Here is a 572,019-nt window from a genome sequence, read left to right as displayed (position 1 = left end):
ACCGCTACTCTAGCGAAATTTTAGATGCCGTGTTCAGCTTTGTTGATGACCTTCCTCTTGCTGAACGGACCCGCGTATGGTTCCAGCACGATGGGGATCCACCTCACAGCGCGCGGCGTGCAGTACAGCTGCTCCGTCAGACGTTCCGGGAGAAGTGGGTTGGCCGATTTGGTCCAGTGTCATGGCCCGCCAGGTGTCCTGACTTAAAGCCGATGGACCTCTGGGGTCGCATCAAAGACGAAGTATACAAAAGCAAGCCACGATCGACAGCATCGACATGCAGGGGGAAATCACTGCTTTCTGCTCGTGGCTCTCCAGATCCGAAATAAAAAGGGCCGCGAGAGATACAATTCGGAGAGCTCACCTGTGCATTGCAGCCGATGGCGAACACTTCGAACATTTTTAGCCATACCGGGTGCATTGTGATATTTTGCTTTACGCCTTTAAGCTCTACGCCATCTTGGAGAGCGTCCTCAAAGAAAAGGAGACCGATATGAGCTGAGCATCACAATTTCTCAATTTGAAACCTTGCCTGTTTAGTTTGTGCGTCATGCAGTCACGTTTTCCTTTTATGCAAAGCCCTCTACCAAGGGGATGAAACTCGCGAGTTCCTTTGCGGACTAAAGTGAGGCGCTGCGAGCCTTTCGCGTCATCAAACGTCATGAAACGTCAAAATTTTTACGTGGAAGCGCGAGTTCTCTACCGAGAGCATCCCATTGGCTCCTGCGGCCGCTCCCCTGGTATGCGTGCGCTCATTGGTCGGTTTAAAATTATAACCTTTCCGTGGCGCGGGAAAGCGGGCTCCGCCGTGTCTGGGGTGCCGGAGCAGTTCGCCGTAAAGTTTCGAAATATGGTGCAGCAGGGACGCACGCAAAGCATCTTTGCCGGTACCGCTTTGGATGGCTTTTAGTGCCCGTCGATACCGACTCTGCAAAACTCGAATCCTCCTGGATACTTCCGCAAGTAAATTCAGTGATAGATAAGTGGAAGGCGCAGGTCTGCTTCGCTTGCTTGGCGCGACAACGATTCAAGGAGGATCAATACTGTGTTTTTCCACTCGATGGCAGGTAAGTCAGTTCCTATTCCATTCTGCCGCTTAGCGTAGCATAGCATAGCACCGCACCTGTGGCATATACTCAGCATTTCGGCCGGTAGAATTTTTAGTTTTCACGTTTTGTGATCCCAGTTCTGGTCTTTCTTGCTCAGGTATCAACTAGGTACTGCTCAACTCATATCTGCTTCAGAAAAGCATCGGCATGGACGCAATAGAATGGATATGCCACTCTGAGTGGTTGGAACACCATCTTTTGGCTTAGCAGCTGCACAGGTTCCTTTGTGACGGGTCAGCCTTGACATGTGACACTATACAAGCAGCAAAGGGATATGGACATGTTACCTGTCATGCTGGATTTGTGAATGTGTGTGCCTGTGCAGTGAATTTACTGATCTACTGTGAAGTCTTCCACTTGAGACATCAGCTAACAGTGAATGTGAAGTTGCTTCGGCATATTACTCGAACTTCAGAAACAATGTTCATGTCAAGTTCGTGTTTGGCGCAGATACAGAAGACTGCATATGTGTGATTTGGAAATACCAATCCCGAAAAATAAAGCACCTTGTGCAACAGAAAGAGCCAACGCTTCCGCGTTTTATTTATTTCACTGGATGCGAACGAAAATCCAGAACCGCCAAAGCGGGGAGAGAACAGAGGGGAAAGGGAAAGAGAACCCCTCGGCAGCGTCGCTTTACGTCACGCGTCACCCATGGAGACAAAATAAAACAAAGCAAAAAACTACTCTACCGAGGCCCAACGATTGGCCCGACGTCTGAGGTCACGTGAGTTTTTCCCGACAATAGAAATATACTACACGTTCATTCCCCTGCCTCTACCGCCTGGGAAGTGACGAGCGGGAATCGTCTTTGGCACTACTGGAGTAAGCGTGTTAAAAATTTAAAGGAGTACAGAGGGCCTTCCAAAAAAATTCAGATTAAGATGTCTGATGAAAGTGTGCGTGTCATTTTACCGAATGGCGTTAAAGGCTTTAATGTGTGCAATTTGTTTCCCATAAAAGAACTCACACAAACATGGGTCCGCGCCTTCACCCTTAACTCGCAACTCCGGGTATTACGAGGAGGAGAAGGTATGATGCCACGTCGCCGATGACGTTATAAGCAGAACTCGTTCTGGTTCGCCTGTCAGTGGGGGTCAGCGCCTTGTCCCATTGCCGCCGTAAACCAGTTTTGCCAGTTCTCCCGAAGAATTGGGGATAGAAGGAGCGGCCGAATCATTACCGAGCCAGGAGAAAGGCTTTTTCAGAACCACGAACAGCCGAGTAGCAGACAACATTTCTCTAGACCAATCAGCGAGCGTTCTCCTTATAGTGTCAACGTGACGTTCCAGGCAGATCGCAGGGTGGTACTGCTCTTCATTGCGGCGTACTTTAAATTCAATTTCTGCGATAATTATGACTCTGTGGTGTGGATTACTTCGCATGGTGCATCTTACTGGTCTACTTAACAGCTTTATAGGAAGAAAACAGGGTGTTAAAATTGGCTTCTGAGCTACTTTAAGAGCTTGTCCCACCAAAAGCAAGATTTTGGCGTCACCCCAGCTGCAGCTTCCACGCATCGCCACATTGGAAAGAACTGTGTGACGATGTAGGAGGGACGCAGAGAGTTGTTGACGGCCAAATCCTGGTGCCAAAAGATCTACAAATGAGCCAGAGACAATCTCAAAGTTCAAGCGCTATGGATGTCAAAGGAGGATGTGGCGCAAGAAAAGAACCTTTTCGCTGATAGACACCAGCACTCTATCGTCGCGCCAGGCACAAGAAGGCTACACCATTTTCAACCCATATCTACCACAGCAATAGAGATGAAGCGAACATCATTCTCTTCGGAGGCTCAAGTATTTAGCGTACATAATATCATTTAAACCGGATCTGCTCTAAAGCTAGACTTTGTGCTTTGTGTGAGTGTTGTTGTCGTTTCTGTCAGTAAAAGGATGAATGTACGATAAGTTATGTTACTTGGAACGCAAAAAAAAAACAAAAAAAAAACGCCATAAACACTGGTAATATGGACAAACGACAAGGAAGCGAAAGAAACACTAAACAGGGAGATATAGGAAGACGTAAACAGCTATTGCTTCTTTGTCACTGCAGAACGTAGTTGGAAAGCAGACTTCAGCATATCCACAGTATGCTAAGAAGAGTGGTACAGAAAAAAAAAAAAAAATTCCCGCGCGTTTCAAAAAGTACTTTTCCAATTTTTACTATTATATAGTGGAACTTCTTGATGGAAAAACACATTGCAGTTGTTTAGCAATGAACCGCCACATCGCGAAAATGGCGGTCGAAAATTGAGAAAATTGCAATGATGCAATTGATGATCAGCTCTTGGACTCATCCGACGAACCCGATGACGACGATAAAGGCGAGTGTGGTGATGGTGCTTGTGCTTTAGGGTCCACGGACAGGGGACATTGGAGGATGCAACTGCTGCGGACTGCAATTTGCCATCACACACAGAGACATTTTCAAATCCCTTATCAGTTGCGTCCCCACTTGCCTATTTCAAGTTGGCTGTCACCGCTAAGATGATAGCCATGACCGTAAAAGAAACGAACGGGTACACTAGTCGTACAACGGGCAAGTCATTGAGCATAAAAGCAGCAGAAGTTGAGCAGTTTATCGGGATGTATGTGATGATGGGACTCATGCAGATGCCGAGCGTCAGATGCTACTGGGAGACCGGTCCTCGGTGTGATATTATCGCCGACGTCGTGTCCAGGAGCCACCCTGAAAGCATCATGCGGTTCCTCCACTTCGCTGATAACCTCAATGCAACTGACGATACGAAAAATGGACAGCATGCTGGGAGACAGGGACTGCAACTTGTAAGTGTACCACACAGTACATCCTAACGTGACGCGTTGGTGGTCGATGTACTAATACAGAACAATTTTGCACAGGAGTGGGACCGTGTTCAACGTCTCGGTGGCTGTGTCAAAAGAGGGAAGCACATCTGATGTTGAACGCTTGATGTTAGTATGCTCTTTATGCAGATGTTTGTGAAGTATCAGTTGTGGGGGCATTATTTACTGTTAATTTCCAAACCTCACGAAGCATCTCTAACATGTGGCGCTGGGGCCGTAGAATCGTTTTGATTATATATACATGTACATATCTATCACACAGAGAAACCATGGTGTATCCTTCATTTGAGGATGGCGATGACGTGTCTACAAGGTAACTGTCAAGTGTACCTTTCTAGTTGCTCCGAAACAGAGTGTTGTGCTGTGGTACTGGCACTTCTTATGCAGACCCTCCCAATTTTGTATGCAACTCTTCCTATTTTTCAGTCATAGACCATTAACTACAGACGAATCGTCTTCGTCCAGGTAAATTTTGCCATTCGTCCATAAGACAAACATTTTGTAATATATGAAACCAAGGACATTCGTTTGACTGTTACTTGCTCCCTGGCAAAAGGGCCGTATCCATACATGAGGGTCCACGACAGGGGTCTATGTAATGAGAGGTGTAGACGATCACCACCTCCACTAAATTTCACTGAGTAAACATTTCATTTTCACTTCATGAGCAACGTGAATGACACCTTTCTGTACTCTGCATCTTATTACAGAGTACTTGAGAAGCCGTCACTACAAAGGTAAGACAGTCCAGTATGATGACTACATGATCGCGATTCACAACACCACAATGCAGTGTTCGTCTCTCTGTGTACATGCATGTAAGGTTTGCAATCAGGCCATCTCTTGTTTCAGCCCTGCTGTGCTTGCTCCATCACCAGCGACTAGAAAGTGAGTGACAGAACATTGCTAAGCAGAAACAAAAAATAGTTCTGATCTCATGTTATGGATTACATTTTGAATCTGACATCTTAATAAATGCTGGAGTTTCTCTTTGTGCTTTTTTTTCTTTTTATGTGCTAAATCAGGGTAACAATGAGTAAGTACTGATTTTCTTGTGTTTTTCAGCCATGGCTGTGACAGGTCTGATAATCAAAATTTGCCTCCTGAACCTACAACACGCTCGGAGACGATAATCAACATGCTGATTCTTGTGTATCTTTCTAGGAGGAAGCGCAATGAGGATGAAATCGTGGATTGCATCCGAGAGAATATGAATGAATGGCGATCTGCGCATCAAAAGAAGGAACAGAGCAATGAGGAACACAAGGACCACATTTTTTTATTTTTCTATGATGGTTGCAGCACGCTTAAGACTGTTATCGCCGATGAGGGCGCTGCGAGCTATGAGTGTGGTGCAGAACAATCTTCTCGAAGCAGAGCTTGAGGACTGCGAGTTAAATTAATGCCACAACTAGAACATAATAAATGTTCACTGTCTGTCTGCATTTCCAAATGACGCATTGCTCCACAACCCAAATTTGGGACCTCTACACATTCTTGAACAATGCAAATATTTGGCACACTCAGGAACCCACACATTTACAGTCAGATAACACGTGCAACATGAAAGCTCTCATCCCTTTGCGCTGTCCAAAACTGTGCGACTGTCATAGCCACAGTTGCTTTGCTGCTGTTGTATATATAAAAGATGACACTTGTATTACATTTCCAGTGGTAACCAAAAAAAGAAAAACGCCCCAAACAAAGTCAACTAGAGGAGACGTTCACATCACTGACATTACGCATGGTTGATGGCTTGCTTCTATTTACAATTCTCTCCTGCCATGGTACCGCACCTCCAGCTATAAAGTGTTTGGTAAATAACCTTCGCACCTCAGCACTCTGCTTCCTATAGTTATTTGACCCAACCCTGTGGCCGATGCTACACAGACCTGTCACATCGTCGGCTCGCCAGTCCCCATCCAAGACATCACGGAGTTCATCTTCATGGTCATCCAGCCCCGGTGGTGAATAGATTACTCTACTGTGTGTTTCAGACAGAAGAAAATTATGTAGCGCAATACATGCACTTACATACGCAACAGCATTTTCCACAGACGCCTTGAATGGTCTCCGCAGTTTGAGAGAATACCGAACGCATTTTCTACAACCCTGCGTGCTCTGCTAAGCCTCTAGTTGAATACTTTTTCGGGGTAACCGAGTCCTGATACACTTGGATATGGTCGCATGAGATAGTTCTTTAGTGGGAAGGCATCGTCACCCACAATGACATGAGGCATTTCCTGTCCTTGGTACTCGAATGAATATGGTTTTGGCAGGTTCAGAATGTACTGCTCAAAGCAGCGGCCCATCTCACTCCTTGAGAACACACCACCGTCACTCTCACTTCCCAATGTGTACACACAGGAAACGGTACTGGGCATCACAGATTGCCATGAGCACCTGAAACAGGCTTTAGGTCACTGAACCAATTCTCAAACAAGCTTCCACTTGCTAAGATTGCTTCAATCGATGTCCAAAAAAAAAAGCAACGGTTTCTCTGTGGTATCACACGCAGCTTGTATGATGAATGTTATGATTGTGTATTTCCAATGGCCTCACATCCGCTCTACTTTAAACTCGTTTTTTTTAATCGAGCAACATCCCATCTCTGCTCTCAAGCTCCTATTAATGTCAATGAAAGGTAGAGAAATGGGACTTACTGTGCTGTATGTGCCCTTATAATTGTAGTTCATGGACCCTGTGTTGGCTGGACATTCTGTCACTACATGTTTGCCGTCAATTGCCCCCACGCAGTTTGGGAAGTTCCAGAGGGTGTAGAACTCATGAGCAACTCTCTTCCATTCTTCTGGTGTGGAAGGGCACTTCACATGATTTGGGGACAACTTTTTCCATAGCGCGCGACATGTAGCTGCAACGATTGTGCATACGGTAGACCTGCCCACGCGAAAGCCGAAAGAGATACTTCTCTGGTGATCTCCACTGGCCAGAAACTTAAAAAAAAATACTGCACATTACATATTCTCAGTGTGTAAATCGGGAGTTTTAGGCCATCCCGTGTAATGCAGAAAAATCGAGCTGCCGAATCACAAAGTAGCATCATGGTGTCAGACAACGTGCTCGAGCATTCGTCCAGTAACACTCCATAATTCGATCTCCCCTAATCATCTTCAACATGCCGATAACCCGTAATGTGTGTTAAATGGTTCGTTTTGGTTACCTTATTGTCAGTGCGAGGCGCGTTTCAGCCGGTATCGGTTTCCTCCATCTCGTGTCCATCAGCCGCTATTTCAGGTCCCGAAAGTTTTAACAAACTTTCGAAGGAAGCCGGGCTCATGCGAAGGAACCTTCAACCAGCAACAATTTCACTTTTTATATAAACCTGCAAACTGCATGAACCGGCTTGATACTCACTCTGTGAAGTACTGCGTATCCCTGTCCCGCAGTCTTGGAATCAGGTTGGACGCGTAGCCTTCTTGGTCAAGAAACAAGAATATTTCGCGGACCCAAAAAAGCGGATGTCGGGTTCGCCGTTGCCACAGCAGCAACAACAAAAGAACATTAATTTGAACTTGCGCTGCGACGACACTGTCAAGGCGCCATGATAGGAGAAACCGGAAATGAACGCCGAACCTACTTCCGCTAAATTGGACCCGCCTTGCAAGTGAGAACCGTCAGATGACAGTTAGCGCCTCTTTTCTTTTCTTTTTTGCGCTCTTTTGTATTGCTATATTAGCGCGCTTCTATATGTCGGAACAGCCCTTAACAGATGCATGGGTGGTATTCACCTCAATAACTACCTTCTGGAAATGTACAAGTTTCACATAAGATCACAGAGATGGTACACGTACATATTTTATGACTGTATACCATGATGATTTGCGTAAACTCTTAGTTTCTTCATTGTCGGCACTGTTCGCTACTAAGTTAACAAATAAAGTTGAAGAAGTTCATCTCCGATCGATTATATGTCAAAGTGTCCAATGTGCTGAAGTATACACCAAGCAGAATGATCCAACCGTGGATCTTTCTGCTCGTTGGATGCTTCAGCACGCTGAAACCTTCTGCACCTTTGGATCCTTCAGCTCGTTGGAACCTTTCTCACGGTCGATTATGTGTTGAAGTATCTAAAGTGTTGTAGCATCCAACCAGTAGAAGGATCCACGGCTGCGCATTATTAACTGGACGGTCATGCATTAAAGATTACCACCGCGTCCGAAATGAGTAAGTGGATTAAATGTCCCATGCGCATACTGTCCAGACGTTTTTCTTGACATTTTGGTGGCTGTTTGCCATCATAAAAGCCACTACGTGTTATTAGAAGGAGAATTACCAAACGAAGTCTTATTGTGGCGAACTTCCTGAAATGAGGATGTGCGTGTCGCGCCATTCGTTATCTCCTCTCACCATGTCAGTATTCACTCGGTCACAAAACTAAGTTTTTCAAAACTTTCCCTCTTTCTTTATGCGCATTTGTAGCATCAGCGTAGTGGGAGACGAAAGTGAGTAGGGAGCATACGTGCATTTATTTACAAAAATTAAAAATAGAAAGAAGAATAACGTGAGTAGAGATTGCAATGAATATGGGACGGCAAAATTCCTGTGTTGGCCACACGACCCAGATATTTTCAATGCCGCTGGGTAGCTCTCCAGCCAGGATCCAAACATCACCATTTCCGAGGCCAGCTGTGTGTTCCTCCACAGTACTTCATGAGACGCAGCAGAGTTGTAGCACGCAGTACACCGATAATTATTCACTGAAGGGTCCCTTGGGTACTTGGACTCGAGTGAAAATTCGAGCACTGCATTTGCCCACCTCGTGCTGCGGTATTGGATAATGTCGAGAGCCCTGTTGTGGGAGGGCAGGTAGATTGGATTTGGAGCACCGTAGTTAGACTCCATCATCAGCCGGACACGTCCGCTGTGCTTGGTCACCACAGCCCAACTGTACGAAAGGACAGTGAAAGCGACGAGCGTAGTTAATGAACCGTCTTTTGGAAGAAAAGTGGTATTCTTCCTTTGTATCCCCTTCCGTTCTTTGCCCTGGACACGGGAATAAAAAAGAGGACATCACCCCCCGCTGGAGAAGGAGGGCATCGCCCTCTACGACCCTCCCTAACGTTCATACACACCACGTTGGATCCTCCGTCTCCCATTGGGTCCCTCTTCCCCTTGTAGTCTTCTTCACGTTGGGTCATCCGTCTCGCATTGGAGCCTTCTTCGCGTTGGATACTTTTTCACGTTGTCACGTGAGCCTGTTGGACCCTCCTTCTCGTTGGACCCTTATGCCACAAGCGGTCTCTGATAAATGTGGGGAAGAAGACACCTGGTCGACCTTCAGGTGCATCACTTGCCCTGCCACTAAAACGAAGGCCAACAGACGTCTGCACCGGATCACATCAGGTTTCATGAAATTGACCATCCTCCCTTCTGGGACGAAAAGAGACTGATATGCAAGTCATGCTCACCACAGATGAACGATATGTAGTACACGTACACGGTCAAGTGTAAGGTGAACTTCGTTGCACGAAGGACCGCAACTGCTTTGTCCGCTATCACAATCCTCAATGTGGCCACGAGCACCCATTGTATTACTTGTGATACGACGTCACATATCAAAACGTACGTTTACCCAAAAAAATTGAGAATCGTGTTGTTTTGTTTGAAACGGCATTCTGTGGAGAATACAACTTGAAAGCAAATTTTCTCGGTGTTTTTTGGCACGTGGGCATAATAGGGTTTGTTGAAAGTTGCGCCTGTGATGTCGTGTCCCTCGTCTTCGTTCCCCTGGCGCTTTAAAGAATGGATTTGTGCCAACAGGCTCGACTTAACGTATTAACGTATACTTGAAATGAATGTGCGTCCGTCGGAGTTTGCATTATGGCCAGCGCAGCGTTGGCGAAGAAGTGCCGGCTGTTCTGTCTCGGGTTTTGCCAGGGTTTTCATCAGACACTGTCAGGGATATGCCGGCAGAATTCCTTAGAAGTCGGCCTAGGATGCACATTCCCCCAGAGCGTTAGTAGTGACGTTGTCCACTTATGTGAGGCTGACAAAGGCTGGGAACTACGGGGTTGTTTACGTTTCGAACATTCCGAAGGCGTACGCAGTAGCTCAGCCTTTTAGTACACACACGTAGGAATGCAATTCTAGGTGAAAGGCTGAAGTGTGTGAAATATATTATGAATCTGTAGCTCACAAGTGGACTGTGACATCATTGTGGTGGTGGTCTGAGCCTCATATTACCTAATTGACTCTTCGTTGATATGTAGGAAGTCTCGTGACAGTCAACGTAGGTTCGACCTTTCGCACTGCTGTGCAGAACAGCCCCTGCTGCGGTTGTACGGATACTCTTCTGCAGGATTTTGTCGTATAAATATCGCCTCGTTACTAGTGTTCGATATTTTGATTTATTTTGACTGTCAAATGTGTACGTCGCAGCTAGTGAAATAAAGCTGTCTAACGAAAACAAAGGCCTCCTCTGCTAGTCATCACTAGTTTCTGGCTGTTTTCATAAGGTAGCGAGTTCATTGTCTATCTCTACCGAACCTTTTTGTAGCCTGAACATTGTCTATCTCTATCGAACCCTTTTCAAGGGTCAGTTTCATTTACAACAACGTAGCTCGCAAGTCGCCGATCCCCACAGGAAATGTGGTTGGTATGCTTTTCACGCAGGATGGACGTGGAAGTAATTCGCCTGTACGTTATCAGGTCACGGGTTATAAAGTACTTACCAGAGAACAGGCGAACAGGTTATCTGCCACTCTGGCTGCAAATAGTAAAATAAACGAACTGAATTATGTCCCGAAAGCGCACTTCATGCGGTACCGATGGTTGAACACCGGCGAATGAAAACAACACCAACGAACCTCCTGATTGGCTTTCGAGGCCGGCTGCTCAGGCTGCAGAGGAACAGAGCATCACGGTGACGGCCGTGCTACTGATTCAATGATAACAACGAACTCTGGATTTCTGGAACATGTATATCAAGGTGACATTGTGCTGTGTAATAAAGGCTTCCCTGGTATCAGGACTGCCATGAAGAAACAGAATGCAGTGCTAGTGATGCCACCATTTTCAAGTGGACCCAACCAGATCACCGAAGAAGAAATGGACACTACATATCATATTGCCCAATCCATAACTTAAAAACCCGAGACTAGGGGACTAGGGATATTGCCCAAGTTTGCATTCATGTGGAAAGGGTGATCGAACGCATCAAAATTCACAACCTCTTGAACACTCGCATCCCCGTGACTCTAATACCATATGCATATGACATTTTTCATGTGTGTTGTGTTCTTACAAACCTTCAAAGTCCAATCCTCCGTAATCACGAAGGCTAACAATGTGAAAGACAATGCATCTCTAAAGCTTGTATGTAAAGAATTTTTTTTTAAATAACAGATAGTGACCATAGTGTCTCATAGTGTCCCATCAATGATACTGCCTGCTATCCTGTTTCAGTAGCTAAAATATACTGATGACGACACGCTTGTTTGAAATCGCTTGTCAGCAGTTCTGTAGCCCATATTTCCTAGGGTAGCCTAGAAAATGTTGTGCCAATAATGTATTTAAAAGGTGGTCTATGTGATGCATGTGTTTATTACTCAAAATAAATTATCTTGCAACTCCTGAATATTTGAGGTGGGATAAACCATGCGGTGCTGATTCCAGACAAACTTGTCGCAAACAGTACATTGAAGCATTCAGCATGCAGAAGAAAAAGATATGATGATGGTGTGAAAGATGAAACTCCCTATTTTCATTCGTAAGAAAACACTGAAGCACAGATGTATCCTGGAGATCACCTTGACTAGTCCAACCATACTTCGTGCATAACGAAGCTATTTTGTTTAAATAATGTTCAAAATAAAACTTTTCTAACTTTGGTACCAATTCAGAGAGTAATTTTTCATCCCACAATTTCAGCTGCACTTGTGTGTAGTATGAGCGAAAGTTGAAGTGCGCCGTGCCTATAAGGTGTGGATTCGGACCGACTTGGCCAATGCCACCTAGATAACAGAAGGCCTGAGCCAGAACTTCGTACATAGCGGTTGAGTTCCAAAATGAACCCCAGAGTGGAGTAGAGTCACATGGCAGAGTTGTATCACGTGACCATGGTCAGGGGAACTCCCGGGTAGGTTGTGGAATCGTCGCGAGTAGCCCGATGCGAACCTGGCGAGAGCAATGGAAGTAGACGACAACGACGCTTTTGAAGATGTATTCTGGTACATGCAGCACAAGTTTTCTTCGACGATGATGACGGTGAATCGAGCAGCAGTGGAGGGAGTGTGAAGTAAGCTGGTTTGAATTCCTGGTTGGAACAAAGTGAGCTCAACTGCGAGGCCCACGTAACGTAAGCGTATACTGCAAAAATGCCTGAGTTTGGGGTATGGAAGTGTGGAGTTCCTCCACCAGCCCACCTGCATAACCTAACGTAAGCCTAACACGTAAGCCTCCAACGCCCAAGAATTAGATCCCTCGCGTCGGCACTTTTTTCCTGTGTTATTTGATTTCATTCAACTGTTCATCCGGAAATGGTACGATAAATGTTGGTCGTGTTTAGTTCCTCACTAATGTATTTGATTTTCTACAAGTTCCATCCCAAGACATGTGGATATGCAGAGTACACTGAGCCAACGCTGAGCCTGGATGACTTCAAGAGCCACTTCAGGCTTCAGAGGTGATGATGATGATTATTCAGGTTTTTATGGCGCACGGACAACTAGGGTCATAGTGCGCCAAAGCTATGGTGAAAAGACAATGGGGATGGTTGGTGACAATGTAAAAGCAGCAAGATTAAACTAAAACCATAGTTTTAGAAATGTTTAGACAGTAAAACAAGATACATGAGCAGCTGGGTAAAACTATATTGCATTTAAATAGCTAATATCTTTAAAATAGTTAAAAACTCTCACGAAGGGTAAAAGAGGCTCATCACCCAACAACAAGGCTGGATGAAGTGGCAACTGATATCTGTAAAGCTCTTTAAAGTGATACTGACGATGAGGTTCATGTGCAGGACACGTGATTAGGATGTGCAGCACAGACAGCTGCTCCCCACACTGCGTACATTCCGGTGGTTCCTCCCGGCGCAGTAAAAAAACATGTGTGAGGTGTGTGTGACCAATGCGTAAGCGACTAAAAACTACTGAATGGAGACGATTTTTAAAACTCGGTATGCTTCCTAAAATTGTGTTTTTTGACATCCAAAGCTTGTTGTTTTCTCGTGTAGCCCACTCTCGTTGCCATTTCACATTAATTTTCCTCCTCAGGACTGACCTAAGGTCTTGAGAGGGACTCTCCAATAGGCTCACTTCAGAAGAGAGCGCAGCTGCAGCTGCTGCATCTGTGAGTTCATTGCCGGGTATCCCAACGTGGCTGGGAACCCAGCAAAAACCTAAACAGAGACCTTTTTTGATTACCTTGGTTGCAAGATATCGGGCCCTTAATACAAGGTGATTTTTCTGTTTCTGTATTGTACAGATGGCTTTAAGAGAACTTAGTGAATCACTGTAGATGATCGACGACTTGATCTGACGGTCTAGGATGAAGCTAAGCGCCATGATTATTGCATATAGCTCTGCAGTAAAAACTGATGCAGAGTTTGGAAGCCGCTGAGACTTCGTGCAAGATTCAGTAACCATTGCACAAGAAACGGATGTGTGTGTTTTTGACCCATCGGTATAAAAAGCAGTGTGATCTCCAAAGCTTTCGGCTACATAACTGAATTCTTGTTGGAGCACACATGGCGGAGTGCCATGTTTGTTATATTTAGCTAAAGAGTAATTGCATTCTGGATGTACGTCCCACGGCGGAGCTCCCACACACGCTTGCAGAATTGGTGTGTGATACTCAATGAACTCATACGTTTCGATTCCCCGTAGCACACGCATACTAAAAGGAGGTATAACTGTGGGTTTGCTGAGAAAGAACTGCTTAAACGGTGTCTCCCTCACAGACTGGAGTGCAGGATGTTCTGGATAGCCTTTCACTCTAAGCGCATATGATGCTGAGAGGTAGAACCTACGTCTCTCCAATGACCACTCCTGGGATTCGACATATAGAATCTCAACTGGTGATGTACGAAAGGCACCAGTTATTAAACGCAACCCCTGGTGGTGAACTGGGTTCAAAATTTTGAGAGCAGATTCGCGGGCAGATCCATAGACAATGCACCCATAGTCCAATCTTGACCTCACTGTCGAAATGTTAATTCTATGCAACGTGTCACGATCTGCGCCCCAGGATCTGTGTGACAGCACCTTTAAGAGGCTTAGGCACTTGATGCATTTAGTTTTAAGGCTCTTAATGTGCGGTAGGAAAGTAAGTTTGCTATCAAACGTGACCCCAAGAAATTTGTGCTCACTCTTAACAGTGAGGTCCTGCCCATTCAGCTTAAGAGTAGGTGAAGGAAGCATTCCTCTGACCCTAGAGAAGTGAACACAGACAGTTTTCTCGTGCGAGAACTTAAACCCATTTTCGAGGGACCATGTGGTAAGCTTGTTTAGAGCTAGCTGCATCTGACGCTCGCATATTGCTAGATTTGTAGAAGAATATGATATCTGAATGTCATCTACGTATAAGGAGCATGACATGGAACGAGGAATTACATTGGCTACTGAATTGATTTTCACAAGGAAGAGAGTAACACTCAGGACAGATCCCTGTGGCACTCCATTCTCTTGAACCAGAACACGAGATAGCGTCGTTCCAAGTCGTACTTGGAATGTCCTGTTTTGTAGGAAGTTCATGACGCACCTGAGTATGCGCCCCCTGATCCCAAAAGAGCACAGATATTGTAGGATACCATACCGCCAAGCGGTATCGTATGCCTTCTCAAGATCAAAGAAAACAGAGAGGCAGTGTTGTCTTCGGACGAAAGCTTCACGTATCATTGTTTCTACTCGAACCAGGTGGTCCGTTGTGGACCGCCCGGCACGAAAACCACACCGAAGTTCAGAGAGACATTTGTTTTCCTCTAGAAAATGGACGAGCCGACCATTGACCATACGCTCAAATGTTTTGCCGATGCAGCTTGTGAGAGCGATAGGTCGATAGCTAGTTGGATTTGAAGGGTCTTTTCCAGGTTTTAACAGTGGAACAACGGTGGCAGTTTTCCATGCGGATGGTAATGTGCTGTCTGCCCAGATTCGGTTGAAGAAACGAAGCAAGCATTCTTTCGATGTTTCGGACAAGTGCTGAAGCATGGAATATGTCACTCGGTCTGGACCAGGTGAGGTAGCCTTTGCTGAAGATAATGACCTCTGCAGCTCTATCATAGTAAACGGCTGATTATATCCATGGTCGTCCCCGCCACTCATTCGAATTGTCTTCTTTTCTGCAGTGTCTTTGATCTTAAGAAAGTTTTTACTATAATGAGATGAGTCAGAAATTCTTTGGAAATGCTCCCCAAGCGCATTCGCCTGCTCTTCTAGGCTTTCACATACCTGACCGTTAACTTCTAAAAGAGGGACGGAATGACTGATGTGTTCTCCTCTGATTTTGCGAAGTCTGTCCCATACCACTTTGGATGGGGTGTTACAAGACAGAGACGATACAAAGGCGTGCCAAGAGGACCGCATAGCTTGTTTGCGTGTCCACCTGGCCTTTGCTCTTGCCTTTTTAAAAAGTAGGAGATTTTGTGATGCGGGGTACCTCCGAAATGTGCCCCATGCCCGATTTTGAAGTTTGCGAGTTTCCTCGCATTCACTGTTCCACCAGGGTTTAGGTCGCTTTGGGAGACGACCAGAAGCCTGGCGAATGAATTGCGTTGCTGCATTGAGGATGATGTTACTAATAAGATTGCTAGCTTCCTCGATCGTCACCGTATCAATAGGAATCAGAGAGATGTCACATTTTTCAGAAAACTGATTCCAGTCGGCTATTTCAAATTTCCACCTGGGAGGGCGTGTCGTCAGAGTGTCGACTAGAGTAAGGTATTTTAACACCACTGGGAAGTGGTCACTTCCCAGTAGGTTTTGTTTTACAGTCCATTCTATCTCCTGAAACAAGGATGGACTGCAAAAAGACAGGTCTAAGGCTGAGAGAGTCTGACTTGAAGAGTGTATGTATGTAGGTGCCCCTGTGTTTAAAAGACAGATGGATGTTGATAATAAAAATTTCTCTAACATTTTCCCTCGAGTGTCAGTTCTTGTACTGCCCCAAAGTGGATTATAAGCATTAAAGTCACCTAGAACTATAAAAGGACTTGGAAGTTGGCTGCATACATCTTCTAATTCTTTTTGTGTAATAGTGTCTGATGGCGGCAAGTATACCGAGCAGATGGTGACGATCCTGTCTAAACACACCTGCACAGCTACAGCTTCCAAGTTTGTAACTAGGTGAATTGCTTTTGTTGGGAGAGATCGCCGTGTGATGATCGCTACACCACCAGATGCTCGGGTGGCGTCACTTCGATCTCTTCGAAATATGTTGTGTCTACGCAGTGGATTTTGTGTTTGGTTGTTCAAATATGTTTCCTGAAGACAAAAACATGTAGCATTATACGTCTCGAAGAGATCGTTCACATCATCTAAGTCAGAAAGGAACCCACGACAATTCCATTGGAGGATCGTGTGCTGCATAATAGTTGCAGTACTAAGAAGTAGTAGTAAGTGTGTCAGAAACTTTTGCCGACTTTGAAAAGCTTTCATTACCTATTTTTTTGTTGGAGGTGTGACCCGCGGCCTTGTGGGTTTCTTCCGCGCAGCCGCAAGCTCCTTGTCAGATATGTCAGGGAGTGACCCACTCCCCGACAGACTAGCTCTATTCTTTTGGAGGACTTGGGAGCTCGTGCTCGCGAAGGAGCGCTCAGAGCTCGTCTCGTCCTCGCAATCCATGGATGTGGTCTCCGTGGACTGTGAGGACAGAAGTGGCGTCGGTGTTAGGGACGCCACTGGAGTTTCGGGGACTGGAGGTGGACGTGCACCTCCCTGGACTTCTTTTGTGGTTGTCTCTATCAGCAGTGATTGCTCGGTCTGTGTGAACTGTGTTACTAGTTTTACTTTCTGTTTTACGGCTGTGGCAAAGGATTTTTCGAAAAAGATGGGAGCTACTTTTTTTCTGTCTGCTGGGTAACTGATGTTCTGTGTAACCTTAACGTGCAGGACTTCTTTTTCATATTTCCACTTTGTACAGGACCTCGAGTAGGATGGGTGGTTGGAAGAACAATTGACACAGCAGTCTGGCCCTTTGCATTCTTTGGTCTCATGGTCACTCTTTCCACACCGTGCACAACAAGCAGAGCCGCGGCACCCGTCTGCAGCATGTCCAAACCTGTTGCACCGAAAACAGCGCAACAGGTTCGGAATGTAAGGTCGGACATCTACTGATAGGTAGCCTACTTTTAGTTTTGTTGGAAGTGTGGGCCTGTCAAAAGTCAGTACTATGTTTCGTGTGGTGATGTACTCCCCATTTTTACGGATTTTGATTTTGCGTACATCAACGACATCCTGATCCCTGAGCTCCATCAAGATTTCTTCAGGTGGCACGTCAACCAGCTCAAAGACTGAGATGACACCTCTGCAAGTGTTTAGTGTTTTATGCATCGAAGCTGCAATCTTTACTCCCATCATTTCATGAGCATTTAATATGCGGTTGCAGTCTTTCTCATTCGTGCATTTTATGAGCAAGTCACCAGATCTGATACGTTTTATTTCAGTGATATTTTTAGACAGGGACGCCACCTCTTTTTCAATAAAAAATGGTGACATCTTTCCTAGTGGTACGTTTTTCTCTTTTTCAGGGTCTGCACTAGACAGTACTATATACTTGGCAATGAACTGTTTATATGAACTTTGTGAAACTTCGGTCCGTGGTCGCTTTGCGGCCACGATCTCATGAGGAGAAGAAAATTTACCCATACAGGTTTGTTGAAACGAGTATTCCAAAGAGTCGCCCGTACTTCATACTCATACATACGGGAAGGTCCCGGAGTGTCGACAACCCATCGGCCGGAGCTTGACCAAGACCCCGACCGCCACCGTTCAAGGCTTCTACCCTTCGCCTTTCATCCCCTCGGCACGGTACGGATAACACCTTGGGACTGGGGGCTAGGATCCGTGGTGGCGCCACTCACCAAACACCAGCCGAAGCCGGTGCCCCCTGCGGGGGCTTCAGAGGTTATCAGCTGAAAAATCGGTGGTCATGTTGTCAAGGGTACGGCCACTTTTCCATGGGACGGCCCGAGATAGAGCTGGGGAAGAAGGTCCTCGTCCTCCTCTGGGCCTCACAAACCTGGAGTGCTTCCAGTGAGCGCCAGGTACTCAAACTCGTTAAAGATTTCGCTGTAACATATTGCCATTTTCAGCTCCATTGCGGACAGGATTAACGTGTCGAAATCTTCAGCATGTCGTGTGGTGCGTCGCACTGTGGTCGCTGCGACAGGCCATACTGCTCCCTTTGTTACCCATAGCCACAAGGAGACGATGCACATCGCACGATTGAAGGCTTCTGGACGACGGCGGGATTCCCAGGCATCATCATCGCTTTAGGAGGCTCCTGTACCTCGAGATAAAGAAACCAGGCATTATTGTTTCACTCACCATATGCGCCTGTGTGTGTGTGCGTTGCACAACGCGTGTCTGATGTCGGGTGATGAGCGGTCGCCACTGTCAGTGCCTCCTCTATAGTCTTCGTGCCTGGCAGAAGAGGCGGAGGACAACAGGCCTCCGCCGTCGCGTCCAGTACGCTACTTTGCCACTATGAGGCGCCACTCAAACAGGGTACTTAGGAGCATACGCCACAAACGTTGATGAGCAACAGCGCTGCCTGTGAACTGTATATCGTCGTTTCACGATCAATTTGTGCGCTGTTCGTTAGCTTACTGCCGGTTTCTCGATTCCACAGGTAATGAAATCTTTTCCCGTGAAAAGATACTGTCGGTTGCACAATGATATGTCGCAAATTTCAAGTCTTGTGAGCCCAAAACAGTACTTTTTTTTTCTGTACAACCTATAGACGTGAACGCTCACAGCTTCGTGCATTTTCGCGACAATGGTTTCCTTCGAAGTACTTGAAGGCATCATTGTTATCTGTTACACCGAATGCGTAATTAGTAAGCAGCGGCCGTAAAAAGCGAACTGCTATGAGTTCCATGAACCTTCTTCTGTGATCAGTGCTGGGGTTAGCTGTGCACCTGAGCACATTTGAGCTACAGAGGGCCGGGACTGCATGGTGCACCAATGTAGCTAGAGGCTTTTGCAGAACTGAGATCGGTTGTAGGACAGTCTCAGCAAATGTCCTAACTGTCTCCAAAACAAATATCACTGGGTAGGGGAGACCACCTCTGTCCTGGTGGTGTGTGAGCTGGAAAATGGGCTGGTTCGTGGCAGGCTTTGTGGACACTGCAACGCAAGAGTCACATTCCATTTCCTCGCTCACGACGCGAGCAATATATCCCCCGATGTATACTGTAGCAGAATCTGGAGGGAGGGCAGATGAGCAGGGCAGACGGTTGCATTTAACCTTTGCAATATGTTCACGGCAGCTTTTGGGAGTGTCATCACTGCTGACGTTGCTGAAGCTGCTGCTTCTGCAGGTAGGGCTGTTGACATGGAAGCTTGCTCGCTGCGGATGATGTAGGGTTCGCAACATTGACACTCAGCACTCGAAAGCACGATGTGCGTGAGTTCCAGGAAAACCTCGTTACCCCCCGGCACTTAATCAGGGAAATGACGCCTGGACGTTGCACTGCTCGAAGTTACGGGGTGCACGGTTTGACAGCTGCGATCGTTTGCCGTAAATCTCGACCAGAGGGCGGGGGTTAAGAAGGGACGCTCCTGTCAAAGATTTTAAAACAATCCAATTGGGAATCCCAACACTTTGAACCCGGGCCGTCCGATTGGTGGTCCTGGGTTGAGGTTGTGGTTCAGATTGTCACCCTTTTAAGGAGGTGTCGGAGCCCGAAGAGGGGCAGAGAAAGACTTGTCAAGGGTCTGGTACCCGTGTGAATTTTATCTTCAGCCCGGAGAGTTTTGTAGCAGTATGTGTAAATTGGTGTTGTACATAAGTGTAAATAAACCTCGTCGTTGTTGAGCCCCTTTTATTGTCGTCGTTGTTGAGCCCCGTTGAGCGTCTTTATGGAAATCAGTTACCGATCAACGGACGTCACAGCGAACCGACCTTCCAGCTAGAGAAGCAAGTGGTGGAAGAAATTTTACTTGGCGCGTTGGACGGGGGACACTTGACACCTCAGGGGGTCTTCGTGACCAGATGCTCGCTGGCAATAAATCAGTAGAGTGGGCCAAGGAAGATGCACTGTCCAAAGTTGCATGGTGCACGGATTGACAGCTTGGTCCGTTACCCATAAATACCGAGTAGTGGGCGCACAATTAGGAGGTGCCTGGTTCGGTCTAAATTCAAACCAGGCCAACCATGAGTTGGAGACGTTTGAACCGGGCTTCTGGGATTGGTGTTTGCTGGCGGGGGGGGGGGTTGTGTCTCAAATGTCACCCTTTTAAGCGGAGGACACACGAAAATCCGTGTGTGGAAGCCGCAACGAGTTGATGAAGACGAGGCGAAAGCCCCGTGACTTCAGTCGCTATAGTATTGTCTTGTATATAGTTATGTAAATAACTACGTGAATAAAGCCGAGTTATTGTTCGAAAATACCGCCTGTCGGACGTCTCTTGGGAATATTTTCGATCTGTTAGCTACATCAACGGACCACCTTCCAGCAACAACGGAAGGAACTTTACTGGCGCAGCCGACAGGATGCTCACCTACGGAGAGTTGAACCATCCGGACGGACGGGCGATATTTCGAGTCGGAACAACGAGGGCATACCAGTGCAAGACAGCGGCAGACCATCGGAGTGTCCAGGAAACTGAAGGGACAGCTCCAGTCATTGTCATCGACAAGAAGGTGCAACCGGTCAACGAGGACAGGCTGTGCGTCGATCAGCGCATGAGGGGACAGCCAGCAGGCCAGCGCAACTTGGACTTGCGACGGACAAGGGCAGTGCAGTGACGGGACTGACCAGCTAGGGAGTCACCGGTCAATGGAGAACACACTCGACGGAGGAGCAACGAACGATTCCACGAGGTAGGTGGGTGGTCAGTCGCTCCTGAGGTCCGCGTGTTAATAGCTGAGATTTTGCAGAATTGTAGCTTTTGCGTACCTCTGTGTTCTTGTGGCAGGCTTTTAGCTTTCACAGTGCATCTGTCACTTGGTCGCGGGTTGCGGTAGGAAGCGTTGAGGTGTGAAACGCTTGGTGCGGAGTCCCAGGGTCGTTGCGTATAGTTGATGCTAACGCGAAGTAAAGCTAGGCAAGAAAAGGCAAAATTCGAAGCAGAAATGGTGGAATGAGGAAACGAAAGTGTTTCCGGATCAGCTAACAGTGAGAGCATAAAAATTTTCCAGCTCCAAATCGAGTTGGAGCGAGAGCGGTCTCGTAGGATAGAACTGGAAAGAACCAGAGATGACCGCTCGTCTTGTAGCGAAACGCTGTCCACGAGGACGCGCGAACAGAATCTGAACTACTACGCCAAAAGGTTAAAGAGCGTTTTGCTCCCCTTACCAGCCCATAGAGAAGTACCAATGTGGTTTGAAGGGGTAGAGGGTGTCTTCAAGTCGTACCAAGTGCAAGACGACGTGCAAAGTCACCTTGTTTTGCCGCTCATAGCCAACAGAGTAGGGCATCTCTATTCCAAATTGAGCACAGACGAGCTCAACGACTACGAGACTGTAAAAGAAGCCGTGTTGGCAGCTCTGCGATTATCGCCAGGGGAGTATAGAAAGCGCTTCACGGAAGCAGTCAAAACCAAAGAAGAAACATGGTCTAACTATTGGGCTAGGCTTCGGAGCTACGTAGGTGCGTACGCGAAAGCAAGAGAAGCAACAAGCTATAACGATCTAATCACGCTCCTTATCGCCGACCGCTTTGTTGAACAAGAGATAAACTGATGTTCTGAGGCTGGAACGACATAGAACGACATAGTCACTGGAGAGGCGTGTTAGCTTAGCTCAATTGGTAGAGCCCTGGACCGGCAATCCAGAAGATGTGGGTTCGATCCCTACAGCTGGCTAACCTTTTCAGTGACTTTCGTCTTTCATCGTCGCTTTGTTGATTCGCTCACCGAAGAAGCGCGTCGGTTCGTAACACTGCAACTGTGTGAGGTTAAAGCCTCGGAAAGTGACCTAGTAAAGGCCGTAGAGAAATATGAAGACGCGAAAGGCAGGGGAAGCGCCGTTCAAGGCCAGAGGGACAATAGGGACTCGATGCAGAGGCGTGTAAACCGCGTAGCCGTAGCTAAAGACGAGGACGTTGTAAATACCGCAACTGACGTAGAATTAGCTGGTACAGCCGTGATAGTAGCCAGAGTCCGTCCGTCAGCGACAGGAGAGAGCGACCGGTTTGCTATCCCCAATCGGGAAGTCGTGTTGCAATGCGGAGAGCGGAAATTTCGCGCTATGATCGACAGCGGAGCAGATGTGACCGTTGTTAGGGCCGACCTATTTCCACACCGCGAGAAAGACACACTAAGCCCCCTGTGGCTCGAGTCTGCGTTTGGACACAGAGTACCCGCCGAACTAGGCATACTGCCAATTAGAGTAGTCGGCGCGAACGACGATCATGTCGAGGTCAACAGGACTATCCCATTGGAATGCGCTTTCACAGAAAAGCTAGTGGGAGATGCGGATTGCCTCTTATCACTCGAGGCCTGGAACGCACTGCAGCATTCAGAAAGACAGAATGAAGGAGTCACAGCTGAAGCAGTAACTGCAGCTGAAACAGCCTACGACAAGGATGTAGGAGACGAGGGATTGGTAAGCTTGTTTCATGCAGAACTGAGTGAAAGTGGCGAAACTCATAACGGGGCCGCAGTCAGCGCAGCGAAAGACGCGGGAGAGGCAGTCGAGTTTCATAAAAGCGAAAGAGGAGAATTTAGAGTACAACAGCGTGAGGACAGGAGCCTCGCAGATGCGTGGGGCCAAGGGAAAGATGAAACCCACGGTATGTTCATCGATGCGGACCTCCTGTATCATAGTGAGTTAGTAGCAGGTCAGAAGGTCAGACAGCTCGTCTTACCCGAGAAGAAAAGGCAACAGGTCATGCGGCTTGCGCACGATACGCCGTGGGGAGGACATCTCGGGATGCGCAAGACCCTAAGCCGCATTAAAGCCAGCTTCTACTGGCCGGGAATAGAAAGAGAGGTTCGGGAGTATTGGAAAACGTGTCACAATTGCCAAATTAACGCCGACAAAGGGGCGACGGACAGGGTTCCCATCGCACCGCTCACGCGGCCGGGCTACCCTTTCCAAGCGGTTAACATCGACGTTGTAGGGCCATTCGAGATCGCATCGGCACGTGGCCACAAGTACGCACTGTGCGTAACTGACCTTCATACAAGGTGGTCAGAAGTGATTTGTTTGACGTCGCCCACCGCGAAGAAAACGGTCGACGCGCTCCTCGAAATCTTCGCGCGAACCGGTGTCCCGGAAACCGTGTGCTGTGACCAGGGTATTAATTTCACTTCGCAGCTCACGCAGGAGTTTTTACGACGCCTCGGGTGCTCCCCCCGCTTCTCAACCGCAGAGCACCACGAAAGTAATGGCGCTGTTGAGAGATGGAATCGCGTGTTCCGCCGAATGTTATTTCACGTCGTGAAGGACGACCCAAAGAACTGGGACAAGTTCGTTCCTTTTCTGTTGTGGGCATACCGAGAGGTGCCACACGACACGACCGGTGTTGCCCCCTTTCGGCTCCTGCACGGCAGGTCTCCGACGGGCCCGCTAACGATACTGAAGAACACCTGGGAAGGGCAGGTTGGAGTCCCGGCCCAACTTCGGGAGGCTCCCCCGAAGTATCTCGAGCAACTCAGGGATAAATTCGAGGCAGCCGCCGAAGCGGCAGGTTTAGTTGCGGAAAAGCGGCAGGCGGAGTACGCCGAGAGACATAACCGTCGGACGAAGGTGAAACCATTTAAACCTGGAGATCAGGTGATCGTTTTCGATAACGGCATAGTTGCGAAACATCAACCAAAATGGAGAGGTCCGTACCAAGTGATAGGGAGACGTCGCGAACACTCCTACGATGTTTTAACCGACGATGGGAAAACGCGGACTATCCACGCGAACAACTTGCGGGCGTATCAAGCCAGGGTTAATCACGTGGGAGTGATTTTTCAAGGGGACGAAGAATTCGGTGACGTGGAGCCAGCACCCACCAGAAGCGATAGAGGGCACCAAATTTTGCCATTGGAAGCTACCTCCCACCTAAGACAGGTTGAGGCCAATCAAGTTAGGCAGCTATTTGAAAGATTCGCAACGGTGTTCAAAGACGGCCCCTCGGTTGCAAAGGTTGACGCGCACGTAATAAAGTTACGAGAGGGACACGTCCCCAAACGGTCTTCTCCCTACCGCACTCCCCAACTCCTTAGAAAGCAAGTCGAGCAGCAGGTTAATGAACTGCTTGAAGAAGGGTTGGTGTACCCGATTACGAGCGAGTATGCGCATCCTGTGGTTTGCGTCACAAAGAGGGATGGCGGTGTACGACTTTGTGTAGACTATCGAGTTTTGAACGCGGGCACCGTAGATGATGCCTATCCAATGGCGCTGCAACAGGAACTGGTGCTTCGTGTAGGCAGGGCGCGATTTATCACGCTGCTAGACTTACGCCGGGGGTACTGGCAAATTCCCCTCGAGGCAGGCAGCCAGGAGAAGTCGGCGTTCGTTACGCACTTCGGGCAGTTTGCGTGGCGGGTGATGCCCTTCGGACTCAAAAATGCAGCCGCCACCTTCCAACGGATCGTTAACGCACTCCTACACTCTTAGAAAAAAGCTTGGAGAAATCACAACCCTCAGGGTACGAACAGCTTGTCGCAGTTTTTAATAACTTGCTAGTAACTGTGGGTAGTAACGAGCATGGAAGTAACGGTTACTACCACTGTCGTTACTACGCTTTGGATACAGGAGGTTGTAACTGTTAATAGTGTTGCTGTTACTATGTTTCCGGTCCCCCGGGTAGTAAGGTTTACGTTGTGTGCTGTGTACTCCGTGAGGCTCACTGTCACTATATACCATGATGGGTATATAGTGTGTGTAAGTAAGCCTTTTGTAAGTGATGTGTGTCTGTGGAACTTGCAACGCTAAAAGAAAACCATGTGAAAACAACATACCTGGGCGAGCGGTTTTTATTGACACTCAAAACTAGTCAAAAGTCTTTGGACCAGGGGTGTGAGACGACTCTGCCGTAGGCCACAGAGGAACTCCAGTACGGCCCAGGTGTTTTTGTTTTTTGGGCTGTACCTAACATCCAAAACCCAGTACAACTCCAGTGTTATTGGCACACCATTTATCACATCACATGCTTCCAAGCTGATGTCTTCAAATTTCACCCGAATTTCTGTGGCGTCATGAAGCTTTCTTCCGTGAGTAAATATGGAGGGGTAAACATCCTGCAGTTCAAGAGTGCAAAGAATATGAGATTAGGTCAAAGACAACAAAAGACAACAAATCAAGAAATGAGTCCAAGGCTTGTAAAACTACAGGACGTGCCTTTATGCTTTACAGATTTGTTATGAAAAATCTCTGAGCAGCAAAGATACGATTTGTGTAGGTGAGTTATGTGGCCAGGAGGACGCCCTTTGTGATATAAATTGCCATATTTTACAATGCGAATGAGCTGAAACCAGATACGTGCACTACTCTAGCATGTGAGAGGGTCACATGATTGGAAGCTATGGAGCTGATCAGAGTGGGCGCTGATCGGTTGGCAAGATAGACTGCTCGCTCCAATGCCATTCCATGGCAGAGTGTGAAGTGAACCCGGTTGAAATCCAGGTGCTGTCTGTGCTCTCTGTGTGTTCTCCTGAGTTTAGCACATATACTTTAAGACAAATGCCGGCACAGTTCACTGTGAAGCCGGCCAAGTCCACCCAATTCCCTTCGGCGGGCAGATCACTCGGAGGTAATATGTTCCGCACTCTGCTACACATATAGGCTTCATCATTTTGGTTATGCACTCGAAAAGTTAGTTCTGACTTCAGTTCATTTCCAGTGGCATAACTTGGTGAATTTTACCTCAACATGTGTTTGCTTCTCATGGTATTTAGCATAGATGGTACATTTAAATAATAATTGGTTCCAATTTTACGTCCTGGAAAAGATTAAGTTAATAGGCTAGTTAACTTTAGCTAATTATAGTCATCTGGTAGTTACCAGTGCTTTCTAATAGGACGTCATCCCGGCCGTATAACCCACGTGCAGAAATGCCATCTTTGCTACTTTTGAAGCCTATTTCCAAGTAAGGCATAATGAGCAAGGAGCATATAGTGCATAAAACAACAGGTCTGCATAATGAGTTTATGGAGGAAGGAGGACCTTAGGGTAACCTACACACAAGATGCCAAAATATTTCCAATAAAACAGTATGAAGCTGACGCACATTGGAAGCTTCCTGCACTATGAAACGAAGTATGTGGTTGTAGTATAGCATCACTTTGATGAATGCTCATCCAACATATTTTAAAAAAAGTCATTGAAATCATTTATGATTCAGTAACGTATCCAAACGATACGTACAAAACGGATATGCACACGCACGACATGTGTATGCCTTTTTTGTAATTGCACAAGCTCAGGATTTTAATCTTAGAGTTTGTCCACCAGCTAAGTGCAGCAGCTCTATCTGTCAGTTATTGGTGAGGCTGCCCTACTCCTCTGCCTCCGAGCTTGTCGTATTGGTGAATTGTTACCTAAGCGAACATTAATTGCTGCATCATGGCACACAGCACTCATGATCCGCTGTGTATCATCATGGCAATTGTCTGCAATTTTCCCTGATGTCAGACGTTTTTGGCAGCTTCCTTATAATGCTGACTTTTCCAACTGCATAAAAATTCTCTGACAATTCCCGCTTTCTAGGTTGGTAGACATGCTGATGATGTATAATAGCTTGAAGTGAAGTCAAAAGGTAATATCAAGAAGTAGGATCACTTTAAAACTTATGGAAATTTGACGAGTTTAAAGACCCTCTTTTACCAAATTGATAACTACCATATGTGCGAGGACTGCCTGCTGGAAATTGTAGCAGGTCATGTGATGCTTACCATATAGCTGCCAAATAAAAATGTGCTTGGTGTCACTCCAGAAAGCAAGGAATAATAAAGTGAAGTACTCACAGATCCTTTCAAATATTCAGGTTGTTCGTTCAGCAGCAAGGGTAGCAGGCGGAGCACACCGACCGCAAAGCAGTCTAAGTAAGGAAAACAAAGAAACAGGGCATTCGGCATCATGTTGAAGCTTGACCATTTCGCTAATTAAGATTACACAGAGTCAACCACCGAGAAACTAAATTTTGTGCTTTCTGCAGTAATTACATTTTTTCATGTCGCCACTGAGGATTGCCAGGTCTTCATCGATATCTCGTACTGTTTCTCTCGCACACCTGCGGGATCTTGCAAGTTCCACACATTTGTCTCCAATAGAGTTCAAAATTCCTAGCATCTTTTCATCTGCCTTCACTCCAGTTATGGTGGTAAACTCCTGATGCACCTGTCAATATGCAAAAATACATTTATCAATAGAAAAAGTCCATAGCCAAGAAGGTACTGGTCGTGTTAAACTTCAGTATGCAAGCACATTCTAACAACCAAATTCACCATGTCCTGTGTCGCCAGTGCAGGATAGTGCTCTAGGATCTCTGCTGTTGCGGGATGGGCATCTAAAATCCATCGTCGTCTATGGGCATATGTCTTCTTCATAAGATTGCTTATTTCCTGGGTATCTGGCACTGCCCTTGCGATTTCATTTTTCATTTGTTGTTGAAACTCTTTAATGTCACTCTCACTGTATGTAGTCTCCTCCACTACTGACAGCTGTACATGAAGAAAAAATAATTTAAATAGCATACTGATGTGTCATTCCATGCAAAATGAATCCATGGACTTGCTCGAAATCTCTTAGATGTTTTGTAAAAAAATACCCTAGATATTCCGTCCTTCCAATAAGCATTTGCCAAAGTTTTACTGAAAATACTTAATCGCTCCCCAGTTAGGACGCCTCAAACCTTGCACAGAAAGCTAAAACGATACTACGCAGGAAGAAGTCAAGAGACTGGGGACTTCTCCTGATTGACAGGTTTTCTTGGCAGAGGATGACACAACCGGGCCCCAGCAATGTGCCATAGGTGATTTCTTTGCCCACTTTTTATTTAGTTCGAGACGTGGGCACATGTTTCGGAGCCATTTTTGCTTGTTTGCGATTCTTTTAACGTACCTTGTGTTCAAGGAGCAAGAATGTGAAATTCTGTGCTTATTTACCACACCCGATACAAGATATTGGTGCGTTTTGGCATTTGTCCAGGCAGTACATTTTGCTATATAAATTCTAAGCATGACAGTTTTGTTAAAGTTGGTTGTTTTCAGGGCCGTTTTTCACAAGTGAACCGGCCAACGCTAGAAATGTCAGAATCATTGCAAATGATAGAGCGGAATCTAGTGTCAGACATATAAAAAAAGCTAAAAGGTACTTTCCCATAAGCAGGAGAAATATTTTTTATGTTCGACACTACACCAGGGGCACACGACACGCACCCCATGGGAGCATTTTGGCGGCTTTTGCCTACACTGTTAAAACAGAACTTCACCACATAGCACACTCATAGCCAATCATCATTCGAATGATATCATTCCGAGTACTGCTTTGTTGAAAATGGGAGGACACACCTATCTGGGACAGATTATCTTGCCCCAAATAGGCGCCTCCCCCTGTTGAACAAATAATCAGGACACAGAATGATATTATTCAGAATGATGGTTGGCTAGGAGCATGCTATATGGTGAAGTTCTGTTTTAACAGTGTACGGTTTGGCGGGGAAATACTGTGGTTCAGGATCAGGCATATCTTTGCGCAAGACTCCTGAGACATTTCAGCGAAAAATCTTGGGACCTCAGTATAATAAAATATGCCCCTCGTGACTACACAATGACTCATAACAGAGACTGCAGTATCTTACTAAACTTTTGTTTTTCACACATGCTTTCCTTGTGAAGAATTTATAGCTCTCCTCGTAATTTGAACAGAAACTAAGTTCACTGTCCAGGCTGTATACAGCTTAGGGGTGTACCCTCCCATGTGTGGTGAAAGATAGAATTCTTCACCCTCATTCCTGCACATATACCGTAAAGCATCGTTTTACATGATGGCCCATACCAGAGTAATATAAACAGGTATATTATCTGGAAAGCCGCAAAGCGGTATGAAAGCGGATATGCTTCGTACCGTTTCACTGCCACTTCACGCAAGTGAAGCACTGACCAGTGATGACACCTATACGTAGACAGTTTTACATGATTTTACAGTTGTTTGCGTCAATGCAGTTCATTTAAAACTATAAATGGAGAGTACGCGTCAGAACAGATTTCAGTAAGATATGCTGGATGCTCGTTACACACGTCTCGCTGCGTAGACACGAGAGGCGTATTTTATTATCCTGAGGTCCGCAGATTTCGCCTTTAAATGTCTCAGGAGTCAGACCTAACGAAATAGGCGCGATCATGAGCTGAAGTATTGCCTCACCAAACAGTAGGCCGAAGCCCCCAGAGAGCTACCATGACGAGGGCACAGCGTGCATCGGTGTAATGTGTCGAACATCAATAAATATTTTCTCTGGCTTATCTAGAACTACCTCTTTACTTCTTTTAATGCGTGACTTGAAATTCTGGTTTATCATTTGCACTATTTCTCACATTTTTCCGTCGACCGCTTCACTTCTGAAAATGACTCTGAAGACGACTGACTTGACAAAACTGTCATGTTTAGAATTTAATGTAGCAAAATCTACTTCCGGGACACGTTTCAAAATGTATAGATAGCTTTCATGGGTTGTGATAAGTAAACACAAATTCTCCCGCCCTTCTTCCTTGAACACCCTGTACCTTAAAAGAATCACAAACATACATGAAATAGCGTCGAAACATGTGCACACCTCTCGAACTCTAAATAATGATGATGATGATGATAATTGGAGGTTTTTGGCGCAAAAGCGACTGAGACCATAGAGCGCCAAAAACTATGGTTGTAAATGACTCAACTTAGAAGTAAAAGTAAAAATGATGGAATTAAGAGAGAGAAGCAAATCTAGACATAGAAGTGGATATAAAAAACTTAGCTAAAAGTTACAAGTTCCTAAGCATTCCTATATCTCTAAAGTAACTCAAAATGTTCTCGAAAGGAACAAAAGGCTCATCACCCAGCAGAAGAGTTGGGTGAAGAGGTAAAAACTACTTGTAGCACTCAGTAAAGTGACGATTTCGATGAGGTTCGTGTTTTGGACACGATATCAAAATATGTACAATAGAAATGGGCTCATCACAGAGAGTGCACTGTGGCGGCTCCTCCCCACGAAGTAGAAAGCCGTGTGATAGGTAAGTGTGTCCAATTCTGAGCCTGTGCCTCAGGACATCACAGATGCGGTGTTCCAATGTGTGCGTGTGATGACTGATGTGTGGCTTTATCAGGTGAAGTTTGTTCTGTGTTTGTGAATCCCAGAATTCTTGCCATTTTGCGTTAATGGCGCATTTTAGCACCCGTCTGAAGTCGTGAAAGGGCATGTCAAATGGACTAATGTCTAAGGTAAGGGCTGCTGAAGCAGCTCGATCTGCCTGCTCGTTTCCTGGGATACCCATAGAACTCTAAATAAACAGCGGGCAAAGAAATCACATTTAGCACATTGCTTGGGCCTCATTCTGTCATTCTGAATACAAACCCTGTCCATGTGGAGAAGTCTGCCCACTTGGCTTCTCCCTTAAAAGTATGTATCACTTTTTGTAAATAAGTATCACTTTTTGCGTAAATATTGAGACGTTTTAAGAGCGGTTCATTATTTTTAACAAAACGTCAGCAAATGCCTAATGGTAGGACACAGCATCCCTGGTGCTTTTCCGAAAAAGAATTGAAGGGGTCGAACAGGACCATTGGATCATTCAGCGTGGAATGACGTCAACACATTTTGCACTTTTCGTAGACTACACTCTGACATTTCCTTTGTATGCACTAATTCGCAAAGTGATTTATCCAGGCCTCTCCTTACAACACATCCCTTCCTATGCACCGCAACTGGTGTTCTTTGCAATTCCAGCCTTAGTCATATGTCGGCGATGATACATAACGGCAAAAAGCTGCTACAACTCCAATGAGCAATTTCACGCAAAATGATCCGGAGACCCTGCTTGACAATCACCAATTTGTACGAAAATAATTCAGGGCCCTTCTTTTGAGCATCACTTACTGTACGACATGGACGTTTCGGAGGATTCTGTGCATTTTCAGACACTTTTCTCCGACCAAATTTATTTTTAGCTTCAGTCACTGGTTTTAGGTGCGTCATCTCCCGCCTCAGGTATGCAAAGCGGTACTTAAACCGTACCTTCCAGGAGTCCTGTCGACGTAATGCAGAATCAGTTTTGCAACAGAAATGCCTGTATACGTAATGTAGTACTCTGAAGCAACACAATATTAATCCACAGCAAAGAAATCAATAAGGTTCTTCAGCCATTTGAAACCCCCGCGGTAATTTCTAGCAGCATGACCGCAATATCAAACTAATCTGACAGAAACATATCCCACAAGGAAAAAATATTTCGGCTGGCATACTCCATGAAGTATCAATTGTGTGCCAAGACATCTACACTCATTTTGTGTCTGTATCCCTGCGAAAGTATAGGAGATTTATTTATCTGCCATAGCGGAACTTAGCCGAATTACAGAAACGGTACGTGCAAACTGGAGTAACGAACCCAGGTCAGCCAAAGCTGCATTTTTGTTGATACAATTACGACCCAGAGATCAATGCTTTGCATCGCTCATACAACATGGTGATGTGAAGCCCAGCTTTCAACACTATGTGAAACGTTGATGCTTACATAGCCTGTTCCTATTGTGTCGCGAAGTTGAGGGTACTGAAGCACGAGTGCCTTAGCTGCCTCGGTGTACAGGCTTCCTGGGTATCTTAGAACAAATTAAATATTAGTTCAAATGAGTGCACACACTAATATGTCACAAAATTATGGTGGAAAGTAACACACACACAAACAACACCATGGGCCTCAAAGCTCTTCCACGACTGCCATCTGTATATTGTCACAAAATTGCTTACGGGCTGTATGTCCTGAGGTCAGTTGTCAACCACTGGATTATTCTGCTCTTAAGGCTAGATTCCACCTTGCCAAGCTCCGCCTTGCATATTGCTGCATGTAAATCCACGGGTACCTTCGGCAACCTGTATGCTCCTCTGCTGCAAGTTGTCTCATCCGTAGACGTGGTAAGGTTGTCTGATGAAATAACTATCTCATCTCCTGATTGCGCACTAAACATGCCGGCAAAGTACACATGTAAGACAAAGCACGCAACATGCTTAAAGCACGCGTTACCCCGTTGTTCCTACTGGCGTCTCCGACTCCTTGATTAGCTTGATGACATCGCTATTACGAAAAGTTTGGTTTGCATCGGGGTCGACAAACTCTTTGAATGTGGTGTTGTACACCTACGTCAGATTGGAAAGTGTAGTTTCATTAGAAGAAAACTTTTAGTGTGAGATGGAGTTCTTTGTAACAATACGACATAACGTAAGTACTTACTTCAATTCGGAACTGCTGTAGAGCGTCTCTGAAATCCGTGGACTTCAGTGCTGCGACTAAGTCACTTACTTTGCGATCACCCCCGAAAGTGACAACTTTCTTTCTTTCCTCATATTCCACGAGGCATTGGATAGCAGCACCCGCTTCTAGATGTTCCCTGTCACCCATTTCGACAGTTGAACGTACTGAAACTACTTAAAAGCGTGTTTCTACAGCGTTTGCACAATGAACGCATAACACACAAGCACAAACGCGCGCGCGCACCGATGAAACGAAAACCGGCGAAAACCAGTATACCGGAAACGGATGTTGGTGCATGATGATGTACGTCATGGCAACACCATTGACAACCTTTGTTTTCTTGTTGTGTTCGGCACGTCAGCGACCAATTTCTTAAAATGTTTCATTAACATTTTAACCCAAGAATCACATTAATCACAATAGTCGCGGAATATAGCCAAGCGAAGACAGTATGCCTTCTAGTAGCCAAAGACAAAAGCCGGCTGTTCGGACGGTGAAGTGAAAACATGTGGACGAACATATGAAAGCGTGTAAAAGCACAAAGCACAATAATGAATCCCGCAAATCATAAGTGTCCCCGTTGTTCATTTACCTGTTCGAAGTTCTCAAGAATTGTGTCCCATATCGGCAGCGTACACAGACATTCTACGAGAACATCGTATGTATGCGGCGTGGGAGGCTGCTCTAAGACGTACAATTTGTTTCATAGCTACCGAAGACATCTATATCGTTGTCATCGAAACGAGCTGCAACTTGACGAAGAGGATGGACCAAGCAGCACCACAGTCCCCGTAACTGACTCTCCAAATCTGGAAAACCAGGCATCTGTACTGGAAGCAAGTGATTCACAAGGCGACGTTGAAGAGGGTGCCACGTACAGTGAACTACCGGGTGACGCTGAACAATCAATGCACGATTTCCTATCACATTGTCGGAAACAGCTCAGTTTGTTGTTCTTCCGCATAGCAGAGGTCCACAAGATTCCCCACTCGACGACGGAACTTATTTTTGAGGAATTCCAAATGACTTTACGGGACGTACTTCAGAACTTCGCTGCTCAAGTAATGCGCCATTGTGAACCAAGCGGTGAGGCTAGTGGCAGTGTGAACTCACTGATACAGTGCAATTTTGTGGATGAAATCTTCGAATACACGAAAACACAGTACCAAAGAGAGAAATTTGCAAAGGAAAACCTCCCATACGTGAAACCCCAGGAGCGTAATCTAGATGAATCTGATACATTTCAGTACGTGCCAGTCAAAAGTGTGCTGCAGAATTTATTCCTATCAGAGAATTTTGTGGGCCATTTGGAAGACTACGCAAGTCACGAAAACAAATCTCACCTATCCACTTTCCGTGACGGCTTGCTGTTTGAGCGAAAGACAGCAGATCTAATCCAAGAAGGATCACAGTTCACACTCTTCATTGTACTCTACAGTGACGAACTGGAAATAGTTAACCCGCTTGGGTCGAAACGTGGTCAGTACAAGCTTTTTGTTGTGTACTACAGCATAGTGAACATCCATGCTAGGTATAGGTCACAGCTGAGCTCTATCCATGTTGCAATAATTGCAAAATACACCAGTGTGCAAAAGCATGGCTTATCAGCTGTTATGAAACCACTTTTGGAAGACATAAATATTTTAAGTGATGTTGGATTCACTGTCAAGCACTGCAATACTGATGTCAAGGTGGGAGCACTTCTTGTTGCTTTTTGTGGCGACAATCTCTCGATGAACAAAATGGGAGGCTTCAGCTGCAGTTTCAGCAAAGGAAGACCATGTCGCTTTTGCACAGCACCAGTTACAGATCTGGAAACCATTTGCCACGAAATGGATGTTGACATACGAACACAGGATACACATAGGCATCACCTCGCAGATCTCTTGGAAAACCCATCCGAACGAGGCAGGTCCCATGGGGTTAAAGAACGGTCACCACTGCTGGACGTGACGCACTTTGATGTTACGCTGCAGCTACCTCCTGACCTCATGCACGATGTTCTTGAGGGAGCCGTTCCTCATGTACTTCAACAGGTGTTGAATGGACTGATCGGTGACAAGGTCATGAATTACTCAGACTTGGACAGAGTGGCAGCTTTTGACTATGGAATACATGACCGGGGCAACAAGCCAGAGCTGCTAACAAGAGGATATGTGCAAGGTCAAGCAGCATATAAAGGCACTGCATCTCAAAAGTGGTGTTTCTTTTATTTATTTTCTATCATATTTGGAGACATTATTCCAGAAGATAATGAGCACTGGGAAATTTACCTCAAACTGCGAAGTGTGGTGGATTTGGTGTTTGCTGATGAACTGCCACGTGATCATGTTGCATACCTCCATGATGAGATACAGCATTTTTTTACAGCGTTTACTGCAAGGTACCCAGGAAAAATGATTCCAAAACTTCACTTCCTAATTCACTACCCCAGGATCATAACCGAACTTGGACCACATAAGCAGTACTGGTGCATGCGCTACGAAGCGAAGCACCAGTACTTGAAGTCATGGCTGTAAGAAATAAAAATTTCAGGAATATATGCAAGTCTGTTGCTGCAAGACATCAGTTGCTGCAAAGCTATGAGGTAGCCAACCTTGACCTCGACACAGCCCTCGAGACCACGAAGGCCAAACCTCTGGATGATGGACACCTGCCCGAGTGTGCAACAAACAGATTTTTGAGTGGTGTCCCAGTATGGGAGGTAGCATCAGCAACACTAGAACATTGCAAATATCGAGTACAAGATGTTGTTCTGCTCGGCAAGGGTGACATTCCAGTTTTTGGACAAATCTCGATGCTCCTAGTGTACTGTGGTTCACTGTTCATTGTAGTGAATGAATTTGAAACAGTTCATTTTAACAGACACCGTTGGGCCTATGAAGTCACCAAAACAGCCAACCAGAAGCTTGTTTTGCCTGCTGAGATAGCCTCTAGGGACATACACGACTTGTACTTTGAATCCGTTGTGGTGCCAAAACCTGGCATCATGATTGATTCTGATTCATAGTTTCAGTTGGCCTTTCAATTTTTTACATTGCTTCCCATCCATCATTTTTGCATCACCCGATAATCTGAAATACTCGCTTCATGACACTTTTTCTTGGGAACTGTTTTACTGCCATGTAAATGCACACTCGTTAATATGACAGCCCGTTTATCGGACAATGTCCGATATTTGTGTGAGGAGTTACGGTGAAACACATGTATTATCTTGTCGTTATGATGTCTGCGTCACAGGAAAAGGCTACCAAGTATGGGACATGGTCTAAAATCAGCACTCCGTGGTTTATCTCATCTCAAACCTCCAGGTGTTGCAAGTCTATTTCTTTCGAGTAATAAAAATGTGCAGCATGTGGTCCACCTTCAAATACAGTATTCACTGAACGCTTTCAAGGTCAACCGAGGTAATATGGGACGGTCTTAGCTGACAGGCTGTTTTTGCTAACCGTGTCATCAACAGTATCTGAAGCAGGAGGTGACACATGTTAAAGTAGGGTGCCAGTGTTTGGGATTCCTCCTGATGTTGTTGAGCTGGGGGTTACTCACAGCGCTTATCGGACAAAGAGCTGGAGTGCTCAACAAGACAGTGACCACAGGAGCATGCAAGAGGGAATGTGAGAATGGCTGAAGTCAAACAGAAAATGGTCTGGGTTGAAAGCCCGAATGAAAAAAAAAAACATCCGTATTTTTTATTATCCTTTGCTCTCATAACATTATGTCCAGTTGGCACGGGTGCACTTCCAGTTATTACATCAATTTACTTAATGACCCAAATCAATGGGAACTGTGGTGGTCATATTAACGAGTGTTTACTGTATTAAGGCTTTGTTTAGTCATGCGGCTATGCTTCAAGTTACCTTTTATGGACAACCAGCGATCCATTAGGCCACAGCGTCAGACGTGAAAAAGCTGTTGTAATAAATCACAGGTCAAGGTGCGTTACCCACCAGCCTAATGCTTTCTTCAGTGATGTTATACATTTTCTTCAAAGAATGCTTTGTTTTATTATTATCCGTGGCTTTATGCCCAACACCAGGAGTTAACAATGTGTACCGCGCCATATCCACAGATTAGACGTCCTGTTGTAATGCCCTTAGTGCATACGTTTCGAAGAAGAGCAGTGATAATAATTTTACAGGAATGTTAAGGCTACCATTGTACGCTGTGCCTACAACACATGTTGTGCCTTATACATCATCATGCAATGTGAGAACTTTTCCTTACAACATTTGTATTGCCCTGTTTTTGTGTGTGTGTTCTTAGTGGGTCTGGAGCACCATGGCTTAACTGCATATCGAAAATGTGTATTCAGATAACAGACAATGGAAAGTTGATTAAACCCTGCACAGATATACAATAAAGCAGTATCTTCACGTAGCTCTAGAGTGTGTCAGGTTGAATAAGTGCAGCCCTACAGTAGCTTATAAGGGGAAGTAAGCAGCAATATGCATGCATATATCCCTGAACTGCTGTTACTACCTGCTGTGGTTGTAAAGTAACTAAGTCGTGGTAACGACATCTGTTACTACCTGTCAACAATTGGTAGGTTGCGAAGCAGTAGTAAACGCGAGAAAAAGGTAGTAACTGAAGGAGAAGAGTAGTAACGACGGCCGTTACTACTTTTTTACTACCTTTTTTCTAAGAGTGTAGTAGAACACCAAGAGTACGCTTGCGCGTATTTAGATGACATAACGGTGTATTCAGAATGTTGGAACGATCACATGCGGCATTTAGCAGCGATTCGGACAACCCTGCAAAGGGTACGACTAACCGTAAACATGGCAAAATGCCAAGTCGCTCAGGGTTCGATACGCTACCTAGGGCATATCGTGGGATCCGGACACCATGCTCCCGACCCGGAGAAAATCGAGGTAATTTCCGAGCTAAAGAGACCGAGCACCAAGAAGGAGCTCAGAAGTGTCCTGGGACTGTGCGGATATTACCGCCAGTACGTGCCAGGCTATGCGGGAATAGCAGGTCCCTTAACTCGCCTAACGGGAAAAAGAATCCCAAACGAGATCCCTTGGGATGAGGAGGTTGAAGCCTCACTTCAAACTTTGAAGTCCAGCTTAGCTGAGGCGGTGGCACTGACAACCCCGGACCCTGAGAAGCCATACTGGTTATTCACGGACGCGTCGGCGTACGCAGTTGGAGCGTGTTTGGCCCAAAAGGACTCTAGCGGCAAGGAGATACCCATATCCTTTGCCAGTCATAAATTCACTGAAACACAAGTTCCGTGGGCGGCTATAGAGCGTGAGGCATTCGCCGTCATCTCGGGCCTCAAAAAATTCGACCATTGGGTGTATGGGGCTCAGATCACAGTGGTGTCAGATCATAATCCACTGGCTTACCTCACTTGTACGACGCCCCAGGGCTCAAAGCTTGCGCGCTGGGCTCTCGCCCTCCAGCGGTATCATGTGAGCATAATTCACCGAAAAGGGAGCGCGCACGGTAACGCGGATGCTTTATCACGTCTGCGATTTGGACAGAGTTAGGGCCAATTGTTATCAAGAAAACGTGGACCTTGGGAGCTATACTGACTCTCACTGCTTCAGGAGTCCGCGAATGATGGCTACCTGGTTTCAACAGTTGTGTTTAGTGTGTGTATTGTGGACAAGTCATAATGTACCGCATTCGTTTTGTTTTATCAAAGACACTGAGCGATAGCAGTTTGTATACGTTCATGTGTACAAGTATTTAAATTTGGGCTCTGTGCACAGGATGTTACAGAGGGATTATTGTACTATGCCTCCGTGTTATGGATGCTCCTTGTGGGTCAACTGTGCCCCACAACGAACTTAGGGAGGGAGGTGTAGGGCTCGCAACATTGACACTCAGCACTCCAAAGCACGATGTGCGTGAGTTCCAGGAAAACCTCGTTACCTCCCGGCACTTAATCAGGGAAATGACGCCTGGACGTTGCACTGCTCGAAGTTACGGGGTGCACGGTTTGACAGCTGCGACCGTTGGCCGTAAATCTGGACCAGAGGGCGGGGGTTAAGTAGGGACGCTCCTGTCAAAGATTTTAAAACAATCCAATTGGGAGTCCCAACACTTTGAACCCGGGCCATCCGATTGGTGGTCCTGGGTTGAGGTTGTGGTCCAGATTGCCACCCTTTTAAGGAGGTGTCGGAGCCCGAAGAGGGGAGAGAAAGACTTGTCAAGGGTCTGGTACCCGTGTGAATTTCATCTCCAGCCCGGAGAGTTTTGTAGCAGTATGTGTAAATTGGTGTTGTACATAAGTGTAAATAAACCTCGTCGTTGTTGAGCCCCTTGTCCATCGGACGTCTTTATGGAAATCAGTTACCGATCAACGGACGTCACAGCGAACCGACGTTCCAGCTAGAGAAGCAAGTGGTGGAAGAAACTTTACTGATGACGTTCGAGTCCTTGTTAGACGATGCAATTCCAGTCTTGACGGCTTTTTCCAGTCTGACCAGGGTTGCACGAACATCAAGCATTTCGTTGCATCCAGAGGACATTGTCAGTGTCCCAAACAGTGACTCGATTGGGTCGCTGTTGAATTTACGAGTCAGCACAAAGAGAAATCCTTCCTTTGTCAACAGACGCTGGATGCACGCCACGGTGGAATACGTAGTGAGTAAGAGCGCCTCATACGTCTCCCTTGAAAGAAATTCACGAGGGCCTTTGCAGCGTTTCCTCAGCTCTTCTATATACATCGGAAAGGAGGCTTCGAGTCACTCAAGCCTGCTATCATCAATGTCATCAAAGTGACGAACATCAGGGAACATCTGATGAATGTGTTGGGTTGTATTACTTGTGTCGTGCAGGACGAACCAGCGATAAAAGGTCTTCAATAAGGTAATGCTTGGGCCGGCAGCAGCAAAAGGGGTGTCGCAGCAGTGCCCAGCCTGGTCCTGCAGGTGTTCCAAGGCAGCGGTGACGTCTGGAGACAGCACTTGCACGGCCCTTGCAACATTCATCTTTTCTATGTTGTTGGGGAATACGTGCTTCCCACTTAGGTAGCGCACTGGCTTCATTATCATTTTCTTCTGCAGCTCGTACACCTTTTTGATGTGACAAGACGATATTTCTCCATCCGATCCAATATCATGTGCCCGGAACTGTGAGCGCATATTTTTTAAGATATGACACGGATCGAAGCTCAAGAAGAGCAGCCGATTTTTGTCGCATGGATGCTCTACTCTGTACGTACGAGCACCACTGCCGAGAAGTTTCATGGCGTTCACATTTACTTTGTGGTTGTCGGTTACCAGTCTCTGGATCTTGAAACCGCAGGACTTCACTTTCTTTATTACAAAGACTATAAGCTTGTGAAGTTGAGCACCGGTGAGTCCCTTGGTAAAGAAGTAGGAGGCTGGGATGCGAAATGACGTTGACAACCCATTCAGTACAAAACACAGGAGTGAGTTCACTAAGACCAGGCCGTTTTCCTTGTCTTCTGCGACAATACCTGCTTGGTCAACAAAGCAGTCTCGTTGTTTGTGGTACCGTAGGTTCTGTGCTATCCTCATCTTAACTGCGATCAGGGAGCACACCATTGACTGTGGTGTTGGTAAAAATGATGCCTCCATTTTCAGACGACTCTCTACCAGCTTGCTGAACTCGATTTCACCGTTTGGCATCCCAATGTAATTTGCCATGGTGTTTCGGCTGGGGAGCTTCAGCAACTGCTCACCTCGCATGTGCTCATACGCTCTGGTTGACAAGTGGCGAAGAACTACGCACCGGCGAATGATTTCCTCAGATCAAGTCGGTCTCTTCTTTCTGAAGTTTGTGATCTGGTCAAGCAGGAACAGTGCAGCAGGCTCTAAATTTTTCTGCACCTCTTGTCTTGATGTTGCTCAGGTCCTCAGAAAGTGAATCTTCCTTAAGCTTTGCAAGTTCACTCTTGTACCTGTCAACAGTCTATCCTAGTCTCGTAATCTGGCTTCTCAGGTCTCCCTCTTTTCTTTTCCACTTACACGTCTCTGCTGCAAGTAGCGTGGACGCTGAGTTCATGTCAGCTTGCACGCTTTGATCACATGTGGAAGGGGTTGTACGTTGTCGATCCTCCAAAGTCTGCAGCGTCCAAAGATCGTCCCTCGACGACACATTCACCTTGTGTAGCGGAGCATGTCAGCACTGACACGTCGGGTTGTGAAGCGTCATGACGCATTGACGAAACACCCTCGTAACAACGAAGTCGCTTCGCTATTCTAGCTGTACTCCTCTCAGGTGGTCTTTTGTGCTGCAGGTCTGCGGGGAAAATACCGACGGTACGACACCTTTCCTCAGTCGTCGCCTCTTCCTCTCCCTGAAGTCATCTTTCTTGAAATGACGACTGCATACCTTTGTGTAGCACGAGGTCGTGTTTGCTGTGCAATCGTCCCGCCGGATGGCAGAAATCCATGTTTCCCGTAGCTGGGGATCCGCAGGGATTTCACGAAAAGGGACTCCAGGAATTTTCTTTTTTTCATCGGACTTGCACAAGGGCACGCAACAATACGACATTTAGAGGACTGCACAAACGCATAAACAATGGGTACGCCAAGAGGCCTTAAGATAGTGCTTAAATTTCTTAAAACACGTTGCTCCTCATTGCAAGACAGAACAAATACATGACAGTGCTCATCATACTCAACTGCAGTTAATATTTGTATGAGAAAAATGTTATCAGAGTTAATAACATATATGCCTGCAATCTCAACGAACACGGGTAAGTCCTCCTCGGAAGGTTCTTTTGCAACAACACAGCCAACAGCAAATGCGTTATCATTACCAACTGCACTTTTCACATAGACTATAGATTCTGCGTGAATATCACGGTCATTAATGTAACTCTGAATTGCTTCTGGGGCATGTTCAAGTAGTATCTCCTTGGAACCATCAGTAGATGTGGCATTTCTGATGAAGGGATGCGATCACACATACATTTGATAAAATGCATGTCTTCTTGCTAATGAAAGGGTTACGTTCTTAAAATTTCGAGTTTTTCTAGCAACGTCTTTAAAATGCTAGTGTTTCCCTTCGAAACGTATACACCATAGAGCTAGGAGAGGACCAAACATCCTGATGAGTCGCGGTTAATGAACAATGTAATGCATTTTACAGGGGTTAGATATTTGTGGGTACCACACTGCAAATCATTGAAGAAACGAATAAATGCAACGTTCTAAGTAATTAACATGCACATGGGGGAGGTGCCTGCTCATGAGAATGTCTACAATTTCACGAAAGACTATAGACAGCTGCCATGCTTCATTGCCATGAACAGCTGCCGTGCCATACATGATTGTCTGTTTGTCGGCTGTGCATGTTTACACGCATTTAATCACCTTGATGTACATACATATATGGACCTCACTGTGATTATATGCAATATGCTGGTAATTGTGAATACACAGTTACCAGCATATTGCCACGAACCCATCAGTTTTATTCAGCGTTATACCCTTTACACCCAATCGCCATGAGGGTGTTAAAATACACCTTAAAAGGTGTGCGCCATGAACATTTTGATTTACACCCTTTAAGGTGTAAAACGATTTAGAGTGTTCCCCATTGCTGGAGGTGAAGCGGAGAATGAAGGAATGGGTCCCGTTACAATGAGGATCGAAGTCCTGTGGCGTCCAAAAAGGCGAAGAGAGCCTTGAGGATGGAGCGTTGGTGGGCTGGATGTGCCAGGGACCAAGCAATTTTGTGAGAAGGAGGGTGCGAGAGCCTAACTCATTAAGGGATCTGGAGAGGCAGGTTCGGGAAGGTTGGTAGTGTGGGCAATGGAGAAGAGTGGGCTCTAGATCTTCTACAGCACCGCAGTGCATGAGTGCAGTGGGGAGAGTAAACTTGCCCCAAGCGGTAATGCCACAGCGCTGTAAAAGCCACACCGAGGCGCACTCGATGAACGAATGCGGCATCTTGAAGAGAGGTATGTCGAGGCATGCGGAAATCGAGCGCTAGATCAACTCTGCTTAGCATGGCTGGAGGGATAATGTCAGCGGTCTATTGGCGGATAGTCAGAGGAGTCAGGAGGCAGCGAAGTACGGACCGACGATCTCCTCTCAGCAGCGCCAGGTGAAGGTGAACGCGCAGTTCACTCGACCAACTCTTTTCAAAGTGCAAACATGGAAGTGGTGGGCCCGTTCGACACGCCGTCAGCGTGCGGACACAAATATGCGCTATGCATCACAGACCTGCACACCAGGTGACCGGAGACGGTCCCACTAACATCACTAACGGCAAGAAAAACGCGCGACACCCTACTTAAGATATTTTCGCGGATTGGGTATTAACCCAATTCTCCATGGCGGAGCACCACGAAAGCAATGGGGCAATCGAACGGTGGAACCGCGTATTTCACAGAATATTGTTTCACGTAAACAACGACGACCCCAGAAATTGGGACAAGTTTGCTCCTTTTCTGCTCTGGGCGTACCGTGATATGTCCCATGATACCACGGGTGTACGGCCGTTTCGGCTGTTCTATGCGCGAAAATCGACAGGGCCGTTGGCTATCCTTGAAATACCTGGGAAGGAAAGATCAACATCCCTTGTGAACTAAGAGAGGCCCCTGCGAGGTATTTGGAGCACTTGAGGGGAAAATTCTGCGTAGCCGCAGAAACCGCAGACGTCATCGCAGGAGAGCGTCAGGCAACGTACGCGGAAAGCTACAACTGGCCGAGCAAAGCAAAAAGATGTTTAAGCCAGGGATCAGGCCAAAGATTTTGACATACGCAGGTCGGCTAAACATCGACCGAAATGCCTGGGTCCCTACTAATTCATAGAGCAACGGCGTCAGCACTTTTACAAAATGATTATGGATGAAGACGAAACGCGCACGATCCACGCAAGCGTTCGGGCGTAAGCGTGGGTGAACCCATGGATTGAGAAGTTACTCGTCAAAAAGAACTCGTTGCAAGTTAAGCTACCGCGTGCAAAATGTAACTAAGTTAATAACGAAGTTCTTCAGCATGAAATGTAACTCGCAGTTACTGAGTTACTTTAAAAAAAAGAACGAGTTACTTCCAAGTTACTCCGGACACAAAATAGCATTACGCAGGTGCAGCGCGCATGAGCGGTTGAGTTAGACCTTGAGTTGCCCGCGGAGGAGTGCAACACGCTTGGATCGTTTTCGTTTATGTGCAACAATAGACCTCTCCCTGTTTGTAAACAAATGACGTCATAGTGTTCGACAGCGCCAAAATTTGGTAGAATTGAACTACGCTCGAAGCTAGAGGTGAACAAGGTCGAGTCCGAAAGCCACGGTCTTGAGGGGGTTACGACATGGTCTCTTAAAGGGACGTGACCCTCTGTCCCACTTTTCTTTCAATTGCTTTCAATGGGAGACAGCGAACAAGTGCCGGTTCGTGGAAAATCATCTTTGAGAAATCTTTAAATACAGGAGCCGTTCCCACAGCATGGAAAGTAGCAAAAGTAATTCCTATACACAAGGCTGGTAGCAAACAACTTATGGCTAACTACAGACCTATCTCATTAACTTCAACATCGTGCAAAGCCTTCGAACATATTCTATGTAAGCACATTACTGATTATTTAGAAACACATTCAATTCTATCTTCTCGTCAGCACGGTTTTCGCAGGGGATTTTCAACCGTGACGCAACTCTTAGAATTTACTCACTTTCTTGCATATGCGATTAATGACAAAACCCAGGTTGACGCTATCTTCATTGATCTGAGTAAAGCCTTTGATAAGGTATGCCATACTAAGCTGATTCTAAAACTAAAAGCATTAATTAGGAATGATAGGATTGTGTACTGGATCGATAACTATATTTCATTGCGAACCCAGTTTGTTTCGTTTGATGGACATGATTCGACCAAATCTAGCGTCTTGTCGGGTGTCCCTAAGGGATCTGTGCTAGGGCCACTGCTCTTTCTCTTATTCATAAATGATGTTGTTAGTGAGGTCTCCTCAGAGGTAAGATTGTATTGCAGACGATTGTGTCTTGTATTCTAGAGTGAAATCAGTGGATGATCAAGTCAATCTTAACCAGTCACTTTTGATGTTTCATAACTGATTTAAAAAGTGGCAACTAGATATTAACTTTTCTAAGTGCACTGTGCTGTTTTTTACCAACAGGAAGAGCCCTCTTTCATATTCTTATGTACTTGACGGTCATGCAATACGTAAGGCTGATACGTATAAATATCTGGGTCTGCATTTTTCTTCTAACCTAAACTGGAAAACCCATGTCAAAATTGTTTCGTCAAATGCTCTGCAGAAGCTTGGCTACCTGAAACGAACGTTAGAATTGGCCTCCACAGATACCAAGCTCCTTGCATATACCCTTATGAAAAAAGTTTTCTAGATTGCATAGAGTTTGTAAACAAGAACATGAAATGAGAGCATTAATCTGTATAGAGAGTGTATACAGCATTGATCTGGCTTCAATGTGGTTCCTTTCAATAATTGGTGATAGAAACAGATACAAACTGGATAGCAAATTTGAATAGAAGCTGGAAATGATATTTTATAGAAACTAGAAACAATATTAGGTAGGAATTGGAGGGCATATTACAAGTCGTATACAATATGAATAGAATCTCGTCTCATTTTTGATACAGCTTGACAACTGGTTGACTACGCATTGTTTGTGCCGCCTAGCCGATGGCAGTAGCTCGATAATCTTCTTTTGTATTTCAAAAACCAGGAACATTCCACGTATTTTACCGTCACATCCCACCCACCGCGTGCCATGCCACTCCAAACCGAAAAAAAAAGAAAAGAAAAGGAGAGAAAAACAAACCGAACACTTGCACACGCACAAGCCTGTGACGTGCTTGCAGAAGAACAGATACTGGTAGAACACACAACGAAATGGCTAGGCCACATGTGGAGCCGTCCTAGCTCGAGATGCAACCACACGGGTGAGGAGAGCACGCATAGATTGTTATTTCGGTAGCGAATAACAGCCACTAAAAACATTTCCTCCAACTTCTTAATATATTACTGCATTAAGGACTGTGTTTGTTACTCAAATTACTCGAACTAACCCCAGCACAATCTCCACACCAAATTAATGTGGTGCTGCACGTTGCGCATGCATGGAGCCAGCCCCGTACTATACGATTAGCTACTGCTCTCAGCGAGTTACACTTGGTTTAAACGATGGTATAGACAGTTGAAATAGGTACAAAAATGGTACTTCCGCCCTGGTTTACCTTTTTTATACATACGCTTTTTATACCTTTTCCTCTGACAGTGTAGAAGCATCAGTATGGACATGGACTTCTTGCTGGCTGAACTTATGAACGCCCTTCATCTCCCTCGAGCCCGGTCTTCTTCTGGTCCGGACGACATATCATATCTGGCGCTCCGTAACTTGGATGAGCAGTCACGGGGGTGTCTTCTGTCAGCTTTGAATGCATCCTGGAGGGAAGGTACATTGCCCGAAGCCTGGAAACGCGCACGCGTCGTCCCCTTGCTGAAACCAGGCAAGATCCCTTCACAATTGTCCTCATTTAGGCCGGTAAGCCTAACCAGTTGTGTCGGGAAGCTGTTGGAGCGCATGATACTTCACAGACTTCAATGGTGGCTCGAAAAGAGATCCTTTTTTCCCAAAGAAATGTCGGGTTTCCGTCAGTACCGCTCAGCGCTGGATTCCATCATCGACTTAGTGTCCGCAGCACAGGAAGCAATGGTCCGCAAAAGGATAATGGTGGCTGTATTCCTCGATGTGAAACGGGCGTATGATACCGTCAGTCGCATTTTCATCCTATACATGCTTACTTGTGCTTCTTTGCCATTAAGGGCCATGCGTTGGATCACGGATTTCCTTCGCGATAGGTCATTGTTTATCCGCACAGCTGAGGGAGATACTGCGCCTGTTCCATCAGACTACGGGGTGCCACAAGGAAGTGTGCTTAGCCCGCTTCTCTTCAACGTAGTTATGGCCGGTCTTAAGGTCTGCATAGGGAGGAAAGTATATTTCTCTCTTTATGCTGACGACATCTGCATCTGGACTACCGGAAAATCTCGCCCCGCCATTCAGCACTCCATACACCAATACCTGTTGACGGCAGGCTTAGATATCTCGTGGGAGAAGACAGACGTCATCGCCTTCACGCGAAGGAACATGCTTCCATATCGTCTTTCTGTGGCTGGACAGCAGCTCCAGTACTCCACCTCATGTAAGTTCTTGGGTGTAACGCTGGACTCCCGACTCTCGTGGAGAAGACATATAGCGGGCCTAGAGGCGAAACTCTCCAAAGGGATCGCCCTAATGCGACACATTGCTGCCCTTAGGTGGGGCTGCGATGCGCAATCTCTTTTGGCCATTCATCGAGCCTTGGTGCGTGGTCCGCTCCTATACAGCCTTCCAGTATTACACGGGATTTTGCCATCCTCCGAGTCCAAGCTTCAGTGTCTTTTGGCACGTAGCCTTCGTGTGTGCCTGGGCGTGCCAAGAACAACGGATACTTGTTTAGTCATGGCAGAAGCGAGAGAGACTCCGCTTGCTATCCAGCGCTTTAATGAGACGAGCCGTCACTATCTCCGTTTGTTGGCTCATCACCGGCACCACCCTTTACTGCTGAAGCTTTCCCGTCGCAGGAATAACAAGTTCAGGTCCTGCATTCAACAGCTAAAGCCTCACCTGCCACGTTTTCAAGTTGAACCCCAGGCGCGTTCAACTCCACCTTGGAGCCTCCCTCTGCCATCTGCTTCACTATCCATTCCCGGGCTGCAGAGAAAGGATGATGTCGCTGCAGGTGTGTCCAATGCGCTGACACTGGATATGATGAGCGAGCTGCATGCAGGCTTTACTCCTGTTTTTACGGATGGCTCATCCACAAAATCCAGCTCTGCATGCGCCTATATTATTCCGTCCGAAGACATAAATGGTATCTTCGGTCTCTCGCATCTGACGTCGTCAACATGTGCTGAGCTACACGCTTTGCTCTTTGCCATGCGCAAGATCCTGCAGTGTTCATCTCGGCCATGGGTCTTCTACACAGACTCGAAAGCTGCTATCCAATGCCTCGCAACAATGGGCATTCGAGGTCCTCTCGCGTCCATTGTTGCTGACGTGCTTGAAACTTACAAGGAGCTGCTAGACCTGGGCCACTGCGTAGTATTACAGTGGGTACCTGGTCATGTCGGCGTACCCGGCAATGAAGAGGCCGACCGGGCGGCCCTGCGGGGTCATCATATAGCTTCAGCCCACTCTATCATCTTGCCCAAAGGTGATCGTCAGGCCCTCGTCCGTGCTCTGTCTGCAGACAAGACAAGATCACAGTGGCTGCATGACATTACACCCTACTCTCTGCTCCACGCAGTGGATCCTTCTCTTTCACTGTCGCTTCCTCATCGCCTTCCGCGACACTACACATCCCTGCTTCACCGCATGCGGCTGAATGTTGCATTTACACCAGTTATGAGGCAGCGTCTTGGCCGTGCGCATGTACCTTGTGCAGCATGCAGTGTGCGTGCAGACCTGCACCACCTACTTATGGACTGCCCGGACTACCAGCGGGAGCGTGCGATATTGCAGCACGAACTGCATGCGATCGATCATCGCCCCTTTACCATAGGCAAGGTGCTGGGCCCATGGTCCAGTCCAGCTCATACACGCCAAGGTCTGCGTCACCTCTGGGACTTCTTGTCATCAACAGGCCTCTCCACCCTGCTTTGATTACCGGACCCCTTATCATATCCATCATCATCTCTCATCACGTACAAGTGGCAATGGGGCAGCGCCCAGCCTGCTGGCCGGCATCAGCCCCATCTCATCATCGTATCTCTATTTGTGTGTGTGTGTAGAAGCAGCAGTTCGTCAAGTGCAACATTAAAAAGTACTAAACGGTAAATGTTCACGTTGCCTGAAGTGATAAGTCACAATATTGCTCTAAGTATTTGTATCTATGTCCATACATGCACAAATCACGTGTATTATTTGTTCTTCAAATGTACAGCAAAAAACAAGTAAAACATGCGCGTAAATAAGACCTTTCGGCGCCTAATATTAGCTCTATACAGACTGTATAGAAAATGTATACATTCTAGTTCCTGAATCCTGTATAGAATGTGTATAGTGTTTACCAGTTAAAAACCCTATACAGCTTTTATCTATTTCCTATGCACAAGATTGACACTAGATACGATAGATAGATTATCTATAGGTCCTGTATAGAAACTAGAAAATCATTCTTATTGCCGACTTGCCGGCTGCGTTTCCCGTCGGCGCAGGGTGCGGGCCACCACCGCTCCTGTGGCTATGGGCGACCGGCACTCGGTGTCGGGATAGCTGGCGATGGTTTTCTCGCCGGTAGCGGGATTTTGAAAACCGTGGGGGTATTACTAGGATTTATATTAACACGGTTTATTTCGGCACGATTTATTTTGGACGGTTTATTTCGGTCACCACCCGAGGAGAGCACGCATAGATTGTTATTTCGGTTGCGAATAACAGTCACTAAAAACATTTCCTCTAACTTCTTAATATATTACTGCATTAAGGACTGTGTTTCTTATTCAAATTACTCGAACTAGACTATCACAATCTCCACACCAAATTGATGTGGTGCTGCACGTTGCGCATGCATGGAGCTAGCCCCGTACTATACGATTAGCTACAGCGATCAGTGTGTTACACTTGGTTTAAACGATGGTATAGACCGTTGAAATAGGTACAAAAATGGTACTTCCGCCCTGGTTTACCTGTTTTATACATACGCATTTTATACCTTTTCCCCTGACAGTGTAGAAGCAGCAGTTCGTGCAACATTAAAAAGTACTAAACGGTAAATGTTCACGTTGCCTGAAGTGTTAGTTAAGTGAAGTTAAAATGTTTGCATTTAATAGCTCATAAACAGATTAACATACCCCATGAACTTTACTTTACGTTTGCACGGCAGTCTAGTCTTCGGAACTCACACCCATTGAACATTGTTCCTATGCGTTCACGCATAGATGTTTTTAAATATAGTTTTTTTCCTCATACAGTTGATGAATGGAATAGGTTACATGGTGCTATAAGGGAATTACCTGCGAATGACTTTTGTAACCAAGCATGCCTGCTCCTGCTATAGTCTCACAGAGGCTGCAGTATTTGAAATAAATAAATAAAACCCAGCCCTCCTTCTGATTTGTTTCGGTTTCAGTCTACCAATGTCATGATGACGTTTCTCTGGTAGAGGTCTATTCGAACGTTTTACATCTTACCCCCTGTGGGCGCACAATGGTTCAGCTTCGTTTCAATGGCAGTGGTTCTTACTTCCTGAATAAAATGCTGTCATTGATTAAACATCACGTTTTATGGGAAAAAATGCCACGAAGGTACAGGAGAGAAAGCAAGAAAATATGTGGACGTGAGTGAAAAGCGAGTTAAAAGTAACTTGGAACTTAACTTAAGTTACTTTGGCAAAGTTACCTGAAAAAGGAACAAGTTCCTCTGAAAGTTACCACGGCGCAAAAGTACCGAGTTAAGTTAAAAGTTACCAAAAAAAAGGAACTTAGTTACAGTAACGAGTTACTTGTAGCGAGTTACCTCGAACTCTGGGTGAACCACATCGGTATAATCTTCCATTGGGAAGACGACTTTGGGAATGTAGAGCCAGCGCCGACGTGAAAGGATGGGCAGTCTGTTTCACCAGAGGAGGCAATCTCCTATTTCAGCATAGACCAGCAGGGCCATGAGCGACAATTGTCTGACGACTTCGCAACAGTTTGTCAAGAAGTTCCTATAATAGCTGACGTGGGGGCGTACACTATAATACTCTGGGCACGTCGCGAAACGGGCGCATTCTTATCGGACGCCGTTACTTCTATTAAAAGAGGAAGAAAAGCAGATCAAAGAACTTCCACAGCGAGGGCTCGTATACGCGGTAGTCTGCGAGTATGCCCAACCTATCGTTCGATAACAACGTCGGATTGAGAATTTCCATTGATTATAGGTCACTTACTGCGGACACAGTAGACGACGCGTAGACCGTTTACACTAGAGTTATCTGAGCGCCGCCATCTTAGGGCACGTGACCTTGCCCGCCATTGGTTGCCTTCTCTTTCGGCTGCCTGTTGGCACGGCAAACGTAGTATGGTGGTGCAACCCAGAGACGCTGTCCCCGATTTTTAAGTTTTTGTAATGAATTCCGGATGGAAGTATGATACGAGGCTTTGGCCGAAGCTTCACCTGTCAGGTGAGTGCGCTTTTTTTATATAATTTAAGTTGCATTTGCTTGATCTAGAATGATTTTTTTTTTTTTTTTTTTGCAGCAGCAGCAACGCTTTGACGCTTGTCTGACGTATGTTTTGCACTACTTAACAGATGAATCTGCTACAACATCCCACCGGGAAGGCAGCCCGCAGCGACACGTTTTTTACCTGCACCAGTCCCGATATCTGCGCTGCCGTGGATTGGCTCCTGTTTGCGGACGTCATCGAACTTGAACCTTAAAAGCACCGAGCGCTGACAGCAAGGGATTTTTTGGCAGCAGCAGCAACGCTTTGACGTTTGTCTGACGTATGTTTTGCACGACTTAACAGGTGTGTAACCTCTGAGCAATTTCATTCAACCATTATATGGTACATTGTGCAGCTGTTGCCATAAGAGTTGCTTGGTTTTTCTTGTTTGATTGCCTACATTATATGTCGTAGTGCCGCCTCGTTGAAAGCCGAAGTATGTCAGCCAAAGAAATATAAAAAAAATGTTTGAGGAATTCAAAAAGGAAATGAAACAGGAGCTGAAGGAAATTAAAGAATCTGTTGTTCGTGACGTTCGAAAGAATATTAAACAAATGAAACAGTCAGTTGATTTCTTTAGCGCAAAATATGATGAGCTCACTGTAAAGTTTGACAAACTGGAGAAAGAAAACTCCAAGTTAAAATCAGATTATGCCCAACTTCAGCAAGATCATGGTGCCCTTCAACCCATGTTAACAGCAAAAAACGATCGCATCTTGCACCTGGAACAATATTCTCGAAACTGAAATGTAGAAATTAAGGGTATCCCCAAAAGGGAAAACGTGATAGACTTAATTATGAAGATTGCAGAGGCTGCGAACGCCGATGTTGGGCAATGTGATATTGATATTTGTCACCGCAATCCGACGTTCAGAGGCGACGCAAATATTGTTGTGCAGTTCCTTAGCAGAGCGAAGAGAGACTCGTTTTTGATAAAAGCAAAAGCACTACGAATTACGTGTGCTGATCTTGTTTTTCTGAGGGCGGCAATGTGTACGTCAACGAGCATCTGTGCACGATTCTCAAAAAACTGCTTGGCCAGACCATCAAACTAAAAAAATAGAACGAAAGTGGCTATCTGTGTGGACCCATAACAGAACAATTTTTGTTCGCGTAAATGAAAGTATGCGGCCGGTTCAGATCAGGAGCGAGAAGGATCTTGACGCTCTGCGGAACTCTCGTTATCAGAACTAAATGCCCTTTTGACATTGATAGCGTTGAGTGGTAAAACAACCTCCCAAGCAGCACAATGTACTGAAAGTCGAGTGCAATAGGGGTGGACGGTATGTGTCTTATCACTGTTCCTTAGTTTCAAGAGTGTGTTCAAGGTCTTCCACCTACCCGTCCACCCCTATTGCACTCGACTTTCAGTACATTGTGCTGCTTGGGCTGGAATGGTTGAAAATGTTTCACTTTCAGTTGACAGTGTTGGCACATACTTTTCGCCTAGATATATTAATTTTCTTCATATCAATCTACAATCACTCAAAAATAAAATCTGAGTTAGAAGTGTTTTTGGATAGGTTAAATGGGATATTTGACATTATTATGTTCACTGAAACGTGGTGCCGGTCCCCTGAAGAGTTGTTTAGGCTAGAAGGGTACAGTACATTTTTATGAACCGCAAGCATAAAAGAGGTGGAGGAGTCTGCATTTTGGCTAACAAAATACTTCAGTGTGAAATGATCGAACAATATTGTACTATTCCCCCAGAATTCGAATTTTTGAGGTTACGTTCAAAGAACTGCATTTTTGCAGCCTCCTACCGCACTCTAAGAGATCTAAGCACTCTAAGGGATCATAGGGGTGTACTGGAACACCTTCGCGAGAAATCGACACCTCCGTTTGCAGGATGCTATCGACGACGCGGCGCCGGCGCGTCGTAACCGTCGTAACTTCCGCTCCCACTTTCTCTTCTCAGTGCAGCGGTGGCGTTGACGTGAATTGAGTTTCTGGCTTGTATGACTTGATGCAACACGATATTTCGAACGAACTTATGCGTACGTGAATGGGTCTGGTTCGCTTTCTGGCCCCGACCTAATCATTCGTTGGTGCAGACAGTGTGCGGGATGCTTGTCATTCTGACGACGCATTTTGAAACGATGGACGCTAGCACGAAACAGCAAGACAAAGGCGCAGCACGTAGTTTAATCTGCACCGTGAAGAAGCTGTGCGTCGGCGTACCTCGTATGCCGTGCTCTATGGCTTGAGATACATATCCAGCCCTTATTCGTTTGAGATAGGTACTGGTCTACGGAATGCCGAAAGACAGCTCGAAGCAGGCGACATAAATATGGATGTACATGGAATGGACCGCAATGTGAGTTCAGATAGTAAATGTTGTAGCATGGTCTAGATGGTTTTTCTGAATGTTCTAACAAGCCACTTTTCGCAGGGCGACACTGCCAATGAAGAATGCGTACTAGAACATAACCTGCTCATAGCCAGACGTCGAACTCCGCGAACAAAATCAGACTTCATCTGCCTCAGCCAATGTCCAGTGTCGTATGTTGAACGCTACATTTTCCCGTAAAATTTTGGTGCAACAGATGTGAACTCGAGTTGGGTCTCAGGTTCAGATGGCCCAGTTATATTACTGGTTTGTGTAGCTGACCTAAGATAAGGATTGTAGGGTTCCTGACACCGCAAACACTGTCTTTATCTCAGGACCATGCACCACATTACAGTTAACAGCTGCTTTTGCAGTTTTCAGGAATGGCGTGCAACAACATCGAAAGACAAAGTGCAGCAAAACACAGGGAATGTTTCAACAAACAGCACTTGACATTTGAGGAAAATAGTGAGTATAGAGTTCTTCTCGTTTGTACATGATTTTGTTTTTCAACACAGGCTCCGAATAGACACAAAGTAGCACGCTTCCTTTGTTGTCTGATGTTGCTTGCACTCCCGCGCATAATAGTTGCGAACAGATTAATATCATCCTTGCCGAAACAAGATTTGAAAAGCAATTGTGGTTACTTCCCGGTTAGGAATGAATTCCAGAGCCTCACTGGCGGAGCAGCAGACACTTCGCTGCTCTCCTTCATAAACAACTGTGGCGAAAAGGTACTGGAGATAGCTTCACAGAAGAGAGCTCTCCAGGCTGAGCTGAAAGCATTTTGGAAGGAACTAGAACAGTTGCCAACATCAGAACAAAAGTGTGAGTTCATAAACTCATGAGCTTGCAGTTGTAGGATAAAGGGTTAGGGAGCTTGCCCGATGAAAGGTAGTAATTCCCACCTCCTTTGCAGACTACTTTGCCATCGGAGTAATAAAGTCCCTGCCAGGTCTGCTCAGAGAGTATTGGCAGAGACTCGTAGTCAAGCTGGTATGTAAATTTCAGATTTCTTAACGTTGTTTCTTTCAGGCAATGGCCTCAGCAGCCTTCCTATGAAAACTGTTTGTAGACCACCCCAATGCAAAGATTGTACTCAGATTGCACAGAAATGAATCTTTTAGGAAGCTGTTTGCTGTGGGTCATTGGCTGTAGTTTACGCGGTGCGTTGCGCGTCTGCATGCTCCTTTTAAATGTATACCGATCTTAAATCTTGAAATAAGCACACGGAAGCTTGAGAATTGCTGCAGCTGTCTCAGAGCACCCTCGCTGAATGCAGCAGATGAACGCAATATGCCAACAATGATTTTCTGTAATGTTTTTAATTTAGTTTCCACACTTATCAGATAGAACAGTGTCGAAGTGCAGTGTCTTTACATAGATTATACCTGTGCAAGTTGAGTGCAACCTGGTTCTGTTCATCCCACAGGAACCCGGCATCCAGCACACTTATACGACCATCACCTACACAGGCCATGACCTGCTTACAACTGGGAGGATCAGTGTTGTTGCAGAAGGACGTGTCAACGTCTTGGATGCTACCTCAGCTGTATCACAACTGCTGTGTTTGTATTCGACTTTTAATATTGAGTATTCGCCAGTCGTTAAGAACAGTCTCTCTGTACTAGAACGAATGCTGGGGGTGAAGTACACCCCCTAACAGCCCTCCCACTGTGGGTTGTAGCAGCGCTAACAGCTTTTTGTGGACTCTATTCCTCTCTTCAGCTTTAACCACATAGACAGTGTGTTCGAAGTTACAGTCTCAGGTTACATGGATGATTTTGTACTCCAGTCACGCGCTTAACTTTTTTAGCTAACTTAACTTATTAGTTATTACCACTAACAAGTGTGTTCATTTTGTAAACTTTGAGGTGGCCATTGGTGGTCTTTGTGGTTTTAACAGTTTGCAAATTCTGTGCAGGATACATTCATGGAATATTTTGGTAACTTATTTCACTTTTTAAGATCACGTAAGATCACGTCCATCTGAAGGGACAAATCAACCACTCTCCCTCACTCTTACATTTTTGCTCACTCATACACACAACCATACAATATGCATAGACACAGTCATATGACTGAGTGAGAAAAACGTAAGAGCAAAAAGGAGATGAGTGAGAGAGAGTGGTTGATTTGTCCCTTCAGATGGGGGGGGGGGGGGGATGCCCCCATTGGAAGTCGCTGGAGAGGTGTGTTAGCTTAGCTCAATTGGTAGAGCCCTGGACGGGTAATCCAAAATATGTGGGTTCCAGTCCTACAGCTGGCTAACCTTTTCAGTGACTTCAATCTTTCATTGTTAATTTCTTAGGCAGTTCGAGGCTTTGTATGTATTTGCCCTTCGATGTTGTTCCAGCATCAGAACATCAGTTCTCTCATACCCTGAATCCATCTTTAGTCTTGGTAACATTTACGACTTTTACAGTAATTACGAGGGTTATGTATTGCATAAAATTTGAAGGAAAGATGTCTGATTGCGGGTGCACTACGAGAATGCATCAAAAGGAACTATTCTGGAAATACAGCCACCTTCATATGCAGTGTGCATGTGCATGAGCATGCTAGTAATAATAACTAAAAAGTTAATGAATTGATTTTAGTTACACATCACGCTTACGAGCAACCATCACCTCACTTTCTTTCTACCTTGTCGCACAACTTCAGTGCACAAGGGCTTCCGTTTGCTCACTCAATCTCTCTTTTAGAATATATTGGACGCTTAAAGAGGTTGGGACATTTCGCCAATTGACAAATATTTTCAAGTTCACCATGCATGCCTCGTGCTCCTTTCCCAAATTTGCACAAAACAAAAATGTTTGCTCAAGCCAGTGTAGTTTGGAAGATGTGGGCGTGTAAACAAGTGCTGATGTCTGTTTATGCCGGCTTTTCACATTTGTGTTAAGAGGTCAGGTAACTGTCACAACCCCTTTAACTGTGCACAAACTGTGTTTATTGGCTTTCAACTGGTTTGAAGGAAACTAAAGGAGGTCGTTGACAAGCGAGGAGACATAGTGGATTCGCAGTAGCAGTGCAAACTTTACTTGCTATACTCCCGTCAGCACAGTATCCATTGTTAACACTTTGGAAAAGACTGGCTCACTGCCAAAACAAAATGTGCCATGTTTGTCGAGCCAGTGGTACTGTAGCAACAGTGTGGAGAAAGTTTCTGTGAGATGCCTGCTGCGAATCTGAGTAGTGCCACTTTGTCTAGGATGTAATGAAAACATTACCAACCAGCAGTATGCTGAAATCACTGCTTGTACTTTTCTTTAATGCTGTTTATTCTTTACCAGTGCCATGAAGCATGTGGAGGCCTTAGATGGTGGTCTCTTTTTAACCTAAGAATATGCTAATGATTTATTGAACTTCCTACTGCAATTTTTTGACTGACATTCATAACAAAGTATAAGTGTTTGCATCACGTTTAATTACAGCGAACAGCTTTTAATGCCCCAGGCTAAGTCTTCTAGGCCCCTTGCTTCACATTATTACATTTACACACATTTCAAGTTCAGTTGCCTAGTTCTCAGTACACTTATGTGTAGGAGCCCTTGCTTTCATTATTATCAATTTGAATTTTGAATATGTATGTTTTAGATACAACTTTCAAGTTGACAATGCACTTGCGTGCAGGAGCTCTTGTTTTTTATTATTATCATCAGTGCCATACTTGTAAGTGCACGTATAATAAACTGTGCATGAAATTACCTTTTGACTGTTTTCCAGACCATGTTACACGCTGTTTCGGAGGGTCCCAGAGGGAAGGGCATTCCATGGCACATTTCAAATCTTTTCGCACCTAACTGTTGCACATGAGTGCCCTACTTTATCCAATCAGGCGGCGCGTAGGTACACTTCACAAAGAGCATACTCGTACACCATCAGACAGGGAGCACTGGTAAGCTCTTATTGGTGTACGAGTACGCCCATTCGTATTCCCATGCAACGTCGTACCAGTACACCACCGTGAGTGTACAGACACTCCCTGTCCTGGAATCTACTGGTACGCCCTCCTGGGTGTACTGGCACACCTTTGTAGGGCGTATGAACACCACCTGCAACAGGGTGCACTGGTACTCCCTTCTGGGCGTACAGACACTCCCTGCAATGGGGTGTATCAGTACGCCCTTCTTGGTGTACTGGCACACCCTTCTGGGGGTACGAATACTACCTGCAACGGGGCGTAGTGGTACTCTCTTCTGGGTGTACAGACACTCCCTGTGATGGGGTGCACCAGTGCAACCCTCTTTAGGGGCGTTCCACTACACCTTCAGGGAGTCATATATGCGACGGGCAGGTACACCCCAAAAGGAGTCGTGGCGACACCCTTTTTTCTTAGAGTGCGTCCACCAGCAGGTGACCCCGCTAAGTTTCTCTCCTTTCTGGATGCCGCACTAGCATACGTTATAGACCGTTTACAGCAGAGTTATCTGGGCGCCGCCATCTTAGCGCACGTGACCTTGCGCGCCACTGCTTGCCTTCTCTTTCGGCTGCCTGTTGGCACGGCGCACATAGTACGGCGGTGCAATCCAGAGACGCTTTCCCTTAAACTTTTTGCAACGAATTCCGGATGAAAGGATGACACGAAGCTTTGGCCAAAGCTTCAACGGTCAGGTGAGTGCATTTGCTTGATTTAGAGTGATATTTCTGTCCTCATGCGTCCCACATGATCGGCCCGACTATGCTCGAGTTACTACATATGTCGGCGTTTCTTTTTCTTTCTTTCTTTTCTCTTCTTTTGTTGCGCATACGTTACGTTGTGGGTACGCTCATAATGTAAAATCGTAAGATCGTGATTTCTTGCTTTTTAATTCAAGAGTTGCCGTGCAACTACCTGAGAAAGATATGCATGTAAGTTATGTTGTCGTTATGAAGTAGTATACTTTTATTGTTGATTTCAGATGTATACAACCACATGATCAAGGGGCTAGAGGGAGACGGAAAGCCTGCGCTGAACTACAGATAATTTGCAAAGGAAACGAAGCTGTTTGACAGTGGCCATGTCGGTGAAGTACTGTGCCAGTGCAACGATGGTGTATGAATTTTAAAGGCCGACATCAGGTCTACAAAAACAGTGAGCCGAATGTGTAGTACAGAGACTCGCTTCAAGCCCACCTTGGCGGCAATATGCACATGTAAAGCTCTGCTCACCAAGGTTGTAGAGGCCACAAACAAGGGGCTCACGAGTGCTTCGTGCACTGACAAGGCATGTACATGGAACCGTTCAACTGCAAGGGACGTGATCCCTGCTACTATGGGGGAAGTTTATTCTCACAAGCAGCATGTGTGTGAGCCCCAGCAGAGCATGGGGCTCACACAGAAATGCTGCGCCACTTTGAGGGCTGCATTACTTTCCCTCACTGACTTTCTCGGTTTGAAATCATTCCATTCCTCTGAAGATTCGATACCTACCATTAATTCGAAATATAATAACATAATTCAAAAACAGCTTGTGTGGCCTCCTTCAACTATAATGTCATTGCATATTGTCGCGTTTGTCTCACTAATATGTTCTTGGCGAAGTTGCTCGTTTATTGTCATTATGTTGCATCCGCATGTTTATCAATTGTTACAATGCTTTGACCTTGCATCGTGTCCTGTTCACTTCCCTCTTTAATGCCCCCTGGGCCTTGAGGGTATATGAATAAATAAATAAAATAAATACCGTTGTCGAATCAGCTTGTTTTCCTCTCTTTGTGGAAACCCGTGCATTGCAAAAAGCCTCGAACGCGGGCAGGCTTTGTATAGCGACGGGTCGTGAATTTAGCAAACAGCTTCGTCCCACACGATCAGATCTCTGTCACAGTTTCTACACTCAATCACGGAACAAGTCTTCCCTCTGCTTTTCCAGATTTTGCACAGAACTGTAGCACAGCGGCAAAAAAAGGTCGGAAGCACTCACACAGGCAAAGGCACACAGGCACTCGCAGAAGGCAAGCAATGGCGTGGCTACTGTGACGCCATCTACCAGCTTCCGAAGCAACTGGGTGCTGTAAACGGTCTATAGACCAGGGTTCGGATTCACAAAGAGCTCGTGCGACGGAATCTGTCGTACCTCCGTCGTACGGGAAAGTTACGACGAAGTGTAGATTCACGAAGGGCGGGCGTCGAAAAATCTTCGCAGCTTACGGCGGAATCCTGCGAGAGCTCCCGAGCAGTCTTATTTAGAAAGATGGCGGCGTTATTTGGCACCGGTGGATTTGGAGATGGCAAACAAAGACTCCGTAATACGCGCCAACGCATTGCACTTTGCCACAGAACCTTCGAGACCATCCCCGAAGTGACATTGAGGCACTTTTTTGCTTGGCAACCTTCAACAAATGCTTCAACTTTGTGCTCCGTAAAATCGGATTGCAGGGATTTTTCAAGCATCCCCTACACCCCGCTAAGACACCCCCAACACCCTTCCAAATTGTCTGCAAGAAAGGCAAAATAAGACATAAGAGCTGCAAAACTGGGTGCCACACACCGCTTGCAAAACACCCTCACCCACCCCCTCCCCGAGACGAACATACTGGGAATATATTTGCTGTGTGATCGAACGCGTTTCGCCTGTGATTGCACGGCATCCATTATGGCTACCGAAAGACCGAGAGAATTGCACACACAGATACACGCACATAATTGGCGTGCCACTTTCCCCGGAACGGTGTTTTCGTAACACGAAAGTGCAACAATAAAACAGAAAGCGAAACAGACTAACTGCCGGCTGAGAATTGCGATGACCGTAATCATATGGCGCTCTGATGAATATTATGGGGCACTGTTTTTAATTTGAGAAAAATTATGTTTATTTCCTTGCGTAAAGCCGAAAATCGGTAGGAAATAATATTTAAAAATTACCCGTCGCAAGATGCACTTCACCTAGGGTGCTACGTGCCCTGTTTTTTGTTGTTGGTTTTTTTCGCTCTTTTTTTTGGGGGGGGGGGCGGTTATGGCGGACGTAGGCGAAGCAAGGTAAATATAAATGGTAGCGAAGGCGGGAAAAAATACGAAATCTGTCTTAGCAACCCTGCGCCCTTCATGATACACATGCGAACGTGGTTGTTCAGGGGCAAACTACGAAGGTAAACAAAAATAATTTAATCGGAGGCGCGAATAATATGCGTACTAATGCAGTATGCATGTTTTTAATATAGCGATTCGCGCGGTCTGCCAATAATACGTAAGATTATAGACACAGCCGAGTACGCTTCCGGTTCCCGTCCCTCTCCATGTTGTTAGCTACGAGTTTGCCGTACGTATGGCGTTGACTGCGCACTTTGTGACTGTTCATAGCCGTTTTCTTCTTCGTCGTCCTTTTTTCAATTTCAAACCACCAAGTCGAACAGGGTACATTTCTCGGAGGAACACCACATTACAGGACAGCAGTCAGCTGTTGCTTTATTTGAGTGTCAAGAATGTGGACAGTACTGGCTTTGGAAAGCTGTCGGTTCCTCTTCCTGCCTTTGTGACGTTTGTGGGTGCGTGCGAGAAAGCCTTCAAAGCCAACGTCAAAACATTCCTCACCTCCAAAGGGATCAGGTCCAAGTTGTGTGAAGTGTTGGACACACTTGAGCCAAAGACATTGAGTTCGTGTTCTTCATCGGTGTATGATTATCTATTTCACTTTTTTTTCTGAGGGTACGACTGTTCTGGTTTGCACGACAAAGGAGTGAGGAAGCACGAAATAGTACGTTACGCCTAAAGGCACTGCAGTAGGCAGCGAGACTAAGTTCGTAATCTCTGCACGTTGTTGTGATGTAACCAGAAGTAATTTTCTTTCCATGCAAAAGCATATTCATGGTCCTGTTATCTATCCAGTGATTTTAGTTGTAACCTAGATTACACAACTGGACTGTGCTTACGGACAGCAAAGCGGCGCTGCAAATATTATCCTCTCCTTGCTCCAAGGTCGTAACAAACATCTGCTCCCTAGCCCTCACGACATACAGCCATCTCACCGCCTCCGGCCACAGCGTGTGGCTTCAATGGGTCCCCAGCCACATAGGCCTGCCGGGAAATACCCGCGCTGACGCTGTGGCGAGAGGCGCGCACGGGGCAGCTGCCACCACTATGACCACCAACATTCCTCTCACTCCATCGGCCTGCCTGATACAGATCCACCGCAAGACGTCTCGCAGCACCCTCGTGTTTAGCTCAAATGCTGTAGCAGCAAACACGTTCGTCCACTCCATCGACCCGAGGATAGAACTCACCCTCTCCCAGCGGCTGTCGCGATAGGAGGAGTCGATCCTCTATCGCCTACGCCTCAATGTTGCCCTGACCCCGCTGCTCCTCTCTAAGATGGATAGACGGACGTCCGCGATGTGTCCCTGCTGTGCTGCGGTCGCCGACATATGCAGTCCTTTGTTGCACTTCAAGCGGTACGCCGGCCCCCGAGCCGCCGTTCTCGCCACACTTCCCTTCACTTCCCTAAGCAACAGGGAACTTTCCCTTGCGACGCTGCTGGGACCTGTCCGGCACTCCAGGCAGTGGCAGTCACCGGAGCCCTCCTGCACTACCTGAAGGACACTGGGCTGCTCAGCGGTATTTGAGCCACCCCATCGTCCCCTGCCACTTTTTCTGTTCCTTTTTTGCTTGTTGTTTCTTTTTTGGGAATAGCAAGTCGGCCTTGGCCTGTCTGACCTTCCCCCTTTCCTTTATCTTTAATAAACATATCCCCCCCCCTAGATTACACATGATCTCTTGTAATTCTTTCATTCCTGTGTAGCATACGATTTGTCATAGTGCACTTTTGCACACAGCTCCTTACTGTGTTATTTGTATTTTGACAGCCATGCAGAGTTCAGTAGTCTGTGCCTATTACTTATTAGGACGGAATTTGTAGTAGGTCCTGGAATGGATGGTTGACGCCGACGGTCTTTATCATGGCCGCCCTTGAAGACGTGGAGGCCAATGCAAGCATCGCTACCATTTATAGTTACCTTGGGCGAAGCACGTTGTTACTGTGTGATCAATTTCCTTTTTCAGCAAAACCTTTCTTGGCTGCACAACGTATCTGAAACTGCGAGCAGTGTATGTCCTCGTGATATATGCGGACAGAGTGGAGGTAATTGTTTCAGTGTCAAGGAGTTTAGGCTTCCATGGAAGATCGATGGACGATTTTAGCCTGTTTATGCCTACTGGCGAAGAAATGGACGCCAAGGTGCCGATAATGAAAGCTGAACATACAGGCTGGGTGCAGATAAAGTAGCCCCATATTTATGCATGTAATGCGTTCCCTGCCTACCGCATGAACTTCCGATGGCGCGGTATGACGTATTTTTTACGGTACAAACGAACAAAATCCCAGCATCCCGATTTTCCGGCACCAGCCTGCACAAATGTCAATATGGCGGTATCTCCGCTGTTATGCCCAGCCACCGCTAGGGGTAGGGGTGCCACAGACCACCGGCGGAGAAACCGAAACGAAACCTCAACGTGGATGCTCATGCGCTTGTGGGATTTGTAAACGTGGCAGTCTTTGATATTCACGCCTAAGGGAGCCTAATTTCGCTTAGCTCGAAGATTTTTTGCGTAATATTTCGGATAATTATGGCACTTCCTAGTCAGATCGCGGCGGCGGCTTTACAACAGACGGCTAGCGGACGATCGTCTGCTAGCCGTCTGTTTGTCTGTTCAATTTTACATTCGAGGTCGGTGTCCTGACGCTTTTATTATATTTATTCATATTATACTATTTGACTATTATATCGTTGTACATATTTCCACCAGTTCTGCTTTACTTTTGCTTTCTTGTGTTCGGTGTATTTATTGTTTCCCTGCCATGCGCCAGCTAACCGTCGAAAAGCGTACCCAAGTTGTTCTGCGGTACGTGCAACTTCGGAGCATAAATCATGTCCGCCAAAGGTTTCACCAGGCGTTCCGCCACCATCCACCGTGCAAGCGGACAATGCAGAAGTGGACGTCCAGCTTTGTGGCAGAAGGCAGCGTTAAAAACAAACAACACGACTACCCAAAGTTGGTAGCCACAGACGAACTGAGGTACGCGACCGTGGGTTTCTTTGAGGCTGCTCCTTATACGTCAGTGAAGAGAGCTGCGAACCTTTTCAGTGTGTCCACATCGACAGTACGAAAAACACTGGAAAGCTGCACATTCCGCACTTATAAGATGCAGCTGCTTCATGCAATGAATGAGGAAGATTAGAGACGGAGAGTGCAGTTCTGCACTAGTGAGCTATCACGAATTCAAGACAACCTGCTCCATCTGCAGTTTCTACTCTTCAGTGATGAAGCAACTGTTCACGTGAATGGCAACGTCAACAGGCACAACTGTCGTTACAGGTCTCCGATGAGCCCGAATTTGTTATCTGAATGACCGCTACAGTCGCCGAAGACGAGAGTATGGTGCGGACTGTGGCGTGAAGGCATGGTGGGGCCCTTTTTCTTTGATCACACAGTGACGTGAGATAATTATCTGGACATGTTGAAAAGGAAGTTCCCGCCAGAACTGAAGTACGTCTCTTCATATGCAGAGTGACCTATGCATCTTCATGCAGGATAGCGCGCCTCCGCATTTCGCCAGAGAAGTGAGGGACATTCCCCAGACGATGGACGGGACGAGGTTCGACAATGATTCCTTGGCCTGGTAGGTCACCAGACCTCACCCTATGCGATTTTTTCCTCTGGGGATATGTGAAGTCTAAAGTGTACTGTGGAGAGATATCGAACACAGAACAATTGAAGAGGAGAATTGAGGACACTGTCCGCTCTGTCGGCCACGGTATTGTATCAAGAGTATTCAGAGAGTACCACAAGCGCTTTCAGAGATGCCTAGTATCAGGAGGACGTCATATCGAAAATTGGGTACCGCATTCGTAGCTCACGACCAGCGGCACCAAAAATGGCCTTGTTCAGGGCCAACAAAAGTATGCGTAGAGGCTGCGTTTCTGAACAAACCCTATAATATTCTACGAAAGTCATAACAGTCTATCGCCTAAGCATGAGAAAAGAAAGAAAAACACCATATGATACTCCATCATAGCATTCCCCGACACATTTACAATTCCCCAAGCATGCCCCGTTTGCGAACCGTGGTTACGCATATAAGCATCCACATGAGTGTTCGTTTCGGTTTCCCCCCTAGCGGTGGCTAAACGCAACTATGCCGAGAGTTGCACTGCCTGCATGTCCCAATGGAAATGCACGGAGAACAAAGTTTGCGTGGTTAACGGATTATTACGCGGAGTTTGATTACCACGATTACCACAGTTTGTACCGCGTAAATACACCGTCGTGCGCCGCCAGAAGTTCATACTGTATGCAGGGAACGCGCCATATGCGAAAATGTGGGGCTACTTTATGAGCACCCACCATGTACACATATTTGTTTTGCTGTGATAATCAAGTGATACTGAATGTTATACAAGGTGTCTTTTTTTAGACGATACAGATTTTTCATTCAAAAACTATAAGGGCTATAGACATGCTGTTTTCACTTCTATCATCTCTGGGCCGGCGGACGTTCATGGCCATATGTTGCCCAACCGTCAAATCACTAATTACCTAAAAATCGTTTATTAACATTTTAATTATAAAAGCTACGAAGTTATCCCAATAAAAACATCTGTTCCTCTCGGTGACCTGATATCGTAGCCGTTTTCAGAACAAAAATCCGTCCGGTAGATCGTCCGCAAAAAAAAAAATCTTGGAACACCGTTTTTTTTTTCTTTATTTTCTTCATTGCGCATCTTGCGAGACGCGTCTTTCCTTCACCCCCAATGTGAGATGGTGGAGGAGCCTCATGCGTCGAAGATGCCGCCACAGTGCCGCCTCATGCGTCGAAGAAGAGCTTTAACTTGCGGAAACAAAACAAAAACACATGTATCAGGCGACGCTATCGGAACTGGCCTTACCTTGGGCTGCATTTTCTGTTAATCTTTTTCCAGGACGCAAGAGGCGACAGTGTGCTCTTTCCCCGTCTCATATTGGGGGTGAAGGAAAGACAGGTCTGCGAAGATGCGCAATGAACAAAATAAAGAGAAAAATGGCGTTCCTTCACGAATTGTTTGCGGACGTTCTACCGACCGGATTTTTGTTCTGAAAACTGCTACGATATCAGGTCACCGAAATGATCATATGCTCTCATTGGGACAACTTCGTATCTTTTATAATTGAAAAGTTAATTAACGATTTTTAGGTAATTAGACATTTGACGGTCGAGCAACATTTGGCCAAGAACGTCCGCCGGCCCAGAGATGATAGAAGTGAAAACAGCATGTCTATAGCCCTTATGGTTATTTTATGAAAAATCTGTATCGCCTAAAAAAAGACACCCTGTATGTGATTGCTAAATACATGCGTGAAGTTTCAAAATCCGTTGCGATCCGTTCAAACAAAGGAACGAAACTCGATCACGAGAGGAGAGAAAGATACGGTAGGGCTAGCTACAGTAGTTTAGGTATCCGGACCCGGCTGATTAGCTTTGGAATAAGCGTTGAAATATGTTATGTAATCGTCATTGCACACATAAAAGCGCCTGCCTTTGAGGATTGCTGGATGGGGTTCTGTGGTTTGTGATCCTTGACTTGGTCTGGCGTGCCTGCGTTCGAAGCTTACATGTTTGTGTGTGCGGTGTGCCTCGGCTACTTCTCGTCGTTTAGGTCATTACATGTTTGAGATGCACGTTCTTGAATGTGTGGTTGATATCGCTGCAAAGTACTAGTGCCCTGCGTCGGAGACATACATGATACTTGGTCCCAAAATCGTAACAAATTCACCTTTAAAAAAAATCCAGTGTATCTTGCCCACCTTTGTATCTTGTATCTTTCAAATCTCTTAAATAAAATAACACTTCAATTTCTCGTAAATAAAATCAGTTGGATATGCGAGTAATTCACGATTAAGTTTTCGCTGTGGCTACTCTTCGGGACCCGGAAGCGTATTTCCAAAGCATATCGCGTACAGCCAGCGCAGCTCTTCCTCCTCGTACATCGCTTCTTTTGCGGCACTGCGCATGCCCCTTGTAACCATGGAGACGGCGAAGCCAAGAACGCCGCGCTGCTGGGACCACGCGCGCGATTCGGCGCATGCGCACTGTTTGAAGCCTTCGATGAGAATCCGAAACTTGACACTTGTTACGTCCAGCAGCGGCTCTTCTGCATCTGCTCAGTGCATCTTTGCTTTTTTCGTTGAAAACTTACGGACCATTGAATGGTATCGGGTAATGTCATGTGGGCATCAGACAAGGAAGCCTCGAGGGACGAGTTAGAAATAATTCGTGCCGATTTGGACACAGAGAGCGATGCAATCGCATGGTTCGCAAGCTACCGCGTCCAAACCAACACCTCATGGATCGTCGAGCGAGTCAAGAAGGAGACTTTGTGTAAAAGATAACCATTAATGTGCGCTTTCCAAAGCACATACATGACACAAGGAGTACTGGAAGGCATATCGTTTAAAATGTATTAATGTCAAAGGTTACGAGGCAGTAAACTTTATTGATATTGCAGGATGCGCTTCCACAAAGTTTGGAAGTGTCAGCACAACAAAAGAAACAAGAGTGACAGACGCAACACAATGTGCCCAGCGAAAGTTGACATAAGGATTAAAAAAGTGAACAGGGACACAAGGAAGAATAATGTCTTTTTACAAAGAGAACCCCCACTGCAAGCAGTAATTAAGATCTACAATATCCACAATCACAATGTGGATTGCGCGGACGCACTTCGTATGCTCAGGAGCACAAATGAGACACGGGAGGTATTTATGGAATACTTCAGTGCGGGCATGACACCATCACAAGCAAAAAGCCTTCATGAGTCAAAGGTACTTGCCAAAGAAGGTGGCATAGAGGCACTTTCAAATGCAGCCATAAATCCCAAGCCAAGAGCAGTTTCTTACTGGCACGATATATGGCGAAAGGAAAATTTTGGCACATCTATCGACCCAGTAGAAAAGCTGAAAGAGAAGGTATCAACCTATGCAAAAGAAGGTAAAAGAAATAAAGCACTTTCATTTATGTGTTGCTTTGTTAACCTCCTTGAACTATTGTTTGCAGGCACTAACGTGATCATTGAGAGATTGGAAGATACTGCTTCTCCTTCCTGGTCGATTTTAGTTGTCACCCCAATAATGAAACGTACTCAAGAACTTCGAGAGTCACAAGAAATTATCTTCGTGGACTCTACATCAAGCTGTGATGCTGCCCAAAGCACTGACTCTACTGCTGGCGGCAACAAATGCTGCTGACATACCCTCAGCTGTAGTGATTCACACGTCTCAAGCCACGTCTGGATATGTACAGGCATTTAGTCTGATTAAAGCAAACTTTCCAAACTGCTTTGGAGGAAAAGATGTATGTATAGGCCCTGCAAAAACAAATGGAAACAGATAGTTAAGAACTAAAGAACTATGTATTTCTATGCAGGCACACCAAGCTTTTATGACCGACAACTCTGCTGCAGAGAAGTTTGCCCTGAAATCTGTATGGCCTGGAGCTACACAGCTGTTGTGCCACTTCCATGTAGCACAGGCTGAATGGAAGTGGCTGACAGCAACGAAGAACCATGTGGGTCATGATGAAAGAAGGAAAGTGATGTCGGTCTTTTAGGAGGTCTGTCTTGCCTTGTCTTTTTATGACTAAACCTTAAATGCCACAGGGGGCATTAAACGAGTGAGAGGACGGAGGATAAAGAAACACAATCATTACAAATGAAGAAGAAATGACAGTAAACACAAGCATTACTGTTAAGGACAGCAGACACAAAACACAAGCATCATAGCTGAGGGTAACTGCATAATGAAAGATGAAAGGTGAAAGATGTAACTCTTGTTGTAGATGTAACTCTCTTGTAACTGCATAAGTGGTACCGATATGTAATGAAGTCGTGTTTTCTAACGGGTGGCTAAGGAAGGCATTCCACAAGAATGGCGTATGGAAAAATGAGTAACGAAAGGACGTACAACTAATGGGGCTGATCTTGCAGGAATGGTCTATTCTGAGATGGTTGTAGTGAGTCGAACTATAAGACGTGGGGCTCATACATGAATTAGAGAAGAACTTGTGAAAAAGACATACATGAAAGAACTGTCTCTGAAAAGAGAGCGAGCCGAGAGAGGATTTAAGGGAGGTGACGCTTGAAGGATAAGAATAATCGGATAAAATAAAGCGAGCAGCACGGCTTTAGACAAATTCCATCAGGTTAATAAGATCAACTTGATAGTGATGAACTTTGATTAGAGTCGATCAAACTCGTTCCCATTACTGTTGCCAGTAATGAGCTTCTTTTCTCAACGCTAGCAAAGGAAGGTGGCACTAATGTCTTTGCATAACACTTATAGCTGGATCTGATGTTTGCTCTTCATGTTTGCAGTAATGGATGAACTCGTTTCCAGCGCCATTATCAGCTCAAATGTCATTGGTGTACTGTGATCTGATGAATTTGGTCCAATGACACGCTGCAACTTATACGGAACATATCTGAATTTTCCAAGTGGAGATAATTCAAAGGATAGTCGAGAATTAAGCCCAAGTCACTTTTCAACTGGCAAGTGAGAAAGATGTGTTCATTTAGAGACAGTTTCTACCAGGCTCATCGTGACTGAGACTTATAAGTGACTCATAGCGGACAACAGGTTTATGTCGACTCAGACTTGAATGCTGCGTATCTGACAACGCATAAAGAAATATCAAGAGTCATCTGATGCAGCTTGACATCTTTCTAACTAGTGAAGACGTGGCATTTGTATAGATGTGCAATTTGCTTTTGAGGTATTAGCTACAGATTATCTGAGGCCTCGCTTCTGAGCAAACAATATGGCTGTGGGGAACAAAACCAGGTTGCCCTTTACTGTTGGCATGTGTCACTCGTAGTTGGGGCAATGACTTAAGCAAACTATTGAACCTCCCGGCTTTAACAATCCTGTGGTGTTGCATAGCTGTGGATGCTGTTGTATCAGTGTGCATGAAGCTCTACCTACATAATTAAAGATGTTCATTTTATTACAGATAATGCATGCAGACACATTAGAGAAGCTGGGGCAGCTCACGCGCAGTGCATATGTGCAGAGGATAAGGAATTTTCTTCACACAGAAGAAGAGTGGGTGCTGCTTTTTCGCAGTGGGCTCACAACCCGTGGGTACAATACTAACAACTTCGCCGAAGCAAGCATTCGCATCCTAAAGGATATTGTACTGTGCCGCACAGAAGCATTCAATGGTGCAGCATTAGTGGACTTCACAGTATCTACATGGGAAGAATATTTTCAAAAACGCATCCTAAAATTTGCATACAATCGAACTGTATCTGGCCACCTGTTGTACCACAGCCTGCTGAAACGAATGCCAGAGCATGCATCTAGCATGATCAAAAAGACCGGAAACAACGTCTACGAGGTACCGAGTACAAAAAAATGACAGTGCCTGCTATCAAGTGATAACAGATGTAGGTAGTTGTACCTGTCCTGCTGGCACTCAAGATGCTTTTTGCAAACACCAGGCCTTAGTGCACAGAACATATGGTGGAATGTTTCCAAATGCTCCGACTTTGTCCACACATAATCGCTACAATCTTGGAAAATTAGCCTTAGGGGACAAATGCCCACCTTTAGCATTCTTCAGTGACCATGCGGGACACCAGCAATGACAATTCTAATGGAAGTGAATTACCAAAGAGAAAGCAGAGAGAGAGAGAGATTTGCCTGCCCTCGTAGAAAACAGTAACAATGATAGCCCTCAACATGGTTCATGAAGGGCATCGCAGCTTAATCTGTGTGGAAACATATCCAGAGTACAGTTAAATATTCCTCTGAGCATTTAATTGCACTCTGGTCAGGAGCTATTTGACAGAGTTACATTACATTGATCAAGAATGACAAGGGAGAATCAACACTAGAGCATCATTATAAACTATGTTGAAAAATAAGTTAACTGGCTAAATTAAATATGTAGCCCCATGCTACAAGGCATCTAGTGTTATTTTAGTGCATTTGCACGCTTGCAATTATTCAATACACTGCTTCGCAAATTCCTCAATTTATGAACAATTTTGTAGCAGAATGCTCACTGATTGCAAATCGAGGGTTGATTGCATATCTGGACGGCCATTATAATGTGTTTTGATATTGACATCTATCACATAATGCGCAACAAGCTGAGTAGTGTGTAACAGCAAAAATGATTTGTGCAGATCCACTCTTAATTCGTTTTGTAACATGTGCCGCAGCTAGTGCTCCTGGATCATAACTTTATAGAAGTGTGTTGCTGAAACACTCGAATGAATTCATTATGTGTTCAAATGAATGATGGAAGCTGAAGACAAAGTGCTAGCCACATGTTTAATTGCCTCATCCACTACTACGTTAAGTGTTCGAAGTCGCAAACATGGGACAGCATATATGAAGTTCCGGAACGAAAGAGTGTACCAAAAATTAAGCCAACCGCAATGTTCCAGAAATGCAGTAAACACGCGGGCGGTGTTCTGCAAATGCTAAACACACAGACCGCCCTTAGCAGTTCGACGTCTCTATAGTGTGAGCGTAAATCCGCACTGCTCGTTGTACAAAACTGCATTGCGATGATTGTCTCTCGTTCATGGGGACAGATTGACCAAAATGGATCCGGCTGCGCCCGCAGCCAAGAGGTATAGGCCGTGGCCCTTCGACACCAACCTGTGCATCCCATGGAGCACATAGTCTCGACTGAAACAACGATCTGGAGCAGCTGGCACCCCATTTAGGCCACAAGAGTCACACGAGTATGTACCACACAGCACGGATAATTCAGCGATCTGCAACGATTTTAGCACTGTAAGCATCCTTGGCAATCCTTGAGATCGATATATTGGGTGCACCTTGCAGATTAAACGTTACTTTATCACTGTGGCTCTTCATTGTTAAGCAGCGCAACAGCGGGCAACATGGGTTGCATTGCTTTTGTCATTTGTCTCGTCCAAGATGGCGCCTGCTACGGGAGTGTGTGCTTTCTGCTCTGAGAAGATAAGTGGCAAAAAGCAGTTCATTCGTTGTTGTAAGTGTTCTCACCAATTTCATGTGAAGTGTGTTGATGTATTAGCTTCCAAACTTGATGAATTGTGTTCTGGAACGGCTTCGTTCACGTGTGATGACTGCTCTGCGCGTGCTGATGATGGTAGGGACGGTAGGCCTAACGCTGCCGTGCATCCTCGTGGATCTTCCACCGACTGCGACCTTCTTTCCGCTGTGCTAGAGTTGCAAAAACAAGTATCGTTCCTCACGGATGAAGTTATCGCATCGCGCGAAGAAAGCCGCAGCCTAAAGAAAATCGTGACAGAAGGCTTTGCAGGTAATACTATCCAAATGAATGGAATGCGCCGTGAAATCGGACACCTTAAACCCAACGTGCGTCCGGTTTCGTCTAGTGTTCCCATCAATGAATGTGTGCTGTCAAAACAACAGCCATCTTACCCTGAAAACATGCACTCTGTGCCTGATGCCCCTGGCCAAGCCTGGAATGGACGTCCACCAGCCATGCGCCCCACCTCAGCTCCCTTAGCTAGCCTGCCGCCATTGCAGCATCCTTCCCCGCCGACCGCAAATGGTCCCCCAGCCCTCCATTTTGCAATGAACTCTTTACGCCGTCCAGTACGGAAAGAGGTCACACGTGGAACTTCAACTGCGTCCCATCTCAAGGCTGTGTCATCCACTGTTGCCAGGAAGAGCAAGGCGCTCTTTGTGACACGCCTTTGTCCCTCTACCTGCCCCGAAGACATAATCTCTTTCTTGCGGGACAATGCCATTGAATTGCCGGTATGTACTAAACTGGTAACTCGGAGCCCTGCCTATGCTTCATTTCACATTTCTTGCCAAGATAGTGAGTTTGAAAAATTGATGGACGCGAATCTGTGGCCTGAAGACTGTCTATACGACTCGTGCACAGACTAAAGGTGTCGCTTCGCGTGGCCATGTAGCGGTGGGAAAGCGAACTTTTTGTGTGAGTCGTCCGATATCGGAACCAGTCAAAAGTGTATGTGGCGGGCGTCATGCAGATCAAAAATGTGTGAATCGGTTGTGTAGTTTTGCCGGTTTCAATCGCTTTAAACTGAGAACGACTAATTTCTGTCCTCAGCGGTCAGTAAGGCATAAGACCATATGCAGAAGCAGGTTTGTCAGCGTTATTACAATTTTTTGAGCTTTTCCTCCTGCGCACCGCACTTGCATGTGTTTTCTTTTATACCTTTTACAGTAACTTTGCAAAGGTTGCACCCACACCAAAAGGATGCTGAAGTCTCATTATCTGAGCGGGACAAAGCGACAAGGTCCAAGCTAGTTGGAAGTTCATGTCTGAATTGAAAACATACATCACGAACGATATACGGTCTGATTACGGCAATCAATTAGGATCATTGGCCAAAAAAAGACGGAATTCATGGAGTAGCTTATTTTGTGACACGTACGTTTGAAGGCCCACACCCATCTTCTACTCCTGTCCACTTCGTGCGGATTTGGCGGGAAGGCGATGACATTCGCTGCACCGGCTGTATTGAGCGCATTGCCGCCTGGCTCCCATCTCACACTTGCTGTATGGGGGGGGGGGGGGGGTCGTTGGATGTAGTTCCCAATTCAACCTAATGTTACGATTCCCAATTCAAGCTAATGTTTTCCTATTGTTGGTCAGGCAGCTTTTACAGTTGTTCTGTCATACTTTCTAGGTCAGCAGAAGCGGAGTAGAATAGCCAATGAATCACCGAATGAGAGGGCAACAGCTTTCATTGTCCATAGACATCAACACGGAAAAGGTGCAGGGGACAATGCGCCTCTAGCGGGAGGAGTCGGAAACACGGTTGGTGGCTCGCGCGACGCGCGGTGTCTGCACATTTGGTCAAACGCCGTGTGATTGGAGCCATCTGATCGAACTCCGTTTGGTCGAAAGCCGGTTGTTCGACACCGTTTGTTCTAAATACATTTTTTCGAAAGGAGTTCAGTGTGTTGTTCACGCCTATTTTTCTGTAACTTTTGACGGTACTCTCTGAGCCACTGAGCAGGCAACCAGTGTCATCTGCTTGCTTTCTTTTTTCTTTGCTTTTTCCGTTGAAGAGGGGAGACCACGGGTTATTTGCATATCTTTGTCTTTCACGAACAGCACAGTTGAATAGAACAGTGTGGAACAATCCGGCGTACCAGTAGGACACATCTTGAAGAAAATGGCCTCATGTTGAGCACAGCCAATAATCCGTGCTTCCTCTGGGCACCCTTCTCATTGCTGGCGGCATATTTAAAGGGAACGATCTGGAATGGGATAGCCATATATGCGCGAAAGCCACTTAAAGTCTGTGGATGCTCAGAGGGAAATTTCGCCATGGTTCAACGAAAGATATTGAATTGTCAGGCATATAAAACCTTCGTTCAACCTTGTTTAGAGTATGCATCTGCACTGTGGGTCCCTACACATGCAGGCTATCAAAAAAGAAGAAAAGAAAAGACAGTACAAGGATCTGCTCCCCGGCTTATATTGTCTAGGTTACGAAGGACTTCTTCACTAACATGTATGTTAGAAGAGGAAATTTAGATTCACTTGAACATATGTGCAAAGTAAATAGACCAAAACCATTCTTTCTCTTATACAATGGTCAGTTAAATACAAGCATTAATAATACGTTGCTGAGATTTGTCCACATTCGACGCGAATAAATCATCGAAAAGTGTCATATAATTATTTTATTTATTTATAAAAATATTTATTATCTGAAATCAATTATTATTTGACAAAGTGTTGGGGATTATGGGGGAAAATCATATATGGCATGTTTAGTCACTATGTGTCAGAGCAGAAAAACCTGTCAAGTGGTCGAACGGGCTAGGGTGAACAACCCAGGCTCTTGGACCGCTTTTTGGACGTGAAAAAGTGGGTTAGCATGAGGAATGTGTTTACGGGCAAGTTTATGGCGGATGTTCCTTCAGATAACGGCAAAGAAATGTGGAACAAGGTCCATGAGGGCCTAGTATACTTTTACAAGGCAACAGTCGTACCAGACACATTAAACAACTCTAGGGTTTCTGTACACAGAATGGGTAGGGTGTGTGCCCTTTCAGCGGTACAAGAATGGCTTTTATGTGGTTGACGAACAAAAACAACCCATGAAGCTGAAGATAAGAAGGCTAAAATAAGGCAGCAAGAGCTACATGCACTTGTGCAACCAACGGCAGCGCATCGTTTGGTTGCATTTTTCGCACGGAATACGCGAAACAAAAGCGCCCCGGCCGTGCTATTCTGACCACCGAGAGCCACCAAAGATGATGGTGGCCGCGCCGCGCTGCTCGCGCATGCGTCGCACGTCCAACTGGAAAAGGTCCATTGTAAAACTCGTGTCTCCTTTTATTTTCTTCTTTTACAATGAAGCTCAAACTTATAAACTCAAAACTGGTGTCTGACCAACAGTAGAGAAATACTAGCATCCAGCGAACGATATCGCTAGCGAACTAGTGCTGCGAATTATGTCGCTTTTATGTTACTCATTGAATGACCTGCAGATTTTATTATCTATTAACAGATGAAAAAGGCCTATGCCTCGTTTTTCAACGAATGGGGAGAGCGAGTGGTAACACTCGGTCGGCTGTGATTTGTTTCATCAGTTATCCGCAACCACGCCCCTGTATTTTTGGGCGCGCAGGAACATGTGGGACCATTTTTCTGCCCACACAACCAGGGACCATTTTTTTGCTACGCCCGACGTTCTCGTACGTATTTGTGCACCCAACGACGCAACAGTTCGTTGCGGCATTACTTTTGGCAGCTATCAACTCAGGCGCGGCGTCACCGAAGTAAGGTGAATATCGAAAGCGTACGAATAACCCTCGAGAACCGAGCGGACTCACACAACAAGTTCTTATGGCTGCCGCCAGGATTCTCCGTGGCGCGGCGGACGCTTTGCACGAAGCGTATAGGTCCGATCGCTGTCAAACTCAAAATGAGAGGGGTGGTGGTTCACTTATTGCTGTTCGGTCTCATTTCAATGTATCTCGTCGCTCTGATCTGGAACTTGTGCCGGAATGTGTTTGGTTTGAATGTTGCTTTCGTTGATAACGACAGAATCTTAATAGGTGTGCATTATTTTTCTACAGGTTCTAACGTAACTGTTATTGAAAACTATTTACTCGCAATAGGGCAGAAGCTTATGAATGTTAATTCCAAAGTTCTAATTCTTGGTGACTTTAATGCTCCTGGTGTTGACTTCATTAATGACAGATTGTCACGTAATTGTTCTGCGTTTCATCTGGGAAATGTTCTTCTTGATTTCGCGCGCTTTCATCAACTAGCTCAGTTGAACAACATACCTAACAAGGATGGTAATTTTCTAGACTTGTGTTTTTCAAACTTTGATGTTTCTTTGGTGTGTTCAGTTTCGCCCATTGTTCCCGTTGACACTTACCATCCTCCCCTCTCTCTTCTGTTTTTGTGCGCGCGTACATTCATTGTAATCTACACCTCGATGGATCTGCGTAAGGGAGATTATGTTGGACTGTTATCACCATTTTGCGGCATGCGATTTCTCCTCTGTGTATAACTGTATTGATCCTGATGATGCAGTGTTGAATTTCACCAACAATATTAGAAATGCTATTTCTGAGTTTGTCCCATATACCATACCACGTCGGCGCAAATACCCAATTTGGTTTTCTGCTCTCACACGCAGTTATCTTAGCAAAAAGAGATATTTTCATAGAAGATTTAAGAAATTTGGAAGAGCGTTTGACTATGAACAATTTGCTGTTTTTCGGCGGCTCTTCAAGAAGTCTGCTGACTCAGACCGTAATGCGTATTTGGAAGGGATTCAAGATGACGTAAAAAGCAATCCACGTAATTTTTGGACCTGGCATAAACAATGTAAGCGTGAGAATGCTAGTACTATGTCTCTGTTTGACGGTAATGTGATGCAATGCAATCCGCCTGTCGTGGCAAATATCTTTGCGTCACACTTTTCATCTGTGTTTGATGACTCGGCCAGCACAGATGCTGCCTTTTCTTTTACGCAAATGCACGGTGATCATCTGTCCTCGTTTGCTATTACTGAGAATGATGTCCACAATTCAATTCGTAAACTAAGGCCCACAACGACACCGGGACCAGACGGCATCCTGTGCTCGTATTCATATTTAATCTTTCTCTTAAACGAAATACTTTTCCACAACCGTGGAAGTCTTCCCTGGTCATTCCTGTCCATAAATCGGGCAGCCATAACATTGTTACTAATTATAGCCCTATGAGTATTTTATGCGCCTGCTCCAAAGTCTTTGAACACATTATTTATATTAATCTGTCCTCGTTCTTCAAGCGCAAAATTGCAGACAGTCAGCATGGCTTTATGCCTGGGAGATCAACAGTCACAAATCTTGTATCATTCATGTCAGTCTGTTCCCCAGCGGTTCTTTCTCGTGGTCAAATGGATGAATCTATTTTGACGTCTCGAAAGCATTTGACTTAATGAACCATGATCTGCTCCTTCGTAAGCTTGGTTTATATGGTGTTTCTGACACTCTTGTATGTTTCTCTACCTCGTACTTACGGCATCGCTTATACTCTGTGTGTGTGTCCGGATCCTACTCTGATACCTATGTTTCTACGTCTGGTGTACCCCAAGGGTCAAATCTCGGACCTCTACTGTTTAATATTTTTATTAATGATGTTGTATCTTGTGTTAAACATTCCACCATGCTACAGTATGCTGATGACTTCAAAATAATGAAACGCATAACCTCGCCTTCTGATTGCTTACTGCTTCAGGAGGATGTTTACAATGTTATTTCTTGGTGTACTTTTAATTTCCTCAAAATCAACAGGTCAAAAACTAAAGTTATCTCATTCACGCGCAAGTCTCAAGTAACCCGATTTCAGTACTTTTCTAATGGCGAAATAGCCCGAGTCGACGGCATTCGTGATCTCGGTGTTGTCTTTGATGCGAAGCTTCAATTTCATGAGCATGTGAGAGCAATTCGTTCTGCTGCTCTGCGTATGCTTGGTTTGCTCACCTACAGCTGTAAAATGTTTTCTTCTCACACGGTATTTCTTACTCTCTATAAAGCTTGCGTTCTTCCCCGACTTGAATATGCGTCAGTGGTATGGAATGCTTTATGTGCCACCGATATCAAACGTCTTGAAGCTCTGCAAAAGAGGGCACTTCATATTATTCATTCGCGTTTCTTGCGGAATGTCCCCGCATTTTTATCGTATGACTATGACAAGCTTTCAAATTACCTGCACTTGCTTCCTCTTGTTAACCGCCGCCACATTCATGACATGATGTTTCTTTATAAATGTGTGCACTCAATATTTGATTCCCCTTTTCTGTTAGGCCGCCTAAATTTTTGTCTCCCGCGTGCTACTCTGCGGAACCCCCCAACGTTCTATGTCAACCACTGCTGTCCTAATGACCCCCTTACACGATGCCAAATCTTGTTTAACTCGCTCCCTTCATCTCTTCATATTTTTTCAGCATCATGTACATCATTCAGGTGTCATATCTCTTCTCATTTTTCGGAGATTTCTTTTCTTTGACTTTTTCAGATAATTTCCCTTTTGTTGCAGTGCGATTGCATGTGTTTCTCACATTACAATGTGCGCGTGTTCGTTTTCAATTTAAGTCATGTATTTTTTTTTTCTTCATGTACAGTCTCTTTTGTTTTTGTTTTTTTGTGTGTGACCGCGTAGATCGTGTCTTGTTGTTAGTGCATATTGTATTACTGTATTTGTATGTATATTGGGTCTATTTGTAGTGCATTGTATTGTATTCGTGTGCGCCAACATTAGGGTCGTCACGACCGTTCTTGGGCACCAATAAAACATTATTATTATTATTAAGCCTGTAGCTTTGAGAGCGCAAGGCGCACCGAGATTTCCATTTAGCCGAAGTGCACGTTGTCATGCTCCTCTAAAGGGAGACAGGAACTTGGAACCTTTAATTCCTGCATGTTCTGTACAATGCGAGCAGGTACAAAAAAATTTGCGCTGAAGTAGGAATTTTGTTCATGGTAATAATGCCGAAATATTTTCACAATTGCACACAGGATGTAAACTCAGTCAGACAACACATTGAATCAGAGGATGCCAGTTCACGTACTACATCAGATGAAGAATCCTCCTCTCAAGAAAGTACCGATGATGACGATTCTGACAATGAGATGGACCAGCCGACTGCTCATCAAGGTCAGGAACACATGCCCGAACTCGTAAGTGTAAGCCGATGTTTGCATGAGCGGAGATACTAAAATTGCTAAACACGTTGCACAACCAATAAATAAGGAAACTGACTGGTGTCCTTTGTTGACGTTAACATCCACACATGTCTGAGACTTCTTGATTGATTTTCAGAAAGAAGAGCTGTACAGCAATGCAAAACTCACAAAGGGAGAAAGCATGCTTCTGGTCATGACACATGCTTTGAGGTACTCCTCATCGAAGCAAGCTACAGAGGACCTTCTCAAGCTAATTCAACTTCACCTGCCAAAGGATGTCACAATACCACTCTCCAAGTACCACTTTTTCAAGGTGTTCTGCGAATCAACTGATTCTGCAACATCATACCTTTACTGTCCAGCGTGCAAAAGCGGTCTTGGCGCAGCAACAGGTGCTCAGGTGGTGAACTGTTCGAAATGTGGCCTTAGCCGAAGTGCCTCTGAACTTCTGAAAGATGGTTTTTATTTCCTATTGCTGAATATCGAAGCCCAGCTGCGCTCTGTGCTTGAACACTTTGGCATTGTGCGGAGAGAGCTACGAACTCCAAAGTGGGAAGTTGGCGATATAACTCAGTACTGTATATGCCAATCTCCCGTTGTCAGACTACGACCTCACTGTGTCTTGGGGTACTGATGGCGTCCCCGTCTTTGAAGCATCGAACTATTCAATCTGGCCATTGCAGTTGCAGATAAATGAACTGCCAATTAAAGATAAACAGAAGAATATAGTCATTGCTGGCCTCTAGTTCGGCACGTGCAAGCCAGAGATGAACACTTTTCTCCAGCCATACGTGGAAGAAGTGAACCGCTTGTCAAGACAACCTTTTTCGTGGACGGATTCATCTGGAGAGAAGATTTCGTCCAGGGTGTTTACGGGACGTGGCAAATATGGCTCAGTTTAATGGGCTACACGGGTGTCTGTGGTGTGAACATAGCGGTGAGGTGATCGACAGCGGTCACTCAAGGGTATATCCAGTTGGGGACAAACAGCCAAAGAAGAGAACCGACGCCTCATTTCGCAAAAATGCTGCTGATGCAGAAGCCAGTGGGGATGCTGTGCCAAAGTGTGGCATAAAAGGAGCAACAGTCCTTCTGCAGCTTGCATATTTTTTATTTCCTCTCAATTTTGTGGTAGACCACATGCACGCTGTCTGTCTTGAATTTGTAAGAAGCACTGCAAGGCTCTGGTTCAGACAGAAGGGAAGGACACATCCCTACCAGATCGGTGATAAGGTGGCAGAGGTCGATACGTCTTGCGGGCATGAAGGTTGTGTGGGAGGTGACACCTCTTCCAAGGTCAATCACGGACTGGAAGCACTTGAAGGCGTCCGAGTGGAGAAACTGGCTTCTGTTCTATTCACCAGTTATAAGGAAAGGTCTACTCCCCAAAAAATACTTCATCAACTGGCTGAAATTTGTGGAAGTGATGCACATTCTACATGGAAAGACTGTAGCCGTTGCCAGGTTGCCCATGGTTCAGAAACAAATGGTGTCATTTCTGAGAGAATATCAAAGTTTGTACGGTAGAGGTGCCATGAAGCACAACACTCATCTGCTGTTGCACCTAGTTGATTGTGTTGCAAAATGGGGGCCACTTTGGGGTATCTCGTGCTTTTGTTATGAGGGCATGAATGCTGAGCTCCTTGGGTATGTCAATGGCACACGTTACGTTCAGACACAGATAGTAGAGAAGTACCTTATACGTCGGTCATTGCGAGCATTGATGGGAACCTTCCATGTAGACACTTCCCACACAAGTTACTCTAAGGACTTCATCTCTGACCTCATTCGAGGACACAAACTGTGGAACCTTGCAAAAAACATCTCAGGAGCTATCCTCTTTGGTAAGGGGGAGCGTGATGGAGAAGGCATGCACTTTCACAGAATAGGCATAAGTAATTTCAGTTTCTGCACAGCAGCTCTTGATAAGTCATGAAGGAACAATTCATACATTTTTGCTGAAAGGAAGTTTGGGCGCATAGTAGATATAATGGTCTGTTGTTAACAGGTGGGGTCTTGCAACTGTAGTCGACATGCTATGATCAAGATACTCCTACGTGTCTTAGAACCAAAAGGGAATGTGTTAAACCTCCTTACTGCTCAGAATGAAAGATGCGGATTTGTTGAGGTTGTCCCCACTGCAGATCAGGTCTGCGTAAACGTCTTTCATGCTGAAAAATGTGATACACTGACTGTGAACGACAAGACATTCCTCTGTATTGTGCACGATCAGTGTGTTTTGGAATGTCTGTAGTTGTTTGAAGACCTCCTTTTGTTGCCTTGTGTAGTTTTAAGGGCACAGCGTAATTACATGCTTTTAGTAATACTCCAGTCAGACCGACTAATTTTGTGTCACTTTCACTGAGCAACACTTACACTTAGTGTTATCTTTGCACTGTCACACATCATATTTTAGTGACACTCGACACAAAGTGAACTAAAGCTTTAGTGAGTTTCCCAGACTCATTTCACTACCCCGCGGCAGACCGAGTTTGTAGCCTCAACGGCTTGCATGAAGGTACAGGTAAAAATGCTGTGAAAAAGTAATGAACCCCGACAGCCACAACATTTTTAAACAAGTATTTTCAGCAGCTCATTATCTTACTTTAGTAGAGTGTGCCAAAAAAATAGTCTTTTACTCGTCATTCGCAATTTCTGTGGCATGGCAGCGGGTATTTTTGTTGTGGCACATGTTTGAGGCTAATTTGTTCAATGTTGGAACAAGGTTTGCAGGAAGTGTTTCGAAATAAAACAAATTTTCTCAGGACAGTATTGTGTCACACACCTAAAAATTTTGCAGCCATTTATTTTTGTCTATTATACTTGCCATCATCGCTTAGTGACACTTACTTAAGCCCATGTAGCAAGCACGTAGTGAAAGTGACATTTGCTTTGGATGAGCGCACTTCACGAAAATGACACTAAATTAGCCAGTGTGACAAGGGTAGAACTATCACAGCTCTCTATGCTTTGGTCTCTCGTAGTCTGTGGCTCATCACATGACAGCTTGTGTTTGCATCTGGTGATACGTGTTTATTAAGCATGCCTGTTGTTTATCCTGTACTTCTGTCTCGCAGTGATTTTGTATGATGCTCCCCTTACCATTTACATATTCCATTACCATACATTACCATTATACCATTTCTATTACAGTTGAGGGTAACGGATCACCTACAGAATTATTTGTGGCCAATAATGTAAATAATTTGAGTTTTTCAATTGACCTTTGAGATTTTGCAGGTGTGTATATATTGCACCCGACTGGAAGCCAGCTTCTTTGAGGCGGCTGATTTGTTGGGACACAGCTGTAGGGACTTTATCGATACAGGATTTTTTAACAGCAGAACCCAAGACGGAAGTGATTATACCTGACTTTACGGCATTGGGATGACACCTCCACCTTGACAGTAGCGGTTTCGGGTCAGTACGGCCATAATCCCAACACAAAGTTGGACTAAGGATGAAGGTTACGTCAAGGAAACGTAGACGACCGTTTGAGGGGACTCCTGAAGTAAAGACCAATTCAGGACAAGTCTTTTGTGCACAGGCTACGAGTTCAGTTATGGAGTCTGAATGTGACGCTAAAATAATTATACATATCATCGACGTATCGTCGGACAAGAGTTGTGCCACGAGACGATTTGAAATAGGAGGATAGCGATCGGTCGAGTGCGGAAAGCTCAATCTCGTTAAGCTTGGGTGCGACTGAAGAACCAATGCAAATTCCCTTTGACTGTGTGAAAAGACTATAGTTGAAGCTGACAACTGTAGACGAAAGGTAAAGTTTGAAAAGTTCGAGAAAGGAGAAAAGTGGGATCCCTGCATTTGTTTGAAAACGAACTAAATTCTTCTCAATGATGTCCCTTAATCTGGAAAATAGGATTGCGGTTTCGAGGGAGAAATAGAGGTCCTTGATATCAAGTGACATACAGTGGAAAGTTTGTGTGAGATAAGGCACAATGTCATCAAGCAGATCCTCAGAATTTCGAATACTGATAGAGTCTGGCAGGAAAATGGATCTCAAAGAATTCTCAATATAGTCGGAGGTAACTTTCTGCCATGTGCCGTTTTCATTTACAATGACTCGAAGCGGTTGAGAAGGTTTATGATCCTTAACTACACATTTTACGGAAAAGGTATCAGCTGAAGCACTGGAAATCTTTGTAATTGTTGAGAATTTGAAGTGCAGGGATAGAAAAAGATCTAAGGCTTTCCGTTTACGAAGTTTGAGGTTGCCCTCAAAAGGCTTTAGGACCGAAGAGATAGCGGTAAGAGCTTTCTCATTAAAGCTTGACTGAGGTAAGATAAAGAACTTGGAGGATTTATCGGTCTCGAGAAGGACAGCGGAATTTTTTGCTAAATCCCGCTTGACTTTGAGTTGCCAGGCGGTAGGTTTTAGGAGAGGCAACGAGGGAACGTTGAGGGCCGAGTGTACCTTTTGCAAACATTGTTGTGTCAGGGAGACTCGGGTGTCACTGGTAGACGGGGCTGAAGAGACAATCTTATGGATGGAGGACGCTAAAGCAACACGTGTGGGGCGAACACTAAGAGCAAATTTCGGCCCACGGTTCAAGATCTTTTCAGTGTTAAGTTGAAGGGAAACACCATGAGGGTTCAAAAGCAAGGGTGTCATTTTAGAGGTGGCTCCCTGACAGGATTCACGAACCTTTAGAGAGGAGCGGTAAGACGTCCGTAAGACATACCAATGATGGCAAAATTGTTTGGCGACATATGAGTTCCAAGTTTTAAAAGCCATGAAGTCATTCCCGTACGATAAGGTCCACATCCTTTGATCAGTCGGTGAATTTCAGCACGTTGGGCACTACAAACGTTCCTCGTTGCTCGTAACAGTTTCCTTTTGGACGACCATTGTACGTTGCAAGAAAATACTTGACCGAAGGCTGGATCTGCTGGCTTTTTTCTGAGAGCAAGGCTGTATAGACACAGGTTGACATCTAGCTGGGTCAGGGTGATGCCGAGACGACATAGTGCAAAGAAGGCTTGATCTTGAAGAGACATCGTTGACAAGGAAACCAGGAAGCATGGTGGGACATGACTTGCCGTAGGAAATGTCGATGAACATAGCAGGAGCAGGCAAGCTGGCTCGTGTTGAATTGATATTAACATTGCCTTGAGCTTGAGGGGAAAACACAGGACGAGATGAACAGATAGACTCACGAACCAGCAATGAAGCTTTAAAACACAAAGGGCAAGGGAGACAGGGTGAAAAGAAAGTCTACACTCCGGCGTCTCAGCGTAGGTGAATATGAGGCGCGTAATACGAACCTCTTAACGGTCGCTGGTAGCATCGATAACTGCACAAGGGAATGTGTGTGCTTGCAAAGAACGGAAAGGTATTCCAAAGCAGTATAAATTGCATAAGGTACGGAATAAAATGTGTTTGAGTCTCTCCCATGGAATTAGTCAAGACCCAAGTAGCACATCCTATCGGGCCAGTCGCGGGAGCGATCGGCGCTCCAGCGGCGGATCTTCTTGTTTTTTGTAGGGGGTAAGAGTTGTCAGCCCCAGTCAAGTGGCTTGCTACTCACTAAAAAAAAAAAAAAAACTCACTGCACACTTACACACTCTCACCATATCACACACACACATACAGTCTACGTGCGCACTTTACTTGCACGCACTGAATAATATGTCACTAGTGGGTTAGTTCACAGGTTGGTGAGGTTCATTGCCTTGACGAAGTTCAAGAGGTGCTTGGGGGCACGGTGACTTGGGCTGTGGGATGGCCAGGCGCCGAGGATCTTTTCTATGGTGAAGGGCCGCTTGTCGAGCTGCTGGAGCCGTTGTTCGAGTGTCCTTCTTGGGTGGTCGTACGTTGGGCAGTGCAGTAGGATATGCGAGATATCTTCAGGTACGTTGCATCTGCTACAGAAGGCATCTTGAGCCATGTTTATCTTTGTCTTGTAGGCCTTGGTGAATGCAGTTCCTAGTCGGAGTCTGTGTACTTGGGACGCCTCGGTTCGCATCAGCTGCTTAGTCCCTGTGTAAGTGAGGTCGCCATCCAGTTGCTTCAGTCGTTGGTTCCTCCAATCAAGGTTTTTCAGTAGTTTCTTCATTTCCTGTTGGGTGAAGTCGCGGGTGGCAGCCTTTGTGTCTTGTTTGCTCTGTGGGATGCTAGTTTTGCTGGGGTTATTGTGTGCCTGTCGTGCGGCTTCATCGGCTTTTTCATTTCCCTGGATGTTGCAGTGGCTGGGTACCCACTGTAGCTGTACTTGGTGGCCTTGTTTTGTTAGTCGCGTGTAGATGGTGAGGATGTCCGCCTTGAGTGCTTCGTTTGCTGACAGCTTTGTTGACGCTATGGTGGAAATTGCTGGCTTGGAGTCTGTGAATATAATCCAGTTCTGAGAGGGTTGGCTTTCGGCGTTTCCAAGGGCTGATGCAATCCCGTGAAGGTCGGCTGTAGTCGATGACGTCCTGTGGCTCAGCCTGTTTCCGATCGTTGTATGTGTTGATGGGATGTAGGCTGCAGAAGCGGCTCCGTCGCTGGTGACTGATCCGTACGTGTAGATCGCGGTCCTGTCTTTCTCTAGGTTGGTTATGACTTCTAGGGTGAGCTGTTTGATGACTTCTTGAGGTGCGTCTGCTTTCTTTGTTAGTCCCGGGATGGTAGTGCTTGTTGGTGGCCTGTTGTTCCTCCATGATGGTGGGAGCCTCGTCTTAGGTTTGCGGTAGCCAGTCGGTTCATTTGCCTTTAGTATGGATACAGCTTTTCCACAGCCAGAGAAAGATCGGGTGATGTCTATCCGGGCGAGTGGGTGGTTTTCGTGCCGTGAGAGATGTCGTAGGTGATGTTTCATTATCTCTTTGGCTTGCAGAACTTGAATGGTCGGTTTTCCAGCTTCTTCTAACAGGGCTGTTTGGGGTGTGCTGCGCGGCAGTCCCAGGATTATCTTGAGTCCTGCTGAATGTATGCATTCGAGCTTGTAGGTGGACGTCTTGCTCAGGTTGTGGAGTAGGGGCAGGCTGTAGGTTATCTGTGGCAGGATTATGGAGTCGTACAGCTGCTGTAGAACTGGCTTTTGTGGGCCCCACGTGATGCCGGCAGCGGAGCGCATGCCGTTGAGCAGTGCGCTTGTTTTCATCTTCATGGCTTCCACTTGCTTGCACCATGTAAGCTGGCTGTCGAGTACCACTCCCAGGAGTTTGTGGCTTTTGGCGATGGTAATGTCCTTGTTGTTTATCTTGACTGGGTACTTGTCGAAGGAACGGTTTGTGAAAGGCATAATCACAGTTTTCTCGGAAGAGACAAACATCACCCGCTCGCGGAGGTATGTCACTGTTGTGTCCACTGCCGCCTGCAACCGGCGGGTGACGTACGGTCGGTTGACGTGGGAGCTCCAGATGCAGATGTCATCAGCGAACATACAGGTGCTGACTTGTGGTGGTAGCTGCTCTGGAAGGCTCAGCAGGGCAACGTTGAAAAGAATGGGGCTCCGGATGCCTCCTTGGGGTACTCCTTTGGTAACTTCGTGTTGGCTCGTTGGTCCCTGTGGTGTTTCCATGTAGACGTAGCGTCCTTCCAGGTTGTTCCTGATGTACTGGAGGAGGCGTCCTCGGATTCCTATGTCGATGAGTGACGTGATGATCACTTGGTGCGAGATGTTGTCAAAAGCTCAGCTGATGTCCAGGAATATTGCCGCGGGTAGTAATCCAAGGAGTTTGTCCTGTTCGATGTCTGTTGTCAGGGCAATGCTGGCGTCCATGGTGTTGCGGTTTTTGCGAAATCCGGCCATGCACTCGGGGAGGAGCTTGTGGCTTTCCAGGTACCTCTCAGGCGGGCGCAGATCATTTTCTCCAACAGCTTTCCAACACAACTGCTTAGGGCGATGGGTCTGAAGGCTTCAAGCGAGGTGGGGTGCTTGCCTTGCTTGAGTAAGGGCTTGATTGCAGAAATCTTCCATTCTTGGGGTATGTCGCCAGTTTTCCAGATGTTGTTGTAGTAGTTCAGGAGTTGATGTAGTGTCTTTTCTTAGAGGTTTCGTAACGCTTGATATGTGATTCCGTCCGGGCCAGGTGCGGATTTAAGAGGGCAGGAATTCAGTGCGGCTGTCAATTCCTCTATGGAGAATTCGTCTTCAAGGGGGCTGCCTTGTATGTAGTGTGCTCCAAAGGGTGTTTGGTCCAGGCTTGTGCTGTTGATGTTGTTTTCTGTCTGCTTGGCGCAATACTGTACAGCCAGTTGCTTGACAGGAACGTCCAGGGTTAGGGCAAGGGTTGAAGAGATGGTCTTGACTGGGTTGTGTTGTCTGTTTCCTGATGTGGTCATACAGCTGGCCGATGGAGGAGTTCTTTTGAATCTTGTTGCACAGATCACACCAATGTTTGATGCGCAGCTTGTGAAATAGTCGCCGTATTTCCCGTTGTGTTTTCCTGGCTTCGCGGATATCGTCCGGGGATTTCGTCTTTCTCGCCTTGCGTTCGGCTCGCCGTCGGATGGCACGTAGACGTTCGTATTCGCCGTTGACGTATGGCACACTCGCGGGAACGTTGAATGATTCGGTTACCTCCTTAAGTCGGTGTTGCACTTCCTGCTGGAATTCGGCGATATTCATTTCATCCCAGTCAGCCTCTTCAAGTGCTTTCTTGAACCTGCCCCGGTTTGTCTTCTTGACAGAGTGTTTTTTCGGGATGTGGGACGGATCTTGTAGCGATGTGAGCACAGGGAAGTGGTCGCTGCCATGGGTTTCGATGTCAGTCACGCTTGTGATTCTGGATAGCACGGTGCGGGACACGAGCACAAGGTCGATGATGGTGTCGGCAGGGGCAAACGTCGGCTGACCGTCGTTAGCCACGAACAGGTTTAGGTCGTCTAGCAGCACTTCAATGTCTTCTCCTCGTTTATCCGTGGTTGATGAGCCCCAGATGACGTTGTGGGCGTTAAAGTCACCACAGATCACATACGCCGCTGGTAGTTTTTGGAGTTCACTCACCAAGTCATGTATGTTTATCCGGGTTTTGGGCTCGATGTACAGGCTGACAACAGTGAAGTCCATTTCGGCGATGCGAACACGGGAAGCACGTAGTTCTGTTGCATTGGTGCTTGTTGTCTGGATGTTGCTGTGGGGCACTGAACAGTTGATTTGCAGGGCTGCCCTACTAGGTCCAGATGGTCTTTCAGATTCGTATGTCACTTATCAAGGGAGGGTGAAGCGTGGCGGAAAACGTCCTTCCGATATGCACATAACGGGGAAGTTGTGCCGTGACACAAACTCCGTAAAGTCGGGAATTTTCGCTTGCATCCAGTGGATGTTCCATTGGAAGACTGTTGTTTGCTTGTATCTTGTTTGTCGACTATCCATGCTGGAGTGCTGTGAGGATGCTGGCAAGTTGCGTTTCGAGGGCCATGACTTGGTTAACTTCGGGAATGTTCGTAGAATTTGGTATGGCGGCGATGAGGGCACGAAGCGCAGTGAAGAGCAGCGGCACAAACGTGAGCACAAACTGTGTTGCTCCTGAGAGCGCTGGCGGCGATGGGTTAGCATGTGTGAGCACTGGCCGAGGTGCATGCGTGAGTACTGGTTGAGGAGCATTCTGTGGTGGTGGAACCAACTCACTGTTACTTCGTGCTCGGGTTTTGGGAATGCTGGCGGTTTTAGGTGGTCGTTGTAGCTTGGGCTTTTCACGCTCGGCGGCCTTTAAGTCCCATATGCTTGTTACTGTGCTTCCTGGTTGATTTTCGGTCACAGGCTTGGGTTTCTCCGCCGCGGGATGCTGGGGTTGGTGAGTTGTTTGCTTGGGCAGGGGTGGGAAGGATCTGGCGCTTCGTTCAGGAATCGGCTGTTTTCTGGCGTTGTGCCTGCTCTGTACAAGCTCTGGGTTTGCAGGTCCGTCTCGAGTGGCTTTTTCTTCGCAGGCACCGCGCTTTGCAGCAGCGATTGCCGTTCGCCGTTTCAGGCAGCCGCCATAGTTTGCTGGGTGAGGGTCATTGCAGTTGGCGCATCGCAACTCTTTCTTGGTGGTGCAGTCTCTGTAGGGGTGGGGCCCTGCACACGCTCGGCATCTCTCTGGTCCCCGGCAGTTTTTTGCGAGATGTCCGAAGCGTTGGCAACGGTAGCACTGGGTGGGGGTAAAGTACTCTGTGACTTTGTACCTGTTGAACCCCAGGCTGACAGGCGAAAACCAGACGCCGCACGGAAAAAAGTCGCGAGACCATTGAACCCACGAATTGAGCATGAGCTCATATACTACTGCATTAAAGGCGGCCTAAAATTTCAAAGCAAGTCGAAAGGGATTCGGGAATCAAGGTGAGAGCTATTAACAGATGATAACATGTGATCAGTTAGGAAAAAGTACTTAAATTATGTACACTTGGAACAGCTCGTACCAAGTCGGATGCAGAGAGCGTATTGTGTGCCGGGCGTCACAAGACGGGAATTACCTGGAGATCGTCGCAATGGAAGAGGAACACAAGCATGTTACTTCGGAGGTATGTGGTCATCACGCAATGAAGAGCCTGAGTACAAGGTACTTTTACCTGGGAGCGGTTTACACGAGCCCCTCGCGTGAGCCTGTGCACCTCTGATATTTTGAGTTTAAACACAAGTGAGCAATGAGGGTGGGGTGGGGATATGTGTACGGATGCATATCTGTGGGTCTATGCACTGGGAGCCAAGCTGTATTGGGTAATCTCAGAAATTTCGCCGCAAAAATTGAAGGAGGTGTAGGGAAATCCCTGATGATAAGCATGAATCATGTAATCAGCAAGCATAAAATTATCAATTTGCGTTAATAGAAGCTTCACAGACACCTCCCACACCAACGCCGGCTTCCAGATGTAATAAGGGAGGAAGTAAATAATGTCCTCCAACTTGGTGCGAATAAAAAGCTCCTCCGAAAAAAGCATTCAAGAAAAGACTGGCAAGGTAATCCTTCGGAAGGACCTGAATAATATTGTCAAGGCCTTCTCTCTACCAGAACGGAACAACATTGAGAAGACCGTCAAAAATCTGAAAGAAAAATATGGTATGTTGTTCCTGATGACCAACCATGCCCATGTATACAGTGAAAGCAAATCAAAGCAAACAAAGCAAATCCTCAACAGGGACTTGCATTTTCACCTTAGTGGCACCGCATCTATCCGCATACCGCAGTCACACACTTACCCTATAAATTTCTAGTGTGAGAATGTATTCAATGCTCCTCTTCATTGTGCTTCATTGGTTCTGTGTAAGAAGTCCCAGAAGCTCAGAACAACTATTGACAATTCCTCAAGCAGCGCACCATACGGAAAATGACACACGCAGGACACCTGGCAGTCACTGTTGTGCATGTGAGCGTTCAATACATTGCGCTGTTACGGTGATGCCAGCTATTTGGTAATCATTGCTGCTCAACTTCATGCGTATTATTTTTATCAAGGTACTTCCCACCTGACAATGTGCATGGTCGTATAATCATAAGTTTTGGGTGCGCACAGACACACTATATATCTTCGTTTTGTTGTTTAGGTTGCGACTGCCATCTTCTCTTGGATGCTGGGAATGTGTTCAAGGCGCTCTTCATCACGACTGCTCGCATGAAGAAAAAGATGGAATGATACCCTGAGTTCATTGCCATTGACGTTACATACAAGCTGCTTGAAATACGAAGTCCTGTCTTAATCATTCATGTTGAAGACGGCAATGGTATGACCGAGGTTGCAGGTGTCAGAATTTTAACCTCTGAGGACAGTCCAATCGTTCAGTGGTTTCTGCGAAAACTCAAAAAGTGCAACCCAGCATGGGTTCATACAAAATGCATCATGGTGGATAAAGATATCCAAGCAAGGCACCTCCGGAAAGAAGAGTTCCCAGGCGCAAACGTTCTGATATGTATATCCCATGCACTAAGAACGTTTGGACGCGAGATAAGTTGCGAAAAGTTAGGCATTACGACGACACAAAGAGAGACATGCCTCGAAATCCTTCAAGCCATGGTCTGGCAAGAAGCAATGAGGATTATGCAAAACTTCTGTCAAAGCTTGAAGCTGTTGCGCCCATGTCAGTAATGGAATACTTTGACAGAAATTGGAGAGGCATTTCAAGTGAATGGTCGCTGGGCCCTGATTTCCACGTCTGCAACTTTTTAAATACAACAAACAACAGGTTGGAGTCCTTTAACGGAGATCTCAAGTCTGCGATCAAGAGGTTTAGCTCACTTGAACATTTCGTAGAAGGCCTGTTTGCGATCCTGATGAATCTCAATGAAAATTGTGACCACAAGGCGGCACAGTCGATTCACAAAAGAAAACTCGTGTCAATTAATGAGGAAGCAGAACACTACTTCCATGCGCTGACGGAATATGCGTAGAAGTCAGTAAAAAACGAGCTACACCTGAGGCACAAGGTGAGACTGCCTCCACAAAATGATGGCCTGTACCAAGTGACAGCCTTATGTGGGCCCACTGTAGTAACAGCAAGCAGTTGTTCATGCACCACGAGGTCTTCGCTGCTTCTTCCATGCAGGCATATATTTGCTGTAAGGCAAGCTTAGGGTACCGACTTGTACAGCTTGGAGTTCTGCCACACAAGGTGGACAAAGCAATACTATAATAACAATTAAGAACCTACTTGAACCATCAACACCGACCGAAGCACTCTGCACCGTCACGGAGACAGTACAACGAAAGACACGCTGTCTCTCGCAGCATGACAAATTCAGAAAAGCACTTCACCTTGCTAAAGAACTTGCAGGACTTGCTTCAGAAGGGACTGGAGAAGAATACGCCAACGGCTTCAAGATCTGCGCGATCTTCAGGAAAAATGGCAGGGCATAACACCATCCAGACAGGACACAACATGCGAGGAAGGCAGGTGCACCCCCACTGAAGGTATTGATGATTCTTTGCCGGAGCCCAGACCTTCCCGAGAAAGCAGCGTCCCCACAGAAGCACCTCGACGTACACTATCTGACACAAAACCAGAGGACCTGACTCGCAACGACATCACTGATCTGTCAAGCGTCATTTCTCCCTCAGTCATAAGGAAACGGGGGCGCCCCAAAGGAGCGAAAAAAAAAAGTAATTGGTCTACAAAAGAAAAAGGCCAGAACAGTAGTGACACCTTTCGCAAAACTCTCAGCAAGCGAGAAGAAGGAAAAGATATTATCATGGATAGCTGATGCAGATGTTGTAAAGAGTACCTTGAGGCAACTGACTTTAATTGGTAAGTCACATCACCTTAAGAGAAATGTTATATTTGTGTCTGGTTAATTTAAAGGTTCAGTTAACAGAATCTCAATTTACGTGTAATACTAATGTGAGGTATATACTATATAATATGCGGCAAGAACCCTTAGGGGTGTCACTGACATGGTTACGACCATTTTTGTCAAACACTTTCTGAAAAAAGCAATGCTACCATTATATATATCATCCGTTCATGTCTTGTTTTACAGATGAACACCAAGTGGAGATGAGACCGGACCATATTTCCGATGGTATCCAGTCAGTGAATCTTTCTTTGGTGACTGATTATTTTACACAAGAGGATTTGTAAGCTTTGAACGCGGCGGTCACCAAGAAAAGGAGCCTCAGCAGTTGGACATGTGGCAGCTGCTCTAATAACATTGGAGACTCTGCCTCTAATCTGTGCGAATGCTGCCTCGAGTGGCACCATATGTCCCGTACAAATGTAACAGCACCGCTTAAAAAGAAACACTGGGGGTTTGTGCCAGATGCACAGCCAGAAGGAAGCGACCATATCTTCCACATGTTCAGTGACTTGAAGCGAGGACTATACTTGTTTTTTCTGTAAAATGTAGTGCTTTGTTCGTGCACAGACTTCGTACATACGAGGCGCGTTCAAGTCAAACCGGGACTTTCTGTCTCCTGAGTGTACTCGCGCTACTTCTTTTTCATAATTTTCACACGCGACAGGGTTCCGCGTTCACCAGGCAGTGGTCCATAGTTTGTGCAAAACAGAAGACACGTGCTAGACAAGATGGTCGACAACGAGGTGAGCGCGCACATCGAACACCGAATTGTCATGATGTTTCTCGTGAATGAAGGCGTAAAGTCATCTGAAATTCATAGAAGACTTCAGGCTCGGTATAGCCACGATACACTTAGCCGCAGCAAAGCGTTTGAGTGGTGCAAACGGTTCCGAGACGGCCGTACATCAGTGCAGGACGATCCCGGCCGGGGCGGCTCAGAGCCCAGTGTTTAGAATTCCTGAGAACATCCAACTTGTGGAGCGCCTGATCCTCAAGGACCGACGGATAACATGTCTCGAACTGGCTCGAAAGACGGACCTTTCTGCGTGAACGTTGAACACTATCATTCATGAACACCTCCACTTTCGGAAAGCCGGGCCTCATCACCAAAGGAGTCCTCCTCCTACAGGACAATGCACGCCCGCATACCGCGCATCTCACGACACGCACCTTACAGCAACTTGGCTGAGAGTTGCTGCCACATCCCCCTTACAGTCCAGACCTCGGCCCAGCGATTTCCATCTCTTCGGGCCACTGAAGGCGTTCCTTGGGGGCCGCCACTTCAGCTGCGACGACGAGGTCAAGAATGCGGTCCGGTCATGGCTGCTACGCGTCGGTTAAGATTTCTACGCTGCTGGCATCCAAGCCCTCGTGAAACGCTGGGACAAGTGCATTAGCGCAGCTGGAGATTACGTTGAAAAATAAAACTAATTTCTCGCCTGTAAGTTCATTTTACTTTTGCGAAAAATGAAAAGTCCCGGTTTGACTTGAACGCTCCTCGTATATAAAGAACCTGTAGTGAAACCGTAAACTGTGAAACGAAACACCAGAAAAGTAACATTTCAGATTGGAACTGTGCACAGCCCTAAACACTCCACTTCGAAAAGTATAGATGCCGTGTACTCAGAAGCTGTCCATTCACAAAATATTAATCCCTTACTTGAAGTTCGAATTTGTGTGATTTCCTTTCGCAGAAGAACGGGTTTGCACAGGTCCATCTCAGAGGTGAGTGGGTACACACACGTAGGTGGTTTACCGTCCAGAAAGAAGCAAAAGTTTCTCTACCCTCAAGATCCCAGAAAAAGGAAAGCAGAAAAAACAAATCACTGAAAAAGACACCTGCGAAAGCATTTTAAGTTATATTAATTACCAGGTATAGCGTTTCGAAAACATTTGCAAGGTGACAACTTTCGACCAACGGGATATAAGTAATGGCTGAGCGAGAGGAAACTCGTATGGAAGCTACATGAAGCACAGAGTTCGTGTTTGAGTTAGCGTTGGCAGGGATCACCTCACCAGACAATGTCAAAGTGAGGTCTTATATGTGCAAGTCGCATCTCCCGGCTCCGTTCGCGGAAGTTACGGGCCTCAAGGCGTCAAAACAACTGTTGAAAACTTTCTTGTTTTAGTCGCAATGCCACTACATGATGTACACTTCCACATCTCCGACGGCTGATCGGTAGGAACGACGCGCGAGAGCCGTCGAAGACGCTCCATACAAACACACACACACACGCGCGCATTGGAGTGCCCGCACCACGTGACCGGCGCTCAACCAATGAGGGGCGCGCTGCCGTAAGAACAGTCAAAACGAGCTCTCTTCCGGGTCCCGACCAGCTCCGGTGGCGCAGCGGTAACGCGTGCGCTTGGAGACTGGGAGGTCCGCGGTTCGAATCCGCGGGCCGGCTGTGCCGTCTGGGGTTTTTCCTGGGTTTCCCTCAGATGTGTAATAGGCGTATGCCGGCACAGTTCCCCTGAAGTCGGCCCATGGACGCAGCTATCCTCCCCCCGAGCGGGTTCCGCTCGGTCTTCCACTTCACCCTTTTCTCTCCTCCTCTCCACCACCTTTCCCTTCCCGAGAAACATGCCGCCTAATCAGGCAGGCAGACCTCTGGGGTTCCTCCCAACGATACTCCTCCTCCTCCGGATCCCGTAAGAGCAGCCACAGCGTTAAATTTTCACAAAAGTAGAGTAGGTTGTTGACCATAATATGTCACATGTGTATCGAACATAATGAGAATGAGCCGAGGTAGGCTAGAGGCATGGACAACACAAACACGTAAGCCTCCAACGCCCAAGTATCAATGAGATCAAACAGCGCAGGGGAAAAGGTAATTATTTCAACTGCTGGTGTCAGCACCCGTTTCCTGAGTTCTGCGATTTCCTTGATCTCACCCACGGTGTAAGATATATATATAGTTAGGTGAGGAAGCTCCCCCACCGCTGCCCGCGAAGCGCCGACCAGATAATGTTCAAGGTCGTTCAGGGTTCTCCCCCTACGCAAGATGTGGCGCTGACAATCGTGGGCTTCTCTCTTCCAAACTTTGCACTGGCATAACCGCAAAGTATGGGGTTTCTGAAATTGAACTCTCGCGCAGTGTAGCGACGGGATAGAATGCATATAGCTTGTTTGGTGTTTTTGGAGAGTTTATATGTTGTAGAACCTTGTCAAACACCTTTACTAATTTAACAGTATTAATTTGGAATAGCAGCGTGTTACAATAATAGCCACTACGACGACTTCGTTCCATTTTCGCTTCGTTTGCACCCCGAATTTTATTGCACCTTGTAAAAACAGGTCATCGTCCAGGGAACAGGGAGGGAACAGAAAACAAGTCGAGGGAACTTGGTTCTCTTGTTTTGTAGATATTTTTGTGAAATAAAGGGCAGCTTTCACTGTGGTATCGGACTCTCGGACCCATGCTCTGTGCTTATATAAGCTGGCGTCTTGGGCCGCTGCGTATAGTTGGACCTCCGCTTTTTTCTCGAGAAATCCAAACGTGACAACACTCTGAAGACGACGCAAAATCAGTGAGTGGCTGCATGCACAGTAATGGGTAGAAAGTGTTTCGTTCCGAATTGCCGTTCCGGCTATGATTCCACGAGCGAAAAAGTATCTCTCTTCAAAGCGCCGTCGGACGCTCAAAGGCTAGCAATATGGAACCGTGCAATCCCTCGTCAGGATCGAGACATTCGACCTACTGACAGTGTCTGCGAAAAGCACTTCATGGACAGCATGATTTCCAGGGTATACCACTCCGAAATTAATGGACATATTCTGCTGCACGAGAAAAAGAAGTGCCCGGTGTTGTTGCCGCACGCTGTGCCAACTATCTTCCCTGGATGTCCGACGTATCTGTCCTCAATTAAGCCTGCTAGGAAGCCTCCGAAGCGAAGATCCGTCGCTGACGTCCCTTCGTCATCGAGGTCTAAGGAGCGATGTGTCGTGTCTATCGAAAGTGGTGTCTGTGAAGGTGGTGATGCTGCTGCGATTGGTCGAGATGTACTTAGCGACGACGATGAAACTGCTGGAGTGCCCCCGAAGGAAATTCTCATCAATCATGTGTTGAATTACGATGTGCTGCTGACGAAGCTCGATGAAGTACGCCTTCCGAACGAAACTTGGAATTACCACGTAAATTCGCACTTTGAAGTTGAGAGAGTCATGTTCTGTCAGATGGTGGCGACAAAGGACGTAGAATGCTCACCTACCTGTGTAAAGATGTTGTCAATATCCCCGGCTTCAGACAGGCGACTGGTCCTTCGGAGTTTTGTCTACGACATACACGTCGAAACAACGTTGGCTTTTGGAGGGATAGATGTCAATTCAATACCCGCCCTAACTAGTGTCATCACCAACTTTCACAACCTACATGTGTGTCCAGGTGGACCTGATTTCCAAAAGTACCCTGCAGCTCAACCAGAATGTGCGTATGTCGACAAAGCCAGCACGTGGAGACATAAGAAGTGTACATTACACGTGGATGGGGAATCGCCTTGTAAACACTGTCATGGCTTGTACGATACATTACGTATCCGTACCATGCGGCGGCAGAAGAGAACACATCAACTGAAACGCGTACGTCTTCCGCTAACACCATCTAAGAAGCAGCGTGTTGATGTAATCCGCAAAGCTAGAATATCCTCATACCGTTCAAGAATGAGACTACTCGCAGCAAAACAGCGCTTGGAAGAAGAACTGCTTTTGTGCCAGAAGCAACTCTACGAGCTGGAAGAAAAGCAGCTGAACGATATCATCAGTAGATCCAACCTTCCTGATGCTCAACAAATGATTCTGCGCGAATGCATTGCTGCTGGTCGATGCAAAACAAAAAAAGGTCGCCGATACACTGAGGATTGGTTGCTGTTATGCCTACTTTTGCATGTTCGCTCACCTTCTGCGTACAGATTCCTGCTGGCCAATGACATCCTGCCACTGCCGACCGTGAGAACCATTCGCAAATACATATCTTCTGTCGGCCTGAAATGTGGCTTTGACGAGGCATTATTCAAAGCGATGCAAACAAAGCTTCGTAGTATGTCCAGCTTCAAGAGACATGGAAATCTTGTGTTCGATGAAATACAGGTGAGGAAAAGCAGGACATGCAACTCAAAAGATATGACATATGTAGGTCTAGTTGACCACGGTGACAATACAGAACCCACAACTGAGTTGGCAGATCACGGCCTTGTGTTCATGTTTGCACCGTATGCCGATAGCTATGTACAGCCAATTGGTGTGTTCGCATCTCGAAATGCCACGAAAGGAACAGTTATTGCACAGCTTGTCCTTCAAGCAATTGTATTACTGGAAGGTGCTGGTGCTCTTGTTGACGGAATTGTATGCGACGGCGCAAATCCAAACAGGCGCATGTGGACCTAACTCGGTATATGTGGGAAGAAAGGGAATTGTAGCAACTTCTTTGAGCATCCACTTGATTCAGACAGGAAAGTGTATGCATTTTCTGATGTTCCGCATCTGGTGAAATGCATAAGAAATCGCCTGCACAAGAATAAATTTCTAAAAGTGAGTGGCAAGTTTGTAAAGTGGACAGATTATACTACCCTGTACAGAGAAGACAAAGTTGTGCCAGCTGGATTTCGTGTGTGCCCTAGGCTCACCCAGTCACACTTATATCCCACGAATTGCGACAAGATGCGTGTGCGCCTTGCAACGCAAGTATTTAGCAACTCTGTAGCCCAGGGATTAATCTTCTACAAATATCGCGGTATTGGAAGCCTCGCGGACTGCGACGGGACAGTCGAATTCACAAGAAGAATAAATGACATGTTTGATGCCCTAAATCGTCGCTTCTCTGCTGAGGGAGTTACGTACAGAGGAAGGGACTGGTCCACACTTGAAGATTCATTAAAGTGGCTAGACAACTGGGAAGAAGAGGTTCACAGTGGTGCAATATTGAAAGACATGTTCCTGACAGCCAATACTGCCGAAGGATTGCGTGTTACTCTGAGGTCAACGTTAGATTTATGTACTTACTTAATCAAAAATTGTGGCTTCAAGCATGTCCTTACTGGGAAACTAAATCAGGACTGCTTGGAGCGCTTTTTTGGAAAAATTCGTCTTGCAGGAAGTCAGAACGATCACCCAACCATGACAACGTTCCTGCAGTTGTATCGCATGCTGTCAATGTACAGTATTTTAAAACCACCAAAGTTCGGGAATTGTGAAGTCCTGGCCAACGAGGCACCTATACTGAAACTCTCAGACTTTCTCTGTGCATTTAAGAACAATAATGATCATGATACCTTGCAGGAGCTGAAGTCGAGGATCGACGCGCTAGTGGGCACCGAAGAATGGGAATGTGACGACATAGTCGTAGGCGACAGCACCTCACCTGCAGTAGCCGACTGTATTTTGTATTACGTCACAGGGTTCCTAACCCGAAAAATGAAGAGGCTCATAAGTTGTTCAAAGTGCATTAGTGCTTTAACTGTTCACGCGCCACAGGTGCCAGAAGCTGCACTCACAAATGTCAAGAGTAGAGGTGGACTGCAGCATCCAAACATGAAACTGTACGCGATCTTGAGGGCTGCAGAAGACTATTTTTCTGCCCATGCCAATGAACAGACAATTTTTTGGGACACGATCGAGCACGTCCTTGACGTGTGCACACTAACGTTTCCCTGTGATACTCACAAAACCGAGTTGCTGTCAAAGATCCTGCAGTATTACGTCTTGATGCGAATGCGTCAATACTGCAAGCAAATGAATGCAATGGACAAAAAAGAGACCCGTGAAAAGAAGAAAAGTTCACACTTTTGCACAACGTAGACATTTTCGCTTGAGTGTTCTGCCATGCAGCGACGAGAATAAATAAACTTGTACTTGGAATATTTCGTTTGAATTGCTGTGGATTCGAAAATAGTTTGAAAATGGATACGCATACACCAACAAAGTTTCTCTCCACAAAACAATAAAGAGCAAAACATGACACGATGGCTGGAATAAACGCCGTCCACTGCATCGGATCATGATTACTTTAGCTGGCGCGGATACACACGCGGAAAGTAACTATAAATGTTGCAGTTTCATCATAAGTTCGAGCCAGTGTCAGCCTCTATCTTTGCTTGCTACCCTTTTAAAATGCCGGCTACCGTGCACACATTTACTTCAACGCGCTCTTCCCATCCCACGCCCCTCAGCCGCCTCAGCCCACCGTTCTTCGCGCCATCTAGTGAGAGCCGCGGAAGGGCGGAGGCGAACATTAGGAGGCCGTCCGGGCGCCGGGAGCTTCCTCACCTAACTGTATATATATCTTACACCGTGATCTCACCTGTGATCACGTGCTCTTCTATGAGTCGCTAAATTGTCATTGTTAAATTCTATGCTATCACGGTGGTTATGCATACACTTTCCTTAGTGCCATGTGGTAGTAGCTACATACCTATGTATGTGTGTAGCATCGGTTTTATGTAGTGCAATTTTGGGAGATTAATAATTTAACGCACGGATTTGGTAGGCTTGCCTGCTTACTGCATGCAAAAAGCAACCTTTCTTTTCCTATAAAATTTAATTTTAAAATTAGTTCTATAACTCACAAAGATCTCATGGCATGTAGGCTCTTTTCGCGTGACGTCACGATCGAGCTGGGCGCCTTGTTGTTGTACCCTGCAATCCGAAACTATACCGAACCGCTTGCATAGCTTGCTCTGTCTCACGTTGTGTTCAGGCGTTGTGCTTGGTTCTCCGTGTGATGTACCTGTTGAACACCGGCCGGATGACGTCCTCCGACGTCAGAGAACTCAGAAGCAGCTATTTTAACGGACTATGTCGAGAAAAACGCAGACGCTACGCCGCCAAGATTGATATGTGCGATGGCATTGATCCTTCGCGGTGCCGCAGAGAGAATGCGTTAAGAATCATAGCCTATGGCCTCAAGTTGATGCGTCAGATATTCACAAATACCTGGTCAGGACGACAAGCTACCTGACAAGGAAGGAGATGAAGGCGTACAAAAGCCTTGAGGCCCACAACTACGTGACGAGTGGATGGGTGAAGGAACCGCACGTCAGAGCACTGTCGGGCGACCAAATCATCATTTTCACTGAGGTAATGGAATTTTTGCAGTAAAATTACTTAATTGAGCAATCTAACTGTGCACAGGTCATTTTTATCAATCATTTTCTTACCAACAATCTATCATTCTTATCAATTTATTACGAGGGACCAACCTCAAGAGGTTGACTAATTTTTCCTTCCCTGTGTCTGTTGTGGAACTACAATAGAGCCCTGTTTTGCAGGTAAATCACTCCCAGTGCCTATCAACTCCACCTGCAAAGGCATGGTTGCTAGCAAGAGCTGACAGTGAAATCCGGACAGGGCACTGCACTTGCATGGCAGGCACCAGTGAAGTTTGTTCCCATGTCGCTGCCCTTTTGTTCTATCTTGAAGCTGGCATACGTAACAGGTCGGAGCACGTGGGTCGGAGACATCATGCACGGACAAGGAAAATTCTTGGTTGCCTGCCCATGTCAGAAAGCTAGAGCCACCGCCTGTAGTTGAAATGGACTTTTCGTCTTTGACCATGAAGAAAAAACGCTTAGATGGCTCCAGTGCACCAGCCCCTCCAAAAGGACAGCGTGTAACGATGCCTGCCCCAAGCCAAGACGAATGGAATACATTTTTTGATGCAATTGTTGTGTCAGGGCTCAGACCGGCTGCAGCTGCCACTAATCCCAGATACAGTGACCTTTATGTGCCTTTAGTTACAAGGAGCACTACGTACTGTCTAAAAGACCTTTTCGATCCCAAGTTCATCGAACTTACCTGGGAACAACTAAGGGAGAAGTGTGACGCGGTCGCTGACTCACTACAAATTGATGAAGCAGCAATCAGTCCAAGTGTTCCGTGTGGTTTATGTACCGCTGCGGCCGTATCACTGCATCAAATTTTAAGTCCGCATGCAGGACAAATGTTGAGCAGCCGGCAATTTCTACGCTGAAGCAGATATGTTACCCGCATGAAAACAAATTATCTACTGAGGCAACAAGGTATGGACTGAAGAACGAGGAAAACGCAATTGCTGCGTACAAGCTCCGTGCATGTGAGTTACACGATAGTGTAAGGATATAGTAAGGCAATAAGTGGATAAGTACGACTTATCCCCTCTTTACTATTTTTGATGCAATGACACCTACATACCAGTATGTACCTGCCAAAGAAAATTTAGAACTGTATTGCAATTTATTGTCCCGCTACAGGAGTGTAATACCTCAGTCACATGGGCTAATTTAGTGTCACTTATCTGAAGTGCACTCCGTCCTGGTAACGCAATTTCACTACGGCACAGGCATTCTGCACATTGCGGAAAAACTCTTATCCATAGGTAAAAGATATCGTTTAGTAACGTTCCATCGGCTTCTATGAAGACAAAATCATGAAATACACAGAGACGCGTCCGGTCTCTACATGCAATTTGACGTGTCTGTAGATTGAACATTCCGTTAACCGCAAGTACGTCGTCTATTTATGTTTGTTTCTCACCATCATATTGTTTGAGTTTTCATAAATTTGTATCTGTCGTATCGAGTGTCACTGAGTCATATATAAATGTTACTGGAGCTAGTGTGTGACTGGTCTATTCTCTGATCGGGTGACTACCGTTCCAACCCAGTGTCGTTCCGGGACCATACTGCCTCATCGGGGTCTAGACCTCACCTGCGCGTGTGATACTGGAGTACAGAAGCAATGCAGAGTTCCCCAGGCTGAAGTTCCCATTTCAGACGGTTCCAGAACTAAACTTGGAAATGAAAGCGCTCACACGGGAGGCGTCCTGGGATAGTAAACGGGGTCTCTTATCATAAGGAGACCTGGACACTGCCATTGGCCATCGGGACCCAGTGCTGCAGGACGCACAGGTGGGCACTGTTTTGGCCATCAGCCCGCTGATGGCGCTCCTGGAAACCTGTTCAGACCCAGCTCCCTCGACGGGGGCAGCCGGGGATCAGCATCGCAAGGTGGACAGGAGGGTGGTGGCAGACCGCGTCGTGGCAACATTTTCCCACCTGGGGAGAATTTTTTAAAATATTTTTTGCAGCACTTGGCTCAGAACACATTGAGATCATCCTCCGACAGATAGGCCGAGAACTACGCATTCTGGTGGCACGAGAGGCTCCTCCCGAGGACAAAGGTTTTCATAAGTTTTTGGGGCAAAGGTTCCTGGACCAACTTTCACGTAGAACGAAACGTACAAAGTGGACCAGGAAGCCGGGAAAGGGCAGGAGCCCCCTTCTCAGTGAAGTTACATGCGACATAGCAGCTCTTCCGGTGCCCTTTCTGGGAGGACACCAATGTAGGGCGTTTCACGTCCCTGGAGGTAAGTCGTTCAATTCCCTCAGCTTTGCCAGCAGGTAAACTAGCTCATTGTATTCAGGCTTGGAAGGAGGTAACAAAACACATGTGGGTCCTACAGGCAGTAGCGGGATATCATTTGGAGTTTTCTCGCCTTCCACTACAATCCATGCACACAATCCACACATATAAGACAAACTGCTATAACAAATGAATAGAGAGCCACCAAAGTAGGAATAGTATGTAAAAGAACAATCAAACAAAATGATCTCTACGTAACAAGCAACAATATTAGTATATGACATCATATATGTAGTATTGTAACATAATGTAATACACAGTAATTAATGTAATATTAAGGTGCAGCAAGATAACACACAACCGTACATCATTTCAGGTAAGTGATGAGGTCCTGCGGGAGCTGCCATCTTACACCACAAGGGGCACAATATAGCGCACAAAAATGGAAAACCAGGGGCTTCTTCCAGCAACAGCCGAAGAAGCTGAATTGTCGGAACTATACAGAGTAACAGCCGATGGCCGGCGGTTTTCGCTGTTGAAGGACCGATGGGGGAGGCGGGAAAAGTTTCTCAACTGATGAACACTTGCTGCAGCTTGAACAAGCCCATGAAATCTTCCTTGGTGGAACATTTTTTTCATGCCCAAGGATATTTTACCAGCTTTTGACTATCAGCGCGCACACAGAACAGGTACGTATCAGCCTTGTCTATGCCCTTTCACCGGACAAGACACAGGGGACGTAGGAGAACCTGCTCAGAGGGGTAATTGAGCGTGTTGAGGGAAGGGGCCACATTATAGCCACAGAATACACAAGAAGCGACTTTGAAGTAGCATTTATAAACGCACTTGGAGCAGTCCTGCCGTCCACCACGCATCGTGGCTGTCACTTCCATTTCTCCCAAGCGGTGTGGCGGCATGTGCAAATGTATGGACTGTGCAACCTGAACCGCACTAGCCTGGACTTGAAGCTGCTTGTATGCAAGATGGTGACCCTCGCATTTGTACCATTGCCGTTGTAATCGAAACATGGAACGCAATACAGACAACGGCTTGCCAAGCTGGCGTCGTCGATAGTCTTGTGGACTACTTCGAGACAACGTGGATGTATTGCCACTACCCCCGTCAGTCGTGGAACCAACACAGTAACAGAAGTGGGAGAACAAACAATGCAACAGTCATGGCACAGGCGAAACGCAAATTTTTGGAAAACGGGCCTTCAGAGAGTTGCGCATGGGTACGGTCATGAGCACCACAAAAAGAACTGTCATATCAAACCTTGTTTTTGTCACGCAAAATTCGTGCGGGACTGGAAAATACGTATTGTCTTTTAGTGCTCTGAAACGTGTTCTTGCCCATATCAAATAGCCCCTAACAAGCCGATCTCACCTAGAGTTTCAAGAGGTCACCAGCAGGAGCGCTGCGCCAAAATGCATGCCGGTACCTGTAGTCGTCTCCGAAATTTTCCCGCCTGAGTTGTACAGATTTCACGCATTTGTTATCGCGCTGCTTTCAATTTTAGTGTAGCAAGACTGGGAGGTTTCACGTGCTGTGTCCCGGGCTGTTACAAAAATTGTACGAGAGACAAAGGGTTGGGCTTTTACAAGTTCCCAACGAACAAGACCCGGAGAAAGGAGTGGATACTGCGCATTGGCCGGAAGGGGAATACTGGCAGGTAGGTTGCAACCCAGTTTTGTGCTTGAACGTTTACCTCACAGCCATCCTGTCAACATGGTTGTGTTGTGAAAGTGTGTAGGTTGAAGTGCAGACGAGTTCATCACTCATTGTTTAGAGCAGCGCGCCGAAGACAGCATTGCCTGTTTCTCTATGTCATCCTGGTGGCACATGTCCCCACTTCATTATTGAAGAGGATACGGGTTTGATCATGAGACAGGACTGCTACGTTAAGTCAGGGGATGGACTGCGTGCACTGTAAACACCGACAGGGGTGGGCATAAATAAATTTTAACTGTATTTAAATATCAGTACAAAATAACTTGCTTAAAAATGTATTTAAAAACGCTGTGTAAATACCTTGAAAATGCAGTATTTAAATACGAAATATAAATACGGTATTTAAATACGAAATATAAACACAGTATTTAAATACCTTAAATACTTTCAAAGTACATTGAATGAACAAATAATTAAGGTCAATATAGACTGAATTACTGTTTATATGAGCCCTCAAGCAAACCAGTATCAAGTAACAGTGTTCCTTCAACATGGTGATTTTAATGATTAAATTATTTAATTAGACTTGATCGGTCATGCAGCTTCTGTTTGATCAGACGATATTTGTCCGTAAAAGAAATGAGTCACACCACAGTAGTTGAGTTGGAGAATAATATGTGTAGCGAGAAAGTTCTGTAATATCTAGAGATTGGCCCTGGAGTCTGTGTTTTTAGAGCCAAAGGCTCAAAATTGGTACTGAGTGCGGCATTGGTAAAAATAAGTAATGTTGATACCATTCCATTGCTGACACAACTGCTCAGTACCCACGTATGCCCAAAAGAAGCTGCTAAAAGTGTATTAGTGATTCTAACGAGGTGAATAACCTCTAGCCTCTAAATCTGAGTCACGACAGTACATGCAGCTGTGAAATTTGAAAATTAGGTATTTGATATGTTTCAATGATTTAAATACGAATATAAATACAGTTTTCTAGACAGTTTTTAAGTACGATATAAATATGTCTATATTTAAAATAGTATTTCAAATACAATGTATTTAAATACTGCCCATCCCTGAACACGAGAAAGGATGATGATGATTAATTAATTGAAGGAAAAGACTAAAGTGTGTAATCAATTTACACTCTTTCTTATATACGGTCACAGACATGATTGGAGTCAATATGCTGCAGGCATGCATTGGGTGTATTCCTAGTGTTATGTAAAGTGAAGAAAAAACTGATATTGCATTTCTTTTGTTATAGGTATTCAGAGTTTGTACCTACTAATGGTCACAGGGTCTGTGGTCTCCACTTTAAAGGTGGGTCCAAGACCTACATGAACAACACCCCAACAGTGTTCCCCCTGAAACGCAAAGCGGCTCTTGTTCCTCGATCCACACGGTTGCAAAGGAAGCAGCCAGAGAAATCGGTACTATTCTTGTTACCGCTGTATTTGGTAGTATGTCATTCTACTGTGTGTCTTTATTATTGGAAACACAACAGTACAATAAAGGAGCTGACAGTATTTTTCCAGTACTTGTGTTGGAAACAGGTGTTATTCAAAACCACTACAGAAACGGCATCTGTTTTCCTTTTACCACCTTCTTTGTGAAGAGCGCATTTCCGATAAAAAGGACACCCTATGTATTCGCCTGCGTTGGGACAATGGAATATTTCCTTGACAGGAGACTCAGTTCATTCGAAATGCGACAATGAGCGAAGAGGAAGAAAGAGCATCAACTGCAGCCACAGATGACTTTGGTGCACTGCATGAGGATGATGAAGACTTGGCTTCCGCAATGAGCAACTGCGCAACACAATGCACTGACCACAACTATGGGTTGCGACCAGAAGCAAGTGATGACCCCCGCAAAGTGTTGCTGCAGCAGCGAAGCACAATAGAAGACCTGATAGAAAAAGAGAAAGAGCTTCAAGGCCTACTTGAAGAGAAGAACGCTCAGCTCGCAGCACTGCAAGTGGAATGCCACAGGAAAGAAGGCGAGGTGTCCCACAGAGATCTCCAACTTATTAAAGAACGCCAACGCAACCAGTGGTTGCAGACACAGCTCAGGGCCGCGTATCAAATTGTACAAGAGGCGGAGGAGAGGTCCACTGAAAACTGCTTATCCTACAATGCCCTCACAAAAAATGAGAAGGACCTCCAATACTATGCAGGATTTGCCTCTGTCGCACTGTTGCAAAACTTGTATGCAATCCTGGAACCTGATGTGAAGCATCTCCAGTTCTGGCAGATGAAAAGAGCTGCGGGTACGGAGGAAGAAAGAAGATTTGTTGTGTCACTAGAAGACCAGTTCATCATGACACTGGTGCGACTTCGTCATGGCCTGGATGGTGCCGACCTTGCTCGAAGGTAAATAATGAAATGAAGCCTGTGTGAAAACAATCCTGTATTGCGGCATGATGCTATCACAGCATGACGACACTGTGCCACACTACAATGTTTTACCCAAATAGCTCTGTTGTGGTAATTTTAATGTTTGTCAGTGTCACGTGTTTGTAATGCATGGATATCGTTTTCTTTCTGCAGGTATCAAGTCTCAAAATCCACTGTGTCCCGTATATGGACAACGTGGATTGACTTTTTGTTCAACAGGCTTATACAGGTAGGAACCATGCACTAACCTCAGCTTTAAGACTGTTAAGGAAACTGTGGGTTGTTATTAAGATTGACACAAGCTGTACATTTCAAATCTACAGATTCCCATATGGATGTCTTCTGAGCTGTGCGACAAATACCGGCCAGCTGTGTTTCAAGAAAAGGGATACAGCACTGTTGACGGGATCCTGGACTGTACGGAGATCTTCATTGAGAAGCCGTCGTCTTACAGAGTGCAAAGCGAAACCTATTCGTTATACAAAAAAGCCAACACTGCAAAAGGCCTTGTTGTTTGCAGTCCTAATGTATTTGTAACATTCGCCTCTGACTTAGTTCCTGGGATGAAGTCCGACAAGGAACTCACACTTGAGTCAGGTGTACTGAAGCAGTTTGAGAAGGGAAGAGCAATAATGGCCGACCGTGGTTTTCTAATAGACAAAGAGTGTGAACAGGAGTCTCTGATCCTGAATAGGCCACCATTCTTAAAGGGGAAACCACAACTTTCGGTGACAGAAGAAGCCGAGACGCGTAGAATAGCAAGCTTACGCATTCACTTTGAACGTGTCATAGGTAGGATAAAGTCCTTCAAAATCCTCTCGCATGTCTTTCCGAACAGCATGTCACAAGAGGTGAACAAAGTGTGGCATGTCTGTGCAAGACTAGTGAACTTTGTGGACAGACCATTCCTCAGCAGAAGCTGTTGATGGCAGTCCTGGTTTTTCCAACATCTTTGGTGAACGTTATGAAACTATTATCACCTGTCCTCCTCCTGCACTTCCGGTTCGTGTATTTTGTCACACTGCATTTCAGGGCCTAAATGTATGTCTGTATTCTGAAGTGTATCATCACCTATGCATTTGAGTTCCATAGACTGAACGTCACAAGCTGCAGCTTTTGTAAATCATTCATTGCTTCTTTGTCAAGTTAGTTGACTACAGAAATGAAGACTCACGAACAACTGTGTTTTGATGACAAGCTTTTGTCAATTCGAACAGTTTTATTGTATCATGGTGAACAAAGGCAAGGTGCAACAAACTCCGTGTAAAAGTGCCTTAGCAACTTAACGACACTGAGGTAGTAGCCCTTGTCAAATTCTACACTAACCTCCACTGGGCGTTCATCAGGGTGATATATCAATAACACTCCAGAGTTTGTGTGCGTTGCCCCCATTTGTAGCTGCATTTGGGTGTAACACTGGCTTGTTTTCTTCAGCGTCTGCTCCCTTAGGTGCTGATCTATAAACTTCTTGATGCTTAGTGGGCACTTGACTTCCAAGACCTCTCTCTCACAGCAGTCGCACTCTGTGACCCCATCTGGGCTGGCACCAATGAATGGACAACCGGGTAGCACACAGAATCCATGTTCCACGATATGTAAATTTCTGTGTTTATTTCCATGTTCTTCAATGTAGCGTCCTTTTGCAATGGGCTCCATATCAATTCCCCTTTTCATGGCGGATGTCTGGATGCTCTGCTTTGAAAGAATACCACGAAGCAGAGGTCCCACGTTATGTGGCCGGGGCTTGCTGTCTATAGTCTTTACCCACGTGAATACCCTATGTGTTATGGATGCTGTTACCATCCCAGTCCTGTATTTTGACCACAAGTCACACTTGCTCTGACCACGAGTGACGAGTTCAATCTCCGCAGCTTCTTCAAGACTGTAGGTCGAGAGCATCCCAGTTTCTCGGAAAAGTTCAAGCCACGTTCGAGGGAGACGACTATTTTGCTCTAAGCTTGTAGCTAGTGTTGCCGGCCTGCATGCATGGCTTTGAATTACATCAGCCAGGCAGTCTAGTCCGACCTGCCTGCAACTTCCTTGAATGCTATTTAGTTGCTCTGAAGATATCACCCTCCTGTCTTCCTGCAGGCACGAATACCTTCTTTTTTTTGCGTAGTGTTCAGGCACAGAGCTCAGTCTTTCAGTCGTGTCCTTCACAAAGTCCAAGGCACCTATGCTTTGTGACACAACTTTGGGGTTTCGTGGTGTATACCATTCCCTTGAGCCTTCGGTGCAGGATTTTGCTTCGGGAACTGACTTTAGTTCATGTGTCGTTATATGTGCTAAAGCGTACAAGCAACAGCACACGTGCTTACAGACACCGATAGTGCCTGCCTTGCACTTGCAGGATCCAGAGCAAATATTTCCTGATGCTTTGTCAATGGCAAGCCTCACTGTGTACACTGCTGATGTCTGCATGCTTGCATAGACTTCTGCTCTGACTAGTGTATTTGGGCTCGAATGGTCCTCGAAGAACTGCATTTCCTTGAGGTGGCCAGATGTAAAAAGCCGCAGACCTCCATCTTTGTGTTTTCCGGCTCCGTGCATATCAGTGTACCTACACTGCAAGATACCTACAAGAATGCATATCACTCCTTGTAGCATTGTTGCAATAAAGTTATGATAAGTCTTACCAGTATATGTGCTGCTTCCCAAAAAACTGGCTTAAGCTGCGTGTCAATGAAGTCCAGCTTCCTTGGTTGCCTCCCTCTTGAAGCGGTGTAGCCATTGCCCCTTCCTACAACACAATATTTCCAGGTTAAGATGAAAGTTCAGCAACGGCTGCGTTTTCGCCTGGAAACGTGCCAGTATGTTCAGTGCACTTTCAACACGCTTTTCACTACGTAAGCTCAAACAGTGATTTATCCGAACCCCCCCCCCCTTACAACCCCCTAAATGTTCAGTCACATCCCCCTAGCTTTTTCAGCTGTGTACCCCCTACATGGAGAACTGATGTTCTGAGGCTGGAACAACATAGAAGGAACAATCACATACAAGGCCTCAAGTTGCCTAAGAAATTAACGATGAAAGATGAAAGTCACTGAAAGGTTAGTCAGCTGTAGGACTCGAACCCACATCTTCTGGATTACCGGTAATCCAGAAGATGTGGGTTAGAGTCCTACAGCTGGCTAACCTTTTCAGTGAATTTCATCTTTCATCCCCTACATGGCGTGCCCTTCCGATTTCAGCTCTAGATACATGTCGGTAATGACATGTTAAGGTATATTGATGTAACTATAATAATGACCCCACACAGACACATTTTTTCTAGTACCCCTCCGTGCTTGGGACTTCGGATAACCCACTGAGCTTAAATATCGCGTGCCTTGACATTTCAAAGTGTATGAGTTGATTTTATAATAGGCAGGAAGTACAGTAGGTGTAACGGACATATTGGCGAAGTATGTATGTCATTCCTGGAGTTATTCACTGTCAGCACAAAAACATCCCACATGATCTACTTGTCCACTTCATGTGTCGCTTTTGAATCAAGTGGTCGCAAAAGATTCGTAAAAGCGGGACACGTACGTACCTGCTGGGCAAACAAGCCGTAGGCCGGCAGACTGCAAAGAACCCTCCCTTACGAATCCACAAGTAACTGGAAGTCAACTACACAAAGTGTACCACGACGTGCGTGCAACTGAGATAAATTTTACAGACGAAGACAGGTGGTAAACAACAGGGGCTTGAATACTAGCACAGCGAAGAAACTACCAAAATGGCGGACACCGCTCCATACCGGATGGAGCGCGCATGCGCAGCGAAGCTGGTGGGATCGGCTTATTCTCTGGCCCCAATCTAAAAAAGAAAAGATGTGCAACCTGAGAACAAGGACCCAGATCTATTTGTGGAACAGCACATAAACAGGGTGTTCACTGCTGTCCATTACAGATTCTTGTACATAGAGCTACGAGCGCAGCATGGATGCTGTTTACGTAGTTGTGTTATACAGCAAGACGGACATCCTCTTGAAGAGGGTATTTCACTACTAGATGACATATTACCTAAAATTCATGAATTAACTCTGTAATTAGGTGGTCTTGTGCAAAAGTGACGCACCAGAATGGAACACAACAATTGTTGAAAGGCATTCTATTTTTCAAGATGCCTGAAATGAGCATGTGCATTTAACAATCCATTGTAGAATTCTGCCATGCAAATGAACTGAAACCAAAACTATTCTCCTTAAAGGGACCGAAAAGTGAAAAATAACCCCCATATTTTTGCCCACTGTCGTGCACAACATCGTTGTTTGATAAGACACAGAAAGCGTTACTTCTCAATTCGGCATATTTTTGACGTATAAATATTTTGAATATTGCCGGAACATGGACGGGGCTGCCAGCGAACGGCGAAAAAGAGCAACTTGGGTTTCAGGTCCAGGGCTCCCAGGGGTTGGTCAACCCTTACCACGTGAGAGCTAATTTTGTAGAGAACGAAGCTGGCGCACATTATCTTACAGCTAAACACTATTTTAAAAATGACGCTCACTTCCATAGCTTTTACGTTAATAAAGTATTCAGCTACTTCGCCGCTACGAGCTACGATCCGCCGCGCCATCTGCAAGGCCGTCTGTGTTATCGCGTTTATTGTTTACGTCGTGGGCGGTCGTGTTGGTCGCGCGAAGAGAAGTGAATGACATGTTCGTGGTTGTTGTGTCAATTATTCGAGAGACCTACATATGCATGGTGTGGTTTTGGTGTTCGGGGATGCAAAAGGCATGTTCGTTCACCATCGGCGGCAGGCGTTTCTACCACAAGATTCAACAGGAGAGTGCGCGAAAACGAATGTGGTTCAAAGCACTCGGTTATTAGATGTAGCAGTCGTGTGGTATGTGCTGAGCTCATTTTGCTGCCGATGACTACGAAGATGCCGTAGAAGGCGAATTGCGAAGACGTCCGAAGCACACTGATGCTCAGTACCCAGTGATTTTGCTTCACCGAGGTGACGAGTTCAACACAACGTCTTAGGTCACACACGTATAGGTTATAATATAGCGACGACGTATTCCATTTAACTTATGTTATCCTTCTTGTCCCGTACTCAACTTTGTCAACATCAACAAATTTAATTTTAGGGGCCTTCCAGTGTTGAAGTGGCGCAAGACTGCTTCGTATGTGTGATCCAGGCACTCAAGTTGGCATGACAGAAATAACTGAAAGCAGGTTTGCAAAGTCCACAGATTGAAGCACTAGATTTTTTACGTGTTGCAGACTTTGTGACATTTTTTTTTAGTCTTTGGACAGGTGCAGAACATTAGTATGACGTCAACAAGAGGAGAAGAAACCGATGAGAACTACTAGCTTGTTTGAAGGGTACGAGAATAGTTCCTGTTGAGATGGAGTTATGACTTTATGACCAAGGAACGCTAATTAATTTTCTATAGATGCATCCTCTACACTTGAATACCCAGTGCAACAGCAAACGTTCATTGTCTTTGAAGCCGCAACTACTGGAATTGTTCAATGTGTGTCAGAGCTGCAGTGAGCCATGCAAGGTTACCACATCATATTGGTCCCAAAATTTGCAGAGTCCCCCTATCTCGGACGCAACTGTCATTTCTCTTTATTGCTCTTCCGATCCTACCTTCTCAGAAATGAATATGGTTCACCATACACAGCATGGGCACTGCCTTTCTCTGCTCATGCTTTCGGTTTCTTGTTCTGTTGAATAAATCTTCACTTGAGTTTGCAGCCATTACGCTGTCTACTCTGTTTGCCCCTCATCTATATTGATGTGCTCTAACGGTATAGCACATCAACATCCCAACAACCTTCCAAACAACCTTGCCTAGTCCTACTTTTGGGTGGAAACTACACGATGTGGTAACATCCACATATATATAGTGTTAGTCGACGGAGATTTGCTGTTTTTGTACAACCTTCATTGTACATTTCTTTTGTCTCACTTAGCATGCCTGAAGAAGTGTTCTGATCTTCATCAAGATGACAGGTCATTGTTTGATCTGCAGCATCATTTTTCCTGTAATCTTTTCACCAGCAGAGAATACAAAAGTGAACAAATGGTAAAATATAACTAGCTTGTTAAATTCAAAAGGGAAAGACGAAACTGTTTATACTTCTCTTGTTTATTTTGTTGTAGGTTTTACAACTGTACGTTCAAGTAAGTCAAAACATCAGAGGGCAGGAAGTCCTACTCTATTTCCTAAATCCCTGGACAATAAAAAAGAAAGATATAGTTTGAATTGGGACAAAACGTTGCTTCTGCTCTTATATTAAATGTTACGATGCATTTGTAGTGTACACTGAAGCCAGTTTCAATTTGCAGGGCTGTCAAAAGTACTTTACAAAAGTACATATCAATTACAGTAACAGAGAACTTATGCAATAAATTATTTAGCCATTTTGGAGTACTATGCACACCAATGGTGCATTGTTAACTCTGAACCCAGATCAAGGGTTAATAATAGTTGAAGTCAGCCCTCAAGTCCTTCTTTACAAATGTTAGTTGGCGGCGTGATAATGAATCAGTTACAAGTACTCCGTTTAGCAAAACAGAGTTAAGTGTTAAATCCCAATCTTGGTTCAATTATTAGTTGACATTTGGAAACGTGGTCACTAAGAAGTATACTAAAAGGTTATGAACACAGTTCAGCTGAATGGCACTGATGAAAATTGTCTTACTTACTCCTCACATATACAAGTGAGACATGAGTATAACCTACAAATACATCTATGCCCATAGGTTACTTAACCCTCCAGGTACAAACTAGTAATTATAATATGCTGTGACAGCAAAGAAAAAGCAATGAGAAAAACTTGCAGCAAACAAGAAATGAAAATGTGGTGACAACAGTTCTACAGGTCAGCGCACTGATGGGAAAGCATCCCTAATAGCATGCATGACGCAGATCGAGATCCAGTGGAGTATTTTCTATTGTATTTTCACGGAGAACCCCATATCCTTGTGAATCGCCAACGGGTGGTAAAACGGAATTTCCTGCAGAAATAAGGGTTTTCCGTCCAGTTTGCCGTTCAAGTATCGCGTAAAGACCACATTGCGCTGCCGTGTACGTTGCCATGCTCTTCGGTTTCTCGGATGTATGTAAAAGACACTGGCAGTACTTCGGTGTCAAAGCACAGTATTTCGGAATATTCGTTAGTTCTGATGCAATCGTCTGTCTGCTTTTCACACGCATTCTCTACCTCTCGGCAGCAAAAACCGTAGTATCCACCGTAGTATCCGTCGGTTTGCATTTCACACATGAACACCTGCACGACGAAAAAACAGCGCTTGTTTCGGCTTACATAAGTGCTTCTCCCTGATACATGGAAATTTCACAAAGCAGTCCATGTTCACGGCACGGTCTCCTGAGGACGAATGTGACTCCGATTAATCTCTGGACGAGGAATCTTCTGCTGCGAAGAACACACTTTCCAGCACGCTAACACACGAACAACAGTTCAGTGTGAGTGACAGTTCTCGAATGCGGAATTCCAGCGCACTTATGTCCAAGAGGCTCGACATTCCCGACGTAGAAAGCGGTCACAAATGCCCACTGCCATTTTCGTTTTCGCCGGATTAGCGCCCGGAAGTGCGCGTATTACACGCGTCCTCGACAGATGGCGCGGGGTCATGCCATTGTTGACAGACTGCTCGGTTTCCTACTAGGTCCCTGGACATGCGATTATGGAAAATTCGATTACAGAAAAACTACAGCGATTTCAGCGGAGTTCTTTGACATTTGAACTTTTGAAGGTTCAAGCTTTTCGCTGAACATAAAGTTTCGATAGGTTTATATTCACTTTTCGGTCCCTTTAAATGCACATTAACTTCAGAGCCGCCCGCTTATCTGGTTCAAAAAGCGATTGATCTTGCCAACAGATCAGCACCTTCTCAGTGATCTCCATCGCTCATAGCACATGGCCCTGCGACAATGGAGTGTGTTTTGCTCTTTCTGCGCTTGAAAGTGGGATATACCAATACTCATCAGGTACCCGCGGATGTGGCTGTAGACTGTAGAGTAACTACCACTGCGCCCATACACCATGTTGCAAGCCCATTGGCCGAGACTGTGCGTGCGCTTCAATTGGCCGACAATGTTTTGAAATAGCATTTTGTACACGCGCATGTACGTGCAGCGTCTCGACCGTTTCAGCATAGTTTCAAACAAGCACGGCCAGCACGGCGTCCCCGTGTTCCACGGTGTCAATCGACAAAACAGTTTGCAGAAATGTGTTCGCGGGGTGTATTGGTGCGTCATCTCGTGTCATCAGTGGCGTATTTAGGGTGTGGCAGGTGTGGACAGGTGCCATGGGCGCCAGGTGAACAGGGGCGCTATTATGTGGTCGGATGTGAATGTGCCAGGTCGGGTACTCAACCTGGCACATTCATAAATTATCTAAAGCACCCGCCATTAGAGAGGTTATAGTGTGAAACCTAGTGCGGACAACACGAAAACGCATCCCCAAGGACATCATGTTAACCATGTTGCCATGGGCGCAGGTAGCTCTAGATACGCCACTGCGTGTCATTGTCATTGGTCAACGCATGTTGTGCTCTTTCTGGACACAACTATTACCCCACGAACAGCCTATCAACTGCAGAACCGGAGTGCGTTGGAGCGTGAAGAACAAGTTTGAGCGCCGTTGGATTTCGAGGACTGACAACAAAGACAGGATGAATTGCAACACAAGCGGTTTCCGCTTCGCTGTAATGCATATGATGGACTGCAAGCAGCGAAAAATGCAGTGAGGTGAGCATATTTCATTTTAGTGATTGTAGCACCTGGGCCATTTCATGCCTTGTGATACGGTGGAGTTGCTCGATACGGTGGTGGTTTTCACAGATTTTGATGAAAATTTTCAGGGTGGGTTACGGGTTCAGAGGGTTACACTCTGTGCAACGTTAGTTAGAAAACCTTAAGCCTTCCTGTGAAAACCATGTTCTCTTTGGTAGCGTCTGACGCTAATTTAATTTAACAATGTTATACGCATGATGTCGTGCGGCTCAACCGGAAGTTGATATACGCACGACGCGACGGGGCCGCAGCCACCGGCGCGGCGGCAGCAAGTTGTATTATGGTCGGGCCCCTTCTTCCATGCCTTCTCCTTCTCTCTCCCCATCTCTCATGACTGCCGCTGACTTCTTCGGCTTTTGCGCGGTTTCGTTTCGTGCGTGACAACCGCGCTTTTGAAAAGTTGCGTACTGGGTTTTACACGTCCGTGTGCTCCTAAAGCATGCCTGTTAACGTCGGCGGTACATTCAGCACGTTTGCTGAATTTGAAAGAGTTTTCAGGGAGTTTTAGGTGCGACAGAACATCTTTTTCGTGACCAAGGCGACGAAATCCGTGGTGGTCGTCAATGCTCTCCTGAGCCCTGGTTTGTAAAGACTGAAAGAGGATCTTAAGTACGCAAATGCAACCTACGCTTGCAAACATGGTGGTACCGTGCGGACAACGGGGACTGGTAAAGGTAAATCAATATGAGCCACAACTTTACAGGGCATCTGAAGATAAAGCCCTCGGTTTGAAGTCACGATACGATTAAGTTGTTGTGATTTCTTGTCTAGCCTCCGTGTCGCGCACCACCGCCACAATGAAGTTCTTGTTATACAGCAATAGGTTAAAAATTGTTAAGCTATTGTTACAGTAATAAATTTAAACATTGTTAAATTAAAATTGTATTAATTTTATCACCGTTTCAAATCAGGTACTTCACCTTGAGTCACACTGTCTATCTGGGAACTCTGGGAAGGGAACTGTACATTCTTAGTGGTACTTCCTTGAGCCTTGGAATCCTGAGTATCGACATGAATTTGAAGCATCATGCTGACTGCTTGCGTGCAAAGTTCTAAGGCCCTGTAAAGAACATCGCGGCAGAGATGTAGCCAAAATATTGGTAAAAAAATTATAACAATAGCTGAGACCGCTCTCTCAGTCTTTGAACCACAAACATGAACTAGTTCAAGTTGAGACTTGTTGACTTGTTCAACAACGGTATCCTGGATACACTCACAGGGTTCGGCACCCAATACTCTGACCTGTCCTCACTGTGGCATCGAACTTACGCCCAAACCGTCACAGGACACGTTTGGGACGATTTCATTGCCGGCAGAAAGACCATCCCAAATTCACTCAGTCCATTACCATCGGCACATGGTTCGAAAATAGGAGACTATCGTCCGAACAAGTGCCGATACTGTCGTACTGACTTGCCAAAAAAATGACTTTCGACCAAGCCCTCGACGAAGCATCAATATCACAGGACTCCACTGTATCCAGAGCTACTGTTGCCGACTGGTTCAGCTACTGCAGCGAAGTTCGCACAGACTCTCTTGCCACCATTCAGGCTTCAAAAATCGGCGGAACCGGCCACACAGTCGAAATCGACGATTGTGAGATAGGGCGCCGCAACCACCAACGCAGTCGCACCGTGGAAGGGACGTGGATTCTTAGACTCATCGACGAAACCACGAACGATCTACGCCTCGCTATCTGCCCCGACAACAAGAGGGACAAAGAGACTCCCTATCATGGATAGATGACAACGTGCATAACGGCACAACCCTATACACAGACTGTTGGAAAGGCTACAGCGGACTGTCAGCGGAGGGCTTCCAACATAGGCCTATGTATCACCGCTATCAGTTTGTTGACCCTGACACCGATGTGACCACCAACCATATTGAGTCTCAGTGGAGGCCACTTCGGCACAGACTTGCCAGAGGTGGCATCACCAGTGATAACATGGCACACCATCTCTCCAAGTATACCTTTGGCGAATGGATTGTGCGAACAAAAATGAAAACCCTTTGAAAGGCTCCACACTGACATCAAGCGTTTTTACAGTCCCGGACACGACAACTCAACCTGAAATGACACTGTATATATTGTAAATACTTGTAAATAATTGTACATATTTGACAGGCCCCTTTCCAGGGATGGGCATAAATACACTTCTCGGGTATTTAAATATAAATACAAAATAGTACATGTTTTCATGTATTTAAATACTGCCTGTAGATACGTTATGCTGAAAGCAATTAAATACAAAATATAAATACATTAAGACAGTATTTAAATACTGTAAATACTTTGAACCATCCAGGCACATTATGCTTTTATATTACATAATAAATGGAGCCACATCTGGATGCGTCTCTGCTGCACACAATGCCCACATATTTCTGTATTTTTCCGTGATGTAGTGTGATGGTATCAGCATCTTGCGTGGACCGAGTTTCCATTGAACGGAAACGTCTCCTTGAGTCTCAGGAGCAGCGAGGCAGGAGGGGTATTAGACAAGACGGTAATGGGACAAGAACCGACGACGACTCAAAACCATCTAAATAACTCGTTATCACTTCTTCCACTTCCTTTATGTTGAATAAAGTGTTCATTTTGAGTCGTCGTTGTCGGTTCTTGTCCCCTGTCTGTCATGTGCAGTCCCCCACCCCTCCCCCGCTGCTCATCGGACTCAATGACATGTTTCCGTTCAATCGTATACACCAGCTTGCTTGCCTCCTTCGGCTTTCCATCTTCAGCGACGATAATGAAAGGCTCCCCGTCAAAAACTGTCCGGTGTGCTGCAGCCATTGTCCTGAGTTCCCAGTGAATTTGTCAAGTGACGCAAAAGGGTTACGAATCACATCTTTCCCAAATTGTCACTCATCCCGTGTGTTCGGGGATTTCCGTCCTTGTAGAAAACAGCACAATGTGCGAATGACGGCATCGCCACCCCCCTTCCTTCAGTCGTGGAAGCGGGGATAGAAATAAGAATGTTCTTATTTCCCCGAAAACACGCGGTGAGTGACATGTAGCCTCTAACCAAGATAACCCCTCATCGTTGGAGGCTAACAATGTGGAGCTCGAGGAAACCCACAAATTACGGGAGGGTGAGATATGTGTATTTAAGTGTATTTTAAATATAAATACACCTAAAGCGGTATTTAAATATAAATACATTTTTCTTGCCTGTATTTAAATACGTATTTTAAATACACGTATTTATATTTTAAATACTATTTGAAATACAGTGTATTTAAATACTGCCCATCCCTGCCCCTTTCAAGTGACCGGGTACTCTGCCCTGCACCGTACTGATAAGCACCAATTATGGTGAAACTGTTGCTGCGTCAATAAAACCTATCAATACCACACTATACTTCGTTTCACTTGCATCAAAAACCTAACCTAACCTAACCTCAGTCTCGACGGATGCACAGTCTACGTGAGCCCCCTCGACACATGGAATATGTATTCGCCTGGCCTAACCTATACCCTCAGTCACGACGGATTACCGTTGTCGTTAAGACTCCCCATCTAAAACACCACTTTTCCTCTGATTCATTCGTCCCTCATCAGCTAAGAATTTCCAGTATTTCAGTGCACTTCAATATTAAATGCTGTATTCCAGACACCTACACTCGAAACACGTCCATTTCTGATAGTAAAGTGGTAAAGTCCTTGCTTGTCATGGAGGTTTCTCGTTTACATCACAGGTGGCCTTAGGCAACGCTGTTCTGCCTTTCAAAAGCATATATTCATTTCGTAACGTGCACTGACCGTCCGAATTCACACTTATCATCTGATAACAATGACGTTACCGTACCCCCGCTAAATCTAGATCCATCCGTCAGCTCTGGGATCGTTACTAGCTACTAAACTACAGCCAAATATGTTTGTAAATGAATGGGGAAAGCAATGTTTGCCACAGTTTTTGTCAGTCAAATACGAAAATTCTGTAACATGTAACTTCGTAGAACAACCACTGAATACCACACTGATCCTTTCAGAGCTGCAGCGCCCAAGTGACAAACACCGAATGGCACACGTCAGAAATTACCATTTGTTTTACTTTTAATGCTCATAGAACAATGAAATATGCAAGAAAGTAACAAAATTCAGCATCCATATAAATGAGATTGTGCAAGAACGGTCCTACTGTTTTCATTATTTTGAACGTTAGCAGACGAATAAGCGACGACACCTTTCTCATTCGCGCCATTGGCGGTACGCCCGCGATCTTCGAATATGGCACGAATAAACCTGCATTCTCTTGGAAAGCTGCTTTCCGACACTCCCACAACGATTGCATGGCTACAATCCAAGGGTCTGCTACCGGACGAAATCAACTGTCCCCTCTGCAGAGCAGAATTGACGGCAAAGGGGCCGCCATCGCGGATTCGGTAGATTCCGTTGCCAGAGGGTCCACGAGCCTCCTGCCACCTTTCGCAATCTATGGCAACAAATACCTGGTTTGCGAATATCAAAATGCCGCCGGAGCAAGTTGTGCTGCTCACATACTGCTTTGCAAGAAGAAAGTCACTCAGTGACGCAGCGTGGGAGTTATCCATCATACCCAGCCAGACAACTTCAGAGAACACTGTCGTTGATTGGCATTTTTATTGCTGACCAGTGTGCGTAGACGCCCTCCCAAAAAGCCGCGAAGGTAAAATCGGCGGACTTGTTCACACAATCGAGATTGACAAGTGCAAAATAAAGCATCGAAAGTACCAGAGTGGAAGAGTGGTAGAGGGGTCCTGGATCTGGGGATGATGGACGTCGACACGGAGGAATTTCTCTTAGGTGTGTGTCCTGACAAGAAGCGAGACAAAGCTACCATATTGCGAGCAAAGAAAGAATCAAGGCCCTACAAGAAAATCAGCAACGTATGAAGCGGAAAATAGCGAATCTAGAAAATGTCATCCAGGACTTGATGTCAAACAATACTCTGTTGCAAGAGAATGCAGATGTACTATCAAATACAGCAGAAGCTAACAAAGCATCTGCTAAGACAGACTAACATCTGCTAAGATGCTAACGTCTGCCAAGACAGACAGCTGAAAAGACAAAGCGACCGCTCCCTAGAAAGCACAGCCTAGAGCTCTGTGTGTTTGCACTTGCACTGTACTTTTATTCAGCAAGGGCATGCAGATATGTGAGAAGGACCTTTGACACCTGTCTGCCCCATCCTCATTGTGGTATCCACAGTGATATCGTGATCATCCGTGTCGTCATCCGCCATGTGTATATAGGCCATTGTCACATGCAATAAAGAGTTCTTACGCTGCACTCAGCCTGGGCTACTACAGATAAGCTGGCGACGATGGAAAATTCCATGGGGGTGTGTCTGCAACGGTGTGACAATGCGTTCGGATAAGACAAGGCTGGTCGCCGTGCGTCTGGTTTTTCTGTTGCTGCTTTTTACAATGAGCCTGGCGACAACGGCAAGTTTTGCTGGACTGGCTCCACCGCCAGTGTTTCTGGAGAAATCAGGCAAGCCAGACATTCCTTGGGGGCAGTGGCGACGCCGTTTTGAACTGTTCCTATGTGCTTCGGGAGCTCAGGATCTTCCAGCGGAGCAACGTAAAGCCATACTGCTGCACTCGGTTGGGACCGAAGGGCAGCGTTTCTACTTTTCGCTACCAGAAGTTGTTCCAGAGCTACAATTGTCAGGAAGTGCGGCGTCGGAAGATGAGACAGCAAAAGAACCGACAAGTGCAAAAATGTAAGCCAAATGTTTATGACATTGCTATGGCCACATTGGACGCGCATTACGTACATGCCCCAAATGTAATTGCTGGGCGACACCGTTTTCGTCAACGTAAGCAACGGCCCGGAGAGAGCATTCATGACTTTGTGACAGACCTTCGGATTTTAGTCGTCCATTGCGACATCGGGATGCTACAGGACGATATGGTACGAGACCAAATAGTAGCAGGAACTGTAATTCCCGGCCTGCGTGAAAGACTGTTGTTGGAAGGGTCGCGTTTGACTGTTGAACGCGCCATTGAAGTTGGACGAAACACGGAAAGAACTTTTGCGGAAGCCAGAGATATGACCGAGATGACCGAAGATAATCAGCAGGTGTACCGTATTGCGAAAGATAAAGAAAGCGCGCGCGTCAAAAGTAAACAAAGGACTAGCAAGCATCTCAAGACCGAACTGAAATGTTATCGGTGTGGATCTAAGGCCCACTTGGCAAATGACAGTGTGTGTCGGGCAAAAAGGCAAGCCTGCATGGCTTGTGGGAAAACTGGACACTTTGCAAAAATGTGTCGGTCAGCTGGAGATGTTCGAGTCGTATCGCATCAAGTTGAGTATCCACCAAGTTTACCCGACAGTAGACAAGTAGCGAGGGACGAGCGTGGACATACTACTAATGCCGGATTCCAAGATGCAATGGTACCGAAGATTACAGAGCCACAGGATGAATCGCCTATAGTGCTACAGCTAGGCTCCTCGAGAGCGCAACATATTCGAGTCAAGCTACAGGTTGAGGGACGGGACGTGGAAGCTCTTGTTGACACGGGCTCGTGTCCATAATGAACGAAGTGTACCAGCATTTCGCGACTCAGCATCCTTTGACGTCAACTTCTGTGCGTTTACTTGACTTTTCGAGGCAATGTATTCCCATTGAAGGATTCTTCGTAGCAGAGGTGACATACGCGGAACATTCTTCAAGAATTGTGTTTTGTGTGGTGAACACGGGAGCTCCGCTGCTTGGCCGCGACGGCGTTGCTGCGCTTCAGCTACACACTAGTGCGTTTCCATGCGTGCGTACGGCTGCGTACGGTGGTTACCGTGGCAACAGGTGCGAATGAGACCTTACGCAGTCGAACGCAAGGAGTTCGTCTGAGCTCAACTTTTTCCAACGCACGCTTCACAGGGGTGGCCTCCAATGTATTGCTCCGTAGACGAAAGCGTGCTGGGCGAACGCAATGCATCCTGGACAGGTCCTGGTCGCACGTCACAGAAAACGTCAAGGCACACGTGACCTTAAAGATGGCGGCGCCCGTGATCGGCGGCCAAACCGTTTGTAAACAATGCGGTTGTTTCTGGACGACGTTTTGGATGTTTTTCGATCACGGTAATTATTTTTATCCGATAATCCCGCATTAAAACGCGCAGTTTTACACATAAAGCACACATATTACACAATACACATATTGTTGACAGCTTCCAAAGATGTGATGACGACCGCGCGTTAAGACTTACCGAGCCGATGTGATGTACGTAAACTGAGGTGAAATGGGCTACCATGTTGCGGAAGAAGCACCGCATAGTTTACGCTGGCAAAATATGGTCATCTCTTTGTGTTATAGGCATGTTCGGCTGGAGTTTCGGGGGGCGACGGCAGCGCTGCTTTTCTCCCCTGGTGGGCCAGTCTTGCAACTCTGCTAAGTACACTCGTATTCGCTTCGGCTACAGTCGCACGTGTATGGTTCAAGTTTTTCGCTTAATCACTACCGTTCGTGCCACAAGCGTTGGTAGGAACAACATTAGTACCTTTATTCTCACTATAAGGGGGGATACACTCTTAAGTGGCTTGTGGGTATCATTCCCAATGGCATGATTGCGTTTGTTTCTGAGCCCTATGGGGGACGGCACTCAGATTCCCTCATAACAAGGCAGTCTGATTTTCTCACACATGTTCTGCCTGGTAATGAGCGACAAGGATTTCCCAGCAATAAAAACTATAATGGAGGAATAGGGAGCTGTTCTCCTGATGCCACCATTCAACACTGGGGGAGGTCAGCTTTCTGTAGAGGACATGAACTCTACGCTTGTCATAGCACAAGTAAGAATCCATGTAGAGCGTGTAATTCAGAGGTTGAAACTGTATAATGTCTTGAACAACGGCGTACCGCTTGCCCTAATTCCCCACATGGGTAAAGTAATGAAAGTGTGTGGGGCCCTTGTCAACCTCCAGGCACCGATCATAAAATCGTAGCTGTGTTAAATGTCCTACTGCTCTGCAAATGCTACCAAGGCCTGCTAAACTTCCACGGAAGTGGGGTGCTGAGAGACGTGAAATAAAACATTGAGAACATACTGACTTGTGACATATACAGGGTCCGCCAAGATAAACTCCCGCGTTTGTAGTGCTGATAAAATGAATTATGCGGGACCCTCAGAGCCAAATCGCATATCAGAGGATGAATAATGCTCTAGAATTTCATCTCATAGCCTTGCTTTTGTTTAATTCGCCGTGGATAATTCGAAAAAAAAAACGCGGCTCTTTTAACATTTCCTATTGCCTATACGGCGCTAAGCCTATAAAACCACCCGCGGGGCAAGACTGCTATCATGCCGCTAATCCCGCTGCATCCTGCACATTCACATTACAAAACCCTTCCTATGTTGCGTATTGCTTGACGAGTAGCGTCCCTTTCTTGACATTTGCTGGAGAGAAAAAAAAAACGTTTTGTTTGTTTGTTTGTCTGTAAGAAAAAAAACAAGGAGAAATTGAACTTTTCTCCCGATTTGTTCTGCTACTCCTAACAAAGTTCTCACCCCACCCCACCCCCAAAAACTACTTCTCAGGTGCTCTACTCGCAAGTTCGCCATTCACTATCCACATGTTCACTAGAGAAAAAAACTAGAAAGAAACGTCAATCCCGCGCACTTCAGAGAACGAGTAAGAGAGCCGAAGCATATCCCAGCCGTACGAAGTACTGTGTGGCTATGCCAAACAGCACACCGTGTACCAGGTCCCCCAAGGTCGCCATTTTCCTATGTATTTGTTCCTATCCCGATGCGTGCAATGCCGGAGGCCGCCCTTAGATACCCCATTGTTACCAGACGTTGGCTTGCGTGGATTGTAGCGCGCTAAAGATCCAGTTGAAGCACAATCCAAGCCAGGCCAAGTCACCGAAGGAGAAATGGACGACTGCAGCGCCTGCGGGGCCTGCGGCGCCTGGTACGACAGGTACGCTATGTGATGCACGCAGCCGTGCACTAGATCCTTCCAATCGCTCAACACGTTTAAAAACGGGACCAAAAAGTGAAACACGACAGAGAAAGTTGTTATACGCGTTTTATTTGGACATATAAAGACTAGATTCATTCGCAGAAACAACAAAAACATTTTGCCGCTAAACTTGGCGCGCTGAAGTGATCCGGAACGGCAACAGTGGGGTATCTAGTGGCGGCCTTCTTCGTTGCACGCTTTTCCAAGGTGAGTTTGGGGGACCTGCCGTGTACTTAGCAGAGTTGCACAAAACTGCCACAGGCGTCTCTGAAAGCAATGCGCACTCGCGCCCTCTGGCCAGCCGTACAGGCCTATGACGGTGAAAATATGTCGGTAAGCGGCAAAACGACACGTAAACAAAGTCACATGACCTCAAAATGACGTTTTCTATGACGTGCGACCAGGACAAGATGGCAGTGTTGCCAAAAGCACCCGCTTGCGGGTAGTTACAACAATGGCGGGTTTGTGTTACCCCTGTGGCACGCTTCAACCCGCAAGGAGAAAACCAATCACGAAGCCGCGTTCTGGACATGCGCGCTTCTATCCTGCTGATTCTCCTCCTCTATTCTCTGTTTCAACATGGCTGCCGTAAACATGGATGTTTGTGTGGAGCGAGTGGAGAATCCACAAAAAGATACGCATGGCTTGCGCGACACAACGTTTCGGACACACGAGCTCATCTGCATCGAGGTGGACAAGCGCCAGTGGCTCTATGACAACTCCCGGAGAAATTATAAAGATACAATCAAGCGCGATAACTCTTGGGAGTCCATCGGTCGTGCGCTGTCAATGCCAGGTAAGTAGGCTTCTGCTTTGTTTTGTGTGTGCGTGTGTGTTTATAAAATACAATTTCGCTTGTTATTCCTTGCAGCGTGCGACTGTCAGAAATTATGGAGAGGGATCCGTGACCGTACGCCCGGGAACTGAGAGCCTCGGAAGCCAAGCGGAGCTGCATGGGCGCAGGGGAGGTCTACCAATCCACTGTTTAGGAGCCTCGAATTTTTAAAAGAATTTATCAGACCGCGCAGGTAAGGAATCAATCAATGTATTGTGCAGCTGGGCAATGTTGTATATGTACAGCATGTATCGTGTATATCACATGCGTTGCGGAGGGGCATATACGTCGTGAAAAGATTTCGAAAGCCGAAGTGGACAACATATTTGTGCGGTGGTTAAAACTGCAAACGGGCAAAGTGATCTTATACAGCTACCGTTATCCTTTCCTTTCTGTTGAGTTATTGGCTTGCTGTATTACGGAGATAAGAAATGCTCAATCCACGCTGTGTAAAGTATTTTCATTTACCTTACTGCACATGCGTTATTATGCAACTGCCATAATAAAGCGTGGACATTGCCATGCCATTACACATCAGAAACAAGTGAGCACAATGAAATTAAAGATTAATCTCATATCATCTGAATTCAAAACCCTCAATTCTGCTCCCCAAATGCACTAGCATGATATTACTATGCTCACAGGTAATTAATCCACCTTATTCTGCTTTCAGGACCAAGAAGCTCCCTGCTCCTTGTTCCTCCACATCAGCTGTGTCCAGGCAGCAACCACAGCCTGCCCCTTACCCAAATGGAGAAGTTGTGCATACACCGTCAAGAGACAATGAAGTGTCTAGTGAGTATACGTAATGCATAGGAAAGTTATGATGGCCATGCCATGCCAGTCAGCAGCAAAAGGCTAATGCTGTTACTGCCGACAACAGTGTAGTTTGTCACCTGTCTTTCATCTACATTAATTTCATTTGGTTTTGAATAGGAATAATAAGCTGCCGTGTTGGTGGTAACCTTTCCCTCCCCCTTCTTTATGCCATTAAATATATCCGCCCCAATACTTTCAAATTCATTTGTTTGAAAATGATCATAGCAATTGGAAATAAATGATGATATATTTCGGTCTGATGCTATGTGGGCAGGAAGGTCATTCCAGTTTGATACCATCAGCTGGTGTGGAGAGTAGAGGAATTTTTCAGTTCACGTAGGTAGAGCAAGTACTTTGTACGGGTGATCAAGTCGTGGAAATAACTTGTGAGGGGGTTGGCAGTAACGGGGGTGGGGAAGGGGGTGACCGTAATATAACTTATGAAAGAACGCCAGGCCTGATACCTTTCGTCTGGTAATCAAAGGACTAAGAGAGAGTTGGGCTTTAATGGCAGAGAGACTGGAAAAACGGTGATAATCACGAACAGTAAACCGTGCTGCTGTGTTCTGTACAGATTCGACTTTATCGTTTAAGAGATGTTGGGATGGGTTCCAGATTGTAGAGGCATATTCCAGCTGTGGCCAGACTAAGGTTGTGTAAGCGGGATAATTCGTTTCAGGTGAGGCCAGGTGCAGGCGACGCTTAATAAAGCCTAATGATTTATTTGCTTGGATCACGATGGAGTTCATGTGTGAGGTCTCGGTGAGGTCGCTTGTTATAGTGACACCGAGATATTTATACGCAGAGGTTCTTTGCAGTGATGAATGCGGAGCTGTGTATGTGTACATATATGGGGCTGTCAGAGAAGTGACTGTCATGCATTTAGATTTATCGTCATTGATTTCCATAAGCCATTTAGAACACCACGAGTAAAGACTATCCAGGTCAGATTGAAGAATCTCGCAATCCCTTACTGATTTGATACTTTGGTAAATAATACAATCATCTGCATACAACCTGATTGTTGATTGAACAGAGTCAGGTAAATCGTTGATGTACATCAAAAACAGGATAGGACCCAATACAGAGCCTTGAGGGACTCCGGACTTCTTACTTCTCTACTTATTTCATAAGTAAAATAAATAGTGCATTCACATCATCTGAATTATTATGTGTCCCTTTTTCTCAAAGGAAAGCTGATGCATATGCCATGAAAGCTGTGCTTGTCATAGAAAACACATAATGCGCTGTAATTGCAGGGCTGTTGCTCTCTTGTGTGGAGAGTCACATGGACAGCAACATTGAAGAGGAGGGCAGCACGCCTGAGGCTTGTTCAAGCCAGGTATGTAGAGCGCTATTGTAGTATTACAGTGTTGTAAGGCACGTCTAGTTTTTTCAAATACCTTTTGTGTAGCTTAAAGCCCCAGCATCCTAACTATAGCAGCAACAATACAATGAGGGATGGTGGAATGAAGTGTGATGAACTAAAGCCTACACTACATAGCTAAGTAGCCTTGTATTTAACATCTTCACACTTATTGGTCACAGGACAGTATGGATGGCCCCTTTCTGCCATCTCAGACATTTTCTCAGCTACGCAGCCAAGAGCTGCAAAGCTTCGAGATGACACCCCCAGCCGCAAGACCAGCGCCGAAGAAAAGGAAAGCATCTGAGGAAAGCCTCGCTTCGATATTGACACAGGCAACGGGAAAATATGCAACTTGGGGGACGGTGCACCAGACCTCATTTGGACATGGATGACGAAGAAACTCTTCGGAACAGACTACGGTCCTTGGAAGTGAAAAAAAAAAGCGTCTAGCATACATGCAAATGCAGAATGTCTTGTTCGATCTCAAATTTGATGAATGAGCGAATTAAATCATTCATGTTGCTTCACTTGTTCGTAGCCAGTTGCAGTCTCAATCAACACGTGAGCCCCTCAGCACTACTCTATACTGCCATGACAGTTCACCAGATGCAGAGCAGAAATACTGTGCAAGTGTGTCACGGACCTCTTTTGCAGATCTCGAATGCATATTGGACCCGACTTTCTGCATGTCCCTCAATGCATCACCACTAGTCACACTCTGTTGCCATTGTCCCATGTGCGCGCTGCCAGACACATTTTCATAATCTGAATACCCTGGAGGGCAGTACATATGCCTTCCTTCTGTTTCGTCACAGGTCCTTAGATAGTTGTGCAAACAGACAGTGGCATACACAATAGGATTCACTGTCTCGAGGGAGGCATTGATGGGCTGTCGGTAAATTCTCCAGTGGCTCGAGAGAATCCCAAAAGCATTTTCCATAATCCTTGTCTCCCACGGTATGGCCGCATTAGGTTCTTCATTAGCGGGAATGCCTCATCGCCTAGTAGGACCCAAGGCATGCTTACAGATGTTCCCAAAAGGCACTGTGGGCCAGGCAGTTTCTCACAGTCGTTCAACAGATCACATATGTAGCTGTTGCGGAAGATGCCTCCATCACTATTCGACCCACACTCTCCCACATCAACCATAGTGAATTTGTATGTTGCGTCACAGGTTGCAAGAAGAACATTTTGCAGGGGCTTGGATTACTACAGGTTTGCCATCCATTGCGCCAAAACAATTTGGAAAGTTCAACAAAGCCCAGAAATCTTCTGTTATCTTTGTGAGAGCATCCTTGGATGGTGTCTGTAATTGAAGGTGCTTGGTGTAATGCTACTGATAAATGGGGTACAATTTTAAATAGTAGTAGTGTAATTGTAACATACTGGCAGGTAGATAGGTTGCAGGGCAGTCATGATAGCTTCACAGGTCTCCCGGATGACAATGCTGGCTGTGGACCTCCCGATACGGTAGTTCGTTGCACATAACCTTTGCGATGATCCGTGTGCCAGGTATCTTTAACAATCATTGTACAATATAACATTAGGCTGAATGAAATGTGTACAAGACAAAATACGTATGAATACACATACTGATGCACGTAGAATAATATGAACAACTCATGCTCACCTCAGTGTTAAACAGAGTCTTTCAGCCGGCGATATTGATTGCCGGAACGATGTATTCTGTCTCTCGATCAGAGGACCAACCAGTGACAGCAAGTGGTCGAACCTCGAATGAAAACCAGCATATAAGTATCGTATCCAACGAAATGCAAGTCCGAAAAGAAATGTGTGCGCGCTAATAACCATACCTCTCTTTCGACATCCGGAAATAGTCAAAGAAGTCTTGACCGTCACCTTGGCGCATGTCTCGCACGAGGTGGTGAAATTCACCAAACTGATGCCGCGGCACCAGCAGATCTCTGACCCAGACTCGTCTTCGTCCGCGCTGCTCCAAAAGCAATGCTGCCAAGGCAAACTGTGCAACGAGTGCCCAGTCAACTGCATCAGCATGTTCTAAATATGCCGTGACACATTCAAGAGCCTTGTTTGATAGGCTTTCATTGGAGTCCTCGCTTTCTGTCACATCGCACTGAGACGCGGCTCCCAAGCATTCCGCCATTTTTGCTTGTCACAAACGGAAGTGATGCAAGGCGCTCATTGGCCAACGCTTTCTGTGCCCGCATGTATGTGAACAGTCTAGCGGAATGGTCTGTACGTACGTGTACGCACGCAGCCGTACGTACGCATTGAAACACAATAGTGTGAGCCCTGCTTTACGCTGCTTACAAACATCTGTTGCCCTGCCGGTAATGCCAAAAGAACTACAACAAGAATTTCAGCACCTGTTTACTGACGGCTTAGGGTTAGCACGGGGCTACGTCCACAAGGTGAAACTGTGTGATAATGTGAAACCGGTGCTGGCAAAACTACGCCGTTTACCCTTTTCTGTGCACGATGAAGTTTCTCGGGAACTACAGCGTCTTCTGGACGACGATGTAGTGGAACGAGAGGACGCGTCTGTGTGGGTGTCACCAATTGTAGTTGCAAAGGAGAAAAACGGTACTATTCGTCTTTGTGTGGATCTGAGAGCACCAAACCAAGCTGTGATTGCTGACTGTTTCCCTTTGCCCAGCATCGATGAACTGCTGGTATCTCTAGTAGGTGCTAAATGGTTTTCAAAGTTAGACTTAAAATCGGCATATCATCAAGTACTATTGAGTGAGGACAGCAGAGATCTCACGGCCTTTATAACACATGAAGGGTTGTTTAGATTTAAGCGTGTTTGTTTTGGTTTGGCCTCAGCACCTTCCGCTTTCCAGAAAATGATGACTAATGTTTTAAAAGGGTGTAGCGGTGTACTATGTTATTTAGATGATGATGATGTTTTTGCTGGTACTCGTGAAGAACATCACAGGAACCTGCGAGCTGTGTTTAGCCGCATTTCAGCCGTTGGACTTAAGTTGAACAACAAGTGTGTCTTTGACGTACCAGAACTTTCATTTGTTGGACACTTGGTTAATGCTCAAGGAATTCTACCATTGCTATTAAACGTTGATGCTGTGTTGCGGCTACCTGCACCTAAAGACTTTTCGTCATTGCGTTCATTCCTGGGACTTGCCGGCTTTTACGCCAAGTTTATTGAAAATTTCGCGGATGAAGCGGAACCGCTCAGAAGGATGCTGCGAGGAAAGTCTGCATTCGCGTGGGATGAAGCGGCAGAACGGAGCTTCACCAGGATAAAGAAGATCCTGTCGTCGAAGCCTACGCTATCCGTCTTTAACCCCAGGTTACCAGTTGTAGTAACTACGGATGCTTCAGGACAAGGACTAGGAGCAGTGTTACAGCAGGTGGATGGAGATGACATTAATACAGTTGCTTTTGCATCTAGAACTTCATGAGCAGCAGAACGGAAGTACTCCGCATCCGAACGTGAGGCTCTAGCTGCTGTATGGGCCTGCGAAAGATGGCATTTGTATTTATGCCATTTTTTTTTTTTTTGTATTTGTATGCCATTTGTATTTACATTGCTGACACATCACCAGGCATTGGTATCGTTACTGACAACGCAAGGGTCAGGGCACCGACCTTGTCGAATTGTACGATGGGCTTCGAGACTTTTGCGGTACTCGTTTGTAGTACAATATAAGAAGGGCTTTGATAATTTCATCGCGGATGCATTATCCAGACTGCCGATTCAAGATGAGATGGAGGCTGAGGAAAAGATTTGTCTCATCACAGCGCCCATAGAGAAGCAAGAGTTACAGCAAGAAAGCACGAAAGACTTGGAACTTCAGCAAGTGAGCCGTTTGATTGAGGAAGGGTGGCCAGAAAGGAAGAGTGCGGTGAGCGACGAGCTTAAGCCATTTTGGAATGTACGAAATGAGCTCTCCCTGGTGGACAGTATGCTAATGCGTGGGGAACGAATTATCCCACCGAAAGTGTTATGTCATCAGCTACTGGAACTGGCACACGAAGCACACCAAGGCATGGTGCGTTGCAAACGGCTCAGGGATATTTATTGGTGGCCACGTATGGACGCTGATGTGGAAGCCATCATTCGTGCTTGCGGAATCTGTCAAAGGGTTGATAAATCAGCAAAAACTGTGCGCCTTTGTCGTGCCGTTTTGCTATTACCCTTATCGATTACTTTAGCAGATGGCCAGAAGTGTGTTTTGGAAATACTGTCACTGGAAGTACTGTAATTTCGTTCCTGGGTAGTTTCATTTATAATCGACAGATGCCCGCCGGTCATATTTTTATTTTTTCCCGGGAAAATTACATGTTATTCTTTGGCCGAAAATAAGCGAAACGAGCTGGACCGCAGGTCTGTGCGATATCCCGTTCTCCTTCTGGAGGGGGTTAAAAAAAGCGCACATTTTTCCGGGCTAAATTTTTTCCAAGTTTGCGGCGTTGTATCTCTGGAACCGGACATGGCCCTCAGACGGCAATTTTTTTCACCATAGAAGGGGTGCATGCGTCTCACTTAAGCTAAAAAAAAGTTGTGGAAAATGGCCGAAACATATCGGGAGAAATTCCCGAAAACGCTCCGAACTGCATTTGTCGCGCAAATTTGCGGGGTTGTTGCAGAGCCGCCACAAGTCCGACGTCAATGAAACTGATATTGGATGAAAGCTCATTTTTTGCTCTTTCGTGTGGTATGCGGTTTGTCACGTTATGGTCATTCACAATTTTTGGTACGGCGCTCTAAACGAGAGGGCCTGCGAAAGAATCGGGTTTTTGGGGAGCGTTTTTCTCAAAAACCCCAGCTTCAAATTTGTTAATATTTAGTGTGTACATAGCTTAAACATCCATCTTTTACCGCGTAAAATAAAAAGTCTGCCTATTTGACTCCTAGGGTGCGCGCGAAATATTTTAACTTGCATACTCGCGCGCTCTCCGCGGAAGGCTAAGCGAACGGAGAGTATGCTTCCCTTTTCGGCTGCGCTTTTCTAAAAAAAAAAAAAAAAAAGAAAGAAACAGCTCGACATCGGCAGATATTTTTTTCAAACACAGTGTTGACACTCTTCTCTCACATTACAAAATTTAATTTCTGCTTATTTGCTTCCTACAGAGCCCGCGAATTGTTTTTCAACGTCGTCCCCACTGTAAGCTCTGGGCTGTTCAACAGGTACACAAAACCGCGCTCTCTCTCACTCTTTCTTTCTTTCATTTTTTCAGAGCTGTACCGTACGCATATTGCATGGTCGAAACATCGTTCACAAGTGCCGACAAAAGGCAAATGTAGGTACCACTAGTGATGCGGCAAATGAAGGACAAGTATGTTTCCCGTCGCATGGCACTGAAGGTTAATCCTTTCAAGGTGAGTGCCTTCATGAGGAAGCGTGAGAACGGGAGGCAAGGTTGCGGTTGCTTGCCCTTACCTTTTTCCCTCCACGTAACCAAGCGTGGGAGTGTGGTCATCGACTGATTCCTTCTACTAGAAAACGGACGTATATTTTGAACGCTCATAAAGAGCCAGCCTGGACAGAGCCGAGAACGGTCCTTGTACAATATTTACCTGCGTGGTAAGCACATTCTCCGGTTCCAAGTGTTTCGCCGTTGTGTCAGACGACATGCAGCGCGACACAGCTTTGACACTTCTGGCAATCAGAAAAATTGACGACCACATGGATGAGACTGGACCCTTGTACAGTACATGTTCTTACGTATCGGATGGCGCCACCGCGCACTTCAAAAAACGATTCCAGTTCTACGAGCTACAGAGAACTCGTCATGTTACGAAGTGGCTGTTCAGTGCACCTGGCCATGGTAAAAATGCCTGTGACGGGATCGGTGGTGTCGTCAAGCACACTGCTTCACTCCACAACCTTCGGTCGGCTCCATCAGAAGCTATCCAAACAGCAAAAGATCTTGTCGGGAAATTACAGCCAAAACTTCAAAGGATTATTCTTTTATACCTTTCATGTGGGGACGTTGATGCTTTTCGAGAAGCAAAGAAGTCAAACGAGTGGTCAGTCGTACGCCCTGTTCCGAAGCTCCGCTCTTGCTACACATGGGCAAGAGAGGGTGACAATGTATGTAAGCATCTATAAATAAGACTATATCTACTAATTACTAGCTTATTAGATAACTATCTTTTCTCTTACCTTTTTGTCTTGAAATGTCATGCATTAAACTTGTGTGCTCGTATCACTTTTCTGAAGTCATTTACTAGACACGCTAAAACAATTCGCGGGTTGAAAAAAATATCTGCCGATGTCGAGCTGTTCTTTTTTTTTTTTTTTTTTAGAAAAGCGCAGCCGAAAAGGGAAGCATACTCTCCGTTCGCTTAGCCTTCCGCGGAGAGCGCGCGAGTATGCGAGTTAAAATATTTCGCGCGCACCCTAGGAGTCAAATAAGCAGACTTTTTATTTTACGCGGTAAAAGATGGATGTTTAAGCTATGTACACACTAAATACAGTCGACCCCCGTTTATCCGGACTTCATTTATCCGGATCCCGCGGTATCCGGACAAAAGGCACGGGAACGGATTTTCTTCCATGTATTTTGTTCTCGTTTATCCGGACTTCAGCTTCCGGACTCGGACAAGAATTTCAGGGAACGAAAGGCGAAAATTCTTGTAATCCAACTTCGGTTATCCGGACTACGGTGAGTAAGAGGAGACGCTGACCCCGCTTCGTCACCCTTTTCGCTGTGTTGGGGTTATTCCCGTCACACGTCAGGGACCTACATTCCTCCGTAGGGGAGACAACTGTGCACGATGACCCCCTTTTCTCTTTGTGTGCGTTGGGTCACGTTGACCAGTCCAGTCATTTGGAAATATCTCGAGCAACTGTCCGGTTCTAGAGGGGAAAACTCCAACCCGAGGGCCTGCTGCTTACGGCCCTGTGGTGTCGTCCCAATCATGCAGCCACCACCTTCATTCCACATTCCATCCTTTAATGACCATGACGATGGGTCTCCCCAAAACGTGCCACATCACACGACATCACACATCCCCCTCCGTAAAAAAAAATTGAGGTCCGTCCTTGGTGCGAACAAAAATACAAACAAAGTTCAGAGACACGAAAGTTCACTCAACCCAACACAAATAGTTGCTACGGCTTTCTAGTGTCCGGGTAGCGCTCGGGTGCGGTACGTTGGCGTTTGCTCCGTCGAAGTTGTGGCCCTTGTTCTTGTTCCTGAACAGTGCCGGGGGCTGGCACTTCTGGCACAAGCGGAGGATGTGAAGAAGCTTGCTCGGTGATTGCCCACCAAGAGCTAGTGATGAACGGCTGTTCCTTCTGCTCCTCCATACGCTGGGCAGGTAACCTCTCTGCGCCGTGGTGTTTCGTAAATTTGGACGAGTGCCATACTTTGCCATCCTCCAACAGATAGGAAAGTGGTCCTCGTGGAGCAATTATCTTCAACGGCGGCGAAAAATTCGGATGCCCCTTCTTTCGTCGACCAGGCAGGCGCACTCGAACGTAGGTACCGGGAGTGAATATTCGACACTTAGCAGATCGTTTAGAGTCAGTGTATAACTTCTGCTTTGACTGCTTACACTCCACCCGCTGCCGGACTTTCGGCATGTCCACGTCGACTGACTGCCCTTCAAGTCCCACCACATTTAGGCGAGTTCGTATGGCCCTGCCGTGAAGGAGAACTGACGGTGAAACACCCGTGGTAGCATGAGGGGTACTTCTATATACGGTGAGGTACTCGAGAACTGCTGATTTCACGTCCTTGTTACGAAGTTTTGCAACTTGAATGACGTCCTTGAAAACACGATTGAAACGCTCCACTTGGCCATTTGCTTGTGGGTAGTACACTGAAACTGTCGTTTGACGAATGCCACGATCTTGAAGAAATTTTTTAAATTCTGCTGAAACAAATTGCGGGCCATTGTCAGTGACTAGTTCTTCAGGAAAACCCTCGCGACTGAAAACATGCCGGAGAAACGTTTCTACTGTGGCGGTTGTTACAGTTGATGCAAACGAAACCTCCGGCCACTTGCTATGGTAGTCAATTAGGGTAATGGCGTAGCGACAGGAGTGAGGGCAGTCCTCCAACGGTCCGACGATGTCTACACCTAACTTTGCCCATGGCTTGGCCGGAAATGGGACCGGGTGTAAAGGTGAAGGCGCTGTCCTGGCAGACTTGTCAGCGGATTGACAGGTAGAGCAGTCACGCACCATCTTTTCAGCTTGTGCGTCCATTCCAGGCCACCAGTAGAGATCCCGGAGTCTCTGCTTTGTCCGCACAATTCCCGGATGGGTTTCGTGCGCGAGAGTGAGAATCTTAGATGTTAACGCCTGCGGAACAACGATGCGTTCTCCACGGTACAGCAGTCCATCTACAACAGAAAGCTCGTCTCGAAAACGGTGATACGGGGTCATGCTTCGAGACATCTCAGCACGCGGTGGCCACGAGCCTCCTTCAAGTGCGTTGATAACTGCACTGGCTTCAGGATCGAGTCGAGTAGCATCTTGGAGCTCTCCCTTGGTGATCGGATTGGAGACGGTGCACACTATCTCCTCTTCCAATTCTTGCTGTGATGGTAACGGTAGCCGGGATAGAGCGTCCGCTACGTAGTTTTCTGCTCCCTTCTTGTATTCCACTTTGAAGTTGTAGTAAAGTAGCCTCGCAGACCATCTGGAAATTCGAAGAGGTCTGTGGCCTGTACCTTGGGCCCCAAGAAGCGTCACTAACGCTTGATGGTCTGTACGCAGAGTAAACGGGCGTCCCCAAAGGTAGACATGCCAGCGCTCGCATGCCCACAGGCAAGCAAGCGCTTCACATTCTCCAACCGAATACTTCCTCTCCAGGGGAGACAACGTGCGAGAAGCAAACGCAACTGTGCGAACCTGGTCCCCTTTAAGTTGCTGCAAGACGGCGCCCAGTCCGTAAGACGAAGCATCCGTCGCCACGATCACAGGGAGTCGTGGGTCAAACATGTGGAGGACTGGACAGGAGCTGAGCACCGACTTCACTTTCTTGAAACTTTCATCCGCACTTGACGTCCATATGAATGGCTTGGAGTCTCGAAGGAGTTCTCGCATCGGTTCCACCAGTTCAGCGTAGTGCGAAATAAATTTCGAATAATACCCTGCTAATCCAAGAAAAGAACGTAGAGACTTCAAGTCTGTTGGGGCGGGAGCGCATTGCAGAGCCTCAATTGCAGATGCCTGCGGTAACAGTCCTTGACAATTAACAACGTGTCCCAAGAAGGAAAGTTCTGAAACGTCGAAGACGCATTTATGGTTTAACTCAGTCCAATGGGCGATGCCCGCGTGGGTTCGAATCCCATCCTCGTCGCCAAAATGGATAGCCTGTGGTGTCGTCCCAATCATGCAGCCACCACCTTCATTCCACATTCCATCCTTTAATGACCATGACGATGGGTCTCCCCAAAACGTGCCACATCACACGACATCACAGGCCCGTTGGCGGATGAAGACATTCCTCCAGCTGAGCTGCGATCCCTGATGCAGAGGCTCACTGCGACTGCCATACATGATGCTGCGATTTCTGACTATGTTGACGTTGATGAGGATGATGGCGCGTGTGCAGCTATGACTGACGACAGTGTAATTGCTGCTGTTGCCTCCGATGATGTGCAGCAAGACGGTGCCGATGACACCAGTGAGATACAAGGCTCCGACATTGACACTTTGCGTCCGCATTGACATTCTTCGAGCAGCGCAACAGCGTGGCTCAACTCCATGCAATTAGCAAAAGTTTGCAGGAATCGAGTGCCTACACTAATATGTAACAGCTGTCATTGACGAGATTTCTGTGTTTTAATTAAACCTTGCTCTGTAGGACGTTTCTATTCGGTCGTTTCATTTATCCGGATGCCCCGGTATCCGGACGATTTCGCCGGGAACGGCACCGTCCGGATAAACGGGGGTCGACTGTATTAACAAATTTGAAGCTGGGGTTTTTGAGAAAAACGCTCCACAAAAACCCGATTCTTTCGCAGGCCCTCTCATTTAGAGCGCCGTACCAAAAATTGTGAATGACCATAACGTGACAAACCGCATACCACACGAAAGAGCAAAAAATGAGCTTATCCAATATCAGTTTCATTGACGTCGGACTTGTGGCGGCTCTGCAACAACCCCGCAAATTTGCGCGACAAATGCAGTTCGGAGCGCTTTCGGGAATTGTTCCCGATATGTTTCGGCCATTTTCCACAACTTTTTTTTAGCTTAAGTAAGACGCATGCACCCCTTCTATGGTGACAAAAATTGCCGTCTGAGGGCGACGTCCGGTTCCAGAGATACAACGCCGCAAACTTGGAAAAAAATTAGCCCGGAAAAATGTGCGCTTTCTTTAACCCCCTCCAGCAGGAGAACGGGATATCGCACAGACCCGCGGTCCAGCTCGTTTCGCTTACTTTCGGCCAAAGAATAACATGTAATTTTCCCGGGAAAAAATAAAAATGTGACCGGCGGGCATCTGTCGATTATAAATGAAACTACCCTCCTCCAAAGTGTTTTTAGCCGTGAGGGATATCCATGTGAGATCGTTTCGGACAATGGATCACAATTTCGGTCTACAGAGTTTCAACAATTCCTAACTCGCCGTGGAATTCAACACAAGTTTTCTTCAGTATATTATCCTCAAGGAAATGGACTTGTGGAACGACTAAACGGGACGTTTAAGAATGTTGTGCAGACAGCGTTGCTGCAACATGCATCAATCAGGACAGCGGTGTTGGCATTTTTACAGGCATATCGTTCTACGCCACAGGGTACCACTGGAATGGCACCATCTGTTTTGCTACATGGACGGAAGATACGGACTTCCACTCACACTGTTGGGATAAGGCTGCCGAAGTGTCCACCTAATGCCGTGGAAGAAGCAAGGAGAACTGTCTCTGTGAAGTAACAGTACCAGAAATTCTACACAGACATGAAAAGGGGAGCCAAGGCAAGAGTTTTCAGAGCTGGACAATATGTAAGAATTAAATTGCCACACCACGTACGAAAAGGACAGCCTGGCTACTCTAGACCGTTGAGGGTGATAGAGAAGAGAGGCTACAGAGCGTATCTCCTTGAAGACGCCAGGGTATGGAACCAATCCCGGTTCTCACTGGTTCCATGGTTTTGGAACCACTTGCCTCGTACGAGCCGTCGAATGGACTCAATGGCGTGGCTCACAGCAACCCCACAGCTGCTAAATTACTAGGTACATCACGCATAGCTGCACCTTCAGCACGGATGGAGTAGGAGCACATGGGCCCCAGACTTCGCACGTCCTTTCATCATTCAGTGTGATGCAAGTGACAGAGGTATAGGTGCGGTGCTTTGCCAAAGGAACGAAGCTGGAAGAGAACACTCCGTCGTATACATAAGTAGAAAACTAACTCTACGTGAACAGGCATATTGTGCATCCGAAAAGGAATGTGCTTGCATTGTATGGGCCATTCAAAAACTTAGTTGTTACATGTACGGAACGAGGTTTACAGTCGAGACAGACCACTTTCCTCTCACTTGACTATACCAAATGTCAAACAAAATCTCTAGACTTTTACGATGGAGTATCATTCTTCAACAATATAACTTCAATGTTCACTACCGTAAAGGCAAAGAAAATGGCAACGCTGATGCTCTCAGCCGCGCAGTATGAGTTCATTTTTGGAATACTCTTTCATTTTCAGAATCTTTCTTTCATTCTCTCACTCTTCCCTTCGTTTGCTATGGTGTATCAGAACTACTGCACATTGTTGGATTTTTGTATATAAAAGCGCAGTTCACACTTTGGTTACTATTTTGGGTATCGTTCTTGATATTCTGATTTGATACCGACATTCTTCCCCCCTCTATGTTGAACAGAGTTGATCCCACGCTCGCTTTCCGCATGCCACGAAACACATCCCGTCAGGATGCTGCATTAATCCACCGCATGCGCCTCGATGTGGCCTTTACAGCTCAGTGGCGTTACCGCTTGAGACAAACTGATTCTCCCACCTGCTGCCACTGTGGTGCTCTTGAGGATCTGGAGCACATTCTTCTTCATTGCCCTCACTATGAACCTTCCCGAACCACACTCTCCGAGTCTCTTCGTCAGCTGGACTCTCGCCCTTTCTCCCTACCGAAATTGCTTGGTCCCTGGCCCAATCCAGCCCAGCAACGCTCTGCGCTCAAAGCTCTTCTGACATTTCTGGACACCATCGGACTTCGCTCGTTATTGTGAAGGGGCTCGTTATTTTATTCCCCCCATTCCACCCAGCAATGGGGTAGAGTATCGCCTGTTGCGATGAAACTCCCCACTCTCCAAGGCCGAAAATAAAGTTGTTGTTGTTGTTGTTGATTTGATACGTACTTTGCCTTCATGGGATTAAGGATAGGACACCTTTTCTTCTTTGCATATCCTGGTTCAATTGAAAGGTATAGGCTAGGCCTCGCCTGAGCTGCTTGGGGCGCTTTGGTGGTTTGTCTGCATCCGTTTGCTCACGCAGTGTTCACAACCCCAACAACATTTGGAGGCATCATGCATGGATTTCCTTCTGGTCATCGATTGGACACTGTCCAAGCCGCCACCTTCAGGCCCTGGTCCTTACCGCTCCATTGGGTAAAACATCTCCACCATCAGGCCACTCCAGAGTCACGTCAGCCTTGGCTTCCTCTTCATCGGCGGGGCAAGTTGTCACGACTGTCGCTACCGTCGGTCCCGCACGTCGGTCGTCGGCACGAAAGCGAACAAAACCGGGAAGCACGGGAGCTGCTGGCCTCTCTCTTGGCTGGTCTGTGCCATCGCCATGTTACCAGAGCTTACGACTTTCATCAAAATCCAGTTGCTGGGGGGAAGGAATGCATCAGCACCCAAAATGTGCTGCCCATGTTGGAGAGGGGGGCAAATAGTGAGGATAGGTTGATTGATAGCGTCTCATATTTCAACACTCGATTGGTCAGAGAGCTGAAAAAGTGAGTGGAGCTTGGCATGACCCATTAATGGCCATACTCCCTTTTAATATACGGCTCTGATCCGCTGCTACCAGAAGAGCTACGTGCACGAACTGTAAGTATGCGCAGCAAAATGACATGTGCAACCATGCAGGTACCTGTGCCGGTACCTCGCTAACCCCTGTTTCGCCGTGCCCCATCTCAGCCATCATGTACCACCATTGGGTACTAAAGTGTTGATATCTTCGTGCTCGCCTCGGCTTGCTCCCCTCATCTCACAAAGTGATCTCAGTGGTGACAGACGAAGAGTATGTGCAGGCTGTTGTCTCGGACAACAACGCAGATCAGGTCTTGAACTGATCTGACGAATCTGATGATGACAATGAAAGCTGGTGTGGTGATAGTGCTTGTGCTTTAGGGTCCACGGACAGAGGACATTGGAGGAAGCAGCTGCTGGACTGCTACTTACAATCATTCACAGAGACATTTTCAAAACCCCCATCAGCGGTGTCCCCACTTGCCTACTTCAAGTCGGCTGTCACAGCTGAGATGGTAGGCAATGTGGTAAAAGAAACAAATGAGCGGAGTTCTCATACAATGTGCAAGTCACTGAACATAACTGCTGCAGAAGTAGAGCAGTTTATCAAGATGTATGTGATGATGGGACTCATCCAGACGCCGAGCGTCAGATGTTACCGAGAGACATGTCCTTGCTGTGATATTCTCGCAGACATCATGTCCAGGATCTGCTTTGACAGCATCATACAGTTCCTTGACTTTGCATCAATGCAACTGACGATATGAAAAAGGACAAAGGATGGAAAATCAGGCCCAGGGAAGCTGTTCAAAGATTGAGCCAGAAGGTTTTCAAAGTGTGGATGAAATACTGATTGGCTTCACCAGCAGATGTGGTGTAAAATTTTACATGCCCATGAATAAAACTCGGGCCAGGTAGGGTCATCGGGCATTTTGTATAATCTTGACCCGTATCTAGGCCAAGCGGAGAAGAATTAGAGATTCGGGCTAGGCGGTGATGCTATTTCCATGAGCAGCATACATCCAGAGATGAAGGGCTACAAAGTGGCAGCTGATAATTTTTTTACATCCCCGGAGCTTGCAGCTCAGTTTCAATCAATCAATCAATCAATCAGAGTTTATTGTTGATCAAACAAAATACATAGAGTCAATATACAGATGGAGGTCCTATAGTTCGTAAAAAGGAATTGGTTTTGTCAAGACAATAATGAAAAACCGACTAAAGGATAGATACGAGAACACCGTTTCTACATGGCAATATTTCTGAAAAGCCATCACACCAATCGTAACTTTAGGCCAGCTCTGAGCTATGCTCAGCCAGTAACCAAGCAAGTAATTAAACGAGTTCATGAACTGGTACGAGAAGGAATCGAATCCCTGAAAGAGGTGAAACAGTGCATAACGTTCTTTGTGGAGGATGTCCTCTTCCCAGAATCTCATAATCTACCAGACTCATCAAGAGTGTTTAACCCAACCAGTAAGGACATGGCAAATCATATTCAGAATGCACTACAGCAAGAAAGGTTCAGCTTCGTGGATCAAGCAAATACAATGCACTTTGTCGAAGGCTTTAATAATAAATACATCATTCAGCTCAAATCGTACTGGATGCTAGCAAATGAAGCACCAGTGAAGTTCACTGAAGTGTCCGAAGCAGACAACCCTACATGCTCTGTACTGGAAGAGTGCAGAGACAGTACGTTTCTGCTATCAGTCAAGTTTTACAAAGCCTGTCATAGAAAGGCACACAGACTCAGTTATCTGCTTAGATGATACTAACAAAACGACAGAGTACACCCTGCCGCTGTTCTTACTTGTTGCACGCGAACACCTATTGCATATGCATCATACAGACATCCATTGTAGAGTTCACAACAGCACAGTGCATAGGGGAGGCCCTTTATGTGTTTCAGGGCGGGTGTCCCAACTTAACCCAAAATACTGGATGGTGAACTATAGCTTAGCTGAAAAAAAATTAGGGGGGGGGGGGATCACTGCAACGTTCCTGGGGTCCCACATAGCCCTCTGACTTCCATCGGGAAAACACATGGGAACGGCGGTGAAGAAGGAAGGAGAACTGCATCAAAAACAAGGAAGCACTGGGCCTTCTACGGCACATAGCAAAGGCTCCAACAGTAGAAGAGGATGTGGGAACTTTGAATAAGCGGCAGACAAACCCCTGCTGCTTAAAGAACAGTCACCTTCCGGTTGTGAGGAACATTTTCACCGCTTATTGGACTTTGATAAGGCAACGGCAGAGTGCACCTTTCTGTGTATGACACCGTAAGTCACGTGTGTGGGAGATGGGCGTTCTTGCCTGAGGAAGGGTTAAAAGATGAACATTTGGTGGATGTGGGGCCTTTTCTTCCTGGTCTTGGTGTGCAGCAGAGCGCTATCTTCCCTGCAGATTGTTGTAAGTGGAATAAACCTTCGTTTGTTGTTCGCACTTTTCACTTGCTGTGTCTTCCTCGGCAACACAGTGAATGGGTTTTGTGCTTTAGGTCAGACCTCCCAATATCAACAAACAAGGCTACTGAAACCCAAAACAAGCAGCTGAAAAGGCAATACCTGAAGACCTACTGTGTACGAAGGATCTTAACAGGCTTAATCAGAGTCCTCCTCTAGCAGAATGCATGTGCTCCGCAGTTCCTACACAACAGACCTCCAGATGTAGGAGAGTATGTAATGCAGACTTATGCTTGGAGAGGGCTTTGTTTCTGAGATACTAGACTGAGAAACAACGAAAGAAGGAGTTTTCTCAGTGAAATCTCAGCAACTTGCCGACGCATCCTACACTCTTAATTTCGCAGCCCCAAGCTTTATATGGACTTTATCAAGGACAAGCTTCTGTGCAAACACTTTTGTGCGATCTTCATAGCTGAAGGCGCAGGATTTGAGATACTGCACACAAGATGTGAAAATGAAATCTCTTGTTCCTTGCAGGAAGACATACAGACATAGACATACAGATGACATGTGTACCCTGTACACCACTAGATCCCTGTGACTGTGATGACACAATTTCAGCTCCACAATCTGCTTTGCTGCTTTGCCTGTTGGAGATCTGCCGTTAACAAAAAGATGCAATTAGCCATGAGAAAAGAAAGCTGCTAGCCAATCTAGAGAGGGCAAAGAACCTGGCATATGACTGTGTAGATGATGACAGGACGGATGAAGCCACCTGCGCAGCAGCAACATACGAAGCAGCGTTACAGAGAGGAACCTCTCTAAAGCCTATACCAGTTGCGTGCCACACGTGTACCACCTGAAACAAAGGAGGTCCTGTGGCATCGGGTACATAAGCGGTACAAGGTCGCGAATGCTGCGTAGCAGCAGGTACATAATCGACACAGAACTCGCAAGCCTAAGTCCGTGTGGTACAGAGCCTTGAGCAGATGCAGCAACAAGGTGTCCTCTTAAATGACATTTTGCCTGCTAAACTGAACGCTTCTGTACCGCATACATCAGATTGGTGCACCCCTTGGCAGAACAAGTATAGTTTTATAGTTATAGTTTTTTCCTATTTACGTACCTAGCAGATGCCAAGACAATAAGGTTTCGGCTTCGTATCGCTCGAATAGAACGCTACGGCCCTGCTTCTGGTGGCGTAATATATTTTACACATGGGCTTCATTTATTTTCAACTAGATAATATTCAAACTCAATTTTTGAAACAGTCTATCTTTCATTGATTACTTGAGTTGCCCTATAAAGGTGCTTTCACCCATGAAACAGGAAAATGATGCAGTGATGAGAGACAAGGTAGAAGCACACTTCAGCAGCTTCCCCAAGTCTACACCACTGTGCTTTCACACTTTTCACCACCGCATCTTCTCGCGATGCAGCAAGTCTGCCAGTTTCGCCTATTTGAAATTAGTGAAGCACTGCGATTCAAGCAGAAAGTTCAAGAAAATGCTGCTCTTTTTAAAGCTAAGACTGTGCTCATTTCTGTGTATCATCGAATATCATCAGTTTTCACCAACAGCAGGGGAGGTGTCTCCAGTTGTTGGATGCCCCATGCACAAATGGCCACAAACAAGGGCTTGCACGTCACTGTTCAGTGTCCCTGTTCAACCTGCAAGAGTTCAGTATTGAGCAGACGTGAGGAGATGTGGCACTCTGGCTAATTCCCACCATGATGATGTGAATACTGTGAGCTTTTCACAGTTTCAAACATGGTTGTTGGTACGTATTGAATAATATGGGGCATCACAGGTGACTATCACCCCAAATAGCTTACGACTCAACAATCATTAGTGTGTACAAGAAACTGTTCAGTACAGTAGACCCTCGTTATAACGAAGTCGTCGGGATCAGAAAAATTCAATATAAGCGGTATTTCGATAAAAGCGGGAGCACCATAAATACGGTGCAATTTGGCCAAAATTGCGTGGAAATTGCATTGGAGTGCGTTACAACAAGTAATTTCGACAGTGAGCAAAGCAGTCTTCCAAACCTTTATAGCGGCGAGAAAAAGCTCATAACCTCATATTGCCGGGTGGTATTGCTGGTCAGTAACAGCACATCTTCCAGTTTCTTCAGGCACTGTATAAGTCGCCACCACCGCATTCGACTTTGTTGCGCAAAAGACGAAGTATATTATTTGTTACTGCAGTCGACAGAATTTCCCGTGGTCCGCCCTCCAAGTCTTCGTTTTGACTTTTCGCACCCAACGCAATGTAGACGACCTCCTCATCCATGGTGGCACCAACAATGGGCACGTCCGCATCCACAAGCGCGAAAGAATCGAATACCCTTGTCCACGGGTTGTAGGGTGAACGTCGTGTTCGCTGGCAAGAACTCCAAAGTGATAGCCGTCAGATGTTCAATTTTGCCGTGACCGGTGCAATTGCCGACGACAAACTGGACATTGTGCTGTGCAGCAGCAAACTTGCGATCCAGACGTCGCACGTAGTTTTCAAAAATAGCTACTGTCATCCATGCACGCTTGTTGCTTCTATAGATGCAATCAATCCTTGGTCATACAAGCATTTTGAAAGCAGCGCGTCTTTTCTATGTTGCCTACTATCAGTAAGGGGAGCTTATTTTCCCCGGTGACATTTGCCTTGGCGATGGCAGACTTGGACCGTTCACCCTTTTCTACTTGGCGGATGAGGGCGACTTTCTGCTCCAAAGTTAAACACCTCCATACAGACTTCTGTGCTGTCATCATGCAAAGCAAAGCAACAGTTTCCCTCCTAACTGCTACGGGCGCGTCACGTGGTCAGAGAGGTGGGCACGTGCCCGACCCCTCGCACTCTCCTTCGCGCTTCGTCGTCCGTCATCGGCGTTCTGGAGGGAAACAGTGAGGACCGCATTTTGCCGTCTAGCGTGTCTAAGTCGTGGGATGTTGTTGACAGTAGGAATGACTCGGCATGAAGGCGCTCCAGTGTCTTGCACTATGCAGTGTTGGCTCACGGTAAACTTCGAATAAACCGGTTCAAAATACTACACGCATTTCGATCGGGAGCTGGTGAAACTTCGAAATAAGCGATAACTCGTAAAAAGTGATTTCGTTCTAACGAGGGACTACTGTATAAAAAGCAGATAGGGGTTATGGGGTGGCGTTGCTGGGCTTGTCTGTCAGCCAAAATACTGTTTTCGCCTTAGCAATCAAGCCAAAGAAGGGGGGGTAGAAGGTGTTCATTCTGTCCGGTGTCAGCGGATTTTCGTATGAATTTGAAGTTTACACAGGAAAGGAGAACCTTGCCCTGAGACAAGATGGGGAACCAGATTGCGGGGTAAGTGGAAACGTTGTTGGCAGTCTATGGAGAAAATTTCCTAGTGGCATTCATCACAAACTGTATTTTGACAATTACTTCAATAGTCCAGCACTTCAAACCTAGTTTGAAAAGCGGACAGTTCACTGCATTGGAACCGTGCGATTAAATAGAGTTCATGACGTTTCCATGCCATCTGACAAAGAGGCGAAGAAAAAGGGAAAAGGTCACATTGAAGAGAAAGTTGCATCGATGGATAGCGTAGACCGATCTTGCATACGATGGCAGGACAACAAGACCGTCTCCCTACTGTCTACGTTTGTTGGAGCCCAGCCTATTGTAAGTGCCCCTCGATACGATGGTAGAAAAAAAGAGCGCGTGATAGTGCCCTGTCCGTTTGCTGTCATCGCTTACAATAAGCACATGGGTGGATTGGATCAGGATTGGATTCCCTGATTTCTTTGAACAGAGCACATCTACGGTCGAAGAAGTGGTACTTCCGGATATTCCTCCCCCTGCTTGACCTAACCGTAGTCAATGCATGGTTGTTATACCGGAGGAGTAACCTGCAGCAACCAGAGACCTCAAGCAAGAAACCCTTGCCTCTTGCACTATTCAAGATCGAGCTTGCAGAGGAGCTCTGCAAGGCTGGAAAACAGGAAGACCGTAGAAGGGGAAGGCCACGCAATGAGTCAATTGAGACCGCACTCAACACGAAGAAGTCAAAGGGCCCTGCCGCACCCAACACCTCCGATTGATGTAAGAGCCAACAAAGTTGGTCCGCCTTAACCCGGGTGCTGTGGACCCAGAAGAGACAGAGGTGCAAATTCCCGAGATGCACAGGGATCTGCATGTGTTTTTGCTCCAGGTGCAAGATGTACTTGTGCTTGAGTAACAAAACTAACTGCTTCGTGGAATACCACACAAACAAATGAAACGTGCTTGGTGAGCTGCACTGTTTAGCCTCCTGTAGCCTCTGCAGTTTGTACAGTGTTGCGAAAAAGCAACACACCATAAAAATCTTCCTATACTTGTATGCAACTAATAAATTGCTGTGGCTGTCATATATTTGGCATAATGGAGTGGTCAGGATCACCTGAAATTTTATTTTTGGGAAAATAAAATATGTGCAATAAAGGGTTAAAGTACTAGAGCACAGCGTTCAGCTGTGTTCATATTAAATCATGTTCGTTATTGTTAACAAAGTGTGCGGTGTCATTCCTTCTCGCATCTGCAGGTGGGCATGTTGAGTGTGAGTGTATCCCCTTTTGCTAATTAATTTTTTTGCTCCATCACCTTCGGGAATGAAGGACGTCACAACTGCAGCTTTATTACACAAAAGTCACCCAATATTCATTCCGCCACCTTAAAGAGCAACGCAAGCTTAGCTAAAGTGTTGCACTTCCTGATCCAGTTCATGCAATCTGCACATACAAAAGCAGCACAGGATTGACCTTCATGATTTTTGACAGGAACACCAGTGAGCTGCGTTCCTCTCTATGCACCTGCCATGTAAACACATTTTTGCTGTGCGTCGCAATTTCAACATGGACATCGCTCTCGGGAGATGCTATGTTCTAGAAACCATGCAGGCTTGAAGCGAGATTAGTACAAATAATAAAAAATCAAATAATCAAGCACATCTTCCACGGAACATTCCGAATTATTACATGCAGAAACACATTGGCTCTATGGGGCATTTGACGGTGCAAATAGTCTATCTGAAAAATTGGAAAGTTCGAATTGTTTTAGTCCCAATTATTGGTTGGTAAGTGTACTTTGCCCCATAAGCACCCCTAAGTTCTTATCTTAGCAGGAGTGTGCACTCATTTTCTTTTTTGTTGTCACACACCAATCATCGTCACCAAAATAAGGTTGATGTAGATACTCCTTTGCTCATCTGACGACTCAAGCGTGATCTTCATAAAAGCGGTATTACATACCCACCTGAAACTATTTTAAGTATGAGTTAGCCTATCCCACTGTAACAACAGCTGTCACATAGCAGACTGCTATCTTGCAGAACTTCGCAACTGTCGTAGAGCCAACAAACAGACAGAGAAAAGTATTTTCTAACCAATAACACTGCATGCTAGAACTGGGAAAGTGGCATGCTGTGGCTTACCTGAGGAATATTGTCATAGATGTGTAATTTTCCCACGTTAGTTCTATACGATGCACAAGTAGCACAAAACACACATGGATATCCAGAAACAGTGATGCATCACAATGTCCCTACAAAAAATCTTTAGTTTTGTCCGCACTGCACTGCACCGCTACTAGTAGTGTCCGCGTTACACTGTCCCTCACGATGCACTGAAAAAGATGAGACACTGTCATACAAAGGAATACAATAGTCCACATGTACTAAATATTTGGGGATCTGCAACATTTTTTCCTGTCTGCCATAGACTGAGTTAACTGGCATCGGAATAGTAACACACCATAATCTATTTGTTTCACTGACATATGGGTACCACTACAAATATTAGCAATGCAGATACCAGTTAGTAGCTTACAATTCAGTCTGACACTGTTACACAATTTATGAATATACCAAGGTCAATGTGCATAGGCTGAATATGCACACTTGCAAGCATATTCAAAGGAGCTGGTGCAAGCATGGGCCACTGCAGGTTAGAGGGCATCACAATGCTGTGTGAACGATGTAAAGATGACTGAGCAATGATATAGCTAGGGTACCTGGTACCCGCCAACTGATCCAGCGATGCAGCTCGACCGTCACAGATTTTTGTGGAAATAATTAGGATGCTTCATGGTGGCACAGGGATATCAAATACGAAATATTAGTCCCAAATTTTGAAGTGTTCCACCGCTAGAGGGGTCCAAATTTAAGCCCGGAGGAAAAAACATGTTCACATAGGTAGCGTTCGGTGACCGTTATAGTGCACCAAAATAGTCCAAGATTGAGAGGTTATTCAAAAAAAGCCCTCTACTTACGTGCGATTGAGTGTCACAGATCTGTCACAAAAGGGAGCTTGTCTCCAGTACCAAAGTTTGTGAAGTACCAAAGTTTGACATTTATAAAAATGACCAACCTTTCTAGGCACATGAAATCCTGCTGGTGAATATCTGGAGAGACGTATATTCCAATAAAAAATATTGTTGCTTTCACAAAAAACCTAGCTGCCGAAACAATTTGGTAAGGTCGAGAATCTCCCTCTCAAAGTGCATACTTCATGGGTTAAATTTGTTGTGGTGATAACAAGGTAGTAAAGTGTGCTTTACACAGAACTGTGGAGGAACACCTTGAGAATACAGAAACATGAACTCAGAAAAGTACTTTTAGTTAAACTCAATAATTTTTTTTCTGTGGCACACCCTGCGCCACACGGTCATCTGCAGAGACTGCAAGCTATCACCGTTCTCCATTGAAAGCTCAATGGAAAAATTGAAATTATCACAGAATGGACACTAAAAATGCAGCTATTTATATCAAAGTGTAAAACAGCCATCGTTTCGTGTGGTTCCTGTCCATGTTTCTGCCTTGCTGCTGTTTTTTCACTATATGCCAAAAGTATAGTTTTATGGCACTCGATGTGCCTTACCATGCTAGTTGTGCTGCAGCTAGTTGTGAGTCAATGAGCTGAAAATAAAGTAGTTTTCTGGGATACGTGTAAGTCACTGGACGTATGCAAGCAAAAGCTGAGGGCCCATGGGGTTTCTCTTTTTCATCGTTTGCAAGGCCAAACAGTGCCTGTCATGTATTTATCTGGTGCGTATCCCTTATTGTGTGATAATCAATTGTTCAACCCCTTGCAAATGCATGTTGGTACTCTAGAGTGTCATAGGTGTTGGCCGTACTCAGGTGGCCAGATTCAGAAATGCTGGCGATGGCTAGCACAAGCACAGAGTGTGTACCAATGAAAGTGTTTAATTACTCTCTCTTTACTTGTCTTGTGTTGCATACTGTGCCATCAAGTCGCAGGCATATTTTACCATACTTAGGCCGGCACATCTTCGCTCTTCCTACCGGACTGTCCCTCTTGTTTCATAAACATTGAAACTGCAATACATTGTTAGTGAAGTGTTATACGCCTGTCACACGGCAAGTTGAATGTCGTTCCCAGCAAATGATATTTGTACTGAATGACATTCGTTCCGTGTCACATGGTGAAAACAAATGGCATTACGTGCAAATAGCAACCACCCAGTGAATGAACTAGAGGAACTTTGTCACGAATTTTTGACATGAAGGAAGGAAGGAAGGTGTTGTGTATTGGGGTATTATCTGCTGTATAATCTTCGAGATAATGAGTGCTTCACAGGAAGGTCACGCTCTCCGGGAGGGGCACTACCCACAACCACAAAAGCGCATGACATGTGCGGGATGCATTCATTCTATTCTATGCTTGTCAGTTAGGCAGTTGATGCCTGTACTGAGTATGCCATACAGCCGTTATGTTCCTGTGTGGAATAAAGACGTTCTCTCGTACAAGGCATGACTTAAGACATAAGAGAAGGCATAACACTGTTTCTCAGAGAACTACTCTGGTTCCCTCGCAGTGTTGCTTGCTTCCTGCTAGTCTCGGCTTGTGATACTTAGCCAACTGAGCATCACCTGAAATGCAACAATTTTGTGAAATAATCTAATATGTTGCTGATTTCGAGAAAAATAAATAAAAATATGACGAATGTGCATGTATCTAGCTACATGTGTTCATCCCATGTTATCTTAATCTTCGACAGTGACATCATTTGTGAATGACGTTCTTTTCCTTCATGCAGCTTGACGAAATACAAACGAATGACATTTGGTGCCAATATCATTCCCTGGGAATGCCATTCAATTTGCCACGTGACAGGGGTATTACAGGCCAGAGCAAAGCAGGCTGACACATTTGTCATTGTCCTGTTTACTTTTATGTTTTCCTGAGGAAACCTACATTCACGAGGAAAACACAAATATTCAAACACACCATAGTAATAAAAATTTCTCTTCCATAGTCCACCGATATTGTTGCACAGTGAGATGCACACATAAGCAATGAGAAATTAGATGAGGCGGGCTACAAATATGGACGACAGAAACACATACTGAGCTTCCGACGTCCAGAAGGCAGAGGTTCGAATCCTGGCGTCAGCACCTTTTTCCCGCGTTGTTTGATTTAATGGGATGCACAGACTAGGCCATTCATTTCTCTGAGAACCTCACGACACGGAAATGTATTGGACGAATGTATTGGGATTCGCAAAGTTGTCTTGTTTACTTTGCATCTAGTGGACTTATATACCAGTCCACATATAACGGTGCTCTACGTGTTTCTTATCGTAGTTTCTATTTTTCATGTACCCTTTCGAGGAAGAACGGTGACAGCATGCGGTCTCTGGCAAGGAGCGCACAGCGCCTTGTGTGCTGCAGAAAAAAAAAAAGAATTGAGTTTAACCAAAAGTACTTTTCTGATTTTTGTGTATGTATTCTCAAGGTGTTCCTCGACACTTCTGTGTAAAGCAAACCTTTCCAGCTTGTTATCACCACAACAAATTTACCTCCGAAGTATACGCTTTTAAGCGATTTTCTTGACTTTACTGAATTTTTTTTTGGCAAATAAATTTTTAGTGAGAGCAACAATATTTTTTTATTGGAATGTACGTCTGCTCGGCTCTTCACCTGTAGGATGTAGTTGGTTTCGACAGCCTAGTTATTTTTATAAAAGGTCAAATTTTGGTACTTTGAGCGTTGCTTTCCCCACCCCTTGGTGCCAGATCAATGACACTCAATCGTACGCAAGTAGGAAGCCTTTACAATGTGCCCGCTGATTTGGAACTATTTGAGTGAGCCTTTGGGTGGCAGCTCGAACATGATATTCAAACACCGCCTTTTCACATTATAGTTCCTGTTCTGGCTCAGCAAGTGTGATTAATCAGCTACCTACCCATTTTACTGCCTCGGATGACTCGCCAGTCTGTCGCAGCATTGTGGAAAAGGACTTATCTATCTGTGGTGACAGCAGCGTACATACACCTCACCAGCCTATCATCTGCACATGCATCCATAATCCCTCACGTTCGCAACAGCGACACCTTCGGCATCTTTAAATGCACACACTCGACAACTTTTTACCAGTGGGCCTCTGAGAGGCAGCCCGAATGTGATGTTCAAACACAGTCTTTTCATGCTACAGGTAATAAATAATCTATGTTCCATGCATTCACAGTGACAATAGATTCCTTGTTCTGCTGTCCTATGGCCCCACCACTGTACTGTCCTATACTATGTCATTATGCCATTTGTATCTGCATTTGTACCCTGCACCTTTTACCTCTCTGGAGGCATTGAGTTGAATCCCAGCCCTCATTCCCTTAAAGGAATACAGAGGGCCATCCAAAAAAATTTCAAATTAAGACATCTGATGAAAGTGTGTGTGTCATTATACCGAATAGCGCGAAAGTTTTTGATGTGTGCAATTTGTTTCCCAGAAAAAAACTCACATAAACATAGCTCCGCGCCTTCACCCTTAACTCACCACTCCAGCTATAACGAGGATGAGGAGGTATGATGGCACGTCACCGATGACGGCATAACGAGACTCGTTCTGGTTTGCCGGTCAGTGGGGGTCAGCGCCTTCTCTCTTTGCCGCCGTAAGCCTGTTTTGCCAGTTTTCCCGGAGAATTGGGGACAGAAGGAGCGGCCGAAGCATTACCGAGCAAGGAGAAAGGCTTTATCAGACCCCCGAACAGCCGAGTGACAGACGACAGCAGAGTAGCAGACAACATTTCTCTAGGCCAATCAGCGAGCATTCTCCTTATAGCATCAGCGCGAGTTTCCAGGCAGATCACAGGCTGGTACTGCTCTTCACCACTGTTGCGCACGGTCGCTTTTTGTGGCGTATTTTTGACTGTGTGTTGAATTGCGATGACTCTGTGGTGTAAATTACTTCGCGTGGTGCATCTTACTGGCCTACTTAACAGTTTTATAGGAAGAAAACTGGGTGTTAAAAATGACTTCTGTGCTACTTTAAGGATATGGTGAAGGACTTACTGTTTGGTCAGAAAGGAATGACAAATTATATTTTATCTACCGAGGGAAGTCAGTCATCAATTAACGCTAAATTACAAATCCTCGAAGCTAGAATGATACTGGTACAAACAGCCATCGGTTCTACTAACAAACTATGTGACTCAGTGACTAATTGTACAGCACAGATTGCTGCTCTGAAAGAATCGGTAACAATTACAAAAGTGTAACGATGACCTCGAAAAGTGCTCCCAGCGAAACAACATTGTAACATAGCCTCCCGGAATCTGATACTCGGGCACCTGATGCACTACTGCAGTCTGTGTGGACCATCCTTGCATTTGCTAACCAAGAGCGAGGGAGGCTCCGCCTCCTGGATGCCGGCCAATAGCAGGACGCGGAAGGTGGGCACTTCCCAAGCCTCTGCTCTCACCTAAGAGATGGCGCAGCGTTACCGTTGTTTTGCGTGTCACAAGGCTTCTGCCATGGCGCACCAATCTAACCAACTGCTTCGCCATCCGTTAACCAGCAGCTGCCGTTGTTTTGCCTGTCGCAAGGCTTCTGCCATGGCGCACCAATCTAACTAACTGCTGAACAAGGCTTAGACAGGAGTGTAACTACCGTTATTTCGCCTGCTGCAAGGCTTCTGCTATGGTGCACCAATCTAACCAATGGGTTCGCCATCTGTCAACATGGGAACGAGGCCCAGTGGGAGTCGCGCGTACGCGGGTTAACGGACTGTGAAGCCGTGGGATAGATTGATGTGCCATGGCAGAAGCCTTGCGACACGCAAAACAACAATAAAGTTGCGCCATCTCTTAGGCGAGAGCAGGGGCTTGGGAAGTGCCTACCCTCCACGTCCTCCTATTGGCCCGCATCCAGAAGGCGGATCCTCCCTCGCTCTTGGTCAGCAAACGCAAGGATAGTCTAGGCACAAACTGAAAGGTTCGAACATCCAACTGAATGACGACTTTTTGCCTCTCGTTCGTAATATACGTAAGAGACTGTGGGATAGCACACAGGATAGTAGGAACGGTGGCCACAATGTTGTTACGTGATATGACCACTTGTTATTGATGGAGAACTGTATGTTTGGTATGAAACTCGTAATCTGTCCAGAAAAGTGAATGCTCCTCACTCAGAAACTGCTCGCTTTTGACTACCTCATTCAGACTTGTTGTCACTTTTGAATGTCAATGCAAGAAGCATTGTTAACAAACTCAAAGAATTTCAATCTCTCTTATGTTGTTATAACCCACATGTGGTATCAGTTATGGAAACATGGTTATCTGAATGTGTCCCTGATGAAGAAATTACGCCAACCGATTACGATGACGTACAGATAGATAGACGTTCCCATGGGGGCAGTGTTGGCCTAGTTTTAAAAAAGGGCCTGCGGTTCATCTTGCTGCCTGATCTAGACAATGTGGAGTGTTTGTGGGGTAAGGTATATGTCGAGAAGTTGTCTTTTGTTGTCCGTGCTTTATATAGACCACCTGGGACCACCTATTCAAGAATACATCTGGCAACATTGCTTGATGAACTGCAGACTTACTCTATGATGTAATTTTGATCTCCTCCATATAAATTGGGGTACACTGAAACCTCAATACCACGATAAAACTGAAACAGAAACACTAATAGACATTGGCGATGCTTTCGAACTGGTACAGATAAAGAGCCTACCAGAACTGTTACTTTGCAGATTCCCTCAATGTTAGATCTTATTTTGCTATCCTATAATCTCCAGCACAATCCAGCAAGGAGTATAGACTGGAGATGCTTGAAGGTTTGTCTGATTATAAAGCTGTGTTTGTTAGTATTAATATCCCATTTGTGTTGCCTCTTCTGTTACCATCCCTATGTACGATTTCGGGAAAGCAAATAACATGTCAATACTATACGAGTTGAGTTCTTATTTAAAATCATTCACCGCTCTAGCAAGAACCCAGGATGCTGATTTATTATACACAGAGTTTCAAGTTGTTGTGCAAAAATGCATATCGCTATTTGTGCCAGCTAAGTTTAAGAATAAGAACTTACAGCAACCTAGGTATACCAGAGCGATCTTGCAGTTAAAGCTGCGTATTGCAAGGGTAAGAACTTGTCTCTTAAAAAAACGCTGCACATTACTGTAGTTGGAATTTAGCATATGAGACGTACTCTAAAGCAAAGGCTTGAGTTTGCAAAATCCTTTTACTGCAACGTATCACTGTCAGTTTTCTAAAAGTCTAACCCTAATAAATTTTAGAATTCTATACTGCCAAAACACAAGCATTCTACATCATTTTTAGTGAAGACAATCCTTATGTTATTGCAACTGCGTTCAATGAATGCCCTATAAGTGTTTTCTCTCATGATGATGTCTATCCTTAATACCAACATTGTACTCTATACTCCGGGTTGGGACAACATTTCAATTGATCCTTCTGGCATGTTGAGTATTTTACTCAAGCTGGATTGTAAAATGAACCGCGGGCCTGACTGTATTTCTAATGTTTTCCTGGAGAATGAAAATTGTCACCGACTTAACGCAATGGGAAATAACAATTTATTTAGACGTTTCGTCTCCTCTACGGGAGACATCATCAGTGCAAGGCTAGGGACGGGAATGAGGAGCACCAAAACCAGTCTTGCTATTTAAGGGTTTACCGAGGCCAGAGTACAGTCCAGGAAGTGGGCCACGGTTGGCATTACATGCTATTGGCTCCCTTTGTATGTGCCATTACAGGTGGGCAAAAGTCCTCACGGTCTTTGCCCTCACCTCAGTTTTTCTGAACGGAGCTTTGTCCTCACCTCACCTCAGAAAAAATTCTGGAATTTTTCCTCACCTCCCCTCACCTAAAAAAATTCCAGAAATTTTTCCTCACCTCTCCTCACCTCAAAAGTCTTTCAAAAAAATTCCTCACCTCACCTCACAAGGTCTTTTGAAACTTTTCCTCACCTCACCTCAAAACTGTTTCAAAAAATTTTCCTCACCTCACCTCACAAGGTTTTTGAAACTTTTCCTCACCTCACCTCAAAAAACTTTTTTGAAAATTTTCCTCACCTCAATTTTTTTTTTGAAAATTTTCCTCACCTCACCTCAAACATCACCAGAAAAATTATCCCTCACCTCACCTCAAATATCGTGAGGTGAGGGTGAGGAAACCCTCACCCTCGCACACCCTCGTGAGGGTGCCCACCTCTGATGGGAAATGCACTGATGCATCGGCATCTGACTCGAAATTTACGGGAAGTATTAGCAACGTGATTGGTGCTACACGCTTTGCAGCGCTGGTGGGACATTGTTTGAGGTGGGCACGGTCTCGGCACCTTGTACCTGCACTTGCGAGTGAGCAGGCCCTACAAGAATTAGCTTGCAAGAATTGCGATGGGCGTCACAGTAGCTGAGTCACCCGCATACTTAAGCAGAACAGCTGTAACCACTATGCGTTGCGCCTAATGTCGACTACGCACTTAAAATAGACATGGAGTTCCTGGTGAGTAAAGCTAGCTACGTGCTGTCTACCAGTTGTGCCGATATTCTGAAACACCTTTGTACTGAATATCGTTTGACGATTCGCAAATAATCGATTAGCTAGTTTTAGATGTTCATAGGTTAATTGGTGCTCACGAAGGCAATGGGAGTGGTTCGTGGTCGCTATGTATGGCCTACACTTTTTGTTTCCTTTGCGGGTCCTGACTCCGGAATGGTAAAACCATGCCGTGCCAAGCAGGTGTCAAAGATTAAGTGCCAAATCTCGACTCTCAGCTTCAACGCATCATGCCTCCCTCATTACATCATGGCTAGGCAAAGGCATGCTCGCCACCACCGAGTGAGGCTCCAGGTGCATCGCTGTTTCGTTCATCGCATTCGCGTGGCATCCGCCGAATTGAGAGCTCCAGTGGCTGTCAAATCGAAGGGCAGCTTTGGGATTGATAATGCTGTGACCATATCAGCGCTACCGCTGTCGTGCCCGTATCGCGCCCTACCTTGTGTGGTGTCTGGGAATGTGCAGTCGGAGTCTACAGCATGTGCCCTGGCAAACCTGCACAAATTTTTTTGAAGAGAGCGAGAAAAGTAAGGAGAGTGAACCTATCTCTTCCGCTACTTACGTTACAAGCCGGTTCTACCTTTGACGTAGCTCGCGTTTGTAACTCAAGTAGCGGGAATGTAGCGCTAGTTTTTCTTTTATCACTCTCTTTGAAAAAGAAATCATTGCAGAGTTTCTGGGGCACACTGTAGACTGCTGACCCATCATAAAATAATATAAGAAGTCCTCACATAGTCAATTTTAGGAAATTTTCCCACACCTCAGCCTTACCTGAAAAAATTTTTCCTAGCTTCACCTCACCTCAAAACATTTAAAAAAATTTCCTCACCTCAACCTTCCCTAAGAAAATTTTCCCTCACCTAACCTCACCTCAGCCTCCTCGAAAAAATATTTCATCATCTCTTCTCACCTGAGCCTTCTTTAAGAACATTTTCCCTCACCTCACCTCAGCCTTCTGTAAGAAAATTTTTCCCTCGCCTCACCTCACCTCAGCCTGCTGTAAAAAAACGTTCCCTCACATCACCTCACCCTGCTGTAAAAAACTTTTCCCTCACCTCACCTCTCTATTCTTTAAGAAAATTTTCCCTCACCTCACCTTGCTCTAAGATTTTTCCTCACCTCACCTCAAGCATCGCTCAAAATATTGCCCCTCACCTCACCTCACCTCAAATTCCGTGAGGTGAGGGTGAGGGATCCCTCACCCTCGCGTGCCCTCGTGAGGGTGCCCACCTCTGGCCACGATTCAAGGAATGTTCTCGGTCCCCACCGCTGTTCGGTGACAGCACCCTTGTAGTCGAACACGTGTCCCATTGTACAGCAGTGGTCCGCGAGCTCAGTGTTTGACCTAGTTGCGTTACCTAGTTGCGTTACCTAGTTGCGTTACCTAGTTGCGTTGACCTAGTCGCGTTGACCTAGATTTCCTGTACTGTTTTGCAGAAAGATCATCTAAATATTTGAGGATTACCTTTCAAAAATCCCTGGAAACTGGTGTGGTACCATGAAGTTGAAAAACACCCAAGAAAATCCCAATACATAAGACTGGAAATGAGCAGCTTCTTGGTGACTACAGACCAATATCATTAACGTGTACATCGAGTAAAACACTCGAACATATCTTGAATAAACATATAAGATATTTTTGGAATGCAACAAAAATCTATTTCCCCGACAGCAGACTTTCTGTCGTGGTCTTTCCACCACTACCCAGCTTCTGGAATTGACGCACTTTCTTGAATCTGCCACGCATAATAGAATTCAGGCTGACAAAATTTTTATAGACCTATTGTAAGTAATTTGATAGGGTATCACACAAAAAATTTATTTTAAAACTTAGGGCTGTTCTTAAAAATGACCACTTTGTAACTTGAATATCAAACTACTTAACACATCTCACTCATTCCCGAATGTGTTATATATCTCTTTTTCGTTGTTCCTCAGGGCCCTGTACTTGGACCGCTGCTCTTCTTACTGCAGTGCTGACACACATTCCTGTAGAGCTAAGACTACATCCTGATGATTGTGTCTTGTATGCTAATAAAGAATCAGATGTAGACCAGCTTACACTCAATAGATCGCTTGAACTGTTTCATGATTGGTGTATGAAATGGCAGCTGGAGACTAATTTTGAAAAATGAGCAGTGATTTCATTTACCAATGGCAGGAATCCTCGTATACCAGGCATTCTGGTATGGCTGTTGTAATTAATCAAGTGGTAGTTCAAGTACTTAGAGGTGCTCTTTTCTTCTGACCTTAGTGGAAAGCTCACACTGATTATGTGACGTCCAGGGCTCTTAAGAGATTTGCCTACTTGAAGCATACTCTAAAACTGGCCTCTTTGGATTCTAAGCTCTTGGCATACAAGACCTTGACTTCTTACTCCTGCACTTGACTTACTGAACTTTGTCGCTCTTGGTAGGGTCACTCAATACTCTTTCTGGTCAGGAAACTCACGCGAGAACTTCATTTCGACGGCGGAGCGGCGCTTGGCGGTGCAGCGATCAGTCGGGGGGAGACTTTCGTGTCCGCCGGTGCCTGCGCGTATGGCTTGTATAGCGTTTCTATGGGTGTTTGGAAGTGTACACTTTTTCTTTCTTTGTGCTTGCGTTTTGAGCGCGTAAGCAGAGGTTCTTTTTTGAATATCCATGAAGACTATTGCAATCTTTGCACTCTGTTCATATGTAAGAATGATCTACACATATAAAGGAGACTTCGCCTCATTCGAGCATGCAGCATTTCGTGATGGCTATATGTTCTTCATGGAAGGGGATCCTTAACTTGACAAGGACTGAATGAACGTATCTTTTCTGCATCTAAAAAACAGCGATGACTTGGTCTACGGGAATAAACAGAAAACATTCGCTAATAACCTTATTGGAGGTGTACTGCGATGAGCGTGGTTTGAGCTCCTTCAAGTTGATCACTGTGTGACATGTGTAGCATCAAACACTAAGAACCGTAAAATTTTCAAAGGTACATCATTCAACATGATATCAATACAATAACACATCTTAGGGTACAACTTGGGGGGAAAGATGCAATGCCAAGTCGGCTTAGTAAACGAAGTCCGCTCATACCTATTAGTTTTTGCTGCACCGGAAGCAGGCAGAGGGAGGGGTGATGTATCTATTCATCTTTTTTTTTTTTCTGCAATGCTTCTGCAATGCCTCAAAAGCTTCTGCAGACCGTAAACTACACACTCTAGAGCCCATTCATGGGTGTTACTAAAAATATATAGTTTCCTTGTCTTCATCCTGAATTTGAAGAGAAAGGCTAAAACAAGAGATTTTCACTCCTTCCCCTGCTTATCTCTAATTTTTCTTCTTTTTTTGTTACCACATATCACCGTGTTGTTCTCGTAAATGTAGTTTTTGGGCAAACCGAATTTCTTTTGACTTCCTAAATAAAACTCCATTCCACCATTTTAAATAGTTTGTTCCGCGAAATGTCCTGGAACTCATCTGACTCATATGCCGAGGCTATCTACAATGCGATGATAGCGTAGCCGTTGAGTTTGACATCTGAATCTTGTCAGCCAAATTCTATAGTTGGAAAGCGCTATCAGGCCACACTTCAGCAGAGGAAATTCTATAGTGTTAATTTAATAACCTGGCTTGAATCTTGTTGGAATCAGCAAAGGAAAATATCGTTTCCTATGTAATTACAGAGTATTCATCCAAACTACATTCAGGAGGCACCAATCACGAGTTTTCCCGTCACCTCTTCCCAAAGTGTGTAAAAATTGCTCTCTACAATATGTTAAACCTTGTGCATGGCACTGCGCCACATAAAAAAAAGAAGAGAAGAAAACAATAGAAGTATATTTCCTTGCCGAAAATGACCAAGTCATAAGATTTATAGCATGTGTATCCCCCCAGTTCTCATACCGCAAGAGATCATTTTAGATTATTAAAATACAGGACTTCTATACGTACTTCATCTGAAGTCTTATCTGTCTGCGCTGAAATAGAATCACCTCATAATTTTATCTCTGTTCAGGTTACAACAAACTGCTATGAGGAAAACAAGAAAATCACACGTTTGGAAAGTTTCGCCCTCACGTAATAAGTACAGAAAGCATCATTAGCTTACAATATATCACTGGACTGAGTGGCTGTGCAACAAAATGCAATAACATGTTTTTCGACCATCACTGAGAGCCACGAGTGAGACCAAATTAAAATTTTCCGTCAAAGAAAGACAACAACGAAAGTTGTAATACACGCATCAAATCTGCAAATTTACGTCGACTGAACTGAAATGTGCCGGCTCAAATCATGAATCGCTTCGAGCATGAGCTGTTTCTGCTATGAACACGAACTGAACTTTAAAAATTAGCTCATCAAATATTCCCTGAAAACACGCAGTGCTGTGGAAACGTCGTCTGCTCCACGAGGGTGTCTCCCCTCGAACGACACGACAGCCCCAAGCAGGAGCAATTGTCCTTAAGTGACCTAGTCTATTGAATTCGACTGGAGTTTCCTGACCAGAAAGAGTATTGAAGGACCGTGCGCTCGGTAAACGGGGATCGCTTGAAAGGCTGAAGTATTTACACTTATTAGTAAACAAACAGGTTTGCCATGAGAATTTATATCTCTCGTTTGTAGGACCTTCGTCCCTTCGCAGTGCGCACCCCCTAAACAGTGTGCCCTTCCAGTCGCGTATAGATGTTTTCGAGTACAGTTCTTGCCCCACAGACATTTGCAAACTGGAATGCTTAGATGGTAGAGTTATGAAACTTGATTTGAGAGAGTACTGTCTGTAAACCTGCCGCTGCCCTAGCCATCTTAATGGCTGCAATATGTAAAAAAAAGGAGAAAGAAATGAATTTTGGTGCACCATTACTGTCACCGCACACTACCAATGTTAGCACGGTTTTTTCTCTGGGCACTAATTTTGGGGCCCTCTAGCCGTGGAACCCTTCAAAATCTGGGACTAATATTCTGCAATCAATGTCTCTGCGCCACCATGAAACATCTTGATTTTCTTCACAAAAATCTGCAATGGTCGAGCAGCATGGCTGGATCAGTTGGCGTGGAATGCACCAACTGGTTTACAGCATTGAGCAAAAAACCAAAGATAATTGTTCAAAGCAACTTTTTCATGCGTTCAACCAGAACGAGCGACTGCTGGTAACCACCACAGTCACACATACGCACCTGAGGATTCTCTTGGATGCCCATTGGGTGAGCATGACATGTGTGAGGCTGAAAGTGGGTCAGTAAGAGCTCAGCTGATCTCTGTTGCAGAGTTCTAGACTTCATGAAGGTAATGGAATCAGAGGTGCCCCTTGTGACAGACACCTTTGGTAGGCTTGGTCTTCTGTTAGAAGCGAAGTTTCAGAAATTGTCACGAAGGACACTGAACCCGGGTTTTGAAGCAAGGATGACGTCGCTTTTGAAGTGCACCAGCACATCAGGCTGCACAAAGTCTGTGTCACCATTCCTACCTCTTTCTGTGATGTTGTCCGCAACATGTTGGATTCTGTAAGGGAAATAGAACTTCCAGTAACAATCGACATTTCCATTGGTTGCTTTTGGAAAGAGGTAAGAACATGTCATCCTGTCAGGAAATTAGAGTTGGGAATACGAAGTTGAAGAAACTGGTCCGTTCCGTTCGAGTCCCTCAGTGCTGCAAATCTGCACCGACACACTCACGTTCTAGATGTGCTTATCTTACCTGTTACATTATGAACACGTAATTCAATTCAAACTTCCATTACTGTACGGCAATGTGGGACAACATAAGATGCAAAGCAAAATGTGACATTTTTTGCTCGACACCGCATATCTTATAAATGAACTGCTTCATAGACTTCATACTTTAGAGAGAGGTGTCTCCATGCATCAGCTTTATGTGACTTTGCAATTGTCATGACTGGTGCATGCACCGAACAGGCAAAAAGAAGTATCCCCATGCCTCCCTGCCTGGTGAGTGAACACTTGCCTGAAAGGGAGGAAATTTCTGTAATTAATTTTCTTTTAACCAGTGAAGCGGTGCTTTACAAGTTTACGATGTGAAACAAATTTTGTATTCATTTGTTTATTTATCCAGCTTGATTTGTAAACAATATTTGCTCGCTGGAGTTCCTATTTTTGAGGAAAAAATTTAGGGCACGCATGCGGCGTAACCCGACAGTGTGTGATTTAGGAACAGCAGCTGACGAAAAGTCAGAGTGGTGGTGGCGAGATTTGAACCCACACCTCTCTGGTTGGCAGTCACATGTGCAACGCTTACACTACGGGGACATTACACTCATCAATATCACCAAGGGCTCATTCAGGAAGACATAGACACATATTCACTCTGGCCTGTTCCTTCTTATTTTCTTCCATGGATATTCACAAGATCATGATCCCTAAGGACATACCTGTTTTTGTTCTTTTTCCAAAATGGAAGTTCAAATAAAACATCATGTTTCATTGCAAGTTTTGTCTTATTTTGCTTACTTTACCATAAATGTGTTTTTCGCCTATTTTTCCTACGTCAAACCAGAGTTGTGCCTAACTCGTTACAAGTAACTCGTTACTTGGTAACGGTTACTTTTTGGTATCGAAGTAACGATTCAGTTACTTTTCAAAAAGTGGTAATAGTAACGGAATCAGTTACAAAAATTGATAACTCGTTACTGACGTTACTCGTTCCTTTTCTTCAGCGCGGGGGAGCACATTTCGGCACTGCGTGTGGTGCAATGCGTGCAGATTTGACCTGCGTGACCCACGACCACGTGTGACTCAAACTATTATTGCAGTCCCTCCCTGGATGTGTTGTTGACGTGCAGAATCGTCTTAAACGAAGGCCCTTGTCTTTTCTCTTGCCTTCCGTAATCTCTGACCATCACTCCTTCCCAAGAACGGGCACCAATTGTGCTATGGCTACAAAAACCGTGTTTCGACTTCTAGCCTTTTCTTGTCTTTGGCAAGCTTCTGAACACCCTAAATTATGACACAGCCCCTTGTCTGCTTTTGGGAACCGTTGGGAATCGGTGGCACGAAAACCGGTGCCTTTTCTTGTGTTTTCATAACCTCTGATCATGCCCACTTCAGCAGCAGATGTCACGAAAGAGAACGAAGATCACCGATGTAAATTTCGAGTATCAGCTTCTTGTGAAGTGCAATTTCTCATTAATAATGAGTTGAACACAAGTGACGGCATGTTTGTTGGCTCCTTCAACTACGCGGCGGTAACGTAATAGTAACTCATTACCTGTGAGTAACGAGAACTCGTTACTTTTGTATGTTGGTGACGAGTAACGTATGTAGTTACTTTTTTCTGAAGTAACGAGTAATGGTATTTAGTTCCTATTTTTTGGTAACGGGCACAAGTCTACGTCAAACTGAATTAACATGCTGCTAGGTTTTTTAAAAAAATTTATTTTTTCTCAAATGAATTTTGCAAAACATTTTGCAAAACGCCCAGCTCCAGAAACCCGAGATACACCGAATCATGATGATGATAATGATGATGATGATGATGATGGTTAGGGTTTATCTGGTGCATCGACAGCTATGGCCATAATGTGCCAAATGCTCGTGAGTACATGAAACTGAGTTAAAAATATACCGATGCAATTAAATGAAAACTATGTCTGTAAGTAAAACAAACTGCGGTAGTCAAAAATGGACAAGCTATAACCTCATAGCTTATTGAGAATATTTAATGTCTTGTAAAAAGTGGAATACCTGTTGAAATAGTACAAATGGTTCATCACCCTGTAACAGGGTCGGGTGGAACGGCGGGAAATACTTATAAAATTGTGGATAGTGTACCTTGCACTGCTCCTCAAAAGAGGGACATGTACAGAGAATGCGTAAAAAAGTCAGCTGAACTCCACAATGCACACATTCAGGAGGGTCCTCACGCCGGAGTAAGAAGCCATGTGTCAAGTACGTGTGTCCAATTCTTAGTCGAGAGGCTAATGTGTCTTGTAAACAGCTTGATGAACTTTGCATGAGTCTTCTCACATAGAGTTTTATCATGTGCAGCTTGTTATTTTGTGTGGCTCAAAATTCCTGCCACTTATGACTGACCGCCCTCCTCAGCAGGGGTCTCAAATCCTGATGAGGAAAGCCAGCAGGAGTGATCTCTCCCAAGAGAGCGACCTCAGCAGCACGGTCAGCCTTTTCATTCCCCTGTATGCCTACATGGCTGGGTACCCAACAAAGGGTCAAGCGATGACCCCTGTGCAAGCCGCCCTCTGTTGAGCACAGTGTTGGCATCGCGCTTTCTGGACAACAGTGTTTTTTGTTCACTGCAGTCCACAAATAGCATGCAGAGTGCTGAGAAAATCTGTGTAGACTACGGATGATTTATTTCCATTTGCAAGGATGAAGCACAGTGATGCCCAATGGTTTCAGCGCTGAAAACTGAAAAGTTTTGATGGAAGCAGCTAGCCTTTGCAACGTTCTGTGTAACCATGGTGCACGATACACAGACTTCGCTCTTCGATCCATCTGTATAGAAGGCAGCATGGTCGCCGAAACTTTCCCTCAAAGTTCCAAACTCCTGCTTTAAAACTACAGTGCTTGTATTTCACTTGTCGTACCTTGTTAAGGAAAAGTTTGACGGTATAACTAGCTGGAAAGGAGGTATTCTTTCATTACATTTTGAAAGTGAAGAATGATGGAGCATAAAACCGTACAATTCAGCATTCTGCCATGTTCGCAAACTAAGTGGACGAATGACTGTTGGCTTGTTCCGGAACATTTGTTCAAAACGAGTCCCCCTGACAGAGGAGAGTGCAGCGTGTTATGTGTAGCTGAAAATTTTTAGTGCATAGAGGATCCCAAGGTAGGCCCGTCGTGTTTCAAGAGACCACTCATTGCATTGTACATAGAAACTTTGCACAGGTGATGTTCGGCATGCTCCCAGGATTAATTGCAAAACCTGATAGTTGACAGGATCTATGCATTTTAGAGCAGACTGCCGGGCTCACCTGTACACTATGCACCCGCAGTCAAGTTTAGCCCTGACAACACAGGTGCAGACGCGGTGCAGTGTTCCACGGTCTTCGCCCCAGGATCTGTGGGCGATAATCTTAAGAAGGTTCAAAAGACTGAAACATCTAGTGTTCAATTCCTTGATGTAGAAAACAACTAAGTTCTTTGTCAAGGATGACACCAAGGAATTTGTGTTTGCTCTTCACAACAAGTTCTTGACGGTTCATTGTAAGCTAGGGATCCAGGAACATCCCTCTCATCTTCACAGGAGAGGAACATCCCTCTCACTCTTGAAAATGGGACACAGACAGTTTTTTCAGCTGAGAACTTGAAACCGTTGTCATTTGCGCACTTTACAAGATTATTGATGGTGACTTGAAGTTGTCTTTCACATCTCGATATGCTAGCAGAAGAGCATGATATCCAAACGTCATCCACATATAGAGAGTATGTAACCCAAGGGGGAATGGCATTTGCAATGGAATTCATTTTAAGAATAAACAGGGTGACACTGAGCACAGATCCCTGCGGGACGCCATTTGCTTGTACAAATGGGCGTGACAATGTTGTGCCAAGTTTGACCCTGAAGGTGCGTCCCCGAAGGAGGTCAGTGATATATTGCAACAATTTACCACGTATTCCACCAGAGTACAAATCACGAAGGATACCATACCGCCAAGTGGTATCGTAAACCTTCCGCAGATCGAAGAAGACTGACATGCAGTGCTGCCTTCTCACAAAGGCTTCTCTGATGGATGTTTCCAAGCGAACAAGATGGTCAACAGTGGAACACCCCGCTCTGAACCCACACTGGTATTTGTCTAATAACCAATTTTGTTCAAGGTAGTGCAGCAGACGATAGTTGACAATTCGCTTAAACATTTTCCCTAGGCAGCTTGTGAGGGCTACAGGCCTGTAGCTTGATGGATTTGAGGGATCTTTCCCTTGTTTCAGCAATGAAATACACTGTAGCAATCTTCCATGATGATGGCATCTGCCCCTTGTCCCAGACCTTGTTGAAGAGCTTGGGTAGATATTCTTTTGACCCCTTTGACAGGTGCATAAGCATGAAATATGTGATACGGTCTGATCCAGAAGCACTGATTTTTACTGAAGGCAGTGCTTCCAGGAGTTCTACCAGTGTAAGAGTCTGGTTATAAGAATGCCTCTCCCCGTCTTTGACTGGAATAACGTGTCTTCCCGATTGTTGCTTCACAAACAGAAAGTTCTTGCTGTAGTCAGGACTACTTGATACATCATGAAAATGTTGACCAAGAACGTCAGCCTGCTCAACCAAGCTGCTACACGGAATGCCATAGACATCGAGCAAAGGAACTGAAAAGCCATTGTAGTCTCTTTTAATCTTCCGAAGTCTATCCCAACCTATCTTGGATGGAGTTCTGTGTGTCAAAGAGAAAACAAGGCGCACCAATAGGAACATTTGGCCTGCTTTCTGGTACATTTGGCCTTTGCACGTGCCTTCTTGAGTGAAAGACGGTTTGCTGGTGTCCAGTATCTATGAAAGATCTCCCATGCACAGTTTTGTTCCTTGTGTGTTTTGCATTCTTCAGTTCACCAAGGTTTGGGATGCTTGAGAAGACATCCAGATGTTTGCGGAATGGCTCGTTCAGCAGCAGCTATAATTTTTATGGGTGACAACATTATTTTCATCCTTGATCGACATTATCTCCCACGAAAAAGACGCCAATTTGGCCCCTTCTCTGAACACATTCCTAAGTAACAAGTGGAAAGTGTTTTGCAGGTATGCACTGTGGAAGGACTACAGCCACACCAAGAGATGCACGTGCGCTGTCTGTACGGTCCTTCCTAAAAACATTATGTCGATGGAGAGGGTTTAAGTTTTCTTTGTGTAGGTATGTTTCTTGCAGACAGAAGCCTTGACAGTTCCACTGAAGGAATACCTGTCCCATAATAAGAATGGAAATAGGGAGGCCAAAGGGACCCTGCGCATAGTGTGTTAAGGGAGTGGAACCCTTGGCAGGGGAAGCCTCTGTTTCTCCTTCAACTTTCCTCTACCTCGACCTCCGTGTTCTTCTCTTTGCTCCTTCCCTTGCGAAGGGACATTCTGGTACATTGTACCTGGAAGACTCAAGCTCCATTGAGTTTGTGGCAGTCTGGGATGAGCTCCCAGTGAGCCCACCCCAACCTGAAAGCGTGCCATCTCACCTACGTAGAGATTGTGGCAGGAGCCGACGGAAGCGAACTCTCCGCAGACTTTTCTTGTTTGGGGAGTGTGGAGTGGAAGCCCAGAAGTTCGGGTCCCCACGGATACTCTGAGTGGTGCCACTCCCCGGCGCACCACTTCAGAGAAAGATCCTCTTTTCTGAAACTCCATTTGTGTCTTCACTGCTTTGTATGTCAGCTACTATACAGTTTTAATTTGTAAGATTTCTTTTTCGTCGCTAAAGCATGGGCAACTTCTTGAATAGGAGGGTGGTTGCCTTCGCAGTTGACACAATGGAAACACTGTATTGCAGGACTCTTGAGTATTGTCATTGCCATCACCCGCGCACTTGGGGCAGATCAGGAGCCCAAGCACAATTGGGAATGGTGGCCAAATCTCTGACACTTGAAACATCGATGCGGGTTGGGTATATAGGGTCGGACATGGCAGTTTACGTACCCAGCCTTTATTTCTGCGGGGAGTATGTGCAACTCTCCATCTCGCCAGCATAGGTCTGGTTGCAGCACTTCCCATCTCCGGCTCTGTTTAAGTTTTAAGTTAATAGTGCATTATTCCAGTCAATGCCAAGTTCATACTCGACCTGGTAAATGTATTAATGCCTAGGAATGCATTAGATGCTTAGAAGATCTCTTCACGGTTCCATTAAACATGTTGCAGGGTGCTTCTGAGCATAACGCAAAGGCATATGACTGACACTTGGTTTGGGTAAGCTCTGTCACTTACGCATTAAGTGCTATAGGTACTTTTAACATCTTTCAGCAGTGTTTAAACAATATCTTTGATTTCCTTCTACTCTGCCTAAGAGATCTGTTACGTACTTGATGCAATACGTAATTGTTACCACACCTGCATTAATCGAGCTTTTATAAATAAATACAGTGTTTCGATTTCTGCTTTACTCGCTAAGGAATTATTCTTCGAGTAGCAGGAATAAAGAAATGGTCAAAGACAGGTTCCAGTAGTGACAATGAAATCAAGACTGCCCTCGGTAGTGACGTGCCAGAGGCACATCTGGGGGATGAACAGCCAGACAATGCCCCGATTTTGTCTGAGACAAGAAGGATGCTTGGTTTGCTCCGTAACAAGGTAGAGCGCAGCGGCAGTGGGAAGCGTCTCATGCGTTGCATTAAATGCAAATTAAATGCGTTGCATTAAAGTGCTTGAAGATGCTTTCTTGCTCCCAGACGTGAACGCCAAGCAGACTGCTAATAGAGAGTTCTTTCCCTCTCAGGTGATGTTGAAAACTAAATGGTTTCGGAATTGTTTACAAGCCCTATTACTTTGTAGGAACACTTTATTTTTTTGTACATTTCATAACATAGTGCACTGTGGTAACATTGTGGCTATCTAATTGTTGCCGTTCACTGAACTTGAGATCCTGCTTATATCAAAAGTTTTTCCGGGTTTTACGACTTCGAGTTATCGGAGATTTACTGTAATTGCGATTAGGTAGCTGAAGTGGCACTGTCACTGGTTCAGATGGAATCCCTGCATCATTATGAAGTGATATGCTGATGTTGTTGGGCAGGCACTTGTCCATATTTTTAATTTATATACTACAGTGCTCCGAAGGGTGGTGATCCATGTGCTGTAACTAACGACCTATTTTGCTCTTGTATGCCTTCTCAAAGTTATTTAAGAAAGTAGTCCCTGTGGCGCTACATCATTTTATGCAGACTAAAATTTGTGATAACCAACATAAGTTTTTTAAATAGAGGTCAGTTGAAACAAACCTGTGTTCCTTCTGAAAGGTCAGATATGCTGATTTTGAAGTGCCGCAGAACTGACCAATACTCGCGCTGTGTGTTCATTAGCGAACACTGAACATGTGTGAGAAATATCTTGGTCCAAGTGTTTGTAGTTTTTAGAAAACATTTTTTTGTTTCCCGCCCGCCCGTCAGACTGTCTGCAAACCCTGCGCACAGGAGCACCGACGTCACTGCTCTAGGTTCATCTGCCTTTGGCTTGGCATGAGCTCTTGGCTTCACTGTTTGATATAGAAGGTACGTTACAATAGTTCTGATGATTTGCCTTTTGCACTTTTTTGTTGCTGGGTTACTGTTGAACATGCAATCCTTTCCGACACACAGAAGCTGATGTCGTCTCTGATAACGTTTTAGACTGTAATCAGCGTCCGTTAAGGAAGGTGCCTTTACAATCTGTGAATGTTTGATTGAAGAATAGCCCAGAATTCATGTTAACATTGTCTACTTTTATTAATTCACTGTCTGTGTTTTGAGAGCTAAGAAAAATTGGAACTATTTATTTGTCACTACTACACACTGGATAGTGGTACTGGATTGGCACGTAAGCTAAAATACCTGCATTCTACAGTACTTGTGTTGCACTTGGTGCATTACTGTGCGCAATGCCACATTCATTACATTTTTAGTGGGTCGTGTGCACACTGCATGCATGCTGTTCACAGGGCAAAAATACCTGAGCAGTGCTGTGTAGCCTTTTTATTCCAAATCCATAATCTTACTGTGAAGTCATAGTATGTAGAAGAGCAATATCCAAGTATCCTGCGATTGAGATTCACAACAGAAAGAAGACTGTTTAGAGCATCTAAACTTTAACGAGACGAGACTTTCGTGCAGAAGGCTGCACTTGTTTGGGTCTAACATGAAGTTACAAAATTCCAGAATATATAAGACATGTTGTAAGGAAGAGAGCAAGGGTTGGTACAAACATAGAAATAAATATAGAAACATATATCATAAAATAAGGGGGTACAACTCCATCAGTTTCAAGCCGGCAAGAAACGAGTTGACAAGACACTGTAGCACTGTTTCCCTGAATGTGTTGTCCGTGAATGCCTTTTGTGCCAAATACTGACCTGGCCACCGTGGTCATTCATGTAGTATGCTACATAGCTCGTCCCTTGTCTATTTGAAACTGATGGAGTCGTACCCCCTTTTTATTTTATTATATGTGTTTGTATTTTTATTTGTATGTTTGCACCAACCCTCACTCTCTACCTTACAACATGTCTTATATACCTGGAATTTTGTAACTTGATGTTAGACCTGAAGAAGTGCAGCCTTCTGTGTAAAAGTCTCGTCTCATTAAAATTTAGATGCTCTCAAACGTCTTCTTTCTGTTGTGCAAAATCGTTATAGAGTAAACATGACTATCCATTTTTGTCATTAATTTTTTTTTTCTGCACTGGTGAGCAACCCTAAGGACACGTGCAAGAAAGGGAGTCTCTTTGGGACGACAAACCCTCATCACCTCATGAGGATTCAGTGGTTGATGAATGGTCCATCTTCTCAGGCACATCGAAACTTCAACAAAATAATTCATGACAAAGCCAGACAGTGGACCAGGGATTGAACATGGACCCTCCTGCTACCAGTCAGGGATGTTACTTTTCAGGGACCCATTGACTTTGTCCCGAGGTGGAGATCGCCACAGCTCATTTGAGTATCTGTTAATGTTGCGGCTTGTGTCGTGTTTTTCTGTTTGTGTGTTCCAGACTCAGAACAGGGCAAGTACATTTCATTTAGACATGTCGACCAGGAGGCGGTGTTTTTCAACACTACTTAGCAGTGGCGTTCTTGCACTACTGCTGTGGCCATTAAGCGTGTATGGAAAGCCGCAAATTATATTCACTGTAATTTTATTCTGTGCTATGTAAACCTGTTCAAGTTCTGTCAAAGGAGCGTGTAATGCCATGCAGTAATATAGCCATGCATAATAGCCATGCAGTAATATGGTCACAAGAGTGAGCATATTCTTATCGGGGACAACGTTTTCTACTTTTTATTGTTTCGTTTCTCTCCCACTTCTACCTGTGTAGCAGACGGCATTTCTCTAAATCAATCAGCAGTCTGTAATGTAAATAACAAGGCTACCCAAGCAGCTAGTTGCCTGCATTGCCACTGTTGCGCACGGCCAAGGTTTTTTAAATCTAATTCTGCAATATTTATGCACCTTGTCAAATGAATCACTATACATAGCGTATTTTAATAGGCATGTTAATGGCTTTGTTTAGAAAAGGGAAGTGAGTGCAGTGCTTTCTGTGCCTCTTTAAAAGACTTTCACGATACTTTCGGTGATGCACCTTGTATGAACAGATGCTGCATTAAGTGGTGAAGACCACTTATAGTCACCCTGTACAGAGGACAGTGCTGGACGCTGCCAGCTTAACCGTAATGGGGAAGGATAAATAGAGAGCGGGAATGACTACAACTGAATATTTCAGCATCATGTACAGTTACTGCTATACAGCACCAAGGAGAGAGTCGAACCGAACCCGAACCGAAAATCGTTATTAACCATTATTTTTGGCCGAACCGGAACTGAACCGAACCGAAAGAGTCGACGCCATCTTGGAGCTGAACCAGAACTAAACCGGTAGAGAAATACCGGTTTCCTGTTAAAATAACGGTTCACACAAAATAAAGTGCGAAACTTTGGATGTTGTGCATCAACACAAAAACTATTTTTCATATTTTTTTCTTCATTTATTAGCGCCGTAGACATCCTCTTGCTTGCCGAAAAAGTCGTGCCCTCCCAACAATGATTTGGATCTTCTCGAGTCACGAAATAGCAACAGATAGTAGCTTAAAACTGCTAGGACTACTAACGTCTATGACATACACATAAATAGAGTTAAGAATTAGGGATCAACAAGAAATGAGGGACAGTTTCAGGTAGTAGTCAATAAGTGACATATTATAATAATATACTAATCAGAGTCAGCTATACACAGGGTATCCACCCTAGCAGCAGAAATGATCGCTGGTACACAGCACCGTCAATGGAAAACTGACACTCTCCTATGACGTTTGCGTCAGAAACAGGCACTGCACTTCAGGATCACTCCGTTTGTAACACAAACCTGTCAGTTTTTCTTTGACAGCGCTATGACTTCGAAATCATCTCTACCGTTATCGCAGGCATCCTGATAAACGCGAATACGCAGACCAACCGACGTATATGTCGTCACGGGATAACTTCGCCAATAATCCTGGCGGTTACCGTGGTACAGGGAGCATCTCAATTAAGTCTACTGAGGGACGCTCGCATATTTTCTGTGGTAGGTAGTCCTCTGGGACTACCCAAATCCCAGAGCAAGAGGGTTAGCACGCCCCTCCCTCTCCTTTGCCACCGTCATCTCTCCGCTCCCTCTTTCACCCTCCCCCTTCTTCCTTCCCTGGGTGCACCGAGCCGCCACTTCAGAGCAGGCTGACCGCACCTTCCCCCTACATTACCTCCCCCCCGTATATGTCGTCGGCTGTGCGACCTTCGGTCTTTCAAATATTCTCCCCTTCATTTTTCTTTTTCTTCTTCTGTTCTCTTGTACGTAGCGCATTGCGAAAGCAAACTACCTGAGCTCAGCTCTAGCACGTATTCGTGTGTACAACGCTGCAGCATAATTCCCAACGTGTGCGCGTGTGAACTTACATAAGCCCCTTATACGCTAGCCACACTGCAAACTTAATGAAACGGGATGCCGGTAAGTTCACGTCCTCACCAACTATCATCTTGCGTGGCGTCGTTCTCTCCTGGCTTGTTGAAAGCAGGGGCGTGTTGAAAAAACGGTGTCATTCGGGATGAAGGTTGGTCAGGAGGTGAAGTTACCGTCATTTCGTTTATTTAGTTTGCCCGGGCATGCCTAGAGTACTAGAAAGTAAAGCACCAGCCACACTCATGCTGGTCAGAATGAAAAGAACATGCCAAGTTGGCTTTCTTTGTGGATTTAAAATAAAAGAAGCAAAAACGACCATACTGACACCGTATCTAAAAATCGCCAGTGGGTCTAAAATGAGTCGAACTGTCTCTCTGCACTTGCTTTGTCTTTGTTCCACAGACACTTCACTCTAACGCCGAGCACATCGGCGGTCAATGCTGACACAATAACGTGCCCTTTAGTACACGTAATGTCCCAGAGCTCACGATCGCACCATTCCAATCCAATTACATACCATGAAGCGTCGTTATCTGATTAACGTGCAATCGCGGTTCTGACTGGTAACGAATAATTTCAATTACTTAAATGACTTAGGCCAAGGTAGGAGGCTTGGTTGACCGCTATTCCTGGTGAGATTCTGCGAAAAATCCGGTGGGTGAGTTAGGTTCCGCGACCTGAGCTACGTGTGGGGAAAGTCAAACCAAATGAGTAATTCATGGCTATGCTCCTCTTGTGACCACTACCGTCTTTCATATCGCACAAACTCTTGCAAAATCCTGAACGACTACTGACGCTTTCCTGCCCACTTCAAGCACCGTAACACACACACAGAAGCTTGTTTTCACCTGCCTGTTGTGCTTCATTCGCACCTGTTGCCCCTGAACCGGTTCGGGAACTGAACCGTTTGGAAAGAACCGGTTTGAACCATTATAATTGCTTTCTGGAGCTGAACCGGAAACGAACCCTTATCGCCGAACCTAAACCCGAACCGGACCGTTAAACGTTTCGGTTCGACTCTCTGGCACCAAGAATGGTTTAATGTAAATGTTCTATTAATTTAATGAATAAATTAGCAGAGCGATCTTCTTGCTACACTGCAGCATGCTGCTTGGAGTGGATTGTAAGTCCTGGGCAGACTTCACAGGAAAGCTATGCCATCATTTGTACAAACTGTGCATGAAAAACTTATCTTATCCAGAGAACCACAGGAACTCGTTTCCTTCCTGAAGTTACTTAAAGAGAAACCTTGCAAGAATCAGAAAAAAGTTAGGTGAACGTCATAGCGGACACCAGAAAATCTCTTCATACCGAATTCGGCCTTTCTTGTTCATTTTGTGCAAGTAATTACACTGTGACTGATGACAATGAAAAACCCACACAGGAATTTGAAGAGGTGAAATCTGAGCTCCCCACTGCGGTAGTTCATCTGGAGGAGGATACCGTGACATCACCCACTTCGTGACTGCAGCAGCGTCTCCTTCAAGTCCTGCACTCTCCCTTGCATTTGGAACAAAAAAAAGGGAATCTCGCTGTCACCTTGGTGTAGCGAGATCTCTTGCCGGAACCACTTGTGAAATCCGTTCCATTACTGTGTCAATTTCAAGAGGATGAAAACTAAAATGCTTTAGAAAAAGTCCATGTTGTTTGCATCAAAACTCAAGCAGCACAAAAGAAGCAGCATCAGGAAAAGGCTCCCGGTGACGCGAGCCCAGTGTTACATTGCAAAACTTTTAGCCTTCAGAGAGGCGGCGCGCCCACAACATAATGGGTTCATTATAACAAAATCTGTAGTTATATAGGGCGATATGTTGTACACATGCTCCTGATAGACGAAAGGTGACAGATATGCCACAACCTTTGTAGTGATTTTGTGGTGGAGTCCCACTTTTAGTAGTGCCTAGGCAATTGGACTGCGCACACCCACATTGATATTATTATACAAAGCTGAGATTGAACACAAACGCAGTGTAGTGAGAACCCTGCTTCAACGCTGTGAAGATTTCGCCTCTTGCCCGGAACAACGTACGTCCGAGGAGATGATAATCAAGGAGTCACTCATGAAACGAGGATACCCGCTACGTTTCTTTGAGAACACACGAAAACGCATGCACGAACCCAGGACCCGAAGGAAAGACGATTTCCGACACGGCATCGTCACCATCCCATACGTCAAAGGTGTATCAGAATCCATTCGGCGAGCCCTCCTCCCGTTAAAAATCAAGACTGCATTCAAGCCCTGCCTGAAACTTCGTTCACTGATTTCTAAGCCAAAAGACCATATTCCCCCTGAGTCCCAGACGGGTGTTGTGTATAAAGTACAGTGTCTCGGTTGCGAGGTGTCCTACATTGGAGAGACGGGCCGCAAGCGCAGTACAAGACTAAAAGAGCACGAACGAGATGTCCGCAACTCAACAAACGCAACGCGATCTAAGACAGAGCTCACCGAACATTGTTGGAACACAGATCACTCTTTTGACTACGCGAATGCTGTGACCTTAGCTAGGGAACAAAGGTGGGGCCCCAGGAAACTGCTTGAGTCATGGCACCTGCGAGGAGAACCTTCAGTGTGTAATACCAATCGCGGCCCCCTCCCCGAAGTGTTCGCCGACCTGGTTAAGTAATCCGCTGGTTGCGGTCGCCTCTCATTTTGCTTTCACTGATGATGTCCCCTGCATGGGAGACGAAACGTCTGCATTAAAATTGTTATTTGTTGCGTCAAGCCGGTGTGCAATTTCGTTGTTTTCTATTATTATACTTCATTCAACTCCTGGTTACCGCCCTACTCGATTCCGAGAGCAGTTGTCCCCTCTTCACAATAGAAAAATACTGTGGAGTGATTTTGTTGGACGGCCGTGATGCAGTCAAAACGTGTCGTAACTATGGAGGTTTTCGAGGTATGTTATATTACGCTAGGAGCTATTTTAGGTCCCGAATATGTTGAACAGTTATTCAGCATAGGCTGCAACCAAATGCTGCATTGGAGTGGGCACATTTGAATGCAGATTTCAATTTCAACTTTAACGCTGAAAGCGCACATGTAGCAAAACAGAGATGCCTAAAACAGCAATCTGAGCATTAGAACATCTCTTTATGAAGCCTGTTCGCGATTATACATACGTAACCTTGCTTACAGTTTAATTTGACACTCACGCGACACTGCAAAGTCCCCTTCACCCAGTCATCTCAAAGACAGAAAGTACACTGTCACTCAAGTCATTCACTGTCAAGTTTAATTTCGCATGTCCTCTTTCATTAGGAGTGCTGGCAAAGAGTATCAACGGTCTCGCGTTTCACCGAAGCATAAAGTTTGGACCACAACCTGGTTTACGGGAGACAACACGGAACACGCGCAATATCCTACAAGGGTTGTGGCAGCTTGACATGTATCCAAATTGCATTATCAGAAACTAGGATGTATCGCTCACAGTTATCACATGTCTGCAACACAAGTATGAGATACTACACCTTTTACACCACCACTTCAGCGCACAAAACTTCGCGCACAAGCACAAAGACGCCATGAACAGCACGAGGTTTGTATTGGATTTGGATAGTGGCTGGATTGTAACCAAAATCACATCCAAAAAACCTCTGCCCTCTGCTACACTGTTGCCTGCTTCAAGTCGTGTTCGTTTTCGTAGTTTTCGTACTTTCTCTTTCGCAATTTTCTAGCTTTTCCTGTCTTCTTCAAAGCATTGATTTGTAAGAACGTAGCAACACAAAGTAAATATGTAGGTCTTATTAAAATAAGATGCGGCATGTTTATGGATTTTAAAACAAGCTTTAAAGGGACGGTGTCCCCTGCCCCTCTCATAAAGTGTACCATTCGATTGCCCTTTGTTGAAAGTGAAATACTGCAAATTTTCCCGACAAAGCACGTCACGCTTATTAAATAGCCGAATTAATGATAAAGATTGCAGAGCATACCGCGATCTGTGTTGGCAACAATAAGAAAGACTACGTCGCCCTGCGGGAAAGTTGTGATTGGATACTGAAATCGTCTGTTTTTGCGCGCGCTAATGCACCTGCGTGTGCAGACGACTTTCAGAAGTGACTGGAACAGCGGCAACTCTCGTATATTTTTCAGTTCTCAGGCGAAAACCGCACATTCTAATTAAGGAGTGGCCCACATGGTGGTTTAGAACAACTATGTTGGTCCTCAGAGACAAGTTAAAAGTGCTGAACAACCCCAGCCCCATCACAAATCTGAAGTTGCCGGCCATCGGCGCGTGCGTCGCATTACAGCTTCGACCAAAAATATATTACGCGCGCTCCCATTACATTCTCCGTTGCACACTGCTCCTGTCTGGAAATAAAGTGTCGCTGACGGCGTACATGGAGAAGGAGTTCGTGCTTATTTAAATACCGCATTAAATACTCGCAGAAAGAAAACACGTGACTTAGCTTCGAAGTATGCGACTGTACAGTTAATGCGCGGGCAACATTCTCCGCCCGCGAAGGTATATGTCTGAGTGCCCCCATTTCGAGAGCAATGGGGATGACTCAACCCAATTGAGGTCCTTCTACAAGTTCCAATCGCAAAGGCAACGGTGACATACCCGCAGGCCGACGCAGGCCGGTGACGTTTTTGTCATGTGTGACGTTGCATGAGATTGGAGCGCAATTTCGTCGTGTGCTATTACGGCCCATTTCGACAAAATTCTCGAAGACGACTTGGTTATTCCGAATGAAACTTTGACGGTTGTATGTGTACAGCACTCGTGAAGACAGTTTCGGCATGGTTTTGGAATCGCCGCGGCTGTACGAGACCGTCCCTTTAAGCAACAAGAAACCGCTTTGGGCGATGGGTTCAAAATTATGCGTTTGCAGACTACTGACACTGGCAGACTGACAAGTGTTCCAGAAATCGCAAAAATTGAGAAACCATTACCTTCTTATAACGACCAACGACAGCATCGCGAGCCTATGTAGTTCAGCTGACGTCGAAGTATGAGAGCGTTCGACGCCTTTGCCCCGCGAAATCACGAAAAACATCACGTTGACAATTTACCGAACAGACCAATGGGTATGCTCATGGTCCGCTCATAGCCACAGTTGCTTCGCGACTCGGCGTAACGAGAGGGGGGAAAGGGGAACCGTGCTCGCTCCACTTGGAGCTTGGATAACTTGTGAACGTTGTGCACCCTTTATTCATAAGTCTGCATGTTGTTGTTTGGTGTGTATGTGTTTCTTTTTCAGGTGTAATGACAACAATATGAACCTCTGAGCACCCACAAAGTCCGCAGCGTCCGTCTCCAGGAGTGAGGTGGTTGCACGCTTTGCCCCCTTCGAACCACTTTCCCCTCCTAAGAACACAAATGGTCCCCAGGACATCCTCACAGTGTCATCGTGTCCTCGTCCTTCGATATGTATTCCCAGAGTGTCGTGAGGATGACACTCACGGATTGTCCGTGAAGAGTCATTCAGGTACATCCTGTGTCAGTCCCGGTAGGTAGCTCTCGGGATGAGAAGTGCACCTTGTTCAAGTTTCCTGCTAATTTTCTGCAAATATTGAGTGACGCATTTTTTTTTTTTTTTTGCTTTCTGGGCCGATCCCAGGGGCTGAATGACATTCGTCAGAAGAGAGGACGGTCCTACGTAAAATTTCTTTCCCTCCAAAAAGGTGTCTGTCAATTACACCTGGAGCATTTGCCGCGGAAAGACAGAAAAGAGCGATTCTGTAGCACTGCTTTTGACTTTTGAAGGTCCTACCCGAATGTCTCAAACCAAAAGGAGTAGGAAACATAGACTTCGCTTTGCTTGAGAGTTGACACTTCAAGCAGTTCGTCGCTTGAGTATTATGCGTTTGCTAAATGTAAGTACACTTCAATAGCTCAGCCTTCGTTCTGGGTCGGAGACGAGCTGTACTCTCCAACCTACGGAGGGCTGCATAGCAAACAATATACAGTGTCTGATTTTTCTTTGGAAGGGAATTTCAGTACCTTTGGAGGTGGGTTTCTTGGTCTTTGTGCTCCAGGCAAGACTTTTCCTTTTTTTTTTCTTTTTTTGCCTTCTAGATTCCTGTCTTTTTAAGGCTATGGTCTCACTCCCCCTCTTAAAAAGACGCAACTTTGTACCAGCCCTGTAGCTCTAATTTTCGTCTGTTGGTGGTGAAACTGGTGCCATTCGTAAGGTATGATTCTTGACTGGGGGGACCGCTTCCGATTTTCGACCAGGCATACGGTTGCGGCGCCATAAGGCCCGGAACATGACAATATCTCCGATTATGGGTGGTCTTTGTACGAATGTGGCGCAAAAGGGAGAGCAGATAGCGGCGCACAATTTGTAGCATTGTGTTGTTCTATGATACGTGGAGGGTGGACCGTCTCGCTCTTACCGGAATATGACGCCGATAATCGGGAAGCGCCTTCAGAAAAACATGAAAAAATGCCTTCTTTGGCCTTCCGTTTCGAGCTGTTCTATGGTCCCCACGCAAGCCTAAAAGTGGTAGTGGATGGGCAATTATGCGCAAAACAATTGCTGGAAATTTGAGCATGATTGGAAGAGCACAGCGCAGGTTATTACGTTCCGAAGCCATTCCAAAACATTTCGACCAAACCGAAACTATACAAGATTTCCCGATGGCCACATCGTGGCGGAGCATGTAACTACCGTGTGATCAACTTAGTCAGTTAGTTCCAGTACCTAAACCCTTTTAAAGGGACGGTCTCGTACCCCCTGCTTCTTTCATAAAGTGTACCATTCGATTGCCCTTTGTTGAAAATGAAATACTGCTAATTTACCCGACAAAACACGCCACAGTTATTAAATAACCGAATTAAATTGATAAAGATTGCAGAGCATGCCGCGATCTGTGATGGCAACAATAAGAACGGCCACGTCGCCCTGCGGGTAAGACCGTGATAGGATACAGAAATCGTCTGCTTTTGCGCGCGCAGTGCATCGGCGTGAGCAGACGACTTTCAGAAGTTACTGGGCACCGCGGCAACTCTCGTACATTTTCTTTCAGTTCTCAGGTGAAAAACGCGCATTCTATGTAGTGGCAAGCAAGCAGGTTCAGAACAACTATGTTAATCCTCAAATACTAGTTAAAAGTCGCAGTCATCCACAGCCATTCACAAGCGCGCGCGGTCGCGTTACAGCTCCGACCAAAAATATATTACGCGCGCTTCCATTACACTCCCCGTTGTACACTGATCATGCTTCGAAATGAAGTGTCGCTGACGACGTACATGGAGAAGGAGTACGTGTTTATTTAAAAACCGCATTAAATACTCGCGGAAAGAAAACACGTGACTTAGCTTCCACGTATCCGATTGTGCGCCACATTATGGGAGACCCCACAGTCAATGCTCGGACTACATTCTCCGCTCGCGGAGGTATATGCCTGAGTGTCCCCATTTCGAAAGCAAAGGGGATTACTCAACCCAAGGTGCTTCTGCAAGTTACAAGTACCATGATAACGACGACGCACCCGCAGGCCGACGTCATACGTGACGTATGCATGAGACATGGAGGAAGGAAGAAAAGGAGGCGCCCTGAAGCATTTTCGAGCAAGGAGAGGAGCGTAGTGGAAGTGACGTAAATATAGGGGAGCAGTTTTAGCTTTGCAGCTATCACGTGACGTCGAACAACCAATGAGAAGGCTTTACACACGACACTTTGGGGGCCACTTTGGTACGCTATAGGTACATGCATCCAAGAATTCCGAAACAACTTTGGAAACAACGATGTTCTGCTCCCAGAAGATTGTAACAACCAGCACCTATTAGCATGACATCGTTTCGAGGGTGATTTGGAGCCGCGCCTAAATATGTACTAACAGTCCGATTAGGATGCAAGTCCTGCAAACAATCCGAAATCGATCGCATAGAAAGAGGGGCAGGGACCCATCATTTCTCGAAGGTAATCATTCATTAGTGCGCTGCTATCCTGATGGTGTACCACATTGGGTATGTGCCCCTTCTATGTACATAGGTATTGATGTGACACATGGTGACATGTGACACAGAAGCATTACAAAACATAGCTAACGACCTTACCCGGAGGAATGGTTTGCTTCTCTGACCTCTTTGTGAAGAATAGCGCTTCATATAAGTTAGCTGTCATTCAAAAGAAAAGAACACATTTTTCAAACAAATTTTTAGTTCAGATTGGAGAAATTGCACAAATATAAACATACAGAAGAAATCCAACACGTTCATTAGTCTCCGCTTATTGCTCATTCTAATGGATTTTGTTATTTGTACGTTGGATGATATACATATATACATTGCATATACTCTACTGCTGTATGCGTTGTCTGAACTCTATGCTGCTAAGCAAAGGAGAATAAAGCACTTTTTACTGTCCTTTGAACTGGGTTAGCTTTGTAAATTTTTGACGAACTCTGTTGATGTGAATGTTTGTAAGTCAAACGTCGCCATGCCAGTACTGGACAGCTGTTTCGGCCTTCTTGGGCCTCATGAGGCCCAAGAAGGCCGAAACAGCTGTCCAGTACTGGCATGGCGACGTTTGACTTACAAACATATGCTATACGTGCAGCCAAAGAGCTCCTGCTAATTTTTTTCTCCCTTATCTGTTGATGTGAAGTTTTTCGTTTATCTCTCTGGATGCGTGGTGCAACCGCGTCTTCAAGTACTTGTTTGCAATGGCTTTTACTAGATGAATATAATGATTTTCCAAGGGGCTGTTGTCAAACATGTGATCATTTGCACTTTCGAATAGTCTGCGATGAAGGCATTCATGGAGTACCTCCCCAGACAACCATCAACGTCCCCAGGACATCCCAGTTTAGTCATAACGTCCAGATCCATGATAGATGTCCACTGAACATCCTCTGGATGTCCCAAAATATCCATAAATATCCTGGATTTATCCAGTGCTGACGTTGCAAGGTGGACGTCCCCTGGACGTCCTGTGTATGTATAGTATCGGACGTGTTGTGATACAGGTAATTAGACTAACAGCTTGCATAACAACGGAGGTGTGGTGCACTCTGGTCGCAACTAATAACTACATGCGTAAAATTACATAGCGCAAGATTTTGATGCGGGATCTTAGCAGCTATATTTTGATTGTGCAAGATTTTGCAAGACTTTGTGCAGATTTTGCAAGACATTAGAGAAGAAAGAAGAAAGGAACTAGAACCATATATGCTTTAATAACAACAATCACCTCGAGAAGGCAACAGATGAAGAAGATACTTGGACACGCCCATATATAAATAAAACCCCATGTTCACACAGTCTAGGTGCGGTCATAAGATAAAAGTCCTTGCATATATTACCCGACACGTAACGAGGAACGTGTGTGTTGTCATCAAGTAGCAGAACAAGAAACGTGAGACGACTGCGCTTTTGCTGAAGAACAGATACTGATACAACACACCGCGGCTTCGCAATATGTGGAGCCACCTTCACCCTGCACCCCACATATTACGTGAACACGTGACGTTATACGATAATATTACACCAGTTGCATTTACTCAATAGCTCCATAAAATAACGTGCACAGAACTGCCACAGTACCAACCGTAATGCGAGCTAGATTCCCTGGGATCAAAAAGCAAGAAACGTTCCCCGCCGTTCACTGCTGAGCGTCGTCTGCTGCATTAACTTGCACCGCCGCGCAAAAGCAGAAAGCGCCATGAGCATCGACAATAACGCACGTCATCGTCATCCGCTCGCCACTGTGAACATTGACATTCCGTTATGCAGTTTTAACAAGGGGATGAAACTCGCGAGTTCCTTTGCGGACTAAAGTGAGGCGCTGCGAGCCTTTCGCGTCATCAAACGTCATGAAACGTCAAAATTTTTACGTCGAAGCGCGAGTTCTCTACCGAGAGCATCCCATTGGCTCCTGCGGCCGCTCGGTTCATTGGTCATTGGTCATTGGTCGGTTCAAAATTATAACCTTTTCGTGGCGCGGGAAAGCGGGCACCGCCGTGTCTGGGGTGCCGGAGCAGTTCGCCATAATGTTTCGAAATATGGTGCAGCAGGGACGCACGCAAAGCATCTTTGCCGGTGCCGCTTTGGATGGCTTTTAGTGCCCGTCGATACCGACTCTGCAAAACTCGAATCCTCTTGGATACTTCTGCAAGTAAATTCAGTGATAGATAAGTGGAAGGCGCAGGTCTGCTTCGCTTGCTAGCTTGGCGCGACAACGATTCAAGGAGGATCAATACTGTGTTTTTCCACTCGATGGCAGGTAAGTCAGTTCCTATTCCATTCTGCCGCTTAGCGTAGCATAGCATAGCACCGCACCTGTGGCATATATTCAGCATTTCGGCCGGTAGAATTTTTAGTTTTCACGTTTTCTGATCCCTGTTCTGGTCTTTCTTGCTCAGGTATGAACTATAGGTACTGCTCAACTCATATCTGCTTCAGAAAAGCATCGGCATGGACGCAATAGAATGGATATGCCACTCTGAGTGGTTGGAACATCATCTTTTGGCTTAGCAGCTGCACAGGTTCCTTTGTGACGGGTCAGCCTTGACATGTGACACTACACAAACAGCAAAGGGATATGGACATGTTTCCTATCATGCTGGATTTGTGAATGTGTGTGCCTGTGCAGTGAACTTACTGATCTACTGTGAAGTCTTCCACTTGAGACATCAGCTAACAGTGAATGTGAAGTTGCTTCGGCATATTACTCGAACTTCAGAAACAATGTTCATGTCAAGTTCGTGTTTGGCGCAGATACAGAAGACTGCATATGTGTGATTTGGAAATACCAATCCCGAAAAATAAAGCACCTTGTGCAACAGAAAGAGCCAACGCTTCCGCGTTTTATTTATTTCACTGGGTGCGAACGAAAATCCAGAACCGCCAAAGCAGGGAGAGAACAGAGGGGAAAGGGAAAGAGAACCCCTCGGCAGCGTCGCTTTACGTCACACGTCACCCATGGAGACAAAATAAAACAAAGCAAAAAACTACTCTACCGAGGCCCAACGATTGGCCCAACGTCTGAGGTCACGTGAGTTTTTCCCGACAATAGAAATATACTACACGTTCATTCCCCTGGTTTTAAGTTTCAAGGTGAGCCTATGAAATGTGTAGTGACGCCGAAAGTTAAGGGTAAAAATATGTGTGCATGAAGGATCGTCGGGCTGCAGAAAAAACTCTTTACGATTCCGGCTAACGCTCTGAGTACGCAACCCGATCAACACGAGCGTCGTGCGTTTTGATCCAGGAATCAAGATGAGGTATTTATAGTAAACACGTTGAGTGGAAGTGATGATAATTGTGAGTCCTCAGTAGTCCTCCAATCATCCGTCGCAGGGAGGTTATGGAAACTTATTGTTCAACGTCAGAGAGTGCTGAACAGTTTGAAACAAAAAGTACCCAGTAAACCACGAACATCTAATGGACAGCTAAAGGATGGTACACCGTGGATATTTTGGATATCTAGTAGACATCCGGATATGTCCAGCTAACGTGGAATGGATGTACTATGGATCGTCGGAAGCTCATCCATAACTGTATAGATGGATATCTTCTGGATGTAACAGCTGGACATTTGCACATCCAGTGGACGTGCTTGTGAGGCATTGCGACGTCTAATATACGTCCTATCGATGTTCCTACCGGATTAACATACGACAACATATAGACGAGATTGCAAATCTACTTTTTCAGCTATTTTGTGTGCATGAATAGCGCAAATGCCGTAGCCCTGGCCGTACCCCACCCGACACGGCTTGGGCATTTCTCAGTATAGCCTCTATTGGCGTACTGGATGGAACATATACTAAAATACGAATAGTTGCGGGATGTTTGTTAAGTGTAGTGGGGCCGAAAACGTTTGTAACGGTGTCGAGGATGTGTTTCTGCAATTAATTCGTACGTCTGCAATGAGTCAAACTGCCCGCTAACATTTCTGATATTCCTTACTAACAAATATTGTGTTTGGAATTCAGGCTATTGTCTATGATGAGGTTACCTACTGAGTGGCGCTGTCAAACTGACAGGTTTCCTGTGTTGGTGGAAGAGTGCTACGTAGATACTTTGCAGAGAGCAGGACGCGAACAAATGGAAAAACTTGCTTTTACTCGTTCTCCAATTTCTCACGTTCTCGCAAGATAGATTCGCTTTCTTCTAGCGCTATACGTAAAAATTACTATTGAATTGATAGTCGAAACAACGTTTCGTAAACATACGTCTATATTATCGTATGTTAATCCGATAGGAACATCGATTGGACGTATTAGACGCCGCAATGCCTCACAGGCACGTCCACCGGATGTGACAAATGTCCAGCTCTTACATCCAGAGGATATCCATTTATACAGTTATGGATGAGCTAACGACGATCCATAGTACATCCATTCCACGTTAGCTGGATATATCCGGATGTCTACTAGACATCCCAAATGTCTTAGATGTTTGGACCTTTCTGGTATGTCTAATAGACGTTTGTGTTTACTGGGTACTCAAAGTGATTTCCAAGACAGAAGAGAACCGAGCCCGGTTGTACATGGTTCGTTCACGAGCGATGTAATGACGTAAGTAATGATGTAAGTGATGTAAAGCATACTGCTACCAGTGCCGTCATCTCGAATGACACCGTTCACGCCCGTGCGATGTTGAACAAGGGAGGCGTACGCCTTTTTTTGTACCACTTATGAATTTCATAATGGGTACAAAAATGGCAGCGCCTCCGGTTTTCAACAAATCAGGGGCGAGAACTCTGTCATTCGGGATTGTTGTTGGCTAGGAGCGGGCTATCAGGTAAAGATCGTTTTTAAGAAAAAAAAAATCTTCGTCAAAAGCTGCACAAGTGTGCCTACAAGGAAATAAGACTACCAAGAAGTACCAAACACAAAATGAATAAGAGTGTCAACCCTGTCCTCCTTTCTACTGTTTTTGTGAAATTTTTGATTTGGTGTATTGTTACGTATTCGACATCTTCTGAACTTGTGAACTTCTGTCACATTTACAGGGTGTAGCTCTTTTAGCTTAACTTATACCTACTGTTTGAATATAGTCCAATTGCCGGGAGTAGACATCTTTACTAGTTTGACTACGCTAAGCGCTGAAGCGTAGCTTATTTAGTGGCTCTAATCTACCCCTCTCAAACAATGAATGGCGCTGAAACTCACCTGCTTCCGTCTGCCGCTCGGGTGTCTTGGCGGAGAAAAAAATGCGCAGCTCGCTTATTCCGTACACTTCTGTCGGGACCTGTACCGTTTTCGGAAAAATTTAATGGTGTTAGTTAGCACGTAGATACTTTGTTTCTAGCATTCGATATGCAACGGCCAAGACAGCTATGCAAGGTGTGCCGGGGACATTCTTTCACATGAAGTGTCGGCAGTGTGTAACTGTGATATACCTGTACCTTACTTCTTTGAGTCTGGGAATACAACTCCCTCCTCAGTCATAAGAAAGTAGCTGCAATTACTGTTTTGCTAAAAGCACCAAGAGTGGCTGTGATAAATTACGTGTCGATATGAATAGTTAATGTACGGTATGTGTACAGAGGATGTTGCACGAGACAGTGACCATCAATTATTGCAAAAAAACTACGTGAGATAAAAATTGAAAACATTCTGCATGACACTTGTGAAGGTTTTTGCTCCCAAACAGTGGTTTTCTATGAGTGTGCCTCGTTAATTAATTTAATTAGTGCAATTGAACTAAAAAATTTGCCAAGAAAAGGTAACCTTTTTGCATTAATTAGAAGGCCCATGGCCACAACACACCATTTCAGTCACAAATACAGGATGTTTCGCAACGTTTCTGCAAAAATTTGGCACCCAAAAACACCCAACAACCGCCTGAAAACATTTCCGTGACAAAATATTGAGTTCAATTAAGATAATTAGCCTAATTATTGAGGGACACTCATGCAAACCGCCTGTTTGGGTGGCAAAAAGCTTCATAAGTGTTGTGCAGTAGGTTTCCAATTTTTATCCCACGTAAATTTTTTAAAAATAATTAGGGGTGACTCTCTCGTGCAACACCCTATATATATGACGACAAGCGTTTCATAAATGTTGCTGCACTGTGATTTTCTGTGTACCTTGCAAACTCCTCAATAAATTGTTTTTCAATATATATTTAAACTCTCTTTCCATTTGTATTGTTACACATGCAAGCACCAGAAACTGTCAGGGAACAGATTATTAACAGAACACATGCCATTATTTCCTTGTACGCTGCAGTAGATTATAGTAGTTTGGGATGCTGCCTCTGCACGCATAGGTGCAGGAGCATTAATGAAATACACGAAATATAGGTCCCATATAGCGTAGGTGGCAACATCCTCGTTCAATCCTCCAAATGTCATATATGACATCCTGTGGACAAACAGGGGACGTCCATGGATGCACCTTTGACCGTCCCGCAGATGTCTACAGGACGTCCCGAGAAGTTTTGTGGATGTCCTCAGGACATCCATATGTCCAAAGATGGATACCCAGAGGATGTCCTATAGACGCGCTGCAGCACATTCTTCACGGAAAGCCTATTCAAGAAAGATGCTGCACGAAAGACCTTCTCACACTTCTGTGCTATTTGTATGACACTTTCTGACGGGTACAGTAGCCCACCCATGCTTTTCTGGTTGATGAGAGAGTAGGTCGGTTGCTGATTCGAAGATGTAGTAAGCTGACACACGCAGGTTTCACACAGGTGTGATGCCTTCAGTGAACGTACGACATAACCTGCAATGTAGGTTACAATTTGTTCTCCGAATTCCGAGATGTGCTGTGGCCCAGGGCAGTAGTCGTGATCCCCATCTGAGGATATTTCCACATCACCAAGTATTCTGCACCTTTCCGCTGTACTATTTATGATTTGTTCAGGATCTGCAACTCTAGCGCTGCTTACGTGAAGGATAGCTACAGAGTCTAAAGGTAGGCAGTTTCCAGTGCTCACATCGCGAACTTCATTAAGGGTGATCGTTTTTTTGAATGCTGAAGCAAAGTGCCTCGCATTCGGATTATCGTTGTGCCCTCCACATGATCTAATGGCACCAAAGAACAATTTCAAGTGGTCTTGCGACATTTTGTGGACAGGTAAGTACTTCAAAAATTTCTTCTCTTCGACAAGACTTCTATAAAGGGCGAGAAGGCTTCTTATGAGGATCTTGAATCCTAAAAATCCTGTTTTGCGGTTGCTGCAGATAATACTGCATCCACAGTTGCTGAGGGTAGAAATGTAAGCATCGGCATCTTCAAAAAACTCCTTCACTTGAACTATGTTTTCACTGTGCATTGGCTTTTTCCAATACTTTTGTCTCATGCTCCGAGAGTTGCAGATGTCAAACAAGTTGTTGAAAATTCGAAGAAATTCTTCAGTTGCTTCTGAACCCTCAAACTGTTGCAATCCTTGTGTACGACAATTCGCAAGACTGTCTGCTACAGATGTACTTAATATTTGAGCAGCAAAGCTCACTTTCATTGGTTGCTGCCTCCAGTGAAGGTGAGCAGCTCTTAATTTGTTTGCACAACGCAGCCCTTCTTTCGCCTGAAGCTCATACAGCTCTTCAAGGAAATTCCATGAAAGAAGGCACACACAGAAGGCATTCCTTACTAATTTCAGCATGTGGCAGGGGTCCAGTATTGCCACCACAGGCTCATTTGTGGATGGATGAGGAAAGCTGGTCTTCAGGTTGTTGATGTCACTAAAGTTGCACCCTAGAAACCTGAACATGGACAGGTGCTCGGTGCACCATCACACGTGCAGGAAACTATGGATGCTCCTGCCTCATGAGCAAGGCCGAGGGCTTGATTTATCAGGCTAGCTCTCTGCTCACCTGCGAGACCATCAACAAGGAAGTAGCCAAGAGGCAACTTCCATCGCCCATTAATTGCAACTGCCATTATTACAAATGCATACTTGGCCAAAGGAAAGCTGTCATCATCTGCACCAGAACCCATGTCAACATACCCTTCAAATCTGGAGCCGTTCCATTCCAGTTGTTGCCGTATTGACATTTCGTCAACCATTAGGCTGCAAAGTGTGGGAAAACCTGTGGCTGAATTTTCCCGTATACCTTCAATTTTAGTGCATTGAATGCCTCTGTGCTGAATCCAGGCCTTCCATCAATTGTCTTGTACCATTTTTGAAGTGTTCTGGGATGCGGCAAACAGGTGTCAAAAACTTGCCTCACGTATCTGTATCCACGTGGAGAATAGAAGTGTAACGCCAGTGCGAATATCCTCAGTTCAGGTGAGTACTGCTTTGGCAGGTGGCCTTCAGTTCGTTTTGCGATTTGTCTTTTTAGAAGGTCCTGATTCATTGCACCCAGATTCCCTAGGAGTGCAGCATTCTCTTCCAGCAGCATTTTCTGTTGCGATAATTCTTTTATGACATCCTTAAGTGCAGCACATTTCTTTTTTATCCTGCGCTCTTTCTGTTGAAGTCGTTTAATTTGTTTCTGACTTTTTCTTTGCTGAATGGTGTACCAGTTAACCCGTGCTCTAAGAAAAGCTTTTTCTGGTGTGTCTTCAACTGTAGCCTAAAACAAGGAAGTATAAATTATCGCCTTGTGGGAATCTGACTTTTTCTCTTTGTTGGTAGAAACTACACATGCCAACCTACCGATCAGGCAGATGTAGAATAAATTCATTGGCAAGTAAAATAATCAACCAGAAACCTGCTTGAAAAATTCATTGCTTTATTGATTCTTCAGGAGTAGGAGATCAATCAACGGAACTCAGTAGAGGCATGCTGAAGGTACATGCATATTAGATGTCAGGCTTCATATTTTCAGATAGTGACCCATTCCTTAACAAAACAATGGTTTAGAAATCATTGATCACCCTGATCATTGGAAGCAGCCAGCACTCAGACGGTACCTGCTCTGTTTATATGTTATACTACATTACATGTTACATTCTTAAACATGCTTTGCTCATAAGAGGGATGCAGGTTAGTCAGTGGAGATTTAGATTAGCCTAGCATAACAGGTGATGGTTGCAGGCATTCTTTATGTTGTGTAGAAGAGTGCATATCTGGGGCCATGATTAGATGGTTCTGGGATGTGTCTAGTAGCCGTGACAGTGAAACTGTTAATGTGCTACACATCTATTGTAAATATGAAACCACAGTTGCTCTGCTTACATGCACATATGTACTAGGGACATATGTATATGGATTTTTTGTTTTCTAGTTTCTGTTAATTTCCTACCATGTGTGTGATTTACCTTTGCCTCTTTGCTTGTCGAAGGCAGCGACACAATACCTTGAATTGCACTGGTGACCTGTGCATTAAAGCTTGTATCATTAATACCTGTGTTCAAATGCATATTTGAAAGACATTTATAAACTAACTTACGTTTCTACTAACTCCGCTGGACTCCCCATCATTCGAAATTATGGGCATGGCGGTTACCTGTGTGGCACAAAAGTTATGTTATTACTGGAAAAACTACCAATATGATGAAAATCCTCTGAATTCGGTTGAATGGTTGAATTCTGCATTCATCAGTGGAATGCATGACCTTTGGCATCATTTTTTGTGCACCTTGTTTTCTTCCTATTAAATTTTAGATTATATTGTTCTTATGTTGTTATTGGCTACTGTAGGAAGCACATGGTTACCTCCTCATCATCATCCATGCTCACCAGAAGGTGGTAGGAAAGATGACTATCATCCTGCACAAAAGTAAACATTTTAAAAACTGTTAAAGATACTTAGTAATACAAGTATTCAGAAAACAGCTGATAGCCAGCACAGGTCAATGTGAGCATGACTGTCAAGAACCTGCTGTGATAATATCTTTCTGATGAGGTCAATAAAGATGGGGGCTATGTAAGGTGACCGAGAGAGGCCGTTATGAGTAGAGGAATGTTGATCAGGGGAAGACATGGCATTTCAGGGAGCTCGTAATGCACGCTCCAAGCTGGAGCATCATGTAGCCGTGTAATGTAAGCTGAACTGGAGCGTAATAAACAGTTTAGCAACTAAATTAAACTAAAAAATTGTCTGAATGACTCTTTTATATGCATGAAAATGGCACGTCACACCTGATAATGTGAAGTGAGGAATCCAGCACCGGAAACAGGTTCGTCTACATCACACACTAACATCTGTAACATATGGTTTAAGAGTCTTGTAGAACACAATTAGTGAAAGAAAAGAAAAAGTCTCACCATGCACGACTCCCCGGGTAAACTACCATCTTCTGCCGGGTCTTGTGGACCCACAATTGGTTCTGCTTGCTATGGAACAATAAGTTGAGTTAGGCATCTCAGTTGACTCAAGCTTCCACACAATAATAGCGCAGTACACATACCGTTTCCTGGCCCACGCAAACCTCTGGAGGCTGCACATACGCGGTACCAGACCCCTGCTGCCATGCCTGCTGCATTACCTGCATTGTCCCAGAAAAAAGCTGAGGCTACTTGGCACTGTTCACTGCTATACAAAATTTACTTTGAATGTACAGCAAGGAATTAAAGATGCGGTGATGAAATAATGATCAAAATATCAACAAGAGGATTTCAGCTATCCAAAAAACATACAGTTACTACTACTTCATGAATGACGATGGGATGAGGTGTTTCACTGCAATAATTGTGATACCATACCTCAGTGCATGTGGGTTACTAGTGCATATGAGTGGGCTGGGCAATGAGAAAAATGAGACACACACACACGACAAAACACATCGCAAATGAGATACTACACATGCAGAACCATTGATAACTATGCATGACATCAGCAAGTTTAACTAGATCGTATGTTTCCCATGATAATAGTTTGGCAAACATGATCAATCAATTGAATTGTATTAGTTCTATGTGGCTGACAGCAAGTGCAAACTATAAAACAAAGAACATACTGCATCCTAGGCATCGTAGACCACCTCGGGTTCAGATACGCTTACTTCTAGTGATGGAAAAGTGAGAATTGGGGATATGGATGGTTCAGCCACCTGCATGATGAAACAATTATTTGATGCATTCCATTATCTGCAATATAAATGCTAACCGGACCGTCGGTTGAAGCCATTGCCACAAATACTTATTACACGTATAACAGACAGTAAACTCAGATAAGGCATAATTTGAAAGTTTCTGTTGCTAACCAGATCGTCATCACATAGGCTTGCTTCGGTTTCTGCTATCACAAGGTCTTCCTGCAAGGAGATAATCAGAACTATACTGCAGTGTACAAAATAGCATTCTTAGCAGTAAGGGCGGGCTTGATAATCTGTGCACCAATAAATCGCAGGTCGTAGTACCAGACAAAACTTCACACAATGTTGTTTTCACTGCTGCTTGGCGATACATTCATAACATGACTATCATGTGTGGTAGTTTGTCAGGGGGGGACGTCCAACAATGCCTTGACCAAATATGTTTTGTCCTGTCTCCACATTCCACACTCACGGTTGTTTCTGTGATAGGAGAGCCTGATTCTTGGATTTGATGCCAGGAATCTTCATTGCAGGGTGTACCCCTGAAATGATCCTGCTGCAATGACGATTGATTATTTCACTGCTTTAACAGCTCTACGAGTTCTAAAACAAACGCTATACCTCCATGTCACCTTCGCTTCTCAGCTGTGGTAGTTGCACATATGCATGCGCCTCTGGAATATCCACTACAGCAGGGGTTTCCTGAAGAACGTACAGATGGTTACATCGCTACACATAGCAAGTTGCACTTCATAGGAAACATCAATAATCCACCAATCTGTTAAGGAATGCGCATTTGTTTATCACTTCATATATGTGTGTGCATATATATGTCAGTGCTATGTACCTGTATGTTCTCTGCCGTAGGCACAGCGTCGAGCTCCAAGCGAGCTTGCTCAGGCAGCTGCCTGATATCCCGCTTGCGAAAGTGTTTGGAACATACACGAACATCTGTAGACGGCTGCCATCCGTCAGGCATATTCAAAGCACGAACCCACATATCCCTACGCTGGGCGTTGGCAGGAAATCTGCTCAAATGTGTTCAATTTGTTGATATATCAGAGTAGTTCCACATACAGAGTGGTAGCATGTCCACCGCATGCGCAATGTAAACATCACACAGACAACGTAATTTTTGCGTGCATCTTCCTCACCGAAAAAAGTGGGCTCCTTCTTCTTTCAGTCGTGATCGGCTCTTGCAGCCTCTGACACTACAACTTGGCATCGTCCAACGACGACAAATACCGAAGCCGAAGAAACTCACACTCTCGATCTACTCCCGATACGCAGGCGGACACAGCGGCGAAACTGCAACAGAGATATCCCCTCCAAACCGAAACCGGAAGCTTATCGTGACGTCACATGGGTGGCCCCCAATTTCGGCTTCACTTTTCAGAGCACAGGGCTCCTCTCTTTCCTTCCTCCATGGCATGAGAGAAGCGCAGTTGCTCCTTGTTTGCGCGCTACCATCGAGGGATGGCAGCACCGCCGCGAAATTGTTTTCTTCATATTTTTTTCCCCTCGGCGCTGGGGGCGGAGCCAGCGGAGCATCCCGCTTGCGCATGTGTCGCAGATCGCAGTGGCTTTGGAGGAAATTGTCTTCTGTTTCTCGCGCGGCGGCCTTTCCGAAACCTTCGCTCGGTGGGAACGTGGCAACGAGGCCGGTTTCACACAAGTTTTCATGGGCCGAGCACGGGCATATTTATGTGCATGGGGCTGTCACACAACTGCTGCTCTCAATTCCATATGTTTCAGTGGGATCCGTGTTGCGTCTGTGAGATGCACAGATGAGAAACTCTCCTGACGCCGCTATTGCGCCGAAACTTTTCTCGTTTCACTAACGCCTTTTCGTTTTCTGCAATATGCAGTCCAAGTGTGCGGACTTTGTTTTCGTCGGCCATCATGTCGTGCATGCGTCCAGCGTGTTACATCAACCCTGGGCTCGTAACTCAAGTTTCTGCTCTGCGCATCACATTCTCATCATGATCATCATTACAGATCTCATAACCCCCCTGTGAGCCATGGGGTAGTGGTCCAATATTGTAGTGGGGAATTTCCTCAGTCATCATCATCCCATATGTGTTGTTGTGGCTGTTTGCAGACTTGAAACTCTGGAGTTTGAATGATTCGGGAAAAATTCTGATTTTTAGAGAGTGGAATGAAATGGTGACAGTATCAAGAGAGGGGGAATATACGCATACCGTTGCGTCAACAAAATGCAATAGCCTTGGTGGCCCTTTGAGAATCGTTCTTTCGAACACACGACCAGTAAGTGAACAATATTAGGGATCCCCTAGGCTTGAGATGTAAGGCTGTAAATAAAAAAAAATATGTATATAAGCTATATATATAAAAGCTAATTTTTTTATGCTTCGCTTTTTTTTCACCCTCCTTGCTCTCCTTTATGGAAGTGACGGTTTCCTCCTCGTAAGCGCGGAGCCGTCGAGAGCAAGCGGGTTGCGGCCTGACCTTGAGCTATGATTCACGTAAATCTTGCTCGCTTCCAGTCAAGAGATCCATCGAGTCAGGAGATCCAACCGGTCACGTGACAGGCGAGTCAAAAGATCCAAAGCGTCAAGAGTTCCAACCCGGTCAAGAGATCCAACGAGTCAAGAGATCCATCGAGTAAGGAGATCCAACCGGTCACGTGACGGGCGAGTCAAGAGACCCAACGAGTCAAAGCGTTATATTGGCCAGGATTCCCGACAGAAAAGAAAGTCTATCCCTTACCATGTTCATTGCAGAAAGATTGCGCTGTACGTAGTATTAAGTTAGGAAGTAATATGGCCGGTAACAGTGAAGACTTGTCGGTGTTTTCTCTCTTCTTACCACACACGCACAAAAAAAAGTAAGCGAGAAGATCCTGTGGTTGCGCTGTATGTTACGGCGGCGAGTCGAGTCCCCCTTTTGCCTTTGCACGTTTATGTCCATTGCCCCTAGCGCCGTAACACGCTATGCCAGAACGGATGCTTGTTACCAAGAATATTGAGCTCAATTTACAAAGAATCGTAGGCCGCAGAGCTTAAAACTTATCCTTGTCGCGTTCTTTTCATTGGCCCCCACCCTTGTCACGTTATTCTATTCTTTTACTGACCGTGCGGGAAAATACTGTCTGACTGTGCTTTCCAATCAACATTGACCTGTCACGTACATTGACCTCAACCCCAAAATGCAGGGCATACTGCTGGACTCAGAGCTGTCTTTGTACTTTTGTGTCCATTTGCGCAGCCGTCCCCACGTTATGCCAGGCTGAAGTTTGTTACCAATAATAATGGGCCCAGCCGCAAAGTGCTTTGTCTTTGTCCTTTTTTGGACGGCGGGAAAAATTAAGGGAAAACTTGATACAGAAACACACACACACAAAAAGAAAGATGTTCGGGCATATGAAGCTATCTTTCGTACCCTGAGAGAGTCCATGATCAGACGGTTCCGCCATGTAGAACGTATGTCCACAACGGCGACTTGGCTCTTCGACTACGAGCCTGCTGTGATACGAGAAGTGTTTGAATAATCAACGTGTTTGAAACAGCAGCCGGCCTACCCAATGTGAGTGTATGTAGCCCACGCTAACTATAGAAATAATCTCTAACACGAAGCGCTGAAAAAAAAAAAAAAGAAGAAGACAGCACTCCTATAAATCCTGTGTTACAAACAGGTCAATCTTACAACGCAACCACCTGTTTTTAACACAAATGACATAAGAGAACTGTCGGCTTTTCTTTGACTGCGCTATGTGTTACAAAGTAAGTAACTAAGTCAATAAAAATTAGATGTTGATTTGCCACCTGCATTTGTATTCTATTTATACATCACGTAAAACAAGTCCCTCGAATTTCGATACGGGTAATTTCTGCTTAGCGATGTTAGAGTTAACGACGTAACACAAAGGGGTCAAAAGATCCAAGCCTGGCGAACCCTCAGACGGGTCAAGAGATCCAACCGGGTCAAGAGATCCATCGAGTCAAGAGATCCATCGGTGGATCTCTTGACTCGATGGATCTCTTGACCCGTTACTTGTGATTCCACGTCAAGAGATCCAACGGGCGTGTTCCAACGGGATCCAACGAGATCCAACGGCGTGTATGACATCAACTGCTCCGATCGTCTCGGCTGGTTGCTGGTTTATCATCGCTTCGCAGCTTTGCTGACCGTTTCGCGAAGGGCTTGAAGTGATAATTCATTTGGACTTGCTCACAGAATGAGGGACGCTAATTGGGGAGACGGAACTGAGCAAAACCGAGCGACCAACTTGTGTCTGATTTTTCGTTGTTCGCAATTTGGGTGATAACATTGTGCACATTTACAGCCTGCGGATTAGGCGATACAAATTTATCAAGTAGCTATGCGTGGCGTATTACAGAGAAAGCACAGTATTATGTACCTGTCTGCTGCAGTCCCAGTTGGAGTCACACCTATATGACTACCTGAAGAAGTGCAGTCTCTTGCACGAAAGTTCTTGTTCAAATAAATCTTAGTTGCTCCTAACCGTTTTTCATGTTCATATGGCTTTATGAGCAACGATAAAGGTAGGAAGGGACATAGTCGCTGGTCATGTCTCCTGTCTATGTTGGTATCCGGCTTTCTCTTCTACTGCCCACGCATTGGAGATAGCGAATTTGGGGAACCAAACAACCACTACATTCTGACTATGGCTGGAGACACAGTACATGCTGCACAGCGGCGCACTATCGCTATGATTTCACGTGCCATGCGCCTCACCTCATTTTGAGCGTGCGTGCCTGTTTAAGAATAGTGGAACACAAAACAAATAAATAAAAAATAAAATGATGAAACGAAGCGGTCTTCTTGCTTGACACATACACTCACGCACACAAGTAATAATGGAATGACGATGGAATGGGAAGTTGACGGAGATGTGCGAACGTTTTCAAGTGCACTGGAAAATGAGTGAACACGAAGTAATCTTGTTCTTCCGTACTGTTTTTTCACTAATGAAAGGCATCAATGATTGATATGAGGATGTTGAAGAGGTTGAAAAAAATCAACCCACTTCGCATATGTGACCATAAAGGTCAAAATGGAAAGACAACACGCGCCTGCAACACGTTTGTATCTGTTCCCGCGGACAGCTTCTGCTTTCAACAATGCATTTTGGAACAATGTACAGGGTGACCTCTTCTATTCCATACATATTTTTATGTTATTAACTAATACCAATTGTTTTTCTTTCTTTTTTTTTGCCTTGAACCACCAGCAAAACTGTCTATATTGTGGTGAGATACAGTTATACAAAGAAGTCAGGGCTGGACTTATCACCACTCTGGAGTATCGTTGTTCCAAGTCACCTCTGTGCAGTTTCACTCACTTCGTGTGGATGGAAAAAGTGACCGCCACAAACGACAGCATAAGTCTTGATTTTGTTAGGGGATGCCTTTCCATCGGGATCGGGTACACGCAGGCTCAAGAACTAACATCATCAGTCGGCCTCCCATTCCTGTCGCGTAAGCTCTACCAGAAATGTGAGAACAAAGTTGGGGAAAACCTTCAATCAGCGACATTAGACTCCATGAAGAGAGCCATGGCCGAAAAGGTTGAGCTTGCCAAACAACGCAAGGAGTGTCGCGATCCCGACGGCTTTTGGAACATCCCAGTCATTGTAGATGGAGGATGGATGGAGCAAGCGATCTTTCGGCCATGGGTACAATGCGAATAGCGGGGTGGCTGTCATTGTCGGTCGTTACACGCGCAAGATTCTCTCCATCGGAGTACGCAACAAGTTCTGCACAACTTGTCGACGCGCTGAGTCGGAGCATAAGGAGCCTCTACCCCACTCGTGTTCTTGCAACTGGAAATCGTCTTCAACGTCCATGGAGCGAGACATTATTGTACAGGGGTTCAAAGAAAATGAAGAAATGTACGGCCTTAGATACACTACATTGATTGGAGACGGAGATAGCAGTGTTTTCGTTACGGCCGTTAAGTGAGAGAGGTAGAATGCGTCAATCACATGATAAAAATCTATACGAAACGGTGTATAACCTAGCAAAGGATACTAAAACATTCGCCACAGCTGAGGGCAAAGACGCCAGGAAGCTATTGTCTACCGCTAACACCAAAGCCCTAAAATGTCTTGCCAGATCCGCAATAAGACGCCATGCACAAGAGAACACTGCAGTATATCGCCTGCTCCGGTTAGTAGCCTGCGCCATCAACTGCTCATGGATATGCTCAACATGCTCAAATCTCATGGACGTGTCATGTAAACCACATCATTTCTATTGCCAATCAAGCTCTTGGATACTTATGTCGTAATTTTAAACATGCTCCATCCGACCTAAAACGGCTATCATACCTAGCGATTGTTCGTCCAAAGTTAGAGTACGCTTCGTCCATCTGGGATCCGAACCAACAATATCTCACTAATTCCATTGAAGCCGTTCAGAACCGTACATCTAGATTCATACTCTCTAACTATGATTATCACGCATCTACATCAAGCATGAAATCTGAACTGAATATTCCTAACCTTTCAGACAGACGTGCGGTAGCGCGTTTGTGCTTGTTGTACAAGTTATTTTTTCTTTGTCCATCACAGCCTGAATTCCTAACGTCTGCAGTACACATCTCATCACGACTAGACCATTGCTTCAAACTAAATCGCCCTCTCTGTCGAACATTAACATATGATACATCCTTTGCGGGGAGCAAAGGAGCACCATAAGAGAGTGGAACTTCCTTCCCCAATCCATTGTCTCACAAACTTCCATGACACAATTCAAGCAGGCATTGATTTCTTATCTTTCATCAGCACATCGTCAACAAACTAAGTTACAATACAATGCTCGCTAATCTGTGCATCAGCAATGTTTTTTTTTTCTCGTGTTGTGTTTTCTTGTCGGGATGTTGTCTGTGTCGTTGCCACTATTTACACATGTATTTTGTAAATACTCAGTCCGTTCTGTAATGCCCTCAAGTGAGGGTCTTGAACGTATAATAAACAAACAAACTGAAGAACGGCCCATACCACGCATTTGGTAACCACAGCAGCTGTCCAAGAGAGCACTGCTCCGTCAAGAGAGGCGATGCTGTGGAACTTGACAGCAGAACGGAAAAGGGCAATCTTCTTCTGAGATCCAACGTGATGACTGAAATCAAGAAAGCAATAGACGTACTCGCAGACAGATCCGATATGCTGCTCCTCGACGCAACAAGTAATGCCGCTGAGACCTACATGAGCATGGTGGCGCATACAGTCGGTGGCAAACGCGTTGACTAGGCAAAGGGTAAAAGTTACGGTAACAGATGTCGCGTCGCAGCACTTGCATACAGCATGAGAGGTGCAAGACGGCACGACTTCTATCTGCGCAAGTTCGTCGCGAAAAGTCCATCATCCGCTCTGAATAAACTAATAACATCAAGACAAAACCGCAACGAACGAAAATGCAAAGGAGCGTTGCGGTTCGACAAGGCTCCAATGTCGAGAACACCCAAATTCGCAAGCTCGGTTGGAGACAAGGACTATGGAGGACAGTCTCAAAGACCAGATTTGGACAGGACAATTCTTATTGCGAAAAGCCAAAGACTTTGTGCGTGGCATACAGTTGACCAGCCAAGAAGCTGACAGTCTGCAGAAGTCTACATTAGAACAGAACAAGTCTGACCTATGACGCTCATAAAGAAAGATGAGGGTATCATCAACCTCAATACATAGTATATGTCGCCCACATAGAAACACGTTCAAGCACTCTTCTTTAGTGAAGGCCATAATGTATCCCAAGTCGTTCCGCAGCAAAAGGTTGTCAGTACGGCATCGACCACGAGGAAGACGCAGCATCAGCATTCCAAGCGAGATATCCGAACGTTGAAGTGAAAAAATGTGGCATTTTCGTCGACCCTGATATATCCTACGTATGCACCACTCCTGACCACCTTATCGACAACGACGGAATCCTCGAAATAAGATGCCATGCAACAGCACAGAATTACATGACCATCGCAGAAACCGCTCGCAACCATTCCATCGGCGTAAAAATATCGAAAGACGGCAGCTTATATCTTCCAGAATCACACAAGTACTTCTCTCAAATACAAGCTCAGCTAAACGTTGCGAAGAGGATCTACTGCAAACCCGCAGTGTGGTCGCCGACGGACCTCCCCAAGAACACACACGGTCCTCAGGATGTCCCCACAGTGTCATCGTGTCCTCGTCCTTCGATGTCTGTCCCCAGAGCGTCCTGAGGATGACACTCGAGGATTGTCCGTGAAGAGTCATTCAGGTACGTCCTGTGCCCGCCCCTAGGGGATGCTAGACGGACGGGAATATTACTTTATTTTCAGTTTACCTGCTAAGACTCCCCAAATATTGAGTGACACATTTGTCGCGACAGGCGTCTGAAGGTGAAGGAAATCTCAGAAAGGCTGGGGCTTTCCAAAACAACCGTTTTTCGCATCGTCGGCGAGGGCCTTCACATGAAAAAGGTCAGTGCGAGATGGGTGCCACGACTTCTCTCGTCAGTTCAAAAGCAACAGCGCGTCGTCTGTGCCAAAGAGTTTTTGGAACTCTGTCAAGAGAACGAAGAAGAAATATTGAAGTCAATTGTCACAGGGGGGGGGGGGGAATATGTTTAATGCAAAGTAAGAAGGAAAGGGGATGAGACTATGGATCTCTACTATGATCTCCTTTCGAAAAAGGAGTCGATGGAATGGCGCAAACCAGGAGAAGCACCCCCAAGAAAAGCCAAGGTCACACAATCCACAAAGAAGATCATGGCAACAATATTTTGGGATTGTCACGGGATCCTCCTCATCGACTTCAAAGAGACGAACACCACAGTGAATGCGACTTATTCTGCTTCACTCCTGCACCGACTGCGAGACGTCATCAAGGAAAAGAGGCGCGGCAGGTTGAGTCGAGGTGTCCGGTTGCTCCAGGACAATGCCCCTGTCCACACGGCTTCTGTTGCGAAGGCTGCACTGAAGGAGTGCGGCTTCGAAGAAATCCACCACCCACCCTACAGTCCAGACTTGGCACCGAGTGACTACTTCCTGTTCTCAAACTTGAAGAGGGATCTCAGAGAACGGAGATTTCAAAACGATAGTGAGGTGCAAGAGGTAGTTTTGCGGACAAAACTTCGGGCTATTTTTTCAAGGGTATAAGAATGCTGGTTGAAAGGTGTCAAAAGTGCATCGAAGTTAAGGGTGACTATGTCGAAAAGTGATACACTTGTTTCGTCTCTATGACTATTAAAAGTTGGTAGGGCCGGAAACTTATGGAACCACCCTCGTATATCCTCCCCCCCCCCCCATCCACCTGTCGAAGTGTCGTGCTAATCACACCATGGGGATATGGTCACGGCAGGAACATCCCCATGACTTGCTTGCGTTGTTATTTCATTTATCATAACCGCACAATTCAACATAATTTCACGGCCGAAAATATGATGTGCTGCACCATTGGTGCAAGCACGCGAGTAACTGTGGATGAAGCCGTGGGGTTGGTCTCACACAAATCCTGTAGCTAGACCAGGAAAACCTCAAGGGACATTCATAACGAGCAAGACGGAAGGAAGATCAACCGTCTTCTCATACGCTTTAATATCAGTAGCTGGATATTTTATACCTCTTGTACTTACGGTCACCTGCATGCATGTTACTTATGGTCACCTGTGTGTCCTTGCTGCAACTAAACAGAACTGAATAACAGTTGTCTATGCAGATGAACAGTCCAGTTGATTGGCTTTTATTTTGTCCTCTTGACAACTTGTACACACTCCCACACTTAGGGATGACTCAGTGTACATAGAAATGGCACTAATGAACGAAGACAAACACATGCATGATAAAATTCCATAAACAGATGGTCTGATTTATGACGGGCAGAACCTGCTGTTGCATATGAGGACAGCCGCACACGGCGTTCGAAAAGACCTCATGAGTGGAATGAAGGAAGGGAGTTGCCTCAGGACAGAAGCCGCCGATATTTCGAACAGGGACTGTTCTTCTTCTGGGCACCGTCCCCATCATTGGCATGGTATTTAAAGGGTTAGGTGTGACGTGTTTAAAGGTTCATGCGAATTGTGGGTCAACAGCCCGGAGGGAAGAAAGGTTCCGTACGGGCTTTTACGGCCGGAGTGAATGGCTGCTTTGTTAGAGTGTGGAGGGGATTATGTGAACGTAGTGATCTAGGCTACAGACCGGTTACAGAAAAATGGAAGGTTCACGAACACGTATTACACAATTATAATGGTACGCAATTCGCGCGTCTTTCCGACAAACTTGTTCAAAATCAAGGCACGTGTTCTCGTTCTCAAGCCACATTTCACATGCCCGTAGCGGCCACCTATTGTAACATCTTCGACATCTCAACATGCACACCTCATGTTATCGTGCACTTGTGTTGGTTGCTTGACATGTCAGCGCTTCTTGACCAAGCCAGATTCAGGTATGAATACTGAAAAAATATCTGTCCTTCGCTCAATATCTGGACTGAAATCTACACTGGGTCGTGAACCAGTGTAATAAAACAAGCGCACCCCCGAAAACGTCACGCAACTGACACACAGCAAGCACAAAATGCACCTTCTCTTCAACACCTATTTGTATCGTGCACGGAAAGTGATTACGCCAATTTATGTCCTACTGATCGCAGCCGAGGTCGCAGTAACAGGTCATGCGTGAGGAATATCGATGCACTACGCTGGCGCTGGATAGAGCAGGAAAAGTCATCACTTGGATCCTCTTCCGAGCAACAAATTTGGGCGCATACAACTCACTTCGTTCGGCAGAAAGTGGGCGGACCTACTGTTCGGTCTTGGTTATTAATCAGCTTTCACCATGATAAGACACGCGTCGTTCTAGCCCGTCGCCGAGACAGGTGGAAACAACAACCTCGCGCAATGCTCCGAGCCTCCGAGCCATTGGCCTTTGCAGCTGCTTACGGCAGTTACCCTCTCGCTCTCGCTCCTCCCATCTCGATGTATCCCTCTCTCCCGGAGCGGACGCCCACTGCGGTGGCAGCACAATGCAGCCCATGCAAGCAGACGACAAATGTCCACACTTTTGTCCAGTTCATCTTGAATAATACGAATAATACGTTGCACCTTAGCTTGTACTGTCATCAGAGGACACAGATGCACGTCCTGACATATTTTTCAGGCGTTTATTTCGTCGCTGAAGGATCTGAGGAAGTGTTTTCTGCTGCTCCCATAGGACTCCATGTATTCGCATTCACAGAAACAAAAAATCGTATAAATTCGCCTATTTCTGTATCCAGATAAAAAAAATATGTCAGGACGTGCAGAATTTACCCATGTATTACAAGCTCGGCGTACTGCTTTATTACTGCAGTAGTTTTCGAGATGAACTGGACAAAGCAACGCCCATAGAGAATACATTGGGGTCACTCCGCCTTAAGACAGGGTGGGCGCTTATATCAAGCGCCTCAGGAGTAACTTGGCTGTCGCCATAAAGTCAACTACACTATACACCTACACCACTGCAGGCAGGTTGTCCTTCGTTGCCTGTATTCTTCGCTCCCATTCTCGTAGGTGGCGCTTGGTGATTGCGTTGGGTGGGAGTGCCCGCCGTTCGCATGGCCGCTCGGTTCCGGTCTGTCTGCGTGCGCTTTCTGGGGGGGGGGGTCCTCGAAGCCCAGGGCCACCTGCCTGTTCTCCTCGTGTTTTACCAGTTCCTCTCGGGAGCTGAGGGCCCTAAGCGCTTCGCATCTAAACAGGATGTGGTCCACATCTTCATCTTCCTTCCCGCAGAGCAAGCAATAGGGGTCTCCGTCTTCAAAGAGCTCATGAATTCTTTTTTTGTGTGAGAAGACAACCTCTTCTGGCCTGAAATAGAAGTGCGCTGTCTCTGTGTCCTCTATACTCTGCTACAGGTGCTGGTGTTTGCTTGTAGGCCGCGTACGTCTCCAGACTCCTCTTTTTTGACATAGCCTCTCCAGCGGTGTTCCTCCTTAGCTGCTATCTCTTTTTGGACTGTTCGGGCCCATCCCTTACCGACATTGCCACGTGTCGTGTGGTCCCCTCGCTGTATGTTCTGTCCAGGGTTGAAACTCTTCAGACCCAGTTAGCTTTTAAGCCTCGATACCTTATGTAACGATAGACCCTTCTTGCATAGCATTGGTCTGGGAGGTGTACAAGCCGTCCGAGGTAGGTGAGTTTCGCTCGGGCGTCCCGTTCCATGTACATCCCATTTCACCAGTCACTGCCAAGTTAGCCGTCGCGCAATTGCCCCCCAGCAGCCATCGCCCCAACTCGTACTGGTGTCTGTCCAGTATCTTTAGAGTTTGGGGGTTGTATATGATGACGTCATTTCTATGTGTAGCTGCTGGTACTGCCATGGTCTTCCACAGCGTACGGCCTACTGTATATGGATTATAGGAATTATTCGCAAGGTTCCACATATGTCCCTTCAGCCGGTTAGACTTTGTGATGACGAGCCTCTCGTGTAGACCTAGGTACTATGCATGCATCAGCGTTGATAGTGACGCCTAAATACTTGTATGAGCTGCATCTTGTTAGCAGCTTTCTTGTAGGACCAGTGTGGCAGGATTGTACACATTGAATTCCATCCACTGTGACTTTTCGGTGCTAAACTTAAGGCCGTCCTCTCTCGCCACCTTCCCGAAAATATCTAGGAGCTCCTCCATATTTTTTTGCGAGTCAGAGAGGAGGACGACGTCGTCGGCGAAGGCCAGACATGTGAGCTTTGTTGTCTCTAACCTAGCCTCTGTTGTGACTGTCGAGAATAGGAGTCCTGGGCCTGTATTTTCCAACGTCTGTAGTAGGTCATTTATGTATAGATTGAAAAGTGTTGGCGAGAGGGGGCAGCCCTGCCTCAGTCCTGTCGAAATCGGTATTTCTTCGGTTTTATAGTGCCCTAGCGAGTAGATACCTATGCAGTTGGAGTAGGCATTCTGAAGGAAATGAACGATTTCATCGTCCATCCCAATCTTCCGGAGCTTACTACAGAGCCTCTTGTGCGGGACACGGTCATAGGCCTTTTCTAAGTCCAGGAATACAACATGTAGTTCGGCAGTTCGGCATTGTCCGCCATCGAAGCCTCAATCACCTGCGTCAGGGTAAAAAGGTTATCGTTCTCTCCACGCCCCCTTCGAAAGCCGTTTTGAGCTTCGCTGAACGTGGTCTTTTTCTCACGCCAGTCCCTGATTCGATCGTTTAGGATGGACATCAGGAGTTTATAGACGTTACTTAGTATGGTGATTGGTCTGTCGGAGTCTAGGTGCTTGTTGTCTTTTCCTTTTCCCTTGTATAGTAGCTTTATCTTTGCCTTTTTCCATTCAGCTGGGAATTGCTCTGTGTGTATGATGTTATTTAGAAGTTCCCTGAGGGCATTTCTTGCTAACGGTTTCAGGGCCTTTAGGAACTCATTGAATACTTCGTCTATACCCATGGCCTTCCTGTTGGCCAGATTTGCCACGTGCCGTTTCAATTCCCCCTCCGTTATTGGATACATGAGACTAGTTTTTTCGTTCCTGTTTGTAGGTTGTGGGAGGGCTGCAACATTTACTGTAAGGCTCTTTTGGAGTTCTCGGAAGTGTTCTGTCATGTACGTCTCTATGTCGCTTTCGGTTTCCAATTCACCATTGTTGCCCATTATGGTTGTTGTTCTGTTTTCGTCCTCCTCTTGCATTGGTCGAATATAGTTCCAGAAATAGCTTCCTGCCTTTCTTCCTGCCTTTAGTATGTCCTCTTCCTGAGCACGGTGCGTGCTCTCTATTTTATGACCAACAAGTTTGTGTACCTTCTGCTTCGGTCCTCTGTACACCTCCCTGTTGCGTCCAAGCCTCGCTTTTTTGCCCTCCTGTGTTCTTTACTGAGTTGTTTCCGCTTTCTGATTTCGTCTTTTAGTTCCGTGTCGTACCAATGATTTACTTTTCTTCTATTCCCTCCTCTATATACTTCTTCCAAGTGTCTCTTCTGCAGTTTCCATCATTCTTGTGTGGAAATCATCGTACGTTAGCACTGGTTGGTCTTCAATTTTCTTCTCCAGTTCATATGCGAAGCTTTCTACGTCTTCCTCATTTCTTATCTTCCACAGCCCGACCTTTTGCTTACTGTGTGGCGTTATGATTTCCTTGGGCTTTGCTTTCCATTGAAGGTTGATTTTAATACGGTTGTGGTCGCTGCCGCAGCTTCTCACCCCATCTTCGTCGATGTGCATGGCCAAGGAGACGGGCACAGAGGACTTGTTTTGGTGAGAACGTAGTCTATGGTCGAGTTTTGGGTCCCATTTGTTCCGTGTTATCTGCCCAGTGCAGGTATCACTCGTATTTAATATATGCAGGTTTTGTTGCTCTATCATGTCCCTAAAATTGTCTGCTCGCTGATCTTCTCCATCCAACTCCACCAGGTGGCAGTTAAAGTCTCCCACTATGACCACTGTGCCCTGTTTTTCCCTGACCAAGATGTCACTGTGGAGACATCCGTAGATCTCCTCGTTCCACTCTTTGATTTCATTGCCCGTGGCAATGTATACTACTGCTATATAGATTCGTTGTCCACCTACGTCGGTGATGGTTAGGGTGTTCTGCGCTGGCTGACGGACAATGTTGTGTGTACACGTTCGCACATGTCCCTGTTTACAAGGAACCCAACTCCCCCGCCTCTCTTGTTGCCTGTTTGTCTGTTGGCTCCAAACCATGCCCACTCGCGTTCCAGCAGCGGTGACTCCGCATTTCGCAGGTGGGTCTCGGTGACTGCGTACACTTTAATGCTCTCTCTAGATGCATTATCCTGGAGCACCTTCCACTTCAGTTTGCTTCCCCCTTGCATGTTTAAGAGGCCTATGTTCAATACCGATCCTTTTATGGGTTTTGTCCGCCTTCTTTTTCTAGTTCGCTTATTCCAGTCGTAGCTCTTTTCTTCGGAAGGCTCATTTCGGGCCTCCTGGGGTGACTGGACATCGTCATCGTGATTGCCTCCATCTAGTCTTAGTGTCGCCCTATCCTGGGCATTCTCCTTCTGCTGTCCAACCTGTTGTGGACTAGCACTTCTAGGATATTCCAGAGCTGGTTTTCTGCTCCATGGCCTCTATCCCCCCACTGTCGTCTTGCTTCTCCGGAGTGCTTTCGGAGTTCGTTGCTTCGATGATCCCCAGAGCTTTCGGTGATCCACCTGATGTCTCGACCGCTCCTCGCTAGCTTTTTGGCTAAAAAACGGCATACTGCGCGGGCAAGGCGATATGCTGTTCGCGCAGCTGAAGCACCTTCATAGTGTATGCCGTCCCGCGTCCACCCTGGATCTCTCGTAACGTAACTCAGATCTATAAATTCCAGTTTCATTTCCCTGCACAGTGAGTGCAGTCGTTCATTAAGTACTTTGGTTTCGGCCGCCTTAAGTCTTCCTTTAGTCGTTGCCTCAGGTATAGAGCATATGGCTACCGGGTCTTCAAAGCATTGCAGTTTTCGTACGAGGTCCACCACGTCGTCTCCGCTGTTCTTTAATGTGTCGTTGAGGCCAGCGTGGATTACGAATTTTCTGCGTCTAGGCTGTTGGTTCTTCACGTACACTTCTATACTCTCCAGGGCGTCCAGCATGATGCCGCCAGGTTTATATAGGGACTCAAGTTGTTCCGCACCCACAAAGTTGTGCAGTTCGTGGCTATTCTGCCAACGTTGCTAACGCCCACTATCAGTACTTCGGCCTTTATTGCTTTGGGCGATGGCACTGGGAGCGTTGCTCTGACTACTTTCGAGTCGCAAAGGCTCCCTTCGCGCATCGTCTCTTCCGTCCGTACCGGTGACGCTAGGGTGTCTGCTTCCGGGTTTGGCGGGGCTTCGGCCGGTCTGCGCTGCGAGTCTGAGGCTGTGGTCACAGCGTGTGTTTCGGCTGGAAAGTCGTCCGGGGTTTCATTGCCCGTGACGATATTCGTGGCACACGGGACTTGGTTCCCTGGCTCATGCCTTGTTGGGCTCCCCTGGGTTTCCAACAGTAGCGCTAGTTCCCCCTTCAGTTCTTCCACTTCGCTCTGTGCCATCTCCGGACGACCCGAGGTAGCACCTCGTTTTCAACAATTCGTGCCTCTCTCTCTTCCTTCAGCTTCAGCTCCCACATACCCCTAAGCGCGTCAATATGAACACAAGTTATGCAGGTGAATGTGCCACTGTTGGCTTCCTCTAAGTCTTGAATGGAGTTTAATCCAAAAAGCTCCATGGCTTGCACGACCCGCATTTAGGGTTGCCACCGAGCCGGTATTATACCGGCACGGCCGGTTATTTGCTCGCTCTGCCGGTTGCCGGTAGGAAGGTGATAACGGCAGCCTTATGCCGGTATTTGTGGCTGAAGACCTTTCACAGGGGCTTTTGCGAGGTTTTCGCTTCAACATTCCACTACGGCTTCAATAAATCTGGAGCACAGACCCAACTCCGCAGTCACCAGTCGTTTTCTTAGTTATTCATTATTATTATTATCATTTTTATTCATTAAGTCTTGTGTTCGGAGGGGACAAGATCAGTGGTTGTGCAAAGCTATTGGTGGTTGTGTCGAACCAGATAGAACCTATGCCGTATACAACCATCTTGAGATCTCCTGCAAAGAAGGGTTTGTGTGCATCGATGCGTTTTTCAAAGTAAATAACAGTCCAATCCGGTTGTTCCAATACGATCCAGTGTACCGTTCATGCCTGTTTATAGCAATTTCTAACATCAATGATCCAGCCACACGCAGGAACTTATATTTCCTCGTATTATCGCTCTGTCTCTATATGCGCTCATCCACTCCTCACCCACTTTCCCTTTCCCGCCAGCCTTTCCCCTTTCCCTCTATTCCACCTCCTCTCCCTCAGCCGGTATTTTTCACTACGAAAGGTGGCAACCCTACTAGGGTTGCCACCAGGCCGGTATTATACCGGCACGGCCGGTTATTTGCTCGCTCTGCCGGTTGCCGGTAGGAAGGTGATACCGGCAGCCTTTTGCCGGTATTTGTGACTCAAGACCTTTCATATGGGCTTTTGCGGGGTTTTCCCTTCAACATTCCACTACAGCTTGAATAAATCTGGAGCATAGCCCCAACTCCGCAGTCACCAGTTCTTTCCTTAGTTATTCATTATTATTATTATTATTAATACACACAGGAACATATGTTTCCTCGTATTATCTTGAGCTATCTCTCTGTTTTCTGTGTGTGCTCTTCCACCCCTCACCCACTTCCCTTTCCGCGAGCCTTTCCCTCTATTCCACCTCCTCTCCCTCAGCCGGTATTTTTCACTACGAAAGGTGGCAACCCTAATTGCGCCCTTGTTGCGTGTTTTTCGTGGATTGACGGGTTCGTCCACTCGAATGTGGAGTGGACCCGCCCCTGTTCGGTATTGTTCGTGCACTGGCAGGGCGGTCCTGTTCCGAAAAACATGAGGCACTGTCGGCCCTTTCGTTTAACCCGGGGTATGGGGAAAGTACCAGGGAAAAATAGTCACCAGATAAGCCGCATCCACGGATAAGCCGCAGAGCGTCCGCGAAAAAAATAAATCGCGCATAAGCCGCGGCTAATACGCGTGAAAATACGGTACTTTAACTCCTTTCCTTGCCACATATATAACACCCTTTTGGAGAGTACAATTACGCTCAAAAGGGTGTCTCCTCACTCCCTCAAGGGAGTATCATAACACCTTCTCCCTGCCGGGGAGTAATATTACTCTCCAGTAGGGAGAAAGGTGTTATGCTACTCCCTTGAGGGAGTGAGGAGACACCCTTTTGAGCGTAATTGTACTCTCCAAAAGGGTGTTATATATGTGGCAAAAAAGGGAGTTAAAGTACACCCTGTGTGTGCCGTCATGTACCACGTATGACTGAATTCAGGTACCGTCTGCACCGTGATAAAAATTCGTCATATAGGCAAGAGGAGTTTGTCGGACAAATGCTTTTTTTATGGCAAGAAGAAAAACAAAGGAAAGAGAGAGAACACGAGATAGCAAATCGATATAAAATTTACCTTTTTTTCTAGAGGGAGGGGGAGTGATAAAATTAGATGAGGCATATGGCTGTGAGGCTGCCTCAGTGTGAAGTATTCTGGTCTTTCGCATTGCACGATCCCGAAAATCTTCCGTAAAATGTTCCTTCACCCTGCCAACGTCCTTGACTCTTGCGAGTGAACATGAACGCGTCCTTTAAAAACTTGGTATTTCTGGAACCACGTCAACTTTTTTAGGAAAACCGTGCTACGGAACCTGTGTGACTAATGCCATTTATCCGTAGGAGAGCTTGGAACGAATTTTCGTTCCTTGATTTCTTGAATGGCATTCCAAAATTAGCCAACTCCGCATAACGTTTTGTGCTATATTGCATTTACGATCTATTAGAAAATTCATTCATTCCTCACTAAACGGTATTAGACAAAAGATAAGAAGAACAATAAACAACAAGAAGAGAAACGACCCGAGCAGCACAATGTACTCAAAGTCGAGTGCAATAGGGGTGGACGGTATGTGTCTTATCAATGTTCTTTAGTTTGAAATAAGGGTGAGTAGGCAAGCGAGCTGGTGAAGGTTCGACGAAGGCATACCTTGAGCTTGAGGGAACGATAACACACGAAGAAGTGCATTTGAGCCTCGTCTTGTCTACTTCTTCGTTTGTTATCGTTCCCTCAAGCTCAAGGTATGCCTTCTTCTTTAGTTTCACGAGTCTGTTCAAGGCCTTCCACCTACCCGTCCACCCCTATTGCACTCGACTGTCAGTACAATGTGCTGCTTGGGGAGAACCCCGGATTCGAGATGCTTCTGGTGATAAAGCAGCAAGGTTATACAACATAACGGAATCAGGAAGGGGCCGGGTGGCTGTTTTCAAAATTACGGTTGTTACGTGCCGGAATATCATGAAGCCGAGCATTCACAAGGGCGAAGAAAAGGATTATCGTAAACTAAAAAAAGCTGAAACCGAAGAGAGAGTTCTGATAATTTGTAAAAAGAAATGAAAAAAAAAGCAAAAAAGCGTGGAGCGAATTCCACCACCGTGGGGAATCTCGCAAAAATCTGATTGCGTGCTCCCAACACACACCTTAGCGACACAGGAGGAACTGGGGTCCAGGAAGAAATGTCCCCGGAAGAAATGCCCCCGGAAAAATTGTCCCCAGAAGAAATGTTCCCTGGAAGAAACGTCCCAGGAAAAAATGTCCCCTGAGGAACATTCACTTTTGGTACGCGTGGACTGGTTGACTTCGGACGTTGACTTTTTACTATATAGGACGGTGCGAATGTTTGGATTTTTGAGCACCGAAGTGAATAATCGTATATCCTATTCCATTTCCTAATCAAATATGGAATTCAATGTTCGAATTCCAAATCGAATTGATGCTTCTACTAAACTGAATATATTTGAAGAGACCCGGCACATGGAGAACAAAAAGAGTAAGCGCTATACTTACGCATACATATACGTACCGTACATGTTTGTATTCCAATATATGTTGTATATGTATCCAATTACGGTTATTCAACGAGTCACTTAATTTATTCGTATTCAATTCCATTTTAAAATGACTATTCACACATAGCATTTCTTTGCCTAGGTAGTCGCTGTGCGTCAGTTTTGGTGAATTTACATCATTGTGTCTTGCAACAATGCGGCCTGTACAGTCATGGGGCTCCCGAGATGTGATACCGCTAGACATATTGAAATATATTTTTGTCTGTCAATTTTGTGGCTTTCCCCCCGCATTTTATTTTCCTCTTTACACATCACCGTGCACGTCGATCTGCACACTTCTAAAAAGAACTTGACATGCTCCTGGTCAATCCGAATGAGGTCTTCTCTCCTGATTTGTTGAAACTGGACGGCGTACTACTTTCTGTGACACTTCACATTTGTGCTAATTAGCAGAGAAAATGTTTTTCCGTGTTAGCGCTGCGAAGCAACTATTGCTGTACGCGGTGTACAGGCGTGGACAGAAGACAGCAGGAGGGAGGGTGACAGGGGGTTAGTATGCGTCCTGGGCCGACTTCAGGGCTAAGTGAGCCGATATTCATCAGGGAAGTCCGACGGAAAACCCAGGAAAAACCTCAGAGAGCGCACTTGGTGACAGGATTCGAACCCGTGTCACGTTGTATCAACGAACATGAAATTGATTGCGGTGTATTCCCTACGAGAAATCGTAAGTGAAAGTAGGTCGAGCTTTCGAAGTAAAAACCCTTAGTAAGTGGTTAGGAATTTTACTATTTATTTTGAGCCGGAGGACTTCAAGACCTGCAATATCGCAACCGGGGATTTCGCAAAAATTCCACGCGTACCAAGAGTGGATGTTTCTCGAGGGGACATTTTTTCCGGGGGACATATTTTCCAGGGGACATTTCTTCCGGGAACATTTTTTCCGGGGACATTTCTTCCGGGGACATTTTTTTCGGGAACATTTTTTCCGGTTCCCGAGGAACTGACATGGCATATCGTATCACCAAAAATGCAGCAATGCAATTCACCTTCCTGAAGTTGTGCAAGTTGATGCATATCTTTCCCATCAAGACAGTTGGAGGAGGTGGCAATTTTAGTTCGTAAAGTATGGAGTTCGGGGTTAACCCCGAGATGCTATGGGGTTGACCGAATAGGCTGCGACATATTTTTTGTGGAAGGTAATATCCCTTCCTCCCTCCATCTGTCTCGCGTTTTCTTTTCTTTGTCGTTTTCGTAAAAAAAAAAAAAGCTACGTTGCTAGTCTACGTGTCTTGCCGCCCATAAAATTTACGTGATAATGTGGAAAATAGGCGACATGTGAGGCAAGATAGACCAAGGGAAAGGGGTGAAGAAAGGTGTTAACGCGGGTGATGGACCCGATGTCCCTGGCTATCTGCCAAACTCAAAAGTAAGATTCAGGAATACGGCATTTGGATAACACACAGACAGTTTACTAACACTCTGGTATGATACATACAATGAAAGACAGGAAAGATATACCTAGCAATTTGGGTGATGAAGGGCCGAATGAGCTAAAGCGAGGATCCAACAGATTAACGACGTATGTTGACGAACGTCGTACAATGAAAGAACAGCACGTGGCGCGCGCTTATAAGCATGTAGCGGCGCCACTGCTGGCTTATGACGATGACGGTGAGGCCGAATTGAACAGTTTGGCTCTCACACGCCCACCTCTAACAAAAAGAAGAAATGTCCTCATTTCGTTATTACACTGAGGAAAAATGAAACGTTACAATAGCGTTAATGCAGAAGTTGAACATCGAAGCTGTTCTGAAACAGGATAAAAAAAACAAAAGAGAACATGATTCATGCCAGGGCCCTTGGCAGAAGCATGCAGCATCTTTTGTCCTGAAATGCAGAACAACCTAGATTTAAGAGAGTTTAATAATCCACCCTCAAATGAAGTAGTAGAATCTCCTGATTCTAAACACATTGTGAATTTGATAACATTGAAGAAGAAAGTTCGTAGTTCAAAGTTCGTAGTACATGATATAGCACAGCATAGCATGAGTAGCATTGTGACATGCATTACATACACAGTACATGCAGTGATACGAAAATGAAGAGAACTAGTGTGAAGTAGTGACTAAATTCGAAACACTAAATTCGAAACACTAAATTCGAAATGCAGAGAGTTGATCTGAAGAGGTCAGTAGAAGGGAAATGCTAAACAGCAACAATGTACGCGTGTGTTTGAGTGTGGCTGTGTGCGTGAGTAGCTAAGAAATGTGGAAGTAACCCAAAGCGAAAAGCACAAAAATGACCGCAAAAATTCATATTGCAGACACTGGATACATTTAAAGCAATGTAGTACAAAGTCATTTATGGACCAGAGCGTCCCCTGTCCATGAATGAACGACATTCACCAAGGCGTCCCTATGGAATGTGTGTACTTTGAAACAGTCAAACAAGGTCGTACGCATGTAATGGTACCCTTTGTTTGGTGACGCGTCCATACCTTGTCGTGTAAGGTGGACTAAGTGTTTCTTCGGATTCTGAAGAACTGTCTTGATTAACAGAGACATTCTCGTCACTGTCTGCATGATGAAACGTAATGTTAGGATCCCAATCTGGCTGATCCTTGAACAGTTTCATTTGTGAAACATGAACTGTTTTTGTTATTCCTTCATCCAGACTTTGAACAGTACAAATGTCATGGGGATGAGTGGAAATAACTTTGAATACCTTGTCCTTGTACTTAGGATCAAAAGGTGAAGTTGAAAAGGATTCTATCCAAACTAAGTCCCCCGCAGAGAACTGCGATGGGTTTCGACCGTAGTCGTAACGTCTCTTCTGAGAGGATAGAGCTTTTCCTAGGTTTTCCCGTGCTTCTGCACGTATGTCGTGTAGCATTTCAATGCTCTGAAGTCGCGACATGTCGTCAACGATTACACCAACCTGAATCTCGTTTTCAATACGAGGTTCAAATCCAAAGAGAAGGAAATGTGGTGAAAATCTAGTAGAACCTTGTCTTGAAGTGTTTATGAAAGAAGTGGTGTTTGCGATGAATTGGTCCCATTTTGAAGGATTCTCAAAGCAATATTTTTTGAGAATATTCTTTATGGTGGCTACAGATCTTTCCACGAGACCATTTGCCTGATGGAAATAAGGACAAGAAGTTGTGTGTTCAATTCCTGTTGTGGTTAGGAATTTTTCCATGTTCTGACTCATGAAACCTGAACCTTGGTCAGAAACAATTGTCATAGGAATACCAAAAGTTGTGTTGATCTTTTCCTTAATGAACTGTATGATATGTGACGATGCTGTTGATTTCACAGCCTGTGTTACTACAAAGCGTGTAGTGTGGTCAACACATACAATGATGTACTTGTTTCCATTTCCTGTTTCCGGAAGTGGACCAATGTGATCGAGGGATATTGTGGTGAAAGGTTGTGTGGGAATTGGTCGAGGATGTAAGTATCCCACGGGCTTCGATGTTTGTCTGTTGAAGCGCTGACAAATGTTACAACCCTGGACGTACTCTTTGACGTCCTTATTAATGGACGACCACCAGTATTTACTCAGAATACTGCTTTTGGTCTTGAATTTGTCCATGTGACCACGTTTATCGTGAAACTTAAGCAGTACCTCTTTCCTAAGAGATTCTGGTATGACAATCCTTGTTTTTGTCAGTCCGTTTTGTTGAGTGGTTTTGTGGCAGAGTATGCCATTTGACAACATGAATGTATTCCGCATGTTCTCAGCTTTGCGAGAAGAAATATTAGGATTTTTGAGGACTTCAAAAATCTCTAATAACGACGGATCTGACTGTTGGTGATTGGAGAGATGAGAATTCTCGGCAGTGAGAATTAGTGACGCAACCAAAGGTTGTGGGATGCGTGATAGAGCATCAGCGACAACATTGGTTTTTCCCGAACGATGGTGAATCTTCAGAGGAAGTTCTTGAAGATCGAGAACCATGCGAGCAAATTTTCTATTGATTTGCTGTGCATTGGTCATTAAGGAGACACTGTAGTTGTCTGTCCAAACATGGACGATAGGCAACCCGTACACATAAATACGAAATTTGTCTGTAAGTGCCCAATGAAGAGCAATGCATTCGAGCATGTTTGAATGCAGTTTTTCCTCTGTTGTGTTGGTTGCTCTGCTGGCATACTCAACAACGTACTCTTTTCCATCGTGTTTCTGTGAGATGAACGCTCCTAGATGTTTCGCTGAAGCGTCAACATAGACATGTGTTTCTCTGTCTGGATCAAAATGAGCCAAAATAGGTGGAGATTTTAAGAGAGACTTGAGGTTACGTACAGCCTCAGTGTGTGTAGGTGTCCACTCTGACGTAATGTTGGTTTTGCCAGTGCTTTTGGACTGTTGCTTGTTTCGCAAGAGGAGTGATAGAGGTCGCGCAATTTCAGCAAAACCTTTGATGAATTTGCGAAAGTAAGAAGCAAAGCCCAAAAATCTCTTTACGTCTTGTATTGTGTTCAATGTATCGGGGTATTTGTCAACAGCAGCTGACCTCTCCGGATCTGGCAGTTTACCCTCATGAGATACAATGTAACCCAGAAACTTTATATGGGTCTGAATGAACTGACACTTATTGATCTCGATTTTGAAACCATAATTTTCCAGTATGGACATAGATTGGTCAAGAACATCGAGATGTTCGTCTATGGTGGAAGTGTAGATACAGATGTCATCGAAATAGACAATTACAACGTCCTTCCACTTGAGGGAATGAAAGGCTTCATCCATTACTGCTTGCCAAGTGGCGGGAGCACCAGTTGGACCAAAAGGCATTCGAACGAATTCGTAAAGACCGTCAGGTGTAATGAAAGCTGTCTTATGCTGGTCAGATTCCCTTATTTTGATGTTTAGGTAACCTTTCTTTATGTCCATAGTGGAAAAGTATTTGCCTTTCCCTACTCTGTCAACAGTATCATCAATTCGAGGCATACTATACACTCTTTTGACGGTTTTCCCATTTAGCTTACGGTAGTCAACAACAAGTCTGCGTGGTGTTGACGGATGGAATGGTTGATCAACAACGAAAACTGGGGAAGCGTAATGAGACTCAGATTTTCGAACAAGACCTAATTTAAGCCAGTTGTCGATTTCTTCTTTGATGAATTTTCTGTCATTCCATGAGTAGCGGTAAGACTTTACGCGAACAGGAATGCTGTCAGAGAGATCGATGCAATGTTCGGTCTTTGGACAAAATCCGATGTCATACTTTTGCTTAGAAAACACGTTCGCGTGCTTAAGAATGATGTCATGGAGTTTCTTAAGCTGTGTGTCATTTATGTCTGAGGTTACTTTGTCTTTAAGTTTGTCTAAGTAGTTCAAGATTTCGGCATGCTGTACTTCGGTTTTTGCATCCGACTCTCGTACAACAACCCTATCCAAAGGAATGATGTCATTGACTTGTACGGTATTCACAAGCAAGAGGTCAGATGACTCATCCTTTTCGTCGTTATGCAACATGACATTTTCACATACCTGTGATGGCTGTGTTCTATGAAGGTCGACAACATTGCGGAATTCACTAACACGTTCACAAACACTGCTGTTCGCCGGAAAACTGTTTGACGAACTTGTTCTTGCGGAGACTGATGTTGCTTGACGAGATGGTATCTTCACCTTGTCCTGGGATGCCACGATGTTGGGGCCGTCCTGGGGTGCCACGATGTTGGTGCCAGGAAGAAGTGGGAATGGACAGTTCCTTGGTGGAGATTTACGTTGTGTTGATGAACATGGTGTCGAGGCTTTGTTGATATTTACTTTCACGTTGTTGGAAGCGTGAAGGATGTGATGTGTTTTGATGTCTGTCGAAGTGTCTTGATCCTTGGATGTCGTGTTGTAGAAGATCCTTTCCTGTATGGGTTGAAATTCTTCAGCGTGAGATGGAGAAAGTTCCTGGAGGAAGTCTTTCTTTAAGAACATGCTGTTGAAGATCTTCTCCTGGTGGGACTTTGGAGGTGACTGGATGGAGACGTGTCCATTAGGCCAAACGGTGATTCCAAGCTTGGCAGATGTGCGCCAGTCGCTACCAAGTATGAAAGGATATATGATGTTAGTGACGATAGCAACTTGAAGAGAAACAGTTGTGTTCGCTAACTTCACTTCCACGACGGCTTCGCCGAACGGCATGGACTCGTTATCGACGGCGATCATTGCTGAGTCACTCCATGGTTTTATGTTAATACCCCAAAGCTCTGCTTCCTGCTTTCTTAAAATTGAGATGTCTGCACCCGTGTCAACCAAGGCGTCGACCGGTGTGTTGTTTACAAGAATCTCAATGACGGGTCTCACGGGGTGTCTAGATGGTAAGTCGTGTCTTATTGAAGCAGTGTAGCTGTGTTTCTTGTCTTTGTCTTGATGTTTGGTGTAGTCCTTTGGGTCTTTGTATTTTAGGCTTGATTTGTCCGATGTTTTGGTGGAAGTAGGAGAATGTTTCTCACCATTTTGCCGAGATGAATACTTAGGCTGTGATGTGGACGAAAAGCCTTGCTGACGTTCCTTCTTCGTGTAGTCCTTTGGCTTGGCTCCTTGTTGACGCCAGTTTGGATCACGGTGTTTCTGAGAAGGTTCGATCTGTCGTGCCAGCTTGATCAGAGTGAGACAGTCACATCCAGTAGACATGTAGTAGGAAGTGAGACTTGTCCTCGTTGCCTCGCTCTGTAGACCCATGGTGATGTAACGGATCTTGTCACGTTCCCTGAGCTGGTAAGGGCACTTGCAGAGTATTTTAATCTTTGCGTGAATATAGTCAGAAATAGATTCTTCACTTTTCTGTACTCTAGCTTCACAATCATGAATCCAATCTGGTAGATGTGGATCATAATCAAATTGATCTTTCAAACCTTTGACCCAGTCTTGCCATGTGACACAACTTCTTCCGGATCCATCGTCCCAATCCTTGGCCGCACCACGAAGCTTACTCTTTGCAATGGCTAAGGCGGTATAATCGTCCCAACCGTACTGGATACGTAACACCTCAATTGATGAAAGCCATGCACGAAAATCATCGTTGGGCCGGCCATAAAAGAACTTCAATGTCTGACTAAGGTCGGGGGTGGTTACTATCCTCTGTGGTGTGGAAACCACCTGTTTGAAAATCTCAGCTAACTGATCGATGGTGATCGGAGCAGAGGAACTCGCGGTAGGTGTCTTCTTACTTGATTTGTTCATTGATGAGACTTGTTCATCCTGATGTTCGTCTTCGGATGATTCGCATTCTTCCGATGTTTGGTATTCCTCGTTGTCTTTGGTGGGAATAGCACTCGTAGATGCATGTTTCCTCCTTTCGTCGTCTTCTATGATGAGAATTGCTGCTTGACGAGGATCAGCGTTCTCTGGGAGTGTGAGATTACGTAAGACGCACTCTTCAAACAACTCTTGTGCTGGACGCAAAAGAAGTCTCAACACCTTTGGACTGTCCATGAAAGCACAAACTCAAAGACGATACTTGTTAAGACACTACGAAAAACCGAGAGATGGAAAAATACTGAACCAAGCTCCAGATAAGTGTTACCAGCAGAACCTAACATCGAACGTCGCGTTCGAAATCGCGAACAACTGAAAAATGCACAAATGCAACGAAAAACTGAAGACGCAATTAATGCGTGACAAAAAAGAACTAGAAGTTACGGAGGGATAGAACTGTTGCAATCCGATAGAAAATTGCAATCCAATGCGTTCGAATGACGAGACTAAGCCTAAATCGAACAAGCCTTTCGTACTACGTCAAAAGCATAAGACTTCGAAGTCGAAGTACTTGCAAAAATTAATACAGTATCAACCAGAAGTGAAAAGTCTGAAGAATCACTTGCCGTATCCTGTCGACTGCGCCATGTGAGGCAAGATAGACCAAGGGAAAGGGGTGAAGAAAGGTGTTAACGCGGGTGATGGACCCGATGTCCCTGGCTATCTGCCAAACTCAAAAGTAAGATTCAGGAATACGGCATTTGGATAACACACAGACAGTTTACTAACACTCTGGTATGATACATACAATGAAAGACAGGAAAGATATACCTAGCAATTTGGGTGATGAAGGGCCGAATGAGCTAAAGCGAGGATCCAACAGATTAACGACGTATGTTGACGAACGTCGTACAATGAAAGAACTCAGAACAGCACGTGGCGCGCGCTTATAAGCATGTAGCGGCGCCACTGCTGGCTTATGACGATGACGGTGAGGCCGAATTGAACAGTTTGGCTCTCACAGACATAAGATGGACGAAAAACCTCTGGGAAACCACAGGGAAACCAGTCGCCAGGCCATAGATAATGAATATCCCAAGCAAGCAATGGCCGATGGCCGACGGTTGGCAGAAGGCCGGATGATAGTTGACCAACGTCTCTTTTGGCCATCCAACGTCTGCGCAACGTCCCATAGCGATAGGTAGCGCGAGGATTGGAAAGCCGTCGGCCAGGGTTAGGGTTGCCATATGTCGGCACAGTTCCCTTAGAAGTCGGCCCAGGACGCACATTCCCCCAGGGCGTCAGTCGTGACGTTGCCCACATACGTGAGGCCGACAACGGCAAGCCCTATCACCACCACCACCACCACCACCACCACCACCTTTCGGAGTGAAAAATACCGGCTGAGGGAGAGGAGGTGGAATAGAGGGAAAGGAGGAAAGGCTCGTGGGAAAGGGAAAGTGGGTGAGGAACGTTCTAGCTGGCTCGACACAACCACCAACAGCTTTGCACAACCACTGCTCTTGTCCCCTCCGAACACAAGACGTAATGAATAACAATGATAATAATAATAACAATGAATAACTAAGAAAACGACTGGCGACTGCGGAGTTAGGTCTGTGATCCAGATTTATTCAAGCTGTAGTGGAATGTTGAAGGAAAAACCCCGTAAAAGCCCTTATGAAATGTCCTGCGCCACAAATACCGGCAAAAGGCTGCCGGTATCACCTTCTTACCAGCAACCGGCAGAGCGCGCAAATAACCAGCTGTGCCGGTATTATACCGGCCTGGTGGCAACCCTAGCCAGGGTACCGATCCGTATCAAGGAACGAGCTCGTTGGCCATGCACTTGCCAAAGCTTAGATCAATCTCGCAAGGGGGATAGGGTAACGGAGAATGGTGTAGCGCTGCATAAGTTCGACTTTCGATGGACCAAGGGGATTTCTCAAAACTAAAGCAGTAAGATACAGAAGAGTTACCTTCATGGCGAGTTAATACGACAAGCAATTCATCATTTCATTGTAGTTTGTGTACGCGCCAAATTAAACTTAGACACCTCACCCTTCATTTTGACACACACGCGAACAGGACTAATTTGCGCAAGCTCGCGAGACAAGTTATGTATAGTATCTGTTTTTCCTCAGGAAACACATGCCGTTGTGGGTTTGGTCGTATTGTGGTCTCGGGCATCTTACGAGCTTTTTTTAAATACTTTTAAACAGCTCCCAATTTTTATTCTTGCATTTTGAAACGTCGTGCTTACTGTCCGTTGTGGGAAATACGAGCAAAACAAACAAATAATGATATGAAAAAATGGCTAGGAAGCAAGCGAGCTGGTGAAGATGATGCATAATGTAAAAACCCCGAGACTAGGGAACACGAAGGGACAGACACAACACGAAGTCTCAACTCTCTGAGACTTCGTGTTGTGTCTGTCCCTTCGTGTCCCCTAGTCTCGGGGTTTTTACCTTGTACAAATAATGGTATATTGATACGGGCAGCACAGCGTGGCGATGGCAATGATTTAATGATAGAATGATAATGCGCGTGACATAAGTCGCGTGAGATGAGTAGACGTTGTCGTCGTCACAATACCCCCCCCCCCCCCCCGAAGTCGTGACCTCCTGGGTACGATGGTCAATGTTGATGAGCGAAGATGTTAGGTCGTGGATGTGGATGTCGGTGGGCGAAAGATGAGGCGACGCTTTCCTGTCCGCAGTAGCCCGGTGCCTCCAGTCCGCTTGCCATGCTTGCCTTGCCATGCTGCTGTCCTGGACGCCGGTCATCTACGGGGCTGGGGATCGTCTGGTCAGGTCCGTCGTCGTCGTCTGGTCTGTCGCATCATCTGGGCGGGCTGGGGCGTCGACGACCATCACAGTAGCGTTGAGGCCAGAGGCGGAGCAACAGCACACGAAGGAGTCACCGGTCACGTCCTGTAGGTGTTCTTGTAGAGGCTGTTTGAGGGGGGCAGGGAGCCCGCACCTCCACGAAATGATACGGGCAGCACAGCGTGGCGATGGCAATGATTTAATGACAGAATGATAATGCGCGTGACATGAGTCGTCATTGTCGTCGTCACAATATCGTTACTTTACGCCGCGAGACTATTGAGTATGAAAATGAGCGACGTCGCAGGAATGCTTTGGTCTGAATGATGGCACAAGCTTGGCACAACGTAGGCTGGCCAATGCTTGGCAAATCATTGGCCAGGGTACAGATCCGTATCAAGAAACAAGCTTGTTGGCCAATGATGTACCAAGTAAGGCCAGGTAGGCCGGGTAATCGTTTTCGACGTACTTACGACGTGCTACACATTTTTGTGAGTGATAAAGCAGATGTACAAGGAGGGTGCTCTAAAAGGTCCGTGTCCTCCCAATCTGCCGAATCCCAACTCGCCGAATGCATTGAAGGCCGGGAGACAGCGTAATCCCTTGACCTCCAAATGTGCTGGTTCGACTGGCCGAATGACCGACATGTTCCTTCCCAATTCGCCGAATTTACCTTACCACCGTGACTTAGTGGCTAATGCCATCGCCTTCCACATCGAAATTGGTGAGGTGACCCGACTGCGCTGTCTGGATGTTTTCTCTGGGTTCTCCTCAGATGTTGGTAAGGTTTCCTATGAAGGTGGCCCAGGGCGCACTGTCCTCCCAGCAGGGCCGGTGAGAGAAATTACAGACACCGGGAACGCAAGACTACGGAGTCCTGCCCGGACCCCCTCCTCACGTCTCCTCGTGTTTGCAACTGTCGGACATTGGGTCGTGCAGGCTCGTGATGAGGCCCGGGGCTCCATTCCCCCCCCCCCCTCTCGCCGGTCCTACCTCCCAGTGTCACTTGTCTTCCGCCGCACCAGCAGGCAGAACGCTATGTAACTAACACGCCGTCAATCAACCATTTCGATTGTTCGTGGGACGTTCTGTCCCTCCTACGTTCATCTCTCATGGGGTTTTCCATTGCCTTGATAGGCATTACGCTTTCGCTGGAATTGGTTAATAAGCGATTACAGAGGGCTTCAAAATCATCCTCATAGCCAGCCAAAACGTTACTACGATAGGACCTCTCACGATAGTGACGCAGAGCTTACGGCTTCTAGGTTCAGGAGCTGAAATTAAATAAGTTTAAAATATTTAAATGAAAAGCCCAGAAAATTTAACGGACTGAAATGTCTCGAAGAGATATTTTTCTTACTCTAAATGAACAAATTACTAAACAGCAAATATATTATTAATGAAATGTCGAGAAAACATGCGAGCTGTTGGCAAGTATTAAATACGACAACCCCCCGAGACCGGGGTACATAGAAAGACCACACACAAGAGAAGTTTGATCCAGAGATGTCCTCCTTTGTTACTCTGGCCATGGATAAATTCATCGTCTTCCTATTAAAATCTTCAGCTGTGGCATTATCTACATGTGCTGCTACGTTCCCTATATAGTCGGGGGTTTTCGTCATAAATATTGCTAATGACATTGCGATTGGATGGGTGTCATCTTTCAACATCATTTCTAGTTCTCCAGCCACTGTTCACTAAGGATTCAATTTTTCTTGCGCGTTTCCTATCTACAGGTCATTTTCCACCATACCCAACTCGCTGAAAAGCTCCTATATCATTTCCCAACTTGCCGAAAGGGGTTGACCTTTCCCCCCCAAAGATAATCCGCTTAACTGCATTCGGCGAACTGGGATTCGGCAGATTGGTCTGTGACCAAAAGGTCAGTCACATTTTCGTGCGTGGTGTGATGCTTCCTTGACTGATACCTGGTTGACGCACAGACTTCTGCTGCCTCAGAGTAAAAAAAAATATGACAGAGAAACCTACGACAAAATTGTGGTTGCAAAGCACTGTGTAATAAAATAAATACGACCACGCAAACTTTCGTCGGTATAGCGCATAGGAAATGCACGGAGATGAAAGTTTGCGTGGTCGTATTTATCTTGTTTTCCCTGAAACCAGGGTACTATGTAAAGAAAAGAATGTTTGGCGAAGGTTGTTGAGGGAGTCTGTTGAGATTGCTGCACGTGGCAGTTGTGTGAGTAAGCCATCCTCACTTCCTGTTCCTCCTCTCCGGAGGTTTTTGGATATATAGGGCATCGGTACATTAAAATTTTTGCTGGGTTTGAGAATTTGTTGTGTCGTCTCTTCATCCCTGTCTCGGGTTCACCTCCTTGATCATGAACCAGCTTGTCAGCGCCCTGTCTCTTCTATCGATTACTTTTTAAGATCTCGATAAGGTATTACGTATGGCACGTGCTGTGACACTAACTCTGTGTAAAGTACTCCGATCATCGCGTTGCACGATCTCTGAAAGCTTCTTGCTTGCTGCTTCGTAGGGGATAAGACTAGATACGATCTTCCCGTAAACGTTTCTCTCGGGTCTAGGACTTTTCGGTACAGGACCTTTCGGTACAGACATTTCGGTACACGGACCTTTCGGTACGCGGACATTTCGGTACACGGCCACACCGCTGGAAGGTGGTCTTCGGCTTCTTAGTCATAAAACGGTGACTTTCCTTTTTTTTTCGAGTACCTAAAATTGCGAGTACCTAGACTATGCATTAACCATGCAATGCGTTGTTTCAGTATGTCATCCAAGGGAAGTACTCGAAGCATCCCATGCACGATACATGTCTTTAGATGGTCGCCGCGAAAAGTATAATTTCTAGGCATTGCCTCTGCAGGGAGTGGCAGCCATAAGGCTGAAAAATCGAATCCCCGAACAAACCGAAAGTCAAAATTCAAGGCTAAGGTTAGGTTAAATTTTCTTTATGTGATTAGTTCAAAAAGAGTGTTTACAGTTTACACGCGCTTGGACGGACATTATGTTGGAATCTTGTGCAAAATTGAACAATGTCTCTTCGGCCTTCAGATAGGTCGGTGTTTTGATTTTTCGGCCCTTTGTCTGTTGGCCGTTTTAATCTTTTGGCCTTTCGTGTTTTGACCTTTCGATGGGTTTCCCTCTGCAGGACACATAAGGGCTCAAGAATGGTAGTAAATGTGGTGACGGGAGTGTAGATGTTCCCCTAAAATTGTCTGTATCTGCATGCTGCAATGATGGCAAAGTAGCCTTTCTGCAGTGCCTTACGGGTGGCAACCAGAAGGGCGTAGGAAAGAATGACCCCGGAGAAAACGTTCCCGGAAAAGCAGGCGGGCATTTTTATCTGGCTTATTTTGTCCTACTCTTTCACAGAAGACAGCCCAGATGCCCGTTGTTAATGTAGGTCGTCAAAAATGTTGTGTTCGTATAAAAGGAAATGAAGAGGTTGCCGGACTTTTCAGGAAACGTATTTTCGTTGAAAGCAGTTAAAAAAGAAAACAGAAAGAAAGAAAGGTCGTGGTAATTTTAATTTACAGTGAACAACGCAACGGACAACGAACTGATGTTTCCGTACGTGCAAAACCTTGTAATGCCCTTCCTTATACAGGGTGTCTTTTTTAATACAGATTTTTTATTAAACATCTATAAGAGTCCCAGATATGCCGTTTGGGTGACAATAGCTGGCAAAGAATATCTGCCGTCCCAGAGATGTTAGAAGTGAAAACAGGACGTCTGTAGCTCATACATTAAAAAAAAAAATCTGTATTGAGAAGAAAACACGTTGTCATAACCAATAAGTCGAAGACCATATTCCAGCGGTATGGCCGTGTACCGAAATGTCCTTGTACCGAAAGGTCCGTGTACCGAAACGTCCGTGTACTGAAAGGTCCGTGTACCGAAATGTCCGTACCGAAAGGTCCTGTACCGAAATGTCCGTACCGAAAGGTCCTGTACCGAAAGGTCCGTATCCCGTTCCTCTCACTCCTCGACCATTGACTTTGGCCTTTGTGAAGGGAAGGCATAATAGGCTTGCGGGATAGTCCGAAGGGCTATTTTGGGAGTACGGACTTTGTAGAGAACCTGTTTAGGGAGAGAACCCGCTGCTGCCAGACACCAACTGGATATAGGGTAGTGGCTCCCCGTAGTGTCGATTGTATCTCATTACGGCCGAAGTCTCATTACGGCCGATGTCTCAATACGGCCGAAAGTCTCAATACGGCCGATAATCCTTTAATCCCCAAGTGTCTCATTACGGCCAAAGTCTCAATACGGCCGAAGGCAGTCTCATTACGGCCGAAGATGTCTCATAACGGCCAAATGTCAAAATGTGTATTGTAACCTGCATTGATATGCAATGTCGCAGCCAGGTATGGATATATACTCAGCAGGGTATAAGCCATGCACTGTGCCCTTATCATATTTATATACACATATTGCGAGACAAACGGTATGTTATCATACCACAGCACAATGCAACATATTGTGTAATGTGTACTCCCACAAGGTAGTGTAGGCTGTGAAGCAGGCTACTATGTGGAGTTAGCTACTTGTAGAGAGCTAGATGAATATTGGCTTTGTTGTGACGCTTTTGGAGCCATCCTACAGTCATTGGCCATGACAGAGCACCTATCTCAGTCGATGTCAGTTTATTTCCATTCGCCTTACAATGATGCAATTCTTGCTTCTGGAATAAGTAAACCTGCAAGAAGCGATGAGCAACCATGAATAGGCTAGAATATTAAAAACAACAACAACAAGCATTTGTCTCTACATGGCTCGTTTTAATGTGCACAAGCTGCACACGTGTTGATACGTGTCTGCTATTTCATACAAGGTTAACATAAATATTCATTTAGACAAAAGAATGACAAGCCTTAAAAATGTGACTTCCTGGTAAACACAGAGCATGACCATGATATGAATATAGGTTCAGTAGTTCATTCCCTTAATGGAAACATGTGAATATCAAATAGTGATACATTACAATTCATGAAATGATGCATGCATAACATTCCATTTCTGGTTTCTTTTTTATAAAAGTAGTGCACGAATTAACATTCGTGCACTACTACAAAATTTCTCACTTCACAACAGAACCTTATGATGATCTTAACAGCTCACCTCTTCGCCAGGACTCCCTGGGCAGCAACATCCTATTAGCCATGTTGTTGTTTTTCTTTTTCGGAATCCTTCGTGCAGCCACATACCATGCCTGGAATGGAAAACCAGCTATAAATAACAATGTATTTGAATGACTTCCTCTTGAAGTATTTATTCTAATCAGATATGCTTTGTGCCTACTATGGTGCGCGAAGGCACATAAGTACAACATTTGCAGACGTTCGACGTAAGCAGTTCTTGGAGATCAACTCAAGTACGCCGACTTGCGCTTTTATTTTTGAAGAAATACGACGACAAATTTTAACAAATGAAATATGGCTCACAATGATACTAGTAAATGCTGCTGTACGGTGATGCATTATCGGTATCTTATCGTCTTCGAATAAATTTGTTGTTCCTAAACGCGCAACCAACTAGAAACTGCGCAAACCTACGAACGGATACCGAGTTACATCTATTACAGGCACTTCAGCTGTTTTGATTAATTTAAATTACTCTTATGAGAATCCAACTATGTGTGGACAGCACACTACTAAGACAGGCAATCTACGAAAGCATTACTCACCAGAATTCCTGCTTGACTTGGTCTTGGTCAACACTGCGCGATATACGTTGGGGCTGTGGCGATTCATTCAACTCGATTTTTACCGGAACAACAGGCGCTGCTCGAAAGACAACGACGGAAAATAGAGAGCCGCTATAAAGTCCGCTAATTTGCACATTACAGCACTACAAAGCGATATATGAACAAGTCGTAAACAGCAACCGCTCGCTCACACACACAAGAAACGAGGTACCCAACGTTGCTAGACACCATCCGAACTCCGAAGTGAGAGTAGCAAAACAACAAGATATCAAAACACGAAAGGAAGAGTATTGATCCCCCCTCCTTCTATAGCATGCAAAACGTGATTTGCGCTGAGATGAACATATATGTTCATGACGCGAGTAATTTTCACTTTTCACTGATCCAAAGGAGGTCACGTGGGATTGCTCGACGCTGCGAAATCAACAATAAGATGGCGAAACGAAACTTGTGAATCGTGCATTTGCTCTTCATGGTAGCTGCCAAAAAATCGAGTCAAACTTATGGGACACTGGATTACAGGTATGTTGGCATCTTTTTCATTCCTGCATATCATTACACTATACGTGAATACATGGTGTCATCGTCATGGGTGTCATGTCTCACGATGCTGGGGAAGTAGTTGCATGGGGAAGTGTGCATGATCTAGACTTTTAATTTTTGATCGCGTAATCGAAATATCGGCACCTCTCGCATTGTGGCTTGCATGTGACCAACCAAGTGCTGTTCCCTTACTAGCGCTTCCTACAAACGACAAAACGAAACATGTGGGAATGTATATTTTTAATTACTCATATGTAACAAGAAAATGTATCGTTTTCAGGTTGCTGCCACTACTCCATGTGCCCGCAATTCTCTTGCGTGTATGATTACACTAACGGCGTCGCCCACCACGGCGGAAGTGTTTTGCGTACACGCGTTTCAGCATGAAGCCTGCAGGTAACATCTGATGTTTACCCTTCGGATATTCTGAATTTACATATTGTAGCTTAGAGGAATTCCGAATGCCCAGAGTGACACACACTTTTAACATTGTGACATCAGTGCAGTGGCATAAGCTCTAAAGTAGTGCCCCACGAAAATGAACAAGGGGGGTAGTGGTGTATCCAGAATCCCAAGCACGAGAAGGGTGTTGGAAAAAATTGTTGGAATAGTTACGTCATTACAGCTTAACATATCATTACAGACGTATCTGAAGCTGAAATCGCAAGGGCACCCCCTGTAGGGGGTGCACAGGCAAAAAAGTTAGGGGGGGGGGGGGGGGGTCTGGATAAAGCACTGATGAGGGGGACTCCTCCACCCCATGTCAAGCCTCATAAAACACCTCCTGAAATAGTTTCCTGGCTATGCAGCTGCATTATTATGACATAATTGTCATTGTTGTTCATAATTCTTTAATATGTTTCGAATATATGAAAAAAAAAAAGTCTGCTTGACAGCATATGTCTTATAGTCATCATCAAACAAGAGCATATGTCATTTTGTTCAGTGGCTTATGTACTTTTTTGTAAATTTCAGGTGGACGTAAATTGTAGAAGGCAGCTAGTGGGAGAGAAGATCATGGTCATAGGTCATGTGACTCCTGGAGCTCCCAGTGGGCTCCCTTGTGGAGTACTTTTCAGAACACACACACACACACACACAGTTTGCTCACAGAACCAACGAGTAGGATGTTGCTTGAATACTGAGAGAAAATGGCGTAACACATACAAATATCGTGTGACACATGACAATAAAAACATTTTTCACGAGGGATGCATGAAACACTGTCGCAATATTGTGTGCATGAACCATTGTGTGTGACACAAGCCGTGGGGGCACACCGCCTCGGACACATTTTGGGAAGCATAAAACACAGTATATACAGAGCTACTATGGTGGATGCTTCTTTTTTCTTTTTGGCCGTTATGAGACATCTTCGGCCGTAATGAGACTACCTTCGGCCGTATTGAGACTTTGGCCGTAACGAGACACTTGGGGATTAAAGGATTTTCGGCCGTAATGAGACTTTCGGCCGTAATGAGACTTCGGCCGTAATGAGACTCGGGCCGTAATGAGATGTTACCGTAGTGTCAGCTAGCTTTCTCGACCGATAGGGAAACGCGATTCCGAAAAGATCGCGTCCGGCGACTTTACTGAGGTTCAAACATACCCTTCCTTCCACGCCATTCAAATGTGGCTTTTCAGCACAACCTTTGCTTCCTTTGGGGTACCTTCCACCTATGACACGAAAACGAGGCAACAGAAACTGCAAAAAAGGATTGTAGCTGACCAGAAAATAGTAACTCATTACTGGAGAGACCGTTGTTCATGTTTATTAAACAAACGCTTGTTTTGAACGCTTTTTAGAAGAGTATTCGAGCAAAAACGGCACATTGCCGGGCAGGAGATTTCGCGGAGCTAGTACCGGAGCAATGCCGTGTATGCCAAAGGGAGTCTGGCCATTAGGAGGAGCCTAAAAAAGAGGCTCGACCTGCCAATCAAACTTAGACGCATCATTGGTTACCGTTTTGCATCAGAGCTGCCATGACACCAAATTTTCTCTAAGGTGGAGGACGATGCTTGGAACGGCGAAGCGGAGATTTCGTGACAAAAAATTTTCACAGGCTACCTTAATTTCATACTGTGAGTATATATCCTCATGTACGCATCTGCAAAATCAGCTTCAACTTTCGCTCCAGCATCATTATTTACGCAAAAATGGGATGTTTCGTCGCCGTTAGGCCTAGTTAAGAGCGTGCGCAATACCAAGAAAATAGCAAAAAGGACGACCGTTATACGCAGGATTTTGCATTATATAATTGCACTTTATTTATACATACTTCTTTGTTCATTTTTGATTCGATCTACTTACATTACATGCTTTGAAACTTTGTACGGGCAGTCGTTTGCTACGAAGAAGCGGTTGTACCGTTCTCCTGGCCAATCACTTCTGCCGGCAACTATTTCTGCAATTCTGAGCCTTCCCAACATGCCTCTCTCCATGCAGATGGCGTTGGTAAAAGTGGGCGCAAAATCCGTCATTTTGGTCTGTCACCAGCACGTGGTCATACCCGTTTCAATCCGAATCAATCGAGTTTCCCTCGATGCAGCGAAACCGGAACAAGGACGGACACAGAAGACACGCTATACACTTTGAACGAGGTTTATTACAATAAAGGTGGAAGATCTTCATCGGCACAAACATGTATCATCCGCGCAGTTATCCAATATGGCAGCGTTATCCAAGGTTCTTAAGTTGATAAGGCCAAGCTGCTTATCTGTGAGAAGCGCTGTTGATTTGCTCACGCAGCCGTTTTGTATTGCCACAGTTTTGTACCACCCCTCCCGAACAGTGAACTCACCCGCTTCCGGCAACCCCCAAGGGAAAAAACAACGTCGACAAAATGTCGGGCCGATGTGTGCTTCCAACCTAAAAGTCATTGGGCCGTCCTTGCAGAAAAAGGTCGGGCCAAGCTTGGGGATTGACATTGACCTTACTCGGCCCGAGTTAATACTGCCAACGTTGGGCCAATGTAGCAGACCGACCTATAAGATGGGGCCAACACAGGGCCAGTGTAGAACCAAGCCGGAAACACCAAGAACCAGCCAAGAAACAATAGCCGGCCCTTTGTCGGCTAGATGGCGGCCCACCAACTATGCCCAAGCAACAAAGGTTGGGCCAAGCTTGGCAATAGCTAGGCTGGCCTACCCGGCTTTGGTCGGTGTATTATCGGCCAACAAGCTTGGTTCTTGATACAGATATGTTCCCTGGAGGAGGAGGAGGAGGAGTGTCGTTGGGAGGAACCCGAGAGGTCTGCCTGCCTGATTAGGCGGCATGTTTCTCGGGAAGGGAAAGATGGTGGAGAGGAGGAAAGGGTGAAGTGGAAGATAGCTGATAGCTGCGTCCATGGGCCGACTTCAGGGGAACTGTGCCGGCATACGCCTATTACACATCTGAGGGAAACCCAGGAAAAACCCCAGACGGCACAGCCGGCCCGCGGATTCGAACCGCGGACCTCCCAGTCTCCAAGCGCACGCGTTACCGCTGCGCCACCGGAGCTGGTATCTGTTCCCTGGCGAATGACTTGCCAAGCATTGGCCAACCTGCATTGTGCCAAATTAGGCCAAAGCAGTCCTGTGGCATCACTCGTATTCATACTCAATTGTCTCGCGGCGTAGGGTAACCACGAAGGGGGGAGTCATAAAAGCTCGCTACATGCCCGAGACCACTAGGATCAAACAGCTCTTTCTTTCCTGGGGAAGGACGGATACTATACATAGGTTGTCTCGTGAGCTTCCACAAATTCGAGAGCCCTGTTCGCGTAGCAGTCAAAATGAAGAGTGAGGTGTCTAAGTTTAATTCTACGGGTACACAAACAACACTGAAATGAGGAATTGCTTGTCATATTAGCTCACAATGAAGATAACGTCTCTGTTTCTTACTGCTTTTGGTTTGAGACAATCACTTGGAAATCGAAAGTCAAACTTGTGCAGTGCTACACAATTCCGTATTTCCCTCCCTCTCCCCAAGGCAACATACCGAGATTGGACCAAGCTTGCCAAGAGCTTGGCTGGCCAACCTAGCCCTGCTTGGCAAGCGCTTGCAAAACCTCACTCTGCCTACCACTATGCAACATTGCGTGTACGTTGGCTGGCCGAAAGAGTCGTTGGCCAACTGTCATCCGAGTTTTTGCCGACCATCCAAGCGTCTTTTCTTCAGCTGCATTCTTTTCGAGCTTGTTTGCAGTGCAGGCCGACATTGGTCCGTCTTTTTTACGCCAATCTCTCAATAGCACGCCCGCAACACGTTGCACAATGTTCTCGGCCCAACGTCTTCGCCAATCACCGCTGTGAGCGACATCCGACCAACGTTGGTCCAAGGTGCAGTGGCCGACTAAGTCGCTTGCCGACCAAAAGCCGACCAGACCTCTACCTGTTTGTAAACAAATGACGTCATAATGTTCGACAGCGCCACGAGTTTGGTAGAGTTGAACTACGTTCAAAGCTATTGTGGCGAACAAGGTCGCGTCCGAAAGTCACGGTCCTGAGGGGATTACGATGGTCTCTGAAAGGGACGCGACCTTCGGTCCTACTTTTCTTTCAGCGGGTTTTCATAAGTCAGCGCCATCTAATTTAAGGCGAGCCAACTACGCTCTGGCAGCGCGCGTCCGCCATATTTTGGGCAAGGATGGAAGCGTTGGCCGCGCGCGGAGAGCACGGCTCTGTTTGAACCGCGCGACTTCTGTCGTCCGCCGCCAGGGACTTGGTCTGCTTTCTCATCGAAGCATCGATCTTTTCATGAGTTGTTCGTCCATCTGCATTTGTAATGTCAGTCTGTTGTTGCGTGCCCTTCTGCAGCCAGCATGGCATGAGAGACGCCGAAGGGAACAAGGCGTGTGCACAAACCGTTTGGCGGCTAAAGTTCACATGATACATGGCTTTCCAAATAACTATCGTCAGAAGCGTTCTGTTGCCATTCTAAATGGGCGAACCATAAATACCTCGCAGGCGAAAGCATGGAACATATAGTAGGATATAGTAGGAAGCATCGGCGAAAGCGTGTAACACTGTAAGGTCCCAAATTCAAAATACACGACTGGTCTTGAAATGTGCATAAGAAACACAATACAGCATGCAAAAATATGGTGTACCGCATCTGAAAGTCGACAAAGCAACGTGGATGGAAGTTGAATCCGTATATGACACGCATACTGTTCTCGCTAGCGCTTCCAGACGTGCCAGATGAACTCATATGTTCACAAAAAGGGTCCACACGTCTTTGGGAAAACCCGTCCGGTATGCTCGTCAAGTCTCTCGACCACTGATTTCTCGTTCGCCATCGCGCGCTCGCTTACCACACACGGCACCACATGTACGGCGTGCCCAAGATATGGCCGAATGTCGTCTGCTAGAAGGTGGCCAGACTGACTTTTGAAAGGGGATCTCCCCTTCCGATCTGTTTTGGTTTCGGTCTGTCTACCAACGTCATGATGACGTTTCTCAGGTAGAGGTTTATTTCCACTTGGGCCGCTAGGGTGTCGCACCAAAGAAAAAGTACGTCATTCGCGTGTTCCGTGAACTTTTGTCCCAACCTGTACAGCCACCAAACCTGGTTCAAAGTGTAGCGTGTCTTCGGTGTCCGTCCTTGTTCCTGTTTCACTGCATCGAGGGATCATGTACCAACCTACCCATCTACTAACGAATCGAGTTTCTACAAAATGGTGGCACCCACTAAATAAGGGTGAGGTATAAGTACTGCATGAATGTAATAATAGACAACTGTATTTCGACCTGTGATTGACTAGATACCTCAAAAAGTGGGTGGAGTCTCAGGTATAGGCAGGTCCCACATTAAAGGGGCACTAAACCGATATAAGAGCAATGATGTATCAGTAGGAATATGTTCATTTAACTCTGAAACAGCTTTTCTTAAGTTATGGAGGTCGACAACGACATAGTAGCGCAGTAATTACAAGACACGTTGCGCACTATTTCTTGAACATGCTCCGCCCTCCAAGTTCTCACAACAATAGAAGCGACCTCATTTTGACGTTTCGTGCGGTCCACCACCTATGTGGCTGCATTCTTCACGAACAAAAAGGAGATTACTTTCTAAGCCGAATTTATTCTTTGAAGTGAAACCCCTCCACAGCCACGGAGTCGCAACAATGCGACAGCAAACAGGTTCGGCAATCCCCCGCGGCTGGCCTTGTGGGAGTCCAGGATTGGTTGACGACGCAAAACGTCATTCGGGGATGAGTCTGCCCCGTTTGCTGTAGCCGATGACGTTTGCTGACGCATTAGACGAAGGGGAGAGTTGAGCTGATTTCACTCTTTGATCCGCTTTTTAAATAGTGAAAGCGCTTGAGCTACACAAAGTCTTCCACATATTTAGGTAGAGGGAAACTCCTGCTTTCACTCTGTGCAGTTTTTTGGGCGAAGTACGGCCATCAGTTTAGTGCGCCCCTTTAATGGCCAGACTCCCTTTGGCATCGGCACTGGACCGGAGGGAACGTGAGCGTTGCCGAATTCGGTCTCCTTACTTCTATCCTCCGTGCATTCTCCTCATCGTCCTCGTTGTCGTCGTTTTTTCCCCTTTCCTTCTACAAACGGCGCCAACGCGCGATCTCAGAAAACGCGGCCGGTAAAACTTCTCCCGTTGCTTCATCAGCTTGCTTGCATCCTGTCTTTATGTTCACCTGTCCATTGAGTTCCATTTTCTATTTCACACGGAGGTGCAAAATTTTTGATTTCGAGATTAACGGGAACACTTTTCCTTTGCGCAAAAACGAAAGGAAACAACGCTGTAATCATTGCAGTTCGGAGATACCAAAACCGTCTCAGAGGTCCTTTTGACCGGACGTGACTTTGATTGCTTGGATTTCGGTCTGTTATCCAATCCAAACCGGAGTCTGTCCAAGGGCGGAAATCACACATATTCAAGATAGGAGAAGCTTTAGTTTGACCCTGGGAGCGAGGCTATGTGCCGATTGCGTTGGCATATAGTGGATCACTGGCTATTTTGTCCCCATGCCGTTCGAGAAGCCTCGCTTGTTGTTTAGTCAAGTGAGCCCAGTTTTAATATTAAACAGGGTAAGTGTGTCACTTGTTCTTACCTCGTTCATCTCGTCAAGTAAGCTTCCTAGGCCTCTGGGGCAGGATTTCTGCCTATTCAGAGCAGTAGTTATTTCGCAGTGACCGATTGAAGTAGCCGTGGCTCGTCGACCAGTCTGCTCGTCTGTGCTCCAATCTTTCACATATTTATTTCTCGAATAAGGTCGATTAATTGTATTTCTTCTGTTCATCGGGTCCAAATGAACATCTGGGGAGGGATTGGTACCATTCCGAGCAGTAGTTATTTCACAGTGATAGATCGAAGTAGCCGTGGCTCGTCGACCAGTCTGCTCGTCTGTGCCCCAATCTTTCACATATTTATTTCTCGAATAAGGTCGATTAATTGCATTTCTTCTGTTCATCGGGTCCAAATGAACATCTGGGGAGGGATTGGTACCATTCCGAGCAGTAGTTATTTCACAGTGATCGATCGAAGTAGCCGTGGCTCGCCGACCAGTCTGCTCGTCTGTGCTCCAATCTTTCACATATTTATTTCTCGAATAAGGTCGATTAATTGCATTTCTTCTGTTCATCGGGTCCAAATGAACATCTGGGGAGGGATTGGTACCATTCCGAGCAGTAGTTATTTCACAGTGATCGATCGAAGTAGCCGTGGCTCGCCGACCAGTCTGCTCGTCTGTGCTCCAATCTTTCACATATTTATTTCTCGAATAAGGTCGATTAATTGCATTTCTTCTGTTCATCGGGTCCAAATGAACATCTGGGGAGGGATTGGTACCATTCCGAGCAGTAGTTATTTCACAGTGATCGATCGAAGTAGCCGTGGCTCGCCGACCAGTCTGCTCGTCTGTGCTCCAATCTTTCACATATTTATTTCTCGAATAAGGTCGATTAATTGCATTTCTTCTGTTCATCGGGTCCAAATGAACATCTGGGGAGGGATTGGTACCATTCCGAGCAGTAGTTATTTCATAGTGATCGATCGAAGTAGCCGTGGCTCGTCGACCAGTCTGCTCGTCTGTGCTCCAATCTTTCACATATTTATTTCCCGAATAGGGGCGATTCATTGCATTTATTCTGTTCATCGGGCCAAGATGAAAATCTGGGGAGGGATTGGTACCATTCCGAGCAGTAGTTATTTCATAGTGATCGATCGAAGTAGCCGTGGCTCGTCGACCAGTCTGCTCGTCTGTGCTCCAATCTTTCGCATATTTATTTCCCGAATAGGGGCGATTCATTGCATTTATTCTGTTCATCGGGCCAAGATGAAAATCTGGGGAGGGATTGGTACCATTCCGAGCAGTAGTTATTTCATAGTGATCGATCGAAGTAGCCGTGGCTCGTCGACCAGTCTGCTCGTCTGTGCTCCAATCTTTCACATATTTATTTCCCGAATAGGGGCGATTCATTGCATTTATTCTGTTCATCGGGCCAAGATGAAAATCTGGGGAGGGATTGGTACCATTCCGAGCAGTAGTTATTTCATAGTGATCGATCGAAGTAGCCGTGGCTCGTCGACCAGTCTGCTCGTCTGTGCTCCAATCTTTCGCATATTTATTTCCCGAATAGGGGCGATTCATTGCATTTATTCTGTTCATCGGGCCAAGATGAAAATCTGGGGAGGGATTGGTACCATTCCGAGCAGTAGTTATTTCATAGTGATCGATCGAAGTAGCCGTGGCTCGTCGACCAGTCTGCTCGTCTGTGCTCCAATCTTTCGCATATTTATTTCCCGAATAGGGGCGATTCATTGCATTTATTCTGTTCATCGGGCCAAGATGAAAATCTGGGGAGGGATTGGTACCATTCCGAGCAGTAGTTATTTCATAGTGATCGATCGAAGTAGCCGTGGCTCGTCGACCAGTCTGCTCGTCTGTGCTCCAATCTTTCACATATTTATTTCCCGAATAGGGGCGATTCATTGCATTTATTCTGTTCATCGGGCCAAGATGAAAATCTGGGGAGGGATTGGTACCATTCCGAGCAGTAGTTATTTCATAGTGATCGATCGAAGTAGCCGTGGCTCGTCGACCAGTCTGCTCGTCTGTGCTCCAATCTTTCGCATATTTATTTCCCGAATAGGGGCGATTCATTGCATTTATTCTGTTCATCGGGCCAAGATGAAAATCTGGGGAGGGATTGGTACCATTCCGAGCAGTAGTTATTTCATAGTGATCGATCGAAGTAGCCGTGGCTCGTCGACCAGTCTGCTCGTCTGTGCTCCAATCTTTCGCATATTTATTTCCCGAATAGGGGCGATTCATTGCATTTATTCTGTTCATCGGGCCAAGATGAAAATCTGGGGAGGGATTGGTACCATTCCGAGCAGTAGTTATTTCATAGTGATCGATCGAAGTAGCCGTGGCTCGTCGACCAGTCTGCTCGTCTGTGCTCCAATCTTTCGCATATTTATTTCCCGAATAGGGGCGATTCATTGGATTTATTCTGTTCATCGTGCCCAGATGAACATCTGGGGAGGGATTCGTACCATTCCGAGCAGTATAGTTATTTTGTCGGGGGGTTCACCGTATTTATGTGTGGTATTTATCTTATGTTCTTTGCACCTACAAGTCATGCGTGTGGGTGTCCTTTCATGGCATCCCATATCGTAAACACAACTATCATCTGCATAGTTTCAGGAACACTCCCTGCTTTTTAGCCTGTGCGTATGTTCCATTCTTTGGCCGACTTAAACTTTTACTCCGAATAAAAGCAATTATAAGAACATGTACTTCCTTTACAACAACCCAAAAACAAAGCTGCTATATTTAAAAAGCGATTTATTTGGGATCGCTCATTGCTTGTATTCTAAACATATGCATGACACACCTTACATTTATACTAAATGCTTTCTTCACACAGTGTGGGCATAGAACAACTAAGCTAAATGTACTGTGTTTTGTTGTGGTTGGTATGGCAGAGCTTGAAAACAAAGCCCACATAATTTAGGCTTCCTCTTCCTATTTGCATCTTACACAATCTTTGAAGCTACATGAAGTTGTCACTACGCTTACATTTGCTGGAATATACAGCCTTGTTATTCTAACTTTCATCTTCCACAGGTGAAATCGCATCATAACTCATTTGCACACGTTGTCCGAGGATCGTCAGAGGTGTAGACAGTGCTTTTTGTGTTTGTCTTGGAACGTTGTGCTTCCTCGCATCTTGTCTTTCAATGGGGGTGCATGACACCCTTTGTTTCTCCTCCTTGCAACCTTTGTGTCATTTAAGTCTCCAGACACCACGTCTGCACTTAAGAGCACAGAGCCCCTGCTGGTATGAGGAGAATTCTGCAGGAAGCTCTCTTTATATTTATGCAACACAACACTTGCACTTAAATGCTTGGTTTCCTGGGTCTCTCATGGGCTTCCCCTAACACGACCACACAGTTCAGCTCCCGGTTTTGAGCATTCGTGGTAAGACACAGGGTAAACACACTGTCTTCCCTTCATTTCAAGTCTTTTCGTCTGTCTGACCCTTTCATGCCGTCAGCCCAGATGATGTTGCGTCACAGGTACCTTTTGTTCAGCTGTGTAGGTTTTACAGACCTTGAAGCCAATTTGTTTTCTACATTCGTTTTCATTGATTCACTCATTCAATACAAGATTTTATAGCTGTGTATTTCCATTCATCCAGCATCCAGTCTTGTTGTGTACTTGAGGATCTCTCCCACTCGACTTTGTCCCGCCACAAAAATAATGTAAGTTAGCCTCATTCATACACAACTTCTGGGCTATCGTCGCTGCAGTTGCCCTTCTTTCACTTTCACTGGCTGCAGGAAGCTAATCCTGGCAGGGGCCACTCTTTCACACAGACACACACGCAGAAAAAGGCAAAAGTGAATGATGTGCTGGCTTGTGTGCATCTCAGTGTTGACGGTGGCCCTTCTTTCTCAAGGAATCCAAGAGCATTAGCCTCTGCGGCTGCTGGCCACCACAGATGCTGCTCTGTCGTGTGGTAATGGAGGCTTCACTGGAGCTTAGCTGTCATTCACAATCTGCTGATTCTGGGAAACTGTACATGATGGCTTGTTCTGGGGCTCTACGCCACATGGGGGGCCACTGTTTCTGTCTTGCAGGCTTGCACCATTCATTCCGACTAAAAGGTAGCAAAAGGTAAATCATGCACACTTAGTAGGGTGCCCAAGCCAATGTACTTGAACTTTGATTGCAAACACTTGGTTTCCATTTCTGCTCTGTGACAGCACATTCCCAGCCTTTTCATTTTGGTGAAAATCTTTCACAGTAATGGCGTGCCCCACTGTACCAAGGAAAATTCAGGATGTGCAATCTTGTAACTGCATGGGCTTGAAGGCTGTCATAACTTCTCTGTCTTGTTCCATTTCAATATAGCCTCTTGCGGCCATTTCTATGCAGGCCTTGAGAGATCTCTTTTACGTGCCTCACATAGTATTCACTTTGTAGAGTTCCACTGTCTTCACGATGTAGTCACGATGAGAAATTTTGAGCTTCATCATTTTCTGTCACTCAAAGTAATTTTTGTCGTGCAAGTACTGTAACTTTTTTTAAAGCTTTGTCATAGCAACAACATCACAGCTTTGCCCAACAAGAACACAGGTGTAACATACAACATCTAATGTCACCAAAATGCTGACTACCATTGCAGCAGCATACCGCGTTTCAGGCATGGATGATACAAATGGATTACACAGTATCCTGGCAACAAAGAAAAACATTTACAGTCCTCAATTTTTGTGCATAATTTTTTTCTTCTTTTTCTCAATACCCGAGCTATTCCCCCAAGGTGTACAGTGAAACCACTCCATTTGGCAGGACTACAGCAATGGCCAAGTATTTGCATCTCGCATCTTTTATGGAACATCAGTCCTGAACTGTTTGTACTCGAGAGGTTTTACCACACTGTACTTTTTTTTTTCCACCCTTGTATCATGTTAGAGAAATACAATAAAACATATACCGTAATTTCATGTCTATAAGCTGTACTGCATTTAACCCACAGGACCTGTTTTCACGAACATTTTGAAAATTTTCTGGCAGAGAAGCTGCATTCGCAGATAAGCCGCAGGCAATACGACATGGCTGATTTGTACAACAAAGGAAACCATAGAGAAGGCCGTAAATCCTGTGATCCATACTCTGGGTTTGGTATGGTGTACGACAAAGGAGGTCAGTTGTAGTGTTCTACCAAATCAGACTGTGGCCTTGTTGCATGTTTTTCATGGATTGATGTGTTAGTGGCCTTCCAGAAGACATGAATCACTGTCACCACTTTCGTTAAAGCTGCTTGGGGGAAAGTACCAGGAGGGTCAGTCTACTCGAATGTGGACGCGCCCATTTCGCATTGTTCGTGCATTGACAGGGCGGTGCTGTGCCAGAGATGTCTCGTGCGGTGTCAGCCCTTTCGTTAACAACACGGTATGGGGAAAATACCAGGGGAAAATAGTTATGAGATAAGCCACACCGGTCGACAAGCCGCAGAGCGCCTGTGCGAAAAAAGAATCACGCCAAGCTGTGCTGATACGCATGAAATTACGGTACACAATAAATACACTACAAATACAGCTAGCAGATACACAAGGAATGGTAGAGCACCCGCCGTTCTTGTACTTTTTAAGTTCTTTTCTATGCTAAGTGCAAAATTTTATACAAATATTTACAAAAGTGTACCCAACATTGGGGTGAGCCAATTCTTTCATCCGTATATGACCTTCTGGCAGCAAGGGACACTTGGCAACTTCACAAAAAGGACATCAGTAAACTTTCATTGGAACCATGACTTGAAAACCCGAGACGAGGTAGGGACAAAAACAGAGCTGAGTGTGAGACCGTGTTTGTGTTTGTCTTTTATCGTCCCTACCTAGTCTCGGGTTTTCAAGTCATGGATCGTCACTACCAGCTCGCTTGCTACCTAACTTTCCTTTCGTTTTCATTGGAACTTATTTGCAACTATGACAAATGTCTGAAGCTTGCATGCTAATGTGTCAGGTCACCTTATGAAATATGCATGCACCTATGTGGAATTACAAAGTTAAGAACAGGCTTATACAGAACAACATAGACTACAACAATGACAACACAACAACAACATCTAACACAATCCAAAATCTAATTCTACAGGCTTGCTTTTCAGTCTTAGCCTAATTTTTTTTACACCATATGAGTAAACATGTTGAGTAGGAAATATTCTCCCACTAACAGTTCTCTAACTTCTTGCAGGTCCTCTTTGCCGCCCATGGGCAGTAATTATCTCCGTGCAGCCCACCTTTACAATTGACCTGTGCTGGGTGCTTCTTCGACTCTGCCAGCTCCTAACAGTAAGCATTCACTCTTCGCAGTGACTTTCCGACTTAGTGGAAGCTATCCTGGACGGGTGATACCATGCACCCTCCACCAGGCACACAACGTCAATTTCCATAGCTGAAGGTTGCCTACACACATGCCTTGCTGATGCAACTTGCAGCTGTTTGATCTCGTTGCGTGCACAGTCCGAGTGAACCATCTTATTGAGGACCAGTATCACAATGTTGCTATAGCTCGTGACCTGCTTATTGCACGCTACCAGTTGCATAAGCTCACAAAAGAAAACGTTTTGGGGTGACCTCAACGTGAATATGGTGCAGTGAACGTGAACAGTGCACACCGACAACCATATTAAATATCATTATCAGTCTGCAGTTAGTCGAAGTCACCAGTCACAAAGAAAGTGCTCAAATAGGATAACCTGTCCTACAACTTACTGGCCTATGGATTACATTTTTTTTCCATGTTCTTTTTTTTTTACATTCCTAGGCTGTTCCTGTTGGTCCTGAAAGTAGGAGTAATATGTTGCAAATCTTTGAGGGCATTTTCTTCCGTACATTGACAATTGCCTTAAAGTGGGTAACCTATCCATTTTGCACTACAATTAGGGTTGTCAATCCTGGGCTATTTTTACAATCCCGGGATTTCGGGATTGTGTTGGGTTCAGGTGGTGTTTCCAAATATATTCCTGCGTGGATCAAAATTATCTTACGCGCATCCAACACGTGCCCGCAGGTTAAAATCTGCACCTGACATGCAACCCACGTCCCCTTACAAATTGAGACCAGCATCCTCCCGCATATTTTTTCCAAAAGCTCACCTGACCTGCAACACGATGAACGCTGACGAACTCACGAACTTCCTGGTCTGTGCATTGTAACTAGATGTGTCTGTGTGCATGGTTTCTTGTATGACATCAGCGCTGGGGGCAAAAAAAGTGCAAATGGATGTTGTTTTGTGACTTGAGGCATGATGATACGAAACACGACATAGACAAAGGACACACAGTCGCTGTTGCTTCCTAACGTTGTGAGCATTTGTTACGCCCTTGTCAACGACATTTCACGTCATATTTCGAGTGACTGCAGTACATACACATGAGAAGTTGAGCGAATTGGTGTACTTTCTAATAGTGTGTTGGTAAAATATGTCTACCGCACCCGACCTTCTACCTGCACGACTCCGAAAACCTGGACCTGTCACCTGCGACAACGTGTGGGTCACCCACGAGCCATGCAGGACCCCACTTCCAAATCTATTTAACTCATGTGCCTATATCAGCGTGTTGTGCACAGTTCATCTGTGCTTTCTCAGTTTTACCTGTTCCTAAAGGAAAATTTGCATTCAAAAATTTGCAATGTAGCCAAATTGGTAAAATAGTGATGGCAAAATTCTTACATTTTGTATATTTATTTATTTATTTATTTATTTTTCTCCTATGATAATGCGACTCCTTTTTTATTCATCACCATTTCACCGTTGTCATTGAAAAAAGGTGAGGCCCGCTACACTTAAAGTAACAGGAAATATTAACTTTATTTAATTAAATTATTAACTTTAACTAAATATTTCCTCAAATGGTGGAATGGTCCACTTGAATGAAGAGCAGCAGCAACAACAACAAAAAAAAAAAAGAACGAATAGAAAGGAACGAAGCACTAAACAGTTTACAATACTGTCGCTGCGCGCTTATCACATTGTACAATGATTAAAACCCAACGTGAGAAAGCACGGAGCGTTTACGGTAGTGTCCCCCAGTTCGGAGCAAACTTTGTGCAAATACTGGCTGCTGAACTGAAGGTCCGTCCAGCATCTGCACTAGAAGAAACGACAGTCAGCAAATGTCTGTACGCACGTGTAAGCAGCGGTCCTCTGCCACCTCCAGTCAAGTGCCATTTCCTTACGAAGGAGTCTGTGCCTGACGTCCCACAGGTGTTTGATTTTCCTGTCATATTTGATATCGCGAAATCCTGGTATTTTCCAGAAGGAATCCCAGGACTTTGGGACATCAAAAATTGGCCGGAATTCGGGATATCCTGATTGACGACCCTAACTACAATTTGCAACATGGCAGCGGCTTCCCCCAGCAGTTCAGGGAGGTGTGACTGGAGCAGTCCACATGCATGTATTTGGTACGCATGCGCTTGACACACCTTTTGCACTGGTATGTCATGTGAGGCAACTACATCAGTATACTGCTTTTATATAGGGCTTTGTAACTTCCAGACAGGAAAGACCCTACCCTCTGATGTTGCCCTATTTGTTCTTGATTAATATCCACAACCTTGATTAATATCCACAACCTTTTTACGTCTCCTTTCCCCATTATGGAACTTGCTATGTTAATTCAAACCGACGCCACAATTTGACCCAACATATTTGCTTAGCCCCACACCACTCCTTTTTATAACCTCATAAGTCTAGCTTTGCACCATAATTTTTGTTGTGCGTGAGTTTCTCAATGTTCTCAGTCATTTTTCAAATTCTTTCACCTTGCTAGTTGTAAAGGAACGAGAAACATGACCGAACTGTCTTCTAACTTCTTTCCATCTCCTTGACGCACAAACAAGCCCGCATTGCTTTCCTTGTAACCTTTACCATGTGCACAGAATGACACTTACTATAGTGCTACTAGTAATCATGATAAATAGATTAATATATAAAGACAGTCATGTCTCAATTATCCGGACACCTCGGGAGTCCTCCCTTTTCGTCCGGATAACAAATTTCCGGATAGTCAAACCAAGCAAACTTCCCGGGAAAACCGAAAATTTGGGAGACCTCTTCATAGCTCCAGAAAATTAAACCAAGAAAAGGTAGTTACTTCCAAAATTGCTATGAAGTGAGCTGCTTAAAAGTAGTAGGCATGCATGTGACAGAATTGTGGTCACAGCCACGGCACCTGCTGCGTCACCCTGCTGTTCAAAGAAGGGTAATGTCCTGCACACACGTTTTTGTCTTTTTGCAAATTTCTTTGGCATAGGCCAATAGACGGGTGGTTCTTTTGGACGTCCTGGACTTTGACGTTCACATGTGAACTTGTTGCGCCCGGTGCATATAGGGCACCTCTTTCACTTATCGCCTGCCATCTCTATTGCGTGTGTGTGTGGGGGGGGAGGTCTGAAGGGAGTGACTCCTGAAGAAAGGAGAGTCAAACAGTACAGAATGCTCCGGTAGGATGTGACCCTTTTCCAGAACAATGCGGACACAGCAATAGATGCCAGGGACCGAGGACATTAACTTTTCCAGATAAGTGAATCAGAATGACCTAGGCCCTGGAAGTTTAGTCCCCGTACTTGCTGTCCAGATACGGATAATGATTGCCAGATAAGCGAGACAAAATCCAATGGTAGCAGGTTCATTTCCTGTAATGTAGTCCGGATAACGAGTTTTTCGGATATCTGAACTCCGGATAAGCGAGACGTGACTGTAAATAGATAGGTTAGTTTGTGCAGTTGCACGTTCTGCACTCTTGTTTCTTGCTAAAACCCACAGCTGTTGCTGTGCTTGGTCTTGTGTCTGGGTAACACTCAACACAATCCCACAATGGTTGGCAAGAACAGGAAATTACGAAATGTTGGGAATCCTAGAATTTTACACAATTAGGGAGCAAGTAAGAGACCCCATGAGTCACTTTTGCTCCCTATCACATGCTAACATACTTATCAGGCGGACAGATTACTTTTTTGCATGTGCTCTACCTCTACATGCGTAAGCAGGAATGCGGCAGTCTTGCTTATGGTGCCATGCAGAGCATGTTAAAAGCATTTTGTATTCTGCAGCATAGACTTCTCATTGCTTGATCTGCTTGCAGTCAAGAAGGAACAAAAAGTGCAATTTGGTTTATGTTGATTGCCTTGAGTATTCTATGTGGTGCTGCCATAACAAGTTTTCCACTTACAGGTTTTCTGTTCAACCAGATGACCCTGTACCGTCGAGAAGCCCATCTTCATCCCATCCGAGCATCTGTGACGGCTCTCGATGGCATCTTTGCACGCATCCCAGAGCACTCACTTGCTGAGCTTGTGGCGTCCATAACAACTTGCTTTGCTGCCATATTCTTGCCAGTAGTTTTCGAAAAAGGACAGTGGACAGTGGTGGAAAAAATCGCCTGTCTCTGCTTTTTGCAGGTGTTTCAAAATTGCTGCTCTCATATATGATGCGCACATAGGATAGTGCTTGGTGTATTCTACCTTGCTCGACAAAGTAATGGATAATATGGCTAATTTTGACACAGTTTGACAAACAATCCACTGCACACACTGTCATTCTCCAGGAATTCCTGGAGATTCACCATGACTTTGGTGACCACCATGCTATCTACCCTGATGGGACCAAAGGAAGCAATGGTGTGGCGGCTGTTGCCCTTGAAGGCGATTCTATTATAGTGGCACACTTGAATACGAATGCCACAGTTTTCACCACAGAGCTTTACGCGATTCTCCTGGCTCTGCAGCACATTCAACAAAATGACCTTCAAAACTCCGTTATTTACTCTGATTCGCTAAGCTCTGTGCGTGTGCTGCTTTCATGCTCTGACACCAAGAATCACCTCGTCAAGCAAGGACGGGCGCTTGCGACTCAACTTTGTTCCCGAGGCTTTTCAATCTGTCTCTGCTGAGTCCCCAACCACACTGGGATCCCAGGGAATGAACAAGCCGACCGTAAGGCTGGGCGAGCGTAGGCACAAGAGGAGTCGCCTCTAGGACTACACTACCAAGACATCCTGCCAGTGTTAAAGTTCAGCATTGCTCCGCTTTTAGCCTTTATCACCCAGTTCCTCATGTAAATCTCTCATCCTGGGTCATCTCATCGCTCATACTTGTAGATAGCTTTTAACTGCCACACGCACTTGTTATCGTCATCCTCCTTTCTCTCTTATCCTGGACCATCTCATCGCTCACAACTGTAGATAGCTTTAAATAACTACACTCACTTGTTATCGTCCTCTCTCTCTCTCTCTCTCACATCATCTCTCTCCCATCATCATCTCCCACACACTCCCCATAGTTCTGGCACTCTTTGGCCTTTGCCGCCTTTGTGCCATTAAACACATAACCTCTCTCTCAAATTTTTTGTGCCCACATGATTTGTTATAATCACCTATGCATTATCTTGAATCCCACGAGTTCACGTTCACGGAGAACAGTTGAATGGATTGTGGATGATCGCATTAAGACATCCCTTGCTGCTGTGCGCCATGCACTTAACACCATGTTCATCGTTCTTCAGTGACTCCAGCTTAGTCATCTGTTTGCCATCTGTGTTAAACAGTCCCGGCCAAGGTAGTGTCTCCGAGGTCTATCACATATCCACCTTTTCATTTCAAGTACATGTTGCTGGGTGAGTGTCCTACAAGCTGAGAAGTGTTCTACCTCAGCACTCCAAAACACCACAGCTGCTCATGTCGTGCTGGAAGTTAACGAACCATTTTGAGTTTCATACCGAGGCTAACGTGCCATTTTCTGTTTCTTCTGTATTTCACACAGAGAAAAACGATCACCGTGGTCCTTCACATTCTTTCTGGATTCTTTCAGTGGGTCGAAGCACATTATTTCTTACTACTTTAGATCTACAGCAATGAGGGTCCAGCGTCTTGTTATGGGAGCTAACTGCATTCTTTCCACCTCTGGCTCTCTATTCTCTATATTGCCTTTCCATGGCTGTCTGTCCTCAGTTTCTACACCAAGGATGTTGCCATATTCAGCATCTGTACTACCGCATGGCGTGTGCTTGGCTCTTCATCAGTTAGATCTTCTGTTATATCTATTAGATCTATCTTCGTCACATCACCTCTCGTCATCTCTCTGCCTCCATCACTATAGCATACATCGGAATTGCCCTTCTGAACGGCGAAAGGATCACACAAGCTGGCTTTTAGCGACACTTGTGTCACTGCTGTCCGAACTGGGGACTACTACCTCACTGTGATTAGGCTCAGATTTTCCTTTATTTTTTTTTTTTTTCTGGGGGAGGGGGGGGAGTACTGTACTCGGCTCATTTCGTCATCACTTGTGCAGTGTTCTGTCATGCCATTAGTGATGTATTGACGTTCTGGACTTCCAGAATGTTCCCTGATCTTTACTGTATTGTATTGTGCTATTGTAGTATTTCTGGAACACTGCACAGCAGGATTACCATATTTCATTTGTTGTCTATCAGCGTCATCCACGCCTGTGTCAGTGGTTACATGGAAGCAGGGATGGCGAGATAGGAGAGTCATCTTTGAAGGAAGGGAGCCCGCATCCTGGGCCTCTTCAGGGGCCCGTGGTACCCAGGGCCCAACTCTTGCTGCGCCCAACCATGTGCACCCAGCGCACGGACTTCCGTGTGCAAGTGATGCTGCATGTGATTAATGTGTAGTTACTTTCAAGGAAGAGTTCAACAAGAAAGTTTTTTTCAAGCTTGCTTCAGAAAATACTTCGTGTTTCATTCTGCTCCTGTAGTCTGGCAACATCAGTGTCGCCAGATATGCAACGATTCACTCAGCACTGGAGTCTTGTGTCATGTTTTAACACGGTTACATATTTTTCTCATACGCAATCACAGTGGTACTGCATGCAGGTATCACTTCGCATCTGCTTGCTGTGACCTTCTCTGTTCTCACAGCCGAAGCACTCTTTATCTGCGTTTCTCTTCAGCGTTTCTGCTTCACTCTTCAGCTGCGTTTCAAGCACCCACTGACAATGCTCTCAAAGATGTGGTGACACATTTTTCTTATGTCACATGCGCCTTGTCTTTGTCTTTGTCCTTACTAGCCTGAAGCCACCTGCTAGTGCAAACCAGCACACAATGATTCCACCACTCTCTTCTTCGCTATTCAACCACTGTTGCACTATTTGAGGACTCCACTGACCTCCCAGGGAGAGGTACTTGAGAAAATCAGTTAAGAGATCGTAAAGCAGGACTGAGTCCGTGTCACTGAGGGCAACAAACATTGCCCGTTGCTTGTCTCGTTTGTAATATGGGATGAAAAGCGTGTTCCTGTCGTCCACGGACTTGGTGACGAGCAGTTCTTCTGCGAGTAAATGTGCCACATTATCACCTCTGAACAGAGGCATCAAGTAGGCGTAAGTACTTGCAACCTTGTCAAACCTTACGCTGAGCTACATTAAAAATGCCTCAGTTATTGTGTCGAAGAGGTGGCCCTTCTGAAATAACTGGTCAGACGCACATAGCTCGGCTTCTTTAGACCTGTCGATTGTAGTGTCGAGGGACCTGAGATCAACGAGCCTTATAAATATCTTTGAGGGCTTTCCAAATGCAAGTACAACATCACTACCTCCCCTTGCATATGTAAGGCAGATAGGTAAGGGAAGGGCAGGCTCGCAGCTTTCGGGCTTCGCCACCCTGGATTTCCTGTTTCTCTGATTGTCAGGCATCCCCATTGCTAGCGTGTGGGTGGGGACGGATGTTTTGTCTCTTCTGTCAGGAAGTGAACCTCTTTTTCGCTTGACGAGGGCATGCCAATTTCTATTGCTTTTTGCAGTTCTTTTTGCTCTTCCATTGCTTGATCTATGCTGTGCTTTCCTCTTCCTTTGCTTTGATGGGCTTTTCTGTAACTGAATTGCTTTTCCATTTCTTTTTTTGCAGCACAGAGCAAGCGGCACTTCATTTCGGGTACACCTTGTGGGGTGCCCTCTGTTATCAGAATCTGACACACTGCTAGTAGTGTTGGCCAAGGCAATATTGTGCCCTAATGTCTCAGGTACAACTTTGATGTCCAGGTAACACACTAGTTTCTTGAGTTTGTCCATTGATGAAGTCATTTTTCCTGAAGCATTCACAGAGCGGAATAGCTTCCCATTCAGTTGCCGAACCTCAACTGTCCCCTCTATCTTTCACAATTTCATACGAGTTGTCGCTATTTCCTTTTTCTGCATAATCACCTAGGCCACTTAGTCCACAAGCTCTGTATTTATGTCTGTCTGTACTCCCACTCAGCTTTTTTGTACTTTATCTCCCTGCAGATGGCTTGCTCCTGCCATATGTAACTTGTTCCAAGGGGATTTTTGAAATCAATAAACTGAATTGAATTTAATTTTGTGCAACTTAGACTGGACATTTTCACAAATGACATTGTTTATGTCTGGTGCTGCTGGGTTCCACATATCTGGACCCCCATTGTGCGAACATTTCAACTTGACATGGTAAGTGCCGAATGAGGGAGCTTGCCAAAAGAAGACAGTGTACCCTCACAACATTTCTTCCTGTACGACTGGCGGTCTGTCTTCTTCATCGCTTTATTCCAAGAAACAATTTTATTTTTGGTAAGGTGCCCACAACAGCCCTCGTGTCTTTGTGGTGGTGCACTGATATATGTGAAGAGCAGGACAAGGCAGCCAGGGGAGAAACCATGTACAAACTAGGCGAATTACGTATTAGGTAAGGCTGAACAAATAGTACTGTGGTGTGAGCTGTACGGGGCATGTAGTACATCAGAGTCAGATTCAGATAGATTATTCAACGATAAGAGTAAACAGCACAATAGGCTTGGTTTATATTTATTTATTTAATAATACTACTAGCACCCTGGGGTGCTGTCGTAGGAGTGGAACAAACGGAGCGTACAAGAGAAACTCTCACAACAAAGCATACAGAATTACAACGTATGGATTAATAAGCCAAAGTGTATTACACTGGGACTCATGCAATATCACCAAAATAATTCTTACAGGGAACATGAAAAAACACACAAACAAAACTGACAGGATATAAGTTACATATATTATTGGACTACTACGTTTATTTTACCTAAGAAGTCGGACAAGGTGCCACATTCAGTTATATTCTTTGGGAGAGAATTCCAGTAGGAAATTGTTAGTGGGAAAAAATAGTTTTTGTGGACATTGGTTCTGCAGGATAGTTCACGTATATAATTTCTGTGCCATCGGAAGGAATTTTGGTTTTCAATAAAAGTGAAGTACCCCTGCATTGATATTGCAGGTACGGGGGGCTCGGGCCCCCCTTACCGACCACGGACCGACCCACACAAATCGTGCAAATCCGAGAACATAATATATGGGTGTGGGGGGGACCAGTGTGATGATCGCGAAAGTTCTTGCAGTCCATGGCGTCTATCTAAGAAGCACTCTTGAATGGTTTTCAAAGTATGAGCCTTTCAAAGTACTTCCAATCTCGTGACACCACCTCATTGGTCATGACAGCCTCTACATGTAATCGTACTGTGAACGTCTAACTATTTTCGTTCCTTTTTTTAATCCTCAGTTTGCAGTGTGCACAAGTATGTGTGTGTTGTCGACACAAGATCAGCGGGGGGGGGGGGGGGGGGCGAGTTTTCGTATCGAGCCCCCCCCCCCCTACCTTGGAGGTCTGGCTACGCCACTGCCCTTGGGACAGCCAGCACCAAGCTGACACCAAGACAACTCATATCAGATAACTCATAAACTCACCTCACACCAGGACAGCTCATACAACAATAAACATTTTTCTTTATTTCTTTTTCTTTCCTTTTTTTTTTTTTTTCAGGGAAATTGCTTTGGGGAGTACCTTCTCAAACTCAAAATTCAATTATGGGTATAATTGTTTTGACGCTGGAACATATAAAGGAAAAAACACAACACAAGCCTAAGGTGACTGGTCCCCCAGGCACCTTGAGGCTTGTTGTTGTGTTTGTCCAGTGGCCTAGCCAGAAGGGGGTTGGGGGGTTCAAACCCCTCCCGAAACCGTACCTTTGGTAGTGCATTTCGGAGAGGGAAACGAGAGTGAATAAATCCTCCTCCCTATATGTAATGTTCTCACCGAACCTCTCCCGAAATATATTTCTGGCTACGCTATTGTGTTTGTCCCATTAAAGTATTTGTTCTGAGGCTGGACCATTCTAATGGTCCAGCCTCAGAACAAATACTTTCCATCATGTTCACCTGCCGTGGCTGATGCGAACCGTACTCATAGACGAAGTGAAAGTGTCTTTCGGACGAATGGGCGGAGCGAACGGGATATCATTGGCTGTTGCAAGAGGACCAATGAGCTAGAGCTGTGCAAAAGAGCGGCGCTCGAACTAAGCCCGAACTAGGGAGCCTCCATGGGTTGCTGCTAGCCCGAACCCCACTCACCAGAAAGGAAATATCCGTTAAGCAAAGCATTAAAAGAATTTGTTCAGCAGAAAATAAGTTTAATAAACATGGCCAGCAAATGTCCTGATTTTCTACAGAGAAATTATCACTCGGAACTCATTCATAATTCTTTCATCATGTTCTCTTCTAGACCAAAGCTGGATAAAGATAGTGTAATTTTTGCAACGACATATATCGCAAAGCACTTTGCAACACCACAGCCAACATATGAATATCCTTGCAATGGAGCGCGCTGTGAAACATGTGCGTTCACAATGACATGTAAGCTGTCGCGCACGGGTTTTAGAACAAATAATTTCTTGTTGTATGGGCAGGAATAATATACTCACGCGGAACCATTTTTTTCCTACACCTGTCGCGCACAGCACCACATCTAATTTCGTACTGAAAATTCGCCAGTCCGTCCATGATAATTCAGTCAGTGTCTCTTACCTGATCACCTGTAAGAAATGCAATTTGCAATACATTGGCGAAACTTCGAGCTAATGAGAGAGAGATTATATGGCTATAAATTCGACATCCGCGACAACGTCCAATCCCGGCCGAATTGCTATTCATTTCGACCTTTCCGAAGCATGATTTGTAAGTATCATCTTAGAATAGAAGGTTCGAAAATGACAAGAAGCTCAAAAATAGGGAATCCTTTCCCAAATCCCTCCAGCACCAAGCCTTCAACATCAGTCCTGGTTCCTATTACACCAATTACCTTAAAGGAGGTCTGAAAGCCATCTCTAAAATTTACCGTTCCGAACGCGTTGTGGAAGCAGGTCCCTTGTGGTGCCTGCCCTGATGCAAAAGGGATCAGGCGAACCTGAGCCTTACTTGATGATTAACACGAAAATTTTCTCTGTGCACGATGTTTTTCGTGCAAAAAAAATGACACTTGAACACCGCCACGCGTGTTCCCACTCGACTCGCTCCTCCGCGTGTCAAACCAGGAGGAGAATGAAAAAAAAAAAAAAAGCGTAATTGGTGACGTAATAAAAGTTGAAAGCGGCGACCGCGCTTCTATGCGGGTCAGTGGCAGTGCTGACTTGGTTTCTTTTCTTTCTTTCCGTTTTCTTTCCCTCTGCTTTCTCCCTGTCAATGGATGAATAAGGTGAAACCCCTGTTCTCGAAATTCATGTTCTGGAAATAAGGAAAAGGGGAAATGCTGCTTTGTAAAATGATATGCCGCGACTAAGAACATATAACATCACTATTTAACCACTCAAATTCAGGAATTTTCTATATGTGTCCAAATCGTCTTAGCGAACGAAAGACACATTTAGAAGCAATTTGGCTTAGCAGGGCGGCATGTTGGTTGGTTAGTTGTGTGCATGCAATATTATGGCTGGGGACCTGGGGTTACAGTTTGCCGTTGGCAGTTTTCCACGCTAGTCACGTGTTGCTTGCACGCTGATATGTCGTCTGACGCAAACTTAACCGGTGTTGTCGGTCACTATATGGTGGATAAAACTGATGCACTATATATATATATGGTGACAAAACAAACTGAAGCAGCGCTTAGTGCTGCACTGTGTTTATACGTATTGCCACCAACAACACAACAAGAAACAGTCACCACGATAACGAACAGCATACAAAACACAAACAGGGACAGAACAGCGTTCAACTGGCACATGATGACATGAAGTTTATTTTCATAATCCACCGGAAGGTCGCCTTAGGGAAAGCAAGGTCAAGTGGGGAGGGGATGACCGCTTTTTGGTTGACTTCCGTTCGGGGAGTTCAATGAGGATGCCTCTAGCCTCTACAATCTCACGGCCTAACCTTGAACAATGTCTGTAGATAGGGTAATTGCCACCTTTCGTAGTGAAAAATACCGGCTGAGGGAGAGGAGGTGGAATAGAGGGAAATGAGGAAATGTACGCGGCAAAGGGAAAGTAAGTGAGGGGTGGACAGTATACAGAGAGAGAGAGAGAGAGAGAAAGAACGAGCGTACTGGCTCAAGACAACAATGATAATAATAATGAATAACTAAGAAAACGACTGGTGACTACGGAGTTGGGTCTGTGCTCCAGATTTATTCAAGCTGCAGCGGAATGTTGAAAGGAAAACCCCGTAAAAGCCCCTATGAAAGGTGTTGTGTCACAAATACCGGCAAAAGGCTGCTGGTATCACCTTCCTACCGGCAACCGACAAAGAGAGCAAATAACCGGCCGTGCCGGTATAATACCGGCCTGGTGGCAACCCTATCTGTAGACCAATCTTCGTTTACTGTATCTGATAAACAAAAGAAAAAGGAAAAGTAACCTCTTCCACCGTTGCAGCGGGGTTCTGAGTGAAAAATAGCAGACGACGTTCTTCGAAACCAATCAGGGGCTCCACTTTTCTGACGTCAAAATGACGCAAGCGGCTCGACGGCTCGTTCCGGGTATTGCCGTCGTTGCGCATGGTCGCGATTTTCAAAATCGAATTCTGCGATATTTATGCACCTGTTGATAGTATTACTTCGCATGGTGCATTTTAATAAGCTTACTAACCGCTTGGTTAAAAAAAAATGCTAGTGATTAAAGTGCTTTCCTAGCTCCTTTAATGTATCTACGCAACATTTAATTATCACTTATTTTTTGTTTTTCCGGTTATATACAGGGCAAAAAAATGTAACTGTGGCGACGTGCTCGCCGGAAAATTGTGGTACTTCCGGCAATTACCTTCTGGGAACTTTTGCTGCAATTTAGCAAGGCTTTGGACAATTTGTAAACAATTAATTTTTTTTATTAAACTTTGAAAATTGCCAGAAATATGAAGTCAACCACGGATAACCACAGGCCCACCAACAAAAACTATTCACAGTATAGCATCAGAAATAGTCGAAAAAAATTAGTAAGAATTATGATTTGGCCCCGCGTACTTGATTGTCAAAAAGGAAAGCGCCCGGGAGGTGCGGAGAGAGCCCTAGTAGCACATATTGTGGCCTCGACGTTGCAGCAATGTTGCGAATGTTGTCCAATGTGGGGCAACGTTTATCAACATTTCGCAACGTTCCTGCAACATTATCAAAAGTGGACCAACGTTACTTGACATTCAGCAATGTTCAAGCAACATGGAAGGTCAACATTTGAGCAACGTTGCGGCCGAACGTTCCTGCAGCATTGTCAGAAGTGGACCAACGTTACTTGACATTCACCAATGTTCATGCAACATTGCAGAGCAACGTTGGAGGAATATTGCGGCTGTACGTTTCCTGAACGTTGTTTATTGACTTTCCAGCAACATAACACTGCGTAACACTCTTACCCACAGAGGAAACCTACCGGTTTTACAGCTCCAAACAGTAGGTAATTACATTAGAGACGAAAGCTTGAATTAAAAACACAGTACATGACAGGGAGGGATGTCAAAAATGTTGTTGAGTGCACTTGACTCTTGCAGATGCAAGGGCTAACTACAAGAACGCATCCTGGTCACCGTTGCAAACGTTGTACGCACTGCTACACTTAATGAGCATGCCCCCAACACTTCGCATTTTAGTATATGCCTCATCCTGTTCGCAAATAGAGCCTACTGCTTGATGACAGTATCTCTATATCCAAACGGGATACCTACAGGGATACCCAAGCGGTCTCCCCTAGCCCCACTCCAGTATAAGTGAAGCGGAGATTTGCAGAGCTCAATTCGGCTAACAGTGGCGTGCAAGTGATTGCAGTCAGTATGCATCTCTGATCCGACGCAAAAAAAAAAAGAAAAGTAAGAAGAAGTAGAAATAATAGCGCACAAATACCTCCGCCAACCTCTTGCCAATATTACCTAAATGTTGTCATAACGTTGCCCTTATGTGGAATGTTGCAGTTGTCATGTTGCCGCAATGTTGTATAACATTTTCTAGCAACGTTGCTAGAACGTGGCCTGAAGAGGACATTAGCGACGTCTATGCAACGTTTGAAGAAAACATTGGGGCAACGTTTCGGCAACATAGTGTGCTACCAGGGAGAAGGAAGTGTTGGCCACCACATTCCCCTGCATTATCACGAAGAAGGCAAAACCTCCTCTTGACGCACATTTCGCGCACGCTTCTTTGCGAAAATCAAGCAGTCGGGGCTAAATCGTCATTTTTAGTGCGGTACTGTTGCGATACAAGTTTTCGTCTGTGGTCTGCGGTTGCCTGTGGAGGACTTCATATTTCTGTAAAAAAAGTGAGGTTCGCTTGGATATTTTCAAAGTTACAAAGTTTCCAGGAGGTATTGCCGGAAGCCCCACAATCCACCTGCGAGTACGTCGCCAATTCGAATTTTTTATCACTTCAGTTAGATCCCCGCGTTCAGTTAAATTAAATAAGTGGCGAACGGATGCACTAATCGCGGAACTTTCTGTGTCCGTACGGTGCCACCTTACAAGCTGCGCACCGTGTGAATGAGCGGGAGGCGCTCATTATTTAAATAAAAATTCAAATGAGTTTCGTGAAAAGCATATGACTTCTAAAGCAGGGTGCCGTCGGCATTAAAATGGGTACTACCTCTTTTGAGATCTTCAGTGTACACCTTCTACAGAAAAATCTGAGTAGGTCATTTGTTGCAATCATTAATTGGTTTCGGTCTACATATTTTTGTCGCGGCTGGTCGTGGTGAAGCTTAAAAAAGTTTCGCAGGGTGATATGCATCACTATCGCCTAAATTCATTTAAATTCACGGGTTTTGATAGAAATCACAGTTGCAAAAAAAAAAAAAAATAACTGCAAACAAATGTTACACCTGACTATAAATTGCACAGTCGCCCGCGGGAAACTGCCAACACCGAACTTGGACTAACCTAATCATAAACTAATCAACGTGCTGTTTCGCCGTGTGCGCCCTGATAAGCCAAACTGCCGTTAAAATGTGGCTTCCGTTCGCTAGAACGATTTGAACAGACACCATGCAGAAACCCGTGAATTTGAGTGGAATTATGCCGTGCTTAAACACGGCACATCGTCTTACGAAGCAATCGAGCATTTTCCAATTGTGCCGAGAACGTGAATTTGGAGGCCGGGGATTCAACCGGGAATATCGACGCGTATTTATAGAGTATATTGTATTTAAGGCCCTGTATTTTGAATACTATTTGTGGTATCTTGGTATCTTACTCAATACTTTTTCGGGGGAGTATGTACTCTATCTCAAATACATTTTGTGGCACCTTCTACTCGATATACTCTAACTATACTTTTTGGATCGCCTCTCAGTTTTCCATTTTCTCTCTTTTTCTTTTCATTGGCATGCTCGCTCTGCGGGAATTTCCATTCCGACCCCGTACGTTGACCTGAATGTTTTCTTTTTTTCTGGAAGATAAGAATTCGAAGAGCAAGGGTTTCATAATGAGTGCCCTGTAGCTGCAGCAGAGTTCTGCAAAATATCCCCTCTGACTCTGCTAGCCTTCTAGGACACCCCTGCTTGACAAGCTTCTATACTTTTTCAATTTGTAAGGTATATAATGTAATGTTTGTATGTAGTAGGTTGTGTGTATGACAGATCGGTCAGTGACCACAGCAAGCCCTGGTATTTATGGACATAAAAAAGTCATCCTGCGTTGTCAGTTCGCAGAATGAAGCCAACGAAAGAGGCGCGTTCACTCTCATTGCCAAACCTTCGGACGATTTTCGAATATGTTTCGGAAACCGATAATAATATTTCAGTCAAATGCAAGCTTTGCTTACAACAAGAACATGCTTTCGACCAGGAAGACATCAAACTCAACGTGTTTCAAACTCAAACGTGTCTACTCACGTTCACGTACTTTTCTACGACGCCTACCAAAGTATCTTAAGTGTATCTTAAATACTTTCGGAAGTATTTGCTACTTTAACTTAATTACTTTCATTTTCAAGTATTTATACTCTATCTTAATTACAATTTTTCGTCAGTACTTACTATCTTATTTTAAATACTTCTTGAGGTATCTTGTACATGTCTGCCTGCCAATGACAAGTGCAAAAGTGCATGTATAAAAATAGGACCTGTGGTCACTTTGTGTTTTTTTTTAGTGGTAGTACTATGGTGTGACGGAAAGCTTTTTTGTACTTCATATCTCAGGGAGCGGTATGCTACTTCTGTACTGATAAGGAACACTGAAAACTTTTGCCCTCTTATTTCTTCTCTTTTCAACAATCATTTTTTTCTAACCAAGCCGTTTACATGACTGCTAGAACGTACCATGCGAAACATTGTGTTGTTGCTAGAACAGTTCTTATGTTGTCCTGTGTCAAGTGTGTTCAATTGCGTGTGTTGTGTTTTTTATTTTTTCACTCGTGTAATGGCAGGTCAACAGTATCACTGAATAAATAAATGAATAAACGAAAAGGTTGTTGCTGTGTTCGCTGGTACACAGGCAAGCTTTTTATCACCAGCAGAGAGAATCTCTGTCCCTCCAGGCTATTTCGTATTTACCTTGGTATTTACAGACGAAAGGAGTGGTGATCCTAGTGATACTGGGCTGCGGGTGGACATCGCTGGCTGGAGCAACAAACAAACAAAATTCTGCGTGACTAATACTGTCTGATCTTTGCAGTCCCTATCATGTCTCGTAAGAGCAAAATAACTCATACGTTTCAATCACTTGTTTATTTACAGCAATTTACAAATGCACCATCTCCCATCCTCCATCCGCCTTTCTTCTGAGTGGCGGTTGAGTGTGAGGGACAAATTAGAAAAGTTGGATTGTACATGGCCATAGCAGTCGTTTGAGATATTGGGGGTAAAAGATTGCTGTGGCCATAGATACCCTGCTAGCAAAGTTGAAGGCGTTGGTAATGGGAAGGGCTCGGAATGAGATACACAATGTGAAGAGAGTCGTTCGCTTCCGGCTGCAAAAAAAGATGGAAAAGCAGGTGGCATTCAAAAGTAATCATAAACATAAGTGGAGCTAAGCTAAGCCAAATGCTGAAGCACTGGAGCCAAAAGAGTCCGAGACTCAAAGGGAAATGAGTGTGAGGTCTCCAAAAGATAGATAGATATTGATAGTTTATTTGTCTGCCTGTACATTATGTGTTGTTACCTATGGGACTGCTAGGACAAGCCTGTTACGCACTCCCATAGGTAACAACACATCATGTATAGGTAGACGAATATAATCTTGTGAGGCAACATTTGGCATCTCGAGTAAATTAAAAAACTCCTGGATATAAAACAAGAGAAAGATCAAGACTACTATTATCGACCGATACATGCTGTAATATTACAAAATTTAGCTTATCTTTGGTACGCAAAACACATTTCAAACCAAGCAAAAAATGCAAAAAGTAATCGGTGAACTCAAAGACAATCATACAACAGGGTTGTACATGCACGCAAGGAAATACACTAACTTTCCTCTTGAACAGAAAATATATAGTTATTGATCTAGTGTATATGAAATGGCAATTTATTCCATAAGTCTGGGTCAGTGTAATACAGTGAGTGTGTTCCATATCTTGCGTGTGGTGGGGATAGACGAAAGTAGAGAAATCCCGTCGTAGCAGATATGGGAAAACAATATTAGTGACGGTTACAATATGCGGCATGTCAGCAGTGCAGATCAAACTTTGTATTTTGTAACTAATAGGAACGAGAAAGGAAAAATGATGGAATTAGCTGCTGGAATTCTAAGTATTGTTCGTAGTACTAGCTTTGGAATCAGTAACAAAGACCGTACACTTCAGCTGCACAATTAAGGTGCGAGTGAACTAAGGTGTAGTAGACTTTCAACATCATTGGAACAGGAAGGAACCTGATTTTTGACAAGGCATATAATGATGCAGAACATGAACATGAACATCAGAGTGGGCCGACCTACAGCAGTGAGAGGTCACGTCTGTGCATGATACGATGCACCTTATCTCGTTCACTCTGTCTCAGAAATATGGGGCATAGCAAACTCATACAAATGCAAAATTGTGTTGCTTTGCATATATTCCGGCCTCCCTTAGGATGACTTTGTTGGCTGAGCTGAGGTTTTCACATATAAAGAATGGCACACGCCATTATGGGCCTAGAACACTTGTAAGGTTCAGGAGCTCGGTACACTGTGGTAAGCTTTTACAAAAAACACCTCCCCTTTGTAACAGAGAATATGGACATCTGATGCTGGAAAAGGAGGAGGATGCAAAAAATCAACAAGGGAAAGTGGTAAAAATGCTGCATGAAAGATGGAAGTCACTGAAAACGTTAGCAGGCTGTAGGACTCGAACCCACATCTTCTGGATTGGTAATCGGTAATCCAGAAGATGTGGGTTCGAGTCCTACAGCTGGCTAACCTTTTCAGTGACTTCCATCTTTCATGGTTAATTTCTTAGGCAACTTGAAGCCTTGTATGTGATTGTCCCTTCTATGTTGTTCCAGCCTCAGAACATCAGTTCTCTCTAGTGAAGTGGTGCTTGTGTTCAGATCGCCTGGAAACACATTTACATATCAGGCTTTTGGAATTAATTATTTCTGGATACTCATATTGACCGTCTGAGGAAGCTATGCAGCAGATTGATGACAGGCTCTTGCAAAAGGGTCAAGGCAAAAGCATTATGCCTACTTGGCATGACTCCTCAGTGACGATGATCAGGCACACTTGATATACTGATGCAGATACATCCGGTAGGTGGTCTCCTAACTGCTAACATTAGGAAAAGCAAGCATGTTACCATGAATGTGAAACACAGTGATAATCCTGCTGAGTGTCCTGAGTATAGCAGTGGTCTCAAAGAACAAACAAAAGAAAGCAGGAACTTAACTGATACAGGATTGGCAATGGGAGAAAGAAGGCAAGACACATATCAACATATCCTTTAGTATCAACATGTGGACTACACAACGAATCCAAAGGATATGCTATTCTACATTTTCCAAAAATGACACTCACATTTGAGTCGAAGTCCCTAAATACAGAAATTTCTGAAAAATAAAAAAGGAAGAGTCCCGAAATGAATTTTGGAACTGTTTTGTAAGGTCTGGTTGTATGATACTGTGATTGAATGTTTTCGTCTTAGGCTCAGTGAAATGTATGACCACGAAGCAATGAGCTACACGTATCCTACTGTATCACAGAGAGGATATGATGACACACAAAAATGGGTGACATATGCCAGCCTGCTAAAAAAAGTCTAGTTTTTTGTGCCGCACAGTATGAATAATTCACATTAGACTCTCATGCACTCCTTGCCTGGTGTGCAAATCACAGACAAGCACAGTAGATGGAGAAAAGTATACTGTGTGTGATAGTGTCAGCAGCTATGGCATAGAAAATGTGTTACTATGATCGAGGACCCTGCTTGCGGTTGTCCTCTACGGAAAATCGTAACTGTAATTTCAAAGACTGCGTAGGGCTTCATGAAAATGTTGTTGGTGCACTACTCACATTCAGTATTCAAGGAGGCCAAATATGCAAAAACCTTCATCAGATACATCTATACAATGAATGTTAGAAGGAATTTCTGAGCCTAAGAAATTTTCATTCGTTGTGTGCACGATCAATATATGAACTTTTACCTGTTAAGTGAGAGAAAGACTTTGGTAGCAGATTGCTTCTGCAGAGGTGAAGACTTCATCAAATCAAAGATCAGCACACTTGGTCTCCATCATAGAGACCAACCACGAGGACAGTGAAGGCTTGGAGTAACAAAGAAAACAGGTTTCGAGCATCGGAAGGACTGCTTTTCAGAGAAGACCTGCAAGTAATAGAAATATTTTTACGTGAGTTTCACATACATAAAATGGCCATGCATGTCGGTCATTATTGGGCACATGCAGTGTTCACTGGAACGATCGTCTATTTTGCCCTTGACCCGACTACTTTTAATTAGGTCATCAGTCTAAAATCCTTACTTGACGAAAAACAAAATGCCTTCGAACAGCTAGGCACATTATGAGCAGATTCATTTCACGTGTGATTGCATATGAAAGTAAGAAGCAAAAAAGAAAAGTTACTGTCTAGTTATTGTTAAATACCACGGACTGTGCTGTAATGTGCTGAGCAAAAGTAAGAGCAAACAATCAGAGCTTTTGTTGTCATAAATATCTCCGATGTCAAGCGTCCCCAGTATTCTTGATGAAGGTAGACTTTTCCTCATCTTGTACATGAGCAACAGGTACAGTTGATCTGTTCAGTTGTAACTAGCAATCATCCTTTGAACTGTTCTCTGCTTCAGCAATGCCAGCAGAACAACAGAAGTGTTACCTGCGATGACTTTATGCTGCATGACCTGAACAGTGTGTATGGTACATGTTTACCTGCTGTCTCTGTCTCAAAATTTGGAATATATTGCTCACAGGAATAAGAGGTGCCGATTGTCTGTGTAAAAAGTTACGTGAATATATGTAATTAGAACTTCTACATATTTGTATATATTTGGGCCTTTGGGTAGCTCTGTTTGTACCCTAATAATTCAATGTTCTATTATCATTTCTGTTTCTTTTTCCCATGCCGCAAGTGTCTCCACTAGAATTTGCTATTGACCCCTCGGCACAGGTAGGTATATATGTTAAATAAATAAATAAGTAAAAATCAATGGAGAGTACCCTGGCAAAAGGATCAAAATAATTACACGTGTGGAGAGTGATCGCTTTCAGTTAAACTTCTTGGCAAGTATTGCAAGCAGCAATAAGTATTCTTTTTTGTCTTTTCTTCAGAAAAAAAGAGGCTAGAAGCGTTCGAGGAAGAGGATACTATTAATGGAGAAAAAATAGATTGGAGGCTGTTTCAAGCACCACTCAGAACATGGTCTGAATCACTTATCTATCTCTGGACAGCGTGCAGAGAGAGAAAAAAAGAGGGATTCCATATACAAAGCATTTTAAGCATTGCACATGGGTATCCGTTCCATGTCAGTTCACTTTACGAGACACGAAAAACCAAAATTGCCAAAAATGTACTTTACCTGACTCAGTTTTTCTGAAACGTTAGTGTAGAAAATTTCGAGAGGATCAATTAATGGCTAAGATATGATGCACACGTACAGGGTGGATCAGGAGGGCAACATCCATTAATTGGGTGGATCGTACCTTGGTAAGACTGCAATGCTATGCGTGCTGGGGTAGCGTATATGGTGAATGAAAGATTTGTACATGGGCTCTGATTTTTCCATAATGCCCATGCAATTAGTAACTACGATCAAGTGTGTCATGTACAGAATTGTTTGGAATCATCAAAGTCTTACTCAAAGCAATTATGCAAGTTTTCAGGAACCATGTTATTTAAGATAAAAAAATTTGGCGAAGGGGACAGAACAGGCCTCCGAAACGGGTATAGGTGAGCAAGCCTTCTGTTGTCAGATGGGTAAATATGAGTGACTGAAGCTAAATTTCGATCAGCATATAACAATAATAATAATTTATTTCACCAATGACACTTGGTGAGGGGATACAGACAAAAAGCAGCAAGAACTGCAGCCTGACGAGGTCTGACCCTCCTTTAATATCAGGTGACAAAAGGCAAATAAGATGCCACATGTAATTTGGCTCTAAAGCAAGTCAAGGAAGAGAAATGATTTGGAAAGGGGGACGGAACTGGTCTCAGAGACAAGTAGAAGGCTCGCCTTATCTTGACAGAGGAGTAAGTATTAGCACCACAGGTGCCAAATTTGTGCTAAGCATATCAGGAGGCAAAGGGAAATCAGATGCCATAACTTATTTTGCTCAAAAAGGAGGTTATTGGGGAGAAAAGGTCTCAGAGAGGAGTAATAGGTTGCCTTATGTTGCAATTTCACCTGTGGGTGATGAAGTTGAAATAACAAGACGGGATATTTTAGCAAATGTCAGTGTGGTGACAACTAAGGATACCTTGAAAGATGTATGGCGTGAAATGCACATAGAAAGAGGAAGCCAAATTACGCGTGCTTCGTTTTTAAGCTCTGCAATATCAACAAGAAGAAAACACAGCAGGTGTAGCTTAGTTTTTCCATGCTCACATTGAGTGAAAAAAGCATTTCGTCTGAATGTAAGATGTGTCTTGAGTATGCTTGGAACACAGGCAGGGAGCCACTGCAAATAAATCGCTTGTAACATGAAGCATACTTGTTTTTAGTGTTGAAAAAGCCATTCTTACACAGAGTAGATGTGCTTATGTACATGCATTTATTCCGGGAAAATCTTAAGTAATGCCAAAGGATGGAAGATGCAAGGCAAAAGATTGGAAGATGCGCACCTGTTAAAAAGCTCAATAAGGGTTCTTGACTCCATCCAGATGACAGTTGTGTTTACAATATGGGATGCCATGAAAGGTCAGTTGTAAGTCATGCATAACTTAATTGTGGGTCCTGCAAAAGAACATAAGATAAATACCAAACATAAATATATAGTGTAGTGAGCCCCCCGACGAAGTAAGTAGTGCTCGGAATGGTACGAATCCCTCCCCAGATGTTCCTTTGGACCCGATGAACAGGATAAATGCAATTAATCGACCTTATTCGAGAAATAAATATGTGAAAGATTGGAGCACAGACGAGCAGACTGGTCGAGGACCCACGGCTACTTCGATCGATCACTGCGAAATAACTACTGCTCGGAATGGTACAAATCCCTCCCCAGATGTTCCTTTGGACCCGATGAACAGGATAAATGCAATTAATCGACCTTATTCGAGAAATAAATATGTGAAAGATTGGAGCACAGACGAGCAGACTGGTCGAGGACCCACGGCTACTTCGATCGATCACTGCGAAATAACTACTGCTCGGAATGGTACAAATCGCTCCCCAGATGTTCCTTTGGACCCGATGAACAGGATAAATGCAATTAATCGACCTTATTCGAGAAATAAATATGTGAAAGATTGGAGCACAGACGAGCAGACTGGTCGAGGACCCACGGCTACTTCGATCATCACTGCGAAATAACTACTGCTCGGAATGGTACAAATCCCTCCCCAGATGTTCCTTTGGACCCGATGAACAGGATAAATGCAATTAATCGACCTTATTCGAGAAATAAATATGTGAAAGATTGGAGCACAGACGAGCAGACTGGTCGAGGACCCACGGCTACTTCGATCGATCACTGCGAAATAACTACTGCTCGGAATGGTACAAATCCCTCCCCAGATGTTCCTTTGGACCCGATGAACAGGATAAATGCAATTAATCGACCTTATTCGAGAAATAAATATGTGAAAGATTGGAGCACAGACGAGCAGACTGGTCGAGGACCCACGGCTACTTCGATCATCACTGCGAAATAACTACTGCTCGGAATGGTACAAATCCCTCCCCAGATGTTCCTTTGGACCCGATGAACAGGATAAATGCAATTAATCGACCTTATTCGAGAAATAAATATGTGAAAGATTGGAGCACAGACGAGCAGACTGGTCGAGGACCCACGGCTACTTCGATCGATCACTGCGAAATAACTACTGCTCGGAATGGTACAAATCCCTCCCCAGATGTTCCTTTGGACCCGATGAACAGGATAAATGCAATTAATCGACCTTATTCGAGAAATAAATATGTGAAAGATTGGAGCACAGACGAGCAGACTGGTCGAGGACCCACGGCTACTTCGATCGATCACTGCGAAATAACTACTGCTCGGAATGGTACAAATCGCTCCCCAGATGTTCCTTTGGACCCGATGAACAGGATAAATGCAATTAATCGACCTTATTCGAGAAATAAATATGTGAAAGATTGGAGCACAGACGAGCAGACTGGTCGAGGACCCACGGCTACTTCGATCATCACTGCGAAATAACTACTGCTCGGAATGGTACAAATCCCTCCCCAGATGTTCCTTTGGACCCGATGAACAGGATAAATGCAATTAATCGACCTTATTCGAGAAATAAATATGTGAAAGATTGGAGCACAGACGAGCAGACTGGTCGAGGACCCACGGCTACTTCGATCATCACTGCGAAATAACTACTGCTCGGAATGGTACAAATCCCTCCCCAGATGTTCCTTTGGACCCGATGAACAGGATAAATGCAATTAATCGACCTTATTCGAGAAATAAATATGTGAAAGATTGGAGCACAGACGAGCAGACTGGTCGAGGACCCACGGCTACTTCGATCATCACTGCGAAATAACTACTGCTCGGAATGGTACAAATCCCTCCCCAGATGTTCCTTTGGACCCGATGAACAGGATAAATGCAATTAATCGACCTTATTCGAGAAATAAATATGTGAAAGATTGGAGCACAGACGAGCAGACTGGTCGAGGACCCACGGCTACTTCGATCATCACTGCGAAATAACTACTGCTCGGAATGGTACAAATCCCTCCCCAGATGTTCCTTTGGACCCGATGAACAGGATAAATGCAATTAATCGACCTTATTCGAGAAATAAATATGTGAAAGATTGGAGCACAGACGAGCAGACTGGTCGAGGACCCACGGCTACTTCGATCATCACTGCGAAATAACTACTGCTCGGAATGGTACAAATCCCTCCCCAGATGTTCCTTTGGACCCGATGAACAGGATAAATGCAATTAATCGACCTTATTCGAGAAATAAATATGTGAAAGATTGGAGCACAGACGAGCAGACTGGTCGAGGACCCACGGCTACTTCGATCGATCACTGCGAAATAACTACTGCTCGGAATGGTACAAATCCCTCCCCAGATGTTCCTTTGGACCCGATGAACAGGATAAATGCAATTAATCGACCTTATTCGAGAAATAAATATGTGAAAGATTGGAGCACAGACGAGCAGACTGGTCGAGGACCCACGGCTACTTCGATCATCACTGCGAAATAACTACTGCTCGGAATGGTACGAATCCCTCCCCAGATGTTCATTTGGACCCGATGAACAGAATAAATGCAATTAATCGACCTTATCCGAGAAATAAATATGTGAAAGATTGGAGCACAGACGAGCAGACCGACCCACGGCTACTTAGATCGGTAACTGCGAAATAACTACTGCTCTGAATAGGCAAAAATGCTGCCACAGAAGCTTAGGAAGCTTACTTGACGAGATGAACGAGGTAAGAACAAGTGACACACTTACCCTGTTTAATATTAAAACTGGGCTCACTTAAATCCAACAACAAGCGAGGCTTCCCAAACGGCACGGGGACAAAATAGCCAGTGATCCACTATATGCCAACGCAATCGGCACGTAGCCTCGTTCCCAGGGTCGATCTTGACCTTCTCCTATCTTGAATATGTGACTCACTCGTCCAAGGGCATGGCGTTCCTGTGCATGTGCGCGAAGTTTTGTTTGCTAAAGTGCTGTGTAAAAGGTACAGTATGTCATATTTTTTACAATATTGTGATGAAATCGTGAGCGATCCTTTCTTGTTTCGTTTTTGTGTAATTTGAGTGTCCGTGAAGCTGTGACAACTTTTCCTTAGATTGTGATGCGACATTTGTCACTGCTATGGTGAGATGCGTGTACACAAAGCTTTTCCAAGAAATATGTTTGGTTGTTGGTCTAAAATAAGGTGATGTGATCCTGATAATTTACGCCGTTGCGTGCAATCGTATTCATCTTGGCTCGATGTGGAACGGAAACATGGGAACATTTGGCTAACAAAGCACGGTGTTATGTGATTTCTGCTGGGATATGTTTTCTTCGGGCAAGCGAATAACAGTTCTCGTGTGTCGTGAACCCGTCGTGTTTGGATATCAGATTTTATAACGACTGTGAGGATCCGCTTTTAGTCGAAGAACGTAACTTTGTAAAGTGTGTCGCATACATATAACGCTCCTCGAACTTTGTTACTGATGAAAGATGGAAGTCACTGAAAAGGTTAGCCAGCTCTAGGGCTCGAACCCACATCCAACCCACCTCTCATGCTCATTGTTACTGCGTTTTAGTGGCGCGAAAACAACTAGTAACTGTGTCACTGTAATGTGCATGTTCTTAAACGTTTGAGTGACCTGAAGTTTTGAGGGAAAGTTTTACTTGTGGTCCGCCATACAAGATTGCAGAACATAAATTTGTGATATATAAGAGAAAATAAAGCCTCAGTTTAACTGACGATTGCATAAAGCGAGATTTTCTAAATAACATTCCAGTGGGCCGGGGCAGATCACACACTATGTTGTGCACGTGCGTGTTCCGTATCAGATATTTGTTGGACCAAACTCCTAAGAGTGTCAGGGTGGGTGCTCTAAAAGGTCAGTCACATTTTCGTGCAATACGTGATATCTCCTTGACACGATACCTCCATGACGCACAGACTTCTGCTTCAGAGTAAAGCATTTATGCCAGAAAAACCTACGAAAAAATTGCGGTTACCAAGCGCTGTGTAATGAAATCAATACGACCACGCAAACTTTCACCTCCATCCATCGGTATATCGCATAGGAAATACATGAAGACGAACGTTTGTGTGGCCGTATTTATTTTGTTACGCAGTGGCTCGTAACCACTATTTTTTCGTAGGTTTCTTTGGCGTAAATTATTCACTGTGTGGCAGCAGAAGTCTGTCTGTCAAGTAGGTAAAGCATCACGCGTGAAAATGTCACTAACCTTTTATAGCACCCACCCTGTACATTGTGTGCTTCTATTACTCGCTGTGATTTGAAATTAACATGGATGTCGTCCTCGGGTTTATTTATTGCTGTGAAGGAAATTGGAAATTGGCTTAAGATTTAACCAGGTACTTAAATTTGATAGATTAATGTCACTCGCTGGTGATTTTAGATCACTATGTTGAAAGAAATAGAGAAGTGTCCTCCACATTTTGTCAAGTTGGACATATTTGTACTGAGGATTTTGCACTATGAAGTTTGTCCACCAGCTGACCTGCATCTATGCCACGCTGTCAGTTAAAACTTACTGTTAGAATGGTCTCCAAAGGCTAGTCTTTGCCGCAAGTCACTTCACTGTGCCTCCAATCCCGCCACACGGTCGTTTTCCGTGCGAGGTCCTTAGGAAGTTCCATGTCGCTGGAACCCCAAAATCATCTTCGTGAAAGCACAAGTTTATGAAGCTCTTTCTTGTCTTTGTTCTATTGTGGAGCAGCACAATGTAAAATATAATTAGGGATCCGGGTTTTCGGATTTATCCGAAAAAATTCGAAAAACATACTCCAGTAAAATTTTAAGCAATTTGGATTAATCCGAAAAACTCCGCTTGGCAGATGTTTTCCCTGATAACCGGGGTATTGTTCTTGGCCTTTTTTTGTGTCCTGGCTTTCTTCTGACCCTGGATACCGGCCCCAAAGCAACATAATAATGGTTTCCGTGACCTAGCGGTTTCTTCGGCGTCCATCTTGACCACTTGAGGGTTCACCGCCAGGGGTTTTCCCCAGCCACAAATCAGCATGTGGAATGGAAAAGTGATCACTTAAATGAAATTTCAAAACAAATTTTAAAAAATCATTACTAAAAAAACAAGAAAAAATACCCTCCCAATTAAAAAAATTTTTCAAGCAGACACAGTCACCATCATTTCAGCGTTAACAGAATGCTCATATTGTGTTGGCCCCGTAGATTTTTTTTGTTAGCAGTATAGGTAATTTCTCAAATTCTGCATAATTCTCAATGCTTTCTTCGCTTTTCTTTTATATCCTGGGAAATTACTTTTTTTTCACGTGTTCACCAAGTGACCAGCTCCACGTCTACCAAATTTTAAGTCCGTATGTGTAGACAAGTGACTCAGAACAAAAAAGAAGGAAACATACTGTGAACAAGTGGATATCTAAACCTGTAATACAGTATAAAAGGCACATGAACATGTTCCTTCATACAGAATGAAAAGGTGATCGTTTATAGCCACGCTGAGGTTTACAGACCTAAATATAGTTAGCCATTATCTCAGGAGAAGCCTTTAAAGGCACCTCACTTTCATGATAACTTGAGATGTTTAGCAGCACCTAACGTGAAAATGCCTTCAAATTCAGGGAAAATATTTTGTGAGTGATGATTTCTCTATGGTGTCATACCTGCCAACTCTCTTGGATTATCCAGGAGACTCCCGAATTTTGTTCAGTCTCCCGATTGTACGGATCCAGCCTCCAATCTCCCGGAAAATTGGAGCCTCAGGCTTTTCTTCTTCCATTTTCCTTTAAGAGCTGCGCAAACGTATACCTGAAGAGCACGTGTTTCGCGGCATGACCATCCATGGCTGGAGGCGGCGGAAGATAGCGTGTTTCATTGTATCCATGTTTCTCGAGAAGACACAATCATCCTATCATCAGCCCAGTCTTGTATAGTAATTTCGTCTGCTCCGATGGCGCTCTCCAAACAGAAGAAGTTCCTTCAAGTGTTCCTCATACGTACCAGGTGCCTTTTCATGGGTTTTCTCTTTGAGGACGACCAGCTGCGGAGCGTACGCGACCACGTGTGACAGCTGTTATGGAAGGTGTTACCAAAAGGGGATGAAGCGAAATACTGCAGGTGTGGACGGATGGAGACCACTGCCATCATCAGTGAAATGGCTGTGGCTGCACCAAATGCAATGTCCTGAAAAGAAACGTCTTCGCAGTTATGGTTGATGCAAGCCACGATACTGCATCGCAGCTCCACTTGATAGTGGCTACTCATGATGTAGAGGAATCACGATACAGTGACACTGCTATTTCGAGTACACAAAATTAATGCGTCCCCCCCTCCCTGGTTGCGCTGCGGGCAGTCTCCCGAATTTCGAGTTCGTGTGGTCGGCAGGTATGCGGTGTCAACCAGTAAAAAAAAAATTAAGAAGATCCGTGGTGTTCGAGCAATGCGATTGGATCACTTCATGTGGAATGACCCATCTATGTAATGTCGAACAAGAGTTATGGCTTGAGATGACTCGAAAAATAACAGTAGTGATCAGTGAAGAACAGAAAGGTGAATCTTGCTGAGCTTAGGTGTGACAGAGGAACAAATGTATTTAGTACATTGTTTATTGTGTTATTATTATTTATTATTATTACTATTTATTACCTAGCCTAAATGAGTACAGAGGGCCGTCCAAAAAATGTCAGATTACGACGTCTGATGAATGTGTGCGTGTCAGTTTACCGAGTAGTGTGAAAGGTTTTGATTTGTGCAATTTATTTCCCAGAAAAAATACATCAGCATAGCTCAGCGTGTTCACCCTTAACTCTCCATTCCGGGTGTAAGGGTGAGGAGAAGCACGATACCACGTCACCGATTGCGTTACAGGGTCCACACGTTCTGGTTCGCTAGTCAGAGGAGGTCAGCGCCCTTTCCCTTTGGCGCCATAAACCAGTTTTGCCAGCCTCTGGAGAATTGTGGAAGAAAGGAGTGGCCAAATCACGACTGAGCCAGGAACAGTGCTTTTTCAGAGCCCCGAACAGCCGAGTAGCAGATGACTGCTAAATAGCAGACACCATTTCTCTGAACCAATCAGTGAGTGCGGACCCTGTAGTGTCAGCGTGAGATCACAGGCAGATCACAGGCTGGTACTACTCTCCACTACCGTTGCGCACTGTTGCTTTGTGTGGCGTACTTTAAATTAAAATTCTGCGATAATTATGACTCTGTGGTGTGAATTACTTCTCATGGTGCATCTTACTGGCTTACTTAACAGTTTTATAGAAAGAAAACAGGATGTTAAAAATGACATCTGTGCTACTTTAATACATTGTCTTAAACTTCATTGCTGGTTTGTTAGTCTATCGTATGGTCATCTTGTCCTGGGTTTATCTCAAACTCAAGGGAATGTTAGCATCACACTGTATTGTAGTTTTGTCTTTATGAACATTGCTGCCAGAGGCAACCAGAATTTTTCTGAGGGGTGGTCCTGCCTTGCACAGCATGCTATTGCACAACCAAGGTCAATTGAGACTCTATGTAACGACAGAAATTGAGGGGGGTCAGAATATCCGGACCCCCCCTCCCCCCAAATCCGTCTCTGGTTGCTGCCACCTTGGTTTAATGGTTTTCCTCAGGACTGACTTTAGGTTCTGTGAAGTAGCACCAAAAAGAGTTTTATCAGCAGAATGGGCAGCTCCATCAGTACATTTATTTCAGTGTACCCACCAAACAATTAAAAAAGCCCTTTGTTATAGCAAAATATTTTGTATACTGTCACAGTTTTTCCAGATAAATGTAAATGAGACCTGTTTGTGTCCAGCATCAGAGTGCAGAAGAAAAGTGACAAGATATGCTTTTCATTTTAGTGTGCTGACATGACAGAACTGCAAAAAGAAGAACCTCACCCTGAAGAGGTGAAAAACTCACCCACCATGATATTTCACTCATGGGACAATTATAAAGTGTGTAACATGAGATGGATCCATCTAGCCAACGACTGAGACACCCTACGTGAGCGTGCTTCCGCAAAACTTCACAAAGCAGTACTACACCTGTGGAAATGAAGACGGCATCGGCATATGAACCAAGGTCCTTCAGCTTCTTCTGGTACTTATTTCTGCCTTTTCATTCTACCCACTCATGAGGCCTGGCATATCAGCAGCTTGCTCGAAAGTCATACAACATTTTTAAAAAGTACGCACTAGAACACGTCATGATTTAGCTGAGGCATACTTCTCGTGGAATGGGATGTCTATCTCACTTTAAACATTGGAAACGCTTTGGCCAATGTCTCTCCCTTTCTCCTGTACCTGAGTGGGACCCTCGAATGGTCTTCACTGTGGAAACCTCCAGCATTCAGCCATCCTTCAACTTGATAGGCTAAATGAAGGATTTTAAGCAGTGTTACCGTGTTGTGCTACACATGCAGACCATTTATTCTTCATGTGTTTGTTGTCTTATAGTTCTTCCGAGCTAGGTCAATTGGCATTTTGAATTTCTTCGTTTTGTCAATAACTCGCAGATAACATTGCACTTCCTTGCTTTCCTTTGCTGACCAGTGATGTGTGTGTGTGTTTCTGTAGTCACATGGAGTTCTCTATACCTGTCCTGCAGTCCCTTTTGAAACCAGTGATCGTAAGATCTTAGAAACCTAGATCCTTAACAGCAGGTGCTCTCGCAGCAGGTGGTGCTCGGCTCTTGTGTCGGCTAGCTGTACACAAGTAACAGTCCCTGTCGATCCTTTCGCATATGTGCTCCTGTTGCCGTTGCATGTCCATGTTGCTGTCTGTCTTCACCGTGTGTATGATGACATTGCTGCTTAGTCCTCTTGGTGCATTATTGATGAGTACTTCGAATGCTGCTTTCTGTACAGCTCAGTTGTATGTAGCAGTGATTTTACATTGCATATTGCAATGCTTTGGGGACGCAAAAGACGGGGACATAAGGTACACACAAAATAGGTGTCACTCACAACTGAAGTGTATTGAGGAAAAAAGGAAAGCATAAATACACAGACCGGTAACAGGCGACATGTGCCGACATCCAAGACCTCACACGTGCAGAACGACGTATCGCTCCCAGTAGATAACAGGTGTGTAATTAGCTGTTGAGGGAGGCAACTTCTTTATAGGACAGTGCGGATCACCCGTTACCGGTTTGTACATTTACACTTCAGTTTGTGAGTGGTGCCTGCTCTGTGTTTACCTTATGTCCTCGGCTTTCGCGTCCCCAAATATTGCAGTATGCTACCCACCAACTAGGCCAACTTTCTGCACTTGTTCAAGACATTGCATGATGGGAAGGGTTCATTTCCAGTTCTTAGCATGTGGCAAAGCTAATCTTTGTATATCTTATTCCAGTTATTTTGATTATTGATAAAATGCTTGTTTTGGTCTTAGATAGGACTGGGACGGCACATGGTACACATGCAGCAGGTGCTGTGTATTTTATCAGTACCAGTGATGTTGAAAGAATTGTGATGATGCGAGCGAGCTGGTGACTAGAATACATTACACTCAGTACCAGCGATGTGCTTTTTGTGAGAAAAAAAAACTGTCTCCTGTCCATTGGTCAACTGTGTGATTCCATCTCAACTCAGGCAAGGTGGTCCGGACACCATGAGTGATTTTTATTGAAAAAATATATGTTGTAGCCTGACTCAGACTGAGAATGGGACATCAAGTATTCTTTTTCTAGCCTTCGTAGTTCCCGAGAAAAAAAATCCGGAAGAATATGGCAGGTCCGGCGCGCTTTCAGGCATAGCGATTTTGACGTTCAATATCTGTCCAACGAAGGCGTTCACGGCTTTGAATTTTTTTTCACGGACTGTCAGCTATGTTGGCTTCTAGTGTTTGGGTTCGGTTCCGGCAGGGATTTTGTTATTTTGCAGCTAAAAATACGCAAAGTTGGTGGCGACGACGAAAATCGCTCATATTCTTGCGGCTATTGCGGCACTTGTGTACATGCCAGTCAAACAAGAAAGGCATCACCATGTAGAGGAGACTGAGCTCTATAATTTGATATCAAATTTAGGAGCCTAGGCCAGGTTGGTGTCATGCATGGAGGCGTCTACAACACGTGACATTCGAGAAAATACGGTTTTTGAGCGCTCGTATCTAAAAAACCCCAGCTCGAAAATTCTTCAAACTTCCTAGGCGCATGCTTCCGTACATGACGTTTGAGCATACAGAAAGTTGAAGGTTTATTCCTTGCACGATAAAAGTTAGAGCGTGCCAAAGTGTCAGTGTCCGACTGTGGTGCGTGTAATGACCATTGAAGCGCTGCGAGAAGTTAACTGGTCGATAGTCACGTTTTTCTTGTGAAAGCCGCCTGTGCTGTTCGTGCTGCTATTTGAGAACCCAAGGAGTCGAATATTCTCCCAGGACGTCCAAAGCAGCATGACGGTTTCACAAGGACACTACAGAGAAATGTAGATTGAGTGTATGTGTCACTGCTTGCCCGGTACGTGCATGAAAATTCGATGTTTACATCCAGCACTCTAGACCATGCGGGTAAAGATGAGTCACTGTTTATTTACATTTGATTGATTACATTAGCAGTTGTGGCAGAGATAATCAAACTAGCGCACGTTACAATACTGTTCAAGCGTCAGAACGTTTGTCATCAACGCATCGTCCAGCGAAGATACATGGGCGAATTTCCTTCGAAAATTTATCTTCTGTCTGTACCTGTTCGTGTAGTTCGCGGAGTAGACACGGTCTTTACTTAATTTCATGTTCAATGCAGAGATACAGACCGCAAAGCGACGGCAAGTCGAAACAGTGTGAAAACACATCTGTTACAAACGAAATCACTGCTGGCAACAGCTAGAGGAACCACTCACTCTCACAATGACTCCAAACTAACTTGGGTTTTGTACCTGAAGCCGGATACGAGCTCTAGTGCAGGTGGCGCTAATCCTGTTACTCTCCTCGCTGTTCATTAGCAGCGGTGGCGGCTCTTGTCACGGCAAAGTACTCCCCGATGGACACAGAAATCGTTGTCTATGCTTCTATGCGAACTGAGGGACGTCTCCTTGGGTAGACTACAGATACCACGGTCCTCTGCCTCAAGAAAAAATCGAATATCGACCAGTGAACTTGTGGCAGCGCTTTCATGGTCATTACAGGCACCACAGCCCAACACTGAAACTTTGGCGCGCTCTAACTTTTATCGTGTAAGGAAAAAACCTTTGAGTTTCTGTGCACTCAAATATCATATATGGAAGCATGCGCCTACGAAGTTTGAAGAATTTTCGAGCTGGGGTTTTTTAGATATGAGCGCTCAAAAACCGTATCTTCTCGAATGTCACGTGTTGTAGACGCCTCCATGAGTGACACCAACCTGGTCTAGACTCCTAAATTTGATATCAAATTATAGAGCTCAGTCTCCGCTACATAAAGATGCCTTTCTCATTTCACTGGCATGTACACAAGTGCCGCAATAGCCGCAAGAATATGAGCGATTTTCGTCGTTGCCACCAACTTTGCGTATTTTTAGCTGCAAAATAACAAAATCCCTGCCGGAACCAAACCCAAGCACTAGAAGCCAACATAGCTGACAGTGCGTGAAAAAAATTCCAAGCCGTAAACACGTTCGTTGGACAGATATTGAATGTCAAAATCGCTATGCCTGAAAGCGCGCCGGACCTACCATATTCTTCCGGATTTTTTTTCTCTGGAACTACGGAGGCTAGAGAAAAAATACTTGATGTCCCATTCTCAGTCTGAGTCAGGCTACAATATATATTTTTTCAATAAAAATCACTCATGGTGTCCGGACCACCTTGCCTTGAGTTGAGATGGACTACCCTACTTACATCAACTTCAACTTACCTGAGGCCTTTCCTTCAACTGATCAAACTGTTTGCAGGTTACCTACATGGATGGTCACCTCTCGATTGCGCCAATCCTCCTCATCATATCAAAAGACAGACTCTACCCGGGGGCCATTTCTCTTTGTCCTGTGGACAAGTTCGCTGTGAAAACCTCCAATACTAATAGGTATACCCTCTTGTATGGTTTCAAAAATCAGTACCAGGAAGCATACACTGGCACCTTTTGAGTATTTCATTCCATGGCTGAGGCTGTTATTTTGAGCTGTATTGTAATGTAAGCATTGAGTGTGAGGCAGTGCACACTCTTTTCCAGCAATATGTGTACGTTAAAGGGATGGTCTCGTACCCCCTGCCCCTCTCATAAAGAGTATCATTCGATTGCCCTTTGTTGAAAATGGAATACCGCAAATTTACCCGATAAAGCACGTCACGGTTACTAAATAACTAAATAAATAACCAAATTAAATTGGTAAAGATTGCAGAGCATACCGCGGTCTGTGTTTGCAACAACCCAAACTGCTACGTCGCCCTGCGGGAAAGTCCGTGATAGGATACAGAAGTCGTCTGCTTTTTGCCAGTGCACCTCGTGAGCAGATGATTCTCAGAAGTGACTGGGGACCACGGCAACTCTTGCACATTTTCTTTCAGTTCTCGTGCGAAAAACGCACATTCTAAGAAGTGGCCCACATGGTGATTTAGAACAACTATGTTAACCTTCAGAGACAAGTTAAAAGTCGCAGAACAGCCCCATTCACAATCACATACCTGAAGTCGCAGCCATCTGCGCGTGCGGTCGCATTACAGCTCTGACCAAAAATATATTACGCGCGCTTCCATTACACTCCATGTTGCACACTGATCATGTTTCGAAATGAAGTGTCGCTGACGACGTACATGGAGAAGGAGTGCATGTTTATTTAAAAAACGCATGAAATACTGGGGGAAGAAAACACGTGACATAGCTTCTGCGTATCCGATTATGTGCCACATTATCGGAGACCCCACAGTCAGTGCATGGGCTACATTCTCCACTTGCGGAGATATATATCTGAGTGTCCCCATTTCAAGAGCAAGGGGATTATTCAACCCAAGGTCCTTCCAAAGGTTCCAATTGCCATGGCAACGGTGACGTACCTGCAGGCCGACGTCATGCGTGACGTTGTATGAGAGTGAAGCACATGTTCAGTCATCTGCTATTACGGCACATTTCGGCAAATTCCTTGAAAACGACTTGGTTATTCTGAGAGAAACTTTGACGGTTTTATGTGTACAGTACTCGTGAAGATAGTTGTGGCAAAGTTTCGGAATCGCCCCGGCTGTTCGAGACCGTCTCTTTAAATCAGCCTCCGCCATTCAGAATGGTGTTGATTTCATGTTTAGAAGTTTGAAAACCAAACTTTCCCTGAAAGTGCTCTTTAAAAGATGTATATTCGGTAAAACGACTACTATCCTCGCTAAAAGTACTCATGGCCTAACTGCAGTGAACTAGAAAAGGGCAGTGGAACGACCAGCTCTCCGCTGACATTTGCGCTGACTATTGTGTCATTGACAGCCAAAGGCGGCTCTGTAATCGACGACTATAGAGACGCTATAGGAGGAGACTAGTATTGTTGGTCTGGATGATAGGTAGAGCCCGAATTTTTAGGCACGAAAAAACTTTGTTTTAGGCACCTATAAAAGATGCTAAAAGCCTGACTTTGGCACTAAAAATGGCATTAGAAGCGCTATAAATCGTTGATTTTTTTCATCTGCAACTCCGACGGTGCAAAAACGAAGTGAATAAATCAGTTTCATCCACAAGAACAATACCATGAATGGGAGTTGTGACTGTTTTTGTAATATTTTTGCTGCACGAAATGCAAAATTTAACCATCCTACTGTAGTCAAAAGGCTCCTAGCCATTGTCACTGGTTCCACGCCACTTCCCAGAAGAATTTTTCATGAAGAAGCATACTGGTGATGTGCAGGATGGGTTTAAGGCATTGGGGGCTTTAGTCTAACCTGCTAATTTCATAGTCCTCGAACTTCTTGAGCTTCTCCTGCTAGATTTTGTTTTGGACATTACCACAAGGCTTACAATCGCCGGCAAATATGGGGGATCAAGTCTGCTCACACTGAACAGTGTCACTTTCACTCGTGTACCTATGGCCCTGAGTGCCTGCGAGGAGGATAGTTTCCTCATGTTGCCAAACTGTAGGGATTCTACAGGACCTGTACCTACCTTAATTTGTACGTCATGCCCCCTTGTCACCATTTTACCGGGTGTCAGGTTTGTTGTACAAAAAATAAGAAAGCTTCGGGGACTCTTCTAGATGCAAGGAGGCGATAGCTCTGCAAGTTCTAGATTCCGACAAAACCGTTACGGGACGTGCCTACACAATGCTGGAAGGGAGAGAAAGAATGAGTAAGCGACTGCACTGGGTAACCGATGCTCAATTCTCAACTTACACTCCAACACCTTTGAGATACTAGATTCTTTCAAGAAGTTGATGTTTTCAAAAGGATGTGCGACGTGACCAATGTCAGATTTGCCTGGACAATGGAGTTTCTCCACCGCTTTAGGGTTATTATAGGCTTTTTTTTTTGTTTAATCAGTGTACTAGGCATCTAAGCCAAAATGGGTCTCTGTTCGAAATATCGGCGGCTGTCGTCCTGAAGCACTTCCCTTCATCAAGTGTATGTACTGGCCAGAGGTGGGCACCCTCACGAGGGCGTGCGAGGGTGAGGGTTTCCTCACCTCACGATATTTGAGGTGAGGTGAGGTGAGGGCCAATTTTTCTGGTGATGTTTGAGGTGAGGTGAGGAAAATTTTCAAAAAGGTTTTTGAGGTGAGGTGAGGAAAATATTTTCAAATTATTTTGAGGTGAGGTGAGGAAAATATTTTCAAATTATTTTGAGGTGAGGTGAGGAAAACCTTTTTAAATTTTTTTGAGGTGAGGTGAGGAAAACCATGGGAAAATGTTTTGAGGTGAGGCGAGGAAAAATTTATGAACGCGCACTTTATGAAAACTTTTCCCACGCGTACCCGGGATATCTTTCCTTCTTTCCGCAGCTTCTGTCTCTCATCTAGGCGGGGACTGCCCTCCTCTCGCCTCTGATCTGACGCCCGACTTTGCGCGTCATTCGCATACCTGCAATTGAACCTCAATTTCCGCGCAACTTTTACGGGTATAACAATCGTTCTACGAAGCGTTTTCTATGATTGACTAGGCCAAATCCTCCAGCAAGAAGAAAAAAACAACTTTACATTGACTAAGCAATTTCATGAGTTCAATTTCAAAAATGTATTTCAATGGCAAATTGATGAAACTATTTGTATTTTGTGACAAAATAAATGTCCAGAAGAAATTTGTTTACCCCATATTTTTTCCGTTAAGCCGTTTATAATGGTCAGATGACACGTTTCGTGCCGCACCTTGTACGCACTCACGCTTGAGATATATGCATTTACATTGGCAGTCACTCAAAGCCAACGCGCATCGAATACACAATCTTCACATCAAATACACAAATAGCTTTCAAAATTGAGGTGAGGTGATGTGAGGAAAATTTGGAAAAAATTGAGCTGAGGTGAGGTGAGGAAAATTTAGAAAAAATTTTGAGGTGAGGTGAGGAAAAGTCTCAAAAATTCCTTTGAGGTGAGGTGAGGAAAATTTTTCAATAAAAAATTGAGGTGAGGTGAGGAAAAATTTTCTCCCAGACAATTGAGGTGAGGGCGAGGCTAGTGAGGACAAATGCCCACCTCTGGTACTGGCTGTTCAATCATGCCAAATCACCACAAGGTAAGCAACATAAGCAACAGCAACATCATTTGAATGATGACGAGTGGAAATTCTCATTGCCGGGGGCCATACTCTAACGCATTTCTTGCGGTAATGTGATGAGATGGAATTATGAGTAGCTTCACAGTGATGATCAAAGTCCTATGGTGTCCAAAAACCTTGAAGAGCTTAAAGGGCCAAGCATTGGTGGGCTGGCCATGTACTACGCAACTTTGACATGGAGGGTGGGAGTCCAGCTGATTTAGAGGCACTGAAAGTGTGGATCTGAAGAAGGCAGCATAGCTCACCCTGCAAAGGTTCACCAGCTTATGTGGAGCTGAAAACATTTAATTGACATTGACCTACCCTCCCACTTTTTTGAAGTGGGACTCACCACAAAAATACGACAAATGATGTGGTGTATCTGGAACCTCTCTGAGGAGCCCCCAGTGTACACACTGTAGAGAGCAACTCTCTCTATTACACATTCTTATCACGAAGAAGTTCGAAAACCAGTGGGAAAAAATGCAGACTCAGGAGGAGAGGAGACAAACACACACTGGAAAAATAACGACTATAATGACATAAATTTGGCCCCTGCAGAACCCCAATCCTTTTGCGCCATGCAGCAAAGAAAATAAAAATGTACAAGCACACTCATACTGAAACAGATGTCACTTGTCTAACTCCAACCTTTGAAGGAAGCCAAACTCTTTATCCGAGAGTGATAACAAGGAATGCTTACACAGCTATCAATTTCGTGACTTCACATTTGAAACGCTTCAATCAGTTCTCATTTACGTTTCGTGAAACCCCTGCCAATAATCTGTACCCGATCAAAAACCAGAGAACCTCTGCATACCTCACAATGAGCAGGCAGATTAGCTCCCCTCCCGACCTGATTGGTGTTTGGTGTTCTACGCGAATATTGATGCAACGGCATGTCTGTCCTATTTTGATCTGCAGCCGGCCTCCGTCACCTTGACAGGTGTGGGTGCACGATTGCAGCCAAGGCCACTTGTGAGCCATAGGAGTGAACACAACGTACAATGTCAGAACGTGACGGAGGTGCCTGCCATTTTTCACGTGTCGTCCACAAGAGAAGGAGAGAGCTTTCCGCACTCGTAAGAATGGAACGACTGCTGTGCGCAATATTTTTCTGCTATGCTTGTATTTCTTGCGTGAAAGTGCTATTTAGTGATGGTGCATTCCATCATGATCAAAAACTGATTTTTCTTTCTCAGTCTTAGACTACTCCTTTAATGCGTATCAACAGCCCCAACACTGAACCCTTCCATCTTATCACATGCCCCTTGCATGAGTCTCACTGTTGCCACCATTCTCAGGAGTTTTACAAGTACAGCTTATTGCTGCACCCATCCCTTTTGCTGGGTGATGAGTAGAGAGCGGAACTTAAGGCACTGAAAAATGTGTCCTAGGTGCAAAAAGGGCACAAATTTTCTTGGAATAGGCATGATCAATATTGCACTATCAGGAGTACAAGCGATGCTGTCAGTGTTGGTTGGTCTACGGTAACATACAATTCTATCGCATGCACTTTTGTGACTGTTGCTGCTCAAAAATAATATACTTGTATTATAACTAACTTCTAAAGTTATACTTCCATTGCACTGCAAATATTCCACACAGCCAGCGAGAGAGAGAGCTCAGGTCACATTGACACAATGGGCACACACCATATCGATTGTTTAAACATGCGTTCTGCTGCAAAGTTGAGATTATGTTACTGTTGCTATGTTTTGTGAGCAAATGCTATTACAACATTGCATTCACTCTGCTTCCAAAATACCACATCAGCAATGTAAATGTGTCATTTTATTTGTGTAGCATATGCAACATTGCTTCAGCAATACAATCACAGTGTTAGCTCTATGCATCCCTTGAAATACAGCACAAGCATTGAAACAAATATATTGCGGCAACATTGAGCTTACGTTGCTGATTATGCATGTACGCAGAAATGCAATTGCAACATTGCGTTCACATTACGTGCAAAAATACTGTGTCAGCAATATAAACGCAACATTTTGTCACTTTATCGTATACAACATTACTTCAATGTCGCAGTGTTATAGCTTTATGCAATCTTTAAAACGTAGCAGGGACATTGAAACAGATATATTGCTCTAACATTGAATTTGGGCATGAAATGCTGCAACACATTTGCAACATCTTGGGCTGTTTGGGAAAGATAATTACAATCTCAGTAAACTGATGCCAAGTATAGCAACAAGGGACATCTAAAGCCAGAGAAATTATGAATTTAAATTAAAGCAAGATTGCATGCTAGAGCATGAAGTGCCATTTTTTATATTTATTTATTTATTTATTTATTTATTTATTTTACCCTCAGGGCATACGCATTTCAGAGGGGAGTGGTGTACAGAATGGTTATTGAGCATAGCACATAAATGAAAGACACTAAAGGTTGGCATTTCACACAGCAGTCAATCATTCGAATAGTGCACACATACCGCATTTTTAAACAACTGAGACGAAGAGGTAGCAGTCAGGGAGCCGGGAAGGCAGTTCCAGTCGATCGATGTGCGTGGAAAAAATGAGTCTGAGAAGCCTTTAGTAGAACATCTAGGAATTCCTACTTTTTGTTGATGGCTAGTGCGATGGGAAATATATGTGGGAGAAAGTAAAAAGTGGTTACGTAGCCGACCGTTGTGATAATATATTTTGTGAAAGAGGCATATGCGGGCAATTTTACGACGTATGGCGAGGTCGGGAAGATGGAGTGTGGATTTCATAGAAGATACACTGGACCGTTGATGATAGTTACCGCAGATAAAGCGAACTGCTCTGCTCTGTATGTTTTCAATAGAATCTACAAGTACGCTCAGACCTGGATCCCAGACCGAGGCTATATCACAAACACGTAACTGCGTGCGGTACAAAATTTGCATTTAGCCAGACGGCCCGAGTGTATAGAAAAGCATCACAATTTTGTAAGGACATCCTTTCAAACTTGGGAGACACGTATGTGCAGCAACTGCAAAAGTGAAACGCTCAAGATCTGGGCCCCATTTACTTCTTTTTTTTTGCCAAATGTCTCGGTAGAAATCATTCGTTTTACCGCTGCTTATCATCATGTATGATGATCTTCTAAACTCAAAAAGATAATGAAAATCCTTTAGGGCGATGAGACCTTCCTGCCATTTTTCTTTAAAATCGACCATCTTGAAAGTGTTTTGACACTTTGATAGATGTGGTTCATTACATTATGCAGGCATTCTATGCACTCCAGAGTACAGAGGAAAGCAGAATTATTCTTTACGTGTCGTACTCTGCAACATACAAATCCTCTAACACACACCCGAGTAAAGCACAGATTTCAGAGCTGTGGTCACCCCCATTAGTATTCGTAAGCATGTGACCTCTCTCGCGCTCCCTCATTGGTGGCGACAAATGCTCTGATGTCAGATCCGGGTAAGTACCGGTACTTGTGGTGCCAATTTTCTATCACATTTGTATTTGTGCTATCACACGAGTGAAAGCCTGCACTTGAACACAGTTCACATCAATGAGTTGGGCAAAAGATAAAATACCCAGTGGAATTGAATATCTAAAACTATGCAGAGCTGTGTGCCCTGATGGGAAAATAACCATCTCGTCTTAGCGTAGCGTTCATCAGTATCGCCCCTGGCAATGAAACTCCCCATTCATCATCTTCAAATAAAGTTGTTGTTGTTCTATATCATTTTGCATTCCGTACCATGTTTGAACATAGCAAACACACTCTACATGTGCTCTCCCCACAAGAAGCTGGTGTACCGAAAAAAATGGGAGAAAATCAACAAATAGAATAAATTATGCTTTGCAAAGCTGTTCATTGGATGAGTGAATAGGACACAGTGAAGGTTTGTCCAGCATGTCCGGATGTTCAGATTCTGCTCAGGCCACTAGGAAGCTAACACATGTATGCGAAAAACAAACTTTCACGATGTTCCCTCATTCTCATATACACTCTTTCCAGGAGTGGAGGATTTCTTAAAGGTGTGCCGAACAGTGGTCTAGCACGCACGCACACATCTCTTCACCTGCGCCCGTCATTCTTTCGCTGGAGCTCATTGTATTTGTTACAGAAGGCGCTGCAGCCGAAAGCTAAAAATGATTTGGGGATCACCTCACTGCTCCTCTAAAGTGTGGTCTCACTCGTTATAATATGTGTGACGGCATGCAAAATAATTTATGACCATTACATTTACCTACAAACTATTCCATATACAGTAAACCTTCGTTAAACCAGTGGCATCACCGAGTGGGCTAAGGTGTCCCGCTAGTTGGTGGTGGTGGGTTCAAATCCTACCACTGGCTGTGCTGTCTCAGGTTTTTTCTTGGTTTTCCAAAGATTTTCTGGACGAATGTCGGCAAAGTTCCCCCGATGTCGGCCCAGGGCACATGCTAACCCTGCTGTCTCCCATTCCTTCCTGCTATCCTCTTTTGCACCTGTCCGCATGTGTGTCCATGCTTATAGCCACATTTTTCTTTGTGCCGCTAACACGGAATAAAAAAAGAACGTCGTTAATATGACCGCTGCCGTTCTCATGGATTTCGGTCATAAGGCGAATGGTTACACTAATGAGAAATGCATCCTCCGGACATACCGCTGTGTAGAACTAACATTAGCTGTACCTTGTGCCATTAAACTTATGCTGAACAAAAGCCTACAGAGTTACGATCATCTATTTTCTGAAAAAGTCTGTTACCACTATCTACTTAGAGCATTTGTCAGTAATCAAGTTTTCTAAATGGACTACAGCCCCATCAGTTGTGTACTCATTATAAATGTCCTTCTATTGCTCAAAGAATAACAGTGCAACCCTAAGTGCTTCACTTGCCTCCTTTGCAGTGATGTGGGGGGCCACTCAGCACCGCAGCGTTATCTGACGACTTGTGGGCAAGACCAATATGTCACCCTTGGCTAGTTCCATCTCAAATCGAACAATCCGGTACACTTGATGTCTCGAATGAAGGGGAAAAAAATATATGTTGAAGCCATCGGTGAGTTAAAAGTAATAAACGCTTTCGGAACTTGCTGCGCGATTCGGGAAATAGGAGAGGAGGAAGAAACTGCCTTTCAGAAGACTATGTCGTTGCGCGCAAGTTTGAGCGTTCCCTACAGGGCTATTTCTTGTCGCATTGTAGTAATTTCTTGATCTGGCTTTAGACCACCTAGGGCACAATAGGCTCCTGGATTGGCAGTGCTGTGTCGGTTTTTGTTTCTCTGCAAAAAAATATCGAAGTTGACTCAAAGCGCCGAAAAGCACCATATTTACTGCAACTTTGCGGGCGATGTAAAGAACGGATAAGATTGAGCTTTATGCCGTTTAATTTGTCATTCATGGGGCTATCAAATTATTTATCATTTCTTACTCTACTCTGTCAGGAATGTAGGCGATACCTCTTTAAGTAGCACCATACCATTGAAAAATGATGAATTTCGGAAGCCTTTATCTAAAAAACATCACCAAAAACTTGCCTCGAAAATTTTATATGTCATAGGTAGTCCCTTAGACTATGCATAGAAGAAAAATCAAAATTCGGACTTGATCAGTATGCGCACTATGAATTTTTTGCCACCCCTATCCACGGAGGGCATTCAAGTGGTGGCCCCGTGTCCCGCGTGTCCCAAAATCAAATTTTCCAAAGGGACTTTCAACTTCTGTCTTCACATGAAAAGTAATTGCTATCATTTGAAGCTGTTGTGAGCGTTTGCGTTCATAACGGTGTTGTAAGCGCTGAACGTAGATTGTGGAGCAACCAGATGTGGTCGCATTTTTTGCGGGATGTCACACATGCATTGCAAGTGCTGGGAGCCCGTGAAGAACAGGGGCCGGATTCATAAACAGTTCACACGACAAAAATTGTCGCAAGTCCGTCGTAAGACAACGTTGCGATAAAGTGCGGATTCACGAAGCGCGGGCGTCGTAAGATCGTCATAAGTTACGGCGAAATCCTAAGAGAGCTCCCGAGCTGTCGTAAGTCAATCAACAGCAAACATGGCTGCCTACTTTGGCCGGTGTGGATTTCGAACAGTTGGAACCGCGACGAGGTTTGCGACGTGAGAGGGCTTGTTGGAAATGTGTGACCTTGTTTGACGTCTCCGAGAGCCACTTGCTACGCTATCATAGGATGTCAAGTGCTGGGATTCGTATAGCCTGTGCGACGTACGTGTTGGCTCCCTCCTTGAGGTGACCAACTGATCGGTGCCACACTATTCGCGGGGACGTGCAGGTGATGGTTGCGTTTCGTTTTTATTCAAGTGGAAGCTTCCAGTTGGTGATTGGAGATTTGGCGGCCGTGAAACAAAGCAGTTGTTCCCGCATCGTCGTTGGTGTAACAAGTGCAGTGTGGACGCTCAAATGAAGTTCATTCGCACACCGAGTGAACTTCTAAAAAACACCCTGGGTAAATTATGTTTGGTCATGTCCAGGCAGTTGTCATGCAATGTAGCGTAAGCAAGGTCCTTCTCTATGAACATTCCGTATACGTGTGCATATTCTGAAATTGTGCAGGAGGAGTGCCCGGGGGATGGAAAGTGTGGTTGTTTTAGAAAACACGTTTATGTCTGAATACGCTCCTAAATAATTTTGTAACTGAAGTCAACTAAATAAATGAAGATTCCACATTCTTATGTACGCAGTCTATTCACTGTTGCCATGGTTTAAGCTGCCACCTGGCAATGTGTTCACCCCATACTTATGCTGCTCTATATGGCAAGCATTCGCATTGCAGGACAAGCAGGCCTGCTAAATGTTTCTCAGTTTTCTTGTGAGTCTCCAAAACTTCCTCTGCCCCAGTGCGGCTGTCATCTTGATGCCTTCATGAAATGCCATGCACACACTAATCTGAGAAGACAGGCATATAATTATTGACTCAATTGACTGTACACTGTGAATGCACGTGACAAAGCATGAGGAGGTACAGTATGCTTGTGGTTCTGTGCGTGGTTCTACTCTGAATGCCCCTGCTCAAACATGAGTCCTTGCTTGACCATGAGGCGGATGCCTGAGGCTGCTGAGCAGGCTCTACATAGATATCATTCGCAGTCGCTTTTTCTGAAGGTAAGTACACATGGGAGAAAACGTAGCCCCTGAAAAAGGCGTCGTTGGACATGGTCGATGGGATGTCTTGGATTGGTGAGTTCTTGTGCTGAGTCAGAGCTGAGCACAGCATTCTCAGCGAATTAATTAACACAAGTTTGTGGTGAGGGTGTTTGGTGCACTCATCCCCCCTCACACACATACCAATATCGAAACTGCCAGGAATATCATGGACAGCAGTTCGGTCAATGGCCCCAACCACTCTTTCCTCCAGTATCATCACCGGTACTAGCCGCGCTGCGGTCTACACTTGCTCCTGACGTTTGAAATTAATATACTTGTGAATGTTATGAAATTTCATAGCCGTCCTTTCCTTTCCTCTCTGTAATATCCACCCTAACAACTATTGTAATTCCCAATGAACCCTCCCATTGTGCTGTTCCTGCGAACGTCCACATCGTATACCTCTCTTTTGCTCGAACTTTTAAAGTCTGTCCACTTCTACTTCTGCAAAGTTCCGTGTAATTCCCGAAACCGCGACGAGGGCTGCAGTGATGTGCTTAGGGACCATTTGCTTGTCTTTAGCTCCTGCTGCTCCATCTCCACTGGCGTCGATAGCGTTTTTGTTTGTTTTGTACCCTTCCACGAGGGTCTCTATCTCGCTCTCCGTAAAATTCGGCCGGTGGACATGCTTTGAGGCCCGATAAGTGACTTCTATATCAACTTCAGAACACACTTCTGAAAATACCGAGCGATTTTGTTGACAAACACCGTGGCATGTGGCATAGGATACAACGGGCCCCATTGGTTGAGCTGACGTCGTTGCTATAACAATAACATAACCTCGGGCCCAATCGCTCATTAATCCCACGGTCACATTTCAGGAAGCACGTCAGCTGCTCTTTCTTGCTCGTTCTGCCCATCGTGAAACTCCCTCTCCTTTACGATCCTTTCGTGAATACTGAACCCCGCGATTTGCGACGATGTCTTACGATGGTTGTAGACTACGACATCGTAGCGAATCTTACGAACTTGTTTGTGAATCCGACCCCAGAATGCTTTTACATCTTTGTAAGAGGTATATCTGTTCAGGGTAATTACAAGTCAGGAGAGACGCAGTGACTTCCATCATTCCTTGAAACATTTCCTTTCTTACGGCTCTCTTACGTTTTACTTTTAAGCACTTTTTTCCTGTGTGTGAGGCGGTGGTCAGCGCAATACACGCGGTCAGCACTGTACAACGAAGATGCCATTGAGGTGCCTTCCGAGAGTTAATCCGACTAGGATTTTCCCATGGTTGCAGCATGTCGAACCGAAGAACATATTGGACTGTGGCGCCAGTCGGACTATTTCAGTAAGGTTCACAAAAGGCACCATGAATTAGCCTTGACTGTGTGCGTAAGACACTACACAACGACACTTTCCTGTGTGTGATTTCCGCCGTCCGAGGTCATGGAGCCGTAAGAAAGGAAATGTTTCAAAGAATGATGGAAGTCACTGCGTCTCTCCTGACTTGTAATTACCCTGAACAGATATACCTCTTACAAAGATGTAAAAGCATTCTGTTCTTCACGGGCTCCCAGCACTTGCAATGCATGTGTGACATCCCGCAAAAAGTGCGACCACATCTGGTTGCTCCACAATCTACATTCAGCGCTTACAACACTGTTATGGATGCAAACGCTCACAACAGCTTCAAATGCTAGCAATTACTTTTCATGTGAAGACAGAAGTTGAAAGTCCCTTTGGAAAATTCGATTTTACAACACGCGGGACACAGTGACATCGCTTGAATGCGCTTCGCGTATAGGGGTGGCAAAAAATTCACAGCGCGCCTACCGATCAAGTCTGAATTTTTATTTTTCTTCTGTGCATAGTCCAAGGGACTACCTATAACATATAAAATTTTCGAGGGAAGTTTTTGGTGGGGTTTTTTAGATAAAGGCTTCCGAAATTCGTCATTTTTCGGTGGTATGGTGCTACTTAAAGAGGTATCGCTTACGTTCCTGGCAGAGTAGAGTAACGAATGATATATAATTTGATATCCCCATGAATGACAAATTAAACGGCATAAAGCTACATCTTATCAGTTTTTTACATCGCCCGCAAAGTTGCAGTGAATATGGTGCTTTTCGGCGCTTTGAGTCAACTTCGATATTTTTTTGCAGACAAACAAAAATCGACACAGCACTGCCAATCCAGGAGCCTATTGTGCCCTAGGTGGTGTAAAGCCAGATCAAGAAATTACTACAATGCTACAATAAATAGCCTTGTAGAGAACGCTCAAACCTGCGCGCGATGACACAGTCTTCTGAGAGGCCGTTTTTTCCTTCTCTCCTATTTTCCGAACCGGGCAGTGCAGAGAATTCCGAAAGCGTTTATTTCTCCTAACCCAGCAATGGCTTCAACATATATTTTTCTCCCGTTCATTCGAGACATCAAGTGTACCGGATTGTTCGATTTGAGATGGAACTAGCCCCTTCTGGTCACTGCCTTCTTAAGCACTCCAGCACTTTGACGGTTTGAAAAGAGCAATGAATAATCCCAATGCCAGCAACATCTAGAGTCATCCCAGACCTTGTTGTCTTACATGTGTCGCTTTAACTCTGCATGAGGTACGTAGCAGAGCCCAGCGCGGGCACGGGCCCCTGAACTGGCCTGTGGACTGGGCCGGGCTTGTTATTGGTTGTATGCTCTGGGCCGGGCTCTGGCCGACAAAAGACACCAACACGAAGGGCCGAGCCCGGGCCGATGAACATGTTTCCGAGGGTCTGGATCGACTGGGTCATGCAGCTAATTTCACGCAATGGAGGAAAATTAGTTGATATCATCACGTGCTTGCGCCATTCCTGTGCACATATTTGCAAAAACAAGCAAAGACATTGCAATATGCGTATGATTCGACACTCTATAACATTCTCAGAGCCACTTTACATTGCTCCTGACTCCACGTATTTCGCCAACACGTTAGTAAAACTGGGGGAGAGGGGTAAGGTTTGGGAGAAGGAGTTTGTCGACAGCATCCTCTACCTCCATAAAAATTTGGTAGTGTAACGATAACGCGCTTGTCCGTGTGTGTTCTGGATTTAATTTGGTCTCGTACTGTTTTAAACCGACTGTTCTTGTATGACAATGAAAAAATGACTAGAAAGCAAGCAAGCTGGTGAAGTTCTTGTATGTTTGTGGCCATGTCTTCCCTTCTGATAAATTTACTCATAAATTTGCTTGATGAGCGCTAGAAATGCGTACGTCACGGTTGGAAATACTAGGCTGGGCTCTATTCACTGAGTCACGGGGCGAGGCTCACTTCACTGGGCCATCGCGCCGAGCCGCATAAAAACACGAAGGTCTGGTCCCGGGCTATTTTTCAATGTGCCCGGACCGGGTCCGGCCCGGGAAAGTTGGCTGTGCAGGGCTCTAGTACGTAGCAGCCTTTCCTTGGTGCTAGTGTGAAGGTGAAGTGCCGAGGTCATAATAATGAGAGGATAATACATAGGGAGTGACTTTTTCAGGTTAAATGCCTGTCCCAGATTCGTGGGGAAAAATTGGGTTATACATATTTTTAATTCTAAAATTCAGGGAGAAATCGGACAATAATTGTGCCTTCGGGTGTTATCGGGTATTTTGTTTCCGTCCTGTACTAACATTGCTTCACAACACACAAAGATATTGTTCATGAGACAATTGATGTTCTGATGCTGGAACACATAGAAAGGACAACTATCTGTTCTGACATTCTATTTCTATGTGTTCCAGCCTCAGAACATAAATTATCTCATGTTTAACATACGCCGCTGGCGTCGATCTCGTTGTATGAATGTGTGTATGAGTGAGAAAAATGTAAGAGTGAAAGGGGGATGAATTAGATGGTGGTTGGTTTGTCCCTTCAGATGATGCACACTTGGAAGTCGCTGGGGAGGTGTGTTAGCTTAGCTCAATTGATAGAGCCCTGGACCGGTAATCCAGAAGATGTGGGTTCGAGTCCTTCAGCTGGCTAACCTATTCAGTGACTTCCACCTTTCAACACAAGGATATGCTCCATACCATTTATTATCCCACAGCTGCACATGCTGTATTATTTACAAGCAAGTATATTTACAATAATCACTTGTACCATAATTTCATGCGTATTAGCTGCAGCTTATGCACGATTTTTTTTTCTCACGGGCGCTCTGTGGTTTATCCACCGGTGCGGCTTATTTGATGACTATTTTTCCCTGGTATTTTCCTCATACGCTGGTTTTAACGAAAGGCCCGACAGTGTCTACGGAACAGCACCACCCTTTCAATGCACAAACAATGTGTAACAGGGGCATGTCAACATTCGAGTACATTGACCATCCTGGTGCCTTCCCCCAAGCAGCTTTAACGAAAGTGGTGACAGTGATTCATGTCTTCTGAAATGCCACTGATCTGTCGATCCATGAAAAACACACAACAAGGGCAGTCCGATCTTGGTAGAACACTAGAACTGACCTCCTTTGTTGTACACCATGCCGACCCGGAGTATGGACAACAGGGTTTATGGCCTTCTCTATAGTCTTCTTTGTCCCACACAATTAGTCGCGTCGTAATGCCTGCAGCTTATCTGCCCGAAATTTTCAAAATGTTCCTAAAAACCGATCCTGCGGTTTATCTGCAGTGCGGCTTATACGCATGAAATTACGGTAAATGATATTTGCAGCACTTACATCTAACGAAATCACAATGCTTACAAGTGATAAATGGAATGCGTACAAAATGAAGCACTATTTACAACATTGACCACATGCGTTTATGGGGCATTCTTGTTTACAAATAGCATCATTTGCATCTTAAGGAGTTCTGATGACATTTGTGAGTGCTCTGGACACTGCACATATCGCAACTTTGAGAATGCTGTTTCAGCGTCGCAGCTGCCATTTGGTATGCACAGAATAGCTAGACCTGCCTGTGAGAAGTGCGGGTACCGTTGCTTCGCATCTTCCCAGTAGGTAGTCAGCAGCAAATTTGTATTCTGAGGTGCATCCTCCATGAAATACTGCTTTAGTTCAGCATTAACATGAGGAGAGGTCGTACACAACAAGGCGGAACAAATCACTGTAGTGATCTACCTGCTGTGGCACTGATGCTTTTCTAAAAGGGTCTAGGACAGAACTTAGTTTCAGGAAATGCGTTTGGTTGAACTTGGTACCTTCTGCTACATTTTGCGCAACCGTACTGGACGACTTTTCGCACGGGCTATTGCAGAACTCATCAAGGCTATTTTTCACATCTTCTCTTTCTGCCCTTGGAAGCATTACCAACACAGTACACGCAGTGTTGCTTCTTTCGCTTGGCAGGTCGGAAAATACCTGTGGTAACTTTACGCAAACAAGATGCTCGTAGTGGGGCACTAAAACCTTCCCACTCTCAAGCTCAGTTGGGATATCCATCAACTGTCAAAGTGCGTCTCGCATCAATACAGCTTCTGCAAATAGTTGTTTGCTGTCTCCAGCAAGTATGCTCTTTATCTTTGCCGCTCTGCTTTTGCTAGTGTTGGTTTGCACCAAAGGACCCCACATTTCTACAGTGCAATCTAGTAGTGACTTGTAAAAGCTAGACCATCCGTTCGGAACAACAGCGGGAAGTTTGCGAATATCACTTCTGTCCATTCCATTTGCGTGGTGAAGCTGGTGATACTCCTGGAACAGCTTATTTGCATGCTTGAAGAGTGACCCAAACTTAATTACAATGGATCAAACGCCTGATACACAGTTTCCAGATACAGTGCAGTCTACAGTGACATGAATAAGGTGGGGTATGTCCTTAACGTGGAAAACATTTGTGGCCTCCACTGCACAGATGTCCTTCACCATTTTTCTCATGTACTCTGCTGAATCTGAAGCCAAAGCAATTACGTTCTTCCATGACTTTGCCACACTATTTAAAGCTTTAGTGGCACATTACCAATAGTAAAGCTGTTCCATGTGTTCACCCTTTCCAAGTCAATTAATACCGTTCGCTTCCCCTTCTTTTCTTTGCTGTGGTAGCATAACAAAACTTTTACAGTTGGAATACTGGTTATGCCAGGAGACTCATCCACAATTACTCTTACATTTGATTGTCCTATGTCTTCCCACAAAGCTTCGAAGTCCTTCTCAAATACCTCCTGAAGATGGTGTCGCCGTGACTGGTCACTTGCTGGCATTGTCTTAGTTGCTGGGCAGTACTTTTCCCCAAAGTCACCCTGGGCGCCATCGGCGTGTTCCACACTCACATCGGCATATGCTAGAGCGCGAACAAAATCGTGCACCACGCTCTTTGCACGTTGGTCCTTCTGCCGCTGTCTGAACATGATATCAAACACCGTCGGCTGCTCTTCGTTCTTCGCTTTTGCTTTGAGCGTGCAGGTCTTCAGCTTCTTCTGTGGGGTCGATGCCAAATGTTCCCGTATCCTGTTGTAGGGCTTCTTCGCAGGATCACGTGGCGACATTACGTGGCAATACTTGCATACCAGTGAACGTTGACCTGCACTTGTCGAGTCGCCTTGCACAGTTGCAGCCTCCAGGTCATCATGGTCCTTGCACCAGTCCTCTGGGGTCTTCCTTTTTCGTCCCATCGTAGATGCGTCCAGACGTTACTAATGACAGATGAGGACTGATTACTATCCACTATCTTTGAAAAATAATTCTTTGCTGACGTCAAAAGGGGAAACTCTGATATCGCTTATTCACTCGTTTCCTTTCCAAGTCGTTTTGTGTGCGACCTAATGACACTAATCCCCTAAGGAATGGACAGTATTCCACCGACACACTTGGATGCATTTTTGGGCACGTCAGTGACACGTTCGGTAGTGTGTTACACGTGGCCACCTTTGTTCTGGTCTTCAGTGGAATTCAGTGTCATACTAACAAGCTGGATTTACATCGATGGATTTACGAGCATGTCATATTAACGCCAATCACACTAATGAGGGCTCGTCGTACACTGTCTGACAGCATCTTGTCTTTTTTCAGTGCATCGGAAGTGGAACGCGGACACTACTTGTGGTTGTGCAGTGCTGTGTGGGTGACTAATGAGGATTCTTGTGAAGGAACATTCTTCCACAAATTTATGTGCTTGTGCATCGGTGGAGTTGACAGTGATGTTTCATAGAAGAATGACGAGGATCATGAGGTAAGTGCAACTAGTTCACTCTCCCTAATTCTGGCAGGGGCCGCTGTCGAAAAGCGGCTCCCTTGCACGCCTTATCGGACACGTTGCAGCTGGGAAGAGCTGCAGGAATACTGCTAGTTCAAGAGACAGGCCATGACATGCTTCAGCAGAAGCTCGATGATGCAGTCATGGATTATACATATTTCTGGATGATACAAATTTCTTCAGGGTCGTCGCATATGTGTTGTAGGTTATGTTTCGAGGTAGTTCGGACACTTTTTCAGGCCGTGGTGGATAATATGAACAGGCGACTCCCAATGACACGTGAAGTGGGCTGCACTACGCAAGTATGCAACCTATATCAACCGTGACCATTGACGATGTTTCGCCTTGCTGATGCTGGGTGAGTAAAGCACCGCAACTGGGACTCTCAAGCACCGACATGACGAGAGCGATGAAAGAAACAATGTCCAGGGCATGGCGGTTGACACAAAGATGCGGGACGCATCTCCTGTGCTTGTGCCAGAAGCAGTACCGCACTCGCAGCGATAAGGAGAACAGGCAATGCTATGCAAGTATGCAAGCTGAGTCAGTTGCAACCACAGTAAATGAGGATTTTTCGCCTTTCTGACAGAGGATGGTGGAACGGAGACTCTCAAACTCCAAGAATAAAACAGCGATGAAACAAACCATGTTTGAGCTATCGTGTATGATTGGAACCATGCGAACAGGCGAGATGCATGTCCCGCGCTTGTCAGGGAATCAGTACGGCAATCTGCGACCCGGCCACGACATCTCTCGTTCATCTAAGAAAAAACCATATGGGTGTGACTTTGTGCTTTGAAAGCACCTACAGGTCGATCTTGGGGGAAAGAGAACATAAAAAATTCAAAGTAACGTTTCTGGTAGCAAGTAGAGAGAAAATACATAGCAAGTACTCATTCCCTGCACTTTGGTTTACTCATCTATTTTTTTTGTTTGTATGAGACGAATACATTTATTTAGTGCAACCACGAAAGATTAGTATAATCAAGATTCTACTATCGTAGTGGCAAACATTTCCTAGTGGCTATGTAATATTTCGTTTACAAATACTCGTTTTGGCATGGAGAACCAGGTTCCTCTCCACCTTTTAGTTATGGTCACCCAATTGCTCACTCTGCGACTACAGCCTGATTTACTGTCTTGTCTTTGCTAAGCATACAAGTGCGTAGACATAATAAGCACGATGGGCTATTCCCTCATGCTTCATTAGAGTGGTTTTGCTTCTGTGTCCTTAAAACCCTCTAATGCCAAAGCAAAATAATTCACAGAGAAAAATTCATTTAATATCTGCTGTAGCACAGATGATACAATGGGCGTATATGCTATAAATATTTACTGGGGCCTGTGACTGCCAAGAAAACAGTTTCAGTCCTTGTTGTAGCGCAAGGTGACTTGGCATTTCCCGCAAAATGTGTATGACATTGAAGTGAGTTCGGGAACACATGATTTGCACCTCATGTGCCTTTCGTTCCAAAATGGGAGGTAGTTGACACCATCAAATCTGATGTCGTCGACCACAGCCACCTGCTTAACTTTCCTCTTCACTGGGAGCCCTACTAAGCCATTGGAGGGTCTTCCACGTGTCTTTCTTCCCACCACCATCAGGGGCATGACTGCCTCGGTCTGGAATTTACGGAGGTTCACATGCTTGCAGCTGAGCTGTGCACAGTGCATTTGATAAAACAGCAAACTGCTGACAACAACCATCACCACAGAATGGTATAACAGATACATGTACCACTGTACCACCCGTGAGACCTGAATTTGCACATTCCAGCCAGATAATTGTGCATGTCTATGCCTCCCATATACTTGTTGTATTCTGCAACGAGCTTTGGCTGGCGGACTTGCAGAAATTTCTTCTCCTTCCTGTCCCACCTTGGTAGAGTGCCTTCTGGTTCCACGGAAGTGTAGTTAGACGCAGGTGTCACTGCCCTGTTGTTACCATCGTACATCAGCAATTTTCTTGGAGTTGTCAACAATGCTGTCATAAGATCCACTGCCTTCTTTCTTGAGATCCTCCTAGGATTTGATTCGGGAATTCTTCAAACTGTTCTTTCTGATGGTTCCTACAAAATCAGTTACTTTGTTGCCGAGCTCGGTGGTGAGGTCCAAAGACGTGAAAAAGAGGTTCCGCCTCTACTTTATACCCGTTCATTTCTGGAAGCTGGGAGCACATTTCCTGACGACATGACCACCTAGTCCATGCTTGTAGGTTGTCTGTCCCTGGAGCATGTCAAAATTGGACAAAATTTCAGCGGGCCCAGCACAGCTTGCCTGGTTTCAGCCTTGCCCATCATACACTGCTTCACGCTGCACCTGCCTGTGAAGCTGACCATTATTTCGTCTACGCCGTTGAACTCTTTGGGCTCTACGTTTTAGAAGCTTTCTTGCAGCTTTGCCAATCAGGGCCGAATTTTCCCAGCCTTGTCCTTCTTTACTTCCTCAGTAACTGCGAGGTTGTCTGTGAAGTGCAGCAACCGCATGATGGCTTTGAAGCAACTTCGGGACATGAGATTGGCAATAGTATGATGACGTGACCCCGACTCCCATTAGGATCGGATACTAGGCATCTGCACGAGACCTATTATAATGTATATGCCAATGAACTACTCAGTTTCAGCTTGCATAACGTTCAACCACTTCCCAGTTGTATGTGTACTGTAATGATTTGTGTCCTTCACTATGATGCTGATCATTTTTGGGAGTAACAACCCATCTTGAAATACGAAAGTGGTGTAGCCACCTCCAGTGCCCATTAAAAAACTCCCGGTGAATGTCAGTAAGTTCGAGTCAAGGAGTTGTTTTCTCCAGTGTCCCCTATCAATAGATCCCCCACCGCATGCACTGTCACCTCTGGCGTACACATCGCTGTCATCATCAGAAGAGTCATCAGGAGCAGCTCCATTATCATCTGGAACACTGACGTTTAGAATATACTCATCATTGTCGTCACTGTGAGAACTACCAAAATGCTCCAGAACATCATGGCACCATGGTGCTAAAAGGACAAGAAAAATATGTCGTCAGCAAGGTGAGAATCGATATTTGTAGCACATGTGCTACAACCGAGACAGCTTATCAAGAATGCCCATTGTGGCAAACTTGATACGATAGAAACGTACTGCGATACGGGTGTTAGTTACAGGTTATTTGACTCAACGCTGCAAGAAATGATAATAAATACCTCTACGTTTGATGTAAAAACTAATTTTTGCTTGCTTACCATTTCATTTTGTTGCATGGCCGTGGAACACAGCCGCTTCCAGCTGTAGACGACGCCATGTTTAAAGCGCACTGCAGCACCACAAGCAGCGGCTCCCATGACTTGAAGTCTGTGTCACGTAAACCGCCACGGGTATCATATTTGATATCAAGCCATTTTATATCAAGTAATGTTCAATAAATCCATCCCACTTCGACTTTCATGTATCCAGCGCCCATAGGTTCATTTGTGATACATGAAAGTCAAAGTGGGATGGATCCTCCTGAGACCCTTAGTGACTTTTTCATGGATTTTTTTTCTCCAACATTCAGAACTTGCTTCAAATGATTTCGCAATGAATTTGACAAGTTTTTATGGAAAAACAGTTACTCATTTGGATGCTGTGCAATGTCCAATATGTTGGACATTGGGTCCAAGAAGGAGTTTCTTTCAGGCAGGGCAAGTAATGTGGATCCATAGCTGATTAAAACCAAGCGACATGTCTTGATGAGAAAAGAAATGCTGGTGAAATTTTATTTACAGACAAAAAGTGACGTTAGGAAACAACTGTTCACTTGCGCGAATGAGCTATTTTGAAGCAAAGCCTTTACTTCGTAATGCAGAAAACATTTGGCATTTTGTGCACATAAATTTTAGTTTTCATGGTGCAGCCTTGTTGCCTGCACTGAGCTGCATTTGAAATGTCCGCCAGTCTTGGCATGTGTCCAAGTGCCTTTGACCGGACTTCGAAGGGAGGAAGTGGTGCCCGTTTTTGTGGTGGAAACCACTTCACATCCCTGTCTTCTGTGCTTGCCTGCTGGCCTTGAGCAACAAGAGCTTCGGCAGTTGAGTGTCGAAAATCCAAGAATTTGAGGACATCCTTTTGCTTGCTTTGCGCAGCTTTCATGTCCTTTCGGTATTGGACCCACGAGTTGCTCATAGACATGACATGTCAAACAAGTGGAAGATGCACTGGATGGTCCACTCCTTGGTCCTTGCATCCATGCGGTATAGTAGCTTATCATTCTATCCACCGTGTCGACACCACCTATGTTGATGTTGTACACGTTAACAATGAGTGGCCGCTCAATGTACCTCAATGTACTGCTTCTCTTTAGCAGACCATCTGCGGCACATATCCTGTGGTTCTTTTCCATGCAAGCACGACAGAAGTGTAACACCTTTGTTGTCGTACCATCTCACTGCAATCTGCTTTTCATCGCTCCTACTCCCCAATTCTGACATTCCACGGAATCTGACTTTAAGCTGTTGCTCTGACGATAGCCTGACTCTCTTGGGCAGACGGTTCATGATAGTACCATTTCCCGCAATCCCCTTTTCTGCAAGCTTGTCCAGCGGTATTCAAGATGCAAAATATCAGTAAAAAAATGCTTTGTCCCCGGGGAAAGATCCTGTGCAAGGTATATAACCGCTGACTCACCTATTCCGGAGGCGTTTCAGTTCCGCTGCTTTTCCTGACGGAACTGGGCACTTGAAGAGAGAATTAGCTGTGACGATGTATGCTGACCTCATCACACTACTCCGTAGGTAGCGAATAAGGAGACTTGTCAACCAGTTAAACCTCCTCAAATGGTTAAAAAGAGAGAGGTAAAAAGCGACGGTTTATTACATGTACTGGGATTGCATAAGATGTGCACGGGTTGGGAACTGAAAGCAAAGTGAGTACAGAAGGCAAGAATAGTGAGAGTTCAGAGACAGAGAGCAAGTCTCCCCAGCAGGTTTCGTCTTTCAGGTCCCGTGTTTATAGGTAAAAGGTCATGTGCTTTGCTCCCGAAGAGACCCCAAGGAACCCAGACATTGGGTCATTGCGATGCGTCATCTACGAGAAGAAAAATGGAAATGGAAGGGAAACACAGTCCTGTAGGGGAAGGGCACTCCCTGCCTGGTATCCCAAGGGATGGCACACCTACAGCTTATCTTCGTTCGGCACCAGGAGAAGTATTTCTGGAACTGGCCGGAGGGCCGTTTTGGTGGTCCCTCCGCTGATGATCTTCACCTCCACCCTACGGACACTTCCGTCCTTGCAGGGAACCATCCTACACACCAGACTTACCATATTTTCTCGATTCTAAGGACCCCCTTTTTTTCAAAGTGGGGCATCTCAAAGTGGGGAGGGGTCCTTACAATTGAGCATCCGCGCGGAGGAGGGGGCGGTGCATGATGACTCGCGCTCGCACGAACGCCGCGCTAGTATAACAACGATAAGCAACTTTTGTACACCACACAAGAGACAACGTAGTTTATTGCTATCTATATACAACTTTCTTCACTATCACTGCCGATGGAGTCATTTGAGTCGGAGTGCGAGCTGCCCTCTGTGTCGTTGGCGTCCCACAGTATGTCGTCCTCGGTTCCATCCAAGGCATTGCTGATGGCACATTTCTTGAATGATTTCACCACAATTTCTGGCTGTACTGCCTTCCAAGCATTTGACACCCACTGCGCTATGGCCGCCGCGGACGCCTTCCTTATTTTTCCGGTTGGTGTCACTTCCCGGTTGTTGGCCCGGATCTAGTCCTCGTACTCCGCACGGAGGTTTGCCTTGAACGGCTTATTCACAGAAACATCAAGAGGCTGCAACACTGACGTGAGGCCTCCAGGGATGACGACCAAGTCTGTGTTCTGTCCCTTACACGTTGCCTTCACTTCGTCTGTCAAATGGCCACGGAACGCGTCCAACACTAACATCGATGGCGTACGGAAAAGTGCGTCAGGTCGCCGCTGCCACACAGTCTTCACCCAGTCAACCATCAGGTCAGACGTCATCCAGCCCTGTTGCTGGCAACGCACGATAACATCCTTTGGGAACACCTCGTTTTTAGGTAGAGTTTTCCTCTTCAGGATGATATATGGCGGCAGTTTCCTTCCGTCAGCTGTTATGCACAACATCACCGTGACGCGAAGCTTCTCGTGGCCTGTTGTGCGTACTGTTACTTGCTTCGCTCCGATCTCGTTGACCGTCGTTGCCCGTGGCATATCAAGGTACACCGCAGTTTCGTCAGCATTACCAATCTGTCCCATAAGGTACTCCTTGCTCTTTCGTAGCTTGGTGACATACCGCTGGAAGGCCGTGATCTTGTCCTCCATGTCTCGTGGCAGCTTCTGACATATTGTGGTCCTTCGTCGAACGGAAAACCCTTGGCGTCGCATGAAGCGTTCAACCCATCCGCGGCTGGCTCTGAACACGTGGCGTGGAATATCCAACCTCTTCGCGATTTCCCTGGCTTTCTCACGAATGCCGTCGGCGGTCACAGCAAGGCCGTCTCTCCTTTCTTTTCTTACGTGCTCCGCAACTTCGGCTTCGAGCTCTGGATGCCTGCCTTCCTTTGGTCCCGAGAACTTCTTCCTCGTCGACGTGCAGCTGAAGATGGCGTCTCGCTGTTGGCGCCAGCGAATCACGCATGTCCTTCCCAAGCTGAATTCCTCTGCTGCTTGATGACTGCTATGCGATTCCGCGTACAAAATCACCTTGCGTTTGAACTGGGCAGAGTATGATGCCCTGTTCGAACTCATCATGCGTGGGTAGCTGAACAAACCGGAAAATGGATACCGACCCTCCGGATAACTTTAGACTCCGAGCGCGCGGTGGGAAAGAGAGAAAGGAGGCCAAGTCAAGGCAATGAGGTCGCTCGTGGTCATGTGGATCAGCACATGAGGGAATGACTCATGGGACGCGGCTGCTACGGAGGAGTAGGGTGAAGGTGGGGTCCTTATATTCGCGGGCAAACCTTTTTTCAAAACTAGGTTGCCCAAACTCGGGGGGGTCCTTACAATCGGGGGGTCCTTAAATTTGCGAAAATACGGTATCAGTCAGGTATTCCGTCTTGCTCCCTTTCCTTGAGGTGCACGAGGTCGCCGGCAGTGCGAAAAGGTAGTCACGTCTCCAGCAGTCCCAAAAGGTGTTGGCGAGCGCCCAGACCTTCCTCCACTGCTGAATGTACATGTTCGCTTGTTGATGTGACGTAACAATTAAGAGTCAGCCAATCAGGATCACATTTTCAATGGCTGTAGCCAATCACGAACGTGCTTTCTGCAGGCGGTCGTGGCCATGGAGAAGAACCACCGTCGTCTGCGAGTTGTGATTGAACGTCCCCGAGTACTAAAGGGTAAAACTTAAAGGGCAAAACGGTCTCAATCATTCTCAAAACTGATTTTCCCAAACGCGTCTTTCAGTTCTTGTCTAAATATCTAGGTCTGCAGGTTACAGGTGAGCCGCAATCATTTGCAGGTTCTTGAATTTGCAGAACGAATTCTGAACCTTAATTGTAAGAGGGAGAGGAGGCAATGCGCCGGCTTTCTCTCTAGGTGGTGTTGACAGGGTGCACCTCATTTCTGTCTAAATCAGCGTTTTTCAGGCGGCCTCCAACTCTGACGAGTTAGTACTCATCGGGAAACGGATCAAGCTTCTAGAGACGGCTACCCTTGTGGACGTTTTGCCTCTTCTGGAGGCATGTGATTTCCTCGGTGTAGGCTTCACGTTGAACACTCAATAGAATGACATTTCTGGCATCGTTCACACTTGCCACTGTTCGTGTCTCGGAAGAAATATGCCAATGGCTACACTTTTCGGGTTGGAGATCGTGCTGGGTGTGGAAGGAGCATGCGATATGCTTCAAGTTGGCAATAGCCCGTACAAGCGCAGTCCACCTAGAAAGACATTGAAAACTTTTGGTTCCAATGTGATGCTGTACCTGCAGGCACGTTGTGTAGGTAGCCACTTCGGCACGTATCACGGGTTTGACGTCTTGCTCCACGAGCTTGTATTGTGGTGTATTTGCGGTAGTTGTGTTGTCAGACTGTTTTCTAGGAAACTGTGTCCCCTTCAGCCACATAGTTTGGCTAAGTTTATGGGTAACGACAGGTAGCGTTGCGTGGTTGGCCGGATTCTGTTCCGTCAGTACGAAGTGCCACTGGTCTGGCCATGAACACCTGTGAATCCTTTCCACCCTGTTACTAACGTACACGAAGATCCTTCAAGCGTGGTTGTGTATGTACCAAAGGACGATTTTCCTGTCCGTGAAGAATGTTGTTGCATGAACACTGATGCTGATCTCATTGAATATGAGGTCAGCAATCTCGACCGCCAGAGTTGACGCCTTGGGATAATGATCTCAGGTTGAGGTGCGAGCTTCACTTTGTCCAGGAAGAATCCAACGTGGCACATACCCTGTGCGTCCGCAACCTTCAGATAAGCAACGGTGGCAATTGCTTGCTGTGATGCATCAGAGGACACAAATAGTTCCCTGCATCTTGAACTGATGAGTAAAGCCCCAACGAAAGGTCGAGCCAGTTCTAGTCCTTCAAGGTCTCGTAAAGAACTCTTCCAGGCATCCCATCCATTGAAAACAGGAAGAGGAGTGCCCCATTCTTGTGTGTGTGACGATCTTAGCAGAAGCCTTCCTTGCACTGTGATGGGAACAGCAAATGGCAAACAGCCCAGTGGGTCGTAGATGCTGTTTACAGTCAAGAGGATACCACGCTTGGTATCTGTTCTCTCACATTGTGGTGCTTGGAAGGTGAACATATCTTGTTAGAGATTCCAGCTCACCCCAAGGCTTCATTGAGGCAGAATAGTTGTTGAAGTACAACTGTTAATTACAGCCAGCTGGGATCCTCTGGCCAAGATATACAATTCACAGCACAGCCCAAACACTTTCTGTACACTTTCCAGCATTGTTCCTTTACCTTGACACACAGTGGAATAATCAATTAGTGCTGTGTAGCTTTCTGAGAACAAGGTAGACCAGGGTAAGAAAATCAACTTTTGAGGTAAAAAAGGGAACATCAAATTGTGCTTGCTATTTTACACGTCTGAGAGTGAAAAACTGTTAAACACATCTGATGGGAGTGCGCTTCTGATAGCGTGTATAGCAGTAGCAGGAGGGGATTTTCTGCGATGCTTTCCAAACGAACCCCAGAGTTACCCTGTAAATTGACGCATATGTTCATATGCGACATACCGAAGCTTTCTGCTGATCATACGCTACATGTGGTATTAGAGCAAATCAGTTTCCTGCATGTGTGAACAATATGTGTAAAACACGAATTTCTAAAGCCACTTGTTGACTTTCCTGTTTCTTATCAGGTGATATTCAGCACTATCTCTTATGTACAGTTGCCGACCGATTTTTCGGACATGCTTGATTATTCGGACTCGTTCGCGGAACGGCCGCGGGTCCCATAGAGGTGATGTATAAGAACGTCCAAAATTTCGGACGCCGTGCAGCTCCGTCGCTCGATATTTCGGACTCTGTTTGCCCAACCCGCGAATATCTCTCATGGTGTGACTGAAAACATTGGTATCATCTGAAATTCGTATCAAAGGAAATCAACCAACTAAAATATTGAGGCAAACAAATAGGCAGTGATGATTGTTGATTTTCCATTCCTCTGAGTAGAAGAGATCTGTCGTAGCGCTTTTGCGTCTTCGTTTTTGGCCAACGGCCCAGCACGTGCTCTCCGCCCGCGAGTCGCGCTGCAGCGCTGTAAAGCGAGCTTCACCTAAAGCACGCATGCGTTAGGTGAAGCCGACTTGCGGACTTGATGACGGCGGTGCCTCTGTCAATGTACTTACAGTGACGAAATGTCGCTTCGGGAAATAGAAGCTGATGTTATCAGGCAGAGCTGGAAGCGCGCGCGCATCGACAAATTTTTCCAGCCTACTAGGGCTTAGTAAAGTTTATTTTGAAGCGAAATTCGTTTTTTCGGACTGCTCGATTATTCGGACTCTTGCGCGATCCCCGCCCAGTCCGAAAAATCGGATGGCGACTGTACGTGAATTACACCTCAAACATTCCTGTTTGCTAACACAGTAGGTTGAAATGTTTGGTGTTGGAGATGCAGCTGTTGGGCTGCTCTTACATGCATTCTCCTCTTCGTGACAACAGAGAGACATTACACAGGGATGCCACATGCCACATTACATTTCCAGCAAGCTCTCCTGCAAGGTAAACAGAATACAGTATATTTCCATTAATAATTGATAATTCGTCGTTTTGCTTAATGTGATCGAGTTCGAAGGTCCTGTCAAATGCCCATATGTTTCTATTGGTAAGAGGGTTGTTATTTCGAATGTGAAGGCAGTTAACTTGTATAATTTGGAAGATGCATCTGCATACCAAGCACCCATGTTGCCTGTGTTGCACTGCTCATAGCAACATAAAAGTTTGCCCTCCAGCTTCTGTGGCAGGTGGTGTCAGTACCGATGATATCCATTTGGTGGTGAAACATTTTTCTTGTTCTTCTCTCTGAGCTTTGTTTTACGAGGCTTCTGTGTGTAATCTGTCGGCGTAGCCGTCCATATTTATATTTGAACCACATGCATAAATTACTCTGCCACATGATAGTTGTACAGTAGGCTCTTGTTAAATCAAACTCCTGGGGACCACATAATTCGGTGTGAATTACCAGAAGTTTGTCTCATCGGACATTCATTTGAATACATATGTTGTAACATAAAACTTCAGTTTATTGTATGGGCAGTATAAAGAAAGGACTCCTTGAACATTTTTTGTTTTTAAGCAGAGGCCACATGAGGAAGGGGCCCACACGAGACATTAGCACACCAGAGTCAATGAAGAGTTAGTCCAGAGCTCTTAGTTAAAGATGCACTAGAAAACATTTCCATAGCTCCCTGCTCCCTCAGAATACGAGTTTTCAAAAAAACCCTGACACCAGGGTTGTTTGGATTTAATCCACATGGATTTTATCCGGTGGATTTTTTTGGATTTTATCCGCAGAATTTTATCCGGGCTTTTTAGAGATTTCCTCCAGATGTGCCGTGTAAGACAATCTGAATTCAAACGTCACACGGAAGACTCCCGGTTTATTTTCTTGTAGTGTTGGCTGTTTGCAAAAGCCCAGGAATGCGCAAAATTAGCTTTTAACTTTTTTAACTTTGTTACTTTTCACTTAACTTTTTTTAATTTGTAACTTTTCAGATTGAACTTTTTCCCGTTTTCTTCTACTTTTGTCCATTCAGGGAGAGACTTTCTTCCGCTTCCTGGAGGCATTGTAACTGAAGTGCGCCGAAACACGACAGCTAATCCAGGCGTGTAGGCAGGGCCGGTGCTAGGGGTGTGCGGAGCCTGAGACAAAGGCACATCGCGGGGCCTGTTTCACACGATTAAGAGCATACTTGATATTAAAAAAAAAAGTGTAATCCCTGGTTGAGGGCTTCGTGCGTGGGGCTTATGGAAGCGTAGCATTATGCAAGCGAGTAGGGTGATTGGGCTAGGTTGCGTTGAGTGACTGTTAGCCATTCTAACGGGGTTTCGATGCAAAGCGATCTGTAGTCGTCACATGTACTAAGGAAGTCCATCAATGAAGCTGGAAATGATGTGATGGTCCTTAAGTTCTACAGCCCTGCCTAGTTTACATTTTTCTTCATAATATTTTTTAATACAGTGACCCCTCTTGAGTTTTAAGTGAATAAATTCACGTTCCCATTAGTGTGGCGCACTGCAGAAAAGTAGCACTTCACAGCTTCCTCATGAAAGTTGCTCACCCTATCTTGTCATGGCCACTGGTGCTCTGTCGTCGTCTTGTGAAATATGTGAAGCAATTTTTTGATTGCATAAATGTTCCGAAAGCGAGGAGATGTCATGGTGAAAGGAATTGTGCACTGGCTTGACGGAGCAAAAGAACAATTCACTCAGATGTTTCATCCCCCACACGGGAGACATCATCAGTGCAGGAACAGAATGAGGGAAGACAGCAACCAACAAATTATTTAAGGTGGCCAGCATACACATTGGGTAGAAGACAGCGATTGTCGTTTTAAGCAGAAGGTCGCCTTGAACGTGTCAAGATTTGTGGAGCTTTCTGGGGCCCCACTGTTGTTCTCTCGCCAGGGCCATGGCATTGACAAAATTGAAACAATGGTCCGTTGTCCAACAGTGTCCAGTTAGCTCCGTTTTCTACCTAGTTGCGTTAGACGTTCTTCGACAAGAACGAAGAATGTCGGTGAATGTAACTTCGCAACCTATGTAAAATGTAGTTGAACTTTACAATCTTTAATTGAGGTTAAATACCTCGAATAATGTATGAGAATACAGATTTTTTGTATGCGGATCACTGCTTTAAAGAGTGAATTTTTTCTTAGAGCAAGAATGCCTCATGCTGCGCCTCAGTAATTGTCTTTTGCCTCTTCTGTCTGAGGTCCCTTATGACATGAGAGATGCCACCCTCTTTTTCTGCTTGTGGGCCTCAGACCCGTCTTGCTTTTCTTCCGTGTTTCTCACAAGGTCTTCCTTCCACTTTCTATTCCCACAGCGAACGGATTTGATCATCCTGTGTGTGACGTTTACTTTGTCCAAATCGCCAGCTGCCAAGCATCATGAACCACTCTCTGCGCAATCAGTGACTCTTCTTTCAGGTTTTCAACGACACATTCTTTGTGGATAAAAAAAAAAAAAAAAACTCATTGCATTGCCATGATGACATGCAAAGGATGATTTTAACAAATGGTTGGACGTCCTTCTCTCCTCTACAGAGCTCCAACCGATGGACAAAACGACATACATGCAGGCTAGCTGGTGGATGAACTCCATAATATAAAAGCCTGAGTCTGGGCACAAAGTGGGACGACACCCAGCACACTACTCAACAGTCGTGTTGTGTGTCATCCCTCTGTGTGCCCAGACTCAAGCTTTTAAGTTACGGAGTCCAACCGTAGGATGTCCAGCATTTAATCTTATCTGTCGAAATTCTTTGGGCATAGCTGTGTCAAGCTCAGCGAGCAGACTTTCATGTTTGGGCCCTTTGGGCACCAATGGGCCCTTTCTGCTTACAAACCTGTCAGACACTGATGCTCTGTGAGCATTTCCAGAAAAAGCACAGGGCACTTCTTACTGATCTCCTTTGACAGTGCGCAGGCAGGATCCAGGCAACTTGCACCTTGAACCAATTTGTACTGCAAGAAGCACCTGCCTGTTATCTTTTTCACACATGCTTTGATGGATGAAACACAGTCACGCTTGAAGTGGAGCAGAGTTAGCTGTGCCTGCTTTTTGATCCTGCGGAGCTAGGTTTTGGCTGCAAGCCGAATGTCACAAGCAGACAAGGAAATGATAATGTCACTCTGGTCCTCATCAGTTTTGAGCAACATGGGAATTCTGTCTGCAGCATTTAGAATCTCTCTTTTAGTGATTCGACTCAGCAGAGGCCACAAAAGGCTCTCCAGTGCCGGTGTAAGAAACAGGTGCGTCAGTTTGAGCTTCTGCCAAAATTGACTCAAACTCCTCAGCAACATGAATGCCAGTTTCATGAACAGCCCACTACTGCCTTCTCGATTATCGTGAAGCTACTGCAGGTCGGCTTCTTATTCGATTTCTTTACACAGTTGACATACTGGGCCAGGTTTGCATGCACTTCAAGTGCCATTGCAATCACTTTGCTATTCTCTAGCCACCTCACGACTCACAACTGTGGCAGAAATACTGCGACCTCAGTGTTGTTTGCATACTCTGCACGGCGAATCTTGTATCGTCCTCGTCGTCTTCTGGGTTCTTCAAACTCAAGGGAGAGGGGGGGGGGATATGTTTATTGAGAGAGAGAGAAAAAAAAAGCAAGGGAAGGAATGCTACATGGGAATGTTACATCTTTCAATAGCGTTGTGTCCAGCTAGATAAAAAGTCAAAGTGCAAATTGCTGAAAATCTGCTGGAGATCGGTATTTGGTTGGCACAAATCGCTGCAACTTGGGCTGACGTCATCCTAATGTCACCTGCAGAGGCAGTTCGTAAACTGCGTTGGGCTCAAAGCAGTGAGCTAGTCCAAAAATATTTCAGGAGGAGTTCTATGGGGAATTACATGGGTGAGGAGGATTTCATTATCATATCTTCCAAATGCACTAATCAAACTTACAATTTGGGGGGGGGGGGGGGTAAACCCCCAAACCCCAAACAGCAGTTGCTGCTCGAAACAACAAAGCAACGATGCTAGTCTATGTAGTTCAATTCGATGTGCACAAGTCCATTTCTACATTTTCTCTTCATCTTGCAAAATTATTTTCAGACAAGGTGAAAACCAGCTTCATACATTGAGCCATAGTGACACGGAGAGCATTACTTAAACGAGTAGGAATTTTCATTTCCTACTCGTTTGTAATGTGTACAACCTTTGACAATAACAGCTATCGAGCAGGTTGGTACATAATATACATATCTATTCCAATAGCGGCAAAACGATGTTAAGACATGCCACACGACCAGCAGCAGCACTTTCAACCTTTGGATTTTATTTTTGCAATATACACACCTGCCAGATACAGTTGTAAGGCACGCTGGTGTTATAGAATAGAACATCGCGTAGAGGGGTGCAGAAGCTGCATGGGATACCTCATAACCATGCTTGGTTGAGAATCTTAATAGATTTGGACCATACTTGGCCCATCATTGCTGGTGCCTCATGGGACGCTATCTAGCCAACTAATGCCCGACTAGAAACCGAGATTGGTTCTACAATGGCCCCAACGGCATTGCATGCTGGTCCCCATGTTTGTTAGGATGGTCTGTGACATACTGGCCCAAAGTTGGCGGTATTCAGTTGGCCCGAGTAAGGCCGATGTCAATCAAAGCTTGGCCGAACCCTCTTCTTCGCAAGCTTGGCCCAACTAGGCCGAACAAAGTTTAGGTATAGGAATGTCGTTTTTCTCCATGGGAATCACATTGTTCTGCTTACTGCTAACAGATTCTTCATCCCGCTCTGGTTCATAAATTTGGTGCCCCGTGTGTTTCTTTTAAATACAGACAGGCAAGCTTGAACCCCTTGAACCCCTGTATGCAAGAAGGGGATAAGTCGAAAAATCCCAAACCGAAAAAACTCAACCGAAAGTGAGTATTTGGTAAAGTAATTGCAGCCGGGTTACCTCGACTAATGCAATGGAAAATGTGTAACATATATATTTGTGTTTTTTGGGTCTGTGACTTAGCAGAAATTGTCCGTGAGCATGATATATCATTTTTCAATGTAACACCGCATGCACACAGGGTTATCGCGCAAATACAAGCAGCTTTCACAAGTCGTACTTTGATTGCTGAAGAACCAGATAGGGTGAAGTCACCTGTGCGTTGCAGAGCAGTCTGGGTCGAGCGTATCGTGCTGCTAAACGAGCACAATCTTGAAAATATCTCGTAGGTGACCAGCATAATATGACTTATTAGCTTAGTGCTCACGTTTTTTTTTCTTCTTTGTTTTTTTTTTTTTCGATTACAACGCTCAGTATCACTGCCGACACAGTCGTGTTAGTTAGGAAGAACGGGTTTTTCGAGTGGAAGCCGCAGTTCAATTTAAGCTATCATTTGTATGCGTGTGTAGAAAAGGGGCAAGACCTGACTGCCCATCCTATTGACACACACACATTTGTCGTTTCTTACCCTCCTGTAACAGGTCAATAAATTGCAATACGGTCCTAAATTTTCTATGGCAGGTACATGCTGGTATGTGGACGTCATTGCAGCAAAAATACACGAAAGGGGATTGCATTACATGCATGGATTGCTTATTGCATACAGAGGTTCAATTACTTCATATGTGGTTATCTCTAAATTAAAAACCCGAGACTGGAGGACAAAAAACGGCAAGCTTGTCTGTGTTATGGATCTGTGGGAACTAGCTAGCAGACAGCCACACAGGAGGAAGCCCAGAGGTCAACTGTTTATTCCACTGATCTCTATGTATAAAGGATGGATAGCGGATGGGTGAGGGTGTCGCGGGAAAGGGTACGACCACCGGCCGCCATATTGCGGTGCTCAAAAGAGCGATTACAGCCCATAGGAATGCATGTAAGCTGTGACAAGTTTTGCTGTTTGTGAGCGCTTCCCTTGCTGCTTCGCTAAAATTTTGCCACGGATCGCTGCAGAAATCCCTCGTGATTGAGTTCCTTACGTTTTTTGTGTGAAATCCCGTCACATACATGTTATTTCCTGTCTATTTTGTACTCGTGTGAGCGCGTGTCGTTCCAATCTTGTACTTTGAACTACGATTATGTGATTTGCTGGTTTTGTGTGGTGTTGTATTTGTTGTGTTACGTTTCCTTTGTCGTCCGTCAGCGTGTTGCTTCCCGTGTTTCTCCCATTTCCTTTCTGCTCGGGGGTGCGGAATGCCAGGGAATGTTTGGCACGTTTGTTTATGTAACTACCTTAATATGCTTGGGTATAAACATTATTCTTTGCACAGGAAGTTTAGATATGACTGGTTATGACACGAAATGCCGAACGGCACTAAAGCACTTCCAAAGGACTAGAATGATATGTGATATAAAGGCTATATGACGGTAAAAACATACCGACTAGAAATATGTGCACTGGGGAAATAAATGGCGGTAAAGACAGTTCAAAATGACTAGAGGTAGAGTGAATAAGTCATAAAAAGGTAAGTAGCAAGGTCTTGTGGTGAAAGTTCCAACATCAAAGTATCACAAGTCCAGTTGCAACAGCAAGTTTGAAGCAGCTAAGTGGGCAGAGTGCATTACTGGTTGTTGAATATGATCAACCTTGACAATTTCTTTCGCAGCTGAGGCCTGGCTGTCACCTTCTCTGTATATTCTTTGGCAAGGTGGTACAGTCCGATACTGCTGTAGCACTGGGAAACTTCTTTGATCAGACGGATCACATTGTTTTCATTTGGGCTGCATTCAAACATGTGTTGTCGCAAGCTTAAGCAGCGAGAATAAAGAGTAGACATTCGAGGTTGAAAAATTATTTATTGTCTCTAAGTAAAGTAAACATGCTGGAATGCACCAAAGAGACATGTGGCTGGTGTGTTTGTATGTCCCACTAATACGAGTTTGTACGTTAGTCAACATGTTCATGCAATACTTTTTTCTTTATATGCTTTTGCCCGTCTTAGTATTGTCCTATCCAATATGGAGTGGCTTTTAACTGCATATGAATGCATAATTCAGGAGTGTTTTCATATATTGGACTAGCTGCAGCTTTAAGGTGCTCTTCGTGCAGTACTGATTCCAATCATCAACCATCGCTTGGAACTCTTAACTAGGGAGCATGATTCTAGAGGCTAGATTTTCATGCAAATACACACTTTCAACCATAGTTCGAGGTAACTCGTTACTGTAACTAAGTTCCTTTTCTTGGTAACTATATAACTTAACTCGCAACTTTTGCGCCGTGTTAATTTTCAGAGGAACTCCTTTTTCAGGTAACTTTGCCAAAGTAACTTAGGCTACGTTCCAAGTTACTAATTCGCTTTTCACTCACGTCCACTTATTTCCTTGCTTTCTTTACGGTTCTTCCACAGCATTTTAGGTCATAAAACATGATGTCCAGTCAATGACAGTATTCTGTTCAGGAAGTAAGAACTGCTGCTGTTAAAATGAAGCTGAACCATCGTGTGCAGACAGGGAATAAGATGTAACACGTTCGAATTGTTGGACATAAACGAAAACTCAACGCAGGCAACTCAGGGTCGAACTCAGCTGCACCTGTGTAGTGTTATTTTGTGTCCGAAGTAACTTGGGAGCAACTCGTTCTTTTTTTTAAGTAACTCTGTAACGTTTCAAGCTACGTTTCGGGCTGAATAACTTAGTTGCATTTTTCACACGGTAACTTTGTAACGAGTTCCTTTTGACGGGCAACTTCTCGATCTATGCTTTCAACTCTGCATGCTTTTTGTACACTACATAAAGTAAGATACTTTTGCCCCAGTGAGTTTGTTGCGTATTTTAAATGCATGCAAGTGAATTCCTAGAGGTACATATTTTGAGCAAGATAAATGAGTTTTTCATGCATGTGTGTTCAACTAGCTTTTAGTGGATATAAATCTGGCCTCTACATATGTCGCATGCATTATTACTTTCTGGAGGTGTTCTGGGAAGTCGAACTTGTTGGGCACAGCGTCAGGCCTCAGTCGAACGGTTTGGCCCGTTCTGTCGAAGCATCTGTTTTTAAAATGTTTGCTGCAGAGCAGTGATGTCGTCGACGGCGTCCAGTCCTTTCGCCTGACATTTACCGCACACTTTGTTTAAATGTTCTGGGCGGCCGTGAGGGAACCTGCATTGAACAATTTATGCCATCAATTACGGAAGGGATGACAAGGCTAATCCAAGCAAGCAATCGTCGATACCGTGACCAACAAACTGAGCCGTAGATATCACAGCTGACAAGCGCACTTCAACGCTTGCTGAGTGCCGAGACCATACCCGTGAACTGCAGGAAGGCTAGACTATCACAATGACTCTATGCAGATAACGTACGGCTTAGAGTTTAACGCTTAGATCTTGAGATACGATTCACAAAGTGCCGCGCACATGCATCAACAGCAACGTTTTGTCACTCCGCTCGTGGACTAATCAATCACATTTATTTGTAAAACCATGTCACTTACTTGTGAAATGTCGTCCCCGGTGCCTTGCCAGTACGGTCAGCACACCCATAACCACAGCAGGCGGGCATGACACCACAAAAGTGCTACGCAAAGGCGCATGCACATAATGCAGCTGAGTGGCGGACGGCAATGTTTTGAGCTTCCCAAGATGGCGGCCGGCGACCGTACGGTTGCACCCTCAATCCGCTATCCAGCCTATTACTATAGAGATCAGTGGTTTATTCGGGCGCATAGCGCGTGCCCGCTGTTGCGGTAGACATCGTCGTCGTCGACGGTAGGAGGTCACCACAAATCTATACCACCAGCTCGCTTGCTGCTTCTCTATCCTCTCGGTCCTGTGTATATATTTTTGTCATTTTCTTTGGGGACTGTGTTGACGATTTACCCTAAACATACCCGATCATCGTGATCATTTTGTGACCTTAGTATCAATAAAGAAGTATCCTTGATCGAAGACAATTTATCACCTTCTCTTATGTTTTTGTCATTTTTATCTGCCTCTCTTCCTTTCTACTTAATCTGCATATCAATATATTTTGGTTATGGACACTTCACTTTTTGTAACCAGTTGGAAGGAGAAGTGGTCACGAGATAAGGGTATTTCGAGGCTGTCGGGACACAGGGCCCAAGAGCAGTGGCAATCATATAAGGCCGAAAACCATTGAAAGAATCAGAAATCAGAAAGCTGGAAAGTCGGAAGACAGAACTCTCGAAAAACCGAACAAAGAGGAGCCCTAAGATATGAAAAGCATTAAAAATTACAATTACTACATAAAGTATACTTTCACTAAGTCGATGTTATATGTGAATTGTTGTAGCAGATGAATCATAAACAAAAGAAAGAAAAAAAAAAAGGACAGAAATCACGGAACCTGCGGTGTTGGATATACGTATATAAACTCAATAAACTGCAAACTAAATTTTGAACATCTGTCAAAGAAATTCTAGAAAAATCTTGGGGGCGACACATGATTCACATTTACCACCTGCACTTGTGTCTGTTTTCCCACGGTGGTGGTTCCCCGGAAAAACCCGTTCATGTCTTTGGAAGACTTGCTTTGTACATGAGCTATGGTGCATGCTTTGTACATGACATGTTTGTACATGAGCTATGGTGCTTTTGCGCAGATATAGGACAGCGTTACGTTTCTGATCCTTGTTGTTTAGTTTCGAAAGCGATTGCCCTATCTACCGGGATCTCAAACACGCGGCCTCTTGGCCACCAAAGAGAACGAAGCTACCCTCTCGAAATTTAAAGACTAATTAGGAGAACGGATTTTCAGGCATTGTTTTCAGCCTGGCCCCCGTACTGCTGCTGCCAGGGATGGGCAGGGATGGTATTTAAAATATAAATACATGTATCTAAAATACATATTTAAATACAGGCAAGAAAAATATATTCATATTTATATTTAAATACCGTTTTAGGCGTATTTATATTTAAAATACGCTTAAATACACATATCTCATCCTCCCGTATTTGTGGGCTTCTCTCGAGTCCCACGTTGTTAGCCTCCAGCGATGAAGGGTATTTTGGTTAGAGGCTACAGGTCCCTCATCTCGTGTGTTCGGGGATTTCCGTCCTTCTAGAAAACAGCACAATGTGCGAATGGGGATATCGCCACCCCCGTTGCAGCGGACTGGACAGGACAGACAGACAGGACAAGAACGGACAACGACGACTCAAAACCAGCAAATGAACAAATGAACACTTTATTCAACATAGATAAAGTGGAAGAAGCGATAACGAGTTCATTAGCTGGTTTTGAGTCGTCGTCAGTTCTTGTCCCGTTACCGTCCTGTCTAATACCCCCTCGCTGCTCCTGAGACTCAAGGAGACGTTTCGTTCAATGGAAAGTCGATCCACGCAAGATGCTGAAATCATCACACTGCATCAGGGAAAAATAAAGAAATATGTGGGCATTGTGTGCAGCAGAGATGCATCCATAGGTGGCTCCATTTATTACATAATTTAAAAGAATAATGTGCCCGGACGGCCCAAAGTATTTACGGAAGTAGTTACAGTATTTAAATACTGTCTTAATGTATTTATATTTTGTATTTAATTACTTTCATCATAAAGTATTTATAGGCGGTATTTAAATACATGAACACATGTAGTATTTTGTATTTATATTTAAAACACGAAAAGTGTATTTATGCCCATCTCTGGCTGCTGCGCTGTCCATGTTAGGTAGAATACACTGCATGCGAGAAGTTCTTGTGGCTCTCGAACCTCACAAAATTACGGACACGGCAACCTGGTATTCGCGTGCGGTATGGTACGCTAGCACACCGCAGCTAATGCGAGGATTGAGTCGATCTTCTGTCCATCCTAATTCTTACACTATACCAAATAGTGACACTAAAACCCGACTTTTGAAAGAACTCAGCCAAAAAGAAAAGCAAACTGTCAGTTCGAAAGAGAGGTAGTCGAAGTGGCTGAAATAAGAAGTGGCTCTTCCAGTTGTACTACTGAAGCTTCTATTTGTCTGATGGATAAGAAACTTGAATTTTTATTCAAATCATAGGGATTTTTTTCACTTGTGTCACCCCTTATCACTACGGTGGTTTTGTTTGCACATGCCTAAAAATGTCATTTTGAGGGCAGCAGGAAAAGATCACCACTAGGTGTAAAGTTCATTTTTAATCAGGTCGTTTCAAAACCCCCAATCCCAACGTTCAACCTTCCTTTTCTCTTTTTCCAGAAATAAACCAGTTGATTATGGAGTGGTGTATTGTCCTTGTCTGCCGTAGCTCCATAGTCTAAGATGTCATATCAACTAGCCCACTCTACATTGTTAATCAGTTTTATACTTGTAAAGTGCTGGACAAAAGTTTATGGAACATGCTCTGGCACACTCCTCCCTCCGAGTGAGAAGCTGGCAGCGAATGGTATCGTACGGACTTGCATACAGGTGACTGGGCTACCTATACGCGCATGTCTAAGTCTGTACGGTCCCATTTGCTGTCACTCTGAGGAAGGAATGCGCCGGAGCGTGTTCTCTAACATTTGTCTAGCACTGTACTCGTTGTTTTGACATGGTGGGATAGCAGTGCACCTGCGCACATGACTGCGTCGGGTTTCCTATCATTATGGTTTAGTCGCAAGCAGCTCTGTCTCTCCACTGTCCCGTCTGTATGCTCTTGTTCCCTTTTGCGGTTATGTACCAACTGGCCCAAATTTCTGCACTTGTCATTAAACATAGCAAACCCGAAGCCATAACCCACTGTGAATATACCAGCTAGCTCTTTCTCTTCGATTTTCCATACTTATTTTTCCAACTGTGAGCGAAGGCAGCAGTACAGTAACTAAATGGATAATTTGGTGTGCTCCTGAACATTCTCCTAAACCTTTGTGAAGGTCAAATAGTTCGTCGTACCTTCAGCACTCTATTTGAAAGGCCGACTATTTATTGGCTTTAGCCTAGTAAGCCCATTAATTTTTTGTGTTATCCACTATCCATTATGTGCGTCCTGTTTTTGTGTACAATGTTATGTATGATATACCAAAGTTTTATGGTAACTACAATCGTTTCTTTTCCTTGTGGCCCTCCATGATGTGGTCTAAAGTCAATATGCCCTGTGGCTCCAATGGCGTTCTTAGGGCCCAAATATACTGTCTAGGTAAAGTTTTGTCCTCAGTGCCACGCGGGTTCAATGATAGAGACTGGCACACAATTATGTCAAGTACACCCAAAGACCTTTTTTCAAATTCTCGTATTATTGGACTACACAAAAAGAACTACCTTTACAGTACGGAGAGAAAGGGGAAAATGGAGGCGTCCAGTACATTCTCCACGTCACTTTTGTCGAGAAACGGTGACATCTTTTGCAAAAGACATAGAACAGACATAGTACAGGTCTCTCGCAACAACCTCGACATTTTCTGCTTCATATTTTCTGTGCGAATGAATAACAGGAATTATAGTCGGTTCAACATACTGTTCACCTTAGCAATATGTTCTGTGATGCATACTTTGACCATCCAAAAAGTGGCAGAACATGACTCCTTCTACTCTAAATATTACTGTCATCAAAAATACAGTGCTTAGTGAAGTGTATGGCATTTGCAACTACAATGATTGTTTTCTGTCAGCACTGTTGTAGCCATCATGCTTGAGTTATGGTTAGTTCAGTGATCTTCTATCACCATCAGGGTTTCTTCTATCAGCAGAACGCTAGCCATTGTGGCAGACATATGGTGGCCCTGATAAGGGCCGTTTGTTTACTTCGTCGAGGTCTGCTGTTTCTTCTCCAGTGCACCATGAAGCTACTGAAGAATTCCTTAGCATGTCCACAGTCCATCTTCTAGTGTCCATAGTTCCCTACGGGAGCACGCTGTTGCCATAAGACAATCCGTGTGTGTGTGGGGGGGGGGGGCATCGTCACGCAGCTGGTGCCTGTGGGATGCCCTGGACAGCATTCAGGCATGAATGCAAAAGGCCAATGCAATAATCCTGTGGGAGTGACGCACTTGATTACAGTATGCCACCAGAGGCCTTCTGCTGGGTCAGCTCTGTTTGAAGATCTTGAACTGAAAGTAAAACATAATTGTGAGTAGTGTGAAATTACTGAGAATTATAAGTAAAGAATGTCAGTTACGAATCCGTCAGCTCAGCACGAGAACAATTGGGTGCCTGCTTTGGTTGGCCTAGTGAGGAGTAGCATAAGCAGGGGTATGCAAATTCTCCAATAGGATCCCAATATTTCTCTCTATCCCATACCCAATTCATATATGGCATCTGACAGTCCTGGCCTTTTTGGTCAGCTACAGGGGTTCCACCTGGAAACAATAGAAAGAAATGCATTTAGGCAACAAAAAGCTTCAAGATTGCAGCTTTTAACATGCTGGATAGCATTTCACTCTCCGTAATTATCATTTGCAAGCCTTAGGTTTTGGTAATGTCATTTATACAATCCTCTATAATTTTTGAAAATTAAACCATCTGATCACTCACTGTGGCATTTCTAAGCTATCAAAGGCCATATGAGAAAAGAAGATTATTGTTTGATTGTTCAAATCGGATCGGTGCTTAAAACCTGAGGGGTATCCAGGGTTCGTACACAGAAATTTCAAAATTTTTCGAGGGTTTTCAAGGACCTGCCGGATCTGCACACGGCAAGATATCAACGCCCTTTGCCCCTATTTAGACGTCAGCCATATGTATGGGATCGATGTAAGCATACCAGGAGAATTACAAAAGAAATTTCTTCGTTAGTTAGAAATTTGTTTATATAGCCGTAATACGTACATTATGAAAGAACACTGGGCACACCTACTGTTTTCCCTGCCGAAATCCAGTATGCTTACAGCAAAGTCTCTCAATACACCGTATTTCTTCATCTGTTCGAGCGAGCTCTTCTTTCTTATTTTTGGCAGTCTTTCGAAGGCTGTTCGATTTAATGATCAGGGTTACATCGCCGGCTGCTTCTGCCTTCTCCGCATAGCTATCCGCAGCTTCCATCAACGACTCAACTGCAATTTCGAGCTTTCGCCGTTTTGCTTTCATCTCATCAAGTACTGTCTTGTTGGCTCGCTTCCTGTCATTTTCTGCCTTTTCCTCCTGCTCTGCTTTGAGGCTGTCTAGATGCTCAGCGTATCGCTGCCTAGCACCTATGACCGCAGCTCTCAGGCCTCTCGTAATTGGAATATTCGAAATTCCGCCATGGCACCTAACAGCGTCGCAGATGACCCTCTGTGAAACGTAAGAGAGGTCCTTTAGGTTTTCTACAGCGATTTGCCTGTTGACACTGAACCCTCGCTCAACAGTTGCCTGTCCGTGGCTCAGTACAAGTAGCTGCCGAATCACATTCCACAGGTCAGCAAATGCCAGGCCATGCCCGATGACGTCTTCATACCAGACATCCAGGTTGTCACTGGCTCTCTCAAATGTGCGGTGCGTTTGACCTTGGATGAACTCAGTGTACTGGCCGAGCACAACCTCTCGCTTGTGCTCACTCATTCGGTTGGTAGCAATGAGACAATCCAGTACAGATTTTAGTCTTCAAACACTCTTGTCCGGCTTGCTGCATATTTGTCGAGGATCAAGAGAGGACAAAGCCCTGACAACAACGAACTGCAGGGGACTTTTCTCCACCAGTTTCTGTGTGGCTTTCACAAGAAACTGCTTGCACTGCATCCTGAACTGAAATATCTCTTTGCTGCTCGCCTTGCTTGCCTTGACACTTTTTTCAGCACCATGTCCAATGTCGAGTTTTTCTGATGACACGTGGTTATTAGGATCATCTAGATCAATGCCCAACAGAGCTGTGACTGAGGCTGAATCTGACAGCGCAGAGCACTTGACGAACCTTGCCAAAAGCTTCCACAGGATCGCTTCGAGGTCTCTTTTTTTTTTTTTGCTAAATAAAACGTCATCGGTCTGTCCGTCTGGTACTCAGTCAGGAAGGGCTGGAAATTCATGGCCATGCTAAGGCCAGGCAGCAAAGGGTCGCGTGAAAATTCCATCAGGTTCTGATAACTGCGGCACTTGGGCACAGTAGCTTTCCGCTTCTTTGTGGCTTCGGTGTACTCCACGACATCACCCCAGATAAAAAGTGATCGTTCTATAACAGGAATGTTCTCGAGCCATCGATGCGGTACGTGCCTAAGTGGGAACGTGCTCTTGTTGGTTATGGCTGTGAAATCCTCGCGTCGTGCAGGGGCATCGTGGAACAGGGAAGCCAGGCTCGACAAAAACGTATCCACATCCCATTTGGAAGCTGCCAGTCCAGCCTTGTAGGCATTGTGAACAACGTGTAAGCCACAGGTGCCCAAGTTCAAGCACTGCACTTGGTAGTTTGTAATCATATGGTGCCTGAAGCTCTCAAAAAACTTCCAGTGTACATTAGGCCCATCCATAGAGATCTGTATTATTTTCTGAAGTGGCAGCGGCTTTAGTGCATCAAGTAACTTCTGCTTTATATCCTCAGCCGTAGAATGACCCAAGAACACCGACGTAAAGTAACGCGTGACAACCTTGTGGGTATCATTCATGTACCTCACATGCACATCCATCTGCTTCTGTTGCAGTCCCTCATTGAGTGATTCATCAAACAGAACAACGTAGCATTCGCATTGTTGAACGTCCTTCTGCAGATCAGAGAGAAAGTATGGCCTCAGGCCGTGGCAGGCCACATACGCACATTTTTTTTTTCACCACACGCGAATGCGTTTGCTACGTCGCTGTCTGGGAATATGCGCTGGAACAGGTCACCGATTTGCGAAGATGAATTATAGGAGTAGTGCGCCGTGATCACCTTCAAAACCCACAAAATTTCAGCATTTGTCACCATCTCATGTCTCTTACAGGCAGTATTGATGTCCCTCGCACGGGCTGATGATGCGCTTGAGCTGGTCGACGGCTGACTATCCTGACGGGGAACATAGTGCAGCACTGAGTTCTGAACACTGTCGTGAAGATTTGCACAGTGCTTCGCGCTTTTCGCATGACTTCGTAGTGCCGACTCCCCCATGGTGCGCAAATCAATCGTCTTTTCACACAACTTGCATCTTGCACGGTTTGGATGCGTCTTGTCTGGAGCGATCCACTGTTGATATTTCTCACTGCGTAGCCACGACGCTTGAAAGGTACACTTCCCGGGCATCCTGGTGCGTTTTTCAACTAAACAACTCACACGCACCAAAGCGTCTCGGAGCTGACGCCTCAAAGTTGAAAATGAAAGCGCGCGCGGGACGCGCGAGCTCTGTCGCCCAGTGTGGCCAAACGAGACGCGCAAAAAGTTTCGGGCAAAGGCGAAGACGATGTTTAAAGTAGCACAGAAGTCATTTTTAGCACCCAGTTTTCTTCCTATAAAACTGTTAAGTTTGCCAGTAAGATGCACCATGCGAAGTAATTTACACCACAGAGTCATAATTATCGCAGAAATTGAATTTCAAATACGCCGCAAAAAGCGACCGTACGCAACGGTGGTGAAGAGCACTACCAGCCTGTGATCTGCCTGGAACCTCGCGCTGACGCTATAAGGAGAACGGTCCCTGATTGGCCTAGAAAAATGTTGTCTGCTACTCCGCTGTCGTCTGCTACTCGGCTGTTCGGGGTTCTGATAAAGCCTTTCTCCTTGCTCGGTAATGCTTCGGCCGCTCCTTCTATCCCCAATTCTCCGGGAAAACTGGCAAAACAGGTTTACGGTGGCAAAGGGACAAGGCGCTGACCCCCACTGATAGGCAAAATAGAAAGAGTCTCCTTATGCCGTCATCGGTGACGTGCCATCATACCTCCTCATCCTCGTTACAGCTGGAGTGGCGAGTTAAGAGTGAAGGCGCGGAGCTATGTTTATGTGAGTTTTTTTCTGGGAAACAAATTGCACACATCAAAACCTTTCGCGCTATTCGGTATAATGACACACACACTTTCATCAGATGTCTTAATCTGAAATTTTTTTGGATGGCCCTCTGTACTCCTTTAAGCCTTGTAAGGTTCTACAAGTTGTGTAGAACGCAAAATTTTCGGTATATACAATTGATGTTTTAGAATCTCACAGAGGTTCTCGTGAAAGGAAGCCAACAAATAATATTTTTTCACAGAATTCAAGGGTTTTCAAGGGTCAGTCAAAATTCAAGGGTTCACAAGGCCTTGAAACTAGCACTTTCGGATTCAAGGGTTTTCAAGGTTTTCAAGGCCCTGTGCGAACCCTGGGTATCATTCGACACCGCTGCATGATTGCAGGGTTCTAAGCCCTAAGTTCTGACTGCATCACATGTTAAATCACTAACTGTGGCATTTATAAGCTATCGAAGGCTATATGAGGACAGGAAAACGGTGTTTTGTTGTTGATATTGTATCGGAGCTTGTATAAGCTATCGAAGCTGCACGAGAACAGGAAAGCGTCGTTCGGTTGCTGTAATTTGGTCGAAGCTTAAAACCTGAGGGGTATCATTCGTAACTGCTGCTTGACTGCAGTGTTTTGAGCCCTAAATTCTAACTGTATCACACGTTTAGTCACTTACTGAGGCTTGTATAAGCTATCGAAAGCTGCACGAGAACAGGAAAACGTCGTTTTGTTGTTGTAACTTGATCGGAGCTTAAAACCTGAGGGGTATCATTCGTAACTGCTGCTTGACCGCGGAGTTTTGAGCCCTAAATTCTAACCAAATTCTAACTGTATCACACGTTAAATCATCACTGAGGCTATTTATAAGCTATCGAAGACTATATCATAACAGATAAACTTTTTTGGTTGTCCAAATTTGATCGTCGCATCATTCAGCACTGTTGCCTGCACTGGAGCCTCCATGTGCGTCCCCTTTTCAGGGAGGCGACAACTCCGTCGTCTGCTACGAGCGCCGGCGTCTTGACTCCCACATCGCATTGGGCGTCAGCGGCGGGGTTGCGTTTTGCTCGATTTTTCGCGACAGGAAGGGGGTAAAAGCAGAATGAAGGATACTGGCGTAGCAAAACTGTCATATATGCTAGTAGAGCTGGTCATCGGTTGTAAAATATGTTGTTAATGCTTTGTAACGTTTGTCTAAACTCGTCACTGTACCTGGACACGCGGTCGCGTCTCGACCAGCGAATTACAATAGTAAACATGGGAATGTGTATAGACAACAGAAATATGTTAATTGCAAGCAGATTTTATTATAACATCTCATTCAAGTGCAACGCCAGCTGCCGTTGTGCTTGAAAACTACGTTGTTTTACCGACATATGCTCCTGTCGCAACTGCACCCTTAATCGCAGTTGTACAAATTTTCCCACGATTACATGACATAGTTCTTCTTTGTGTTGGTTACAAGTCGGAAGATTATTGCCCACATTATTTTGAATAAAAGACGAATGCCTCTTCACATTTGTACGAAGAAACGTGTAGCACATTTCTCACGCTGCCCGAAATATACCGAAGATTCATTGCACCACGTACGTGTTCACGAAGCTCAATGAGCTTGTTGTGGCTTTGCGGAGATTTAACGCAATTGGCACACTTGGGCACACAGCACCCTGGCATTTCGCTGCACGCCGTATCATGCGAGTAACGCACTCTGCCGATCTCCACGCACGCTTGTCTTCGTCCACCAACGAATATATTTGCTCAATCAAGTAGGAACTACCCAAACAAGAGCGAACGCTGGTTCGCGACCTACCTCTTTAGGCGACAGATCAACGTCCCCATGCCAACCATACGGAGATGAACTGAGCCCTAGCAGTGGTTCATAGAAATAGAGAAAAGAAAAAAGGAGGTCTTTCATGCGTAAATTCCGATGCAAAAGAACTGTGACCCGAACGTGGTACACGCAGAAAAAAAATCTCTGGAACTCTGGTATTACCCGAGAAAATGACTCGTGGAACGACCGATTTCAGCGGTCATAGAGGAAGTTCTGACACGCTTGTTGCACGCTGGATTTAAAATTCCGGAGGGATGAGTTGCGATATTTGTTCCCAAAACGTACAATTACGCTAAGACACCGAAGAAATGCAATCACTTGCATGTATATGTGCCGGATGGCCGCTCGAACGCGCAAAATGCACAGCCGGCAATGGGCAGCGCGTAGCAAGTTGGGAGTCAAAATGCGGGCTCCGCGTAAGGGCTAGGAGGAAAGGCGGCGTTGGCACGGTTAAAGGGTGTCTCCTCCCTGAAAAGCGGAGAAGACGCAGCAACCCATGGAGGCTCCCTAGTGTTACTCTGTTGGTTCCGCTCGTTCTGCTGTCTAAGTCCGACGGGTCCAATGATTGTCGGTTCTGTATTTTCCCCCACCACTCCCGAGTATGGAGCACCCCAGCTCGTGCTTCAAACAAAAGTCCGCTTCCTACTGCATTGTCCTAGAATTTTTCTGGTCTAATTTCGCCTTTCTCCTCGGCATATGTGCGCAGTGATGTCTTTGAGTTCACGACATTCCTCCATTTCGTCGTTTCCCAATGCGCCGTTTGGTCCCGTATTTCCCGTCTTGTGATCAGAGTGTCGTCTGCCAGCGTCTTCTGCGCGATGCCAATCTCGTTCTTCAGGGTTCTCACTTTCTTCCTCCACGTGGTATTTATGTCCTTGTATATCATGGTCTTGTAAATTTTGTCGATAATCCATTGTTCTGGCGCCGTCCGAATTCTGTCCTCGAATCCAATTTTTGCTGCTGCTTCGCGAGCGCTGAAGCTGGACCAGCCCATGTCCCTTGGATTGCGGCACTCGGTGCCGACCTATGGGCTCGCAGTGCCGCGCGTCCCGTCTCTTTCTGCTTCCTGTCCAAGAATGTCGTGGTAGCTGACGTCATGCATAACACAGCGTTAGCGTACGTAAGGCCAGGTACGCCCACTGCCTTCCATAACTCACGCATGACTTGGAATCTATTAAAGGACCACATGGCCCGGGAACGGAGTATGCCAGTTGCTTTTGTTGCCTTAATTCTCAGTCGTCTCTCCTGTTCCCGGAGGTAGTCCCGCTCCGCCCGAAATACAACCCCCAGATACTTCGTTTCATCCGTCTCTTGTACGGGTTTGTTCTGTACCGTGAGTTCCAAGTTCCCACTGTCCTGTCCGCCCTTGGTGCCCCAATGCATGATGGCACTTTTCGATGCGCTGAATTTCAGTCCCAAGTCTTTCCCAGACCCTGAACATATGTCGATCAGTCCCTGCATTTCGTTGCGGCTATTTGCCAGGAGAAGGATATCGTCTGCGTATATTGTCCCTGGTATCCGTTGCTTGACAGGTTGTCCTATGTTGTTGTGGAAATGTCGAATCCCATGTGCGTTTCTTCTAGTGTCCTTTCCATTTGAGCCAAATAACACATGAATAGTAGTGGGGACAGTGGGCATCCTTGCCTGAGTCCTCGGTTTACTAAAATTTCTTCTGTCCGGATTCCCCCCCCCCCCCCCGCATTGGCCAATTATCTTGGTATCCTTGAATATGTTCTGAAGCAGTTCCACCATATCACTGTCAATGTTAAGGCTCTTCAGTTGCTGCCATAAGACTGTATGTATAACATTATCGTAAGCCTTCTCAATGTCTAGGAAGCACGCATAGAGTTCTCTCTTTTCTTTGTCTGCTATTTCAATGCATTGTGTCAGTACGAATAGGTTGTCTTCTATTTGCCTGCCCCCCACTGAATCCGAATTGTAGATTTCCTAGTAGTCCTCCTTCCTCCACAAATGCTTGTAATCTGTGTTTTAGTATCCTCGTGAAGATCCCGTAGAGCACTGACGTTACTGATATTGGACGGTATGCAGCCAGATCATTCTTGTCACCTTTTCCTTTAAATATTAGTGAGACAAGGCTTATCTTCCAATTTTCGGGGATACTTTTTGTTTCTATCATGTTGTTAAAGAAGCATATCAGTTCTTCCAACCTCTCCCCCTTCAGATTTTTCATTGCACTTGCCGGGATGCCATCCAGTCCCGTTGCGGTATTGGTGGGCGAGCTACGAATGGCTTTGGTGATTTCCTCTGTAGTTATTGCCTGGCAGATGCTGGACTGGGCTTGTGTCCCTGCGCTCACTGTCCTTTGATCACGCTCTTCTGGTGGGTCGTCCGCCTCCTCTGCGTGTCTGCTACTGTATATAGATGCTAAGTGCTGCGTCACATGACAGCGTAGTTCCTGTGTAGTCAGCGGTTTCCCCTTTGTTGGGTGGAGGATCTCCTGTTTCTGCTTGGTTTGCTTCCATTCTTTTTAATATGTTTCCAGAACTTCCTCGGGCCTTCCCTACCACTATGCCGAATTTCCTGGAGGAATCTGTCGTTAAATGCTTTCATTTTTCTCTGAATGATTTCCGCTGTCTCTTGTTTTAGTCTTCGATAGAGTTCCCAAGGTTTTATAATTTCTTCTTTAGTTTCTTTCAGCGAGATGCATCGGCGGTGGGCTCTGCATGCTTCTCTTCTATCATGTATGGCCTGCTTCACCTCCTGGTCCCACCAAGCTCTGTGGTGTAGCTTCGCTGGTTCTTTTTCATTCTTCTTCTTCTCAATGGTTTCCGCAGCCTTTCCCACCCAGTCTGTGTAGTCATGAAATGTCTTTTGCTCCTCCTCCCACTCCTTCATCAATTCCATCATTTCGGTATCCGATAGGTTCACTTTTTGCTGGATGTCTTTACATTTTATGGTAGAGTGTCCTCCAAGTGTCACAATAATTGTCTTGTGGTCGCTGCCAAGACTTATATCTCCATCCATGTCGATGTAAAAGTTGTTAAATCGTTCCGTTGCCCTTGCTGATAATAGGCAATAATCTATATTCGACTTTCTGTCCGCCTGGCACCACGTGAATCCATCTTCAATTGGGTCTATCAGATTCGTCACAGTCAGGCCATGGTAATCTGCTACATTCCGCAGTCTCCTTCCATTGTTGTCGATGCGGTTGTCCAATTCCTCGATGTGAGCGTTAAAATCGCCTAAAATTACTATGTCATGCGAATCTTTAAGGTCCTCATTATCATTTTGTAGACATCCTGCCATCCTGGTATTTTTGTCTTCCTGGTTACCTGTCCACCAGTATACACTGGCAATTGCCACTGATAATTTGAATATTTGATGATAATTTGGTTTGATAATTTGATGATAATTTAAATAATGTCCATACACATGATGGATCCGTGTTTTTTTGGCTCACTGACATGCATATATATAGCATCCACAACTGGAAGACATTACCGTAATCTAAGTGCTGTGAAGTAATATTTTACTGAATATATATCTGTTTTCTTAACGAAAGCCCGCATTTGTTCGGGGCAATGTTTCTTGAACTAGCGTTCCTGATGGTGTTACCGTTGCTGGTAAATGTAAATCTTGTACGTCAGAAACTTCCCTGCAGAATACTACGCTACACCAACTCAGTCATCAGCAACTAAATTATCGAATCACTGAAATGTCAATAAAAAAGTCGACGACTCCGACGAATCGTTCAGCGCAGCACTATAAACACCATTGCTCCATAAACACAGAAGCACTTTGCACGTACTGTGAACAGCAGATGGCAGGTGTTTGTTTACTGCACATAACATTTTCCCACAAGCTACACAGCTGCAGCAGTAAAATGTAATCGGACGTGACTCAGGGATTTCAGGACCCTTCAAAAAATCTTGAAACTGCCCATGGTATCTATTTGAAACCGCTGAACAGGCAGTCCGCTACATATTAGGCTACTGTAGCTCAGTAGCAAAGGCACCGATAAAATGTTTTGCAAAAAGAACAGCGATTTTCAACACACAGCACCAAAATACGACATTCGTCACTCGTCGCTGCAACGACGAGGGCGATGGCATAATGATGATGATGTTGGTGTCACTTCCGCTGGATTGGCATATGTGTTATTTAACATTTAACCTCCGCCACCCAATTATAATGAACGGCCACGGAAATTAAAGAATATTACAAACAATAAGTACTCAATAAGCACGAGCTAAAGCAATGGCAATGACGTCTGCCCGTTTACCCAATCACCATCCATCATCCATCCATCCATCCAACCAGTTCGAACCTGTTCAGTTTCAAGTATGTGCCTGTATGACGCCAGTATGTGCCAGACGTGTTATTTGACGTCTAGTGGACGGATACTTGACATTTGGTCTAGTGCCTAGACATTCTATAGACATTCCTTATCTCTTTTTTTAGACGTCATTTAGACGTCTACTAGCCCACTATGTACTCCCTGGGAAGTTTTACGTGCCATTGCTAACCAAGAAATGCACTCTTGCATTGTCTTCTGGAACACTTGGCACCGCAGATTTTTTCAACCGCGTACAAGCTGGATCGGCATAGTCACTAGGCTTGAAATGTGCTGAGCAAAGACTGTAGCTGGCATTCACCTGCCTCCTAGCCCTTCCCAGTAAGTCTGGCCTGTTAGCATATCTCAACCAGGTTTCAATCCTGTAGTAAGATTACAATATTTCCCTTTCACTTTTCCATGTGGAATGTCAAAATGGTGCTCGTATATGTGCCCATGCATTCCCGCCCTCACTATATTTTCCTTAGTTTTGCTTGTCAGAAATTACAATACAGTTATCGTCATCGCTCAGAAGTGACATTAGTGAAATCAGAGAGCATCTCAAGTAGAAAGATTAAAGATTCCTAGGGAAGCTTTTATGCAAACAACAGGCTCTGGAGCTCACAATTTTTGTACAAAAAGGAAGCAACGCGAACATGAATCCCTACATTTAATAAGATATCAGATTGCGTTCAGTTCAGACACTGTACAGCTTCACAATTTGAAGCGCACGCAGTGCTTAGGTACGAATTTTGTCCAAGCTACTAACTAGAGAGTTGAGAGAAGGAGAACGTGAATAGATAAATGGGCATGGATCCAGAAAAGGACAACTACAGCCGAACGCTTGTGCGCCTGTCGTCCATTTATATGTCACTATAAGTTCATTTACAATTATTCTTTTTCCCTCTCATCATTTTACGTATCACAGCTCGATGTGGAATAACAATGCGGTAACATTCACTTCTCTAATAACAAAAAGTTTGGCATGCAGGCAGGCAGTTCCGTAACTGTCGGTACGTACCTTTCATCCACAGGAATTCGCGAAAATGTTATTCCGCGCTGTCTCCCGGAATTGTTGCACCATTTAGCGCACAATTGACGAGCCTCCCCAGTCCTGAAGGCATTTTTCTTCCCTTTCGAAGGGAACGCGATAACGACGCATGAAAAACGGCCACCTGCTTGCAATCCATCCATTTACTTTCGCCGGTTTATACAATGCGCGTCGCTCCGCGCGGGTGCAAGGTCCAAGGTCTGCAAAGGTTTCGGCCGATATCATGTGACATACGCTCAACAAAAACCACCGATGCTTTATTTCATCCAGGAAATATTTTTCTTCGTGCTGTCATACTGCGCCAACAGTACAGAAAATACTCACAACAATAATGAATGAAACATCTAAGAAGTCCATCAAGGTGGTGGCGCTTACTCCAGTTCCACAGTGGCGCCTTCTGGTGCTGGCCGTGAAACTCGGCGAGTGTCTCAGGCGTGATACACCTTTACACAATCGCCTCAAAACCAAACAAACGTCGTGATGATAACCAGAGTTGAGGGTAATGCCGAGTCCCCAACTCATGCCAAGGCGGACACCCTCGAAGCATAATGGCGTATTCAGGTGGTCATTTCGTGGCAACTCCTTCTTCTTTTTTTTTTTTTTTTTCAGATCCGGAGCAGTCATGTTCGCTCGGTCGAAGCCAAGCAATCCCGCATGTTCGCGTGGTGCTTTCCCAGCGCACGGAATTTGCCAGCTAGCACGTTTTTCGCGCGGTCTAGAAACGATCGACAGCCCCGGCAGGTGGAAAAATTGTTGAAGTGGATCCACTTGCAAGTGGATTATGGAACCAGTAATCGGTTTCCAGCTAGGAATCAATTTCCGTCTTGAAGTGGATCCACTTGCAAGTGGATTATGGAACCAGAAATGAATTCCCAGCTAGGAATCAATTTCTGGTTCCATAATCCACGTGCAAGTGGATTGTAGAGCCAGAATCGACTTTCAGCTGGCTCAGAATCAGCTTCCGGAGCCGCGCTGAAGCAGAAGATACACCTTTGACTACTAACAGCCATATGTGGGCATTTTCCTGCGGCCTCACTGATCCTCACCTCACGAAGCACAGACTTCATTGGCCTCACTCACCCTCACCAAATTTTCCTCACCTGTAACTAAACCTCAGTCGCCCTCACCCTCACATTCCATTTTAAATTTTGCCCTCACAAACCTCACCTCAGGGCATCGGGATCCCGAAAGGCCTCACCATCCTCATCCTCACTTGCCTTCACCTTATGAGGCTATTACAACCCTTATGGCCTCATGTATCTTCACCTCATGAGGGTCCTCATCCTCACGTATCCTCACGTCATGAGGGCCCTCCCTCACGTCCTAATGAGGACCCTCATGGCCCCATGACCCTTCATCCTCACGAGCTGTCGCCTAATGAGGGCCCTCATGGCCTCACGACCGCTCATCCTCACGAGCCGTCGCCTTGTGAATACCTTCATGGCCTGTCGTGTCTTCAAGTCACTAGGAGGCACATGAGCTTCATAAGAACTTTCACATGACACGTCGGCGTTGGACTACTGTGTCGGTAGTTGGTACTAATGATACTACGCGGCATTAAGCTGCTTATAGGGTTTCGTGCTGTGCTTGGATAAATTTGGTAACAGTTGTTACTGTCACACTGAGGTTTAACGTTAGTGTTTGACATCAGAACAAAGGAGCCCGAACCCATCACCTCATTCGTGAGGTCCCTCACAAAAGGCCTCATGGCCTCAGCCGTGAGACCTCACGGCCTCATCCCTGAGGTCCCTCACGAAAGGCCTCACGGCCTCATCCGTGAAGTTCCTCAGGAAAGGCCTCACAGCCTCATCCGTGAGGTTCCTCACAAAGGGCCTCACGGCCTCATCCGTGAGGCTCTTCACGGAATACCTTGTACCCTCACGTATTGATGGCCTCACGACGACTGGCCTCATGAGGGCCCTCACGGTGGGCCTCATGAGGGACAGTGCCTCACGACTGTCCTCGTGAGGAACGTTCAGCGTGGTCTGGCCTCACTCACCCTCACCTCATCGTCGTGAGGTGAGGGTGAGGCGTCTTCATGAGTGTCCTCGAGTGAGGACGTCCAGCTATGCTAACAGCACTACAATCTCAGTGAAAGCACAAAATCTAGAGAATATGAATATATCACTTTACTACACACCACAAAAATGGGTACATGTATTCGAGCATATTCCAATGACAGTACATACTGTTGCAGGGCAATGCAGTCCAGTGCGTGGTAGTGGTCTGTTGATTGTGTCTTCTCACTCTGAGAATATTCTAGAAGTAATTAAACGTTCAAGAATTGGATTACTCAGAATGCCTACTATCGACTCAAGGAACTGAACAGACTTTTTTGGCATCTCAGAAAAATACATGTCACATCATGTCATATAACACTTCAAGGCGCAAATTTGTACCAATAGACATCAATGCTACTTCACCTGAAGATGGCTTAGATCACCAACTATCAGCAATCCTGTCCATTCCAAGGCTGCTACACAGGACACAAACGACGAGTGAATAGGACTGTTGCTTTTTCACTTGTCCGTGTCCTGCGTTGCTGCTTTGAGATGAATAGTCAACATCAAGTTCCCCACATTCCTACTTTAGTATCTGCAATCCTGTTTTGTGCAAAAAGTACAGTTCACAACACTATACCAGCCTGATAGTAAAAAGTACTCCTGTCCATACCCGATTGTGAATTAACTGGGAATTCAGTCGTTTCATTGAGAAAACCTGTAGAAAACCATGCTGCAAAAGTACACGTAATGCCATACATAAAATTGTAAATAATCTTCCTGCAACACTCACGCAACACTTCAGTCGTGCTAGCCCTTATTCCGCACGATTCATAAGTATCTTGCAAGTGTCCTCCATTTTTATGACAAACTGCCAGCTGAAAGACAAGATACAGGTAACAAAGTCAGTTACAAGCCTGAGCAGGAGATCTTGGAGTTCCCCCGCTAGCTAGCCTGCACTTAAAGGTACTGTAAAGCAGTAGACAAGCATGATGTGCCGGTGATGTGACTAGAGACTTTGTTGCTTCTAAATACTATATGCGGAACCATACGACCGACAACGCGCTATAAATATTTTTAATTTGCCATGAAAGATGCGGCGTAGTGGAGCGGTGCGACGCCTGGTGTCAAACAACCCCCTGTACAGCGGGCAACACTGAAAATTGGTATTACACACTATTACATCGGAACTTCGTTATTTTAGTAACCATATTATTAGTTTTCCTGTTTACTTATGCAATCTGAAACCCCTGTTAACAGTTTAACCTGTTAACCCCTGTTTTTGCGAAGCAACCCAGCGCTGGCCGCTGTTCGATGGAGGCTCTCCCTACTTCTCTTCTGCGCCTGCGCGCTCCTTCTGTTCGCGGCCTCTTTCGAACGAACAAACTCGCTCTCTGTGAACCTCTGTGAACAAACAAGTCCCGACGCTGTCTGGCTTCTTGAACGTCTGACACATTTTTTTCGACGGCTCAGCATTTCATTTCAGTTCGCTTATCCGTTTATCCTCAGATGTGGATCGTTTTGTGGATTGCAGGGGCGGATTTTATGGTGGATTGTTATGTCGGGCCCAGTGTTATACGCATGCAATGTGGTTGCCGCTGTATGTGTCAAGAGTACGGATTCATTTCGAATACCTAGTACAGTGTTGCCCGTAATCTTTAATTGTAATTTTCTAATTAATTGCACCGTCGATTGGAATGAAACTTGCGCACTTTTTGTCCTGGTGGCTTGGACTATCGAATAGCCACACTCAATGACATTTGATCGGTGCTGCTTTACAGTATCTTTAAGCCATTTTGAAGAACAGTAATAACAGGGAGTATATCTACCCATTCAGATAAACGTGCATAAATATCAAATCACTATACTACTCACCGGCGTAATTGCAGTCATATATGCTTCACTCGTAGTTTCTCGCGATTTAGCTGGTGCAGAAGTTGTAAAGACAAACTATGCACAATGTAGCACTTGACAATAGGGATTCAAAAATATTCACGTTTTTTTTGCCCGTTTTGAAGAGTTGAAAAACGGGAACTGCTACCGACGAGACCGACGACCAACCGCCTACCCCAACGACATTTCATGATGATGATGATGATACTGATGGCCATGCCCTTTCTTTGTAACGGGTGGACGTAGCAGTTCTTTCTGCGCGTCTCGGCTGGGAACCCTAATATTCCATCCGTGTCTCATTTGTTTCCTTTCACCAAAACCAATGAGTTCGTTTCACACCTCGGAGAAATTCCTTCGCAAAAAAGCACCAAATGCTCAATTGTCTCTCTTTCGGCTCCACAGATGGCGCACTCAATCTTCATCATTTTCATTGTCGAGACGGTCGAGTCCCTGTTTGCATTAATCTTCGCCCATCATTCCCTTGTGCGTAGGACTCCTGCCCGTGCCTCAAATAACATTGAACTTGCGAATGAGTTGTCGTAGATGTTTTCTTTCCTTATTTCGTTTTTAGGTCCCGCGTATACCGTCAAAGCAGATTTGGAACCTACTTCGTCAAACCACCTTTTTGTTTCCGATGTTCTCACAAGGTCCCTAATTTCACGGTTTTCGCCATGTTTCCGGTAGCATTCTGATTCTTTCTTCGAAGCCCAACTCCGCTGTAGCCTCTCGGGCGCCGAAACTCGACCACCCGATCTCCCCTTGAATTGCTGCATTTGGTGCAGACCTATGGGCTCCCAACGCTGATCTCCCAACCTCCTTTTGCTTCCTATCCAGGAACCGTGTCGTGCTCGAAGACATACATATAGCACTGCATTACCGTATGTGAGACCTGGTACTGCCACAGCCTTCCATAATTCCCGTATCACTTCCAATCGGGTAAATGCCCATAGGGCTCGCCCGAAGCAGTCCCACATATTTAGTCGCATTTGTTTTCAACATTTTCTCCTGCTCCTTCAGATACTGTTCCTCCGCTGTTATCATTATACCGAGATACTTTGTTTGAAATTCGTTGGTTACAGGGTTTCCTTGTATGACACATTCTTCACCTTCCTCATCCTCGCCCCCTCCGCTGTTCCTCAAAACACGTACTGATGCAGATGGCGCTCAGCCTGCTCGTCTTGTCGACCAACGAGGTAGTTAAAGTTTCGGTTTCAAACTCAAGTGAAAATTACGCAAAGTTCGATTTCGGTACTCTGTGCGAATGTTTCTGGTATATTTACCGACAAAAAGTAACTTGGGCGAATTGCGGTAGGACCATAAACGATTGATATATGATGAAATGTAACTGGACATTATCATTTATCTTGCAAAAACGCCCGGTGCACGTATCTGCTGTATACACCTGCAAGGAATGCAGAGCGGCTTCAATTCAACCCCGGTGAAGATTCGCGTATTTCTATTTTCTAGGGCAGGTGTCAAAATTACACAATTAAGTCCACTTGCCAGCGAAGTCGAATACCACATTTACTTCGCGCTGTAGAACTAAACGGTACACAGTAATTTTTTTTACACCTTTTTAGTGTAAATGGTTTGTCCCATAGCGCACCTCATATCAGTGTAAATTTTACACCATACACCAGGGTGTAATTTTTTACACCTTTCTAAAAGGGTGTAATCGGCACAAAACACCCCTTCCATAAGGTGTAAGCTGCCAAAAACACCGATTGAAAGGGGTGTTTTGCAGAAGAAACACCCTTACAATGGAGTGTTTCGGACGCAGCACTGCACGGACCTCCGCTGTTGAGCTGGTTGTTGCATAGCTGCACATGCTGGTTACGGAAATCTTGCGAGGCCTCGGCTTGTCACCTTGTATAATCTGAGATTTTTGGCGCACCAGACGAGCAATAGAAAGCCATTATGGCAGGTCACTGGAGGACTGGTGTTCCGCAGATTGGAAAAGAAGGACAGCCCGACCAGCTCAACAGCGTGCCTGAATGTGAGGAATATGCCTGGAACAATGTATGACGATAAAGTTATGTTTATTGGCGAAGTGCAAGTGCATGTACACATGTGAAACTAAATTCCTTATAACGTTGCCCAGAGTGGAACAATATGCACAGTATGTGGAAGGAAGGCAAAGCAGAACTGAGTCCTTGATGACATAACTAATTGAAACAGCAGCAATGAGACCAAAAATACGATGAAAAGGCATATTAAATGTTTAAATGTTTAATAGCAAGCCGCCATACCGGTGGCTAACCTTTCCCTCTTATTCTTATATATAGTAAACATATCCCCCCCCCCCACATAAGGCACCACTACAGATCCAGTACACCAAATAAGAAGCTACTGCAAATAGCGTTGATGCGAAAGGGTAATGAAAACAGCCAGCAAACAGCTTTTACAAAAGAAAACAGCTTTTCTGGCAAGCAGAAAAAAGAAAACGGATAGAAGACTATCTCTTAACAAGAGCACATACTAAAGACTAGAAATGGAAGCACAGAATACCCAAAGTAATTTGCCTAAATGTAATGCGCTGTGCCAGATATGTTGACAAATGGACGGCTACATTGCCAGAAGAATGGTAATCCCCCAGGCTTATGAGAGTTCAGTGCCAAAGAACAAGAAATAACACACCCGTGCTTCCGAAGAATTTCCAATTCCTTGACGAAATGGCTGCCTGTTTGGGAGGTGGGCGGGGGAGGGGGGAGGGGGATGCAGGGCTCACTACAAGTCAGTTAAAGTAGCAAATGTTTTAGATGTTCGAAGCATCCACAAGCTCTTTTCCGTAACTGTTGAAAAAATTGATCCACGGGGCTTCTTACACGAGAGTCACTCACTTTCAGGCACCGCTCTTCCAGGCTTCAAAATGTACGGTGCGGCTTTGCACTGTAGACAATATGAATTAACCAATAGCTGCAAGAATGGCAGCCAAGCCCTCTTCAAGGTCGATGGTTCTGAGAAGGCGCTACTCGCCGACATAGAGGTCCATATGCTCCGCTTCTTCAATGCTGCTCCCAGTGAACATGATGCACGGTGTCACTGGCACAGGTGTATCCTATGAAAGGGGAAACACAGGTTTAGGAATGCGTATGGTGTGAATAGTGTGGCCTTGAACATTGGATAGAATTGTAGTACACAAATATATGACCCCGTCCTTCTTTCACTGCTCAGGGAATTTGCATAGCAATTTCAGAACTGTTATCATCTAGGACAAATGTTGCCTGAGATGTTCATACAGTTCCCATATGCAAAGAGACTGTGCCTTCCAAATGGAAACACTGTCTCAACTACATACTTGTACGACTGTTGTGTAATTACTACAGGTTTTCTCGCTCATTTTAATCCACTGGTCACTCCCTTTCATCCAAGCGCTACCCAAGTTAATCCATTGGACAACCAAAATAATCCAAACACCAACCAATTTAATGTAAACGCTACGTAGTCTAATACGAGCGACATGTGTAAAGGTATTCTGTGTTATTCCGTCATGGTAACTGTAATGACTGAAACTTTCATGGTTACGCCAATGTATCACAAGTTTATGAATACTGATCCAACAACCCCTGGTTTTTGCATGTTATGCGGTGTTTATGACTGCTTTTTGTCATTATGACTATTTTCATGATATGGTGCCATGAATTGCTTTTAAGGGACTACCGCTGCTTCAAACAGTGTCATACAGTGTTTTGTGACTAACGACGGTCATTATAACATTCCATAAGTACTTTCATGATATGTACCATGAAACAATGTTATGGGACTACCACGGCTTCAAACGCTGCCATATATTGTTTTACGATTACAGTTGTCCATTATGACATTCTATGACTATTTTCATAATGCGGGTCATGACTCTATGCAGCTATACTGCTCCTTCACACAGTGTCACACACTTTTTTATGACTGCCGATGGTCACTAAGATGGTAGTAGATGGTCATAAAACACTGCATGACATGATCTGAAGAAGCTGAGTTGCATTGAGTCAGGCCATTGTGATATTATGAAAATATCATGGAATGTCATAATGACTGTTGGTAGTCATAAACGCTATATGACACTGTGTGAAGCAGCAATAGCCCCATAACGACGTTTCATGACACAGAACCATGAGAATGGCCATTGAATATCATAACAGCCGTCTGAAGTCATAAAACACTTACAACACGGCATGGAAAACGGTGTTCGGACAAAGCATAGTCATTACCCAATTCATGAATAAACTCATGGAGTGTCATAACAACCATTGATAGTCAGAAAAGAGCTATGACACTGAAGCAACAGTAGTCCCATAAAACTGACTCGTGGCGGCACATACGAAAATAGTCATGGAATGTCATAATGACCGTCAGTAGTCACAGAACACATATATGACACTGTTTGGAGCTGCAGTAGTCCCATAAAATTGATTCATGGTATGTCATTCAAATAGTTATGGAACGTGATAATGACCATCCATAGTCATAAAACACTGTATCGCACTGTTTGAAAGAGTGGTAGTCCCATAACATTGATTCGGTACACATATCATGAAAATAGTCATGGAATGTGATAATGACCATCGGTACTCATAAAACACTATCACACTGTTCGATGCAGCGCTAGTCCCATAAAATCGATTCATGACACATGGCATGGAAATGGTCATGGAATGTCAATATGACCGTCGACAGTCATAAAACACTGTATGACACTGTTTGAAGCAACAGTAATCCGATATAATAAATTATTGGAACAAATCCTGAAAATAGTCATGAAAACTCATAACTACAAAAAGCAGTCATAAGACACTGCAAAAGCGCTGCAAAAAAAGGGGTTGACAGATCAGGTGTTAAACTCAGGATACATTAACAGAACGGATATCAGGTACCAGGTACATTGGCATAATCACAAAACTCTTAGTCATGTCTATTTCCATGAAGGAATATATTTACACACGTTGCTTGGATTAAATCGGGTAGCGTTTGGATTAAATTGGTTGGTGTTTTTTATTAATGTGGTGGACCAGTGGGTTAAATTGGGTAACGCTTGGATTAAAATGTGCGGGAAAACCTGTAGAGGAGCAAAGGTATCAAAAAAATTTCCACATATATCATTATCGAGATTGGATAAAAATATTGATGAACACAATCTTACATCGATATTGGAAATTGTTAGTATATCGATATGTAAGTGGACATTCAATGAAAAATATCGGTACCAGATCTACAGCTTTTGAGATAGTTGTGCGACGTCATCAGCCTTCAAATAAATTGCACTTGTACGTTGCGCTTAGTTGGGCATAACCATGCCTTATCGACCTTCTAGCTCTAAGACATCTGTCTCTGAACCGACACAACGTCAATATTTATATACATAGCTTATCTATTTCAATATCGATAAAAATAGTGATAGATATTCTCTTACACGACCCAGTAATTCAATTACCATGAGATTCACTGGTACCATTGCGTACTCTCTAAATTTACCAAATTGCAGGACTATGATCATGATTATAAGTGGAATATACTTACATAATGCACAAACATGTTCTTTATTGCTTCGGAACCCTTCACGCACGAACCCAGTATTCGCAGGGCGTGGACAGCAAGGAGGTCTGTAAAAGCCCCAACAGGGAACACAACTTACTGTTTTCAGTAACTTTACATGTAAATATACTCCCAATTTGAATTTTTACGGTTTTCAGCGAGAAAACACCAAGTGCACACAGCACAGCCGATATGTACCCAATACACACTGATTTTCCAACAGAAAACAATAGCTTTTGCTTGATAGGCAACACTTCAGTGCTCGACGTCTTCCCCTTGAATCCTACTGTTCACCATGAACTACCAGCATGAATTACCAGAAGGGAGCCTGACATTCCTTTTCTGCACAATGTCGAACAATGCCGTGGCGAGAGAAAAGGAATATGACATTGGCGACGACCACAACGCGCAATTTTAAGTTTCCAAACAAGCTATTTCAACACATGGTAGCGGGCTCCGGGACGCATGAGAGTCTGAGCAACACTACTATTATATGATCACAATATAGCTTAAATTGCAGAGATAGGATAACAGTCGACTCATACGTACTGAATCCTTCGAGCGTTCCTGGCGGTGAGGTTGCAAGACGGGTACTGTCGCCGTATGCATTATCTCATCGCCCTCCGCGAATTCAACACCCACTGAAGTCGCTATCCCGAACCTAGAGGTGACAGCAATGTTGTTACTAAGTCATCACAACGCTCTGCATGTGTAGTTCTGTGTTCTACTTCAAGCGTATGGCACAAGAAGCAACATACCTGAATCCTGTCAGTGGCGTTCACGTATGACGCCAAAATTCTCGAAGCCGAGATAGCACTCCTCAAAGCAGTTGGAGTGTCCTCTTCAAGCAGGCACTTTTGTCTAATGTCCGCATGAAGCACCACAACTAGGCACGCTACGTATGTCATCTTTGCTGAAAAACAAGCTCTATCTCACTGTAACGGACGCAGCCTCGCCATACCAGACGAACCAAAACGAACGCCGCGCCGACGGCATTGACTTGGCTTGGCTTGCCGCCCACCGACTCCAACGTGCGTCGGTCCCCTGGCGGGGTTTTCCGCCAGGGGACCAACGCCTGTTTACCTCTTGGAAAAAAGAAAAATAACGAAACGAAGCTAATTGCACACATCTGACTTTGGCCTGCCATAAACACTATATCTCGTCAGTGTGTGCTTCCTTCGTGCCTTCTAAAACACTAGTGATGGTAGTATAGCCTTTCTCTCAAAACCATCATTGATGTCTTTTAACACCATTTTAACACCCTTAACTCGCGCAAAAAGAGTAAAAATCGTGTAACAAGGGTGTTTTGGTGTTTACACCCTTTTTCACACTCTAGTAACACCATTTGATTTGCCTGTAGGTGTAAAAATCCGTGTAATTTTCAGAACACCTTTTCTTACGCTGTTTTTTACGCCTTTTATTACACCTAAGGGAGTAAAAAGGGGTGCTTATGTAGAAAAACACGGATTTGGTGCAAAACTGGGTGTAAAAAAATTTACTGTGTAGGCACATCCAGCAACTGGAGCATGGGTTAAACCAGTTGGAAACCACTTGGCAGTTACGCGGAACCAGGTGAATGCACATCCAGTTGAGCTGGAGCCTGAAAGATACCAGTTGGAAACCATTTGGCAGCCAAGTGGAACCAATTCACTCTGAACCGGAAGCAGTTTGTACCACTTTGGCATGCAAATGGATCCACTTCGGATTCCCGTTCAGATTTTCACCTTGGGCGGGTTGCCCAACTATATCCGGTGTCGTCAAATCTGCACTGCAGCGCTGACCAGTGCCCCAATTGACCGGCACATCGAAGTTCACGTAATTTAGCAGACGACGGAACCCGAAGACGGACGACGGCGATGCCCCAGGCTTGATCCAAAAGCACGAACTCTGCCCTGATTCAAAAGGGATGAGGCGAGCCCGATCCATATCCTAAAACCGCTAGTTCACTGACACTCATGTTCGGGTGGCAACTGCCACGTGATCCTGCGCGGCAGCCGACCTAGAATTTCCGAGCGCTAGGCCGTGTTGCCATAAAATGACCACCCGAATTCGTCATAAGTAGGGCAGTCGAAACATTATTTCCCTGTATTCCTCCTAAGCACCGCTAGGGTGGCTCTCTTCCCGACTCGGCGGTCGAAGTCGCGTTCTAGTTAACTCTGCCTCGAACTGTACTTCCTGCAACTCACCAGAGAGGGCCACGTGACCCTAGCCGTCACGTGGGTCCCTGGGTGCTGCTCATCCGGTGCTCGAAATGGTCTGTAACGTGATGGATGCGATCCGCTGACTTCTACAGCTTCTTTTGTTTCGTGCTTAATAATTGTCCTTAGAGATCCAGCATCTGGATCTCCTCGAGCTGTAACAGAGATGACTGATATAACAATGAGGGCTGATGCACTGGATCTATATTAAAGAAGCCTGAGCTTGGGTGGGTAGAAATGACACGACACTCGGTGTGCCCGAATGAGATCGCGTTCAAGAAGTGATATGAACAGAGAGATACTTCGAAAAATGAATTTTATTCGGAGGACGCTTACACAGGACGCTCGTCCTGTCTGTTCCTGAGTCCCTTTGTCTTTTGCGTCGTGTTTACTTCATTATGAATTTTATTCGCATGCACGTTGCTGACGGGAGAAGCACTATCTTCGGAAGCTCATGGAGGTCCGCGTCATGAGGCACAGAAAAAGAACATGGTGGGAATGGTATGTCCCGTGGCTGGAACATGAGACAAGACACACAAACCTCAAGCGCCTCCAGAAGGGGTTGACAGTTCAGCCGATATGTTGGTTTCATGCATTCATACTGCTTGCAAGCTTTTTGTATGGGTTGTTTCAGCCGGTTAATGTAGAGTGTCTTCTGAACGTCTGAACTGTATTAACAGAATGCATTAAAGAAAAGTAAAGGAGGAGGTCCTTTTTGTAACCTTTACCGGGATCTGAGCCGTGGTCGTTTTGTTACTATTCGTTTTCCACTATGATGACCTACACAGTACCTAAAGACCAGTCACTCACATGGAAAATATCTCGCTATTCGGATCGGATCGCTTCTTGAACGCGATCGACATCAATAATATATTTTCTTGGCAAATTTCACTTCTGAGTCAGTTGCAGGAAGTACATTGGATTCCCGCACACCCAAGAACCGCTTACCCTTCCTCCTCTCCCTGAAAAACGGAGAAAGCGTGTCCTTTCAAGTATCCCGCTTTCGGTGGTTGTGGTTCTGGGTAGAGTCACTAAATAGGGGTACAGAGTATCGCATCCCTTTTCCGCGCCGGAGCCGCCGTTTGGTGTCCGCGATTGGGCCGATCGTGTCACGTGGTTTCTCCTTCCAAGAACGCACCGTCCATGTTGAGTCCCCTCCATCCAAAACCGGTTTCCTCGGTTGCGAGCTAGCTCGTTTGCGCACAGTTCTCCGGCGGAGAAAGGGAAGATTGGCATCCCATTGCTAGGCGACGCGGCCGCGCCGGACCCATGACCCAAGATGTCACTACTCTGCTCCCTACTTAGTGACTCTAGTTCTCGGCGCTCGGATGAAAAGAGCATTTGGGGGATATGGGTCACTGCCACCCGCGTGCCCAGATCAACCGAAAGCCCAGAACATCCGAACATTTTTTAGGATGAAATGAGCTTTTGGCTGATTTGGGAAAACGATGGAAATGGGCATTTGGAGGATATGAGGCCTACCCACTACCCCCATGAATACACGGAATATCGCATTGAACTGGGTGGTTGAAAGGCGTTGTTCCCCAAAGCCAGAAGTCTTCGGCCGAAATTCGTGGTGGATTCCGGTAGCATGCGGTGATGCACAGAAAATAGTTCGGTCCCAATTTCGTTGTGGACAGTTTTTCGTGACATGCGATTCAGCCTTTAGATGACTGGTGAAGTCAGCTGGTTGGAATGATTGCCCATGTCAGTCCCAGCAAAATTTTGGAGGTTGCAGCATTCCCGACAAGCCACTAAAGCCGGAAGCGTTGCGACCCTCAAGGCCGCACAGGCGTATGTTGAGCAGGGTGTTTGGGGAGGTATTGCGACAGGTATTGACAGACCACGGGTGAAACGCTTCTGTAGACAATTCTCTTTCTCTTGTCTAGCTCAAAGCACACGACTGGTCTGGAGCACCTTTATTTTTCGACTGGTGCTCCTCTTTCGAGGATGTATATTGGATCACATAAACAGTTAGGTGTAGGTCTCTTCAGAGTCATGCGGCGGATTGGCGCCATGCTTTTTTCTTGGGACTAAAGTGTGCGAGCTCGCACCTTCACACTTCTAACACAAATATTGCAACGTAATAATGTAACGGTAATGTACGATGTCCGTCGTTACATGTACCATGTCAGGGTCCCTGCTGGAAATAGTCCAATTCAAAGTAGCTCAGAAGTCTCATTCGGTTAAAGTGGATATTGCATTCACAATTATCATTGAAAGTGACCAAAATTTCTCATTCCGAATCGACATTTTGGACAAATAAATACCAAAATTTTGGACAAATACCATATTGAAAACAACGAGAATTTAGTGGGTTTCAATGAGATATCATTGCAAATGTAAATGGCAACGAAGTGGAACCACGCTGGGTCGCACCCATTGGAGGCCAGCCTAGTTTCCCATTGGCCCAATGTACCGCAGCAAGGATTTTCCCATTAAAGTCGCATTGAAATTCTCATTGCCGATGCACTTTCTGAATGTGCAGTAACGATTCTGTTGCATCAAATGATCAGAAAGCATGTTTTTGCTGTAGAGATGAATTACACTCGATACCGTTTCTGCGTGAACATTTATTCTTACACGTATAACAATACAATAGATGTGAAAATATTGCAAGTGTGAGATACAAAGGTAAAAGTTATTTGTGATGCTTTTTATATGAGCGAATATTCACCAAGAGGTTGAAAATCGCTAGGAAGACATAGTGAACACCGAGAATAGAAACCTAATTGAACACTTACATGTTGTGAAAGCATTGTGTCCATCATCAACATACGCAACATAAATCCACAGTGAGTAAATTCATAGAGATGTAACCTTATGTCCGAACAGTGGCAACGAAAAAAAAAAAAACAAAAAAAAACTTGAAGTACTGAGCTTCACAATATAACACTCTTCTGTGTTTCGTAGGAGATTCGTAATGCTCCGTCCAGCTTGCCTTTCTTGCGGGAAAATTAAAGACACCCAGTTTCGGTGACATTCCGTTTTGACCACCTGCTAATAAATGCTGACGCCCCTATGCCAACCGCGTTGTTCGACCATAACCCACCTTCAAGAAATACCATTTCAAAAGATCATGCAAAACATGCAGGAACATCAGCATGTCAGCGAAAGTGATCGTCAAAATATATTGCAGTTGATTTGTTCGAAATAGATTTCAAATTTTCATTGAAATTTCACTTGCAATATTTTCGATACGATTCGTATTCTGGAATTTCATTTGTTTGAACTGGACGCGTTCTTGAATTAGTTCATTTTCTACACTGACGTACGGCATTCTTCCTAATCACATTATTACTTAATTTGAGAGTGATGATGTACCGTTCACCATTACAGTCGTTCCTTCAGCAGCTGACTTATTAGTTATTGTAGTGGCGGCAATGCTATATGTTGGATCCCATTTATTCAATTGGAAAGCAGTTTCTCATTGATACACATTAGGCCAATTCCTCATTCCTTCTTTTGGTGCAGCTTGCAATACACAACATGTCTGGTCTCATTAAATCAATTGGAAATGAGCATTTCTCATTGACGCTCACTAGACCAATTCGTTGAATTGGTTCCTTACTTCGTTGATGCAGTCTTCGCCACACAGCACGCCGGAGTCCGGTCACGCGAAGGCAGCTTCCCTGCTTAACTTTCAATTCAGTCACTGAGAAAGAGTTGGCTTTCACACGTTGAACGAATTGACAGTCTGATTTCTGATTGAATCTCATTAAAATTGCGGGAAGAAATCAATGAGATTGTGCCTATTGTTTCCAGCAGGGGTTGATGTTGATTGGCAGCAGAGAGCCAACTTGGCCATTAACGCCAACAACAAGGGAAGGCGCCTTCCCTGGGTGTTGGCAAAAATTAGATAAAAGGAAAATTAGCGAAACTGCAGAGTTAGGAATTCCCTCAGGGAGGTGGCGGTAGTGGTGATGGAATGGTGGTAAGGTGCAGCCGCAAGTACGTCGCGGAGTCGCAAGAAGACAGGCCAGGCCCAGGCGTGGAGACTATACACGATCTTTATTTCATAGCACTCTCAATGCAAAAGCCCCTCAACCAATGTGGCGGTTCCCTATATACATGTTCATCTTCCCACTCTCCCACAGGACACCCTGGCACATGCAAGGGAAATTCCACGAACTGTCGATTCGTGACACACTCCAGGATGCGTCACAGTATAATACAAATACAGGGTGTCCACGCTTAGTGTGAACAGATTTTTTAAAAATATATCAATCACTTTTTCCGAGATGAAATCAACTGCAATATAGCATATGCTGAAGGGCACTCCCTAGGGGGGCATTAACAGACTCCTAAGGCAATGTCTTAATTAACTTTCAATAATTAACTTTTTACTTATAAAAGCTACGAAGTTGCTCCAATGAGAACATCTGATCTCTTCGGTCCCCAGATACCAAAACCGTTTTCAGAACAAAAATCCGTTCGGTAGATCGTCCGCAAAAAATTCGTGAAGGAACGCCATTTTTCTTTATTTTTGCTTTAGTCAGTCCCTGACGACGTGTCGTCAGCGGTTTGATCGCTGCTCAAAATATATCGGCGACAACAGACACTGACTGCACGAGAAGTTTTTTTTTCTTCTTTTTCTGGGAAAGATTGTGTCTTGGACGATTCACGGACGGTATTAAACGGTAGAAGCATTTAGGCATTTACTTAACAACAGCAAATATTTTAGAAGCTTCCGTGCATGAAACTTGCATAGCTTACGCACGGGACATGTAGGTCACCCGATAATTGAGTACGTACTCAAGTCACAAACTTGTTTCAGTAGCATAATTTATTACAAACATTCTACTAGTTATTTGGGAACATGAAGTATTGTAACAAACTCAGCTTGGAAGACAAGCTGACTCAACAGTTGAAGCAGAACAGACGAAGAAATTGAGCTTGCAGTTGCGGAGTCCGATTGTGCAGAAGCTCAACCTAAGGGTCCCTCGTCGGTTTTGGGTATCGAAGCATACATAGAATAATTATGAAGTCAGTACTCGGAGCACCGTTGACGAATCCCAAAACAGAATAGGGGTCCATGAAGGCACACAACACATATGACAGCGTGCACAATCCCACTTCACCTGACGCAATCACGAAGGGCCGCCACGGAAAGCGCATTGCAAGGCTGTCCAAGGCCAACTCAAGCAGGGGAGTCATAGCGTCAAGAAATAAGATACACTTGTCTGTGTACTTTTCCGTACTTTTCCCAAAAGGCTTATTCAGGACGCCGTGTTGAAAGAAGGGACAACGCAGCTTGTCGGTTGTCGCTGTCATACAGTGTGCCAGGCTTGTTTGTCAAGAGAGTCCGTCTATAGCGGCATTCGGCGACGGCTGACATACGGATGGCTCTGTCGGCTGTCTTTTGTATGTGCAGTGTGACACCACCTTTAGGCGTGCGCTGCTAGGAGACGAGCGTGCTAAATATGCCAGGGGATTGTGATCGGTGAGCACCTTTATCTTTGCCCGAAACAGCCACGTATCCAGACGCCCGAGTGCCCATATTATGGCAAATGCCTCCCTCTCAATTGTTGACCATTTTGATTGTGAATCGAACGGCTTCTTGCTCAGGAAGGCAATTCGTATTTCCTGACCGTCAGTTCTCTGAGACAGGCATATGCACCCCACCCACAGCTTTTTCGGATGCATCCGTGGTCAAGGTATATCCGTGACGCGGGTCTGGTGGCACCAGCTCTGGGATCTTAGCCAGCTTCTCCTTCACCATCTCAAACGCCTTCTTTGCTTCGGCATTCCATGGCAGCTTATTTGGTACGCGCCAATTGGTTTCATTGGTTAACGGGAGTACTAGTTCTGAATAGCCCCTTATGAAAGTGGATTTTTACTTTCTACAGGCTTCTTGTGGACTTCTTGTTTCCTCGCTTGACAGTGTGTTCACATTGACATCATGTTGACGTCAATCAATCAATCAATCAATGTTGACAAAGTCAACAGGACTTTCTGTTTACATCCTGTGGACAGTCTCTTGAACTACATTATGTGTACCTTTTGTGGACAAGGTACATAGGCTGTCTTTGTTGAAATTTTGTGGACTTTCTGTGCACCTAGGTTGCAAATACTTATTTCAGTTAATACATGAATTTTGCGTCACTCAATATATTTGGCTCTATATGGAAACCATATTTGACTGTGAGATATATATCTTATAATTAAATAACTTTAATTTCTTCTACATTTGACCGGCGTGCATGATTACTGTTCGGTTACCATCACGCAACGTCTGCAACGGCTGCATACGTCTGGAACACATTGCGTTAATTATTACCAGTACTGATTTTGTGCAGGTCTCTGTTGGGTTATTCTTTGTGATGTTAACAGTAAATAATAATTCAAGTTTAGTTAGTTGGCTTATTCTCATAACCAACTTGAGTATTCCAAATTGTAGAAATGCAGTGTACAATGCATAATGCTCACTGCCACTATCCGAAAACACAAAAATACAAATTTTTGTTATGCATTTTTTTAATTGAAAAGCATGGCATCAACACATCTGTTGCATACAACGCCCTGCAATGGCTGCACATGCAAATGAAAATTTCAAGCCATCTTATCATACATCATTTGCTGCATACCCCCTCCACATGTTAATGTAACACATAAGAGAGCACAAACCACAAGAAAAAGAAAGACCATTACAAAAAATGGTGCTGACACATCTAGCCATTTTGAATAATGTAGCCACATACCTCTGTGAGGAAGTAATCCGATCAATGAGAGAGAGAGAGAGCGTCACAATTTTAAGAAGCATAGCACAAGCACAGCACAAGTATCTCAGGCAGATGCTTTGTAATGGGCAGAACTGGTTTAAGGGACATCATATTCATGTAGCCTCTGCAACAAGGTTTGTGTGGAGAGCGCATAAGTGCAATGTTACACGAAGCCTGAAAGCAATACATTTTTCCGCCTGTGAATCTCCCACTATAATAGCCTCTGCAGTTTGCTCCGCAGTGATGTAGCTGCTCAAGCAGAAATCAGGGTGCAAACCAGAAAGCATGGTACGCTTTATATGAAACACTTGCACCTTAACCATGACATGCGGTGAGCCTGCTCCATCACTAGATGTACTTTCAGGAACAAACATTTCCAAAATCCGGCCAAACTTCTTACCAACTTTCACGTAAGAGGTCCACCGACATGACTTGTACCAAGTCCCAGAATGGACTCCGGGTGTATTTCTTGAAGAACACTGATCCATTTGATGCCTTCCCTTAAACCATACAACACAACACCTTTTGTCCCTTGAACTGTCTTCCGGGGCTTGTACCCTTTCAGTAATTTTTCCAACAGCAGTCTAGCGCAACTCGGATTACGTTGTACTGGCAGATCCAATGCTTTTCTTGAGAGACTTTGCAACAAAAGGTACTTTTCCCCAACCTGTCTTCCTGCATGCCGTGTGTCTTGCACCAGGTTGAGGAGCTTTCCGTTCATGTCTTCAAAAGGAAACATGGAGTAATTCCACAAGGGACCCCAGTTTTTGACGCAGTCCACCAAATGCAGCAGAAGATGAGCATTGTATTTTATCTGTTCTTTTCCATACAGCTTCTGGTACTCAGTAAGAAACTGTACCATCTCTGTCTGCAAGCCAGCCAGGTGATCAATACTGACACATTCCCCAAGTAGCACATGCATGATGTGCACAAATTTGAGACAGTTGTTGTAACACTTATGAGGCAAAAATGCATTTCTGTACAACAGGTGAAAAAATAAAATAAAAGGAGATTTCGCCATTCAGAAGCTTTCCAAAGTTTCCATTTTTTTAATGACTGCGGTAAGCGAGAAAGTTCCCAAACTGATGTCATACTTCGAAGCCTGCTGTCAAGTTCATCCACTTTTGCACCCAGGTCGTATGGGTGTTGTGATTTCTTGCTCAACCAAGTTGATACAGTATTCCTCACGAAGCCGGAACAAACGACATGCATGTAGTCGATGACACATCCTGCCACGATATCAAAAAAGGCCAGCAGAAAAAGCTTGTTCTCTCCCTTGACACCACACGAAGGCTTCCCTCTTCTCGCAGCAGTTTCCGCATGGTGCTTAATGCTCTCTTCTGTCCTCAGGCATGCTGGAGTGTTTGAAACTGGGTACACTCTAGCATGGACTTTACGAATCTGTACAACCTCCCCTTTGTGTTCGCACTACACACAGCCATACTTGCCTTTGAACTGTGTCATGTTCAAAAGCTGACAACGCGCAACGGTGTCAACAGGGCAGGGACCAGGGAAGACTTTAGAATTGTGCTGGCAGCCAAGCTTGCTAAACCATGTAAACCCAGAAGATGACAATCTGTTCATGCTGTCAACCAAAGGCTTCAAGAAGCTATCCATTTGTGGCTTGCCATTCCCAAACCAGAGGCCCGCAAGCAGCACGTTCTGCACTCTTAGTTGGTACGTGAGCTCATTCACTGTTACAAGTAGAGGCCAGATACTGTATTGTGACGATTCAAAGACGGGGGCACCATCTGTGTTCCAATTAAGGGAGATATCGGTACCAGACATTGGAAGTCTACGGTATGCTGGACTGCCTGTAATATTGTGAGAGCTTTATTCGATAGGGCAGATCGCCAGGGATGCTGATCAGCCAAAGCGAGCGAATCTCGCGCCGCGGGCTACAGGGCACCAGTCGACAATAGCGATGCGTCTGCATCTAATTCATTCTCACATCTTCCCCGGGGCTGAGACGAAGCCATCCTGGCGGAGAGCCGAACTGACGTCAGGGGGGATGCAGGGCTTGAGACGTGTGACATGGACGGTCTCAGTGCCCCGATGGCGACGGTCGGGTGGTGGACTGATAGGTTCGACAGTGTAGTTGACGTCCGAAACACGACGCAGGACTCGGTATGGGCCCAGGTAGCGGCAGATAAGTTTTTCGGAGAGCCCTGGTTTACGAATTGGTGCCCACAACCACACTTCATCGCCCGGACGGAATTCAACATGCTTGTGACGTGCGTCATATCTCCGTTTAGCTTGGACCTGGCAGTCGAACGTGCGATAACGGGCTAGCTGTCAGCATTCTTCTGCACGTGTGACAGCGTCGGCGAGAGTGCTATTGTGGTCTGTGTCCGGGGTGTACGGGAACAGGGTGTCGAGATTGGAAACGGGGTCGCGGCCGTAAACGAGCCGAAAAGGGCTGAATCCAGTTGTTGCTTGCACAGCGGAATTGTAGGCGAAGGTTACGTAAGGTAGAATGGCATCCCAGTTGGTATGGGTAGCGGACACGTAGCAAGCAAGCATATCAGCAAGGGTGTGATTAAATCGTTCTGTGAGACCATTTGTTTGGGGATGATACGCCGACGTTGGTTTGTGGACCACAGAGGTGGCGCGGAAGATGTCTTGAAGCAGCGTGGCCAGAAAGGAACGTCCGCGGTCGCTGACAATAACACGTGGCGCGCCATGACGGAGAAGGATGTTGAGTATAAAGAAGCGCGCTATTTCTTCAGATGTGCCGGACGGCAAAGCAGCCGTCTCCACGTACCGGGAGGCATGGTCAATTGCCACGAGGACCCAACGGTTGCCAGAGGGGGTGACGGGTAGTGGGCCGAAAAGGTCGATGCCTACTCGCTCAAAAGGTTGGCCTGGAGGCGGGAGGGGATGAAGGAACCCAGCTGGCGGCGGAGGGGATTGTTTGCGACGCTGGCATGTGATGCATGCATTGACGTAGCGGTTGACGGAAGTGTATAGGCGAGGCCAAAAATACCGACTTCGGACCCTCTCATACGTCTTATAAAAGCCGAGGTGACCGGACGTGGCATCGTCGTGAAGGCTACGGAGAACTTGCTCACGGATACTTTTGGGGACGACCAATAGGAAACGACTGCCGTCGGGGCAGAAATTCCGCTTGTACAGAACGCCTTCAAGAAGTGTGAAGTTCTTGCTCTTGCGGATGACGGCACGGTCCGAGGAAGGACGGCTGCCGTCCAAGTGGGAGATGATGCGCGAGAAAGAGGTGTCCTTCATTTGCTCGGCACGGAGGAATGCTGGGTCGTACGTGGTTAGAGGACAGCAGGGGGGAGAGAGCGACTCATCTGCGTTGTCCGGGAGAATGTCGGGTGCTGCAGGAGGTGTGGATAGTGGCAGAGGACAACGGGACAGCGCGTCAGCATCCGAGTGCAAGCGGCCGCACTTAATGGTGATGTCAAATTCTTGCAGTCGCAGTATCCAGCGCCCAAGGCGTCCGCAGGGGTCTTTGAGGGTAGAGAGCCAGCAAAGGGCATGATGATCAGTAATGACAAAGAAGTGGCGGCCGTAGAGAAAGGGTCGGAACTTCTGAACGGCCCATATTACAGCCAAGCATTCCTTCTCAGTCGTTGAGTAGTTCCGTTCGGGCTTGCTGAGGACATGGCTGGCGAATGCGACGGGCTGTTCCATCGAAGCCGACGGTAGCCGTTGTGCCAGCACTGCTCCAATGCCAACACCGCTAGCGTCTGTATGAAGCTCCGTCTGCGCGGCCGGGTCGAAGTGGCAGAGGACAGGCGCCGAAGTAAGAAGGGACTTGAGGTGACGGAAGGTGGCATCACAGGGTTCGGTCCATTGGAACGTACAGCCCTGAGACAAGAGGGATGTTAAGGGTTCGGCGATTGTCGCGAAGCCACGTATAAATCGCCGAAAATAGGAGCACAGGCCTGAAGCTGCGCAGCTCGCGCAGATTTGTAGGGGCTGGGAAGTCGCGCACAGCTCGAAGTTTTTCAGGGTCGGGTGATACGCCATCCGCGGAGACAACGTGGCCGAGAACTTTGATCTGGCGGTACCCGAAGTGGCATTTTTTCTGATTCAGTTGAAGGCCAGCCGCAACGAAACACTCGAAGACTGTACGTAGGCGTTGTAGGTGCTCGGGAAAGGTTTCGGAGAACACGACGACGTCGTCGAGATAGCATAGACAGGTCTGCCAGCGAAGACCGCGGAGAACGGTGTCCATCATGCGCTCAAATGTTGCGGGCGCGTTAGAGAGACCAAATGGCATGACTGTAAATTCGTATAGGCCGTCAGGGGTGGTAAATGCAGTTTTCTCGATGTCCGATTCCGCCATCGGGATCTGCCATTACCCCGACCTCAAGTCCAGGGAGGAAAAGAAATTGGCATTCCGCAGAGTGTCTAAGGCGTCGTCGATGCGTGGCATTGGATAAAGGTCTTTGCGAGTGATCTTGTTTAGTCGGCGATAATCAACGCAGAAACGAATACTGCCATCCTTTTTCGTGACAAGCACAACAGGAGATGCCCACGGACTGCAGGAGGACCGGATGATGCCGCGGGACAACATGTCGGACACTTCTTTGTCGATGGTGGCGCGCTCAGAAGCAGACACACGGTACGGACGCTGACGTAGCGGTGGAGAATCCCCGGTGTCGATTCGGTGATAGACTCCCTTAGCAACGCCTAACGGAGGCTTGCCTATATCGAATAAGTGGACGTAAGAAGCAAGCAGCGACTGTAGCGAGGCGAGGTCCTCGGGAGGGAGGTCAGAGGAGATCATGCAGGTAAAGACGGTTGGGTCGACGCGCGGGGTCCCAGACCTAGGTTCGTCTTGTGTGACGTCGAGGGCAGTGATTGCACATAACGCATCAGTACGTTCTGCAGAAGCAGCGATGAAACCAGCTGGCAGAAGCACAGGATTCTCACTAACGTTGGTAATCGAGAGATGCACAGTGCTGTTCGTAAAACAAACCAACGAATGCGGTGCCGCAAGTCCCTTCCTGCTGAGGGCGTTATTTTTCGGGGAAAGAAGAGCAGCACACAAGGGAGGACCGAGGAAGCAGGGAGGAGGGCAAAGGGCCACGTTCATGGTGCAGCGAGGGGGAACGACGACATCCTCGGTCACAGAAAGGTTCCAGAGAGCCTTATCGACATGAAGAGCGTCGTAGCGTGGCATGTCGCTCAGAAAGAGCGATTCACCGGCGCAGTCAATAATGGCGAGGTTGTCACGAAGAAAATCCCAACCTAGTATAACATCATGGCAGCACGACGACAAAACGAGAAGCTCCACCGGATAAGTTACGTCTGAGGTGGTGACGCGGGCTGTGCAACGGGCGAGGGGCGAAATATGACTTCCGGAGGCGTTTCGCAAGCTGGGACCATCGTAGGGCGTCGTGACTTTTCGTAATCGAGCACATAATTCCGAAGTGATGACCGATGTTGCGGCACCCGTGTCAATCAAAGCGGCAACAGCACAACCTTCAATGGACACGTCGACGAGGTTGTGCTGAAGAGACGGAGGTGGTTGCGATGGTGCCGCAAGCGCAGCCCGCCCTCCTCGGACTGCGGCTACTGGTTTTCCGGAGGGGTGGGCGACCGACGACGAGCAGAAGGCCTCGGTGGTGATCGTCCGCGATATGGAGATGCTGAACGGCGACGCTGTGAAGGTGACGAGTCACGTCCGTAAGGAGGACGATCAGGGAAGCGTCGAGAATCATCCCACACGCGCTGTGAGGATGGAAACGGACTGTTGTCAGGACTGTGCCAGGCGTAGTCAGCAGGAAAGGCGCTCTGTGACGCGTAGAAGGCTTGCTGATCACGACGCCGCTTACGACAATAGCGCGCGATGTGCCCGCGAATGCCACAATAGAAGCATGTACGAAATTCGGGTAAGCGAGGCTGAGGAACGGCGGGTGGTGACGTCGGCATGCGTGCGTTCATGTGAGTGAGGGAGGCCACGGGTTCAGCCTGGCCACTTGACAACGGTGGCGCCAGACGTACGACGTCCGCATAAGTCGGCCGAGCCTGAGGGCTTGTGGCGCTGCGCAGTGTGTGAGCGAGCTCCTCACGCACGACCGTGTGAAGGTTGACTGGTGCCGGCTCTGCCTGGTACGACTCCTGTGTAGGCGGAGGGAAGCCAACGCGCGCAAGCTCTTCGCGTATAACATCCCTTACGATGGTACGGATAGTGTCCAGGGTGCCGGGGGGGAACAAGTTGGTGCTGTTGAGTGATGACGATGGTGAGGCTTGTAGGAGGGTTATACGAGCGTTGCGCGCATCCTGAAGCGTCTGGCACAGTGTAACGATGTCGGAGATCGAGGTTGGGGCCTTAGAGACAAGGAGTTGGAAGGCGTCTTCGCGCACTCCCTTGATGACGTGCTTTATCTTATCAGCTTCGGACATGTTAGAGTCGATTTTGGCGCAAAGAGAGATGACATCCTCGATGTACGAAGTATATGTTTCGTCGGGACCCTGTGTTCGATGCGAAAGCTTGTGTTCGGCATCGGCTTTGCGATAGGCAGGGCGGTCGAAGAGTTCGCGAATGCCAGCGGAAAAAGCCATCCAGTTGGTAAAATCCGCTTCATGGTTGAGAAACCACGTCTTCGCTAAGTCGGTTAAGTAAAACACGACGTTGTTAAGTTTTGTGGCATCATCCCACTTGTTGTGCCGACTGACCCGATCGTAGGTATTGAGCCATTCGTCGATATCGAGAGAGTCAGTTCCCGAGAAGGACGGTGGGTCCCGGGGCCTGAGGAGCGGTGATGAAGACCCAGCAGAGTCGCCCGAAGGCGTCGGGTGGTCACCGACTGCGGAAGGCGGTGGCGACATTGTAGGCAGTATCCTGCGGGAGCGAAGCTCCAGGGTAGAGTATTAGGAGTAAAGGCGAAGATCAGGCGCACCTCCACCAAACTGTGAGAGCTTTATTCGATAGGTCAGATCGCCAGGGATGCTGATCAGCCAAAGCGAGCGAATCTCGCGCCGCGGGCTACAGGGCACCAGTCGACAATAGCGATGCGTCTGCATCTAATTCATTCTCACAATATCTCCTAGATGAGACAGCGATGAGGCATGGTTGTGTAGGACCGACTCATTCTGTGCCATCAGGTGTGCAAGTTGGGGGTCTAAGTCAAACATCACGAAGTATTGTCCACTTGCAAGTAGTTCATTTGCGTCGCATATGCTGTTGCACACTGGCCAATATAGTTCACCGTGGAGACCGTCAGTGTCATCTGCTGTGCCAACGTGCGCACCACATCCTGTGCAGCAAACGTGGGCAACCATTAACGCCTTGGCATCTTCAGATTCCTTGAAAAACATGTATTTCGTTAGTGGCAAATCAATAGAAAATTCGTCCGATAAAGTGACTGTTATATCTACGGGGCATAGGAAACGCGGGCCTAGCGCCTCAGGTTTTTCAAGAGCGCGTGCACTCGTTGGAAAATCTCTTCTGTACCTTGCAAGCAATTAATAATTAATGAAATGGTGTGATGAAATGGTGAATGGTGAAATGGTGACAACTATTATCGGGTATGTATTCCCGATAATAGTTCAAGACACCTAGCGCTGTTCTTAACCCTTTCTTGTCAGTCGGCGGCTGCAATTTCTGTATGGCCGCGACATTATGCGCGTCAGGTGAATGAACGCCGGAACCGACCCAATGACCTAAGTATTTAACTTTCGGCTCTCCAAATCGACATTTCTTTATGTTCGCAGTTAGACCACTCTCCCTCAGTGTACTAAGGAATGCTCGCAAATGTCGGACGTGTTCCTCCCATGAATTGGAATGAACTGCAATATCATCGATATACACGCATATGTAATCTCTATGGCGCTTTAGTAAACCATTCATCACTCGCTGAAATGTGGCAGCAGAGTTCCGAAGCCCATAAGGCATCACCTTCCACGCATAGAGACCACTAGGGGTTGCAAAGGCAGTGTGTTTCTGCGATTCAGGGTCCATCTGAATTTTCCAGTACCTTCTTCTCATATCTAATACAGATATGAAGCGCGACTTTGACACTTTACAGACAAGTTCAGTTTTGTTTTCCATCGGAAAGCGTTCCTGTTCTGTGACTGTATTTAACTGCCGGTAATCGGCGCACATCCTCATGGTGCCATCCCTTTTCGATACGCATACTACGGGGTGCGCAACATTACTTTCGATGTGGTATATGAAGTCCCATCGTAGCAGTTCCTCAACCTGCTTGTCAACTTCGCTCCTCAATGCTACCGGTACTTTGTAGATGTGGCCCCTATCAAACTAAACACATCAACAGATCCTCCGAAGTTCTTTACGCGAGATTTAGGATAGGGCACACATGGCTCACGCATCACCACCTACTCAGAGGTCAGGATCCGCCAGCTTGCGCGCACTGCGGTGACAGCTTGACTGTCTTGCACGTACTGGCATCCTGCCCTAACTTCGAACACCAACGTCAACAGTATTTCACCGCATTCTACAGATACCATGTCCCACTCCACCCAGCCCTTCTACTGGGTAACACTCCTCTTGTGCCGTTTGATAATGTAATCGAATTTTTGACCGTGTGTGGGCTACTTAGTCAGATGTAGATGTTCAGCATTGCTCCGCTTTTAGCCTTTGTCACCCAACTCGATCATCATGTAAATCTCTCATTCAACCAGTCTAACTCAACCTGTTCGACCAATGCTGCGACAGCTGATGGTCATGTTGCAACTCATTGGATACTGTCCTGACTCCTGAATACCCGTCGAAACCCCTTCTCACCCCACGCGCTCTTGTGCCAGGCAAAGCATACGTCTCCGTGGACCTGCGTTGAGCATTGCATTGCGTTGTGCAATTCTCTCCCGGGATGACAATGCTAAGCTTTTGCTGCCTGCGTCAGATGCATAGTGCTGATATTTTGTGCATGCGTGAGATGCGCAAGATGAAAAAAAAAAAAATCAGAGTTGTCGCTAATGAACACAAATAAAGGGGGTCGCGAAGCACATGGAAGGCTAAGTGAAAAAATGCAAGGTCGCAAGGTCCCTTTCCATGGGATGTCGTGAAGAAATACCAAGTGACCTCCATGCCAAAGTCCTCCAAATGGAAGCGCAGGTTAGTGTTTTTATCATTTTTATATTCAATCAATCAATCAGTCAGTCAATCAAATAGAGTTTATCGTTAATGAAACAAAATGCATACAGTGCATATACAGATGGAGGACCTATAATTAAAAACTAATATATTGAGACGCTGCCCTTTCAGTGAAATAATGGATTTTGGTGATGCGGGTTGCTGTTCCCTTGACCTAAGCCATGATGCGACATTGAACGCGTAAACTGCCGCGTTGTTGTGAACAAGGAAATCTGATACAGCTACGAAAGCTTCACTTTATAGCTTCAGAAGCTATATGGCTAGCTAGCTTCAGAAAGCTATAGTTTCACACGAGGCTCTCCAGACCGTCCGTCCTATGCCCAGCATGCGCCCATGCCAGCTTATTGCAGCATCGTGACTGCCTCACGATAAATCTGAAACGCGTCTTCTTCTGATGTGGCACCTACAATGAGGTCGTCTACGTAGAAAGCGTGTCGAAGGCGCTCTGTAGCCGCTGGGTACATATGTTGTACTCTGTCGAAGTGGTGGCGGAGTGTGGCGCTGGGCAGGACAGCGGAAGAAGGAACCACAAGAAACCCAAGAAACGGCGGAGCTGCTTGACAGTCGGGGCGGGGGAAATCGTGAATAGCCTTAACCTTGTCGGGCAAGGGAGATATGCCGTCGGTTGAAATGCAGTGGCCGAGGAATTCTATTGATCTCTTGCCGAATTCTGATTTCTGAACGTTGATTACGATCCCATGTTCTTGTAGGCGAGTGAAAACTTGGCGTAGGTGGTCTGCATGCTGAGCTTCGTTCGTGCTAGCTACTAGTATATCATCGATATAAGCGAACGCAAACGGGAGGCCTCGTAGAACGGTATCAATAAACCTCTGAAAGGTTTGGGCTGCGTTTTTGAGTCCGAGCGGCATCCTGAGGAACTCGTAGAGTCCAAATGATGTAACGATTGCTGTCTTGGGGATGTCTTCCGGGGCCATATGAATCTGATGGTAAGCTTTTACCATTTTTTTAACTTTTCATTAAACATATCCCCCCTTCTCCAGATCCAGCACTGTTATGGTAAAATACCATTGGTTGTACAGTTGCCTGGCTTTCTAAGGACAGGAAAATTTTGTTCAACAAAGCTGTAATTTTCGGCGAAGTCCGTTATGAGCACGGCTTTGCTGGCAGACAACCGCAGTTTCAGATCGTGAAGAAACTGTCCTTGCTCTTTGAAAACAAAATGATGGGGTCTCAAGCTTTCTATCTTGGTAACCAACCTGTGAAGGACATCTTCTGGTGGAAGTGATAGTGTGGCTATAGTGATGCGGTTGCCGGCAACTTATTGCCTGGAGGAAATGCTGTTTCATTCCTGGGCAGCCCTTGCAAGCTCCGTTCATGCAGTTGTATTGTTGAGATCGCAAACCGTCATTGCTAGTAAGCTTTTGTAGTCATCTTTAACCCCGATGGCATAAAGCGTGGGTTTTATGTTCTGATGGTATGTACAAACGCAAATGGCATGCATGCTGGGCGCACCAGTTATGATTCACCCAGGTCGAGGAGAGGCGGAGATAGGAAACACAGCCTTCATGATGAAGTAAGGAAGGAAGAGGTCTTCATATTCGGGTGCTCTTCCTTCCACAGTGCGTGCGCTTCATGTAGATTCATCAGTATGACATGCCTTCACGTATTCTTTCCCAGTCAGACAGTGCGATATCCTGTCATCTTCATAAAATAGCCTTATCGATGATTTGACGTCTTCAGGGAGACTGTGCCCAGTTCGACGTAACTTTACCGTACTTGTAACTTTAGCTGGCTGTTTGTGTTGCCGTTATTGTAACACTAGTCACTCCGTTGCGTTTTTCACTAAGCTTTCTTCTGCGTGAAGGTAGTCACTACGTATTGGTCCACCGTATTTTTCAGCAGATTCCCTGACAATTCCATGACTTTTCCAGTTGACTCGAAATTCCCTGACAATTCCCGGGTTTTCCGGTTGGTAGACACCCTGGTGATACACGTCGGCACATGTACAGTTCGCACATTAAATTCTTATCAGCATCATTTTGTCAGTAGACGGGTAGAAATCCAGCAAAGCGAATTTTGAACAGAGACTATTTTTCTTCTGGACGAAGAAGAACAGTCTCTGTTCGAAATATCGGCGGCTCTCGTCCCTAGGCAATTCCCTGCATACAAATCGTGTCAGTTTTCCTTCTATCGCTGTTCGTGAAATGTTATGCTCTCAATAAGACTACGTAAAGAAAACGCACTACATAACCCTTTTGATTTTTATTTCCTGTCCGCTGATGACTGCTGAACTGATGACACAGCAAAGAACCCCTTCTTTGCTCTCTGACATGGTAGATAGCCAAGAGAACATTCATACAGCTTTCTCCCGTTCGTAACACGCATTGTTAGCATTTCGGGCACAAGTGCATACCTGCAGAAGTACAGAAGAGCAGGTAGAACATCCTCCTCCCAGAATGCTGCATCTGGGTATATTCTTTGAACACTTACCGACTGCGCAAGGCATGATGCACATTGTTCGCTACTCATACAAAGGTCACATGTAACATTTGTCCATATGACAGAATCACACCAAGGGTGTGAAGTGACTGCCACCTCTCCTTGAACCTGAAAATAAAAAGCATGCCCACATTTGAGGGTAACAGCATCTCCTACGTGGCTGCTGCAAAAACTATTATCTGCGCATGCATCCTCGAGTGTCCGACCCTTGTGCTTAAAGGGGCATTTAACTCCGACGATCCCAAACTGTCTCCATACTTTACAACTGGATCAGGAGACGCAGCCAAGAACGGGTACTGTGGGTTAACATCGAGGCCAGTCCCCTCACATTATACGTCCTCCAAGTGCAAGTCAAACTTAATAGAGCGGTATGCGGTCACTGCATCCTCTTCGTGCTGTATGTTGTATAACTGTCCTGCACATGAGGGTTGATAACCTGCAGGATACAAGATGCTCCTCAGTAGCCCCTCGGGGATCTGGCATTTCAGTACACACATGAAAATAGATGATGTGAGACGGCCCCTCCTCTGCCTCCTCCATTCAGTGTTCCTTGACTGTCCTTCTGTCTTTTTCACGATAATGGCTACCTCTTCTGGTTTCAGGCCCTTGTTTCCTGAAACAAAGAATGCAAAAAAAAAAAAAGGAAAGAAAGTGACGCTGAATTTAGGTCCTGCCAGGAAGTATCTATTGTGCCTTGAATATGTGCTTTAAACAGTGCACTATTTCTGTTGCTCCAGAGCGAGGAACCGCTTTCGATGATTGGCTGAATTTGGTGGAGGTGTGGTGGCTGCGTGCTCCTGTATCTCCGCAACATCTACCTCGTAACTTCTGTTTCCTGGTCTATTGTATCGCAGCCAAAGGCAGTCAGGAAACGAAGCCTGGAAACAAATTTGTCACAAGAATGAATGTGCAAAAGCATGTAAACGACACTACATGCTTTATAAATTGCATAATAAACAATAGATAATTTATTAGAATCATAATAGGGAGCGTGCGACATCTAAAGGGGGCGCGCTTCTCCGTCGCGACAGCGCCGCCAGTGGCGGTCTTGGAAAACGTGGCGTTTGGAATTGATACTGACCACGCCGCCCGTTCTATGCATTCTCAGTGGAACCGTAGCTTGCGTAGCGACCGCCGTAATTAGAAGGGCTAATTTTCGAAGTGCAAATAATGTGGAACCTTTCTGGGCCGCGAACGAAAAGAATGGAGACAAACTGCACAGAAGCAACCACCGTATTTATAATGTATCTAACAGTGCGGAAGGAGAACAGCCACTCGCGTCTGTCTGGCCAAAATACCTGTAAATGATACGTCGAGAGGATGGTTATTTGACGCCTCACAAAATCCTGGCTTGCTAGCGAAGGCTATATACGTTTATTTCTCTGATTCCAGCCACTTGTAATATGTTTTTCACTGAGCCTTGTATTCCTTTCGTCCTCTTTGCACACACATAGCTTCGTCACTGAAATCTACATCGTGCGTCCGTTTCGATACAAATAATCACGTGAGGTCACAACTTATTGTCTAAACTTGTACTGCAGTTTTTCCAGTATCTTCAGATACAATAACGCTAAAGAGATACTCAAAGAAGAAATTATATGAATTTTTACCTCGGCTACCGCCGTAGGCTTGCGGCACGGCTACTGTGAAATAGTTGGTGCATAACTACTAAAACTAAACCTTTTGGACAACGTAGAACTTCCGTTCTCACTGTGAGACTCGTCAACCAGGTTACCAGGAGCAATATCGGCTCTGGGCACTGGCGATGAAACACCTCAATCAGTATCACAATCCAGCGGCGTTTCACCGTCACGAAACTGGCAACTGTAAATCATTTGTCATTTTGCAGGTCCTCATTCAGTTTCATTGAAACGAGAACAAAAGAAATAGAATATGTTGTGCACACCTCATGCAATGGCCGAACGCGCGTCACAAACGCTATTCGCTGCCAGTCTAGTGCCCTCGGTGGTATTGGAAGCATATCAATCACGAGAAATGAAACATCAGGTCCCTAATGAAGACTTCTTTTAGGTGCTGGCACAGTTAGCGATGCAACAGTTCCAGTGTGGCAAAGAAAGACACCCGCACTTCACATGTAAACAAAGCTGGCTACCCGGCGATCACGCAAAGTACTTTCTCCGGAGGCCGCATCGCGGCGCCACCAGTTTGTCGCACACTCCCTATATTTTAATTATTATTAATTTATAATGTATAGCACATTATAAACAATTGTGTGTTTGCAGTTTCATGCACTTCACTACACCATGCTCTTCAGCAGCAGATAGTGTCGGCTAAGCTACTGATAGTACTATCGACAGTATGTTCAGGACTATTACCCATTACTACCGTTGTGTGACATGTGGGGTATTTATAGAACACATTCTAACCTGGATACTTCGGGAAAGTCCCTCCGTATCGTCTAGAGCTGCTGTCGGACATAGGCTGTAAGACCGTTTCCTCTTTGGACGTGGCGCCGGATTTTCCATGATGACTTTTCTGAACATGATGACCTGGAAGAGAATGGTTGGGCCAGCTTTTTTTGCTGCATGCAAAACGTGAAAATCACAAATCGCTGGCACTCTGACAAAACACAAGCAAGCACGAAATCAAGCTGAAAAAGCATACTCTATTTTTGTGATGGAATACTCAAATAGATTCTTCATGCATTGATGAACAAATTCGTGCTGATAAAAGTATGATACTATTTTATTGTAGCAAGTAACAGTCCTGGAGGCTGAACAACAGTCCAGCTACATGTTGGCAGTCCCCAGAAGGCGGAGCCTTGCTCACTCTTGGTGAGCAGCAAATGCAAGGATAGTCGCGCTTCGCGCGTTTGCATTTCGGCGTCGGCACCTGTTCCTGAAAACGTGCAGCGACAGGGAGAGCCTTTTCTGTGGCATTCTCCTGCTGGAAGGCGAAAGACCACGTGATTCTCCAACTTCTCGCCTCTTCACCGAATGTGTGTGCTGCCTGCTCGTCCGTCGTGTATTTCGGTTCGGTGTTCGACTGTCGAACGGTAATACTTCTTTGCTGATGTTGAAGTTTGCATGACACGTCCTGCCACGCAGTGTTACCGTTCGAGCGACTTTGTCACCAGATTTATTACTGACTTTCGGAGCGGTTTAGTGTCCAAATCTACGGGTGTGGCGCATAGGGACAAATGTTACGACTCGAACGGTCACGAGCTCATTGCGGTCTCAAACAACCAAGTTTATCTGGTACCCTCTGAATGACTTCTATTTGTAATCAAGAGTAGTTAAAAAAAAAAAAAAATTATGGATTTCACCGGCGCACAGCTCGGAGGTCTGGATTGTTTGGTCCACATAGATGCACACCAAGGGAGTATACGTATTTGATGACACATGTATTTACACCTGCATTTATATATATTTATTTATTTATTCATTTATTTATTCCATAGTACGTCAAAGGCCCCAAAGGGGCATTACATGACGGAGTGAAAGCACAACACATGTATACACAAAAGGGAAAAAATACAAACGTTGGTAAGAAAAAATAAGAATGTTGCGGCGAAGACCGGAAAACAATAGGATGCAATTACAATGCGGCAAGAGAAGTAAAAAAACATCAGGTTTAGATTAGAACATAAGAGCATAGCTACGCAAAGGAGATAGTAAAATGGTTATCAATTGCACGTTTAAATGATATGGGATCAGTAAGTGAGACGATCTCGGACGGGAGGTCGTTCCAAAGGCGAATCGAACGGGGCAGAAATGATTCGTGTAAATAAGCGTGTCGGCAAAGAGGGCGTTGTAATTTGTGTGCGTGGTCGTGCCGACCCGAAATGTAGGTAGCGTCACTGAGTAGGTCACTTCGTAAAGCAGGGGAATGAAATATTTTGTGAAACAGCGATAAGGAAGCGATTTTCCGGCGGTGCCATAAAGTAGGGACCCTGGCAGCACAATGTACTGAAAGTCGAGTGCAATGGGGGTGGACGGCATGTGTCTTATCAGTGTTCTTTAGTTTCACGGGTCTGCTCAAGGCCTTCCACCTACCCGTCCACCCCTATTGCACTCGACTTTCAGTACATTGTGCTGCCTGGGGAGCTCAACGTCCCTTTTCAACAAAGAGACACTCTTGAAAGGCGAATAATCGTTACAGATGAAGCGTACCGCTGCGTTTTGTATTGACTCGAGAGCTTGGGAGAGAACAACCTGATAAGGGTCCCAGATTGGTGAGGCGTACTCTAACTTTGTTCTTACGAAGGTAGTATACGCCATCTTTTTTACCATAGGATTAGAAGAACGGAGGAGCCTACGCAAGTACCCTAGGGTTCGATTGGCCTCGGAAACAATATGGTAGATGTGCGTAGACCAGGACAAATCACTCGTGAGATGTAAGCCGAGGTACGATAACGTGCTCAAGGAATTTACAGGGAATACTTGTAAGCGATATCGGTCGGTAATTACACGGATTCGTCTTAACACCTGCCTTGTAAACCGGTATAACCTTGCCAATACGCCAGTCGGTGGGAATATCAGCAGTGGCTAATGACTGGGTTAAGATAAAGTATAAAATTTCAGCCGTAACATATTTAGTATTTTTCAGTAATTTGGAATTGATACCGTCATGTCCACAAGATGAGCTGAGCTTAAGATTATCGATTAACTTAACGATGCCATTATACGATAAATCGATCCTACTCATTATGGGAAAGCCAGGTTCAGGGATTGGGGGCACAATCTCGACAGAGATGTCAGAGAAAACAGTAGCGAAATAGGTATTTAGTACAGTAGCGCAGTCTTGAGGTTGGACTTCGGTGCCGGTGGGGCTCTCAGTTCGAAGGGTATGGGTCTGTGCGGGGCGTAGAACTTGCCAAAATTTTCTGGGGTTATCGCGTAACATAGAGGGTAGTGGGTGCTTGTAAAACAAGTGTTTGCTTGACTTGAAATGGTTCCGGAATTCAGACTCCGCCAGATAGTAGTTACTCCACGAGCGTTCATTATTCGATGTCATAGCTTTCCTGTACAACATCTTTTTCTTGTTCCGAAGACGTCTTAAAGAATCGTTGAACCAAGGAACAGAATGAGTCTCCCTAACTGACAGTCTCGGAACGTGCGTATCCTCTAGTTCAGCTAGCTTATTTTTGAAGAGACACCAATTCTCTTCAACAGTTCTAGACTGAAATGAACAAGCGAACTCTTCATAGAACACGGATAGTTCTGCGTTTATTGCGTCATAATTTTTTTCCTTGTAGTTTTTAATAATTCTCCGACGGGAACTGGCACGCACAACATTCATAGGAAGCGTAAGGTGAATGAAACTGTGGTCACTCGGACCATGAAAAAACGATGAAGAAGGACTAGCACCGCGTAATGTGGTTAGAACAAGATCGAGTATGTTCGAGGAATTACCTGAAACCGCGGTAGGTTCTGTGACCAATTGCTCAAGGTGGAAAGTGCAACACAAATCAGCAAATTTACGCTCTTCTGGGGAGCAATGTGATTGTACCCCTTCATCCCATGCGATGTTAGGAAAATTAAAGTCACCGAAAATGAGCAGGTCATGGGATGGACTTGGAAACAATGTAGTTAAGTGTTATATGGAAATTATCCACAAAGTCGAGAAGGTCAGGGGGACGATAGCAAACACCAAGATAACATTGCGAGATACGTGACGTTGAATAGCCCAACATGCTTCAAGATTACAGGGAATACTTAATGGTTGTGGGGAAAGAGTGCTGCTAAAGGCTAACAGTACATCACCACCTCTCCGTTCAATACGGTCTCATCGGAAAATAGTATAACTAGGAAGAATCTCATCGTCGCCGGTCATAGGACCAAGCCATGTCTCTGTCAACGCGACAATGTGAGCATTAGTATTATCTACTAAAGCTAGCAATTCGTCAACTTTATTAATGGGGCATGGTAGGGTCCAAGATAGGTGTTGGTTTTAATGTAATATTTCAGAAACACATGCACACAAGAACATGAAATTTTGCATGCTCAGGAAGGATGTCCTTGTGGTTGTTATCATGCATTTTGGCTTGGGCAGCTCGCCCAGACAGAAGTTAGGAGCGCCCAAAGTTTAAGGTGTGTTTCAAAATGTAATGTACCTTTCCTCAACAACTGCAAAGAACTTCACGATGATATTTGTAGGATTTCTTCTCAACTACATCACTTTAATTCTGAACTAAACAGAAGTAAAAATGTATCTGGAGTTTAGACAGAAAAAATTATTTTGTTTACTTGTGACTAATTGCAGAAGTGGCCTGTACTGGTGTTTCCGTTCATTTATATGATAGCAAGCAATTCTGTGATATATTTTTAGTTCAGCTTATTCGGGAAGGACTATATTACAATCCTGCAAAGTTTCATTATCCTAAGATAAGTTCTAGAGAAAAGGTACACTGAAGTTGAGGAAATGACAGAATTTTCAATTTGAGAAAAATGAATTATTATGTGCAGTTATCTAAGGACAGTTAAAATGCACCAGCAGAGTACTGCTCACTTCTGGCCTTTTTACTGGCCTCCCCAAAGCATTTCTCTAGGTTTCTCTTCTTTCTGCGTTGTTCTTTGCTCTCAGCAGAGCTCCGGAACTCGGCCTGGCCTACTCTCTCTTTGTTCAGTCTGCTTAGGGTAATGTTACAAAATATCCCTGGGGCATATTCAGTATTGCGCACATAACACGGCCAGTAGTCAGTCCCTTCCCACAGGTTCGAAGCGCGTAGAAGAACCTCTCGTTCACCTCAAAAACGTTGGGTGCAGTAGCTTTCGACATTTGGTAAAGCTTAGAGAAGTCACACTCACTGCAGGACACATTTATAGTACAAGCCAGCCCACTTCGCTTTTGAATGTCATCTTCCCATTGTAAATTACTTCTCTTGCACCTGCTGCAGACAGCGGTGTCCTGTAGACATGCACGTAAAAGCTCGAAATGAATTAGACGATAGCCCGACATGGCTGCGGCGTCCTTATTGAAGGTTCGCCGTTCCTGCTTCTCGCTGTGCTTCTTCTGGAGAAACCTGTTTCCTTTGAAAGTCCTTTTTTTTGTCCAACTCGTGGATGATCGTGGCATTCTTTGTACACTATCAACGCAGCGCACAAAAACAATCACGTTGAGAACCGAGCACGAACCACAAAGGAACATGGAAGTAGCTACAACAGCACCACTATCCGGCAGGTTTGAACTAGTATTTCAAAGAAATACCGACGCACGATCAAACCTCAGTTTAAATTGTGGTATTTAATTGCTAAGCAAAAAGTAGGAAAAGCAAAAACAATGACAGACAGAACGACGCAGCAAACACGACAGCCATGTTTAAAGCTGTCAGGCGGCGCTGTGCGGTTTGGCGCCATATTTAAAGTGCTCGGAGCGCGCCCCGGCTATACGCTTCGAAGAATGCGTGCTCCTTTGTGCCTACTATTTTTTGGTGACAAAATCGCAAAATCGATTTTTTCATCGGTATACTCTACCATGCCCCCTTAACAACACTACGAATATTGCAGTACAAGATGGAGATATCGGGCCATTGACGTCACTGGCTAGAGGTTGTTGCAGGACGGGTTTGAGATCGGGTGACAGGGTGAACGGAAGGTGAGCCAGGCGGCGGATTACCAGTAGCATTGCTGCTGGACGACCCGGGAATATATAAATTATAATAATAGCAATATAATATAGCAATAAGCAATATATAAATTGCAAAACATAATAATATGTGAATATCGTCCAAAGGCCGGGGGTGTCATGCTTGTTGGTAAACGCACACCGGCGCTAGAACACTAAATACAGCAGGTCCTGTCAGCAGAAATAATTCGAAACTATAAAGAACAATTTACAACGGAGGTGTTACCCCTAGAGTTTTATCAACGATATCTACCAGCGGATGGAACATGGAGGCCAACGAGAAGACAAAAAAAAAAAAAAAAAGAAAGAAAGAAAGAAAAACTTCAACAAGGCGCCAGAAAGTTCCTACGTGTCAGTTACTTCTATAAAAGGGGTTTCAGAACACATATGACGAATTTTATCACAATCAAATATAGAACAAGTTTGAAGCCACAGAGGACACTTAGAAACCTGTAGAGCCATCCAAAGTATGAGACAGCCCTTGACGACGAATGCACAGTTTTTTACCAGATAAAAACGACGATAAAACCAGAGACACGGAACAGAAAAAAAGACAACACGACACGTTCATTTGAGAACGTGTCGTGTTGTCTTTTTTTCTTTGTTCCGTGTCTCTGGTTTTATCGTCGTTTTTACAATGTACCAGCTCGCCTGCACCCTTGCACTTTTACCAGATACCTTGCAAAGAATGCCCAGCAGTCTATCGGCGAAACAGGACGAAAAACAAGCACAAGACTGAAGGAGCAACACCAAATCGACAGAACGATGTCACCACGTGTGGCCAACAGGACCCTGACGTTTAGCACGTGAAGAACGATGGGGAGTATGCAAACAGGGCAGGTCTTGGTTCATTAAAAAGATAAGCAATTCTGTCAACAAACACCCAGGCCCTCCTCAGGACTGCTACCCACCATAAATAGATAAGTTTGCAGTTCAGCCAAGACACTTGTTTCTGATGATGCTGATGTGGAACGGAGAAAAGCAATCCAGTGACGCTAGAACAAGAATGGTTTATTCAACCGTCCCGCGCAGAGTGGGCTGAGCGCCCGCGATATATGCACGTATGTTGGCGCCTTCTTTATTTGCCAACCTCCCCTCGACAACTACGACAACACCCCCCCCTCCCCCCTTGACAAGACCTAAGCATCCTCTGAAGGTTTCCAGTCGCTGTCGCGGCAAAGGCTTGGTAAGGACGTCTGCGATCAGGCAGTGGAAGCGTGCTGGGCCCATAACCTGATGTGGATCTTTCTCAGCTCTTCCCTGATTTACCTTGCCGAGGAACAATTGCACACATGAATAATCTGACTGTCATCAATGCTGAGACAAATCGTACTTTGCGCCTTACGGTCTCCTGCGATCCACGTACTGGGAGGACTCTCCGGTGCTGCCTCGGTAATATACTTCCAGGTTCCTTCACGGATGAGAAGCATCTTCATTTTAAATTTCTATGCCTGGTAGTTTCCGTCCACCAACTTGGCCACCGCGAACTTGCTTGAGTCAGACATATCTTCTCCTTCAGCAAACAGTGCAACCGTCTCCTGTACCCATAACCTGACGTGGATCGGAGAAACGCAATCCAGTGACGGTAGAACAAGAATGGTTTATTCAACCGTCCCGCGCAGAGTGGGCTGAGCGCGCGCGCTATATGCACGTATGTTGTCGCTTTCTTTATTTGCCAACAGATGGGACCAGTACTGTTCCCAAAAAGACAAGCTTTTAGTTGTTTTTAATGTTGTAGTGCTGGTGTGTGTCTCTACCAATAAACATATTATAGTATGTGTGACCAGCCAAGGTGGATCAGTCGGTAGCTTGTCCGGCTTCCGATCTTGAGGTCACGGGTTCGAACCTGGCTTAGGACGCTAGCAACTTGGTGGCAGGGCACAAGTTGCTTAGACACTCTGTTTTCTGCGAGGGACGTTAAATACGAGGTGCCATGTTTTGAGCATTCATCACACGTCAGAAAACCCGCAGGTGGACAAAGGAAATTCACAGACGGACTGCTATGGAGTCACTCATGATCTCACTTGTCTTAACTCCCCAAGTATTACTAAATATTAGTACGTGTTGTTCAAGTACACTCCCCCACCCCTAATTCCTACCAAGCGACCCCCATATCTTGTTTGCTGTCGGAGTTATGCTAACCGACGATAACTAGATGAAGATAACTAGATGTTATTAGATGACTGATTGTTACTTTTCTTGGATTCTTCCCTCTATCTTGGATATACAGGCGCCGTGCATTAGAGCAAGAGCACATATACAGTGCATATATACTTGGTTTCCTTTCGGAGTGGAAAAGTAGATCATGACAGGAAGAAGGTATTTAAATGATTTGCTAACCGTTGTTCACAATTTGCTCAGTTCCATGTTTCGACAAAACCGTGAATGTTGTCAGAAATGCACGTGCTTTCTAAAGTTGCTACAAATACTGAGACTGAAACAAACTTTCATTCTGCATTGAGGCTTCAGTACACACCATACATATGAAAAGCCGAATGACATCACAGTGCAGCGGCGTAGCCACAGGGGGAGGGGGGGCTCGTCATCAGTCATGACGTCCGTGCATCAGGTTCTTTGCCCGCGTTGCTGTAGCTGGCACGCGGAGTCGTGCACCATACTCGCTGTCACGACTGAAGCTGTCCATTATCCCGCTTCGAATTGGCAGAAACTTAACCAATGCTTTTAGTGCATCCACTACACAGGTTACACACAAAAATGTATTGGAACTCACTTCGTCACAACTTTAATTCTGGCAATATTTTCTGGCAACAGTGCAAATTCATCTTACGATTTTTTGAGGTCTCCCTAGCGAGATTTCAGACGGATACTCCGGCAACACTGCCCTGTAGCCTCACAGTCCTTGAGTTGTGATAGCAGCACCATTTAACTACTGGAAGTTTGCTGAACACGTAAGTTGCTTTCTTTCTAATCCTGACTACATTCACCCCTGGGGAGAATGAGGTAGCCTATATGAATAAATTTAATTTATCAAATCGTGTGTAACAATGTCTAAACGGAAATACCCCCACTTCTTTTGTGTTTTGCTGCACTTGGCCTACTGTGGCATACCAGCCGTCCATGCATTGCGCATTTCAGCACTTTTGCTACAAGATGCTCACGGAGGCGCTCAGCCTCCGACCCTACAAGCTCCATGATGGTTGTGGAGCGTGGTACAGGAGGTCTCTGTCTTCACCCATTTCCTTCTTCTGTTGGCCAGAACATCCTTTTGTGGGAGATGAGCGTACAAGGATACCAGCACTCTCCGGTATGCTCCTCTGCAGCATGCTAACATGGTCTCGTGTCGATGATAAAAGGGACATCAAAGTTTCTTCATCACTGCAGCAGTAAACGATGTTCTTCAGTTTGTAAAGTTCTGCTGCAACTTTGCTTTTCAGGTGTCCAAGTCCACCAGTTTTCTTGCGTGGCAGCTTGGACACTTGATCACACTTTAGTGGTATAGAGTAAACTATACGAATATGTCATTCTGCAAATTTCTTCCCGTCGTCACCAATCAGGCCAAGTTTTAACCGTTCTTCATGTTATATCTAGTCAATCAGGCTTTCTGTTAATTCATATGAATCACCAACCAATATGTTTTCATGTTACGTCAATATGCTTGCATATGTGGACAACTGAAAGGTATATGCTACGTGTGAATATGAGTGTCAGCAGACTGGACAGTGGAAACGGTATTTTATGATAGAACTGAACACACAGAGTCCAGTCTACCACTATCATACACTGTGTGTTATTATTCTACAACTCAGTCGCAAAATATTTGCAGTTACGAATAGCGTCTGAAACAATTTCCGCTGGCAAACCTTCGCAACATAGTTTTCAGGGTCGCTGCAGGAGAAAATTGTTTCATGAAGCACTTGTGACAGAAAACATTCTTCACTTGCGAAAGCGAAAACGAAGCTGCCTACTTCAAGCACTATCGTTCATTGGCAATCACAAAACATAATCTGCGCACTAACAAAGAAGTGTTTTAGCCAACATGCGCAGGCCGACGGGTACAAATGTAGTCACTTCTTCGCACAATGTCGTCGTAGAATTACGCTGAGCACCTTCTTCTGCATCATCCAAAGCAGCCTCAGCTGGCTGGCGAGCATCACAATATTTAACGAACATCAGAGTCCACAGACACAACTGGACAGAACGCACAAGATCGTACGTCCACAGTGATTGGAAATACCGTGAAGACATTACACACCCATTGAGAAGCGACGGCAGCCATAACTTACGCTGGGTTAGATGCGGAGTGAAGTGGCTATTGTATTTTGAGAAATACAATGCTCGGTGCACACTGTGTGCTGATAATTTCTACTTCGGTACAAATCTGGGTGGCAGATTTTGCGATGTTGGCAACAACCGTCCCACAAGATGGCGATCCCTGTTGTTTTACGTGGGGAATGGGCCGAAACACATGGCAAGATGGCGACTTTGACCCATCTGGTGGTGGATAGGTCGCCTGGCTGCTGCGCTGGGTGGCTCGCAGGATACACTTCGTTTGCCGCTCCCAATTCGCAAGGTGTCGCTTCGTTCTCACGATGATGCCTGCGATGTCCTTGGTGATTCCATCGTCCGGTGCTGCGGTGTTGCGGTATCGGTGTAGTCCGGCCGTGTCGCTTCAGTTGCTGCTCATCGGAAGAGAACGTATTCTAAGTTTTCTCGTTCGGCACCGCATAGGATGCATAGAGTGTCGTCGAGATGGTCGGGATCAAATAGTCATAGATTAAGAAGTTACCCGTCAAAAAGAACTCGTTACAAGTGAAGTTACCGTATGAAAAATTTAAGTAAGTGAATAACGAAGTTCTTCAGCCTGGAATGTAACTCGCAGTTACTGAGTTACTTTTAAAAAAGAGCGAGTTACTTTCAAGTTACCTCGGACACAAAATAGCATTACGCAGGTGCAGCGCGCGTGAGCAGTTGGGTTAGACCTTGAGTTGTCTGCGGTGGAGTGCAACACGCTTAGATCGTTTTCGTTTATGTCCAACAATAGACCTGTTCCTGTTTGTAAACAAATGACGTCATAGTGTTCGACAGCCCCACAAATTTGTTAGAATTGAAATACGCTCGAAGCTAGAGGTGAACGAGGTCGCGCTCGTAAGCCACGGTCTTGAGGGGATTACTGTCTACCCATGCCATGACGACGTTTCTCTGGTAGAGGTCTATTCGAACGTTTTGCATCTTACTCCCTGTGGGCGCATAATGGTTCAGCTTCATTTCAATGGCAGCGGTTAATTCTTATTTCCTGAATAAAATACTGTCATTGATTGAATATCACGTTTTATGGTAAAAATGCCATGAAGGAAACGGAGAGAAAGCAAGAAAATATGTGGACGTGAATGAATAGCGAGTTAAAAGTAACTTGGGAACTTTACTTAAGTTACTTTGGCAAAGCTACCTGGAAAAGGAACGAGTTCCTCTGAAAGTTACCACGGCACAAAAGTAGCGACTTAAGTTATAAGTTACCAAAAAAGGAACTTAGTTACAGTAACGAGTTACCTCGAACTCTGCAAATAGTTGAGATAACCTCTCCCTGGTTAAGAGAGAGCCAGTCCTGGCTTGAAATAACAGGGCGCTTTGCCGGTCTCCCTTGTAGTGATGGAAAGGAGCCGGATGGTCCTTGTATTGGCTGTAGAGGCTCATGCTCTGCTTTTTGCTTGCGCGTTGTAGTCAATACTCATTCTCATGTGTCTTCATTTCCTTCGGAACCCGTTTGTTCCAATCTGCTGCGGATTTTGCTTTATGGTTGTTGTCTGTTTCCCCTTCGTGTCCGCTGTTCTGACCTTGACGCCTCGGTTGCTGTGCTCTAGTTGTATTAATAGTTCGTTCAGGTATAGGTTGAAAAGTGTTGGTGAGAGCGGGCACCCCTGTTTTAGTCCTACCATGGTCCGCGTCTGTGAGTTTAATAGGGTGCTCGCACACATAGTGCAGTACATATTGGTTGCTGTTAAATAATATGTGAAATGCCAACAGCAAAGTCTCGCGTGCGCTACCAGGAAGCGTTTTGCGGCAGAACGATCGAACCTCGGCACCTCTCGGAGGTAAGTCATCCCGTGTTTCCCTCTAGCAGGGTGGGAGTGAGCTGTACGTAACGGTAACTTTATTTTGATTACTACTTGCAGCTCCACCGTAGCCCACTGCAGGGCACACAGGCATTGACCGACACGTCCAAGAGGTGATGCGTCGCGATGAGCACACGTGCCACTGGGCTTTGTCGTGAAGATGAAAAAGAAAATGGTGAGTGGCGTAGCTGCACGCTCCCACACATTTTTGCAAGGGCTAGTCATGCGGCCTTCTCCACTGACATTTGCAATACTTTGACACTTCAGTTGCACTTCAGGCCACTTTGCAACCAAAGCGTGTACTAACTAACCAGCGCCATTTTATTTGTCTTGTTTTTTTCGTGTTTTTTATCGGGACTTTTCTGGCGCAGGCGCTCTGCCTTTGTTTCAGCCTTGTGGGTTGGCCCTGAAAAGGGCCTTTGTGATGGCTGGATGCAGATGTGTTCTGCAGTATCGTATGCAGTATATGCAGTATACTATATATATATATACATATATACATATATACTGCATACTGCATATATACAATATATGCAGTATATGCAGTATATGCAGTATCGTATGCAGTATATTTACCATACATCGAGGTCAGTCATTTTCTTCCTCCACTGGCAGGAGCAGACCTTCGGGTTACTTCGCTGAACTTCTTGTTCTTTTCTCTTGTAAAGAAGTGCAGTCGACACCGGATAAAAAAATGTAGGACTTCCGCAGTCTTCTGAACATAGTGATCGGTGCATCCAACTCTTGCATTGGGTAGGTCTTTGTCGATGAGCGTTGCCTCAATTATTTCAGCATAGACAGAACTTCTCACGCTAGCGTCTGTGCATTCTCTGACGTGGGACTCTGTCAAATTGAGCAGCTTCATCAAACGTGGCGATGGTCTTCTCAGGCCACCGTGCGTCTTTATCGAGATAAGGTCCGCAGTGTTTAGGTCTGGCAGATCATTTTGTGGTCCTTCCAGGGTGGCATAGCATGAAATGCAGTCTTCTCCACGGAGCTTGTAGACGATGTAGCCACCGAGGTATTCCAAAATGGCATCTCGAGTGACTTTTTGGGCAGCTGACTGGAATTGTAAAGGGGCACGTTATTTTATTCCCCCCATTCCACCAAGCACTGGGGTAGAGTATCGCCTGTTGCGATGAAACTCCCCACTCTCCAAGGCCGAAAATAAAGTTGTTGTTGTTGTTGTTTGTCCTTCAGTGGAAGCCGGGTTGAGCAGGATGCAGTCAAGTTGTTCTACCAGGTTATTCAGCTGCAAAAGTAGCACATATTTAATTAACACAGTTAGTGGTGACGCAGGGGACCTCTTACGTGGTCAACTGGGACTGGCTTTCGTCCAAAGAGAGTGTGCAGAGTGAGGAGCAGTTGTGGGCCTTGTGACTGTACATTTGTCCGTTCTGGCGGTTTTACCAAGTTGTTGACGGACAACATACGGTATATGTACGGAAACCGCACAGCTGTGGGGCGGCCACCATCACCAGCGACGTGCCTCACGATTCCAAAGAATTTCTGCAATATATGAGGGAACTTGTGATGGTTGTGGTCAAAGACAATTTGTCATGGCAGCTTTATGATCGTGAAGGTATTTACCTCCAGTGGATCTTGGCCTAGCTTTCCTGTGAGTACGTATTTATACCCGGCTGACCTTAGCTGTTGCACCAGTTCCACAGTGCTGCGAAGGGTTATCCTGAGGGCAGCACAAGTCTGTCTGCTCAGGAAGCACACTTGCTGCTGTTGGGTGAGGGTCTTCCTGTGAGCACACTACTCCTCAAGCCATGCGATGCTTTCCTTTATAACCTGCAGTATTTAGATTATTAATCTTCAATGTCAGTGGTGCAAGATGCAACTTGAACATGTTTGTGTTGATGTTCGACACTTACATTCAGCTGTCCTGGGCCAGCTTGTGCAACATCATGGGGCCGCTGGATGTTCAGACAGTCAAAGAGTGTGTTCATTCTTCGGGTGAAGGCTACGGTTGCTTCGCAGTCCTTCAGCTTGTTGCATTCTTGTTGCCTACTGTAGAACTCCATTGCTGTTGCCACAGACTCACTGAAGAGCTGCATAATGATGAACATAAAGCACACAGGAAATGAAAATACCAGCTATGCTACGTGATTATATCATGTATATCACACAGTGGGAAATGTTCAAAGCTTACCTGCACCGCAAGCTTTACGTTCATCTTCTGAAACGCATTTGGAAAGACGTGCGCTTTGGTCAGTTTTGCAACAGCTCGCAATCCAGACTGCTGTTCCTCATATTAGAGGAGAGCCTGGTAGTGACTGTGGTAGACTTCTTTCCCGTCCGGAAGCTACAAAGTTTAACCAAAGTTTGTTTCAGCATGCTACATATGTCAGAGTAATATATATTTTCCAACTTTCAGGAGGTTATTGCGGATGCACTTGAAAATGTAGGGAACGTCCACGATGCAAAAGATTTGGACGTCAGGAAAGACCGGGTGCTCAAATGATGTCGTGACAGGGTTGCCATCACCGGACATGCCTGGAAATATAACAGGTCTACTACAGCCTCGCCATTTTGTGTACAGGGTACCACGAACAGCCTTTAAAGGAGAGGAATATTCACTGTATAAAAATTGTATAAAGCTGCAGTATTTACTATTTCAGGCTGTATTACTGCTGTATTACAGCTGCTAAGAAAATAATTTTACAGCAGGTAACTTGAAATTACCCTAAAGCAAAGGCTAGCACGTAAGCTTGTTCAAAAGCCACACAACTGCTGAGGAAAAATACATATGAAGTAGTTCATTTAAAGTATGAATTTAAAATTGATCTGAAGCAAAAATTAGCACGTAAGGTTGTTGATAAGCCACACAACTGCTGAAGAAAAATTAATTTGGAGTACCGATAAAACAGAGGGTGCGACAAACTGGTCCCTGATGGCAACAAGGAACCTGGAGACAAAGGTAGAATGTCTTTCTGTCGTCTCCGGGTTCCTTGTTGCCAAGTTATTTCAAAGTATGAATTTGAAACTAATCTAAAGCAAAAATTAGTACGTAAGCCTGTTCATACCCAAAGCTTTTAGGGCAGCCTGGTTTGTTGTTGAATCGTCACACGTGATGCTCTGGACAACAGCTGATGCACTTGCCAGGTGGATAATGCACTGGAGAATTAGCTTCGCAAGGGCACTGCCAGGTGTAGCTCAAGCAGTGCAAAAGGTTCCAATTGTCTGTGACCACCCGCCCAAGAATGGCCGAAAAAGGAACACCAGGACGTGGTCCCCATCTTTCACTTCGTCCTGAGGCCGCATCTGGTCTCCATGGTACAAGCTCGTCAAGCTTGGCAAGCTCGTCGCTCTCTCAACAAGGATGGTCATGTCGGACTGTCGCAGGTGTAGGCCCTTCCGGACGCTCATCTCGTCAAACATCAGGACACCTGAAGGCCATCATAGTACACATTATTATTTGCGCAACCTCGTGACAAGGATATGAGAACATCCATGATCATTTACAAGTGTCCCAAAAAGTATCCACTGCACCCTTTCAACTCGACAAGTACTGTGGAGTGATTGACAGAACATGCACAGTTTTCGTGACGCACTGTGGGTGTCATTCAGTGTCCAAACTGCGTCTTTTAGTTGTGGAGGACATTGTAGGATACTTTTTGGGCAACCTTAAAATGTAAGCTCTTGCCTTGACGCTCTCTCTCTGGCAGATCCTTCAGCTTGTCTTTTAAAAGCATGAAGAGGTCGGTGTTGAACCCGAAGTTTGCGTCTAGGTTGCTGATGTAGATCCGAAGTGTGCGTGGATCCGGCAGGGGTATGTAGGCATTCTCCATCAGAAATGTATATGCCGCATTGGACTTGATCTTAAGGAGGAGAGAGTCATATATCCACTCCAGGCTGTATCTGAAAAAGATGGGCATTTTATACATCGCACTAGTCACACACGTACATGAGTGGTATTGCTTTGATTTTGGCTGTTGTAAGACATTCTGTAATTACGACATACCTCATTCCTTTGGAAGATTTTGTGGTAGCCTTTCTCAGGCACTGGTCAAGGATCAGCTTCTGACGTTCTGGTAGCATCTCCAGCTTTGACTGCTTCTCACGAGGGACGTGTAAGCTTCGGCATTCAGCCACCTTCGCGGCGAGTTTGCATTGCAGTTTGCGCTGTGTGTTAACAACTTGCCAAAGTTTCAGTTTTGTCTTGTCCAGTTCAGCCCTCAAGCAAACAGCATCTTCTGTCTGGCAGGACTTCTCATGAGTCTGCAGTTGCCCTTCAACGTCGTACTGGGTGTCCAAAATAGGGTCGACATTCTCTTTTGATTGTTGCCTAGGTAGTTTTGGCGGCGGTGGCTCAGACGTCGAATCTTCGGTGTTTCTTTCAGTCAGACACCTCACTTGCTTGCGTTTCGTCGCGGTTCTGCCGCTTTCGTGCACGGAGGTCGGCATACGGGTCTTCCGTACACGACTTGGAGGCTTAGGTGTTGTGAGGTAAGACGGGCATTTCGGAAAAATCCGCAGTACCGCGCCGGGACGCAACTTCGGCAACACACGGTCGTGCGACACCAACTCCTTGTTCACGATAAAGTCATCCGTCCTCAGAATGTCCGTGGGGTCGAAGTGGAGAGAGCACACCCTTGTGTTCGGCGAGTCCAAACTAAACCTGTCAGTTTCGACACGAGGGATGGCACGCTTCCAACGTTCTCTTTCGACTGGATCCGACGGCAGTCGAAAAAGTGACGCTTTAATTGGGCACGATCGCTTCCCAACGTCACAAGCGGTCACACAGCATATGAAGGGCATGCCGATGCGTCGCAGTAAGCACACAGTGAAACCACGAAGTGATACAAGTCGGATGCAACCAGATTGAACTCGACTTGCCGAATGTAAACATGCGACAACATATGGAAGTGTCGTCTGCTCAACGAGAACCATGACCATGACCGATCTGCGCCCACGCCACCTCGCGGCTCGCGTGGTCCCTAAGGCAGTGTGCTCCATTGTTTCGGAGCGGAGTTTCCTGACCAGAGAGAGTATCAAAGGACCGTGGTCCTACTGTTCGTCCAGTTGATACACGGAGGTACAGTTTGAATATAAGCTTTGGAGTATCTTAAGTATATCTTCGTGAAGGTCTGCTCTCTGTAGTTTACCCCAAAGGACTTCGTTGGGGGACAGCGTAGTACGCTTTTTTTTAAGTCATGGAAGGCCAAATACATTTCTTCTTCTATCTTTACAGTCAGTTCAGTAAGTAAACAGGTTGTCGCTGTCCCTTCTATCGCGTTGGAAACCGTTCTGAGACTCGTATACCTGACTGAGCTGCATCCCCATTGTTCGGGTGTTCGTTTTGTTTCTAGTATTTTGTTGAATATATGTCTAAGGTTTTTTTTGGATATCGGCTGGAGGGCCTTCAAGACCTCGTTTGGGATACCATCTGGTCCTGTCGCCTTCCCCTTCATGAGCTTATTTATGTGCTTCGTTAGTTCGTCCTCTTAGTGGCCTCGTGATGTCTTCATGTTCGTAAGGGGGTCGTCGGAAGGTTTCTGGTGGTTTGCTGCCCTCTGTTCTTTCCCGGTATACATTTCCCATGAATACCCCACTACCCTGCCAATGTCCCCAGAATTCGTTTTATAGCAGTGTTGACAAGTAGCTTACTTGATACAAGCGCGTGTTTTTCGTCGGCAGAAAGCTTTTGCGCGCGATCCTGTGTAGCCACGCCGATTGCCGCTTCTTGTTGTCTCTCCCGTATGGAATCGAATCTCCGTATGGAATCTCTTTCCTGATTCTGCCTGGTTGCTGCACCCAACAGCACAGCAGCAAGGCATGTTGAACGCGAGGTACGAAGGTGAAAAACACAGACGACTGTCTTCCGCTGAGTCACTCCGGCGGGCGCTTGGAAGGTTCAAGCCACGTGAAGGGCAAAGCCACGTGAAGCGTCTCGCCCAATCGGAGGACGGGCAGTGCATGGAAAAGGGATGGGCTACTCTTCCATCCAGGACTCCAGCCTTCCGGATAGCAACGCGTAGCCGGTATGGCAGTGCAATACCTATTATACGGCCTCTTGGCCTTACTGATAATGAATAGTACCCCACAAGCAAGCACATCAAGCAACACTCTGTGACGGACACTGGGTGAAATTTCTGCCACTGTATAGCACCTGTTTCAATCACATAGAACAAATGATCCAAATTTCAGCTTGCTTTCCTGAGGGAAAAGGGATACCCAAGGTAGCCTAACCATCCGGAAGCACCGCCGTGCTATTTTGCTCGACGGAGCGCAGCACGCCATTGAGTGAATTTACCGCACGGATTGTGCGTCGTATGAGAGAAATCACTTTAGCTGTATTGAGAAAGCTCTCCAAAGCGCTGCCGGGCGGGAATTAAGCAAAAGTGTAAGGAGTCTGCTTTTGTTCTCTTCGTTTCTGAAACAGCACTTCAACAAAATTTGGCGGTAAACTTAAAGGAAACTTTGTGGTCACATACTCCAAGAGTGAAATATAACTACAGATAGTGACACGCAAGCCACAGGATGCGTTGTCGCTTAGAAATCCACTTCCATTCTCAGCTGCAAGCTTCTTCTCATAAAGATATGACAAGGAATGACTTCAGGAACTCAACTTTCGTTGAACCCCGTCGTAGAGTCTTTCGAGGTTCTTGCGAAGTCATAACCTCAGTGAGCTGTTGCATCCGATCTATGAATGCCTCTGTGCCTTTCAGCGGCCCATATTGCTGTTCAACAACATCCTAGTACAGGTTTAGACCACACAGCACCTCCCTGCTGAAAAGGTGAAAAGCAAGAGTAACCTTAATCTCTCAAAGTTGTTTGGATGGGGGTATGGGTGGGTGATTCGGGGCATGACTTTCAAACAAATCTGCTGCTGTCCTCATTCCATTGAGCTTTCACGTTGTCTATGAAGACCTGCAGTTATCGACAGTATGTTAGGAAACCAGCTGGAACTCGGGAAGACATTGCATAGCGCAAATGTGCAAAAATTACATACCCTGCCTTCAGGTGGGGGAAGTCAGACATGAAGTCAACACTAGGTGCTGCACTTTGCATTTGATACTCCCAGACTTGGTACTAACTCCAAAAGATGTCCTTTGCCTATTCCATGTTGCTCCATCCGATATAATGAAATCCACGTGGAGTCCTGCTTACTCGCACAATATCACTGCTCCAATCACAATCTTGGCAAGCAAGTCTGCTTTTACGTTGCTTCTTGGTGAAGCGAACACACCAGTAAACCTATTTCACCAAAAGTTTCAGGTCACCGACAGGTGTGCTGCGTCGAAATGCCCATGCCGGGAACTGTAGTTCTCTGCCTTGAAAGTTTCCCGCCGGAGTACGTACGTCCCATTTATTTGTCGCCGTGCGGCTTTAAATTTTATTTGAGGGGTGTGGGGGGCTTCACATGTTGTATCCCAATGTGTTTAAAGAATAGTACGAGGGGCATAGGACTGGGCTTTTATAAGTTTACAACAACCAAAGTACAGACCGAAGGGCTTGATACGGCGTACTGGCAGGAGAGGAAATACCGGCAGGTATGTTTTTTTCTATCTGTACAAGACCCTTGTATTTGTCCTTTTAAGCGCAGTAGCTTTCCGCAGTAACTTCCGTGCATTTATACAATTTTTAATTGCGTCATGCGATACACAGGCAATGTGCAACATACTCTCTGTAAAAATGCCTCAGCAACGTAGCGACATAGATATAATGAGCTTTGTCGAATTCGACAGTAACTTCCACTGACGGTTCGTTGTTGCGATGAAGAAGTACCCAGTAAACCATGAATGTCTCTAGGATGACTCTGAGACATCCTTATCAGGATATATTGACATCCTGTGGATGTCCACGCTAATCCAGATGACGTCATCCAGGACGTCCCATGGATGATAGAAGAAACACCCATATTATGTCATAAAGGCATCCTGAGAGACGTGATTTGGACCTTAATAGGGCATGCTTCAGAGCCTTCATGGGATGTGCTTTGGACCTTAAAGGGATGTTGGTGTGTTTTAATGGTGTGATGAGAGATTACTACATCAAGACATAAATCCATGACTCAACTCCAGATATGTTTATTACATTTCTTATGCATAAACAGTGTTTTGTACTGTATATTCTAATGTATCACAGACAGCATATATATTTATCACAGCATACAGAAGGCGTATGTATGTTTGGCCAAAGTTTTCTTAAATTCGTGAGGTCTTCTTTGGGAAAACCAGTTGAATATATATATTCTGGATGAGGCAAACTAAAGTTGGTACAGTATCAGTAATGAACTGTCATATTTAGTATTCTAATCACTGGAAGTAGACAGGCAGTTTAAATTGCAAAGCGGTAGGGGATGACTTTGGGATTTAAAGTGCCAGCCTATTTCCACTAATTAAATGGGTTAAGTATGAAAATTCATTATCCATATAACACCTCTAGGTAGACCTCAGCCGGAATAAATATGTTAAACAAGTTTCACAAAAGAAGAACTAATCACGAATTTAAGAAAATTTCCGAACAACGCAATGAAGGATCAGCTCTCAGAAATGAAGGAAAAACCTTAACAGGCATCAGTCTGAGACTTCTTCTTGCCTTCGCGATCTTTCGCGTGGCGCAACCAAGCCTTTATCGCTGCCTCAACTTCAACCCTCGTAGCTGCTGATGTCTTTTTATTGGCCCGTACAGCTCCTGAAACAAATGGCAATTAACATTCCTTGTCACCGTGGGGGATAAAATAGAGGAGCACTGAAACACAGGCCATATCGAGCAGTTTTCGGTTCATTTCCTGAGCTGTCTGTATTTGTTACAAGGGAACAAAACCGGAGTTTTTAGTTCCATATGTAGGGTCATCTATGCAGTAGAATTGCACTCGTTAGGTACGTTTCAGGAAGTTTTCTAAAATTGTTTGATACACTGTCTGACATCAATGGAAGGAATAAGGAAAAGTTGTCAATTTCACACTCAAGCATGATAAGTCAAATTGCTGCCCACATCCAGTGTTTTTACACTGTTATTCCATGGCAGTGTTATTTGAAATAACCAGCTAAACCGTGGATGGGTAGAAATCCAGCGAACGGGTAGATATATAGAAAGGGAGTTGCCCCAGGACAGGAGCCGCCGATATTTCGAACAGAGACTGTTCTTCTTCTGGGCACCGTCCTCATCGTTGGCAGGGTATTGAAAGGGTTAGGTGTGACGTGTTAAAGGTTCATGCGAATCGTGGGTCAACAGCCCGGAGGGCAGAAAGGGTCCGTACGGGCTTCTACGGCCGGAGTGAATGGCCGCTTTGTTAGAGTGTGGAGGGGATTATGTGAACGGAGTGATCTTGGCTCCAGACTGGTTACAGAAAAATGGGAGATTCATGAACACGTGGACGAAACAGGACAACAGGCAAGAATTAGCGAAAGATAAGGACGTTAGTGGTTAGTAGTTAATAGTTGCTCGCTCTGGAATTTTCCCCACGTAACCACTAACCTCCTTATCTTTCGCTAATTCTTGCTTGTTGTCCTGTTTCGTCCACGTGTTCATGGACCTCTCATTTTTCTGTAACGAGTCTGGAACCAAGATCACTCCGTTCACATAATCCCCTCCACACTCTAACAAAGCGGCCATTCACTCCGGCCGTAGAGGCCCGACGGACCCTTTCTTCCCTCCGGGCTGTTGACCCGCAATTCGCATGAATCTTTACACGTCACACCTAAACCTTTTAGATACACTGCTAATGATGAGGACAGTGCCCAGAAGAAGAACAGTTTCTGTTCGAAATATCAGCGGCTCCTGTCTGAGGCTCCCTTTCTACAGCTAAACCGTGGCACTGCCAAACATGCTGTTGCAGAGTGTAAAGGCTCACCAGTTGTATGATAGAGAATTTAGAGTCACAGAAGAAAGACAACTCTTTTACATTATGAGCCGTGTTTACTTTAGTATCCGCTTCGTTCGGAACCCCAGCCCAAACTGCCCCCCTCGGGACGCGCAAACCAGCCAGGTGTCAGGTTACACCGCGTCCGCAGGCCAGTCCACGCATGCAAGGCAGCCCGCGAGTTTGAATAAATTCACAGAGTCACTGGTTCACATGATTCGTCTGGTACGGCGTGTGTATGTGAAGGTGTGGGGGCCGCGAAGGAAGTCTGTTTTCGGGAAATAATACAGAGAGCCTATCTCTCTGCACTCACAGTTTTGTAGAGCGGCTATACCCAGGCTCCTCAAGGTGAATTCTCTAGGGGATCGGGATGCAATATGCTGTATGATAATTCCTCAAAGGGCCCTTAGCACCCAATCCTTTCTATACTTAACAATAGAGGTAGTAGATCACAATCAGAACAAAAACAGAAATATAAGGCAATTTCTTTCTTTTCTTTTTGTAGCTGTTGAAGCTGTGAGGTGTACAGAGCCACACGTACAGTGTAACAAAGAGCGGGCAGGTTGGTACATATTGCTGACAGACGAGACGTTGTACACAAGGACGAGACAGACGATGTCGCACACTTTCAACCATCTAGTAAAACAGTGGTTGAAAGTGTGTAACATTGTCTGTCTTGACTTTGTGTACTACGTTGCGTCTGTCAGCTACACATACAGTGTTTCAAGTATACATGATTATTTTTCGTTTTACGTGAAGAAATATGTATTAAAAATCCCCTCTCCAAGGTGATGGGGCAAACTATATTTGACTTCCCACAACTTTTGCTATAACTGACGCAAGCACTAAGGGGTAAAGCAGAGGGGGAGAAAATGAAGTATGTTCGGAATCGTAATTGTAATTTGGTCCAGACTCACAAGAATTAGAAACTTGAAAGCTGCGGCATACATACTAAAAATGATCCCTGGAACCTTCAGTTCAACGAACTTTCTCTTTCCCTTTTGACCGAGCCACCTGTACTCCTCTGCCAAGGAGTCAGTGATGAGGTAGCTCAGCATGTTGCGTGTTGCCTGACCTGGGTGATTGCCTCCAATGTGACACAGTTCCTCTACCTGCAAACAAATACACCACGCAAAAAATTACAAAACACGAAAGAGAGAATCTGACTGCATCGCAAGACTCTGCATCCACACTGCTCTCAGTTTGGATGGCATTGAAGATCTATACCTGGGTTATTTCCATTTTAAATCGACGAGGGTGGGGAACTGGCAATTTTTAATTTCCATGAAAAAATATATGTTAGATAGCATCTCAATTAATGACAACAATTCCGTGCTCCATCCGATGAACCGTTTCCGATGTGGAGAGGCGGAAAATTGCGGCGGCAAATGTTGCTTCGAATTTTTCCCCAACTTTGGCCTCCTAGAACCGGGCTTCTTGCCTTACCACATCATTTAAATTTGGCTGATAAAAATTATGGGTACAGGGCAGCATGCAGAAAGAGTCTCGTGACTCCTACCTTAAAGGGGCACTACGAAAAAAGTCCTGGACATAGCACTTTGGCAAGAAATGTACGATTTCGAACTTTTACTGTTCATGAGCGGGTACTTGCATTCCCTTAAAAGTAGGTTCATTAGAACCGCTAACTCAATCTCTATAGAATGGTGTAAATATCATTTATATAGCTTCTGTGGTAGAGCAAGCAGACGGCTGTAAGTAGAAGCAACTCGCCAAACTTGCTCATCTTGGACGCCATCTGTGCCAGCCACTGCAATACTTATTTCGTTAATTTTTGCTGCAAAAGGTAGTTTGACATGTCATCTATTAGCTGCAACAAAACATGTTGCATTGTTTTTTTGGTAAGGACACCACCATTTTTTTCCGTAACCATGTTGCGCTCGGCGGCCAAGCCTTGTGCTCATTCCTTTGTTTAACCTGTGATATTAATCAAGACTGGTTAATAATATGCCATTGCATTTTTAAAGCAGTACACGTGAAACTGCACACTCTGCATTGTAGATATATGGTGACTGTATCTATGATTACAGCTTTGTGCCACTGCAATACTTACAAAAGTGTCTGTTAACGAAAGGAAAGTTAGGTAGCAAGCGAGCTGGTGGTGACCATCCATGACTTGAAAACCCGAGACGAGGTAGGGACGATAACAGACAAACACAAACACGTCTTTGTGTTTGTCTGTTATCGTCCCTACCTCGTCTCGGGTTTTCAAGTCATGTGTGTCTCTTAAATTCTGATAATTCAAGACAGGAACACATAAAGAGACGTTTCTTCGCAGTGTTTCATCAGAATGTTTCTTCGCAGTTTATATCTCAAAATTGTTTAGTTTGTTGGCAGCCAATTCACATTAGTAATAAAAAGGTCGATTACCAGCTGTGATGCCTTGCATTCAGTCAGAGAAGCGTTGAACCTCTCGAACTCCTCCACACTATCAAAAGTGGTTTGCACAAGATTTGGAGAAGCTTCAAAGGCGCGGATATGGTCTGAACATAGCTTCTGTAGCAGTTCGCCCTGCTGTAGCTGTGTGAGGCGCATCATCGCTTGACGCTGAAATTCTGTTTGAAAAAAAATAAAGAAGTCCTAGTCATTATGGCAATATTGTCAGCTGTGGTACATGATATTAGTCTGAAATGCAAGGGACAAAAGCAAGAAAAAAAAGAGGAAATGGAAGGACAAAATGACAGATTTTCAGTTCTTTTCAGAAAAGGGATGTTCACATAGTGCCTCCTTCTGTCAGCTGTCTCAAGCTCGTTTTCACTTGGCGTGTATGAGCTTCCCCACACCAAAGCTGCCACATATGTATCTGTGTATGACGTGTAGTCAACTCGCAGAACGGCAAAACCCCTACAAGAATGCTGGAAGCTCCTTTGGACATGACAGCTACCTCTGGAAATATTTAACCTTTTATGGTGAGACAGCAAAGGGAAATGCAGCCCACGAGTGCCAAACGGGCAACACAAAAAGGCTATGCACAACTAATGCCTGCGATGTATGCGGTATGCTATAATTTTCATAAGGTACATACGGGCATTGTTTGCAAACATCATCCTTGATACTAGAGAAAAAATACTTAATTTAAACCTGCATACTGTCAGCAGTAATATTCGAAATATTTGATTCACTAATAATGAAAAGTGCTACTTTATTTAAGCCAGGAAGCCACTATATTTGCAGGACCCTAAAATGCACATAGTAGAACTAAGTGGTAACCTGGAGACACCAGCACTAAAATGCATCTCAAAATTTGGATTGTAAACACAAATTTTGTGAACAGGATTAGCACCTTGGGGCGGCAAAACCTTTCTTGGCTGCTTGCTGAGCATTTGACGAAGACTGTCGTTTCCTGAAAGAATAATACTTGGTTCAGTCGTATAATCTGGAAGATTGCATGGCTATCGCCTCATTTGAGAACATCATGCAATCGGGTGTACATACCTGAAGGGCTAGGAGAGGGCAGGTCCACAGAATTCTGAGTCGATAGTTCATCAACAGTGTCTTCTGCCGGACAATGTAACAGTGTAAAAACATGACAAAAAAACAATGAGGAACAGTGTATCTGATGTCACGTACCAAAGAAATCGCCGCAAGAGCTGCGTGGCACAACGCTCGCTGTGGGTGAAGTTGTGCGGCGGCTACCTAGTGAGTGATTTCCACTGGAGCAATCAGCATGCTCAACTCACATGCAGAAGAAGGAATACATGCCATAGGCACTGTGGTGTGACTTACTATCGACAATTTTATCAGAAAAGGTTCCTGGGAAAGGGGGAAGACCTGTGGAAATGTCGTCAGGCTCGTCAATATCTGTGTCCGATTGAGGCACCTGAATGCGCTTTCGCTTTCTGTGAGGTTGAGAACCTGGAAGGGGAAAAATGTACCCAATTCTAAAATCTCCATTGTTAGTGACACATTATTATTCAACATTCGACTAATGGACAAATATTGGTAACATAAACAACCAAACAAATGACAGGAAACAAAATTTACAGGTAACTTTGAGACACCTTTACAGCAGTCATCAAATAGTTCGAGTAGTCCTGCTTTTATGCCTAAATGAATCTGGATATGCCAGTATTTCCAAAATCCCCTCCTGAATGCTCCATGAATTTTACAAGAGCATCACCATTACATTAGATCAGGAATCGGTCCTGTACATTTTGTTTGTTTGATGAGGATGCTCACATAGCTGTCTAAACGTCACCAGTAAATTATGTTAAGTGTTGTTTAAGCCAGTGTTTGTATGTTATTAGTATGAGCTCTCCTGGGTTGCGGTCCATTTTTAAACCATTTGATAGTTACCCAGTGATGTTTATTCGGAAGGCCACAGTACACCATGCAAGTGTGTCCCTGCGCGAGAGAGGAGGAAAGGGGTTGGACATAGTGTCTGCCGCTCAGGAGGCAGCAATTATGCAACATTCACAGAAGGGCTACAACACTATGGTTAAGGCCCTTCTTTTTCTGCTGCGGCAAATCCTGAATTCCGCAGCAGGAAACTGTGAATTCTGCATTTTTCCGTGGTAAAAGGCAAATTGTCCTAGTTCAGACAGAAAATACTCCCTGTTAGCTCTTAGTGTGGAGGAAGACGGTTACAACTCCAAACACATTTGTGACTTAGCATAACAAGGTACATTGTACTTTCTTCTGAGAGGGAGTGACGTTTGTCACCGACTATCAAATTGTACTAGGTAAGTGACCTCTCTGCATCTACAGAGCTCACTGTCCACAGAGGTACTTGACAGCTATGGACACCAAAGCAGGGGTCAACATTTGCATAGCACTCCGGAATCCCAAAGAGTTAGGGAGAGGAGTTAAAGGGTTGTTCACAGCAGCCTGGTGGCCTTATCAGTTTGGCACATCTACGATGTAGCACAAGCCGACCCGGTGCGAGCAAAGTCCCTCGCGCATAAATTGGGTTAAGCACACGGTTTCTGCAAAATCCTGCGCAAAACCTCATATTGCGCGCCAGACCCACAATTGCGCGAATTTTCGCGGAACTGCAGAAAAAGAAGGGCCTTAACTATGGTGAAAGTCTGAGCCTTGTGGCTTCACAGTCGAAATGTTGTTATTTCAGAGGGATTCAATGGGATGGTTTCGCAGGCAGGAGGAGAACGAGGCACAGCCGAGGGGCTGTGCACACAACTGACATAGCGTATAGACTTCAGACAATTTTTGCGTTACCTAGGCCTGGCACCTCCATGTATTCACCAAGATGTTGAGGCAGGGCCCGCTTTCGTTTACGACTGTCTCCATCTGATGCAGAGTTTAGGTCTGAGGTATATTGCGCGGAGTCAAGCTTGTTGTTTGCATGTTGATATGTGGCTGAAAAGAAATTTGCTCTGACTTTAAACGTGAGGGATATGCACATTAGTTAGAGAATACCAGCAGATATTAACAAATAAAACTTTTAACATAACATGAACCCTATGGAATTTACAGAATCTATACCCACGAAAGAACCCCTTGATGGCAACCTGATAGCTGTCCCAGGATGCAGATGGTTCAACGCACTTCAGAATTAGTCGTCTTGCTTTATCAGAGGGCACTTTGGGCCATTGACATGTACTACCTTTCACCCAGGTAGCAGGCACAATTTCAACAACATATTTTCCATCTCTGATATCTTCAAGAAATTCGACGATAAGAAACATCTGAAAAAAGTCAAACTAGTGAGTCCTGTCACCTTCTCGACAGCTTCTCTTGAAACAAAATATATGATAAAACGATGTGCATTGAAAATTTCATTGAAAGTCACTCTCAAAATCACCGGGTTGTTGTCTCATATATCCATCAGTAGAACTAGTTGTCATGGTGTAAAAGCGGGATGACATCATGTTTGTCACGAAAGGGAATCTTCACCATCTTCCGCACACTTTTCACTGGCCAATATTTCATGCACGATAGCTGTGATACAATGTGGGTGCCTATGTGGGATGATGGAAATGGCTGGACATAGAAGTCACCCACTTCGCTGAACTTCCTCCCTATTACGCACACTTCGCCAGTTGCCCGTAGCGTGGCAAAATTTGAAACCATGACCACGTCACCAGAGACCTGACAGCAGTTGTCTCAGTCTTTCATGCTTATAATAAATTCTTCAGTTTTCATCATTTTATACTGGGGCCCACAACATTCGGGCACAAGAGGGCCTCCGGAGTCAGGGTGACGAAAAACTTCTTCTGTTTGCAGCTTCTTCACAGAAGCAAGGGTTGATTCCCTTTCCGACATACGATTGAAGAGTTGCTCAAGAGCGCACTGTCTTTTCCGCAGCTGCCGCTTCAAAAATTGCATATTGTTTTCGAACGGGAACGCACTATACGCGTCCAGTGGCCCCTTGTTTTTCACATCTTGTGCCAGGTGTATCAGGCAGTGAACATTATACGAGACGTGGTGGGCCCCGTACAGTTTTGAAAAAGTAGACACGAAGTGGCGCAGGAGAGCGTCGCAATAGTCTGCATACTGTTGGCATGAGGTTTTGCTGGCCAGAAGAGTCACAGAACAGTGAAGGGTTAGAAATTGCGCATAGAGGTCTGCAGCTAAGCAGCCCTTCAGAACAGCAGGTCCCGTGTACAAGAGCATCTAACGGAACTCGGTGGCCTTCCACCTATCCAATTCCACTAAGGAACGTGGCTTTCTTGAGAACTCCTGTGGCAAGCGATTCTGAAGGACGAGATTTGCCCCCGAGAGTCTCTGCCTGTCTGCTGGTCGAAGTGCGCACTTGGGACCATGAACCCACAGATTCAAGAGTTTTTTCATCACTCCAAGACAGATAAGGTGCATGTAGTCCATTGGAGCTACAGCGATGCAATCAATGTTGAGATCCGTTAGAACTGTCGTTCCCCGATGGTGATCTTCATCATGCTGCTCACGGAAGCTAGCGTCAGTACGCAAAGCTGCATCGTTGCTGAGGTAACAGACTCGATTTGACTTGTAATCGCCCTCTACGGTGCACTTCGTGCATCCAGATCGAGCATTGTGAGACTTGATCGAAAAGACAAACGAGCGTGCAGGAGCATCGCATACAATGCTTTCGACAATGACCTCATGGTGGTGACCATGGTGATACCCTTCTCTTGGAGCTCTTTCAAATCACGCACTAGTGGTGTCAGGAATTCATCCGCTGATGTGGGTTTCTCTTCTCCTGAGTAAACCGCAACCAAGAAGATCCTGCGATTGTTTCGAACTCTTGGCAGGCACTGAACTGGCCAGAGCTGACTGCGCGAACTCTTGCTAATAGGAAGCCCATCCACATTTAGTACAAGGGGTATGACAGACGGGAGATCTGTGAGCTTATCCAGAATTGAGCGTATGCCCTGCGACACCCCGAATGACAGTATTTCCCTGTTCCCATGGAAACGATTCGTTGCCCCGTGGAACGCGGGGTCCGTAACAGCGCTCGAGCATCTACAGGGAAGATAGAGTGACATGAATGCGTCCGCAAAATCTTCAAAAGCGCGCTGACTGCGGATTGTGTCACGTTGTGTGTGACAGCCCAAATTCTAATTTCTTGTTGGAGGTCTTTCGTTGAGATCTCATCCGACGAGAATCTGGACGTGCTGGCAGCGTTAATATTATGACAATTAGATGAGTCGCCCGAGACAGGTATCCCGGCTTGCTGGCGCGCGTGCGATAACTCATTTTCGATGGTGAGGTCCGGTGATGAGAAAGCGCTAATGTCACTACTACTGAACGATGTACTGGACGACGCATCGTCCTCGACAAAATCTGCATGCACTGTAGGCGTCCCAAGGTGAGACGATGTTGGTGGTGAAACGGCATCTCCAAAAACAGCGACGCAACGTTCACTTTGACGACGTGCAGCGTTGTACGAATACCGGTTCCCCCTCACTTTTTGCATTCTAGAACATTGTCCGGACTCAGCGTCACAAAAGATATAAACACGTCCTGGTTGAGTTCTAAACTGACAGTAGCACGCAGAAGACGCAAGTCCCCGCTTCGAAAGCACACACGAACGCGCATAGCAAAAAACAGCTGCCACATGGTATCTAACTGAAGACAAACCGAAGCGGCACAGAAACGCAACAGCTGATAATGACAGTGATATTTACCTGAAATTGAGAGCACAGTAAGTCTTGGGACGATCTCAACGAAGAAACGCGCCAACACATGCACTGTTGCGGGATGATGATGATGATGGCCTTGTCGATGTCGGTGCGGATGCGTCCGCGCCACTGCTGGTTGCGCGTGGCGAAGATCTTTGAGGTTGTGGACTTAGTGTATGGACGGGATGTAATGGGAAGTTCACAAATACGTACAGTTTCCTTGCATCACGTAGGTAAGCAAGAGCTACTTCGTTAAAAATAACGAAAAACGCGATTGCTTAAAGACACAGTTTGGCAACGAGGTTTTTTAAGGAAACAAATACAGAGACAGCGGAATATTCAGTTATTACACTTCACCCATTGTTGATGTTCTTACTTCTTACTGTTATATTCAATAGTTGAATACCAAGAGCCAATATTTCTACGAACGATAAAAGTTGCGCACCGCGACCGAAGTGGTGCTGCAAGCGCGATTAAAAAAATGGCGATGTTCCCTGTTGGGCGGTGGTGCGGAAGAATTACCCCTGATGACTACTTGATCGACAACCAAATGGAAATGTTCACGAGAAGTGTACCATGATTCAGTATGTGTGAAGAGACTGGCCAAGAATTACCACGATGTCGCCTTTGTCACCATCATTTTGAACATATGTTTCACACACCGCTCCTTGACGGAAGCTTGATCACAGAGAGGGTGCAATACTGAAACAGCAAGGTCGAAGAGAGTAGATGACGTCCACCCCAAACGTGACACTGGGATTCAACAGTTGAAGTATGGCGAGCTCTTTTATGAAAAGCAAATGTTATTGTCAAATAGGACAGTGACTGTGGTTTCAAGTTGCGCAAAAAATGAACCGGTGGAGACTGCACAAGTTTACCGGAAACCACGAAACTGTGTGTGTGTAGTTTATCCAGCTGACATTCTACAATGAGTTATTCGTAAACTATTTCAGGATTTCCTAAAAAGGAAGTTGTGATCGATACTGGTTTTGCAGATGGGCTTTGGGCCACTGAAATGCTGTGATAGCATATGTCCTTCATACCACTAGTTACCTTAAGTTAAAACAGCAGCTTCGTTTACACTAGATGCATTCGGCAAAATGTGACATAGCAGAAATAGAGCTAGTCATCATTCTAGGCCACCCGCTTCTGAAAAGGGCTTGCAATGATGCATGTACTTTGAAGTGTCCGTAACGAGGCTTTACTGTACAAGTGATCCAACAGTCAAGCTACCCCATCAATATGGCAAAAACAACATCACGTGATTGAGCTGACTTATAGTATTCGCTAATTTCTTGCCCAGAAAATTGGCTTTGCTTCGCACTCCAGATAAGCTCCCGAAACCAAAGGACGAGCTGTTGACATACAGTCACTTCGCTTTGGGCTCATTTTCATAGTGAAAGTTCCATAATATGCATTCCATACCTGGTGTTTGTTTCTCTGCTTCCATTATTATATATATGTTGGCATCATGGAGCAACTGTAGCTATCAATTGTGTACAGACGTGGACAGAGGACAGCAGACAGGTAATAATAATAATTGTGGGCTTTACATCACGAGACAACTAAGATCATGAGCGATGGCACAGTGGTCAGTTCTGAGGATTAATTGTGGCCACCAGAGAATTCTTTAACATGCGTCGAAATCTCGACACACCACACTAGGGTCCCCTGCAGAAGATGGTATGCCTGAGCATATTGTACCATGACAGCAGGAAGGAGCGGGATATGAGGGGTTAGTGTACATCCTGGGAAAGTGGACAAAGAACGCTGTATGGCATGCAGGGAGAAATGCAGGCACACTGTGCAACTCTGGAATGTATCTCAATCTGAGTCTCCTCTGTCTCCGTATAGTAGGCTATCATACTAAACACAAGGTGACAGGAGCTGGTGGTATTTGTTTCAAGAAGTCTTTGAATAATGACTCACTTGAATTCTGCTAGTTCAAATTTCGCTGAATGCATTTCATTACAAAAGTAATGAATTCTCATTAATTAGGCATGCAACAGTCACATCTTATATTTAACGAAGTGTCACATAGGGGACAAGGTGGAGCCCTAGGCTAGTTAGTTGGACGTGGCTAAAAATGGCGAGTGAGAACACAAAGACAACGCTCAACAGGACAGTCTGTCCTGTGTCATCTTTGTGTTCTCACTTGCCATTTTTTTGAAATGTCATTTAGCGTAGTGTGTGCCCGCAAAAACAGCACAGACCCCAATTTTTTTTTCATAATAATACTTCACAGATAATGTCTGATTGGGAGGAGCACGTGTAATCGGCTGCTCGAGTGCTGCATAAAGAGTGTGTGACGGTGTCTGTGCGGTGGTCAGTGGTACAGGTTGGGACAAAAGTTTACGGAACACGCGAGCGGCGTACTTTTTCTTCGGTGCGACACCCTAGCGGCTGCAGGAAGCGAGTGAGTCCACTGTTTCGGAGGGGTGGAAGGGTACGCTGTTAGCGACACACAGCGGTAGCTTCCACTTCCCAAACACAACCAGGCGATACCGGAACTACCGCTGTGTCTCTGGCATCGCACGCTTGCACCCCTCCGAAGCAGTGAACTCACCCCCTTCCGCCATCCGCTAGGGTGTCGTACCGACGAAAAAATACGCCGCTCGCGTGTTCCGTAAACTTTTGTCCCAACCTGTACATGGTCTTGTCTTTGAGCTCAACTTTATAGACTTGAAGTGTTACAAACCTTGAACCAGACTGAGTTGCATGTTCAAAAATGATTGTGTCCCTCCAGTGTAAAGGACTGCTTACCGTTTAAAGCAGTTCCACTACAATAAAAACGTGGGTCTACTGATTGTGTACAAACGAGCGCATATGAGCCAGAGCTTCTGGTCCTATTTAATACATCCAAGCAGTGCAAAGGCATATAAGTAAGCAGATGTATAGGGCATAGTGTTGAAGGGCACAAGCAAGAACAGTAAGGGCCAGAGACACGAAGTGGTTACAAGACTGCAACGAAATTTTGAAGTAGGCCTTGTGATGTCCTTGTTGCTATTAAAGATTAGGTCCAAAAAGTGTCCAGGGTCTGAGGTCCATGAGATGTCACACTATGGGACATCTTTCCTGAGACATCCTAAAGATGTCTTAATGTGATTTCATTTGGATGAGGATGTCTGGACCACATCTGGACGTCCATGGGATATTTATGGTTTACTGGGTAATAGTACTCCAGAGTTTAAACGTGTTGCTTCCATTTGAAGCTACATTTGGGTGAAAAATGGGCTCGTCTTTTTTAATTTTTGATTTCTTAGGTGCTGCTCTGTGAACCTCTGGATGTTTAGTGGGCACTTCACTTCTAGTATCTTCCTCTCACAACTGTCACATTCGACGACTCTGTCTGGGCTTGCACCTATGAATGGACAGCCAGATAGCACACAGTCGGTGTTTCAGTATGTACAAATTTCTGTGGTTATTTCCCTGTTCCATGAGGTAGGTTTCCTTTGCAATAGGCTTCATGTCGATTCCTCTTTTCATGGCAGCTGTCTGAAAACTCTGCTTTGTGAGAATAGTACGAATGAGAGGTGCTGCATTATGCGGTCGTGGTTTACTGTCAGCTGCATTCACCCATGTGGATACCCTGTGCGCTATGGACGACGTTATCATTCCAGTCCTGTATCTTGATCACATATCACAACTGCTTTGACCGCGAGTAATAAGCTCGATCTCTGCGGTTTCTTCGAGACTACACTCTAAGACATGTGACGGATATGTCCCGTACAATCATCTTGTACATTTTGTGCAAAAATGTACCACATAGCTGAAGAGGTACATTGTACCTCACAAACTAAGACGGTGCGTTGTGACTACGGAAACAAACAGCACAGCGTACCTGATAGGCCGAAAGTTACGAGGTACCTGCTCTGCAAAGGTTACAGCGTACCGTCTGATGCAACTGCCAAATAAGGCCGTGCTCGCTATACCCCCTATTCCTGATGTCACAAAATTAAACAAACGCATATAATACACAGTAGATAACTTTATTAACAGTTGACGTACCTTGTAATTAGGCATATCCGACATAGACACAGTCAGTCACCGGAGAACAGAGATTCGTACATCACGACTTAAGAGACAATTCGTACATGAGTCTCAGTTCACTCACACATACAGCGCAGTCAAATCCGATGCACGACGCTGGACAGAATGCATGAGATGCCTCCCTCGGTAACTCAATTCCGAAGAGACCATGGGGTGATGTTTTCAAGTGTGAAATTCAATTCCCGAAGAGACGATGGCGTACGGGGCGGAGTATGCGGAACCAAATGCAGGCTTTCTTCCACACCTCACTGATCGGGGTTACTGCCAAAACTCTGTAATAGAGACGGATATTAGGGAAGGTCGTGATACATTCCTAAATTGATCGAACTCACCTTTCTAAGACTAACAGATTCCCATCAATCGCATTCATCAAGTGCGATCTTCCACCTGCAACAGAACAGCATTTGTATTGGAGTCATTTGCACAAAGGCGCTTACAAAACAGAGGACATCTTATAAGACTGCTTCTATAGAGACCTGTTTTTTATTTAATTCCGTGTTAGTGCCGCGAAGCAGCTGTGGCTATGAGCGGCGGACAGACGTGGACAGGTGGAGAGAGGACATATAGAGACCTGTGATCATCCTGCATAAACACACAGCAACCTCGGCAGCTTCGGCGTGCAATTATTTGAACAGACCCAACCGACACACACAGACGCCGAGGCCGAGCCGACGTGCATCGAAACATGCCGCGCGTAGTGATACTATGGACTACATTGACAAGGCGAAATATATTTTTGTACACACACTGCAGCCCCACAGAACAACGTTGTCAGCATTTTTCGCTTCGACCGTGTGCACAGTTGCCGCAGCTATCTGACAATCCAATAAGATACGTAATCACATACAATTTTAAACGAGAGGGACTTTTTTTTTTGTCCAACGCAAGTGCGGCGCGTAGTTTAAAAACGGATCTTGCTGTCATGCGGAAACATCTTAAAATGTGGTATAATATGTGGTATGAATAGTTGCAGCTATCTTTATGATACATAAAGCCTGAGAAGAGAGCTCAACCTTTCCTTTAGCTTTGAGCCCACAGTCTGAGAACTTGAAATACCTGCCTGGATTTCCCCTTCATGTCTGTCATGCTTTAGGGCTGTAAATAGAGGAAGAGTGTAGACAGATTTGGACACTAAAACCTTTAATTATTTAAATGTGTTACATAAGCGCATCTCAGAAAACCGCTTAAAGAGCTTTCAATATCTCTGACAAACGCGGTGTTCGAAGGTACCGCTGAAACGGCGACTTTTTCATTCAGACTTTTTTCATGAATCACACAGTGGTATAGATTCAGTCCGCGTGACAATGTTTCTTCCTTCCAAAAAAGATATTTGGTGCACGTCCAATGACACGTTGGTTCCCTGATAGATTCTCCTGTTCCAAAGGGCACAGAAAAAAATAGGGCATAAATCTCGGCTCACATTAGCTGAGGTTGTAGATCAGCTCAACACAGAGAAAACTGTGGTCAAAGCCAACATTGCTTTCTCTATAGATGTTACTGATATAAACATGAGCTAACAACATACTTTTCTATGCTTCCTAGGGTTGAGGTAAATTTCAGTGCAGCAAAACGTACTCACTGAACTGATTAGTGCTGTCTTGCACTTCTTGGACCGAAGGAAGCTGTCGATGTCCATAAATGTCTATGCGCCATGAAGGTTCGCAAACACCTTCTGTATGTGGGATAGTTTCTCCAGAATCTCGTGCATGGAAAGCTCAAACCGCAATTCCGCCTCAAAAGGGAGCTGTAATAAGTTTGAAGTTACTTAGTAGTCACAAGCACTGTCTGAGTTAACAATAGAACATCTGCTTAAGCTAACTGCTATCTCACTACTCTTACCACATCCTCGTTTCGATGAGAAGACGATAATTTTTCCGTTCTCTCGAGTCGCCTAATGCTGTATGTTAATTTCAGCAGTTGCTGCAGCCGGGTCACATCGAGATGGACATTTTCTCCAAGCTCTTCCAAAGCCTACGAGGTGTGCATTACAGATTTAATATGATGTCTTTGAGCAACAACAAGCTATTTTACTGCTATTTATATACCTCGGTATTTGGATCCTTGAGCTAACTACCAAGAGTGCAAATGGTTGACAAAGAGACGTCAAACACTAATCAGTATAATATGTATTGAGCAATACTTAGAGATATAAAAAGTATGTGGAATGCATTTCTGTGTTAAAACAGATCTTTCAAGGAGAAGTAATGGCAAAACAGTTGTGGTATTCGCAGTTTTCTAACAGAAAACTGTTAATGAGGTGTTTGTGGCAGCTTACACTCAGCTCGCAAAGGGCATCCTGAGAACTGATAGTTTCATTCAAGCTTTCTGAGATGCACGGCTCTGTCTCTGGTGGAGTGTTTTCAAAATTGTCTGTTGGTTTCTGGTTTTCCTTGCGAGCAGCTCTCAATCTTCTCATCTTGCGCATTAGTGCAAGACGCTGAATGAAGATGCTCTGAAATTTGGCATAATTGAGGGACTTGTATTTGAACTAGGGGGAAGAAAAGGATCAAGTTTAACTTTACCTAGGGCACTAGGCAGTGAGCTTACCACAGTGAAATAAGACACACAGATTCGGTTTTGCTGACTCACGCTTTATCCTATCTACTCACATGTTGTCTTACAAGCTCATAGCTTAAAAAATGATGTCCCCAGCACACCCTATGTTGCAGAGCATGGGAATTTCAGTCCCATAGGCATATTATATATATATATATATATATATATATATATATATATATATATACGCTACAAAATTTAGTTTCGAACGACCAGGATGTTGAATATAGATAGGGGAGAAAAGACACCAGAGACTGAAGTAGGGAGTAGGGGAAAGTTATTTATTAAGCTGGCATTTAAACTAAGGGTCTGGGGAAGTCTACGTTTCGGCGGAAGCTCCGCCTTCTTCGGGACTGAGACGAAAATCTATGTACAAGGTCTTTTAAAAGGTTACAAAAGTGTCGTCACAGTTGGTACAATTCAACTGCGAGGCAGTCGTCAGTGAGTCATGTTCTGGAAGATTCCGGAAGGTTCCTGGGTCATCGGCCGGGGATATTATGTGTCAGAGCCTTGGGTCGCGCTCGTTGAAAACCTGTTGTCCGGGATGTTTTTAGAGTCATTGTGTCCAGCTGTAAAGAAAAGAAGAAAAGAGGCAGCGGGCACTCCGAGGACATACAGAAAGAAAGTTATCCGATCGCTGCAGAGAGCAACGCGAATCGTACTTGATCTACAAATTCCAATCTCTAATAAATGAGGATAAAGGAGTGCTATCAACTGTAAGAAGCATATCCGGATAACTTTCTTTCTGTATGTCCTCGGAGTGCCCGCTGCCTCTTTTCTTCTTAGACACTCTTAGAAAAAAGGTAGCCGAGGTTACTAACTAAACACTAACCAGATACTTGTCACACATTGCACTAACTTCTTAGTAACTGGAGGTAGTAAAAGGGGTGGTAGTAACAGTTACTATGTGAGGAAGGTAGTAAACAGCACTAACCTCCAGTATTAGCACATTAGTTAAAAACACTGCCTTTAACTAGGTACTGCAACTAAGTGGCAACGCAGTATCTACTAAGTTGCAAACTTCATCTTAGTGTCAAATACTGCCTCTACATAGTGAAGCTTACTAGGCATGTAGTGACTCACTACATGTCTTTACTAGCTCCATGCGACCCCTTTCGTTGACCAGTGGTCTTGGTATCATGTAAATAAAGAACCATTCCACAGTAACTGAAAAAGGAAAATTTTTATTTGATATTCTCAGTTGAATTACAAACTCATGGGCCTTGCTCAATTGAAGAAATTACCCGCAGGACAAGAGGCGCCGGTGGTCTAGACCACTTTAAGTCACAGAAATGCTCAAGAAGCGAAAAAAAGTTCTTGTTCTTTTGCGAATATTTGATATTAAATATCCAATATACTTCGATTAGGTGAGTGACCCCTCCAATCGTATCCAACACTTCTACTTTCAAGTCCCCGAAAATTGCATACACGGTGTAAAGAGAATATAAATGGACAGAGGCTAAGTAAAAGACCAAAAATACTACTTACTGGTCCCTTCAGAAAATGTGGCTGCTCTTTCACGAACAATGGTAGAAGTTCAATAATTCCAAGGGCAAAGCGGTCTGTGAGGAATAAAAAAATGAGGAAGACAGTACAAGATAGTAGATCAAATGAATTGGTGAATGGCATCATTGTTCAACGAATGCTTCATCACTATTATATCCACAGATTGGTCTGCCAAAGCTCAGATCACTCTATATAGGGCTGGTTTATCTGTACAGCTACTTCACTTCTATCACACGTGTACTGGAATAAAGATACAGTAATACAAGCGTAACTCCACTTTGATCCCATCCGAATATTTAACAGTGTGGAGCAGACCTGAAAAACGTATGCAGCAGGCTTTTCACAACATACATTTCTTCGAGTCTCCCTGAAGCTTTGAGAGGTCGTCCTCCAACTTCCGCACAGTCTCCTTTGCAGAACGCAGATATTTGCTCAAGTAGAGACATCTCTCTCCATACTTGTTCAGGAAGCTTAGCAGCTTGACGTCCAAATCGATGCTCGTTATTGCTTGGAACTCCTCGTGAAGCTAGAAATCACGAAGCAGGAAGAATTACGTTCAATAGCAATACCAGGGAAATGGCGGGTGGGGGGATATATATATGTTAAATCTGCTTTTCAACACTAGTAGTATCACACTCAGGGTGAGAATCTCGCCCATCCAGCATGAACTCACCATTTCACCATTTGTCAAAGCTGGATATCTTTCGAGCACTTCCGCCGTTGTCGGGCTGCTCTCATGGATCCAGTTCCTGCGAGCAGACCGAGTCTTGCTCATGGAGTCTGAAAGCTTTGCAACATCTGGCACACGTCGTTTCATTTCTGTCTTCATGAAGGCTATGTGGGCTGCCACAGATTCCTGGTCTTCCCCGTTCATACCCGCATCTGGAATCTGTGAATAAAATAGATTACGCTAAACGAATGATGTTCGAAGCATACTCCGGCACACCTCAACAAAACTGACACATAATCAACTGTCAGCAAAGTTAGTGCTGGGAGACATGTGTGTGAGGATGTGAGCAAACAGTGGTTGAGCAGGACTGAGCATACTGAGCATGAGTGAATGACCATGAGGTGTGTGAGGATGAGTGAAATGGAGCTAAAGATAGAGCAAGTGAGCAAACAAGAAGCTGAGCAGGAGACGAGTGAGCAGGCAGGGGGCTGAAGTAGCAGGATCTACAAGTTGTGACCCCTGATGCATGCTACATTTTTCTTTTTTGTTAGTCAAGATAACTGGAAATTCATCAGAGAGTGGGGTTGTGTTTTGATGCCAAGCATTTCATCTTGAGCCTGATAATTTTACTTATAAAATGAGATATAGAAAGATGAGCTTAATGGTTTTCCTGGAAATGCTGAGTAGTAGTTTTCACGGTGTAAAGGATTACACACTACTGCAGCTTTAAAATAAAAAACAGACATATGAGTATTGCACCCACTAGGCGACACTGTCTTTTCATGTTAGCTTCTCCCTGCAGGCTTCTTTTGTGGCCAAACTTTTCCCTTGCTTCTTGCACCGCAGGTACTGTATCCAATGTTTTTCGTACATTTCCCATTTTGTATTGGAAAGCCACTTTCCATGAGTCCTGTGAATGAATAATATGTGAAAATCACTCCTTTCAGTAAAAATATTTGAAGAGAGTGCTTATATGCATGTCTATGAGTTCGCTGATTATGATGTAAAAGATGCAACAAATGACGGGTCTGCATAGTGTTCATATGTTCGTCATTGGGGTTAGTGCATTTATCGAAAGTACAAATTATTGACAGGCAGTGCAAGCTTTATACTCTATCACCTCCTTTTGAGCCTTCTCCAGCACGCCAGTGTTGCACGAACGCTTCAGATGTCCAACTGGAATCAAACGTTAGCGAAACCAATGTGCTCCAGTTTTTTATAATACGATAACCACGTGGAATGTGGTGACAAGACGAACAGAATGGCCATAAGACACCATGGTGTCAAATCATCCCAGCCGGAACATAGAGATGTGCAGCTGCTAAAATTCCTGTACTTAATAGCCTGTGCCAATGCCGTCTCTGAGGACGGGGTATTCGTGAACCAAAGCTTTAGCCGCGGATACGTACAGCTTCCCTGGGTACCTGTACCAGTAAGCAAGTTAGAAAAGTCTGGAAGAAACTGCACACTTACGTGCTCACAAGTGTATTGTTCGTAGGTGCGTTGTGATCCAAGCAACGATTCGGGATTTCACACGAAATGGGACTTCTCCAAATTTAGTATTGCTAATGTCAACCTTAATGTCAAATGGGACAGGTGGCAGCCTAAATTGCATTCTCGAAGCAGAGTGTTGAGCATTGGATGGGTCGTCACCTGATGTTATTATAAAGCTGTTTGCTTCTGGTGTGCTGCAAATTGCCAGGGATCATGTATTAATCATGATAACCTCAATTTTTGTTCACACACAAAAGCATAGCTCGGATCTGATCCTCTTGCCTACTGGGTGGTGAGACATTCCCCTCATGAGCAACGAGCTTGATTTTGTCACCATCGCAATATATATGGTCCTTGGACGAGTCCACAAATGTGTCAAAGCGAGCATTATATACCTGTAAATAGTGTAAATTCTCAAGCGGACATGCATTCTTTGAAATAATCTTTACTGTGCAGTTTGCGCCGCTTAAAATCCCACATGTTCAAAATCCCAAGCTGCGGTGGAGTAGCGTTGCGCGCTTGCCCAGCTGAGGCGGGATCCCCCCTAACGGAGCCAAAAAACAAAGCCGAACTACCGTAACGTCTAAAAACTAACCCAACCTAACCAGATTTGAATCTTTTTCTGCTAATCGGTTGGCCAACGGTTGCTAAATACCCTGTTTTTATTCTCGAGTGACTACAATGGACCTAAGAATCATGCAATAGTACGAGGTTTGTCAGTAATGTGGATTATTCAGCAATGTTATTCCGTCATTCTTCACGTTAAAGCTTCATTTTAGAATTCTGAGATTTTAAATTACGGATTCTTAACGGTGGGATATCGTGGCATCCCCTTTGCGGTGAACCATTAAGGCACATTTTATACAACGGCTCCGCTATCCGTATACAGTTTCACTACGCGGACAAGGATTTGAACTACACATTCGGAACAATTGTCTTGTCAACCCTCAAAACAATCGGGTCGCAATTCCGATCGCAGACTCCTCGCGTTCGCCAAACCAAAAGTAGCGAACTCGCAACCCTCTGAAGAGCAGAGTTCGTTGCCAATGTAGCATAGTGCTTACATATGATTACGAAGGCATCATGCCATGGGAGCAATACCTCTTGAGCAATTATACACGCCGTATACACGCTCTAAGACACAATTCCCGCGCTTATGATGGAAACGCGGCAACTTACTTCAATGCGTCCACTCTCTGTTGCGTCCTCAAAGTCCGTGCCTCTCAAAGCGGCCATCAAATCATCTGTTCCATGCTTGCCGCTGATCTGTACCACTTTTTTGCGATCCTTCCAAAGCACAAGACAATTAATAATCGCCGACGACGAAGACATCGTTTCTGTCGATGCACGTTCCATCCGTTCAATCTTGCACGCACGCGACCACTGATCTCTATGTATAAAGGCTGGATCGCGCATGGGAGAGGGGCTTGTGGGGGAGAGGCGTGCCTTCGGGCCGCCATGTTGGTGGGCCCTAAAGTGCTGTGTGTGCCCATAGAAAACAATGGGAGGCAACAGAGATTGTGAGTATTTATTGCGCTGCTAGCATTGATCGTTGTTTGTCGTCACACAATTTTGTAAGGTGCCAGTATACTGATGTACCCTAACAGTGTTTCACAGGTGTCCTGCCGTTCGATTCCTAATTACGTTATGTTTTGCATTCCGAAACTAGACCGTCACTGCAGTGCAGCGCTGGGGATTGTACTACAGCACGTTTCCCAGCCAATATTTCAATAAGAAACGACTTGAGGTTAACAACAACCATGTATATAATATCCCGTACTGCGTTCTGGACAAAAATTGTTCCATAAAGAACGGTCAGGGAAAAGATAATACTCGCATGGCAGGAAGAGATCGTTCTGTAGAATCACACCCGTTGTTTTAGCCGTGTATGCGTTTAGTATGATTTATATCAAGCATCGCCTTAGAAAGAGTCTTTTAGTAAACGACAGGGGTGCTTTGCCTCGCAAATATGGACACACCGAAGCAGCCCAAATAATTACTTCACGCAATTAGATCACACTCGTTAGGACAGTTAATCAGGTATAGTGATGTAAGCTTAATTAATTAAGTTACTTAGAAAGTGGTAACACCCCCTTGAGACACAGGACTTATCTCTTTTTGAAGTACAGCCCTTCTATGTTTGTTTGCTTCTTCCTTTATTTGTTCTGATTATTTGCAGGCGCGGTTGTGCCAAACTGAATGTCCTTCTCCAGCACTCACATGCTTCTGTTGAATACAAGTGCAGCGTGAGAAAAGCTGCTTTGGGACGGGGTCCTGCTATCCAGTGCTGACTTTGTCATGCTTGTTATGTGGAGCATGTTCCAAAAAATGCAGCTCCACGTATGGTCTTCAAATTGCAACAGGACTATTTGGAGCTTGAAACAGTTGTGATTTTGTCATTTTGGCCCTCGTGTACCCAGTCTGTGAAACGCAAACAAAAAAGTCTAACGCGATATGCTTTTGTAATGAAGATCACTGATGATGAGTAAAGAGAATATACGAGTTCAAGTTTATTTAATATTTTATATCATTCATTAGATTATTCAACATTTTATGTCAAGTTTATACAACATCAAGTTTATTCAAGTTCAAGATTTATTTCTTGCACTTATGCGTTTCAGGATACAATGAACGTGCAGGGAGGTCGCAAAAGACTACATTTATTGTTTTGTGACCTTGCTACAATGGCAATATATATTTTAGGAATGACAATGGTCAGGTACGCTCTCTCAATTTTAGGTTGGAATAAGCAATGAATAGCAACTCCCCTCCTGATATTTTCTCATATATGCTAAATTTTAAATTTAATGTGATCGAATATGTGATAATATAATAATAATACATAAGAATATAATACAGTAAAACCTCCAAAGTCGGACACCTCCTTACCTCGGACAACTCCCCATGTCGGACAAGATTTCATTGCACGGGCAGGCTCCCATTGAAACTACACGGGGACGAAATTCTCTATATCGGACACCTCCCTATCCCGTAAGTTGGACAGGGTTTTCCCTGCTAAGTCGGACAAAACCCTGGCCAAATTACCGGCCCATATCGGCCCATCTTTGCACCAAAAATACCCAAAACGAGCCAGTGGCCTTGACTTTCGCCCCCTTTTTCCCCTATACTGGTCTCAGAATTTTGTTGCTTTAGTTTTTCCGAGTCCAAAAACAAGTGCTGTCAGTGTACATCGTAATTCTTTGTGTGAGCATTTGTCTTCGGTTTGTCTAGAGCCTTTGAACGCACACTGCACCAAAGCAACGAAAAGTGGGCTGACGCTTCAGAGACAAGTCATCGCTGCTCAAAAAGCTCCAGAGGTAATGCCATTGAGTGGAATCTGAACAGAATTGAATCTACTAAAATCAGTAATAATTATCAGTGAAGAGTGGGTAGAGGTACCACTGCCACCAGGTACCACTCAGGACCATAAATTGAAGAAGGGGGACATTTCTGGCAACACAGCTGTGATCTTTTCCATTTTTCGTTTCCCTCATATTCTGTAACTCGAACACCTTTATAAGTAGGACACGCTTCTGCTGCACCGTGGTGTCCAACATAGGAAGGTTTCACTGTATGTGATAAATGAATGTGATCAACAGTAGATGTAAACAACATGAGTAGCCAGAGAAGTGCATTCTCAATAAATAATTTTCTTCTTATAGCGTATATGTGCATGCCTATTAACTGAAACAATTATCACAGTTCCATGACAAGTTTTAATTTCTGAGAGTGTACTGTATAGAGGCTGCTTAGATCTACAACAGTTCATACAAGGTATTATATACTGTGAATGCCTTTAAAAATCCCATGTGACACATATGCCTTTACTTTCTGGAGGTGCTGTGGTAGTCAAGGTTTGTGGGCATTACGCAGGTTCCGCACCATTTCTTGAGTATGTCGAGGCAGCTGTGAAGTAACCTGCATTGATGATGATTATTCCAATTTTTATGGTGCATCGACAACAAAGGAAATGATACATCAAAACATTGGTTTGGGTGCAACCAGTTAAAAATGAATATGTTGATTAATAAATGCATTGGACAAATGTTAAAACATCAGTTTAAAACATGGTTTACAATCCCTGTATCTTCTAAAAATTAAAAAGATTAAAAACTATTCCAAAAAGAATATGGGGAACTCTTCTAAAAAGAATTATAATCTCTAATTATTATATTGCTGGGTGAAGGAGCCTAAAGTGTAAGGTGTGTTTCTGATGTGAACATGTAAGAAAATATGCAAAACTGAGAGAGGCTAACCACAGTGCGTGCACTGAGGTTGTTCCTTCCTGTAAAGTAGAAACCAGTGGATGAGGAACGTGATGCTTACCTGTACACCCAGCCGTATCACACTGCACAGATTATTCACTGGGTAGCCCTCATGACGAAACCTGTATTGAGAGACCACTTTTGCCTTAAAAACTGCTACAAATAGCACGACACGCTACACATTATTACTATCGTAACAAGCTGACGATACAGCTCAGACGCAAAGGCGTTATTGAAGCCGCGCCACACCACCGTTACGTAGTTTCTTTGTCACAAATCAAACCAAGGCACAAAACAATACCAATACATGAAAAAAGGTGACAATCGTGGTCTCATTATGACGTAATACCGAACTTGTGCGCGAAGGCAATTCAAAGAAATGAATGTGGCACTTGTTTCCGTAGAGAACACCGTGTACCATGCTAGCAATGCATGCAAAAAAGCGCTCGAGTGCTCGCACATATATTGATGACAACACTACCTGTGTAGTGTAACATGTTCTTTCAAGCATATTATGCACTCAAACTGTATTTGCCGCCGGGTAAAATGCAAGTGTGCTCGATTGAACGTCGGAAGAGCGATCAAGCAACCTGCATCCAGTGCTCGTTTTGGGCAAAAAAACACTTCATAATGGTCAACTAAATATACAGAATGGACGCCTATTTATTCTTTGATGAAGAGTGACTCACCTGTATAAATTTAGGCCCTGTAACCTTGCCAGTACGGTTGGTACGACCGTAATTGCAAGAAGTTGCCATGATCGCTGCGGCGACTGTTGTGGGTACAGTAAGATGGCGGCCGGTTTCTTCACGCTCGCGCTCCCCATCCGCGATCCAGCCTTTTACAATCGAGATCAGTGCACGCGACGCACGCGAGTCGATGATGCAACGGCGATGGCGCCGCCGTTAGCGCTATCCAACATAACGTCATCTTCTTTAAATCAGCGAACAACAGTAAACCCTCTGACGAAACCATTTAATCCCGTCAAACAATAATATTACGAAAAAATTTCCAGTCCCTTGCTCAAGCATACTCACTTGCTCTTTTTCTGTTCACACAAATGGCATCTTCTCTTCCCTTCATTCGCGAAGGGAATGAACAACCTAATTTCATAGAACCATCCCTTTGCAGCTAAAAGTTCATTGAACTATTAATTAACTATTAATTTAAACTGCTACGGAGACTTTCATTAACAATACTTTATAGAGATATATTTATTTATTCGGCTACGTATCTGCGGTAATGATTGAACTTGCGGGACGAGTTCCGTTTCCGTTTATGTTGGCGAATTCCTTGACGGTTTCTTTGCTTGCTGTGAAAGTCGCGACACGTGATAGCCGCGGAATATCAGCGAGTGTCTACGAATACAGTGAATCTTCTGCTCCAACGTGTATGAATGCAGCGTTCAGTGGGTTAGAATGCTTTATACATGCCCGCGCTGTCCGTTTTCATCGCGGAGACTCTGCGAGGTCTCTTGGCATATCAGAGATCATGAGCGTGACTTTAGTGTCATGTGTGGTATCCAAGGGTGTGCAGCTACTTATCGAAACTTCGAATCGTACAGGAGGCATCTGTACCGAGAACACAGAGCCTACATGGATCTTGAAGCTGCAGGAAGCGCCACGAGCACTGCCAATCGCGATACCAATGAACCATCACAGGAAGCTTCAGGAAGCTACACTGCTATGGATGAAGAAATTTTCAACGATGCTGAACCGTTTGGCGAGGATTCTACTATGGCTGGTGACGGTGAGAGTGAACGCGTCGGTGCAAGAACCAGAGGGACGGCAGTTGACTTCAAGGACAAGCTGAAGAAGCAGTTGTGTTTACTTTTCTTCCGAGTGGCCGAGGTGCATAAGTTACCACATTATGTTACAGAAAACATATTTAACGACTTTAAAGTGACGTTTGTTGATATTTTTCGCGCTTTTGCTGCTGCGGTCAATCAACATATTTCAGCTGGATCATCAGAGAACACAGAGCTGCAAACGTTTCTCGCCTGCGACTTCCTCGACGACGTGTTTCTAGGGGTGAAGAGCAGTTACCAAAGACAGCAGTTTGCAAAGCAAAACCTCTGCTATGTCGAACCAGAGGAACATGTGTTAAGTGATGGAAGCACATTTCAGTACATACCCATCATTGGTGTACTGCGGAGTTTGGTGATGTCTGAAAGTTTCTTTAACTCAATGGATCTCACGTTGCCACCCACGGAAGAGTCACCACTGCTGCACAGCTTTTATGACGGGCTGATGTACAAAGAAAAAATCTCAGCACTACTACAGAATGGGAGCCAGTACACATTGTTTGTAGTCCTTTACAGTGACGAGCTAGAGATTGTGAACCCTCTCGGATCGAAGCGTGGTATACACAAGCTCCTAGTTGTATACTTCAGTGTGCTAAACATCCATGCGCGCTACAGATTGCAGCTCTGTACAATACATGTGGCAGTAATTGCACGGTACAAGCTTGCAACTGAGCATGGAATTGATGCAGTGTTGAAGCCACTGTTGCATGATGTCACAACTTTGGGAACGATGGGATTTGCCATAAACAATGGCGCTGCCACCCTGAAGATATCAGCGGTCCTTATTGCGTTTACCGGTGATAACTTATCTATGAACAGATTAGGTGGGTTCACCTGTTGTTTTAGCAAAGGACGCCCATGCAGATATTGCACTGTATTATCCACAAAGATGAATACTGTATTTCACGAAAAAGACGTGCAAGTTAGAAGTGCAAGTGTGCACAGCAGCCATGTTCAGAGTGCAAAAGTGAACAAGCCACTAAGCACAGCACTCTATGGGGTGAAGAGTGAATCACCACTCACCTGTATTCGGTACTTTGACGTCACCATGCAACTGCCTCCGGACATCTTGCACGATTTGCTCGAAGGGTCTATCCCTCACGTAATTAGAGAAGTCATGCGGGGCCTCATTACTACTAATGTCATTACATACTCTGACCTAGACAAGGTGGTGGATTTCAATTATGGCTCACATGATAGAAAAAACAAGCCGGAACCACTGGACAGAGGCTTTGTGACTGAGGGAAAGCCTTGCAAAGGTAGTGCATCCCAAAAATGGTGCTTGTTCAAATTCTTCTCACTTATTTATGCAGACAGTGTGCCACAACACAACGAGCACTGGGAAGTTTATCTCAGGTTGAGGAGGATTGTTGACTTGACCTTTGCTGATGAAATGCCACAAGATCACCTTGCATGCCTCCAGGATGAGATTCGATACTTCTTGTCTTCATTTATTGAGCTGTATCCTTCTAAAATGATTCCAAAGCTGCATTTCTTAATACATTATCCGAGGATTATCAACCAACTGGGTCCCCTTAAACAGTACTGGTGCATGCGCTTTGAAGCAAAGCATCAGTATGTAAAGTCGATTGCTTCCCGCAACCAGAATTTCAGGAACATATGCAAGTCTATAGCTAAACGGCATCAGCTGCTGCAAAGCTTTGAACTAGCATGCTTGGAGTTGGACAAGGGCATACAGACAACGAAACCCAAGCCTGTTGCACATGAAAGCTTGGCTCCATGCATTCGAACAATCTTCACAGATGGTGTGCCAGTTTGGCAAGTTGCTTCTGCCTGCATACAGCAAACCACATACAAAATGTTGGACGTCATTATCCTGAAGAAATGCCAACTGCCACGTTTTGGGCAGATTGCAGGGCTTTACATGTACTGTGGCAGTCTGTTCCTTCTTGTAAATGTTTTAAGAACTGTGCTGTTTCACCGGCACCGCTGGTCATACCGAGTTTGTAGAACAGGAGAACAGTTGATTGTGAAACCAGATGAGTTGCCATCATATCAAGTCCTTGATTTGTACTCTGATTGTGAATTGGTATTGAAGCCAGAGGTAATGGTAGACGAATAAACTTGCGTTACTCATTATTGTCATTTGTTGCACAGAATAAAACTTGTTATAATAGAGCATGTTAATTAAGTAGTAGTTTGCCTTTTTGCACATTAGTTATGTAGTCTTGGTGTAGCTTGTGGGGATTAGTACGTACTTTTGTCATTGTAGTTGCTATACACGTCAGAACTCGTGAATGACGTGCTATTCATAAAAACTTTCAACATATCACATTTTGTAAGACATAATTTGTTACCCTCCGTGATTGAAACGATGTTATGAGCAGTCATCATGGCTTCAGTTAATCAATGTCCCCAATTATTACAACGTGAGAATAGTTTGGACAACCTCTGCAGCGGTGTCAGATCCATTTCGTAAAACAAATTGTTCATTTGCAAGGCCATGGCGCAGCTATAAAGGTCAGATACTGATATAGCATCCATTAAAGAATGCATTAGTATTCAACTTGTGAAAGTTACTAAGTAAGGGTTTATGGCTAGTAATGATAGCAGTTACTACTTTTGAAATCTCTCAGCTAGTACTCAGCTAGTGAAAGACTAGTAACCGCGTTGGAGGTTAGTAACTGCAACCGTCACTAACCTTCTACTAGCCTTTTTTCTAAGAGTGTAGGTCTCATTCCTAGCAGCACATGCGACTAGAACAGCCTTCCCCATGACATAGTACACATAACTGCACACAATGGCTTTGGTAGTGCTTTGATAAGCCTCATGTTGAATATGTTAATTAATTATGCTCTGTTGAAGTTGTTCGCACATTCGTTGTTTACATATTATGTTATATCTCCTTTGTTTTTACTTTTTGTATGTTGCGTTATGCCTGAACAAGCATTTTTGTTGTATTTTAAATCGTATCATGTCCCTCCCTGATGTAATGCCCCCAAAGGCACTTTCAGCAAAAATAAATGAAATGAAATGACACAACATGAAATGCTGAACAATCCTATGCAGGGCAATATAAGACCGTCATTCGCAGTACAGCAACAGTGTCAATAAAGCTTACAGTAAAATCGGCAAGAACTTGCCAGTCTCGCCAAGAACCAAATACATATTGTGAAGATTATATTCTCACACAACAGTACTTAGCAAATTTTTCTGCTTTGGTACCGGGTTTCGGCTTTGGCCATCGTAGATAAGGATGGGTGTCAGCTAACCGGCGGCCAAGTAGTTTATACTGGAGACGCAGCTTCCATGGCTGCTCAGCAATGATCTCGCCTTTTTTCTCTACAGAAGATGTATCAGGTAGTCAGCAAGAACATGGATGTACGATCACAAAAAAATTCATCTGAAGCCCACGCATACAGTAAACCTTAAATGCAATACTTCACTTGCGTGTTATAAAGCATGTCCTATTGCAGTATTATTCATGGTTACATGCAGTAGTAAAATAACTATGTACTCCAGAAATTTAATGAGCTCATCTTGGAGCCGCTGCTGAAGAATGCGTTCCGTCTCCACTGCGAGTGCTTCACCCTCAAGGAGGGGTTTAACCATAGGAGAAAAATGAGGGAGCTCATAGCTTGGGCCATCGGGCACCTACAATAGAAATGGACATCAGAGTGTGGCAATTTATTTAGGCAATTTATTGCACATGCTCGCAAGTTGTCTCGAAAAGGTATTACGCCAACAAAATGCAGATATGTACATAAGCATGACACACACACAAATAAAAAGCAAACAGGGAAAGTCAAGTCAGGGTGAGTAGTGCAAACAGCGTGGAATGCAAATAACTCCTTCTTTTCATTCGTAAGTGTAGCAGGGCCATGGATAAAGCAACTTAAAAGGTGGTATGACCTGCTGGTGGTTTGTTGGATGCAGGATGAATGTATTGATTTTAGTTCTGAATTCTTTTTTCACCATCACCTTTGTGAGCAAGTATTTTTCGCTGTCCCTTGAGATTATCTGAACGATCTTGAGGAATTGCACGCCATCAGCTTTAGTGCTCGACATCATGATATCGTCTGCCGTGATGGCAACATTATCAATTATGGTGGAACTGCTGCACAGTACATCGTCATTCAAGAAGTGACACGGCATTCCAGCTGATGCAAGTTTCTTATCCACACGACGGTAGACACCAGCACATGCATCCTGCCTAATGCAGTACCCAAGACGTGGTGAGCCAGATCCCATCCAGAGGGTGAACGATGAGTGTACCTGATACAGCTCACTCACTGAGTACGGAATATTCCGAAAATTAAAGAATTTCTTAGATTTTGGTAGTGCGTTTTTTGTGTCGCAGTGCAGAGTTGAGTGATGTTTCAGGGGCCCAAAGTGTTTCGCTTGGTCGACAAGATGCACGAGCATGTGCATCTTTGGTATCAAATTAGACTTGCCGTAGCACTCAGTGTACAGACGGTTATACTCTCCGACAATATGCTCTAGGTCACCTAAGCAGTCAACGTTCATCACAGGAGACGTACATATTTACACCACTTGGACAAACAACACAAGACTTAACAAATGATTGCCTTCAGGCAGAAGGCCTTCCAATATCAGTGGCAGAAGAAGAATTAGCACGGTTGCAGCACTGGCAGATGTCACTAGCGATAAATCGGCCTCAAGTAGCCGTGGGTAATCGCTTGTGCTAATGCAGTAATGGAACTTAAAATCTCGCAACCGGTTATTCAAGATGGTAGGAGTAAAAAGTTGGGCTGTACGCACACAATGCTTCATGAAAAGTGAAATCTCTTTGACGACGATGCCTTCAAGCAAGATGTGCATCGGATCGAACAACACATCCGTGGTCAAAGAGAAGTGGTTAAAGCGGGTGAGGACTGAGTCTCCATTCACACCGAATGACGTGGAAAGTTCTTTATGTGCTTTTTCTGTGTCTGCATTTCTAAGTTGATCCACCTGGCTTTCTACCTCACGGTCTGTTCTGAGGGGACACTGGCTGTGATACAGATATACGGGCATATCTGAGGAAGGGACATTGCAGCTTCTGCAACCCAACCGCACATTTTGCCCAAAAGCCTCCTTAAACCCTGCAATATTATGACATGCGAGGCTGTCACCCATGAACGCAATAACACAACCGTGAAACAGTTCTTTGCCTTTAACAGTATCAAATGGCATTCCCTCATTAGCCATGCAATTTACTGTTTCTATGCACTCTTTGAGGAGTACTTCTTTTGCAGCTGTAGACTTCAGGCTCTTTGAATGTCCCACACCCAACAAAAATATGCTTGAAACTTGACAGCGCACAAATGGTGGCATGTTTGCAAAAACAGCATAAAAGCATAAAAGCATAAAAAGCATAAAAAGTTTTCCTGTAGTGTCCCTTTTCATACTAAGAGGGTTAGCAATTCATCACAGTAAAGCACAATTTGTATTACATTCTGCTCTTTCGCTTGCATAACAGGATGAAACTTAACACGAAGCCCATCACAGAAATCCCTGAGTACTCCTTATGGTGCATTGGCATTCTGCTTTGACGACAGCCACTTATGAACATTCGGATGCATCAACAAGTTAGCTACTGTATCCTTTAAAGGGACATAATATGCTTTTTTTCCATCAGGCAGCAGAGCTTCCTTAGGTGGGACATAAATCCCCTGATTTGTATACCGCGCTTTTCGTGATTTATCTGTCGACAATGATGACAGGTCACAAGGGATGTCATTTAGCTTCAACACATTATCCACGTACTGAACTACTGTGTCAATGCCTTTCTTTGACGAACGATGACTCCCTTCTAGTGAGCGGTATAAATCAAAAACTAGATCTACAGTGCTGTTCGGCAGTGTATCTACAGAGTGTTCAGAAGAAGGAAGGTCGGCTCCCACATATGCGGTCTCACACGCCTCAGGGATATCTGTTGGCGTGTGTTCAGTTCCAGCATTGTTTAAATTTTGTTCTGACATCTGCACTGCAGGATGCTTCAAATTACAAGCAGCTATGTGGTCTCTGTACCGCTTTGCATACCTTATCCCAGCGTGACAATATGGACAAATAAACGAGCCAATGCTGGGATGCGTGCAAGTTTTACAATGAACTCGAAAACGTTGGTAATTGAGAGAACAGAATCCACAGATTTTGCATTCGTTCGTACCTTATTCGTACCTTATTCCTTCGTACCTTTGCATTCGTTCGTACAGATTTTGCATTCGTTCGTACCTTATTCTTCGCTGTTGACTGGGCTAGTACGTGTGAAGGCTGGCTGGCTGGATGACGGGGTGACATAACGAGAGAATGACTTTATTTTGTAGAAGGCACGACGCTTACACGGCAACGCGCCATGGTTAGACAGAAAACACACAAGGCCGCGCACATAGTTGCCAGACACTCTTAAGAGAAAGGGTTAAAAGGAGCGTTTGCTCACATATGAGTCCCGAAGATGCGTTGTGAGGCTCTTGCACGTTCTCTGATGGGTTCAATGGGGAATAGCTGCAAGTGTCACGACGCTGCTTGTAGTGCATTCATGGGCTGCAGTAAACAATGCATAAAATGAATTGTCATTAACAGATATGATAAAAGCAGAACGAAGTGTACCCACCTGCTGAGTCTGTTGTACTCGGAGAGTCATCTTCAAGTGATGTCACTAGGAACGTGGAACCTTCCGCACCTAAAAAGGAAATTATGTTTGAAAAATATGCAACTGCATTAAAAAGTGTGGAAAGATGTAGTATCTAACCTGCTGTCTCAACATGTTGCTCCTTTCCAGAGCTAGCTGCTTTGTCAACGAATACACCTGCACGAACAATTTCAAAACGGATATTGATTGACGACCACAATGAGGCAATGGGGGGGGGGGGGGGGGCTCAGCAAGCAAGCAGCATAAGAATTATACGTGAATATTGTCTTACCGTCAGGGGCGTGTGAGATTGGGGCGTGACCGCAAAATTCACACCAACCGGGTGGGAAAGGCCCATATTTCCAAATCTCCACGCTAATACAGAAGTCGCTGCACTCACAGATGCTGCAAGCTGCTCGAACCGTGCCCCGCAGGTCCACGTTAGTGTATTCCACAGATCTTAAGAATAGGAAACAGTAAAATGCAACGGATAAGGATGCAGTGAATTGCTCCAGTGTAAAAGGGGGTAGTGGCAAATGAGAAAGTGCTAAATATGCTGTTTGAGCAGCGCTTTCATTGTGTTACGAACACGAAGCAAAACTGCGTCAATCGAGAAAATGACAAAATGACAAGTGTCTGACGTAACTCACCTTGCTGACAGAATCTGGGGCGTCCCGCAATCTTTTGAAGCCATTTGAGCGCCTACGTTCCGAACACTCAGTCCAGCAGAAAGTGAGCGGAAAGTAAGTATGCAACCCGATCCAAAAGCCCGCGCATTCGCAAACGCAGCCTCGAGTTGTTGGTGCAATCGTCTGGCAGTCGCGAAGAACACACAACATACGAACCCAAAACATTTGGGTACTTTTCCGGTAAATCACACATATGACTTCGCGTAATTGCAGGGCTGTTTTGTACATTTCGACTGATATCAGGCGCATGTTGCTGTATTTGTTCATAGTTTCTTTGACAGCAAGGTATACCGAAACCGAAATTTTATTACGTTTGATCGGTAATACGTTTCCTTTTTTCCAACAACCCTTACAAAAAAATTTAAATGCTGTCAATTGAAAGTCAATTGTCAAGTCATTGAAAGTCAATTGACTTTTGAGAAGCTCCCAAAAGTCAGTCACCGGTCAATAGCAAAAATGTTGACTTTTCACTTGCTCTCTATTGATATTTCGCCAGTGTGTTTTGTTTGACCGGCAATTGACTTTTTATTGACATGTATTTTATTGACTTTTGACTGGTTTTCTATGTGCGGTCCCCACAGCCCCTCCCCTGTGCTTGATCTGTGTGAATATTGTTCATACTTTTCTGTGTATTCTGTGTAAATACTCTACATATGACCTGTAAATTCTTGGAAAGAGACCTTACACGAAGCCTAGGAATATTATAATAAAGAATTCTTTATTAGAAAGAATGCACATTTATGTACAACACACGCAAGTAAGGGTGCTGCATGAGAGAGCTTTGTGTTTCTCAAAAGAAAGTTCCATGAGGTAAAGGTTTGACACCTGATGCAATACACTCACAAACGTTTCTGCCACCCAGGGCAGTGACTTTCTTTCCTGCCGTCCAATTTCCTAACTGAAGTCACCAAATTTCCGATGTACTCTATTTCAACTAAAAAAAGAAAAGTGGTAGGTTTCAAATCTTTGTCTCATGCGACTTTCTTGGATATGAGTGATATTCTGTCACACAACAACCTGGACATAGTACATATCTTACTGATATTTTTTTATTAACATATTGCTCAGGCTGTTCTTGATGGAACTTGGTGGCACCTCATATTTTGCACACGTGTATCCTGAAATAAAGAGAACAAAATAATGTAACCACATTGCACAAAAGTCACTTTGCCGTGCTAAGGCCACAGCGGGTGTCCAATCAGTATTCAGTTCTTATCCCTTTTAAGTTAGAGCCGCAAGGCAACTGTGGCCATGAGCAGGATAGGGATGTGGACATGTACGAACACCAGGAAGGATGGGGAGGCAGCGGGATGTGGGGGGTGGGGTGGGGGTAGTGTTTATCCTTGGCAGACATCAAGGGGAACTGTGCCCCAAGTGTGACGGGTAAAAAAAAACAGCAGTTGGACTATGACATCCCAGTCTACACCATGAACGAGCGGCATGTTAGCCTACACAGACATTGCTTGTGGTCAATCATTCTGGTTACCTACGCATAATGCAGGATAGCTGCAGACATGGACAGAGCGTGATTCACATGAAATGGACTGGAAATTTGCGCACAGCTGTTGTTCTCAATGCCAAAAACATGATAAAGGAAGGTGGCAACTCAAATGTATGAAACGTGATATTGTCCATCAGTCAAAACTGCGATTGGGCTTCCTGCATTTTTCAAATGCCTGAATAGTGAGATTCATGGGTCTGCATTGCTCAGGATGTCATGTTTTCTACTTGCTGGTGAGTGAAACTGATATTTTAGATATAGGGACCGCCACACTATGACACAGCATTCTTCGTGTTCTGAACTCGGTATGTGGAAAATTGTGGATCAGACGAGGATGGGAAAGGTAAAGGTGAGGTGAAAGGTGAGGGCTGCAGGTGAACATCAGATTTACTGTAAGGGTCGATCCACACGATGCAGCTTTAGGTGCGCACAAACAGGTTGCACAACCATGTGAACAGCGAAGCCCTGGTTGCACAACCAAGTTGCAGGAGTTGCAGAGCCGATCGTTTCACGAGCAATTTCACCTGCAACTCGAGCTGCAACCTGTCAATCACACGGCTCCGCCTTGCAAGCACGACCAATCAGGAAGACTTCGATGTGTCTGTTATTGCAGCGGCATGTACGTGAGACGATGAAATTTCCCTGTCCAGTGGAAAGTATACGAAATTATATAAGTCGCAACGGAATGAAGTTGTAATGAGTGGGAGTCGCAGTACGATTGGGCGAAAATGATGACAGATAGATGGATACTGTGGCGGTAGCTTGCACCACCAACCCTAGAACTGACGCATTACTCAGATTAAATTAAACGATGCTTTTTCGCACCATCTGGCAATCTCGGTGACCACTACAACATTCCGAGTTGCTCGCCGTATGAAAGGGACCTACTTGGTGCAACTTCAGTTGCATGCAACTGTAGTGGGAACAGAATTGCAGCAAAAAGTTGCATAGAGTGAATCGACCCTGAGCAGAGCGAATCAGATGGGAAAAAAACTTGTGATCGCAGGGCTTACCCCACGCTCCAGAATAGGGCACAGGAGAGTGGTGTATGCAACCAACCAGCTTGGTCGAACATGTAGTATATTTGCTTGTGCCTCAGGTAGCCCACTTTCTTGGGTGCTGTACAAACAAACTGTGTGTGGTTACCTAGGCTGTGGTCTGATCAAATTAGTGATCAAGCTTCCTCTTATCCTTGACGAGAATAGGGCCTCAGGGTAGACATAAACGTGTCATTCAGATGCCCATGAATGCAAATGTAACAGGTAGCTTTTACATATGAAGCTGTACCATACCTATGACGGCATTCAACCTGAGAGGGTCGAGTGCCTGTTTCGCCTCTTTCCCAGCATGAGCGTTTGACTTTCGTCCAGTTAGAGACCTGCCACGTAACTCATCTTCTGCGAAAACAGTGCGCAAGAGGTCCCTAGCAAAGCGACGAGGGTTGCCGCTATGGTGGACGCGAAGACGTGCCAGAGTGCTTGTCTTCACCATGACGCCTCCACCAATATTGACCTGCAGCGTACAAAGCATATTAGATTATACGGTCAAAATAAATAACTGCAACAATTTGTTGAATGGCTTTTCAAAATTATTTTGCAGATAAGAGTGCCAATTCGAAACACGCCAGAGTTATCTCAGACATGATACAGAAATTCAGAATGGCGCAGTGTTATACTTAGGATATGTTATGACCTCTTGCAGTAGTGCGCAATGACCGGATGGATGACATCATAAAGCGACACAAAAGTTGCCTGCCGTTTGGTTTTCCACACCAGAGGGAAGCATCACGTCCCCTTTGGGGATGAAGGGTGGGGGTGAAAATGCAGTACGCTAGTAGGAGAATAAAGAAGCACAACAAGAAATACAAGTACGAGCTGTGGGTTTGGTGCACCGATGGAACTTAATTTTTGTGCACAAGCGTTTCACTCAATTGCTCTGATGAGGCACATAGGCGGTGGCATCAAAGGTCTAACCTGGTATCCCTAAAGGACGAGAAATTGGGAAATACTCCATGACTCCCAGCCATCCTCCAACATACAGTACCCAGACATTATGAGAAATATATCAAAGCAGACAGAAGAGGCAACACTTTACCTTGGTCTCTTGCACTGAAGAAGATGCTGTTTTCGACATCAACTTTCTCAGGTTCTTTGCCATTTGTGCACCATCTGCAAGACAAGAAATATTATGACACCAAACAGGAAAAAATGCTATATAGAGCTCGGAGTGACATGCAGCAAAGCATCTCCTGTTCACACCACTGTACATATCTTTTTTTTTTTTTTTTTTCACATATGACCACAAAAACGTCAGTGCGTTTCTCTTAAGGACGACAGAATGTCGGTTTTATTGTGACCGTATTCACTATACAGCTATCAACAATTATCTATGCAACTAATTCATGTTAACAAAAATACCCAGCTACAATGCACCCTATAAAACGTGAATAATTAAACAAGTAGGACTTGAGGGGATGCTCACCCAGCAGAGAACGAGATTCAGCAAGGTCCTTTTGCAGGTTTTCGATGGTGGCTCCGTGTCGCTTGACGGTTTTTCGTAGCGATTTCAGTTCGCGCCGGTGGTCGCACACGTAAGGGTCCTGAAGATTAAAAGAATATATTAGAGTAGATCGCATACTTATCACCAGGCTTTTTACAACGGCAGTAAACAATACGAAACGATAGCGGCTTCCAGCCTCTTAGCCAACAGGAAAACGACGCCGTCGTGCTTAATTGTGCAAGGGGTTGAAGCCATGGTTGAAGCAATAGGACACCACGTACGAGACTGAAACACTGCTGTAGCTTTTACCGTACAAGCAAATTATCTGTGCAAAAGAAGTATCTGTATGAAGAAAAGGGGGAACTCGAGAAGGCTGGCCCCGGAAACAGCGTATGTTTGAGAAGCTTTCGAAATGATACATAAGTTTTTTACGACACAGGACAAAATTCTTAACAATCACACTGCAACCGTGCGAAAAACCCGAGGTACCCGCAGCACGCTGCGAAGCAATAAAACAAGGCTCACCAATTCAAGTGAACCCACTTCCATGTGCTGCTGCACAATTACATTTCTTTTCTTCTCCATAGCCTTCTCGGTTCCTAAAACAAGATGTGTATAAAAGTTAAAGCATAGTAAAGGTAAATCACTAATCCAAGTTCAGTAAAACGTACCAAAGCCCACGATGAATGCATGATCGTCGTTCCTATCCTCCCACTCGATCGTCAAGACCTTCCCGTGCAGAAAATCTAAAAACTGTGGGTTGGTCACCAGTCTTGCTGCAAGCCCGCTGTCCTTGATAGCGCGGACGGGATAGACGTCTCGTTTGTCCTCAATAAGCCACTTCACCAAAATATGGAACATTCTTGGTTCGCCTCCTTCCACAACGAGACCGCAGAACACAAAGAAACTGTCAAAACTGTTAACCGCGCCGTTGACAAACTGGTAACGTACCAGTGTGGCTAGCACGTAAGCAGCAACCATCCAAACTAGTGGGAATATACGAACGAAAAGAGTAATGTTTGAGTAGGAAGATACGTTGATACAGCCGGTGTACGTTTCTAAAATTGTGAAAATATTTCGAGAGGGTGGTTTCGAGAAAGCAGCAAACCGGAATTATTTGTTACTTTGCGAATAGCGAAATTCATACATGGTTTCGGAGTCGTAACCTCTTTTTGTCTTTTTGCTTGTATACAACAGTTAGCGAGAATATCTAGGCTGTATCTTTTAGTTAATAAATTCGAAACACTGACACACATGTTCACGCTAAAGAGAATGTTCTTTCATTTTTCTCATTTTCTTTTGCACAAGTCAAGCGTAACAAGCGTAACCATATTATCATCACCACCATCCAATGTTTACATTTCTTCTTTCCTCCATGTGAAAGCTCATGCCTCACTCAAAGTCGGTAATGGTCATAGCATTGTGTTCTTGACCGCCTGACTTTTTTTTTTGTTTTTCACGGGCATTGGAGGGCGGCAGTGTCGCTTTGTGCATGTTTAATTTCAGTTTTCTTTCCGAAATGAGGGTTGTACATAACTCCCGCTAAGACATGTTGCGAACGCACATGTTGCCGTAGCCGCACAAGCACTACCGCCTTCAGCTACATGTGGAATGAAACGAGGAGAGTACGGCCGTTTTCGTTGGGATCCAAGTTACTCCATTCCAATGCGAAGTCGTTATGCTGAAAGGAAAAGGGCGAGGATAGACTCTTCCAGTTCATCGGATTCTTCATGTGAGGCCGGACAGCTTCCATGTTTTGGGCCCACACAGATAAATCATGACGAAGCCGGTGACCACGAAGCGACCGCAGCGTCTTCTTATCAAAATGGACATGACGTGGCAGAAGAGCTGGCTGAAGGGAGAACTTCTCAAAGCGAAAGCGATGAGGAGCAGGATGACAGCGCGCTTTCTGAAACCGAAACTTACGACGAGTTTCGTACTTCAATAACAGACCTGGGAAGTTCGCCTCGTGATCCACCAGATACGGCGAATAATTCAAGTGACGCTTTGGTAATTTCCCTCTTTTCTGCATTTTGTTTATACCGTCTACCGTGTAGCTAAGAAGATAATTAGCAAAAACGCAACTGGCCTGCACTAGAACCTTCCCAAAGATGTGCTATCTCTTAGCTAGTAGCTCTAATGATGTCTCACAAGCTTTGTTGTTGATTTCAGAACAAGGAGTTGTACCCAGGATGTAGGATCACCCGAGCCGAGAGCCTACTGCTCATAATGGGCCACAGTTTACGACATCATGCCACAAAGGAGGCAACGGAAAGTCTTCTAAGAGTTATTGAAGCTCATCTACCACAGCAAACAGAGTTCCCTCTCTCCAAGCATCTTTTCTTCAAGGAGTTCTTGGGGAGCAATTGTGCCACAACTTTTCACTTTTACTGCCCTTCCTGTGCCTCCTACATTGGAACCAAAGACAGTGACTGCTGCTGCCCAAGCTGCGACATAACACACAGCACTGATGCCCTCATGAAATCCGGCTCATACTTCATCATGCTAGATATGCAGCAGCAACTGCGCAGCCTTCTGGAACGACCAAACTTGGACTTTAAATTTTCAGGCCGTACCATGATGCTTGATGTAAGTAATATAACAGAAAGCAAAGCCTATCATACCCTGCCAATGACAGGCACTGATATCTCATTGACGTGGAACACTGATGGGGTACCACTATTCGAGTCATCCAAGTTTGCTATATGGCCACTGCAGCTCATGGTCAACGAGCTACCACAAAAGCAGAGAAATGAAAATATTCTCCTCGGCGGTCTATGGTTTGGTTCATCAAAGCCACAAATGAACACTTTTCTGAAACCGTTTGTCGAAGAAATGAACAGATTGTCATCCGAGGGAATAGCATGGAACGATTCCAATGGTGCAGAACGTCGGTCACGAGTTTTTCCTGCCGCCTGCTGTGTGGACACTGTAGCACGTTGTTCCCTTATGAATACTACGCAATTCAATGGGCCATTCGGGTGTGCCTGGTGTGAACATGAGGGTTGTGTCGTTGAAAAGGGAAAAGGTTCAGCACGTGTGTATCAGTGCCAGGCTCCACCACCAAAGCTCCGCACAGAGAAGACATTTACTAAGTATGCTCAAAGAGCTCAGCAGTCTGGTGAACCCTACCGTGGTGTGAAGGGCCCCAGTGTACTCATATTATTGTCTTTCTTTAGCTTCCCTGTGAATTTCATAGTGGACTACATGCATGCTGTATGCTCCGGTTTCGTGAGGTATACAGCATGCATGTGGTTCAAGCAAAAGCGTGCATTTCCGTACAGCATGGGAGACAGGATTGATGATGTAGACATCCTTTTGACTGGTCTGCAACCTGTCTGGGAGATGACAAGGCTTCCACATTCTCTGCACCAGCGAGAATATTGGAAGGCCTCTGAATGGCGTAGCTGGCTTCTGTATTTTTCACCCATTGTGTTGAAGGGGATCCTTGCTAAGAAATAGTATAAAAACTGGATGAAGTTTGTCAAACTTATGCATGTACTGTTAGGAAACTCTGTCCCTTTAGATTTGCTATCTGCTGTGAAGGAAAGAATGTCCTCATTTCTTTGTGAGTACGAGAGATTGTATGGGCATGAGCACATGACATACAATTCTCACTTACTCACCCATATAGTAGACTGTGTTAAGGACTGGGGCCCGCTGTGGAACTATTCAGCGTACCCTTTCGAAAATGTCAATGGTCAACTTCTAAAACTGGTTAATGGTACCAGGTACGTACAGGCGCAGATTGTGTTTAAGTATTCTCTATTCTCTAGGTTGCCTCATCTGTGGCATACACATTCTGCATCGCTGACCCCTGAGCACCCAATTTCCAAGCACATGTTGACACTTTTGAAGGGGTACAAACTCAGGGTTCATTCACGACAGCTAGATTCTGGTATCGTATTTCACGGCAAGGGCAGAAGTAGAGACGGGGTGACCTTTTATAGAAAGGTGACTATTGACAGGTTCACATTCTGCATCAGTACCTTGGACAAGTCAAGGCGGTTAAACTCTTACATACATGTATCACCAGGACTTTTTGGTAGGATAACGGCTATATTTATGGGATGTCGTTCACATAGCGATATGCCAAATTGCAACTGTCCCAAAACATTGTTCTTCGATGTCGTGCGCTATGATATTAAAAGTTCCATATTAAGCAGTGAAGACTTGGCACTGCTTAACACGAGTTTTGTACATGTGGAGCCCACAGACGAAGCAATTAGCATTCCAGCAACTGGTGCCCAAAAGCGCTTAGCACTTCATGTTGATAGCAAACTATACCTGTGTAGTCTACATCACTGCTGTGTATCTGAGTGCACATAGCGTCCACTCTGTTTCCTAGTCTATTGATGTCCCTCCTGTTGGCTCCGCTGCATACATAATATCAAGGATCGGTAACGGGCGTATTTTGAATTCAGTTATTCTTTTCGTTACCACCGTATTTTCGTTTCCGTTATTCGTTTCTGGTACCAGTCCCCAATTTCGTTTCCGTTTCGTTTCTATTACCAATACTGGTAATAGAATGGTATAGAATGGTATACATAGCCCAAATATAGAGAAGCGTATTTTACAGTGTACTTTATTTAGCTTTTGTCCTGAGACATATCTACCAAAAGAGTAGGAACACAGTGGGGTACTTCTCAGCTGTCACATTTCTCATGTTAGAACGTACTTCAGTCAGATTAAGCTGCACCTTTTTGCACACCATTGGTACGCAGGAACATAATGTTATCGATTGTTCTCTCTTGTTGTATGTGAACTTCTTGCGAAAGATCCTGTACCAAAAAGTGACATCATAGGAGGCGACAAATGCATACTTCAAGAGAGCACTTCCCCTACCTCGCACACATCTCTCACAGTGTGCAGATTCTCATTGGAAACAGGACACTTCACAAACAGAGCGATAAGAGGAAAACTGTCGCTGTTTTTGTGTTGTGTCAGGCACTACATAAAACGTGCCACCTGTAGTGTACCACAACCACCATAAGTAAGTGTTATGTTCTCGTACAGCGTGTTTCCGAGTCGGCTTGTATGCGCGGAAAGATATATTCAGTACCGGAATTGGATACCAGTTGATTATTTTCGTTTCCAATTCCGGTAATTGCACTAGGCTCTAACCGTTTCTGTTTGCGATACCATTTCTGGCCCCAATTTCGGTATTATACCGTTTCCGTTATCGTTACCGTTACCGATCCTTGCATAATATTGTTGGATATTTTGATGCCACGTGCCATGTGGAAGGTCCACATGGAAGTAACGAAGAGTTGAACTTTGCTTGGTCTGTGGATGTTCGAGTGGTTTTGTCCTAAACCTTCATTACCCAATGTAGCATGACTTGCATGTATATTTTATTGCTTTAATGTGTAGTGTGTATAGCATACAGTGTACTAGCATAAAGTGTTTATGCGGTAAAAATAAATTGAATATAATGTATGTGTCATATAATGTATGTATCAATGTGTCTTTTTTTACTGATTTACTGAATACAATGCCTGTCAACCAATTGGCGATAAATGGTCAATTGACTTTTGTGAATTTAAGTCAATAGAAAGCCTGTCAACCAAAGCTGGTAAGAAGTCAATTGATAGTTGATTGACCTCAGTCAATCAAAACTCAATGAAGGTACAAAGTCAATACAGTCAGTACAAAGTCAATGAATTGCCAGTCAAAAGTCAATTTTAATTTTTGTAAGGGTTAACTGGCAAAAGGACACTGTAAACTGATGCAAGGGTACAACACAACAAATATTCTGTTTCGCAGGTACAGTGCATTGTCGCTCATCAGGTACAGAGAGCGCTTGTCAGGTACATTCAGCCCTCGCCGAGGCGTAACGCATGCGTACCCGCTGAAAAGTATGAATGCGGAGTTCGTACCGCATACTTCACGTCTGTGACGGCTGCGTACCGTTCGCCGCCTCTGAGCGAACTTTTTGTCCGGTACACATGCGTTACGAGATTTAGAATGTAGGTTGACAGCATTCCTGTTGCCCGAAAATGCTCCAGTCATGTTGGAAGAAGATACTGATTTTCTTACGGGCTTACAGCTAGTAGTTCTGGTCTGCACCCGTTGCTCTTCATTACGTCAACTAGGCAGTCCATTCCGATCTGTCTGCACCGTTCCTGAATGCTATTTAACTGTTCCGCAGACATCACCTTCCTGTCATCCTGCAAGCACGAGTACCGTCTTTTCTTTGCGTAGTGCTCAGGTGAAGCACTCAGCCTTTCTATTGTGTCCTCCACGAAGTCTAAGGCCCCTTTGATTCGTGACACTACTTTGAGATCTCGTGGTTTGCACCATGCCCTCGGACCCTCACTACAGGGTTTTGCTTCAGGAACAGGCTTTAATTAGTGTGCTGCTATATGTACCAAAGTGTAAAGGCAGCAGAACACATGCTTACAGACACCACTACCACCTGTCAGCGATTTGCCATCGTCGTTCACGTCTACATGGTCACGTAGATCTCAGCCTGGACCACTTGTGTGCCGATCTTGTTTGGTCCTCGAAGGTCCTTAACATGGTCAAACGCGAACAGCTGAAGACGTCCCTTTGTGTGCTTTCCAGCATTGTACAGTTCAAAGTACCTGAAAGAAAGCATGTTATTGCAGTACCGTAGAAGATTTACACTAACTAATCTTAACACACACTATGTGTTCACCGGTGTGCCCATGTTGCTTTTACACACTGCCTTGTTATTCGTGCAATAAACTATATTGTGTTTTATCTGCACGCGTAATGGTTTTGTGTTCAGGAAAGCCTTACCCGTATACAGGGTGTCCCAGAAAACGTGTCATTGAATTATAACAAAAAAAAAAAAAAACTACACCACCTAGAGTCATGCGGTCAATGGCATTTGTTCTTACTGGGTTTTTGCCACCTCCTCATGTGAAAATCGTGTAACGTAAGTTTACTTATGTAAATTTTTGCGTGCTTAAGTCGGAAATTTGCCTAGTAAAGGTCACTTTTTTACCCCAAGAATGTGAAGGGCGTGTCTAATTTAGTCAAATTAATGATAATTGAGAGAGATATTCAGGAGCTATCCCATCGGAAAAAATAGCCGAACATCATGCTCTACGGAAGTCGCACAGAATAGCGCACGATGAATTTTTCAGCGCAATCTTTGTCAGTCCGACGAAAGGAGGTTGGAAACCCAGCTCTCCCCGACATTGCAGAAAGAGATAAAACAGGCACTGCTTATCACGTCCGACTTTCGCTGGGATAATGCTTTCCCTCTCCCAATTTTAGGAACTGTTACTTTTTCTACTATCACTCTGTGGCCTGGCTTCGGAACCTCCTTGCGTCGCACTGAGAGCGATTGCGCTCAAAAAGTCACCGCGCGGTGTGGTCCGATGCTCCGAAAAGCATGACATTCGGCTATTTTTTCCAATGGGATAGCTCGTGAATATCACTGTGAATTATCATGAATTTGAGTGAATTCGGGACCCTCTTCATGTTCATGGGGTAAAAAAGTGACCTTTACTTGGCAAATTTCCGAGTTCAGTTCGCAAATATTTACATTATTAAACTTGCAGTACATGACATTCACATTAGGAGGTGGCAAAAACCTAGTAAGAACAAATGCTGTTGACCGCATGATTCTAGGTGGCGTTGTTTTTTTTATTATAATTCAATTACACGTTTTCTGGGACACCCTGTATGTGCTGCTTCCTGAAAAACTGATTTAGGCTGCGTGTTACACTTTTCGTCTATGAGACCAATAACAGTGGACCGCATTACAGTAGGCGCTAGTGGTTATTTTGCTACAGGTGCCTGGTATCTCGGTGGATAATTTTGGGATGTACACTCTTAGCGACGAGGACAGAAACCTGTTCGTCTGTCTTTTTTTTTTTACAATAAACCTTTATTCCCCCCCCTCGTCTACTTCATCTTCTACCGCACAACCGCGTTCTGATAATGCACTGTCACTGCCTGGTACGATGGGATTTCCTGGAGTAGCGTATTGTAAAAAAGACTGAAACGAAATAGAGAACACATTATTTGGTGCTTTATTGATTTTGTTTCTTGAAGGTCTGATACAGAAGACATAACATAGACTTCACAGACATCGTGACTTTCACTGTCTCAATGGATATGAACTGAAATACCTCGTGTGCACTAGAGATGCAAAAAAAAAAAAATTATTGCTCATTGCAGCTTCATTGCTGGCACAATCAACATTTGAGCCCATGGCACCACAGTCCCCTGTTCTGGACTCAAAAGACAAATTTTGTGCTGAACAGTTCTGGCTTCCTTCTGTTATGCACTCAGGATCACGGTGCTTAGGATGCACCCACTCCGAATCCCCCGAGGGGATAGTGCATGCTTCAAACTGTAATGGGAAAATATAACAATCGCACGAATCAAACACGACTTGTGACCCGATATGTCTGGTGACAAAAAGCATGCATTATTTTATTACATATAGGAGGTACGGAAAATACCTTGTGAAATCTGGAGACCGGTCTCAACATCAGACTATATCACAGGTTCGCTTTCCTTGAAAGTCTCGTGACGTTGATCTGGGGAAAACCCAGAAAGAGTAAATCATAAACAATCCCTAAACAAGTCCGCCGGTAACGCCATACCTTTTCTTTCACCCTTCTTTTTACCATACGTGGTAAAAAGAAATGTCCGAGAAACTAAATGTGTTGTTGGTCGCACGTCGGAAGCCTTATGGGAAACACACGATACTGTACACAACTGGAATACAGCAAAGCCAAAAAAGCAAAGTATGAAGCAACGAGCAGAGAGAGACACTAAACACGCCGCTCCCCAACTTTTTCCAAGAAAAAGTAGCTCCCCCGAACACGTTATAGCTCTGGCAGATTACATTTGAGCCTTCGAGAAAAGAAACCCAGCAGCACTTACTTACCAATGTTGCCTATCTTGTTGTGGGATGATAGTGCGCGGGAGCAGTACTCGCACTTGAGTTCTCTGATGCCTTCCTCCACGGTATACTCCCGAGAGTTGTCACAGTCATTGCATCTTCCTCTTGCCACGCCAAAAATATCCTTGTTTGTACGCAACGCAACGCACGGTGAAGAGACGCGCACACAGCCATGCCACGAAATGTCAGGTCCCAAACCACGTGACTGGAGCACGTGCGACTCAAGGGTCAAACGGCCCGTTGCCTGGCAACATCCGGACGCAGCTTCACGTGTGAGCGAGTTGAAGTTAATAGAGTTAGTTTAAATTGGGTGGAGACACGTTTAAGACATGACATGATCCTCCGCTTTACTTATACCTTACTTCCCTTCTGTGAACACAAGTAACAGCGCGGTAAACGCTACGATAAAAGTTACCCGGTTAAGAGTGTACCCCCTCCATCGGGGTGGGGCTTGAATCAGTGATGGAGCAGGAGTGATCACGCCTTTTTCTAGATATAACTTGGTTAGGGAGCCGGTCTTTGTGCTCGAGCATTTTGATAGGTTGTCGATATAGCTGAAAACAGATGATGTATTGTAGATTCTGTCAATTATGGCGATTGCCGTTCTTTCTGCGTGCACACTCAGTGGTGTCTCGGCGGCCTCGACGAGGGTGGCGTCTATTTAGGCATATTTTGGGGTACCCAGTGAGATTCTGATGCCTGCACGATGGAGACGTTCCAGTGATTGCCAACCGTGTATCGAAGGCCCCATTAACTGAGTAGCATAATTAGGCAGACTCAAGATGAGACTCTTCGATAGAGTGACCATATGTCGCGGGTGGTTTCCCCAGGTTATACCACAAAGACATCTGCGTATGTGTAGCAGGGGGGCGCATTTCTGTACCATTGCTTCTACATGGGATGCCCATTCGATTATTATCGATGCCCAGTCGAATATTACTCGAAGGCGTCGGAACCGTGGAACTCTTGGTAGAGTATTATTTCGAATTATTATTAAAATTCGAACTGTGCAGTTCTCCAATCTATATCGTGTGGCAACAGAGCATTTTGTTGCTGATGGTCCGCTGTGTGGTGGTGAGAAGCGTATTGAAAGAACACGAAGGCTACCTGCCAAGTATTTAAAAAGAAATAAGCGTAAAGGGGCCTGGAGCCGAATATCCTTCAGTGCTCCTATTTCCAGGAAGGGTGTCTCCTGACTTTCATAGTTGGTCCGTAACAGTGGAACTTTGTAGGGGGCACAGTGATGGATTTCATGCCGTAATGGCAAATGTTTGGTATGGCGCTAAAATATCCTGAATTTGCAAGGTGATTTTATATAAATGCCTAATTTCCAAGTGTACACTTTGATTTGACATTGCCACTACACCGGCACGTTAACACAGATGACGAGTAAGAAGAAATTATTGAGTCATGGCACATACATCATGAAAAGAATTCCTGTAACAACCACAAGGGGCCACAGTCAGATTAACCTAAGGACTCGCATGCAGTGTTTTCTTTTGCTGATGATGACGTCTGTATAGACGTCGAAACGTCCAAAACCTTTGTTACTCTTCGTTATGCAAGCCAGTATTCTCCTTCTATTAAACATGACTCCTGGCTTCTGATCTATTTTCATGTCCAAGTAGCAGATGCAGCTCACACAACCTTGTGTTCTTGTTACATAGTGTTTCTCTTGAAAAGGAACTGTTTTTGGCCAGCACGTTAAGAATCTTGTGCTCTGAATCAACGTCACCAAAAGATAAAACCACATTTGGCTATAAATGATACCTGGGCTGTACTTTTCGAAAGCTGTACAACTCGGCCACATTAACGCAAAGTTCGAATGGAAATTTGCATGAGCTTACATGTACTGTATACATCTATTATAAACAAATGGCCTCACCTAGTACTCACGACATTAAAGGGGTTGTAACATTTGGTGGCGAGCTACCCTGGATAAATGTAAAATGTGATTATTTCAAGCAATTACCTGTAGAATAGTAAATCTTTTTTCACAGTACTCTAATGTCCAATGTGTGCATGATGTAATGAACTATATCTATCACAGTGCCACAACTCTTTGTGGAATTATATTTACAAATGAAAGGAACTTGAATGATGACAGTCTCCCATACATTTCACCTAGTCGCACAATCATTTGTTCCTGCTCACTGTGGAGCTGTAAAATTTTAACAGTGCTGGAAGCATTGCTAGGTGATCATTTAAATAAATTCTTTGTAGAAAGGGGCTTCCACTACCACTGTCTACCACAAGGTCGCACCACAGAAGTCCGGTCAGAGCCAGCTGGCCCTGTATCTGGTAGTAATATTTATGTGTTTGCTTCAATTTTCCGTCATTTAGAAAGGGCGCCATATTGTAAGCAAGGACATCTGCAGTTTGCATATTATTATCTTTAGCTTTTGCCTGTGGTTTGACCTCGATGGCTCATAGCCATTAACTTCTCTGTCATAAACGAGACCATCAGGGGAGGCACCTAGGTCTGGCACTCCAAGATTCACACACAGTCCTACTGGAAAACTTTGGACATTTCTTTCTTTCTTGTATCTCAGTGTGGCTGGTTTTTCATTCTCTTGTCCAATCCTCATAAATCTTGTGCTGTGGGACTGCTTGCAATATATTCTGTCGATGAGCTTCTGGTCTACTAATGCTTTCCTTCTGATGACATCACCAAAGTTTGAAGCTGTCAGCCTGGTAGACATTTCTTTCATCCAGAGTTCCACAGAGCCTTGGCCACGTGTGAGTCATTCGAGCTCCTGTGGTTCCCTTAGGTTGATGCTATGAACTGGCGTATGTGATTCGGCACACTCTTTCCACAGCTCTTGTATGGGTAAGCTGATGGGGTTTTGTTCCATGGGTTGTGAAGTGTTGGTGTGGCATTGCATTTTTCTCAAAGGTTGATAGTTGGCCTCACACAATATGTACTGGATTTAAGAGCACACGTTCTATTTTTTCATGAAAAACTATAAAGGAGCACGTACCCATCTTTCACAGCAGTTTTGTGCCCAGTTGTTTTACGATCTTACATCAACACCCGAACACATAACACTGCTCTAAGTAAATAAGGTTTTGTTACATAACCTTTTAACAACCATAAACAATCTCTGAGGTACAAAGAGGCACTGTACAAGCAGTAATAAATGTACGCAAGTGACTTCGTTGTGATTACCGATCTCCTTCGATATCAGTACGTGCGCTACGGCACACGATGCCACATGAGAAATCGATGCGATTAGTACACGATTTCGGGCGTCACATCTTAACAGCCTGCACACTATATCCACACCACACATCCACACTGAAGCCCTTGCATAAAATTCCAATTCACTTCAAGCAAGCGGATATCAAAATGGCATACCTTCAAACATGGTGGCGGTGGTTTCCGCATTACAGTTCACTAGTCACAGTCACACTTTGCTCTGATTCCACGATTTGATATTTCCACGTCGTATTACTCATGTGCAACACTCTGCAAATGACAAGAACGCGTCCGTTGTAACAGCGACTCTGGTATTCACAGCCGTAACTCACCTGAGCAGCAAGCAAGAACACGAACGATGTCCAACTTTCCCTACGCCGATGCGCCTGTCGACGTTGCTACACCCGGGATGTTTCTCACTCGAAGAGTTTCGGTTTGCATTTCGCCTCGTGTATGAAGGCTAAAATCGAAACCTTGCTTGTCGTCAGATTAATAGACGTCTAGCTCCAATGAATACTCACCTCTGATCAGCACCTCAGTATCATTGAAACCGACGAGCCGCCATATTGCATCGCAGCTTGTGGAACCCTCAAACATGCAGATGGACCCTTTTCGCTCTGGTTTGTTTGAGAGCCTTCTTGACTGACATGACAGCACCCCTTTTAGGTTACAATTGCTATTGAAGCTGCTCGGGCACCTTTTTGCCGTGGAAAAGGTGCATCGTAGTTTTCGAGGAGGAAAAAGGTTCAAAATCTTCGCTCGAAACATTTTTTTCTGAGAGTGCAGTGTGCACAGTGCGGCGGAAGTGTAATGGTCAACATTAGGCACATACCGAACAAATAATTAACTAAAATTCGATCATTAACTTTTTAATTAGCGGCGTCTAACGAAAACTTAAACAGCAGGATTGTAGTCCTCCATCGGAAACATTCATTCTGCTAAAAAAAAAAATTCTTGAAAAGCGCGCATTTAGCTTCAATTATACATTTCCGAGAGCTCGCATACAAGTAACCTTCATCTCGGGTCCGGTGCGCACAAGAGCAGACGACGCACGGAGGTGTAGCTTATCCTTGCATCGGACCGGTTCATCTTGTCGTTTGCTCCAATTGCTCCGTCATCTTGAAACTCATGACGCATTACATGATGTCTGCTTCCCACTTCTGGCACTCTCTGATCAGCGCTTTCTTCCTTTTCACTTCATTTGCATGCAAACATTGCGCTTGCTTTGCGCTTCGAAGAGTACGGGTTTTTCTAAAGAGAGGCTACAAGTCTGTTATTTCAGTCTTTTCCTAGAAGCTACTGACTAAAAACTTGATTTTCAAATTTTAATTAATTAGTTGTTCGATAGGTGCATAACGTTGACTATTAAGCTTCTGCCGCACCGTGTACGTTATATCCAAAAACAGAATTATCTTGTCGTGTTTAGATTTTCAATAAAAAATTCGTGTCGCCTAAAAGAAAAAAAAAAACGTGCCGTGTAAGTGGGCACAACACCGACACAAACGAAATGCGAACAGCACGTCGTTATAAGTTGCTCCTTACCTATGGGTACTTGGCGGGTTCCGCTATTTTCCTTCCGGCGCGTCCCTTCCGGGAACCGCATGTCTGGGTACGCGTCACCTAGGGCTTCGCCCAAGTCATTGTATAACCATCTCCGTGTCGCCGTTGTTCCCGTGTTTATCAAATCGTTCGTGCCGAAATTCGGCGAAAAATTAGCACCGTGTCTCCGCATTGATGAAGAAAATCACAGAAAAAAGCTCCTAAAAATCCCCTCAGACGAAGGAACAGAGAGATTAACTATACAAGAAAATTTAGTTTATTTCTGTCTCCTTCGTCTCGGGGGTTCTTCCTCATGCACATACCACCATTTTGTCTCCTATTTAACTCTTCTTTATTTAGAAAAAATAATAATAATAATAGGAGGGAGAAGTGACTTACTCCAGGTATCTAATGATGTTGTCTTGGAACAGCCGTCTGAGCTTTGCTTCTTCATTTGGCTCCATGGGGAGGCCGTCCAGAAGAGGGCGAAAGAAAGGGGAAAAATCTGGAAGGTCTCGCGTCCAAATGCACTTGCGCTTTGAACCCTGTTTGAAGGCGTATTAGTATATAGAGGGTTGCTGCAAAACTCTCATCTCCTGCATCACCATCCCTCACGCTACACCCTTTAACAATGGGGTAGCGTTCTCCCCTCCACATCATCATCATTACTTTGGTGTAAAACTTCAGACATGGAACACCTTTAGCGTTAACTCCATGCAAGTGAGTATGTACCTTCATAAACAGTTCATGTTTGACATTGCGTGGCGTCCAGAAATCGTTTCAATCGCATGCACCACCCAGGGTTCGCAAACAGGTAGCATAGTTACGTGACCGTAACAACACGTGACCCCGTTCCTTGCCACAATCACAGCCACATCTGTGGTCCATGGCGAACGTTAGTTCAACAGAACCTTTGAGTTAGTCCAACCCAGGGCCTCATGTTAAACTAATAATCCCGAGAGCCCGGCGCCGACGGCAGTTCCGACCCTGTTCGGAGACGGGACCCTGTCTGGACCCTGTCTGTGTTTTAGAATAAGCCGCAAACGCCTCTAAGGTAGCGGTGTTTGCCGAGCCTGTCAAGAGATGAAATTTTGATGTCGGGTGCGTCGTCATTTGTTTCGCAAGCAACGTTTTTTTCGCACGCGTTTGGGCCCATTATTCTGAAATACGCTAACGTTTACGCAAGCTACACAGCCTGCTTGCAAGCCTGAGCGACGTGATCCGAAAGGGTTCCAGAAACCATATTGACACCAGCCGTACAGTGCACCAAATGTTTGCATGATATCCTGTGTGCAGTGGTGCAGGCTCCAATGACAACTGCACGGCCCGCATTTCGCACCAAGCTACCATTAATCGACGGAAAGTGAGGCGCAGACACAGAACGTAGATGACAAAAACGCCTAACGCCATTTTACTCCAAAGTAAAACACCAATTGAAAAGGTACCTGCAGCGAGAGTCGATCCCCCCACCCCTTCCCACTTTCCGGAAGTTGCATTCTCGGTCGGAAAGTAGGAAGCTGTGCGTTCGATTCCTGCCGCACCTTTGCCGTACCTTTTCAACGGCTGTTTTGCTTTGAATTAAAGCTGCCAATGCATGTTTATTCACGATATAATTATGATTATGTACAAAATAATCAGTCAGTTGAAGCAATAAAACGAAAACTGTTCAGAGGCAGGTCAGTGACATATAATGGACAATGCTATACCAAAGAACACCGAGTGGTGAAGGTACATTTCATGGGTTGGCGATAACGTGAATGCATTTTCGAATGCACACTGGCCGTCTGAACATTCGTACGAAAGCACAGGCCATGGCAGCAACAAGTCGCGCTCAGTGAGAACAGTCGTATGTGAGCTATCTTTTACAATGATGCTATTCACGATTTTCTCATAGCAAATCATTGTCATCAGTGTACATTCAAGGTAAGTCGCTTAGACATAAGTAACAATTCTTTTCGCCCTCGCGAATCGCAATGGATCAGTTGCCTGTCCAGTTACCAGAATTGCACCTGCCTTAATATCGATACCGTGCACCGTGCCGTACGACATGCAGTGCGCAATGTTCCCAATGTCCTGCTTGTGTAGCCCAGCGTTCACATAAGCGGAAGTCAGGGTCACACTTCCAATATACCTTGGCTTGAGTTTCACTTCACCCTCGTCGAAGCGTTTTTCGCGCGTTCCACAACTTGAAAGATGTCTGAAGCTGCATGTATTCAGACACTGAAAGGGGAATATTCCGGAAGTTGAAAAACTTTTTTGATTTAGGGACTGCATTCTTTCCTTCGAGCCGCATGACCCGGTGGTGCCTTGATGGTCCATGTTGCTTGATCTGCTCGACAATATGGATTAACATATGGAGCTTTGGAAAGAACGACTCCTTGCCATAGCACAAGCAAAATAGCCGTTGCTGCTCAGCAATGAGTTCCTCCAGTTGCGCCAGGGATTTAATTGGGAGAAGAGGCAACAAAACTGGCTGACACACTGTTACCAGTTTCACAAGGCAGCGCACAGCAGGTGCTTCCTCCGATAGAAAATCTTTTAGCGTCAAAGGGAGATGCAGTGCAAGTATCTGGGAGGCGCTAGCTGACGTCACTACCTTCAGATCCTGCTGAAACGGCCGGGGGTAATCACTGCTGCTAACGTCGACGTGGAATCGGAAGGAGCCAATGGAAGTATTCCGCTGATCGCGTGTGAACCAGTGCTCTTCATGGACAGCGTACTTCAGGAAAAGCTTAATTTCCCGCGGGATGAACCCCTTAAGCAAAATGTACATGGGGTCAAGCAAGACGTCTTTGGTAACGGAGTGGTAAAGAACGTCGGTGAGGAGCGACTCACATTTAATGCCAGTTGCAGAAGACAGCTTTCTCCTTTCTGCCACAGTTACCGCAGCATTTACTGACAGGGCATGATCGGAGATTTGCTGGTCAGTTCGAAGAGCGCACTCGCCAGGAGTGAAGAAAATTGCTCTGCTCCTCAAAACATACAGAGCATGGCCGTTTAATTAACGGACTAAAGCATTCCTGGAACCCCAGCACGTTATGGCAAGCTAAAGCGTCGCTTGCGAAGGCAACTATGTAGCCATGAAACCTTTCAATGCCGTTCTTGGTGGAAAACTCCATGCCGGATGTGGAAAGGGTGTTCATAGTGTCGAAGGCTTCCCTGAGCAAAGCCTTCTTTGCACTAGAGTCACTAAATAAGCTACGCTTCAGAGTATCGACACTCAGTTCCAAGAGCGAGCATGTGCCATCTTGTTTCCGCGCCACGCTACCCACGCGCAAGCGCACTGTGCACGTTAGCGCACGATGCCATCTATCGTACGCGGTTGAAATTTCCTTTCGTTTACAAGCAGCAGTTGACGGCCTTGAGCTCACCTTGACATCTTCGGGACGCTCTGGTGGACAATACATGGATTATGGCACAGCAATCATTGCATGCTTCTCTGTCCCACAGCGAGCATTATGTTAGCCGTCATTGACCCTCAACTCGGGATGATACCGCTGTAGTGCGGAAACAAGATGGCGCTCCTGCTCTCCATTGAACCTCAGTGTCGATACTCTGAAGCGAAGCTTATTTAGTGACTCTACTTTGCACCAACGTTTTTCGGCACACTTGTATGTCCGACCCCGAGAAGAAATATGTTTTGCAAATGTGAGCGATGACATAGTGGCAGGTTCAAGAACGAAACGTAGAATTAAATTAAAAACAATTAAAAACCCCCAGTGCTGGCTAGGACAAGGACAGAGGATAAAAGGACAAGGACCGGCACTGAACTGCAACCAAGTGAAGTTTATTTTTTTCCGAGCAAACCAGTGACACCCCTCTCACCCCGCAAAAACCGACCAAAAGAGAGCGCTATACACTAGAAACAAGTTCTTCCAAATCTGCTTGTCTATCTGTTGTTTCGTGCGTTGATAAATTCTTCTATTTTCTTGGTGAAATCAATGGATGCCATACTAACACAATTATCCCCTTCCTCTCGAATGTACCTAGCCTCCTGATAAAGAAGCTTCCCTCTTCCATGCCCGTGAAAAAGAATTTGCGTTCCGCGATAATCTGGGGGTTGTTTTTTGCAACCATCGCAATCTTTTACGTGATCTTTTAAAGTTGAATATTGGGAGCTCGCCCTGGCATGCTCCTGCAACCTGACGTTGACGCATCGCTGCGTTTGCCCAATGTAAAATTTCTTGCAACCTAAAGGAATTTTGTACACGACATTCCGTTTGCAACCGGTGAACCTAGTTTTGTGTTTTATTGTACATTCCGGTTCTTCTGGATTATTGACTTTCCTGGGAAGTGATGCCAGCGCGCCCCCTTTCCTGAAAACCACGTTGACCCCATACTTTCTCCCTAGCTTTTTCAACCTGTGTGACGCAGTATGCACATATGGGATCACCGCGAAATTCTTCTCTAATTCTGTTTCTTTGGTTGTGGAAAAGCAGACGGATAATCTGGATTTGTTAGGCATGGCATATGAACTGGCTCAAAAGGTTCCAGAAAGCGCCAGGAAGAATCTTGTGGATACCGCTGTTGACCTGTTGAAGGGTTGTCAGGTGTCTTCTCGACAGCAACATTTTACAAAACTTGCCGTAAATGAACTCAAATCCAGCAACCTCTCACTGTTAACGGCAGATAAATCCCGGACATTTGTTGTTCTGGATAAGAGTAATTACGATAGGAAGCATGAAGAAGCATTGCAAAAGAATTTTGTAAAAGTAAAAGGCAGACCAGGTCGTACATTAAAGTCAGCAGCGAAGAAATTGTTTGAGGGCTTAGGGTTAGAAAATATTGTCACTAAGATTAAGAATTCTACTGAGGATTACCTAAGAGCTTTTTACACCATAAAGGTACACAAGGAAGGAACCCCGCTAAGAGCCATAATAACGGAAAAAGGGACTTGGCAGAATGAGCTCAGCAAGTTTTTGCAGGAGAAGTTAGAATTGTTGGAAATTAATGACCCATTTGAACTTAAGAATTCCACGGCTGTCGTTGATTTTTTAAAATGCTTGGAGAAGAGGGAGGGAATCAATATTTTTTCTTTGGACATCGTTGACATGTATTACAGCCTTGACAATCAAGCCATTCTTAGATGTGTGCAAGAGTCGATAGAGGCGCACGGAGTAATAAGGTTTCAGAACGGGGCAGGGCTCGGTATGGAGCAGTTCATAAAACTCTTGGAGCTTTACTTGACGTCCACCATGATGGAGGTAAAAGGCCAGGTGTACAGACAAAAAACAGGAGTATGTATCGGGTCAAGAATTGCACCAATCTTGAGCTCACTTGTCCTCGCAGAGATTGATAGAAATATTGTTACCGCCAACGTTGAAAAAAATTTAGGGATCTTGAAGGGCTTTCGTTATGTAGACGATTATTTTTTCTGTGTACAGGGGAACGTAGATTTGCAAGAGGTCATTCACACAATAAGACAAATCGGAGCACCCATGTGTTTCACGGTTGAGTGGAATAACGGGACGGAACTACAGTTCTTGGATTTGTACATTAGAAGGTCGGATTCCCATTTCTGGTGGAGATACCAGCAAAGAACGGAAAAGCCTGTTTTGCCGTATGAGTCTTGCCATTCAAAAACAGTAAAAAACAGCATCATAAAAAATGCTATAAGAAGGGCGTTAGACAACTCCTGTTGTCATTAGGTCATGAAGAGCGTCCGTCAGCAGATATTCAGGTTTGAGAAGTCAGGGTATCCCGATATTATACTTTACGATTCATGTAATCGTGTCATGACGGAGGTCGTTCAAAGAAAAACCAAAGAAACAGAATTAGAGAAGAATTTCGCGGTGATCCCATATGTGCATACTGCGTCACACAGGTTGAAAAAGCTAGGGAGAAAGTATGGGGTCAACGTGGTTTTCAGGAAAGGGGGCGCGCTGGCATCACTTCCCAGGAAAGTCAATGATCCAGAAGAACCGGAATGTACAATAAAACACAAAACTAGGTTCACCGGTTGCAAACGGAATGTCGTGTACAAAATTCCTTTAGGTTGCAAGAAATTTTACATTGGGCAAACGCAGCGATGCGTCAACGTCAGGTTGCAGGAGCATGCCAGGCCGAGCTCCCAATATTCAACTTTAAAAGATCACGTAAAAGATTGCGATGGTTGCAAAAAACAACCCCCAGATTATCGCGGAACGCAAATTCTTTTTCACGGGCATGGAAGAGGGAAGCTTCTTTATCAGGAGGCTAGGTACATTCGAGAGGAAGGGGATAATTGTGTTAGTATGGCATCCATTGATTTCACCAAGAAAATAGAAGAATTTATCAACGCACGAAACAACAGATAGACAAGCAGATTTGGAAGAACTTGTTTCTAGTGTATAGCGCTCTCTTTTGGTCGGTTTTTGCGGGGTGAGAGGGGTGTCACTGGTTTGCTCGAAAAAAAAATAAACTTCACTTGGTTGCAGTTCAGTGCCGGTCCTTGTCCTTTTATCCTCTGTCCTTGTCCTACCCAGCACTGGGGTTTTTTAATTGTTTTTAATTCAATATGAACCAACCAGCCCAAACGCTTACTCTACTACATGTGAAACGTAGAAAACGGTCAGCTTTCCTTTCTTTTCCCGTTTTATTCCTCAGTGCGTTTGCTAGCTCTATCATCGCAATACAGTAGCATGCGCACAAGATTCTTCTGAGGGAGTGACTTTGTCTGGTGTGTATGTGCACGGAGGCCATCTTGGAAATCTGAGAGGACACCAGGACTAGACAAGCGAGGTTCAGTTGCAAATGCCTGGTAAAAGCCCGGGTAGGTAACTAAATGCGACAGCAACTCTCTCAGGGAAACGGCATAGGCTTCGCTATCGTGATTAATTTTAATTTTGGTTGGCTCGACATAGAGGCCGCTGTCCCTATAGGATTTCAAGCGAGAAGCGTTGCACTTGAACGCAGTGAAGTCTGCTGAGACTCCTTGGCTCTCAAGCATGGCACTTACAGCCCGAACCACAGAACCAACTGCTGTCTTTGTCACTCTGTGTCTGCCCTCTAGTTCACGGCATAACCGTTCAATATGAGACATCATCTCGTCATTATTGTCAGGGAGGACAGAACTGTCTGAGTAATCGGTGGATGCCTCATCGGGTGTGACAGGATGTGATTTGCTCGACATGTGACTGGAGTCCGTGCGTCCTGGATGGTCTTCTTCGACGGCCTGCTGCTCCGTGAAGATAATGCGTCTTTGGCCGACTCGTCTCAAGGTGATTGAATGTCGTCTTTTTCGGCGGCATGCTGTGGAGTGGAGACTGCGTCCTGCACCAACTTCTCGGCATCATGCTGCTAAAGAAAACGACAATTAAAATCACTCGATAGAAGTCGGCGTAAGACGCGCAGTCACAAAGGAGCAGCATCCCGTTCAACAAGATGGTAATTAAAATGACGAGAGATATCGCCTCAGGACGTTCAATCTTCGTGGAAGGCATGGCAACGAACATGCATTGTCACGGAAAATAGCAACGGCTCTGGTACATTACTGGAATTGCTCTTTTTTTAATTTCACACTTGAGAAACAGTCGCCGCGGACCTTTTCGGGGATATTTATCCTTGGACGTTTAGACAGGGACATTCTGCTCAGGGGAGCTTTGTCCGAGCCCCCGTCACACAAAATCAAAACTGTGATGATAGACGCAACGAAAGTCGCAGGACAAAGACCAATTAGCCTACTGTAAACAGCTCTAAACGCTGTATGTTCCTAACGTTGTTGCAACAATACATCTGCTATTGCATCATTTCATTTAGGCCCTTCGCAGAAAAAGGGTTTATGTCGGTGTCATTTACAGCCGCCACAGCGGCCTGTATTTCAATTTTTCTATGAGGTGGTAAGGTGGTAAGTCCCCACGCGAGGGCTGACCTCTCCTGCCGCATACCCAACAAGTTATTGTGTCTTTTTGCGTTCTCGTCCTCACACTTCAACCGTTGTCCACGCCCGCACTAACCTTAATATTTGTGTGTTGAATTAGCGCTGCTTCTGTTGTTCAGGGCATGGCGTCAGGAAAGAACACAAAACAAGAAAGCACTGTGCAGCATAATTTTTATTAATGATGCAGTAGACAACGGATAAACTTCCTCCTGCCAATCCTACTGTGCCGTATGCCCTTCAAAGTCCGCTGGCTGGCTCCCGACATGCAAAGTGACGTCGCATTCCTTACGACTGATATCTCCACCTTTTTCCCACACGCACACAGTATTGTGCTAACAGGGAATCTAGATGGCCTGGTTAACGGCATTGTTTGTGATTTCTTAATTTCTGTTTGCTGTCCGGGGGAAGGGGAAAGCTACGCCTGCAACACGAACCGCCAACACCCGGGACGATATATGTAGAAAATTTATTAGCATGAGCGATGCCATATTTACGGGGTAGGTAGTTATTTACAGTGAATACGCACGTACCAATTCTCCGCTTAACCAATGCCAGATGACACGCTAATGGTCTAATTAACGCGGTCGTGTGAGGCGGACATACTTACCGCGTGTCCGTCGAACCACTACTTCGCCGAATGAATTACTGATACGCTTGCAGGTGAAACCATCTGTCCCCGCCAGATGGTTCTGTACAGTGCTCTGGCTGCCCACTAGCCCGGCATGTCCTCTCGACAGTAAAGAAGTAAGTAAAGAAAGCAATCCCACACAGGCAAGAGGAGACAAAGCAAACGAGAGAATTAGAAACAGAAAAGAAAATGAGAGAAAGAAAAGGGGCTTATCCCCCCTAAAAAAAGGTGATCTGACCTAGCAATATAATTGTTTGTAGCTTCACATTTCTTGCCAGACCCGCGACGCCTCGCAAATATTTGTCATGTACTGAAAGAATATTTTCACCTTTGCATCCCGAGTACCAACGCTCGCCAGCAGTGCGTGCAGTGCATGCCAACGGACACGGCGTTTTTATTCATGATCCCAGCTTTTCAATCCCCTGAACTTCGCACCTGCCCTCAGCGTTCTATCCTTGACTTTGCTGACCAAGAGCGAGGGAGGCTCCGCCTCCAAAATGCGCGCCAATAGGAGGACTCGGAAGGCGGAGCGCTGTGGCCTCTGCTCTTGCCTAACAGATGGCGCACCGGTAGGGCTCGGCTCGGATTATGTGAGCCGCTGTCGTCTGCCTCTTCCGGTAGAGCTACGAGCTACGACCTTCAAGCTGACCCGCAGCCTCTGCTCTCGCAACATTGGCGCTCGGTAAGGGCACGTGTGGTCGCGGCGATACTGCGTAGTTTTGACGATTATGCTTTATGGATGTGTCATTACCAAATTTTTGACCAGTTCGACATTTCGCTCCGCTCTTATGCGTGAACATTGGCTCAGCTCACGAAAAAGGAAAGGAATGTTGCTGCTTTTGTTCTACTCCTCGCACTGAAATAAATCATTTAAAATAATTGCACTGTGTGTGTGCGTTTCGTTTTTGTAAATAGTTACGGAAGTATGTAAAAAGGAAAGAAATGTTGCTGCTTGTTCTACTCCTCGCACAGAAATAAATCATTTGAAATAACTGTACTGTGTGTTTCTTCCTTTTTTCCTTTTTGTAAGTAGTTACGGGAGAAAATAATTGTGCTGTGTGTGTGTGTCTTTTTTTCTTTCTTTTTGAAAGTAGTTACGGAAGGTGTTGGCCCGTTTGGTCGAACGCCGCTTGGTCGAAAGCCATTTGATCGAAAGCCGGATGATCGACGCCGTTTCTTCGAAAGACGTTTATTCGAAGGGTAGTTCCCACTTGAATCAGAAGCAGACAAAAGAGGGAAAAAAATTCACGCAGCAGCGGCGGGTTCCGAAAAAAATGGTCCCGCGTCCGGAGTTTCTCTTGCTTGCGACATAAGAAGTGGAAAGAGAGGCTCTCATTGGTCACTCAGTCAAATTAGCTAAATGGCAGTGGTGGCCACTAACTACTTCTACAGTAGTTTAACTATAACTACTAACTACTTTGTGATTGACTAGTTTAACTAGTAGTTCAACTACTTTTCAGGGGAGTAGTTAAAACTACTTTTTTAACTACTGCAATGTAGTTTAACTACATCTATAACGACTTAACGTAGTCCACCACACCAATCCCTTGTAGTGTTCTTGGACAGCTAAATATGAATCACAAGCAATTATAAACTTTGGCTCAAGCCATTGCTACGATCGTCAAATACAAAGCTTGCGGCGGGATTCTTTCTGTGCCTACGCGATAAACTAAGTTGAATTATTTCACAGCAACTGAGGCTTCACTAGACAAGCATTAAAAGTGAAGATTTAGTACACATGCACGACACAATTGCTCTGCAGCTCCGTTCTCATCAAACAAGTAGCTCAAGGTAAAAGTCGGAAGCACAATCGTGCCGTAAAGCTTGCGGCAAAATCGTAAGCAGTTGGCGCCTTCAGTAACCTAACTACTGTAGTTAACTACTTAAAATCGTAATTTAACTAGTAGTTGCCACTACATTTCTGCAAGTAGTTGATAACTACTTTTTGACTACAATCAGGTAGTTTAACTAGTAGTTTAACTACATGTAGTTAACTACTGGCCATCACTGCTAAGTGGTACTTAATTAAGTATCTTTGCTTGAACTGGTTACTATAAGTACTGTAGGACGAAAACAGGATTGGGTCCTTTAACTCAGACAACAGTCAGTGCCGCAGGCTACTCTGCACCGTGTTCCGGAAATAATGCACAAGCACCGGGCTTAGCCTATGGCCCATGGTGGCATAGGCTGAAATAATGGTTCGGCGGGGTTCCATGTGTAGAGGACGGTGGTCTTCCTCTACATGAGCCCCGACCGGCGATGATGGTATGCCACGGAGAGGCGATGACGGTGGCCTGTCTCCATGGCCGCGCCGGTGGAACTGAAGCCGGTGCTCCACGCGCGTGGCCATCGTTGTCGTCGTTGTCGTCGCCCGCTACAGGGGTCCCCCGGCCGTCAGATGCGTTGCGGACGCATCGCAAGAACAGGGAACAGCGGGAACAGGGCACGGCACACGTTGGCGGCGTTTCAGAGGGGATGAAGACGGGAACAGCATCCGTGTGTAGGTGGGGACGGGAACAGCGATCCGTCGCAGAGAGAGTGAGGCGCTCGGTGTCGTGGTCCTGGGGTGCCGCGACCGGCACGGGAGCCGAAGCTCGATAGTCCCAGGTGGCGAGAGTGAGGTGCCGAGACGGGCTTACGTGTGCCGAGGCGTCGGATGCCGCGACTGTCGCAACCGGCAGGTGAGCGCAAGGCTCGAGTGTCGCGGCCGGCAGTGAGAAGCGTGAGAAGAGGAGTGAAGAGTACCGAGATGCGGTAGGAGTGAAGGCGGGCCGTGTGTGCCGGAAGTAGTGCTGCTCGATGGCGTGGTCAGAAATTTGGGATGGTGAAGGGCCGAATTGCTCCGGACGTGATGTTCCTTGTCCGGGTCACCAAATGTAGAGGACGGTGGTCTTCCTCTACATGAGCCCCGACCGGCGATGATGGTATGCCACGGAGAGGCGATGACGGTGGCATGTCTCCATGGCCGCGCCGGTGGAACTGAAGCCGGTGCTCCACGCGCGTGGCCATCGTTGTCGTCGTTGTCGTCGCCCGCTACACCATGCTTCCAAAAATTCAGGAGCGGCGTTGTGGATAGCTCATGAAACAGATCACACAGACAACGTGACAAGATTAAGAAGCAATTCTCCAAGGCCCTGATACCATCTGCTTATTTCCGGCAGATATGTTGGAGAAATGCAGCGAACATGTCTCACGTTAGCGTGGGTGTAGGAAAAAACTGCCCCGGGCTGCGGAGCATTTTGTCAAATGAAATGTTTGCGCGTACTTTTAGCAATGCGCTCAGGCAGTATCAACCACGAGGAAATGAAAGTGGAGCTAAACGTCTAACTTTGCTTTCAAAGCTCGTGCAAACGCAGTTTCACCACTTAATGCAAATAAATAGCGGGGGAAAAAAAAAGGCACACCATCGGATCGCCTTCTGGATGCGAAAAAGTGGATTACGATGAGGAATGTGTTTATGGGCAAGCGGATTACACAGAGTGAAATATTCCTTAGGATAACAGCATTTAGAACTGAAGCTTTCTTTTGTTGTTTTCTTCTTTTTTGTTTCATCAACGCTCCAAGCGAACGAATAAAAAATCTATCAAACGACTGCTGCCATTTCGATGAAACGGTGTTCGATCAAATGGCTCTCGACCAAACGACGTTCGATCAAATGTCCTGGAACCCTTACAAAAAGAAAAAAAAGACAATAGTGAGTTTTAGTATACCGTTGATAAAGTTATCGTCCCTGTCGGAACCAATCGCACTCGTGCGTGACTCAGAATCTTATCCACTGATTGGTTCCGCTTGATACGGTGAGACGCTAGCCACGTTACCAACGGTCTGCTAAAACTCTCTACACACACAGTACAATTATTTTCTTCCGTAACTACTTACAAAAACGAAAAAAAGAGAAACACAGTACAATTATTTCAAATGGTTTATTTCAGTGTAAAGAGTAGAACAAGCAGCAACATTTCTCTCCTTTTTGCGTACTTCCGTACTTACAAAAACGAAACACACACACGCAGTACAATTATTTTTTTTCCGTAACTACTTACAAAAAGAGAAAAAGAAACACACAGTAGTTATTTCAAATGATTTATTTCTGTGCGAGGAGTAGAACAAGCAGCAACATTTCTTTCCTTTTTACATACTTCCATAACTACTTACAAAAACGAAACACACACACACACACACTGCAATTATTTTATTCCGTAGCTACTTACAAAAAGAAAGAAAAAGACACACACACACAGTACAATTATTTTAAATGATTTATTTCAGTGCGAGGAGTAGAACAAAAGCAGCAACATTCCATTCCTTTCCTTTTTCATGAGCTGCGGCAGTGTTCACGCATAAGCGCGGAGCGAAATGTCGAACTGGCCAAAAATGCGGTAATGACACATCCATACAGCATAATCGTCAAAACTACGCAGTATCGCCGCGTCATCGGAATTTAGCTTACCGCGACCACACGTGCCCCCTTATCGAGCGCCAATGTTGCGAGAGCAGAGATTGCGGATCAGCTTGAAGGCCGTAGCTCTACCGGAAGAAGCAGACGACAGCGGCTCACATATCCCGAGCCCAGCGCTACCGGTGCGCCATCTGTTAGGCAAGAGCAGTGGCCGCAGCGCTCCGCCTTCCGAGTCCTCCTATTGGCGCGCATTTTGGAGGCGGAGCCTCCCTCGCTCTTGGTCAGCAAAGTCAAGGATAGTCGCTTGTTGCTTTTCATGTTCCGGACAAGTTGTAACAGAATACCGCTGAACATGGCACCGTCCAGTGGTGTTAATGCCACCTCAGCCGGATTACTGCAGTCCGCAGTAACTCGCGGCAATCATGGCGGTGTCAGCAATTCATTCCCGAATGTCGGCCTGGCTGAAAAGGAACGCGAGACAGAAAGCGGAGAGGAAAAGGAAGTGTACTATGCCAGTGACTCTCTTACGTCCGATTAAATGTGTTTAAAAGAAAAGATATACATAGACGATGATCCGCCATGCTTTATCGTGTATGCTAACGACAACATGGAGGTTTTTACGATCATTGCGGCTCGCGTAATGCACCAGTGAGCGTTATGTATCGTACGTTTTTCAAAATCGACACGCTTTTCGCGTTCTGCACGAGCGCGCATTAAACGACGAAAAATATGGGTACATGACCAAAGCCCCTCACATTGAACGGTCGTCAAATTATTTACGAAATTCCGAGAATCTTGCGCAGAGTACGGGTTGAGAAAGTGGGGCCCTGGAAGGTCGGTCGTTCGACGATCAAAAGCAAAGCAGTATATAAGGTACATTTTATAAGGTACGCACGTGGTGATCTCCATGGTACCTAATAAAACCCCAACGTACCTTATAAAACACTGCGGAACCGTATCAAACTCCTCGTACCTTCTAAATAAGTGAGCGTGATCATTGTCAATACACGTACTTTATACATAAACAGGCGCTGTACCTCATATTTAGAAGGTACAGCAAAGTAGAAGGTACGTTATAAGGTACAGACTTTAGAGTGTATTTCACCCATTGAAAGCTGTGTTTGCGTAGACTGTGTAACCGTTACCAACCTCAGGCCAGGTATTAAAATCCTGGATCACCCCTCGATAGATGCCTCCGTGAGCCCAAGGTGCATCAGTCTGGTTGTACTGAACCGGTTTCAATCCCGTATTAACCCTCCCCCCCTCCCCGGTCCAGCTGTCCTAGCACTGCATCCAAATGGATGGGGTCCATGGCCTCTTTCCGTGCTCCTTGGTGTTCGATGCTTTCGTGACCATAAAGTAACCTTCCCCTCAAGTCATCTGTCGTAAATACACAGCGCAGCAGTGCCCGGGCATATTTTCCGCCCCCGCCACAGATTATCTAAGGTGGTGGTGTCTAAGGAGGTGGTATTTGCGTTATTTAATGGTAGTTGTTTCATGACGGCACAACACCTCAGGGGGGGGGGGGGGGGAAAGCGTGGACTGGGGTAAACTATACTGGCCTGGACACCATCGTTCGTTCTATCCTACCGACACTTTAAATACCTGCCATTTCGCAGAAGTACTTTTTACAGATATTTCAGAGCGGATGACAGGTTCGAAGTAGTAAGACTTTCGTGTGTTTGGCACGGGTCGTGCAGCTTCATAGCAGCTTCTCAGTATGGCCTGTTTCTGCGTCACATGTGCTTTCGGGACCAATATTGCAGTAACGTTCCCAAGGTTCTCATCAGCCCAGTGATAGAGGTCAGCTGGATTTAAAATTTGATGCTCAAGTCGCCTCTGAATGCTTGCTTTCGCGGCAAGTCTTTTCACTGTTCCTCCCACTCCATCACATGGCCCTTTACCGTCTGATGTCGCGTAGAAGTGCCACACAGCACGCACGTTGAAGTCGGAGTAGTGATGGCAAAGATTAACGAAACACTTTTTGTTCTTATATTGGGACGCTGCGCCGTCTGTGAAGTATTGGAGCCTTTTGACGGCTGGCGCTTCCGCTCGAATCTTCTCTATCAGCTCAGCTTGGAAGCAACAGACCGCCGCGTTGTTGTGGCACAGAGAGTCAGAAATGATAAGGTGCGATGAACCGAGTCTGAGTGAGCACTGTTGCGGTACTAGAATACCATTGGATGAAGGGCAGCCTGCCCCTGATCCCAGTAGAAAGACTGGGGAGCCCCCCGCACTAGAAAGTTGTTATTTTCCGCGAAATCCATGAGTACGATGTCATCTTCAGGGAGAAGGGACTCTTTCAGATAACGAAGGAATTCTGCCTGCTGCTTCGCCAACTTCAGTGTCACGAGTACATGCTTGCCTATGCAGTACCAGCTCGATGCGGTAATTTCTGCCGACGTTATCTGTGAATGCACGTTGATGCTGTGGAAGGGCGAAAACAGCCTATTGCCCCTCTGAGCGCAAAGCCACCGCCATCAGGACTTCACAGACCGTCGTACCCCTGTTTTTACTGCTACGATTGAACGAACGCTGAAGAGGGAATTACAAATTATATCAACACAGACTCTCAACACAGACTTAGATTCTCAGAAAGAAAGGTCCAGAGCTACTACGGTACAGCTGTCACCTCGACGGTAGGCATCTTCTGCAAAGCACGGCCACGCGAGCCGCCCGTCAGTTTACCCGCACCGTCCGCACGTAGCATATCCGACGTAAAAAATATTTTCTCGCGCTTATGGACAAGTGATTTCTTAGCTCGAAATGCAAAGCAAAACGTAAAAAAACTAAGAAATCACTTTGCTAAGGTATCATCTGCATACCTTTTTACTGTTACACACCGACCGCTTCATTGGCACGCTCACACGACCGCTTCAAAATGAGACGAACTTATTACTTTGACGACGAACTTTGAGATTAAATGTAGCAAACACTACTGCGAATTGAATCTCCAAAATAAACAAATTTATTGTATGGAAGTGGATAATATGCTCAATTTTTCTTGGATTTCTTACTCATCTGGAATCTGCCCTTAGCGAGGACCAAAGTAGGACGAAATAGCCCGCGAATAGGGTCCGTTTGACTGGTCAAATGTGGAACAAGCGGGATTATTTTAACCTCGGCACACTGCATAAACCCTGTTCTCTCGTTCTGCACCACAAACACCTGTCCAGCTGCAATATTCTGCCCACTAGTCTACTTACTTCCCGGTATATTTACGTCATTCTTACAAACTTTGATCCCACGTAAATCTTGAGCGGGCAATTATTTTGGAGTAAATCTCGGAGACGTGCCTTTTCCTGTCATAAGGAATGGTTGGTAATTTTTTGAACCAAAACTGCGGGGGGTCGAGCGCACCCATTGGATCATTTCGCCTGGGATGACCCAACATAAAACATGATTACAATTAGTGGTGAAATCTGGTTTAACCCAGATTAAATCAAACCTTACATATAAGACCCTCAAACCGTGAGGTGCATCTCTTTCCCCCTATGTTTAACTATGTTTAGCATTTGTTGCTTGACACAGTACATATAGCATCCTCTGCATAAAAGCAGTACATAGGTTAACATATTGCACAAACCTTGCTTGAAATACAGCACATAAATAAGTGGAGCTTACCTTCAAGACTGCATAATTTTATATTTCTTTCTCTCTGTCTTTTTTTTTTTGTGTGTGATTGAGCTATGTTACCCACCGTTCACTTCCAAGTATTATTTCACTTCACTCGCTAGTTTTCAAAAGCCATATGCCTGTCTACGGAGCTGCTTAACTAAGAACCGCTTGGGTGACACTCACACCACACGCTACCGTAGAGCGAAATATGTGTAAAATTAAAGGGTTTTGGAATACTTTGTCCCGAAGATACGTCTCTCGGCGAAGCAAAAGGTATCAAGCCATCCCGTGAGCGTGTGTGTCCTCAACGGCCAGACACTGATAACGGGGACAAGATTATTAGGCAAAGCAACTGAAAACACATAGCTGACCAAGAACTGTTTCCCCGCCGCAAACAGCCGCTTACGGAGACTTGCAAGCGGGGTTTATTTATAGACATTTTCAGAGATAGCATTGCCAAAGTGCAGATAATTCAGTACATATTTGTGAGGCCGATCAAATTGACATACGAAACTCACCACACAGTAAAACAAGCGTGTAAATGAACCCCAGTGCAGTAATAAAAATGAAAAGAGAAAGGGAAAATTAGCGTCCTGCAGAGCTAACGTGCTTCAACAGCATTTTTGCTTGCATTTTTGCTTTGCAGCTTGCGTGGGAACTTCACGGATGTATTCCTTCCAAGCGCAGCAAGCTCTGTACGGAGGGCACCAGCACTCATGTCTTCAATGCAGCTCAGCAACCCAGGAGCAGTCGTCTGAATGGATGACTTGGCACGGCCTTTCCTGCTTTCTTGAATGCCTCCGCTGTGCCAACAATCGTCGTCTCTCTTTCTGTACAATATGTACGCACGAGACGATTGCAACGACTCACTTCTTTTAGCTAGTTTGACAGCGTCCGTCGCGGCATCCCACTTGTTTGTTTTAGAATGGTACAACCTCTTTAGAACGTCATTCTTTTTTCTATTCCTTGGCTTGAGTACCAGCTGAGAGAGTGTTGTTCGATTCGACTTCGATTGTTTGTAAGCCACATGATGCGCAAGGATGCGGATGTATGGAGTAACATTGGTCCTCCCGTATCCCCTTCGGTGTGTCTTCCCGAGTTGCACAAACATTCGCAAAAAATCCAATGCCATTTCCTGCAGGTGATCAGAAGGGCATTCCCACTGAAGAGCTCTTACAATTTCTTGGAACGTCTTCCACAAATTCAATACGGCGCTCTCTGTGTCCGCGCGTAATTTACTAAGTAGCTTACCAGGCAACCTATATAATAACGTTTTACAATCTGTCCCAGACAACGTAGAGAACTGCTGGCCCTGGGACCTTGATTTTCTGGATACAATGTTCCTTTCACCGAACACTTGGAGACCAATTCAGAAAGTTCCTGCACGTTTTTGGTTGAGCAGCCTGCAGACCGTACACTTGCCATACAATCCATATCATGAAATTCCCGAATGACGTTCTTAAAAAGTCTGCCGAATATACGAATCGTCATGTGCAACGTGTCGGGAATAACCATACTAGGCTCGATGTCAAAGAGTGGCATATACTGTGCACCGGTACTCAGCTCGTCGCAGTCATTGAACTCCTCGCTGTCGGTTCTGTGTTGAAGAAATGTGGAGCCAGTTCTGGGTTCGACCGCTGCTCTTGTGTGGCGACGCAGAACGGACAAGGAAAGCTTGAAGAAGCGGACTGGAGGCCAAAGACCATAAGAAGAAATTTCAAGTCCGCCTCAAGACACACATTAACCGGAATGCTGCTGTCGCCGACCATTACCTCCTTCGATCTGGCTATTTTATTTATGTCCGAAATTAAAGTCTTGAAAGATTCTCTGATGTTGAATTATGTCTCCGGAATTTCTGCTAACCCAAGGAGTCCGTGTAACTTGTGATGCTGTTGTGTCTCTCCTTTTTCTCCTCAGACCCGAGAGAGGGCTGAAGGGTAGAAATCAGTTGTGTCTGTATTTACTGGCCCTTGGGGGTCCAAATAGTGGAATTTTTTTTAAATTCTGAGTTTGTAATTTGTAGTGTTAGCTCCGCTACTAGGGGGGAAAGGAAGACGACGTTGACGAGGTGGAGGAGCTCGTGGGGATGAATAAAGCAATAACGTTCTAAACTGCAACGTGGCCAACGTGGCTGGATGTCCTTTACTTCACGCTACATGGTGGCAGCGGTAGGATACATTTGAAGTCAATATCCCTGGAATTAAGCTTTATGTCATCATCGTCTATCTCATCGATCGCCGGACTTCGGCAACCAGCCCAGTTCAACTTCATCGACGTCACGGACTGGCCTGCCTGGAGGGACGGGTTTGAAGACTACCTCTATGCGTCCGGAACTCAAGGGAAACCAGGAGAAGTTAAGGTCAGGACATTGCTTTACTGCATTGGAAGAAAAGCGCGTGAAATCTTACGAACCTTCAACCTATCTGAGGAAGAGACAAACAATTATGGGATTATGCTTGAAAAGTTCAATGCACATTTTGCTCATTCACGAAACACTGTTTACGAGACTGCAAGCTTCAGCCGACGGCAGCAAAATCTTGGCGAAACCGTAGAGGCGTACCTCGTAGAGCTGCACAAGTTGGCAGAAAAATGTGACTTTGGCCTAACGAAAGAACGGATGATACGAGACAGGTTCGTTGTTGGCCCAATGGATACTAAGCTGTCACAGTCGCTTCAAATGGATTCTTTAACCCTTCAATCGGCTCTAACGAAGGCCCGCCTAAAAGAAGCGGTTGTGAAGCAGCAAAGCGAGTTGGGGAAAAAAGACCTGGTTGCCGACACCGTGGGTTGTGACTGCAGATGTTCAAAGCCAGCCCTTACTGAAGAATTCGCAACAGATCTTGTTAGCCGTCAGGAGAAGAGAGATCGCCGTGGCGTTAACTCACGCCATTCATGCGCCCACTGCGGATATCGACACCCCCAATGGCCCTGTCCCGCACGCAACAGAGAATGTTTGAAATGCGTCAGAGTCGGTCATTTTGCAAAAATGTGCCATACTAGCCTCCCACAGTGGGAAAAACCGGGGCCCAGAGACTATCGCAGGAATTTTGTATCCGAGGTCACACTGCCCGAGAATGATTTCTTCCTCGGTACGGTAGCAATGCAGACTCCAGCTCCCGTAACCAGAGAAGTAGAAGTCAGAGTCAATGATGTTCCTCTGCTAGCAAAGATTGATTCTGGCGCTGACGTCACTGTTGTCGGGTCTGGATTCCCAGGGTTGCCAGACCTTCTTGAACCGCCAGACACACTGAAAGGACCAAGTGGAACTACGCTCGACGTTCTTGGGAAGTTCAGAGCAGTAATCCAATGGAAAAAGACTACGTCCCAAATGGTATATGTCGTGCATGGTCTAAGAAAGCCCCTCTTGGGGTTGCCAGCATTACTTGACTTAGAGATCATACGTTTTTTTGAACGAAGTGGAAGTCGGAGAAGATCACTGATCTACTCGCAAGTTTCCCGAGCTGTTCCGAAGTCCAGGCAAAATTCCCGGGGAATAAGTCATTCGATTACAGGCAAACTACGCCGTTTGCCATAGCCGCGCCACGTCGCGTTCCTTTCGCCATGCGCACTTCGGTTCAGACAGAGCTCGACAATATGGAGAAACAAGGTGTTATACGGAAAATACACACTCCGACAGATTGGTGTGCACCAATCGTTCTTGTGAAGAAGCCATCGGGGAAAATCAGGATCTGTGTTGATTTGACGAAGCTCAACGAATGCGTTAAGCGAGAAAGGTTGATCTTGCCAACCGTAGAAGAGGTCTTGGGCAGCATTGGCCCCGCCAGGTTTTTCACGAAGCTGGATGCTAATTCCGGGTTTTATCAGGTTATGCTCTCAGAAAAGAGTCAAGAGCTTACAACTTTCATAACGCCGTTCGGACGTTATTGTTTCCAACGCCTTCCCTTCGGGATCACTTCAGCACCAGAGGTATTTCAAAGGAAAATTGCGCAAGTGCTTGACGACCTACCAGGAGTCCTGAACTTAATGGATGACATCCTTATTTAAGGAGACAACAGAGAAGAACACGACCAGAGACTAAATGCAGTCTTACAGCGCCTGTCTGACAATAATGTCACCCTGAATCTCGAGAAATGCAAATTCTTTATGGAGAACATTTCGTTCTTGGGAGTTCTCATTGACCAGCACGGAATCTACCCGGACCCCAGAAGAGTAGAAGCGTTGACAGCTCTAGAACCTCCTCAAAACGTTTCGGACTTGCGTCGTATTCTAGGGATGTTCAACCATGTTGGAAGGTTCATCCCTAACATGTCAACATTATCAGCACCTCTGCGCGAGCTTCTTGTGAAGAACGTTGACTGGTATTGGGGAAACGGCCAACAGGATGCTTTTCAACGTCTAAAGGCCTCCATCTCTTCTGGAATTTGTATGGCCAAGTACAACCCTAATCTCCCGACGATACTGTCAGCAGATGCCTCCGTCTGTTCCTGTCTGCGAGGAGTACAGACTTCAGCCGTCAGAACCCATGATCACAACGGAGACACCTCCCCTCCCATGGGAAAAGGTCGTAGTGGATCTATTTCACCTAGGGGGGATCGAATACGTCCTGGCAGTGGACTATCGGTCCAGATACCCAGAAGTGCTACCTCTGTCGAATGATTGGGCTTCACGAGCTGTCATTTTACGCTTAAAAAGCATCTTCGCGAGGCGCGGCATTCCCCGAGAAGTGGTGACGGACAACGGTTCTCAGTTTGCAAGTGAAGAATTCAGGAACTTTCGACGATATTATGGATTTAAGCACACCACATCTAGTCCCTATTTCCCACAATCTAATGGACAAGCGGAAAGAACTGTCAGGACTGTCAAACGCCTCATTCAAATGTCCGAGGACCCCTATCTCGCCTTGCTCAATTACAGGAATACACCTGGACCTTCTGGGGAAAGCCGAACACAGCTTCAGATGGGACGACGCTTGAGGAGCAGGGTACCACTTCTTCCTCAACAGCTGAAACCTGATTCTCAGCACTATGGGTGGAAAGACCGAGACACCTACGAAAAGAAGAAACAGAAGACGAACTTTGACCGGAGACATCGCGCTCATACTTTGCCGCCTCTTCAGAAGGGGGAATCCGTCTGGCTACCACAGCTGAAAATACAAGGAACTGTCGTGGATATCGATCGCGCTCCGCGGTCCTATTGGGTGCAGACTAACAAGGGTCTGCTACGTCGAAACCGCAGACATCTGATACGCAGGGCTAACGCCCCTTCAGGAGAGGGGCTCTCACAACAAGATTCTACGCTGGACATTGAGGTTCCAAACAAACACCGATTCCTGTGGGGACTGCCCGAGAAGACTTGGAAGGTGAGGTCGATCAACGGTCCAAAGATTAGGATCCTGGCCCGAGGGTAGATGCCCAGGCTTACGGACAACCGTCCCTGACAACATCTCGATATGGAAGGGTATCCAAGCCTCCAGACAGATATGGTTACCCAGTATAGGCTGCTTTCATTTTGTATTTCACTGCTTGTTTGAGGTTTGAAAAAGGAAAAAAAAAGAAAGAAAAAGAAAAAAGAAAGTTGTAGTGTTAGCTCCGTTACTAGGGGGAAAAGGAAGACGACGTTGACGAGGTGGAGGAGCTCGTGGGGATGAATAAAGCACTAACGGTCTAAACTGCAACGTGGCTGGATGTCCTTTACTTCACGCTACATAATTATAGCGTAATTGGATGGCAACATATGTTGCCATTGGGTCCTCATGCTGTAAAAATTGCATACACAGGCTTGCAATGGCATCACTCTCTAACGTTACAAAATCGGTACAAAACGTTTATTACCACAAAATGGGTTTTCTGTCTGGGCTACAAGCATATATTTGAGTCACGGTGGGTTGTGGAATTCAGTGAAACATTGCCTTCCTGCAGCCACACACAAGAAGACATTACATTTTTTGCAGCGTATCCGGCTTCTTTTCGTACACTTCTCCCTCCTGCACCGTGCCGAGCTGTGGAGTGGCACAAACTCGGGCAGGTGTAGTGCACTGGCCATTGTGCATGCGGTAGGTGGCAGGGGGACAATCTTTTTCTTTGGAGGCTCTTCTTCTTCTGTTTCACTGCTGTCGCAGTATTCCTGTGTTTGTATTTCCTGAGCCAGCAGTGTATTAGCAATCTCAAGCTTAAAATCTATAAATTCCAGGATCTTCCGCCTTGGTGTGCCTTCTGCAATAGCTTGGCTCTTGTATTGTAACCAAGAGTTCACACACGCCAGGTCAAGCAGGTGCATCAGCACACGCAATGTCCACCTTCTTGTTTTAGCCCTTGAGGGGTAGAATGACAGCATGCGATCGCAAAGGTCCACTCCTCCCATGTTGGCATTATAGTCTCGCACTACAAATGGTCTCTCCACGTCAATGTACTTGCGCTCCTTCTTGGACCGCCTTTTGCACATGTCCGGTGGATGAACACCAGATGATGCAGACATGAGCAGTACACCCCTGTTGTCACACCACTGCACCAGTGCCATCTTCTCGTCTCTCCTGACAAGCTGTAGTGATGACCCTTTGCCTCTTTTCTGCAGCTCCTTTTCAGAACATAGATGTACAGCCTTGGGTACTCTTGATTTCACTATTGTTGCTGTAGCAAAAATTCCTTTCTGCAGCAGGGCATCGATGAGTCGTATTGATGTAAACCATCTATCAAAAAACAGCTTGCTTCCCCTGGGTACACTGTGGCACAGATCAAGCACAGAATTTCCAGACATGCCCAGTCCGTGGTCAGCAAAAGTCTCCTTTCCTGAGTAAATAATGAAGTCATACACCACACCATTTGGACCCGCAAGGACAAAATTCTTGAGACCCACAGGGTTAGGTTTTCTCGGCACATACTGTTTAAGCTGCGTTCTGCCTGAAAACGGTATAATTTGTTCGTCGATACAAAACACCTTGGGTCGAGGCAGATTCCGACAAGCCTTCGTAATTCTGTCTATCACTGGGCGGCACAGCCATAACTTGTCCTTGCTCTTCGCATCACTTGTCAGGTCATCCTCATCAACCAGTGTAACATTGCTTCTTATCGAAAAGTTCCCGCTTCCAAAAATATCTGATCCGAGGGTAGCCCAGGACTGACATGAGCAAAGAAGCTCCTGTGAACTTTTCCATTTCTCTAGGTGTAAAATTTGGTGTGACACCTGTCCGTTTTAGGACTTTGATATTCGTCTTCTCTGCAATTGCCTCTAAAAGTCATCCTTGACATACTGTGCGAAAAAGTCACTTGCTTTCCACCCCATATTTGCTGCACCTTGTTGATCAGCCAGGTTCGATGGGGGGATGGAAACCAAGTCCGAGTTTGTGGCTTTCCACAGCAGTTGCCTTGTGTCAATGTCGTCGACATCGGTACTATCGTCATCAGACGCCGAATCACTGCTCTCTTCGTTGTCAGCATGTTCTTCTTGCTGGCAAACTTCTTCGTCGGACACCTCCTTAAGATCTGACGTGTCCGCTGCCGCAAGCCGCTCCAGCTGTCTCTCAGCATTGTCCACTGGAAGCCCTGACGAAGGAGATCATAGAATGCACTCATTAACTAACGAAATACAAGACACTAATTGTTAAAAAATAGTTAAGGCGATAAATTCACTTCCACTCCCATGTTACTAGACCCTCCATCTGAGATCTCTTCCGCACGTTGAAACCGAGTGGAAACACATGCCCACGCCAAGACAAAGTTCACGTATGACGACCGACATTTAGCGTTTGCGACTAGAAATGGGTACGAATTTGATTCTAGTACGCCCACGTTCCACGCACAAGCAATAAAACGCGACAGCACTATAGTGTAGAGTAAATATATCCACTTACTTCTTCGTCGGCCGTAGAATGACGCTACCCCGATCATCGCCATGATTGACTGCTCGCGCGCTCCCTGTTGACGCGAGATAGTGTGATGGAAACATGATAGATGGCTGTGGGAACGCTGTCCACAACCGTTGCCGGTTTGAGTGAGCCCCCACGCAGCCTCCAATGGCAACGTTTGTTGCCGTGGGGTCGGAGGATTAAGACGTACGAAGATGGTGGTCCAGTAAACTTTGTTCCCGATGGCACAGCCATCTCCCTCAATTGAAATCAGTAGGGGCTCGTTCTGTCTAAGGTATTCAAGGAAGATCCCCTGCTCTCTGCACGTACGGTGAATGATGGTTTCGAATTCCTCCGTTGCGTTCACTTGGGCACCGACAGCATATCCTGGGGTTATTTCGAGTGCAGTATGGAGGTTCACAGTCTGTCGAAATTCATTAATCAGCCGTACAGATGGGACGCGCTGCAGTATAACCGACAGCTCAAACCAGAATCCGTTGCTGACGCAATGCTCATCAAACAGAACAGCGATTTGTTCAACCAAGAGCCTATCTTTTTGGCTTAAAGGGAGAATCCGCATAAGGTCCCTTCCGAGATTTTCGAATATTCGTCACCTTTAGCCATCAACGACCATGCCTGTAAAATATCTCCTTCGAAAACTGAGTCAAACTTGATAAAAATGATTTTCTTCTATGACGCGCTCGGTGACAGGGTAGTGCGAGCCACGAGCGCTTTTCTGCAAGCAACACCGAGCGTGATGTAAGTCGCGAGATATCCCGCGCCGTCCGCCTTGCTTTGCTGTGTGTTTTGGCAGTTTTGACGAAGGAAATTTTCCTATAGCAATTGTGTTCGTTACGTCGCACACTGATCTTACACCCTGGAGGACTGGACTGGAGGAAGACTGGAGGAAGAAGTGACGCTGCACCAGTGCCCCCATACAATGGTCGTACATTTCGCTTCACGTTCCTAACACCTTCAGAATAAGTAATTTGGTGTAAAATATCACTTAAATCGCTAACAAAGACGTCGCTGAGAAGTAGCCCATACTGCACGAGGATATTTTGTAGCGCATCCTCCACACTCTCCGAGAAGAGTCTGAGCTGTCTCAGGTCTGTTTTCGCAGAGCCTTCGCCAACCTTCAGAACATGATTGTCTGTTCCCGGCGTTCCAGGATTTCGCAAGAGATGTAGCGTCAAGTGTGAATCATCTTCTTGTCCATCTTCGTGTGACCTTGGTGCAGCACTTCCGAGTGTCTGGTCACATCGATCTTCTTCAGAAGTGAAGTCTGCGGTAGCAGACTCGGTAGCGGTAGCGGTAGCAGACTCTCCCAATGAGTGGTTGGACTTGAGGCATCAATATTGAGGGCGCACACGTACTCTGGATTTTCGGTATCTATTCTGCGAAGCTTGAGGCAGATCTTCAGAAGTGTTTCGTTAAACCTCAGAACTGCCCTGCGCGCCAGCCTTCGCTTACGTGCGACTGAGGGCTTTTGATATTGAAAGTCTCGTTCTTTCATTGACTGTGCCAGGAGATTCTTCCAAATGCGTGCCATTAAGCAAAACGCTTCGTAACAGATCTACATATAAACAACCCTTTTCATCTTTATCAGCCCTCAGCGTATTTCACAGGGAGCGAGATATGTGCGGTGTCTGTAGTGAGATGCACATCCACGTGGCTTTTCCAGTTTACCAGGTGGACCTTTTATTGCGCTGAGGCATCGCCAACCGTCACAAAGAATACACTTACCAATTCCACAGGAATTCCAACGGTGGATAAGTGTGGTGCTTGCTTAAAGGGACAGTCCTGTCGAAAACATGGGTCTGGAAAACACCGTCTTATGATTTCTAATACTCCGAACAACAACCGTGCAAAATATTTCAGAAGAAATCGTATCGCGCGATTTATAATCGATTTTTTTCTATGCCGCAGTTGGTCCTGAGTAAAGGCCGCAGCGAGCTCTCGCGTGACGTGCATAAGAGCAAGGCCGCACGTGACTTGCGCATGCCTGTTTGCGCGATAGTTGGTTGTTGCGTGCTAGCATTTGCCCATTATGACGATTTTGAGTAGCAGTCACAAGTTATGCAGAGTAAAATGCTGAGTAGCGTCAATGTAAATACAGGTATCACGACGCAGCCTACGGTTCAGTACACTCATAGAAAAAAACACCTCTCTGCATTCCCAGCAACGGCGCAGTCCTGCGCCCCACTGTGTCCATTGGGAACGTCATGCTCACGTGACTGATGATGTACATAGAGGACCCTCGGGCAAGGAGTATGCAAGGGAGAAAAACGAAACCGGATGCCTTCACAGGAGAAGTTTTTATTCGGTGTCTCGAAAACCACGCCGTTTTGTGAGCTGAAACTTTCCACACAGCATGTAAGCCTCCGTGGCAGTTGGCAAAAATCAACTTCTGGTTTTCCCGGACTGTAATTCCATTTTAGATCGACCAGGTCCGCCGATGACATTTTTTGATTTCAGTGAAAAAAATATATGTTGTAAATGACCTTCAGTGAAGACGAAAGCAGGTACCCGGAGCTTTCTACGATCAGCCAGTCCACAGATGGAGAGGGGGTAAGGTGGCGCCTTCTTCGCAACGTCATATTTTCTCGCGACTTTGCAGCCTTACTGATGCCTTACAGCCTTACTTAATAGGCATGCACATATATGCTATAAGAAGCAAATTATTTCTTGAGAATGCACTACTGTTGATCACATTCATGCAGCTGTAGGTTTACCTTCGGCCTCTTGGAACTCTCTGTAGTCGCCTTAGCTGCAGGAGGAGTGTCCTCCAGCATGTCAACTACTTGCAAAAATATTGACGTATTTAAGATTATGACACAGTTTGAAGGATTTCAATTCAGGAAATTTGCAGTGGCAGGGCCTGCCAGAGTGAAACCTATTGAATATTTTATGGTGTCGAAGTGGCGGTTCATTCAGGATAGAAATATCCTAGATGGGAGGATGTCGGTCCTGTGTAGTTCCCCCCCCCCCCTTCGTTGCTCCTCAGACTCAAGGAGATGTTTCCGTTCAATCGTATACACCAGCTCGTTTGTCTGCTCTACTTATGTTCGTGAAATTAACAGTGTTGTTTCTCTAGTGTTGTATGCATTAAGCAATTTGTAATACACTGAACACATAAGCAGCAAAACAAAAATTTAAAATTCAGCATGTATGAAAGTTGGGTGCAACAAATTTACATAATGTACCTGTACATTGTCATTCCTGAGATATATATTGTCATTGCAGGGAGGTCACAAAACAATAATGTTTTGTCACCTCCCTGCACATTCATTGTATCTTGGAATGCATATATGCAAGAATAAATGCTAAATTTGAAAAAGGTATAAATTATCTTTATTCATAGAGCATAACATCACTTATCTTCTTTACAAAAGCATATCGTGTTACATCTTTGTCACGCAGAATGCACAACCAAGAAAGCTATCTTCCACTAAACATCACGTTTGGCATGATTCAGTTGGTATCACTTCATAGACAGAGTACACCAGGACTCCAGTTTCAAGCTCCAAATCGTCATGTTGCAGTTTGGAAACCGTACATGTGTAGTGCAAGAAAGCCCTCGCACATTAAAATGTAAGATGTGAGTCACTGTTAATGCAAAGTGACTCCTATGAGAGAGACTGACGCTGAAGAAAAGTGCAAACTGCGGAAAGTGTCCATACAGAAGATCTTCAGATCTTCTCTTTTAGTCCGCCCAACTCAGATAGAGAGAGATCTTCAGAAATCGTGTCTGGTTTCACGGCAGTGCTACCACAGATGTGCAGCTGCACTTTTTGCAACGTGCTCCACATAACAAGCATGACAAAGTCAGTAGTGGATGGCAGGCCCCCGTCCCACGCAGCTTTGTTCACGCTGCAGTTGTATTCAGCAAAAGCATGTGAGTACGCGAGAAGGGCATTCAATTTCACCTGCAAATAATCAGAGCAAGTGAAGAAAAAAAAAGAAGTGTTGTATTTGAAAAGGAAATAAGTCTTGTGTCTCGTGGAGGTGTTACCACTTACTAAATAACTTGATTAAGTTTACATCAATATCTAGATTAACTGGCCTAAGCGTGATCTAATTGCGTGAAGTAATTGTTTGGGATGCTTCGGTGTGTTCATATTTGCGAGGCATTACGTCGAAGACACCACTGCGTTCACTAAAAGACCCTTTCGTGCTTGATATAAATCACACTAAACGCATACGCCTGTCTAAAACAACGGCTGTGATTCTACGGGGCGATTTCATTCTACCATGCGGGTATATCCTTTCTGGGACCGTTCTTTGTGGAACAATTTTTGTCCAGAACGCAGCACGGGATATTATGTACATGGTTGTTATTAATCTCGCATCGTTTCTTATTGAAATATTGGCTGGGAAACTTGCTGTAGTACAATCCCCAGCGCTGCACTACAGTGACGGTCTAGTTTCGGAATGCAAAACATAACGTAATTAAGAATCGAACGGCAGGACACCTGTGAAACACTGTTAGGATACATCAGTATACTGGCACCTTACAAAATTGTGTGACTACAAACAACGATCAACGCCTGCAGCGCAATAAATACTCACAATCTCTGTTGCCTCCCATTGTTTTCTATGGGCACACACAGCGCTTTAGGGCCTCCCAACATGGCGGCCCGAATGCGTGCCTCTCCCCCCACGAGCCCCTCTCCCATGCGCGATCCAGCCTTTATACATAGAGATCAGTGCTCCTGACCGGCGGACCGCGGAGAGTGGCTCAGTGGTTAGCGTGCTGGCCATGTCACGCCGAGATTGGGAGGTACCCGGGTTCGAATCCCGGTGCCGGCTGTGCTGTCTGGGGTTTTTCCTGGGTTTTCCTCAGACGTTTTCAGACATATGTCGGCACAGTTCCCTTAGAAGTCGGCCCAGGCCGCACCTTCCCCCAGGGCGTCAGTCGTGACGTTGCCCACCTCTGTGAGGCCGACAACGGCGAGCCTTTTCACCACCCACCACCACCGCGGAGCAACCTAGTACGCTCCAACGAAGGCACACATATACACCCGGCACACGCATTATTCAACAAGCACACGAGTGAAATGAGAGAAAACCAATTAATTACTGCAGCAAATGGCCCTCTTCGGTGGCAGATTTTTATCTAAAAGGTGTTCACTGAAGGTCCCAAAAGGGGTAGTGCTAATTTTAATGACGGCAGCGCCCTGCTTTAGAAGTTGTTTCTTTACGAAACTCATTTGAATTTTTATTTAAATATGAGCGCCTCCCACTCATTCACACGGTGCGCAGGTTGTATGTGGTATCAGGCAGGTATTTGTAAAAAAGAAAGTTCGCCGATTGGCGCACCCGTTCGCGAATTATTTAGCCCGGGGATTAAACGAAAACACCCGGTATACAGTCAACCCTCGATTTATGAACCTTCGATTTATGAATTCCCTCGTTTTATGAACACGAGCCCGGGGAACCAAACTTATCCATTAATTTCTTCCTCGTTTTATGAACCTCGATATTCGAATAATGAATGGAATTTCTGGGAACCAACTAGGAGTTGCCCAGCGTTTTTGCCCTCAATTTATGAACGGATAGTTCTGAGGTCAACAGAAACCTTCAAAGGGATAATTCCGTGGTCTTATGAATGACGCCTGAACGGACAAAACGTTTTCCAGGTACTGCACCCTCGGTTCTTAACCCCTCGAAATCCGAACAACAAACGGGTTTTCCTGACCTCAGTTGATGAATATGGTGGTCGCTGTCACCCGGAGATTAATAAACGGAGGTTAAAAATCCCTGAGGAAATCCGAGACCAGTCCAGTGCGAATGTGGTGACATCTCTTATTTCCAAGATTGACACAGCGGAAGGCATGATCCAAAGCAAAATTAAACAATTTAGTATTGCATAATAAACAGAGTGTGAATGCGCTAACGTCTGTTCTTTGTGAGATTGATACAACAGAAGGCATGGTCAAAAGCAAAACTACACAATATATGGCATTATAAACACAATCCCAACTCGGAAATACTGTTGCATTTGCTCGATAGTACTCAGTTAACTGAATTTTCGATTTATGAACGATTTTTCGGGGAATCGAGGGTGTTCATAAATCGAGGGTTGAATGTATACCAGGTGTCTCAGTTAAATCCCCGGGCTAAATAATTCGCGAACCGGTGCACCAATCGAATAACTTTCTTTTTTACAAGTATCTGTCCAATACCGCCTACAAGATGCGCACCGCGTGAATGAGCGGGAGGCGCTCATTATTTAAATAAAAATTCAAATGAGTTTCGTGAAAAAAGCTAACTTCTAAACCAGGGCGCCGTCGGCATTAAAATGGGTACTACCCCTTCTGGGACCTTCAGTAGATACCTTTTAGAGAAAAATCTGCAACCGAAGCGGGTCATTTGTTGCAGTAATTAATTGGTTTCGGTTTACATATTTTTGTCGCGGCTGGTCGCGGTGAAGCGCAAAAGGACGCTCTTTCACTCCCATGTCCACCAATGAATTGCGTCCTTTTGCGGTTCGCCGCGACCAGCCGCGACAAAAATGCGTAAACCTAAACCAATTAACTACTGCAACAAATGACCCTCTTCGGTGGCAGATTTTTCTCTAAAAGGTGTCCACTGAAGGTCCCAAAAGGGGGTAGTACCTATTTTAATGCCGACGGCGCCCTGCTTTAGAAGTAAGCTTTTTTCACGAAACTCATTTGAATTTTTATTTAAATAATGAGCGCCTCCCGCTCATTCACGCGGTGCGCATCTTGTAGGCGGTATTGGACAGATACTTGTAGAAAAGAAAGTTATTCGATTGGTGCACCGGTTCGCGAATTATTTAGCCCGGGGATTTAACTGAGACACCCGGTATATATAAGCAATGGGGATGACTAGCTGAGCACAGTAAAATAATGTTAAAGTAACCTCACTAGACGGGAACAATGTTGACTGTGTATAATGGCGTCTTGCATTAGATGATCTTGAGGACCTGAAGACACATCCGCCCATCAAATACTTGTAGATGTGGAACTTCAGCTTTCAAAATTCTGCTTGAAGTGTACAAAAAGGACCTGCTCGCTTACATTCCTGCAACCTCTTTACAAGGACGAATCTGTGTTCTTTGAAGTGCTTGAAAGGTATCCAAGAATGAACAACAGTTCAATAAAATCACACGTTATGGGAACACATTTAAAAGGTAAGTGGAGTCTCAATCAAGGAATTTTGATTGTGACATTAGGCTCAGCCATGCTTTTGCCGAGCAGTGCCACGGTGTTGCCGAATATTTTTAAAAACGGAAAAAAAGGAAAAGAAGTGGAGTGCAAAAGTGCCTGTCGTTGTCATAGCGACCTCACTCATTTCCTTGAGATGATAGGGCTAGGTCGCATGCTCTTGACAGGTTTAAACAGGAGGGGCAGTCAAGCGTGACACAAGGGAAATGCTTTTCCCCTATCCAGTATAAGTCCAGTACCATCTGGGTCCTGTAACGAAGGGATCATAACACCACACACACGTTTAATAATAAGACATTGCGAAACACTCTCCATCCCAACACACCGCCATCATAGATAATTTATTTTGTGAAACGGAGGTGTTACTGAGAGGTACAGTTTGTTTGTGGTAACTATAATTCGGCAGTAACAAAAGATTATTGTATACAGAACATTTTGAGGCATGTAAATCTTGATTTCATCTTCTGTTCAAAATGCATGTAGGACATGTAAACGTAAAGCGTTTCTGTAATTTCCATTTCCGTGTACGTAATCATGATTGTTTTTATGTTATTGTTATGTCATATTGTTTCATGTTATGTAAAACGATATGTTGTTTCTTACCCCCATAACGATGTAGAAGTGGCTATAGACTATTTCTGTGGCTCTTATAAATACGGTCAAACTCCTTTATAACGTACCACATTTACCACATCAGATCATGGTTTGTGTCGCATTTGTTCAAAGCATATTGTTTTGCATAGTCATTTGATCTTTAACGGGGCATAAGTTTTACCAGTTTTGGCGCACTATAGCATTAGTTGCTTGTGCGCCATAAAACTTCAATCATCATCATCATCATCATCAATGTACCAGGGCCTCGTTCGGGAACACAGGAACAGCTATGCACTCATCACATTGTCTCTTACATTTTTCTGTCTTAGACACATGGTCAATAACAATTAGAGGGGGCGGCTGCTTTGATGCTATAGTACAATGAAGAGGTGGCTAAACATTACACCGAGACGAACATAAACCTCATGAACGTCCTGATGAGGCTTCTGCTCGTCCCGCCATTAATGTTGCACCACCTCTTCATTGTATGAGGCTTGTGTTCAGCCTGTCCGTAATGTTTCACCACCTCTTCTTTCTATGAAGGATTTTGACAAGGCAGACCCTAATTCATCTGCCGGAAGGCACATTTTGCGTGTATTATCTTATACCATCTTATTAATGATCGTATCTTATCGCTTATGTGATATTCAGGAGTGATGTGGTTTTCTTTCGAGCCGAAAGCGGTTTTTTCTGAAGTCCGTGGCACTTCGGAGGCGTTATGTGACCACACCTTAGGGATTTTGGCTGAAATATTCTGCAGTAGCATACTATTGTGTTAAGAAGCAGCACTTTTACGGGAGTTTTTTTGAAAAGATCGGCGACGGTCAAGTGGGTCTCCGGAGATTTCACAACGAGGTTGGCAATCAAGTATGCAAATTAGCTAAACAAATCATGAACACATTTTGAGTGTGCAGCTTTGGCCACGTAAAAATAGGGAGCAGTAAATTACTTTAAGTTAGGGTTGCAAACAGTGCAGCTGTCCCAAACAAGCCCTGAAACCTAGGCATTAAAGCACCCGAAAAGTGAAAAATAACGCCATATATATTTGTGTGTGTGAGCGCGTACAGTTTGCTGATGTGATAATACTCGCAAGGCCGGAGCACTGAAATCATCATAGCTTTCATAGCATAAATTGAATTTGAAAAATCACCAAACATCGCGCAGGTTTGCAGATAGCGCTGGAGGATGACAACACAGAGCATCTGTACAACAAGATGTACAAGTATGTACAACAAGAGAGCACATAGTACCTATGTCACGTGGTATAGACGTTGTACATGTTGCGCTTAGGACGCATTCTTAACTACGATTTAGCACAGGTTTTAGATGTGTGACAGTAATGCGAACTTTCTTTAAAACAAACGCACGGGCAGTCCCCTCAATATACAGTCAGCGCCGCCTTGTTGCTCCTTCCACGGCCTAGCCCTCTCTGCCGTCTGCTCGCCTGCCATTGCGCACCGTGCATTGTGCCTGCCGTGATTCGCGTAAGCCAAAACTTAGTTGGCTGCTTACAGTGTGTGGAACTCTGCCTTCGAGTGTTGCCGGGCGTGTACCCGGGGTTGCACCAAGCGTGCACTTTCGACCACGGGCGTTGCGTACCTCGTCCCGTTCCTGCCGACGAGGGAAGCCATGTTCAATAGACATCAGCTCGCTCGCCCCAGTGTTGCCCACAGTCGAGTACGCGGCCTTGCTCTCTTTGCGGCCTTGCGGTGCAATCTTTTAAATTCGATTACTCGACGAGTATATTTTGGAATAAACTGTTTTGGGTCTGAAGTCTTCCGTTCCGTTTGGTTCGTACACTTTCACAAGAATGGTTGGTTGCGTGGGCTTATTTTTCACTTTTCGGGTGCTTTAAGGAAGGTGAGTAGTGAGACTTGTACCTAACAGTCTATCTCCTGTGCAAGGTCATTAGCAGATTAGAAACTGGTGTAAGGAGCGGCACTTCACATGAGATTCATAACAGTGTTTTCCCACATTACTCTGTGTACATCCATCTACCTCTCATCACGCTGACCTTCCAAGGGGTTAGCGGATTTTGGGGGGCCCCGTCCGGAAAGCGAGGGCACTGCTTGCTTATCAACACGAAAAAATATCAAATTGTTGTCAACTGGGAGCTGTAGTGTGGTCGTCTTAAAATAGTTAACAGCCCATAGTAAGCAGAGGATTAAGTTTGTGAGTATAAGTGTACAGCATTTATAAAGGGACAGTCGCATCCGGAAACGTTTTTATAGAACAAATACCAGTGATTCCACATCGTCTGACACTGTACCTTTCACATTTTGCTTGCAGGAAAACGGCACATATTCAATAACAGAATTAGAGAGGTTGCGCACTATTTTTGCAGCGGAGGAGGCACAGCGGCGAGACTCCGTGTGATGTCACTCCTTTTTCCGCTCGCTTAGCTGTTCGCCTTCCTAGGAGCCGCGACCTCATTGATTGTTGTCCGCGTGACGACTACAGAGAGGGGGACACCGTGCATACTCAGATTTGTCGTCTGCTCTCTCAGTATGTCCGTACCTGTCCGCCACTGAAAGAACACTGCTGCTGCAGCCGATACCACACAATCCATAGGGTTTCACGCTGCCTGGGATCGGCAGACCAGAGGTCCGGTCCGCTGGGCTGCACTTGCTTAGGAGCGATCTGAGTCGTGGCGTAGGTTGAGCCGGGATACTTCGTTAACTGTCCTGTGAGGAGTGTGAGGTTGGGTGATATTGTCGGGTGACCCTGTCGACCGCGCCAGCTAAACCTCTCCCGTACCTATAACCAGACAACAGCGGAGTCTCGAGGGTTCATTGTGCCAGTTCGAAGACTAGGCACGAACCGCCAGTCGGTTCTTCTGTTCTCTTCCTCGTCATCTTGCATATACCACCGCCTCGTCGTCGTTGCTCTTCACAGAGGCTGACGACGTGACAACATGTATCATTTATTAAATATCGATTTTTTTTTTGTTGTAGAACCCAAACTTGGGATTTCATGCAGTAGGGGGTTTCAAAGCAAGGTATTGTCCTTCCGTCATGTAATGCCCTAAAGGGCCCTTGACGTATAATGAATAATAACTGTGCCGACATGCGTCTAGAAGGTCTTCGATAAACCCAGCGGAAATCTCATATAGCACAGCCAGTGGTAGGATTCGAACCCACCACCTCCTAATCTTCAGCTGGGCCTTGGCTACCACGAACGAGCGAGACGCCGTAGCCCGCTCGGCCATGGAGCTGGTGTGTTGGTGTTGCCGTACGTGGCAGCTTCAACGGGTGAGGCGGGTCACGGTGTATACGTCCGTCTGGGACAATAGCTCTGAAGTCTGCAAATGAGACAGGAGGATCGGCGGCTCCCTTGCCATGAGCTTGCCCGTAGTTCCGCAGGGTAGGACGTAAGGCGATGCCCTCCGCACACAGCTCTGCCGAAGTCTTCGAAGTCAGAGGAGGGTTGACGAGTCTCTCGCTAGGGCTTGCTCTGAAATGTTGCTTGATCCGTTTGTTGCGGAATTGCATCACCCCTTATTTCAAGCGAAGCTTTTTAGGCTTTTTCGAGGAAAGAAGGCTATGAAATGCATACTTTGCAGCGCGGGCTGTTTGAGCTCAGCTCAAATGCTGCTCTAGTCCTTCTTTCAAGTACATAGCAAATGGTACTCTGCGACGATCGATAAAGGATATTATCAAACTTTATAGTGCACATAACAATACCACCAGATAAACTTATCAAGCCGTTATGCTCCTTTTACCACACAGCAAAACTTTAAGCACCCTAAAGGGTGTCTTTGGCCGGACCCATAGCAGACACCCATAGGGGTGTTTCTCGACACCCCACTCAAGGGTGGTTCCCACAAAATAGGGATGTTATATCTTGTAGAAGCAACCTTTCAGTATGAGTATTATATTCGCAGAAAGGGCGTTATGTAGTAGCTCTTCCCTCATAGGGTTGTACTCCCCCTTTAGTGCCTATGGGAAAATACAGGACGATTTGACGGGGAAACCATTTTCTCCAGAACCTTGAAATATTCAGTGAAAAACTTGAGGACAGGTGCACGCGTGTGGGAGTCTCGTTTACGGAGGGTGACACTCTCCACCGGCATACTACGCTGAAGGCTTGAACCGGAGACACGGGGACGACAAAATTTCTCCTACGCAGCAACGATTTAAAACAACGAAACGCTTATATCCCCAGTATGCACCCGCTTGTCTGCGCCCTCTATCTTTTATCGCTACTACGCTGTACGCATCGGGTGAAAAAAAAACAGAAAAGAACAGATTTATTCTGGTGGTTTGTGGTGTTCCTGGTGTTATCACTAGACTCTTGTGGTGTTTATAGTGCGCACAGCAATATTGTCTGGTGCGACACCAGGGCGGCTGTGGTGCTGTCGGGTTCTCTTGATGTGTGCGCATTACTGGCATGCTGTTTTTGATGTCCACATCAGAGTGGTCTACTATGGCACTGGAATGATTCTGGTGCCTTCTAGTATATGCTTGGTGTGCGCACTAGACTGACGTACTGTTTTAATGTGACCGTTGGAGCGGTCTGGTGCGGTTCACAGACACCAGACATACAGGCGCCAGAGTGCTTGCACTATGCGTTGTTACCGTAAAAATCGCAAGTTACAATTATCGTGAGGTCGTTAGTGCAACTTCTTTTTCCAGAGAAATAATAATTCGTTTCGCAAATAACTCCCCCGGGTGTCGAAATCGAGACGTTTTTGCAGCTGTCACTCGAGTTTTCAAACGAAACTGGAGTGCAGGTGTAGCTTCCATAGATTCGCCACGAAAACCACCGCCCCCCCCTCCCCTTCGGCCACGTGATCATCGGTAGCAAATGGCGAAAGCCGAGCCGGATACTGGCGCCAAAAGGCGCACGCTGACTTATGTGCCCCGCTTGCCCTCTCCCTCGTCCTCGGATTCGCCCCCTACCCTCTGTTCGCTGCGCTTCGCCGTGTTATCTGCTAATGTTATCGGGGATCAGAAAATGAAAATCCGGAACACAAAGAAATGCACATGTACAAATTTATTGACACGGTAAAGGTATAAACAAGAAGCAACATTGGAATGCAAGTTAATGTACACTATGATTGCAGAATGATAAATACTTCAGAACAACGTAAAGCGTGACTATCGTATTACACAATCTTTAAATGAACCAATTCGGTTTGGAGTAAGTGGATATTATTAGGCACATAGTATTAGGCCCACGACCCATTCTCTTCATCCTAGCAGAACTGTAGAATTTTCAGGTGACAGGAGTCACATGCTCAGGAATTGCACGGCCACGAACAGGTATCAGCTGTCGATGTCTGAATGAAAAAAAAAAGAACGAAACCCGACAATCTGATATGGTAAAGCAGAGCATAAGCAACGTTAATTGGCTGAATACACTATGTAAGATATGCTATCGGCCTTAGACTTGTTATGCACCGACTTGTCGACTAATGACCAAATTCGCTGAGCCATGCATACGCAGTACATGCTGTTTTCCTTTTCATGCACACCAGTGCATTGCACGTCAGGCACATCCAAATAGCAGAACAAAACGCAACTAGTAACGCGATACAGAATAGCACATGAACCAGGTCATCACTGCCCTATTGAAAAAAAAAAAAAGAAAAGAAAAGAAGAACACTAGAATTATTCTGGCGTTTTTGGTGGCTGTGATTTTGGGACATTCCTGGTGCTTTATTCTCTGATGTTAGCATCAGAATTCCCTGGTGTTTCTAGTGTCTGTTCTCTCATGTTCCACACCAGGACCTCTGATGTGTGTGCTCTGGTGTTGGACACCAGGATCCCTGGTGTTCTGTGACGCTCCACTGTTGAACATTATGATGTCTCATGGGTTCAATCCCGTAATGTACTTGGTCCGTCAGGAACCTCACAATGCACTAAAAGCTGTGCATAGCTGTATACGTGAGAGAGAGAGAGAGGGAAAGCAGGAAAGTGCAAGTGCGGCACAACAGCACGAACACGGTGTTAGTGCTGTCCTGTTTGTTTTTCTCTAAGCGTTCAAAGCTATGCACAGCTTTGAGAGCCCCGTGAGGGCGCTGAGGAGCCAAGTACCTCATGGGATCGAATGCGTGAAACAGCATAATGTTCAATAGTCGATCATCATAAGGATCCTGCCATGCATACATGAATGTGCAACATTCAACAAACACGGTCTGCTCCTTATTCCGGTACTAAAGCTGCTTGGGATGTACTCATTAACGTTAGCGACTCATCAAACCAGTCAACAATACAACAAGACATCTAACGTTTCTTTGTACTGCAAAGGTGTCCCAGCTGTTCGCAGGCTACTAATTGTTTGCATGTAGTATACTGAGAATCAGAAATAGGAACAGACAAGCTCGTGTAACAAAACTGTCTATATTACTGCTACCATTGATGATACACATTTAGGAGAAGTATGCACTCCACAATATAAAAGTACAAAGAGGAGCAATGTTATTTCTTCTGCGAGTGTGAATACATCACTCGCGGCACAGTTATAATTTAGAAAAGCATATTCGATCAACTCTTCAGCCATTTGCCGTTCTCTCTTCTTCAGTTCACATGATGCCGGACGAAACGCACATTCAAAGACGTCACACCAACGACCAGTCGTCACATCTGCCCCGAATGCATCTCTTGTATTTTCTCGTGCTTCCACTTGTGCACAGGTTGGAAAGCAAACTACGACACATAATGCAGAACTTCAGAAACACATATTCAAAGTTGTTCACATTCGTGTGCAGTTTGCAGTGTGCAGGAACGCCACCTCAACCACCTCGGCCAGCTCGTTGAGTTCAAAACCGTTCAAAACAGACACTAATGCCGATAGCGCTGTCGCTGTCTTATGTGACAATGAGAGCGTAAAGTTTCGTTTTCAAACTCGAGTGAAAGCCGCAAAGGAACTTTGCTTTCGTTCTTCTGGTGGTGTACGATGGAAGGCGCAGGGGTGGAATTTTCAATTGAGGATGTAAAGACCATCTTTCAAGCTATAGCAGATTGCCCCGAAATATGGAATGTGAAGCACGTAAACTACCACAGAAAGGACATCAAGGAAACGTGCTACAGAAGAGTGTAAGACGAGTTACAAGGCCGATTCAGTAGTGAGTTTCATATTCCATAAGCACACATCTGTGTATGATACAGCCACTTCCCAATTTCCATTTCCCAAGATAATGAAGAAATGGGGAAATTTAACACAGTTCAACCGGGAACACAACAAGGTCCAGACCAGCCGCCGGTCTCGACAAGGGACCGGCGACATTTATGTGCCGAAATGGAAGTACTATTCAGACTTACTGTTCCTGCAAAGTGCATGCTCGCCAAGGCCAAGCCAGAGCAACCTCGCCTCACCAGAGACGACCAGTGCCCAAGAGAGTCAGGTCTGTGACTGAGTTGTGTTTCCCATGTCGAATTTCGTTGACGCGGTCATACTTCAGAATAAGCAAAAGTAAATAACACATGTAGCATCTGAGTTGAGTAGCAGTTAAAACAGACGGAATTATTCCTATATGAACGGAAAGCGGAAGTTATCTTTGTGAGACTTGCGTTACAAACAGTTTGTAACTCACAAAAATATTTCGCCTCTGGTTTCCGTCTATCGCTCGTCTTATGAAGCGGTCTGGTGAGATGCACCCTGCATATACACAGTGACTTTTTTTATGGAGATAGGTCGCGTCACAAGGAGAGCGATAAGCGAAAACCGGAGTCTTTCTGCGCACCAAAAACGGGTGCTACTTGTTATGTAGCACCTGTTTCTACCTCAAATACCACAAAAGTAGCAATTGTTTCTTCATCACTTACTTAATGCACATGCAAATGAAGCAGCGAAACTGAAAGCGCTCGGTGGAGAGCGACAGCAGGGTTGGAAGAAAAGCTCTTTTATATTACCGTAATGTGAGCCCTTGACCCACTCATTTTACAGATTCCACAATGCAGTCTTATTACGCGTGCTATCAGCTATCCTTTTCTTGCGCTCCGAGGAGACCGCTTTCGGTTTCACTGCGATTTTCATGCGTTATTTACGAGCTGCGCGCGTTGGCCCATATCTAAGCATTCTAAGGCCTTCCTGGTCTTCCAAGTTAACTGCAGAATTTTTGTTAATTGGCATGGCGGTGGACGCGATGTATCGACTATTGAACGTTCGCCGTCACGTATACGCCGTGCCATGTACCAGACAACTGAAATCTACAGCCGTCTACATCCAAGGATGAAATTCTGTTCCGATTGATGCAAGCTTAATTAAAAAAGAAAAAGCTATGGCGACATTTTTTGAAATGAATTAGTGCACCATTGCCCAAGACCTAACACCCGTTTGTGGGCGCTGAATATAACCATAACAAAATAAATAGGTCCTTCTGTACAATTGGGCGAAGATATGCATCAAAGCCAGCACGACTTACTGTGTGCAGGGCTTGCATTCAGTGTAAAACACTGAGGTTTCTTTCTGCAGCTTTGGGAATAAAAACGATAGCAGAATAGCGCAAAATTTTGGCTTGCTTTAGGGAATATATTTTCTACCCTTTTTTAAAAGACCAGCAGCATTTACCATCTCACCCGCGTAAAAGGCCCAGTTTCAAAGTACATTTTGCACTGGAAGCATTGCATTATAATTACGTTTAACCACATGTAGGCCTCTACATTCGAACCTCCAGCCGATTTGGGTGAGCAATTCATCCAGGAGGAGACACCGAGCTACGACGTGGAAGTGTCGCAGCTACCCACAGGTGAGACAGTGGCGCCCACAGGTCAGGCTGGTCTGACAGACAGTGTCGCTGCACATCACCGCGCCAAAAGACCAAGAATGTCACCCCAGCAGTCAACAGCAGAAGAAGAAAAAATACAGCTGATGAGGGCTGCTACAAAAAGACTGCAGGCCTCTATTCAAGTGCCGCCAGACGAATGCAAAGCATTTGGTATATTAATGGAAGTTTGGCAAGAGTTTTGCCAGCAGGAGCTTTGCGCCACAGGGTGATGCTCCAGGCCCATGAACTGTTAGTGACGCACATTACAGAAGCATGTGGGGCTATGGTTCACGATGTTGTAATTGAATGAAGTTGTGTCTGTATTGCTATGTATGTATAAATGGAGGCTTTGCTGTATGAAACTGCATCTGCTCTTTAAAAAGACAAGACTTGATTGTTGATGAATATCTTCAGTTGTTACATATCAAGGCATCAAAATAAGGTTGATTGTTCCATGCGAACATAAATAAAGGTCGGTCAATACCATAACATCATTTAGCTAGGTGGAATTGGAAAGAACAGGTAACTTCAATGCACAACAGCTGAACAGCACCCGGTCATAAATATGTGCAGGCATCAGTGAAAGGCATATGAGGCACACTTATTCAGTTCAAACAAGCACTTCAATTTACTTGTCCATTAATTTGGGACGTGTGTAGGAATTCTGAGAGAGAAAAGGATACAATTATAAAGAAAACAGTTTGCAATATGACAAAACTATGTAAAAAGACACAAGCTGACAGAACTATGTACAACCAAGAAGAAAAAAAAAAGAAGCTGGCAGAAGTATGTCCAAGAATTAAAAAAAACAAGCCGACAGAATTATGTAAAAAAGAATAAAACTTAAAAAAGAAAAATGCGTTCAGAAATAACACCTGAGCGGCCCGTATGTCAAATTGTAGGATGACGGCGATAGGTATTGTTGCTCACCAAGAGATGACTCTGACAGTTAATTGAGTCCTATTCCCGAATGCAACCTTTACGAATCCAGAATGTTGCGGATGCGTGTGTCTTACAGGTGTCTGGCCAGCGGCGACAACCAAAGAAGTACTTCCAATGGCTTTAGGGTGGGCAGGTCGACCGTATGCACAATTGTTTCAACCACTTGTCTTGCACTGTGGAACTGACTGCACCCGATATATACCAGATTGCCATCTACCCCTGAAGAATGGAGGAGAATCGCACAAGACTTCAATGTTCTTTGGCACTTCCCCAATAGTGTTGGGGCAATAGATGGTAAACATGTGGTGATAGAATGCCCCGACAACTCTGGCTCCACCAACCACGACTATAAGGGCTCCTTCAGCGTGGTAAGTCATCGTAGTCTTGCTTTTCTGCTAGTTTATAATGATGAGGCCGTCACACAGGCTGTTCATTTCGAACTGTTTCAAATTTTCTAGGTGCTAATGGCAATCTGCGATGGTGAATATCGCTTCATCACGGTTGACATTGGGAAACCAGAAAGCGAAAGTGATGGCGGCATTTTCTCAAGAAGTGAACTGAACGTGAGCGCAAGCTGAACCTTCCACAGCCGTGCCCCTTGGAGCACGGTGGGTCGGAGGTACCGTTTGTTATTGTAGGAGACGAGGCGTTCCCCCTCAAGACCTATTTGATGCGGCCACATCCAAGGGTGGATGGGCTGCACCATGCATAAAGAGTGTTCAACTGCAGGCTCAGCAGGGCAAGAAGAGTTGTTGAAAATCCGTTCGGCATTTTTGAAAATAGGTGGAGGATTCTGCGACGGCCATTCAAAGCATCACTTCACAATACAAGTGCATATGTAGGTGCCCGTGTCGCGATGCATAACTTCCTTCTGAGTGACTTTGAAAGCAGACCTATCTACGCACCTCCAGGGCTCGCGGACTCTTAAAATGAACTGCATGACGTCACGGATGGTGAACGGAGAGATGATATTGTAACAGGGCTCACCAGCATCGGTCACAGAATAGGATCGAATAACCATAAGAGCGAGAGTTCCCAGATCAGGAGAACGTAGACAGATTATTTTCTGAATGCTGGAGCCGTGCCATGGCAAGACAGGATTGGAAACCGAGGAAAGTGACGCAAACAAAGTTCCAGAGATTGTTAACATTAAGATTGTTAACTTAACATTGTTAAGTTAACATTTACTGTCTTGTCAAACATCTTGCATGTAGTCTACATCTGTCTCTTCGTCCAACAAGTCATTTTGCATTTTTGTCATGAAGCGCAGCTGCTTCATCCGAGGCAGCCGCCGGATCCTTTGGACCATCATCATTCCAAAGAAGTACACTTCATCGTGCTGCTCCTGCGACCTCCTCCATTCATTTAGAGAATCCATGTTATCTCTGATGCAGTCCACTATGTCTTCACCGCCACGCCTCCGCCTGCGAATGACCGCTTCTCTTTCAATAACTGCCACAAAATAGCTGCAAGTCATGCACTCCTGTGGACACTAGCAACAAACCTTGTACAACACACTTCTGAAATATTTGAAATATTTCAAAACAGTTCCGGTCCCGCGTGAAACAAGTGTGGACACAGCAGTCCGCGGCATCCTGGTACCTTGCAGCGCTGACGATCTGGGCTCCATGTTGGCCAGTGCGCTACATCGTCCCTCCTGATATCTTGACATGGCACTAGGGCGCAACGTCCTCTGTGTCGTTTCACTTCTAGCTTGTTTTCAATTGACTCGCATGGCCTTCCTCTCTTTGGCGTCCCTCGAGCTTGGCAGTGGCAGAGTGCCTGTGCAACCTCGGCTTTGAATTCTGCAAGTTTCTTCCCGCCACCTTCCTTCTTCAACCTTCGGAATAAGATCCAGGCATTGACGGTGCACAGGTCAACAAAATGGCAAAAGATGCGCAAGTACCATTTCTTGGACCGAAGCTTGATTCTGTAAAGTCCCAGCAGAGAATCGAGGAGGTCTACACCCCCCATATGTGCGTTGTACACGGATATGACGCGTGGACATTCAACAGTGATGTATCTTTTCTCTTTCGCGGACCAACGCTTTGCATTTCCGACTGGCTGTGACCCGGCGAACGTCGAAAGCATGTTTACTGGCTTCTTATCAAACCACGTAACCAGCGACAGCTCTGTGTCGTCAACAGTGGCAGTCTTTTCGACGTATGCACCTCTGCCCTTTTCTTTTAGTTGCTTCTCAGAGGGCATGTTGCAATTTTTCACTCTGTTGATGCGTACAGTCCCCAAGCAGAGAATACCTTCCTTGGCAAGAGTGACCTGAAGGTCAGGGTTGTTGAAAAAGTTGTCGAAATACAGCTTATGCTTACAGTGTCGAGGAATGCCAGCCGCTAGTCTCACAACAATACTTGCACTTGCCCCCAAGTTTGCGTGGTCTTGGTGCGATATCTGGGGCCCTTTGCCTGTGTCAACCTCGAAGTCATAAGAAAATCCGCTGACGCCGCAGATGAAGTATATCTTATAACCCCATTTGTGAGGTTTCTTTGGATTGTGTCTCTTCAATCCAGACCGTCCCTTGAAGGGGACGATTTGCTCGTCAACGGATAGATTCTCTTCCATGGGAATGGTTCGGAATTGTTCAAGCACGTTGTCCAAGAGTGGCCTTATCTTGTGCAGTTTGTCACGGTTGGGGTCGTCCTTATCGAAGGTTGTGTTGTCATTGAAGTGTATGAAACGTTTTATTTCCTCAAAGCGGTTCACACTCATGACGTTCGAGACTTTCTCAAAACCGAGGGTCCCGGACCAGTAACTGCGTGTGTTTGGCATCTTTACTAGGCCCATGTAGACGAGGATGCCCACGAACTGTTCCACTTCCTTGGGCGAAATGGACAAAGGTCTCTCAGGCCTAATTTGGGTTGAGTACAGCGTTGTGTGTCGAGCAATATGCTCGAACATATCCCTCGTGAAGAAGTATTTGAAATATTGATAAGGCGTGTCAAGGCCGAGTAACATGTCGGGCATACTGCCACGGCCCTTGAAGGAGATGTCTTCAGCAGTCCGTTGTAGTCTTCCACCTTTCCACATTGAACGGCGATTGGGTCCCGCAGAAACTTCTGGGGCGTCATCTTCGCTCTCTGAGCTCGAGGAGGACTCAGATATGCTTGCCTGTGGTGCCGGCACATCTAGGATGAATGAATAATCTGAGACACTTGTATGCACAATTTATTCTAAAAATGACACGTTATGGAATTGCTTTTACGCAACGTGTGTGTTGAAAATTATTAGAAGGGCACATTATTCTGCGGTTAGGGGAGCCCGAAAGGGAGCAATGAAAATCAACTTCAAACTTAGGGGGGAGGTTCATTGTTGAGGACACCCAGACCTAGGTACCCCATCCCTGACTATGCAACGCGAGGCAAATACTGAAAGAACAGGTCAAGCTTACTCACATTCGGTGTCATCATCCGAAAGGTCACTGTCCTCGCTCTCGCTTGGAATGGGCTTAGACCGCCCGTAGAAAAATCGTGTATTCATGACGAACAGTCTGCTGTAAAAACAGTCATGATTCATGAATACTCTGTGCATTGGAAATGACTAAAATGACACAGGAAAGCGAGAGGTGAACGGTGGGTGACAGTGCTTGAACAATCATGTCCGCTAGTTCATATTGTATCACCCGTGAGACATACCAAGAACGTTTGGTATTTTTTGTTATGTGGGACTTATGTACGTAGAAAGTGGGCACCACGCTTCGAGAATAACTCATAATCAAATAACAATAACCACATCCAACATACCTGCACCGATCAAAGCAGATTGAAGCCTTCTGCGTGTGCGAAGTGCTCATCTGAGGTGCCACGTGCAACTTCGTCTTTGTTTCGCCAATGGGCTTCATAGAGCCTCATATAGATGTCGCTACTGGTCTGCAAAGCTGCGTAGCTCTATTCGGAATTCGGCGGACGTGACAAAAATGAGAGCATGCATTCAGAGTGTGATGCCTGGGGCGGAAAGGGGTACGTAACATATGTGTGACACCATGAAATATAGGGTTAAATAAAGAGCTGTGCTTTGTTCTGCAGTTTCTGCTCCTGTTCCCCATATTACTGGCCCCAATTTATCTATTCTCCCTTGCAAGCAAGGTAAGTTTAATTACATCATCATCGCAGAGAAGCATCCAACTGTGTGGTATAATCGGCCATTTGAACCGCATGCTCACCTTTTGGCGGTCGGTATAGGCGTCCCCGAACAGGAACTAGAAGAAAGAAAGGGATCACACCAAACAGTTGTTTGTGAGCTCCCAACGGCTGGGTCAGTAGATAACCTTTGTCAGGAGTCGTGCTCGAGCACCCTGAAATGAAACATGTACCCTGATATTGGGATATGACAAGTGTGCAAGCAAATATTTCGTACCTGGGCAAATTTGACGACCCTCCTGTTGAGGCTTGCAATCGACTGCTGCTGCTGCAACAGAAACAGAGAGCTTGTGTAGAGATGTAGAAAGTTATCCGATTTCTGCATTCGAAATAATTTCTCATTAATTAGCTGTTCTTAGTTACCTTGCAGCCAGGTCCTCAATCTCATCGTCCACCGGAGCTCGCACCATGGATTGTCTAGATAAAGATTGAAAATTGGAACGATTAATGGCACCGTGCTACCTTACCACTGCACAGCAGAAATAAAATAAGCGCGCACGTACACCAAACGCTCAACGGTGGTGTCCTCCGTGGCTGACATTGTGACTGCTGCTGAGTGGCACTCCACTGTTGGCACGTTGGACAGCACCACGCCCCTAGTAAGGAAGCATTTGCATCATCCACAGCGGTGCCAAATGAAAACATTGTGCTGTACTTACGAGATCTTCTCCTTGCCGCCCAGGAAACTCTCAAGGACAGGGTAATACACCCACTTCGGATGCACGACGGCTGTCGCCCCGCATCCACTTCTTCTCGACTCGAGAAATTTCTTTTTCTCGGCCGCGTACTTCCTCTTCATTATGGCAAATTTTTGTGCCGCAACCTCGCCTGGGGGGGGGGGGGGGGGGGGGCAAGAATATTGAATGTGAGACTGGCAAACTACGCTGAACATCAGCGTTGACTGCTGCACAACCATTCCTTACATTCCAAATGCTAACTTTTCTGCCTGGAAACAAATCTGTACTTCTCATGATAGTATAACAACATACACTTGCCAGTCACTCCCAACGCTTGGCCGATTTCGCCCCACCGGTTCTCCTTCATCACAGTGTCTTTGAAGTGTGGCGACGACTTGTCGTAAAGAAATCGTTGGGGACGCACAAGTTCAATAAGCTGGCCAAATGGGAAATTCGACGCCATCGTCTCAGCGTGCAGAGCAACGTGCAACTAGGCCTACGTGCAGTCACGGCGACAAGAAGTGGAATAAGAAGGGGGGGGGGGAAAGGCAGCCCCGTCACGTGAACGCGGCGCCGCGTTCTCATTGGTTCAGAGAGCCTATCGCAGGGAGTCAGCGATGGGAAAGTTCACCGAAGTCCAACTTCGCCAAGCGCTGTTTTCCATCGAGTCGCAGCCGGGAGAGGAGGGGAAAACAGCGCTGTTTTCCAGTTCTCTGGAACAAAGCGCTGTATGTCGGAACGGGCCTTAAGGGCTATAGATATGCTGTTTTCAGTTCGATCATCTCTGGGCCGGCGGACGTTCTTGGCCATATGTTACTCAACCGTCAAATGACTAATTACCTAAAAATTGTTAATTAACGTTTTAATTATAAAAGCTACGAAGTTGTGCTCTCTATCTTCAAATGATGTCGTTGTAAAAAGGTTTGTAGATGATCTGGTTTTCATTTCCACCAATGAGAGTGTTATTGATCAGTGTAAAAATGTAGTTGTGTCCGCGGCCCCAGAGCTTGTATTTACCAGTGAGTTCCCCACTGTTGGCGTGCTTCACTCTCTTGATATCAGGCTCTTCCCTACTGAAAAATCCTATATGTAGATCCTCATATGATGTTATTGGATATAGAACCTATAAGTGGTGTAGGTACCGCAGGAGTTATAGGTTTTATAGGAGCAATATAGGTATTATAGGAGATATAGGACCTGCGTCTCCTATATGATCTGTATACTGCGTGTATGGGGACACGGTATGAAATTTGGCTGTGGCGATACACGCATACACATGCAATGAACAAAAATAATAAGACAGGAGTACAATAAAATACCGTCTACTTCCCTTTATTTATTAATACCATTCACATTTTTTTACATTCAATGACACAGCTGTAAAGGCTTGCACTGCCGTGGAGCAGATGACGGAGTTGCATGGGTGAGGCGTATGCCCCATCTGTTTCACAGTAAACACAAATCAGTGAAGAGCTCTGCAACGTACTTTGACGCGACTTACTTGATGTCTTTCAACATTTCCGTGACGTATCTGTTCATTTTCTCACGTCGTGTGTGTGCTGGCTCATCTGCGTTGTTCACGGAAATCGATCCGTGAAAAGCATCTGAAATTCACAAATTCGTCGTAAGTAGCAGGGCCACTAGAGCATCACATGTGACATCTTCACCCTGATAAGCGTTGGAGGTTTACCAATAGGGACACTGAGCTAACAGACTGAGATAAGGTAATAGGAATCACAAGGGTAATAATCACACTGAGAGCATAAAGTAGGAGGAACCCACATGCTGGAAATGATACTGAACAAAAAGCACGAAACATGACACTACTGGCGCGCAACTAACCTTTACTTCACCAAATCTAAGGGCTTCTGGACGTATCTTCCAACACGCACACAAGAAAGCACGTCCAGGCATCACCTGTATAGCAGAATAACACAGCCACAGCAGTTCGGTGCACCAGAGGAGCCCAGAGCCACAACGAAACGCGAAAATCCGGATGCGAGAACAAACGCGTCTGACCTCAACGAACTTTGCAAGCGAAATGGACGCCAGAGCCCCGCCTGGTGGCGGCGGTGGAAGGGAAGGAAGACGCCAGCTGTTCAGGCGCTCCTCGCACTATTGCAAGAGAACGGAAAGTCGCGCGAAGACGGGACTAATACTATCGGAAAGAAGACGCTTGCCCCGTCAAAAAGAGACCTCAATCGCCCTTCTACGCCAACAAAAACCCGATATCGAGAAAAATGCCCCCGGTCCTATGTATAAGAGGGCCGCCGCTGCCACGGTGTCCTAACTCGGGAACGGAGAGGGATAGAAAGCTGCCGCAAGTTTCTACGCGTTACTTATGTCGAGTGCGTTTATCCATTAAAAGGAAATTCGCATCCGCCGCGGGCTTGCAACCTGAAAACGGGGACAAAGTCAGGAAATGGTGGTCCGTGTCAGGAATTTCGAGAATCACACCTTAACCGCTGGAAATGGACGGATGGTTTGAATGAGAAAGTTGTAGAGCAGAGAACAGAGCACATGCACACAAAATTTTGACTGAATCGGACATCGGGTATGCGAGTTGAGACTCCGAACAGTGGGAAGCGTTTCAGAGTTGCGCTAGCCAGACTGGTCGCCTCACCATACTCTTAAAGGTCAGCTATGCCGATATCCCAAATAGTCGAAACGGTTGTGATATTCTGAAAGCCCACATCCAGCTCTCCCCAAAATGCACCTTCATTCTCTCAGTTCGGTACAGTACCATGTCAAAAAAATAGATAATTCATTCCGAAACACACATGGGCGCAGCCATTTTTATGACGTAGATGCACCCGAACGGGCGTTGTGACGTGTACGCGCCTTCGTACTTGCCAGTGGATTTCAGCTACGGCTTCTCGCGGCTTCACGTATCTGTGCTTGAAGATGGCGGACAGCCGGGTTCCACCGTTCCGCGATAAGTAAACAGTGCAGCAGCTGCGAACGCATTCGCAAACCAACCTCTGTGCGATGTTGTGACTGGAATTCGTCGTTTGTGTTTTGTGAGCATGTACAATTTGTATCAAGTCTCGTCTGCGTTAGCGCCTTTACATCACTTGCCCATTGTAGAGACTGACGTTTCGACAGCCGTGTTAGCAAGAAAATGCCGACAGCGTTTTATTCCTGCAGGAAAAAATTGTGCTGTGTATTTGAGAAACCGCATACTACTATGGAACAAGTTTTACGTACGATTTATCAATGCGCAACAGCGTCGACGATGGTATGTAACGACGAGAGACGTAAAACGAAATACAAATCACATTTTAAACTTTTTGTGGGATTCTGTGCATTTTCCAGAAGCAATCTTTGAATCACACCCCCACGCTGCGTTGTGTGGCACGCTACAAACTACTGCATTTTATGTCTAACATCTGGATATTGTTTGTAATGAACACCGTCGCACAAAAACATGCACACGAAAGCTCCAGCAACCATGTGGTTGCACACTATGCAGACGCAAAAGAAGTACCAGAGCACATATTGCCACTTAGAAATTGTGTTTTTAGAAATGTGGTGTCTGAAGAGTTAGAGCATAGCATATATACTAGAAATCAGGTGCACCTTATCCTTCTGTAGAGTGCTCTTTCAATTCACAACTCAGCCCATGGGGTGTAAAAGTGTTAGAGGCAATTATGTGACTTGTCGTCCCGGGTGACATCACTGGCCATCGTCGGAATTAATTCCGTGCTCAGGAATTATTGTACAAATCACTTTGTATGTAGGACATGATAAGCAATATGTAAGTTGCAACCTTGTCTGCAGCATTCTCGATGGCCTCTTACCTTTACAGTTTCAGACACGTTACCAAACCATTTAAAAAGGGCACACTTACAGGGGCCGTGTAATTTGAGTTTTTAATTTATAAAAATATAAGTATACAATATGTAATATGAAATTTATATAAAATAAAAATAACATTTATAAAAAGAATTTATAAAAAATAAATGAAAAGGCTTCATGGAAGCAATCCATTAGCATACCCATTGCACAAGCACAATTATATATGCTTGGACATCATCTAATTAATCTTCTGAACCATATGTGTGGCTGCATACGAAATTTTTTATGCGCATGCTCTACCTTCCTGTTCCTACATGTGCACACGAACAACAGTGAATATATGTGAAGTGGCAAAAAGCAATGCTAGACTCTACCATTATTGTGCCCCTTTAACTTTTCCACATTTATTTCTGGTCAACAGGGAATATCTCACTAGAAAAGAAGACATTTGTGCATTGTTTGGCAAGCAAATAAATATATTTATTTACATTTTCCATCAATCAACAATGTTGTGACCTGGTGCAAATATTAATGTCAACAAGGAAAGTACTTACAAATTATTCCTATGTGCTCAAATGCAGATATGACAATTCTGTTTTTGTACCTCAGCACAGTACAGTTTCAAAATTAACAAACTGCACAGCATCAGCAATCTTAAAGTAGCTCAAGAGGGGAGTCACATAAAGCTCCAATAATAGACTGTGCAAACAAAGCTAAAAAAACAAAGTACTTCAAAAAAAAATCTGAATAATTGGTTGTCGTTGTGATATGTACTACTATGCACAGTTCATGAATGGAACATGCTACCTCATTGCATTCCCTCCATGTGAGCACTAGCACAGGCAGCTTTTTAGGTCGCTCTTTTCGTGTTTTTCTATTGTCTTTTTTTGTTTTCTGTTTTTGCAATAGCAAGCATGGCCATAGTGAAACACAAGCAGCCAAGGACAGGATGAGACATCTGCAATGCGACTGCTAGCTCTCAACTGATATATTTATTAGCAGACCCTGGAATATACACATATATGCTGCTAAGCAAATGACAAGTTAACCAATAGAATAACAGACAAGAAAAAAGGGTTATATATCTTCCCCTCTCCTCATTCTATTTCACAGGCAGCCCTAGTATCATTCGGAGTGTGTCCGTGCGTTCCCTTTGAGATAACGTATCTCAGACAGAAGCAAATCCAACAGCAGACTGCTTACACATGCAACTGTCTTGTATTTCTCTAACCACTTGTTATTTAACCGCTGCCTTGAGCTGTGTGTTCTGGAAATTTATGCAGCATCCAGAATCCCTGCAATGTGTTGCCATGTTTCTCGAGGGCATCAAAAGTCTGTCCTTGGCTGCCTGTGTTTCACTATATCTCTCAGATACAAACTACCCCATTTCAACACAGTAGAAAACACAGATTTGTAAATAGCATCTGTTGATTGCACTGTACATACCCCTCATATAAAGGATCATAGTGGATACTACATCTTGTGCGATAATGTCAGGAATGCAAAAAAACTAGATTTGAAACCACTCTTACGTCGTAGTAGTAGTATTTGTGTGAAGCTACGCAATTCCTGTCCTGCAAATAATTTAAACGATATGTTTCATCTGCCAGCGTGATGATCCCCTGAAAAGTAATTCACAATTGGCGGGAACTACCGGTTCTGAAACCTATCCCTGACATGTGTAGCCATCAGGGAGGAAACCCAAGGGCTGCGGTGGAAAAGACAAACACACACGGGCTATGTTCTCAATGTGTGTCAGCTGCTCTAGCTACTAAGAAGAACATGTTCCAAATTAATATAACATGGCTTGACATCATATGCCGGCGAAAGCTAACCAATAAAATTAGTAGTTAAATGTACAATACGTAAACACTTTCCATAACATGACAGTTCCCTTTCTGCATTTATGCGCTACCATTCAACCCACATAAACAGTGTACTGAATGTTTTTATAGCATTACACGTCGTTTGACAGAACTTGAACAAGATTACATAGCACACGATAGAAGTAGAGTGAACATAATGTGGCAGAAAAAATGGCTAGGAAGCAAGTGAGCTGGTGAAGATGATGCATATGTAAAACCCCGTGACTAGGGAACAAAAAGGGACGTGTTTGTGTTTGTCCCTTCATGTTCCTAGTCTTGGGGTTTTACATCATGCATAATGTGCAGCCTTCCATTCACGCTTAATGGCCGTGGCAGTAATGCATGAAGGCCACTGCTAAGTTGTGTTGAGAAACACCACTTTATGTTTGCCATGTCTAAATGAAACGTACCTGACCTGATCCAAATTTACCGTTCTGAGTCTGGAACACACAAAGAGAAAAACGCAACACACGCCACAACATTAACAGATAGACAAATGAGCTGTGGCGAGCTCCACCTTGGGACAAAGTCAACAAGTAATTCACCAAAAGTCAATGAGCACCTGAAATGTAACATCTCTGACTGGTAGCAGGACGGTCCACGTTCAATTCCTGGTGCTAGCACTGACTGGCTTTTTCATGAATTATTTGTTGAAGTTTCGATGTACTTGAGAACCATTCGTCAACCATTGTATCCTCATGAGGTGATGAGGGTTTGTCATCTCAAAGAGACTCCCTTTCTGCCATGTGTCCTTATGGATGCTCATCACTGCAGAAAAAAAGAAAGAAAAAGCATTTAATGACAAGAAATGGATAGTCGTATTTACTGTATAATGATTGTGCACAACAGAAAGAAGACTTTCGCACAGAAGGCTGTACTTCTTGAGGTCTAACATCAAGTTACAAAATTCCAGAATATATGACATGTTGTAAGGTAGAGAATAAGTAGAGTTATTGAGTTGTCGAGTTGAGTTGAGGGGGGAGTTGTACCCCCTTTTTATTTTATTATATATGATTGTGTAATTATTTTTATGTCTGTAGCAACCCTCGCTCTCTACATTACAACATGTTTTATATATTCCGGGATTTTGTAACTTCATGTTAGACATTAACAAGAGCAGCCTTGTGCACGAACGTCTCGTCTCATTAAAATTTAGATGCTCTCAACAGTTTTCTTTCTGTTATGAATCTCTATCGCAGCATACCTGCACATTGCTGTTCTACGTACTGTGACTTTGCAGTAAGGGTATGGACTTTAGGTAAAAAGACTACACAGCACTCCTCAGGTATTTTTGCCTATCAAACAGTATGTATGTATGCAGTATGCACACAGTATTTGTGCACCAGACCCACTAAAAATGTAGTGAATGTGGCATTGCCCACGGTAATGCACCAAGTTCAACACAATTATTGTAGAATCCAGGTATTTTAGCTTACATGTCGAGCCAGTACCACATCCAGTGTGAAGTTGTGACAAATAAATAGTTTCGATTTTTCTAAGCTCTCAGAACACAGACAGTGAATTAATAAGAGTAGACAATGTTAACATGAATTCTGGACTATTCTTCAATTAAAGGTTCACAGATAGTAAAGGCACATTCCTCAATGGACGTTGATGACACTGAAAATTCTAAAACGTTATCAGAGGCGACATCAGCTTCTGTGTGTCAAAGGATTGTATGTCCAACAGTAATCCAACTAACAGTAACGAAAATGTGCAAAAGACAAATTAACTGAACTAATGTAACGTACCTTCTATATCAGACAGTGAAGCTTGTAACAGCCCATCCACAGGAACCAGTGTCCAGACAGCAAAAGTGCTTGAACTGGGAGATAGCAGCTAATCGGAATGGCGACCTTTGTTTTCCACCCTGAAAGCACAGGTTGTAACTTTGAGGGCAGATTTAAAAGTGGTGTCAAGATGCTTGCATGCGAGTGCACATGAAAAGTTGAACTTAGGTGAATACTCAAATTATAACATCACACTGTCGTACCTGTTGGTGGAGGTAGACTGCAACTAACGTGCCAGCAATTTCTTCATGCACCAGATGCAAGCCAGATCATGCTTCATTTCCGCCTTCAACGTGCACCTGTGACAATTCAGAAGTTAGATTATCAATACTATTGTGTTGTTAATCGTGGTTATATCAGAGTAAGCGCAGTAGGACAGCTGCACGATTCATTAGGCTTGCTATTTTTTGTATCTGAACCTCGACTTACCTTTTTTGCTCTCGTTTTTTGCCTTGATCCTCCGTGGCACGTTCAAAATGTTGTGCGTCGGGCACCTCAGATTTTCATCCGACGATTTCGTGCCGATATTCCAAATTGCCTCTGGAGTCGCGCGTATAACCTATGAAATCCTTGCAGTGGAAATTAGCAGGCACCACTGTCAGCCAAGAGCTTCGCACTGCTTGGTCTTTTAGCAGCTTATAAAAGGTAACACTTGAATGCTCCGATGAATTGTTCTAACAGCGTAGCACGTAGCACCGTCGCATCTTCGACAACTTCGCCGTGGCATATCGCTCCAGCCCATAAAAGGCAAGGTCAGAACAAGGAAGTGCACTTTCCAAACGACGCCTTGCCAAAAAAAAAATATTCACATGCTTTGTTTCCGGCTTAGCAATAACATAACAGCTGTTCGCTTATGTACGATGCACAGAGTACGAAACGAAAGAAGCCAAGCGGCCAAGCCAAGAGTGCATGCCAAGCCAAAGACAGATAAACCGAGAGCAGTGACGTCGGTGCGCCCGTGCGCAGGGTTTGCCGACGGTCTGACGGCCGGGCGTGGGAACTAAAAAAACTGTTTTCTAAAAAACTACGAACAGTTGGAGCAAGATATTTCGCACACATATTCAGTGTTAGGTAATGAACACACAGCGCGAGTATCGCTCAGTTCTCCGGCACTTCAAAATCGGCATATCTGACCTTTAAGCCGATATCGCGAGAACGGAACGTCGCGCGTCTACGGGATCAACGCTGTTCGAAAGAGCACATCGAGACGGTCACAACGTAGGGAAACACGACCATGTCGCAGCAAGGGGAACGATTGGGGGGGGGGGAGCTGTCGGTCCCATGTACTGGGAGGCCAGTAAACGCAAAAACCTGTAACTCGAGAACCGCTAAAGTTGAAAAAGTGTGGTAAATTTTACCACGTGCACCGCGTCGATAACAGTATGCTCTCCAAAGATACATCATGTCCGACGCGAGCTTATTTCCGAAAAAGGGGCCCGAAGTTCGAAAAAACGGCGTTTCTAACGCGTCTCCTCGTACAACTTCTAAACCACTAGAGATCACCTGCTAGTGTGATTTGAGCGATCGTAGAGCTATTCCAGACCTGTTCGGACCTAAATTTTGGTCTCGATCCGACAAACGGGACGAGAGGTACGGGACTTTGGAGGTGTCGGAAGCACCGCCTGGGACCTTGAATTTCCAAATATCTCGGCAACTGTCAGGATTTCTCACAAGCCACGAGCATGCAGGCGAAGGGGGAAGAAACGGGAATCCGTCACAAAAAAAAACGTGTCCCGATATGACAGCTGCAGGCCGAGATATTAGACCCGGAAACCCATCGAGCGACAAAGCAATATCGCTGGATGGGGTTCAACAACCACTGGACGGTTGAAAAACGCCAAGTACTGTAATATGCCAAATGTGTGCATGGAACGCACGCATCATTTTATGTTTGATGTTTGGTCGATCAATAATGGAGTTTTATGTATGTTCCAAAAATGAATCGAACATCAGTTATTTTAAGCTGCAGCTTGAAATATCTGATTAAACACATATCAGCCCTCCTAAAATCAATATCAAATTTATACATGTAAAAATTTTATATTGATTTTAGGAGGGCTGATAAGGGGGTTGTCTGCACGTTCTTGCTTGTTTCAGGGTTTCAGGGACTTATAACTGGTCGACAAAGGATGACTCCTATGTGGCCGTATGTGACCCTGTATGACTCTTGCATGGTCTACATATAGGACCCGTGTAACTCCTACATCCTCAATGTAGGAACTTATGGGTCCTGCATGGGCTCGTTTAGGATCCCATAATGGCCTACACAGGAGTTATATAGGACCTTATGGCTCCTACATGACTCCTGCATGGACTCGTATAGGATCCCATAATGACCTACACAGGAGTTATATAGGTTCCTAAATAACCCATAAGGATCCTGTATCATCCTATATAATTTTACACAGGACCTATATGAATTACTTATGGGTTTTTCAATAGGGTTGTTACAACCCGCTCTTTGTTGGTCTTACGGCAAATCTCAAGCTAAACCCATTTTGCCCGCTTCAAGTTGTCATTCTAAAACTGTAAAACGGGGTTTGATCACACGTATCCTATCAAATGCCGTAAAAAAATCTTGTTGTCATCATATCACTCCCTCTGTGGAAAGTCAGCTTTTCTGTTTGAATGATGCTGGTTACCCCCATCACATGTTATTTGGTGCTTTAAATGTTTTGTTAAACACCTTGCTTCCTGGTTCACTTGAAACTAAGCCCTCTGTCCCCAAACGGGTGGTTTTACCTTTCTTTCACCAAGTGTCTCACAACTTGTTAGCCGTTGCGAAGAAGTTTCAAATCAACATCGTTTTCAAGAACAACTTCCGTCTTGACCGCCTCACGCCTTTCGCCAAACCTGAAGTTTTTTGCAAGAATCACCGGAATAAATTTGTCCCCTGTTCTTCAAACGTTGTTTACCAGATCCCCTTAGCTTGTGGTTTCTGTTATATTGGCCAGACAAAACGTTGCTTAAATGATCGTTTGAGAGAGCGTTCATTAAGAGTAAAAAATAAAGCTTCAAACTCTGAAATTGCAAAACATTTGGAAGAATGCTCACATTGCTTCCCTGTATGGGATGAAACAATTGTAAAGGCATCCTAAGTGGACCCTCACAGAAGGCTTTTGAGAGAGACCCTTTTCATAACTTCTTGTGGGAACTGTGTCAGCAAACCTTCTGTAATCCTCGGTCCGGCCTTGAACAGACTGCTCGTTTTCCCGAAATGACCTCCTGTTTTGTCCTCAACTGGTGTTTCCTTTCCCTTCTGTTTGTATATATTTCTTGTTTGTGAAGTAAAACTTTCAGCTGTGTTTGAGACTTCGTGTTGTGTCTGTCCTTCGTGTTCCCTAGTCTCGGGGTTTTTACATTATGCATCATCTTCACCAGCTCGCTTGCTTCCTAGCCATTTTTTCATCATCTGATATCGTAGCCGTTTTCAGAACAAAAATCGGTTCGGTAGATCGTCCGCAAGAAATTCGTGAAGGAACACTATTTTTTTCTTTATTTTGTTCATTGCGCATCTTCGGAGACGCGTCTTTCCTTCACCCTCAATGTGAGAGGGTGACGGAGCCTCAAATGTCGAAGATGCCGTCACAGTGCCGCCTCATGCGTCGAAGATGAGCTTTAACTTCGGAACTGCCCTTATCTTGGGTTGCATTTTCTGTGTTCTTTTAATCTTTTTCCAGGACGCAAGAGGCGACACCCTCTTTCACCCTCTCTGCTCTTTCACCCTCTCCACATTGGGGGTGAAGGAAACACTGGTCTCCGAAGGTGCGCAATAAACAAAATAAAGAAAAAATGGTGTTCCTTCACGATTTTTTTGCGGACAATGCACCGAACGGATTTTTGTTCTGAAAACGGCTACGATATCAGGTCACCGAAAGGAATAGATCTTCTTATTGGGACAACTTCGTAGCTTTTATAATGAAAAAGTTAATTAACGATTTTTGGGGAATTAGTCATTTGATGGTTGAGCAACATATGGCCAAGAACGTCCGCCGGCCCAGAGATGATAGAAGTGAAAACTGCAGGTCTATAGCCCGTATAGTTTTTTAATGAAAAATCTGTATCGCCTAGAAAAAGACACCCTGTATATCCATCTTGAAACCGCGAGCCACTAGCAGCCGCTACAAGGATAATTGGGTGGTTGGTTGAGCAGGACGCATTACAGTGTATTGCTTCATCAAATTCGCAGTTTACGAAACATTCTGCACCGATATTCAACCGGTTTCCTCAAATATTTTGATTTCCGCCGTTAGTTGCAGTCTACCATACTCGCGTTGCTAGCATCGCGTCTACACCCTTTGTTTACAAACAGGGATAGGTGTATTGTCTGCGCTGCAATGGATACAGTGTGTCCTAAGAAAAGTGGGCCAGAACGCTGCACAAAAAGAGCGATAAACGGAAACCTCAGGCCACCTCCGTGGTATCCCATGCTACTTTTGATCTGGCACATGTTTGTAACTCAAGTTCGACATACAGGGCCTGAGGTTTCCGTATATCACTCTTTTTGTGAACTGCTCTGGACCATTTTTCTTGCGACACACTGTATAAGAATACAAAATGTAACCGTGGCACAAGTGAACCGAACAAACCACTACATGGACAAAATGTATGGCACATTGCATTTCAGAATGCGGTGGTAAATCGCATCACATCCATGTTCCTCCATTTGTCTGTTGAAATAACCTACAAGCTTGCATTACCTGTTTTAAATTACAAGCCTCAAATTTATTTTGGATGCTGTAATATTTCAGAAAGGAAAAGTAAACTGGGCGTAATTACCACTAGCTACGTCTTCGACATCAACCACCTCCGCTGGTGTGTACAGAGCTCGGGTTGCCTGTACTGTCCGCAGGAAATTGTGCAGAGCAACAGTGGCGAGCACGATGTTACCAGCCCTCTCTCGAGAGTGACGAATAGGTGATTGGAAAATACGCCACCTGTTACTCAGGACACCAAATGCATTCTCGACGATGCGTCGCGCTCGAGACAGCCTGCAGAAACATTTTACCAGCTTATAGTTATTTATCGTTGTTAGAATCCAGAATGCACCTTTTGTCCCCTCTCTTAAACCATGGTAGCAAACTCTACATGAAAATGCCAAGGTAGAGATACAATTCAAATGTAATTTCATCCACAGTATCTCTTACAAAGGGACCTTTTAAACAAGTAACAAGTAGAACATTAGCAGGACACCCTTATATGGTTTATGCACTGACGTCAGCCCTCCGGAGGGCCCCAGTTGGGATCGCCGCCATAACTTAGGTACCACGATAGTTTTGGTTTTCCCTCATTGACGTCTGCCTGCTAGTGAAGTCCCTGCGAGCCGTTTCTACTTTACATTATCGTTTAATCAGCATGACATAATCCACCACCGACCCGCGTCAGTATTTGACAAACTTGTAGTTGCTCTGGATCACCCGGTATATGCAGCTCCATCTACAAATCAAGGCTTCGTACCTGTAGTTGAGAATTCTGGAGGATGGTGTTAGACCATCCTTCACAGAATACGGCCGCACGAGATACGGCTTCAGGCCAAACCCCTCGTCTCCTATTATTACGAAGGGGGCACTTGTGTCCGAGCCAGGTAGATGTCTTGGGCGTGGTAGGGCACAAGTGCTCTCCTCGATCTCTTGCTTCAGGTCGCAGGAGCCCCAGACGCCACTGTCGTTCATCCTCCCGTTCCTCCCAACGTCAACATAGATGAACCTCATATCAGCATTTACAAGGGCCATCAGAATGATACTGAATGATCGCTTCTAGTTGAGCCAACAAAACACGCGGTGATCTAGTTGAATGATGGCAAGGCTCCACTGTTGGGAGGCGGTCGGATGACGACATGCTTGCCGTCTAGGGCACCGCGACAATTGGGGAATTGCCACAGTTCCTGGAACCTGTCGGCGATAGCACACCACTGGTCTTGCGTTTTTGGGACCTGTAGAAAAGCAAGAGTAACAAAACCATTTGCTCAAAGACATTGCTCTAGGTGGGAGAAGCTGTGATTCGTGGTGCAGGATACTCACTATGACATAGTCCTCCCTTAGTGTCTTGCATATGGCCTTGCACACGTCGGCAATGTTCGTTGAGATTGTGTTTCTTGCCACACGAAAATTACCTTCAAGAGAGGACTGTGTTTCTCCTCGAATAAATCGCCAGCATCATACATCAGTGTCAAGGCATGTTAATTAACAGTTTGCAACTTAAATAAATGATACGTGTACAGCAGATGCAGGCTTAAAGGAGCATTAAAGTGGTATCTAACATGGCCCAAAATTGCTGTCATCTTGTAAAGCAGTATGTGAAAAGCATTCCCACAAAATCTTTCTGTCCAAAGTTGTATCACCACGGTGCAATTAATTTGGAAAATCGCTGCCGCGGTGACAAGCCGGAGCGCTCCAACTGCAGACCACACCCACTCTAGTGTGACGTTCGTGGTAGAGAGCCCCTCATTCGTTCGTAGGAAAAACCGTCTGCTACGAACATTGCTAGCTGCTTCTTCGTGACTTCTATTATTTATATGATTTATATCACGTTTTCTTTAAAAGAAGAAGCATATACGCAGCGTTAGAAAATAAGATTACGATCACAAGAGTAATATATCCGTGGCTTCTGTGCAATCTCAGAATTCACAGCAGCAGAAAGCTATTGCGAAGCGGTAGTGTGGAGGCGGTATTGTGGCGCCACCTGTTAGCCACTGATCCAACTGTGCGGTGAAAACTGTCGGACAGGCTGCACACTGTCGAGAAGCACGGGGTTTTTGCTGTACAAACGCAGTTAATTTCGGGCTGCACCACTCGTTCTTCCCGTGGTGCCTGCGGTCCCAAAAAATCGTGGTTGTGTCGTTGACAGCCTTCAAAACCTTCGTTTCGGACATCACGAAGCCGGAGAACGCATGGCGTCTCCCAAGCGGTAGCAGATGCTCCGGCCTGGGCGATGTTGCTCACCTCGATCATGTGATCCCAAGTCCAATGAGGAGCGTCCTCACCACTTGCGTCACATCGTGACGTGTGTGGTGGCGCTCATCACGTGCCTATCGTGAAGGCGAAGGAGGGTGTTTCGCGCGCGGGAGGTTCGGGGAGCTATTGCAGGCGTCCCAATTTAGCTACGGTTGCACTAATTGTGGGAAAACTGTGAAAACTGCCAAAAACAGAAAAAAGTTGTGGGCCTCTAGACTGCTCCTTTAAAAGCAGCAGAAAGCTAGTCGGTGAACATAAACACCAGTATAGACCAATGCTTTGTGCAATGCATTTTTAAGAGGTTTTTGCACAGTTCCGGAAAGCAAAAGTAATGTGAAAGTGCTCAACATATTCTCGTTGGCTTCAAAATTTCAATTACTACAGTTTTCTTCATCAAAGCAGAGCAGTGTAAAAATATCATTCTTTATGCTCCAGTTTCGGTTTCGCTTCGCAATTTTCGGCATGGCACGTAACGTCATCGTCCTTTTCCGCGAGCTTTTCCTCGCTTTCTGACAGCTCCGACGGACGAACAGATGATCGTGTTCGATCGAAGCAAAGCACTTCAATCATGAAGACAACCAAGAGTTGGAGACGATGCGATGAGACCCAGATGCGACGAGATATTGCAAACGGGTTCTGCTTTAGTTGCTTTGCATGGGCGCATGTCAGATCTGGCATCCGTTTCGGCCTGTGCAGAAAGCCTTTAACGAACGTGTGAACCACACATCCAAGCGCATTTATCTCGCTCACGTGTAGCTAGGTGCCGGAGCGTTATGGCCAGGCGCTCCCCTGGGTGAATGGCCTCGCGAAACGGCGTGTCGAGACGCCGTATTAGAGGTCCAACCTTGGCAAGAAGGAGCTCCAATGTGTTCGTGTTCATTCGCAGCAACCGGCGATAGGTTGCTGTGTCCTCTAACGCCAGCTCCCGCAGAAGGTTTTCATAGCACCCTGGGTGCTTCCTGCGGAGAAGCCACTGTCTACTCCACTCCCTTATCCGTTGTGGTGGGCTGACTTCGTCTTCTTGTGCAAAAATTAAGAAAGATTGCTGCACCGTGTCGTCTATTGCGTCGTCTGCCATCGCGATCGAAAGCGCAACTAGCAAAATGGTATGCGAATACGTATGCGCGCGCGCTTTGCTCGTCTTCGTTTATCATTGTCGGTGGTGCAGTGTGACTGCTGTCGGCGTCGGTGTTTTGTTGGTCTCACGAGATACAGAGTCTGCCGACAAAACATCGTGTCGGCCACCAATTTGTCGGGCGTTGCTGTCGCTGCAGTGTGACTGTGCTGCAGACACCGACACCGACGGCCCCACCAACGGTGTTGGCCGACAAATCGGTGTCAAGTTGTTGCAGTGTGACACTTCTATAAGGAACTCATGGTCATTGCAAATAGCGGTTTTCATGGTAACAACGTGTAGTGCTTATACCCTGGCGCCTGTAGGTCTGGTGTCTGTGAACCACACCAGACCGCTCTAACGGTCACATTAAAACACTACGTCTGTCTAGTGCACACACCAAGCATTCTAGAAGGCACCAGAATCATTCTGGTGTTGTAGTCGGCCACTCTGGTGTTGACATCAGGAGAACTCGACAGCACCAGAATCACCCTGGTGTCACGCCAGAAATTTTTGATGTGCACATTACAAGCATAAAAAGAGTCTAGTGTTAACGCCAGGAACATCAGAAAACACCAGAATAATTCTGGTGATTTTTTCAATCGTGTGAAGACCGGCGGAAAGTGATGTAATACGGGACAAGGCATACTTCAGTTATACACACTGTTAGGGGGCAGTATTAAACGTCTGATCACTGGTATGCATCAAACGTTTGTCTGCTTACCTTTCATTCCGGTGTTCGGCTATGGTTTGAACGTCTTTGAAATCCACGAAACGAAATAATCGTCTACCCCCATGGACGCCACCTGCACAATGGTCAGACGGGTCGGAGGAAACGAACGCGAGCGGCGGTGGTGGTGCAGTAATTACAGTACAGTACAGTACGGTACAGTAATTAGGTTACTGAAGGCGCCAACTACTTCCAATTTTGCCGCAAGCTCTAGGGCACGATTGTGCTTCCGAATTTTGCCTTGAGCTACTTGTTTGATGATGGTGAAAGGCAGTGATGGCCAGTAGTTAACTACATGTAGTTAAACTACTAGTTAAACTATCTCATTGTAGTTAAAAAGTAGTTATCAACTACTTGCAGAAATGTAGTGGCAACTACTAGTTAAACTACTATTTTAAGTAGGTAACTACAGTAATTAGGTTACTGAAGGCGCCAACTACTTCCAATTTTGCCGCAAGCTCTAGGGCACGATTGTGCTTCCGAATTTTGCCTTGAGCTACTTGTTTGATGAGAACGGGGGTGCAGAGCAATTGTGTCGTGCATGTGTACTAAATCTTCACTGTTAATTACAGGTGTGCGAATATTGAAATTTTCGAATTCGAATCGAATATCGAATATCACACATAGGATAACGGCTTCTAAGAGTTCATTAAGTTAATTAAGCCCCGAAAACAAGCATCGTCACAGTTGTGTTCTGCCGATCCTTAGAAAAATGTCCCAAGTGCTAATGAGGAATATGTATTAATGTATTGGCTTAGCATAGGGCATACATGCTTATATGCACATGTACAGTAAAATTATTTTTACAATGAAACAGTGTGCTGTTCTCATGAGGCAAGCTGAATACCGCAAGAAACAACTTTCATTTCAAAAATCTTTCATGAACAGTGAACACCTGTGTTGGCATTGTAAAGTGCTGGTGAAACAGACAGAATGGAAGTGAAGAGCAATGGCATGTTCAGAGTGTGGGATGATTTAGTGATGAGCACCTCAGAAGGAAAATGATGGTGGCAAGTGATCTCTTCTTGCATTGACAATGCCTTCCGCATTTGTCGTGAAGGCGAGAAAGTGCACGGTTTCACTGCTCTCACGCGTGAGACCACCGTTAGTTACGGTAATGCATAGTTTGGAACGGCCTCATACATTATAGCGCAGTAAAACTGCGATCCTCGACGATGTTGTATGGCTGTATCACGCGTGATTGTTTCCGCGACGTTCGTGTTCAGCGCTCCTTTCATTTCACGGCGGAAATATGCGCGCGGGCCTCAAACTTTGTCGCGCCGACGGCGACGCGCGTGAGTCGCGAGCAAAATCGCTCCGTGAAGGTCGGACTTAAGGCTATATATGCGTCTTGCTATCATCTGTAACAACAGCTAGCGCAGTTTAAAATGACTGCAGCGTTACTGTTGCCCTAGTTGGCGCTTTCATACGGTCGCAGTGCGCCGGAGTTGGAGAAACTATGTCGAAATATCAACACGTCCCACTCCTCGATTATCGCCGTCATCGCACCCGACCATGAGTCTATCATATATCGCTGACAACCACAAAACGAAACCGAAAAAGACGCATTCGAAACGCAGGTTTTGGCTGTGCATGCAATTGGACGCTGAACAGCGGTGTTCAGCTCAACGTCAACAAAATTTCGATATTTAACCGTAATTTCACCGAACTGTAGGCCTCATACGAATGTTCAGCGTTCGCTAGCAATCCACTAAAGCCGCGACAGTGCTGACGATGTATGAAACGTACCGCGGTCTCGGGTTTCGCTGGGGCGGAGTCTAAAATGGCGACCGCACACAACTCCGTACTAGTTTCGGTTTCGGTTACCGAACGTATAGCGACGCATTCGCAAGCGAGCGTACCTGGGAAGCTCCGCGCGTCGCTTTGCAGCTGTTCTACTATTCATGTTCGTCGCCACAACGTACAAATTCCAGTGTGCAGCCCGAAACAGCTTCGGAATAAGCTGCTCTGATATGCGAAAAAAAAAAAAAAAATGAATACATATTCGAACTTTTACGAATATTGGAAAACTTCGAATATCAAATTTTCGAATACGAATACGAATCGAATATCGCAAATATTCGAAATTTCGAATATTTGCATACCTCTAGTTTTAATGCTTGTCTAGTGAAGCCTCATATGCTGTGAAATAATTCTGCAACTTAGTTTATCGCGTAGGCATAGAAAGAATCCCGCCGCAAGCTTTGTATTTGACGATCGTAGCAATGGCTTGAGCCAAAGTTTATTATTGCTTGTGATTGATATTTAGGTGTCCAAGAACACTACAAGGGATTGGTGTTGGTGGACAACGTTAAGTAGTTATAGATGTAGTTAAACTACATTGCAGTAGTTAAAAAAGTAGTTTTAACTACTCCCCTGAAAAGTAGTTGAACTACTAGTTAAACTACTCAATCGCAAAGTAGTTAGTACTTATAGTTAAACTACTGTAGAAGTAGTTAGTGGCCATCACTGGTGAAAGGACTCGCCGTTGTCGGCCTCACTAAACTCACCTAGATGTGTGTCCAGGGGAGACTTCTTAGCGAACTGTACCGACATATGTCTGAAAGTGTGTGAGGAAAATCCAGGAAAAACGTCAGACAGCACAGCGATCGAATCCACCGACTGAATGAGTACATAGCCTGAGTACATAGCCGGAATTCGGCGGGAAATGCAGTGGCGACGCTATATTCGAAGTGGAGAACCCGCTCACCGTTACTTCCCTGACTTTATTCTCTCATTGTCACATAAGCGCCATCGCATTAACATCTGTTTTGAAGTCATCGAGCCTTGGTCGGGGTACCGTTCAGTCCTGGTTTGCAGCATTAAAGCCGCGCACAAATGTGAAGCTTTCCTCATCCAGCAGCCACTAACAATGACGGCGACAAGACCCTCGATCGGAATAAAACGTGTCGCTCTTTCCACTTTGTCTCGATAAAGGGGGAGCCGAGAGTTTCGCAAACGCAAATTTCACCGATCATACTTCGCAAAGCGACGTATCTTCGGCTGTCAAATTTCTGTACAAATCTTGTGAAAAACTCATTGATTTTGACTGGAATACTGTGCTATGGCGACAGGCTTCCCAATCCATGCAGAAAAATGCTACCTTTCCTTGACTAATTCGCCAGTTCATTTAATAAAGTTATCTTAGTTAATGCATTGCACGAATTCAAACAACCTCATTCTGAGACAAAAGTCTGTATGAATGTATTGCAAGTATATTTTTATTTTTTGCATCGGCGAAACCGAAAACCGAACGGTTAAATGCAGTTAATTACCGGTGTTCTGTAATAACTACAGAAACCAATAGTGGCGGGCTATAAATTTCGAACTCATTTAGACATTATAGCCCCAACATTAGAAAGGGTTCGGTCTCTCTGTACAGAATTCCTTTAATGGGTACCACCCAATAAAAAAAAAACACGACCCAACTCACATCCCGGGTCCGGTAGGCCTGGTGTTAACCCGACCCACACCGACCAATACCAGGTTCGCTTTCGGTCCGCGACCTGAACCTTACTAGCTTGTACTGGCCTGATCAGAATTCGGGACATTACGGTTTTCTTCAGGCAGGATAAAGGCAGACCCAGCCCGGAACCAACTGGAAGAGACCTGAACGGCCGCGGATTCCTCTTGATCCGGCTTGATTAAAAGCAGAGCTGGGCTGATCAAGTTTGATCCGGAATTTTCGTACGGGATTAGATGAGTCACAAACCTTTGATACCTAATTAGCACCCAAGCAGCGTATAGTAACGAAATAACGAGTAGAGCGTGTTGGTTTAGTGTTGCACAGTCATATATGCATGTTGCAAACCAGAATCCCTGCATGGTGCCTTCTTATCGTCCACTGTTGAACATTATGCTTGTGCTGTCTTGTACGTATTTTTTTTTTTTTTTTGCATGAGGTATCATTATGTTCAACACTGGAGCATCAGAAAAAACACGCATCCTGACATACAACACCAGAACACACACACACAGACAGACAGGCAGAGGGATCTTGGTGTAGAACACCAGGGAATTCTGATGTTAACGTTGGAGGAGAAATGTCCTAAATCACAGGTCCCCTAAAAGTACGAGAATGGTTGTTGTTTTTTCAATGGGGGAGCTTGGGAGTACCCACTGTGAACAGCCAGTAGGCAATCATGAGGATTGTAAAGCCTTCTTGTGCATCAATTATTCTTAGAACAAAAACTGTGTCGACGTACATATGAAGCTGCTCAGCATACACAGCAGAGTCCCCTGTGTACACAACGCATGGGGTAACAGGAATTGCAGCTTCCTGTAAGTAATACAACGGTAGGTTAGTAAAGTGCTATGTGCTATTTTGACACGTCCCCCCCCCCCCGAAAATATGCGTGTAAGGAAGGAAAACTATATCTATAAATATACTCAGTGTCAGATAGTTCTAGAATGCTTGCGCATCACCCATTGTTACGGTATTTAACAAATTTCGTCGGGAAAGAACGAGCAGTTGTTTATATTATAAACTTCTCTATTCGAAAACAAAACAAAAACGTAGAGACTTTTTCCGTACATCAGCTGTACGGAATTAGGAGACATGTCCTACGGAGTCTGTAAGTTAAGGACTCGGTAGGACTGTAGAGACTCCGTAGGACTGTAAGACTCCGTAGGGCTGCACAAACTTCGTAGGACTGTACAGGGTCTGTAGGGCTGTACGGAAAGTGCAGGTGTGCACAGTATCCGCAAGGCTGTATGGGTCATAGTCACTGCATAATCAAATATGTAGAGGGCACTGTGTGAACAAATTTATGTATTTAAAAAACTAACAGCAGCTGATATTACATTGTTTCCGGTAATCTGCCAGGATCCGGTTCCTGCGGCATGCACGTTCCTTGGCCTTCCTTGGGTTTCTCGCGATGTGTGCTTCAAAAGCATATCGGAAAGGAAAAAAAAAATACATGTGACTCTTATTAGCAACGCTGTAATCATGCCCGAGAAGGTGTAGAGCGTGTTGGTTAAAATGCATGATGTTCTTGCGTGTGTTTTTATGTTTGTTTTTGAGTTTTTCAGCTCCCACCCGGTGGAAGAGCCCTTGGAGCTGATGGCTGACAAGGCGAAGGTGCCCACGCCGCAGTCAGACGCTATCGCAACGGCAGAACTCCTGTCACGCATGACGGAGTTGTGCTGCCACAGATTTTCTGTTAAAAAATGCCAAAGAGAAAGGAAACTGTTAATGGGAGCAGGGTAATTGACATGCAGTTATACTCATCGTTTATTCTTTTCAAAGGAAGAACATACGAATGAGCCACGTGCACCCATCAGTCAGCTCTGGCATCAAAATGCTGCAAAGAGAAAGGAAACTGTTACAGGGAGCAGGACAATTGACATGCAGTTATACTCATCGTTTATTTTTTTCAAAGGAAGAACATACGAATGAGCCATGTGCACCCATCAGTCAGCTCTGGCATCAAAATACTGCAAAGAGAAAGGAAACTGTTAATGGGAGCAGGGCAATCGACATGCAGTTATACTCATCGTTTATTCTTTTCAAAGGAAGAACATACGAATGAGCCACGTGCACCCATCAGTCAGCTCTGGCATCAAAATACTGCAAAGAGAAAGGAAACTGTTAATGGGAGCAGGACAATTGACATGCAGTTATACTCATCGTTTATTTTTTCAAAGGAAGAACATACGAATGAGCCATGTGCACCCATCAGTCAGCTCTGCCATCAAAATACTGCAAAGAGAAAGGAAACTGTTATAGGGAGCAGGGCAATTGACATGCAGTTATACTCACCGTTTATTTTTTTCGAAGGAAGAACATACGAAGGAACCATGTGCACCCATCAGTCAGCTCTGGCATCAAAACAGTTCAAAGAGAAAGGAAATTAGACTCACTGTTTTATTTTTTCAAAGGAAGAACATATTAAGATGGTGCACACAAAACACGGAGACGGCACGGAACTTCTTCTGGCAGCGTTCATATAAGGACATCTGATCATGACTCTCTCGTATGTACTGCTTCATGTGCGACACTATCTCTATATTCGTAGTGAACAGACGCAAACACGAATGGACGTGACATACCTTCGTGGTTTCGGAGAGCAAATCGATTCGAGGCGACCGCCCTGGTGTGTTCTTGTAGCGTCCCAAAATGTGACATCCGAGCTTTGCATAGTTCGTGTACACACATAATGCATGACAGCACGGTATTCTGCTCGCTTCATGTACACCTCTACGGTGGCCAACTAGCTCATCAGAGTGTTAAAAACACAAGGGCACCTTCCGCAACGATACATTACAATAAGAGTGCCTTGATCACCCTACGAGCCAGGACGCATGACACACGGAGAACTAGGAAGACCCTTCACAGCAAACGCGAGCCACGATTTCCTGGTGTCCCATAAGTTGAACAAAAACTAGGGGCGGTTTACTGGCCACTTGTCGGTGCGTAGCGCAGCGTCGTCTTCATAGTAACGCGTGCTGCACGTGACCCGCTTCGTCGTCAGAAGGAAGAAGTGACCTTACTCGCAGCCTGCCACCGTCGCCAGGCGTGTGGCGTTCGTAGCCATTGGGCGAGGAGGTCAGCCGACGCAAAACGCTGCGATGTTCGTCGTTGAAAATGACGCTCGTGTAGCGTTTCTAGTGGAACAAACAGCCGCTTCAGTGAAGTCAAGGAGGACATTTTGTGTTCACAAGGATGTCTTCACGTGGTTGTCAGAAGAGCAGTTTGTTTCCTTCTTCCGACGTTCCAAAGCCTCGTGTATACACATACAGGATGTATATGGAAACATGGACATGACATCGAGTGTCTCCCATGTAGGGAATGTTATCACCCACAAGCTGAGTTAGTGTGTTTGTAACCCACCATTGTGAAGTTAACTTCGTCTTGCAACAAACATGACATTTCTTTATTTATGAAATATTTGGACACTGCAATAAAAAAAAAAGCTAGCAATACTTGCGCTATTCATTTGTATGCTTTTTCTGCAGAAGCTTGTGCGCATAATATTGTGATATTGGAACCAGTTCCTACGGGAATGAGCCAGCACGTATTTTATTGTCCGTATTGTTAGTTACTCTGATTGGCATACCTAGTATAGGCTGTCAATGCTTCCTGCGGTCCGCCGTTGTTGTTCCACCATTCTCCTTCGTTCTTCAAGGAGTTGGTGCGATATTAATGGTGGCACCTGCCTCCTCCTCCGTCGACATCTGCCTCCGCTCCACACATTTTGAGCTTGGCTGCTTGCTGTAGCCGGCAACTCTCTGGAAGCCTCAGAAGGCTGTGTGTCGCCCTGAGCTCTTACCCGAATAACTGCTTAGTTTAGTTGTACAACTAAAATGGAGGAGGAGGTCACTCGAAAAGCTCAGCAAGCACACCGTAAGTCCACCAAATAACTTTATCTTCGTCAGTATAGCAATCTTCCACGCGGCGTATAGTGCACAGATTACCGTCCTCGTCTTCTACGAATGTAATGCTAAAATAAATACGCAATTAATCCTCACCACATATTCGCGCGAAAAGAAAAAGAGACAGCTCCGAGCACCGAAGGATTCTCCTCGAGCCGATGACGGCAGCAGACGACACTGCACTGCATTCGCATTGGTTGATTCGTGTCTTACGTGCTCACCTAGCGAAGTATGTGCAAGAAGGTTTCTTTCCACGCGGTAACAAAATTTATATTTCTTAGAGGTAAATACAAAGTAAGTTAATGTCGTCAAATTTAGGCTTTTTGCTTGATAGACTTGCGTCTGCCATCGAGAGTAGCGTCATTGCTCCTCGCGCTGGCGAGGCTCGCCTACCCAGCGGACGACGGTGGCCTTACTGCCCACTTCAGACCGTGCGTCGGCAGCACGAGCTTGCCCGACGGTGGGCGTTGCCACGTTAGGCCGACGCACCGATGCAATGGCCAGTAATCCGCCCCAGGCATACGGTGCATCGCGCTCCAATCGCAAAGAACAGGATGTGCGAACAGAAATGTGCTTACCGGACTATGTGCATTCACGAGATTGAGATTTACAACAACCGCTTCGTCCTCCTTCGTCAACCATCGTCCGCGCACCATGTTCCGCTTCCGGCGGTTGCGAATGGGGGCGATACCCCGTACTTGGCTTGACCTTGCCTCCGCATTGAAGTTTTTGGCCGGCGCATGATGATGGCGCCACCGTTTTACGTAGTTTTTACAGTATTTTTGATTGCGGTAACACGCCGTCGTCAGATACTATTAAACACCCGTAGAAATCACAGTATTTTTTCACAGTGTACCTCACTGTAACCAGAGGACGTCAAGGATGGGATCTGCGCACCACTGACGCCATCGCGCAATTCCGTGTCAACTAAACCTCGCTCCTGTGAAGATAAAGTAGAACCAAATGAGTACATATGTCCCCAAAAACAGGAGTATGGAGCACATGGTACAACAGGTGTAGATCAGAGATGGACACACAGGCCTTGATTTTTGGGCCCGCCTGGTCGCAACTTTCCATGTCGTCTGTGCCTTCAAGGGAGAGTCCGGACCCCGACGGGCATTCAGGTTCTGCTTTCAAAAGATTGTACCCCACACGGATATACTGCATGCAATATACATACTGTAATTATAAGGAATCATATGCTAGCGTCCGTTTAGTTCAGGTTCAGGGGCTCCGGACTGTCCTTTTATCCGTACACTCATGAAACCCAACCCTGCTTGCTACTACAGAACGCTGCAAGCGTATAGCTTTGCTACAATTGCGGCTCCGAATGTGAGGTTGCTCCTGAGCGCAGGATTGTTTTGTTCTTCCCCCGAACATCAGATGCGTTTAAGACAGGAGGAAAACAGAGTTAGATGTGCAGCTTCGTGATGCCACAAATTGGGGAATAGGAGCCGCAGGAACCAAACACTCCGCCCAGCAGCGAAATGCGGTAAACAAGAACGCAGCTGTGTGGCTCACGTGATCGCGTGCAACCCCGGTGACTGGAACTGAGGGCGAGAAGACGATTCCACAACTATGTGTAATCCGCTTCTCTGCTTGCGTACAAAACCCTAGGTTTCGAATGTCAGGCGGGGGAATTTTCAAACCATTATGAGAAAAAACATCCCAGTTTTAGGAAAAGCTGTTGCATAGATTTCGTCAAGAAATGTACATGCAACTGGAACGCACGTCCTGCTTGCGGAACTTCTCACGCGGCTTCGCGGAACCCAGAATCTTCGTGCTAGGCTTTTGGTCCGAATCATTTTTCTATGACAAGGCTCTACACATACAGGGTGTCCCAGAAAACGTGTCATTGAATTATAATAAAAAAACTATACCACCTAGAGTAATGCGGTCAATGGCATGTGTTCTTACGGGGTTTTTGCCACCTCCTGATGTGAATGTTGTGTAACGTAGGTTTAATTATGTAAATTTTTGCGTGCTTAAGTCGGAAATTTGCCAAGTAAAGGTCACTTTTTTACCCCACCAATGTGAAGAGCGTGTCTAATTTACTCAAATTAATGATAATTGACAGGGATATTCGGGAGCTATCACATCCGAAAAAATAGCCGAACATCGTGCTCTACGGAGCTCCCACAGAATAGCGCACGATGAATTTTTCAGCGCAATCTTTGTCAGACCGACGAAAGGAGGTTGGAAACCCAGCCCACCCCGGCATCGCAGAAAGAGATAACACAGGTATGGCTTATCACGTCCGACTTTCGCTGGGATAATGCTTTCCCTCTCCCAATTTTAGGAACTGTTACTTTTTCTACTATCACTCTGTGGGCTGGCGTTTGAACCTCCTTTCGTCGGACTGAGAGCGCTTGCGCTCAAAAAGTCATCGCGCGTTATGGTCCGGTGATCCGAAAAGCATGATATTCGGCTATTTTTTCCGGTGGGATAGCTCGTGAATATCACTGTCAATTATCATGAATTTGAGTGAATTTGGCACGCTCTTCATATTGGTGGGATAAAAAAGTGACTTTACTTGGCAAATTTCCGAGTTCAGTTCGCAAATATTTACATAATTAAACTTACGATACATTGCATTCACGTCAGGAGGTGGCAAAATCCTGATAAGAACAAATGCCGTTGACCGCATGATTCTAGGTGGCGTAGTTTTTTTATTATAACTCAATGACACGTTTTCTGGGACACCCTGTATTAGCATGCAGGTTGTCGAATGAAACTGTTATTTCTGCCAAACTAGAACCGATATTTTTTCACATCCTCAAGTGGAACCAAAGCTGGATGGTCGAACATTCACCAAAGTGAGAAAATATCAGTTGAGCACTGTGGTGTCTACCTCTAGACAAGCCTGATATGGACAACTCACCTGTGTGGCATCTGCAGTACAAGTGACAGGATTGGAGGAACCAGGATAGGAGTAGCTCATGCTGTCGACTGCTCCTGTACTAGGTACGACATGACAAGTGCACGCCGTGAGATATCCGTCGCCCCTTGAAATGTGAGGATAACCTTCACACTACCGGGTGCACATTACAGCATGCCGAAAACGGCCTGTAAATTTAGCACGCTTTCCAAAACCAAGGCCCCAATCACCTTCGCTTTTGCAATACGTGTATAGCTCAAAGGAACAGTCTCGTGGCCACAGGGCGATTTCGAAACTCCACTGAAATTAGGCTCACGTGGTAAAGAGACAGACAACGATACAAGTCCCTGCCTCAGAAACCAAGTATTACCCGAGAATGCTGAAGAAATATAGAGGCCAGATGCCATGTGCTTTGACTTTCCCCCTGTCTTTACGTCATATAGAATGAATAAAATGAAAAAGGAACCCTGCCTTAAAGGTCAGCTACGCCGATTTCCCGTTGTGTTGAAACGGTTGTGATATTCAGAACGAGCACATCCAACTGCCCCCGAAACGCACCTTCGTTTCTCAATTTTGTCTTCCTATTACGAAAATTAATTCATCAAAGAAACCAAAACAAGCCATGGGCGCAGCCATTTTTGTGACGTAGATGGGATAAACCTGCTCCATCTACGTAGATAGAGAATCGTGCGTCTGATTGGATGAAAGCTGAGGCTTTCTCTGACTTCCCTGGCGTCTTCTCCCGTTTGCGAGGAAATCCAGTTATGGCCGCCGGCTACGATGAGCGTTTCGTCCGGGGTAATCCCGAGAACTATTGAACGATGGAAACAACAACGGCGAACTCACCTCAACATCGTTTTCGGCGTGCCATTCACGTCAACCCGTTTGCTGCTTTTACTACAAGTGCAGGAATGGCAGCGATTGAGCAACAACGTGAGACTTGGTGATCGTTTGAGCATATACCTGCAGAGGACTGGTCTTCAAAGAAAGAAGGCCGTATTTCTGCCCATGCACATCGTGCGATTGCCAGGCTTGTTATACGAGATACGTATATTGTGCAGCATCATAGCGCGACTGCAATGAACGACGTAGGAATGTATCGTGACCACTCGAATTGCACTCGTTGAACCATTCGTGGGTTATATGAATGTGCTCAATAGAGTTGCCCCGCACAAATAGTGTTGGATGTAGTTTTGTAGTGTGTTGTTTATCTCGTAGAGCGCATCGCGGCATGTAGGTCGAGAGCCCTTATACGTATTTTTTTGCATGTTTACTTGAGTGTGCGCATTGTTCTATACCACACAGGCCATATTTCATTCATAATAGTTTCGCAAATAAACACGTACGGGTCGATCTCATATTGCTTTTGAGTTAGGCATAGTGTCTTCAGATCAGGGTATGTGTATCCTGTTTGCTGGGCCCAACAGGTGTTATTAAGGGTAGTGCAACATTTCCCACTTCTTGAACCATGCTAACATTGCCAGGATAAGGAACATTACACTGTGCTGTGTATTCGACACTCAGGTGTCTCGCGACGTAAACCCCCAATTATTATATTGGGTACTCCACATGTTCAACCAGTCAGCACTTCCCATATCCTATTTTTTTTAAACATGTGCTTAAAATTCCACAACTGCCACTCAAGTAACTTTGCCACCAAATTAGTCAGTGACAAAAGGTATATGTACTTTATCACAAATTTAATAAACTTGGTGGAAATGGTTGATGGTGTCCTCTGCCTTGTACGGTGCACTTAATAGCAAAATACACAATAGTCCAAATGTTTTCCTTGTCCACAAATGCCCTGTCAAAGCTGAAAGACTCTTATCAAAATGGGGAAGCGGGCTTGCTTGTCCAGAGAAACAAATATGAAACTGCAGTGCTCAACGTAAATAACTGCATGCTCAGCAACTAAGGCTGGTGATGCCGAAGACCTAATATTTCTACGTTAAAAGGAACAAAAGAGAAAAGACCACTGCGGCGTATTAATGTTGTTTTAAAAGTATAACACCACAAAATTTGTGTCAGTTGAGAGTCAGTTGGTGTATTTAGTTATGTTGGTCACCTCCTGCACCAATTTTTAATAAGATTCAAATGCGTTGCTACCAACCAGGACCTAAGCCTGACCTATGATCTAATAATAATAATAATAGTATCTATCTATGACCTATATGGACCCTCACCACTAGTTTGGTCCAGGTTTCACACGTGGCTTCTAGTGAAGTTCGAAGCTGCTTTGTAGGGCTGACAGGAGACTTGCAGAGTAGAGAATTTTTTATTTATATTTTCCATAGAACATGTAAAAAACAATGTGCTGTACCAACTGTATTCAAAGAAATACAAATATACTTTGTTTTAGCTATGTGCATATTAGCAGATCACAGGTGATCGATGACACACAATGGGCCACAAGGGTGAGAACACAAGAATACTACCACTGCAGGTACTGTCCTGAAATTCTAAGTCAACATTTGTCAGAAAGCAATGACCACGCACAGCCTAAGGATCATATTTAGCTCCTTCCATTATTCTTTTTATTGACAGCATGTTGGCTGCCATCCAGTCCATGAAAGTGACCCTTATCGTTGAAAGAACGGTTCAACAGCAAGCGAGCTGGTGATAGTGTCCATGATGGCGAAACCTGAAGAGGAGATACAAGAAGGGACATAAACACGCTATGTTGAGACATTGTGTATGTCCCTTCCTATCCCTCGTCTCAGGGTTTTTCGCTATGGACCTTCATGATGTTTCCTTCCGGAAACTTGACATATTTTTATGTAGAATTGTGAAGGTACAGCTAGGTGCTGTTAGCAAATCACACAGTACAATTCTTGAAACAAGAATCCATAGAAGGTACACAATCATCTTCAGCATTGCACACATCTATGGGACATGTTAATCACTTTGGAATGTCACAGACAGGTCATGGAGGCCGGCACATGATTAGTGGTGTTGAACAGACAACTATTTGTCATATTTTAGGCACAAAAAGCAGTTTTGGCACCTGCATGTTGAGACAGATGTATCTCTACATACTTGGCCATGACACAAGTATATGAAGCAACAAATGTACTCTCTAGTTCATTATGGTTTTTAGTCAACACTGCCAAGAATGTGAGAACACAGTCTTTTACCACCTACACTCTTCAAAATGACCTTCACACACGACACATTGTAGGTCAACGAGACTCCAGAATAATGTCCTCTCCCTCCCCATTAGCTGAAAACATTTTTCTACAACCTTGCATAAGGGGAAGTTAGTACAAGAAACGCACACATTCCTTTTTTCAGCAAATTAGTATTCAGAGCATTACCATACTGTGGTAGGCCTGCAGTGCATTACGTGGTACAGCACACACTGTTAAAAATTTCACCGTAGAACATGTCCCCCATTCTAATGACAGTCTTCTCCAGTTTTTCAAACTGCCATTTCCCATAGTGCTTTATGGTATGACACAGTATTTCTAAATCTTTACTGTAGTTTACTGGTTGTAGCAGAAAAAAGACATCACTGTTCTCGATCACAGGACGCAAGCCATAAATGCTATACGGAAACAGTACATGCTGCTCTCTAGCAGTTGTTAGTGTTTGGACATGGTATGGTGCATGCAGGGTAAATTCCATGGTTAAAATATCCAAACGTGAACAACTGTTAGATTACATGATGTAGAATGCTCTATAGTACAGTCTGACCTCCAAAGTCTGACACCTCCCTACCTCGGACAACTCCCCACGATTTCATTGCACGGGCAGGCTCCCATTGAAACTACATGGGGACGAAATTCTCTATGTCGGACACCTCCCTATCTTGGAAGTAGGATAGGGTTTTCCCTGCAAAGTCGGACAAAACCCTGGCCAAACTACCTCAATATAGGCCCATCTTTGCACCAAAAAGACCCAAAATGAGCCAGTGGCCTTGACTTTTGCCCGTTTTTCCCTATACTGGTCACAGCATTTTGTTGCTTTAGTTTTTAGAGTCCAAAAACAAGTGCTGTCAGTCTACATTGTAATTCTTTATGTGAGCACTTGTCTTCAGTTTGTCTAGAGCCTTTGAACGAGCACTGCACCAAAGCTATCAGAAGTGGGCTGACGCTTCAGAGACAAGTCCTTGCTGCTCGAAAAGCTCCAGAGGTAATGCCATTGAGTAGAATCTGAACGGAATTGAATATACTAAAATCAGTAATAATTATCAGTGAAGAGTGGGTAGAGGTACCACCACCAGGTACCACTAAGGACCTTAAATTGAAGAAGGGGGACATTTCTCACAGCTGTGATCTCTTCCATTTTTTGTTGCCGTCATATTCTGTAACTCGGACACGCTTCGGCTGCACCGCGGGTGTACAAAATAGGAAGGTTTCACTTTACGGTCTTTACTTGACTTTACGGTCCCTGTGTCAGTTGTTTCATGTTGTAATTGCGTAGCAGCTGGCCTGTACCTGAGAATAGGTTTGATGCATTGTACACGCACCATACACATGCAGTATGTGGTGTGTTGTGATAGTAATGCCACTGCCAATTGAAGAATAATGCTCCAGGTGGATTGTTTCGGTACAATCTTGAACTATGCATACCAAGGGGTAGGGCATCTGCGTGACAGGTTTACCTGGAAGTAAGAATGTAAATGTTAGCTGAAGTCATTGAATAATTAACATTATCAATATACTGCTGCAGATGATACAAACAATAGCACACATGATGCTCCGATACGTTCTGCAGGAATGTCTCTGTACTCACAATATTAGTACAGCAGCTACAGAAAGGCATAAAACAAGTTTTTATATACGTCGGGAAAGTGGCGCCCCCATCGCCCGGCAGTAGCCGCAGTAGCCCCCTCCCGCATTTACGGTTGGGTCGCCGCGGGAGGGAGACCCCCACGCCTAGCTGTGCGTGGCTGTCCCGTGTCTGGGGAAAAGGGGACCCTGGCGGTTGAGTGGACCCGGAGGATGTTTAGGACCCTTAAGGCCCCTCTGGGAAAGCAACACACCGCTTTGACCCCGGCTTCCCATAGTCGGGTGGTCCTGGAAGGCCCGGCCAGGGCTATCCAGCTTAGTCGCTGCGGCGGCAAGGGTCAACCTCGTGCAGAGCTACGCGCCTGCGCCTGGGTATAGTGTGAGGGCACGTGCCACCGTGCGGAGCACGGTCCCCTGGTTGGGCTCGGTGGTGGGCGGCACGGCCTCCGCACTGAATCACACACACAACACATATGGCAAACAAACCCCTTAAAACCCCCCATGATCGGCGCCTGAAGAGGCGCTGCACCGAAGATAATTCAGCAACCGAGTTTTTTTACCAGAAACAGCCAGCATGGTTCCCTAGAGTCCTTATCATACACGCAGATGAATCTATCAAGTCATTGTCGAAGCTGTCTCCATTTGCAACTGCTAAAGTACTGGAACAGACGATTGGCAAAAATTACACTGCTCGAAAGCTCCGCTCTGGCGACATCCAGGTGGAGGTCCAAGAAAAGGAACAGAGCGTATCCCTCCAGTCCCTGAAGGCAATTGCCGACATACCTGTCACGGTCACTCCGCACAAGACACTGAACATCGTAAAAGGTGTCATTTCAGAGGAAGAGCTCCTGATGTGCTCTGACTCTGAAATTGAGGAGGGTCTCAGAGAGCATGGAGTGGTCAGTGCACGGAGAATAATTATGCGTAGAGACGGCAACGAAATACCAACAAAACATGTCGTACTATCATTCCAACTTCACAGTCTTCCATCTACAATACATGCTGGTTACCTCAACTGCAATGTACGACACTACGTTCCAAACCCAAGGCGCTGTTTTAAATGCCAGCGCTTTGGGCATGGCTCACAGACATGCCGTGGACAAGCAACATGTGCAAAGTGTGCGGGGAAAGACCACGAGTCGCCAACATGTGAAAATGCCGTGAAATGCATCAACTGTAGTGGCAGCCACCCAGCATACTCCAGGTCCTGCCCACAGTGGAAGGACGAAAAGGAAATCCTGAAAGTTAAAGTTGAGCAGAATCTTTCTTATACTGCAGCGAAGGCACAGGTGGCGTTTTCTAGAAAGGGCTCGTACTCCGAGGTTATGCGCAGGGGAGTGGCGCCACCTCGGAAATCTGTGGAGACTCAGACTGAGTCCCCACACAACACTCCCAACACAAACGTTGGGGACACAGCTCATGTGTCTCCCAAGGGAAACGTGGCCTGCCCAAGGGCTGGCCACAAGGAGGTCGCCAGCCCCAATCAGGCTGGCAATACCTCTTCCGAAGGGAATGGGGGCGGTGAGGGCTCGGTCCAAACCGTACCCCAGTCGATGGATGTCGATGACTGCTGCACGCCGCAGAAGTCATCGCCAACCCCTCAGAATTCCCCAGATCAACAGAAGGGGAAACAGCCGGGTCGAGGTAGAGGACATTCGCAGAAGGTGTCACCGAAGGCACCTCCAGCCAGGGTGCAAGCGCCCTAAGTACACCAAACATGCTGAATACGCAAAAGATTTTCATGCAGTGGAACTGCAGGGGAGTGCTTCCGAATGTTGATGATGTGCATGACCTCCTGGAGGCGCACAGGCCAATTGGCGTCTGCCTCCAAGAGACGTATTTGAACTCTGGACACACAAATCCGTTCCAACACTACCAAATGTTCAGGAGGGATCGCCCGGTGGTTTCGCGATCCTCAGGTGGAGTAGCGATTCTAACATCCCGGTCTATTGCTGCAGTTGAGGTGCCGTTGACAACAACATTGGAAGCTGTGGCTGTTCGATTGAATCTCTCTACACCACTTACGCTCTGCTCAATATATCTTCCTCCTGCAGCAGATGTGCAGCGACAGGATATCGAAGATCTCTTAGACCAGGTGGCAGCCCCATTCCTCATTATGGGGGATTTTAATGCACACAGCCGTTTGTGGGGATGTTCAGATTTGGACTCGAGGGGCAGACTTCTTGAGGATTTACTCCTCCGCCACTCCATCACACTCCTGAACACAACACAACCAACATACTGCAGCACATCAACACGGACATTCTCTGCATTGGACCTTTCTATCTGTAGTGCGACCATTGCACAAGATCTGCAGTGGCACGTGATCCAAAACCCCTATGGCAGTGACCATTTTCCAACTTGGGTCGAGTATCAGTGTGACGATGCTGTACTGTGTACGCGAAAACCCCGCTGGAGGCTGCAGGATGCGAACTGGGCGGTGTTCAGCGTGCTGGCTGACCTGACCCTACACAACACTGACAACATGAGTATCGACGAGGCCAACGAATTCATAACAAACACGATAATACATGCTGCTACACAATCCATATCCAAGACGTCGTCCTCTCTGCCCAAGCGTTCAAAGCCTTGGTGGAACGACGACTGTAAACGGACGCGCAAGGAACAACAAAAGGCGTGGGCTCGTTTGCGTCGATACCCGACAGTTGACAACATGATCCAATACAAAAGGAAGCGTGCTGCAGCCAAACGCACAAGGGAGGAGGCCAAGCGCAACTCGTGGAAGGAGTTTGTGGGTACATTGAACTCCCGAACTCCAGCCAAGGTTGTGTGGGACCGTATCAATAAGATCTCCGGGAAATACAAAGGGTTTACAGTGCCTTGTCTTTCACAGAATGGCGTTCCCTGTACGTCTTTGGAGGAACAGGCTAACGTGCTTGGCGGACACTTCGAACACGTCTCTAGCTCCTCGCATTACAGCCAGCGTTTCCTGTCACACAAAACTGTTGCTGAAAAACGCATCATTAAACAACCTAAACAAGATACAGCACCTTACAATATACCCTTCAAAGCACATGAACTCCAGAGAGCCTTACAAGCAAGAAAGAACACTGCACCTGGCCCTGACGGCATACACTATGACATGTTGCGGCATTTAACACCCCAGTCGCAACAAATCTTACTCCACTTTTTTAACCGTGTCTGGAGAGAAGGAACTCTTCCGTTGTGCTGGAAGCTAGCCGAAGTGGTTCCGGTTCTCAAGCCAGGCAAAGACCCATCTGCTGCTATTAGTTATCGCCCCATCGCATTAACCAGCTGCCTTGGGAAGACTTTCGAGCGCATGGTAAATGCAAGGCTCGTATATGTTTTGGAAGAGGCAGGCATCTTTGACAAACACCAAAGTGGTTTTCGTTCGGGCCGAAGCACCCAGGACAACCTACTCCACCTAGAATCACAAATCAGAGAGGCTTTTGCTCGAGGGCAGTTCTGCGTGTCCGTGTTTTTTGATCTCGAAAAGGCGTACGATACCACATGGCGTTTCGGGATTCTGCAAGATCTACACGCATGTGGCATCACGGGGTGCATGTACAGGTGCATCGAGAATTTCCTCAGAGATAGAAAGTTTCGTGTCCGTCTGGGCTCGACTTTGTCTGACGTCTTTGTACAAGAGAACGGGGTTCCACAGGGGTCTGTGCTGAGCGTTACGCTATTCGTTGTGAAAATGAACACGATAGCGAGAGCCATCCTACCTGGTGTCCAGTACTCCCTTTACGTAGACGATGTCCAGATTTCCTACACAGCATCAAGTCTTTCGACAGCTGAGAGACAGGTGCAGCTCACGATCAACCGCCTTTCTAAGTGGGCTGATGAAAACGGCTTCAGGTTTTCCGCGCAAAAGACAGCGTGTGTTGTCTTTACTAGGAAGCGAGGCACATTTGCTGAGCCCTCGCTGCTCCTCGGTGGCAACACACTACCAGTTTCTGATGAGCAAAAATTTCTGGGGGTGGTGTTTGACAAGAAGCTGTCTTTTGTGCCACACATAAACTATATAAAACAGAAGTGCCTGAAATCCTCCAACATACTCAAAGTTTTATCCCATCGATCGTGGGGAGCCGACACAGTCACACTGTTGCGGGTCTATGACTCGGTTGTGCGATCAGTAATTGAGTACGGGAGTGTCGTGTATGGCTCGGCGCGGCCTTCGGCATTGAAGGTGTTGGACCCCATCCACCATGAAGGCATCCGACTGGCCACCGGTGCCTTCCGGACGTCCCCTGTGAAGAGTTTGTATGTTGAGGGCAACGAATGGTCGCTCGAGAGACGGAGGCAATTTGAACATGTGAAGGCTGCGCTAAAGTACAGATGCCAGTGCGATGACCCAGTTGTACACTGTAGTGTGAACCCCGCTCTGGAGCGACTCTTCCTTGCAAAGCCCTCTGTTGTACCCTCGTTTCCGCTTCGCGTGCAGGCGGCGAGTTCCCGTCTGGGATTCAGTCCCTTTGGCGTTCCCCTGCAGCAAGCAGTCCTCGATGCTGCGCCTTGGCAGAGACATCTCATACAATCCAATTTAAAAATGACACAGTTTGACAAACAATCCACTGCACACACTGTCATTCTCCAGGAATTCCTGGAGATTCACCGTAACTTCGGGAACCACCATGCAATCTACACTGATGGGACCAAAGTAAGCAATGGTGTGGCGGCCGTTGCCCTTGAAGGTGATTCTATTATGACGGCACGCCTGAACACGAACGCCACAGTTTTCACCGCAGAGCTTTACGCGATTCTCCTGGCTCTGCGGCACATTCAACAAAACGACCTTCAAAATTCAGTAATTTATTCCGATTCGCTAAGCTCTGTGCGTGCGCTGCTTTCATTCTATGACAGCAAGAATCACCTCGTCAAGCGAGTACGAGCGCTTGCGACCCAACTTTGTTCCCGAGGCTTTTCAATCTGTCTCTGCTGGGTCCCCAGCCACACTGGGATCCCGGGGAATGAACGAGCCGACCGTGAGGCTCGGCGAGCGTTGGCACAAGAGGAGTCAGCTCTAGGACTACCCTACCAAGACATCCTGCCAGTGTTAAAGAGAGCTGTCTGCACACAGTGGCAGCAGGAGTGGGACATGGAAGAAAATAACAAGCTACACCTCACACAGCCACACGTTTCCCCCCCGCATCGGACTGAACACATCAACAGATCATCCGAAGTTCTTTACGCGAGATTGAGGATTGGACACACATGGCTTACGCATCACCACCTACTCAGAGGTCAGGATCCGCCAGCTTGTGCGCACTGCGGTGGCAGCTTGACTGTCTTGCACGTACTGGCATCCTGCCCTCACTTCGAACACCAACGTCAACAGTATTTCACCGCATTCTACAGATACCATGTCCCACTCCACCCAGCCCTTCTACTGGGTGACACTCCTCTTGTGCCGTTTGATAACGTCATTAAATTTCTGACCACATGTGGGTTTCTTAGTCAGATGTAGATGATAAGCATTGCTCCGCTTTTATCCAATATCACTGAACTCATGTAAATATCTCATTGTCACACTTTTGTCACACATTGTCACACTAGCTTGCTTGTTGTCGTCATCCTCTTCTCTCTCTTATCCTCGTCAATCTCATCGCTCATACCTGTAGATAGATTTTAACTACCACACACTCTCTCTCACATCATCTTTCCCATAATCATCTCCGACACGCTCACCATGGTTTTGGCGCTCTATGGCCTTTGTTGCCTTTGTGCAATTAAACACATCAATCAATCAATCAATCAATCAATCAATCAATCAATCAATCAATCAATATACATGATACCACTTGAATGCTACACAAGCTTCTGCTGCACTGCCAGAACACCACGGCGGACAGATTTACCTTACTTCACCTCAGAAAAAGTATGCACTGTTGCACACATGATGCTGTTTGAATGTCTCGAAAAACATAATTTATGACCAAAAGACATCAACTGGAAGATTTCGATTTACCTTAGTCAAAACTGAGAAAAAGTATGTGCTGTTGCACACATGAAACTGCTTGAACTGCCCTCGAGCGCTCTGGAAAAACACCTTATTTGTGACCAAAATACAACAGCTGAGCCAACATTGAATTTATACCTTACTCAAAATACACAAGATTTGCTGCCGTGCATATGATACGATGATACTGCTTAAATGTACTCTGAAAGCGCTGCCACCTCAGGCATGGTTGCTCTAAGCTAGCGAGCAACAGCAAGGGTATACGAACACAAGAAGTCGAGCACAAGTGATGGAATGCACTTGATTAATCAGAAAATGAAATGTCTCAGTACCAGGTGTCACTGTTCCGCCAACAAAAACAGATGAACTTTGAAGGGGCGTCTAGTTGGCACTGGTGACAGCCGTCAGCTTGAAACCCAGACGGTGATAGTTGAGACGTGGAGTGCAAGCTTTTCAGTGGTGCCAGCATGCCTGCGAAATCATTTAAGAAATAAGGCAATTCCAAATCTGTACTGAGAATACACCCGCTGGGGCGTAATCTCTAAAGGATGAAGCAGTAACCGACAGATAGCGTATTTTTCTCTTCTACGTGATGCAATTTGCACCGCATGACTGACTTGTCTAACATATTACGCGTCTTACCTTTATCTGCTGCCTAGTCCTGCCCGTGCAATCTCCTGCTGCAGATAAGGTTGGCACAGGATCCCGGACGAGACATCTTCGGCTTCTTGTGAAACAAGTTGCGCATTGCTTCCGTAACATTCGTATGAGCCAGATGAACAGATCAAATCGCTCCTTTCGAAGGTGGCACCCAGTCGGAGTTGTAACCGATTGTTGCAGTCAATAGATTTCTCTTTCGCCTTTCGGAAAATTGTGGTTTGAAACATTGGAACTGCATGCTGAAGTGTTCTCGCAGACGGGAGCAAAACGCTCACACATTCTCGGCACGCAGCACAGAACACGAATCACACCAGGAAGTCTGTACTGGCCTAGCAAATGCTTTGCAGTCGAAGGAAACAAAACTCACGTTCCTCGTGGGTTATGTGAAGTCCAGAAATATACTGGCTCGCTAATAGCGAACTGTTCATCACTTCCCCAATGTGAATCTGCGCAGCAGACGGCTCGGCAGAAGAAACTGGCCGGCTTGGCGGAAGAAACCAAGCCAAAAGTCATGCCAAGCCGGAGCGCGGGCAGACCACGAATGTGTCGTCGACACAGGGTTTGCGGGCCACAAGACGGGATGTCAGTGAAACTAAAAATTCACTTTTTCGGAAAACCGCGAGGAGTTTGGAATAACTATTTTGCATACATAATCAGTGTTCCCTTATGAACACATCGTGTGAGTACCATTCCATTCTGTGACACTCGAAAATCGGCGTAGCTGAGCTTTAAGAAAAGAGGCTTAATGCCAAGGGCTTGCTAAGCTGCTCTGAATAGGGTTGGGGGCTAGAACAAAAGAGAATCCCTGATTTCTACTAGCTTGGGCTCCCAATCGAAGTGGAAGAGGGAAGCAGCCTCATTCCCAATAAGTTTGAATGATTTATTCAACTGCCGCCACCTAGTTCATCAAGTAAATTTGCGGTATTGTGTTTCCAGACGCATGCAATTGAATGGTGATGTTTTCGTCGGAGTGGTGGTGTACGAGACTGTCACTTTCATGAAACAAACTGCAATTCACCTGCTTCGAACGTAGTCCATTACGAGAAGATGTACTGATGTCAACAGAAGGTGCTGTAAATGTTTCACTGTGCGTCACCACTTCAGCAGAGGTTGGCTCATCTGTGTAATAGGCAAAGCATTGACAGGTAGCTGGGAAGTATTTTTAAGCCTACACATTTCACACAAAAATACCAGGTCTAAAAAATTCCAGCCAAGAACAGTGCAAACTTACCGGTCTCATTGCTATCAGCATGATGACCTCTTGATCAGCTGCCAGTAACCGCAGAGCAGCACTCAGGCCTCGAAAGGCAGATGTCGTTGCTGTGGGCTCAGGAAGTGCGCACCTTGCACATGTATATGTGGATGGCACAATATCTGCAAATGTTGACACACCATCCAGAATGGAAACAGTAATGTCGGGGGATCAGGTTACTCAAAATCAGAAACAAACGTAGAGCAGAAGCGGCCTTTGAAGAGCACCGTTTGTTGCCCGATAACCTATGGCTTTTACCTGCTGCTCACACACGCAGAGAGAACTTGGTGGGAGTCGTCCTCCTTTGGGGACATTATCAGATGCACTCAACACTATATCAGTGTTTTTCGGACTGTGCAGACCTCTTTTAATACGAATATTACATTTATCATTGTATTAGTCACCTTGTTCAACTCCTATTTTTGAGACGCTTTCGCAGTCCATTTCAACGTCGCTCGGCATACCTATCACTGTCAAAAATAGCATCGACACAAACAAGTAGCTGACATGTTCGTTCCTTATTGCTTTATTGTCATTTATTATAATTTATCAGTTGCAAAAGGAAGAAACAAGCACCGTTTCTCGCGCGATGACATACCATTTGACCGTCGTCTATACCTACCATAGTACATAAAGAGCATTCTCATGCAACTTCTTACCGAACTTTTTTGAGCAGGGTTGCATGAAGTTCGCGGCTCTTTTTCCAGGAGATCTCGAGTCTTCCGTAGCTGCGCTCTTAAATATTTGTTCTCCTTCCTCAAGGCGTCAACTTCTTTATCGCTGCTACGATCACTGGTGCTGTGCCTCTCCAGTATTTGTTTAAGGCCTTTGTTTTCTGCCATCCTAACGTTTGAAGCCCTTTCCTTCTGTGTAGCGCATTTTGACGGCTGCAACGTGCAAACAAACAAAGAAGAACACAATACGTGTAAAGCGAGACAACTACAAAAGAAATGGTGACGTGGAATGTCGACGTTTATGAACGCAAACATGACAGCCATAGCACGACGAGACAGACGCTGACAGATATGAAATGACCAGCATCTACGCTTACCGCACACCTCGTTTGACCTCGACATTCCTCCTCAAAGATCTCTGGTACTGGTTTAAGCATTGCACATAGAGCCTTGCAAAGTTCTTTCAAAGATTCTGAAACGTGGAGCGGTAGCAATCAAAACCAAGTCAGATTGGCAAACAAAACAGGAAGAAAGATGGAGCGCAATTCGTGCCATCAAGTTCATGAAACCTGTAGCTTACCTTTCAGCATAGTTACTTTCGCAGGATAGTAGTCTTCTACTTTTCTATCTTTGCTCCGCCAGTAGGTGTACACAACTTGTGAAGGGTCGAAATCATCGACGGAAGCCGGGTTAAAATTTCTAACCCTCGTCACAGGCACAATTGCTTCCACCGTGTCCTCGTCTTTTGATGTGGGATACATCGTAATTTAGCAACGTGAAAATACGTACGCAATGGGAGAAGTACACAAGCACACACGGACTAGATGAAACGCAGAACAAAACCACGTGTTCTTGACAAACACTAAAAACCAACGCGCCACGGCTAGCGGCTAGTTTGAAGCCAGTAGACATACCAGCAATACAGACAACAAAGCGACATGTGTCCCCCATGCGACGGGATGCACTTGTCGCCAAAGTCTTTTTCCTGCAGTTATTTTCCTTTAACGTAATTTTATTTTTATAGATGCATTCAGGCCTGTATATTTCCAATGTGCCTCGTAACGGACAGCTATCATGTTTCCAAAGCATGCATGCATGAAGGCATGTTTGAAAGCAAAAGCTAGCAGTCAGAAGGAACGTGAACGCAAAGAAAGTAAAAGAATCCCACTGCACACTTAAAGGGACTGTCGCATCCGGAACCGTGGTTACGAATCCAATACCAATGTGTTCGGTACACTACCACGAGCTATTTGCCAAATTTTCTCCTTCCAAAACGGACCGGGTGATGAGGAATCGAATTTAAAAGATCCGGTTTCGTTTTGATCCTCGAAAGCGCCAGCGCCAACAACATCGCGTGACGCAAGGTGGAATCTGGCTAATCCGCTGTGAAGGACGCTGTCGTCTGCCGCCAAGTCTGGTGCTGCTTTGTTTTTTTCCGGCACGTCGCCCCTATTCACATGTGACACTTTCTAGTGACGCGGATACTATCTCTACGCTCGCATCCTTCGCGTGAGATGTCGTTTGGAAACCGACGCAGCGTTCCTGACTCCCGGAAAACTTCCTTCGCACTTCGAAAACCTCGATGTTTGATTTCGCACGCCATGGATACAGCTACAGCCAGACCCCAGAAGAAGCGAAAGTTGGAAGCAGCTACATCACTAGCGGGTATCCAGATGAAGCAAGGAGTGTTCACGCTGTCCGTGTATGCTCCTCGCATTTCACCGATAATGTGTACCTGGATGAGAACATCATGCAAGTGCAACTTGGATTGACACAAAAAAGGAACGAATTGAAACTTGACGCCGTTCCGACAGTGTTCCACGAACAAAGCGAGCCAGCAACTTCGACAGTAAGTCACAATGTCTATGTAGTTTCCCAATCGGATCTGTCACTCTTGCGCGTGAATAACTTAGCAGCAAAAGACGAAATCGGTACAACGTAAGGTATCCCCTAACCTATGATTAATAACTAGATAAATAAAATACAATAAATAAGTAAAAGAACATGATGTCATTCATATGAACGTGATTGGCTTTTCTCGTTGTCGGACGCGTTATCATGAAACTTTACCTGTTACTGAACCTGTGACTTTTGTGGAATGTGGTAGTCATGATTGGTTTTCATATAGGTACTCATCCGGTTCCTGGGGAGCACAGACGCCGCACCAACACTTTGATTGTTTCCTGCGTCGTAGTGTGAATGTCACGGGATTAAGTATTGAACACACCGATCATGAACGTACCTAAAGCAGTGGTCCTGAGGCTCGTTCTGTTGCGCTAACGTAGCTACGGCGCGTACATCACCAGCGACTTGCAGAAGAAGCGGATCCGTCGAATATGGGCCGTCATCAAACATGTATATTCGTCACGGGAGCTATTACTAAAGGCATTTGAACAGCACGATTCGCCACTTCCGCGTTCCGAGTCCTCCATCTCGGTATGTGCCTTCGCCTTCGTCTCCCTGACCTTGCTCATGCAAGCTGCAAGCCGCGGGGACTCCTCTGGCTCGCCGCGTTCTTATTGGTCAGATTCCTTGTGACGTTGCTAAAGATTCTCAGCAGGGAGTTCCGCTTGACGCCCGCATCCGTCGTCTGCTGTAGCGCCGCTTACACACGAATTATGCAAAAACTATTCCGTCGATCGGAATGGGACTTTCAGAGTCATGGTCAGTGAAGGACGGGGAATCTCATTTCACTGTGGTTTCGGAATCGATCTGTGGTCGATGCGACTGTCCCTTTAAGGGCTAAACGCATGGAGCGTTTTTCCGACGTTTTCAGGACGCGCGCGCGCTCGGCGTGCGTGTGACCTCGTAAAAACCAGTTTTTCAAAGCACGCGGAGGGCGTACGCCCGAATCTGTTGACTACAGATATTCGCGCGCGTCTGGCCGCGTTTTCCGAGAAGTAGACAGAACCATGGCCGTCGTGCGGCAGACAAGGTGGCGTATCAGCAGTTCGCATAAATTTTTGGGACATTATCTATCACACTAAATTTACGTGAACATTTTAATGGTATCTGGAATGAAGGAACGCAGGAACCACAGGAAAGAGCATCTGCAAGGTAAATATAGATGGTGCGAAGCTTGCATTGGCCACCACGTCTTCAAGGGCGGCCATGATAAAGACCGTCAGCACCATCCATCTGTTGCGGGGCAAACTACAAATTCCGTCATAATGACGTCACCTGGTACGTCACCATTACGTATACACCATTTTTTTAGGGTCAATGGGAGAAGGGGAGAATAGCCTGGAACCAGCTCCTTGCGGAGCTCCTTTCCTCCTCTCGGGCTGTGAAATGTGGGCGTAGATAGGGCACCTGCCAGCCTTTCTCGGTTACGTGCGTGAGAATTAAGTATTTTTTCGACGCTTCGGTGAAGTGACAGCAACGTGGTCAGGACGTGGCATGTCATACGCTCACGAGGGATCGTCTGGGCACCATTGTGTCGTTTTTGGGTGCACTAATAACCAGCGAAAACGTAAACTGCTTTCGCAAGAGGTCTGCGCTGAGCATAATGTCCGGCGGGATAGCTGTGGTTGCGGCATGTTTGCGCTGCATCGTTTCCCGGCTGACGAGCAGCTTCGACAGCAATGGTTGGTATCCATCAACAGGAAGAACTTCGAGCCATCGTCTTCTTCGGCGCGCGTGTGCTCGAATCACTTTGTTGACGGAAAGCGTACTCCGTTGAATCCGGTCCCCATGCTGCACATGGGGTACGCGAGGAAGGTTGGTGAACGGCGTGTTCGATGTTCCCTCGGTAATGCTGCGTTTCCAAGTTTGTGGACATTTTCAGGTGTTAGTAGGAAGACGGCGCCTTGTCAGAGTGAGCTACGAACCACCAAAAAAGAAGGTATGTTTATTCGACCATTGGAATAGATCGGACCGTTGCAGTTTATGTTAATGATTCGTACTACAGCAAAAAGTAACGCTAATGGTGCAAAAGAAAGGAATCGGGAGCGGAGGTACAGCAGATGAAGCGTTGCCTCAAGTTGTCCAGTGCGAACCTGAAGGCCACATTGACAGCTGCGACATGGAGGTTAGATATTACACGTGATCATTGCCTTCCTATTCCTGTGATTTCCTCTGACAGAAAATGTATTTAAATGCCATCTAGCTCCCGTGCCCACATAGAGAAGAAAGTGCGCAACCTGATGTGTCCTCACTAAGTGAACTACAAATACAATACCGGGAAGGTTTCCAGGAAGCCGCAGCGACAAATTCTTGCAACACACAGGTTGGTTCCAGTGACCCATCACAATGAGTAAAAACAATGTTGCAACCAGTAACCAGTTACAATGTTGCAACCAGTAGCTTCTCTAAGCTCACCCAGTAGTGACACTGGAAGTCTGAATAATGATCTTTGGTAATTATTAGGAGGCTGCATCTGAAGCACTGGAGGATACAGACGATCCCATTGAAACAGTAAGTCTGGCATCGTATCTGGTCTACATCAGGACGATGTTTTGAATAGGTAGTGGAAAGCACTTCAGTGCAGATGCTTGAAAATGGTCTTTATGCTAAAAAGTGACGACCAGAACCGTGTCACTGATGCGCATAAGTTTCTTCACTTAGTCTCCTGTGAAGACTCCAGCATCCTTTGAGCAAACGTGCCACGTGGCAGCTAATGAAACCGTTCCCTTCTCTGCTGCTGCTGTTCAGGTTGGTATATTTCTACAGATACTGTGACAACTGCACATGTTTCATATCAAACTGATTATATCTGAAGTCCAAGTTACTAATCAGTGCTGTTGCATCACGATAACACTCTTATGGCCTAATCTCACATTCTACCAGGACACACCGACACAGCTCATGGCAGAAGGTTTAGAAGGTACCGATACCAGAAGAGAGGTATGTAGAATGGGTTTAATGGAATTTGCTTGCGACGTCATGCAGCATCCATGTGTAATACCGTATCTTACATAATTTGTTGCATGCATAGTCCCAAGAAGCCAGGAAGTCTAACTGAACCAAAAACTATTACTTTTGGCTGAACCGGCCGAATAATATTTTCAGTTAGACTCTCTGCAAGAAAGAGGGACTTATGAATTTTGCTTGGCAAATTGTTCCATTTCTTATCGGGACATTTCTTTCTACCAAAGGGAGTCCTTGGCAGCTCATCTGGTGATCATGTATATGCCAAATCAGCACTTCACCACAGTCCCCAGAGGCATGCCATGACCCATGACATGACACCTGATGATATACAGTTCTACACTGGGCTCTCACATGAGGTTTTCATCAACTTGGTGCGTGCTGTTTCAGTAGTTGACCACAAGAAAGGGAGGCAGCTTACCCTGGAGGACCAGGTACTGCTAACCTTGATGAGGTTACGGCTGGGACTATTGCTTGGGCACCTCTCTAGGATATTTAAGGTGTCTGTGACCTGTGTTAGTATGACAATCATTCGTACAGTGAACAAACTGTGCAAGGTGATGGAGCACATTGTTATGTGGCTGCCTGCTTCTTACATACAAAATAGCATGCCTGAAAGCTTCAAGGAGAATGGATACAGTAGTACAACGTGTATCATAGACTGCACAGAAGTTCCTCTGCAGCGACCAAAGAAACTGATGGCCCGAGCCCAAACGTACAGTGCATACAAGGCAAACAACACCATCAAGTTTCTGACTGCTATTGCCCCAAATGGGTTCATAATGTTTGTCTCGCAAGCATATGGTGGCAGGGCGTCCGACAAGTACATTATGAGGGACTCTGGAATAGAGGAGAAGCTTTCTAGAGGCGATGAAGTAATGGCAGACAGAGGGTTTTCTCTTAGCCTTCATTTGCAGGTTGAAGGTGTGAAGCTGAACGTACCTGCTTTCACAAAAGGTAAGTGACTTTTCTCATTTGGTGAGACCATCTGTTTCATAGAAATCGACCTCTTCAGGGAAAAAACAGCTCAGTGAGAAGGAAGTCACAGCAACAAGGAGGATTGCGTCTGTGCGAATTCACGTTGAGCGGGCAACTAATCGTATCAAGACATACCCAATCCTGCAGCATCCCTTGCCAATCAAGTCCAAGGAATTAATCAGCAAGATTGTTTTTGTTTGTGCAGGTTTGTGCAACCTTAAGCCTCCACTAATTAGAGGCCGTGAAACTGAAGCTGAATAATGTAATAAAAGCAAAATGTTGCAGTATCCTTTGAAATTGTGTCAGCCTTACTCGGTCACAGAAAATAAAAGACAATTTATAAAAATCTACAATAGTGTGCACTAAATGTTTCAGATTGTCGGTAAAGCACTACTAGCATGTCTAACAAGAAGCGAAAGCACTAGAGTTTTGTTATTGCCTTGTACATGGCGCTTACATTCCATTCTTCATTTTGATGCTTTTGTTCAATAATCGGTAGCAATGCACAGAAGTAGAATTTTCTGAGGCGCACAACTGTCCGAGATAAAAATGCGGCATCAAGTGGCACTTTGACAAGTACATCCGTTACTTCCCCACTGCTACTGGCTGTCCATACATAGAAGTAACATTGTCTCCTTCCGGAGCACATCATCTGGAACTGCACCTGGGAATAGTACCCATTTGGACCGTTTTGTACAAGCACATACTCATTCGCACTGGACAGTTTTACGTCGTACTTTCCTTTCTCAATCAGCATCCTGCAGTTGTCGACATGTGGGCACTTTATCTCCAGGATTGCATTGTCTGACTCAATGACACCATCCGGCGATGCCGCTAGCCAAGGGTAGTCCTCGCTCACAAAGATCCCACAGCGGGTTACTGCAAGCCCTGTCTTCCTAACGAAGTGGTCACGAGCAACACTTTCGCATCGTTTGCCATGATTTGTGGCAGCATTCCCAAAGAATGATGGTGCCACAATGCTTTTTGCTGCCTTCTCAAATGGAGTGGATTCTTTCTTTGGCACTTTTCTGATATTTGAGGCAGTCATCCTCAGGCGGCGTGCTTCAAACCAAAGCTCACTGTCTTGACTCCGTGTACGGCTTTCAAGTGCCTCCGCAGCAGAACACGAGAGGACAACAAAATTGTTGAAAAACATGTCGCATGGTGCACAATCGTGTGACAGATCACTTCCTCTGTCATGCTTTCCATGGTTTCCAGCTGTTTCATTCTGGCACGGCTCAACTGCTAGCGACTGGATGACTTGTTCCGGTGTTTGGGGTGGAGCATGGAGCGTGTGGTAGAGCAGAGTCCCTGAGAGCAAGCAGACAAAACAAAAAACACATTAATAGTGGAGCGACATATAATGCAAAGTAATAGGACATTGCAGCATGCTACTGCAAGACATAATGAAGTCACAGACTGGTTACAGCAAATTTTTCACCTGAAACCCTCATCACAGCAAAGTCGCCAGGGCTAGTCAAAGTGTTTTAAAACCAGAGGAAGCAGTGTCGGTAGATTACGACAGAAAAAAGATGTTGAAAACAAGCCGGTAAAAAGAAACGTAAGGAACACAAAGGTAGGGACAAGGAAGGACGGTACATTAACAAATTAAGAGAGCACTATTCTCCACATGCGGTACGAAGCAACCATAAGGTTTGATATTACTCAAATTACCTTTCGTATTAAATAGAAATGAGACCGGTGAGGTCCTGACAAATTCTGAAAATTTCTTCTCTCCCATCGGTGGGTCGGTTGCAGCTCTCTGACGTTTGTCTTTTGGCACATCACTGTCAACCGTCCGCTTTTGTAGCCTGAATGTAATGTCTTGTAATACGGCTGGCTCGACATTCCGCTTTGTGCCTCGGTTCCATTCCATGGTGGTGTCTGTACACGAAATACCTGTCAGGCCTTTCGACACAGCGAGGTCAACCTTCCACAGAATTGCACCGACGTGGCTGCACACCTTGGCTTGGCCAGCCATGCATGTGCACCCAGCAGTCACAACCATGCCGCTGTATTTTGCACAGGCCCAGGAACAGTGCGGTTTGTTGCTGACTGACTGGGACGGCCTCACTTTGCCTTTCACGTACACGGTATCATTGTTGATTCTGTGTGCCATCAATTTGTCGACCCAGCCGCACTGCAGGTAGTTATGAGATTCCAGGCTCTTGTACGCCTTGGCTTCTTGCAGATCACACGCTTTCGACTGCAGGAGGTAGCAAATGATATCTGCGGACGTGATGCTCGGCCAGAGTTTCATGTCCTCGCTCCATTCCTTGATATCGTCGGGGTGTGCGTAGTGCTGGCCATCTAAAATCACACATAAAAATAAGTGTCATCAAAGAGCAATCACATCGTGACCGGTGTACTAAGTTGTTATAGGAGAATTTATTGACGGTAACAACATACAACACACCCGAGACACTACCATGTACTGTACCATGTACTGGACATGTACTGTACGAAGTTTTCGTCATTCCCACTACCGGCTAGCAAGGGCCGCTAATAGCTTAAGCGGACATTCATCCTTACATGATGAACACAAAAAACCGAAGGCAATACGGGAAACTAAGAGGACAGCAAAATCCAAATTTTCACACGCAGGAAAGAATAATCTTACTAAATCACCAGCCTGATCATTGACTTTGATTGATCCCAACTTCTCAAAGCTCAACGTTAGGTTACATACAGACGCACGATTTTGGGACAGATGCCAGCATGTGTACTATCTTTGCCGGATATTTGACGTGCATAAGCAGAAGCAAAGTCTCACCTGCAATCGTAACTGGCGTCTTTGGAGCCAACGATACCGACGAGGTCGAAGCCATGCCGTCATAAAAAGTTGCCCAAAGCAGCTTTTATTGCCGATTAACAACAATGTCGAACAACAAACAGCGGAAATGTTAGACAACCAACAGTTAACAACAATAACAAAACAGTAAATAGAAACAACGAGTCCGTAAATCAGGAAACTATGAAGCGCGAACACGAAGAAACACAGGCCCAGCGGGATTCTAACAGCCCAGTATGGAGGAGCCGCTAGACGTCGTTAACGTCGCCTTGGAAGAACAACATGGCGACCCACAGCGGCCGATTTGTAAAACGGTGTATAGCGCGGGGCGGGCGCTCGCGCTGCGCGTGCGTTCCATCGCGACGTCGAGCCGCGGAATGTCAGAACCGCTGTTGAAAGCAAATCCAGGAGCAAAAACAAGAGAGAAACTGATGTTCTGAGGCTGGAACAACATAGAAGGGACAGATACAAACAAAGCCTCAGTTGCCTAAGAAATCAACGATGAGAGAGATGAAAGTCACTGAAAAGGTTAGCCAGCTGTAGGGATCGAACCCACATCTTCCGGATTACCGGTCCAGGGCTCTACCAATTGAGCTAAGCTAACACGCCTCTCCAGCGACTTTCGGGGTGCGTCATCTGAAAGGGACGACAAACCAGCCACTCACTCTCACTCCTTTTACTCTTATATTTTTTGCTCACTCATACACACATTCATACGACGGAAATCGACGCAAGCGCCACATGTTGAACAAGAGACAAACTGATGTTCTGAGGCTGGAACAACATAGAAGGGATAGATAGAAACAAAGCCTCAATTGCCTAAGAAATCAACGATGAAAGATGAAAGTCACTGAAAAGGTTAGCCAGCTGTAGGGATCGAACCCACATCTTCCGGATTACCGGTCCAGGGCTCTACCAATTGAGCTAAGCTAACACGCCTCTCCAGCGACTTTCGGGGTGCGTCATCTGAAAGGGACGACAAACCAGCCACTCACTCTCACTCCTTTTACTCTTACATTTTTTGCTCACTCATACACACATTCATACGACGGAAATCGACGCAAGCGGCACCTGTTGAACAAGAGAGAAACTCCGCAAAGAATGATACCGTCTCGCACATTTGTGTGCGGAGTGTGTGTTGGAGTATCCGATCGGCTCTTCATCTGGCTCCAAGACTTCCTTACGGACCGAACTGTCGCTGTCCGTACGTCCCAAGGCCAAAGCCCTCAGCATCCTGTTCCTCAAGGAGTCCCCCGAGGAAACATTCTCAGCCCGACACTCTTTAACGTGGTGATGGCCGGCCTACAATCAGTAATTCCTCGCAAAGTGTCGTTCTCCGTGTATGCAGATGACGTCGCCCTTTGGACAGTAGGAAAATCACGCCCGGCTCTCCAGCGCCGCCTGCAGCTCGCTTTAAACAATATCCATACGTACCTCACGCACCTCGGGATGGACCTTTCACCCGAAAAGTGTGTCGAGCTCCCTTTCACGCGTAAAGCTATGGCCAATTTCCCACTTTGGCTTGGTTTAAAGAAGCTAGAACCAGTACGCTTTCACCGCTTCCTTGGCGTGGTAATCGACTCGGACTTGCGCTGGGCTCGGCACATTAAACACCTTGAAACTAAAGTGCAGCGATGGCTCCCCGCAATCCAACATCTTTCTGGCTCAGGATGGTGCTGTGATCAGCGTTCCCTGCTCGCGGTTCACGCGGCATTGGCGAGGGCAACTGTGCTTTACAGCCTTCCTATTCTGCACAGGATATCAACAACTTCATTAAATACACTTCGGTCCCTGTTTGCTCGAAGCCTTCGTCGATGCCTCGGAGTTCCAAGAATGGCTGAAACACGGCAAGTACTGGCTGAAGCTGGTGAGCTCCCGATTGAAGTTCTCCGTGAACGGGAAACGGCTCGGCACCAGGGATAGGCATAAATACATTTTTTGAGTATTTAAATATAAATACAAAATACTTTGTTGACAGGGGTATTGAAATACTCTTCATAAATAGTTTTCAACATGAGTATTTAAATACAAAATATAAATACTGTATTTAAATACCGGTAACTACTACCATAAATACTGTGAGGAAGATGTCATCTGGAATTATAGAAATAATTATGATCATAAGGACAAATCAGCAAGAAAGAATAGCATTTATTTGTTAGATTATCATGGCGATTTTAATATTAGAAATTTCTCGAAGACTGCTTCTTTTAGGCATCTTCTGTTCAGCCGTACAATCAGATGCGCAAAGGCGAACAGCATCTCCACAGGTGCCGATGAACAAATGCTTGTATTAAATTTGACGAAGATGCTTCGTAGAACAATGTAATTGGGTAGTCACGACCGTTCTCCGCAACAACAGTGAAAAACTCGCCATCTAAAATAGTTTGTCGCATGCGCATGCTAGCGCAAACCCGACATAATTGCGCCCCAAACTGGCCCTTCTTCCCGAAGGGTCAAATGCAGGACAACTTTAAGATATGAGTCAGTATATTCTGTATTTAAGAGTATTCATAAAGTATTTACAAGAATAAATACCCGAAAATTGGTATTTAAATATAATTATAAATACATTTTTCAAGTCTGTATTTAAATACAAAATATAAATACATGTATTTATATTTAAATGGTATTTTAATTACAATGTATTTAAATACTGCCCATCCCTGCTCGGCACTACCTCCGTTTGCATGCTCACATTCCCCGCCACCCGCTACTCAGGAAAATTCGATACCGCCCTGGAAGCGACTTCTATCGAGTAGCGCAGAGGACACGCCAGACTCTCACTGGCTTCATAACTAAGGACACTATACCGCCGGAAGCCCCCTGGTCTCTACCGGTACCGCCCACTTTTGTACGCCTCCCAAACCTTCTGCAAAGAAGAGATCAGGTCCCCCCTCAAGTCCTCCGAGCCCATTTTCATGCTCTGGTAGACGAGAAGTTTTCTACGTTTACGGCAGCATATACTGATGGCGCATCCCGAAACAACAAGTCCGCCTCAGCCTTCGTCATTCCATCCGAAGGCGTCGTGCACGGAAGACGCCTTTCACATCCAACCTCCTCCACAGCTGCGGAACTCTATGCCATCCTTTTCTTTCTACAACACATCGCTGATTTTCCACCCCGGGAATGGGCAGTCTTTACAGACTCCAAATCTGCACTTCAAGCAATTGAAACTTCCGGCATCCGAGGCCCATCCGCACCCCTAGTCACAGACGTGTTAATGGCTTACCGCACTATCTACGCCGCAGGCCACAGGATAGTTCTCCCGTGGGTTCCAGCCCATTGTGGTGTCGTGGGGAACGAGCAGGCCGACAGCGCCGCAGAAGCAGCACTCTCGTATCGGAACCGGACCCGTATTGTTCTGCTCAGAGGAGACCGCCGTTCAATTCTGCGACGTCTAGTGACACCCTTGGCTTCCCGCCAACGGACAACCGACATCCTTCCCCCCTCTATGTTGAACAGAGTTGATCCCACGCTCGCTTTCCGCATGCCACGAAACACATCTCGTCAGGATGCTGCATTAATCCACCGCATGCGCCTCGATGTGGCCTTTACAGCTCAGTGGCGTTACCGCTTGTGACAAATAGATTCTCCCCCTGCTGCCACTGTGGTGCTCTTGAGGATCTGGAGCACATTCTTCTTCATTGCCCTCACTACGAACCTTCCCGAACCACACTCTCCGAGTCTCTTCGTCAGCTGGACTCTCGCCCTTTCTCCCTACCGAAATTGCTTGGTCCCTGGCCCAATCCAGCCCAGCAACGCTCTGCGCTCAAAGCTCTTCTGACATTTCTGGACACCATCGGACTTCGATCGTTATTGTGACGGGGCTCGTTATTTCATTCCCCCCATTCCACCCAGCAATGGGGTAGAGTATCGCCTGTTGCGATGAAACTCCCCACCCTCCAAGGCCGAAAATAAAGTTGTTGTTGTTGGACGACAAACCAGCCACTCACTCTCACTCCTTTTACTCTTACATTTTTTGCTCACTCATACACACATTCATACGACGGAAATCGACGCAAGCGGCACATGTTGAACAAGAGAGAAACTGATGTTCTGAGGCTGGAACAACATAGAAGGGACAGATAGAAACAAAGCCTCAATTGCCTAAGAAATCAACGATGAAAGATGAAAGTCACTGAAAAGGTTAGCCAGCTGTAGGGATCGAACCCACATCTTCCGGATTACCGGTCCAGGGCTCTACCAATTGAGCTAAGCTAACACGCCTCTCCAGCGACTTTCGGGGTGCGTCATCTGAAAGGGACGACAAACCAGCCACTCACTCCCACTCACCCTCCTTCCACTCTTACATTTTTTGCTGACTCATACACACATTCATACGACGGAAATCGACGCAAGCGGCACCTGTTGAACAAGAGAGAAACTGATGGTCTGAAGCTGGAACAACATAGAAGGGACAGATACAAACGAAGCCTTTCATGTTTCATCAGAGCAAAAACTCAAACAATTTGTAAACAGAGAAGAATCAACACTAGCGACACGCGTGCAACAAAGGATACAGGAGACCAGGTGGGGGCTTACTTTTTTTTATCACAGGTAAATTCGCCATGCTGTTGTAAACAGTATAAATACCCACATGAGACAATTGATGTTCTGAGGCTGGAACACAGTGACTTTTCCGTGACTTCCATCTTTCATCATAAATACCCACGACAGAATAATGTGCAGGATAACCAGTATGACTGTCCATGTACTGAATAAGCACGAAAGGATAATGTACAAATTCCAGCAAACACAGGTGGGGCCCAGGACCTTAATGTCCAATGCATGCTGCTATAGCTGTCCTCATGTACATCTGGAACTTTCCACATATCTCTCGTACAAAGAAGGTGGAAGTGAACATTGCACTTGAAGATCACATTATATGATATTTGCATACTGTGTGGTGCTATGTCTGCCCAAAGTTTTTGGCACTGTAACGAATGCTATGGGGGAATAAGAAGGCACAAGTCCATTAGCTCATTTTAGAAGTCTGTGATACTTTATCTTGCAAAACAGGCACAACAGTATCAGCTTCCAGCAATGATAACCTTGTTCAGTGTGTACACACCCTGCTGATGACCACTTATACTTTGATTACAACAGCAGTTTTGTATTAAAGGAATGTCAAAGCATCGACAATGTTCTGTGCTTCTGCTATTTTGTGCACATTTTGCCATGTGGTGTAGGTTTGCAAGCTGCACAAGGTACTTAGCCCTGCACATAACTGCTCCTACATACTTGCACACAACCACTGAACTCAGCGCAAGATTCAAAATATAAAATTGCGTGCTAGGGATCTATGTACACAGGTATACACTTAATACGTATCAAAGAATAGGCAAACTGCTGAAGATTCAAAATAGAAAATGTATGCTAGGTACCTATGTACACAGGTGTACAAACAGTAACCATATAAATAATTGGCACAGACTACTGAACTCTGCATGGCTGTCAAAATACAAATAACACAGTAAGGAGCTATGTGCAAAAGTGCACTTTGACAAATCGTATGCTTCACAGGAATGGAAGAATTACAAGAGATCATGTGTAACCTAGATTACAACTGAAAGCACTGGATAGACAACAGAACCATGCATATCCCTTTGCATGGAAAGAAAACTTCTGGTTACATCACAACAACGTGCAGAGATTACGAACTTAGTCTCGCTGCCTGCTGCAGTGCCTTCTGGCTTAAAGGAGTACAGAGGGCCATCCAAAAAAATTTCAGATTAAGACATCTGATGAAAGTGTGTGTGTCATTATACCGAATAGCGCGAAAGGTTTTGATGTATGCAATTTGTTTCCGAGATAAAAACTGACATAAACATAGCTCCGCGCCTTCACCCTTAACTCGCCACTCCAGCTATAACGAGGATGAGGAGGTATGATGCCACGTCACCGATGACGGCATAAGGAGACTCGTTCTGGTTTGCCGGTCAGTGGGGGTCAGCGCATTGTCCCTTTGCCGCCGTAAACCTGTTTTGCAAGTTTTCCCGGAGAATTGGGGATAGAAGGAGCGGCCGAAGCATTACCGAGCAAGGAGAAAGGCTTTATCAGAACCTCGAACAGCCGAGTAGCAGACGACAGCGGAGTAGCAGACAACATTTCTCTAGGCCAATCAGCGACAGTTCTCCTTATAGCATCAGCGCGAGGTTCCAGGCAGATCACAGGCTGGTACTGCTCTTCACCACCGTTGCGCACGGTCGCTTTTTGCGGCGTATTTTAAATTCAACTTCTGCGATAATTATTACTCTGTGGTGTAAATTACTTCGCATGGTGCATCTTACTGGCAAACTTAACAGTTTTATAGGAAGAAAACTGGGTGTTAAAAATGACTTCTGTGCTACTTTAACGTACTACTTCGTACTTCCTCATTCCTTTCTCGTGCAAACCAGAACAGTCGTACCCTCAGAAAAAAGTGAAATAGATCATCATACACTGATGAAAAACACAAACTCAATGTCTTTGGCACAAGTATGTCCAACGCTTCACACAGCTTGAACCTGACCCCTTGGGTAGTGAGGAATGTCTTAACGTTGGCTTTGAAGGCTTCCTCACACGCACCCACAAACGTCGCAAAGGCAGGAAGAGGAACCGACAGTTCCAAAGTCAGTACTGTCCACATTCTTGACACTCAAATAAAGCAATAGCTGGCTACTGTTCTGAAATGTGGACTTGAAAGTTGGACTTGGTGGTTTGAAATTGAAAAGACGACGACGAAGAAGAAAACGGTTATGAACAGTCACAAAGTGCGACAGTCACAAAGTCATGACAGTGACACAAAGTCAACGTACAGCAAACTCGTAGCTAACAACATGGAGAGCGACAGGAACCGGAAGAGTACTCGGCTCTGTCTATAATCTTACGTATTACTAGTAGACCGCGCGAATTGCTACATTAAAAACATGCATATTGTATTAGTACAGACATTATTCGCCCCTCCGATTAAATTATTTTTGTTTACCTTCGTAGTGTGCCCCTCAACAACCACGCTCGCATGTGTATCATGAAGGGCGCAGGGTTGCTAACACAGATTTCGTATTTTTTCCCGCCTTCGCTACCATTTATATTTAACTTAGCATCTGCACGTTCTAACAGATATTTGTGGTCGACGAATATAGCAACAGTGGCGTGCGTCACTCGCTCCGTACGCGTCCCATGCGTTTCGGGTGGTCGCCTCGCTGGCGTTTCTTCGTCGCGTGTGCAAGGCCATGGCGTACGCGCGACGTTTTGACGCTGAGAAAACGTCCATTGCGTTTCGCCCTTTAGATTATTCGGCGACGTTATTGTGAAAGCTGTTCTTAGTTCTACGCTGAACTAAATAATATCAGGAAATTTAGCACCCGTGGTTGTTTGTAGTCACTATCATCATCATCGTTATCAGTTTCCTTGAGCTTCGCGGGCTACGATAGGACATGCCGCTGGTGAATTAAGTGTTTATATTTCTTGCTTTGCGCTGTCTGATCCTGCGAAAGGCACGCGTACGCGCTTGCTCATGCGTTGCGGGCGTTCTCAGCTATGGATCCTTTGGAAGCTGCCGAAAATGACCATGAGGCAAGGGGAGAATCGAATTCCAACAGTTCCGACACATAGTCACGGACGGTGAAGCGGAAGAAACAATACTTGAATAAAGGCGCTCCCTTTATCATCCCACGGTCAACAAGGTACCGCATGAGAAAACAAGCAGAACGTCAAGCCTCGCGGCTCAGCAAAAGTTTCCCTGATGGGTGACCGTTGACACGCGGGTGGAGCGCAACGAATTTGGCGATGAAACGCTCCCAAATTCCAGCACAAAGAAATCTGAGGCAATTGCCCTGATCATTTCGTTTGCTGTTGGACATGGACTAACGTGGACAGCACTAGATGATTTGTTAAGACTCGTCAACACATTGTTCGGATGTGAAGTTGTGCCACGAAGCATATGTATGCTGCGAAAACTTTGGAATCGAAACCCAGCGACACGCGTCAAGCATCATTATTGTGATGAGTGCAGTTGTTGAACAGGCCGACCAAGGGATTGTGATCCGTGTAGATCTTTACCAGTCTTCCTGTAACGAATTGTCGAATATTCGTTATCCCAAAGATGACAGCAAGGGCCTCACTGTCAATTTAAGCATAGTTCCTTTCGCTTCCTGTCATGGTTCCAGCAGCGAAAGCGATCGGAGCCTCTTCTCCGTCATCCATGATGTGTGATAAGACGGCTCCTAATCCGTAGGAGGATGCGTTTATGTTCGAGGTGATAGGGCGGTTTAAATCGTAGTGAACCAACAAGCGGTCGTAACGCAAAAGCTGCTTGACTTTGTGAAACGCAGCCGAGTGCTCTTCTGTCCGCTTCCACGTGGAATTTTTATCAAGTAGTCGATACAAGCATTCTAGTTCGGTCGCTTTGTTTGGCAAGAAATGGTCATAGAAGTTGAGGAGTCCCAACAAAGTCTGAAGCTCCAATTTATTCGATGGTTCCTTTGCCTGCTGAATAGCGTCGACTTTGACTTACGTTGGGCGAATTCCTTTAAGGCGTAGAAATAGTCCGACGTAACTGTGCTGCGCATCCGCACGCTGCACAGTTGCGCTACGCCGCGGGAAATCACACCCTCTATAGTGCAGCGGCTAGCGCGGCCGGCGGCCTTCAACGCGCTAGGACGTCGCTCGCGCAGAATAGAACATGTTCTACTATTCGCCGACCGTGTTCGAGCAGTCAGACCAGCGCTGTCGCGCTGCTGCAGTCAGCGCGACTTTGCGCATGCGCCACAGCCGCAGGCCACTGCTGACGCGCGTCTGACTATACACGCATATTTCCCGACTGACTTGGTGTAGCGTGTCTGACTTCGGCTGTCGCTGACTGCGACACCAAAAACGTCAGCAGACGTCAGACTATATCTGCGCCTTTAGAGTCAACTCGAAATCCCAGGAATGCGATTTCTTGTGCCGCAAGGACGCATTTGTTTTCGTTCAGGTTTAGACCCGCTTGGCTTAATCGCACCAGAACTTCCGACATTCGGCTGTCGTGTTCCTGAATTGTGCGTCCGCTTACGATCACGTCGTCCAACAAGGCGGCCACACCTGGTATCCCTGTCAACAGATTTTCCATGACTCTTTGGAATATCCCCGGTGCCGCCGAAATCCCGAAAGGGAGGCTTTTTACGCGGTACAGCCCTCTATGCGTGTTTAAGGGACTACGAAATTTCCCGAACCCCCACATTCTTCTTTTTTTGCGGGAAACTGTTCTTCCCACCGAGAAACCAATACGCCAGAAATTTTTCCGGGCGACATCGCTCCACTCTGTGAGAAGCGCGCGCCTGAAGCAGGCCCTCACAGCTCCCCCTCTTCGCGGCTCTAAAAAAATGTTTCCACGTCACAAACACGTGGCATTACTCCGTCAGGCATCATAGTTGATACCCATTGGCGGAAGGAGGTTGCGCGCTCCGCGATTGGTTGGCAAAGTTTCAAAAGAGCATTCTTTCGCGGGCTGCCGATCTGGCGGGCAGTTACGAGAAGAGAAGAGAGAAGTGGCAGCGGCGTCTCGACGATGTCAGTTGACAGGACCGTATGACCGCATTGTTGAAAGAGAAGTCTGTTCGCAGATTTGTTCGTGTGTCAAAGTGACTCAGTGCGTGTTGTGATGTTCTCGACACAAGTATCCTACGTACGAACAGTCTCTCGCGATCAGAACTGGAATGCAGTGGTGAGCTGACGCCGGGGGAACACTTGTGAGCGCCGTCGCATTTTCAAATGCAGTGTCGCAACGGAGACAGGATTCAGTGTCCGTGCGACAAGCATTTCGCGCTTCGTTGTAACCTTCGCACTGCAACCAACGAAAGGAGATGCTCACCGTGAAATCGCATGCACTCGTGTGAGCGTCGCTCGCTTCTCGGAGTAGACTGTGTGTGTGTGTTTTGCGAGTTCGAACTTGGTCAACGAACGCTACGATTTGGACTCTGTACGCACAGTGTATATTTGTGTCAGACTATTGAGTCAGTACGATGTTTCAAATAAATGTGTATTTTGTCCAACATTTGCCTTCTTGTTGTGGAATACGGAATAACGAGCGTCAGGCATGAAAACCAGGAAAAGCAAAATCCGATGATAGCCAGGACCGGGCCGAAAGGCGAGTCAAACTGAGAGACTCCTTATTGGCCGAATGGTAGGCATCATAGTTGATTTTCATTGGTTGCATGTCCAGTGTTGCCTGAATTATCTCAAACTATGGGGGGAGCTGTGGGAGCCTGCCTGAAGTGTCTCTTCCGCATTCCTCCTCTCCCGCGCGCATTCTCCTGTATATTGAGCAACCGTACGGACTGTTACGACCCGCGTTACGTCACCGGTGTTGCGCAATGGCAAGTAATGCTCGCCATAGGCAGCTTAGCCCGCTGCCGCTGGCTCCAGCCGGTCGCATGGTCGCATCTAGAAGGTCACAAGGTCTTTGGTCGCGTCTGAGGGGTCAAGCATATTGTCTTGGTCGCAGGCGTTCTGACGTTCGGATAACACATGAGTGCGACAGCCACCATCGGCAGCGCGGCACGGCAGCACCGGGTGCATTCGCGACCCGCCCAACCTGCACCATTCAGCAACCCGCCACGAGCACCAGGAACTCAATCGCAAGACAGACGTACGGCGAACGTCAGACTTGAGGCTGCTTTGCTACCACTGTGGAGAAGCCAACCACGTCTACCACCGTTGCCCGTACAGACGACTGGGTCTACCCGGATTTTCATCTGACGCCTCCGGTCCTCAGCGCGGCAGTCGCCCCGCCGCAATTGAAGACTCTCCACGGCAGCAGAATGCTTCTGCTGACTCACGACGCGACCACTCCCCGAACTCGACGAACAGCAACACAGACCGCCGCGACGCTCGAAACCTTACCAGTGTCCTGCAAATACTCAACAACTACTACGAGACAACTGCGTTCATCGATAACGGCAGGGTGCAAACGAAACGCGATGACCGACACAGGTTCTGGCATCGGGACAATGCCACGTCTACGGAGGGGGCAATGCCACGTATCATCTTTGAAGCGACCACACGTAACAGTAACGACGGACGGCGAGGCGTCGAGCGACGGGCTGAGATCCACGACACGCCGCGCTGATTAGCGAGCGATGCTTCCAGATGCATCTGTTCCTTCGCTCGCATCAATCTCATGGACGAATCGACGACCTTGGAGAGGCTTCTCTACTTGCTCTTCTTCACCGACGCGCGCTTTCTACAATGTTCGCCGATGTGTATAAAAGCTTGTGAGCTCCTAGCAGGAGCATTCTTTACCTTGGTTGTGTATAAGAGCTACCGCTTTTGTGTGTGTTAGGCAGCTAGGCAGCTGAATAAAGTGTTCGCCGATTATTCGCCGTCTCGCTCGTCTGCTTTCATCCGCGACAATATTCTATACGACGTTCCTTTTCATGAATCGAAAACACCATGACCATGGTGAAATGCGCATCGCCGACGTCAACGGCGGCGATGCGCATTTCACCATCCAGCTCTTTGGCTTTCAGTCGAATCGCTACCGTGGAAACTGCGTGCGAGTTCTCTCTGGCAGCGTCCGAATGCAAGTCACAAGAGCTTCCTCTAGCTCCGGCAATCTTCCCTTGTGAAAAAAAAATATTGACGGTCTATAAAAACTCTGAGTATAAACAAACAAGGTAGGTTGTGTATAGAAATTTATTTGACCTCCTATTCCAAATTGGCCACCGTGTATGTATTGAGAAGTGTCAATAGACATTATGCAATAGAGACCCCATACAAAGCTGCTAAAAAGCGGTTTAGGCAGCTGCATTTGCTATACCCTGGCATGGTTTATCTTATGTGTGTGTGATGCAAGACACGCATGCTACAGGTATATAGCTTCGCCAATAGTTACCGTGGTACTTGGAGCATCCCAATCAAGACTACTGAAGGATGCTCACGTGTTACCGGTGGTGGGTAGTTACCTTGAACTACCCAAATCCCAGAGCAAGAGGGCTTCACACATTCCCTCCCTCTCCTGTGCCTCAATCATCTCTCCCCTCCATCTTTCACCCTCCCCTGGGGGCACCGAACCGCCACTCCAGAGCACGCTGGCAGAGCCTTCCCCCTACATCACCCAGTCCCCTAGCGTGGCAAATAATATGTAGTACCCGTTTTCTCTTATTAAGGGCAGTACTGGGAAGAATTTTCATAACCTTTCGAAGTGACTTTTTCGGACATGCCAGTTCTCTCTATATTTCTCTCACTATAGTTATCTCTGTTTACTTTTTGAGCTTCTGTAAACAACGTGCGCTCATTGTTCGTTATGGGAAGCGCCAGAAACGAACACAGAGAAACACAAAAGCAAATGTGTGGTGACCGAGGTTCAAAACAATGAGGAAATGTCTTACTCCCATAAACCCCCGTTCACCGTGGAGGGTACGTCCTGAAAGTGATTTGCGGCTACGCGGCATTGTGGAACGTGCAATAAAACAAAGTAAGAGTAATTATATAGCTGTAGCTTTTGTGTTTTGCATCACACACACACACACAAGCTAAATCATGCCAGGGTGTAGCGAATGGCAGCTACCGATCCCGCTTTTTGGTATTTTTGTATGGAGTCTCTTTTGCATAATGTCAATTGACACTTCTGAATATATACATGGTGGCCAATTTGGAGTAGAGTGTCAATAGAATTTGTATTTGTATTGCCCATGTATATACAATAGTACAGGCATAGAAAATCATTATGAAGGACATAAATATTCTATTTACAGAAGTCAATAAACTGATAAATGAAATAGGATGTCAATATAATACATAGCCTTAAAATAAAGAGTCAATACAGAGTCAATGTCCATTTTTGTAAGGGAAAGTCCATGTTGGAAGGACCTCGTTGCTTTGGGGACAGTTTCCAGAACAAACGCTGCCTTCCTCCAGTGCCTGACACACCTTTCGTCCTGCTGCTCGGTTTCCGAGGCGATGTCCACATTCGCAGCTTGAAATAGGTGGTGTAGCTGTGCCGGGGTGAGGGTGCCATGTCGAGGTCGTCCGCGTAGCTCAAAGACAAAAGAAGAGCACGATATGAAGCGCCAAGCGCGATGGTACTGGTGGGCCAATGCCCGTTACTGATTCGAGGAGCCTGAGACCTATTGCAAGCGACCGGTTCATAGCAACGAGATCATAACATGAAGAATGGCAAAAGCCGGAATTGTAACGACTGGGGTCCACCGACCCTTCCCAAGAAGCCACGTGGATGAAAGAAGGTTAACTGCCTAGAGAAGCACGCGGATTATCGTCAGTGGCCGCGCTTCCGGACAGTTTTCTCCACTGTCCTGGATACTGTTTAGTCAGATAAGCCGCACCCCACCTCTTGGAAGATTTTCTCATCAGGTAATCTGCGGCTTATAGGTGTAAAACTAACCGACCGGGCAGTATGGTATGGGTATCAGTTATTGCAAGATTCCAGTATTTGAGATCTCAGCAGGAGACTGGCAGCATGTATCCTAAGAGCTGTGAACAGCTCTGAAAGCTAAGAATGATTTCTTAAGATTGATTAAGGCTATTTTAATATGCTGAAAGCAGTCTGTAGTTAGGTACGCTGCTTAGAATCACCATTTGTTCTCCGCTTGACTCTAGTGCTCTATAGTGACTGCGTCCGGTTGACTAAAGTGCATGCAGCGTCCAGTCGACCTCCTTAGCGGAAAGCACAGGACATGTGCCAATCGTGGCTCCACCAATTGTCAGTCCACCAGTGGTGGAAATTGCCGCAACCCTAGTAGAAAAAAAACATACAACTTTCCGTTCAAAGCTGTACTGTATCGACATAACTGAACGGCCCAACGGACTCCATTGGCCTATGGCCTGGAATGGAGTCCGTACATGTAGGACTCTGCATGGATTTCACGTCTATGGGTCTTTACGGATTCCAGGTAACACAAACACATAATGTAAAATTTCAACACTATTTACGGGTCACAGATGTCACATTTTTTTTAGAAACTCTGCCAGGTAGCCACTGATTTTGTCCATTCTTTCAGTCAAGGTTTGCCCCTTGCTGGACACCTTCCTGGTGGCATATCCCTGGAAGCAACCTGAACTTGATAAAAGGAATTAGTTAACCAAGTAAAATACTGCTCTCGGTAAGAGTAACTTATCTACATAAATCAACATTCTTCAGCAAAATTTGGGCACGCTGAAATGCTTTCAGTGCTAGCAGTAAAAATAAGTAGGATAAAACTGGGAAGATTTCTGGTCACAGAGCCATTTCCGAGTAACTGAACAATAGTAACTGTAATAAGTGAAAGCACTAGATGGGATTAATATAGCAGTACATGAGCTAGTACAGCTAGTTGAAATGCAATATGAAAATTTTTGAAAAATATGAATATATTAATATTATCATATAATAATGATAAACCCAATATAGAGCCCTGGACTGGCAATTCAGAAGATGTGGGTTTGAGCCCAGCATTATGCTAACCTTTTCAGTTATGCTTCCTTCTTTCTTGAATCATAAATGGACTGTTGAGGAAGTAATTTTTTTTTGTTAATACTCATAAAAAAAACATTTCAAGCCAATCAAGTCTGTCAGAATCCGGGGTACAAGTTGCGCTGGCATGCCGTGTTCATCAAGGGACTTTCAAAACAGTGTGCCGTGTGCCAAGATATTTTCGCACGTTGAAGAACTCTTGGTAAGCAACAGGTAATCCAGACGGGCCACAGTGGTATTGTTCATTCTCACACCTGTCTTGTGACGTTAGGCCACAAATTATTATTATCTGTCCAAAGCCAAAGCAATCTGTTCCCAGCTTGGAAATAATAATGTGATGTGCAATGGAGTGGTCAGTGTCAGTTATTAAACACAATGAACAAAAACTCGAGCCATGCAAAAAAATAATAAATTGGGGCAGGCTCAGTCGGGTCCGAGCTGTAGTGTTTTGCACAAAAATGTCACGATCTCCAATTCCTTTGCTCCTTTGCTGGATGTTAGTGAAACAAATACGAGTCTTTATTCACTTCTCCGAAAGATAATGTATGGATGGATGTAAAGAATAGCAATACAAAGTGAGGCTGCGGTAACCATGTACAAGGACTTCATACTTAGTAACTTTTGGACATAGTGCGTCTAGCCTATAGCTAGTAAAACTTAGTTTAGAATTTTAGGTGTACTATAACTTTTAAAAAGGATCCTTCGTCATCTAGGTGTGCTTCACGTACTTGCCCTGATAGGGAGGAGAATGTCTTTTACGTTTGAATGCTGCAAGCTAGGGAGGAGTCAAGGCACGCTTTCCCTTTGCCCCATCCTTCAGGAACCTTTGGCAGGGCTTGCCTGTTACGCTGCGGCCCTGCAGTTGTTGTGGTGCCCAAATGCCCCTCGCAATCTCTCTTACGAAGATGGAGTCGGAAGAGCACTCCATGGCACGAGATAATAAGATTGTCGGCGGCTATGGTGACTCTGTCACCTAGGTCAGCCTTAAATGCAGGAAGTCCCAATGAGAACATGCACCTGCACAAGAAATTTTATGCTGAAAATGACTCATGAATTGAGGAATTCATTTGTTTCATTGTGACGCGCGCACCCTTGACGTTTGGTATGCTCTCTCTGATTGTAGGGGTGAGCGCCTCCCTCGCACGAGATGCAAACAATTCTTGTGCTCTCCACGTAAGCGGCAAGGTAAAATTTCTGGCACCATATAGTGTCGACTATCAAACCACACTTAAAAGTTTCCTCTTCTATGGTCTTTAATGCTCCTTCCAGCCATCGTAATGGATATACATATATATGACAAGTTGTACAAGCATTGTGAATATGTGCCCTTAAGAATACGGAGTACATAACAGTATTACTCACCAATGCCTCATGCCTTGTCTTTTCACCTAGAAGATACTCTCGCTCTAGCATCTGGTTTGCAAGCGACACCAACTGTAGTAGGACTCATTGCGATAGGTGGTCCACATAGGCTAAAGGCCTTAAATGTGGACCTCAAATGCTTTGACATCCAATAAGATGTAGTAGGGCTCGAGTTTGAGTAAAGGTAACTATAGTGAGCTCCCTTAAGGCGGAACCACCCGCTCCAGAATCACTTTGGTTGTTACGATAGTGAGATCGCTGGGGACATTTTTATTGTTTGCTTTTTGCACTGCCATTCGACGATATGACAGTTCCGTCCACGCACGGCAAACGCAGTTGACGCAAGATATAATTTTTTGTCCACAGATGTCCATACTTTTGTCCAGTTCATCTCCAAGATGACGGCAGTGAAGGTTGCAATCTAACTCGTACGGTAATCAGAGAGCATAAATGCATGGAACAAAGTTAAAACTTGGGCTGGTTGGTATTGCATTCCGTTAAAATGTGGGAAGAAATATGTCGGACAGACAACACGTTGCTTAAACACAAGGCTAAGGGAACATAATCAGAATAAGAAAAAAATTGAAAAACACTAGGTGGACACCTCGCACGGTGTAGGGGTTGCGAACCCGATTTCAAAAGCAGGCAAGTTTTGTATCAAAACAAAAGGCAAGGGGCTTCGTTATATTTGGGAGCTTTAAAGGAGCATTAAAGTGGTATCTAACATGGCCAAAAACTGCTGTCATCTTGTAAAGCAGTATGTGAAAAGCATTCCTACAAAATATTTCTGTCCAAAGTTGTTTCGCCACGGTGCAATTAATTTGGAAAATCGCTGCCGCGGTGACAGGCCGGAGCGCTCCAACTGCAGACCACACCCACTCTACTGTGACGTTGGTGGTAGAGAGCCCCTCATTCGTTCGTAGGAAAAACCGTCTGCTACGAACATTGCGAGCTATTTGCGAGCTGTTTCTTGTTGACTTCTATTCTTTATATGATTTATATCACGTTTTCTAAAAAAAAAACAAAGCATATATGCAGCCTGAGAAAATAAGATTACGATCACAAGAGTAATATATCCGTGGCTTCTGTGCGCTCTCAGAATTCACAGTAGCAGAAAGCAAGCGATGGCGGCGGTATTGTGGCGCCACCTGTTAGCCACTGAACCAACTGCGCGGTGAAAACGGTCGGATAGGCTGCACACTGTCGGTAAGCACGAGGTTTTCGCTGTACAAGCGCAGTTAATTTCGGGCTTCACCACTCGTTCTTCCTGTAGTTACCGCTGCGCCATTAAAACACGAATCATCATCGTCACTCGTTCTTCCCGTGGTATCTGCGGTCCCAAAAAATCGTGGTTGTGTCGTGGACAGCCTTCAAACCCCCCGTTTCGGACATCACGTAGCCGGAGAACGCGTGGCGTCTCCGAAGCGGTAGCAGACGCTCCGGCCTGCGCGATGTTGCTCACCTCGATCATGTGATCCCAGCTCCAATGAGGAGCGTCCTTTCCACTTGCGTCACATAGTGATGCGCGTGGTGGCGCTCATCACGTGCCCATCGTGAAGGCGAACGAGGGTGTTTCGCGCACGGGAGGTTGGGGGAGCTATTGCAGATGTCCCAATTTCGCTACGGTTGCACTAATTGTGGGAAAACTGTTTTCGGCGCCTAACATTCCGTACTGACCAAAAACAGAAACAAAGTTGTGGGCCTCTAGACTGCTCCTTTAACGATAAATATATTGGGGGACTCGTGTGTAAGCGTGTCGTCTGTAACTTTGTCCGATAAGATAGAATGTTTCTTGCATGATGCTGTGGTAGCGTGGAGAGGAGGTAGTAGGTTTTAAAAGGAAGGTGGTTGGACTGGGGGGGGGGGGAATAAACTCTTTTGGTTGCAGTCAGTGCTGTGTTGTCGTCGCTTCGTTTGTGTTCGTCCTGTGTTTACCTTCGCACTGGGGTGTTATCGGTTTTAACATAAATGCATGTCTTGACACCATTTTTGAGCGCTGAATTTGTCGCAGGAGTTATTGAGGATGCCTTTTGTGTTGCTCCCATGGAGCTCCGTGTATTTGCATGTGCATGCACAAAAAATCATATAAATTCACCCATATATCATACTCAAATAGAAAAGGTGTCAGGACGTGCGGTATCTGTCATACTATCACGATCTCGGCGTATTGCATCATGACTGCAGCGCTCTCAGAGATGAACTCGACAAAGCGTGGCCCATGGAGAAGACATTGGGGTGACTCTGCATAAGGTCAAGTGCTTAATAAGAGGAAATTCATGCTGAAAGAATTTGTGGCAGCTGGCTGCAAGCTCTCCCAGAGAAATGTGAGAAAATGGTTCCATTACACAATACAGTGAACTTGCCTTCAGCCAAACACCGGACAAGTTCGAAATTTATGCTTAACTCAAACACACCATGAATTTCCTGGTATATTTACTATGTTGTAAAATGTGTTCAATAACTCCTATTACTGCTTAGCTCAAACAAACAGTTCGACTTACCACCATGAAGCTTGTGAAAACGAAGTATCACTTTAAAGAGTCGTACATCAATGCACTTACATAAATAATTAGGGCATGACTGGCACAATGGGAGTGAAAATCGGGTAAATTCGGTCATATTTGCGTTTCATCTGACTATCGGAGTAGCTCTCAAGAGCACGATGGTACATACAAATCTGCAGGCAAACTTGGGATTTATTCCTTATCATCATTTATTATACATCACAGTGAACCTCAAGTCTTTACCGCAAGTGTTTATATTTGACACTTATGCACAGTATAATGTAGCGCACTATGCCTCGTTTTCGCCACTTGCGGGCAATACAGTCGTCGACCGACAATTCGGACTTCCAGGAGCCACAAAATTGGTCCGAATTATCGAGCAGTCCGAATTATTAGTCGAAGGCCAAAATTCGCTTCCAAAACAAGATCTGTCAGTAATACTCGAAGTAGAATAAAAAATCATCCATTTACGTTTGTTTGGCAGTCGGGAAACAAGAACCGCGGTGTACTCGTGTAGTAATGTCAGTGCCGCACTGCCGGAATATGCACTTCTAAGCGCATCGATGATCCCGCGAACAGCTTTGGTTGTTGCGCAAACTGCGATGTTTGCAATGTTGTTACCGTTTGATCCCCGCGCTAGCCAGTTGAGATCGTGATGTGGATCGGAGCACGAGTCATTTCGGCACGAAGTGCAATAAATCAGCTATTTGCTGTTTTACTGTAAACTTTTCAGTGATAGGTGTTACATACAGTGCCGGAGAAGCAAGTTTGCGGAATTGTTTTTTGTTCTGATTTCGGGTAAATTTGCGTTAAACTCGAAAAAGTCAGGTCGTATGAATAATGTATAAAGAAACAATGCAAACAGCAGCTTACCATCTCAACTTCACCCTCCTCCGTGCCTTAAGGAATGGTGCTGTCCGTAATGCAATAATATGACGTTAGAATATGTGCTCCCATAATTTCGCTGAAAGGTAAGACGGGGGCTATCCCTGTGCAACCCTGTGCAGCCCCCGAGCAAAGTGAACACGACCATAGGTTGGCAAGATCATGATTGCAATGCCTTCTCAAAGCCTGATGAACACGAAGCACTGGCAAGGCTGCCGCGATACAAAAATAAAACACGTGATATCTGAACGTAATCGTGTTACAACCTGCCTTCAACGATGTGTTCGCAGGGCTCTTCTTGCATTTGGCAGACCAGTGGCGGTGGTGTTTGCAACATCACTTCATGGTCTGCACCAAGTAAAATTCAATTACAAACACCACAAGTTAAAATGTATTTGATGCTCACAAGCTTGGGCAGACAAAAGATGAAGATCTCTATGACAGCAAACATGTAACAAGTGCTCGCGCTCCACTGCGAAGGGCCAGCGCACATGCCACTCTGAGAGTTCGCTGTTTGAAAAATGCCAATACAGTGCAGTTCGGCATTGTGCTCGTTGGCGTGAAACCTTTTCTGAACTCTGAGCACCAAATTTCTGGGGCCGTCTCGCAATCGGAGTTGTCTTGCAAGCATGTAAATAGTTTATGCCATTTTCTCATTATAGAACACTCCCATGTATGTCTGTTTCTCGTTAGGATGACAATTCGCTTTATGACCAGAATCGGCAGAAACAAGCTTGGTCATATTAACGAGCTTAGACTGTATTTCTGGTGTCTGTAAACAAAGTTTTACAGAACAGACAAAATGCAGATCCTGATGTCATAGCCAGCATCCTACACGCTAATGGACTAAAATTTTCACTGCAAAGGTGCACTGTGTTCAGGTCATTACCTGCTGTGGCCTCCTCCATGAGCAAATCATCATCTAGTAGAGCAGGGCTGATGACACCGCTTCTCTGGCTGCCAGTGGCTGTTGAAGCTGCTTGCGCAGGGCTGATGACATAGCTTCTTTGGCTGGAAGTGGTGGCTGAAGCTGCTCGAGCAGGGCTGATGACAGTGCTTCTTTGGCTGGTGGGTGTTATTGAAGATTCTAGAGCCAGGCCGATGACGCTGTTGCTTTGGCTGCAGTTGACAGCTGCAGCAACTGCAGTGTGGCCGACAACACTGGATCGTTGGCTGGTTGAAGTCACTGCAGAAGGACTGAGAACACTCATCCTTTATTGGTTGCCGCACCCAACTGCTGAAGCGGCTGGGGCACTGCAGAGAATGCTGCTTCCTCGGCTGCCAGTAACTGTCGAAGATATTGCAATACAAAGTAAAGCACTTATCACATTGGAAGTCATTTGCCAACTCAAGTCATATGGGCACTGTCAAGAAGGTAAATTATTAAGTTTACCTCCTTTAGTCGATAATAATCTGGGCGTTGCATCGTGAGGTACACTGAAAGAATTTTTTGCAAAATGCCGACGAAGGCAGGAACTGCTGTTACTGCTGGCACAAATTTGGTGAATTACATGGTCCTACAGCAGCAGCGATTTTTCACTCATTTTCGGTTTGTGTCGGGCGGTAGATGTACTTCATTTTGATGTATTGTGTGGCAGCATTATTTCTTTGGCTCCTCATTCACCTCGCAATCATATACGTGGCACAAACACTGTACATTATGATACCTAATTGCCACTGCAAAGCTGACTAACAGCCTATGGAAATGAACTAAGCCTGCCATGCAAAATTTTAACACTTTGGTACTGTACCATTCAAATTTCATCTCTAATACACACGTATACAGGGTCTTTCGGTCAAATCCCCGGGCTAAGTAATTCGCAAACGGGTGGATGAATCGAAGAGCTTCTTTCGAACAGAGTACCTTTCCGATACCGCCTACAAGCTGCGCACCGTGTGAATGACTGGGCGGTGCTCATTACCAGTTCATTGCTGCTCAACCACTTAGTTACTGCAGCAAATGACCCGCTGACCCGGCAAATTTTTCTCTAAAAAATGTCCACTGAAGGTCCTAATAGGTGTAGCACCAATTTTAATGCCGATGTCGCACTGTATTAGAAGTTATGTTTTTCACCAGATTCATTTGAATTTCTATAGAAATAATGAGCACCGCCCAATCGTTCACGCTGCGCGCAGCTTGTAGGCAGTACCGGAAAGGTACTCGTAAGAAAGAAAGTTCTTCGATTGGAGCACCTGTTTGTAAATTATTTAGGCCGGGGATTTAACTGAAACTCCCTGTAGAGTTGCTGCAACAGCTCGGCAAATGAGAGGTGATTTGCTACCTGTCATTGCTCTTCCGTCATCAATGGGAGACACACTGCGCTGCTACATTCCTCTTCTGCAGCACTTGCAGTGAAATCTTTCAATAAGCGTATCTGCAAGCACAAATTAGCTGGTTATGGTTTTGAACGACATGTATAACTTCCCCCTCCAGTTAACAACAGGCGGTGGAGTCGGGGGCGCAAATCAGAGGGCAGTATTTCCACACCCACAGAAATTACATACATACAAACAATATACCCATGAGTTCTGCTAGCAAGCAACATGGCACAATCACATCTATTACTGATGAGTAACTCCAGCACAAACGTGCGAACCCGGTGTCCCGACCATCAGGAATTTTGATGGTGATTACGATATTCATGTTCACGTGTGTACGTCTATTCCTTTCCCGCTTCCTACCCTTTCTACGCCAGACGGCGCCAAAGAGCGGTGTGTGATGAGGCAAAAATTACACAACCTTGCATACTTTGTTGACCTTCCTGAAGGGCATAACATTTTTTTCCGCTCATCAAGGTGTCACTCTGATCAAACTCCACTCGGTATTTCGTCCAACAACTAATTGAGCAGCGCCTTGGGCGCTTACCAGAGCTTCAGCGCTATCTCAGGGCTGTAGTTAATGGTGTTACGGTGCATAGTGCTCAACACACGAGGCCAACAAAGACACGTTTTATCAAGACTACACAAGGCTTGTTTTGTCAAGTGCTTGTGATACCCAAAAAAGCGGGAGGAGCAGATTCTGTTTGTATGCAGAGAATCCATTCTTGGTTCTGTTTTAGCTGGAGCTAGCCACATAAGCAAGTGTGAATTACCACCTGATGGACAAAATATTTGTACAGTCGACCCCCGTTTATCCGGACGGTGCCGTTCCCGGCGAAATCGTCCGGATACCGGGGCATCCGGATAAATGAAACGAACGAATGGAAACGTCCTACAGAGCAAGGTTTAATTAAAACACAGAAATCTCGTCAATGACAGCTGCTACATAGTAGTGTAGGCACTCGATTCCTGGAAACTTTTGCTAATTGCATAGAGTTCAGCCACGCTGTTGCGCTGCTCGAAGAATCTCAGTGCGGACGCAAAGTGTCAATGTCGTAGCCTTGTTTCTCACTGGCGTCATCGGCACCGGCTTGCTGCACGTCATCGGAGGCAACAGCAGCAATCGCACAGTCATCAGTCATAGCTGCGCATGCGTCATCATCCTTATCAACGTCAATGTAGTCAGAAACCGCATCATCATATACGGCAGTCGCAGTGAGCCTCTGCATCATGGATCGCAGCTCAGCTAGGGGAATGTCTTCATCGGCCAACGGGCCGTAAGCAGCAGGCCCTCGGGTTGGAGTTTTCCCCTCTAGAACCGGACAGTTGCTTGAGATATTTCTGGCGTCCGCTCGTTGGTGGTAACCAAGGTCGTGCTGAAGACTGAGAGGTGGTGGGTTCGAATCCTACCGCCGGCTGTGCTGTCTGAGGTTTTCCCTGGGTTTTCCGAAGACTTTCCAGACGAATGTCGGCACAGTTCCCCCTGAAGTCGGCCCAGGACGCATACTAACCCCCCTGTCCCCCACTCCTTCCTGCTATCCTCTCTCCGTCTGTCCACATCTGTACGTCGCTCATAGCCACAGTTGCTTCGCGGCGCTAACACCCAATCAAAAAAAAAAAAAAAAAGAGATATTTCTAAATGACTCGACTGGTCAACGTGACCCAACGCCCACAAATAGAAATGGGTCATCGTGCACAGTTGTCTCCCCTACGGAGGAATGTAGGTCCCTGACGTGTGACGGGAATAACCCCAACACAGCGAAAAGGGTGACGAAGCGGGGTCAGCGTCTCCTCTTACTCACCGTAGTCCGGATAACTGAAGCTGGATTACAAGAATTTTCCACTTCCGTTCCCTGGAATTCTTGTCCGAGTCCGGAAGCTGAAGTCCGGATAAACGAGAACAAAATACATGGAGGAAAATCCGTTCCCCTGCCTTTTGTCCGGATACCGCGGGATCCGGATAAATGAAGTCCGGATAAACGGGGGTCGACTGTATTTTGATGGGTTGTGACGTAGAAAGTGTAGCCATTTTTATTGATGTGGGTACATCGCAGTTCTTGAGTGTTCCACCAAACACCTTGGAAACTAACTAAACTAATTCAGAACATCATGACAAATATCAGCGCTTGCACAGCTTCTGCTTAAAAGAATGCTTGGGATGTTTTGGGTGTTCACTCGAGAACCTAATTTTGTGTGCTGCCTGTACTGCTGTATATGTGAGCTTCCCAGTGTTGCTTTTCTCATTTTGGTGTTTCTGCATACCTCCCTGTGTGAATAATTAACTCAGTGATACCTATACGATTGTAGCTAGATGTTGGAACTTGCTCTTATTTATATTGTGAATGCGCTCATGCCACACAGTGCACACTCTGCTGGCAACAAATATATGCCCTTTGGTCCTTGTAATATGTTTGTGATGTGACTACCACTCCATCTGAACCAATCTTTTTTATACTTGGCACGGTTTCCATTTGCAGCATCAGAAGTAGTTATGAATAGCAGATACATATTTTTTTAATAGGCATATGCAGTCCTGGTGCACTATAATTGTGCAATGAAATCCTCATGGTGAAGGAACAAAGCGTTTGTACATTTAGTCTTGGAGCGCCACTCAATTACTTTCGAAAAGCTAGTAACGATGGCTAATTCAAAACTTATAACTAAATAAAACAAAAACTATAACCAACTGACCGTTTTATTACGGAGCATGAGATATGAAAGGGATTGTTTGATTAGGAACTAATTATGTGAACAAGAGGCCATGCATTATCTTTGTTTCAATATCAGCTGTGTTGCAAGTGTTGCATAGTCCTGCAACGTGATTATTTAATTAACTTATAATTACCACTTCTTGAGCATAACTACATTCGAGCATGGTGGTTACAACTGTTACTTTTTAGTGACTTGCCCATAATATCCGCAAATCACAGAGACTTATCACCTCTGAAGTAACCTCATGCATCCACTGAGGTCACACCAGCAATTTCTGGGGCAACCATAACCCGTCTGGGGGTGGCCCTAACCACTTCTGGGGCTACCCTAAACACTTCTGGGGTAATCCCAGAAGAACCTAAAAAAAAACAGGATTTTCTGGGGTAACCTCAGACATTTTTTTTGAAAGGGTTCCGTTGAAATAGTAACTTCTTTATTTCTTCTACAGAGGAACGGGTGGCGCCAAGGGCAAACTGTGCCAGGGGAAGGTGCTAGGGGTACTATTGCTTATTCAAATCTTTAAAAATGAACGCATGTGGAGGTTGAAGCTTCCCAGTCTTGCTTGATCCGGTGTGCTGCTTGCACGTTCCTTCACAAAGTGGTTGTACGCATCTGAAATGATCACAAATCTTGGCTATTGGCAACCTTTGCAGGAACAAACACTTAAAATGTTGACTGCTAAGCATATGTGGTTATAAATAACTAAAACTGGCATCTTCAATCAGTTTGCCCAGTGTGACGTTTCCTGTTCGATAAAGTGCACCAGACGAAGTCAACAAACAGTGCTGCGGTGCCGCACTTCCTCAGTGCAGCCAGAGGTCTCCCTAAGTTTGCCAGGAAGTCAGGCATAGTGATAGGATGCACTCGCACCACTGAAGGTGGAAAAGTACTGGAAAGCGACTAGCAGCATTGAGTGGATATCGCCTAGACAGCATCGTGGAACTTTTTTTATTGGCACCAATAAAAATTACTGTGTTGCTCGGTGCTGTGTTGGCAGCATGGAGATCTCTGTCTTAATAGCCATCAACTTGAGACATAAAACAGTGGCAAGTGCAGCAGCAACATCCAGATAGGCAGAGTTCTCAAGTATTCTTTGTGGACGATATAAACAGCTGATCACGTAAGTGACATCCCTCACTCTTATCTGGTGTGACTCTCTTCCAAATTAAGGCCTGACTCACCCCGTACACTTGCTTGTGTTAATGGAACACATGGTAGAAACACACTACAGGAACAAGAACAGTCTAGTACCAGTTTACATAGTTTCAGAGATCTCAGATGCTGCAAGAACCAGTGGGTAGAAGACAGAAGCAGGCCACGCCAGATGATCACCCTATTCATTCACGGCGGTGATGCATACAACGATGGCCACAGTGACGAAGGCGATCAGGCAGCAACCAATGATAGCCAAAAGTCTGCATGCACTCAGAATTTTAGAACATGTCTTGGTGGAATAAAGCAACGAGTATATTCACTAGACGTAGCAGCAATCCACCAACTCCTGCATCTCACGAAACGTGCTGAAAAGCTGGGCCCCCTGTGGGCACATTCAGCATTTGTTTTCGGGGGAGGTAATGGAAGGCTCATGAAATATGTAACTGCTGCAGAAGGTGCACCACTGCAAGTGCTTGAAAGAGTTACAATGATTCAGGAAATGGACCTGGTGATTTCCAGTGATCAGCCGTCTCCGCATGTGAACTGCATGTGCCAGAACATGTTGGGTTACAGAAAACTTCTAAATGCGACATACGTGCAAGACGCATGCTTGCTTGGGCGCCCAAAGCGTATCGCTAATTTCTCTGATGTAGAGAGGTGTGCACTTCAGAGCGCGTGCCCAAGCGCACCAGAAACAGGGCTAGAATACAAACGCTGTGTTGTGACGGGTATGGTGTTCCACAGTCATGGCTACTCGAAACCATTAAAGAGCGACAGCAGTATCATACCTACAAAGCAGATGGAATTCCTTCAGATTAGACGAATATTGACATTTTCCACAGATGGTCAGACACCGTGCATCCTTCATTGTAAGGGATTAGTGCTGCATGACACCGCTGAAGCAGCAAAGCTGCCAGGTTACATGAAGCAATGCTCACTACCACCGCAAGCAACTCTACGGGCGATCCCAATCAGTGATCTCTCTGGCGCGTGCCTTTTGGTGAGCTTTCCACGTGAGGACTAACAGAGGAGGTGAAACAAGAGTTTTCAAGCTCTGTACCCAGTCGAAGTTTGCGCTATACACTGAACTCTCAGTAGGGCGAATGCTCAGCATCTGCAGTGGTTTTTGTTACCTGCCAAAAATGAGGTGAAAGTTCTGTGCAGCCACAGTGCCATCTTTCCCCTGCACAGCCCCAGTTCTCTGTTGACTGCAGTGGTTAATTTGCTAAAAAAATGTTTTGGACGACCGTTTCCAGGCATTGCGCTCCATCATCACTGCATCTCATGCGCTCATAAAAAGTTTCTTACGCGAGTTCCGCTACGTTTTGAATAATAGATAGATAATTAGGGTTTATTGGCGCAAAAACTACCAAGGCTACGTTTTGAATGAAGATGTTTCACAAATATTGTCACGAAGCGAAATGGGTCGGCGAGTCGTCGAATAAACAGCGAACGGTTTATTAGACTACTTGGTAGCAAAACACAAGAGTGATAGCTCTCTGAACACAACTGAGTCCAAAGAGTGAATGCTCCAGCTTGGAGCCCACAAGCATTTAAGCGTCGCGCCGAAAAGTCTAGAAACAGCACGTGCGTTTGCCAGAGAGCAGGCGATGTGTGTGGAAGCTTCATGCTTCTTCTTCAGCATGCGCCGAGATGAGATGTACCATTTCGTGCCTGCCCTGGAAGTTTCGCGATGATGATTCGTGGCATTGCCCCCTCCGTAGACGGGGCATCGTCTCGATGCCGTTTCTTCTCCTTCTTTTTTTTTTTTCATGTTGCTTCCTTCCAGCCAGTCTTCAGCGCTACCTGCTGTAGTACGCCTTGAGTCGTACGACGTGAACTATTTCAGTCCTCGGGGGTCGTCGAGAGGGAACGCCGCCCTCAGGTACCACTTCGTAATCCAGGTCTCCAATGCGTCGAAGTACTTTGTAGGGACCGAAGTAGCGCTTCAGTAGCTTCTCGCTCAGGCCTCGTCGTCGAATCGGCGTCCAAACCCATACCAAGTCGCCGGGACTGAAGCGTACGTCTCGTCGGCGCAAATTGTATCTTCTTTCGTCGACGCGTTGTTGTTGACCAATCCGTAGTCTGGCCAGCTGGCGGGCTTCTTCTGCTCGCTGTGTGAAGTCCAGAGCGTCGTTTTCCACATCACTGGGTTCGTGGGGCAGCATCGCGCCCAGCATAGCCGATGCGTCATGGCCGTGTGCAAGGCGGAACGGTGTGAATCCCGTTGTTTCCTGGACAGCCGTGTTATAGGCGAACGTGACGTAAGGCAGTATTTCGTCCCATGTCTTGTGCTCGACGTCGACGTACATCGAAATCATGTCGGCAAGGGTTTTGTTTAGGCGTTAGGTGAGCCCGTTCGTCTGCGGATGGTACGCCGTTGTCCTCCGGTGAGCGGTGTGGCTGAGTCGAAGGATTCCTGCTGTTAGCCTGCTTGTAAATGCCGTTCCCCTATCGGTGATTAAGGCGGTCGGAGCTCCGTGCCGTAGTACGATATTCTCGATGAAGAACTTCGCCACTTCTGTTGCAGTGCCTTGTGGAAGTGTGATGATGTGGATCATCAAGGACGAGATTCAGCAGGCAATCCAGACATCGTCAACCGCCAACCCCGACGCCGAAGTACCGAGACCAACCTACGCCGCCGCTGTGAGACAGGTGCCACATACTCGTCCGTCGTACTACGGAAACCGTTGGACGCCTCCTCGGCCTGTCCAACCACACTCTCAGCCGTTTCGCAAAACGGACTTTTGGCGGACTCCCGACTTCAGACCGCTCTGCTACCACTGCGGAGAGGCCAACCACGTCTATCGCCGATGTCCCTACCGACGACTAGGCCTTCCCGGGTTTTCACCCGACGCCCCCGCCCATAGCGCGGTAGTCGCCCCGCCGCAATTGAAGACTATCTACGGCAGCAGAATGCTTCTGCTGGCTCGCGACGCGACCTGTCCCCGAGCGTCCCCCACCGCAGCAGGTCGCCAGGAAGAGCACGTTCACCGTCATCGGCAAGACGACCTGTGTGGCGCAGCCCTAACCGGGAAAACTGAGGACTGCAGCTAAGGGAGGTGAAGCTGCGGACCGACGACAAGTTACAATTCCTCCAACGCGACGAACAGCAACGCAGCACCAACACGACGTTTGAAAAATTACCAATAACCTGAAAATACTCATCGACGGCCATGAGATGATTGCGTTGATCGATACCGAAGCCGACGACTCTGTTATAAGTGGTAGGTTGGGTAAGAAGCTTCGCAAGGTGCAAACGAAGTGGGATGAGCCTAACATCGGCACTGCTGGTGGATACGTCGTAACACCGACTGGCCGATGCATGGCAGTCATACAAGTGCGTTGCATCCAGTACGTCGTCAGCTTCGCCGTCTTGCCGAACTGCCCGCAGGATGTAATACTCGGAATGGACTTTCTAGTCGAAAACGAAGCAATCATCGATTTCACAAATGGAGTTATCTCTTTTAAAACGCCGGAAACAGCAGAAGACAAGTGGTGGGCACGAATAACCCTGGAGAAACGCGCAAACACGGACGTAACCGCCGTGACGACTCAGCACGTCAACCTGCCTCCCTTGTCGTCAGTCCTTGTGACCGCTACGTGCGAGAGAGCACCGACTGGCTGTTTGTTGGCTAAATGCAACACGCAACTTCTCCTCGAACGAGGAATTGGGATAGCAAGAGGAATTGTGCCCGTAAGAAACGGAATATTCGAACTCCTGGTCACAAATTTTCGCCCGGAGCCACAACACCTGGCGAACGGCACGAAGATAGCCGTCATCGTAGACCAATACTCCACCACGGATGTTTCCCTGATGGACACTGCTCGCATCGCGGTCACCACGGAACACGAGGCCGAACATTTCGACGTAAACCCTCAACTCAATACAACTCAAAAGCAAACCCTTCTCCAGATGCTCAACGATTTCAGTGACTGCTTCGCTGCATCGTCGAAAGTAAGACAAACGCCCATTGCGATGCACCGCATCATCGTCGACGAAAAGGCCCGTCCATTTCACCGCATGCCGTACCGGGTCTCCTGCAAAGAGCGAGAAACGATCCGAACGCAAGTAGAAGAGATGCTAAGAGATGACATTATCCAGCCGTCGACCAGTCCGTGGGCATCGCCGGTGGTACTAGTGAAGAAGAAGGAAGGAACACTCAGGTTCTGGGTCGGCTACCGGAAACTCAATGAGATAACGAAGAAGGACGTCTGCCCGTTACCGCGCATAGACGACACGCTCGATCGCCTTCAAAACGCAAACTTTTTCTCTTCCATGGACCTCAAGACGGGGTACTGGCAAATTGAAGTCGACGAACGGGACCGTGAGAAGGCTGCCTTCGTCACTCCGGATGGACTTTACGAATTCAAGGTTATGCCTTTCGGCCTTTGCGCCGCACCTCCACCAGAAATGTCACGAAGCGAAATGGGTCGGCGAGTCGTCGAATAAACAGCGAACGGTTTATTAGACTACTTGGTAGCAAAACACAAGAGTGATAGCTCTCTGAACACAACTGAGTCCAAAGAATGAATGCTCCAGCTTGGAGCGCACAAGCATTTAAGCGTTGCGCCGAAAAGTCTAGAAACAGCACGTGCGTTTGCCAGAGAGCAGGCGATGTGTCTGGAAGCTTCTTGCTTCTTCTTCAGCATGCGCCGGGATGAGATGTACCGTTTCGTGCCTGCCCTGGAAGTTTCGCGATGATGATTCGTGGCAATATGTTCGCTGTGCCCGGTGGCATAGCCATGGTGGTTCAGCCCCCTCCCCCCACCGAAACCGTACCTATAGTAGTGCATTTGGGAAACGGAAAAGAGAAAGAAATCCTTCTCTCCCATGTAAATGTCCAATAGAGCCCCACCGAAAATATTTTTCTGGCTACGCCTCAGCCTGTGCCTTCAACATCGCTACTACATCAACATGTCAGTGCATTTTAGTTGCGATTCCCACTCTCAGCAAAGCGCTTAACAATGTAGGTGTGAATTTCTGCTTGTCAGCAGTTTTACACTGAGACATCAGTGTAGCAGCAGGCTCCACTGGGAATCTTCCTATTGCTGTGCTGCATCTGTGTTTGTTTCACCATTCATATACCTGTGCAACTGCTCATTCTGCTGTGCATGCTCATTCTGCTGTGCTGCATTCATTGTACTGCTTTCTCATTTACACATTATTATAGCGTGATGAATTCCAAGTGCACAAGGTGGTTTCATTTACAGCATTTGCTATGCCTTGTTCTTCATATATTTCTGAAGTGTTCTGATCTTCACGTTGTGGAAACCTAAGTTCCCACAACCTCGGGGCGTCAACCCGTCCGTTCCGCGCGCAAAAGAACAAGCAGCACACAAGCAGATTCAAACAGACCACATACCAGGTTTATTGTCTCTGTTCGCAATCCAAACCAAAAAGAGCCTCCCGAGATAACGAACCCCCCGCTTTTATCTCATTTGGTCACGCCCCCATCGCCTTCGTCGGATGCCCAGCGCGCCCTCTGTCGGAGGGTAACCGGATGCTGGATCCGACACTCCCCTCCCCTTAGAGGGTCATCAGGTCGTCCGTCAGTTCCAGGACTGCCTCGTCGAATGGTGACTGCGGGGCTGCTGTCTGGGGTGGAGGAGGCCTTGCTTCTGCGAGTAGTTCTGGCTTAAGTCGTCTTAAGGTCGATAGGGCCGCGCTGACATCGCTGTCCTTGCGGGCGGCTTCGACACGGGCGAGGTGGAGGGAACCCCTGCGATGGGTGGCACGGTGCAGCTCGGGAACGTGGCAGGTTGGGCAGAGCAGTCGTTTCTCATCTGCCGTGAGTGGCTGGAGTGGGTCGGCGGGGTGCCGCTCTGTCAGGGTGTGGCCCCGGAAGGGAGCTGGGGTGAGGGCCAAGTCATCACCTCGGAGAGGCCGCGGCTGGCTGGTCCAACGCGACCGGGATGCCCACGACACTGGCTGCCCGTCTGCAACGATGGTCCACGTTGCCACGGAGTGACACTGGGAGGAGGCAGGACCAGGTGCGCGTGCGGAACTTCCCTGAGAACGGGAGCGGGAGTCTGGCCGGGGGGGCTGCGCGCAGAACCCCGGGGTCTTCCAGGGCTGGCGGGGCCGGGAACGTCGACGCATCTGTATGCGAGGAGAGAAAAAAAGGGAACACGGTAAGAGGGCATCCCCAAGCCGTAAGCGCCGGAAGGGCACTCCCTAGGACAAACAGCGGAAAACTGTGCAACAGAAATCACACTAATAAAGCACTAAATCACAAGCACTATGCTTAGTGATGGAGATAGTGGCAGCTACGTGCGCCGCCTGCGGGGACGCAAGTTGTAGCGGCTGGACGCAGGTCCGGGAACGGGATCCGGGTCCAGGTCTTGGAGGGAGGCAGGTTGCGAATCTGGCTCCTCTCCGTCAGGGTCTCGGAGGTGGTAAGACTTCAGGTCCGAGATGTGAACTGGCCCAGTCTCTTCGCCGGTGTCGCAGCGACGAAGCCTGTAAGTGAGGCCGGAGGAGCACGCACTTACCTCGAAGGGGCCATCCCACCTATCTGCGAGTGAAGCTGCAAAGCCTCGTGACGCATCACTTAGCGGGTGAGTCCGTCGAAGGACGAGGTCACCGACGCTGTAGGTGAGGTTCCGACGTCCACGGTTGTACTGGCGAGCCTGCTCCAACCTTGCGACGTCCAGGTTCTCCCGAGCCGTCCGGGCTGCATCGTCCAGTCGACTCCGGAGGTCCTCAGCAAACCTTGAATAAGGAGGCCGGGTAGCACCATCCCGGAGGCCCAGAGCATTCTCCACTGGAAAAGGGGCCTCTCGTCCCAAGTTCAGGAACGCCGGGGTGAATCCTGTAGACCTGTTGATCGTCGTCCGTGTAGCGAACGCCAGTTCAGCCAGGCGAAGATCCCAATCACGGTGGTGCTGGCTAGTAAAAGCAACCAACATCATTTTCAGGTTCCGATTAACACGTTCGGTAATGTTAGCCTGAGGGTGATACGGGGAAGTCTTCTTATGCTGAATGCCTAAGACAGCGCAAGAATCTGAGAACACCTTACTTGTAAAGTAGGTTGCGTTGTCGGTGATCAGCTGTGCGGGAAACCCGAACCGGCAAAAGGTGTCGAGTAACTTTTCCCACTCTCTCTGGGAAGTCAGCGTCCTGAGAGGAAACAGCTCAACCCATTTCGTGAAATGATCAGTAACCACGAACAAATACTGGTTACCTCTAGGACTACGGGGAAATGGTCCCATCACATCACAAGCAACTATCTGCCAGGGTCTATTGCTCTGAACAGGCTGTAAGCGCCCAGGGGGTAAACCACCACGAGGTTTCGCTCTCTGGCATACGGGACAAGTACGAACATACTTTGTTACATCCTGCCTCATTCCTGGCCATGTCGCAACACGACACAACTTTTGATAAGTTTTCCTGCCGCTGCTGTGACCTGCCAAGGCCGAGTCATGGAAGTATCGTATGAAAGGCCTCGGAAGAAAATCCCTAACCTTCCAATGACTCAGACTTCCTTTTGTAGGCACCAGATTCCTCCCGACCCTAATCGCGCGTGCCATCTTTCGCCGCGGGAACAGAACGCTGCTTGTGCCCTTTGTTTTCATCACACTCTAAAGTCAGCTTTGGGGTCGCAACTTCCGTGGCACCACGACTCTGAATGGGGATGAGCCGTCATCGTCATCCGCCTGGGGTATGTATCTGAACAGGATGCCATCCTCGCCCAGCTGATAGGAGTCGTGCCGTCCGTCAGTCGTTCCGGTGTCCGCCGAGTCTTGCTCAGCTATCCACTGCGACACCCGCTGACAAAGGCCGTCCGCTCTCTGAGCGTCTAGGAGCTGCTCTCTGCTCACGACCGTGCCCCAAGACGAAGATACGTCTCGTGCCACCTGTGCTGCTGCCAGAAGTTGAGAAGGCGCCTCGGTGCCTTCCTCTTCCCCCTCCGGTAGAGGCGCGCGGGACAGTGCGTCTGCTACCACGTTCGTTGAGCCCCGCCTGTACTCCACGTTGAAGGAGCAGCCTTGTTGCGTCAGGGCCCACCTGGCAAGTCGACCAGACGGGTTATGGAGCCGCTGCAGCCAAGAAAGTGCCTGGTGGTCAGTCTGGACAGTGAAGGTACTGCCGTCCAGGTATAGGTCGAACTTCCTGAAAGCGAAGATGATCGCCAAGCACTCCTTTTCCGTCACGGAGTAGTTCCGTTCTGCCGGATTCAGCGTGCGACTTGCAAAAGCCACTGGACAAAGAGTAGCGTCATGCTCCTGCAAGAGAACTGCGCCAACACCATAATCGCTTGCATCTGTTTGCACAACAAATGGTCTGTTAAGGTCGGGCAGATAAAGGCTAGCCGTATCAGCGATTGCTTGTGATAGAGCTCGAAATGATCGTTCCTGCTCTTCTCGCCAATTCCAGCGCGTGTCCTTGCGCAACATCTGGTTAAGCGGCTGCGCTAGCTCGGCACAATTAGGAATGAATTGTCTGTAAAAACCAACCATACCTAGGGAGCGCTGCAAGGCTTTGACGTTACCGGGAACCGGAAAGTCCGTGATCGCCTTTAGCTTGTCGTCGTTAGGACGGATGGTACCTCCGTCCACCATAAAGCCGAGGAGGCTGATCCTAGACGATGCCAGCTGCACCTTGCGGGGGTTGATCGTAATGCCCGCTTCATTCATCCTTGCAAGGACGATTGATAGGTGTTCCAAGTGTTCCTGAAAATTTCTAGAAAACACTACGACATCATCCATGTATGCCATTGCGAAATTGTACTTCGCATCTCTCAACACTGTATCCATCAACCGCTGGAAACTGGCGGGTGAGTTGGACAGTCCGAAAGGCATTTGTACAAATTCAAACAAACCTCTATGACACGTAAAGGCTGTTTTTGGGACATCCTCCGGGGCAACTTGGATTTGCAAAAATCCTCTACTACAATCAAGCGTTGAAAACACAGTTGCGTTGCCCAGGGAATACAAGATTGACTCAATGGACGGGAAGGGGTAAGAGTCCCTTACAGTTACTGCGTTAAGTCGACGGTAGTCGACGCATAACCTAGCCGTACCATCACGTTTCGGAGCCAGAACAACAGGAAATGCCCAAGGGCTCTGAGACCTTTGAACTGCACCGGTTTGGAGCATTTCATCAAGAGCAGCGTCTAATAAAGCACGCTTATGCACACTCAATGGTCTCGGATTACAACGCCAGGGTCTAGCGTTACCGGTGTCTATGCTATGCTGTAACACAGACGACTTACCCGGTTTTTCGGTAAATATTCCGTCAAACTGCCGCAGTACTTGTTCAAGCTGACGGCGTTGCTCCTCAGGACCATGGAATGATCCCAAGACAGTCGGCAGCCCAGACGTTTCAACGGACGCTGCCACAGCTTGCTGTGCTGTGCAGTGGTCCCGTGCCGCGGCGAAGCGGAAAAATCCCGACGAGCCGTGGTACACGTATCCTCCATTGGGCAGGTCCAGCACCAACTTCTGCCGGATGATGAAGTCTCTGCCCAGGATAACAGGAACTGCCAGGCCAGGAAGGTGCACGAAGCGCTGCTTTCGTCGTCTCCCATCCAAACGTACCCAGAGCACAACTGCAGCCTGTGCTGGAACGGCGTCCTTGGAAGCAAGACGAAGAGTGACATCTGTGGATTGCAATTCCACATGCCGCGATACGCAATGCTCGTAAACACTATCCCCGATAAGGGAAAGCGTAGCTCCCGTGTCGATAAGGGCGATGTAATCTTTACCCAAAATTCGAACGGCGATGTTTGGTTCCTTATCCTCGATGTAATCTCGGACAGAAAAAGCAAGAGGAGCCAAAGCATCTCTTTGCGTTATCTTACCGCTTGCAAAGCTAGTTTTTGACTGATCAAGGCCACGGATAGTAACCGTCTGCTCGCTTTCTTCGCAACTTGCCGACGTCGTTGAGCGAGCATTCATGGACGCCGGCTGCGACCGTTTCCCGATGGCACATTACGGGTGTTCGGTCTTTGTCGCGGGCATTCCCGACGAAAATGGTCAGGGCTGCCGCAATTCCAACAGCCGTTGGGCGCTCGTGGCTGCGGGGGCGCAGGATGGTGCCGCTCCCGCTGCCGTGGGGTTTCGCTAGCTGAAAGGCCAGGTTGACCGCGACTTCGGGGCGGGACGGGTCTGTCAAGGCTCGTTCCTGCGGGGATCGTCCTCTGGTCATAGAGGAACGGATCTAGGGCTCGGTGGGATGACTCCGCATTGTATGAATTACGGGGGTTGTCACCCAAACCTGTTGCATGCAGGCGTTCGACCGAGGCGGCTCCTCCCGACCACCGGTTCCCGACGGTTACCACCAGTTCCCGACGGTTCCAAGGCTTGCTCTGGGGGCGGAGGGGGCCGGTATTGAAGCTCTGCCAGGAGGTCGCCTTGTATTGAACGAGCCTCCTGGGCCAACGCCTCAAGGGTTTTAAAGCGATGGGCTCTTAAGTAGGGCCGGAAGCGCGGGTGGCACTGACGGATCGCCCGTGCGACGCGCTGCTCTTCCGTAGCAGTAGGATCCGCTCTGCTGTACAGATTCACATAAGCTTTCCTCAGGATGTTGAGTACGCTTATGCAATTCCTCTAGGACACGGTATTCGTAATCCGGGGGAAGAAATTCGTTTTTGAACCGCTCCTGGAAGTCCTGAAAGGACGTAAACTCCGATTGCAACCGAAGCCAGCGGGCGGCGTCTCCGACCAAAGCAACCTGCAGGATACGTTGGATTAGGACTTCGTCTGAAATTCCCATACCCGGAAATCGGCAACAGACTTCTTATCGGTGTAACCCAGGGTTGGCCGGATTTAATCCAACCGGATTTAATCCACCGGATTTTTTTGGATTTTATCCACCCAAATTTCTCCGGACTTTTCTGGATTTTATCCACCTTACTTCTTTTTTTTTTTTTTTGTTATTCCACAAAGGGTGCATTTCTTCATTTACGTTTCTCTTCACACAGTTGGACGGCTGCGATGATATAGACGAGGTGAATTTCTTTGTAATTTTATTCATATGATAAAATGAAATCAACATGGCTGCGCTGTCGAAACATTAGTTGCAACTTTCAACGTACACGCTCCACCCTCTACAAGCACAAGTCGCCACTAGACTGTTCATGGGCGTAATCACACTAATCGCTTCTAAAATGACGGTGGATCTTCACAAGCTTCGCTGCCTTCTCGAGCCCAAGTCGATTCCTGACAGCACTCCACACCATTCCGCATGATGAGAATATGCGCTCGATGGACGCCGCAGATGCAGTACACGAAAGCAACTTCGCGAAGTAGTCGCAGAAGGTAGCGGGAAGCTTTTGAGAATCCCTCAATTGGATACCCAAAACGTGCCACCATTGTCCTGGGACGAACTCTTCCAGAACCTGAGGAAGCATCACGTACTGGGGAAATGTTTCGGGGTCTTTAACCTTAAACTTCAGGACAAATGGGACGAATTCTGGGTGTCTTGCAGCTAACCAGTTAAGTGCTATTTCTTCTCTTCCTTGACTTAATATATCAGGAGCTGCGGATGGGTCCATCAGATATGCAAGAAAATGCGCTGGCGCAAGATCTTGGCTTGCCCTGTACTTTATCTCGGCATTAACGTGGTGCAACTCCGGTGCCAGTTCGAGGGATATCCAAGTCTGAGCTGCAGTCGACAGTGTCGCTTTCTCGCTCTGAAGCTGTGATAAAGCACTGTTGAGGATGCCCAACATGTCCTTCATGAGACGGGTGTCCGTAAAGATTGCGGGGCTCTCCAGGACAGCAGCAACATCTGAACAAAAGTCACTAGGATGCTCAAGCCGAATTTCATTGTATTTGTGGAAATTTTCAAGGAACGTCCGCACACATTCGAAATTAGAGCTCCATCGAGTGTCACAAGGCAGTTGAGGTAGAAGGCCATTCTTTTCTTGGAGCCACCCATGAGGTTGGTGGTGATTCTTAAAATATTTCTGCACTCTCACGATCTTGTTCAGAAGTTTCGAAGGCAGGACCTGCTTTACAAGAAGGTTCAGGTAGTGTGCCGAGCAACCGTACGTTACCAGACCTGAATGGCTCTCTTCGAGTAGTTTCCTCATCTTGAGCATCTTGTTCTCGTTGTCCGTACACACCGCAAAAACGTCGCACCCGAAATTGTCCTGGATTTTCTTCATGGCATCCTCGGCACGTGCAGCACAGTACTCTGCCGTCTTTTTCTGTGATCCACTGTCATACATGTCCAATAGGTACGACTTTTGGCCTGTGTGGACACTCACTGCCGTTACCGGGTCATTTTGACAGCTTGACCATCCATCTATGAGGAGAGTAACCGACTTCACGGACGTCAACTCTTTCTTGAGTGAGTCTTCAACGGCCTGGAAGGCGTCATCCAGTAGTTTTCCGCCAAGCTGTTTTCTGTCTGGCGGCTCATATCCTGGGCATAGTGATGCCACCATGTCTTTAAATTATTTCCTTTGAGCAACGTTGAAAGGCACATTGCATGCGTAGAAAAACGTTGCTACCTTCGCGTCCAGACCGCCTTTCTGCTTCTTAGATGTTGTAACTCCATATGCCGATATGGCGGGTTGCGACTGTTTCCTTTTTGAAGGACCAGGAGCACAATCCTCCACAGTATCATCCTCAAAAGGTAGCGTATCTTCTAATGCCAGGTTTCCTTCCATGTAAGAGGGCTGAGACCTGGCAGTGTTCTTATTACGTTGAGAAATCCTCATCTTGGAACCGCTTAGGTGCGCCCTAATCCTTTCGATTCTGGCACTCACCTCTTGATTGCAATGTTTGCATTTAACTTTTGTTCCGGTCTCTTCCACCTCCGCCCACTCAGGGAAAGGCTTTCTTCCGCTGCCCGGAGGCATGACATCAAACGGGGTGTACACACGGACACAAAACACAATGACCAGCGTTGCGGATTCCTGACCTCTTCCTCTACACACGTGGTTTCTCGTTTCAATTCACTCGACCATAGCAATACCGTGGCGACTCCTGGTGTAGCGCGCGGAAGGCACTGTTGCGAAGGCGGCATTTTTGAATCTGTAGCGCCCGCTACATCCCACATCGTCACCGCCACTTCCATCGCATCGCTCTCGCGACGCGATGTTTTGTTTTCCGTTCACGCGCCAGGCGCCATTGTTCATCATTAAAACGGCGTACCTCGTAGAGCACGGTTGGCTGTCTTTCTTACCGCTCTACAACTGGTGACCTGGACGTCCTTCAACGAATTTCAACTGTGCTATAACTAGCTATTCAAATCTGTTGGAATCGTACCAGGCACATTTTCGCTGCTCTTAATAGTGAATAGAAAATTTATTTTTCTTATACCCGGTGTCGCAGCTAGCTGGGAACATTTTTTATAGAAAAACTGTGGTCATTTCCGTAACGCTTACGTTGCAAACCGATGCCGTACTGTAAGCACCGTTGGTTTGCAACTTGTGTTGCAACACTGGTGTGTTGTGTTGTGTTCCGAGACACCGTATATATGCTGCGTACAACGTTTTACCATGTTGCTATGACGCTCCTGATATTCTCCAGTAATCTCCAAAATCATCCAATAAAGTCCGGTTTTATCCAAAAAAGTCCACTGGAGAGGACTTTTTTAAAAAAGTCCGGATTTTTTCCAACCCTGGTGTAACCTGAGAAGGTAGGCACCGGTAAGTTGAGTCGTAGAGGCGCTTGTGCCTGCGGCGGCGAAACCGACCCGGCATCCATGCGTTGTACCACCAACGAGCACAACTCCGTCATGCGTGACAGGAGTTCTGCCGTTGCGATGGCGTCTGACTGCGGCGCGGGCACCTTCGCCTTGTCAGCCATCAGCTCCGAGGGCTCGTCCACCGGGTGGGAGCTGAAAAACTCAAAGAAACACACGAAAAACGCACACACAAAGAAACAACAGCAATAAACTACAAACTACAACAAACTACTCAACTACACAAAAACTAGTACAACCAAACAGTGCAGCGTGTTCCCCGCCACGGAACAGACGGGCTCGAACCCCAAACGTTGGGCGCCAGTTGTGGAAACCTAAGTTCCCACAACCTCGGGGCGTCAACCCGTCCGTTCCGCGCGCAAAAGAACAAGCAGCACACAAGCAGATTCAAACAGACCACATACCAGGTTTATTGTCTCTGTTCGCAATCCAAACCAAAAAGAGCCTCCCGAGATAACGAACCCCCCGCTTTTATCTCATTTGGTCACGCCCCCATCGCCTTCGTCGGATGCCCAGCGCGCCCTCTGTCGGAGGGTAACCGGATGCTGGATCCGACAACGTGCAGTTGTGATGCTTATGCATATCCCCTTTAATTTGCAGAGTGTCAATAACAAGTTGATTTCTATCTCTTTGCATAAATATTGGGGAACGTCACTGTGTGTAGAGAGGGGTGCGTATTGTGTCAGTCATTTCTGCATGTTATGTCCAGGCTCGGAATATGCCATGATGTACCTTCCTCGTGTTGCAACAGCATTCAGGCACTGTTTCGAGTGACAGATCCATAGATGTTAAAACCATTTGTCATGACGCTGATGACACACTCTTAGTTACATCCGAATTTTGTTAGTATTCCCATATTGTGTATACCCTACACTCACTGCTTTAGGGGTGGAGTGCGAGTCAAGGCAGAGGAGAGCCGGAGTGATATGGGAGTACCCATTCTGCGTAGATATTGTACAGGACATGTCATACGGGGAAAACCGTGGACACTTAGCATGCATCTGAGCTGGTGTAAGGGGAACAAGCTGGGGAACATAACTGAATGTACAGTGAGGTACTACACATATGCATAATAGAAGTGGATATTGGTTTGGTTCACTATTTTTGAACTCAGCTATGCAGAACACGTTGAAGACAGGCACAACACCAAATTAGAAGCATAATTGGAATGTGCATGCGGGAGTATATTATAAATCATGTAGCATGATTCCATAGGAATGTGTTTTCCCATTCTTAAGATTTGCCTCTACAGGATATGAGACTGCACTGATCACACTAGTGTAAAGCTGCAGTGTCGTCAAGCAATTTTTAACAGTCCTGCTCACAGAAATGATGCAGAACAGCATGCATACGTTTTAGCTTGAAAGGAAAGCATTGAGCTTCAGGAGACACAAAAGGGACTCTGTTTTTCTGTTTTGTACTATATTCACACTCAACACCTGAGTGCATGGATAAACTCTGTGGCCATATGACAGCTATCAACAACATAAAAGGAGAGATAGTGTAACATGGGTGCATGTTTACCCTGCTTTACTACTGTCGTCAATATCCACACTGAACACATGCACACAGAAATTAACTATGCAGCCATATGGCAGCTGTCTATAACGTAAAAGAACGATAGCTACTGTTAACATGGGACCGTGCTCTTTCATGTTCTCGTGTGTTCAGTGTATATACAAACAGCTGCACTGGCAGGACAAATCTGTACCCATGCTAACAGAAGCTAACTTTCTTTTAAGTAGTTGACAACAGTCACGTGGCCATGTACAATATTTCCATGCACTCATGCTACAGTTATGACAGAACCACATTTCCATTTTAATGTTGCGTGTACCAGCTGGCTACTATTATAATTGTCAATACCATCTATTGATAAGTGTGTACCCCATGTTTTGTTAAATCTATCTGGAAGGTGTTATATGCAGTAACTGCAGTTGATCTAATTTTCAACTTCAAGTGCAATGCAATAATGAGCAAGGGAGCTCAAAGTTTCTGTACACATTGCCCTTGATTCCTATGCAATTCAGCTCTTTTATATAGCTCAGACATACTAGTGGAGTCAGCATGTGGAATGTAGCAAGGATTTTTTTTCCTTGTGCACCGTTGCTTACTTATGTTTTCACGTGACCTCACCAACTGATTGAGCAGGGTATCGAGAGTGCATGCCTCTATGAAAAAAGTCATCCTTGTGGAACTACGTAATAGCCTTTATTGTCTGAATATAAACAAAAATCTCACGAATAAAAGTTGTCGTGAGGAATGAGTCCACAACAGAGATTTTTTAAGAAATGATCTCCAGAATATCTGTGCTTATACAATGCACAAAAATTGTCAGTGATTGGTTATGGTTATGTACCTGCAATAGTTAACCTAAAAAAGTAATGATGCATCCAAAAGGTCTCCAGCCTCCTTTAGCACACTGCTGTGTAGTGGCTTTTGCAGAAACAGCCCTACAAAAGCAGATCTGCTGTTACCATACGATAAATCAAAATAGAAGTAAGCAGCTGTCTTTTTGAATGTTTTCCAATGTAGCAGTAGTAACACAATACCTGAAGAACTGTTTTTCATTGGTCTCCTCTGCTGTGGCAGGCTGAAATAAGTAAAACACACATTTCAGTTTCATCTATGTGAATTACAAATCTATTACATGTGAATTCAGGGAAAATGGGGACCTCGTTCGGTTTTGCTCCGGTATTTTCATAACCTGGGAAAGCAAAATCTGCTCAAATTCTGTGTTCAGTGTAGTGCAACAACATGCATATTTCCATGCCTAGATAGTGTCTACACAACAGCCGCAAGACGCTAATGCACTTTATGATCAGTCCTATTGCACGGTTGAATGTCTCTGGAGATAAGACACGCTGCAAAGAGATGATAGATACTGGGATAACGCCCCTCAATTTCTCCATCGGGGCTCGCAACAACCATCTAGCACGTTATTGCTCTTACTGTACATTGACGGGGTGCTTACAGTGTGTATCACAGGAGATGACATCATAATAAGCGCCAGCACTATGCTTTGTTTTTGACGATGCACGCTGACGTTCGGCCACCCGCACGCTCTATCGGTCCATTGGATTGGTATCTGGATTTTGTTCAGTGGCACATGTCGATGTCGCTCGCTTTGACCACACTTTGACGGTGCTTTTTACGTTTGTCATGCAAAAGTCCGCGATAGCGCCTTCTAAAAACAACAGCCGCGTTTCGTACCCCCGGTCAAGCGTTACTCCGTTTTCGTTTACTAACCGTGCATTTAAAACGATTCTGCTTAATTTTTACCAGTTAGATTTCGAATTAGTGAAACATCACCTACCACAACCACTCTACAATAGTTTTTTCAGCACACGTTCACAGTTGCAACGACTTAGGCCGACGTTAAACTAGCCTCTCCCCTAGTTTAAAATACGTCCCATTCAAATACATGGGTCTTAAACCACCGGTTTAAGTAGCTTGGGTGGATGATCGAAATGGAATATTTGAATCGAATATTCGTCCCATTGCGATAAAATCCACCTCCTGGGCGCTTCTAGTAACTATATCAATCAAAACTTACCCAAGATTTGATGAAAAATTCTTCGTGAACCGGTGATTAGGCCTACCGGCCTCCATCGCTTCTGGCAGACTCTGGCGAAATGCGCATGCGCCGTGCAGGAAGCTCCCTATGTGCGGTGCCATTGGCTTCACAGCAGCAGGTTGTACAGCACGGGATGGTGATCCAGGATTGGCGAACGAAAGTCTCACGTGATCGATTTAAACCTGACGTCACTAAACCAATGGTTTAAGTAAGTTGGTGAATACGGGTATTCGTCCCCGCAGGCTTGGAAAGGACCAACAACGGTCGTCGTAATAAAGTCATATATCTATGTCTCAGTGCACACAGGTGCTGAAAAAGAGTCGCGAAGCAACAGGAAATCACGTCCTGGAGTGACAGAAGTGTTGGCTGGAAGAGTGTTTCACAATGACCCCAAATGGGGTTGGTCTGGTACCCATGAAATGCAGTAATAATCGTCCGACAGCGGCAAGTGTTGGCACATAAACATCACGAGCATCACACGAAATTGATCTCTCTCAAAAGTTCTACTGGTAGAGCTGTCCTTTCCTTTTTGTAAATGCGGGAACTGCTAAGCTGGCAGAGTATATACCAACGCTTTCAGTAATCAGAAACCCCCCGTTAGCAAGGACAACATCTTCATTTTGCAACAACTGCAAAACACCGCTGTGTTCTGTGACCATCTTGTCACTAGCACTCCCGCCACACGTTCTGTACAAGAAAGTTACCCTGCCTTGGGGGCTGATGCTCAACAGGAACTTAACTATGTTGTGGCGTTTATACTGAGACCAGGTCTCTGCTAATGTCAGAAGTTGGTGTTTGTATAAGCACCTCGAAACAAGCAAGTATGACCCTGACCTTGAATTCAGAGTTCAAATGCCATTAGTAGTAAGTTACCAAGTTAAAAAGCCAGTTTCTCGTCATGACACCGGAGGGCCACGACAAGGAGGACTCAGTAAACTTTGATGCTGCAAGGCTATCCTTGGTGGCCATCAACTCCCTACGAAGGCTCTCAATTTCTCTTTCAAGTAGACGACACAAAGCGCTTTGTGTCGTCCATATGTCTTCTCGGTCCTGTCTAGTTCCATCCTCACTAAGTACATTACCTGGCTACGACACTGTACTGGAAGTAGTAACATATAAATTCTTACCATGTTCCATGACCGACGCACCATGCTCTGCATGCTATTTGCAAAATGCCTTAGGTGGGGCGTCGATTGCCACCTCGGCTCCAGCATCCACGCGTCCAACTACATTCACAAATTGCAAAGAAAATTTTGGTTGTTTGGCCAAGAATCACATGAGTGTACTCATTAGTGAGGTGGCAGCTGGCATTTTGCATGCCGTACCTTCATCCGTCACCTTACGCTCTAAGAAAAAAAGGTATAATTTTCTGCCCATTCCGGTAGAGCTGCATTGCAACCACATTTCTACTCCAACGAGTTTTACCTTTTGGGTATAAATGGAGAGTAGTAACAAACTGCAGAGTAGAATCTGTCGTTCTACCAGCTTGGGTAGGAAATTCTACCATTTTCTCCTAAAACGTGAGAGAGGGGAGCAAGGGAAAGGGACGCTTATACCCGCGGGGAAGAAGTCGCGTGTGGATTGGCACAAAATGGTAGAAGTACTGTCCTGCTGCAACTTTGGGTAGGAAATTCTACCTTTTTTTCTTAGAGTGTACCTTCAGGTACCTGAAGGTACTTTTGCACTGCACCTGCATGAGCCAGCACTACACGTGCATTTATTATGCACCTAATACCTGACTCTGATGCGCACTTTCTGACAGAGGATGCAGCGGTGCAGAAGTTGAAGCTGACATCGGATGAACATTTGCATGATATGATGCTAGCTAGAACATTTGCATGATATGATATCTAGCTTTGGTCAGTAGCGGATTTTTGTAGTCCACGGTGCTCATACTGCAGTTCATAAAAGTACAGCTGTGTCAGTGGTCGTGAAAAAGAAGTGGAAGTCTGAGCCTAGCTAGTTGGTAACCAACGGGAGGGAAAGCGTGTGCAGACACGTACGAACAGTAATCTTTGTGTGTGGTCCCGCACCAGCATGTCTGCATATGCTTATTTTATTGTATTCGCTCACCACAGTTCTGTTTTTGGGACAAAAGTAATGAATAATGCTTCGAGAGTCGTATCCGGCCTCTTTCTGTCGAGACCTGGCTTGGTCGGAGCTGCTTTTTTCACGTTTGATGCTGAGCCGTACAGAGAATATCCCTACACTTCGTCTACTGAGAAAAGTATTTTCATAAGATTACGAGCAAACTTGCATGGGTTGCCATGGGAGGCGTTGTGGAGCCTGTCGAGCACGGTCTTGGCAACGAGGACTCCGTTGTGCTCCTGAAAAGTATCAGCGAGTGACTTTTTCGCGTTAAACGCGATCCCGCCCAGTTATTCTCCCAAACTGTCCTCTGACCAATTCAGGTTAAACCTGATTTCTCCCCGATTTCTATTCACTATGAAATCCTCAAGTGACATTCCTACTGAAGATGAAAACAAGGGTCGCCGCATATATGAATAGGTCACTTATGCTCTCAGAAATACACTCATGTGTTTCAGCACTATCTATGCCTTCGGGGATTAGCGCTAGCAGGTCACCTAAAAAATAACAAGAAAAAAAAAGAAAGAGAAAAAAAGAGAAAGAAAAGAACGCTAGCTTCAAAGTTGTTCTTGCAGAGTGTTTCACTATGTGTGCCTGTGAAGGGCACTGCCATTTCGCGCTTCTTCCCCCACGAGCAAGCGTGAATATAAAATGTTTTCCAGTGCCCGATGCTAATATTAGGCATTTACCAAGTTGAGATAATCAAATAGAAGTACACGTCTCACATTACCAACACTAACTTCTAACTTGTCTAGTACATACTTCACTTCAGTGTAACTGGGTATTTTACATATTGTGCTGCCGATGTGCAATGTCAATGTGCAAACGAAAAAGTTGCACGCTGCATTACAAAAGTGTGGTGCACATGCTAATTTTGTTGTTTAATATTTGCGTCTGATTTATCTAATGGACTTCAGCAATTGCGACAGTTTGCCCCGCTCCCTGGAACCTCTGAACAACTTGGTTTTAAAATATCAGCCACTGTCGTGTAACCAAATTAATGTGTTTTGTGTATATCAGGGCATTAAAGCAATGTGCAGGCTGTTCGAAACGTATTCGTACACACTTAAGTGTTGTGTTTACGTCACTATACGTACAGACTTCAGTACATGCTCTACGTCTTGCGGTTTTTGCAGTTACGCCATGACCACGTCATAATTGGTTTATTTGTTTAATAATTAAATCCCAATGTTCCTCATCAACAACTCCACAGAGAGTGGTCATTATGGATAATTGCAGTAAAGAACGTTACGACGCGATTCACAAGCGTTATTTCTCTTAGTGCTACACATTCCATCGAAGGTGCTTAAACACAACAAAGCTTTTGCCTAAATTCGGTCTTTCACTGTTCGCGCTTTGTTTATCAAATACTTTGAACGACAATGGGCATTCATTCCATCGCAAACCGGAGACACTAAGCAGCAGCACAACGTCACTATAACTGAAAACGTTGACTACCGTCGTCTCACGTTATCAAAAGCAAGGCACATAAATGTTTGAAGAACTTGTACATTGCTTATCGTCATCCAAAGACACCTAAACACATCTATCATTTACTTTTCAGTCATTAGCCGTCCAGTAACACGCTCCGAACCTCCGCACAAATATAGCGGCCGCTATGACACTTCAGGGTTTTCTGCCACCGCCGCAATACGCCGGCGCAGTAACTGGAGGCATCGGCGGCGATCTGTTATACAGGAGCGGGTTCGGAAATACGCGTCCCGGGCACCAGAGCCAGGACGAAACGCAAAACAACGGGAACAAGAACAAACAAAACGGGTCCGAGCGGCAGACGCGTCTGAGTTTGCGAGCGAAATGGGCGCCGGAGTGGAGAAATGCTCCTGGGCGCACCAGTTTAGGCGCTCTTCGCACTATAGAACAGAACAAAGTCGCGCGAACACGGGACCAACGCGAAAGAGGACGTTTTCTCTGTCAAAAAAGAGACCTCAGTCGCCTTCCTACGCGAACAAAAAACTGATATCGACAAAAATGCACCCGGCCCCATGTACAAGAGAGCCGCCGTTGCCACGGTGTCTTAACTCGAAAACGGTGAGGAATGGAAAGGCGCCGCAAGTTTCTACGTGTTGTCCATGCCGAGTGCGTTTGCCCTCTCAAAGGAAGTTCGGATCCGCCGCGGGTGTCGAATATGAAAACAGCGACAAATGCCAGTAATTTAGAGAATGACGCCTTAACCGCTGGAAATTGACGGATGGTGTGAATCGAATGGGAAGGTTGTAGAGCAGAGAACAAAGCACGCGCACTCAAAATTTCGGCTGAATCGGACGTCAGGTGCGATACCGAACAGTGGGAAGCGTTTCAGGGTTGCTCTAAATAGACGGGTCAGCTCGTCATTAAAGGGACTGTCGCATGCAGCAGCCTGCAAACCGAAACTTTGGTGTGGGTGCATCACCCGGCCGATAACATTCACAACGGTGTAATTTCACCGCAAAAAACGCCATACTTTGCATGCATTTTGAGCAAACGTGCGGCAAGAGCAGACGACGGATGTTGAGGGTATGGCGGAAGTTCTTCTCATAAAAACAGACAAAACGTCACACAGAAGCTGGGCGAAGGAACCAATCAAACGATTGCTTCGCGTTCGCTTCGAGGTTTCCGCGGTTGATGTTTTGCAGTTTTGACAGCCGCATTGTGGAATCTCGTTCGTGCTGTGTATATAATTAAAGATGATCGACATATCGTTTGCCTGCTAGAGTTTGTAATGCGTAACTAGACACGTACGGCACACGTACGGCGACGCAAATATACGAACCCTCAGTGGCGAAACACCGGTGCGCCGCTGGGAGTGTCTTCGTGTGTATATAACTTTGCGCTTCCAGATATAAGTCAGTACCAACAGGACTAACACCATTCACAACTAACACCTCTGTGAGCTCTTCACGCATGCTGTACTCGCTTCGCTCACGGCGAGCACCTTGTCGGATGGTGGCAGTGTACACACAACATGGATTACGAGGGAAACAGGTACGTATACCCATAGGTGTACCTTGCTTGCATTATTCGCGAGTTGTTGACACCCCCGCGCCCAATCTCTATTCAAATTTGACAGGGCGATTCCGTGAGGAATTACTCAAGCTTTGCATTTCTAAGACGTAGTAACCATCAGACGTATAACAGAAGTACTTCAAAAAACGTTTGTTCTAAATTCTTCTCTAGTGCATTGTCAACTACTTCTGCAGGGTGCACTTGAACAACAGTTACAACATCAAGTTTTTCTCTAAGTCCACCTTGCTTTGACCACGGGTAAGGACCTCTTCCAAATTTGGTGATGGCTGCACCGTTTTTCCATGCCCTTCCCCTTGGAGCTACAGGCAGTTGTGTGAGCCACGACAAACAGGCGGCAATGGGCGGAGAAAGGAAGTGTGAAAACCTTCCGAAGATGTTTAAAAAAAAGTAAGATTCTGAAAGTGACTAGTGTCAGCTTACAGTTACTTTCTTAGGAAGGGTACTTACTTACAATTAATTACAATTAGTATTACAAATTAGAGTGCTTTGCAAGTTGTGCATAGCTTCTTGACTCTCTATTGGCATGATAATGATGCAGCCACAAATTGTTAGTGTACAATTACGAGTTCTTAAAATGTTCACACTTGTCAAGC

At 45.5% G+C, this 572,019-nt stretch overlaps 3 protein-coding genes, 11 long non-coding RNA genes and 2 pseudogenes across 26 annotated transcripts; 7 read left to right on the top strand and 9 right to left on the bottom strand.

The window, feature by feature from the left end:
• Window positions 1-16,858: 16,858 nt before the first annotated feature.
• On the top strand, window positions 16,859-17,843 carry LOC135388486 (uncharacterized). The gene is made up of 3 exons (XR_010421414.1): window positions 16,859-17,211; window positions 17,646-17,767; window positions 17,828-17,843. It is a non-coding gene; the product is annotated as an uncharacterized LOC135388486 (long non-coding RNA).
• Window positions 17,844-25,132: 7,289 nt separating this feature from the next.
• Window positions 25,133-27,377, bottom strand: LOC135388488 (uncharacterized). Its single transcript, XR_010421416.1, has 3 exons — window positions 27,223-27,377; window positions 27,025-27,098; window positions 25,133-25,299 (listed from the first exon to the last, which is right to left on the bottom strand). It is a non-coding gene; the product is annotated as an uncharacterized LOC135388488 (long non-coding RNA).
• A 3,762-nt stretch (window positions 27,378-31,139) lies between these two features.
• Window positions 31,140-32,381, bottom strand: LOC135388487 (uncharacterized). The gene is made up of 3 exons (XR_010421415.1): window positions 32,001-32,381; window positions 31,768-31,852; window positions 31,140-31,283 (listed from the first exon to the last, which is right to left on the bottom strand). It is a non-coding gene; the product is annotated as an uncharacterized LOC135388487 (long non-coding RNA).
• Window positions 32,382-38,825: 6,444 nt separating this feature from the next.
• LOC135389486 (uncharacterized) lies at window positions 38,826-44,190 on the bottom strand (annotated as a pseudogene).
• A 60,887-nt stretch (window positions 44,191-105,077) lies between these two features.
• Window positions 105,078-106,686, top strand: LOC135389485 (uncharacterized). Its single transcript, XM_064619527.1, has 3 exons — window positions 105,078-105,736; window positions 105,914-105,989; window positions 106,084-106,686. Exons 1-3 carry the CDS (start codon window positions 105,078-105,080, stop codon window positions 106,684-106,686), a joined length of 1,338 nt encoding a protein of 445 aa, XP_064475597.1.
• Window positions 106,687-106,987: 301 nt separating this feature from the next.
• LOC135389484 (uncharacterized) lies at window positions 106,988-108,454 on the bottom strand. The gene is made up of 2 exons (XM_064619526.1): window positions 108,397-108,454; window positions 106,988-108,336 (listed from the first exon to the last, which is right to left on the bottom strand). Exon 2 carries the CDS (start codon window positions 108,308-108,310, stop codon window positions 106,988-106,990), a length of 1,323 nt encoding a protein of 440 aa, XP_064475596.1. The 5' UTR covers window positions 108,311-108,336; window positions 108,397-108,454.
• Window positions 108,455-119,788: 11,334 nt separating this feature from the next.
• Window positions 119,789-127,041, top strand: LOC135388485 (uncharacterized). Its single transcript, XR_010421413.1, has 5 exons — window positions 119,789-124,277; window positions 124,353-124,509; window positions 124,990-125,111; window positions 126,395-126,477; window positions 126,684-127,041. It is a non-coding gene; the product is annotated as an uncharacterized LOC135388485 (long non-coding RNA).
• Window positions 127,042-142,315: 15,274 nt separating this feature from the next.
• On the bottom strand, window positions 142,316-175,747 carry LOC135388484 (uncharacterized). Of its 2 annotated transcripts, XR_010421411.1 has the most exons (6): window positions 175,662-175,726; window positions 161,455-161,578; window positions 160,792-161,116; window positions 147,246-147,436; window positions 142,538-142,665; window positions 142,316-142,464 (listed from the first exon to the last, which is right to left on the bottom strand). It is a non-coding gene; the product is annotated as an uncharacterized LOC135388484 (long non-coding RNA). The 2 variants fall into 2 exon arrangements; XR_010421412.1 differs by lacking the exon at window positions 161,455-161,578 and having other exon boundaries at window positions 175,662-175,747.
• LOC135387679 (piggyBac transposable element-derived protein 4-like) lies at window positions 145,310-146,343 on the top strand (annotated as a pseudogene).
• Window positions 175,748-233,611: 57,864 nt separating the features above from the next.
• On the top strand, window positions 233,612-247,988 carry LOC135388483 (uncharacterized). 6 transcript variants are annotated; one of them, XR_010421406.1, is made up of 5 exons: window positions 233,630-233,684; window positions 238,685-238,813; window positions 239,864-239,961; window positions 241,932-242,111; window positions 243,851-247,988. It is a non-coding gene; the product is annotated as an uncharacterized LOC135388483 (long non-coding RNA). The 6 variants fall into 6 exon arrangements; XR_010421408.1 differs by having other exon boundaries at window positions 233,633-233,684; window positions 238,647-238,813; XR_010421407.1 differs by lacking the exon at window positions 238,685-238,813 and having other exon boundaries at window positions 233,612-233,684; window positions 241,932-242,079.
• An 8,576-nt stretch (window positions 247,989-256,564) lies between these two features.
• LOC135388481 (uncharacterized) lies at window positions 256,565-265,105 on the bottom strand. Of its 3 annotated transcripts, XR_010421398.1 has the most exons (4): window positions 264,949-265,103; window positions 262,129-262,240; window positions 259,476-259,654; window positions 256,565-258,881 (listed from the first exon to the last, which is right to left on the bottom strand). It is a non-coding gene; the product is annotated as an uncharacterized LOC135388481 (long non-coding RNA). The 3 variants fall into 3 exon arrangements; XR_010421400.1 differs by lacking the exon at window positions 262,129-262,240 and having other exon boundaries at window positions 264,949-265,105; XR_010421399.1 differs by lacking the exons at window positions 262,129-262,240; window positions 264,949-265,103 and adding an exon at window positions 261,893-262,102.
• Window positions 265,071-543,829, top strand: LOC135388482 (uncharacterized). Of its 4 annotated transcripts, none has more exons than XR_010421404.1 (5): window positions 265,071-265,183; window positions 270,020-270,260; window positions 274,026-274,156; window positions 291,802-291,961; window positions 543,770-543,829. It is a non-coding gene; the product is annotated as an uncharacterized LOC135388482 (long non-coding RNA). The 4 variants fall into 4 exon arrangements; XR_010421402.1 differs by lacking the exon at window positions 543,770-543,829 and adding an exon at window positions 437,251-437,268; XR_010421403.1 differs by lacking the exon at window positions 543,770-543,829 and adding an exon at window positions 409,264-409,357.
• Window positions 332,967-336,370, bottom strand: LOC135387105 (uncharacterized). The gene is made up of 4 exons (XR_010420857.1): window positions 336,210-336,370; window positions 336,001-336,112; window positions 335,437-335,519; window positions 332,967-332,980 (listed from the first exon to the last, which is right to left on the bottom strand). It is a non-coding gene; the product is annotated as an uncharacterized LOC135387105 (long non-coding RNA).
• Window positions 480,878-483,039, bottom strand: LOC135387104 (uncharacterized). The gene is made up of 3 exons (XR_010420856.1): window positions 482,960-483,039; window positions 482,718-482,836; window positions 480,878-481,734 (listed from the first exon to the last, which is right to left on the bottom strand). It is a non-coding gene; the product is annotated as an uncharacterized LOC135387104 (long non-coding RNA).
• LOC135387103 (uncharacterized) lies at window positions 496,127-497,349 on the bottom strand. Of its 2 annotated transcripts, XR_010420855.1 has the most exons (5): window positions 497,315-497,349; window positions 497,211-497,254; window positions 497,079-497,122; window positions 496,946-496,989; window positions 496,127-496,856 (listed from the first exon to the last, which is right to left on the bottom strand). It is a non-coding gene; the product is annotated as an uncharacterized LOC135387103 (long non-coding RNA). The 2 variants fall into 2 exon arrangements; XR_010420854.1 differs by having other exon boundaries at window positions 496,127-497,122.
• Window positions 517,482-521,173, top strand: LOC135387678 (uncharacterized). Its single transcript, XM_064616781.1, has 8 exons — window positions 517,482-518,909; window positions 518,976-519,095; window positions 519,174-519,293; window positions 519,434-519,481; window positions 519,632-519,718; window positions 519,854-519,910; window positions 520,162-520,891; window positions 520,950-521,173. Exons 1-8 carry the CDS (start codon window positions 518,820-518,822, stop codon window positions 521,171-521,173), a joined length of 1,476 nt encoding a protein of 491 aa, XP_064472851.1. The 5' UTR covers window positions 517,482-518,819.
• Window positions 543,830-572,019: the final 28,190 nt, after the last annotated feature.

The sequence above is a fragment of the Ornithodoros turicata genome, chromosome 3 (assembly GCF_037126465.1).
Source record: "Ornithodoros turicata isolate Travis chromosome 3, ASM3712646v1, whole genome shotgun sequence".
NCBI lineage: Eukaryota > Metazoa > Arthropoda > Arachnida > Ixodida > Argasidae > Ornithodoros > Ornithodoros turicata.
The sequence above is the reverse complement of the archived record's forward strand: the minus strand, read 5'-3'. Positions and strand labels throughout refer to the sequence as shown.

Excerpts from the sequence above, each read along its gene's own strand:
- LOC135387678 (XM_064616781.1), top strand. The coding sequence starts at position 518,820 with ATGCTGCGTTTCCAAGTTTGTGGACATTTTCAGGTGTTAGTAGGAAGA. Across the intron at positions 519,719-519,853 it reads TCTCTGCTGCTGCTGTTCAG|GACACACCGACACAGCTCAT; the intron begins GTTGGTATATTT and ends ACATTCTACCAG. Across the intron at positions 520,892-520,949 it reads CGTACCTGCTTTCACAAAAG|GGAAAAAACAGCTCAGTGAG; the intron begins GTAAGTGACTTT and ends CGACCTCTTCAG.
- LOC135389485 (XM_064619527.1), top strand. The coding sequence starts at position 105,078 with ATGAGCGAAGAGGAAGAAAGAGCATCAACTGCAGCCACAGATGACTTT. Across the intron at positions 105,737-105,913 it reads GGTGCCGACCTTGCTCGAAG|GTATCAAGTCTCAAAATCCA; the intron begins GTAAATAATGAA and ends TTCTTTCTGCAG. Across the intron at positions 105,990-106,083 it reads TGTTCAACAGGCTTATACAG|ATTCCCATATGGATGTCTTC; the intron begins GTAGGAACCATG and ends TCAAATCTACAG.
- LOC135389484 (XM_064619526.1), bottom strand. The coding sequence starts at position 108,310 with ATGCACGGAGCCGGAAAACACAAAGATGGAGGTCTGCGGCTTTTTACA.